The sequence below is a fragment of the Falco biarmicus genome, chromosome 2 (assembly GCF_023638135.1).
Source record: "Falco biarmicus isolate bFalBia1 chromosome 2, bFalBia1.pri, whole genome shotgun sequence".
NCBI lineage: Eukaryota > Metazoa > Chordata > Aves > Falconiformes > Falconidae > Falco > Falco biarmicus.
Window position 1 is genome coordinate 21,469,418 of NC_079289.1, and position 543,943 is coordinate 22,013,360.

At 41.2% G+C, this 543,943-nt stretch overlaps 6 protein-coding genes across 16 annotated transcripts; 1 reads left to right on the forward strand and 5 right to left on the reverse strand.

Annotated features, from left to right (window-relative positions):
• Positions 1-51,957: 51,957 nt before the first annotated feature.
• Positions 51,958-110,173, forward strand: TNFRSF19 (TNF receptor superfamily member 19). 2 transcript variants are annotated; one of them, XM_056329705.1, is made up of 11 exons: positions 51,958-52,204; positions 52,361-52,448; positions 64,826-64,913; positions 66,365-66,475; positions 74,606-74,784; positions 77,851-77,936; positions 102,772-102,936; positions 104,214-104,339; positions 105,098-105,200; positions 107,340-107,740; positions 110,036-110,173. In XM_056329705.1, the coding sequence occupies exons 3-10, from the start codon at positions 64,848-64,850 to the stop codon at positions 107,731-107,733; spliced, it is 1,230 nt and encodes a 409-aa protein (XP_056185680.1). In that variant the 5' UTR covers positions 51,958-52,204; positions 52,361-52,448; positions 64,826-64,847; the 3' UTR covers positions 107,734-107,740; positions 110,036-110,173. The 2 variants fall into 2 exon arrangements, with proteins under 2 accessions (XP_056185680.1, XP_056185681.1); XM_056329706.1 differs by lacking the exons at positions 51,958-52,204; positions 52,361-52,448 and adding an exon at positions 57,100-57,202.
• Positions 110,174-135,083: 24,910 nt separating this feature from the next.
• MIPEP (mitochondrial intermediate peptidase) lies at positions 135,084-216,080 on the reverse strand. Its single transcript, XM_056327723.1, has 19 exons — positions 215,854-216,080; positions 212,948-213,121; positions 210,919-211,007; positions 208,690-208,776; positions 207,707-207,770; positions 206,285-206,467; positions 202,183-202,339; positions 201,698-201,746; positions 198,174-198,234; positions 197,462-197,514; positions 181,821-181,974; positions 180,749-180,826; positions 179,565-179,769; positions 175,904-176,013; positions 169,150-169,224; positions 163,234-163,353; positions 145,130-145,251; positions 144,279-144,352; positions 135,084-135,324 (listed from the first exon to the last, which is right to left on the reverse strand). Exons 1-19 carry the CDS (start codon positions 216,025-216,027, stop codon positions 135,230-135,232), a joined length of 2,124 nt encoding a protein of 707 aa, XP_056183698.1. The 5' UTR covers positions 216,028-216,080; the 3' UTR covers positions 135,084-135,229.
• A 1,484-nt stretch (positions 216,081-217,564) lies between these two features.
• On the reverse strand, positions 217,565-230,158 carry LOC130144764 (complement C1q and tumor necrosis factor-related protein 9A-like). Its single transcript, XM_056328883.1, has 5 exons — positions 229,295-230,158; positions 228,103-228,182; positions 223,287-227,025; positions 220,485-220,547; positions 217,565-218,810 (listed from the first exon to the last, which is right to left on the reverse strand). The coding sequence occupies exons 3-5, from the start codon at positions 223,450-223,452 to the stop codon at positions 218,005-218,007; spliced, it is 1,035 nt and encodes a 344-aa protein (XP_056184858.1). The 5' UTR covers positions 223,453-227,025; positions 228,103-228,182; positions 229,295-230,158; the 3' UTR covers positions 217,565-218,004.
• Positions 230,159-230,281: 123 nt separating this feature from the next.
• Positions 230,282-391,373, reverse strand: SPATA13 (spermatogenesis associated 13). 8 transcript variants are annotated; one of them, XM_056328869.1, is made up of 13 exons: positions 391,281-391,373; positions 277,279-279,060; positions 263,436-263,798; positions 260,219-260,363; positions 249,136-249,272; positions 248,537-248,716; positions 247,279-247,464; positions 243,797-243,976; positions 242,936-243,168; positions 240,452-240,581; positions 239,495-239,867; positions 235,555-235,629; positions 230,282-234,295 (listed from the first exon to the last, which is right to left on the reverse strand). In XM_056328869.1, exons 1-13 carry the CDS (start codon positions 391,356-391,358, stop codon positions 234,114-234,116), a joined length of 4,044 nt encoding a protein of 1,347 aa, XP_056184844.1. In that variant the 5' UTR covers positions 391,359-391,373; the 3' UTR covers positions 230,282-234,113. The 8 variants fall into 8 exon arrangements, with proteins under 8 accessions (XP_056184844.1, XP_056184845.1, XP_056184849.1 ...); XM_056328870.1 differs by lacking the exon at positions 391,281-391,373 and adding an exon at positions 312,583-312,699; XM_056328874.1 differs by lacking the exon at positions 391,281-391,373 and adding an exon at positions 292,575-292,711.
• An 81,496-nt stretch (positions 391,374-472,869) lies between these two features.
• On the reverse strand, positions 472,870-483,576 carry AMER2 (APC membrane recruitment protein 2). Of its 2 annotated transcripts, XM_056328880.1 has the most exons (2): positions 482,426-483,389; positions 472,870-482,251 (listed from the first exon to the last, which is right to left on the reverse strand). In XM_056328880.1, the coding sequence occupies exons 1-2, from the start codon at positions 483,255-483,257 to the stop codon at positions 481,356-481,358; spliced, it is 1,728 nt and encodes a 575-aa protein (XP_056184855.1). In that variant the 5' UTR covers positions 483,258-483,389; the 3' UTR covers positions 472,870-481,355. The 2 variants fall into 2 exon arrangements, with proteins under 2 accessions (XP_056184855.1, XP_056184856.1); XM_056328881.1 differs by having other exon boundaries at positions 472,870-483,576.
• A 28,966-nt stretch (positions 483,577-512,542) lies between these two features.
• Positions 512,543-541,028, reverse strand: MTMR6 (myotubularin related protein 6). 2 transcript variants are annotated; one of them, XM_056328878.1, is made up of 14 exons: positions 540,940-541,028; positions 536,107-536,223; positions 534,046-534,208; positions 532,915-533,072; positions 532,066-532,194; positions 530,911-531,045; positions 529,417-529,549; positions 524,798-524,907; positions 523,566-523,691; positions 522,243-522,292; positions 521,251-521,451; positions 520,414-520,548; positions 520,208-520,334; positions 512,543-518,358 (listed from the first exon to the last, which is right to left on the reverse strand). In XM_056328878.1, exons 1-14 carry the CDS (start codon positions 540,961-540,963, stop codon positions 518,101-518,103), a joined length of 1,866 nt encoding a protein of 621 aa, XP_056184853.1. In that variant the 5' UTR covers positions 540,964-541,028; the 3' UTR covers positions 512,543-518,100. The 2 variants fall into 2 exon arrangements, with proteins under 2 accessions (XP_056184853.1, XP_056184854.1); XM_056328879.1 differs by lacking the exons at positions 536,107-536,223; positions 540,940-541,028 and adding an exon at positions 535,398-535,601.
• Positions 541,029-543,943: the final 2,915 nt, after the last annotated feature.

Here is a 543,943-nt window from a genome sequence, read left to right on the forward strand (position 1 = left end):
GCAAGATTTCACTCCACAAGCTCTTGGAGGAAACCCAGCAATTTTCTCTTTAATCCACTTCCCCAGCCCCCAGCATTCCTAACCTCACATTAAAGGGGATAAAAATGAAGCTTGGCTATAAAACCTTCCTGCAAAATCCATCTGTTAGTGACCTGCCTGGTACCTGTTAGTGTAACAGCAAAGACTAAGTGGGCTCTTTGACATGAATGAATGTTCAATAGATAACTAATTAGTGACACTTAAAATTAAGTTGAATTGCTGACTATCTGAATCCATTTCTTAAAATACCAACAATAGTGAGTGGGCTTTTATCGTATGAGGTTAAATGTCTGGGACTGCATTAGTTGGATATTGTAGTAAGATCACTGTAATATAGCAAATGCTTCAGCACAGCCCACTCCAGCTGTCCCAAGTCACTCACCTGTGGTTTAAAGGTGCTGCAGGGAAAATAAATTTTAAAAAAAGAAGAAAGATGCAAAAGGTGATCTAACTGAAAAATGTCCAGTACCGTGAGTGCCATGACTCTTGAGTCTGATATTTTTTAAAGTTAAAATAGTGATTTCTGCATTTTATAATTGATCATATCTGCAGTAGACCTCTTGTTAACCTTGATAAAAAGACAGAAATATTAAAAATTAACATTTCTAGGCTGTGATCTACGATGATTAAAATACCATCTTTCCCAGGCTATTAGTGCCATAACAATCACAATGCCAGCAAGGCCAGGCTATTAGTGTTTGGGTGATTAAAATACCAGCCTGGTCTTCTAGAGCCAGTTATTAGTATGTTGCCAGCCCAGGCTGTTAGTGTTAGCACCACCAATGGTGTGGAATTTTATAGCCCTTTGAGAATTTAATTTAGGCTCAGATTAGCTTGACATGCTGCTTTTTCATTAACTATACTTTCCATCACTGAAATTTATAGATGCATATTTCAAATATTAATGGAATCATAAGAAAAATATATTTTGGTGCATTTGTACCACCATTATAACAGAAAATTTAACGTACCATCTGGGCAGGAGAAGTCATGAAACAACTGGGTTATCAAGTAAGAATTCAAAGCAGGGAAATTAAAACAATAATGAAACATATTCACCCTCTAACTAAAATGTAAATGCCAACTCTGTCAGCCCATGGCATGCAGCCCGACCAGAGCCGTGCAGTCTGACTGACCCCATTTGCCCAGGGTAGTAGATGTATTAACTACTGCAGTGCACTGCAGCCCTCTATTTCCTTGAGGCAGGTGGGGAACAGCTGGTGTGGAGAGCTGGCTTTGACACCAAGTGTTCAAATTCAGGAGATGGGCTTTCTCTATGATTACTACTGGCAACACCTACAGAGGGACAAAACTCTACATCAAAGGCAAAAATGGCTGTGTAAGGTGCAGAAACCTCAGCTCTGGCTCCCCAGTTTGGTGGGACCATGAAGAACCAGCCTTGTAGAAGTGTAGAGGAATGAAGGCAGGTTAATTATCATTGATAATATACAGCTGTGGGCTGGCTTCAGGGGCGGTGGGTTGGATGATGTGGATAGGGTGCAGCGGTGGCTGGTTCCTGCTAAGTAGTTAAATAGCTCTAAGGACTGTATGAAGGGTGGCTAATGAAGAGAGACCTGGAAGAAGTAGATGGAGGAGAGACAAAGAGAAGGAAGATGCAAAGGCAAGAAGCAGGGTGGACTGGCCTGAAGAGGATGAAGAAACAGCATGGACAGTAGATGAACCTTTGAAACCTTGTGGGGGGTTGGTGGCTGTGCTGGGGCAAGGGGTAGGAACTACCTACTGAAGTTAATTTAGTATGGGATGGTAAAAGTCTTGTTGCAGCCTACTAGTTTTTTTGTGCTGCAACATAGAAGCAGATACTTAGAGGAGGCTGAAGCCATGTCACATCAGATAGTTTGGACTGTAGCCCTTAGACTATCAGGGTGCAACTCTGAATTGCATCTACACTGCTTCTTAGGAATGGAATAGGGTTCATATATATGCATATATATATATACTACATACCATATACACATTCATATATGCATATTGACCATTTACTGCTACTTTTTATTTCCTGTCTTTAACCATCTATCCAGATATCCATGTAGTCTTACCCTGTGACTAATTAAAATTGCTCAAAAACCTTTGGCAGTGAATTCAAATGCCTTTAGAAATCTAGGTAGACAGGGTTTCGAATATCTCAATTCAATTGGGTGTGATTTGTACTTACAACATTCACATTGACTTTTGCCCAATGTCATAGTTATTCATGTGTCCTCTAATTTTATTCTTTATAAGAAATCTTGTAAAAGTGTCCTGTACAGATGTTGAACATACCAGTCTGCAGTTCCTCAGCTCCCTTTTGGGACCCTTTCTGGAAAATGGTCTCAGCGGTCTCTTTCCAGCCCTGTGAGAGCCAAAGGGGTTTGAAGCAAAAATTACAAGCATGGACAGTCATTCAGGTATTTCACTCCTGAATTCTTAAATGAACTTATTTTTGAAAATTTCTAGGTAAAACATATGTCCCTGGTAATTTGTTACTCCTCATTTTATCTACTTTTCTATACATACTTCACTTCAAGGCAGCTGCTCTGTGTAGCTTTTGCCTGGAAGGATGCCAGCATGGAGTTTCCCTTGTGCTCTGTTGTGGTGAACATAGATGCAAATAACTGTTTCAGCTTGTCTTGCTATGGGCTTATTTTTGTTGTTTAGCATGGAAGAGCTTTATGGCAAGTGTTTGGGGAAAAAAAAAAACCCCACGTAGAATTAGTTTTGTGCTTTTTGGGGCTTTTCCTCAGTCATCAGCTCAGAGATGTGTCATTTCCAGTCTTATTTATGAAGGGTATTTTCCTACTCAAGAAGTTTTACCTAAGCAATGGTAGCTAATACCTTTGCAAACATGATATCACGCGGAGTGTAATATAGGCATGAGCTAGCATTAATCATTATGTTCAACAGGCAAAGCAGAGTCATGTTTAACACTGTCATGATTTAAATGCCAAAGAAATATGCTCAGGAGAGAAAGAGGAAAACGTCTATATGTAACAATTTCCAGACACCTCAACAGATACAAGTAAAATTAAGGAAAACATTTCAGGGATCTCTCGTCTTTCTCTCCTGCACCTGCTTACTGGGGATCATGGCAGAGTAGAAGAGCCAGCTGTGTGAAATGAGGGGTGCTGAGCTGTGGCTTGAAGGCAGACTGGTGGTGTGAGTCCGACTGCAGTGCCAACAAGCCTGTACCTTGCACCCTGCCTCCATCCTGCAGTCAGAGAAAAGATTATTAATTGTTACAGTAAATAATTAAAAGATATAAAATATGCATACATTATGTATACAGTCTATATGTAAACATATAATGTAATTTTATGAGTTTTATTTGTTTCTTCCAAAAATCTATAAAATAATTTGATAATCATAATAATTATCATAAAGGTTGTTGATAAACATTATCTGCTGGTGTGGTGCAGCCATGAAGAAGGAAAGTGTGATCTACAGGAGACAGAAAATAGGAAGTTACTAGTGAGTGAGAACTATTTGCAAGGTTCTACATGATTCTGATTTAATCCTGCTTAAGCAGGGTGCCAAGAAGTTGCAGAGAACGGATTCAGAGAAGCCCTCGCAATACAGTTAGAAAAGCAGTGTTCACTTTGAAAGAAGAGATAAACCTGCTTAACTTGTTTATTAAAGGAAGGTGAACAATATGACTGATCATCAGCAATACCCATGTATAGCCAGGAAGCAGAAGATATTTTTAAGCTATGGGACAGTATTCATTTCTCATCCAGAAACACTCATCTTTCCACGCATTTTTTCCTTTTTTTTTTGTGGCTACTCCACAGTTTATTTTCACTTTTTTTTTAGCAGAGTCTGATCCTTGAGTATAAAGTCAAAAAGTATTTCCTTCCAAACCACCTTCCTAAATTAGTGTTCATGAACTTGATAACCAGCTTTGCCTTTTACCTTGTGTTTCATCTCTGCTGTGCACCAGTGTATTGGTCTCGCTATCAGACAACTCACTCATGGGGAAAATCTTGTTCATCTTCCCTTACTTGCTTTTCATCTGGCTTAAGAGCTACTCCCTGCCATCTTGCAATTTCTCTCATGTATTGTGTTTAGGCTCCACCTAAAAGTCAGTGGCTTTTTATTTCTGACCTCTAGTATTTCATACTAGTTAAGTATAAATGGAGTTCTTCTCCCACCTTTCCTCCTCCACCTCCTGTTCTCCCTTCCCTTGAAATCAGGTAGAGGGTCCAAAGCAGTCATTTCAGGAGGTTGTTCCCAAAGGTCTGAAGACGCGATTTCTCCATGATCTGCAGAAACATCTCAGCCTGAAGCAGGATTTCTTGTAGGATTTTGCTGCTAACTGGCCTTGCTTTTTCTCTTCTTTGATGTATCATCTGGCTACACAAATATGTAGAAGGCAAAACGGAAAGGAATGGTTGATGGCCATGAGAGAGCCCTGAAGTTGTGCTGACCTCTGCCAGGATCACAGAGAGCCCAGCACAGCCTGACCATGGACTGCTGTTCCCAAAACGAAGCTGCGCCTGGTGCCTTTGCACCCACACCATGTTCAGCATGTCACCCAGGCACGTGGTCCACAAATAGGCAGGAACTGGCTGCCACACACGTCAAAACGTGGACAGACAAAATGGGAAGGTTCTGATTAGTGAAGTTTTCCATTATAATCTTACAGTGATGCTGTCTGTCTCCTTTTCATTGTCAAGGAATATTTTTATTTACCGGGAAGTGTAGACTCTCTTAAGGGATCAGATGTTAGGTGAAGTTCTCAAATAAAATAAATAATACAATAACAAAATAATGACTGTAGTGGCATCCCTACCTGTGATGCTGTCAGCCCTCGGGCTCAGTGGTAGCACTGTACTCGGGTGCACTCTACAGCTGCTTCATGACATTTCCTAACAGTCTATCATTTGGCCCAAAGTGACCCCAGCAGACCCATCCCATCAAAAATGTCAAACCCAAAAGCTTCCTTTCTGTTAGTTACCTAAGACAGCTGTACAAGAAAAAACTGATCTCTAATAGGTGCTCTGATACTTTCTTTCCTTCAAAGGTACTTCTCACTCCTGTGTGTCTCAGGCAATGGTTGCCTGATGGCGTAGCACCAAGTTGTTTCTAGGCCTCCTCTAGGGGTACTGTACTGCGTTTCTAGCTATTCTGTAAGAATATGAAACTTTAAGGCCAGTGTTTGCTTTATGTGTTTAGATTTTTTGACTCTTAACAACATTAGCTATTGAATTTTTGATAATGCCTGCTTTTTATAATAAATTGCTGTGGTTGCAAGGTAATGGTGAGCAGAAGTTACATCATTAACCTAGTCATCCCTATAAATATACAGATTCCCTTCATGTCTGTGCGTTTTGTTAGTCACTCTACTTTTCTGGGTCTAACTGGAGTCCTCTGGAAACCATCAGGCATCTCTTAAGGGAGTATCAATTCCCTGAAGTTCAGCTTCTCTCTGCCCTGCATAGCATCTGACTCCCAGTTCTGCACTTTCAACATCTGCTTAGGTTATCATAGGCTGGTATCTGGACCCTGACATGCCTTTCCTTGGTGTATTCCTTCCTGAAGCAAGGCTGCCGTCACCTGCCACACCAGCACACTTGGAAGCTCTTTTGTGCACAGCTCTGTCGATGCCCATGAGCACTCACACAGCCCAAAGACTGTCAAAGGCTAGGGGAGCTGTTGCTGGGTATATTATTCAATATACCAGAAATCATGCTGGAAATCACAAATGGTGATGATGTTCTATCAGGCAACTAGGATAACATGTCCTCAGTTTTGATGACAGATAATGATTTCTTTTCAGTGCCCTTGTAAGTGACTTCAGATTGATTAATACTCTCACTTCCAATTTTCTCACCTTCGCTGAGTTCAGATCCACTTTATCAAGACACTGCATCTTTCATGCTTGCCTGTTTCTCATTCAGGAGCTCCACCAGAGCTAATGGAACATTCATTTTGGTGGACTTACGTATTACACTCACACGGGACGTTGAAGCAGACGCAGCTCAATTTTCCTGTGCTCTGAACCAAAAGCTATTTAGCTGTGATTAGCACAATCCTGATCCCAAGCTATTAAGCTCTGCTGAGAGGCAAAGTGTATTAGCTTAGGCTGGATGCCACATAAACACTTGGGAGCAGGGAAAGAGTGAGCTCATGTTGGTCTGCAAAAAATCATGTAGCCATATCCGTTGCCTACATGCATGGATCTATTTCTAATTGAATTTTGCAGATTACACCAATTTGGGGGGATTAATGAATACAGTTGAGAGAAGGCCATTCAGAGAGACCTAGACAGGCTGGGGGTATGGTCCAACCTTATGAAATATGAAGACAAATGCAAATTCCCGCTTCTGGAAAGGAAGAGCCCCTGGCGCCAGCACAGGCTGATTCTGCCTGGCCTGGGGCAGCTCTTTGGAGAAGGCCCTGGGGGCCGGTGGGCAGCAAGCTGAGCATGAGCCAGCAGTGAACCTGGCAGCAACGAAGGCCAACAGCATATTGGACTGCATGAACAGTGGCAGGGCCAGAGACCAAGGGAAGTGATTACCCTCTTTACTTAGCATTCATTAGACCAAATCTAGACTACTGCATCCAAATTTGGGGCCCCAAATACAGGAGAAACATTGACTAACTGGGTCGAGTTCAGCAGAGGCCACCAAGCTGGTGGGGGCTGGAGCACTGGCCCTATAGGGAGAAGCTGGAGGAGTGGGCTTGTTCAGCCTGAGCAGAGATAACTTCAGGGGACCTAACAGCAGCTCCCAGTGCCAACAGGGAGGTCACTGAGGAGAAGGAGCCAGGCTCTTCACAGCAGCGTGGAACAGGAAGATGAGAAACAGCAGGTATATGCTGAAAGAAGAGAGGTTAAAATTAGCGTACTGGTTTTGGCTGGGATAGAGTTACATTTCTTCATAGCAGCCTGTATGGGGCTGTGTTTTGGACTGGTGCTGAAAGCAATGTCGATAACACAGGGATGTTCTAGCTTCTACTGAGCAGTGCTTACACAGCATCAAGGCCTTCTCTGCTCCTCATACTGCCCTGCCAGTAAGTAGGTTGGGAGCACAAGAAGGCTGGAGGGGATGCAGCCAGGATAGCTAATCCCAACTGACCAAAGAGATGTCTCAGACCATATGGTGTTGTGCTCAGAAACAAACAATTAAAAAAAAAAATCAATTATTAAACTGTTTCTATCTCAACCCACAAGTTTCTTTCTTACTTTTACCCTTCAGTTTCTTCTCCCCATCCCACTGGGGGGGCAGTCAGTGGGCGACTGTGTGGTGCTTAGTTGCCAGCCAGGGTTAAACCACTACAATTGGATAATTTATTTTTTTTTTTCCCATGAGGATACCCAAGCAGAGGCACAGGTTGCCCAGAGAGATGATGCACTTTCTGTCTTTCGAGGTTTTTAAGCCCTGGCTGGATGAAGCCTTCACCAGCCCGGTCTGACTTCAGAGCTAACCCTTCTGTGAGAGGAGGTTGCACCAGAGGCCTCCCGCAGTCCCCTCTGCTTAGATTGTCCTGCAGTCCTGTGATCCCATGATTCTCCATGTTCATCCTCTTGAAAATATGTCCCTCCAGTAGACTAAAATTCTGGGTTGATATCACAGCAAAGGCTCCACTTCCTTCCTGCCACACATGCAGAGCCACCTCTTGCTATACCTTGTACCTGCCTGGGGTCCAACCTCAGCACTGTGGCCATGCTTCAGCAAGATGGCTGAAACAGCTTTCTTTGGAAGCTGAGTGGGAAAAAATTCTTCATCCCTCCTTATAAGTAGTTCTTGATCTAAAAACTAAAACCAAAAACAAACAAACAAACAAAAAACCCAAACCCACTGCACCTTTACCTTAATTTCACATAAACAGGTCAAAAAAGAATGATGATAGCCCCTTTATCTCTCCATTAGGAAGCTTAAATGGGCATCTGGGCTATCTGCCTTGAAGACCCACATGTAGGTGCATTTCCATTAGATATTCTACAAGACAATAAAAACCTCCATGAGTAGTATATGAGTGCACATTTGTATGTGATATTGTTCTCACATTGCCTCAAGGATAGTTCAGGTCATGGCTGAAGAGTTTTATTCCCAGACCAAATGCATTGTTCATAATTTTTAATAAAACTAGAATTGAGTAGTTGGGAGTTGACTAGATGATCACCGTAGGTCCCTTCCAACCAAACTGTGCTATTCTAAGTACTTCAAGTGTTGTTCTTCAAACTCGAAGTTTAGGTATTTTTGAAGGGAAAAAATAAAAACTAGAAAAAAAACCAAACATGAAGTATTCAATTATATAAGCACCATGCCACTTTGCTTTTGTTAACTCCACAAAACTAGTGATACAGGAAGAGATAAGGAAGTGCAGCATTACCACCTGAGGAAGGATGGAGGAGCATGTCCCTCAGACTGGGATGGAAAAAAATCTCTTCTGTTGGGACAGTTGGGACAGTGTCGTCGCTGAGAGGACTGAAAGTGGTATATACACAGCCAATAGAAGCACCCATTATCCAGAATAGTATACATTTTCATGCAATATGGCTACAGAAGCCGGTGCCAGGTACCCACGCTTCTGCCGGCGCTGGCATGGCGGAACAGCCACCGCATCGCTCACCGCCCTGCCGGTCCGCACCTGCACCCCCTGCCCCGTGTCCCCCGGCCCGGGGAGCTGGGCCCTGGGGCTGCACCCCCGTCTTTCACCACGAGAGGGCGCCCCAGCCCCGCCAGCGGGGCCCGGCGGCGCGCGGCGCCCCCCCATCCCCACCCCCATCCCCATCCCCACCCCCACCGCCATCCCCACCCTCATCCCCATCCCCACCGCCATCCCCATCGCCATCGCCATCCCCACCCCCATCCCCATCCCCACCCTCATCCCCATCCCCACCGCCATCCCCACCCCCATCCCCATCCCCACCGCCATCCCCATCCCCACCGCCATCCCCATCCCCATCCCCACCCTCATCCCCATCCCCACCGCCATCCCCATCCCCACCGCCATCCCCATCCCCACCGCCATCCCCATCCCCATCGCCATCCCCATCCCCATCCCCATCCCCATCCCCATCCCCACCGCCATCCCCATCCCCACCGCCATCCCCATCCCCACCCTCATCCCCATCCCCACCGCCATCCCCATCCCCACCGCCATCCCCACCCCCATCCCCCATCCCCACCCTCATCCCCATCCCCACCGCCATCCCCATCCCCACCCCCATCCCCATCCCCATCGCCATCCCCACCCCCATCCCCACCGCCATCCCCATCCTCATTCCCGGGCCAGGCTGCGGCCCCGCCCGAGCCCGAGCGAGCCGCTCCCGCAAAGCTGCCTGGCGGAAAGCAAGCGCCTGACAGCAGCCTCGGCTTACTGTGTTTTGTTTTGTTGTTTTTTTTTTTCCCCTCAGTGAATGTGTTCCCATTGGGAATAAGAACAGGCTGCGGGATCACATCCAACAGAGAGCAGAGCCTGCTCGTAGCTTGTCCACCAAAGCGTGTGGTTGTGTTTGGGGTTCTATTACAGGATAACATATTTAAAATAATGGTATTTGTGAACTCATGGTCTCATCTTTGCAGCTATGTGTCCCTGTGCTTCAAAGTCAGACATTGCATATGTTTCTCTTTTAGTAGAGGGTAAGTTAAAAATACTAATGGAGCTAGAACTAGAAAAAATGGCATTAACCAAATACTCAGAATAATTCAGAAAAACATCCTGTCTCTGATGAGACCTCAGAAACCCAATTACCGTCACTTCTTTGCAAAGTTGCTCTTAAAATTGTAATGGAAGTGCAGATGCCCTGGTGCCAGCAGGACCCCTGCACACACGGACATGCACTGTACTTTCTTTCCATGCAACGCTTGCCATATTCTTTCACTGAAGCATATTCCGAGCTGCATTTTGGTAGGCATCCAGATGACTTCAGGCATGGGTGTGCTCCAGCCAAATTGTTAATATGAATAATGATTCGCCGTAGTGAAAGCAACACATACCTGTGTAATATTCATCAACATGAAAGGCCGATGCAGGTAGCAGCATATTAGCCACCCTGTTAGTTTTGGTCAATGCTGCAATTTAATAGTTGTCACACACGTTTGGTTTTTTTTTTTTATTTTAAAACTTACGTGAGAGACCAACTCGTTGCAAATTAATCACCATTGCAGAAGGGAAAGGCGAGGAACAGGTTGGTCTAGTTGTACAGTTAGAAAGAACCAGGGGCTAGATTTGGTAAGACTGTGCCCTAGCATGCATTTAATTTTAAGTTCATAAGCAATTCATTTACATCAGCATGGTTATTCTCATGTTTGAAATTAAGCACCTGTATAAATGCCATACAGGACTGGACCTCTCCCTTCAATACCCTCGGAGTGTTCACACAATAGTGCCCTTTGTAGTGTCTGAAAATCTGGTTCCTCAGCTTCCTTCGCCTGCAGTGATACTGCACAATATGAGAAGCAGGTCATTTTGGGCCCACTCCTACTGTGAGCTCCATTTAAGCAGATGTCAAAGCCTTCAAGAGTCTCTGTAGCCCAAGCCTCTCCCAGCCTGTTTGCACCAACTGCAGTGATGAACCCAGGTGCCTGTAGCATTCCCCTCCACCCCCACCCCCCCACCCCCCATATAAAACTGAGACTCAAACTGTGGCAAAACAACTTCAGCCCAGTAATTTGAGATCGTTGCTGCACCAGGGGAACAGCAGTTTTAGCTTGCATAAAACTTAGGCAGTGCCTTGTCATGACAAAACGTGCGATTTACTTACAGCCTCCAAAATTCTGTAAATTACTTCTAATTAGGACACTGTAAGAATACAGTCCAGTAGACTTAAATATTTGTTTTCCTAAGCTTCCTAAAAATCTCGCTGAATTCCCAGACAAAAAATGTTCTGTAAGTATGTAGTGTTGTCACCAAGTGAAACTGCTGAATTAGTCTGTATATGGGTGTATGATGCCTCAGTAACATACCTCAGCGATGTACTGCAATACACAAAGCAGAGTGCATATATTTGCATGCAGCTAGTCATAAACGCTTATGCTTTAGTACTAGATGACCTGGGGAGGGGGGGGGAGCATGAAGTAACCTTGTAAGTGGCTGATTAGAAGGGAAAAATGCTATCCTGTCATTAAAGAATGACTGAAGAGGGGAATAAATTTCCAGACCGAAGACATGAACTGAAAGAATTTGAATTACTTTCTGATGCTAAGTATATCGTGCATTTGGACAGTGGCCATCACTGCACAACTACCGTGTGGTGAGCCAGGAGTCGTGTTTGCTGCGTAACTGTCACCACAGCGGAGTGGGTGAGGAGTGCCCTTCCCAAAAGGCACTAGCACGCCGGTTGCATGGACTCCTGTTGTCACACAGTAAGTTACAAGCTGTATGAAGTGCCAGCTTGATGCCTTGCAGTAGTGCCTTGAACCATGGCACCAGCTTTTTGTTTTGGTATCAAAGAGATGGGAAAAATATTTGTGTATTCCTACATGCATTAAATTCCACTTTAAAAAATAATAACTGAGCCTTAATAAGGGCTATTGCAGAGATTAAAGCAAAAATTTCAGAAGCGCATGCCTTAGTCTGCCTGCTTTGTATTTAAACATTTACTTTAACATTTTGAAAATTGTTACTTTGGAAATTGTCTAGTGGGTCTTTCTAACGTGAATAGAAAGTGCAACAGAGGGCTTATATATAACCACAAATCGGGGTTTTGAAGCCTCGCCTTTTCTAAAAATTTTAGCAATCATGTAGAAAGAACTTGAACAAACATAGATTTGAAGAAAGAAAAGCATATGAAAATGTTCTTAGGGCACACATTTCTACTTGTTATTAAACTATCTATGATCATGCATAGTTGTATAGAAGGGCTTTTTCATCATTTTTTCATATTTCAGTGTCTTACCTTACGAAGGTTGGTAGCAGTATTACTATAGAAATGAGGAAACTATATTGTTTACAATGTATATAACAGCAAAAATCATGCATGGAAACAGATGAAATGATGTAGTCTTAGTAGCAGAATGTGTGCAGTATGCAAACATCACCACTTGCTGCTGTGTTTGGATATCAACGTGGTTTTGATCTGCCACTTTATTTGCTTTTTTCCTTCTCTTTCATAACCTGTAGACATTGGTTCTGACACTGGTGCCTTTTGTCCTCTCTCCTCACCTTCTGCACACCTTTGACTTTACATTAGGGAGTGACCCTCCTGCTGCCTTATCACCTAAAGTGTGGGACTTCTATCCCCAAAACAGACATGTCCAGAAATGCCCCATTATTTGCAAAAAGCCAAAAGTCCCTGAATATGGTTTTTCATTTCATTGATATTAATACAGATCTCATCACTGCAGTAAAAATGACACCAGAATTTTGCCTTTGCTGACTTTGAAACAATAAGGGAAAACATGTACATAATCATTAGCATCTGTGAATTTACACATTTTGAGGTGCTTTTTTAAATTAAAGTAATATGCTTTCTGAAGATGTGATTACTTAAGTAGGCATAAATCCTACAGCTATATTGAAGTCTGAGGTGCAAATAACATTAAAGCTTTGGCTTCAAATGCTTACAAGACTTTTCATAAAATATTCTACATTGGGCAGTAGCTTTATCATAAAAACTTTTAGGAAAAGCTACAGACCATTATGCTAAAAGTACTACAGTCCAGAAAAATACATAAAGGCAGTACTTGTAGGGAGAGGTAAGAAAGACCATATCTGGGTAATATACACCATATCACCTCTATTCATAAACTTTATCTTGCTTATGCCCTTAAATGGTCACTGCTGCTGTAGCACTAAAAGAAGAAACTGCTCGCAGGCAGGATTCAGAGTTTGAAGTGTCCCTTCATTTTCTTTTTTAATACACCCAATAAGTTTTAAAACATCTAGCAGCTCACCAGTAACCAACCCTTGATGTTTAAAACTTTTTTTTTTTTTTTAATAAACATTGCACATCCAAAAATGCCTAATGAATCTACTCTGTGTCTCTGTGTATTGAAAAGGGGGGCTGCACAGAAGTTCTGTTCCCAGGACCCAGCAGATGGCTCTGGACAACAGTGGAACTATCCCAACCATTTGCCCATCACCCTATTTAAAAACTGCTCCCGTGCACTGAGAGCCATTTGAACCTTTTAATCCTGCTAAATGTTTGGGCCCATAGAGGACAGACTTGCACCTCTAAGCACTGGAGTTAGCATTGTAAAGGCTGGAGGTTTTCATTTTTATTTCTTGTGGCTCTGCCTCAAGCACACCTAACTGCCAAGGCACTCCGTTATCTGCAGCCGGCTCCATGACCTGCCAGGCTGGGCATCTCTTGGGGTTCACTGTAGCTCCAGCCTGGCCCACATCCCCAGACGTCCTTCCTATGAAAACCAGGGATCTGAGGAGGGCTGGCTGGCATGCAAATGGGTTTCACCCCAAAATGTGATCCAGACATGGCCTTTGTGCATATCCTGTGTCAGAAACTCAGATGTTTTCTGGGTTCTGGTGTCTAGACATAGGCTTAGTGCTTCTGGGACAAGAATTTACGTTTTCCTGCCCATAGGTTTCTCCTCTGCATAGTGGAGGTATTAATGCTACCATTGTGCTGACCATGTTGCTTGCTACCAGTTTGGAGTAAGAATGGCCTCCTGACTTCCTTGTTAAGAGTTAAGACATGAACATCGTGATTTCTGTTTAGATCTCAAGCCAGTATTATAATTAATATATACACAATAATTTTCTGCAAAGTGTTATGGCATCTACGTAGAGCATACCATACTATCAGAAAAAGAGCAGATAAAACAGAAGTTTAGACTCTTGAGGATACGTAATGCACACTTCTCTGTTACACACCTGACTGTGGTGATGACTACAATGCCACATATCACATAAATCTAGAATGCTTATTAAAAAATGTCACACCACCTGTGCTCATCCAGTTTGTCTTTTTTTAACTAAAACAACTGCAAGTGAAATGCAGACTCTCAAGCCAAAGAAACACTTCAGCATCCAATTTCAAAGGGTTCATATTAAAATTGTATGAAAAGAAATCCAAGAGGAATAACTTCAGGAACTCAAAAGCATAAAAAACGGCAGTTTCAAATTCCATACTGGAAGATGACCTATTTTTAGACACAAATGAGAATTTCTGCTTCACTTTAAACCTGTTCTATTTCTGGAGCCCCAGCCAGCTGCCTTCCAAATAAAAAGGAAGAATAATAATAATAACTACAACATGTGAACATTGGCCTTCTCACAAGGGCTTGCAACTTTAAAAAAACATTGCTAATGGTCATTTTCTGTTGCTGCTATGATCGCATCCACAGCCACAGTCACCTTAAGTGAAGGTAATTTAAATTTCTGGCAGCAAATTTTCAGTTAGGAATTATTTTAGGTAAATAAATGCAATGCAAGCTATGAGGAAAAGAATGCGTATCTGGACAGCTGTTTTTCATTTTAAAATATTGGATTAAGTTCATCTCATCCTGAAGCCAGGAAAAGCATCATCTGAATCCGTCTGTGAGAAGTTGGATAAATGATAACTTATGTAAGAATGCAGAAATTCCCTTTCAACTAGAAGTAAGCAAAATGGGTTACTGGTAATTAAATTATTGATTAACTTGGCCTGCTACCCATTCCACAATGTGAATTGATGTTTATTCATTTAGACAACACATCTCAGCACCCTTTTGAATACAGGAGCCCTGACTGTTTGAACTGGTAGTAGTCTCCCAGTTAATATCATAGAATCATAGAATCATAGAACCATTTAGGCTGGAAAAGATCTTTAAGACCATCAGATCCAACCGTTAACCCAGAACTGCCAAGTCCACCAATAAACCATGTCTCTAAGCACTGCATCTATGCATTTTTTAAATGCCTCTAGGCATGATGATTCCACCACCTCCCTGGACAGCCTGTTCCAATGCTTCACCACCCTTTCAGTGAAGAAATTTTTCCTAATACCTGATCTAAACCTCCCCTGGTATAACTTGAGGCCGTTTCCTCTTGTCCTGTCCCTTATTATGTGGGAGAAGAGATCAACACCCACCTGCCTACACTCCCCTTTCAGGCAGCTGTAGAGAGCAATAAGGTCTCCCCTCAGCCTCCTCCTCTCCAGGCCGAACACCCCCAGCTCCCTCAGCTGCTCCTCATCAGACTTGTGCCCCAGCCCCTTCCCCAGCCCCGCTGCCCTTCCCTGGACACGCTCCAGCCCCTCGACGTCCCTCCTGCAGCGAGGGGCCCGACACTGAACCCAGGGTTCGAGGTGCGGCCTCACCAGTGCCCAGTCCAGGGGGCGGTCACTGCCCTGGCCCTGCTGGCCACACTGTTTCTGACACCAGCCAGGACGCTGCTGGCCCCTTGGCCACCTGGGCACACTGGGGGCTCATGCCCAGCCGGCTGTCAGCCAGCACCCCCAGGCCCTTTCCCACCGGGCAGTTCCCAGCCCCCTGCCCCAGCCTGTAGCGCTGCCCGGGGCTGGTGTGACCCACGGGCAGGGCCCGGCACTGAGCCTGGTTGAACCTCACACCACTGGCCTCGGCCCATCGGCCCAGCCTGCCCAGACCCCTCTGCAGAGCCTCCTGCCCTCCAGCAGACCAACACTCCCACCCAACCTGGTGTCATCTGCAAACTCACTGAGGGTGCACTCGATCCCCTCGTCCAGATCGTCAGTAAAGATACTAAACAGGACTGGCCCCAATCCTGAGCCCTGGGGAACACCACTTGTGACTGGCCACCAGTTGAATGTAACTCCACTCACCACCACTCTTCGGGCTTGGCCGTCCAGCCATCTTTTAACCCAGCACAAAGTACACCCATCCAAGCCATGAACAGCAAGTTTCTCCAGGAGAATGCTGTGGGAGACAGGTCAAAGGCTTTGCTAAGGTCCAGATAGACAACACCCACAGTCCTTCCCTCACCCACTAAACAGGTCATCTTGTCACAGAAGGAGGTCAGGTTCATCAAGCAGGACCTGCCTTTCATAACCCCGTGCTGGATGGGACTGATCCCCTGGTTGTTCTAAACCACGTGACAGCACTCAGGATGATCTGCTCCATAACCTTCCCCAGCACCGAGGTCAAGCTGACAGCCCTGTAGTTCCCCAGATCCTCCTTCCTGCTGTTATTGTAGATGGGAGTCACACTGGCCAACCTCCAGTCTGCTGGGACCTCTGCAGTTTGCTAGGATAGTCGATAAATGATGGAGAGTGGCTTGGCAAGCTCTTCCTCCAGCCCCGTCAGTACCCTTGGGCAGATCCCAGATGGCCCCATAGAGTTGTGTGTGTCTAAGTGGAGCAGCAGGTCAATCACTGTTTCCTCCTGTACTGTGGTGACAGTTCCGCTCCTCATCCCTGTCTTCCAGCTCAGGGGGCTGAGTACCCAGAGGGAAGGCAGTCTTACTATCAAAGACAGGCAAAGAAAGCACTAAAGTACCTCAGCCTTTTCCTCATCCTGTGGCAACGTTCCCCGCTGCATTCAATACAGGATGCAGATTATCCTTGACCCTCCTTTTATTTCTAATGTAATTGTAAAACCATTTTTTGTTATTTTTTATGGTAGTGGCCAGCCTGAGCTCTAGCTGGGCTTTCACCTCTCTAATCTCTGCCCTGCATAACGTCATGACATCCTTATAGTCCTCCAGAATTGCCTGCTCCTTCCAAAGGTGTTAAACTCTCCTTTTTCCCCTGAGTTGCAGCCAAAGCTCTCTGTTCAGACAAGCCTGTCTTCTGCCCCACCAGCTTGCCTTTTGGCCCATGGGGATAGCCTGCTTTTGAGCCTTTAAGACCACCTTTACTGAAGAACGCCCAGCCTTCCTGGACCCCTTGGCCCTTTAGAACTATCTCCCAAGGGTTGACTCTGTCAACCAGGCTCTTAAACAGGCCAAAGTCAGCCCTCTGGAAGTCCAAGAAAGTGGTTCTACTGACACCCTCTCCTTAATTCTCCAAGAATCAAAACCTATCATTTCATGATTGCTATGCCCAAGATGCCCTCTCACCACCAGATCATCCACCAGTCCTTCCCTGTTTGCAAACAGCAAGCCCAGTGGGGCATCTCCCCTGTCTGGCTCACTAACCAGCTGTGTCATGAAGGTCTTTTCCACATGCTCCAGGAACCCCCTGGACTGCTTCCTCCCTGCTGTGTTGTGTTTCCCACGGACATCTGACAGGTTGAAGTCCCTCAGGAGAACAAGGGCTAGTGATCTTGAGACTTCTCTCAGTTGCTTGTAGAATGTTTCATCTGTTTCTTCCTCCTGGTCGGGTGGTCTATAACAGATTCGCACCAGGATACCCGCCTTGTTGGCCCTCCCCCTGACGCTTACCCATAAACATTCAACCCTATAGTCACCATCATTCAGCTCTAGGTAGCTGAAACACTCCCTAACGTACGGAGCTACTCCACTGCCTCTCTTTCCTTGCCTATCCCTTCTGAAGAGTTTGTAACCATCCATTGCAGCCCTCCAGTCATGTGAGTTATCCCACCATGTTTCCATGATGGCAATTATGTCATAGTCTTCCTGCATATGTGAATATTGTTTTCAAAGCTTAATACTTACTGAGCCAGGAAGAAAAAGGACAAAACATTGTGGGGCTTAATGCTGTAAATAGGAGGACTCTGGCCATCTAAAGTCTAGTCTTTTCTACCCATGAATCCTCTGACTTGGTGGCTCTCGTAGCATACACTCAATATGTTGTTTATTTTCTCAGCAAGCAAAGAGAACTGAACTGTGTGCCAGCCAGGCCCAGATGAGACCACCTTGATCACTCACTATATGTAAGGGGCATACAAGGCGTGAGCTCCTTCCATGGTGATAAATGAAGATTTGGAATATATGAAATACACCATTAGAGTCTAACTTTGGGAGACACTTTACCTACTACCCTAATAAAGCCCATTTGGCTCTGCATTCAGAAAGGCTTTATTAGAACCGAAGCAATGAGGCACATATAAAAGAAGATTCAAAGAGTGTGTACCAGGTTACCAAACACATATATGAATGCACACACACGTGTACATGCACAAAGGTGCGTGATGAATGTAATTACCTCCTTCAGCTAACACATAGCATAGATGCTATATTACGCTGATGTCCTTAATTTATGGCTGATGAATGTGCCTTCAACCAGTAAATTTGGCAAAAATAAGTAAACACATATATAAATACTTCAAAATTAATACCATTTTTGCCCAAAAGTATAATAAATTACATTCTTAAAATAACAGTGAAGTAGAATATCGTGATTCCTGTATCACCATGTAATGATTTTTTCAGCAAAGGGTTACAAATTTCAAGTAAAAAAATCATTGTCACACAAGATGACACAATTGTCTTAAAAAATAAAAATGAAAATAATAATTAAGGCAAATCCATCTTTATGTAATTAAATATGTATTTCCTTAAATAGTTGCATTTGTGCAGAAAACATTAATTCTGTTCATGCACAAAAATATCCTCAAATAAACAAAAAGCAACAGGAATCCAAACGGCAAATAGAAAACAGTCTGTACTAATATTATATTTATTAAAAATATATTATAAATATATTAAAAAATAATAATTTGCCTCTTTTTCACTGTTTGCAGCTACACTAATCCTTTTTTTCCCTCACCAGTTTCTGCACTGTTAATTGCCAGTGTAGCCACTCATTTTCATTACAGAAATCTAAACTATGAAACGAGGAATATAATGGTTAATCAAATACTATACAAATAGAAGCACTTGTGTCATGGCCTTAAGGGCACTGGCTGATTTTAGATTGGAGGTTTATCTTGCACATCATATTATATAGTGTAAAATTTGAATATAAATAATGAGCAAGAGATTTGGGTAAGTAATACCAAAGCAACTTCAGCAGCATCTCAACTGTCTTATTTTTACAAATCAGCTGCATATAAGGCCACTTTTTTTTTTTATTTATATACTCTAATCTCACCTAGGTGTCATGCTGACTTACCCAGTTCTCACTGCTTATTTCAATTCCTTTTTTAGGAATATATCAAAGTGAGAAGCCAAATACAACTTCTGACAAGTATAACACGGAAAGACTGTTTTCAGAGAGAGACCCTTAGATGGGTTCATTATTTCAACCAAAGCAAAATTTGCAGCTGCTAGGAGCTGACTGAAGACCTTCCAAATTTTTCCTTTTTGTTGTGGATCTTTAGATATCATTGTTTTTGTAGATATCTGCCCAACATGTCTTGACAGCTACTTGATCTCATATTATCTGATAAGAAAATGTAGAATAATTTACTGTTATTAATAATAAACTCTCTTAAGTGCTACTTTGCAAACACAGAAGCAAAGCATACTCACATGAAATGAACAAAGTATGAGTATGCCCTGACAAGCTCACCATCTAATGCTGGGAGCCTCAGAAAGAGAACAGCATGAGCTCTTCTTATGCCCAAATCAGAGAATACAGGCAAGGCAAGAAACCAGGCAACTGGTGTGGGAAAGAAGAGTGGAGATTAAAAATACCAGGAGGAAGGCTGCTGTGACAAACGGGTTTTAAGAATGGTTAGAAATGAAAAAACAAAGTTTACTGTTTCATTTGTACTTTTTTCTAGTTTTGCCTTCATTCCCAGGACAAACTCTATTCCTTATGACTTCACTCCAGCTGGTTCTGGGGAAAGAAAGATAAAAAGGTGCTGGGCTATAGGCACCTTCTTCTGAGCTCTCAAACCACGTGTGTGACCTGGCTGGCTGGCTGCTCGAGGCTCTCTGTCTCTTGAAATTGTGCTTCCCAGCACCCACAGGCCTGGGAACATACTCTGAGATGCACACCGCTCTAGGAATACAGATATAATAATAAAAGAGTTGAAATATTTTTAAAAAAAATAGTAGCCACAAAAAAGTCAAAGAAAGCTGGGTCCACCACTCTTCCTACAGCTGTACAGAGGCTTGTGGACAGGTCTGTGTGCTTTGGTACCAATGGTTGCACATCTGCTGTACCCATCTCCCAAGCCTGGCAAACCATGAAGCTGCCTGTATTAACAGAGCCCCAAGTTTAAGGTAATACATTTTTCTGGGAAGCAGTATTAAGTAGCTTTTACTACACTAGCATGTTTACATTGATGTTAGTCCTGAGCTGGCCCTTGTCTTGCAAGTTCAGAGATGCAAGTATCCACTCTCACCCATGCAGACATAGCATAAAGGTCTGTATTTTGCTGTTCTCCATTTATATGTAGATACATTCCTTCTCAGTCCCTCAGAACTATTTTTCCAATGAATTTAACATAACTAGCCCTAAGATAAAGCCTTAGCCTTTTTCTTTTTCATTAAAATGAATTCTCTGATGATGAATATGGATATAAACCTGCAAAGCGTTATTTCTTTCTCTAGTCTTTATGGATGAAATTCAGTTCTGGCACAGATGGCTGTATATATCATCCTGTACTAGATGAAAAGATTGCAGGAAAAGGGGCTGCAGGATCTGGTGTTCAAAGCAGCTCACAGGCTTACTAGAAAAGTCTTAGCTCTGCTGCTTAGCTCACTGCATGGCACCACAGACTCAAGCAATGACCTTTGGGATGCACGTTTTTGTGGAGCCAGGGATCCTCACAGCTATGCAGCTTGCCTGGCAGACTGAAGGAGCAGACAATGAAGGCCAAAGTCTGTAAGTGCTAAACCACAGGCTGTTCTGCCCTAAACTATATCAGATAGATAGATAGATAGATAGATAGATAGATAGATAGATAGATAGATAGATAGATAGATAGATAGATAGATAGATAGATAGATAGATAGATAGATAGATAATCTGTGCTGTACCTCTATTATTGCTGCAGGAATATTGCGATCTATGTGCTTCCTGAAGCATTGTTCCCTGGACTTCAGTAGCACCACTCACAGGAGCAGAAGCTTACAAGACAAAAAGCCCAGTTATCAGGGGCTTTTATGATATAATTTTTCAATCTCTTCATGTATTAAGCCAACTAAATGGAAGTAAAAGGGGTGTTTGCTGCAATGCCACTGCGGTTGTGAGGTTCCTGTAATTCAGCACCGAGGAGGTTTATCAAATCCCCTGTTAATACACAACAGAACCGGGTCCCAAGCTAACACCGATGGAATGAAATAACTTGTGATGGTGGAGCATGTTTCCAAATGAAGCCATAAGTGCCAAATTCTTTGCCTTAAGATTACATCTAAACAATTTTTACAGATCTCAAACCCTTTGAACTTTAAAACTTTACAATAGCATAATTGATTTTAATCTTTTCTAAGCACTTATCTGGTATATGAAACTAGATACTCGATATTGTGATTCAGCCCTCAGGCTTTAAAAATTGTTAATACAGTTCCTTTGAAAAATAAAATATAAAATCAAATACAATATCTCTAATGACAGTATTAGGCTTCTCAGTTTATGGTTTTATTACTGTGATTAATGTATATCCCCTGTGCCTGAGGTAAAAGGAGCCCACAATTGTGAGAGGAACATTTGTCCAATGTAACATGAAGCAATATTAATAATTGACTTCACTGAAAAATCATATTGGCAAGGGCACTAACCCAACTGTGCGGGACTATTTAGAACATATTTCATTAGGATTTCAGCACTTTTGTCATGACTATGTCATTTTGATACCCATCAATGTTAAACTTGGTGGAAGAGCTAAATGCTTGGAGCACCACTGTAGAGTGATGCCACATGAATGTTTAGGTGCTGGGGCACAAATCAAATTCAAAACCCAAAATTAGATGCTGAAGTGTCCACACAACCTGGTGGAGTATGAAACACCTACAAATGGGATCTTTACATGACAGCACACTGACTGCATAGCCAAACACACGAACCAGCAGAAAATGCAGCAAGAAGGGCAGGATCCAGTGTCTTCCCGGGGGGGGCTGAGGGTGCAGCACCCCGCTGCATGGTCTGCTCGCAGCCAGCTCCAACCCAGACCCAGCCAGCACAGCCTTTAAATCCCTCCTTGATGTGCCATCTCAAAACCATTGTAAACCTTCCAAAAAATCCGCTAAATGAAGCCTTTCTGCACAATATCAAAGCACTCCTCCAAGAAGTACAAGAGCTTTTCAATCTCTTTTTTCTGTCTGGTATTATTTAAGTATGTGCCTCACCCCATGGCCCTATCTCACAGTTCTGGAATAAAGCATACACCTTTGCTGAAGAGCATACTTAAGTGTCCCACAGAGTAATGACTTTAGCAAAAAAACCCCATAGGTGATAGTACACAGCTTTTGCAAAATAAAGCTGTTATGTATTTACGTGTTTATGCTTTATGTAAATGCTGCTATTATGTCCATTTCATACAGTTTTGTATCACGTAATAAAATCACTGGTGCACTCCTAAGGAGATGTAAGGCACACCTTCCAAGTCTCTACCAGTCTAAGGATATTTGAACACCCTGATCTCACAGAAAAAGCCTCACCCACAGACTACACATCGGGTGAATGAGGTGTTCCCATGATCAGTACCAAAAATGTATATGGATTGTCCTTTTATTTAAAAACAGTCATTTGAAATTCATGAGAATGTTGGCTCAGATTATCCCATCTTTTGAGCAAAAGGATTAAAAGCTGGAATGGGCCAGACTGGCTACTTCACCTACCATCAGTGAAGCAGAGCAGGAGATTTTGGGAACGTAGTTACAGCTTCTGATTCTCTGCCTAAATTTACTCTGCTTAGGGAGATCTCTTTCTTGAGATCCTCTGCAGCAGCAGGGCTGGCTGTGATGAGGGCAGAAGTGGTGCAGCTGGGAAGCAAGAGGCTTAGCCCTTTCCCCACTCTATTTGGTTGAGAGATGTTATGGAGCTTTCACCAAACACTGCTGCTCCACTCATCCAGAAATTCTGAGGGTGGGAAGGCAGTAGGAGCATTCAGGTGAATCCCTCCAGGGCTCACTTGGCCCATGCTGGCACAAGTAGGTGTAATTTCAATCTCATGGGTCAGCAGAGGTAAAGTGGGGAAAGGATATCTCTTCTGCTTTTAGGGCAGGAAAAAAAAATATAAACCGAATGTATTGCCTCGAAAAAGCTAGCTCAGATATCTTCACATGATTTCTGTGTTGCAGACCTTAGAACTGTGCCCTAAAAGTGATCAAAAATGGAGGCATGCATGCCTCATCAGAAGCAATGGGAGCCAAACCTAGAAAATATGCTGAAACATCTTTTTGTTTGTTTGTTTGTTTTCTCCACATTTTTTCTTTTTTTCTGTATTACTCATTTTATGATTGCACCACCAGGTGCCAATCACGGGTTGGATTAAAGGGTACAAAAATAAAGTTGCAGTTTATGCATTTGAGGACTTGGGTGCCACTCTAACATAAGACAACATGGTTCTGACTACAAAGCATCTCACAGGCTTTAGGACACAGAAAATAAACAGTACCAAGCACAAACACTATGAAGACTAATTTTAGCCCTTAGCCTCTTATTTCACTGTTTTGAACTGGAACAGAAACTGCAGCAAAAATTCCTGAGAGCTGAATTCAATCTCCATCTCAGATGCGTGGCTATTTCTCTATGTTATATGACACTCTCCAACCTGTCATGTACTGCTATCGCTCAAACCCATTTATAACTTGTTAACAAGGTGGTGAAAGGGAGCTGAATATTTTCCTGGAACGGTAGTTACATGCTTTTATAAAGATGAACATCTTGATCATTTTAAGGGCACATTAAATAGTGGGGCAAAATAGCTACCTTTGACGTCTGGAAACAAGTTCATTTGCTAGGTGGTGCAAAATTAATGCATAAATTATTTTAACCAAAATTAGGCTGACAATTGACAGCACACAAAAAATATGCCACAGTTTTCTTAATAATTCCATAGCTATTATTGTTATAACAGAGATAATACTGTAGGACAAACACAGTGAGAGCTAGAGAAAACTCAGGCCAGGGAAGAATAAACTACTGTGGTCTTGACACAGATTTCTCCTAGGGAATGTGCACTGCTTAATTTCTGAAGGGAAATCCAATTATGATTTTTATAACCCTCGCAGATTTCTTTTTGCAGAAAGTGGGTCATCAGCAGACTGTGATGCATAAAGCACTGAGTTTTTACTTTTTCTTGACAAAGCCTGTTCTCCAGGTTTCACAGACAGTTTACACATGCCCCCACACCCCCTCCCCCCCCCCCTTTCCCTCTTGGTACACAGGGAGCTTTCTGCAGGGAGCAGAAGAAACCAGTTTCAGACACAGGGACAACACCACTGAGGTGGCTCGTCCATGCACCACAGGAGTCTCACATCTGGACCATGGTGGGACAAAGACTTGAAGTTCAGATTTCCCAGATTCCCTCACAACTTCTGTTTATATTTTTGTACATACCTTAATACTACCTCTTCTTAGGTAGTATTCTACTTAAGTCTTCTACTATTTCATATTCTTTTTGCAAAACTGATCGAAATCACGCTATTCAGTGACCAGATTTATATAATGTCAGTGACTGAAGAAGGAGATTTGTTATGTCTTAATGAACTATGGCAGACACAAGTCCTGTCACCATGTATAAAGGCTTGTAACAAAAGGGAAGATTGAATTAATAAAGAATCTATGAAGTGTAATGAGAAAAATATAAGGCATAATGAAAAATACAAAGAATGCTAACTTCATCCCTGCAGTCCAGGTAGGAAAAAATAATCCTCCTTAAGAGCTTAGCAGTGCATCTACAAAAGACTTGATCCTCAAGTCCTGAAACAGAAGAAGCTTGGCATCTGCATCAACATTTGCAGAATCAAAGTTCACACTAGAAATGAGGTTTCCCTCTTTCAGCTTTTCAGTTTTCTTTGTTTCTTTCAGCCCTCCTTTTTTCCTTGTTTGTTGCCAGAATACAGAAAAGGTCTTTAAAGATTTTTTTCCCAGCCCCATCTGATGAAAAACCATCAAACTGAGTGAGATGCAAATAAAAATGTCATCTGGTTTCACATGTTTTTAAGTGCCTGAATTTTTCTGTTTATAATTTTTAAAATTACTTAATTTTAAAACCTCAGACTTTAAAGGATATCTTCATTATGCCCTGAAAACTAGCACAAAGGCAAAGGATAAAGAAGAGATTTTTAAATTAACATTTATTACATCTTTTTTTCTCTGACAAGCTTTAAACAAGCAGCTGCCATAGTGAAATAGTTAATCAGCTGTATGATACTTAATCCTCTGGATGTCAATTTTAATCTACATTTTCAAAAGGAATTAACATTTTTGTGCACTTGCCTTACTTGCCTTCCAGGTTGTGCTTTCAGGATAAGTACATTCTCCTCAGCTGGCCACCAAGTGAATGCTCTGTGCTCTCACTTTGCATGTGTTTTGCTGCTGCTACGCTGCTGTCCCAGAAGAACAACTGAGACAAGTTATGATCGCTGAGTCACTGGCACTCCTGTGTCCAAAAATGCAATCTCTGGGAGAAAATAAGTTGCTGAGATATTACCTGCAGGCACAACTGGGCACAATAGAAATGCCAGGGGTTTGTGGGTTGTGCCCATAACATTTGCTGAAATACAATCTTGAGACGACAAGAGTGTGTGTGTGTGTGTAAGCGTATAAAACTGGGCTGTGCAATGATCACATTTGATACAGAGGAGACATGGGTGTAGAAAATGGGTATCGGCCACTTTTCCAGTCCCTTTATCCCAAGCTTTTTGGTGGGCCAAATTAACCCTCAGTATCACATGTGAGCAAGTATATGGAGTTAGAGCAAAACCACAAGGACAGGTGCCACTCAGGGTGTCCTGTGTCCTTGGGACCCCCACCCAAAGGGGCACACACTCCTGCATGCTGTGGAGGTCCCCAGGTAGCTCGTTTTTGAGCACAGCAGGCTGCCTGCTAATGCGCAAAAGCTGAAATAAAGGCTGAAGGAATTGACCCTGATTTGGGCTTACATCACTTATGCTCTCATCTGATCGCTTTAGCAGAAAGAAACTGCATGTGCCCCGAGGCAGAGCATGGCTGGGGTGAGAAGAGGGATGTGGCAGTGACAACCAGCTGTAGCCCTCCCCAGCCACCGCCTCCTGTGGAGGTGATGCAGCTGCAGGAGCCACAGATTGCTTTCAGAGCTCAAGTCTCTGCCGCTGCATGGGAGTCTCATGGCAAAAAATAAAAAAGCTACCCATCCTCAGTTAATAGGCAGGCTGGTCTTCTCCTGGGGCTATGTTTCCTGCCACAGCGGGGTGCAACCTACCAGTCTGCCTGTCATGCAGAGACATAATTTACTCTCCTTTGCACAGCTGAAGTGCCTTTGATCCAGAGCCTGGATTAAAATCCAACTTTGAAGCTTTGCTAAGTGGTGCTACATTTAAAACTTTCCTATAAATTGATTTAAAGACCAAACAATTATCTCAGAAAGAGAATTTCCAAGCTCTGCAGCTGCATTGCTGTGGCCTCCTCTCACAGAAGCTTGGGTTGGAGCAGGATACTTTTGCAACCCCGTAAATCAGGATATCCCTATCTGCATTTTACCTTGGGACATCTTATGTATGTCCCAGGATACAGACTGAAAATCATTTCCCCAAGTGAATCCCCCCCTCCCCTGCACACAAGCAGATTCATGGGCAACATGATGTCAGTGTCAAATATACCCCAGGGTCCTAAGCAGCTCTTTTAAAAAACAGCGCAATTAAACAATTGTGTAGAAAACTTGATCCTTGTGCTACTTTGAAGTACTGTTTTGGGGTATTTTTGCAGTCCCTTTGGTTACAGACAATTTAAAAACATATTAGGTTGCCTTATCATATTGCTATGCCGGTTCTGTATATCCTTGTGACTAGTAATTGTTATGTTAATGGCAATCACTGGGAAGCAACCTGACAAATTAGAATAAGACCATTACAATTTACACCTAATAAATATAGGTGGATGTAAGAAAATTTATTAAAATATATTCCTAGGAAAGCACATCATTAAAAATAAAAGGGTGGCATACAAGATAATTCAAGGGTTACATAACCTTACAATCTAACCACGTACATATGCACTAAAAAAGCATTCTATATGTTGATCAGCTAAGGAACCAATCAGGAATTTTATCAGCTTTTTAAAACATGCTACTGTTATCTGTTAGTTCTCTGTAAATACCATTTGCAACAGTTTATAGACATCCGTGACTTGTTCGAAGCAAAAGATCGTTGCCACTCAGATATGTATCATTTAGCCCTCTATGTGTTTCAACACTAGTGCAATTAATTTTCACTTTACTCAGACAGAGAGAATGTGATTTTGGAAAAAATGTGCTGATTTTTTCCCCATTGACACATATCATAAATAATCTCTGACCATGCACTACCTTTGTGTGTCTTGTATGTACATTTATCCTCTTCCCTCCAGTCATTCCTTATAAGCATGTGAAAAATGATGGGGGTTTTCCAGAAGATAAACGCTTTTACTGCTTTCCATTTTCATGCTATTTAATTGGTTATTTTATATCCCTGGTTCCTTTTACATCTTTAACTGTTTGTCTTGCAAGACCAGCAGCCACCTGTCCAGCCCCTGCTCCGCCTCTGAGGCTACTTTTTGTTTGAAATAGCCTGTGATGTATTATTTGTTTCTGATTATAGCTAATTCTTCTCATTCTATGCAGACAAAGTGCTTTTTGTTAAGATTAATATTTAACCAGGGCAGAAACTACTGAGATCATCTAACCTAACTCTCTGAATAATAATGGCCATGGGACTGCCTTGAATTAACTTCCCTTTCAACTGGAGGAGACCTCTAAAAACACATATGAACTTGATTTAAATGATCTCAGTGATGGTAAATCTACCACAACTCGTGATAAACTGTTCCAGAGTTTAATTAACATCTCTATTAAAAATGTGTGCTTTATTTGTAGTTTACATTTATCTGCTTCATCTTGCACCAACTGGATTTTATTAACATCTAGTTTGGTTTAGAGTTCAAAAAGCCTTTTCATAGCAAGTTTCTGGTTTTGATATAGGTACTTACACATTTGTTGACTCTCTCACCCCAAAGCAAGTTTTTGAGCACTCTGGCCATTCCTACAGCCTTTCACCTTCTTGACATGTAGACATGAGACCCTGGCAGTTTTTGTTTCTCTGAGTTACATGACCATCTCGAGCCACAATCAATATTTCAGTCTAAACTTGAAGTCTGTATTGCCCTATTCATGTATCCAAAGATGGAAACTGTCTTTTTCACCAAAGCATCATTTTCAGATGATAATCCTCTTGAAAACCTTCTGCATAGGGGACTGAGACAGGGAGACACATGTTGCAGCCAACATCTATGAGGACACCATTTATAAACTGTTACTACTAGTAGCATCAAGCTGTTGTTACTAGTAGCAGATAATGGTACATTCAAGTATTCAGACACACATCCAAAGTCATGCCTTGCTGCCCGGCTGGAGAAGCCATTGGGAGGCCAGTCCTAGTGGTTTGCTCAGAAGTGAGGGGTCATGTTGAGGCTCTGGGGGCTCCAGGTGGGTGCTCAGTAAATCTCTTGTGGTCCCATGCTTCATCAGGCTGCATGCAGCAACCACCACCTTCCTCAATATGGTCCAAGTTGTACAACCTTTGTAGGTGTATGCATGCACTGATAGCCTTGCACAGTCTCATGGTGGCACATAATTTTTCTTTCTTCAGCCAGATGTTTTCAGGTCACTATTTCTACATCTACATGCAGAAGCCCCACAGACCCCATCCACACGAACTCACCCAGGAGAAGTGTTGTTCGTAGCACTCCATCTTGACGCTCAAGGCTTCTCCAGAGTTTCTCCTTTCCAGGCCCCTCACCTGTAACTAATGGCCTAAATACTCCTTTCAGCATATGGACATTTCTGTGCCCAAACACTCCTTCATAATATATTTCTCAAATTACTCGGATGATCCTGCATTCACAATTTGTCCTTATCATAATTTATTTCTTCCCCAGGCATCTCAATGTCAGAACAAAGTTTCATATAAGAGCGCTGAGAACCGTTTTTACATTACCTTTAACATAGACAATCTTGATGCTAAATATTCAAATATGCCTAAAAACAGTATAGAAAAATATATTATCATCTCAGGTTTTAAAGCTAATTTTTTATTTTAAATGTTCTTCCTTCCCCCAAAAGAAGTTGAAGTGAGCTTCACAGATTTCTATTACAGGTGTTCAATCTCCTTTTATCTTCATCTATTAAGATAATCATGGGTGTAAAAAACCCCACATTTGTCTACAACTCCTTGGAACTTCTAAAAACTTTGACATTTGAAATATATCAAAACTGTCTTTAAATAGTGTATCATGGGTTTTTGAACTGAAAACTATCACTGGTTCATAACATACTCTGTAGAATATTTTAGCTTATTTTCTTTTATATCTGTACATCAAAGCATCAAAGCAAATCTAGAAATAAGAACATAAATATCCCCAGCAGTAACTTTCTGTTTTCCATGAATTTTAAACACTTTAGACGGGAACAAACTTATCACTTAGATCCTCAAACAAAGCCTACTGAAATCAGCAAAAGGACTACCTCTGACTTCAGTGTCTTGGAGTTAGCCCCTTAAAACTAGGACAGGATTGCTTCATTCACAGGTTCACTGTTGTACAAACCAGCTGTTTTGCTTGATGATCAAAAATTGCTAGCTTAAACCAAAACAAACCAAAACAAGTAGAGCAGAACCAGCTTGTCATAAGAGGATATTTAAAGGGGCTAAATAGTTAAATATGTGCTGTATGTTTATGGCTACCTTCTCTGTAAGCAAAGCAGCAATATTTGGAAAATTTGCTCCAGAGTGAGTATTTTTCCTGGTGATACCCTTCAGACATGTGATTCCCTTCTCCCTATTTCTGATTTATACTGGATTGGTTTTGGGTTATCTGGGACTTATTTTCAAGTACCAGTACTTTCAAAGGCCTGAAAGGTATCTGAGGTAGGCATCGTCATTAAAATAAATTTTAAAAAACCCAATAAACAACACATGAACTACACAACATACATTTGCAGAAAACAAATGGGGAAAGAAAAAAAAAAAAAAGAACAAGTGAAAAAGATAATTTTCTGCAGGCAGGATGCCACTGTTCCACACTAAGACCTATGCTGTTGAGGATGTTGCAGGCACACAGCTCATTAGACTGGTTTAGACTCTCAGGACATACCCCTTTCACCTAAAGAGAGTTATCTGGGAGTTCGGTGCCTTAGGTGTCTACACTGGTCATCCCTACAACCCACATGCAGGCAGTGGACAAAGATCAGTACCACTGGAAGCTAAGTCACCACACCAGTCTTGGGCATCTTGTTCAAGCCAGGATGAAACCCTGCTTGAAAGCCCTTTTTTGTCTCCTTAGGCTACTAGGAAAGCATAATTATCTGTTGTAGCCTCCAACTGTGGAGAGCTGAAGTTAGGTGAGATGAATTCTGCCAACAAGAACTGATTACCCCAACATTCAAAAAGAGCTAATTGAAAGTAGGCAATTGGCAACAGGAGAGCAAATGACATTCCAGCAGGTATGTACAAGCTAAGTTCCTTTGGGAAAAAAAAGCACTTTTTGAATATTCATATATTTTGACATGAATTTAATTCCAACTTTCCACAGAAAGATTTTCATGACAGTGTTGGACACATTTGAGATCAACATATACAGAATATGTAGAAGAAATCAAACACGCTAAGAGATTCTACCACTGACTGTTACAGATTAAAACAAAACACCGCTAGATAAAAGGATGATACATGTAATATTTGAGGGATGGGTTATATTTTACTTATCCACCTAAAAATCATATAGGTCAAGGAAAAAAGAATTAACCTAGAGGCTGCATTAAAAATTCTAAATCAAGCATGTTATAAAAATTAAAACTATTAATTTTTTATAAGGTGGCAGAGTGAACATGAGAGAATTTACAAAAGAGAACATGGTGTGACAGAGAGAATATACTTCTTACAGAGTGTAGATTCCTCATCCCACAGATCAGAATCGATTCCACCAGTAAATCACTATTACCCACCTCAATACACTAAGCTTTTTTAAATAACTTCTCCCATATGTGCACATGTTTAAAATCAAACAATTCACTGAAGAGATATTATCATTATTTCTGGACACTATGCAATGCCAATATAATATAAATTCTGCATTCTGAGGCACTTTATTGAATTGAGCAACGTTTCTCCTCATACCTAACTGACTCTGCATGTGTATGTCACCTTTATCAAGAGTTATTCACATGTCAATGTTTGCAGGGTGTAAGGTTCTTATACAGAGCTATAGCAATTTGGGCTTGAAAACATGTAGTTTCATCCGATAAGATAATCTTTCTACTGAGGCCTCAAGAACCGCAACTCATAAGGTGTTGCTTCTATTGGAGCCTTCATGTGCTTTGCAGAAAGTTGGGTATTATTTTTTTTCAGGAAGGACCCCAAATTTTAAGGTACATGAGTGTAAGTTGCCAGAAATCTACAAGTTCATGCAGCCTTAAAATTCAAATTACTGTTTCAATAAGAATCATAGAATCATTTAGGTTGGAAAAAACCCTTAAGATCATCAAGTCCAACTGAAGATGAAGTATACATTCAATAATGCTGCTTCTGTGCTATCTGGTAATTAATTGGCTTTATTTCATCTTACAGTCTACACTTTGCTGTGCTGTGAACTTGCCTTTTTAAGTTTAAACAAGCCTGGTATAGGGCAGATCCCATCTCTCAACACTATTTTTTCTGGCTTTCTCTGTGACCTCAAGAAGACAGCTCTATTTCCATACAACCATACAAATAAAACCACATATTTTCTCAAACATCAGGGCCAGAAACATTTTAAAACTAGGGCTGGGAGCTTCTCTGGAAATTTACCAAATTATTCTAGAATAATTATTTCAGTAAATTCCAGTAGCTTCACAAGTGTGGGCACACCTGCAGAATGGAGACAACCATTCTGTAGCAAGGAATGAATTCCACAACAAATCTTCTCCATAAATTACCACCCCAGCAAGGAAGGATATAGCAATTCCTCTACATTACACATCTGGTCTTGTTTTTAGCATCTGCCAACAGATTTTAAATGGACATTTTTGATATGGGTCGGTTTTGTCCTCCTTCATTATTCTTACAATAACAATTCTGACCTACTCCTTTGTAAAACTGTCTGAGTCCTCACCTAAAAAGGTTCAGTTTGAATCACTAGTATCATAACTACTTTTGTATTTAATTGGGAAGTTCTATTTGCTGTTTGCATGCCAGTAAGAACAAATTGTCTCTCTTTGCTATTTTTATATCAATAGGGTTGTCTGATCTTGTTCTATCATAATTATTGTACTTTTGTTATTTTGGAAACAGTTTAGCTGTCTTCTGTCAAGTGGTTGCATCCTGCATCCAGTGTGCTCACCTGCCATAATACTAATTTCTGCTCTCATTCTTGATATTTCTCTAGGCCTTTTCAGCAGATTAATTAAACAAAAACAACAACAACAACAAAAAAAAAAAAACCCAAAAAAACCCAACAAAAAACAGACACAACTTTTCCTTTCTGGAATTGGCATAAGCATATATAAACAGAACAATGTGACAAGTATGCAGTGAAATAAATGATAGTGTAATATTCTGCCACATGGTATTTTTTGTCTACGGGTATGCACATGTGCATTTGGCAATTTTGACATTTTACCATCCCAGTGTTGCAAATGCTAGTTTCAGGGAAGCTGTGCAGGCACAGAATGTCTCAAGAATATTTTCCTTTGAACAGACTTGTTATTTCAGTCAACCACAGGACCTAATGAAAATCATTTACACAGGGGGTGACTTAAGAGCAGTGAAACAAATGAAACACTGTGTTATTAAAATATGATCAAAAGGTTGGCAGTGCATTTAAAGAAGACACGATGGGATGTAAAAGTATTTCAAGGACTCACCATCAGGATGGCTGTCCTTATCCTGTAACCGTTTAAAATCTTCACAGGACCAAAGGCCGTACGACACATACGACATACCCTAACATCTGTAGAGCAGGGGAAGCTCCAGGGACAGTTCAAAGGATGAAGGTGATAATAGTGCAATAGGAGTTCACCTGTCCTGCCATAATTTGGGGGAGCACAGAGCACATAGCTTGGTGTTACACTTCCTGCTGATGCTGGGTCTCCCCATCTCCTGCTTGTTCACCTCTGTCTGCAGCCAGAGGCGACATCATCCAGCTGTCCCATGCCACAACTGCACTGCTGACAGCTGTGTGCTATAATCTTGGCATGAGAACTGCATCTGAATTGCTTGCAAGTCACAGCTGAAAGGCCACAAGCTTTCTTACCCCAGGCTATGAAATATGGAAGTGTTTAAACAAATCTGGTTTCAAAGGGCAGATGTCATTTTTGGTCCTGATCCTTTTGGCTTTAGTGCAACTCCAGAGAGCTGAGTAGCCATAAAGTGCAAGCAGTATCATGCATTTCATGTATCTTATCCAGTTTCACCACTTAAAGCAATAAAATTAAAAAGCAATCAACCAAAAAAATAGTTCTTAATCACTACTCCTTGGTAGGGTGGGAAAGGGCAAGAGAAATGAAACCACTATGAATATCAAAGTAGCCAAGATCTCATTAAATGTATATGATCTCCTACAATGCTTAAACTATTGGCCTACCTCAATGCCTTCAGGGAACTCCTCACATGTGGCCCTCATCGCTCCACACCCAAAACATTTGCTGCCTCCTCTGGAAAAGAGATATTTGAGGGCATCTCTGCCACTTACCTCTCTCAGGCACCTCCAAGAGAATGTGTCACAGGTGGCACCGGGCAAGTTTGACATAGCAAGAGTCAGGACTAGGGGAGCGTGCTGGGCTTCCTCCACAGGCCAAGAAGCATCCCCAAAAAAGATGCAGTAAAGCTGCAGGTTTTTCCCCTTTGCACAGAGCCGGGATGCTTTATGTCTCAGTGGATAGTGGTACACCAACACCGCAGACTGTTCTGTAAAGATAACCCATATTGCTTGCAGGTAAGTTCTTTGGACCCCAATTACAATATAGGATGACAGCGCAGTGCTCAATCCAGGCAAATTTGTTCTGCTCCCTGCACCAGGCTGAATGTTCAGACTGTTTCTAGCACCTGAGCTAGTTGGCACATTTCTGCACTTACTGCAGGGTCAGCACTCACTTGGACCTTGGAATAAACACAAACAGGAGGGACTGAAGTGATTCCCAATGAACCAGAGAGGATATGGGACATCTGTCCAGCTTGAGAGGGAGTCTTTTGAGTAAACAGAAGGGCAAACAAAGTAAAACTCACCTTCACAGACTATTTTAGAAGATTTTCACACACATTTCCTAAGCAAGAACATCTCACATAAGTTTTACCATGGGAAGGAGAAACCTAGGGCATTTTGATAACCCGGAAAAACCTGCTTAAGACTTCTGAGCTTACAGCATCTGTGTGTGCATATAAAACATTCTTAAAAGGTAGGCGTGTGCATGAAACAATTACATCAGAGATTATATGCACTTCCACCTTCTATGAGATTATATATGTATGCAAAAGAGGGAGGCTACATGTAGAAAAGAGAACTACAATTGTCTGCATCAAGATAGACACAAGTTTCAGGAAATTATTTTGGCACAAAACTTGGAATAGTAAATTAAAATATAAAGGTAAAACATGGAACCGTGACACATCTTCAGCTTAGATAAGGCTGCATAGCATAAGATACTGTAGAAAATTGTATTTGTATTTATGCCATGACAGGTGGCTACAGATTCGTGCCAGACAAACGACAGCTAACAGACAGCAGCATTTAGAGAACATAAATCATACAAGCCAATTGTAATATTCAGAAATTCTAACTAGTAAGAGCTCAAGTTACACTATGGGTGGGCAGAACAAAACAGACTTTGAAATCTGTCAGGAAGTACAAGACTTAAAATATGGGAACAGTCCTGATTGTTCATACTAATTGAAGAGCCCTCTAATTCTGCTCGCAGTATCTATCTTGCCCTCCTACTGAGAGGAGCAGTTACTTACTGGGAAACAAGTGAAAACGTGCTTCAGTACACTGCGCACATAATACCTTGAAGTTCAAATTTACATTAGGAAATTTACAATTTAAAGCAGGTAAATAAAGAAGTTTCTTTCCAGTAAAGTGAGTAGTTCTACTTACTTCAATCAGCATGTGGCAACAAAAAAATGAAAATTAAAAATTCCCTATGTTTTTCTACCTTTTCTAACTTAAACACTTTAAAATGTCATAAATTTAAAACACTTATGATATGTATTTTATTTTCCAACATCTGTGCTGCCTGTTCAGTGTTAATATTTTATCACCTGAGTAATAAATATAAGCATCTTCATTTTTTTGTTGTTCTTGTCAGTGTCCTTCACTGGCACTTATTTATGAAGAGAAGCATTTAATCCAAATAAGATTTTCTACTTTTATTACAAAAGAAGCCATCAGACATAATCCCTGCATTTAATGAAAATATCTAGAGATTCTACATTAGACAGAACTCACTGTTTTATCTATGAATTATAAAACCATGTCAGCTTGTGGATTCCAGGAATTTTTATAAGAATTTTTATGTGCTGAGTTTTTTTTCAACTGTGAGTTGTTACAGGGTTTCATGTTTTCTTTTGCAGCGTCTGATACCAGCTAATGCCCCACAGGAGGCAGAGGGCTGTGCCACCTCGGTAGGACCCTGTATACATTGGGGCATACGACGACCTATTCAATGAGAAAGAAGGTGTCAGACTACTAAAAATTTGCAGTGAGGGGTTGTTCTAGTTATCACCTGTTTACACTCAGTGAATAGTTAGAAATCAAAGAAAGGAACTCTTCAAAGGAAATGTAGTAGTCCTATCGTTGTGATTACAGTGGAGACTTCACAGGATAATTTGCTGGGAAATGTAGAAAAAACAAATCCTCCAGCAAAATCAAACAAGTCCAAACTATGCAGAACTTGTGTTTATTTTTGCAAGTAGATGGACTTTCAAATATCAGAATCTTTTTTTTTTTTTTCCCTAGTAAAAAGACCAAAGAGGACAGTAAGGAAACTCTAACAAGTAGTTTTTGGAATTAATTATCCTTTAGATAAGTTGTTATATCTCCACCTTCTATGCTATTTGTAAAAATAATAAAATCATTGTTATACAAGGAGACTCCTTTGTTCCCTTTCTCCCTATTGTACTGAAAATGACTTCCAGATATCAAAAAAGGAATATACTTCATATTATTATCAATGTATAATGTTTATGTATTGCTATACCTACTAGCTGGTTTTGACGATTGCCACTTTTTTCAGGTAAAGAATTTACTAAGTAGATCTGGGTATTTCATTGATACAGAAAGTGGGCAAGGTCTCAGTTCCCTGACACAACATCATTCAAGTAATGAGAAGTATAGTTGCAAATCCTGCACCAGTTAGCCCTTAGCCCAAAATTTTTTACCACACCTTTGTCTGCAGTGTCATACCACAGTATTCTTTATTCTGTTCTGGCTTTCTGCTACTGATTTAGAGTTGCTTCAGTCTTTCTATTGTACTGGTCACCACAACATACACGCACCCATACAACCCCAGTCTTCTTCACACTGAGGAACACCTGTAAGATACTTATTCTTTCAGACAGCTGACCCAAATAAGTTTATTTTTGTCTTATGCTTATTTTGAAAGAAGGATGTCATTACACTAGGGGCTGAGACATGAGAGAAGTTGCTGTGTCTCAGCTAAGCTGTGGTAGTTGCTCATGCCTGTTGTAAATGCAAACTTCAACAAAACAAAACGATGTAAGTCAAAGTATGTCATAACACTATAATCTAGCAGCATGCACGGGGAAATTATTCTCTTTCAACTGTTAATATAAGTTGAAATGTCCAAGTCACTGGCTTCAAATACTTAGCCATTACAGTTACTATAGCTGTTACTGTTAAAGAAGTAGCAGCAGCAGCAATTTGACACATTAAATGTGATTAACCGTTACAAAGGGATTTCTAATTACTTGGAGGACATACCACAAGCATTAAATACAAATACTGGCACTTTACACAGGAGATCTTGTGGTAATTAGAGCTGGTCCTACCCTCGACATGGCGTAAAGAGGAAACGGGTCTTTGCAACACCTGTAGCAGTCTCCTCTCTATCAGTGGAAATGGTTTAGCTGGAAATACATGGAAAGCCTTCGTGGGCTGCATCCTTTACATTTCTCAGGCCATTTCTGACCATTACAGCAATTCACTGAGATACACATGAGGTTCTTTGCATCTGCCAGAAAGAGAAGAGGTGGGCCTGTGCTCAAGTCCTCTGCCAGATAACTTTGAATAAAAGCATTGTCTAAGGCCAACACAGGCATTAAATAGTGGTTTTGTGGCTATGCTACATAGAACGAAGACTCTTTACTTTCCTCCCTTTTAAAACCTTCAATTCATTACTTTTTGCAGTGTAAGGTATGCTTCCACTGAGTTATAGTGCAATTATAGCCTACCTAAGCAGAGCCTGGATAGCTTTAATTTCTCCAGTTTGAGAAACAACATCAGTAAAGGTGTGGCACCACTGACTTCAGCAAAATCTAGAAAACCAAGTACTCATGTATTTTCATATAGCCTGGTATAAAGCCAGTGCTGCTAAAGATTCACTGATACAACTACCTGAGCCTGCTCTTCACTAAATGAAAGTTATGTCAGGATGCCCACACATACTGCAATCACACCTCCCAATGGCAACATATGCATAACCTCACTTGTTATATTATTAAAGACCACTTTATTTTTTAAAGAGACTGTCCATGGGCTGTTATTACTCATAGTGCTGTTTTCCCGTACTGAGGACAGCAGAGCTATGGCATGGCCTCACAGGAATCCCCAACAGCATTTCTAGATGATTCTGCATCAAGGGAGAGACTCTGACCTTTCCAGATTAGGTGTTATTTTAGTTCCTTTGCCCTCTCCAATTGCTTTAAAGTCCATGTGCAATTGTACTTTTCTTGTTCCTTGTATTCAGGGAACTTAAAGACTGTATGTAATTGTGACTAATGGCCTCAATTCCCCTACCTGAAAGCATTTACAAAGGACCAGCCACATCTCTGTCAAAAATGTTTAAAAAGCAAGGCAGAGAATATTACATATATGATTTTAAATGTTAGCTCAGCTGTAAACTTTATTGTCTTCTAAAACAGCTAACATCTGTAGATAAATCAATGCTGTAACAGAATTTTTTACAGATTTGCAATGTCTCATAAACCAATATTTTTACAAAATAAATGGTCCAGTCTTTCAAACTCAAAACCAGTTATCCAGTCTTCAGTATATCCCACAAGTTCAGCAAATTACATATTTAACCCACTCAGCCACAACAGACTGATTTTCATTCATTCTTTACAGATGTGTGAAAGACCTTCTTTTCTCTCATTCTTGTGCTGTCTCCCACATATGTCAGCATACTTCAAATGTAAAAAGAACTCCATCAAGATGGATTAAGTCCTGCATGAGATTATTACTAATACTTATACATATGAAGCAGGAAGGAGATGAAATAGCAGAAAACTTCAAAATGCCAGTTCAGGTTCATCCTTCTCTAACTGAGTAGGGAAGAAAAGTCATTCCTATGCGGTGTTTTATGGGCTGGAATTTAAAACCTCCTGAGGTACATACAAGCTAGCTACATTGCTGAGCATTCATGGTTTGAAACAACAGGAATGTCTGAGGTATGTTTTTCACTACATATGGTAGGTGGATATATTGACTTTTCAGCACAGTGATAATTAGTTGTGAATGAGTAGTACTATAGTGGCCCTCATTCTCTTTATTCCTTCCCTTCTATAAAGACATAATTAGCAAAGTTGCAGGAAAATGTCACTGTACTTGAATATCAGACGTAAAACAATCTTTTCAAGAGATACTCGAGCTTGACAAAACTCCGATTTATTAACAATCCTCCTCACATATACACATTTGTCTATAGTTGATATTGACTTTGCCCATGAGGCTGCAAAGATGTCATGCTGACTGACAAAGCATTTCTTGCATATATTGCTGTGGAGTTCCAACAGGCTGTTCCACCCCTTTGAAAGAAGAGTCCTTCAAAGGGGACCTGCAATGAAGTCTTGCCCATTTTAGTGCAAGTCCGGCATCTTTATAACCCATATTTACATGCAGCTTAAAACAAGAAGCAGATGTAGCCAGAACCCACTGATGCCCCTTTTCTGCCATCTCCACTGGGAGGACACAAGCAGTTAGGTAGGATTGCTTTCCAGTGCTCCCTCTCTTTTCTTGCATGCAGTAGATCTACAACTGCTACTGTCTTCCTGTGTTTGGTTTACATACCATATTTGCCAGGGGTTTATTACCTTTGTTCTCCATTCCAGGAGAGAGAGACAGAAAGAAACTTCTGCTATCTTTACTACCCTTCTTTCTACAGCTCCTTGGTCATGGAATATTTAAACTTCTTCCCACAAGGTATCAAACAACATTATAATTATCTTTAATTACAAACTAACCTGATGTATTTTTATAATTAAAGGGAAGTAAATAACATTTAGAGTTTAATTCTGAGCTTCTGCAGAAGGCAGTGGTTAAGTTAAATCACTATTGGAAGTACAAAATACTGTTCACAAAAGATGAAGATGAAATGGACATAACGACAGACAAATGTGAATCACGTCCACAATACCTTGTCTTTCAAAATAAGTATCATCTGCATCATTTCAGCAAGAGGAGAAAGAGCCTAGCTGTAAAGAGTACTTGGGGTAATCATATTGTGCCATAAAAGGACAGCTTTGAACAGAACTATATTTCTTGTGAAATAGGGATGAAAATTGCTGTTTGCAGATCCTTAATTAAAAGGTAGCTATCAAAGCCTTTTAAACCAAAGAGATTACCAGTTCCCAAAATGTTAAGCTTATATTTTCCTTTTTCTATACAGTCTTATTACAACACACACTTCTATTTTCAAAGCAAGTAGCTGAGGAAGTGGACCATCAAAGCTGTGAATATCAAAATAGCAAGACATGTATAGCATTACCATGATTTGCAAAGAAGTAAAGACTCAGTAAATACTACAATAATTTAACTGAGTCAGTTCGAAGTGGTGTAACATGCTGCTCCCTATGTGCTAGGCAGAAGGAACCAAGCAGCACATCATATGCCACATATTGCCTTTTTACAGGATGAAAGGCAGCATCTGCTCCTTGACTCGGTGGTGACCACTGCCCCATCAGACAGCTCAGACTGAAGACAGCCAACACGCACTGACCCAACAACTAAGGGGCAACACCAGTCCATCCAGGCAGGACTTCAGGGAGCCTGCACAGGTTGTGGCTTGGAGTGGAAGGATGAAGACCTTCCTGCTGAGCACAACATGTAGGCAAACCAGTTCCCAGCAAAGGAAGGAGCCAGCACCCCACCCCACCCCCCAAAAAAAACATTTTCATGTGGTCTTGGCCAAGCAACAGTGAGCTTTGGGGCTGAACGAGCAGGGCTGAAGGAACAGGAGATGCGCAGAGCTACTCTATGTGGCATGCTAGTACAGCCCTGAACTGCTGCAAAGTCAGTCACTTTTCCATAATTGCCTAAAAGATAAGCTTTTAACAGGGTGTGGAAGAGTTGCAGTGAATCACAGTACCAATAATACAGGCTGCTACTTACAGCACTAAGGATCCTGAGGGATTCCTAAAACATCAGAATCTTTCATTTTATGTTGCAAAAGATAGGGTCTTTATTATAGCACTTACTATTTGTAGTTCTCTCTTTGAATAACTGTAACACTGTGCAAGGTCTTACAGATACTTTTCAAGGTTGCTCTGCGGCAAATCTTGCATGAAAAGAAAGTATTTATCTGTAAACCTCTGTGCATTTTCATAAATACCACAGTATACCTCTTAACTGCAGGTTATCATCATCTTCACGCACATTTCAATACGTGTTCATTTGTGTTCACCTGCCATTCTGCCCACTGACTTCCTCTGTACTAGAGGTCTTCTCCAGCAATCTAACATCTTCCGCTGGCATTTGTTTAAAAATAATATGAGGGCTATCATCAGGAAAATACAGCTTTCATGAAACTAAACTCTCTACATAATGGCCTTTGGCCTGTGTCTGCACTCTCCCATCAACAAAGAGCATCTAGGCAATAAGAGTTTATTTGAAATCATATAACAATGTCTCAAATTACTCATATTTGATACGTCCATTCCATCTGCCCCTCTATTTCTTCACAGAAAGAACCTTCCACTCCTCCAGATAGCAGTGGTGTCCTGAGGGCTCCTGAAGCCATACCTGTCATCAGGTAATATCTTGAACCCACTGCTGGCTAAAGCTCTTTCCTGACAGCATGAATAGCATGAACAGTACTGGACACATCACCTTTCAGATGGGTTTACAGAACAAAACCTTTTTGTTTTTAGTCTGCCAAAATTCTAATACCATCAAGCATCTAGTCTTTGAGTAATTAGATCTTCCACCAGGTATAGCATACAGCTTTGTGAGGCAGAGCACTAGAAAATAGGTTGGGCTCTCTGAATTAACAATGAACAGTTGTCCTGTAGATTTATCTGGAGGTAGTAAGATCCCCCCTCAGCCCTCAGATATATGAGTCTCAGAGATATCAGATGTCCTATCATTGCATCCTTATTAGTGTTCATTATTTTCTGTGGCTGATGAAGAGCTATAAAATGAAAGAATAACCATTCATTCTTATATTTATATATATATATATATATATATTTGTGAGTAAAGCTAGGAAGGAAGGAAAACAAAGGAAAACAAAGAAAAAAGTTCTAGCTGTTCCCTTGTCCCAGTCAGGTGCTTGTTCATGAGCAGTGCTCATGCAAGTTGGATAAATCACAGGAATAATTGCCTCACAAATGCCCAGAAACACAGATTTTTCTTCTCCAACCAGAATATCTCCAGGTAGTGCTTGACAGCCCTGTTCAGCATGACAGAACTGACAGCAGTCCACATGTAGTCTGACAACCTGGTCAGCAAACCTGCTTCTGATTACTGTTTAGTACAGGAGATTACACAGCTATTAAAATCAGCACCTGGTGTCAATATAATACCAAGTTTGTACACAATCTGCATGTCTTTGCATCAGCCACTCACTGCATCCTCCAGAGGGGAAGCCAAAGTTCTGACGGCAACATCATTTCTGGCCCTCCTGCCTCCTGCTTACGGAGACACTGCAAGCAGGAAAGTGCTGCTCTTGGGCAACGGCTGTAACTTGGGTCATGGAGTGAAGTAAGACTGGGCATCGCCTTACATGCTTTAGTTAACTTAAGAGATTGGCATCTTACAAACGCTTTCCAGTGTGTGTAAGGGAAGGTCAAACAGGTTCCTCAATAAGACTCTGTGAAGAAATTTGAATAGTGGCACAATTTTGTTTGGCACTCCAGACCAAAAGGTACAACTGTAGGAAGCCTAATGCCTAACCGGGCTTGCAGAAGTCAGTGTAGCTGCAGTTTGCCCGAATGTGAGTACGGCATAGCTGTGCACAGCAGGTACCTGTAGCTGGTTTGACTGATTTAGTTTTCCTTATCTGGACAAACAGTGTATTGGGGACAGACATATAGAAGCTGATGAAATAATAGGCTTGCTTCACTTTAAGTAAACAAACATGGCAAAGACCAAGCAAACCATTCCCAGAGATCCCTTCATAGCCATTTGTCCTGTAGTAGTGATGAGTTATACTTTTTTAATCTTTCTGTGATACCAGTACCAAGTAAGTATGAAGTCGTAAGTGTTTTAGTCTTACTAAATCTTCTGCACAAATAGTCAGTGCCATTCCAGAATGTCACTTTTGTCTCATGGAGAAACCAGGACAATTTCTACGGGAACACTGTGTGCACTTTTGGTCTTCACTATACAAAAAATATGTGGACAGGCTGGAGAGGTCCAGAGAAGGGGCACAAAGATAATCAAAGGACTGGGAAGCCTGCCATATGAGGAAAGGCTGAGAGAACAGTGTTTGTTCAGCAGAAAAGATTTAGTGGAGACCTTATCACCATGTTTCAGTATTTAAGGGGTGGCTACAAAGAAGGTGGGGGACTCCCTTTTTACAAGGAGTTACATGGAAAAGACAAGGGGTAATGGGTACAAGTTACTCCTGGGGAGATTCCAATTAGACACAAGAGGAAAATTTTTCACAATGAGAACAATCAGTTGTTGGAATAATTTCCCCAGCGAAGTGGTGGATTCCCCAACATTGGACACTTTTAAGATTCAGCTGGTGCTGGGTCATCTTGTCTAAACTATGCTTTTGCCAAGAAATGTTGGACCAGATCCTTGAGGTCCCTTCCAACCTAGCATTCTAGGACTGATTCTATTAAAATAACTTCCGACAGTGGATACTGCAAAGCGTCTAGACTGGTTCTCATAGCACTGAGATCTCCTCTGTGTTCACCTCCCTTGGCTCTCTTGTTCCACAGCACCACATTTTGTTGTCCTCTCCCTTTCTAGGACATACAGATTCCCTACTGAATACTCCAGTCTGCTCTGAGAAGAAGCAGGTGTTTCAAAGGACAGAGAAAAGCATGTGAGAACACAGAAAGCTTCTAGCCTCTGCTCCTTCTTCTGCTGGAGATGGGAGGCTGTGCTAGTAACATCTGTTCTGGGTTGCAAGAGAAAGGCAGGGGCAGTGTAGGGCCAGATGCTGCAGGTTCAGGAGGAGCTGAACACAAGATCTCTATTGTGATTACTGCAAACTGTTGTAGTGGTGGCACCTAAAATATCTGAAAACACTTTCTACTGAGATATTGTGGTGATCTCAGTGTATAACCCATCATTACCCCAGAGACCCATTCCCATTCTGCAGCCTCTTGTAGACTGTATCTCCATACAGTTCCATCTTACAAAATCTCCAGCCCCTCAAATAACTGATTTTCCCTTTGCAGCAGGCTGCCCAGCTATCTTTGACCTACTGACACTTCCCACACAGGACTCTGATCCCTCTGAATCTGATCACTTTGATAACTCAATTTTTTCTGACCTACCAATGTTTGTTGCTTCCAGACGACTTTCTTTCAGGTCAACATTGCTGTATGAAGATGCAATAGGGCAGAAGTCCAATGGGGCATAAGGCTTAGTCCAGGCATTTGCTGCGATCTTGTGAAAGACACCAGGGATCCAATGCCTTGTAGATGACAGAGCCCTTCAATTGCTACATATTAATACTAAGTGCCAAAAGAGACAGTTTCGTAACAGATTTTCTAGGGTGCAAAAGCAAAGATTATTAAAAACATAAAACCCAAATGTTGGTATAGAACACATATTCCCTGTTCATTTTATTACAAGAATATGTAGATATCAAATGAAACAAGTCACCAGGTCCAGAATAAACAAAATGAGGAATTGCTTCATACAGCATGATGTGGAGTTGCAGTACAATAGGCACATTATCACATTTCTGATGTTTTTGGCCATTCTATAAAGTTCAGTTCGTTCCTTGATAAAAGCATCTGTTTAACACCAAAGTACATAGAATAGGTCAGAAGATGGAATATATCACATAAATAATGGAGCCACATTTCTACAGTTCAACATTTTGAGAGAGAACAAGCATATAGAAAAAAAGTAAACCAAGAAACAAAACACTTTGTCATGCAAGGTCATGCTGCACAGAATAAACAGGTTTCTAAGTGATTTTTCTGTGGAATTTCAGTAAGGAATTAATGTGCATTAGGTGATAGTCACCAATCTTGATTACGATTTTTTGTGTTACCTTTCCTAAGCTAAACTGCTGTCACAGAATTTTCCTGATTCAAAAAATCTGTTATACCTTCATAACCGTTTCCAACCAAATCTTAATGCTGTCTCCCTGTCACTTATATTACTACTTTGCAGATATTATTAGAACCCATGAGTGCTTTTCCTGAGTCATCTTCACTTAGCCTTTATAGTCTCTTGTTTTTAGGTTGTTTTAAACTATTTTTTCATGTTTCTTTGTTTGTTAGAAGAGCATGAAGGGTTTTAAGGTGAGGAAAAGTGCAACAGTTTATCTAGGGAAAAATGTGAAAGCTTTACAAATCATGAGCTAGGGAATGTGTGTCAAACTAGGCACAAAACTCCAGACTAAAACCAGATGAATGTCAGAAGAACATCTGCTTTAAAAAAGCTGGCAGCAAGTACAGCTGAGCCTGAGCCTTTTTATAAGTTATGCTCTTTTGTTTATCTTTTCCCTTATTCTTTCAGCATTTTTATTGCTGCAGCTAACATGGAAGATTTCTTATAGACAGTAGGATAAAGCTGCTATCACATCATACAGGGAAAGTATAGTTTATCATCTATAACCAGGGGAAAAAAAGGGAAAAACAAGAAAAATAATCAAATCTGTTAACTCTTTCAAAGTAGAATATGTGAAAAAATGATGTATTGCAACTGGGACTGCAGACAATTGCTTAGGGAATAGATATAGTTACTATTTCTTCTGAGACTGATTCTGTTCAGATGTCTTCTTAATGATGGCACTATTTATCAGACCTGTTTATTTAAGAGTGGTGACAATCCGTGTATCTTCTTGTCCTTAATTTCTTCAAATAAACCTATTTTTCTCTAGGAAACTTATCCAAAAATTACACTAATGCTGCTCTACAAGTTAGCCACTATATCATTATCTGAGGAAGGCTCTTTACACCTGAATCTCCAAAAGTAACAAGGCCCCCATTATGAAATATGCATATACTTAAATCCTATTGACTGTCTCCTGCTTAAAGGTATGGACATTAAAGTGTTTTGCTGTAGGGATGGAATTAAAGAAACCTCAACTCTCTACCCCTTTTGCACTTTTCAAGATAATTATCAACTTTTGAGGGGCTAAGTTCAGGCTCTTAGGATCTTAACTGTAGAGGAATAAGTACCCATAGTTTGCAGTCATTCCTTAAGGAACTGAAATTGCTTGGCACAGAAACTTGGCTTTGTGTTTGCAGAATGTGTACTTAGGAGTACAGGATTTGATATAAGCAATATGGGATTTTACATTTGAACTATTGAAGTGAGCTCCCAGATGCCAAAGTATTGACAAATCAGGGAGAGTAGAATTGTACTGTTAGCAGGTCCGTACTAATATAACTCACAGGAAACAACAAGTATTAACAGAGGATCTTGACTACCACATTTCTGCAAGTTTATGCCTTAACTAAATAAGCCACTGAATCAAAGCTCTGGCATAAAATGGTGCTTTAGAAAACAAATGAAAATTAAGCACTAATAAAAAACCCTAAGCAAATCTGGTCAGTTTGTTCTTGATTACATGTGGGGAAAAAAAAATTGGAAAGAGGGCCAATTCTGTTTAAGATTGACAGAAAAAAAGGGAAGAGGAAGGGAGAAGTGGTATAAGATCTATGAGATAGACTGAGGGTGGTTTATTTAAATAGGGAAAATTCTGAACTATGAAGTGAAAATGAAAGGCAAAACTGAGCAAATGTTGAAGATAGCAGTGTGGTCATGGGATTGCCATCTCTCTGTGATCAGACATAAGTATTTATAAACATCATTTTGTCTAAAATAAGAACATTCCTCTTAGTTGAAACTAACTTCATGATCTTTTAGAAATTGTTTTGCTGGAATTGCCTTAAGGGAATACTCCTAAACATGTGTTTTGATAACAACTAGGCAGGTGGCCAGCTATGATCTCTACTACTGATCACTTAATTGCACGTTATCAGATTTGTTTCTCCATTCCCTTTCTTCCCACTTAGTCTGCTTTCTTTGCCTCTTCTATAGAACAGTTAGATTTGGATTTGGACTGTTGGGGATTTTTGTACTGTTTTTTGCAACATCTAGCAAAACGTGTCATAATCTGGTTTAGACTTTAGCATGCTTTAAGGGTACAGGTTGGATAATAAAGTGTTCTGAAGAGAAGGTTGTGCTATTAGGTACATCATATTTTTAAAAGTAGGCTGAAAATATAGTGCCTCAAAAACATCCATTGGCTTCTGAAATACAAATTCTAAAATCATGGGTCTATCAAATCTCCTGTTCTAGCTACATGAACAATATTGCTGATCAATCTCCAACATCCTTTGGGGAAGTCAGTTCATTGACATAACTCCACCAGCACCTCTGGAAAGAATGCCAAGTTACTAAAGTTTGCATGCTAGTGCAGAGCTTCACCTACCCTAACAGGCAGAAAATCACAGCGGACCATTTCAGTAGAAGTTAAAAACTCAGTGTAGATGAGGGAAAAGTCTTTATGTTTTCATTTAATGAAACAATAAGTAACAATTACAAAGACACATCTCTTACACCATTGATTGACTTCTCAGATGTGTGTAAGGACAGTTTAGGGCTGTGAAACTTCAGTGCACAGTAAAGTGAGAAGCACACTATTGCCTGCCCTAGGGATGCTTATTATTCTTATTATTCTTCCAGAACACTTTAAATAGAGAAACTTTTGAAGTTTCAGAACTAGATTATTTTGGTTTGGAATTCATACAGATATTTTTTTTTCATTATCTCAAGTACAGTATTACAAATAATTATCTTTACATTATTTTTAAAGGAATAGGAAAACATACTGGGGGGGACTGGATGGCAGCAATGGCATAAACTGCCATTGCTCCTTTGATTTAATTTCAGTTACAACTTACACAGCTAAGAATCTAACCCAGTGAGAAAAAGTAACTTGCCTCCAGTCATACCCATGTGATAGAACGAGGAATAAAACCACAACTTTTGACTCTCAATCACAGGTGAATTACCTAATACTTCCTACAGGGTGCACCTACATTATTCTTGAGGACAACCTCAAAGCCAAATTCCCAACCTTCCACATTATCTAGATGCGGGAATGCCCTTGAGGTTTCCCTTAGAGTGATTCACCTGGTGAGCCAAGAACCAAAACTCTCCATTTTGCTTAGATCTTAGAGTACTCATAAGGGAACCAGTCAAAGCTGGGTCCTGTGAAGAGCCAAGGGGGGGGAAAAACCCACAGGCAAACAGCAATAAAAATTCAGCACCAAAGACAGGCAAAGCAAAGCTGTTTTCTCCTCCTAAGTTATGAATTTGAAGACCTGCCATTGCAGAACATATAAATGGCAAACAGGGCTTTTCCCCTGAAAATCAAAACCTGCTGGGGCTCCATTCAAAGCTAGTGTTAACTAGAACAAGTTGCTCTGCAATGACTGTGCAGAGTGTTGCAGATTAGGGCAAGTCTGATGACATACTCTCTGATAACAGTGAGCCAGTCTTTCAGGAAATGCCAAAGGGTCTTGATTTTTCTGCCTAAAGGTGCTGTAGTTGAAGTTCTTACCACACTTATGACTATCAAGGAGATGGTAAGCACTGTAGCAGAGAGTGGGAGTAGGCATCAGCAATACCCGGACTAACAACACCCGTGTGATCAAGTAGAAACAGGGTACTAGCTTTTATCAGGATGGCAATGCAGATCATGCAGGAGGATGGATTTGGGTATTCTCAAGCATCTCTCCTGACCACAGGACTGACTTGCCTCACGGAACAATATCCCCCTAACACTTTAGAAGGGTGATGATCAGCACTTCTGACTACAGCTGGGGCCTAGATTGACAACTGCTGCTTCAGAGCCAGTCCTGACCTGCCGCAAAAGGCTCTGAAAATTGTCTTCCACCTCTATAAATCAGCAGCTCATTGCTGATCATCAGGGAAGAGCTGTCCCAGTAGATGTGCATAACAAAAGCTTGCAACTGCACTGGTGCTGATGGTGTGACGTTTATAATAGGATATCCAGTATCTATGCCACACTTAGAAAGGCTGTGGGTAGCACAAACAACGTTTGCCTGGCCAGTGAGGGGGCTATAACAGTGACACTGCATTTCCTGGGATGATTCCTGACCTCTCCTCTGAATGTCTGTTGGAGCTCCTGTGGACTGAAGTAGAGGAAAGTTGACAGAAGAGGTACAGTGAAGTGGCGCAGATAGCATCTATATAAAGCACCATGGTAAATCATTTAACGTATGTAATACAAGTATGTTAGGCACAGCGTGAATACTAGAAGAGCCTTGTTAAGCATGGGGCAGGGGTTTGTATAACCCCTGACAAATGTTTGATAGGTTTGGCTGTTTCTTCCACAAATCATTTTTCTTCAGATTTTGTTATATTTAAGAAAATCACCAGAATGTTCTCATTTCTACCAGCTGAATATCTTTTATGGCTTTGACCCAATGAAGCACTTCGGGCATGAATAGCAGCCCTAGGCTTTGTTGTGTTTCCCTAAAAATTCTTAAAATGGGATCTAACCTGCCAAATGTAAGCGCCTTGTCTAATTCTTGCCTACCTTTAGGAGAAAAATGAAGCGACCTCCTTAAGAGCTTGAAGTCCTCACATAGTAAAAACACAATAGTAAACCCACTAAATGTTTCTCAGGAAGATTCTGTTTAAGTTTAGAAAAGTTTAAGCAATGAATTAGGAAGACAGCATCTCCCTCTGCAGGACTTCAGAGACACCTCTCTCCCTCTGGCTTCACACTTCTAGAAAAGCTTTTTAGATACCTCAACAATGAATACAATCTGGATACCCAATTTCAGTAACTTCAGGTCAGATCCTACCCCAGTAACTTCATTATTAGAATCAAACACCTAGTGAGTAGTCTAATGGATCTCAATCAGACCACTTGCACTTGAATGCTTTGCTGGGTTAGTGACTACAAGAGGAAGCATGAACTGATGATCAGAAGGTGTAAAAGTGACGTATTGTGTTACATAGTTCTATTTCTGTCTCTGGTACTAGTCTGTTCTGTGCCTTATACAAATCGCAATATATTTGTATTATTCTTTTTTTTTTATGTAAGGGAAAAATATTTTAACCTTTGGAAAAATATTGCATTATAGACAACGGTTGTTATTATTACACACATCTGATAAAACTTTGAGGAAGCCATAGAAGAGGAAATAGCCAATTGTCCATGCTGTCAGGCTCCACACTGAAAAAGTGTCATAAATGCAAAATGCAATGCTTAAGCTTTAGAAGGTTAAATTGGTAATAATTAAACTTCCTTCTTTTTTTCATATGTACAAAATAAAGATCAAAGATCTCCAATAGACCATCGGGACTTGCTTTTGCTTAAAATCCAGAGAACTAAAAGATTCTTGCTGTGAACAGTATTGTTCTTAAAGAAAAGCACCTTTGAAATGAACAGAAAAGGGTTACTTCAGTTCTGTACAGCTCACCCATAAATTTTATTTCAACATAAGCATTTCCAGTTTTACCACAAAAGCAACAAATGGACTGTTATCAAAAAATCTTCCAGTGAATAGGGTGAAGTTGTATGTCAGAAGGGCACAAATTAATGGTAAAACAGAATTAAGCAGCCTGGATAATTTTCTTTTATTTATAATAGATGGAAGTGGAAATTAGAGAAAGAGTGAAATTTATGGTTTGTTTACATATTTTTCCAGCAGTGTATTCCCGAAAGTTGGACTCATTACCTGCACGATACTCCTTTGTACCTGCAACACCTCTCCTCCATCTCAATTACCAGAACATCCCCCAAAGGCCTGCCTGGATAGATGATCCAAAACAATATTTAAACCATGTCCAACTACCAACAAAATCTATTATATAGCACGCCTTAAGGATCTTAAAGCTTTCGGGAGATGTTAATTACCACCACTACGAAGCACAGTGCTCACTGCTGGCCTGGTGCTGCCCACAGTACATCATCCCACCAGCAGAAGGCTCCCCAGCCTACCGAGTGCAGCAGGAGCATCTCCCGGGCGGCCGGCGCGGGACGCGGGAGCGCTGCGGGAGCGCTGCGGGCAGCGGGAGCAGCGGGGCGGGCTGGGCAGGGAGGGCCGGGCCGGGCAGCCCCCAGGCTGCGGCAGGCGCGGGGGGCACCCGCAGCGCCCGCTCCCAGCGGCCACAGGGACGAGGCTGCGGCCCGCAAACGGGGCACACGGGACGAGGGATCTCAACCAGACGCTTCCTTTATTGCTCTCACGCTGGGCTATCCAGCGCCCATTATCAGCGGATTGTTTGCTTTTGTTTTTCATGCTCAAGGCAACCGTGACTAGCATATTTCCTCTTTTCACTTTTGCCTTTTAAATGAATTCTCGGTTACTCGGTGTGCAAATATTTGGAGGAGTCTACCAGCTGACAGGCTTGTATCTCTTTCATCTGCACATGTGGTATATATACCCAAAGTATGGAGTATACGCTTACGAGAACTTCAGTGACATCTTCAATATGGCTGATGATCCTAAAAGCCATTCTGCTTGATACTTGTATGTTTTATTAACAGCTGAAGTACAGAGGACTGACTTAACCTATGTGCCAAAAGCTAACTTTGCCTCAGATCGCAGAAAATTAAGTTCGGTTGGACGTTTCTTCTGCATGTCGTCTGCACCGAAACGGTGCAAGTCACAGCAGCCTGGAGAATTCCCCTGCTTTCCAGGGCTGTGCAGGTCCCTCCAGCAATCCTTGCCTCTGTGAACTGCAGCAGCACGGAGAATGTCTGTCAATATACTCTTACTCACCCAAAAGCCTCCCTCTGCTGACAGCACAATGCTGACCACTTTGAATCTACCCCAGCTAAAAAAAATGCCTTTACACTGAAAAGCTTCTGTGAGTTGCTTGTGGCAGCTTTACAGCTCATTTATGTAAAGAAATCATGAGCCAGAGATGAATCAGGCTCAAATAAAACTATTTGCAAAAGGCCACACAGTAAGTAGCAGGGAGGACCTGAACGTACTCCTATTGTGCTTGGTTTTGCCAGCAGAAAAGAAAAAAAACAACACACCAGTGCACAACATACACCATTTCTTCCTCTCTAAACCTCAATGAAGAGAGAAGTAGCAGTAGTTTTCTGTCATGTATTACAGCTGCCTAGCAAACTGACCTGCATGTCTGACTTGCAGAACTTCATGGAAAATTGTCAATTCCTGTTGCAGACAAAATTATACAGCATCTTTTTAAGAAAAGCTTATAGCTACACTATTCTCCCGTCTTGGGAGGAAACTTTAATGTAATGAAAACTTTGAAGTGAGCCTTGGGTTTGTTACAATGGCCTAACCTGATTAGAAATCATGCAAACTCTTGTTGCTCTTTAGCTGTATTCCCCCACAGGCTGTATTGTAGCTCTCTAACCAGTCCCACAGCATTGAATGATGTCATGGGATCTGCAGCTCAGCGAGATGAAAGGGATAAAGCGGAACCCGCTGGCACTGGGGAAAGCTTCCAACACACAATCCACAACACAGCTTGGGAACTCAAAAGCTACAGATCCAGCCACTCAACTCTAAGCATTTCAGAATCGTGTGCACATTCTCCAGGCACAAGAAAGGAAAGGGGGGTGGGGGGTGGGGGAAGCTAGTGATCGATTTTTAACAAAAGAACTAGAGTACTGAAAGGCAGAATTTCAGAGTGCAACTACCTGCTGGAAAAGGAGCTCTTTTTCCTCTCCAAAGCACTGCCTTTGATGTATGGCAACTGATCACTGATCAGATTACAGGCATTTGGTCTCAGTGCTCGTCTGCCTTTGATCTGCATGGTTAATTTTATTTTCCCGGATTTGGAGTTTCGTCTGGGCTTGTGCTGACATACTTTTTTTTTTTTTTTTTTTTTTTTTTTTTTAAGGAGGTAAAAGCATTTAATACAGAAGCTCTGGCAGTGTGAAATTAGGCTGCAGAAAGCCTGGGCACTGGAAAACTTCAACAGATAACAGGTACTGTATTTTGTATTTTTTTGCAGTTTTTTGTTGCAAGATGTTAAGAAATTATAAAGCTCACATAAACAATAATACTACATATTGTGAGTGCAAAGTTTGAAGGATTATATATAATTTATGCAGCAATTCAGCCAGCAATACTGAGAATAGACTAGGATGTATAAACAATTGAAAATGAAGCAAAATAATAATAAAAAAATGACTATTTTGGGGGTATGTAAGATTTTGGTGTGTGCTGCTCAGTCCTACTGTCTATAGATTTGTAAAGTTATATTTGAATACAAGTATTACATGACTTAGGGGAGTGTTTATTTTCTAAGAAAAGACCAACCATATTTCCTACACTGTGTATACTTTAATTGCCCTCAGTGCGTTTATTAAACTGTGACTTCTTCCAGCAACACTTTTAATCCTAGCAGTTCCATACCTGAGATGAAAAAAGTCTCCTCTTCCACAAGTTATTAGAACTGAATTTATAAACATAACATCCTTATATACAAAAGGGAAATGGTTTTATCTCAAGATTGAAGAAATGATAGTTCAACTATACCATATGAAAAGAAATCTTGACCATAAAAGTAACATTTGAACCTGATGATAGAAGGTTTCTTTAAGACATTTTAATAAATATATTCAAGAAATATTAAGCTTATCTAGAGCAAACACCTGGTTTTGATGAACTTCATGGAAGTTTTGCTCCTATTTCATTGAAGAAATTTCCATTCACAGTATTTTATATTCTGTTCCTCAAATTCATATTGATAAACATGTACTGTGTTTAAGAAAATTTAAGACATCTATTCCAGAAATTCGTTATAAAGGAGCAATCATCAAGAGATTTAGGATTATTTACTACACATTTGCAGTTTTAAAGGTCCAGATTTTTGGGTGAGCTTGGGCTAAATCCGTAAGTGTTCTCTGCAGCTGTAGTCAGTCTGTTAAAATAAGACTCAAGCTTCTTCTGTAGGTATTTAAATATAATTTATATTTTCAGAAGAACTTAGAACCCATAATTGGGGCCAGACTTCCAAAGAAGTTCAACATTCCAGACACTGAGCTCTTTGAAAATCTAGTCTTAATGGTGGATAGTGAGTTCTTCTGAAATACTGACTTTAGATGTATATTCTTAAATCTAAATTTAAGTGTATATACATCTTAAGTACATCTGTTTATTAACAAATTGCAGCTAAAAGCCAACAGAAGTGATAGCTGTTAAGCACTGTTAGGAGTGTTACCAGTCCACAGGACCCTCAAGATGTTAGTATTTCAGTATGCACCATAGTAACATGCAAACTCCAATTTTAACAAATTAAGTTATCAACACTTCCCAATAAATGTAGTCAGCTTTCATTAGTCAGTCTGCAAAGTTTGTTTCGTCTAATTAAAACTATATTTGTATATATAAATTTTAAATTTACTGACTATCAAGAGATAATATGCCAGGCACAGATTAACTAGGCCTGACTTGGTATCATTTAGTTTTCTATACTACCAATTAATTCGTATTCTGACTTAACAAGTCAATTACATTATAAGGAAAGTAATTAGCACTCCATGAATAATGTGCATATAGCTGACAAGGAAGAATATTGTTTAACACATAGCCAAAGCAAAATTTAGTATTTTTCCTTAAATGACGTTGATATACTGAAACGTCTCTGTAACCCTGGAAAGATGGTTTTATTTATTAATTCTATACTTCACTGATGAGTTTCTCTACCTTTCCAGTCTTGTCTTGTTTGTTGCTACTTTTCTAACATGCACACTTACTTTATGAGGAAAATTGTTTCCAAACCATACCTGTTTGCTGTAAAGTAGAAAGAGAAGCAAATCTTAAAAATAATGTAAGGATTCTTTTTCCTCAGAAGTCAAAATAGCTATGTGAGTCTAATACAATTAAACTATCACTCTGAGAATCTGACCTATCACACAAATGGGTAAAGTGCATAGAAGTTACACTGGTTAATCAGATAGGTTACACTGATGAGTAGGACTCACATATAAAAATGTTTGCAATATTTAGGCCCTAGAAATGCATTTCAGAAAGAAAAGATTTTTTAATTTTGTAAAAAGTCCCTAGGATTTTAGATAATCTTCCCACATATGATGGGCGTTAACCCGTTTAAACTGAAAAATATCTTTGCTTGTCTATATGTAAAAGACTGAAATGAAAGCACAGTTGGGCATACTGAAGTATGGTGGGGAGAGGATTTTCAGCATCTTTGTTATTTTAAATAGCAGTTCTCTGGCAGTTTAGTCTTTCATTGATCTGACTTTTAAAGATTAAATAATAATAATAATTCTTGGCACTTGCGACTTTGCTTTTCCAAAGTGCTGTATAAACATTAATTAATCCTCAGGCTTAAGTCTTTAGAAACAAAAAGTTCACAATGCTTTTTCAAACAAATCTGACTAGGAAACTCACAAGTATATCATTTGCTTACTGAAATAGCTTGAGCAATTTCTGATTATAAATAAAGCCATTTCCAAACAGTGTGTCTTAGGTAACATCATAAACATATTTTAAGGTTTGTAATAGTTAAGACTATCAAGAGACATTGCACAGTTATACTGACACCAGTTTCCAACAGCTGTCATAACAAGAATAGATCTATCTCACAGTTGACTGGGGGAACCGTGTTAGCATTTGAGATATGGAGATAACAACTTCCTATTGCTGTACAATTTCTGCTTCCACATCAGCTACGTCTCGCAACTTAGTCTTATCAAAGGGGTCAGCCAAAAGGACTTTCCAAATATTTCTTTTCTGCTTTCTCTGTTGTAGTGAGAATCTCTGTACGTGCATCTGTACTAGTTGCTCTAACAGTTCACTTCTTCCATTTCCTTAGAAGCATCATGATTTTAAAAAAATAAACTGCAATTTTCAACACCTTTCAATAATGAATGCAACTAAGTCATCCATTTTACATTTAGAGGAAATCTATTACATGATATAATAGAGACTTGAATGTTTTAAATGTCACTGTTACAGACTACACATTGCTCTTATTTCATTAGCACAGTAACCCCCTGTCCGATGAGAAGATCTTAATGTTCCTTTATATGGTAATCCTCAGTGTTTAGTCAACACTTTAAGAACTCTGGTATATTTTACTATGCTTGTCTAACTATACTACTTTAAAACGAGTATCTGAAACACACGTGATGACTCAACTAAGAAAAACTCATGCAATACGTTTCACTAGTGTCTACAGAAAAGAGATAATATACAAAACAGTTGTCTGTAAATAGCGAGAGGATGTAGCATGCTCAGTGCTGTGCAGCAGCTGCCATTCACAACAGATGTGCTGCCATTGCGTCGTAGTATGGCATTCCTCACTGAAATTCAGCCTCTTGCGGCATTTCTTCTGGCAAGGGTCCTGAAGCAAAACTCTTCTTTGAAGGCCTTTTATAAGATAACTACATGAAACCCTGTAAAATCTGTGTTAGTAATTTTTTTTTAATTGAAAACAACTAATTTTGCAGCAAACATTTTTCTCTTTGCCAACATCTTGCTGTTTTTCAGTAAGTGCTACTTGTTTTTAGAAAAGTCCACGTGACTGGCAAACTCCAAAATTCTATCTCTGTGAGAAGCTCCCAAAAGTTCTGTTTATTTGAAAATGCTTTACAGCCAAGTATATCCATTGGTTCATTCTCTGCAGAACCTAACTCCGTTCCCAGTGTATCCATACAGTCGTCTAGACTGCAGTGGTATCATTAACATTTTCATTTGAACTAATGACCTGAAATCCCTGCAGTAGCAGCTCTCCAAGGTCTCCAAGATTGGCTTCATCAATGTTGGAGCATCACTAACTTGAGGAAAGCTCCTAATTTACATAACAGTAAGCAGCAGTAAAGCACACTCTTTCTAGTGATGGAACAGTTTGTTCTCTGTGAAGGGCTGGATTTCCGCACTTGCATTTGGTATTGACGCTTTGCTTATAGCTGAGTAACTTGCTACTTGCAGAATGGAAAAACATTTCAGATTCTGAGCTAGCAAGGGAAAAAAGCTACTCAGGTAGTTTGGAAAGGAGAATGCAGAGGGCCTCCATCTCACCCTTTGTGTGGGATAGGCAGAAAGGACTTTGGTGAGTTACAAGGCCTCTTTCTACATGCACCTGAACAGCAGCAAAAAGTTTTGCCGGGCCTGTTTAACCACAGCCCAACAGTCCGGGGCTGGGCAGCTGTAAGCACCACGAAGCCAGGGCTCGTGAGGGAGATCACAGCACCAAGGCTGCGCCCCCAAAGCCCAGGCTGCCTCTGGAGACCGCACGGCGGCTGTGGCCTGTGAGGAGCCACCCAGGCGCACACAGCAAGTCAGCGCCATCCTCCCGGCAGGATGAAAGGGACCCCAGTGCCTCGCCAGGGGCCCAGCCTGGCTCAGCACCGCCGGCACAAGCCGCCAGGGCGGGCAGCCCCCGCCGCAGACGAGACGCCCCCTGAGGCGGCGAGCGTTCAGCGGCCCCTCCCGCCGCCTCGCCCGCGCGGCCCCTCCCTCCCGCGGCTGCCTCCGAGGGCGCGCGCCTCCCCGCCACGGGGCACGTGGGCCGGGGTGGCCGCCGATTGGCCGCCTCCGGTCACCTGAGCCCGGCGCCCCCCGGCGAAGGAGGGAGGGGAGCGGCGCGGCGTTGCCGGGGTGACGGGGCGGGCCGGAGCGAGAGGAGGTGAGGGCGGGAGCGGGGCGCGGGGCGAGCGCTCCTCGGCGGCGGCCGGCACCCCGCTGCAGCGGCCGGTGGGCCGCGGCGTGGCAGGTGGGTGCGTGGGCGACCCGGGCGGGCCCGATCCCCTCAGCCTCGCAGCGTGCCTGGCCCTCTCCCGCCGAGGCGCGCCCCCTCGCCTCCTTCCGCGGGCAGGAGGCAGGCGCTGAGGCGAGGGTGCGGGGAGCGGGGCGGCCACGGCGGGGAAGCAGCGGCGACCCCGGGGCTCCCCCGCCGCCCCCCGGGGCACCGGCCGGGCTGGGCGCTGGCCCGAGGCGTGCCGGGCCCCCGCGGCCGCCTGGCACCGGCCCGCCCCGGCCACTCGTTGGCGTGGGGGCGGTGGGGGAGGTGATGGGAAGGAGCCTCCGCGGAAGGCGCGGGCGGGGGGCGGAGGGGAGGGCCTGGCTGAGACCCTTCCTCGCCGGGATGGCCCCGGCTCCGCCGCTCTGGAAGCGGCCCCTGCGCCCCGCCGCGTCCCGCGGCGGCGGGTAGGGAGGGCACCGCGCAGCACAGCAGCGCCGCTGATGTTGCGGGGTGTTGCGGGTCGCGGCAGCCCCGCAGTAACTCCTCCGCGCTCCGCAGTGCGGGGAACAAAAAGCCCTTGGAAGCAGGGCGTTCTTGCTCACAAGCTGTTCTCGCGTCTGCTGCATAAATAAGTTGCTGTTGGCTTCCAACAGTTTCGGAGCCGGAGTTGAAGGAACAGGAGCTAGTAACTTTTTCTCTTGTCTGGTAAGAGGTTGAACAGTTACGAACCCAGTTACGGTTCTGTTGAAAAGCCTTTGATTTTACCTGACGTCTGTCTCCATTAATCTATCCTTGGACTGAAAGTTGTAGTGAAAAGTCTTGATACTTAATACCTATGTAATGCTTTTATACTTACTTTAAATGAATGCATTTATCAAATTAACAAGGGTCCAGTAGCATTTAATAGGAGCAAAAGTGGCCAATTGATTCAATCTGTAAGTAGGTTTCTTCTCTCTCAAGCACACCTTCACTATCACATGTAAAACAAGTTAGGTATGATACTTGGAAGCTTTTTCCATATAAGCAAATGGTGGTGGGCTTTTGGGTTTTTTTTGTTTGTTTGTTTGTTTTGGAAATGGAAGTAACCCTGTTTATTAGTCGTAAGATGTTTAAATAGTTGAGTAGTCAAGAAATTACTTTTTCATGATTTCCACAACTTGCAGTTGCAATCCTAATAAAAGAGAATGCTGAGAATGGAAGTAACTGGTGTTTGTGCTGTTTAAGACATTGCATGCTATCCAAAACTGCTAGAGTGGCTGGATAAATGAAACGTGTTGGCATTGCAACATTGCAACAGTAACTGTATTAACCAGCCCAATGCTTTATAATTCATGATTTTTTTAAAATTACTTTGCAAAGGAACTATTAGTATACCTTGGTATAGATGAGATATGACTGTAATACTGGCATTTGCATTTTATTGTATCACTTACATATCTGAGTACAAATATGTACAAATGCAGCTCTGTGCTGAGGTTTCATCTAGCAAACTAGTGTCTCCTAGAACCTGAGATGCATGAGAGGTATTAAACAGAAGGAGCAATTATTTTTTTACCGCAGTTTTGATGCTGAAGCATGAAATTGTTCATTGTTTGTATGAGTAGTCTCATCACCTTCAAAGGGGTTAGGAGATCTGGTGTGAATCACAGGTTATGATGCTCTAAAAAGCTTTGTTTAAGTGTAGGAACAGTGTCACCACACTGCACCTTTGTTACGATATTTCAGTCTAATTTCTAATTAATGATAGTCTGGATCTGGTGAGGGACATGAATGGTAAACCATTTTACATAATTTTACCAGCATGGTTTTGAACATCATTTGTAAGTAGAAAAAATGGGGATAAATTACGTAGTTCATGCTCATGTTTTGCTTGATTATATGCTTTTTGATAGACTGGGATATAATACATTCTGTAAATGCTGTATATGGTAGTGAAGGCACTGTAGGGATGCTGCTTTGGGGTGTACAATTATTATCACCATTATTCCTGTAAAGTCAGGTACTTCCGCTAACATAACTTAAAGCATATAGTACTCAGGAGCACAGATATTACCTGGCTATGTGTAAATCTCCCTTCTCTCCCGGTTTGGCCCCTAAAATAGATACAAGTGTGTTCTGCCAGCACCGACATTCCAACTTTAATCTGCTATCTCTGTGTTTACAAAACTAGAAATATATTCACAGATGCCTAATTTTGTACAATTTCATGTATGGCATCTTCTGAAAAATACAGATTTATTCAATGCTGTATTGAATATGATGAATGCTGCTTGGCTGACAGTATTAGTTTTTCCCCCACATGGGCCTTCTCAGAGCAGTTGGAGCAAATGTGGTCAGACAAGACCTCATTTACTTCACAAAGGGGAAGAGCACAAGGGTTGTAGGCAGGGTGTAGAGGGAAGGTGTTCTAAACATATGAGACAGAATAACAATGTGTAGCTCTGTAGTGGAAGTTCTTGTCCCTACCTTGTTCCCTTTGTCTCTGTCATTGCAGCAACATAAGTACTTTCCCTTCTCTTGTTTCTTGCCCGTGGGGCACTGACTCTGCTAAAGCCATCTGCCACTCCTTGCCATTTTATTGCATGCAGTTGACAGCTGCAGGTGGGAAACAGGGTGGTTAGAAGGGAGCCGAGATGCAGTTCATTGAATACCAGAGACCTCTGTTGGCAAGATGAGATGATTATATTTTCATTCCTCTCTTACCCAGAACTCCTCAGAGTACTCTTTGTGAGTGTTACAGAGAGCAGGAAAAGTGGTCAAGTATGAATGTAAAAGCAAATATGGGAAACTTAAAGATCTAGGAAAGTTAACGTGAATTTGGAATTGGGACCCTTCATCCCTTCTGAGGGTTCCCTCAGAAGGTGGATGGCATTGCTTTTGAAGTGTTGGTGCTCCCATGTATGAGAAACCAGCTAGTAGGTCATAATGTAATCATGCTGCCTCAAGTCTTGAAGTGATGTGTCTTTCATGGTGAAATGTTATTTTTTAGAAGAGAAGGAAGAAATATTTTTTTCTGGTAAGTTGGCTTTGAAATTGAATGATGACAGCTGCTCAAGGCAAGCAAGTTAACATAGGAATGGATTTTGGAGGACAGTGGGTTCAAGAACCCAGGAAGGCTGGAAGTTCTTACTTCCACAATGCATTTATTACGCATTCCTAATTTATTGTTTGATATTGCCCTCTTTATACATATGCATAGTAGCCCGCTGCCACCAACCCTAGAACTATGCTGTCACATTTCTTAATGGAAGTTCGTATCTTGAGTTCTGAACATTACTAATGAGGATTCCTTTTCCCTGAGTATTTTGGGCAAGAATATTACTGTTAACTGAAAAAGATGCATTTGGAATGATTTACTGACTTCAACCTATGTCCACAGTTTTCTTTCATTGAATAAAATTGAGCATAACTGAACTCAGCATTGTAAATGTTGGTATCTGGACAAGAACAAATCATCTTCAAATGTATCAAACTTCTATTTGATCAGACATTTTGGAAGAAAAATCTTTCATTACTTCTTGCTTGCATGTATATGAGGTGAATGACTTGCATCCAACAGACATCAGTGTAATGCCACTTGATACCAAGAGGGAACAGATTTGCCCAATGGCAACCTATTATGAAGTGCTGCAGTGTTGGCTTTTTGAGCAAGGGCTTTTAACCAAACTGGAGATAGAAATGGGAAGTGAGCAGCTGGCACAAGTTGTCTCCTTTGGGACTAGTTTTCAAGACAAGGAGTTATTAATGTGCCGTAACTATTTGCATTATTTTTATCAAAATGTTGTCATGAAAAGATAGATTTTATTTTTTTGTACAATAATGTTTTTTTCTTGTTGTATACCATTAAATTTCTTTCTCATATGTTATAGCCAGTATATATTCTTTGGGTTTTTTTGGTAGGAACTGGGACAATAAGCACAATGATTGCATGATACAATACCACAGGCATTCCTACATGTCTGCTGAAATGATTTGAACATGTTTTGGTGCCACTAAACCTACTGAAGGTTAAGGCCATAGACCTGCAATTTATTTCTAAAGATGTATTGATTATAAAAGACAAGGTATCTAGAAGATATCTCATATGCTATCGTAGACCTAAAGCTATGAGATTTCATCATACATGAATGATCAGCCAACAAATTGGGAGATCAGTAAAACGTGTAGATGAGTTGGAGCAGTCCGTGATAGTTTGATGCCAGTTTCAAAGCATTAGATTTTGGAAATTTACCCTAGCTTTTGCAGCTCCTGATGTTTGAAGGTATTGGATTTGGCAAGAGTGTTATAAAGGCAGTAGAATTACATAGAAAATATTTCACAGGTGCAATAAAATGTCCACACCTAAGTCAACAAACTGTGTTCACCGTGCTTCTCCATGTGCTTTCTGTGTTCTAAAAGTCTTTGAGGTACATGCTGTAAGATCATCATAACAGAAACAGCAACTCCAGAACTGAAATACAAGCTGTAAGCATGACCAACACCATTTGTAATACTGCTTGTTACTCTGTACTACCTTCTGTTAAGAATGGCATTTGTTTTTTAATCCAGTTGTGACTCCAGAATATTACAAACATAAAAATACATCATTAGCCTTGTTTCAATATTTGTTTTAATAAGTTGTTTACATGCTGATTTTTTTTATAGTACTAAATCTTCATCTTACTGCATATTGGAAAAAATGTATAGGATGAATATTAGATTCATGTAGTGAAGCCACATAGTTTTGTTGTAGTAATATGGGAAGTACTAAATCTGTTGGCCTGGTAATCAGGCTGTTCTTAATTTTCTTTATTTTTCTGTACTTCAGGTGACCTGCTCAGAAAAAATACAGGCTGTTTAGGTTATGTCACAGCTCCGTGTTTTAGATCATTATGCTTAGTACAGCTCACCAATATCGTTTGTATCGACAATTCTACATGAAACTTGACAAAAATATACAGTTATTATGATATTCAGTTTCATTTTGGGTATGTCACACATCTATTTTCAGAAGCAGAAGTAAATCTTCAAATTTGAAGTAAAACATACTTTTAATCTTCTAAAGAATCCTAGTGTTAAAATGCTGGTAGTATTATACAGATTATCATAATTGCATTGTAACTGCTATGCTTTATTTTTTTAAGAATAATGTTATTAAGGAATATAATGACTATAAATGTATATGACCTGAAATAATCACTCGACATTCAGTTTTAAGCAATTCAGTTATATTTACAGCTTGATTTCACTTGGACACTTACATAAAGTTTTGCCTCCTGTAGCAATTAAGAAATATAAAGTGTTTATTTTTTTCCACTGAATACCATTATATGAAATTAACAAGTCAATGGAGATTTTTCTTCCAAAATTCTTTTGTTTCAGCATGATTCTTTGAATTAAAATTTAATCAGTTTATATTATTTATCTTTTAGATTTTCAGCTTTATTGTCTTCTCTGAATCAAGTGAAGTCAAGCTTGTTTTGCAGGACTGCTTTTCTGTAATACTATGTAGAGTTGTTTATTGTATTACTATACTTAGTTCTTTTTTAATCTTTTCATAACATTAATGCTTTTGAATTTCTGTAGCATTCCAAACTGTATAAAAATTGAACAGCAGCTATCTTACATCTGTCTTGATACTTTTTTTCAAGGTTATTGAGGTGCAAAGTCTCACAGTTTTCTTGTCTGATCTGTTTTTACTTAGCATATCTTCAGTTACTATTCAGCCAGAAGATACATGATGGGTGTTTTTATCCTTCTTGTTTCTTTCCAAACATGGATGAGAAACATTTCTTGAAATTTGAGTTCCCTTAACAGTATTTTCACTGTCCACTGATGGGTTTTTAAAATTTATTGTCTTCAGTTTTCCATGTTTCTGTTTGTTCCACAGTACTTTTTGTGTCAAATTGCTCTATTGAGGTAATCCAAAATTCTTTCTGAGACTTTCCATTTTATCTCTCTCTGCTTCTCCCCTGCCACTCTGCCCGGACATAAAAAAGCAACCTATGTCAGTATGTATTTGTATTACTTGATGGTATGTCTTCTTTTTTACCCATGTTGACATGCATATAATCTGATAATTGTCATTGGCTCATTGACCATTACCATCACTAAGTGAGAAATAACCATAAAAATGTAATCGTGGCTTTCCTGTAGAGTGCTGCTTGACACACCTCTTTGCCTGTTCTGTTCTTCCTAGCAGACTTTAGCTCTTTTTATACTTTACACAATTTATCTTAAAAGATACCACTAGTGCCACTGAAGTTTACTGTCTTTGTACTAATTAGAATTTGTTAATTAGGGTACTCATGCAGTAACATGTAAAATTATGTGTTAGTTATAGTTTATGCTCATTCTGGTCTATATTTAAGTGCATTATGCTTCTTATAGTCCCATATTTCAAAGCATTTCACAACTGTTTTTAGTATTCTACTTTTCTTGTGTTTTGGGTTCCATCCTTTCATTTGTCAGTCTCTTCTACTCCTAAATGATAAAAATTACTTACTTTATCTTTAAAAAAAATGTAATTAAACATCAGTCATTAAGCCCTGAAGTAGGTCAGAGAAACATTATTTTTCATATCTGTCTGAAAGTAGCATTATATTACTGTCAGAAGGTATGCAAATTAGGATCAAATGCAAATGGCATGTTATGTAAACTGGATTTATTTATTACTTTCTTGATACTGTTGCTATATAGTTTGGAATTCTGAAATAAAAGTTACACCTACATTTCCAGGTAACTGACAAAAAGTAAGAAACTAAAGATTAACACAAAGACTCAAATAAACAAAAGAAAAGTAAGCAGAGAAAAAATATTCTGTTGGCCGAGCACAATATTCTGAATGACTGTGGGGGTGTAGTTTGTTGATGTAATGATCAAAAAAAAACCTAATCAAAGTTAGAAATTCCTTTACATAACTGTTTCAAATGGTTCCCCTTCAGGTTTTTTTTAATCATTTATTTGTTAGCACTCTTAAAAAATAATTAAGCAAGGCTTTATGGACTGTTCTTTCTTCTTTATCTGAGATTATGATAAAAATTGTCTGAGGATGTGATTTGGTTATGCTGTTTGAAAAGTCTTCTGTAATAGCCTTTGCCTACCAGATCATAAGCAACCATGTTAACATATCTTTAGAAGTTAATCTCCCTTAGGTAAGTGATGGAAACAGATCCTGTGCATGCTTCTAGTTCTGCACTTCTGAAGTAGAAGGGGTTATCTTAGATGCTACGCAAACCCATTCTGCTCCACACTGTGACGCAGAAGGAACCTTCTCATGAGCAGATATGTCTTGGCAGATATGTGGCATGTTTGAGGAAACTGTTTTTGTCTGTTGATCGTGTACCTAGTTGGGCATCTAACAAGCAAGAAATATGTTAGGGTTGTTAGAGTTGCAAATGTTGATGTTCTCTAATCTAGACTGACAGCAGTTTCTTCTTCTTTTGATAATTGAGGCTGTAGAAACTTTGTGTATATTGCCTTGTCTTCAAAAAAAGAACATGATTTTTAAAGTGTGTTTGTTTTTTAGCTTCCAGGAATCAATCTGAAATATTTTAATGGCATTAACAGAGCTGTATTTTGACAAACTGAATGGCATGAAGTGTTACGGACATACGACTTTTGCAATTTAAACAAATTTGTAAAATATAGTAAATTTTTTCTTTTTTTTTTAAGGAGAAGGGTTTAATTGTAAGAAATGGATGCTAAAGGTTTACAAGGAGAAGATAAACTGAAGATGCTTATAATTTTGCTAGCATATTTGGTAAGTTTAAAATTCTTTTTTTTTTTTTCCTTAGGTTGAATGTTGGAAAAATTATATTTGACACAGGAATGGTGTCTTTCGTTTTACATGTCACTGCTAAAACTGAAAGTCTTAAACAGATACACACAGACAATTACATGTGCATTTAATCAATTTAAAAGTGAGTTTGGTTAACTGACTTGTATAATTTCTTGCTACTCCTCACATGCAATTAAAAAATTTTACCTTGAGAGCCTCTTCATGGAAGGAGGACTGGACTAGGACAGAAAATAAAGATGAATATAGTGCTATGAAGGTGATACTTCTCCACTTCAGAGAGGTGGCAGGAATTCTAGGCAATTTGCAGTGACCATCTCTTAGTACATTATGCTAGAGATAGCTCAGGAGTTTGGAGTCTTCAGTTTGTCAACAGAACATAGCATAGCACACGATTACATCACCTACTAAGTGTACTTTGACTCCGGCTTACAGAGACAAGCTGTAGAACTAAGGGTAATTAACACTTCATATCTATCAAAAGGCTTTGGTGTTTCTGAAAAGGCTAATACACAAAATAAGAATTTAGTAACAGTTGTGGAGAGCACTTTCTGTGATGGAAGCGTGCATAGAGACGTTTAATTTAAAATTCTATTGAGGGAGCTTACAGGGTTTGCTAATGTTTCCTGGGTAGGATTCCAGTGATTATACTGACACTTTGCATGGCTGATATTACTGCTTATGGTATTTCTCATAACCCTAGTTTCTGGTTTGGTCAGGTAATGTACTTAAATGCCTTTGAAGGCAGAAATTGGGTTCTTTCTCATTTGGCCCATTAAATATAAAGTCATAGGGCAATTTAGAATAGATAGTATTCATACAGATTGGTTTGGTTTTTTTTTAATTTCCAAAACATTTGAGTGACCTTTCAAAATTTATAATATTTATATTTATATTTAAAGGAATAGATTTTAACTTATTTTCTTATTTTTTCAGTTGTGATAGCATCATTTAGGAAAATCAAAAATCACAAATAAATGAAATGGCAATATAATATGATGTAGCTTATTGTCAGGAAGATTGTAGCTGTAGTCAGTGGTCATGTGCATTTTCGTAATGTTTACTACAGTGAGGAACTTAAACTCATGTTCAAACAATTAAGTGTGTTAACATTCTACAGGTGACAAATATCAAGCAGGTCATCTAAAACCTGAAATTATTACAAGTTACTATGTACTGACAAACTTTAAAATTCAGACCACTTACCCATATTTGGAGTGAGATGATTCATTTTCATTGCCATACTTAAAGTTTTTGATAATGCAGAAGTATGTTTTTAAGATAGAATCATGGATTTATTTCTCAGATTTGGAGTTTATATAACTTGTATGTTAGTAGCAAATTAATTACATTTTGATGAGGTGTGGTTTTGTGTTTTTGTTTTTTTGGTTTTTTGTTTTTTGTTTTTTTTTAAGCTAAGTAGGGTAATTTGTGAGACTGGAGATTGCAGAGAGCAAGAATTCAGGGACCATGCTGGAAACTGTGTCCTCTGCAAACAATGTGGACCTGGAATGGAACTCTCAAAGGTAAGGAAAACATGCTTTCTTGAATTTACTTTGTTTCCAATAACTGCATTTATTTATGTGGCTAAAATAATAGACAGCTGTACCTATGTGGAAATTTTATTTATTATTAAATTCATTGTTTTGGTGGTTTAATGTCTTCAAGTGTCATGTTTTCTGGGGTTCTCTTAAATATAATGCTCAGTTCAGAAAGTAGTAATGCCATTAATAAAGTACGCAGTACCATTACATTACCATTACAAGATCTGGGTATGGACTCTCCAATTAAAATTGTGTTTTTTAAAAGTGAGTTTGTTCTACAAAGGGAGAAGAAAAAACCCTACAGTGAATTAAGACTGAATAACCTCACTGTGTAGAGGAGAGTTTGAAAAGTGAGTTTTAAACTAGTGATTGGTGCAGACCACTGAAATGGGGGAGCTTGACTTTAACAATGACAACATTCAGAATCCATTCTGGATTTTCTCTAGTGTCCAGCTACTATATCTACATCTTGCCCATTGTTAGAGTGTAAAACTGGTGGCCCAAGTGTAACTGTGCAGTCTGGTTGATAAATGATAGATGGGAGCATAAAGCAAGACAGAAGTAGCTCTCCTGCCCTTTCCATTTAGAAGGGCAAACTCTGTTTTGTATTCTGAATGATAGTGTAAAAAGAATGATAAAGGTAGAATTTAGGGTTTTATTTGGGAGAAGTGAAATTTAATTTTCAGGGTTGCTTTTGTAGGCAAGTATGTTGTGTAGATCCAAGGGGAAATTAGAAATATTATTTTTGAAGATTTTTTAACGTTAAACATTACTAAGTCTGGTATGTATGTGTGTTTAAACAGGGAAAAATAAGCTTTCAGTTTGGGCTTTGTATTTCTTACTATATTCAGCTCTGATAAAAAGTACAAGTAGTGAGGTTTGTGTGTGATTTGAAAACATCTACTGAAATAGTGGCACATTGTATCTCCAACCCCTGTAGCTAGTGTTCAGTGCGTTAACAGAGATACTTAGTTTCACGCTTTAGTGAGGATTGCTTTCTGTGTTAGGCACTACTAGTTAAGGTTTAGTCATACAAACAGTGCTGTTTAAGTAGAGATCTGAAGATGACTAATGGTATGGACGTGGTTTTTTTTTGGATGAGGGTTTTTTTTTTTTTCAGATTGGCCTTAAATTGGAGGACTGAAAGGTTCTGAGGAGTGTTTAATACAGGAGCTGCCTGTAAATATGGCACTTTCTAAGAGTGGTCTTACTAAAGCAGTATTATGTGCATTGATGTAGCATACTTACCTAGTTGGCAACTAACAAAAGCATAAAAACTAATACCCTAAGTAATTACACTTTCAGTTTAATACAGTAATGCTCAACTAAAAAAGGGCAGTTCTAGTTTGCAGTAGTACACTATTCAAGTTACATTTTTACTTTATTTTTGTTTACAATCTGATAGTCGTGATTCTTAGGACTAGTTTATCTGAAAATACGAAGGCTTAATTAATTTCAATGTAAGCAATTACTTCTCCCAGACACAAACAGGCTTTTAAATACTATTTTTTGCTACTACACTAGAACTCAAATAACTAAACAGATGTGTGTGTATATATAATTATTTTTACAACTATTAACTTGTTATAAATTTATAAAGTACTTTTAACATTGCCATCATAAGAAAGCATGCTTTGTTACTGTATCAACAACTGAAGTTACTCATATGACCTTTGTTGCTACAGCATGTGAGCATTTCATAATAACTTTCTAAGGGAAGTGCTGTTGCCTTTTCTTAATTTATACATGAGACACTAGCACCAAAATGAACTCTCCCATTGTAATGCAGGAAGTTTTTGGTGGAACAGAGTAGACAGAGGTCACAGAGTGGAACAAGAGGATGGAGGCTTTCTCTTCACAAGGCGCTACATAGACAAGACAAGGGGCAACAGGTACAAGTTGTACCAGGAGAGAGGTTTTATCTCTATATAATAAAGAAATTTTTTACAGTGAGAACAGTCAGTCGCTGGAACAGCCTCCCTAGGAATGTGGAAGAGTCCCCATCACTGGCAGTTTTTAGGATGAAGTTGGACAGGGTGCTAGATCGTCTCAACCCCCTGTCCCTTGGAAGGCTGGACCAGATATTCTTTCAAGGTTCCTTCTGATTTGAGCTGTTCCGTGATTCTGCAATGAGCATTTAATTTTAGTTGCAAACTAATGCTCAGTCTGTTGGATTGGACTGACCTTCCTGTCTGCATAGATAAGCAGCTTCAGACACCCTTTCTAGCATGAAACAAAAAAACCCAACAGAAAACCCCAGCCTCATTTCATGTAACTAGTTCCAAATCTAGACTATTCTTTTCAGCTTTTGCTGTTGCATTTTAGTGGAGCTCTCTTTTTCAAAAACCTTTTAAATGTAATTCTTTCTTCCTTAAAGTAAGAAAAAAATAGTACCATCTCAGCTTTTCCTTTCTGATTCTCTTATCAAATGTTCTAATAGCAGCACTGCAGATATTGCAGTAGCTTAGAAATAAAATCCATTGATTGCTTATGTTGATTGTATTTCTTGTAAAGTACTTTTAACATTGCCATCATAAGAAAGCATACTTTGTTACTGTATCAACAATTTAGCACTCATGGGAAAGGGAATGAAAGCTGCTTTTCCTGTTTGTTTACTTCTGTTTGTTCATTTAAAAAAAATCTATATAGTCTTTTCTTTTCATAAACATGTCCTTGGTAATGCTTGTGAAGCCTTTGAACCACTGAAATAGCTTGCTCTTGAGTGTGTGGGGGTTTTGTTTGGCTTTTTTGAGGGGGGTATTTGTGGGTTTTTTCTTAAGCAGTGCTTTCTTCAGGGTTGGGAGACTAAAATGATTGTATTGATTCAGAAGGAAGTGTTTGCTTCATGTGGCTCAGCATTATTTCATTTCTTATTAATTTAGTAGAAAACAAAGCCTAAACAACAAAGCAAGCTGTTTAATATCTTTCATTAAGTGACTTTGAGTTGCTAGTGCCTGAATGTGGCTTGATAGTAAAAGCCTTTTTTGTCCTGTCTTACCAGCAATGTGTTTCTGTAGAAATCAAACCTTATATATGATTCAAATTTATATAAAATCACAATTAATGCAGAAAAAAAATGAACTGGGACAGTGTGCGTTTCAGCCTTTTCCTGAAAGTGTTCCAGTACAGAAATGAGAATCCTTTCAGTCCTTTCACCGTAATTTGCTTTTATTAATGTTCGATAACTCTCTATAGCTTTCATGTATTTTTTTAATTTGCATGTGAAAAAGCAGTCTATATCTCAGCTTCATCGAGCTTGAATTACAGTTAAAATTCTGAGTTGCAATATTAGATTGTTTTATCAACAGATCAAATCTGAGGTTGTAGTTCAGAAATATGGAGATGACAGTTTTGGCAATAACAAGTTCTTCCCACAGTGCCCTAACTGTGTGTTATGCTGACACGGTAGATTTTTAAAGAATCAATGAACTGATCACATCTGACCTGGATCCGTGCAGTGGTTTCGATTTATAGCTCAGCCTCATGATCGGTTCTATCAGTGCAGTTGAGGACAAGGTATGGCAAGGAAGAAGCAGCAGAGGTGAAGGGGAGAGAGTGCCTTAAGCTAGCATTGCCACCAAATACATGGTGGCAAATACTGTCACCAAGAGGCAGCTGCTGTAAGGAGAGCCTGTGGGACAGAGGCAGCTTGATGATTGCTTAGGCAGGTTTATGTATCATAGGTTGCTTCCTTGCACCAGGTATACGATGAAGGAAGAGGAAACCTGCATTTGAAAGGACTTGGAAGGAAAAGGAATTCTGAATTTAACAGGATGGTACTGTTTGAAGCTACTCCTGAATGTAGCAGTCCTCATACAGAACATCAAAGCTGGTGTGCTATGTCTGACACGCTGTCCCAGTGAAGTCACAGAGAGGAGCTACTACCATATTTAGCAATCACTCTGCAACTTTTCAAAGCAAGAGAGCCGTTTCTGAGGAAGCCTGCTGTATTTCAGCTCAAGAGAGGCTAACACTTGTTTGTGGGTCGGTCTGGTGGAGGCTGGAGCAGCTGCATGTAGGCATGTCAAATCTCACTCAGTAAGAATGAAACTTACTCTGACACTAACTTTGCACTTTGCTGTAGCAGCTAAATCTGACATGTTTACAGCACACTTGCAGCCTGTCCTGCTCAAAAACTTCTGCTGATAGATCTGGCTGATTATTGGATTCTAGGTGAAGCTGATCCGCAGCCTCAGGTATTTTTGGAGGCTCAGACTCTGTGCTGTTTAACGCTGCTATATACTAAAAGTTACTACTAAAAACTCCATTTCCCAGCACCAGTGTAGTGCTGCAACCTGTTATATGACCTGACACACATTAAAAGTGTCTTAATGGCTGGAAGATTTTTTTTTTTCTTGAGAATACCCAAATATTCTTGTAATCATCGTAGCCTAATTGGAACATCTCTGTGCTGTACTGTCTAGGGACTTATGTAGGTTGTGGATAATCAGTAAAAGAAGAAAGAAATTCTAAAATGTGCTTGCAGATTATGATCTTAATAATGCCTGAAAGCATTTTTTAAATGAAATTTGAGGTTATTTTAATTGAAAGAATGTTTTAACCCTAATTTACTGTTCTGCCTTGCATTCAACTTTTAGGGAAAACCCATACCACTTAATTCCATTACCCTTTATAGTCTGCTATACTTTTGGTCATTCTGTCTGAATCCGTGTTTGGATAGTATACGCAAAGAAAATGTTGACGCTGCCAAGGCAGTACTTTTAAGAGGTGTCTGTTACTATATGTTTTTAATATTTTTAGCTTGAAACTAAGTTATGAGTTTAACTAGTTTGCTACAGATTCCTAGGTGAATTTTGAGGATTTCTTAAAAATTAATTTCAATGCACTTTTCTAAATTAGCGTTTGGGTTTTCATGACTTGTACTGTGTATCATTTGAGAGGGAAATTTTTCATTAATGTTACCTGGTACCATTGATGGTAGGTAGCATTGAAAAGGGGAAGTGGAAAGGGAAGAGTGGACTAAGTTTTCTTCATAGTACACTTCATAATAGGAGAACCAACTATAGTGTATATTTACATGCTTTTTTTCCCGCCCTGGCACAAAAATAAAAAACTTTTTTTGAAATCTAGCTAATTGAGTTTACAAGTTTTATTTTTCTTTTCTGCAGTCCTGAGGTGAACTGCCACAGGAGATGAACCCCCTCTTAAAAATCCGAGTGGGAGGATGGAAAGGGTGAGGGAAGTTGGGAACTATTCAGGTTTCATCAGCTGTATAACTTGACAGCTTTGTAAATAGAGCACTGAGAAAACTGGTGCACATCAGTTTTGCACATGTACTGATAAAAGATGAACAGTCGATTGTTTATATCTTTGGCCTGCTAAATTATAATGTCCAAGATATCAAAGGGTTTGAATCCATAATCTAAATCATATACTTCAGTTTTGGGAATGTGGTTAATTATGAGTACACATCTGTTTGAAGTTCTGCCTGGTTTACAAGCTTAAATATTTATTTGCACCTGCCAGGCAGTTAACTACCACAACTACTACGTGAACATAAAAAGCACATACATGAAGTTGTAGTTGTTATGGATTATATCTGCGAATTCCTGGCAAGGACTTAGAAGCCATCTTTGAAAAGACTAGAGACTGTAAATTCCTTGGGCAGAAGATCTCTTTATATTGCATCCACCTTCTTTATAGCTTTAAAGTAAACCATTCCACATTACAAAGGACCAGTAAGATATGTCCATGCATCCAACTACAGCAAAGCAGATCTGATAGAGCTAGAAACAATTTACTGGAGCTTTGGTAGTTTGGGACAGTGAGTTGAAGGCATTTAATTCTAACTTTATTTCCTGGTGGTTGCTTGTTTTTGATCAGAAACTTCAAAGGTAGTCTGGAAAGGGAAACTTATAATTAAGTTAATTTGAGCCTTATATTTGAAAGTTTACTAAGACTTGAGAGGGACTGATTCCAGGTGATTTATCAAAAGATCCGAATATACATGGTTTGACTGAGCTATATGATATATCCTATAACACTACTATTTGGATGATCTAAATAGAAAAAGTAAAAAGTAGGTGTTTAGACGGAATGTGTTAAGGAATAATGAGATTCAATGAAAAAGTTTATTTAGACTTAGGAAGAGCAAAAGCTTCTAACAGAAGTTAGTCTGGTTGCAGTCCCTGGTGGTAATCATGTAGTTTTTTATAAAATTTTACAGCTGCATGAATGAAATAGAGGGTAAAACTGAATATAGTTAGGATATTTTTAGGTGACATAAAATAGGACTACTAGAATCTCCACTATTTTGGCACCGATTCCTAGCACAAAGTGGTAGGTTTGACATAAAAAGGTAGAAAATGTTCTGTGTCTGAAGTAATTTAAAACAACAACAACAAAAAAAGTGCTTTTATTTCCTTTTGCCTACCAGCTTTATTAGGGTCAGTATCTCACGGGAGGACTGTGCTGTACAGTGTATGAAACTAGTATTTTTTTTTGTTGTTGTTACTAACTGCAATGATTTGTCTGCTCCTTAATCTGAATAATAGTAAGTAGTAAGAAACTACAATTCAGCTAAAAGACAAAACAAAAATTAAAACCTATTTTTGAAATTCCTGGGTCTAGAGACAGAGAAGACTTTTTTTAGTGTCTGTGGTTGCTTTCTTAGAATTGTTCATTTCCTGTGTACTTGAGTGCTTGTTCTGTTTCAGAGGACAGTAAAGATATTCTCAACATAAAGGAAAATTTCTTAGACTGTCCACTAAAAATGCATGTGAAGTTGTTTAATGTTACTTTGTCATTGCAAATTGGAGGCACTGTAAAATACACGTTGGCCAACTCAATCTCAGAGCTTGTCCCATAGATGTGCAAAACCTTGGAGAACCCTGAGTGCATTTCTAAGGTTCAAAGCTTTTTTATGCTGCATCAGATTTGCTTAGGTGGGTGACTTTAGGCAAATTTGTTCATGTGTGCTGAACATGCATGTGTTGTGGAGGAAAGTGGTGGAAACCTTTCTTAAGTTGCCCCAGTTGAAGATTTCCTGCAGTTTTTCTACTGGGAGGATGCTTTAGTCTTCCACTGAGACCACATACTGGAGAAGGAGGTCCCCAGACTGTGCCTTTCCCACCTATTCCCTTCCCAGTAAGTCCTTTCCAGCAATTTGTTGTATTCCTCTTGCTGTATTGTGGTGTGCCACTAATGCACAAATCTAACTCCAAAGTACAAAAAAAAAAAAAAAAGCTATTCAGATGAGAAAAAGGAATAGCAACTCTTAGTAACTTGATATGTCTAAGATATAGTGACATAAAAATGAAATGGATTGATAGCTCTTGATAATGAGGTCATATAATTCAGTCCCCAAAGCATTACATGTTGTTGGGTGAAGCATTTCTCTTTGCAGCCTGTCAGTTGCATTAGGTGTCCTTTTGCAAATTAATGGAAATAATTTCTTTAAACAGCTAAATTTGGGATAAATAACCAACCATAACAATACTCCTTGTATAGTAAAATATCGGGGCTCCCTGTGATCTGCAGAGCTATTGAACTTTTCCAACAGTTTAAGAACTGTTAGAACTGGAGTGGATTGAGTTTCTGAAATTCTTAGTGGCTGAGCAACGTTCCATGCCTAGCTGATGGTCATTAACCAGCTCTGTTTTATTTGGTAACAGAAATTCTAAGCCTTTGAAGATCAGTGCACTCTCTTCGGTAATTAACTTTGTTCACCTTAGCTATGAACCTTAATATCAAAGTGGTTCTTTGCTGTTTTTGTAACTGAGTAAGTGCCTTTATACTTCACTTGTCCCAGTTTCTGCACTTTCACATGACTGACCTAATTAAAAAACAGACAGCTCAATAATTCTACCATAAGCTAGTAATAATGAAGCTGTGGGAGTCCTTGAAGCCCTTTATCATTCAAATACACAGTGGTTTCATGAATAAAGTGGATGACTAAGTATTCCTTATAGAAGTAAGGGAGATTATTAGCAGTGGAAGACACATTTGAACTTGCTGAAAGGATGGCTTTTGTCTCTAGAAAGACCTACTCTCAGTAATAATTACACTAGGTCTTCATTTTATCCCAGCATTTTCTTCTTGTTCACGCTTTCCGTGACTGAATAGCTTGCTATTGCTTGTTAATCCCTACAGGAATGCGGCTTTGGATATGGGGAGGATGCACAGTGCATGACATGCCGGCCAAACAGATTCAAGGAAGACTGGGGCTTTCAGAAGTGCAAGCCTTGTCTGGATTGTGCATTAGTTAACCGGTTTCAGAAGGCCAACTGTTCTGCCACCAGCAATGCACTATGTGGAGACTGTTTGCCAGGGTAAGTCCATTTCTGAAGATGACTTGAACAGATTCAAAGTAATGTGGATTAACATTTGCTTGTTCCATGTTTTCTGGATAAATGTTTGTATCTTTTATATACATATGAAAGTCCTAGGTTCTAATCTTGGCCTTGCCAACAATTTATAATCTGAGCACATAATTTCAGAATTGCATTCTTAATTGTCTCATCTGTAAACATCGTTTGATAATTACCTACTTGATCTATAAGAGTATTGTCTATATGGTGCTTGAGCAAAATATCTCAAAATGTTGAGTGTCCCTGGTAACTTACTTCATTGTTATAAAAAATTAAACATTTGGAAAAATACACAGTTACTTCCCTGAAGGCTGATCGCATTGTTTGCTTACTTCCCCCCCTTAGGTCAATGCCTAGTAATTCTCATGCACATACATTTTTAGGTCAAAAGTACTGGCTGTGATTTACACTCCTGAATTTCCTTCACCATGTTGGTAAATTCATAGAGCTTAGTTCTGGCTAGGAATCATAAATGGATCTGAAAGAATTGTTTTGGAAGAAATCATAACAGTGTGGAGACTTAGTGAAACTGCTGTTAAACATCAAGATTTGTTCTTAGTTTGCTGTCCAGTCATCCCAGATCTGTTACTAGTCATCTCTGTTTGTAGTATTAGGTGTTAAGATCTCTAAAAGGCTATTCTTTACTTTGTGGCCAAGTTCCACTATTAAAAACACCTGCCATTAATTTGTTAGAAGGCATTTCTGATGTTTTTTTAACTATGGATTGATAATTTAATTGAAAGGAATAAGTCATGAGAACTGATTTGCAGTTGTAACAGCCTTTGTATTTTGGGGATATATATTTCAGAGATGCTTAAAAGTTTATCCGTCTGTTTCCTATATATATATCTCAGCCACTTTATTTATTTTTATATACTTTTTGTTGAATACCAGCTATCAAATACCTGAATGCTGTTGACGCTCTGCAGTTACTCATCTCAAGCCAGAAGTGAGGTCTTGTCATTTAAAAACACTTAGTAAAGCTTTGGTAAACTAATGTTAGTTTAAGTCATGGTATAAGCAGGTACAGCCCCAGGCATTAGATATTACTCACAACCACTTTTCATACTACCGACAGCCACATGGTAGATTGATTTATGCCCTTCTTGCATATTAATACGTTACATATTGTAGGGCTCTTTGGCTGTCAGCAGGGAGAAGATTTTCTTCTTGTGGTGTAAACAAGCTAAATTTTGGAAGACAAGAAAGGAACAAAAAAGAAGCCAGAATAAAACATGAATTAAGGGTCTAAACTGGGGGATGTGGGAATGTGTCTCAGTATTCTGTTGTAGAATGTGTTCTAGATATTTGTTGAGTATGTGTTAAAATGAGAGCTGTTTCCACAATTTGCTTTTACTGGCAGCAAAGCTGGAAACATAGGGAGGGAGTCATGGCTAGTGGGGAGTCACAGGTCATCTTGTCTGGATGTTTTGGGGAACAGAACTGTAGAACATGCCACCACTCCTACCTGTCCTATCAGTTCGGATGCTGCCTAAGCGCATGGAGGACATAGCTAGCCAAACCAAATGGTTTAGCTGATGTATTACCTCTCAGCAATCATACTTATTTCTGTTTTGCGTGTGTTTCCAACATGCCATTCCCTTTTATTCAGCTTCAAAACACTACAGTGAGCATGTCAGCTAAAAACAAATATTAACACATTTAGTTCAGAGTAAATGATCACAGTGGCCCCTTCAGTCTTAATAATCTGTTTCTGTTCACACTGTTAAAGCTTGAGTTTCTTGAGCAGCTGAAAAGCTGTTTGCTTTAGCTGTTACAGTCTTAAAATTTTAATGGAATTTGTAGTGTTAGTAATTTAACATCAGTAGAGTTAGTAACTTTTATTTAATGCGCTACTACCACTACAGAAAACACTTAATTCACATACTTATCTTGAACAGACCACAGCTGTTGATTCTAGCTTAGTACTAATGATTGGTTGAAAGACAGACAGACCTAACTGATTAGGGAGCTGTTGTAGGTAAGTTCTTTAGAGGATGTCATACTCTCATACAAATTTGAAATATAACACTCTGAATTTTGGGGGTTTTGTCTGATGCTACTCTTGTTCCCTGGTTTAGGAATGTAGGCTTCTGCCTGTCACTGTAGTCAGTAAGCTCTTCAAACGTAAACTCAATAGTAAAGTTCTTGAAGGATCTTTAGAATAAAATGTCTCCTTGGATACAACAGCTGTTTTTCATACCTTGAAATGCTTTATATCTAGAATCTTTAAAGTATGCATTTAAGTGAGAAAATAGAAACAAAGTAGAGAATTGGATAGTGTAGATTGGGACTTGTGGTCGGTTTGTTAATTTGCATTCACAGTCCATGCACCTTGTGATTTTGGTTGGTGGTGAGGATCTTCCTGGAGGAGAAGGATGGGTCAGAGGGAGATTGTTGGTTTGTTAAAATACAGTTCTGAAAATCCATTTTTATTGTTTTGCTGTTCTACAAAGCATTCAGAATAATCTTATTTTCTGAAGATTTTGTCATATGGCACACTAAGACTTTCTTGGGGGGTGGAAGTGATGCCCCAAGTGCATCAATGAGCCAATTTATGTCCCTTGTATACTGTTAGTGGTAATAATTATCTTTTAATATCTTGTTTCTTTTAGGAGAGCTATATAGATTTATCAGTTTGCTTATATTTTTAAAATGTTTAAAGAAGCTTGCATAATGTAAATTCATCATACTTGTCTTGTGTATTGTGATCTATGTGGAAGACAGGATATTGATTTTGGTCTGAAAGCTCCAGAATTGTTTATTTCTTATGTGAATGTAAGATTATAGTGACTATGCATTTGGACTAACAGATTTGGAATTTACTTTAATCAATTTACTTTAGATTTACTGCTGTACTATTAATTAATACCTACTGTATTTTTGTTTACTTTTATTTTCTTCTATTTCCTTCTATTTTCTGATAGCTTGCAGTTATAGAGGATTTTATTAAAACACTTGATTCATTTTGTGAGGAAAAATAACTGGTTTTGATGAACGGATTTTTTTCATTCCTTTCTCTCCTAGATTTTATAGGAAGACCAAGCTTGGAGGCTTTCAAGACATGGAGTGTGTTCCTTGTGGTGATCCTCCTCCTCCCTATGAGCCTCACTGTAAGTGTTTTCTTCCTGTTGGAGTGGGATTAACTTCCTTGCTTCATGATGTTTTTGTTTTAACTTGAAAGCTTGGCAAAAATATGACGGTGACAGCTATGAAGAATTCTTTTAAAGGCTCACTTTCTTGTTAGTAAATGATTTTATTAATATCTTTCAGCAGGTCCAGCGCTATAATTATTAAAAATGCACTCATACGACCTGTTACTTGAGGATAAACATTCCTGTCACACCATGTGTTTAGGTGACTCCACTTTGGATGTTGTCATTTTAATTTTAATTTCTGGTTTTGTTAATGCCAAAAGAAAGGCAGTCTTCCTAGACCCTAATAGGTATCTGAGTACAAATTCTTCCCTGACACTCAAACGGGGTAATTTGTTGATACCTTTAAAAAGCTTTCATACCTAGATTACAGTGAGAGAGAATGTAGATAAATGTCTTTATAGTACTATATACATTAAAAAGGAAATAAGTAATAAGTTAGTATGTGTTTTACCAATGGGAGCATTATTTCTTCAAAAGGAGAGAGACTCTTTCATTTTGCAACAAATCCTTTTTACTACTCCTTCCAAGACTTAGTGAATTAAAAATTTGATGGGATATAGACCATCAACAAAGGAGTGAATTATTCTTGTTGCGTTTATTGCTGTCTGCTTTCTAATATGAAAAAAAAATGATTCAACATAATCTCGTGGAAAACCTTGGGGTTACTTGTTTGTTTTCTGTAACTGGGAATCTATGTTTTTGGAGTTCTTTTGCCCTATTGCAAACAGAAACAATTGTTTATAGAAGGAATGAATTGTGAAGTTCCTGAAATGCTTCATGCTACTTCATAATAAACAGTGTGTCCTTATTAAGTCTTTCTTTTCTATTTGTGCTAAATTAAAATATAACCAAGTATATGCTATTGTCATTCAAATCACACATTTAAAGAGTTTTCTATTGTATTGAATTTGATGAAATAAGGATTTTTCAGCATTTCATATATTTCTTAGTTGTTTTTCAAATGAGCCAAAATTCCTTGTTTTGCTTCCATTCTAGCTTTAGTGCTTTTGGCGGATTAAACTTACAAAACCAGATTCTCAGACAGTATCTTTACTATTAAAAGTTTTTATAAATGTGACTTCCTGTCTATTACGGTTTCAGAGAATTTCATTATATATATCTGAATCAGAATACTTTAGTTTTTACTAAAGATTGCAACATTGAAAACTAGTAAATCAGAATTCTATAAAAAGAATAAGTCGAGTAAGTCAAATAATTTGCAGTGTTTGCAGCAGTAACTGGCCCATGAGTAATATCAGGCTAGAAAGGAAATTCAACTATTTCTGTAGTGTAGGCAACATAGCATCTTGTAAGATCTTAGAGTATGTTCTTGATAGCAAACACTATGGGGTTTGATGCCAAGAATAAAATGCTGATCTTGATTTACTGGAGCAAATAACTTCAGATTCAATGAGTTGCAGAAGGTATTTCTAGACAGAGTTTGAGCCAAAACAGGCAATTTCATATGTACATTTGTTTTAATCCCCCCAATTGTTCAGGTTAAGTGTTATCCCCTTCATTTGTTTTTACACTTTTTATCTACAAAAAAAGGTAGTGAAATCCAAAGTGCAACAGTATTATTCTGATCCAGGATCTTTTTACTCATAAAGTCATTTTGGGCATTTTTTTCCTCTTTTCCTCTTTGTTCGCTTCTAAGAAAGCATGCTATCCAAAAGTGAATTCTGCTCTCTGGCTGAGTGAAAGACGGGGAGGAAGAAACTACCTCCCTTATCTTTCTGCTTTGACTGTAACTAGTAACTCATATACCTCCTTCTTTTCCAAAGTCACAAATTTTGATTTTTAAAAGATGGTGAAAGAATGGTTACCAAATCTTCTGAAATAACTAAGAATTATTTAGTTTGTAGTGATTCGGTTCTTGTAATTGAGTCTAAGCTTGGATCCTAAATTGAACAATTAGGAAGCTGCTGCTGATTTTAAGTGGACAACAGACAACCCCATGGAGAAGAGCATTTTCTCTTGCACAAGCTGCAACAGTAAAACCAGCTCAGAGACTTTTTTTTGTTCCCTAATCTCATGGCAGTGACAAACACTTTGACTAAATTACAGAAGTGTTAACAGTTGCTTGGTTTTCATATTTCTGGTGGCAAGGTTGTGAGAATTGGCAAGTATTTCCAGCTTTTACAGCAGCAATAATAAAAAGTTCGAAATCATTAAAATTTTCTTTATTTACATGCTAATTGACCATTAATATCTTAAACAATGGAACTGCTGCCATGAAGTACATTTACTGTATGTCAGTGTGGTTTTCAGGGAGCTTTTGTATATTGGTTCTTCAGGTCTCAAAAACAAGCTGTTTCAGTTTAGGGGAGAGTACTTGCCTTCCTCAGAGCAGCCTAGGAAGTTATTCGTACAATAGTAGGTCAATTAACTTAAATCTGTTTGAGTTTTACTTATTGTCAAGTAGGTGGAAATATCTCAGTTTTAAGACCAAGGCAAAAACCCATGATTCTACAAAGAAGTGTAAATAACGGTGTGTGAAAGCAAGCTTTTTCCACCTAATGCTGAAAACGTTTGCTCTTTATTTCAGCAATGAATGCATTTTGATAGTTAAGATGTTTAAGACTGCATTACTTGCAGTTAAATGGAGACAGACCATTAGGTGTATGGGGCAGGTTCTCAATGATAGAGAACTGAGTTCTAACTCTCTGCCTTTTTTTATCCTCCTTTCTTTCCACTGTGAAACAGAAAGTCAAATATTAGTGCAGCTAACTCTTATATTACAGATGAAAAGGAAAAGTTTAAATGTCCTGTTTCAATGAATGAATTGTCCTGTGAAGTGTGTGGCAATCTTTTGTTTGCTTAAGAATATTACCATAAGGGAACAAAGGCTCACAGCCCCCTACCTGGACTAAAGGCTCATGTTAATGCTGAGACATGGATCAAGTTCTTTCAGCACTAGTAGCAGTTGATTATTACCCGGTTAGCTATAAATCTAAATACTTGCTTTTATCTTCTTTCTTTCTGTAGACATTTTAAAACAGATCTGGTTTAAATATTTACTCACGAAGAAATGAGTTTGTGAATTGCTAGAGGCAAAGTTGAAAGGATTCTATAATGAACAAGTAAAGAGAGTATTAGAGGCCAGGAGAATTGCTATCACCTTTGTGTAAACTTTAAAGGGGACACAATGACTTATGTGTGTTCTTAGGATGTCAAAAAATTAAACACACAATGATACAGTTATATTTCAATTTGTTTAGTTCAGGTAAATAAACTGTAAATACCAATCATATATATAGGGTCAGCATCTAAACATTAGATTAGAAATAAAAGCATGGTTTTAAAATTACTCTTTATGTTCACTTTGTAAAGTGAAGACATTTTTCTCACTTGAAGACTGTTTTTTTTTCTCAACTGAATGACAGAAAAGGACTCTTTTGAACAGGGAACCAGAGTGAAAATCCAATCAATCAAAGATGTAGTTTCTGCAGTGGAACATAGCAGACTGGTATCTGTCCAGCAGAGAAACAGTGATGTACATACAATTCAATGATGCTTTTTTCTCAGCACCAATTTGGGCTTGCGGAGTTCACTCCCCTCTGTTCAGGACAGTGTTGCGCTGTCCCAATGGTTACGCTTAAACTGTTAATGAAACTGTTCAGTAAGCTAAATTGTGAATCTATCCATGATACAAAAAGATTTAAAGTAACGCCCTTCTTAAAATTGTTTTTAAATCTAATGAGTTTGTTAACCCCAAAACACATGTGGTGGCACAAGTGAAGGAGAGACGTGGGAAAGGCTGGGATAAGGAGCAGAAGATTTTTCCAGATACTATTGCTTTCTTTGAGCAAGCATTCTTTTTTCAGCTCATCTGCCTTAGCAAATAAACAAAAAACATTACAAACCATATTCCTTATCTCCTTTTGAAGATCCAAGGAAATGACAGATTAAAAATGAGGCAAGAGAATTATTTTATCAGCTTGGCTTTGTTGGCTCCTCCTAACCAGTGTTTCCTGCTGTATTATTAAATTCAAAATACGGAACAGCATTAGAGTCACCAGAATCCTTTAGCCTCTGGACAGTCTTTCTACTAAGCAGATGAACCTGCGACCTTGAACTTTTTCAAGTTATATTGAAAAAAAATAGCTCCTAGTACTTCCGCTTTACTGTTCCTTTCTGGATCAATCTACAGTCAGCGGTGTTCCACTGTTACGTGCAAATTCAGTCTGGAATTGGACTGTATAAACAGTTACTTTGGAATAAATTGTGAGAGTCAAGGAAGAGAGGAAATGAACACCTAGCTGCCAAGAGCATTTTACAGCCAAACTACCGCCAAAGGAACAGCCTTGTCCTTCTTTATTTTTGTAATTAGCTGCACTATAATTTTTTTTAAATAATCTTTTACACAGTAAAATATTGCACAGTATGTCCAGCCAAACTTACTTTTCCTTCTCCAGACTACTACTGCTTGTCTTCATGACATAAAGCAAGGAGCATGGGAAGCTGGGGTGGGACAGGATGGGGGCGGGCTATCATTCTGTGTGGGGCTTGGGAAACTAGCCTCTACAAGTTTCAGGAAATAAATGCGTTCTTTGCTTCAATGAAGCAGAAATGTTTTGTTGATGAAGTCACAGCAGTGGAAGTATCTACAGTTTGATTTTACCATCATGTGTATTTGACATAAAACTGCACTTGGATCTGAAATTGCTACTTTTTTTGCCCTGATCTGTATTTTGAGATACTGGTTTCAGTGATTGTAGTTTCAAATGCAAAAAATATCTTGAACTAGAAAATAAGCAGTTTTTACTAAGATGAGGAATTAAAGTAAAGATTACGGCTCATTGAGACTAAATAGATATCACAGAGCATAGTGTAAACATTACATTTCCGTGTGAGGCGTCCGTATCATGCCTGCTTTAAATTTTGTTTCTTTAAGGAACTTCTACAACATTTTGATGACCTCCGCTAAGACTGATTGCAAAGCTCCCTTTACAGTTTTCTCCTGTAGATATTTTTTTTTTATTAGTGTGCTTCTGTATGTTTGCAGAATTGTTTTTCTGAGAAGTAAACGTAAGTGTCCTAAACTGCAGCTGAGTTTCACTCTTGATATCTACAAGGTATGTTGTTACAGTAATGGAAGGTGCTGGTAAGGGGTGAAGTCTGGTAGTATTTCCTTCTTCCTGGTGTTAAAAGTAGCTAGTGTAGGAAAAGTAAGATTTGGTACAAATCTACTTCCTTACATTTACAAGATTAGGATCTGTGATTTAGCAAACATTCATGTGATTATAGTGGGTATAGGGTATGTAAGGACTATACTTCAGAACAAAGAGGATAAAAAGCTAGAAATCACGGGCTGGAGGGGGTATTTGTAGGGTGACAGAGTACGCGATGAACTGTAAGCGGGGCTGGAAGCCTGCTGGCTATATGTGTGTTCTGTAAAACACAGAGAAAAATCCCCACTGTCTCAGCTTTGCTGGAGTTTCTTACGTTACTTTATTAAACATAAATAAGCATTTTAACTTGAGAGTAATTTTTGGGTGACGTTTAATTCCTTGTTAGTTCCTCTGATTACATAGCAGAATTTCAATTTACTTGTATCACTTTCTTCTGTTTACAGAATTTTGTGATTTGAAAGCTGTCAGACACCAGATGATGTTTTTCCAGTTATTAAGTTTTTCTGTAATATTGTTTTGGTTGTTTTATGCAGTAAACTTTGTATTACTAATGCAAAGCAGCCTTTGAAATTAGGCTGCTTATGTGCATATGAGGCAACTGGCAGCTGAAAGTGTGTAACAAGTGAAATCATTCTTAATTATTTGGTTCCATTCCAACATATATGTCCACCTTATTTCAGTATTTTTTTCTTATTTGGGGTTACCTAACAGCATCTCTCATAATTCTCTTTCTCATGTTGTACACTGATAGAAAGCAGCTGGAATATTGTATAAACCTTTCACAAAATTTATAAGCATTGATGCTAATCTAAGTACAGCTAATAACATCACTAGCTTATAAATGTCAGTACTTTTTTTATTACAGACACATTAGCTTTCCATTATCTCATAACTGAAATGCACAATTTTGTAAAAATGTAGTCAGTCTGATATTTTCCATATGTGACCTGATGGTAGAGTAACTTATCTTCAGGAAGTCTGAAACAAATTTGACTAGGTGTTTCAGAGAGATGAGGATTGCTATTCATGTCTTACAAAGTTTTACTACAATTTCATTTCTTTCGCTCATCATACATCAAAGACAGTTAACCTAGAAAACATTTATGTTTTCTATTCCTTGTTGTTGGTAATTGTGATGCTTCTGACCCACTGGGAGAAGAGTCACGTATGACTTGGAGCCAGACAGCTCTTTTTCTTCCTGTTCTGACTTTACATGCAGGGCTCCCCTCCTAAAACAAAAAGTTGCAAATGAAGAGGGGGCAGATTTTTCTTGCTTTTAATAACAGAGATGTAGCCACTGAAATTAGTTATAACAGTTCTGAAACGTTACTTAATGGAGAGGAAATATAAATTCATTGCATAGTTTAATTGTGTTCCAAAACGTTCTTGCCTAGCTCAGAGAATAGCCTATTTTTGCGTACTCATTCCCAACTTACTTTCACTAACACCTGTTCTCTGTACCTCTCATTTCTGTGCACCTGTATCTATAGAATTACTTCATTATGTAGCTTGTTATCACTAAATACGTATTAGAGTTAGTAGACAGAACTACTCAGAAGTGTGTCCCTCATTTCCATCCATTATCCCTTCTATTCCTCTTCTTCCACAGAAGGAGGTGTGGAGTGTGCCAAAACACAATGGGGGAGGGAGAAAAAAACCCCACCCCTACATTATTCCATAGAATAAAATTTAACATTAAAAATGTTGAAATAACATTGCAAGGAAGTGCTACTCCCAAACCCAACAGAAACTAGCTAGAAAAGTAGCTAGCCACTTTACCAAGGAATCAAAATTGGGAAGTCAAAGCTCTTGGGGCTTCCAGTCAGTCTAAACTGTTAAGACTTTCATCTGCTTTCTTGCACTATCTTTAAATATTTTGTTCTATGCAGTGTACTTTTTCCAGAGAAAAATTTGTTTTATCAGAAAGATTTTTAATCATGTGTAATATAGCTTTGTGCTGCAAAATAGTAGGCAAGGGCTGTTCTAGTGAATTGATTCACTTAATAGCAACTTCTGCAGAACAGAAGCACTCAGTATAGCATGTCTGCTTTGTTATGAAAGATTTATCATTTGGGTCTATATTAAAAGGATAGTAACCTAAACAACTTTACTAATCCTAATGAGCATTTGAAACTTTCTGATGATTGAAGCTCTTACAACGACAGGGAGCAGGGTCACTTACTCTGTGCCTGCTACCTCAAATTTAACTTTAAGGTTTCTTTGCACAGTTAATCTTCTCTTTTTTCTTTTTTTTCTTTTTTTTCTTTTTTTTTTTTTTTTTTTCATAAAGTGTGTGCTGGGTTGACCTTGGCTGGATGCTGAGTGCCCACCAAGCTGCTCTCACTCGCCTCCTCAGCAGTATGGGGTAGTGGTGGGTGGAAATAAGATGGAAAAAAACCCTTGTGGGCCAAGATAATGGCAGTTTAATAAGCAATAGAAAAAGTTGCACACACAAAAATGAAGGAAAACAACATATGTTATTCACTACTTCCCATCAGCAGGTGATGTTCGGCCACTTCCGAGGAAGCAGGGCTTCTGTACATGTAGCAGTTGCTCCAGAAGACAAATATCATGAATAAGAATGCCCTCCCTTCTTCCTTCTTTCTCTTAGCTTTTATACCTGAGCAGACATCATATGGTATGGAATATCCCTTTTGTCACTTTGGGTCAGCTCTCCTGGCTGTGTCCCCTTCTAAGATCTTGCCCACCCCAAGCCTACTGGTGGGCTGGAAGGTTGGAGGGTAAGCAGTAGACAAAACCCTGGTGTGTTATCACCACCTTCATAGCTACTAATACAAGCACAGTGCTATGAGGGCTGCTACAGGGCTTAGCCAGACCCAATACAGGGTCTGTGTCAAGTAACCCAGTTCAAACTACAAACTAGAAAACTTGTCTAGTAGAGAATGCTTTAGAAATACGCATACTATAGGCAGCATTAGCCTTGTCAAGTATTTAGAAGTCCTTAAGGTTTAAATATCTGAATAGGCCCAGAATCCTGACTCTAAAATTGCATCACAACTGGCCTGCTTGCCAGCTGCCTAATTGTGCAAACACTTCAAAACCTAAGGCACCTAGAACCATTTATAGACAGTGGTCTCCATGAGTGTTCCACTGATGTGGGTCCAGGTGGCATGGACACGTTGCAGCTTTAGATGAGGCAAAAAGGATTGGGCTTCACTTGCTTTCCCCTGACTGCTGTGGAAGGAAATGCCTGCGCATGGACTGGGCAGGATGCTTGCAATAGGTGCCGAATTGGAGAATACAAACCCCATTCTATGTCAGCAGTTGATCCAATAGGTAATGGGATTAGAATTTAAGGAGGCACTTGTGAAGTTCTATGTACTTTTCAGTGGTCATCCCACAACTTTTGCAACACTGAGCAGCTGTGTGCCCAGCTGTTTAGTGCTGCGGGACCTGTGCCTATTTGTGATCCTAGTTTCATGCCTTATCAAATAAGCCTGAATACAGCTCAATCGTTCTAAGGTATCTTCTTAAGATAATTACATTGTTCATAATTATCTCATTCTGACTGCAATCACAGTGACAGTTAAATAATAAATTTCAATTTAATACTCAAGTGTTTCAAAAAGATAGGAAACGCTTATCTGCTATCTTTGCTGTTTGGATACGCTACTGAAAATATACCAGTAAGACTATTCTTTTACTGAATAAAATTTGTTTAAATACTGAAGAATTTGATTGTATTTTTGAAGTAAAACTTAAGCTGTAAATTAGTGAATTTTCATTTAAATTATTACCTGTTTATTCAACCAAACTTTCCTCCCTACTTCCTGCTTTATGTGTTTGTGTGAAGTACAGGTGACTGGGTCAGGCTTTCTATTTCAATTACTCTGTTCTTTAATCTCAAATAATGGCCAGTCCTCTCTTTTGCTTCTCACTACCTTTGTATTAGTAGATGCGTTGAGACTGACCTGCACATCCTAGAGGAGGTCTGCTGGTAACATCCAATGGAACTGTAAAAAGTTGAGTATAGTTCTCTGAAGGCTTTGCAAAATTTAGCAAAAATCAATGCATACCAAAAAAAAGGAAGAAAAACTTAAACAGACAAAAGGTTTACCTCTGTATCCACCCCGCAACCCCCAGTAAAAAGTATCATCAACAGGAAGGAAAGTATGCCATAGTTTTCCAGAAAATGGTTTATGAGTAATGGGATGAAACTTTGTAGTTGTAAATTCATGTGGAGCATCAGGAATACATTCTAAAATAAGATTTTTTGAACCAAAAAAGTTTAATGCACTGGTTTATGCACTATAATGAGTAATCCTCTGCATCAGGAAATGAATCTGCACAAAAGAATCATTGAAAAATATTTCTGCTGTTTTAACTGGTATGGGTTTTGTACCTTTTCATTCAGAAAAGTGTGGTCTTTGTTTCTTTCCTTGATTGTAATTGTAGTTGTACTTCTGTAATGAAAATATTTTCTGAGCAGCTGTAAAAACACAAAATGTTCTTGAGATACAAATACATATTTCTGTGGCGTATGCAAGACCAAGTGATGGTTCAGTAACATAGACTTTACAGTAGCAAAGTCAAACAAAACTTGGATTGAATGCGTATTTCTTGCTAGTATGTTTTTTTTTTCTGGAGGCTGTACAGAAGGATGTGCTTTGAATCCCCCTTTTCTCTGTGTCATTTTTCAAGGAAATTGTTAAACCTTTTCTTTTATTACATATGGTAATTATAGTGTGTGATTTTTCTGTAGGCAAAACATGGCTTGTTAGATTGATTTCACACACGTTGCCATAATAAAGGCTGTGTGAGATGGATTGTGAAACTTTTTTCTGGATCAACATGTAGATAGAAAGTTCCACAGTGAAGAGGTTTTTGAATGCATGATTTTTCTGATTGAGGTGGCACTTAGTGGAAAAAGGAAGTCCAAACTGATGCACCAACAGTGAAAACCATCCATCTTCCAGTAAATAAACAATATTGTAACCTGATTTTGTCTTGCAAAAGTAAAAATTAGGGGGTTTCAGGTGGGTCTGAAAATAATACATTTTCCTTTGGTTCGAGGGCAGTCATGTATGTTGCATATGTTTTACGGAAAATACTAATAAAAGTGCTAGTAAGTGATAAATAAGGAGGCAGAATACTTATTTTAACATGTCAATTAAGACATTTGTACTTTTTGAGCATTCATAGTTTACTGCCTCTCTGTTGTCTTCTGACTCAGGAAGATCGCTACTTCAGTAGCTAGCTGACAAATGAAGGAATGCTTTAGCTTTTACAGCAGAGCAAAAATACCAAATGAAAACAACCCTTTCTGGTTCTTTCCTGGCTGTTTCTTTGTGCAAGGTTGTGATGTAATGCAGTTGAGATGCTGCCATAAGGTTTCCTCTTCCACAGTTGGTGGGCTTGTGTCCCACCTTTGTGCTGATTGACCTTCATAGACATTCCTGTGACTGTAAGAGGCTATTGATACAAAGTGCTTTCTTGCTGACAAACATTTCCTGTCATTCTGCATCCCTACCATTTAAGTTCTAGATTTATCTGGATTGAGCTGAATTGGATTTGTTGTCTGAACACCTATCAGAGTGTTTGTTGATTATCATGGAGCCTGTGGATCATTTCTTTAATGCCTGCATTATATTAGTCTCTGGTTCTGTGAAAGAACTTTCCTTCCTGACAGCTTAGAATTCTTTGGGGGGGAAATTCCTTCTTCCTTCCTGAATACTGAAGGCTAGGTTTCTGAGAACAGAGAATTTGTCTTTAATTGTTTTTAACTACTGCATATTTGAAGCATGTTGAGTGTAGCCAGTGGCCCATAGGTGTCACAGTTGTTGTTTTTGGCCGCTAAAAATAATTTCAGAATTGTAAATTTAAGTGTTATTGCAAACCTCTTAAGATACATGGTAAGATTAGAATTGTGTCATCTTCAGTTTAGTTTCCTGAGTGAACACAGTATATATAATGCTGTTGTCAATTATTTACCCTTTAAAATCCTTTTGACCCTGATGACTAATTTCTATCCATACTGATAGAGTAACAGAGACCTTAGACAAGGAATTTTCTGATATTATGAAAACAAGTGATCTAATAGTGAACAGGTAGCTACATTAGTGCACTTAATGAGAAGGTTGTAGCATAAGCTCCTACCACGTTTGTCAACAGCAGAAAATCAACAGAAAGTAAAACAAATGCCAATTTCTGGACCTCTTGAAAGTGCTCATTTATTATGATGGGGGGAGTGGAACAGGAAAATTTGAGTACTGGAAGTCTGAAACTTTAAGAAATCATCTACTCTAATATAAAATCTAGAAGATTAGAATTGGCAGTCCCTACTTAGCTGTTAGCAATATAAATATTAAATGATTTTTAGAGTGAGCAGATGTAATGTAAATGGCTTCCATCATACATAGAATAAATTAGGAATGGAAATGTTGTTTTTCAACACTATTTGTTTATAATCTCTGAAAATGTAATATGTAAAATATGTGTGATCTTAAACTAGTTATGTTTTAAGTAGATGGTATGAAGTTGAGGTGATATTTGACCATGCTGAATTGCACTGAAAGGCATTGGCTTTCTAGCTTCAGCATGAGATTTGCACTAATTATGTGTAATCCATTTTTACCTACTAAAGCATGTATTAATGTATTTCAGAGAGAAGACAGTATTCCAATGTAAATCTCCTTGAAAATACATTCCTCATTGCTTGCTACATTATGATGGAAAATGTATAGCTTGAAATGAAAATGGAAATGTCAGCTTGTGATTTTAAAATAAATTTAATCAGGTTCCATTTATTCCATGAATTCACATCACAAGCTTATGCAGCTGTTAGTAGGAGTTTACATAAGTGGTGCCCATCTGGCATTCAGAACGTTACATCAAATCAGTATGTGGTAACATATAGGGCAGATTATGGATCTTTGTTCTAACTCACAACTGGCAACTCTGTCTGCTAATCCCAGTGAAAGCTTCAGTTTGAAATACAAAACTACTTTTGAACTTGCATATCCTTCCCCACAGATGTCTGGAGACTTGGTGATCTGTTTCTTTAATGATTCCTTTTAAATCGGGGAGTGAATTGTTGCATTAAGAGTGAAGTTAGGGATTCATTGTCTGATCCTTAAACACCCATTTTAAGAGCATGTTTTATATAACAAAAGAAAGCTGAGAAGTGACCAAAATACTTAGTTTTCATGTTTTTGTGTGTTAAAAAGTCACTGTAGAGAGCTCACTTACTAGGTTAAAAAATTCCTTGGTGCATAGAATGATGACATTTCTTCACCTAAAATATGAACAAGCAGTTTGCAAACATATTTAGTTTTGTTTCTTGACACTGTTAAGTTCAGTTAGAAAATTAAATTCTCATCTTAACTGTGGAGTATGAGAATTTCAATATGTTTTTTCAAACCAGTTTACCATACTTTTGTTTCTAGTAGTAACTTGTGCAACCTTTCATCTTATGAGTCAATCCTATAATTAGTATCCTTCTTTGCCAGAGGCATACTGCATGTTTGTTTTAGGTACAGAATGTCTGCAAGAAATTTAACTTAATCATTACTTTTTAATGTAAGAGCTGGTTAGCTCAATTACACTAGATTAAAGTGAACTTGAAATTCCTGAGTTAGAGAAGGGGCTAATCGTTGACCTGTACTGAATAAGTACTATTTCCTATGGTTTTTTTTCTTATGCGTACTTACTAATGTGGTTAGCCCTTTAGCCCAATCTTGCAGTGACTATGAGCAATTATCTGTTCATTGTATGGAGTGGGTTTGCAAGGTTGTTATTTAACTTGGCCATTAAGTTGATCAAAGTTATTCCAGTATTGCATAAGTTGCAGTAAAGCTGCAAAACTTTTTTTCAGTTAATTTTAACTGTATTGTGTTTAGGGGTAATCTGAAAAAATAAGCAGTATTTACAGGTTTTCAGTGATCTTTTTCAGATTTTTGTTTTTACACCTCTTCTAACTAGAGAAGTGTTGGACTATTTTAAATGTATGGATTTAGTAACATGCTTTTAAGCTGTGTTCAAACTGAAACTACTAGTTTAAATTTATCTCTCATAATCACCCAGCCAATTCTGAGAATGGTTGCATTAGCGCCACTTCAACAGCAGTGAGTTTTGGTGCCTAAGGTATAAACACATACTGAGTGCTATGGCTTTTGGGTACAGAGTCAAAGTTGTGACTGATGTGAGTAATAAAATACTGCTAAACAAATATGAAGTAGTGGGTTGGGGTTTTTTATTCTACTTTGTGCTGGTAGATACTGTTGGCTATGTTGCTCAGCTACAAAATACTTAGGCTGTGTTTCTCTTACATTTCTTGTTTTTTTAAAAAAAATACAGTAGAAAACGGAATCCATCTAGGCTGAAAATTTCCATATTACCAACTTTCTATTAAGAAAATCATTGTCAAGCAAAAGAACACTGAAATATCACTCCAGAGGACTGGAATTACCTGGAGAACTGGAATGTACTGAAAATAGGGTAAGATGTGATAGCTTTAAAACAGGAGTTGTGCACCGAGAGCCTTGTAATTTCTCATTATAAACAAATGCCTCATGAGCTGGGAACAACCTAATAGACGGATCTAATGTTGCTAATAATCACTTGTATCATTCCAGTTGTACTCTGCTTCACTCACCTTTAATTTTTTGTGTGATTGGCCTCACGCATTCTCACTCTTACTGGTTCACTTGTGCTAAAGCAGTGCACTGCCAACCTCCTCTTTTACAAAGATCATAGAGTGATCTCAAGTGGTTTTTTGGGCAGTGACATGTGCCTTTGAGGCTGTGACTGTTTCTTAAAAAGATTAGCTCTTTGTTGCAGCTTTCTTAAATAAAGGTTTGTATCCAACAATTTTATTATCATTGAAGTCCAGTAGTATAATTGTATGTGCATACTACTGAATGTAATCTATAGTTACCATATCCACATGTGGAAATGGAGGCTGGAGTTAATGCACCCTAATTTAGGCATATAAAAGTTACTGCTTAACACTGAAGCTGTCAGCCCAAACTCCCACTGATAATCAGTGGAGAGAATTAGGTACCTCAAGAGTTCAGGCAAGCCAGATAAGGTAAGCTTCAATGACTAATACTAAGCAGTCTTTCAAGCCATGTCAGATTAATTACTTCTCTGGAGACTTCTATTTCTGGCTCTGTTGTAGAAAGAGCCTAAGGTGAGTAGCTCTCACTTTGTCTTTAGACCTTCAGACTTCTAAAGTTGGTTTCATCTAGATGCCAATACCGCATTAGATGAAAACTGCAAATTCAACATTGAATGATTGTATCTGTCTTCCTCTTACCTAAAACCTGATTTTCCTCTTGCCTTTTTTTAATTTCAAGGAGGAAAATTGAATTTTTTGGAGTGTAGGTTATTTTTTTTTTCACTCCTGCTAAATAAGTTAAAAATTAAAAAAAAATAAAAATAATTTTCTTATTCTTTGATGAAATGTTTCTTACAAACCAAAGCTCCCATTCTGGGAAAACTTCCAAAGTTAGAATGTGCCAGAATTGAGGCCTGTAACCATAATTAGATTCCTTTGTATGTAGTCACTCTGGTACAGGTTTTATTTACATTGTTGCATGCGTTATTCCCTGCTGGGCCTTTATTGGTTTAAAGCACAGGATAGGCAAAACCTGTAATTCCATGTCTGGCCTTACTTGCTACACGCTATTTTATATTCCATGGAGAATATGAGTTACTGATTACCACTGGGCTTTTTTGTGGTTCTACCACTGTAAAGCAGTTGTTAGAAATTTTGCAGTTGTTTTTGACTTCTGTCTTTACAATAGAAGTGGTGTAAAATGTATAGTGTCTGTTATAAATTTAATGAACTGTAACAGAGAAATTGAAGTCAAAACAGTCAAAGGTGCTCAAAACTGTGCATCCTTACATGACAAACCCAGAGTAGGATGCCTGCCTCTTGACTGTGGATATCTATGGTGGCCACCTCTGTAAGCTGGTGACCTTAGGCTCACTCTAGATTCAGTGAAGAGGAATGATCAAGGGAGGTATTTAAAACAAATCTGTTCAATTGGACCCTAAAAGAGCCTTTCTCCCCACCCCCCATGCAGAGGAGGTTCAGGTGACTCCCTCAGAAGCAGATGTTTCTTCTGGTCAAATGAATCTTTCCGGCAGAGCCTGCCTTTTCAAAGATAACTTTTCAGAGCATCTTCTGTATTCCACAACTAACTCCCACTGATTTCCGTTAAAGAGGGAAGATGCTGTGTTTCAAATTAAGTCATGTAACAAAACAAGGACCTTGTACACAGCACCCTTTTGTTCTGTATGACTTGACTTTATCCCCAAAGCTTTAAGTTGTAAACTAAAAACTTTTTTATAAGCTATTATTATTTCTGACTTCAAAGCTTTTTCGTCTGTACTGTAGTCTGCATGTGCATGCTTACAGTTGCACAGTAGGAAACTTTCTCTACAGTAATTCATGACATTTACTTTAATACTTGCAGTATGACAATAAGCTGGCGGTGAATGTACAGTTTCTAAAGGTGTTAAGGCTGTATGTTATAAAATTATGAGAATTTATGTTTAATCCCATGCATTTCAGATTATTTACCAAAAAAGTGTTCCTTCAGAGATGCTGAGGTTGCAAAGTTAAACATGAAAAAATACTAGTAGGATTGGTTATGCAGCTCTTCCACCTTAATTCAGAACCATAATTCAGCCCAGTTGTGTGTATTATGAAACAGTCTTAATTATATAAATGTACTCTGTGTTTTCCACAGTACAGACATATTTCCCCCTAATGTGTGGAGATGGCTAACAGTTATATTTTAAAAAACAACCCCACCCACCCACCCACTCCCCAAACCGACAGCCACGCGGCATTCAGAAGTAGCTGACTTGCCTGGAGAATTTAACCTAAATTAGTGATATTTTAACATAATTATAACCAGGAAAAAAGTGGTGGGCAAGCCTAAGTATAGTTTATTTAATTCTGTTGCATTCTACATTTCACGTGACTGTTGGCTATGCAAAGAGAGGGGTCCTTATTACTTCTGCTGAAGCTTTACAACTGAGCATATTCAACTGGAGAGAAGTAAGCTTTTACCAAGCTCAGTTTATAGCCTAGTGGCTGAAACAAATCTCCATGGAAGTGGTAGAGAAGGCAAGTGAATCTGTGTCTCCTGCTTCTCACCAGAGGGCTCTTAAGCTTTTACAGAAGGCAGAAACTTCACTGTTCAAGAGTTGCATCTGAAAGGTGTTACAAGCCATGCTCAGTGATTTCTCCCCCCTCGATTTAATTTTAAAATAAGGCCCCAGATATTCTTTTTTCTCAGGAGAGTTTTAAGAGAAGGTGGAAGCCCCTCTCTGCCACTCTGAGTAATTTATGGGAAGAATAAAGTTTTAGTGTCCTTCTCCACGTTTCTACATCTGTATTCTGAGCATGGTGACTTTAGGTACCATGTTACTCAGTGTGACAGATCCTTCAGGTTCTCTTCTGTGTTTAACTTTGCACTGGATAGGAAGTATGTGATCTAATACAGGTTTCACAGATAGAGACCGTGGATTTTAAAATTACAGATTTTGGGGCTTAACTATTACATACTTAAGACCTGTGCCCAAAGATCAGGTCCTTTGTCACTCTTCAGAATGGATACCAAAATACAGTGGCATCAGTTTTAGATTTGCATTGATTTTTAGATTATTCAAAAGCTTATCTGGGAGTTGTGGGACTTCTGTATTTCATTTTGCATACATTCTCTCAATTGAGAAATAACCTTTTTAAAATTCAATGTAATAAATTCTTCCAGTATTGAATGCAGGTGCACCCATACATGTATTTCCAGATCTCTTTCAGTACTGATTTCTTATTTGTCACATCTTAGAAGTAGGCTCATTTTGCATGGGATTTTTAATAGCTGGAAGAATTTCCTTAGCATTTATCTTCTTGCATAGTCAGTAATAAAAATGTTAGTATGTGACAGAGATTTTTGAAAAGTGGAGAGATGTCTCTAACCATCAGGATTTCATTTTCCTTGCTGCTTTATTTTGTATTTTAATTGTAGGCCAGGAGGCAACAGGGGAAAGGTACTAAAATTTTATTAAAATTTCTGTCACTGCTGGAACATCTAGATCTCTGAACTTAGATTATTGGGCCAATTCAAAAACTTCCTTTTTAAGCAAAATAAGCAATGACCCTGCACATAATTTGATACTCAAATATAGTAGGTTTTGTACGGTATCACTCGTTTATATAATTCTTTATTTGAATGTACAGTCCCTGTTGTCTAAAGCTATAAAAACTTTGTGACTGAAAATTATCCCAATATACCCTGTGATTCTGATGACAAAACAGGTATCCAGTCTGCAGGCAGAAATGAAGTAGCTGAGTACTGTTACTATCTTTACAAAACGTATTAAAGCAAGAAAAATAACATAGCTCTTGAAACTGTACTGCATAGACTATTAATGATGTTTATCAAATGTTTTGTAATAAAATGATGTTTTGTAATAACAAATTTAGGGATACAGGCTTGCAATTGTTATGCAAGCTTTTGTTCTGCTCCCTGGGTTTTACCACAGCTGAACAAGGACAAAGAAGGAAATAACTGGGGTAGACAGTGAAGTGTAAGAAATTACTTATCATTGAATCAGAGGGAGGTGAAAACTCTTGTATAATTGATTTACAATTCACTACTTACTTTACTGGGATTTATAGAAATACATATATGTAGTACCTTACCAGTTTCAGTGGTTGTGGATGTATGTGGCAATTACACTTGAAATGCATACACTGTGCCAGCAGTGCGTAACTTCAAGAGTGTGTATGTTCCCTGCCCAAGTGAGGGCAAGAAGTGTTATAGCTATCCTGCCAGTCCTCAGCCATGGTTACAGGATGGATCTGTTCACGCTGTCATGTTTCAATCCATGCATCAATCTACGAGCTCATCACACAGCGACTGTAAGTTCTTGTTTGAACCTTTCTGAACAGATCTGTAACCAGTATACATGGGTTTCACGATGTTCAGTTACACTGTTGGTTAATGAGAGTGAGTTACTTTCTGTTGGCTAAAGAAACAACCTTTAGACATGCTTGTTCTTACATTTACATACATGCCTTTGTTATTTAACTAGTGAATGTATAGTTAGATTCTAAAAGGTATGTGGACTTCTTTAGAAAACAGGTAATGGCAGTAGTTACCCACTTGAAAATGCTGTGCATTTAGGCAATACAGACTCTTCTGCTGCTTGTGTGGGTAATGCCTTGTGTAAGTGTTTTGGAACTGAGAGTGATAGAGTATGTATACAAGCAGTAACTGTCAAAAACAGACTTAATTGACTCAAATACTGCACCAGGTTGGTTTTATTCTGTAATTAGGTAGTCCTAAAGATGGAATAAAACTGCAGATATGAATACAAAAGAACTACTTTGTCCTTCAATTTTCTGTTGAAAAGACAAAGCAACTTTCATAGCCTGGGTGGGATGGATGCATTCTGTAGTTGGATTTGAACAAGGGAATATCATAAAATACTGTGTTCTTCACAAAACGTGTAGGAAAGAATTTGGTTTAAAGTATAGGTTACAAGTGAAGTATGGAAATGGGTTTTCTGCTGTATCTAGCAATCTCATATATTCTGACACAAACTTTATGTGATACTGATCTAATACATGAAAAACACCTGAGAAAGAAATTGCATTTTCTGCCAAATAGGTATCAGGCACCACAACTGTCAGAAGTGTGTAGTGAGCTGCTAGAAGCAAAAGTCAGAAAGGTAATTGCTGACACCACCACAGTTACATTAACAACAATATATACTTTGTGCCAACAGATGATACTAGGTATTTCCAATCTACCGAAGAGAGGCGTGCTTGCTGTCTTTTCACATTGATAACTAGTTATATCGGGGGGGGGGGGGGAGCACGTGATGCGGAGAGCAGGGAGAATATGTAGTTCAGCAGTGACACAGATATTATCTCACTTCCTCCCATTTTTGGTTTTTTTTCCAGGTTATTTGATGAGGGCACCAGTGATCTGTGGCTTTATTCTTCTGTAGTAGTATTTTTAACGGCCACTTCTCAAAGGTGAAAGTTTTGTGTATGAAACAACATTGCTTTTGTGCCCATATATCAGTTCAATTTAGATGACCATGGTAGTACCAAGAATTAACATCCCTTAATTGCAAGAAAAGCATCTTACAGGGGTTGAGTATGCCCTACAGACGTAGTGGTGTGTGTCCAGTACTATGGAGTTCATATATGTTTTAAATTCATATACATGGTGTAATTGTTTCACCATTTTAAACATAAAAGGCTGTCAGCAGTTGGGAGTTTGTGAAAATACTCAGTGCAAGATAAATGGTCTTGGAAATGAACAAATTAAATTCCAAAGATTTTAATTTATAAGCACATTTCTCAGGATTTCCAAACAATGGATAAATACTTGAATAGTCATTTTCTCCCCTAGGGCTTTTTGGTACATTTATTAAAAAAATAACAAAACCAGCAAAATACAACAAAGAAGTTGTAGGGCACTAACTTGGAAACTAAAGGCTTTAAAGTCAGCCAGTACTTGGAGTACATTTGAAAAATGTGGTTTGACATGATGAACTTTTGGGTGTAGGCCATGCACGCAAATGGCTGTCCTTTAACAGATGTTGGGAGACTCTCCCTCTCCAGTGTTTACCACAGTCTCCAGCAGTAATATTTAATAAAGTTTCTTACCTCCTCCTTGAAAGGAGGCAATCTGCTGCTTTGTAAAGACTCAGAAGTAGACTCAAGACAACTTACTTTCCGTTGATGTTAATGCTCAGTAGTATTACACATGTATTTTTTATAGATACCTGAATTGTATATACACACATCATGTGTATACATAATACGTTTCTTTTGCTTATTTTGGACTAGGTAGAGGTACTGCCCTTTTTTTTAAAAGGAACATAAACATCTTTTAAACTTTTTCAAAATGAACGAGTTTCAAGACGAGTCACGTTGCCTTGAATTTTTCATGGATCAAGAGCACACGTACAGATGGCCACTGCAGTTTAGCTGACAGGCAGTAACTTGTTAAATTATTGTGACTTGAGGGTATGTCTGAGCCTTTAATGCTTGTCAAATTAAGGCTGATACCATTGACTTGGGGCAATCAATGTAAAGATAATGGGCAAACACTTTTTATAATTGGCAAATGCTCCTTTCCCCTCTCTTGACCAGAAATATCTATATTTCAGGAATTAACAACATTTCATTTTACCTTTGTGTCCTATTTTCAATCCTGATTGTAAAAGATGGCACTCTATCCAATGTTACTATGGTACGGCTATCCTTTTTGATGTTTTGATGAGCTTTGTTTTACTTAGTAGACCTTCTTTGGTTTAGCATGAACTTACTTGCCATGGTAAGAAAGAAAACCCAAACATACTATTGCACAATTTAGCCTCCTCAACTTTGGTAATTATTATTTTATTATTATATTATTATTTATTATATCCATGTAAGAAACGTAACATTTTGTAAGTTCTGTTTTCACATAGTTAATCTGCCACAGAAAGCTTTCTTTTAGGCATGCTGATTCCAGTAGTAACTGTTACTAATCGTGGTTCTGAAAAAAAAAAAAAAACAACCTGAGAAAATAAACATGAAAGAAGTGATAAAAGAAGTCTTTTTACATGTTACCTGTCTCTGATTGTTTGGCATAATAGGCCAAAAATCCAACTATGCTGTTTATTGGCAGAAGTTATAGTGATACAGCTGGGCTTCATATGTTCCATATTAGCTGAGTTACTGCTATTTAACCATCTTGGATTAACAGAAACTTCAGTTGATTTTAACAACCACACCTTTGCATATAATGGTATTACGATGTACTATTGGTTAATTAAGGGAAGAATGTGTATTTAGGCTTACCGATCAAAATTATCCAGGAGGCATCTTGGTATTTTGGGTAATTTTTCTTTAGTCCTAGCACATTTCCAGAATATCTTGGAACTGAGACTTAGAAAAGGAAATCTGTTTCTTAAATAAAATACATTTTTTCTTTTATTTTTGTGATGCATAACATGCATATGCTTTCGAGAATCATAAAAGGGTGCACCTCCTCCGTCCTTTCTTAATGTACCATGTCCAATTCACAGTGTTTAATTCCATATTTAAATTAAATCATGTAATCATTTAATAGATGTAAGTACAAGTTTGAAGTTTAAAGTGCACCTCCTTGCTTTACTGAAATGGGACCATTAAGTCTGTAAGCCTGAAAAGAAAGAGAGAGTTTATGAAAATGCATACATATCTTGAGTAACACTAAAAGCAGAGTTCAGCAATGCCCAACGGCCACTTCTACAATAGCAATCCACTTCTGAAATGTTGGGCTCTGCAGGGAAGATCGCTATCGTTATAATTAGAGCTACACTACAATGGACTGCTCACAGTAGCTATTCCAAAAAGTTCTTTGAAGGTGAAGAGGAGTGGTAGGCATTCTCAGGAATTGAAAATGGCTTTCTCTATTAAAAAAAAAAAAATATATATATATATATATAAAAACACCAAATAAAATAAATCTTAAATAACTAGATGGCTAAAATAAATTTAAACTTTTGCCATCCCCGTTTAAAATAAAATCACTGTATTTCCAGTTTGGCTATTGCTGATGGGCATTAAATAAATACATATAATTTATAATTTCCCAGAATATGTAATGTGTAATTATACTTGAAAGTAGGTACATTTTTGTGAGCAAATGAAGAGAGACAAAAATAGAGCAGCTGCACCTCCAGTGCTTTTGTTCTAATTTTGCTTTCAGAATCAATAATTCTTTTTCTATAATTATGGACTTGATTGTAAAGGTCTTTTCCAGTCTGAACAATTCTATGATTCTTTGAAGGCCTAACTCTTTAATGCTTCTAGGTAGGTACATTTATACAAGTAAGTATATTGATATGAAAAATATTTGAAGATGTCCTGATCAGCTTTTTATTGTCTTGTTTTTAAATACTTGTGCAGGCTGTCTTTAACCTTCTAAAGACTAGATCAGGCAATTGAGTTAAATTGAAAACCTGTTACCAAAGCATGGTACTTGATTTTCATGCCAAAGCGAAGCACATGTTGCTGTATAGATGGCTTTTTTTAAAATACAGGTTTACTGCTTCTCCCAGAATTATGTCCTGGAACTTCACATACCATGCAGAAATTTCCGCAGTCTGTTAAAAGTATAAGCTTAAAACTACAGCTGCAAGAATCCTGGAAGCTGAATGAAAGGTTTTCTCTGTGAAATATTGCAATATTCCGGCCAAGAGCATTCAGTTACGGCAAAAAGATTATGACGCTGGTTGCTTTTTCTTTTAAGTAACAGTGAAGATCTGGGAAAGAGGTCACAGAGATTAGCTCTGTGAGTAATAAGAACTACAGAGGAACATAGAGAAGGACAGGTAGCAACTCTTCAAAAGTACCCAAGACCCTGAATTGCAATTTTAGTCTGTTACTTGAAACAAAAATAATAGATAGACTGTCTGCTATGATAATGAAAATGATAACATTTCACCACAAGGACAGAGTTTCAGAATGTATTTCTAGTTATGTAGGAGACTTCAGTCTCTTCATTGACTTGAGCTTTGAGATCTGCTGTATTTTAGTAACTCAGAGAATGGTTGAGGTAAGAAGGCACTTATGGAGATCATCTGGTTCAACTCCTTTGCTCAAGCAGGCTCACCTAGAGCTGGTTTCCCAGGGCCATGTCCAGATGGTTTCTAAGCTTCTCTAAGGATGGAGACTGCGTGATGATGATTTATGCCAGTGCTTAGTGACCCTCACAGTTAAAAGTGTTCCCTGATGTTTGGAGGGAACCTCCTGTGTTTCTGTTTGTGCCCATTGCCTCTGGTCCACTGAGGAGAGCCTGGCTCTGTCCTCTTTGCACACTCCCCTCAAGGATTTTTACACATTGATGAGATTTCCCCGAGCCTTCTCTTTTCCAGGCTGAGCAGTCCCAGCTCTCTCAGCCTTCCCTCGTAGGAAAGAGGCTTCAGTTCCTCAGTCATTTTTGTGGCCCTTCATTGGACTCTCTCCAGTAGCTCCACTGTCCAGTTTGGCAAGTTAAAAGGATGTAAAAAGGTTTGCTATAAATTTGCTCTTCACACTTTTGATGTGATGGTGGAATGTAATAGTACAAATCAAAAGGTAAATGGAAATACTCAAGTAGATGTAAATGCAGTAACACTTGTTTCTCTTCACGTTGAAATCAGGAAATTAATAACTAAGCATTCTTTCTTCTGAATAACAGCCATGATCTGACCTCTCCACTTACCAGCAACTACATGATACTATAATACACATAAACTGTTTAATGTTGTGTGTCCAACATTTTTTAGTTTTGGATACTTTATTTCTTAGAAGTTAATATTTTCTTTGGTGTTGAGTGGTCCAAAGACTTAGAACTGGATGGAATGAAGTTTATTTTCAAAATACCTAGCTTTTTGGCAGTCTGGACATTATAAGAAAGCAATATGGTATTGTAAACACTTTGGTGCCTACGTTTGATGTGTGTAGAGGAAATACCATAATTATTTCAGAAATTTATTCCTGGTTAATAAATTCCATTGATTGCACTAAGCTAGTAAGTTCTTTCCTGCTATTATATTGGAGTTAAGGTATCAAACAATTGTGTGTATGTACAATTTGATTAGTGATTTTAATATACTCTGTCAGACATTTATCTCCCAATTTAAACTTATGACTGCGTGGACCATTTCTTAGGAAATTACAGTCTTTAGATTTTAACCAAATATTTTGTGGGTTAGATAGGCACATTTAACTTATTTTTATAAGTTAATAAAATATGGTTTGTGGGTTTTTAAAATTTTGCTGTCAGAGGAATACTCAATGTTTTGTTCCTTTTTCTCATAAAATAATATTGATGTGGACTTCCCAGTAGATTGAAATAGATGAGCTATCAAAATTCATAAGTTCTTAAAAAGAATTTGATTTGAAAAGACCATTTGTAATTTAAGATAGTTTCAGTAGCTGTAGTTAAATTTTGATACTTTAAAAATCGTTTTCACTTTCCACCTAAAAGTGACAGTGTTTATTCAAAGCTGGAAACATTGCTTAAGTCTTTACTAATACAGGTATGAAGTCAATCTGTTGACTTTTACTAGAGGTATTACCTGTATTTTGAAAACATCACTGAATAAAACAAAGCACAGTTGAAATCCTGGGTTTGATCTTGGAAATGACCATGGTGTTATTGTATACACAACCAAGCAAAATGATACCTTAGCTAGCGTTGGAACTTCTGTGGGTGTCTCAGTTCTGAGTTTTTCCTTATTAAGGGAAGTTAGGTATTTGTGACTCCCTCTGGTGGATAGCTCTGTCAACTGTACAGGAGGAAATTTTCTCCATATTAAAATCATCCGACATTAAAAATTGAGAGATCTTTGGTTCCATGGTGAAGATCTCATTCCATTCTCATGGACAGTCGGAATGTGTTTGTGTGCATCACCGCTCATTATCATTCATTTTGCATTGTATTTTTTAAGGATTTTTTTTATAAATGTGGTTGCTGATAATCATAGCTGTTTATGTGTGCAACTAATATTTATACTTTAGCAGATGGAACATCTTTTTTTCTATGCTACAAACCTCTTCTGTTTCCCAGACTTTCATTTACATGACTATATTTATGAAATTTGTACAGTTTGCCTTAATTAATTATTATTTTATTATATTTCAGGTACCACCAAAGTAAATCTTGTGAAGATCCCTTCAACTGCTTCCAGTCCTCGAGACACTGCTCTAGCAGCTGTTATATGCAGTGCACTTGCAACAGTGCTCTTAGCTCTCCTTATTCTTTGTGTTATCTATTGTAAGAGGCAGTTTATGGAGAAGAAACCAAGCTGTGAGTTTCCAGTTATTACTGTTTCTTTGTGCTATTTATATACCAGTATTAGTTTGCCAGATCTCTCTGTAGGTAAATAAATGAAATGTCTCCGGCATTCAGGTGAGTTTAGCATTAAGATGAACAAGCTAGCAGAAGCCCAAGATTCCATACAAGTTTGTCAGCTCAGTGTAGGTATTCCAGCTTCTACTGAGGAAACGCTGTGCAGCTGTCCAGAAATAGCCCAGCTGCATTAATTCTGTGCCATACTCTGTTAGATGCTATACGGACATATTTGGACCATCCGGAATCCAAGCTGGGGCGCCATTATAGAGTTGCAATGCCGATGTGGAAATACCAGCTTGGAGGATCTGTGCATCACACGCTATTGTGAAACACAGATTAGCTCATCAAGATGTGGCCACTGTAGATAGCAGATTTGTCATTAACAATTTTGGTTTTATGGGCGTATTCAAGATAAATTAAATGCCTAAGCCAGTTAGATTTTAAAAATCCGTAACAGCTTATCCATGTAATTCAGTTTGTGCATAATAATAATTTTTCTGCCTTTTCATTTAAATTAAGAAAGAGTCAAAAGCACTCTAGTTCCCATTTATAATTTTTAAGCACTGTATTAACATATTTTTATAGCTTCTAATGAATCCTGGATGTCAAACAAGAGTAATATCTAGAAAGAGTTCATGTTATTACTGCTTACAGCACAAGCAAAAAAAAAAAAAAAAAAAAAAAAAAAAAGATGAGAAAGGCTTTGTAAGAATTGTTCCTAACCTAGAAGATGCTTTACCATGTAAGTTTTGAGAAATTCAGACATAGTGAATTCAAACTTGAGTTAGTGAAGTTTAGTAACTCGTTTGCCTTGGCCTACAATTATACAGATTAAAGGAATTCTGCTGTTAATATGAAGCTCTTGAAGATAACGTAAACAAATTCCCTGTGGCTGAAAGCTGAATGTGGAGAATTTTGTATGGGAATCACTGAGAATTGTTAAACGCTGAGAAAAGATAACAGTGAATATGCTACATTCTCAAATCATCAAAATAAGAGCGGATTAGAAGATGCTTCCTAGAAGAGGCTGTAGTTGAACCAGCTGTTCTAGGGTTCTTTGCAAAATCTGTGTGCATTATGTGAAACCACATGATCATTGTAGATCTTTCAGTTGGAAAATGTATGGAAATACTGCGTAGTGTGACAGTTAAGCGTTCTGTGAAGACAGGAGGCTATGAACAGGAAAAAAGGTATCATTTACTAATATATATTTTTATTCATTTTGTCCAAAGGGTCTCTGAGATCACAAGACGTTCACTACAATGGCTCTGAATTGTCATGTTTTGATAGACCACGGCTAAATGAATATGACCACAGAGCATGTTGCCAGTGCCAGAGAAGAACATCACAGACATGTGGTATGTTTGGTCTACTAAAAGGTGACTGTATGGCATGATGAACATTTATCTAACACTTGAGTTGTGACATTTTAACTACAGAGCTAACATTGTGAAACTACTCTTTGTCTTGGGCTAATTTCTTAATAAGCAGATAGAATTTCTAAATAGCAGTTTGGTTATGATTTTTTTCCTGGTTTTGTTCCAGTGACCCTTCACTTGGACATTTAAAGCATTTTTCCTTTAATTTCATTTCTTTCTGATAAAAATAGCAATGCATCTGGCTTTGAGACTCAAATTACTGTGAAGGATTTACCAGACCGTATCTAAGAACATGATATGAACGCTAAAGGACATTAACAGTCGGAACAGTTCAAATCATTGAGATTTTGTGAAGTCTATCAGAACAGATGCATTTGATATTAACAAATACATAATTTAGCACAACAGCACAGGCTTAAATAGCATCCTAATATGTTAACTCAGAATGTGGTACTTCCTGTCACACATATCCAATTGAAAAGCAAATTAATTTTAGAAGTAGATACTCCTGACGGGCATCTATATTACTCTTGGAGGAAGGGCTTGGCTTTTGTAAGTAACTTGATTTTAAAGTAATACATTAAAGAACCCAATTTTTGCAGTAAAATCTCTTTTGTCAGTCCATACACTGTAATGTAACTGGCAAAGTAATACTCAAGCTTTGAAGGAGTACAGAGACTAAGTTCATACAGAGCTTTAACACTTTTAACATTATTAAATTAATTTTTATTCCTTAGGACCAGTTCACTTGATTCCATCACTGTGCTGTGATGAAACCTGTAGCATGGAACACAGCAGCCACAGTTGTGCTTTCCACTCACAGACTACGCTTAATGAAAGGTAACTTAGTTTTATAAATGTCTATTAAACATTAAGTATTTTTTATGCAGTCAAGTTAATACTTATACAGATAGAACAGCTGTTTGGAATGGAATGAGGGATTTTGATGAACTGTAGCCATATCCACCCATTTTGTGCAAAACCAGGTTTATAGTGAAAAATTTATTTTAAGTATTACTTAATAAATACTGACTTGATAGATCAGTTCCTCTGAAGAAGTGACTGACCTCTCACAAGCAGATAGTCTTCCTCTTACTCTTGGTACCTTAGATGCTTTGGTGATGCCCTCTTCTGCTATGGGTTAGCAAGGTGCTGCATAAACCTGTGAATCTGGGTGGACTGAGGTACAATTTAGAAGTGTTGTGAAGATTTTCTTGAGAACTCGTAATGACTGTGAGATTTGAAATAGCTAGTATTTCTGAATTTCTGCCAGATTGTAACGATTATTTTCTCCCTACCACCTGGATATAAATATAGTAGTAGAGCAGTTATTTCTACAGCAGTGCCATGAGCTAAATGTATAAAATTTATGGTGTCATTCAGAGTTTCCTGGTTACAGATTTTAACACAGGATGTGTTTATTTCTTTTAACTAGAATTGTTTTCCATATAAGGTTTAAATTGGTTTCCAGCTGTTTTGTTCTTATGGCCAAATGTAACTAAAAATGTAGAGGCAGCTTCTTCATAGATGTTGTTTATGCAGAGTGACTTAGTGACCTACGCACAAGATACAAAATACCTAAATTTTCTATAACGACTTGTTTAAATACCAGCAAGCTTGAGTTATCCTTATATACCACCAAGGCTGATGAGAGTTGTATACTTCGTGAGGGATCTTTTGGTTAAGGCTTTAAAAAGAAATGTTATATCCATGCTGTGGGGACATCAAAGATTCTGTGGTTCCTTTTGGTAGAAAGTAGTTTGCTCCAGTTTCCTGTGCTAGAATAATATATTTCCTTCAATTGTGGTGCAGTGTCCTGACTTCTGGCCTCATCTATGGAAATGCTTTGTGTATATATCAAAGCTATTAAAGCATCAGGTTTTGGAAATAAGGCTAAATATGTTATAGGCAATGTTAATGTGGAATGAGTTTTGTCGCGCAAATCGTTATTGTATGTCAGACTTAATATATCCTTTGCAGTTTTATAAATCTGTAGACAGTTTTTGGAAGTAAAACATGTTAGTACATCTTTTTGGTTTTGATAATACTTGTTTTGGTATATGATAGTAAAAAACATTACTGGGCTTTCAACAGAGGTAGGCATGTATAGTGCTCTCAGACATGTCAGTATCATCATGTCTGATACAGGCATGTCAGTACTTCACTTTAAATACACTTGAGATACCACTGAGTTTCTACTTCCATGTTCTTCCATTTCCCGTAAAATAAAAATAATCCTTATGAGAATTAAAAATCCTTGCCCTTTGATATTATGTCCTCTCCAAACGAAATATAACAGGAGAAAAACTTCCCATAGTTTGAAGGCTAGACAGAAAAAAACAAAAAATCTGAAGTGAACGCATGTTCAGTGTGAAATCACAGACAGAAGTTTCAAGCAATCTTGTTGTCTATTCCCATCTTCCAGTCTGAACCCACTGTACTACTTTTACATCCATTAGATTCTTGTCTAGCCTGTTTTGGGGGGAGATAAAACCTAGTTCTGGAGATTCCACAGTCTTCCCAAACATCTTTCTTGCTGCAAATTAATCACGTTTTATGTTGTCTTCACACACACCGCATGCATTGAGAACAAATAAATTCCTTCCTCTTTGCAACAGTCTTTGTATCTGAACACTACTATAGTATTTTTCTATCACATTTTTTTGTTCTTTAGAATATAAACAACCTCAACTGTAGTTCATGTTTTCTAGACCTTTGCATTCACAGTATGAAGGGCTCTAGGCATCCTCTTTACCTTTAGTAGTGTTCTCCAGAGCTTTCTTCATCATTTCCCAATGAGAAACAAACTGTATTCCTTTTCAAAAGAATTTGTTTGTACAGGATGCCTCTAGATTACTAGCTTAATATAGCTCTGTTAAATCTTCATGAAATACCTATAATTACTGATGACAGTAATTACAATACTGATAATATTTTCTGGAATGCTTTTGAAACCATGTGTCTTTTATGCTTTTGCAGGGCTTCTGATTCTGTTGGAGAAATGATTCCTGCCTTCCTTGGTTCCCTTTCACACTCTACCTGTGGAGACATTTCAGATGCTTGGCCCCTTATGCAAAACTCAGCTTGTTGTGACAGCATTTCTTTCTGTGAATCGTATTCAGAACTAGCTGGAGGATCTGCAAAATCCTGCAGCCCTGAGACTGAAAATGCAGCCACTGTTGAGTTGGGTAATGACCAGGAACTAAGTGAAGTACTTATTTCAGCTAAGTCTCTTGATGGGAATGTTGCAAAGTCCTTTGAAATCTCCAAACACAGAACATGCATAGAAATTTCATCACTTCAGAACTCAGCGGCTGCTGAAACCCAGCCAACAACAAAGCGTAATGGAACAGCAAATGACTCTACAGACTGATAAAGAGGTAAAAAACCACAACTACAAAGGAGTGAGAATAAGTACTCAAGGCGTGTAGAGCTAGCTAGATAAAAATAGAATTGTAAAAAGTTCACATTTTTAAATCATTGACTGAATTTGAAAGGTGTAATTACTCAAACTATAATGTTGAGATAATATGAACCAGAATACAGAGGCACCACTCAGCTTTCATCAGGTGGGGTTTTTTATTACTAAATTTCAGGGGGAAAAATAAGCTTAATAGCCTTATGACCAAACTATTATGTGAGTCTAGTCTTTGTTTATGAGGGAAGAACTGAGGACTTGTCTTTTGTCGTTGTATACAAAGCATAAAAGATGTGAAAGTGTTCATCCAAAAATATTTACAAAGCCTTCTCTGTGAAGTTACTACAGCCACAGCAGAAACAGAAGAGAGACTCTCAAATGCTTTTCCATGCCATTCGTATTCCCATGTCATCAGATAAATTCCATAAGTTTGTCCATAAAATATAATTTCATCTATCAAAGCTTAGAGAAAATGCAGGTCTGAGGTCAAAATGAGAAGAGGTGATAAGCAATCATCTTTACCGCATAAAAAGTCACTCTGCTACTGCTTCATTATATCTATTTTAATATTAGCCGTGCTCTGTAATTTTAAAATTATGCTTCCTACTACTGGAAGTAACTTGAAGCAACAAGTAGCTAATCTGTGAAAGGATCCCAAATTATGGCATGTGTACTGTTGTTACTTAAGGTTATACACGCTGTGGCTGGAAATCTGAAACAGGCTCTTGTGCATGTACACAAAGGCAGGAACAGAAGTAGTTGCCACTAATAATAATCCACCAAACTTAAATAAAAAAATTACGCTGTTTGTAATTATGAAAATGCTGGGTCATCTGCAGAAACAAAACTGCTTTTCTTTGATCCTCTTCCATTTGGTTTGCATGCCACTTTTATATTGTTCTTAAATAAGAAGTAGAAAGTAATTAGTATTTAACAAAAAAATACGCATATTCTGTAAGTGCAATTTGTAAATTAAGCTTTAATTCTTCAGGTCATGCTTTCAAGAGGAGGAAAGTGAGGTAAACAGACTGCTAAGTCAAGAATTTTTTTGCCATTGACTTCAATCGAACTTGTATATTACCTTGCGAATCTACTGCTGTCACTGAAAGTGTCAACCTTACCTAGGTCGCATGTATTTTTCTCAGTATATTCTTTACAATCTATAGTTTTGTCTGTAACAATGTCTGGCATTGACTGCCCATATGTCAGATAGCAGCTGTCATAGTTTCCTTTTGGTCTATGCCAAGTATCATCAGGTGATAGCCATATCCTCTAGGTATGTATAGGAAGGGACAGTGACGTGACCATGACTGCAAATCTCAGTGCTGCTAGGTCGCAGTTTTTCATTGGTTATCCATGGAACTTGAATGCTGTCTTGATGTTTAAAAGGAATTTATTTCCATATTAACAAGATTGAAAAAATCAGAAGTTTGTGGGGGTTTTTTCCCCACTAAACTGGTATGTGATTAATATTATTTAGAGTGGTTTTAGATGTAAGGAACCATAGAATTTCAAAATATCACTATAAAAATTGACTTGCATTTCACCATACTTGTTAGGATATATAAATTGTAAATTATCTTACTGATTCCTATGTGTATGTGGACATCTTTTCTGATATTTCAAAATCCTGTATTCTTTGATGGTTTTGTTGTACCATGTATTAGTACTGAGATTTGTGTATAATTCTGAATAAGCAAGATGGTTTGGGAGGGTTAGGTTTTCCTTCCTTTTTTTCCTTTAATAGACTTTACTGATTTGGTTTGTACAATTTTTCCATATTTGGACTCTACAGTGCATCATTATATATGCATCTTTGGTGGACAAATTTAAGGAGCATTTGAGGGAAAGGACTAGGACTAGGCTCATGTGAGAGAGATTTTTAGGCTGAACTCTGACCAGCTGTACAACTCCAGGAAAATCATTTCATCTCTGTCTACCCCACTTTTTCCATTTTCCTTTCATCTTTCTTGCAGTTTTTTAGTATTTTGAGGGAAGGATGGTCTTTGTAGTACATGTGGATGCATTATAGTCTTGCATAGGTCCATACTTCATTGTTAGATAGCATATATTTATGTGCACATAAATAGAAGTTTTTAGATGGGTGTTTTAATACAGTTTCAGTCTTCAGGCTTAGGTGAATTTTTAAAGCAAGCAGTAAGTATAGCTGTATTCTTTTAGTATCACGTCAAGTATAGAAGTACATACAGGTGTTTTTATGAATTTATGTAACCACTGTTCTATCACTTTCTTTTAGGAAACCAAGCTATTCCTCTCAGCACTAAAGCTGAAAGCTTCCCTTATGCTCCTCTGCAGATTCTCATCAAAGTTAGTCTGGTCTTCGATGTAGCATGGTTTCAAAATCAGCTGGGAAAAAATGGCATCATTTCACACCTTCAGCTGTTACAGCTCAGATGCAACTGCGCAGAAAAGTGAAACTTCAAGGAGCATCCTAGGAGAACCCTGAAAGTGGATTTATGACACTATTTTTTAAAAAGAACCTCCTGTTCCCTCAGATTCTCAAAAAGTCTAGTAGCGTGAGCTAAAAAGTATATGTAAATACAGCAAGAAATATAAATACTTCAGTATGTTTAAGTGGGTATCTTAAATATGGCTAGAGATGTCTGAAGGCGTGGGACAAGACGTTGCCAGTTATTCTGCTTGCAGATTTATGCATGCATTAGGAATTTTTTTGGCTGGTTCTAATTTTAAATCAGTTTTCTACTGTTGAAGGACTTAAAAAATAAACATTTCTATTTTTGCAAGGATCATCTATTGATAAACTGAAGCTTTTACTCTGTATTACCTGATAGTCAATAAGCTAGTTTGGGGAGTTAAAGAATTTGCATGTTACAGTATGTATGGTTGAAGTCCCCTCCATCCAGTTATTACATTTGTGTGAGGGGCATTGTTTTGTTAAACATAGCAGGAGGTTAGTTTTAAATTAGATTTAGCTTAATGAAAGTCAGCCATATAGATAAGGATGTTGTGTTTAATTGGTAGTCTCAGTATTGGAATACAGCACTTGGTGGATGTCAAAATAAATGTAATCAACTGTCACATCAGAATGTCAAACTATAGCAGGTGTGCCATGAAAGTATTCATACGACGAGACTATTGCTAATATTTTTTAGTAACACATTAATTTTAAGGGGTTTTTTTTGTGTCACTCTGTCATTCTCACTGTAGTATTGTGTAAATTCAAAATTTCCCACACAATATAAAAATTAATTCATAACATTAAAAAACCCCAAACCTCTGAATTGAATCTTCAAAGTTGCGTGCAGACCTAGTAAATTACCAACTGCCCTCATTGCTGTTCTTCAAGATTTTTTTAACTACAGTTTGTTGCACTACATCCCATAATACCATTTGTTCTGCAGCCATTTTTATCATTAAAATAGATTTCACTTCTGTGAGTAATCTCATTAACCTCTACTGATTCATTACCTTCAGCAGGCTCAAACTTGTTGGTGACAAACACTAGCAACTATTCTTTAAAGTACCCAGTGTGCCTTGACAGAAGCAAAGCAATGAGCAAAACAGATGCAAATTTGCAATAAATGTTACTCATCTTTCCACACGTGGTTTGTGTGGCAATGGAAACGTTGAGACAGTATTCATATTCTGTAGTGGAAAAAGACTTCTGCTTTGAAGTAGAAGGTTGAACCTGCACAAGACTAGGTGAAGCCATTAGAGGCAGCCAAGGCAGTAAGATGCTTCAGCTCTTCACCAGTGAGATATTATTCATGTGTGCAGAAATCATGAGTAACAGTTACCAAATGCAAACCAAAGTGAGTGAAGAAATTATGGAAGTGATTTTTTCTTTTGTTAAAAGTAGTAAATACCACCATTCAGTCACTGACAGAGTAATACAGTTGTGCAGGGAGTACAGTTACTCAGCTAAATACTTTAATGTTCAAATAAGAGTAGTTTTGAGTAATTTCTTTGAATACTTTCATACATTTAAGAAGTGACAAAACTTATTTTTCACTACATGTGCATGAAAAGATGTGTGCTTCTTTGTATATACTTTGTAAATAGAAAAAATCCAATGTGCATTTCAGTATATGGCAAGATATTTTTAGAACATGGGGAGATTTAACTTTTCACTAATGACAATTCTTTAAAATGCTATGTTCAAAAATTTTGTCAGCATCTGCCACAGTAAGTATGTTTTCCCATTAGAATTTACACTTTGTATAATTGTTTTTGTCCGGCAACTCTAGAGAAAAATACTCGTTCCTTTAAATGAGTGACAGATAGCTTGCAAGCAAATTGGGAGGAAAAAATGGAGAGTGCTTTTTAAATATATATGTATATTGTGTATATACTTTTTTCCTTAATTTAACCAAATTGGTCTTTCTTATATTGCCTGTGGCAAGCAATGGTGTACAAGCCAACAGAAAACATACACTACTACCACATTTAGACTGCCCACGTATCATGTCTAGGGACTTACAGTGCTGTTTTAAATACTCCTTTAAGGAATGTAAATTAAAATCTTGTATAAATCGTTTTGTAATACTTTTTCTACGTGTGAATAAAAGTTACGTGAACCAGTCCTGGTTTGTTGATCTCAAATTAATAATAGCATTCTATACAAAGTGATTAATTCTTTTATTATTTTTAGAATCCTATCATGGTTTAATTGTATTAAAATTATGGTATAATTTGGTACATCTTTGTCTTGAGACACTTGCTTTTTAACAGTATCATCATTCTTCAAGCAGGAGGACTTGAAGAAACACAAGTTAACGTCAATCATTAAAATGATAGTGCTTCAAAATCTTTTAAAAATTTAGCTTCTCAAGAAAGGAAATTAAAAAAAAAAAGCTAGTAAGCACCACAGATTGTTGTCTATGTGATGTCTTTGAAAAGAAAAGCAAGTACTCCACACAGCGGACTGTTTCAGACACAATAGATACATAAATAATGAGAGTAGCTCTTATTTTTGAAACAGAAAAGGATGCCCTAATCGTGGCCCCCGATTAGTACCAGCAGAGCCTGCACTTGTGTTGCACTGCAGCAGCCAAGAGTGGTTTCAACCCTGGGCTGGAGAAAGGGAATTGAAGAATGCCAGTAGATAAGACTAATGGCCTGTGATTATTTAGGCCATTTTTCAAACATTGTCCAGAAGGTTTATATGTTGAAAAGATTCAGGAAAATGTTTCTCACAGGGGATGCTGTACAATTGAAATGATTAAGAAAGGGATGGCATGCTTTCACTGGCAAAAGGATTGAGAAGAAAAACTAATTTGATAATTGCATATAATTGCATGCCTTCTTATAGTAAAGACATAAGAAGCAGTGACTGGAAACTGAATCCAGATAAGGATGTAACATAAAGCCAGGTTGTTGTTGGTGAATTTGTAGCGCTGTTGGGTTTTATGGGAAAGAGTGAGAGAAACTGAAAGCTGCTCTGTCCCTGTCCCTAGTTTAGGCCAGCAAATTTCACATTGGTTCTTGTCTTTGTATCGGTGTTACTTCTGCAGTCTTTTAAGTACATAATTCAGGGCTTACCTGGGGAGCATCTTCCCAGACCAGCGAGGTCTCCATCTACAACTGTGTCCATAGGCTGCACTCCCGAGTAGGCTTCTACTTGTCTTCTGCTGAGGCTGTCAAACATGGCAGCAGGCTGCATCCCCAGCCCATCTGGTTATCTTGGGAGTTGACTTGAATGCTTGCAAGTCAGCAAAGCAGCATACGGCCTGTTGGGTGGTTAGCTTTGTGTCACAGCTTCATCACTCAGCACTGCTGGGATCGCAATGGTGTGCCCTTGCCAAAAATTAATAATAATAAAAAAAAAAAATCAAGAAAAAAAGAATTGAAAAACAAGTATTTATTCTATTTTAATCTGGAAATAAAATACAACTCAAAACACATTAAGTATGTGACCATAAAACTTGCATAGACATTTGATCATACCAGGTATTATATAAACGTCATTAGCAAGGCTGCAATTTTCTAGTCAACTATCTTTCTAAAAGAGGTTCACAGGAAAAAAAAAACCCAACCAACAACAGAACAAAAAAACCCCAACCAAACCAAGCTATTTTCCCTGCTTGCATCGCTTTTCAGTACAACAGTGGGTTCTGCCTTTTCTACAAGGTAGACCAAGCTCTTAATCCCGTGCTCCTCATCCTACCAGCAGCTTGAGCCCTTATGACTTTTCCCTTTGTTGTGGGCTCTTTGAGAGCCTTTGGTTTGCATTCCTGTGAAGTCCCTCCAAGCAACAACCTTCATGCCTGAAATTAATCCTCTGGCTGAGTTTGGTGATGGAGGTTCAGACTGCTACCTGCAGCACATTCCAGGGCAGACACTGCTGCTTTGTTTTGCCCTTTTAAAAAGGGAGTATTGAAGGGAGCGCGTAGTGTTTATCAGGCACGGGGCGAGCTGAGGTGGGGTACCGCAGAGCAAAGCCACACAATGCACACTTTGTGCTGGCAGGGTGCAATTTAATCCGTATTTAGTTTTGGCATGAGTGATGGTAAAACCCACTTGCTCTTCAGATTGCACATGAGCCGTTTCGATTATGTCTGATAAAAGTAGAGCTTTCAATAGGATAAAAATAATAGTGGGTGGATTTGCTGGTGAGCCTGCTGGTTTCCACAACAGCACAGAATGATGGGATTAGAGGAAATGTTTTCTAATAACGTACTGACAGAGCGAGTGGCTGAAGGAGGGCACGCTAAGGCTTCTAGCAAGTGCCACAGCTTCAACAGCAGGGTCAGCTGAGTCAGACTGATTTCTTTCCCATCGCTGGATTTTCTAAATCCTTCCTTATCACGGTTGGATTTAATTCATTTTTTTTTCCTCATTGACCTGACAAAGGGAGATTTGGCTCGTTCAAAAGGTTATAAATGACATTTTTCTAAAGCACTGGTGGAAAAGCACACAAAAAAAGAAGGCAGCTTTTAGAAAGTGCTTTCTCTGAGCCTCAGTGTTCGTGGAGTTTTCCATTTCTTCTGCCCAGGTCCCAGTGTCAGTTGGAGGATGGACAATTCACACTCTATTCAGCATCCAAAAATTCTCCTAAGTATAGGAGATAGTATACCAAATTCTAGTCTGTAATCAATCAGTTCAATCTAAAAACTAAGTTTAAGGGAGAACAATGATTTAGAGCTTGGAAAAAATTAAACCCTTGGAATTCAAGAACTCACCTTGATTTGCCCAGGATCTGTATCAGGCAGTTCATTGGAACGTAATGAGAAACATATATAGATACAGAAGGTATATATACGTACGTGAAAATATATTCTACAGCAGAACAAAATAATAACAAAATTTAAAAGAACTGATCATCTTGCATGTGATCTGAGGCAAGGCATTGTTCAGGCCACTTAGTAATTTTATTCCTACGTTCTTAAACGTAAGGAAATTGCAGAACACCATGGACCAGTTCAGATGAGACCTTCACACTATACCAGCACTTATTCTGCCTGGGGCAGAGGTTACAAAATGAACTAAGAACTCTTCAAAAAAATAGTAAAGGCTCTGTCTTGGGGGGGGACGGGGATGGGGGACGACGGGGGGGTTAAATGCCTTTCAGTCCAGAATTTCAAGTGCCCTAGACATTTCATAGGTCAATATGGAAGCCTTAGGACAAAAAGATTACCATGAACAACAAAACAAAGCATTTAGGACCTACAGCTGGTACTCTGGCTCCCTTCCAGGATTTTTAGAGCTGTGATTTCTTGCTTTCCAATAGCAACATACTGGAACATTCACTGAGTGAATGCAATTTCTCCGCCAGGGTCAGTAGCATCTGAAGGCCCTGGCTGGCCCCGCCAGAGGAGCTGAGAGCGCAGCGGCAGCTCTAACGCTTTGCAGCTGGTGGGGATCTCAGCAGGATGCTTTTAACGGGGATGCTCTGTACATGCGCGTGTGCGCGCTTCCATACAGTGGATGTTTAAGAGAACGATATTGAACAAAACAGGAGCAGGAGAGGTTATTTGTTTTGAAAATCCAAGTAATAAGAAAAGGACATCTAGCTCTTGGTACACCAAAAAGAGCAAACCTGCCCATGACGTTGCAAAGTAATCATATTTTAAAAGACAAAGTAAAGAGCAGCCACCGCCACCTTACTTCTCTAACTTCATGTTGACTTAAACTCGCATAAACTCTGCACGTGGCCAAAGCAAAACGAGGAAGCTTTGGAATCAGCAGAATAACAGCGTTACTGCACCAGTTTTGTTCATACATTGTAAATGTGCTTTCTTGTATATTTATGTAGATTCCTGCTACATATGGTAGCTGATTTTAACCTGAGGAAATTCAACAGCAAGTATCATTTTTGGCCATTTGGTTCACTCTGTTCCAAGAGGAAAAAAAAAAAGTTGTTGACGAACCTGATGCCGTTTTATATCGTTAGACTGTGTGCCTTTGGCACAGCTTCAGCAAACTTCATTCCTAAGGATGTTCAACAATAAAAGGTAAGGGGACACCACACCTGTGCGAGAGCGAGAGTATCTTTCTGACTGAGATACCTAAACAGACTCAGAATATTCCACCAAATAACACTTGCAGTACATCTTGTCAAAAATAATCACATTTTTTTGGTATTTTGAGGCTACGAATAGAAAAAAATTCCTTGCTTGAAGAAAATTTCACACTGTGACAAAAAGTTGTGAAACCTCACATAAGACTGTTTTCTCCAGGAGGGTTTGTGCAGCTTCCCTCCGTGTTAAACCCTCAATAAATAGAAAACCTCAATTTAACTTGTATCTTTAAATATATTTTAACCTTTGGAGGATCTGTTGATTACTCAAGGACGACTAATCCATTTGTATGGGCAAGAATTACCACAAAGTTATTTTTGCACACTGTTTTTTAACTAGCAGGACAGATGGATATAGGCAGAAGAAACTCTAAATCCGTTAAATTATAAAATGCCTATTTTAACGATTGGTTAAAAGAAGCAAGCCCCATGGGTTCAGCCCTCTCTCTCATTAGTTAAAACAGGCTATGGGATCTACAGGGAAGAGCTCAAGAATGCCATAAATTACATCTCTTGTGGCTTTCAACAACAAATAGATAGCACTGGAGTTTACTCAAGGTGTTGGCAACAGGGATTCCTGAAAGTATCTGTCTGCCAGATGATGTTTCCCAATACACTGAATGTCATGGAGGAGGTCTTGTTGCATTTACAGCCAGATGCTCTCTTTTCCTAGAGAAGTCTTTTTATTGCCTTTCTCCAGTCAGTGGACTGGGGGCACTGGGGGAAGCAGCAACACCTGCAGAAGCCAGAGGAGCGCAGGGCGCAGCACTGGTACATCCAGCACACACTACAGCCTGTTACAGCTGACTTCCCTCCGCAAGTCTCCCAGCTGTGCAGAGATGAGCTGTAAATGTGTTTGGAAGCCTAGAAATCCCCAAAGATGCAATATTGCACCTTCTGCAGACGTATCAGTGTTGTAACTGCAGTAGCTGAAAGCTGTAAGTAAAACCAAATTAATATCATCTGTTGTGGGGGGCAGACCAAAAATAACTACAGGTTTTGGGCTCAAGGCCTTCTTGGATCTGCTTTCTTATGTTTGCTTGCAGGCTTGACATCTAGTTAAATACCTACAGCTGCTGCGGCTCTGAGGATGCTCCTGCAATTCCTACCTGATGTTAGGAAGCAGAAGCTGCCTTTTAGTTTGGCCTTGTTATACTTCGTGCCGCAAGAGCCAGAGGGTTTTAATGCCTGACAACCTCCTTTCCTTCCCCAAATACCTCATCTTTTTGAAAAAAACCACCTTTTTTCAAATCCAAATGTTGCTGAAGTTGCATTACTCACAAGCTGCCCATAATAAGACTCCAATTTCATTTTCTCATGGAAAAGAAATGCAGTTACCCTAATGCCACCCAGCAGACGGCCCAAGAATCAGATGCTGATTCTTGCTGTTACTGGTGTCTCTCTCCGCTGCCCCATCCCCCATCCCAGGAAGCAGGCCAGAAAAAATCAAAACACCTCTTTGACCACAGCAACCCCAACCCACACCAGCAACCCACTCTGTAAAAATCTGTTATTGAATCACAGCTTATGGGGAGTTCAAACAAAATAAACAAAAAAAAAAAAAAAAAGCCGGAGACAGAAGAAAAAAACCCAACTGTATAAAGAATTACACTGAGGAGTCATTCAGCAAAATCCCCATTTGTATATTAAAAGCTTAGCTGAATAACCTGGGGCTGCAGAGGAAGACAAGTAGGAAGGAAAACTCTTCTGATCTTTGCAATCGCCCTGCCCCTCAAGCATGCCAGGCATTTTATCTTCTTAGTCTTCATAAAAGTTTGATTTGTGAAGCAGACACACACCACTTACCCCTCATTCTTGACACAGAAGCGTTTGCCCTCCCCGTCCCCTACCCAGCATCAGAAAGAGCAACACGTCACTGGCGCTAAAGGCTCTTTCCGATCAGGAAAGAAATGTCTCCACCTCTTACCCCCTGTCCTCCTATCCTATGGCTCCTCCCTAGCGTTCTGCCTTATTTATCACTGCTGCAATTTGGGGGTATTTCTTTACCTTCCTTCCTCCATGCTTGAGTTTCCCATTCTCTTGCCTCTACTAGCTGGTCTGCTCCTCCATCATCACGTGAAAGCAGAATTGTGGATTTCATTTCATGAACCTGGAAAACGCAACACAGCATATGCGAGCATCTCTGAGGCTTTGCTCCATCCTCATATACCAGCAAAGGAAACAAAAGAGAGGGAAACAAAGGCACCCAAGCACGGCGTGCAAATGCTGGCCCGTGTGACGCTGGGTAAGGCTTACTTTCAGGAAGGCAGCAAGTTCAAATTCAAAGCCAGCCTACCCAGGAATTTATTTGGTTGGATTCCTACCTGTGGGCAGCTGCTTCTAAGATGTAAGATAATGCCCGAGTGCTGTTTAAGCACATGCCCTGATCAGATTTTTCTGCAAGAACCCTCCATGAGAAGTAGAGACAAGGAACTGGTCACAACAGCAAGTGAGACAGAGCTATCCACAACAGTATGTAAAACTTGCTGATAATGGGACTTACCCTTTCAGCGCTGAAAAAAAAAATTATCTATTGAAAAGATTACAGGCAGGACAGTTGGGAATTAATGGTGGTTTAGACTGGAAACAGAAACCTGCTTTCCTCTTTTGTCTGGAACAGTCATTTTCTCTTCCCTGAGGTAATCTCACCACAAAATATTCTAGTGAAATAAATAATCATTCATATCAGATTTACTTTCAACACTCCCGACCTGGTGCTCGACTTGATTTCCTGAAGCGGTGAGCCAGAGCAGGCTGGGCTGACCTGCAAGCGGAGCCGCAGCAGGCGCCTCGGGGTGGTGGGGAACGCCAGCAGGAGAGCAGAGGGGTTCCTGCAGAAAGGCCACCACCATCGGGTTGTGTCTCCTGCTTAGAACCGCTAACTATAAATTAGCCCAAATCACATACAAGTTATTCATTTCTATTTAGTTCAAGAAATTACTTTAACACTAAGGTTTTAAGATACTTGACAATTTTAAAACAGCAAGATGGAAGAGAAAGAAAATGGAGCTACAGCAGCCTTGCCTCTCTTGGGGTGATGGATCCCACATGATATATTTTCCTCAACAGATATCTTCATTGTTTATATATACCTATATTCCAAACCAAAAAGTTTTATTTTGTTCAACATGACATTTGGGTGAGGAGCAGGTAGAAGTTGTTTTATTTTGGAGAAAGAAAAAAGGTCAATCAAACATATTTTGGGCTCTTCTGTCTAGGCAAATCAACGAGTGTTGTGATTCCACTTCTGTCATGGAATGAAGAACCCCATCTAATTTGGGTTGAAACAGGCAGTGGTCCCTGTGGGCACCAAGAGGGGCCGCCCAGGCAGCGGTACCCCCCACCCCCTGCCCACAGGCAGGCTGATGGCACCACCACACCTGCCTCAGATCCTCACCTCTTGAATCTCACCAGCTATTGCTAGCTAACAGGTCAGCCGTAAACAAGAGATTTTTGACAAATATATTCTGCTGTTACAATTTTTACATTTGTGTATGGAAGAAAGTCACAGGGCCCTACAAGGGGCTTTCAAGAGCCTCTACAGCTGCTCATCAGGGCTGGGCTCTGGCTGATGCAGCCCCTTGGCAGTGTGATGCTCCTCACCTGTGTCCAGCTGAATGCAAAAGCGATGCCATGGCCATTGCGCACAGCAGCTCCTCCGCCCGTTCCTGCAGCAGAGGCAATATTGCATTATACTGACATCTGTGCCCCCCTTTTCTTTTGTGAAGCATTTTATTAATGTTTGCTCAAAGCCTTCCGGTGGGTGAGTGGATTTTACACAGGGAACAGACACTACATTACCACGTACTGTTGTACCATGAAATCTGGCCATAAAGGAGCATTTACGCTTGGTGTGTTCGGCTCTGGCTCTTTATTAGGTGATGGAGTGGGAAACTGCAAACTCATTTCAATGAGTGACCCTTTTCTTAGCACTGCTCATGGACTTCCAGCAGCTGACGGATATATTCCTGGCTGCCATTAATCCATCAATTTGCAGTATGTGAAAACACAGATACAGAAACAGCTGAAAACGTTGCCACCACCGTGCTGCAAGCTTTTGCAGTATTGTTCTGGATGGGGATTTTTTTGTAACAGCTTTTGGGGGGGGATCCCAGCTGAGGACCCATCATCTTTCTGTGAGATCCACAAAGTGGGCACTGACATGCTCCCGCTGGCCGAGACAGCTCTGTGCAGAGCCCTGAGTTCAACACAGGCTAAAGAAGTCCCTGCCGGGGAGCTGGTGAAGAGCGCACCAGGAAGAGACCCAAGAGGGAATGCTGCTGTATGAAACCAGGACTGGCCTTGTAAATCCCATTTTCTCCTTTAGATGGAGTGGGCCAAATTCAAGGTGATGAGTCAAGGATAGGCAAGTGTAAAAATTTGGGTAACAGGAATGATTTTAAATTTCAGGAACCCAGAGGGATGCACAAACTACATGAGCTCAGCCACACCCCTGAATTTAGTGCAACACCTGAGGCTCATCTGCCATCTGTTTTCTTTCAGCAGAGCTACCGAACAAAAAGGTGGGCAATACCTCGCTGCAGCAAGCGGTCCGTGCTGGAGAGCATGCCTGTCCTGTGAGGGCTGGAACAGCAGCAGGTCAGAACCTGATCTTCTGGCTTTTGCTAGAACCGGTCCTGGGACTCCACTAGAGACCTGTCATCTTCCCTCCCCTTTTTAGTATTTGTGAGCACAGGGAGCACTAACTGGCAGGACAGCGGACACTTTTCTAACCAAGGGACCATCAAAGGCTGAGGAGGAGCACATCTGCCAAGCAAACTATGCTGAGCCTGGAAATTAAACTGTGCCACCCCCTCCCTCACCTTCCTTTGCTCAGAAAGGAATATTCTGCAGCCCCACAGAGTGCCGCATGCGCCCTGGGTGCTATCTGCAGATCCATGTGCTTGAGTCCCCTTGTCACTGTTTTCCTGCATTCAGGTCAGAGTGCCAAACACAGCCTGACCCCTACCTGCACAGGCACGTCTGCTGTGGGTTTGTGTGGGCATCGCTGCACACGAAGCAAAGGCTGCATGCACTTCTGTGTCATCGCACACTTGGCTTCAGCAGCCAAACAAGTGCCCTGCAAGAAGCAACCTTTAGCATAGCACGTCTGGTTGGAAATCACGCACCTCTGCTCTGTGCTTGTCCCTTGCCAGCGACGCCGGTGCCGATGACCTTGCTGGGTAATGTCGCAGACCTCGCAAGGCGCAGTGTGTAAAGCACGCCAGGTACATCCACTGGTGGAGGTGGGAGTTTGTATTTTTAATTTCATCCTTTAGAGAAAAACACAGCCCCTCACTGATTCATGCCGCAGTTGACGGGAGCTGCAGACAGACGTGGGCAGCAGCACAGGTAGCAGGCACCCCCCATGTGTGCCACAGCCCCGCTGGTGGCACGGCACCTGTCAGCGTGCGGGGGGGACCATGAAGCCTCTAGCAGGGCTGGGCACCTGCTTTCCACTGTCACAAACCTGATCTCCTTTCCCCCATGCAGCTCTACGGTATTTGTTCATAGGCTGAATTAGCCCACTGGGAGTTGCGCCATGGCTCAGCCCGGTGGCTTCAAGCACCTGAGGCAGCTTGGAGCAGCAGACGCTGCTCTGCTTTTGGGAGGCTGCTAGCATAGCCCCCCCAAGGGCCACAGTGATGCAGAAACACAGATACTGGGGAGGGGGCTTAGTCCCTTGAAACCAGCATGCTACACCAATGCTACTGTTCCACTCTAAGCAAAAGCGAAGTCTCAGGCAGACCTGAACAAGGAGTGGGGATTCCCAACAGAGTGGAGAGCAGGGAAAACTTGGCTGGTGCACGCAGGGAGTCGGTGGCCAACTCAGCACAGCACCAAGGGGTGGAAGCCATGGGAAGGTGAAACAAGTGTGTCAGTAACTCCAAAGGGGAGAAGAGGACAAGATGCAGTGCAGAACACATAAAACTGCTCAAAGATCAGCTCAAGAAGGTAAACGGATCCTAGAAAAGAGTAAAATGTGCATCATGCCAGCTAGGAACATATGGGGACAGTGAGAGCAGGCTCCCTCTGTAAAAATGCTTCTGAAAGCAGTTTTTAAGTACATCTGACTCAGGTATGCAAGTGATCTATGTTTCCAGTCAAAATAAAAGTTCTCAACCTTTTCTTGGCTGGCCTGAGCAAGATTTAATTCCCTCCTTATCCTTTAAGCCTAGGACACTTATTTTTGAATGAACACAGCTGTGCCATACACATTTTAGTCCAAACCGACTCGTAAGAACACACTTCATGATCCCTGAATTCAGAAGGGCAGCTGAGCGAGCGCATTGAGCGCCTGCCTGCAGCAAGCGCATCTGTCATGACCACTATGTCTCCACTGGGACCAGCTCACTGTAATGGACCTTTAGCTACCTACTCCTTTGCTGGTGGATCCCATTATATCCATCTGTAGCGAACAGTTGAGACCTGCAATTATAATTTAAACACTGTAAACTTCCAGCTGAGCAAGCCAACAACATTTATCATTTGGTATGTTGTAGTTACTGTGAAGAAGGATGCTCACTTTTGGACTCTTGCACCATTTTCTCTGTGCTTTTTTGCACTAACCAGATATATTTGTATTTGGCACAATAAATTTGTACACCAATTTCATTTGTTATCTCTTCTACTAGAAATGTTTGAATGCCTTCTCTATACCTCTGACCAGCTCAAGAACATATGCAGAGACTAGGAAAAAAACCCAAAGACACACTCCTCTTACTGAATTAACTCAGTTTTCCGACAGTCAGCCATGGCCATATAAATTAAAGATGCACATGCACTTTGCATGGGTTTCACAGAAGCATTTTTGGATTTACCTTGAAGGTAATGAAGCTGTGATATGGCACGTTCAAAGAAAAAGCTGGGATGGAGACTTTCCTAAATGGATCTTACCTCACCCTGGACAGTTGTTCCTTGGCCCTTGAGCCACCCGAACTGTGCTTTATCCAGAATAAAAGAAGCTATCTGGAAAAAGTACACATTTTGTTGAACACTGTCCTGTATAGAAGGTTTTGCACGCAACATTAAAACGTAAGATAGAGACCTGCCAGCAACCGGGAGTGGTGGCATAGGACTGTAGCTCTCATTTCCTCCTGCCAGGGTAAACTCGCAAAGTCCTTACTAATTCTGGGAGCTCCCGCAAATCTCCTGCCTTCAGTACTTAGCTTTGTTTCCAGCACTTGCCCCCCCCTTTTCTAGCTTTCATTTCAAGGCCATGTCGTGACACAAGCATTTCATTGCACCCTTCTCCCCTTTTCTGTCCTTACACCAACTCACAGCCTCCCTCCCTGCCACACCAGCTCGAAACTTTTTGCGCCTGGCATCTGCAAAGCCAACCCCTTACCCTAATTTAGCCCATTTGCTCCCAAAACATCCGTGTCTTTCAGTTCTGCTCCCTCACGCCACCATACCCAGGGCTTTCAGCACAGTGCTGCTCCAGCCACTTTCCCTCCGGCTCCCCAGCAGCTTCCCCAACCTGACTTTCACCATTTTGCTCCCGGGGTTTCTGTCACTTGGGTAGGCAAGCAAAGTGACCACCAAAAGCATCTGTGCCCACACTGATGGTCTGCGGGTCACGACACAGGAGATCAGGGGGTCCCACACCACACATCCTTCCCACGGAACCTACCTGTGGGTTTTGGGAGACTGAGAAGAGGCAGACCAGACTCAGGCCAACAGGAGAAGCCGTGGAAGATGTAAACACACTTGGGCGTTAACGCCACGGCTGTGCCGCTCACCAGTGAGACCAGGTCTAGCCTCCATCATGCAGGAGCCAAGCCAATATGCCAGGTACAGCCCTCTCCTAGAAAAGCCACCAGTTATTGACACCTTCACACACACCCCATGCTGCCAATACTCAGCTTCGTATGAACACCTTCCAGTCCCTACAGGAGGGATGGCTTTTCAGCAAGCCCACTGATGATGACCCTGAAAGGGAGCAAGATGTGGAGGCCACAGCTGCTGTCAAACACCCCCGGTGCTCCTGAACAGTAAGAAAATACCAGGTTGGCTGCCACGTGCCCTGCCAAAGGATGTCACGGGACTACTAACTGCCCCAAATGACCTCTGAGCATATTAACACCCACTCTTTTCCAAACAGTGTTCACCACTGGATCTAGTGCCTCCTTCCACTACAAGCTGGTTTATTCACATTTCAATTGCTTAGAGATTTATCTGCAGACAGTAATTTGTCGGCTGCCTCTGCAGCTGAAACCTCATCTTCTCAATCCCACTGGCAAGCGCCAGCAGTCTGCTGGCAGCGTGCTGGCAGCCAGCCCTTGGACAAACAATGTAGGTCTGCAGCAAAATGCTGGCTTCTTGGGAATTCAGGAAGGAGCAACTTGGATAAACCACCTCATTTCATCGCCTGAGTACGTTGCCACTACAGAAATACTCCTACTAGACACATCTGTACTCATTTGCTGTGTGCACTGTCCAATAGATGGGACGTGTCCTATTCCCAGTCCATTCTGGGATGGTCTAATGTGAACCACAGCATGCTTGCAGTGTGCTGCAGCCAGCTGAGCTGCTCACCCAGCGTGCATCCACAAAGCGTGTCTGCAACTCCTTATCCTCTGCATTCTCTTCTATATTTAGGAGATTCACGTGTGTACAACAGCCAGGCAAAGCGTGGGAAGGGCAAGCAAATATCAAGACAAGTCTTGAATTCATGAATCTTGTGGGTCTGTCAACAAGTCACAGGAAGACGCTATGGGAGCAGCTAAAATAATAAGGGTGTGATAGCAGCTGTATCTACAATGGTTCTGTCCCAAGGAGCAAATGGTTATATACTTTGACTTCTAAAGGCGTAATCGATCTTATCACCTCGGGCAGTGTTTTCAAAGTCCCACCTGCAGAAGTGACTTAGGCATCAGCAGCTCTCCTGAGCGCTTAACAGAAGGTAAGAAGGGACTTCTCTCGAGGTGCATGCTCAAATAAATGACTCTCTGTGAACAAGAAACCTCGAGTGAGTTAAAATCCTGTGGCTCAATTATCCCCATTCTCCAGCAGTTCTCCAGAGCGAGCTGGGAGCTCCCGAGGCCAGGAATGACTGCAAGAGGGATGCTGTGGCACCTCATTGCTGGCCAGGGTTAAACCACAACAGTGATGCAGCAGGCGAGATGCAGCAGCTCCAAAGAGGTTGCAGGGCACTGCTCGGGGCAGCTGTGCTGGCGTCTGCACAGCCTGTGGGGCCAGTCTGGCTTGCAGCAAACCTTCATCTGGTCCATTGCTGGGACTTGGAAATTTCTGTTCACATAAACAGGCCACCTGCAGGTGTAGCCCATTGCCTAGCCCTGCAGCAGGTAGATAGGGAACAGCTCGGTCACCGTAATGCTGCCGAGTTTCCCTTTCTGTAGCTTCACGTGGGCTTCGGCTGCAGTAGGAAATCTGCAAAAAATGTTAAGTGCCAACAAAGAATTAGGATAAATTTCAGAGGGGAAAAAAGGAAAAGAAAATTGATCTATCATTTTTACAAAAGTAGTTATTAAAAATTGAATTGTAAGAAAACCTCACATTTTACAGAAGCCCAAATACTGGTATTACAGTACCTTTTGCATTACCCAGATAGAAATAATTCTAGTGAATTCCACTCATCCTCACATTTTTTGGCTGCCAGTGCTTCTATACACATACAAAGACAATGGAATCATACACCCAATGAAGTGAAAATTTAACACACATTTGCCACATGCACATGCTGAGCAAGAAGAAGGGAGCAAGAAGAAGGGAGCAAGAGAGACGAGACTGTAAAATAAAAAATGGTACTGTATCTCGCTCCATCAAGTACAGACCTTAGTACAAATCAAATAGTAGTCATATAACAGCACCTGTAATATCCTCACAATCAAATATCAATACTAGATCCTCACTGTTAAAATCCAAACATTTTCAAGTGGAAATCTACAACACAGAAGACATCAACCTCCTGGTTTTCTGCAGTATTTCTGAACTGAATGCCTCCAGCATTTCTGGAAAGCAGATTACCAGTTAATTTTTTTATTTTTTTTTACACTCTGTACATTGCTTGTTTGTGGGTTGTTGTTGTTGTTGTTGTTTTGTTGGGTTTTTTTTAAATAGCATTTACAGCAGTAGAGCAATACTAACAAAGACAGAAGTTTCAGACACATGCATGTTGGCCCTACCAGAGACTTGCCTACCTTTCTGTTAGTATTTGTACAAATAGCAATGCACAGGAGGGTGCAGTATTTATGGTATAGGTGGAAAAAAGCAAATAAAAGGTGGGAAAATCATTTGCCGGCAGAGACCGGGTCTGTCTCTCCCAGCATTAGCCTCGCTGACAGGATGGCAGGGCTGGAGAACAGCAGCCTGAATTCAATAGGATTCCTCTGCAGGGTAAGTCAGCATAAATGGGGTTAATTTATCTGGGGGATTTCCTGCAACCAGGGTGTGCCTTCTTTGAATGGGTTCTGAAAGAAAACAAAAACCCCCACATTCAAATCTAACCTAAAAGATTCATAAAATACAGGTTTCAGGTCGGTGCGGGGTGGTGAGCAGCAGCACCAAAAGAAGGGCCCAACGCTGGCTCAGGTGATTTGGCATAATGAGGACTCGTCTCCAATATACACAAAACCAAAACTTTTCACTCACCCCATCCTTTGCCCCAACATTTAGGAGGAGATAAAATAAAATTCTGGGATGTCAGCCAAACCACCAGCTCCAACTTCGTATGTCTCCCATTTCCACGTACATACTGCAACTGTGGTTCCAGGTCTCGATGAGGAAGATAACCCGGGGAGCTCGCGCTTTAACAAAAGCCTCTCAGGAAATCACAAAAGCCCCATACTAGCTTTGGCCCTTAAACACTTTCTCAGAGGACCAGAGCTAATAAAGCATACACGTATGTGTCCCTAGGTTGACTGAGAGCCCCGATGGATCTTCTACCCACAGCTAGAGCACCAAAGGGGCCTCCGGCCAAGGATAATGTGAGCTCAGAATGTCACCTGCCACGGCCCTGACGCTGATACAAAGCGCACAGCCTCACTTCTCCAGCGTAAAAACTGAGGTGAATAACAAATAAGTAAGAGAAAAGCACAAGACTCTGGTTTACTTGAACAAGTCCTGCACTTCTGAACGGGTTACGCCAAAGTGACCCATTAGATAGGGTGCGGTGACTGGGATTTTGAGTGTTTTCAGTTTGCATGCACAAAGGGTCCTGACACGTAGGGAATGGGTTATCAACAGTGTTCAGCTCTTGCTGTCCTTTTCAGTTGGTGAAATGTCGTTTTTGCCAAATGAAACAGATAAAGCTCAAGATGCAAGATGGGATGAGAAACCACCACGAAGCAGGGAAGAAGCATCATCACCAAAATAAAGCCAGCGAGGCATGGGCTTCCGACCAGCTAAACGGGTACTTCTGACAGACCAAGGGAAAGCCATGGGGAACAGCATAGCTCACGAAGAAAGAAATTGGATGTCAAATTAGCTATTTCCCTGTAGTCACCCAGCCTACATCAGTTTTTCACATACACTTGAGATCATCAGAAACCAAAGAAAGAAAAAAATAAAAATTTTCTTGGAAAACAGAGATTCCAAACTGAACAAACTACTAAAACCACCTTGTCATGGGAATTTGGCTTAAACACCAGATTGAATCAAAGATAACTAATTTGATTAAGTAGAACAAGTTATCTAAAGCCCTATTTAGGGAAAACACTACCAGCAATTCAGCACTGTTTTAGAAAAGGCCTTCCATGTTCAACAGTTTCAGCAAGAGCAATACCTACAGGCATATGGCGCTTCTCAACTCATGAAGGACACATTTGTTGGGCAGGTGTCAGGGTAAGACAACAAATTAAAATTACAGGGAAAAAAGAAGAAAGTTTGTCAGGATGGTGAGGAATCAGGTCTGATCAGAACTCACCTGGTCTCCAAGAGCCGAGTTGGGTTACAGAGCTCACCACCTCTCTCTCGCAGCATGCAACGACTTCTCCAGTTCTTAGGGGATTCCTTTTTCCACCTCGTCATGGCAGCATGTGCTATCTGCGCAAACGTTAAGAGACGGCGAACTGTAATTTCAACTCTCATTTGTGATGAATGGGATTCACCATGGCTAGCATGAATCATTTTGATAACACATATAATTAGTTTTATAGAAGTTTTAGTATGTTATAAAAGTTGCTGTATCTCTTGTACTCCCCCAGGGCTCTGTTATAAAATGACTTTTGTTACAACTGTATTCTCCTTGGAACTATAGTGTAGACAACCGAGCACATCTGTATGTCAAGAGAATCATTGTAAGCCAAGACATTCAAGGCAGTTTTGCTGCCTTTTTCTTTTCTAAAAGCCACGTAAAGAAATGTGATCGCTTCTGAACGCCAGCATTATCAGCCGTTCAAAGCTGAAGACCCTCATTTCTTCACAGGGCATCAAGAAGCTGCCCCCGCGCAGCCGCCGGGGCTCCGCTACCAGGAAGGTGCTGGGCTGCCTGTCAAATGACCTGGGGGGGAATGCTCAACAGGCACAAATAACGTAGGTCTTTAATAACTTCATTCGAGCTACGCAAATGTATTCTAGATGAGGATTTGGCTCTGTACAGAAGGCCGCAAAGTGTGTTAACTGGATTCCACCTCCATGAGGAAGAAGAGTGGGTTGGTGGGAGCATGCGCTAAGTGACACCAGCAAGCCCTTCTGACTTTGTAAGCGTTTTTTCTTTCATACGTATTTTGAACGCTGGAAGTAGGCTATGCCTGAGCCCTCGTGACTGCTTCTGAGGGGCAGCATTAATAAGCAGACTGTAACAACTGCCCTGCTAACCTGTTGCGGGTGTGCTAGCGGGGCTCGATGAGCTCGCCCAGGCCTTGTATTAAGGGCTGCAAACATCAGCCAAACACAGGCTTCTGACTGCATTTAAGGGACAAGGCGCTATTCAAACACCTACTTGATAAACCACCGTTACTCATGAGGTACGGCTGCCTGCAGGGTGTTGAGAGCTGCTGTCCCATGGCGTGCAACCTACAGGGGCTCATCCATCCCGACCTGTCCCGGCTTGGCAATGCTTCGCCTTCTCAGCGCGTCACATTCGGGGCATTTCCCCAAAACCCAGCTCTCCCAAGGCTCATCTCCCACAGCACGGGGAAGGCAGGTGAGCAATGCTGTTCAGGCACGAGGAACGCTTCAGGCTACATGGGCACGTGCCAGTAGCAGCTGTGGGCAGGGTGGGAAGAACCTACCGTGCCGCCATTTCGCTCTTCCTCTGACATGATCACAACCATCAGGTCACAGTCGCAGCCCAAACCAGCCCCTTGGGTCATGCCCCACTGCAGCTGTAAGAGCAGAGGGAGAAGGGAGGCATTTGGAAGTGTCTGAGGAGTAAAGCGAGGGAGCTGTAAGGAGTTGGAGAGACAACTGCCAAAAGCCACTTCATAAAACCCAAGATGTCCTGAAGATTAATTAAAAGCATCTTCTGCAGCTATTTTAATATTGAACTACATGACAATGTCATTAACATATAAACTTAACCATATATGACAGGCAGTAAAAGCAAATGATGGTGGCATTTGGCAACTGAAAAATGGTAACATAATTAAAAAAAAAAAAAAAAAAGTATGTTTGGTGCTTTGAGGTGTTCTGAAACGAAAACAAGATTCCTGACACTTCTATTCCAGCCATCTATGCTCTCCCTCTAGTTACTGGAGCAACAAAATGCGTATGCAAGAGCTCGTTCATCCCATCCTCTCATCAAGCGCGAAGGCAGACAAAACGGCAAGTTTTAGCCATCTGCAAGTTGCCTTAGAGCCTTACTTGGCAAGAGGTATCCCACTCCCTTTCCTCCGTGTTTTCACATCTACCCACCAGCAGAGCACGGGCTAGTCATCCTGTCAGATCTTTATCGGCACTTTGCTTCTGGTTTAAGTATTTGTCTCTAACAGACCTAGCGGATACTTCCTCTGAACAACAAGCTGTTAACTATTTCCTACAACTGCGCAGCTCCAGCGTGCCCTGGCACTCCGTTTAAAGAGCCATCTGCTGAAGAGCAGCCACAGTGGACTTAAAAGGTAAACAAATCTCAGCCCAGGGAAGATCAGAAGGGCCGACAGGCAGTCCTGCTGGTGCTGATTTATTCTTCCTTATCTCCTGCCCTCTCCTCCCTGAGCACACTAGCTGTTCTCCCACTGTCCTTCTCCCAGGGAAATCCACGTGCTTGCTTTCTACAATTGTGTATTTTCAATCCTCAAGTTCTTTAAGTCTTTTAATTTTAATGCAATGCTCTTCTTTCGGTATACTGCAAACCTGCCAGAGTAAAGCACTCACTTGAACTCGTTCCCAACACCATGTAAGTAAATCCCTGGCTCTGGGAACAGAAAACCTGCAATACTTTGCCCAGAAGCAATCTGAAATGGCAGATGCACAGCCATTTAACCCACTTAACAGCAAGCAGAGGAGATGCTTTGGCTCACACTGCTTTTCCACTTCTGCACTCATGAACTCCTCCCTAGCTTTGAAGTCATCAGCGGGACAGTCACCCACCAAGCATGGACTTGATGCCCTCATGGCAAAACCTCCTTCTAAAGACACTCTCTTCATTCATAGCTCATAAGAGCAGGAAAGACGGCTGTCCCCTAGCGTAACTCAGGCTACAGGGCTTCCCTGAATTAACCTGAACTAGGGCATATTTTTGAGAAAATAGTCCAGTTCTGATGTACATTTCTAGTGCTGATCAGTCAACCCCAGCACTGTCCCTCACGTGTGTTCCAGTGCTCAGTTGTCCCTGCTGCCAAAGAAATAAACCAAAAATTAGGGGCAAATTTGTCTAATTTCAACTTTCTGCTACCAGCTCTTGTTAAACACTTGTTTTCAGACCAGCATTCAACCTTTCAAATTTCTGCTTCTGTATCACAATTGAGATATTTTAATCTTCTGATAAACTGAAACACGTATTTTCTGAGCCATCAATATCGCTGTTACAACGACCTATCCTCTTTTCCATCTTAGTGTCATCTATGATACCAAGCTCTATTACTTTGATATATACTAATTTTTAATTTTTTGCATACTGATTTATAGTTTGATGCACTGTACATATTTAACATCTCTAGAAAGGTAAGTATTTTATCAACATATGATACGAATTCTTGCATCTGGCTTTCCACTGACGACAAAGCAGAACTGTTTTTTAACACCCCTGCCTCTTCTGTTACTGACAGTGCTGTAATTTCCATTTTACTGACCGCTTTGGAAAGAAAATGCTCTTTTACTCTCGCCAAGTTTTTAATTCAGAGGTCATTTTGCTTCTGTATCAACCCTTTTTCATGCCTGGTTTCTAATCTATACTCAATTCTTCCTTGTCCTATTTCCCTTCTCTTCCCTGCCTTCTTCACTTCACTACTGCCCTCTGCTCCAGTTACCTTTGTTGGTAAGGCATTCAGAGAACTCCATGCAGCACCAGCTCCATTTATGTCACCAGAAAGCAATTATTAAGCAATATTTCAGCCTATCTTAAGTGAATCAGAAGAATAATCACATCAAACATGAAAAAAAGCAGAGCTGTCACCTCAGACTATCAAAACTAATCCACGTGTGTTTTTCTGATGTGTCATAATTATGTGTTATTACTCCAGGATTGCATAAGGGTATAATCTCTTCTGAAGATGTTCACTACTTATTTTCTATATCAGCTAAAATCTAAAACACAGAACAATTTCATATTAAAAGCATGATGCTGAGTTACAGTATTATAAAACCAACTTTTGGATAGCTGGTTCAGCAGCCCCAGTTGGAAAATACGGAATCCTGGAAAAGGATTACAGTGGGTTTTACATTTAGGAAGAGTTACACTGCTGGTCACAAGAGAGGCTCACATTACTGAAAGTACACATATTTGCTGGAAAATAAGTCTCTCAAAAAGAAAAAAAGAAAGGAAAAAGCATCAGACATTTGAACAGCTGGAAGCGTTTTTAGAGACTACCAAAAAAGGGAAAAAAAAATAAATCTAGAATAGTATTTCCCTTTCTGTAGTAAGCATCACAGTGGTGATATAATACGTTCTCAAGAGGCTTAACCACGTCTACTGTTCAATCCTCAAAGGCTGTTTCATAAAACAAAAATTAGTGGAGTCAACAGAGTTTCTTCACAAAAAACCTGAAGCTGTCATTCCATGTTACGTTTATTTTTCTACCATCTTTGTCAAATGTCCTAGAAGAGCTATGAATCTGCGACAGTAAGGTACAGTCCACTGTGCTCTGGCAAAACTCAAGATTTTCTTCCTTTCTTTGTTTATATCTGATTTCAGTATTAGGAAGATGTTGTTTGATGTGCCTCTGATACAAACGTGAAAAGACTGTTGTCTACAGAAGGATCTAATAAGACAGTGAATTAAGGAAGTAATAGCAATCATGGGCATTAACCAGTGTGACTACTACATATATTTTGGTAAAGTATCTACACTCCAGAACCAACATAACTTGAATTTCTTTTAAATTAAAATCTAAGGGCAATCTCTTAACCTTAAATTCTCTGCTTACTCCACCAATTAGGATGCTTTATTTTCTTTACCGTAGCGTTCCCAGGACCATGTCAGCACTAGGATTTCCTTTTGCTAGTTCTTTTTGTCACAATGAATCTTTCAACATGTGCCAACTCCAGACAAACATTATTGGTAGTTTGCTCCAGTAAAAAACCCAGGCAACAAACAATACAAGGCTCCCTTAGCAACACCCTTGAGTTCCCATTACAACTGCCATTACATACTCTATAAGGGGCTGTTAAATTTACATTCATGAGCTACTGTATCCTTCAGAGAACTTCCTACCTTCACAATGTGTTTTTACTCACACCTAAAAGCAACAAAAACTAAACAAGTTACGTTTTTTAATCACATAACTTATAGCGAAACACCACCTAGTTCATTAAGCGAAACCATTCATTCCTTCCTCATAGGGACCAACTGCAGATACAGAATGTAGTCAGTCAGCCATGTAACACAGAAGCCTTGTTGTGGTACATGTCTGAAAATATGCCTGCTATGGTTTAATCACAACATTTCATATCTAAAAAAATGTCTAAACACAGTTCTAATAAAATAGCAGTGCTTTTCATACAAGACAAATTCCCAACCTGCAAAAACAAAGTGAAAAAACAGGGTAAAATATGAAACAATACCCAACAGCAGAAATTCAGCTAAAAAACAGAGGCAAATCACCCAATCAGCTCTCACTCTTACTTATCCCTTCCCAAACATCCACTGTTTCTGGTTGAGCTTTTTTATCTCTATTCTTCACTTGCTTCTCTCCCAGCTATTTGCCCTCATCTCTCAGCCTTGGTTCTCTTCCTCTCTTGCTTCTCTCACTGCATTTCCACTGAACAGGGCACTGCGATACCTTTTGCAACAATCTACAGAGGACCTCCAAAAGACAAGGGCATTTCTAAAGAAAAATTAATTCCTTTTTTTTTTTTTAATAGGCACTCAAATACCATTTCATAATTTACTTCAAAAGAAAACCTCACAGATACCGCTTTCTTTGTTCATCACATATAGTGTGCAACCTTAAAACTCTTCCAGCCTATTCTAGAAAAACATCTTTGTTTTGAACAATTTTGTGTGTTTGTGTGTGTCCATAACCTGCCTCCCTATGCTTTAAAATATTCCCCAACACTTGCCCACTCATCTTCAAAAAGGAAATTCCATGTGAACAACCACACAGGGACCAGATTCAGGCCATACCCATGCAGCAACGTTGCCAACATACTTCCATAGTAATTGCTCTCTGCAATGGAATCATCAAAATGCCTATTGCAAATCCATATACACTCAAAGATGTCAGACTTCAACCAGTAAAGCCCTTCAGGTAACACGGGCAAAACCTAAACCACCACTACCCAATAAAATAAACTACCCAGATAACAGACAGAAAGACAAAAGGACCCAGTTAATGCGAGAATACTCCTCAGAAAAAACCTGCCGACCCCTGAACACCAAAGCTCAGCAGATCTGCAAACAACAAGCTTAGGAACTAAAATTCTAACTCTGTTGGATATTTTAAAAACTACTAATTGAATAGCAAGTCCAGTTTTATGGCACCTTGTGAATTTCGTTCCTTCTCCCAACCCTTTGATGGACCTGATACAATGAACAGTCCATCTTTTGTATTTAGCTTTGAAGTCTGCTATTCTGTTCTACACCTGAAGACCGCTTGCTCAACAGCTTCGTATAACAAGATACTATTTTTATTTACAAACACGGCCACACATATACCCATCGGATCATTGCAGCTACAAAAAAAACCATGGCTACCTTCCATGTTATCCTCTACTAGGAAACATTTCTGGGCTACATATTTTACTCGTTTGTCTCTCTCTTTTTGGTATCTCTTTCCTCCACACCCTAACATTTTCCACCGCATACCTGTAAGAACACAGGTTTTCTTCTCCTATCTTTTTGTTCCCTATCTCAAATACTTTTCCTAGTTTTCCCCTTCATCTTTCTTTCCAATTTCCCCTCCACTGCAAACACAATTTGCTCTTCCCCAGTGCAGAGCTCCCACAAGGAACAGGGTTAAACAAGTTTAAAGAATATCCATGAGCACGGGAGAAAGAGACATGCAAACAGTTCTGGGTCATGACGCTCAACAGGTATGTCCTAATACTGAATCCAATGTGCATATCAAAAGACCATTCATGCCACTCCAGTCACCCTGAAGAAAAGTTCAATCCCTATTGAATCAACTGTTCCAACAAGACCAAATTTTCTAACAATTCATGCTAGAGGATTTGTTCTCTCAAATTCCATGCTTAAGTTCCTATGCAACGGAAAGCCATCATCTCCAGAAATGAAACCAGGCGATCCAATGAAATTATTTATTACTGTTCTACCATCATGAATATTCAAACTTGTTACAAGTGTTCACCATGAAGCAAAAACGCATTTTATCTGCAATTACAAAGACATATGCATTCTTCCATATGAGAACTCAGTTCTGTTGAACATTTTTATGAGTCCATAATAAATGTTTCGAAGTCCTGGTCTAAGTCTGAAACAAGGGCATCCACAAAATCTTCAACTGAAGGCGATTTCTGAAGCATACCTACAAAAGCAAGACAACAGACTCTTAGCAAGAATATTATGACCTTGAAAGCTTTGTCAATAATACTACTTACTGATAAGTAACTTTCAATGTCACAATTGGACAGAAATGGCTTTCATGTTTCTTCATCAAGAAATAAATGCAATTATAGTGTCTAGGGATTATTTAATTTCTTCAAGCTACCTGTTACATGTTATCATAGAATTGAAAGGTTTCAAGACTGATTTTTATCACTGCAATCTTCCTTCAGTAGGGAATTATATCAATTTTACAGCCATGTAAGCATAGACTCAGTCATTTCCAAATGACTGGAATAAATCAGTGATTGAGCGGATATCTAAATCCTTATCTACTGAGTCTCAAGTCTGACAGAGCCAGAAAAAACAACATCTTTTCTCAAAGTGTTACACACATTAAAAGCATTTTAAGTTAGTATTTAAAGTACAATTACTGCTGATTTTTTTCACGAGGCATGAAACATACCCTCACAAAAGCATTTTCAGTGCACTGCAGTTTTGATTTTGCTTTTTTACAGCACCAGGACTTATCTTTTATTAAGAATTTAAATTATTGCATCTGCTAGTTGTAGCATATGGCTAGAGAACAACAGGCAAGGAAATGCACATAATGAAGAATCACACTCAAGTACTTTGTCAGGTAATCCTATAAACAGAGCAGCTAAAAATCTCACACCTTCCTCCTCAGAATCCCAGTATTCAGAAAGCACGAGAATATTTCCTGTAAATTATTTTCAGATGCTTCTTTGTACTTAATATTGCATTAATGTTGGCCTTTTCACTGTTAGCAACATTTTCAAGATTATATATGGAAATTTACTGCATTACTTGTACCAGAAAAAAAACCCCAAAGCACAGCTGCCAAATAATGTAAAATTTAATCTTTGTACTTCTTTGAAGTGTTCTGTTCTTTCTGACAACTGCCAATGTAAATATAACCTTGTTCTACCCTTTCTGATCAGTGTACCTACCGAACATAATTTTATATTCTTTCACATCCTTAATAATATTTGCTTTCAGTGGAAATTATAATTGCATGCTGCTAGAAGACTGGAATCTTTTACTATAACACAATGATTCAAAACCCACCAGGAAACAGACCAGCTCAATGTAATTTTGTGTGGGCAACCAAAAAGGATTTTCTTGCTAAGACCTCACAGAATCCCATTTTGATCTGATTTAAACATGTTGCATGTGTCAACACAAACTGCCATGACCCAGTAGATTAATACTTGGTACTAAAAGGAAAGCAAATCTCTTACTATATAGAGGTTGACTGAAATGCAGTTAAATGAAGTTTGCATCAAGCTGTTTTCAAAATGAAAGAGAATGGAATTACTATTTCCAAATACTTGGTAAACTCTAATGTTAGTAAAATTGCTACAGAATTACTTCTAGTTCACAGAATGAACTATAGCTTGAATGAAAATATAGAATATTCAAAAATATAGAATTTCAATATAGAATGAAAAATAGCTTGCTGTACGCTGTGCTGAGAAACAGATGTGTCCAGATACTAGCTACTAATCCAACCTCCCCAGAGAGCCGTGGCCTCTTACAAACTCCCTCTCTAGGCTCCTGAGTGGGCTGCCCGGGGGACATGCATATTTTCTCCCTAAGAGGCTTGGAAAATTTCCAGTTTAAACTCGTAGTATTTCCCTGTAGTTTTCTCAGAAGTGCAGAGAAGTCTTCAGAGGGTGACAGGGATGGCAGCCCACTGGAACATGTACTGTCACGCGTGACTACTGGAGCTTCGTCTTAAACTCAGTTGGAGCCATCCCATCCCAACCCAACAGTGCAATTCATTTTGCCTTTTTTTGGCTTCATTTTGCCTCAGATTTTACAGCTGAACTGCCTGCCTCTATTTCTAGAGACTGAACTGTAGGAAGACCCTCATGGGTGTCACTCATATGACCTTTTTCAGAGATCTACTTTATGAAGAGACAAATTGTACCTATGAAGAACCTACTTTTTCTTGTATCCCAGAAAGAAAACCTGGATGATTAGCTGAGAATCTCAAGTTGGTGAAATTATTCCTTCCTTCCAATTTTTAAGATGTGGCTCTATAAAAGAACCATTTTTTTTCTGTAGCAAATATGCCCTTTTCTATCAGATATCAATATGGAGAGATGACTGTAATGCTGGCTACAGAGAATATAATGATGGCCATAACAGGCATAACCACTACTCCCCAAGCCCCAAAATACAAAAACTCCCTTCAAATACTGACTTTATAAAAAAAAGCCATCCCAGATGTCATTTAGCTAATTCTTTTGGTACACTAGAATTTATTCTGCTGTGGACAATTCTTAGAACTATGATTATCAATACACTGCAAAAGCAGAAAAGCTACCAGTATAATGATTAGGGGGAAGAGCAGAGACTGATGCTGGGATTATCTTCAAGTAGATCTAATTTCCCTCTTACATAAAAATGGCAAATCATAACAAAAACATTCTAACCCTGGATATTACAAAATGAATAAAAGAAACTTAATGAAGTACAGTACACTTGAATATATTTTAGTGCAGCTGAATGCAGTCTTACCAAATCTCACTCAAAACTTGTTACAAATTACATTCATTTAGACTCCACATCGAATCTTTTAAATGTGTAGGAGAATTCAAAATCATTTTGGCAATAGTGGTGTCAAATGACCTCCAACCCAGTAGTTCCAGCTTTTGATAATACAAATAGATTTCAGGTTTCTTGCATTAGTGGTCTATTGCATTGTTATTTTCCCATCACTGACATCGCAAACAGACACTAGCAGAATTTGCTTTTGCAAGGGAAGGAAGAAGAGCAACAGAGGTCACTGCTGAAGAATTCCTACTGTAGTAAAATGATCATGCCCTTATGAAATAAATAACTACAGATTTGAGAGCAGACAACTCCAAAAGAAGCAGACACTGATGGTATTTCCGTGTTTTAACCTCTTACTCTGTATTGATGTGTTAAGAATTGTTATGTCTCCCTTTAAACTCCATTAAAATATATCAAAGCAAGATCAGCTTTGATATATTTTAAGTACTCAGCACTTCAGTCTAAATGATTTAGTAAGATGTCCACAAGGTCTGATGGTTGTTGCAGTTTTAAAATCTAGGAGTGTATTTTATATGTTCAGCCCAACTCCTATTTCAGCTCAGTCTCTCCCAAGCCTAAGGCAACTGCATAGCTTATCTTCTCTGCTTTGAAGTTTTCTTTCACATTACAGCACTGTGGTTAACCACACCCTTTTGAGAGATGGTTAGCTATAACCTACAATCACTGAAAATTGGGAGAAGAATAAAGCCTGTGGCAAAATTTGGCCTCTGCCCCTTCAGAACACTAATTATTTTGGGTCCATGTAGCTTGACTTAACATATGTTGCCATTCACATCACCTTTTAGGATTTATGCAGATTTCTTATACTTTCAAAGAGACACACAATCATTATCTGAAGATTTTCACAGCCTCTTCAAATCATGATTATTCCACAAAGTACAATTCGAGGCACAGAAAAACAACGTTTCAAACTGCATTGCAGCAAATGCATGTGTGTTTACACATTCGGTTGGTTTGATTACCATGTATGCACACGGTACAGTATGACTGTCTGCAATATAACACAGCATTAACAAATCAAAGACACAATTTCACATGTTGCACAAGGACTTCCTGAGAGACCCAAAGGGCCATATGACTGCATCAAAACTGCAGGAGAAGTGCACTCCAGGATTTGTTCCATGCTCTCAGTTCCCAGCTCATCCAACCCAGTACTTTTCACACTGCAATTCACTTTCTGGCTATGCACCTGGGTTTCTCTCCAGTCAGGGAGTGCCAAGGGAGAGAGGGAGGGATGGTCCACACCTGAATCTTGTTCAGACCTGCAATCAGCACACAACTGGACCTGGAAGGGACACCTAGGTTACGTATCTTTAAAGGAATTTGGAATCCCTAATGCCATGTAGTCCTGGGATGAGAGGGTCTGCAAGAGCCATGTGGCTGACCCAAAGTGACAGAGGAATCAAGTTCTTCTCAAACTGTATTTCCTCTCTAAAGAAAAAAAAAAAAAAAACCCAACAAAAAACAAGCAAGCAAGCCTCTTGGACAAAGCACTGTTTACTCATTTTTTAATTGCTCCTGCTATCCATATGTGTGACTATTTCTGAATTTTGTAGATTGTCAAAGGGGTAAGATAAAAGGGGTCACTTCAGAAAATGTTAAAAAAGGTTTCATAAAGCCGTTGTGTTTGGTGGTTTTGGTTGGGGTTTTTTTGGTTTTTTTAATGGAAACAAATGCCAAGAGAATCAGATCCAAACAAAACAAGTGTATTATGTTTTCTAATTAAAGACTAGTCCAAACAGGAATCTTGTCAGTAACTCCACTGGATGGCAGGTCAGATCCTTTACCTTCCCTAATCAGTACATCTACGGAATCACGCGGGAGAAAGATGAAAAGTTAGGGTCATATCCAAACACAAAAGACAGACAATAGATAGCTTCTGAAAAGAAAATGTAACAAAGAAACTGTATAAATGAAACCCGCTTGTGAAGCTATATGTTACCAGTCAATGAATATGGCTAACTTCACAATGAGATATGGAAGCACTTCAAAAGTGAGGCTACATACAGGCATCCAAAAGCCAGACTTGTACAAAGCACTTTTCTCTTTTTATATATATATTAAAAATGCCTGAAATAACAGCCTAAGGAACTTCAGGTTTCTGAACTACGGCACTAGTGAGTACAGAATCTGGACTGTTACACTGAAGAAAAATAAAATCAACAAGCTTTTAAGTTTGGCGGAATCTGTCTTTAATCAGGAATCTATTTGCTCATCTGCTATGAGAGCACAGTTTTGCAACTGATGAAAACCAACAAAAGAGAAATCAAGTATTATGCAACATCCATAATGAAAAGGACAAAATGCAGCAAGAGGAGTCACAAGCTGATTGAACCCAAACCAATTAAAGAACAAGCAACTGTTCTTACTTTTCTCCTTAAATTCTCGGATTTTGTAATAAATACAGAACAATGAAGTATGAAGATACAATAAGCTTTTCCATCATGTGTGTTCTATAATTTAAACTCAAATAATCCCAAACAATCAAATTATTAACTTGTCAAAACACTGGAGTCACCTCAATTTCATTTCCCAGGGAGTCATTCAAGCATGCTTGTTTAAGTTTTGCACTGTCTACAAATGAACATCACAATATGCACAGGCAAGGATATGCTGATGAATTCCGGTTATTTTTATGATCTTGAGTATGTTTTAAAATTTCAGTTTAAAGTAGTATGAAAGAAACACAGAGTATAAAACTGAAATTCAGAATACAAAAGTGGCCAGGGAGATAACCTGAAGCAAGGAAGACATACCCTTGATGGAAGAGGATCAGATCAGGGAATACTTAAGCAAACTGGCCATAACATAAGCCCATAGGCCCTGACAGAAGGCACCCGTGAGTGCTGAGGGAGCTGGCAGAGGGCACTGCAAGGCAAATCTCAGTAATCTTTGATAAGATTGGGATCACTCTGGGAGAAGTGCCAAAACACTGGAAAAAAGCAAATGTCATTCCTATCCTCAAGAAGGACAAGGAGGAGAACCAGGGAGCTACAGGCTGGTCACTCTCACCTCAATCCCTAGGAAGGTGGTGGAGCAGCTAATCCTGGACACCATTTTCAGGCTCATGCACGATGGAAAAATCATCAGGAATAGTCACCATGGATTCACCAAGGGCAAGTCATGCTTGACTAACTTGATAAACTTCTGTGACAGAACAGCTGGCCTGGTAGACAAGGGGAGAGCCATGGATATTATCTACCTGGACTTCAGCAAGGTTTGACAGTTTCCCTAAGATACTCACAGAGAAGCTGTTGATGTACAGGCTGGATGAGCAGACAGTGAGGTGGATTAAAAACCGGCTGAATGGCCAGGCCCAGAGGGAGGTGATCAGTGCCATGAAGTCCAGTTGGAGGCCAATAACTAGCAGTGTATCCCAGGGGTCAATACCAGGTCCAGTCTTGTTTAACATCTTCATTAATGACCTGGATGACAGGGCAGAGTTCAACAAGGTCCTACACCTGGGGAGGAACAACCCCAGGCACCAACTTATGCTGGGGTCCACCCAGCAAGAAAGCAGTTCGCATGAAAAGGACCAGGGGGTCCCGGTGGACACCACGTTGAACATGAGCCAGCAGTGGGGCCCTGCTGCAAAGGAGGAGAACGGCATCCTGGGCTGCATCAGGCAAAGGATCGCCAGCAGGCTGAGGGAGGTGATCCTTCCCCTCCATGCAGAGCTGCTGAGGACACACCTGGAATGCCGTGTCCAGTGCTGGGCTCCTTGGTACAAGAGAGACATGGATGGACATACTGCAGAGAATCCAACAAAGGGCCACAAAAATGATGAAGAGACTGGAGCATCTCTTCTACCAGGAAGGGCTGAGAGAGCTGGGACTGTTCAGCCTAGAGAAGAGAAAGCTCAGGGAGATCTTGAGTATTAACACCTGAAGGGAGGGTGCAAAGCAGATGGAGCCAGGCTCTTCTCAGTGGTGCCCAGTGACAGGACCAGAGGCAATGGGCACAAACTGAAACACAAGAGGTTCCCTCTGAACAGCAGGAAACACTTTTTCCCCGTGACAGTGACCGAGCACTGGCCCAGGTTGCCCAGAGAGGTTGTGGAGTCTCCATCTCAAAAGCCACCTGGGACATGGTCCTGGGCAACTGACTCTAGGTGGCCCTGCTTGAGCAGTGGGGTTGAACGAGATGATCTCCAGAGGTCTCTTCCAACCTCACCTATTCTATGATTCTGTGAAAACATCTTGAAAACCTCTGCTGTTTTCTGTAAATCATAGTCCGTGCTACATTCACCAGTATGATTCATGCTAACGCTGACACAGGGGAGTTACTGCTGTCTTGTTCTCCTGTTACACATAAACAAACACACCAGCAGGTGCACTACAGTTACTGACTGTTAAGTGACGCACAGTTCTGTTTAGTGGTTTATGGATTTACTGATTTAAAGAAAAAAAATTAAAATCAAACTGCCTATATTTTATACATAGATTTTATGGTCACATCATAAAAGATCCCATTATTCTACTATTTACATGAAGTTCACTACCCTGCAGTAGGCACCACTTTTCCTTAAATATAGCTTGCTCTCTTCTTCAAAGCCCAGGCTACACAGCTATCACCTCTTAACCATTCACCATTGGTCCTGACAACTCACCAATGAACTAAATTAATTGAGGACTATAAGCATGAGGACTATGAATATCGAAATGCCTAAACCATCTAATTACTGCATTACAAGAGTTAAACTTGTCTGTGTGCTTTCACTGTATCTTACCAGACTTCATCATATTTGGATTTCCTTTAAACTTAAAATAAAGTTGGAATTTCCTGGACTATGATGCCACCTTTTTAGCTTCATTTCCATAGCAAGTTTTATCCAAAACAACAGATGCATAATCTCAACTCCAAACTGATTATACCATGTTCTACTGTGTTCTCTCACATGCAAAGGGGAAAGCCAGTTCTACTTCCATTGATAAGTCCATCCACAGATGAATTCTCCAAACTTCATTCAAATAATATTTGATTAAAGGGAGCACACTGTCAGCAACTTCAACATAGCATCTAGGGCATTCCAGAAAGATTTCATGCTCAGTAAAATTCCAAATACATCCCAGAAATAGAAGAGATGATAAGCATAACTGGTGTTTAAAAGCATTCATTCTTTCTATACCATATGACTTACAATTTATTATTGGATTTGCTTGTAAAGATTTACGTTCCTGTCTTGCAACTACCTAATCCACAGTTTTGGGCTACAGTTTTTTGAGGTTACAAACACAGGCTCTTCAAGAACAGTAAAGAAATGCAAGTTTGCGAAGTCATGTTAAATAAAAAAGTAACCCTGAAGATCAGAAATATAAACAGACTAATCTTGAAAAAAAATAGTTGCTTAATATATGATGAATCTAAGGAGCAGAGAGGTTATGGCCTCAAATATAAACAGATAGGTCAAAGAACTGAAATGTTCTAGTTATGGAACCCTGCCAATCTCATGATGAAATACAGACACATTACCACTGTCTTCCTTATCTGAGAAAAATCCCCACAACTTCCTGTCTACCAAACTGAAGTGAACAGAGGCCAATGAATTCATATTCATTCTTAATATTAAGAACTTCAGACTAAACTGAAAGATGCCCCTTCAGATGAAGGGCTTACCAAGTCCTCCTATCATGAATAGCAACAGTAATGCAAAAATGTTTGGTTTGAATATTGCAACATTACAAAGGAAAGTTTTTATCATGATCTCAATGACAGTCAAGATAAATTCAGCAGTTTCTCAAACTTATTTCATTCTCCTGACATTATTTTTTTTAATATACAAATTATAACATCTTTGCTATCGCTATGAATGATTTTTAGAAGTTACTTTCCTGATTCAAAAGGCAAGTATGGTATAGAGAGGAATAATGAACCATATTTCTTCCACTTCATGAGAATGTACACTCAAAGTATTGATGCAAGTGAAGTAATTTTGAAGATGCTAAAAAGATGTGGCCAAAACAAGTTCAAATTCTTGTACATGAAATAACCAGATCCATTATGAATTCCATGTATGTAAAAGTTAACAGTTCTTTGTATCACAAAATTGTGTCATCCATCTTCCTTCAAGTATGTGGTACTCTTATTCTGAACTCTTTAGACAGCCTTGAAATACAACCTCTTCCGACACGTCACCCCAACTATCTGCGTGTTTTTATTCTACGTATGACAAGCTCTACTGATCATGACACAAAGCTGACATCCTGCTCACTTAACTAACTAAATAAGTTTTCTTTCATAAATCCAATGAAAATCACAAATTAAAAAGACCAAATTAGGAAATGCAGTTGTATTATTTCCCACTTGAGCAAGGGAATAATTTTTTTTTTCTACCTTGAACCATAAGTATGGGCTCTTTTCCACCGCCGTGTGCCAGCATCTCTCTACGATAACGCTCACCCATTGCCCTGGAGAAACACAGATGTTAGATCCACCTGCAAACACAACCTGTTCAGCTTTCAGTCAGATTTGCTTCTAGGATCTCTACAGAACTCAGAGACAGAGATCAAATGAAATCTTCCACCCTGAAACAATGACTGCCTTGATTCCATGTTGAGTCCTCAAATTCAGAGTACATTTAAAATTATACTACGAGTAACTGAACTAGACAAATTTGATACATATGAATATGTTAGTGTTTACAGAAGTTAATTTGTGAACAACATTTCAGCCTTCATTGCTCCAAGGGGAAAAACTGCTCTGTTACAATGCTCTGAATGCTCACCTAAGGTATAGAACACTTACAATTTGTGATCTCACAATTTACTTTTTAATTTCAAAGCAGAACGAGTAGGATAGCTATACTTAGCTTTGAAGTTGGTGACATGAAGCTTGTTTAATACCCACAGTTGCTTTGACTTCAATAGAAAATTACAAGTAATTAGGCATCTATGAAAATCAAGCTCTCTAATTAGATCTAAATGTGGATTTCAGTGCCTCCAAACTGGCACACCTGTATCTTAAAACATCGACATGAATTTTTTTGCACCAATGAACATGTCCCAAAGTACACTTTATACCTGTGTCTATTTCCTGTTTTGTAATCCTTTTAAAATCAAGAAAAAGGCTAAAACCCAACTGTCATTAAAAAAAGCCCATTAATCTAGGCAGCCCCATCTGACCTGTTTCATGTTTTCCAGAAGCAAGTAGCACTTCATTCTACTTCATATTTTCTTTGTTTTTACCTATCAAATGGGTCCTGAGCAAAACACTGTTTCCACACCATGGAAGCAACAGCCCTAGACATGAGGTAGGAGTAATATTTGGCACCATAGCCCACAAGATGACTGAATCGCAGCTGCCAGGCCTGTAAGGAGAAAACAAAAAAGAACAAAAATAGTCTTTTAAATCCTTTAAATTGTTTGGCATTTTCTGAAATATGATGGAAGAAATCTGATACTATTAATGACAAACAGTTTAAAAAAAAAAAGAAAAAAACCACCACCACCAGAAATCCCAGAATGAACACATCCTTTATTATAAGAAGCATTTTTCAACCTAAATACTGTACATCCAATACACTGATCCCAACTGAAATAATACACAAATAGGACCAGAAGGGGAGAAAATCAAGCAGTGAAAAAGATTATTCATATTTGATAATAGCTGTTTTGTTCCACTGGTCTTTAAAGAAAGCCACAATTACTTCATTACAAGCAACACCACGTTTTACCATTTTCCATGTGGGCAAGTGCAGCGTCACACTTGGAAAAGTTCAATTTGTAAACTTTTTCCACAAACAAAATGATAATAGGGACTTGCATTTAATACTATAAAAATATGGCTTCCCGTATATCAAAAAACTCAAATTACACCCACATGCAATGTCATTGTTAACAGATTTTTTTGCACATTTTCAAATGCATATATATATATATATATATATATATCAGATCATCATGCATAGTTATATTGTTATTCATTTATGTATTGTTACTTGGCTTTATGACTCTTCCCAGTAACGGTGGACTCCTTAATGCTGTTTACGTTTTCTTAGCAGAGAAAATCTGAAGTGTCACCCTTACTTTCTCAGAAATAAAAATACTTTTTTTTTTTTTATTTCCCTGGCTGTAACAGAGTAATTTAAATTTGGAGAGACCTCTGAAGGTCACGTGGTCCAACTTCTGCTCAAAGCAGACCCAACTTTGATAAGGTTTCTCAGGGCTCTGTCTAAAATCTCAGTATCTCTAAGGTTGAAGATCTCATCACCTCTGATGCAATGTGGAAAGGCAAGCAGGTCCAAGCTGAGAAGACATTGTTTCCCAATAGATTCGGGCATATTTTTTGAACTGAAGATGGATGAATGCATAGATGAAGGAGTGAGAAACTGACTCTGCCCTTTCAGTGCTCTGAGAAAACCAGTCCTATATCTTATTTGCCCTCCTATCCAAAGTCAAAGCTCTTAACATTCTTGTGATGTGACTGTTGTCAAGATTTTTTGTATGTACTATAGAAAACAGAGTTTTAAAGAGGAACTAGAAGCCAAACAATAAAGTAGCACAACAGATGTTTTAAATTTAAATCCACGGGCTCTCAAGATGCTTGTACTTATCCTAGAATCAATAGCTGAAATGCTGAGGCAGCTGAACAGAAAAGTGAAAGGGCATTAGCAATTTTTCAGATCTATTTATCTTTGACTGTGATTCTTTATCACATTGTAAGTAACAAACTCCTCCTGATTTTTGACAGCTGAAATAAACTATGTTTCTTTATTCAAGAAAGTGCTGATCATCACCTTATTCTCCATTACCGAAGTCAAAGATTTATGAGTGTGGTAAAAAAAAATGACCAACTGAGAGGGTGGAAAAATAAATTATTCAGCTTTTAATCAGTCTTTTTACTTTTAAAAAGGTACCCTATAATCTAGATCATTGTGAACAGCTGATGAGAAACAAAGTTCTTAGCTCCCTTTTCCGAGCAACACCTATAAATAAAGTTCTCAAAGTTAACTGCGATTCAGCCATTCAAAAGCTATTTTTAACAAGATGGTTATCTCCACCCTAAGACAGGTGTCCAAAACAGATGGAATTTGCCATGGGTGAGCAATCTAGTCTCTACTGGTAGGCTACACAACTAGTTTAAAGTAGGAGCAACATAGTTAGAGGAGATGAAAAAATGTCTCTAGTCTTCAATTTTCCTGTTGGTCTTGACGCATGATGAAAATAGTTAAGAATTATTAAAAACTCATCGGTGACAGGACAGTATCCCAAAAAGGAAACAAAAATAGAGGATGTGTCAGTCCATCTTAAGATAGATGCCTAAGACAGATAAGGTATAGATGACTCTCTCTTCCTTCATTGGAATATGTAAGGAACACACTTTTAGACAGCTCAGGTTATGTAAGATGACTACCATCCTCAAAGGCATACCACAACTAAGATTATTTTCTTATTGCAAACAACAGTCAAGGAAATCTGATTATTAACACTGCTATTCCCTAGTGAAGCTTATATTCAATTTTAAAATGTTTGGGGTTTTGTACTAGTACAGATTTTCCCCACTCTAAAGTCTGAATAATTCTAGCATGTTACCATTCCCTGTCACTACTTTTTTCTCAGTCCTCACACAAAGTTTCTGATCAAGAACTCCCAATCATCAATATTTCACCATTACCCAGTACCTATTATTCAAGTACATCTTCGGATTCTAAGCTGTTTTAGTAATTAACTTTCCAAAACTGGACTTAGCTACCTGTAAAAAAAATATTTAAACATTAAGATTCATCCTCTACCCTAATTCACAAGGAACTATCTGCCTGCATTAAAATACTCCTCTTGTTTCATACAGATGAGATTATGATCTAGGCAATACAACGTTCAAAAAGCCCAAGAATAGGCTAATACTCCTTTAAAAAGTTCTATGATGTATAAACACATCACTGCAAATATATTTAAAACTAAATGGTTCACCTTTTAGCATAAAACTCCATTTTAATAAAATTAGCTATAGAGCTATAGATGTAAAATGACTTGATTTCTTGGTGTTGTTTCCAATGCTGAATGATTTCTCCATATATAAAAAACAAACACACACACACCCCTCCACCCCACTTTATCAATTTCCCTTTTGGAAAGGGTAAAGGCTAGACATGTAGAACTAGGGCACTCTCCTTATTAAATGTATTTTTGGTAAGCAGCTAGAAAGTTAATGAAGACTCTTGAGTAATCACTTACTTCAAAAAGTTCCACGAACCCGTTCCAGGAGTTTATAAAACAGTGCATTTTACAGCATAGCCCATGGGTTATGATAATATGCCATCCACAGGTCATGTTCATGCCTGCTTTTTATCCCACACAACAGACTGAAATAAAGGTGTGTGACTGATCCATTGCAGTTATTAAAGGGGCCTTCTTTCCACCAACATTATCAGTCTTCTCTTATAGCCATGTCTGAAATATTTCCAAATTCCATGTGCAATGGCTTTCCATCCCATTGTGTAACAAACAAAAATACCACACCGATACTTTTGTATTTTTGCACCTTATCAGGAATTTTTTTAAAAGTCTTTGTAGGATACATTCTTAGGGTAAGATTCAATTCATTCTACCTTACCTACCTTAAACTAGGTATCTTGCCCAAACTAGACATTATACGCTTCCTTTGTAATCAAAGGACAGAAGTATTTATCCTGTTATCTTTGGAAAGGACAGGACTACTGCTCTAGGAGAAATCTGAATAATTTACTACAACTTCTATCTTCTATTTAAAAGGTAAGCCACTTCATTAATTCAAACAATATAGTAGCATTAGTTAAACTGTTTTGAAGACTACATAAACTAATTTAGGATTCAATAATTTGAATTTTAAATTTAGAACTATTAAGATTATCACAAAAAAAATCTGATAGAAAAATTTAGATGCGATTCTACGAAGACAAAACCAAAGGAAAAAACCCCTACAGCTTAATATATGCTAACCTAGCTTTTGTTTGAGTGTAGGTAATCATTCATGAAGCTCCACTAATCACATGCTATCAGTGCTACAAAATCCTACTACATCTGTTGGAAACAGAAAAAACAAAACAAACTACAGGAATTCTTTACTAGTGCTTGGACTTTTCAAAATGCTCTTCCAACAGTTTCTGCTGTGACTTCAGTTACTGCAAAGCATATTTAAGTCCATTTTGCTTTGCATCTTAAGACAAAAAACACAAGTGAGAACCTGAAAACACACAACACTAAATTAAGAAAACTATTTTCATCATTTAAGTCTTCTAATTACAAAATGTGTTCCACTGTAATTACATCAATGAGCAAGTTGTTGAATAGTTTCCATGAGGAACACTCTTTGATGGAGATGATATTTTGTGCCCGCCCCCTTCTTAATTAAATGCTTATTCTGGCAGGAAACCTAATAAAGGAGCAGCCAACTCATTTCCTTCAGGGGGGCTACTGGGTGGAGAACCCCTGAATCTGGCACTAACTTGATATTACTGCTCCTAATGCCCTTGAATTTAGCTGTCAGCACGGGTGGAAAACTCCTGAGAGACATCAAGAAGCTCCAGGCTCTGGTAACTTCACAGCCAGAAGAGAATGCTGATTAGCATGGAAATCAGTACAGGTTATTTCCCTCTGCTGAGACCAAGGTTTATCAGGGCTAGTGGAAATCCAGGACACCACCACTCTGGCACGCAAACAAGCACACTGAAGGTTAGCACAGGCAATGTTTTCTTGGCACTGTGTCAGCCATTCATACAGCAGGAGCTGGAGGTGCAACAGAAAGAGCTGCAGGTTACAGGTCAAGAACTATGAAGCCATTTTTCAGCACAGAAAACTGGTGAATTTAACGTGGGGAGCAGATCAGAGGGATGCTTCACATTTAGCTTAGCAAGTTTCCTGTTCTGATGTACCAGCTGTACAGGTATAATTATAAAATATCAGAGGGAAAAGGTACTTTTAGCGAAAGAAAAAAATATTATCTGATGACCAGGAGATCTGGTCTTACTTTTTCCCTTTGACTTCGTATTTTCATGTTCTTCAGACCCACATTCTGCCTCAGATCACTTTTCTCAAAATTCAAGGAAGATACTCAAGAGATTTCACAGCACAGAACTGCAACAACATCCAGTTAACACATACAGAAAATTTCAGTCTCGTTCATACATTACAGTGACTCCCAGAATCACTGTGCTAATCTACTTGAATTAAATGCCCTTCTCCGAACCTTTTCTATGCTCCCTTTCCCAGAATAACTGAGCCTGTAGTCAGACAAGCCGAGAAGCTTCCCAGTAAGGCTCCTCTTCTCCTCCTTCCCCTGCACAGTGATGGAAGCAAGCAGCCTGGCACTGCTAGCAGAAGCCTAGGCTGTGGCTGCCAGGCTCTGAAACTCATTCTCTATCACTTGGGTGCACTTATTTTGGGAAACGCACATTGTCACACAGCAGAATTTATTCTCTACTTTTCTGTTTAAACTACTCATTTTCCTTACGAAATGAGAAAAGGATTTTCACATATGCTTTGCAGCTTACAGAATTCACTTTTGTTCTGAAAAAAATCACAGATTTTTTTTTTCCTATTATATTAGCCTGTTACATAAGTTTACAGCGTGCTTTGAAAATGTCCTCAATTCATTCTCACTTGAAGAAACAGTTTAATGAGTTTTGGAGTGCAGAGTCTGCAAACTGCTTGTGCCAGTAGCTACCTTGGGGGAAAAGCTAGAACACTTACTGACTGGCAGAAACAACTCTCTCCATAGGTATGCAGCGGCTTGCTCAGTCAACTTACTTTCTGTATTCTTGGCCTGTGCCCCTCTAAGTTTTATAGAATTACATCATCATCATCATTCCGGAGTTTCACAATAATAAAAAAAGCCAATAAAGAGCTTTAAAGCCACTTCCTTTGCTGCAGTTTCTAAGCTTGTTTAGAATAACAGAAAGCTAATTTCAAGAAACCACATCTTGTGCTGCGCCCCTAACTTGCCTAACATCAATACTTGTTCAGTTCTTCAGTGTCATGCATTTCTGTGTTAGGAGCAGGAGAGTGCACAAAGTAAACCAACACTGCTATTTTAAAAAGCGAGTCAAGCAAGAGATTAAGATTTCAATTTATAACACTTCTGTGTTTTTATTACAAGATTATAAATAAATCTAGCAAGGCAAGGAACGTAAATATTTTTGCAGTTGTTTACACTAGGGAAGAGGAAAGGAATTTAACATGCAATTAACCACTCTAGGTGTTTCTAGATATGTACAATATGGCCTTTGAATTACTTAAAGAAAAATATTTCATTTTTATTTATACACTATTAATGCATTTCAGCTGCTTATAGTAAAATTATTTAAAACTATTTACTCTTCCCATCTTCTCTCCTCCCCACAAAGTGACTGCAGGGAAGGGGGACATGGTAACAAAGAATACAGAGATCAAAAAGCTGTATGTATAATCTGCATTGCTCTACAATCCTTAAAACTTGGATTAAAAAGACACAGTTATGAAAACTGATTCTATATTGTGTCCTTTGGCTGATCTTATTTGGACAAGTTGAGAGACAGTCTTACTATTAAACATTTAACTAGTCTTTAAAGTAAAATATAAGAAATATGCAATTTCCAAACAAGTCCTTCATGTTGCAACACATAACTCTACACATATACCTACACATGCAACACCCACCCCATTCAATTATCCATTAATAATTTCTATTACTGCCTAAACTTTAAAGATTCATAAGCCCAAGATAACTACAATCAGATCATCACAGTTTCCTTTGGGTACTGACTCACACTGAAGTCCAAGGGTTTTATTCTGCTTTACCAATTAAACCTAATTTAAGGTATTGACCTTTAAAAACATTATTTTAAAACAAACATCATGAAGGCTCTTGAAGATAAGGTCTTCCATAAAATGAGAAATATCTTAAGCAACATTGTAACTAAAAAAATCTATTTGTCAGTACAACTTAATCACGTAAATTATCTGTACCTACACAGGAAGATGAAATAGCTTCTATTTTACAATAATGCTCATTTACTATCTTTTGCCAAGCCATTCCAGACAGGGATTTAGAGGATCAAGATTTTAATCCTGAATCTGCCACAAAATGCAGTACAAACTTGAAGAAACTACTTTTTTCCCCCCTCTCAGTGTAACTGCCACCTCCTGTTAAGCAAGAGTGATAACAGATCCTCCCTCTTGTTCCTTTTCTGTTTTGGCTGCAAGCTTTAAAAAGGACAATCTCCCACTGCATTTGAAGAGCATTTCAGACCCTCTAGGCTGTGTTCATGGCAATGAGACTTTCAGTTATATCCATCACTCTTAAATATAGCTCCAGTACTGCAGTACGGGGAGGGGGGGGTGGAGAACAACGACAACATGTGAATGTGAGAACTAAACAAAGCAATCTGTGTTTTTATATATATATATGTATAATATATATATATAAAGCACATATAGTTATTTCAAAATGTTACCAGGAGACATACGCAACTACTTCCTGCACTGTTCTTTAAAATGCTCTACCACGTGGTAAATACTATCGCTAAAGTATGTTTGAGTTTCATGGGGCTAACATTTGCAAAAATAATTTCCTTAAAAGTGCTTCATATCTTATGATATCTGTAAACACTCTGCTGCTGTAGATAGTCGCCCTGTGAATAGCGTCATATTACTACCGGAAAACAAATCTTCACAGTATTTGCTATCAGCATTTTCTTTATCATAAAATGAACTCAACTCCAGAAAGACAGAAACCTAAACAAACCTTGAAGGGCGACTTTAACAGCTTTTGAAACTCTCAGCATCTACTTTAATGCTGACCTCAGCAGAGCACCAATCTTTCAGAAATGGCTTTTAGCTATTGATTATTTACAGAACTATCACTTCCCCAGAGTTCATTGTGCACTCCTTTATTAAACTTCTCCTAAGACCTAGACACTTCAATTTGGTTTTATAGTATACTTTTAAGACGGCTCATATGAAAACTAATCCAGGGATTTGTACTTTGTGTAAACAACTTTGGTTTCCAACATGGCAAGGTAAAAAATTACTTTGAAGGGGTTACATAAACTTCAAGAAGTTGAGTAATGACATATGACTTCATCTCTCTTCAAAACACTCCAAAAGGTGGAATATGAGCAGTATCAGTGCCTCTTCAAGTAACTGAAGAGAGAAAAAGTGGAAAAGCAATCCTCTATGAAGACTCTCTGCCTTTACTATGAACCTTGTTCCTGTGATCTACAACAGTGGTTTCTTTAAAACACACCACTAGTGAGATTCTAGACTTACTGGGTGTCTGCTTCCTCCTTGAACAAATGAGGGAAAAGACTGACAAGAGTTTAAAAGATTACCTACTAACCGTAATTATATTTGCTCTAAATTAAACTATTTTTCCCTCCTAATATCTGCTCACTAATAAGAAACCAAGGATGACAGTGTCAATGCCAATTATTTTTTTCATGAAGGTTTTCAGTACCAGAACATACTCACGTTTGCCCACAAAATGTTCTCTTTGCCAGCCAAATAACTCTATTTCCTCAACTTCCGTTATAGCTCACGTTTCCAAACCTATTACCTTTCCAATGCTACTTGTCTGTATTTTTTCCAGTTTTTCTACATCTTTTTAAGACGTAGACACCTACTACAGGACACAACACTGCCCACTGATAAGTCCTCAATGCCAAATACAAAAATATATAAAGCCCCCCAGATACAATGTTCTTTAAGAGCATCCCATAAATAAAAGCACACTCTTTAGGCATGTATTGTTCTTTAAATACTTACGTAATTAGTTGCTTTCATAATGCAAACTAGGATAGAATAGACTATTTCAGTTGGAAGGGACCTACAACAGCCATCTAGTCCAACCACCTGGCAATTCAGGGCTGACTGAGAGTTAAAGCACCTTATTAAGGACATTGTCCAAACGCCTCTTAAACGCTTGACAGCCTTGGGGCATCAACCACCTCTCTAGGAAGCCTGTTCCAGTGTCTGACCACCCTGTTGGTAAAGAAATGCTTCCTGATGTTCAGTGTTGAACCTTCCCTGATGCAGCTTTGAACCATTCCCATGTGTCCTGTCACTGGATCCCAGGGAGAGGAGCTCAGCACCTCCCTCTCCCCTTCCCCTCCTCAGGAGGCTGTACAGAGCAATGAGGCTGCCCCTCAGCCTCCTTTTCTCCAAACTAGACAAGGCCAAAGCCCTTAGCTGTTCCTCACAGGACATTCCTTCCAGCCCTTTCACCAGCTTTGCTGCCCTCCTCCGGACGCATTCAAGGACCTTCACATCCTTCTGAAGTTGTGTGCAGTGCTGGGCCCCACAGTACTTGAGGTGAGGCCACACCAGTGCTGAATCCAGCGGGATAATCGCCTCTTCACCAGCTGGTCATACTGTGTTTGATGCACCCCAGGGTGCTGTGTTCCCCGACCTGGCCAGGGCAGCCAGACTGACTCGTGTTGAGCCTGCTGCCGCCGACCAGCACCCCCAGATCCCTTTCTGCACGGCTGCCCTCCAGCCACTCCTCTCCTAATTTGTACTTGTGCCCAGCATTATCCTGTCCTAGGTACAGAATCTGGCATTTGAACCTGGTACATTTCATCCCGTTAACCACAGCCCCATGCTCCAAATTATCTAGAACCCTCTGCAAGGTCTCTTGTCCCTCAGGAAAGTCAGCCGCACCTCTGTTTGGTGTCATCAGCAAAGTTGCTAAGGATGCATTCAACTCTCGCATCCAGATTGTTGGCAAATACATTGAACAGGACTGGCCCTAGAATTGAACCCTGAGGAACACTGCTGGCGACCAGTCACGAGCCAGATGTAGCCCCATTCACTACCACCTTTGAGCTCTGCCCTTCAGCTACTTCTTCACCCAGAGCTGTGTAAACCTGCTCGTTCTACAGCTGGACAGCTTGTCCAGAAGGATGCTGTAGAGGACAGTACCAAAAACCTTATAAAATCCAGAAGAACTACATCTGCTGCCATCCCTTCATCTGCTGGGTGGCTGACCTTATCATAGAAGGATATAAAATTAGTTAAACGAGGCTTGCTCTGTGAACCCATGCTGACCGTGCCAGATTCCAGTATTCTTTAAATGTCTGTCAATAGTACCCAGTATAATCCTCACCATAATTTTTCCAGAAACTGAGGTCAGACCAACAGGGCTGCAGCTCCCTGGGTCTTCCCTCACACCCTTTTTGTAAACTGGTATAACACTTTCTAGCTCCCAGTCAGCAGTGGCCTCCCCAGACCTTTGGTAGATGGTTGAGAGGGCTCCCGCCACAATATCTATCCACTAGCTCCTTCAGTACTCTGGGATGAATCCCATCAGGCCCTATGGACTTGTGACCATTCAGCTGATACAGCTGGTCCCTTACAGTTTCAGTGTCCACAAATGGAAAGTCGCTGTTCCTGCACTTGTAGTTGTCCGGCTGAAGAGGACTGGCAGCCCAAGGTCTATCAGTATTTAGAATCACAGAATGGTTAAAGTTGGAAGGGACTTCTGGAGATCATCTAGTCCAATCCCTTGCTAAAGCAGGTTCACCTGGAACAGGTTGGACAGGATTGTGTCCAGGCAGGTTTTGAATTGCCTCCAGAGGAGACTCCGCAACCTCTCTGGGCAGCCTGTTCCAGTGCTCTGTCACCCTTAAGGTAAGGAAGTTCTTCCTTATATTCAGAAGGAATTTCTTGTGTTTCAGTTTGTACACACTGCCTCTTCTCCTGTCACTTGGCACCACTGAAAAGAGCCTGGCCCCATCCTCCTGATGCTCACCCCTAAGATATTGGTAGACATTGATAAGATCCCCTCTCGGTCTTCTCCAGGCTGAACAGGCCCAGCTCTCTCAGCCTTTCCTCATCAGGGAGACCCTCCAGTCCCCTCATCATCTTTGTAGCCCTTTGCTGGACCCCCTCCAGTAGTTCCTTGTCTTTCTTGAACTGGGAAGCCCAGAACTGGACACAGCACTCCAGAAGCAGCCTCACCAGAGTAGAGGGGGAGAATAACCTCCCTTGACCTGCTGGCCATGCTCCTCCTAATGTACCCCAGGACAGACTGAGGCAAAAAAAGCACTGAATGCCTCTGCTTTTTCTTCATCCTTACTAGTCAGATGACCATCTTCAACAACTATCAGTCCAATGTTTTCTTTAGACTGCCTCTTGCTATTAACATACTTTAAAAAGACCCTCTCATCTGAAACAACTGGCCAGTTTAAACTCTGAGCTTTGGCCTTCTGCGTCTTCTCCCTGCATAAACGAATGAGAGCTCTGTACAATTCCTGCAAAGCCTGACCTTGCTTCCAGAGAGCATACAGTTTCTTCTTCCCCCTGAGCTCCGCAACTGTTCTTTGTTCAGCCAAGCTGGTCTTCTGCCGTGCTTGCTTGACTTATGACACAGTGATCCAACTATGCTGGATCCAAATTCTCTGGATCATTTAAATTCTGCTTTTCATGACTTCTGCAATCATTGCCAACTGAAGGAGCTGCTATAAGTATTATCAATAAATTCTCATCCAAATCATTAACAAAAACATAGAACTACAGTAATTCCTGGACAGACCTCTGGTGACTTCCACTTAACAACATCCCGGTGTGGAACTAAGCTTTCACCTGCTCTGTCAGCATGTCTTCCACACGTTGCCTCAGCCATAACTCTATACAGTTTGCTTGCAGAGTTACAATTTGAAAGCGTCAGAAAAAGCTTGCTAATTCTAGAGTTACTCTATCAACCACATCCTTCGTATTCTGAAGATCAATCAACTTCTTAAGAAGAAAAGTGGATTTTTCCATCTCAGATGGTTCTTACAAAACCATGGTTATTTTGCTCACTTGATTGCTCTCAAGGTGTTTATGAGCTACTTAGCAATTGGTTCTACTACTTCTTGAGTGACAAAGTCTGAACGATTAGTCTACAGTTCCTAAATTCTTCTCCCTTCATAAGAGTATTTATCATAACTACCACTTTTTCATGAGTTTAGGAGTGGTAATTTCTCCATGTCAATGACTGCTTTGATAAACTTAAATATTCTGACAACCTGACTTCATCAAATCTAATTATTCTCTTTCATTCCTTTATCTCAGTTGTGTTTCTTTCTGTCTCAAAAATTATGCACATTCCTTACCTAATCAAAATTCATTTATTTTTTAAAAAGCACTGAGGCAAAGGCATGGAATATTTCTGCTTTCTCTGACATTTGTTGTTGCTCTCTCCCTGACTCACCTCTTACTTCTTTAGTAGTTCTGGAATTTTATTACCTTCACTACTTGAGTTTTGCAACTCAGCATTTCTAGCCTTTTTTTTCTGAATTCTTTTATTCTTTGTATTCTGGTCATATAATGATTTCTATGTTATATGATTTTAATCAGGTCTTTAAAGGGCTTAGTCCCTTATTACCAAACCTTTTCTACATCAGGATAGTTTGCCTTTTTAGTTCAGTCTTTGATAACTACATAATGTCTTTTGATTCATCATACTTGGCTGTTTTCCAGTTCCAGCAAGTATCTGGCAGTCGCCTTCTTTCTGATTGTCATGATTTAACCCCAGCTGGCAACTAAGTACCACACAGCCGCTCACTCACTCCCCTCTGCTGTGGGATGGGGAGAACTGGAAAAAGGTAAAACTCAGGGGTTAAAAACAATTTAATAATTTAAATAAAACATAATAAAAGGACTACCACGAATAATAACAACAACAACTGTAATGAAAGAGAAATAGAGAGGAATTTTTTAAAACCCAAGGGGGGGGAGGGAAAACCCCAACAACAAAATGGTGTGCAATACAATTGCTCACCACCCACTGACCTATGCCCAGCCAGTCCCCGAGAAACCCCAGCCAACTCCTCCTATTTTATATACTGAGCATGCCATTCTATGGTATGAAATATCCCCCTGGCTAGTTCGGGTCAGCTGCCCTGGCTGTGCTCCCTCCCAGCTTCTTGTGCACCTGCTCACTGGCAGAGCATGGGAAGCTGAAAAGTCCTTGATTTAGAGTAAGCACTACTTAGCGACAACTAAAACATCTCTGTTATCAACATTATTCTCATACTAAATCCAAAACAAAGCACTGTACCAGCTACTAAAGAGAAAATTAACTTCACCCCAGCCAAAACCAGGATGCTGATATATTTTTTTTTTTAATCATTGTTGATATTTTTGGTTTTTAAGCTGCAACTTCCACAACTTTACTTTTGGCTCATTAGCACTTATCCAAGTCCCCTGTTTTTCAAACTTTTACATGGCTTTCACTTTTCTAATAACCTCCTTTTCTCAGATATTCCAATATACAGGCTTTTTCTCCCACTCAGTTCTTTTCAGCATTTTATTGATTAGTACCACAAATTTTATTCCGCCATCCTCAACCCAGTATTGGTCATTTAAAAGTTCTTTGCCAGCAACACCAAATTCTACCTTTTTTCATCTCCTTTAACCTAGCTTTCCGTTTTGCTTGGATTCTAAGGTTATATTAGTTTAACTAAATAAATCTAGGACCAATTTGGAAAGATTTTAGACAAAATAAACACAAAGTGAAATCACAGTTCAAAGTTTAACAGGCAGCCACTACTTAGCCTTCCTTACCAATAATTTCAAGATTTATGTTCACCACTTGAGTAAAGTTTTCCGAATTCAAAACCACTTTTACCTTCAGAGGTTAAGGGTTATCGCTTATTTATTTTAAGACAGCTGCCTCCTTGCTTGCTCAGTTTGACTATTCTTTTTACGTGGTGTTACTGATATTCACATGAAACGTTATACAGGACCGGAGCTGTAACTACACATTGTGGTCACTCCAAAGACCTAACAAGAAACCCTTAGAGAACAGATGCCACAATAACACAGATGGTAGATTCAATAACAAGATACTTCACTCAAATTGCCAGTCAGCCCTCAGTAAGCTGAGGAACTGGACTGTTAAAAACTATACTCTCCACTGCAGCACCACTACTGACAGCGATCATGATTAGTACAAGACTGCAATGCAGAACTTCAGAAACCACAGTGTCTCCATTTTTGGATTCTGGCTTGGCTAACACAACTAAGCATGAGGTCAGGCCACCTTCAAACTCCTAAGAAAAGGCTCCTAAGAAGGAAAAAACCATACAGCTACTCTCTTGCTCTCAGGTGTTCTTCAATAAAATAAAAAGGGGGCTTGGGCACATGGTGACAGTGTGGTACAGAAGCTATTTTCTCTCTTCAGAGAAGCTAGTTCTGTCTAGTGACAGCAACTCCTCTTCAGCTGCCCAACCTCCCAGATGCCTTTATATGTGCCTTGTTAATGAAATCCTTGTGTTCTCAGCACCTATGGCAAGCCATGTCTTCCTGTAGTGCCTGACAGCCTCACTCAGCAAGCACTCCAAATGTTGGGCATCTCATCCATTGATTTCCTTCGTCAGGAACGTGACAGACACAACCTCAGCAAGTTAAGACAAGGATCTAGGTGAAGCCTTCCAAGGTCAGTATCCCTGTCTGAGCAGAGTCCCCCCAGCTGCAGGAAGAAGAAAGACTAACCACACTGGTGATACACCATTTTTCATACCGTTCTTCCCTCTAGGGAATCTGTAACAATACCTGCCTTGTTTTCTGTTGCCAAACTTGGCTGGCTAATGTATTTGGTCTCACAGGTGTTTTGGTCTCTCCAATCACTAACAACCTTAGGCCATTAAGAAGTTCTCACGCTGCCAGAGAAACCTGCACTCTGGACAAAAGTGTACAAGCATAATTAAACCTGTAACATGATATAAATTTTAGGCCACCAGTAGAGATTGTCCTTCTGAACTACTATGTCCTTAACATGCTAGAGCAAAAAGGTATACGGCAAATTATTTAGCGTTCCAAAAAAAACCAAAAGGAACATACCAACATGTTCCCTCCTATCAAATGTAATTACAATGATGCATGTGGGTTAATTCCAACACTGTACTTTGTATTCAACTACCACACAATAAATTCTTCTGTTTCTGGAAGAAAATCTTACCTGAAGGCCACGTAATTTTAAAAAATGCAAAAGGGACTATTTGGCAGCAATGTACAAAAGAACCCAGATTCACTGTGCCTCAGCCTTCAAAACCATTTTTCCTCAGAGTCACAAGTCAAACCAGCATCTCTCACCAAACTTCCAGATTAGAATGAACAAAGGTTACCATGATGGACAGATAATTCATATGTAAATCCATAATATTTTTTTGAAAATAAGAATCAATAATTCAAACTAATTCAATATTTCACAAAGAAAATTCGGGTATGATTATTTGGGCAGCTGGTGTTTATTGTAAAAAAAACCACTTCATTATTGGGAGCTCTTTCCTGTAATGCAGGAGGCTGTGATCTCCACTCTCACTGCTGAGCCTGTTCACTCTGCATCTCATTTTTTGTTACAATATTGAACTGAAACCCACAGCAGGAGATAGGAATTATTATGCTTGGCGCAGGACTAACAATGGTGTATCATTAAGTTTTGATGACTGCCTCAAAGGGAAGTAGTTTTCAAGTCTGAACCTGGGGGACAGGCAGGGGACTAAGCAATAGATCATGGGGAGAAACTTTGATCATGTCTCAGGTTGATCAAAGGGTCACCTGATACTTTTTTAAAAGTCTCCCTGGGCATCCTGGAGACAAAGTTAGAAGAGACCAGGGGAGATACTCTAAAAGCAGACACTGTTATCCATTGCAAAGCAGGCCACAGTAAATGGAGACTGGCTTCACAAGAGATGAGAAATTAGCTACTATTTGAAGAAAAGTTTGGAACAAAAGCAGAGTCCTAAATTCCCCACAGTGCACAGATTCTGACACCAAGTACATTCAGGAAGAAATGGCAGGAAAATGTGTGGTCATTATTACTTGGTTTATCTTCCTTTCTTAAAAGAGACAAAAGGCGGACTGATTGCTTTTTAAAGGCATCACAAGGACTCAAGAACTCAGACAAACTCAGTAACACAAATCTCCTTTGGCAACAAAACCACCAGACACTTCAAAGAACAGGCAAGATACATTTCCTTGCCCCCTGCCTGGCAGTCGTCAGCTCCTGGATTCAGTAATTGAGCCAAGCAATCCCAGTGGAATTTCATCCTCCAGGAGCCAGCAGTGTACTGCTGTGTACTTTTGAACAGATAAGCAATGGCCAGCCAGAAATCGAGATTTGCATTCTTCAGGAAAACGAAGTCTTGTGGACTGCTGTTTCTCTGTGCTTCTGTCTGTCTACAGTCTGCTCGATTCTTCCTCGCATGTGGCACTAGCTTCTGCAACCATCTGTGTCAACGCAGCCAATGTAAATACTACTGCATGCGATGCTAACTGCCCCAATGCCTGTAAAACCTATTTGAATGGCAAATAGACTTTGACAGGATTTTTGTCCCACTATCCCTCCTACTGTTGGCACATAAGACATGATATTTGCTGAGGACGATGCTTTGGTTTACCTTAAAATAGGTATCAACACACAGATACAGCAGCATTTATTTATTAGGTGTAGTTTATGTGCCTCATTTTGAAAGTACTAGAACAAAAAGATGCATTAAAAATTGTCCTATTATCTGAGCTGTGCCTCAGAAAGACAGAAATTCATCTGCTGAAGATACATGCTGTGGCTTTACTTCAGAAAACGAGTCTGCACAATGAGACTGAAGCCCAAGTATATTCAGAGGATATTTACTAAGTTTACTTGCCTGTCAAAAGCAGTAAGAGGGAATTAAGAGATAATAGTGGACACTTTTGGAGCCCCAACAGACAATGCTACTACAGAAAAATCACATTAATGCAGTTAAGATATTCACCAATTACTTTTACACACTGAAGATAATACAAGCCTAACTTAGCAATTCATAATTGAATCTAAACCTACAGAGAGCAGATAAAATTCAAATAATCAAAATACTTTGTTTTTTCTCCCAGCCATCTAAGTACCTAGCCAAATGACAGATGAAAATAAAAGCTGGCCTCTCTTACTGTATTTCAATGTCTAGCTCTGAAATTAAATGAAAGGAAGGAATATCCTCTCCACACTTAAAACACTTTTACTTTCAAGACATTTATTTTTTAATCTGGACTACAAACTACACTGCAAACTTAAGTGTGGAAGAAAGAGGAGCAAAGGGCAGCAAGCAAAATTACAGACATTAATTACAGAGTGCTAACATCCTTTTAATGTATTTTTTCACTAAGTTTTACTGAAATCTAAATTGTATTACAGTTCTTGTGTGGGCACACTAATTCTACATTCAATAAATTTTAAGAACATAGACCTTCTGATAATTCAAAAGTTCACATAATTTTGCTGGGATAAAGTTCCAGGGCAAAACTTGCTATCCCTCATCATAATGAGGCTAGCTCATTACAAGATGTTACACTCTTCTGAAGGCAACAACTTATAAAAAATATTTTAAATGGAACAAAAAATGCAGGCTGAGTTTCGAAGCAGGAAACTTCCATTCGCTGGATAGCTAACACCTGCGGAGGAACGGTGTTGAACACCTCTTAGCAAAATGCTAAGAAGTCAGACATCATACTCTGAAGACACCTTGCGCTCACTTTTCTGCCTTTGCCAGGCCAGCAGAGGCAGTACGGTTTCAATGCGGAAAGGGCTGAAGAACAGATCTCCTGATACCCTTTCTCAGATAACAGAACTCACATTTTTGCTATATAGAAAAGCACATTTCCTGAGAAGCGGAAAGCAGAGAAAGGATTTGGGTATGCTGAAAAAAATTGTCAAACAGTGATCTGGGCCAAGCTCCAGCTGGGAATTCAGCTTCAGACAGCCCAGGAAATTCTTGACTATCATCTATGCAACCTGCACCTTTGGATGCCACATGAAGTACAGAACAAATGCATGATTAGTCAGGAAGATCAAAACTATGTAACTCAGTAGAACTGAAGGCTTTAACACTTTCAGATACCACATAAAAGGATAAGTAAGTGACATGCTGAAGGTCACAGCAGTACAATGAGAAAAACTCACTTCCAAGTCCTACTTCACACTGGCTTGCTCTCACATGCTGATACTGACAGTATACAAATACCAACATGCAGCACTGTTTTGTTGCCTTTTACAGTCCTTTGTAAAGCTAAAATAAACCCTCTTTCCAATGTATTGTTTCCAGTGCTTTTCTTAAGATAATTAAAAAAAAAAAAAGCAATCAAGTTGAGCATGACAAGACTAAACCTGTACAAAACTGGGTACATTAATTAAGTTTTGATTTTTAGCTGAAAATTTCCAACACCCTACTCTGGATAAAGTTGCTGAAAGAAAGAAAATTCTTTTAACCTAACAATACAACAAGCATGTGAGTGTGTGGGACAAGGGGCAGGGAGAGGAAGGGCTACTAACATGCTATCAAAAAAGAGGTGTAATTTATACAGTCGTTGTTTCTACTCACTGTATTAGGTACATATGGCAATCCATAAACTTTCTCCTGTGTTTCCTTTAAAATTTCTGTGGTTGACTTTTTTAGCGGATGCTTTCCATGGTAGATTTGGTCCAAGACAGCATAAAATACCTGAAGAGACAAAATGTATGTTTGTCTTCGGCACATAGCATTGGCATTTGACAACAAATGACAAGAAATAGAAAAGAACAGAAAAGAGAAGACAGGGAGAGGAAAGAGTTCAAATATATATGGTTTTGTACATCTTCTATTTTTAGTGTAACATAGAAGGAGAAAAACAGCTTTTTGGAGTACAACAACCACCATCATGACCTATCATAAATCCGTGTTAGATCACCAAGAACACTGGCAGTACTAAATCACCTGCATTTTTAAGTAAAATTAAGCCCTGCCCCTAAAACCCTCCAGCAATTCCGCTTTTCAAAAAGAATATTTTTTAATAGATTTAATAAAATTACTTAAAAGTTATTTGAATGGACAAGCAAAATAAGCTATTCCAAGACATGTGCATACAGTCATAAGAACACATCCCATCTGCAGGGGCAAGTTATGGCCCCGGCAGTGAACATAAGAAGCTGCACATGGAGCTGCTGATGTGCTGATGCTCCTGAGTGTCTGCTTGAGCACTTGAACAGTAGTATTAAGGCAGATGCTTCCTTCATTTAGCTCTCACAATCACAGCAATAAGTTGTTGCAGTGTAAGTTTAGCCTGAGATCACACTGTACCAGGAGGGTACTTCGCCAGAGGTAAGAGCTGGTTCCCAGGCAATTTTTTTGCAGAAGCATGCAGATTATCAGCAGACTAAATTACGGAGGCGTTTGGAGATCAGGAAAGCAGCACCAACAAAAAGATTTTTCAAGCAAAGATAGCAAAGCAGAGTATCTGGTACTTTAACAGTAAGTGTGAAACAAGCATGGATAGAAGACAGTGCCAAGGCTCAGTCTGTGTCATCACTGAAAACTATTGCAGCATTTATTTTTTTTAATTTGAACTTTTTTTAATATGAAGATTTCCTATTCTGTGGAAGCGCAGGGAAGACAGAAGAAGAGGACATTCACTGCTGTGCAATGCAAGGTATTCTTGAGAAGTTTTGTGGATCCAGATATTTAAGCCAGAGAGTTCAGGTCAGGCCATCCTGTGGTAGGAACATTTCATAGGAAAATTGACAGTGGGAAGCCACAAAAAGCTCTTGTGCAAGGGATGAAGCAAGTAATTTGGCTAGAGCTTCAGTCCTAGTCGCACTCCCAAGGACACTGCAATACCATTCCCAATGAGATAAACACACTGGTTTAGGAATTATAACCACAAAATGCAGAAATTTTATGCAGAACAGGCTGTTTGGAGGCATTCCCCGTCCATGGAGAATGGATGTTTTATGTGATCTGAATAACACAATCCCCCCAACCTGTGAAAAGATTCCTTATTATGAAATTTGGGTATAAACCCATTCTGAACGCTAATAATTTATCAGAATCCAGCATTCATTTTATTTTTGGGGCTGGATTATTTTTTTTTTATTTGGGCTGGATACAACACATACTTGCACCCAAAACTGTGACTGTTTCTGAAGGACCATATTTCTTCTCTTTGAATAAGCTGTCTTCTAACATACAGAATCTTAATAAATCCTTTGACGGTGTTTGTTGACAAATAATAAATATGAAAATTGATTTTTTTCAAGAAAAACTGGGGGTTACAAGGAGGGGGTGAAGAAGCCATGACTTGCAGGAGCTACTCCCAAATTTCCTGCTTGCTTCCTACATGGCTAATAAGGAGAAAAGAGGTCAGTAAGACCTAAACTTGCACAATCAGCCATTAATGACATTGCATGTTTTGTGTCCCAGACAGCAACACTGAACAAGAGATGCAAACGCTTAACATCGCCCATCTACAAACGCAGAGTAGGCAGAAAGTATCTGTTCAGAGGATAACTCCATGAAGACAGTGCACGAAATGGGAAACAATGAGTACTTTATTTTTTAAAACCAAACTTTGCACGGGTGTTCTAAATTTTCTATCATTATATTGATAACATGAAAAATGAAACTCTAAAGAAAAACCTATACTAGATTGTAACAACTACAGTATTTTTTACTCCTATCTGAGAAGAGAAAGAGGCTTCACAATGCCTCAGCTTTTACTTTTCACCTCAGAGCTGGTCTCTAGAATCCCAGCTTGTTTTTTAACAAAGTTTAACAAAAGCTATAGCATTTATAGTAGCAAGGGTGACTGAGAATATGACGAATAGTAAGTACCATGAATAGATCTGAAAATTACCTGATGAAACAGTCTTAGAAAACTCACTTTCTCCTGTCACCCCAGGCCTTTGTGACTGCAGGAGTCATTTCACACCAGCCTCCCTCTCTACAAAACCCAAACCAAACATGAGGAACTTCAGCACCTGACAAAGAGACTTTAGCATCCTGCTTCAGCCCAGCCTTGATTCTCTTTTTTCCATCTCCCAGCTTTGTTAGGACCTCTTTGCAGTTGCTCTTCAGTGCTCCTCACAAGATGGAATGGATTGCACTGCAGTGGACCTTCTCTACAGCAAAATTTGGAGTCAAGTAGTTTGTGGTCAGGGAGCTGGAGCAAAAGCTCAATTCATAGCTGGGCAGTGGGGAAATGTCAGCTGAAGGCCAGTGAAATGAGTCACTGAAGCCAGCTATAAGCTTTCCCTTGATCCTGGCACATGTAAAGCGTGGGAAGAAAGCAATAAGCCAGGCCACCTGGACAGCATAGTTAAAAAAAAAAAATCCATCCCTGAAAATAAACTTGCATGAACTTTATAGCCATGAGGATTCCCATCTAGAAACCACAGTTCTGAATGTTTACACAGGTCTTTGAAATGGGAAACACATCCCAGAACCACAGGATTTTAGGTGATACTGCTGAGGAGCATGCTTAGTACTTAATACTAAGCAGTAGCTACAAGATTATTTCTAATTTGAGTAAAACACATTTCCTAAAAGACCTGAAAATATTAAAAGGCCATCAAATAGTTATCTGTCTTCACACTATCTCTCTGTTTTGCACTGACAATGGTATTTATTAGTTTCACTTGATTCCAGTTCTCTCTAGCTCCTTGTCTGCTTAATTGCATCAATATCAAAAAGTCAGGCATTTCCCAGTGAAGTTACCACTAACTGAAAGCCTCAGGGACTCAATCTACATGGCATAAGCCTTATGAGAGGATGCACTCCTATCTTTCCTGTTGAGTAACTGATGATGTGAGCTGCAAAAACACACAGATGTGTTATAGTCATGATGAAAAACCAGCATTCATTTCTTATTGCCCCATGCTGATAGACTTATTTTCTGAACAGACCACAAGAACCTTTAGGCATTTTTCCCACTGACGGAAAATTTGTAAGCATTTTTCTTTCTTTTAAAGATCAAATATGGCTTACAAAGCATCTAGTTGTCAACATAGAATATACTCTGCAAAGTCTGAAGAAAAGGTATTAAGAGTCATCTTTCACAGTTTTTTCAGGTATACATTAGTAGTACATATATACTTTGTATATATGCAGATTTAAGTATGTTTTTCTTTAATGAATTATTATACTTTTAAATCTACACAAGTAACAATACAAAGGAATGTATGAACTTTGTATTTGCCATGCAGTCAACTTCTATGGGACATTTTTTCTGAACTAATAAACCGAATGGCTCTGCCAATCTGTCTCTTTGAAATCAGTGCATACGTCTGCAGGTATTATGTTTGGAATCTCCAAGAACATGGTGCTTAAAGTAGGAAATTAATAATAACATTCAGTGTGGCATTGTGGTCATTTGACACAGGTTGAGACTGGTTGAACATTAGTTACACAAGAGTAATTTGAGGGCAAGCAGCCTGCTTAATCACTGCATCATTGCCAGCACCAGTTAATCATTAGGCACCCACAGGAATTTGAGCCCACCAGAAGTGGGTGTTCTCTCCCAAGCTCGAAAGCTATGGCATCTGGAGTCACTTTGGGACAGACCCTACAGAGACCTCAGGAGCAGCTGAAGGTCAGCAGCAGCAGGGGACTGCACAGTCCACCCCATGGGACCAACGCAATGACCCCTCCCTGACTTACTTCTAGACCACACAATCTCCCCTGCCACAGGACAGGGAGGCCACATCACTTTTTAATATATCTGTGACTTAAGGTGTTCTTGGTACCCAAGCCCATTTAGCCTCCTCACCGCAATTTGGTCTCAAACCTTGACAAGATTACAGAAAACACATATTAAAAGCTGACAGGAAATCTGCCAGATCTATATATAGCTGTTATTGACACACCAGAAAGGAATGGGTACATGTGAAAGTACCGGATCATCACTTTGGTAGTTATTAGTCTGCACATTGGTAAATTATTCTGTGTTGGTAGACTTCACAAACAGAGATCCACCGCTAAGCATTCTCATTATAAATTTTATTTCAATCCAGAATTGGGTGGGTTTTTTTCCCCAAAAAACCCCTCCTATATGAATTAGTTATATTCTTGGCTACCTTTTTTTCTGGATTCTCATTATCTCTGTATATGAACTTTTCAGAGCCAGGAGCGTGCATTTCAAAATCAAGACCTGCAGAGAGGGTGCAGTAGTTTTCATGTCACAGAGGGAGAGCCACAGGTAGCACCCTTGTTGTTCACACCTGCACAGTCAACACTGGCCACTGACAGCCAGCGCTGCATTGAAAGCATAATTCAAAAATCCATTAAGTTTAATGAAAAATATACATATACACTAAAAACAATGTTAAGTCTGGGTTTGATCAGTGTAACTGACACCTATACATTTACAGGTCCACACTCCAGTATTCTGATTGGTTTTAAATCACTGTAAGTAACTGCACAGAGCAAACTCTAACTAAGTTTTTCTTTTAAATCAACTTCAGTTAACCAGCACAACTCATGTTTTTAGAGGGTTGCAATCATTTGGGCCCTTTTCAAAGTGAAGAACTGCAAAGATCTGATCTTTAAATTTGTTTCTTTCTACATCTCAAAAATCATGACTAACCTTTATTAAGGTACTAGAAGAGTTATCTCACCTAAACACTAGGTCTACTGTAAAAAGAAAAATTATATGTTTCTAGCTTAAAACAAAACAAAGAAGAAAACAAAGTCACAAATCACACAGCAGAAGCTTGTAGCATACTAAATGCAGTCAGACTCTCACTGTAAAAAAAATATCTGAGTTAGATGCTAATGCTACCGTTCACATGTGAGAACTGTCGTTGCAGGACTGAAAAATACTAAACACCCATTTTAGATAGAACTCTAGTTTCCTTCCTTTGAGGAAAAGCAACACTGATAGCTTGTTTGTGGGTATGACTGATGAATCTCATCTAGCCACAGAAAATAAAGGTTTACAAATTAATTACTGCTCCCAACACTGTGAGAGAGAGAGAAGTCCTAGAGCCTTATAGCCCAGCCACCAATTCTGATGGCAGTAACAAGTTGCCACTGTCATACTGGGGGTGCAAAAGACAAGGAGCTTGAATCACATTCTAGTAAGTAAATGAGCTGGTTTGATTTTACTAAGGTAGCCTGTATCTCTCAGTCCTGCTACATTGTAATGATCCAAAAGGTACACAGTACTTCCTCTACTGCAAGCTCTCCTTAAATGATTCCATCATTAATTAAAAAACTCAAACCACATTGGGGAATTCTGATAGTCCAACCATTTTCAAAAGCTGTGGTTTTCACAACATTTTACTACAGATAGAGGCATTTAGTTTAAACAGACAACACAGAATACTTTTACAAAAACAAAGTTAATATAAAAATGAATTTTCACTGATTTGCATATAGTTAGATAATGGGTCTATGTTGAAATTAAAAAATTGGTAAAATTATAAGAATTAAACCATGTTCTGTGAGCTCTGGATACAAAGTAGAGACTAAAATGCAAAAACATACCTGGAGTTGCATATCAGCTGCAGCACACACCTTTTTGGACTCACATAGTCTTGATACCATGTTTTTTGGCAGTGGCTTGAATAAAAAAAAATAATGTCAGAACATATTTACAATTGTTGTATATTTGTAAATAGTATGCTTACTACTAGAAAAGGCTGAAGCAGCAAGAAAGAAAAAAGACAGACCCCTGGTGGTAATAAAAACATATCTGAAGTGCTTTGCACTGAGGAAGGAAATCTCATTTCCAAAAAAAAAAGCATTAAATGGGCAATTAAGATATTGGCAGTAATTTACATAGCAATCAAGAAATCACTCTGTCTCAGTGTCTGTTTTTCTGTAAATTGATCCCATGTTCCCTTATCCATCTTTTAAAAATATTATGACTATCTTTAGAGATAAAGAACAGATGGGGCAGTTAAAGTCCTCCCAGGTCATCCTGACTAATCTTCAAAAGCAGATATTATAATAGATTTTCCTGTTGGCCTCTGAGCATACTTCACTTGAATTTACACAGAGGCCCACATAACTCCTGTTGAGCGGGCAGGGTTTTCATAACTTCAACTGGGAGAGCGTGAGGCCTTCTGCTCTAACCCACATGAAAATGTTTGGTCATACTGAACAGTAAAAATTTATCCTTTGAAACTTTTAACAAAGCTGAATTTATTCCACATCTATGGCAATAAAATTATCCGTCACCACAGGCCGAACGTCAGAAACATTTTTCAAGTCATTAAGCAAACTCTTTTTAACTTTCTATCCAAACATCTACAAGTACATCCAAAGACTTTTTAATGCCAGATTTTTAACACTATCTGCATATGAATGCTTGACCTTACACTTCTTCCACTGTTTCCTGAAACTTTTCAATAGATATTTTCCCTAGTAAGCATATTCTCTTTTTTTTTTTGCTAGCAGTTTTATTAACCAAACATATTAAATATGGTTAAAATAACTGAGCTCTTGCTAAAATATTAAGAAAGTTGCTACAAGTTGTACATATCATACAAACATTTGGTATTACACTGAACTCTAAAAGCATACCGACACTTCTACAGTATGTTGAAATGTTTGTAAGAAACATTTCATACATGAAAGTCTACAGATCCTGACGGCAGAGCCGTATGTTTAGATTCTGTGCAAATTATATGGCTTTAAGACAAACCATGTTTATATTCACAGAATAAAAACTCAGCTCCAGAGAAGTTATAAGTGAGGAAAATGTTATCAATTAACTCTGTGGAATCTGGAAGTTAAAGCAGATAAGAAAAACTCTCAAGTTGCACAGATGTTTTATGCAGTAGCTTGCCAAGCTTGTAACCTCTTCTCCAAGACAAATGTTAGCTGGGTCAAGAATGGGATAGAACAACACCCACTATTTTGCCTGTCATAAATGTGCACAGCTGTTAAATTTCAACACAGAAAAATGAACCAATGAACACCAAGTCTGTCGCACAGTATATCCTTGTTAGGCCAGTATTTGGCTTTCTGAAATACAAAAATTGTTTCAAATTAGATGATGATTTTGGACCACTAGGTTAAGAGTAAATGGGCAGCTATCCATGGTAATAAAGATGTCAGTAGCTGACTACCTTGAGGTTCCACACTGGATTTAGTATTGTTCAAAATACTACTTAATTACGTAGAAAAGTTAAGGCAAGAAGCAAAGTGGAAAACAAATCTCAAATGGTAAAAAGTATTTTGGTTGGACAATTCTTCTCCTGGGTCTATGAACATTTCTTGTCTCATCCTCTTACAGAGTGAGGCACACACTTCAATGACATTTCATCCTGGAACTAAAGCACATGCAGGTTTGCAGTAACACAACTTCAGTTGTCATCAAAAAAACCCTTATGTAAGAAAATCTATAGAATTCTGAACATATTTAGTTATTAAGCACCAAACCTATCAGCAAGATTTGGCAGCTTTTTGGAGGCTTTAATTTTGCAGTGACGTAGTGCAGTATGGAATTAAACAAAGCTGATTTCTTCTAGGGGCACCTGTATTTTTGATACAGTCACGTATGAGAAAACTGGATGGCAATTCCTAAATTGTAATTTGTCAGTGTTAAAAAATCTGAACATCCAAAAGCTTGGCAACAGCAAATATGTATATTTTACACAGTTGTAATTTAAGATGTTAAAAGCCAAGAGCACTCCTGCCAGTAAAGGTCAAACCAGCTCTTTCAACATAACTTATTTCCAATTTTGTATGTTGGCTATATTAAATGATGGTAAGAGGAAGTTAAGTACACAGGCTTTCAGCTGGCACAGAGAATAAGTAGAACAAAAGGCACTGAGATTTTTCTAATTGGCATTTTGGTAAACCACATTCCCACAGATGCTCAAGTTTGCAGTTCACTGGGGCACAGAGCAGAGCTGGTCACATTCAGCCCTGCTCAAGAAACAACTGAAGCAGGTCTAATTCTCAGTTCAGAACTAAGCATTTCTTACAGACTTTCCACCCAAGAGTCTTGCTTTCTTTTGACTGTACTGCAAATAGCTGATCTCCAGCCAGAGAAGACTGCTAAAAAGGCAGCCTCTGCATTCACCCATTTCTCCCTTATGTTCTGCTGCAAGCATCTGTCCTATTCTAAATGAGACTCCTGAGGGGAGACACAGAATGATCATTAATTACTAAAATTTCTTTGCGCAGGAGATGGTTTACCACCACCTTCTAGAGGCCAAGTAAAATGCAGGTAAATACCAAAACCCTCCAAGAAAATGTTTTTCTCTCTTTTGCAACCATATGAATATCAAACAAACAATGCAGACCTACTCTGCCCTGAAGAGCAAGCTCTACTGTTTGAGCAGATTAAAAGCAATGAAATTACAAATCATTCTTATGACAACACCTACTGACAAAAAGGCACAGGAGAAAGACATAGATATTCTTTTGTTTAAACCTATCAGTGCTGCTGATCTCGCTCAAAGATTGTGTTGTGATCATAGTTCACAAACCCAGCAGAATCTGGCACCAGAAAAGCATTGCCAAAACTGGATAAAATTGGAAGAATAACAAGGTCACTTATTTTTCCCAATGCACCTTTAAAATTTTAAAATTTAAGATTTCAGGGAACTGAAAATAGACTAGCCTAGAGGGCTTTTCATGGATTACCACTGTGGAGTTTGTTTCTGTGAATGTCAGGCATACAGATGCACTGAGATCTTGAATGTACTGAGGAAGATGTACTGTTTCAGGCAATTGAAACTTTCTCCTTGGTCCATTATAACCACATATGGCTCTCTAATAAGTAGCTGACTGAAGAAAAAAAAATAAATGCATCAGCATGATTATTTTACTTATCCTGAAAGATGAGCTCTTCGATAAAACCAGACTCAAACTGTCATCCTCCTTCTAAATGAAAGACTTCACAGAGCTTTGGCTAAAACTATGTTAATTGAACAACCATTCTGTTTTTTAAATTTAAACACTACATGCTGTACTTTGGGTTCCACTTTTCCATCCTTCCATATTGAGTAACTTGTAAGATCTTGGCATTAATTTTTCAGCATATTTGCCATGGCATCTAAAAGAACAGAACTCCCTGCATCCCAAAGCACACTTAACTCGTTACTGCTGCATAGTAACTGTGACACATTACAACTCTTTACTATCTATGGGCTTATTCTCGCAACCATGCTAATACAATACTGCCTTTGTAATTCCACCTCTGTGAAAAATGAAGTCAGTTCAAATCTGAACAGCTGAAATACTGGCCTTTGTTCAAGTCAGCCTCAAAGACACACAAGCTTAAAATTATTTAGCTCAACAGACCTACCACATATCTGCGCACTTAAACAAAATTAAACAAACACACACAGTGATACAGAGTGGTACACATGCACCAGATTGTCTGCTTAAACCCTGTTACAACCTCATTTTGGTACAGCTTGACTTTATGAGCCTACCTGAGTAACTCAACAGTAACTAATCAACACAGTCCTCTCTATTCTGGTTTTTTCCCTCAAGGATTTTTCTGGTTTGAGTTATTTTTAAGATGAAAGAAAAACTAGGCTTGCTACTTTCTTGGAACAAGTATTTTTGTGCTGGCCAGCTTTTTGAACTAAATTCACAAGACTTGCCCCTTCTGCCAGAAGAGCTTGCAAGGTTTTTCACTCCTCAGTACTCCACAGCACAACCATCAAAATGCACAGAAAGCAGAAACAAGCTTTCTACAAGCTTCAAGATATTTTGGACAAGATCCTCATGATCCACATCTACATGCATAATGCATTCTCATCTTTGAAAGCAATGCTTTTTTTTCTGCAATGCTACTAAAAACCAGTTTTTAACAGTTCATATGTTATAATAATCAAAACACCACCTCTTTTCCCTCCTCTTCCCGTAAGCATAAGCACTGAACCTAATTGATGATCCTCAGGACCAGTTCTTCTATAATTGGCTTTTATGGCAAGGGCAACCGTAAGCTGAGCGTATACTACCAAGTTTTTCTGATGTAATTATGTTCAACAGGAGTGTTAAAAATTACACCACCTAAAATTTATATGCAAAAACCATAGCATAGATACAGTAATTCCAAAAGAAGGATGCTTTTTCAAATTATCTGCACTGCCTCCTCAACAAGCTAGCTCAGTAAAAAAAAAAGCTCACATCAACATCCAGCAGATCTATGTTGGTGTAGTTGTTGCAAGAAAGATCCTTCTCGCACAGAAAAGCTCAGTCTCTTCATTCGTAAGAAGAAACTTAATGGAAGTTCTCGTACAGAACAACATTTGGATTAAATGGTTTTACAAATTTTACATTTCAACTGTTATACCCACCTTCCTTACTTCCCCTTGAAAAGCAGGTAAAGTGGACTTATTTTTCCTTCAAATAACTAAAAACCTGGACCGGAAAATGTTGATTCAAATTTATATGTGCACATAAAAAAAATCAGTCAGGGAACAAGTACAGAAAATATAAGCCCCAAAAGGATTTTTGTGGAATCATAAATGTAAGAGGGCTTGGATTTCGTATTCAAGTACTTTGTAACATGAACACCACGGACAGAAGTAATTGCTTAATCACTGAATTTCAAGAACAGAAAAGATGACTTCAATCTATTTGTATTTAAATGACAGATACAGAAATCTGATATCAGATTCTTAAAACTAGCTTAGATGAACCAACATAAGCAAAAGCAGATTTATGTATGTTGGATAGTGGCTTGAAAGTACCTTATAAATTTTAAATAAAGCAATTAAAAGGAAGCCATCTGAAGCCCTCAAAAGCCACAAAGCAGTTTCAGGCACTTTTTCTCATCTTCCAGCATAATCCATTCTTGCCCCCTTCAAGACTGAATTTCTGCATTAAACCTCTCAATTGCTCTCTGAAAGGGCAAGATTTCACCACCAATAAACAGAAGTTTATGGAAATGCCAAATGGGACACAGTGTCTGGTTCTTCGCTTTTGCATTGCAACTAAACATGGTTTAGATTCGTTAAGCCATTTTGAAAATGCAAAGCCATAAATAATGTTCCACAAATCTCTTTCAGATGTTTTAGTCAAGCTCATTCTCTGAACTCATATGCAATCAAATTAACTCCACTATGTTTAAACACTACATGAACTTTATAGAGAACACTAGAAAGCAGTATTTTGGTATGTGGACTCAAACATATAAATGATGAACACTCCTGAAACAATTTAACGCCCAGGTTTCAAGAAGACTTTCCTAGTGCAATCAATTCTCCAGAAATGATTGCTGATTTGCCCTGTAAAAAAAACAAACAGACAAACAAAAACCAGATTTATGGAGCAAATTTCTCACAATATCTAATAAAACAGAAGTTAAGCAATGTAATTTTGGGACTGTTCGATGGAGGCAAACATTCATCCACTTCCATAATACTGAAACATACTGAATGCTTAGTATTGGATAAAAAGCTTCAATGAAATGTAACACTACATAAATTAAGAGGCTTACTCATTTTTGCATTATGGGTAGTCTATTCTTCAACCATTTCATTTGAGTACACTGAAACTTGCCTCAGTCAAAAGCACTAGAAAAAAAGATCTTTGATTATTGTTTACTGGTTTATACTTTTGCAATGGCTGTACAAATATAAATCATGTTCTGCTGCCATGTGTTAAAGCGACCACTGAAAGTCATCTTGTTCCTTGTTTTCAAGTAAAAAAGGGGATCAGAGTTTTCATGCAGATTCATGACTGCCAGATTCTAATTCAGCCTAATCTAATCCTAAAAAAAGCAGTACACTTTTCATCACAAAATATTTCAATCACTACCCTACCCTATGGTGAAAATGGGAGTTTTTAAACACTGCAGATAATTTCCATTTATTCCCATGATTTAGTATCTGAGCTTTATTTTAAGACAGACTTCAGACACTTCAATAATGAATCACTATTTTTGTGATTACTTACCTGCAATTAAATTAAAACATTCCGCATAATTTGAATCACACAGAAGTTGTTCACCTACTACACTGAGTTTGTGTAGTGTAGAAACTATGTAACCTTTGTAGGATCAAAATGTTGAAAGTTTTAAATATATAACTGGAACCCTGGAACCTGGATATAAGGGTCTGGCATTCTTTTACAGATTACATTCATCTTTCTGCAATGAGAATATTAACATTTTTTCTGAATTATTGTAATTATAATATTAAAATAATTTCTATCCATTTTTTATTCCTACTTTACACTTTATTAACAAATAACATATGAAAATGTGATCCTTTTCCTGAATACACTTATTTCTGTTTTCAGTGTCTTACAGATTAATTTTCCCTACCTGTCCCGTTTTATAATGCCTTGCAAACTGGTTAACCACTCGATAGTCATTTGCAAAGTACTCCATCAGAATTGAGGGAACTTCAGCAAAATCAGTAGGACATCTGGTTCCTAGAGGTAGAATAATTGTACATATCAGCATTTGCTATCTTCATTAACACAAATGGTTAACTCTCCCCAAAAGGTTTTGCAACTTTCCGTTTGGACTTTTGGTGAACTTTAATGTTCTTTCATTTATTAAGTCAACATTTTATTTCCATAGCATTATTGTACGTAATGCCAGAAAAGCTTCATTATAATCCTACACATTTTACTATAAATCACAAAGTAAAACAAAATATTTGAACAGCTGGGTGAGGCACCTTATAAAGCTCTGGATCACACCCTTTTTAAACTAAACCAGACTGCAGCCAAACTGGCCCTACATGAAACACCAAATCTATTTAAGTGTCCTAAACCTAAATCAAACTACAATGTAAATAGAACTGCCTTAATCCCATTCACAGTTACAATTTTCAGGTTCCATCTGTTTGCTGAGCTTTTTTATGCTTTATATTAACCTCATTTTATAATACCAAGTCATTTATCCAAGGAACACTTGCAGATTAAAGGCATGTTCTGAGTAAGCGCAATGAGGTAATATCTTAGCGGTTAGTATTTTCAAATAGCATCTTCCCAAAAACCTTATTCACTCTAATCTTTATCAGCACCTTACACAATGGAAGTTATTAAGAAGTGTAACACATCACCAAATCAAAGCTACATTTCTAACATCTATATTGAAGTTAGGGATGTACAAAGTTGTTGCTTTAATAACAGACTCACTGGGTCTTCACTTCTGTTCCTGTGTGCTACAATGTCAACATTCAAAACTAGTCTTAAATGCAAGCACAGTTTTTGCTTCTACTATTCTTTCTTGAAGACTATTATTTAAAATCGCTACTTCGATCTTTACAATCTTTCCCTAATTTTTAGTCTGAATTCCTGATCTGTTTATAATCAGTGTTTTCAGACCAATACTGCTCTTTAGTATAAATAACACTACCCACACTGCTTTTGATCTAAATTGAGAGAAACTATATCTCTCTGAGCCATCATTATCCAAAGGCAAGACAAAGTCTGAAAGATCGTCCATTGTAGCTCTTTCTCTGCACCTGCTTCAGTTTGAATTCACCTTCAGTCCAGACACAAAACTGTGTCGAAGCACTGCATGAGGTTTCACCAGCACCTTCTGTAATCATTCTAATACTTACTGCTGTTAAATACACCTCTGATTAATTTCAAATCACATTCGGCCCTTTCACAGATACAGTAGCTATTTATAGTTCTGCATTAATACATAAAACTCTTCTGATCCTCCACCACTATTGAAATATCCATTTGATAGCATAAATTCTTTGTACTTTTTAAGTGCATGATCTGCACTGTGCAGTTCTGAATTGCATTTTACTTCTAACACTGCAGTATCCAGTCGTTCAGGTCTCATACAATTCCCCGATCCTTCTTTTGTGCCAACACATTTAATTACTAAAGTCTTTTTTTGTTGCTGTTTGAAAATATTTTTTAAAAAGCCTAAACCAAAGCTGGTCCCAAGACAAATGCCTGCAGAACCACACTGATGTTCCTCTATCCACTTATATTTCCTCAACACTCCTTAATAAAGTGATAGAATTATTTTAATAACCATTAAAGAGACTCCTGAAGAATTACATTATCTGAATGTCAGAAAGGTAAGAAGTTAGGTAGTTATCTGGGATATCTCCTGTAAAACAAATGTAGGTAATCTGTACTGCAGGATAAACTAAAATGGACTACAAGCTAGGTTTTAAAAGATCTTATACACACACAAAGGCATTGAACAATCAATAAACGCATATAGTAAAATGATAGATTAACTTAAAAAGAAGCACATCTGAAGTCAAAACCATATATTATTATTCAAGTTTCGGGGTCATTAGCAGCAGAATGGGTTCCTGAATCTTTGGGAATGTTATCAGAAAAGGGAGGCAGGGGAGAGTAGGAAAGATGTCAAATACTCAGTGCATCTCAACTAGAATGACAATTTTTTTTCTCTAACAATACCCTGAAGTCATCTTGTCTCCACACTTAGCCACCCTAGTGTCTCAGGAGGGCAGATGGCCTCTACAAGACATCCCTGGGACAACCCATCTATTCCAAACCCTAAAAAAAGAAGATTCTCTGCAGAAACAACAGGACTGACCTCAGAGCTGCTTTTGCAATTCGAGATCTGGAGTGAAATCTCCTGGGATGAAGGACTGCCTGGAGCTAAGGCAAGGCTTAAACCATACAAAGGGTCTCATGAAAAGTCTGAGCCTCAAAATTAGCCATTTCCTGCCTCTTCAAGACTTTGACATGCAGATATGTGTGATTCACTACAAGAGGAGAAGCCCACCAAGGCAGATACTTTGGGCATGTAAGTACTCCTAGAGGTCAAGATGAGCAAGGCCACATGAGTGGAAGGGGTCGCAGAGAGCACTTAGCTGTCCCAAGGAGTATATAGAGCTCATACTGAAAGAGCATATACAGTGTTTATTTGTTTTAACAATGTCCGGTAGTGACATAATTACAAACAGCTCAGTCTATTTTAAGTGGAAGATTTAAGAAAGAGTATTTTGTCACTGGGTGCAAAGTATCTGTCGATAACAACACTACCATGGACTCCCCTTTGTATCATGAGCATAATATAAAAATAGTAAAACATAAAATAATAATAAAAAAATCCTTCAGACAAAGGAGCTACAATTTCATCTGTTTGGTTGTGGGGTCTTTGTTTTAATAAGTAAATGTCTACTGCAAATGGGATTTCCAGCACACTATTATAGAAGAGGATATACCAAGCTGTCTGCAGGTACGAAAAGTAGCGTGCCAAGCAGCTTTAGCCAGAACATGCCTTTGATGCATTTGCCACAAGACGACAAGAAGCCTGTGAGCTGTCAGCTAATACACTCTTTGCTACTGCTTAAGAAGAGAGACTAAATGAAAAAAGGCAATATTCTTTTTCTATGTATACACTGAGCTGGGACTGCATATTCATTCATGTCCATTTACACAGGATAAAAAGGCCTACCAGTTAATCATGTTTGCAAATATAGTATGTTTTTAATTTATCAACCTGGCTTTAATCAGAATCAACTAGAAAAGACCTGGCTTTACAGATTTTCCATATTGCAAGTGTATGCCCTTTGCAAAAACTAATTTATTAATTTTCCTTAATTCAATTTCCTAAATAATTTCCAACCCAGGATTCATTGTGCTTTTACACTAGGTACAAGTTTATCTCAATTTATTTTCAATCCTCCAACTATTCCATTATTATAAACTCCACATAACGTGAACTTGCAAAAGTGGATACCACTACTAGAACAAAGATCAGTAGTACAGAAACAAGAGATACAAATACCTAATTCTTACTAGGATGTCCTTTGTTGGGTTTCAGATAATATCAGAGGATCTGATATTCTATTTTCAGGTTATCAAAGATGCAGAAGTATCAACATGACTCAACAATTTCTGGTTCATCCTTCTTTTTTTTTTCTTGATTGTTTTGGGTTTGTTGTTTGGGGTTTTTTTTAATCTACTGCCTTCTTCTAGAAATGAAACATTTAACTAAACCAAAAAAATCACTATTCTAATTTTCTTACCAGTGACATGTTGGTACCGAGTTCTCCCCAGCATAGAATGCATAGCATGTCCCATTTCATGGAAGAGATTCTCCATCATCCCAGGACTTAGTAGTGTTGGTGCATCCCTTGTTGAATGGGGCAGGCTAAGCATAAGAACAACTACAGGCAGCTGGTACTCTCCATTTTCCCTTAGCCTGCCTCCACGAACTGTAAAGTGACAATCCTTTTCAAGACAAAAGCAAAGATACGGACAGCCAATCTCATTATACCTATGATATTAACATAATGATGAAGTCATTAAAATATTAAATCAAACAATCATATACTGTTACATAAGTAGAATTCAACGAACATTAAGCGTTGTTCAATAGCAGCATGCTGTTTCTCCATCTTTATTTTTTGCTCCATATTCATGAGGAAACTACCTTATTCCATGAAGAAAACACTGTGTTGCTTTCAGAAAATAATTCCTTCTGGTTTAGAATTGTCAGAACCTCTCAATTTTTCTAAAAAATATCACTGGCTCAAAGAAATTTACACTGATGTGTCAAATCTATAATTTTTAGACTATGTTCTGTCCTCATTCTTCAGCAGTAGCTTCTTTATAAAATATACCATAGCACTCCTAGTATACCGTGAAACATTAGCAAAACAGAGTAATATACTAAAATAATATACATTTGAAGTCCAATTACCACCTCACTAACAGTGGTAATTTGCAGATGCTGCTACAGAGTGAAGTGTCCATTGTTCTGCATTCTATACGTAATACACTGGCACTAGGCAGCATGAGTGAGTGAGCCACAACAGTTGGAACTGTCTTCAGTTTTAAGTAGGATTTTGAATAAAAATTAGTTGTTATTAGTGAGCTTTCACCTTTAGAGAGTATTAAAATTTCAGATCATTTTTACTTGCAAATAATAGGCCAGAAAATAGGTGTTTTTAAACAGAGTTCTACGACATTTCATGTTGTTCTGTACAACAAAGAGTCTGAGTTCAGCCTATCGGGTAACGTTTTTTAAATGAAAGGTTACTTACAAAAATATTTTACTTAAACCAACACTTGAAGTTACAGGCTTCCCCTGTTTACAATTTACTTATTTTAAATTGAGGTAACTTTTACTAAACTTGCATTGAATGCAAATAGTCCTAATGCTACAGTCATTACTCAAATAAAACCATGCTGGAACCACAAATGTTACCTGATGTGGTTTATCAGGTCGCTGAAAGAAGTCACAATAGATGTATCCTAGCAAACCTTCAGTTTCATGAACAACAGCCTGAAAAAATATATAATTTCCACAGTGAAATCACCAAAAAGATGTGTAAATTGAAGTGTGTACATATATACAATACTAATATATGTAGTATTCTTATTGAAAGATTTATAATTAATAAATGACAAATAAACTGGGAATAATTCATGTAAAGTCTGCTAGCAATTTTTGTTTGCAAAAAATATACGCCAGATTCACAACATGTCCCTCAAATTACATCCATTTCTGCATTTCACTCAAAACTATTTAGTCACAGATTAGTATTAGAAGGAACACTGTCTGTAGCCCCTAAATTACTTATGAGAAGTCAACAGTGATTTACCATGAAAATAAAAATAGAAAGAGTAAGGAGTAATTAGAAATTGACCCACAGGATAGGAAGAACAGCAGCTCTTGCTGGAGGCTGGAGGTGCAAGAGCAGTGTAGAAGATCTGGCAGTGAATACATGGAAGGAAGACAACAGAGGAACCTGGGAGCCTGATGTGTAAATTATTGCCTAAGGTTTTTTTTCCACCCTCCCCTAAAAAGAGGGCAGAAAATTAAAGACATAAAAAAAAAATCTCAAAGTAAAGATGACATACAGAATAAAAAAAAAAAAATGAGGCAAAGACACATGACTGCTAGAACACACACCTACAGCACTCCAGTCCTCCACAGTCATCTACAAACTGGAAACGAAAAAAAAACCAGCAAGGCTCACTCGGAAGAATGGCTTGAAAGGTACAACAGTAATCTCCAAAAAGAGAAAATGCTTCTGATTCAGGCACCCTTCCACACAGGGACATATTATAAAGGCCATAAAATAAGAAGCATACAAAATGCACTTGGAGTGTAAAGCCCTTGAGGTCTAACTTCAACTAAAATTAGACAACTAGTCTGTGCTTTTGACAGGTACCCAAGTAATTTAAAAACAAAATCTGATTCATGGCTCAGAGGAACACATCATCTCATCTAACTTCCCTTTGTCATTTCAGATGTTGGGAACAAGAATACTTACCAACTTTCGAACATCTTCAGACCAAACCTCTCCTCTCTGTGTCTGTTCAGCATAAAGGGAGATTCCTAGGAGCTGACTGAACAAAGAGTTTAAACCCTCCATGCACGCCCCAAGAGAGAAAAATGGACAGTACAAGCCAGGATCGATGTTGTACCTAAGGAAACACAAGAACCCCAAACCAGTGAGTTAGCTGAGCTACACAAACTGCAGCCTGCACCTTCAAGTCATAGGATGTGACAAAGTACAGCAGATAAGCCTCAAGGCTCTTATCAAGCATGGCTTTATTTTTCAAACAGTGAAACCAAGTCACAGACTAGTTGTGGCATAATACTTCACAGTAACTCAGTATTTCTTATATTTAAGTTTGGGTATCAACTTCAGCAGATGTTGACTATCATTTTCAGATAAGCGGTAAACACGTAGCTCAAACGGACCATGGCAACACCATGAGTGGGCAGGCTGTGGCTTTTGATCTACAAGAGGCCACCGGCACTCAGGTGCCATTCCTACACCAAGGCTGCGCCACGTGACTGATCAGAAAATGGGGCTGACTTTGGCTGTGGTGTAAGCCAAATCTTCAGCTAGGGCAGGAAACCAACCAGTAAGCACTGCTGACTCTGCAGCCTTGTCTTTCACTGGAGCAATAGGAACACCAAGGCGACACAGTCACACCCTATGCATGAATCACCTCAAGCTCTGGGGAGCCTCTGACCTGAAGAAAGTATCTTACAGCCACTTGAAGATTTTACGATGTGATGTGGATTCCAAAGATGGCCAAGTTTCCTGAGCCTAACATCAAACAACTAAGTATGCTCAAGACACTGTAGCACAGAAGACACACCTGGGGAGGAAAGACACCATGCATCTGCATGCACACACATACACTGAGAATGAACAAAAAGCTATGATAACAGTAGTTCAGAGATGTATGCAGTCTATACTTGAGCTCAAACTTCCTAAGCCTCTGACCCTAAAAAATAAACAAACTACAAGTATACCAAGCAAACAAATGCTTTGCAAACTCACACCTTCCACAAGCTGCTCAGGGCCGCACAACTCTTTGCAGACAACAGCAAAATCAGAACTGGAATCTGCTTGTAGTTGTGTGTGCATCCCAAATGGCAAAGTGTTCTTGCTCCGTCATTTCACATACAAAGTCCAAGCGTTATTAATACCATTTCCCAGGGTCTCACAGTAGACTGTTTAGAGAATCACAGTCCCTCCCTTTATCTTCTTTCATATCCTATGTGCTTTTGCTTCTTAACGACGTGGTAAATAGTGTCACTGAAATTTAAACACACATCAGCTAGACTACAATAGCTAAACACCAAAGATGAGAACCATGCCATCTTGAGGCCTATGATCAAAAGGCTTAGTTAGAAATCAGCTGTGAGAGTCACTAGCCCCTGTCCACTTAGCTACTACCCTTCCTTCCTTCCCACTCACACACACCTAAACATGAAGTCCACTGGGGATACTGCATTTGCCAATATGCTTAAAACTGCAGCTATAACTCACTATCCAGCTTCACTGCACTGTGATGCACAGCAGAATGGGGTTACTTCTCTCAGCCATGGCACTCATTCTTGTATTTTGTTTTATTTTTCTAGTACCCTTTATATTACCTTTATCACATAATCTAGCAGTGTTTTGCAACTACCATTGCAACATTTGTGAAAAATACAGGTATGCTAAATTACAGGAGTTTGCTTATTTTCACACTACACATGCAAGAAGCTAAAGCCGGTGTATTCCATTCTACTTTTAATTATACTAGAACATAGAAAACAATGCAGATTTTGCCTCTACCATACTGACACAATTTCTTCAAGACACGTACCAACACTTAAATATACACTCTGCATTCTGCAATACACATTTTCCTTCTTACTCAAAAAGAGTCTTTACACCAAAAGAAAAAAAATAAGCATGACACAAATCACTTTAGATCAAGTTAGATAAAAAGACTGGAAGCAAGTCTCTAAAAGCAAGCAGAAGATATGAGTTAATTTCCATATAATAAGCCACAGAAATCTGGAGTAAAAAGGGCACTGCTTTACACCCAGAACCCCCCAAAAGTACAGAATTACAGTGGATGTGTTGAATATCCTGAGATTTTAAAGTCAGTAATTCCTAAGAGCTGCAGCTCCTTCAACAGTAGCACTTTTACTCAGATGTCTCCAGACTTTTACAGTATCACACCCTGTGATCACCTTCTGCTCTGGCTGCTACTGTGAAAACTTAAACTCACCACTAAGTGCTTCAGTCCTCCTGATTCTGTTCTGAAGCTTTCCCTGCATACAGGCTACAAAACCTGTTCAAATGATCCTTTTATTAAAAGGAAATATAACATCTTTTAGCAGTGAGTCATAACAACCTCTGTAATAGCTTAGGACTGGGGTTTTTGTCACATCACTTTGAAATCTTATACCATCATCCTACATGCTACTATGAATACTAAGCTGAGTTTCCCATTGTTATTTAAACAACTGCTTCTTTACCTAAGGACTAATGGTAAATGAAAAGTTCACTATAAATGTACTGTCTCAATAGAAGTTTACTATAATGTGACACAGTATTTCTCCACATATACCCCTCCAAGCTGGGAAACATGATTACCCTTATTTTGAAAATTTACAACATTTATTTCAAAATAAGTTAGAAAAGAAATAGCCGGTAATGATAATCATTTTGTATAGCTAAAAAATTACATTAAAAAAATGACAAATTTACACTTGAGTAGTAACTTAGAGCCAGATTTCCTCAGACCCAGTCCTGATAAGCCACATTTATTAGTTCTGGCTCTGTCACAATCCTGCTTGTCCCACTCTGGTTTCTGTAGAGCCACGCAAATTTACCATACCCTGGTTTAGGTTCCAGAAAGGTTTATTAATCCAGGTGCAGGACAAAGCCCACCTACATCATCATCTCAGAACCAGGGAAGAAATACAGACACAGTTAAGTGGTTTCATATGGAGGCTGCATGAGGGCTCTCTGCAGAGCTTTTTGTTTCAACTCATTTCAACCAGCCCTGCCAAAGCTATGCTGACCATGTGCAAAACCCATCTAGTACCTGCACATCCTCCTCGCCCCAGACATCCAATATCACCCAGGGTTTCCCTGCTGTTTTCTCCCTGTCAACTAGGAAAACAGAGCTGATTGTACAAGATATTTCAAGAAAGAACCCATATGATACAATACTACAAACACACGCGTCAGTAAATCAAAATTTAACTCCACCAACAGCTCAGAGTCACCGTAAACCATCAGATTTTCACAGTTGGAGGAAATTAAAATATGCAACTCCTACCAGTAAATTCAGCTGCAGGAAAAGAGAATATGAAAATGGTAAGAAAGTCAAGAACACCACCCCTGAAAACATCTAATAAAATTAAGTCACATGTACACAGGAAGCATGAAAAATCAAAAGAAGTGACCAGACTGCTCAAAATTTTCTGAAGAGCAGAAATTTTTTCTGATGGACCACCTAATCCTGGAAAACATTTCCATGAACACGAGAGACAAAAAAGTCATCAGGAACAGTCAGCATGGATTCACCAAGGGCAAGTCATGCCTGACCAACCAATAATCTTCTATGACGAAACAAGCGGTCTGGTAGACAAGGGGGGAGCAGTGCACATAGTTTACCTGGACTTCAGGCCTCTGACACTGTCTCCCATAAGATACTCACAGAGAAACTGTTGGTGTACAGGCTGGATGAGCAGACAGGGAGGCAGACCTCAAACTGGCTGAACGGCCAGGCCCAGAGAGAAGTGATCAGTGCCACAGTGTCTAGTTGGAGGCCAAAAACTAGTGGTGTAGTCCAGGGGTCAATACCAGGTCCAGTCCTGTTTAACATCTTCATTAATGACCTGGATGATGGGTCAGAGCATACCCTCCACATGTTTGCTGATGACACTAAACTGGTAGGAGTGGCTGGTAGGCCAGGGAGTCATGCTGCCATCCAGAGGGACAAGCTAGAGAAATGGGACAGGAACCTCATGAAGTTCACCAAGGGGAAGTACAACATCCTGCACCTGGGGAGGAACAACCCCAGGCACCAACTTATGTTGGGGTCCACCCAGCAAGAAAGCAGTTCGCATGAAAAGGACCAGGGGGTCCCGGTGGACACCACGTTGAACATGAGCCAGCAGTGGGGCCCTGCTGCAAAGGAGGAGAACGGCATCCTGGGCTGCATCAGGCAAAGGATCGCCAGCAGGCTGAGGGAGGTGATCCTTCCCCTCCATGCAGAGCTGCTGAGGACACACCTGGAATGCCGTGTCCAGTGCTGGGCTCCTTGGTACAAGAGAGACATGGATGGACATACTGCAGAGAATCCAACAAAGGGCCACAAAAATGATGAAGAGACTGGAGCATCTCTTCTACCAGGAAGGGCTGAGAGAGCTGGGACTGTTCAGCCTAGAGAAGAGAAAGCTCAGGGAGATCTTGAGTATTAACACCTGAAGGGAGGGTGCAAAGCAGATGGAGCCAGGCTCTTCTCAGTGGTGCCCAGTGACAGGACCAGAGGCAATGGGCACAAACTGAAACACAAGAGGTTCCCTCTGAACAGCAGGAAACACTTTTTCCCCGTGACAGTGACCGAGCACTGGCCCAGGTTGCCCAGAGAGGTTGTGGAGTCTCCATCTCAAAAGCCACCTGGGACATGGTCCTGGGCAACTGACTCTAGGTGGCCCTGCTTGAGCAGTGGGGTTGAACGAGATGACCTCCAGAGGTCTCTTCCAACCTCACCTAATCTGTGATTCTGTGAAGACATCATATGGAGCCCAGGAGTAAGACTACACAGATGCAGTACGAGATAGATTCCAGCTTCATCAGAGGACAAGGTGTCACGCTAAACCCAAAGGATTACCACACTCAGTTGAAATACTGGATTAACATGTTTGCTGAGGGACGGAGGGGAAAAGCTCTGTAACTACTTCAGGTTTCATTTTGTTTCTGTCAAAAATGCAGACACCTACCAGCAGGAGTAAGCAGTGGTATTTCTTCATGGATAGAAGAGCTGACATTAATACATTACAGGGAGAAGATAAGTGCCTATTTCTTCCTCGTTCTCAGCACTCCTTGAGCATGTGCATTGTCCCCATGAACTTACCCCATGATGAAGAGGATTGGGAGAAGGCCTTCTGATAGGTATTTTGTAATACACTGCCACTATCCAAAGCTGGGGAGGGGATATCAGTCTGTAATAGTTATGTCTTTTGGAAAAACATGATACTTACTCACCCACACATGAAAATAGCAATTACAGGCTATACTGGCTTAAGGCAGACTCCCCAGGGTAACTAGTCCTCTACCCTGGCTAATGTTTGAAGATGTCACAATCTTGACATTTTAAATACAATGAGGTCCTGATTAAACAACCACTTTAATAGTAACTACACACAAAGCTAATGTCAGTCACTGCTGGTAGAACATTGTCAGGATCAAACCTCTCCCACATTTTATGAAAGATGTGTGTGAATATTCCTCTTGCCAATGGAAAATTGCAAAAGTTTTGAAAAATAACGCTTCCATACAGAACACCAAAAAAAAAAAAATATTTCTTGTTCTGATCTCACTAACTTCTCAATTTCTGCTACATCAGTATACAAACAAAGATCGAAGACTAAGATACTGAAATATTCTCAAGTCCTATGACACAAGAATGATTTAAATTACTTTTGGACAATCCTGACTGCAATCAGTGGTGATAATTATACCTTGTTATCTGGCATCCACTGTTTGTTTGTTAGCCGCTGCAATATCATAGGAGAAAGTGGTTAGAATATGGTCTTATAAAGCAATTTTCACAATCAGATGATAATAGTAACACACTTCAAAATGAGCATCAGGTACTGAAAAAGAGCTACTGCTCCAGGAAGTGGAGGGTACCTCTTAAAAAAAAAATATATCTTTTTCTAATACCAGTTTATACCCACTATGCAGTAATCATTCCAGACACAACACAGACTTAACTAACAAGTTTTGAATTTGGTCCTACCTCATACATGAACTCTCTTTTCACAAATCAACTAAGACCAACTATCACCGAAGAACGCCTACCCTCAAACTTGCACTGATTCCAGAAAAACTTTCTCTTTGGTCTTATTTAGGAATAGAAATTAGCCAAAACCTCAGCTACCTGAAACTAATGTCCCAAAATTCCAAGAATGGAGCTTTGGTTATTATTAATAGATGATCTTGCCTTTCAGTTGCAAGAGCAAGCATATGACTGACTCTCTTCTGAGCCCTCACCTTCAAGATTTAAAGCTGTTCACTGCAGAATATAAGGTGTTAACACTAGACAAGATCAGAGGACAATGGGGAAAAGGGAAGAAATCCATTTAAAACACTTGAATCTTTCCCAAAAAAAAAGAATACTCAATGAGCTGAACAACAAATCCTACAATCTCTACTAGATCTGTAAAACTGAAATCTGGCTGGAGGGTGTGGGTGCAAAAGTATTTGGAAGAGTTTACAGACAAACTACATGCTCCCTCCTTGAAGATTCTTGCTTGAATCCAGGCCAGGCACTCAAACAGTAGCACCATTAGCAACTTCATTGCTTCCAGATGACAAGAAAAAAGCATCTGTTTGCTAGCAAATGATTCCCCAACCTCAGTTATTCACAGCTTCATCACCTTGGTGAAACTGCAAGAACACAATATTTCCCAGGCATGCTATTTCAGTGTTCAAATTCATGCTAATCTAAAACACCGTAGCACAAGTTCTTGGCAACAATGCAGACTATGACTGTGCCAGCCAGTCAAACTTCTCTTCCCTCTGCCCTTTGAATGAAATTTCTAACACTGTTCAAGGGTCTCGGGTTCTATCTCCAAAATACTCTGACCTGGGTCAGATTCTCAAAGACAGCATAAAACTCCAAGATGAAGACTTCTACCAATACACTCCTTCCACACTTTAAACTGCCCTGTAAGAAAGACAGAGCTTGTCTGTGTAGGATGCAGAGCCTTTTTGAGGGCTGATCCAAGCCTGTAAAATTAATTTCTCCTGAAGCTAAAGGGGAAACTTAAAGTTCACCATCTTCCATCCCAGGTGTACGGTGTTTCTTTGATCATTTTTTTTCACATGTGAAACCAAGCGCATTTGAAAATGCACACAAAAGCCTTCCAACAAAACCCTACCAAAACAAGGCATTCCACTGCACATTCATTCCATTGATAGAGAAGGACAAAAACTTTAGTTAATGAATTAACTGATAGTGACTGACTCTATATAAAAAGGAGCAGAGTTTCCAAAGTATTACAGCTTAGCCTGCCCCTGAACCGCTCACTGGTCAGAGCAAAGCAATCTTCATAATCTACATGTTAATAACTGTTGATGACCCCACTGTGCAGACAAGTATTTTTATTATACCACATGCTGAAGTAGCAGCGCCTGATTTTCAAGCTGTTATCAACTGTGGGCTTGGCTAGTTGTCTAGCTTTGTTCTTTCTATTTAAAACAAACAATAAAAAATTCAAATAAAAGTGTAACTAGTAGCTGCTTTAATATGAGCACACTCTTTCTGGTCACTCTTTGGCAAGCTGCCTCTACATTTATTCAGCCATGTTATAGTTTTTATCTCCAACAGGAAAAGCATTCAAGTATTTTTGGGAAAAGAAATCAGAAAGGAAGTTATTATGACCCATACTGAAATACACTAACAGGCATTCTGCTACCCATAAAATTTCCACAAAGGTTTACTGCTACTAGCAAGAAAGGTTAATTTCTGGAGACAGACAGCTAAGATCAGCATTTGGTGACAACTGCAGAGATGTGCCTGAAGAAAGGTTTTCTTGTATGCTGTAATTTTGCAGCTTGCTTGCTGCACCAGCTGAGCAGACAGGCAGAATTCAATGGGGAGGATGATGCACATGGCATACGAACATCACTAGTAGAACATTGTACTGCTGTCTCCAAAGTCAGCAAATACATGGAAACATGGTTACAGCACTTGCTAAGGAAGAAGGAGGATTCAGCTCAGATAAGCAAGCCAGGACAAGAATCAAACAGCCTGTCTGGACACCCTTTCACTTAAAATGTGAGTTCTGCGTCCCAGCAAGGTGACTCAGGTTGCTTCAAACAGGCACCCAGGATGCCTATGTCACCAGGGGAAGGCAGACACAAATACAATGCCACTCTCAGGCTTAGTAAAGTACCAACCAGAGCTAACTAACGGAAGTCTTGAGCTCAGCTATGAGCTCTTGCTCCTCTCTGGAACTTAAGATTCCCTGACTGAACTGCATGTTGTATACCTGAATCCTAAGAGGACAAACTGCACAGCTTTTTCTATGAGAAGACGCATTTGAAAATACAGGCAAAGATGATGGAAGAATGGTGATCTGATGAATCATGACAGAACTTTGCAGAGAACTGCATACTCCAGCGAAAAGGATTTCTCACCATAGAACCTTTCTTCTAGGGTACCTGAGGTCAAAAAAAAACAGGTATGGATTGATTTTTCATACTTGCAGTGCTACAAAAAGTCTTCCCAACTACACTTGAACTTGAGCACATAAATTTTCTTAAACTCTTACATGAAATTTCCAGGATCTGAATGCACTTCTGGAAGATCAGGAAAAGGAAATATTGAAATGTCTATCCATTACAGACATACACACCAGAAAACACAATTATTAATCTAAAAGATGACTTCCTGAAATCACTAAGGCATTTTTACACGACTAGACAGTAAACAAAAAGAAGATTGCTTTTAATTTAGATATAGGAAATATCATATTACATTTATATACTGGCAACTTTTATTTTTTTTATATAAATCTCATTCTCAACAAATGAAAAACAGCAGCAACAAGTATACACACGAACTCATTTATAGTGGAAAATAATAGTTTTCTCTGTGCCAACCTTTCAGTTAGCTACTTCGACTTAAAAAAAAAAAAAACATCAAGAATTAAAACTAGTCCCTTCTATTGTAACAATGAACCTTAAATTATTTTGTTGCTCCTGTAGAAATGCATAACTCATATGCTTAAATGTCCAAAACTGTGAAAGGCTGAGAAACACAAACATGAACAAAAGAAATTTTTTCTGCTTTCATTTTGTCTTAAAACATATTACAATAACTTAATTCACTCTGAACATCTGATTTTAAACACCAAAGCATTTGTATTTATAAAAAAGCCCAGGAAAGAATGAAAATTTCCTTATGCACTCTATGTCAGAATGTGAGCTCAGAAACTTCACAAAGAGAAATCTCACTACCCTCCTAAAGGAAGTAGAAATATCGAAGAAAACAGCAGCTTCTTTGATGTACATTCCTGCCTTATATTTAAGGATAAACTACGTTTAAAAATTCAGACACCTTACTTTACAGTATGCAGCCCAGCAATATTTTTAAAAGAAGTAATGTAGCCAAACAGATTTAAAAACCAATTTTAAAAAGAAGTTAACTGACACAATGAGGGTTGGTTATTCCGCAAGAACAGCAGGCTTCAAATAAAAAGGCTGTGTGCCTGTGAAGAACAAAGATGTAGTATGTGATTATAAATAATTATTTCTAAGCTTCTATGACTTCACTGAGTCTAAATAAAATGCAGACTTCCAAAATCACTTTCATTTAAGCTGTATATTTGGAAGGAAACCAAGCCTGTTTTGTACAGCATGACTTTCATCTATTCTATTAAGAATGGTTTTTATAAACTTGGACATTAGGGATATTTGAGTAAGGATCACTGTTCTTCAGAACAGGAACATTCAGACTTAACAATTGCAAATTAGCTGCTTGGCAAGAATTCTTATCAATGGCTATTAAACATAGTCCCTGATATATCCTGACTTTTTAAATAAAAATTATTATCTGTTGACATCCACAAAAGTATGTAACATTAAGTTAACTATCTCTAACAAAACAGATTCTGTCAAAACTTTCAAAAAAACTTGAAAAAATCTTGTTAGTGGAAGATAAAAGTGAGATGAACCCCTCAGGTTAACCTAAAGAGATGAAGACAAGGAAAACCCCTTCCAATTTTCATTACATGTCAGAATATGAAATTTAATTCTTTACCTGAAGGGAGCCTCTAAACCATGATTTACAGAAGACTGGATTTCTTAAAAAAAGTAATAATAATAGAAATCCTTTGTACTCTCATCAACCATAAACTAGCACCTGTATCTCACATTCCTTTTTTCTTTCTGTTAATTGTACTTCATAGAATATTTTGGAGGAGGTCAGGGGGTAATTTGGAATATTGGTTTGGTATCAACACTGTACACAACTTTTAGATTTGACTTTGTTTTCAAATCAACAATAATTTCTTTGTCCTTCCACAATGTTTTGAATAAATAAGTAATTGTTGAAACTTGAATTCTGCTTCACAGCAAGCCTTTTCAGTAACTTTCAGGTTTTCCTCCAAAAGCTTAGTCCACTAACTCAGTGATTGGTAAGTTAAAGGGACTTCTTGCACCTACATTAGTTGATTTCATAGAAGGCATGCCTTCCCTTGCTTATAAAAGATAGTTAAAGAAACTTTTCCTTCTCTATGAGCTTTGGTTGAAAGATTTCCTGGTTCTTTTTAAATTTTGCATTATTTTTCCACTTCAGCTTTCAATTTGAACAGAGTGACAGTTTGCTCACATATTCCACGAAGGGTCTGGGCCATTTTTCCATGTGGTATTCCCAACAGATAACACTTCCATAAAACTAAAAATAATTCAACAAAAAGCAGCCATAAAAAAGTTTGTTTACAAATAACTTGTAAGCCTCAACATTAGTTGCAGCTTTTAGCAACTTGAGAAACATCCAGTCATGTTTAGATAGCTTGGTATTGAATTTACCCCTCTGAAAAAACAAAAGTGCTGCCCACCCCCCTGAAGCCAGCAGCCTATGTACTGCCCCAACAAGAAAGGAGAGGAGTTATTTCTAATTTCTGCTTAGCTGGTCACCCCAAGATCCAAAATGCTTGCAGTTGCTGTGGTGGCTTCTCTTTCCTACACAGCAGGAAACTGGCTTATTTTGGCATTAATTTGTTCATCCCCAAGGCCAGTCTGAATTTATGCAGTCCCAAAGAGACAGACCAGAACAGAGTGCAATACTTTGCAAGCACATCCCAGTTGCAAGCTGAATAAAATCTGTGACATTTTGGCAAAAATCCCGACAATGAATTATAGCCAGCAAAGTCAGCCCAGCCCGGCAAGAACTAAAGGTTAGAGAAACAGGAGTCAATACCATATACACTAAGCTCACCACTGACAGTTCTCAAGAACAGTTCTGTTGCCTCCATCAGAAGTGGCTTAAGTATAGTCAATCCCACCTTCAAGGCAAATACTCGACTTTAAAAGGTGTCTTCCAGCATTGGGTTTTGGGGTTTTTTTTGGTTTGCTTTGGGTTTTGTGTTTTTTTATGACCCAGAAGAAGTCAGTAACACTACTACATCTTTGCAAGACCTGGGCCTTGAGAATTATTTATAACTGCAGCTGCACTTACTGAGAAGGTAATGGGATTTAATTAATACTATGGTACTTGCCTGCACTAAAATTCAACAGTATTATTTTTATAATATACATAGTAGACATCTTTTTACTTGTTGGAGGCTGAAGCATGTTCTAGCATTCACTGTTTCATTACCTGCCTGCCAAAATTCTTGAGGTTCTCCTAATTATCTTCTTTTAAGATACTACTACCACGAACTGCAGACATTTGTCTCCAGTTTCTCTTAAATGTACATTTATATTGACATCTATTTTCTCTGCCACTTAAAGTATAGCTACAAAACCATTATATCATAAGTGTGGGTTTAAAGACAGAGATGCTACTTAACATAATTTTAAAAAAAATTAAAAAGACAAAGAAAAAAGAAAAATTAAACTATCCTGTTACCATCAATGGGAGACTTTACACTTTTGAAGTAGGATCAAGTTTCCAGGGAAAAGACTGCGTGAAAGCTGACAGAAACAAAATTACTGTGGCTAAGTTTACAGAAAGAAAAAACATACTCTGTGACTTGATTCTGGAGCTCCACCTGCTGTTCAACTTCAAAAACAGCAGAAACTGTTTAGTAACGACCGAAGAAGCAGAGTGAAAATAAAGGCCGCCTCGTATGACAGCAAATGTCATTAAAACTCAACAGTCCAAATGCATGTGAATATCCCGCATTCTTCAGAAGTAAATATCCAGATCTGAAAATTGTTATGAGGAATCTAATGGAGAATTTTTTTTCTTAATCATGTTCTAATAAACATATATTTAGAATATAAAATAAAAAAAATACATTTACAACATACAGATATAAAACAGACACATTAGAAATATGTCACGAGTTTCACTGTCATTTGAGACAAATTGATGTATTTGGTCAAAATGTGGAGAAAAATGTGGAGAACTAAAGAGAAAGTAAAATATCTGATCAGGACCACACTGTCTATATGTTTGCTCCCAACATTTCCATTTGGAAATAAGGTCATACAGACCAAAATAGGAAACAGTAAACCTTTTTCAACAGACACTGTCCCATCTAATATTTCTTGCACCCTGTAGTAGCGTATGCGTGACATACTAGAACATTGCAAAGTTACTTAATCAAGACCAAACCCTTGTAGTCTCTTTCTTTATACCTAGGTTTATAAAGATAATCCACATCTTATGTACCTGACAATATCTAGGAAACTATGGTTCTGTACGTCAGCTGAAGCCACAGTGACAATAGTAGTTCAAAAGAAATACCCAAAAGCATATATTTGCTTCCCTTTCAACAAAAACATTTTACTAAGCAGAGTAAAAAGAAATTCCTAACAATACAGAAATCCACCATACAATCTACTACTGAGTCCCAAAACATGACAGTCAAAAACATAAGCGCACAGCACTATTACAAATACGATCATATTATGTAAAAGACATAAAGCTAAAAGTATATGTGTTTCAAAAAAAGAGAAACCATTGAAGAAAAAAATAATAAATCTACAAAGAATATCACCTATGGGAGAAATGCATGACAGGTAAATATATCTTGTTTGAAAACATATTTTGTCATTCCACGATGCAAAACCACAAAACAACCTGGATACAATAATTTAAAATTAAATAAGTTATTTCTGTTATAAATAAATAAAATTAATCACAATCAAATTTAAAGGAAAAAAAGTGTAAATTAAAAAACACCCAAAAACAAACCAAGGAAAATAACATCACTTTTCCATAGAGACATAACTCAATACTACAAGATAATTGGCTCATATAGAAAGTAAGAACAAACAGCCAAAAGTCAAACTCCTGCAAGTATGAAGCTTTGTGACAGATACAGTTCTGATCTTTCAATTACAAAACTGTGGAACTGAACAAACCATAGCATCTAAGGGGCATTCAAGAAAGGATGTGGTCAGAGGCAAGTCAGAGGCAAATATAAATACAAGATAAAGGACAGTGGATTCACATTTACATAAATATTACGTTCAGGGCACAGACATGACAAGCTGTATATCCCTGTCCTCTTGTTGTTCTGTAAATACTCTCTGAGTCCTGCCTAGTTTCAGTCAAAAAGCACAGCCACTGATACTATGCAGTGGACAAGTGATTTTTACTTTTCAGGGCTGATCAGCCAGTATCCATCCAGTGCTTTGTTAAATACCTACAATACGGGCAGAACGAATGTAAAGTATTGTTAAGTCACTGCCAGACCAAAACCTTTTCCCAAAGACAGACCACTATCCATAAAATAGGACAGTGAAAGACCTAAACCCTTGGGTTTTAGTGAAACACTGTTGCACACAATGGAGAGGAAAACTATTCTTCCTTCCCTGTCTTGTAGATGTTTGCGTACCTGCCAGAAAAAAAATACTCCTGACCAGCCTGGAGGGAGAAAAAGGTTGGACTCCAATGCTGCACTGTAATCAAGGAAGCCCTACACAGGTTCAGGAGATTCTTCACACTGATCCAGCTGCTAGACTTGGTGTCTGAATAAATAAAAAATGGCAAAGATGCAATGCCAATGTCTTGGTCTGTTTCACCTGCAGCTCTCCTTCATAAAACTACCATGCAATTCTTGAAGTAACTTAACTGGGTCTTTCACAAAGTCCCACAAGGAAAGAGAATATTTTTCTTCCCAATGCCAAAATGAGCAGAATAATCTGTCTGTGATCATCAGCAACTCAATTACAACATGGTCAGCTTCATGAGATGATCTAAGAAGCACAGTAAGTCGGTTTGTCAAAACACTCCTCCAGGAGGAGAAAGAAACAAACACAGAGCCTTCTCCACCAAACGCCTAACCCTCATGGGACACATTAACCAAAAACAGGGAAAGCAGCCACTATAGGAATTGTAGAAAATAAACAGGATACACAGACAATAAATCTCATCAACATTTGACAGTAATGTTAAGCACTACGCATTACAATGTAATTTTTGCCATTTTGAAGACACCATACAGGCAAGGTAAAGGAGATCTGTAAGCTACAAGATAGTATGACAAGATAGTATGACAGTGCTCTTCCACAGACTGCTACTGACCACTGCTAAGATGGAATCTGGAGCTAGATGGACCTTGACTCTCCTCCAGTATAACCACTACTTTGTTCCCACTTTCACAGCAGTGTGTCTGCTACCACAAACATGCAATCCACGCACACACTGTGGAGTGCTGCGTACTCCAGTATCGGCTACTGGGAGCAGACCCAGCAGCTGGACATCCCACTCCCTCCCCTGCACCGCAAGCTCTGCACACCCAGAACATGAACAATGCTGCACGTACATAGCTCTGCTCCCATCTAAGCCTTCAGTAGCTTAAGACAAGGCAAATATTAGAGCTGCTGCTCATAAAACTACTGCCTCAGTAACAAAGTCCAAGAAAGTAGCAGAACAGCCAGGCCAGCTGCTGGCAACCCTTCCATGCAATGTCCATACCACCATAGCTTTCTGATCCAGAGCAAACTAATCAGATACATCGAGTCTAAGTTTATTTGAAAACCAAAAACCTACAAATCTGCAGTGGAGGAAGATTTTTCCTTCCCCTCTTGTGAGGGAAGCACAACTTTAAATATTCCAACACAACTCTAAAAGGTCACTGCTGCTGATCTAACAAAGGCAACATGCAGGGCTCATGTCTTTCAGAGCTGGTATCTCATTATGTGCAAAGGTCTTGTGCACTATTTAAGTCTGTGTAGAGGATTTATTTCTCAGTCTTTGCAGGAGAGACGGAGAATTAATTTTATCCATAAACAGTGAAGACCCACTGAAGAAGTTGCTATTTCAAGTCTGTAGAAGGGGATGATAGCTGCATGTTCAGTGAGTACAATACAGTTAAAATACAAAGGAGTTGGATTGTATTCAGTGTTCAAAATTTATTTTAAAACATTACTGCAGCTCAGCTAAGAGCTAAAAGCAACACAAGAATAAGGATTTTCTAGCTGTTCTGAAACTGTTTCATCCTCTTATATCTTCAAAGAGGGCCAATACTTCCCCATAAAACAAGAGAGGAGCCAAAAACTTCTACAGGCATTCCAGCAGTAACTAAGAAATGTTAGAAACAACTGCCCCACCAGATACTCTTTTATTTTTTCATACTGAAGTACATCTTCAAAGAAGGAAATCCTGTTTACATTGAGGACTTTCTTTATCCTTATTGCAAGGAATGAAATAAAGGCACTCATTTTCATTACAATCATGAACATAAGGAGCTTACCTCTCAGCACGAAGGACGCCACTGTAGTAAGGGTGATCCCACGGCATCAGCTTCTGAAAGGGAATTCCAGCTTATAATTACAATAACAGACAACAAGTGAACCCAAATGAAAAGGTTTGTTTCCTTTGAATATTTTTTCAGTTTCAAGAAGTCACAGAACTTTAAAACATAATGGGAAACATTCAGTGCTGAAAACACCATCAGAAATACCAAAATATATCATAACCTTTATTTTAACATTTGCTTGAAGATGGTATTTCTTATTCAAATATGTAACAGGACTTCAAACTAGATTTCAAGAAATACACTCAATCCCAATAAAAAGATAAGCCTAGTTATGTACAGAATTAGCATATAGAAAATACAGTAGTCAAACTAGACATGGATCTAACAAAAAGTACAGCCTTTATTTTTCAAATGAGTCAATTCAAAACAAAGTAATACCCACTTTCACCACTTCATGTTTTGGTTACCTCAGTATCATTCTGTATAAACTAACAGCTATCTTGCATTCAGTGCTTGGTTTTAATACAAACGGCAGCTAAGCAAGTCAAAAAGCATTTGAAGCCAGAAGACAGAAAGTTTCTCTTTTGAATTATATTACATATTGTACACTAAAATAGAGTTAATTTTTCGTATAGAACAAGGTTAGCTTATACTGTATCTTTTTAAAGAAACAAAACTGCAAACCACACATGAAGATTTAACTTACTGAATTCTGGGGGTTGAGCTTCATTTTCATCTTCGTCATCATTTCAAAATCTTTTCGAGTTCTGAAAAATATTTTTATAACGAAATGTCAATGAAAGATTTTTGAGCAGTAGAATACAGTACACAATAATACTCCATCCGAAGAAAATGTCCATCATGAGATAGATAGTACTCCATAAAATGGCAGGCCCATAGCCCATACGCACGTAGCACAGGGAATAAACAAGAGGAGTTAAGAGACATGCAGACACCTGCAGGGCTATGATCTTACTGACATCACAGAGACATGGTGGGATGGCTCCTGTGACTGGAGCGTTGGATTGGAAAGATACAGGCTCTTCAGGAAGGACAGGCAGGGGAGACCAGGAGGGGGTGTCACCCTCTACGTCAATGACCAGCTTGAGTGCCGGGAGCTCTGCCTGGGGATGGATGAGGAGCTGATGAGAGCTTATGGGTCAGGATTAAAGGGAGGACAGGGGCAGGTGGCATTAATAGTGGAGGTCTCCTACAGGCCACCCAACCAGGAAGACCAAGCAGAAAAGGCCCTCTATAGACAGATAGGAGCAGCCTCACGTTCACAAGCCCTGGTCCTCATGAGGACCTTCAACCCTGTGAGAGGGACAAAAAAGTAGGGCATAAGCAATCCAGGAGGTTCCTAGAATGCATGGACAATAACTTCCTTCTCCAAGTGACAGAGAAGCCAATGAAGAGGTGTGCCATGCTGGAATTTGTTCTTACCAACAAAGAGGGGCTGGCAGGGAATATGAAGCTCAAGGGAAGCCTTGGCTGTAGTGACCATGAAATGGAAATGGTAGAGTTCAAGATCCTTAAGGCAGTGAAGAGGACACACAGTAAGGTTATCACCCCAGCCTTCAGGAGAGAAGACTTTGGCCTCTTCAGGGATCTGCCTGGTAGAGTACCATGGGATAAAAGCCCTGGAGGGAAGATGGGCCCAAGAAAGCTGGTTAACATTCAAGGATCACCTCCTCCAAGCTCAGGAGTGAGGCATCCCAACAAAGAGGAAGTCAGACAAAAATGCCAGGAGGCCTGCATGGATGAACAAGGAGCTCCTGGCCAAACTCAAACACAAAAAGGAAGCCTACAGAGTGTGGAAGCAAGGGCAGGCAGCCTGGGAGGAATACAGAGAAATTGTCCAAGAAGCAAGGGACTGGATTAGGAAAACTAAAGCCCTGATAGAATTAAGTCTGGCCAGGGATGTCAAGAGCAACAAGAAAAGCTTCTATAGGTATATGTCAGTGATAGAAGGAAGACTAGCAAAAATTTGGGCCCTCTCTGAAAGGAAATGGGAGACCTGATTACCCAAGAGACGGAGAAGGTTGTGGTACTCAATTAGTTTTTGCCTCAGTCTTCACTGGCAAGTGCTCCAGCCACACTGCCCAAGTCACAGAAGGCAAAGGCAGGGACTGGGAGAATGAAGAACTTCATTGCAGGAGATGATCACGTTCAAGACCATCTAAGGAACTCAAAGGAGTACAGCTCCATGGGACCTGATGAGATGCATCCCCAGGTCCTGAGGAACTGGTGGATGAAGCAGCTAAGCCACCATCCATCATATCTGAGAAGTCATGGCAGTCTGGTGAAGCTCCTACAGACTGGAAAAGGGGAAACAACACCCATTATTAAAAAAGGAAGACATGGGGAACTACAGCCCAGTCAGTCTCACCTCTGTGCCCAGCAAGATCATGGAGCAGATCCTCCTGGAAACTGTGCTAAGGTACATGGAAAATAAGGAGGTTATGTGGCTTCACTAAGGACAAATCAGGCCTGACAAATGTGGTGGCCTTCTGCAATAGGGTTACAGCATTGGTGAATGAGGGAAGAGCAACTGATGTCATCTACCTGGACTCGTGCAAAGCATTGGACACTGTCCCACACAACATCCTTGTCTCTAAACTGGAGAGACATGGATTTGACAGGTGGACTACTCTGAGGATAAGCAATTGGCTGTATGGTTGCACTCAAAGAGTTGTGGTCAACGGCTCAATATACAAGTGGAGTTCAGCAAGGAGTGGCATTCCACAGGGGTCCATACTGGGACCAGCACTGTTTAACACCTTCGTTGGCAACACAGACAGCGGGATTGACTGCATCCTCAGCAAGTCTGCCAATGACACCAAGCTGTGTAGTGCAATTAACACACCAAAGGGATGTTATCCAGAAGGACCACAACAGGCTTGAAAGGTGGGCACATGCAAACCTCATGAAGTTCAACAAGTCCAAGTGCAAGGTCCTGCACATGGCATTGGGGCAGTCCCAAGCACAAATACAGGCTGGGCAGAGAATGGACTGAGAGCAGCCCTGAGGAGAAGGACTTGGGAGTGTTGGCAAACAGAAAGCTCAACATGACCTGGCAATGTATGCTTGCAGCCCAGAAAGCCAACCATATCCTGGCCTGCATCAAAAGAAGCATGACCAGCAGGCCACAGGAGGTGATTATCCTTCTCTACTCTGCTCTCATTGAGACCCCACCTGGAGTACTGCATTCAGCTCTGGAGCCCCTAGCATAAGAAGGACATGGACCTGTTGGAGTGAGTCCAGAGGAAGGCCGTGAATACGATCAGAGGCTGGAGCACCTCTGGAGGCTGGAGACATGCTGAGAGAGTTCGGGTTGTTCAGCCTGGAGAAGAGAAGGCTCTGGAAGACTTTAGAGCAGCCTTCCAGGAAAGGGCCTACAGGAAAGCTGAAGAGGGACTTTTTACAAGGGCATGTAGTGACAGGACAAGGGGGAATGGCTTTAAACTGAAAGAGGGCAGATTTAGATTAGATATTGGGAAGGAAATTTTTACTGTGAGGGTGTTGAGACACTGGCACAGGTTGCCCAGAGAAGCTGTGGCTGCCCCATCCCTGGCAGTGCTCAAGGCCAGGCTGGATGGGGCTTTGAGAAATCTGGTCCAGTAGAAGTTGTCCCTGCCCATGGCAGGGTCGTTGGACTAGATGATCTTGAAGGTCCCTTCCAACCCAAACTATTCTATGATTCCATGATTCATATACTATGGTAAGAGAAATTTTCCATGCTACTTCTGTTATTCAGGTACCTTAAAATAAAGTCCCTTCTTACTCTGGTTGTACACCTCTAAAGCATTTTCTTTTTTACAATATACCCCATTTATACACAGTGATGAAACTGTTTTGTTCTGTCTGGAACTAAGGGAGGCAAGAGGAAATACAAGGGAATTTGCTTATAGATATAAAATACATGGAGTTGCACATAGGGGGAAAAGACCAGGAGATGTATTCTTCAACACTTAAGCTTGGTCTTCTTGTTTGCTGTTGCCTGCGTTTCTATGCACACTACTTGTCGCATTCAGTGCTGTGTGTTCTCTGATCATAGACAGAGAATTTATCTTAAGCTGACAGCTCCCCTCAAAACTCTGAGAAAGCCTTGCTTTTTGTTTCATCAAAGCACATAGTGAGCAACACTGACTGACTTATTAGTGCACAAGTCCTCCTACTGTTGAAATAAAAGAGTATGGTTAGAAAAATAACTTAGTGGAAAAGACATACCTTTTAGACAACTGGTCAGAAAGCTTCTCCAGAAACTGTCTTACTGTCTCTAGAAGTAAAATGCGGGGGAGTAAGTGATTTCTTCATTTAAAAGATGTTAAGTTTACATTGAAATATTCCAAACAAAACAAGCTCCCTTAGGACAACAAAGTTCTTTTTACAATAACAAACTACTTGGTTGACTATTGTGCCATCATTTCAAAAGAATTTAGTACCACACTTACTTTGTTACATGCTGGGATAATGAAAACTTCATAATGCACAGTGAGCATTGATTCTGAACAGAAACACTGGTTCCTACTCAGTGACTACTACCATTTATAGAAAGCATGAGTATTGCATACAGCAAAATGTAACTGCAATAAGATACTTCACTGGAAGAAATCAGTGTAAACTCAGCAAAAGAAACTTAGAACTTTTGACCTCATACATAACATAGTTGCATTGGATTTCTCAGCACGTCCTTCCACACACACACCTTATACCTGGATTTTTGGCCATTGTTCCCTGAAGAGCCCTGTGAGCAAAGGTGTCATACCCAACCAACTGTGCCAGACTGTTTCGGCTAGCAAGCAATTCTTCTAAACAGTTCAACTGCTCAGCATTTGGATAAAGAAAAATCTTGTAAGCAGCTTCTCGCACCTAATGGAAAAATAAAACAGGTCACATTACTACAGTGCAATTTTTAAGGGAAACAAGTGATGCAACTGAAGATCTAGCATTACAGCTGTATTTCATGGATATTGTTGGGAAAAGGCCTAAAGCCTTTTAACAACAGCAATTATACGACTGCCTGACAATTACAGCTCTCTCACCATTAAAGATGGAATGAGGAAATGCAATGAGACAACCTAACAGATCAAGACTGCCAAAAAGCGGTCTGTTCTCTGCTACTGTCAACATTCCCCTCTCTGCTCATTGTCTCCCTCCTTCTGCCAACATCTGTGTTTCTCAGGTAACTCTGTGGGCTGTCTTAACGCACTAAAACTTCTGAAAAATAAACCCAAAAGCAAGCCAAATTGCTCTCTGCCCATCAGTTAAAAAGGCTTATGGAAGGATCTGATAAGAATCAGACACAGGGTCAGGGGAGAGGAAAAAGAGGAAGAGAAAAGCCTTATTTCTTTTGAAGTAGCAAACTGTTAGTTTGCCCATCTGCCCACGGACAATCAGGCTTTCTCCTATTTCTGGCTTGTTTGGGTTTTTTCCTAACTGTCAAAAAAACCCCAAAAAATCACCTCAAGCCTCAGAAAATTTAGTATAGTGCTTTTTATGTTTCACAAGCCAATTGAAGATAATCTTTATTTTATATATATGGAACAGGCTTAAGAAATCCAGCAATAACTTATGCTTGTGTTTATTTGAAATAGGCTTCTCACGATAATATATTCAACAAGAATGCAGGTCCTGGGTTTATAAAAAAATATTATTATAATAATTCACAAGTCATTTCATACCTCTTCTGTTCTATCAGGCTTTCATTTTGAAAAAAGCATATAAAGTGAGATGATTCTCCTTCCTTGAGCATGGTTCAGCAGTGTGTCTTTGCAGCAAAGGCCACCAGCATTCTGAACTCTACTACAGAAAGAGTACAACTATCTGGTCCATAGATGCAATTGCTTTTCTCTACTCGGTATTGTCCAGACTACATTTGGAGTACCATGAACAGATTTGGGTTCTGCAGGACAAGAAGGACACTGACACAATGCAGTGGGTCCAGCAAAGGGCCACCAAGACACCTGGGTACTGGAGCATATGACACAGAATGGAGGCTGAAAGAGCTGGGTTTGTTCAGCCTAAGGAAGAAAAAGCTCAAAGAAGATCTTAATCTTTATCTAATTAGCAGTAGGGTGCAGAGAACATGCAGCCAGACTGTTCTTGGAGGTGCACAGCAAGAGGAGGAGATGAAATTGACACAGGCTGGAAGATGAAAAATTCCAATTTGATGGGGGGTGGGGGGGGGGGTGGGGAGGGGAAGAAATAGTGAGGGTGGTCAAACAGGCTGCCCAGAGAATTAATGGAATCTCCATCCTTAGAAAGTGTTCAAAACTCAACCAGACACATCACTGAGAAACCTGACCTACATGATCCTGCTCTGAACAGGATCAGACTCAAACTGACAATCTCCAGAGGTCCCCTCCAACCTAAATTACATGATTTCCAGAGAGCCTCTCCAAAGATCTGACTCTGAGAACTGCATTCCTTAATTGATTTATTACTTGTAGCTTCAGTAGCAATTCTACAGATCACACTATTTTCAGGACAAGAGTTTACAGATGATATGCAACCACTATTGTTCCTTTATTTACATCCCATTTCATTCATTTTTAATATCTTACAGAAAATAAACATTACTGCTTGGGTTCTACCAGTAAGCTTTTCTCTTTTTCATGACAAGACTTCAAAGTCACCTTGATTAAAACACAACATGTGAGTGTTGCAATACATTCCGGATCCTGGACTCATATCTAAAAGACTAAGGAACTACTGTCACATTTCAAAGAGTCTAAATTCTTTTTCAGCATCATTAGCATTAACTAAAATAAGATTATTCAGGATAATTCAGGTTGGATGGGACCTCAGGAGATCTCTAATCCGGCCTCCTGCACAAAGCAGGGTCAGCTATGAGGTAAGAACAAGTTTAGCAAAGCTTTTTCCAGTCAGGTCCTGAAACCCTGCACAGATGAGAGAGACAGCATGACCTCTCTGTTTCACTGCTTGGGTATCATCATCAGGAAAAACTTCTCCAATTGGCATTTCTCAGTTCAGCTTGTGCCTGTTGCCACTTGTTCTCCTGTCATGCAAGAGCCTGGCTCTATCTTCTCCATGATATCCTTGTAGGTACTGGCAGGCTGCTGTCAGGGTCCTCCCGAAGCCACTTCTGCTACAAGCCCAAATCCCTCAGTCTCTCCTCACACTGCAAGCACTCCAGTTCCTGGCCATCTTGGTGGCCTCTGCTTAAGTCACTGCCAAAGAGTGATGAGTAAAGGGCTATAATCTCTTCCCTCAGTCTCTGGCTCTGACCCTGTTCATGCGGTCCAGGATGCTGTTGGCTGCCTTAGCTGCCAGGGTCACTGCTGGTTCATGCTCAGCTTGCTGCCTACCAGCCCACTGGGCCTCTTCTCCAGATCGGACCCAACCTGCCAGTCCCAGCCTATACTATTGCCAGGAATTCTTTTCCAGGTGCAAGACTCTGCATTTGTTCTTCCTGAGTCATATAAGGTTCTCATTGGACCATTACTTCAGCTTCTGGGCCACTTCAAGTGTCAGCCCTGCCCTTCAGCGTACTGATTCTTCCTCCCAATTTGAATCACCTATAAACTGGCAGGCAAGTGCTCTGTCACTTCCTCTACGTCATTAATACAGATGTTAAACAGGAGAGGTCACAGCACAGACCCCTGCAACACTTATTTCATTATCAGCCTTCCAGTAAAGTCCAACACTTCAATCACTACTCTGAGTCTGATGGTGAAATGAAGTGGTTTACCTGTCTGGTTGTCTACCAATCCAGACAGCAATTTCCTAACTTAGACTGCTGCATAACCTTCCCAGAGATCAAAGAGAAGCTAAGTTGCCTGTAGTTCCCAAATTTGGGGCGGTTTGGCCTTTCTGAAGAAAACATATTATTTCCACCAGTCATTTGGGTTCTTCCCCGATCTTCACTGCCTACCAAAGACAGTGATTTCAAGGATGATAACCCTTGGATGCAGCCTATTTGGTTCCAAGGACTTGTACAGGTTGAGTTCTCTCAAGCAATCCCAAACTGGATCCTCATCTACTGCTGGTTGTTCTTCTCTTTGAACCCTTTCACTAAGCACAGTGGGCTGGGAGAACTCATTGGTGAACACTGAGGCAAAGAAAGTGATCAGCATCTCACCCTCTCCTGTATCTGCTGCCATTAAGTCACCCACCTTACTCAGCACTGAGCCCACCTTTTCCTTGTCCAGCTTTTTAGTACTAATGCACCAGCAGCTGGCCTTCTTGTTGCCTTTGATATCCCTTGCAAGTCTCAACTGGAGTTCAGCTTTGGCCTTCCTGACATCATCCCTACATGGACAAGCAGTATTTCTAAATTCCTCTGTTGTATCTTGTACCTGCTTCCACCTCATGTCTGCTACCTTTTGGCGATGAAGCTTTGTCACAGGTTCCCTGCTTGCCAAGCCTGGTTCCTGATATATCTGCTTGGCTTTCTAAGGATCAGCATGTGCTGATACTCAGTATCCCTAGTATCCTCGCGTGCTTGGAGGACGCTATGTTTAAAGAACTGCCAGCTTTTCTTGAGCTCCTTTACCCTTCAGAGCTGCATTGCATGGGATCCCACTTTCCAGTTTACTGAATAAGCTAAAGAGCACTTGCCTAAAATTCAGGGCCTGTACTCTGCCCCTCTTCTTCCTCAATCCATTCACGATCTTCACCTCATTTCATAGCTGCTACAGCCAAGGCTACCACTGATTATTATGTTCTAAAACAGTTCTTGTTAGTCATCACATCATAATCACTAGCCATATGCATGTGCCTCAATAACAAGTAAAATAACTGATGCACATTTCTGTTACAGAGTATTCCCCAAGTTTGCTTTGGTATACACACCAGATCATCAGGACAATCAGCGTGCAGACCAGCGACTTGCAAGTAATTGCCTTCAGCTGTAAAATTATACCGAATGTGCTCTGGCAAAATATGTTTGTCAATCTTGTTGGGAAGGTGAGCTCCTGTCAGAAATTCATTACATAAATCCAATATTCTGACGTTGAGGTCGACTGCTTTTTTACGCTGTAAGAAAAATAAAGTACAATATACATAATACCTTCAGACATTACACAAGCAGAACTGAAAGTTTATAAAACCTTAAAGGACTTTTCCAGAAATGAAGCAGAAAATACAACATTTAAAATGAGTCCTACAGCATCAACAAAATCCTAATGTAGGGCTGAAGTCAACAAGATCAGATGCTCATACAGATCTATAATTCCATACAGGATTGAAATTTGAAAGAAAACGCCTATGTTTTTACGGTAAGGAAACGTATAGTAAAGTACTTTTATAGCTGCTTGGAAAGCATTTATAAAAACTGTACCTACCATAATTGCTATGTAAAACACAAAGGAGAAAAAAAGAAGCAGGGGAGGAAAACATGCAAAAATAAGGGGCAAGTGAAATTGTAACTGAAAGGGGATGAAGCACCGTAGAACCAATAGTCAAATCAGAAATAAAATCCAGAGTCCAAGCTTCAGAGTTGTTTTTTGTACAAAGTAATTGTAAAAATATATTCTAGAGCATTTTCCAGGTCACAAACCACCATCACAATCATGATCTTCAGAGTAACTTTATCACACAAACCTGGCAAGAGAGTCTTTGTACAGATCTTTCTGGAAGAGATGACTCCAAGTATTAATTTTATACATAAACATGAGCTATGAACACACATCCAACAGAGCACCCATACCAGAAAGCATGGTGAAAGTTGATGGTTTTGGAAAATCCATCACTAACTACTGCAAAAGCATGTAAAAGCTCCAAGAGAAGTAATCAGACTGTGCCCCGACACACAAATTTGAACAAGATTTACAACTTCTGGTTATGCGAGCACCAAAGGATAGCCTTGACACACACCTGATCCTTTCTAAAACACTCTAAATTAACCAGTCATCGCAGTGCATGGGATGCTGCCTTCCCCACCATGTAAACAGGTTGTTCAGACAGCTAAGTAGCTTTTTAAATATCGGATGCAAACACCAATCAAAGAGAGCAGGATCCCAGGTCTTGTTTATAACTCTTCAGAACACACAAAGGAATGATGAGAGCCAAACTGTGAAGAACTGCCAACTAATAACATTCAAAAACACACTTTAGAAGGTATTTGAAATAGGCAAAATTACTTAGTTCTGAGAAGACAAAATTCTACAGAGGACAAACTGGCCCAGAATCAAATTATTCACGTCCCACATGTTTCATTATCTGGTGTTTGACAATCAGGCAAATGTCTGTTCATACATTATAGCCAAAAATTACCTTTTCTCCATCCAAATGAATGCCACTGATCTCAAAATCAAACATAAAAAGTTCTGCCACTCGCCTAAAAATACAGTAAAACCCTGTTAAAACAGCCTCATTTGATAGTAAGCATAATTTCTTAACAGATCTTGCCCTTAGCAGTTATTTAGGTTTCTTGTCTTTTACAGAGAATAACAACACAGTTACACAAGTATTGTTGTTATGGACACAGTCTTCCTATGTTTCAGGCCCCTAACAGCTTACTCGGTGAAACTGGATTTTTCCTTTACTGTTATTTTATTCATCTGCATTGAAAATATCCTTCAACAGAATTCTAGTACATTAGAAGTTTAACCAGTTTATGCACATTACCATTTTAATTTGACACTTCATTTATTCTAACAGATCAGAAAAAGACCTCTTCAAATCTAACATCCTTGACTGTGGGGAAAGAAGGAAGTAACTTACTCAAATATTTAGCTTGTCTAACCATGTCAGTGAAGAAATAATTTAAAACTATAACTGAATAAGCAGATAATAAAACATTTAACAGCAATCATAAAGTAAGCTTTAAATAAATATACTGATCATCTGATTTTCAAAGATATAAATAGATTACTATAAACTGAAATCACGTTCTTTAGTCTTCTCTACTTTTATTGCTAAAAACACTGACATATACACCACAGTACAGCACATAGTTTTAATCAAAATGGTGTTATTGAAGAAAATCTTTAAGTTCTCACTTTTCTGGTTTTGCAGATCTCAGTTACTCTGCTTCAATATATACTGTTCTCTACAGTCACAAAGACATCCTCCAAGACCACACAGCTACAAACTTCCCAAGTCTTGTGCAGGTAATTTAGTAGTGACTAATAAATTAGTAACAGAGATGTGGTATGTTTTCCAGTTTTATTAATTAAACAAAACACAAAATATAAGCACAATAAGGAATGATATATATTATCTAAAAAACTAAATTTATAAGCATTAATAAGTACCTGGTTTCTGGATCTAGGGAACTCATAATAATTTCATCACCTAGCAGACGTCTCAAACTCTGACACAGTTCAACATCTGTATTTAATCTGGAAAGATACAGAGTAAATGAATCACACACTAAGAACAAACACTAATATTTCAGTCTCTTGGTATTACTCATTTAAAGGCAGAGCTTAATATTTACTGAAACAACATTAAAAACAAAGGTCTGCATTTTCAAAATGCTTTCTGGTTCAGAACCACACTTAAAAACTACAAAATTTCTATACAAAGGATGTGTGGACAAACTGGCATGGAAACAGGTCTTGTGCATCCAGCAGGAAAATCCTCTGGATAGCATTTTGTGACAAACACAAGCAACTCTAAGACTGACAACTTATTTCATATGCACAAAGATAAAGATGATGAGAGCATAAATGTGAGAGAACTGTTTTCTAACCCTCATTTTGAAAGGACTCCATTAAAGGAAAATCTGCATTTAAGTTTGCCATCAGATAAACATGCTGCTGGCTGCCACTGAAGTAGACTAAGAGCTTATTAGCCCCAGAACATTTCCAGATGCTCATCACGGTCCCTGTGCTAGACAACACTAGAGTCCATCAGATTTGCCAGCATGTTAACTATAAGCATGCATGACAACCTGAATTACTAGGTGTGAATCAGTGGGGAATGAAACACACACATAAAAATCAGCACAGCTGCAGCGGGCAGCAGCCCCCAGCCTGTCAGGCTTGGGCACTAACTTCTTAAATCGGCTGAGGCACAGCAAGCCTCTGCAGCCCCACTTGCAAAATGAACTTAATAATTACCAATACCCAGTTCAGAGACAGAAGAACACACTGCGTTATGCCTGTACTTCCAAAAAGGCTCTGTACAGACGGTGCTAAATGAGAAGCCCAGCACCCTGTCAAAAAGTGGCTAAAAGCAGATACCTATTGTTAGCAGTTCCTGAGGGGTACTATTTGTCCATGACAATGAACATGCAACAATAGCTATCTTGAGCATTTACAATAGTTTATGAACCTCTTAGGTTCATTTGTGAATACTTTCTTCTTTCATCTGAAGTGGTATTCAGATATTAAAGTCATATTGTTGTACATGGTGTGCTCAATCTAAGCCCTGAAAAGTCCAGTTTCAGTTGAAAGGTTTCCCAAACATGGTGGCAAGACCAAAGACACAGTTTCTGATGAATTTAGTCTTAGAATTCTCTTTTCAGCCAGCCGCGTTAGTCACAATGCTTACTAAACAAACCAATTCACTGCTGCCCTCAGAGTAAAAAAGGCTTCGTTGCCTCTGCAGCTTACTGCAGGACACCAGGTCAACTAGTCACTGCCTCCACTGTTATTTAGGAATCCTGAGGAAAGCAGCAGAATCTGGGTCAACTCCGCGGCCCTTCCCGGTAAAGCTCTCACTTCAGGTGGCTACCCCTGAATGCCACAGGAAGGGAAGACACTGAAAGGACACTGTATTTGGAGATTAAAGATCACCCCTTTCCAGCTTCTCAGGAGCAAGAGAAGCAAATCAACTCACTGTAGTCAAGGACCATAGAAGTAACTGTCAGGATTTAGGTGTTGAGATATTTAATGAGGGAGGGGCTGGGGAATGGGACTCAAAGAGCCAAACTTCAGAAACAGAAGTCTTTAAGAACATGTTGTATGAAATGTGTTTTTAAATAAAGCACAAACATGCCAGACCAGGCACATATCACAGCCCTAGACAGACACATGCTCAAACACTCATTTTAACAGGAGACTGTCCTTTCCTCTTTCACATATCCCACTCACTGGCTGGAATTCAAGGGGTCAGCAAACCAGAAGAGAAAATGTTGTGAAATATAACAGCTTAAATATTAAAAACAAATCAGCATTTTGTACACATGCTTTACAGCAGTTGGGTTACCTGTCACAAGTCCCAGAACAACGTAGTTTCAGTCTCTTTGCGTTTCAGTGACACTGAGTCACCTGACAACTTAAAAACTTCAGAACATAAATGGAAACTAAGACAGAAACACCTTTCATGAGATACAGATATTTAAGGATTTAGCGTTGTTACAGTAACAGCAAGACTGACACTTTGTTCTCATGTGTAAATCCTTCCTACATAATTTTGTGTCAATTGCTGTTTTCATAGACCATCATACAGTAATTTTTAAAGATGCCTATGGAAATAGAAAAAAAAACCAACCAACCAACCAACAACAAAAAAAACCAAACCAAAAAACCCCATACTTCTCTACCACGGTACCAATGCTCCTGCAAGCTTCTTCAGCCGCCTCTCTGAATGCAAAGTCAGGATGGGCAATTTTCACAAAATCTGCCTGACAGAAAACAGTGAGGCAAAAAAAAAAAAACAAATAAAAGAAATCTGTAATTATAAAAAAAGTTGCACTCAAGTAATTACATTTACATTAACATTTATTTCTACAGTTCTATGCAACCTGTTTGCAGAATTTACATATTTTTCCCTGAAAAATAAAGCCTATGGAAAAATGGTGCTGACAACTATTAAACCAGACAGTGAATGTGTCTTTCCAATAAATATCTTTAAATCCATACACTACTTAAAAACTTTTTTAGTATGGTGTGTATCTTAGAGGCCTTACACTCCAATGTACTTAAATATTATGAAAGATTTTTAAAACTAAAACTCACAGTTAAGGAAAAAGCACACCACCAAATATGCATAGAGGGCTTGCTTTTAAACCCTTTTCACTTTTCAGTACAGACCATCACGTTATGCTTTGACATCATTATCTACTAGGAAGAAATACGTTGTTTAAAGAGAAAAGAGAAAACCCGGAAGTTATTTTGGATTCAGAACAGGGTTTTTATTTGAGTTACTGATTTTTAGTAAGTCTCCAAATACTCAAAGGAGTTTGGAAGACTAGAAGGATGCTAAAAGGGGACTGGAGATCTAGGTGTTTCCATGACTGTCAACATGAATTCAGGGAGCTTCTGGCATTGAAATGATACAGAATTAAACATTAGGAATACACTGAAGACATTCAGCCTGATTTTACAGAAAGTACATGAAATAAGCTTGACTTTAACAGTATGATTGCAGTTTGAAAAGGCAACTTTACAAATGTAACACACGATTTTTACTTCTTAGAATCCCTTTTTAAAACCCTGTATAATATTGACAGAACGGTACTGAATGGCAGATCTCAAAATTCCTGCCAACAGATAACAATCACCAAACCACATCTAGACAGAGCTCTGCAAGCTCTGCATCTTTTAACATACAGACTTGAAAGTATTACACAGAAGGTAATTTTAATTCAGCAAACTGATTCAGAACTATGGCCATTGAATTCTGATGAGTGTTTTCATTAGATAATGCTTAAGAGGAATTAGGCATAGCCTATATAAAATATAACAGACAAAAGGAGAATGTGTGACTTGACAGCACACAAGTACTTTCAGAAGGAAAAAGTGCCTGGCACATAAGATACCTTGAATCTAGAAAGGAATAAGGAACAAGATTTGAGAACTGAGAACACAGAGAGAAATTCAAATGTGAAAAAAGTCAAAAAAATCGATGACTTATTAAGAACTGATTTCAGTATGAAGGTTGGGTCTGCTTCCTTCAAACAAAGAATGATGATTTGATAAAAGATACGCTTTGGGCAAACAAGTTTCCAGAGAGCAATACAAAGTGCTCCATTACACTTAGCATTTTGTTATACAGAACATGAGACCAGGTACTCAAATTCTGTGGACTACAGAAACTGCAATGTAGGAAATACCTGCATTTTTTCTTGTGTTAATAAAAGGTGACACTGTTTATTTCCATCTGCTACTTTTAACCTGTAAGTTCTTTAAGGACCTTCACCTATCAACTTTTAAACTTTCCTAAGTTAAAAGCATGTGTATTGCAACCCCAGCTTCAACTTTGACAGCAATCACAGGTTCTCCATAACGTAAATGACACTGGAAAGATGATGTATTAATATTAAGGCAGAAATATAATTCTGATTTCACCACTATTTTTCTTGTTGTGACCTTAATTTTAAGATAGATGTAAAAATAGTATAAACTGGACAGTCTGACAGGATTTGTAGTTACTTATCAGTCAGTAAATCCCCTGTAATTAAATTGCAATCAATTTAATTTTCTGTCTTAACACAAAATTTCAGAGTTGATCTGCTATTTACTGCAGTGCAAAAAATCAAAGTGGAACAACACGGTGCAAGCTTATTAGGTCCGTCAGTTCAAAAAAATTTGCTTCAAGTAATAATACAAAAAAGTAATTTACCAAGTCTGCCACTCTGCACAAGCTATCTGAAAGCTGATCAAAGATCTTTACAGTCTCTGGTCCAGGTGGTGTGGAACATGCCTTCTGGACTAGCTGTTCCGACTCTTGCAATGCTTTGTCCTGTGCTTCTTTAAATCCTTCTGGACAGCTCAGTTCTGGAACACCAAACAGACCCTGAAGGGCAGAACACAATGAAAACACATCACTATTACCCTCCTCGATTTCTGCCTCTCTGTTTCAGGACGAAATCATCACCACAGAATTTTACCAAAATGGCCCTAGCTGGCACATTGCACCATTTCACTGAAACATTCCCACGTGAGTGTTTTTGTAGAGATAATAGTCACCGTATCAGCCACAGACACTGGTATCCCATGAAACCATCTTCACTTCCCAGAGCAAAACCCCACTGACGTTCTTTCAGCCAGGCTTGTTCTTAGCAAACCTTAAGAGTTCGACATCAAATCCTCACAAACTCTCCTACCCTGTAACCTCCTATACCATCCTTTTCTCAAAGCATTTTTTATCTCACTTCCAAAGCATGGGCACCAGAAAAATCATAGGAAGTCTAATTACGTTTTGAAATGAAGGAAAATCATCCCTCTGAAGCAAAAGAGACTAATCAAGGAATGTGAGGACTAAGCAGGAGTGTCAAAACAGTGAATGAGTTGGCCAGCAACCCTAGATATCAACAAATTGCAGGCAACAGGACAGTTGTCTCAGGCTCATTATATGAGTCCCAAATACTGGAAGCAGATCTCAAAGGAATTATCAGCAACAACTCAAAAATTTTACAGAAAGAACAGTTTTATACCTGAAGCTCTTACCAAACCTGGCCCTGTCCAACAAGGCAGGGCAAACACACTGACTTGGGCAGCACAGACACAGGCAGCAGTCACATCCTGCATTTGCTGGAAGAAAGTTAAAGAGGTCCTACCAATTTTGGTCAGCCAAAACGGCTAACACTACCTGCTAGAGAAGTTCCATGATACAGACCCACAACAGTAAAAAAAATTCATTTAAGATTAAACAGCATCTCTGCAAGCAATGCAGCCCCTTTGTAACTGCCTAACTGTAACATGAGCATCTCTTTACCTCCTAACTACAACACATAACAGTGCAAAGTACATGATTTCACACAACAACCATCCCTTCCCAAATTTAACTTCAGCATCTAAAAATCACAATCTTGATTTGAAAATCTGCAGGGCAGTCACTTTACAATGCACCTTCTGCAAACTTTGTATTATAGCAGGCAGTTGCAGGTTTGCATACAGCTTACAATTATTTATCCAAATGAAATTAAAAGCTTCCAATTGACAGCTTGTCTGTAAAAGTATATATTCTGAAGCAAAAGTAACACCGGAAGTAAGCATTTGGGACATTCTGAGTTGCTTTTTTTCCTATTTTCTCTTTGTTGCTCTTGCTAAAACTGCTTTTCTTTTCCTAATGCTCTTTCTATAAGCTGGCCACTCTTAAGACAGCAACCCTTTGCTCAGAATTCCCATTTATTATTTGGAAACAGGAACTGCACTGAAATAGATACTTTTTATATATATACATGTGTACACACACACAAACTTAAATATACATGTACCACACCACCCTTCAATAATGCTTGCTGTATAAAAGACTCAAAATTGCCCCTTCACTCAGATCCTCGGCCAGCTGATGCAGTGTCCTGCAATGTCCCAGAGAGCTCCTGGCCTTCCTGCTGCCCTGCATCACCCATTCATCTTCCCAAGTGAGCTCCTCCTGCACATGTAGTCCTTGATGAACAGGAAGCATCTCCTCTTAAGAGATAAATTAGCCATGGAGCAACTCTTCCATATGACACCAAGTTTGACACAAAAAAATTTAAAATCACAAAGAAAGGAAGCCTGGTCCAGGTCTCTGTGCTCTTCAACAGTGAGGCTGCATGGCTGCAGCATCACTGTCTTTGCTTTGCCTCAACATTTACACTCTAGCTCTAAAAACTTGGCTCTTTGCAAGCCTGAAATATGCATGTCTGCTCCCAAAGAACTCTACATCCTCTCTGTGGGCCAAGCAAATCCAGAACTCATTCCCTAGACCAGGTAAATGCACAAAATGTAATTGGATTATTTCCTGGAGCAAGACTTACACTAGCGTGCTTGTAGAGGAAGAAGACCCAGAGGAAGTTTCCCAAACAAGTGCTAGATGATAAATAGAGGTCAGATTTGTCCTCAATCCTTTAGTCCCAGCATTTGACAGCTTCACCAGCCTGGGCACCATGGTAGGGACAGGTGAGTCAGCAGACTAACACCCGGATTTTACAGATGTAAGCATTCTGCACGCGCTGTGCCACTGGAGGTACACATCTTATGCTGTCCAGGAACTCAATGAGAGTCCCAGGATTCCCATTAACAAACGTATCCGATTCACCCTAAAAAGAATTAAGGCAAAAGGCCTGAGTGTCACCAACCCAGCAAACAAACGCTTTTCTGCCACAAGCAACTGAATGGTGTCCAGGCGAGAGGATGCCAGCAGTCCAACCAGTTCTGTGGCACTGACAGGTGCAAAAAGCCACAATCAGGTTGGAGCTAGGAATGGAAAGGATACTGCATACATATACACCAAATATATATATATATATATATATATATATATATATGGTCTCTGTTGACGCTCAAAGCAAATGGTGCAACAAACAAGGCCGTGATTTTCAAACTCCCAGTGTGCCCAGAAGACAGAATGTTTTCGGTTCATTAGAACCAAACCAAAGCCTTATGAAGATGTAACCGCCTAACCCTCTGGTAACTGCCTGGCTGTCCCCACCAACACCATTTAAAAGTTTCAAAATAAAAAATTACACGCAAGTGAAGCAAAGCGCAAGGCGGCCTAGGCCGCTGCTGCCCGCCTCAGGCCCTTCCCCGCCCGCCGCTCACCGTCTTCCCTCCCACCGCGCCGCCGCGCAGCGGCTGCCCTTGCTGCTTCGCATCGAAGGCGGCGCCCACCGGGGACCAGCTGGTGCTGACGGCCCGGCAGCCCGGCCCCGCCGCCAGGCCCCGCAGCGCCCGGCCCAGCGCCGCCGGGAGCGCCCGCCGGCAGCCGGCCAGCATGGCGGAATGGGTCCCGGCAACAGGCCCCGGCGCACACGGCTGGGCGGCGACCTCCCCACGCCCGGGCCGAGGGGGGAGGAGAGCGGGAGGAGGAGGAGGGGGGGGAAGGGGAAGAGCTGCAGCGCCGGCCGTCACAGCGCGGAGGGAGGCGGGGCTCCCTGCCGCCCGCCCGGCTCCCGCGCCGCCTCCCGCCCGCTGCGAGCGGCTGCGGCCCGGCCCGGCGCTGCGGGGAAGGGGCGGAGCGGGTGGGTGGGCAGCGGGGGCGTCCTGGCAGTGAGTGGGGGGCCCAGTGCTGGCCGGCATTCCCCACATGTGCTTCCCAGTTAGCCCGAGGTCGGCTGCAAAGCGCTCTTTGGCCCAGGTGCTTCTACGACGCAAACTCACGGCCTGTGGCTTAGAGGCGGGAAAATCTCCTCTTCCTTTAAAACTCACGTAGCCCTTCCGGCTGCCTTACTGCTCTAGTGTGTCCCCAGCTGTAATTCAGCTCCCTCAAGAAGCCCCCCTCGCCTGTTGGTGCTGGGCTGTGATCCATGCGTTCGATTCGACGGCTGTGGGGACCCCCTGCAGGGCTGTGGGGACCCCCTGCCGCCTGAGGGGGGGCGAGAAGCCGGGCCCCAGGATCCAGCCTCCGGCTCCTGCTGCATTTCAGGACGCTGGCCCCTGTCCATCAGCATCTCCGCTTTACTCTCTATGGGGAGGGAGTGAGACTTACCAGCGTCTTTTGTTATATTTTCCAGTTTTAGGTGAAAAGGGGAAAAAAATAAAAAAATTCTGAGAAAATTCACAGACGTTAGTTTTATGGCACATGAAATATCTCTCGGCCAGTTCTCCAGCATGTCTGCTTCAGTGTCAATTAAGGTTTATGGTTCATTTGGGAGAATTTGTTTAGCACCACCTAATTCTGCAGTAGAGCAGCATCGTGCTGTATTTGTGCACCCTCACCGAGTATCTGCCCACACCAGAAGGAGCTTCCTCCCCTCACACCATCCCGCTCTGCATCAGACCTTTTGGCCACACGGAGAGCCAAGAACCATATTTAAAACTGTCAAATCCACCCAGCTGCAACGAAACTCGTGCCACAGAGCAAGCAGCCCCTGTGGAGGTATCAAACTACGCTAATTCCAAGATTAAAAACTATTTTGAAATGGTTGGATGAAAAAAAAAAAAACAAAAAAAACCCAGAAAAACACCCAACCAAATTTCAAGTCCATTTACACATGTCACCTAGAAAGATGTAAGCTGCTGCCCAATGTTTATACATTATAATAGGGACGCACATTTCACAACTCCAGAACCTGGAACCACTTTCTTTTAAAACATTTGTCCTTCAGAACTGGTCAGTGCACCCCTGTGTAACTACAGTAAGTCACCAAACCAGTAACGTGGCAAGCCCAGTGCTGTAGATTCAGAAGACTTGTCCTCTCTTGTGCAGAAGCCATTCCTGAAAACAACTGTCCTGCGACTACAGCCATAAAAACAGTTTGTGCACATTGGGATTTTTATTTTGTTTTGAATTCTAAAAAGAAAGCAGACAGCAGCAGATTATGTGAGTTTAATAAGTAAACACCCAGCACCTTGTGACTGGGACAAGAAGGCATTTATTTCAAACTCTTCTGCATATGAGTCTGAAGCCCCGAGCTCTGTTTCAGCAGCTGGTTATGAGAACTTCAGCACACCAAGTTGTGCAACGAGCCGCTGTGTGCAGAACAAGGCCTGGTTTCCTACAGATACAAGTAGCGTGATCCTACACCTTCCTGCTGTGATGACTTCAGTGAAAAAAAAAGTACTCAGGTTTTAGGGAGATGCCTAGCTGGTCCTACCCTGCCCTGCAGTCCTACAGGTCCCTTTCAACCCTCGACATACCTCCCTGGATGCTCACTGTTTTCTGTTGAATCCAGGAGAAATTAGCCAGCAGATAACAACTTTATTAGGGAGGGCTGAAGGACACAGGTGTACACCATTCACAATAATGTGGAGTTACAGGGCAGGTGATGGCAGCAGCTCTAGTGGGTTGGAGGTGCTGAATAGGAGGAACCCAGAGAAGGTGGTATCATCATCAGCATCTGCAAACAGCCCGTTGAAAGTCTCTCCTTGGTGAGCCTGCAGCCACACCTCATCTCCCCCCTGTAGCTCAAGGATGGTGGCTCCTGAGGCCTGGTCCTCTCCACCCTGGTACCTGTCCATTGTGTGCAACATCTTGATGCCATTTTTAACTAGAGCTACTCGCACATTCCTTGAGTAGACAGTGATGTGGTAGGTGAAATAGTAAACACCGGGGTATTTGCAGATGAATTTACCAGTAACTAGGTTGTAGTCGTTTAGACTATTATACAGCACCTTGTCAAACTTGATTGGGCGATTCGGAGGGGGAAATTTGGTGGCAATCGTAAGGCCAACACTGAAAGCACTCCTTGGCAGGACTCCTGGGGCACCCACGTTCCCCTTATCTCCTCTGTCTCCTTTCAAGCCTCTTTCCCCCTGAACTCCTGGATTACCCTGTGGCCCCAGATCTCCAGTATTACCTTTAGGACCTGGATTACCAGTTGGGCCAATTGGCCCTGGGAAACCAACTTTTCCAGGATGGCCGATTTCACCCTTTGTCCCTTTTGGACCAATGGGCCCAATGTCTCCTTTTAACCCCTTTTGTCCTTGCAGTCCCAGCTCTCCCTTCTGACCTTTATAACCCACTGACCCTATAATTCCTTTTGGTCCCAGTTTCCCAGGTCGTCCTCTTTCTCCTTTATCTCCTTTGTTCCCCTTCTCTTCAACAGTCCCATTGGCTCCTAAACAAAAGAGAGAAAAAACAAAGACACTTTCTTGTGATCTACTGGATTAGTGGGGCACAACATGAGTTTCAGCAGGAACACATACGTGTAGGTGTGTCACCACTGTACATACAATTTATCATACATTTAAGTGCAGGATAAGCATAACATCTGAAGAACCTGCTATTGTGTTAAAAAACTGGTGCTCTGTCTGAGAGCAGCAAGAATAAGCTCAAAGAAAGGAAGGTATGATTTGTCTACAGGCTGACAGTAGCACTCACAGCTTACAACATCTCAGGCACAAGCAGCATCTGTCCAGACACTTGTTTCCAATCTTTGGTATACAGAACAAGGGAGATGGTTCACAATTTAATCAGAGCAAGGCTCTGTTTGGACAATACCCAGAACTTGCTTGCCATGTGTCTGTATAATTTCTGCATGACATAACTTTGCTTGGGTTACCTAGATTGCTACTGCAGTGCAACTAAATGCTTTTTGTCCTGTTATTTGCTACCACATGCTCCATTTATCCTACATCCACTCTTGGGCTGAAGCTCAAATCATTTGAACATCCTCTGATTGCTGCAAAAGGGTTTGATGGTGAAGGTCTCATGATGTGAAGGGCATGTTAGCAGTTGTTAGGCAAAAGGCATCATAATGATCGTATACTCTATTAATCAGAAAAAGAGCTGATAATTTCTGCATAAGAGCCTCTGGCTTCTGATGTTAGGAATAATGGTGTATTTACAGTTTACTGTTCTCAATTTACAATTGAGAATATTTAACAGCAGCAGTGAACTGAAACTAGGTGAGATTGTATGATGAACGTCTAGGAAAAGCAGCACAGGTCCATCAGGACAAGGGTACAGGAAAAAGAGGTACTTCTAGTAATTTTAAACAATATTTGTGGTCTCATATCTCATGCTCCTTCCAGGACTGGGGTTGTTTCTAATAGGCTGGAGAAAATTCTGAGGGGAGTAGAGCAGCTTGTAGTTACTGCCATGCAATGCATATACTGTGTGTTATTTCTCAGGGTCAGCTTCAGGATTTTGGACAGCCTGGACACTGTCTTTGGCAGGCTTCCATGCTTTTGGATATATACATTGTCTGTGTACAATTACTCTAAGGATACACAAGTCCAGCATCTCAGAGTTACTGAATTTCTGCAGAATGATGTGATGCCTCTTGACCCACTGATGGCTGACTCCCTGCGTGTATGCATGTCACTTTGCACATGTACATCTGTCTGACACAGGAGACATGCTGCATATGCATGTTGGCTAAACAGGTGAAGTATACACGATCTACTGTATTTTTAGGTGTATAATTTGTGTCTTCTACAATTTCTTTTAGAAGTCTCCCTCCTGAGCTACAAGAGCCTCACTTTCTTAAGGTAGCTGCAGATGCGCTGTCTTCCTCAGCAACTGACGAAAGGATCAGAGATCGGAAAGGTAGGATAACAAGCTGAGTGAACAAGTTGTAGGGCATCAGAGGCAGTGGGATAATTGGAGGTGGCAAATTCCTCTTGTATTGTCCACATATTTGTACAGCCTCTACTACTTCTGGGAGAAGGTGTTTTAACCTTTGTGGTATTTTCGCTGCAGCTAGAAGGTACATAGCACATCTAGTGCTCACAAACACAAGGACAGCAGTTGACCGACAAATATTAAATAGAAACACATCTTCTCTGACCTCGTTCGCCTTTTTCTCCATTTGCACCATCTTTTCCTGGACTGCCAGGAAGTCCTGCTTCACCTAGTGCAGAACAGAAAAGCAGATTTTCATTAAACAATTAAGTTACCAGAAAACTCGGGGTGAATTCTTCTCTAATCGTTCCTTTTCAAGCCTGGCTAAACACTGACTTCTAGTGGGTGCCACTGCTGGTACTTTTCTCTTATGGATAAATTGACAGAGAGCACAGAAACTCTGCTTGAGGATGGTGCTTTTTTGAGACAGAGGGAATCCTTGGCATGAAGTGGTGTGTTATTGAGATATGTAGAGGAGCTATACCCTGGCCAGGACCACCAGTGTAAAAATTCTTGTCCTGTTGTTGCCTCCATCCATGGAAGATACACCAGCAGGAAAAGGAGTGAGGAAGCCACATTCAGCAAGAAGCTTTGCAGGGACAGGAAGCCTAGCGGTGAAACAATGGTAAACTCCTCTCTCAAGAAGAGACATCTGAAGAAGTTTGGCCAATCGTAATGAAACATTACAGTGGAATAATATTGCCTGTAGGTCTAAGGAAGGCATTCACACTCTTGATCCCCGTACCTATCATGGCACGGACTTTCCACTGCTCTAAAGAGAACAATTCTATAAGTCATTTTTGTAGTAACATCACAGGTGACCAGGAGGTGTGTGAACAAATACCTGGATCTGCATCCAGAACACAACAGAACAGAAGGAAAAAGTTGGTAGTTTGGATGTAACCATATTCCAAGAGTAGGTCTCCAGCCATATGGACTGGAGAAGAGTTCTTTAGCAGTTTTCTGCACAATGGGCACAGTCCAGCATCTGCTGAATTTTCATTGGCTTGGTAAGGAACAAAACTAAGTCTCATGTATTTAACTGCGAAGGTGTATGTACATACAGTATAAACATAGACTCTAAGGAATGGTACAGTCATCCCAATTTGCTTGAAGAATAGTCAGTATAGTCATCATAATAGCTTGATTTAGGAAAACAGGTTGGGGACTTTATTGGAAATGAGTGATATCATGTGATAACTCAATGGAGAAAAGTGAGGACATTTATAAGATTAATGAAAATAAAGTAAGCTCTAGATTTTCCACTTTTCAGACTTTCCTGGACCCCTGCATAAAGAAAAAGGCAGCAGCTAATTGTATGTGCCTATTAAGAAGCTAATGGATATTTTTTTGTTTGTTTCTAGATTTTAAAAGATTTTTGTTTTAGCCAGGTTAGGGCACTGAAAGCAGGAGCATGTAAGTGGTTGCTTGGCAGAGAGCTCTAAATCATCTCACAAAGAAAGGAGTTTGAAGTAACTCTTTAGAATCATTGAGGTAAATACCTAGGTGGGTAGACCTGTCTTTCAGTGGCCCAGGGCAGGCCGTAAGCAGTGAATAAATCTTCAGTGCCCAAATTATAAGTGCTGGTTATGTTTCAGCAGATCTAATTTACTGTGTAGCCACACAAACAGTGTGGTGTGTAAGAGAGGAGAGTCAAGTGGTAGGAGAAATATCTGGTAGAGGATCCCACCTATGCCAGCACAGCCATCAAAGAACCACACATCAAACTACATCTTCAACACCGATTCAGCAGCCTACACTGTCTGCAGACGCATATACTTCTCTGGTGGAGTAGGTGATTCATTAGCTTAGCAACCCAGTCTGTTAAAGGCAGACCTTTCCGCTAGCTTGAAAGACATAATAAAACACTTCAGCACATTTTAAGTTAATTTATCTTAGACTGTTGATGTCAAGTTTGGTTTATGTACTAGATTATATACTCCGCTGAAAAGAGCTGTGATTCACAATCCTTAACATCAGCACTTGGTAGAAGGATTCCTCTGGTAAGTACAAGTTTGATCCAGGTTGATTTGTGCAGCTGAGTTAGCCAGGCCCACAATAACGTTGTTTGTGATGGGTTTATGCATTAAGCCATAACACTACCTGCACAATGCCACACAATAGCTGACCTAACATAAAGCCTGTTGGGGAAGAGTTTTCCCCCCAGATTTTGTGAACAAATTTGAAGTGGCAAATATACACTTGTCCTGTGCCTTGCATTCTGGGATTGACACTTCAGCTGAGGTGTTATATTTCCACATGCCCACAGATTTATTACCTTGTGCAACCCTGGCCTTGCTATTCCAGCATGGATGCAAAAGGCAGCTGAGGCTTAAAGTACTGTGGGAATTACTAGCTTTAGGATGCTGAGCAGATCACGTCTGTCTTCAGTATCACACCATATCTCTATCGTAGCCTGTTAGAGGAGACACAAATCCTACACTGTTTTTCAACAGTCTCCATTCCTGAACTTCCTCTAGCGGCTCTAGAGTTACAGCAAGTAGGCACGCTCAGAAGCAAGTCCTATGAATGTTAAATTTAGGTAAGAAAGAAATCTTACCGCTGCACACTTCTTATTGCACTGAACAAGGTATCAGTTGTTGGTTTGTTTATATTCTACTGGGCTTGAAGCTTTTTACAGAAATATAGTTGCTATCTTAAAGATGTAGGAGTAGGTTTACAGGCTTTAAAATTTTCAAATAAACATGAAAATACTTCCAAAATAGAAGGTAAAGTCTTTGTTCTTTTGGTTTTATCCCACGGACCTAACCTCTCCATAGTATTAGCTATCTTGCTTTCATTATTACGTCTTTATATTTCCGTTTTCAAACAAGTAAATGACAAACATCCAAAATGTTTTCTGAAGGCTAGGCAGAATAATCCCATTAATGCAGAGCGACTACAGACAACTTTGGGAATGAATGGCATTGCACTTGCTACATGAAATCATTTATTCTGAACATAGTACCTGTATCTCCCTTGTCGCCTTTTGGACCATCACGTCCATCACGACCAGGTATGCCATTGTGCCCAGGATTGCCGGGGATGCCAGGATACCCTTGGGTACAGACGTCCTGGTTTTGTGTTTCTGTCGTGCTGACCACAATAGCCAGCAGTATAATCCAGCTTTTCATTCTTTACATAGGTTATATGATTTCGGCTGAAAGATTTAAGAAAGCAAAAGTACATCTATCTAAGTCTACCTTAGAAGGGGATGGAGGGTGGTGGAGGGACAAAAAAAAAAGGAAATGGGTTTTCACCATGTCTATTGTTTTGTTTTGTTTTGTTTTATTTATAGGTCTCTCTATAGCATCAAGTACAGTCCTGGAGACTACAGAGTGCTATTTCAAGTAATAATTTAATGGGAATACCAGACACAGTGTCATTATATATTTGAAACATTAACTCAGCTTTACACAATTTAAAATACTCCTTAATTCCCTGTGATTTGGAGCATCAGGTTCTGATTCATATTTTCTTATGCAGTATGACTGGTGGAAATAAGTGACTCTGCAAAAGGGAATTTTGATGCAGGTAGATGGTGAGCAGATGAAAGTCACAAAAGCTCTGGGGAGGTTTAGAGCTGCCCTTGATATCCTCAGGATCTATCCAGCAAACAAGAAAACAACAGCTCAGTGCATCCCATAGAGTTTCACACTGTTCTATTTAAACCATGAGTGCATTGACAAAGCCCATATTTCATAGATTTGCCTGAACTTAACCCACATTAAAAGGCAACTTGGGCAAAAGTGATCTTTTTTTTCTTCACCCCCCAGCAAAGAATATACAGATGCAGCAGCTATATGCTGAAGAACTTCCAGTGACCTGTCTTACTCCAACCAAACCTGTGAAACACCTGGCAAGTCTACAGGGAATCAAGCTAATAATAATGTTGCTGTCCTGAGCCTAAATCAATAGTCGAAATTTCAGTTCTTGGTGGGGGGTGATTCAGGCAGGACTAGTGATCCCACGTTCATACACAAGGATTCATACAATGTCCTGTTTCTCTGAGCTGCTGTTTTGCTTACATAACATACAGGCATTCTCCTTGTTCAGAACTCTTTGTATACTCCTCTAGCCAGAACTGTGCCCAAAATGAAGCTATTTCATGCCCCTTTCTGCTTTTCAGAGCCGTGCAGAAGCCCATCTACATCTTCCATCTTCCTCTTTCCCATTTCAAAGCCTTCCAGCCAAATGGGATGTTATGTATTTAGAGTCTGTAAGAAAACCCTTCTTTCTGATCTCCAATCTTTAGTCAGTGTTGGCCATTAATAACCCAGTACCTAACAGCTTCTTAAGGGAAAAATAATATAACTGGGCCAGTCAAACAGTTCATAACCAAGAAGAAGCAGAGGTCTTAATGCCCACTTCTCCATCCACATTTCTCCCTGCACCTACTTGTGATTACATAGTTGTGCCTCTCATCTCCCAGGAGCTGACTGTGGTGCCACAGGAGGTGAATTAGGGCAATTCAGCCCCTAATTCAGCACAGAGCAATCATCTTTTTCTCTCTCTCTCTTTTTTTTTTTTTTTTTTTTTAATTGGAGTTAGTCATCTACTGGGTTAATAAATTGAATGACCTCAGAGGGAGTCAGAGCTGGAACAGAGTGAGGGCAAAGATGTGAGGGATCAAGTAAGAGAGGTTTTTGGCAAAAACAAACCTTTAGTCTGGTTCTACCCCTTCATGTAACTTACTTAAAGTCCAGCTTATATTTCTCCTTTCATTACAGTGTCCCTCCTATATAACGTCTTTTAATATAGGCCCACTGATATACGTTAATACTTAATTCTAGACACAACTGGTTTAAGTGAGTGTAAGAGCAATTAATGGGAAGAGATTAGACTTAGGAACAAAAATCAAATAGCAACAAAATTAATGCTCATTTTTTTGGAATTAATATTCATAAATCCGTATTGCATAGAAGCTTGGGCTGTATAGGTTAAGTACTTATACAGGCAAAAGTGATAGAATGAATAGATTTTACATAATCGGCTTTTGAATTGGTTCTTTCATTAATAAGAACTTAATACTGAGATCTGAATACTAAATTGAAATATTAACTATCATCAACTGAAAAGATAATGTCTTCTGTTTAATTTCTTCACTACCATTTCTCAGTCTTAGGAAAGAATGCATCCAAATACCATGTAGAGGGACTAGTATGTTTTCAATAATTACCCCCTGTTAGCAATATTAGATCTAAATATTTTTTTAACTTGATTTATAGAGGAAGACCTTGATTTTGGGACACATTCCTTAATCTTTTAATCCTCTCTTCAGAAAAGTTCCCCATTTTGCCACAGTTATTGGATATGTGATGTATGGTGCCTTTGCCAATGATCTACAGGGAGATGTTTGATCACCCACCAGCAAAATCCTGCTTTGTCTGCTGCTGCTGTTTGGCACTAAAGAAAGATGAAAACAGATTAAACGTTTGCTACTTCTGAGCTATATAAACATTTGCTGCCTTAGTCAAAGGACTCCAGAGAAGTGCAAAAGGAAGAAGTGCTCTGTGTGATGCTGTTAGGATATGGTGCATCCCATGGAGAAGTCTGATAGCCCTTGTCCACTGGCACAAAACCCCATTCCCAGTTGTCTAAGGGAGTGTTTCTTGCCTAAAGAATAGAGAGTTGGTCCCCACACATGCACTCCTTTCCATCAGCTGACAACATCAATATCATCATCATCATCACCACCATTATCAGATATATAGGATCTTTGGTCTTACCTCATTCACTTCATACTTGCAGTGTTCTTGGGCATCTGTAACCAGGGTATAAAAGCTACATGTAAAGGAATTCACGCTTCAAATACGTGCTTTGAGGACAAGCACTTGTTTGGTCACTAAATTCTCAAAGGTCAGTGATTTAGTTTTGAGAGCTGTTAAATAATTAAAACAGAGGTTTAAACTGGAATCTTCCTATTTATTCCAATATTAAGCTGAAGCGCTCTGTACTTTGGATTTTATCACTGTTACATGAAAGAAAATTGTTAAAATGCATTAATAAATCTTTGATTTTCCTCCATTATACAAATACATTACACAAATGTTACCCGTTGACAGCCTGGTTGGTTTGTAGGCTGGAAGGCATGTCTCATACCATTACTGTGCTGGAAAAACATGTAATAAAGTTAGTTTCTGTATGAAGCAATTTACAACGGCATTAGGGACAAAAAGACTACAGAAATTAAAAATAACAATGCTGTTAACGTGGCATTACAATTATTGGGTAATTATGGAAAAGAAGTAATGAGGTCAAATTAAAGTAAATAAACTGAATGCCAAAGAGAGCTTTTCATGTGTAATTAGCAAGCTCCCCATCTAGCCACTCAAGCATCAGTCAAAGCTATTGTGCTACTAAATTACATATTATTGGTAACTAAATTTGAAGAAGCCATAACTTGATACTTAATTATAGTTCTCTTTTTCAAACCAGGACTGTTGAAACTAGTGAAAATAAAGCAACTGAGCATATCATCATCTCCTTAAATGCTGATCATGAACGGTGAAGGATAAAACCAATAGTCACAGGAGTTAATGTGTTATAGGAAGTGGCCTTAACTCACCCTGTTGGTGCAAGTGACTGAAAACTGTCTGAGGGTGTTCCCAGGCTGCAGAGAGATGACACGCATGGCCTGTGTGTAAAATAAGGCGTCCTCAGCACGGCTGAGCAGTGAAGTTTCCACTAAGGTCTTCACCACCACCCTGTGGTAATAAGAAAATATTGCAAGCGTTATGGTGCTCTGGTTTGTATCTGGGACATCGCATTTACCGTGCTCTAAGGAAAAAGAAGGACAGTGTGCAGCAATTAGCTGCTCTACTTGAATGAACTTCTGTAGCCAAATTAGCCTCACTGCTGTGCTAATTGAGAAGAAGATACGAGTGCTGCGAGACAAATTCCTTTTCTCTTCACCCGTTAGGCACCATCTGAATTTTTCTAAGGTTGCTTAGCCTTGGCTTCCTCTCACACTTCAAAAGTTTGAGTCATTAAAAAAGCTAGCTCACCCTGTTAGCTTACTGCTGTGCCCTCAGTGATCTGTCCTGCCATGCAGAAAAACCTGGATTTATTGACAAACCTTCCTGGCTGCAGGGTGCTGGGACAGCCGGTGACTCTGGGGGGACAGCACCGGGGGCAGTGGGGGCTCCTGGGGACAGGCCACCGGCAGGGCCTCCCGGGGCACAAGGGTCCTTACACTGACCCAAAATTCTACAATGACAACAGTAACTGTCTGTCTATCCCAGTCCTGAGGATGACATAATTCATTAGTTACTCTACCCTGATGGGCAGATGGATACTTTTTTAGCGGAGAACCAAGAAAACTGCTGTAAGAACGGTCTTAAAGACAAACATTTCCGTCAGCCACTTTCTAGTGTGCCTTGTCACATCACAGAATAATGGCTTGGAAATAATGACACAGTAGCAAAAGCTCATCATTTGCTCTTAGAAAATATTGCATCTGAATGGCAGGAGGTGCAGAGGTTTTTTAGATTGATTGCTGTGCAAATGACCTTTGTTAGGAGCTGAATATGGCGGTAACGACCACCAGAGGGATGGTTAATAAAAGAAGATACACCCAACCCTATTAACAAAGCACCTTCTAGATTCTTCTTCAGTACTTCACGAGTCAGTACCTCCAAAGTCAGGGCTACGCTCATAGGCAGAGGCCAAGATTAACTGTACCGAGTGAGTATGCCTACCGACAGTTCACTTCAGTGTATGTATCGGGCCTTCTGTCTTCTTATTTCCTAGATGCCAGAAACAAGGAAGTATTTGGCCTGTACCTGCTTCTGCCAGCAAAGTCCCTCAGAAGCATCTGGAGCTCTTCCTTCCCCCTGAAGCATTTTCAGATTTCCAAAATTCACTGGAAGAAACAGTCAATAAATCCTACATCATCTTGTGTGTCTCTCCTGAGTGAAACCCAGCCCTTGAAGGGCAGTGGTGCTCCTTCCTCTGCTAACCTCTGCTCTCTCAGATCTGTCCTTCTGAGCTTTGCTGACGCTGCTCCAGGGATGCAGACACCTTCCAGCCTTTTTTTGCCTGTGGAGTGGTTTGTCCATCATTGCTGCTGGCCCATCCAGAAGGCTTACAATAAAATGATTCAGGTAAAACCTTTTCCAGGTCTTGTGCTCTTCAATACCATCCTATCCCATTCCTTTCCAACCGTTCCCATCCCATTCCCCACCCCACCAAGATGCACAACAGAAATATAAGATGTAGCATAAACAGAGGGAGGGTGTGATGGGTGTGGATCACTTGTCAGGCACAACCTGCTTTAGGTGCCAGCGGAGACATTATCTGGGATGCCATATGGAACCTATAAAGGGGGTGTGGGGGCATGTGTAAATATGTATGTGTACAAACACACACATATACACACTCACACGCATCATTTTTTGAAGCCAGAGCCTAAATACCTAATCTTACAGTGGCAGTATACGAGTTCTCAGTGCTAGATACTCATCCGGACAACGAGAAGTCAGTTCTGACTGCAGTGAACTAAACCTAACACAGATCTAAGATTAAGAAAAGCCATAGTGTGTTGACAGTTTATAACAGTTTTGACATATTCTCACAATTGCATGTTCTCTAGCTAGTTAGAGCAACTGGATTTAGAAAAATACTCAGAAGCACACTAAATATTTCTGTGCTTTCCTTACAGGGTACATGATGTGCAGTTTTCCACTGCTGACTTTCTCACTTCTCTTTTGGTACTGTAACATAAAAAGGCCCAAATCCTTAAAAACAAATAAACAAACAAAACCCAAACAAGCAAAAAAAAAAGAACAAAACCGAAACCCAACAACAAAAAAAAAAACCCAAAAAACCAAGACAAGCAGTGCCATTTCTGTGCAAACTTAAATCTCCACCTGATAGATCAGGCTCTCAAAGAACTTAAAAGCCGATGGTGCACAATGATCTACAGGATTTAGCCTGACTGCCAAAGCATGAAATAAAACGTACAAATGAGCTCACCATGGCCAGATGAATTGCAGGCTCCTTATAAAGCCTGTTGATCACATCCTGCTCCGGTGTTTGCCCAAGGTATGTGCTTTGGTCATCTGATCCACCTCACCAAGTGCTCACTGTGCCTTTCACTGCTGCCGGAGCATTCAGCATACAACCTGCTGCAGCCGCAGCTCTCAGCTTTGAGGTGAACCAAGAAAGAGAGGTAAGAGCTTGGAAACTGTAAGGAGAGGGAAAGAAATGGCAAACCCAACTATTCTGCCAGCTTTTGAACTTGCCAAAGCATTTCTGACCAAAAGATTTCAGCTAATTTTGTTAAATTTATTATTTTGTTATTTTGTTAAAAGTGAATGTGTCTCAGTGAAACATGATTTTTACCATCACCTTGAGCAGGAAGGACACAGGCACGCCTTCCAGATGTGGTCCCTTGCTCTGCTGGAATAATGCAAAATGAAACACTTCCCTGAATCAGAGCACTAAGATGAATGAATCTCCAGCAGCATTGCCCATTGCTCTAACAAGCAGGCACGTAAGCCTGTTCACACACACCTACAGAACAACCCTTTTGGGTGAACCCTTTCAAAAGGTTTTGCTTTTGTTCCAAAGAAAATAGTATTTAATTCTCCTTACCTAAACTCCAGTACTTAAGTCACCATCCTCTGTTAACAAGAGCTTTAAAAATACAGAATCTGCACTTGCGTTTACTTCCAAGGGGAACTGTGGGAGCTGTCTGCCAGGACAAGGTATCACAGATGCATGTGGCTGGGACAGTAACAAGGATGGGGTTTGTCGGAACAGTGAAGACTTCAATCCTAGAATCAGGTTTAGTAGTTGTTAAAATGAACGTGTGCTGGGAAGTACTGTAGCTGTTACTGAAAAACCAAGAGAGGATGATGTGATATTTTTTGCTTTAAAATAATAAAATAAATATATCAACTGTCATATTTTTCCATCACAAAGGATATTTTGTAGACAATAAAAAAAACCCAACAACAATTTTAAAACTGCACAATGAAGTTTTATAAGACACAGCTGAGGAACTTCAGCTTTGTACATTATTTAATTCAAACATGTACAATAAGGATAAAATAACAGGAATGTAAGTTTGTACTTCTTTCCAGAAAATAGATTCATTTGACCAACAATGTTCCAACAAAAGTAAATAAACCTTGTAATGCAATTACTTCAGAACAAATACACATCAAGCTACTGCAGTCCTGTACGCTGGACTTCAGTTGTCAACAGCCAATTCATCTGCTCTGTAGCCAGGACACTTCATTTACAACATGGGTAACAGCACACAGATGATAAGATGCACAAAGCAATGTAAGATAAAATGTTACAAAACACTTGTCAAAATAAAACATATATGCAAGTCATCTCTAGTATTTACAACAAATAGTTTTAAATTAGAGATCATTCAGAAGGCATCTAATACATCCAAATGCCACGCATACAGAAAAAAAGCAGAAAGGCAGTCAAAGAAAGATACCGTGTTAGTTATGGCTAAAGACCTTTGGCTCCAAAACTCTGTTATAATTATTTTCAAAAGACAACTAAAATGTGGAACATTTGAGTCATCTGTCTTTGAACTCCGTTATTACACTGACCACTAAAACTCAATGTGAAATTTAGCATGGCAAGAGCCACTTGTAAAACAATCTTATTATTTTATACATCAAATGCTCTGAGATAGATGCAATTATGGTTTGGCATTTTCCTAACACAGTGGGAACACACTTGAGGACAATTATGTTTTACTGTATCTCATGCATGAAGTCTGAGGTTTTCTGCTCAGCAGGCCATTGGGAAGGCTCTGGCTGTGCTTTATCTAAACGAGGCACAAATACGCTTAGTAGTTGCCCTAGAACTTTTTATAGTAACTTAAAGTGAGAAAAAGCAAGAGAGAAAGAACAGATGTTGCTGTCACACCTTCCTGATCATATGCAACTTTTGTCATCAGAAAGAGAATCAGGGCCAGAGTTGCTAGAACACCAACTTTCACATTTTAGTTGCAATTCTTTTTCCCACAGACTAAAGTCAGGCTGAACCCAAGCAAATATTTGTCTTAATTGTTGGATAATGCAATTGTGTGTTTTCATTTAACTATCATTTGTTTAAAAGATTATGGTGTAGTCTAAATTTGGCCTGCCTTGTTATATTTTATTTTAATCTGTTGCAAAGTCAGATTGCAAAGAAAGACACAGAGAATACTGTAAAACAACCATGTCTATATGTAGGGTACTATATGAAAAATCATCCTGAGTAATCTGCACCATGAAACATTTGAATTTTATCCCTCTGAAATCCACTTCTTGAGAAAAAAACTGCCACATCCAAACGCATTCACAAATATTTTTGTTCATTTTTAGGGCTAAGGCACCAACACTACTACCTGGGAAAAGCCTTCACAGGCACTGACATGTCAAAAGATAAAACTCAAAACCTTTTTTTTCCAGCACTCCACACAACCAAGCCCTGGAAGTAGGTTTTAGCAAAGACACATAGGTAAGTAAGTGTGGATCTCATAGTGTCTTCAGGTCCAGCTGGGAACGTTTCTAGATGAGCATTGCAATCCAACGTCAGACATTTTTTTTGCATCTAGATCAATTCTTTCAAAATGTGATTATGAAAAATATCATCCCCGCTTCCACAGGACATACATCACTTTGGTTTGCAGGCCTGAACATGGCAAGTACCCACAAAAATGGATATGTAAGAAACACAAAAGAGTTATTCATTTAAGGGGAAGGGCACACATCCGTGCCTGCGTTTGGAAGTCTGCTCCTTGTGTTTAAATTGAGCATTTAGAATTATCTTTTAAAAAAATCTGAACAGAAATGGCTTGGTTTAAACATCAAAAGAAAAATATTACCAGCCAGCTTTTTTTCACCAATTTTCCCATGCATTTTCTTTAAGCTGGATCACTGAAAAATGTCAGTGCGTATCTTCAGTTCTTAACTGTTTCATGTTATCTTCCATTGCTATGGGAAAGCACTATGCAGTGAACAATTCGGCTGAGCATCACCAGACTTTGCATTATTGCTGAGCTATATGTACAAGGCATCTGAAATTTACAGTTTTCAAAAGATGTCATTTAAAATCAAACCCACAAACCTGGGCTTTGCAGAAGTTGCCACAAATTTATCAAATCACAAAATCTAGCAACTAGTGGGCTTCACAACACTGATGATAAATAAAAATAAAGAGGTAACAATAGTAGTAGGAACAAATACATGTTTAAAATAAGGCTTTTTTACATTGTTGTTAAGATGCCTGGCCTCTAGCCCCTTGTTTGTTCATATATTACAGATTCATGACAAAGCTGATTGTGTCCATTGTCAAAGAATACCCTTGGATCTATCCTTATCATCAGATAATGCCCCTAATCAGCAGCAGAGGACAAAGCACTGTAAAGACATTCATAGCAAATCACTTCTGAAACATATGGAGTCTTTCCTTCCTTCTGTATTACCAGCAGTCTTGTCATCTTTAATGAGAGCTATCAAGCAGAAACGATCAGTGCTGCAAATACCAAGATCCTGTTTCTTCCCGGTGACTTTTAAAAAGTTAGTCTCCCAAATCAACTCCATATCATAGGCAAATCATAGCAATGCAAGTAATGTATTGCATATGCTGGCCAGAGCTGAGCTTAATCGAGTCAGGTTCTTCCTCGTCCAACAGGCTGATGACTCCAAGACAAAAATCCATCTCTTGTCCACACAATTCCTCTGTCCCTTCCAGTAAGGATTTCTCTTTCTTTGTGAAGAAATAATTGCTCAAAACCTATTAACTGTGTATTAGAAGCATGGGTCCAGACCACTTCAATGTATTTACCATTCATTCATTTTCTAAGTCAAGCTATATGAATACAAAGTGTGAGAACTATGTAACACAGCCAGAAGTCAGCAGGTGTCTCAACTCTGACTTTGTACATTCACATTATCTCCATTAGAAAATAAAAAAATACTTTTTACAGAGAGAAATAAGCATATTGGAAATATAAAGAAGCATCTCCCAGGCAAAGAATTACGCAAAAAGTGATATAAAAGCTCTACACTGAAGAGCACACATGCATGCAAGTATATTGCTGTGACTGAAATTAATCAGAGAGGCCCTGGGCTCCTCTCGTTTCCACTTGTGTGCAATAAATGCACATATCTTTATAGTCCATTTCACACTCTGTTCGTGCTTCTATATGACAGAATAAAATTTCCCTGTTCCAATCTGGAATATGGTAAGGCCTTGTGGGACATTCTCCTGCCATTTGGCAATTTAATAGAAAAAGTCAGGAAGGATTAGGGTCCACTAAATTCTGCAACAGCTGGTAATCACATGGGATGTCTGCACCTGATTTTGGCAGGTGGTCTCTGCTCAGTGCTCCAAAAGAGAGAAAACTCTCCTAAGATTACTTGCCAATATAACTCTAAGGAAAAATTCCTCCCTATCCTAAATTTGGCCATCAATATAAGGTTAAGAAAAATGAAATGTTGCAATGACCTGCATGATTCCATCACTGCTTCAACATAACTTAAGAAACAGAGATCAAATGCTGCTGCTTCAGAATAACAGCAAGTTGTCTTTGTCAGAAGGGAGACTGCTCTTCATCAGCTATGCTGACACTTGGCCACGCTGCCTTCGGAGCAGTCTTGAGGAACTTTGTTTTTCTTCTAGACGAAGATGGTATTTCTGGCTCAAGGGAGCCCAAGGTTTCCCCTCCACAACTGGAGATTCACTGAGCTCAAATAAGCTTAACAGTGTCTCCAAGGTCCTTCTCTAGCGTAAGTCTCCCTCCATATGCCAATGTCCTTCCCAGGTCCTTGGCCTCTCACTTTTTAAAGGGGGTGAGTTTGTTGAAGGTATGCCAGAAGAGGGATGGCTTCCGCTTGGGTTCCGCCAGGGCAAAGACCTGCTGCTGCGGGATGCTAGTGGGCACAGTGATGTGTCGCTGATGAATAGGATGCAGGCTTTGGTGTGGAGGAGGCACAGGACAGCCGTTATAGCTTACACCTGCAAAAGGAGCAGTTTAAAAAAGCGTGTGAGTCAGCTAGCAGAGCAGCCAACACTGGGATAATTTAAGCACAGGACCACGGGACAAATTCAATGGTCAGCAAAGCCAGTATGGATTTTGCCATGATCTTGCATGGAAACACTACTAAAGGTTACCTTTTCTGATGTTAGATTTTTTAATTGCTGCATTGAACATTGATTTGGCTTAAGAAGAGAATACCACCAGTAAAAATAACATTACAGAATTACCAAAAATAAGCAGCAGTTTCACATAGCCAGGCTACATTGTTTGCACAAGTAAATTCCGGTATTTCAAAGGAATGACTTAATACAGTAGGTACTCATGTTTTAGTCAACTCTCAGAATAAGGCTGTATAAAATATTGCTACCAACAAAAATGTTATTTCTTCAATTTGGAAATGTTTTTCCCAAGCTAATGTTCTCAGACTTTGACCTTTGTGCATTCTGAACAGAGTCTTCTGATCACAATTTCCATCCACTCCCCTGAAAATCAGGACAGGTTTTATAGGTACCTAGTGGTTGATAAAGAGAAAATGCTTTAATAATATTAATCCCAGAGAGCAGAGGACTACTTAACATCAGCTCCTCCACTCCTAAATTCAGACTTAATCTGGTCCCACTTTCTCAATTTACTCTCTCAACACACTAGAGATTTATCCAAATTTGACTCTAAGATGGAAAAGGACAAAATCACAGCCCATTTTCTGAGAAAGAAAATGAATTAAAAAGCTGTTTCCAGAGAAACACGTCTAGTCCATTCCTCCTTCTAGTCTAGGACAGAAGGAAGCCATTTTGAGTATGGTATCATAAATACAGCAACACGTCTCTTGCAAAAAGAACTTTAGTACATTTTACATAAAGCACAGAATTGCTAAAGAAGAATTGCTTGAGTAAAAGCAAAGAAAGGGATCAATAACCCTCATTTCTAATTTAATCTCTGCATGCACTTTCTTACATCCTTAAATAAAGCGCTTGCCTTACCTCTTGAGTTTCTTCTCTAATAAAGAGAATACTGGACTTGCCTGTCTGAAGGAGACTGGGGAGCTGATTTAGTAGACAGTTTAAAAAGGCATTGGAATCTGATACTAAAATCCAGGTTCATGGAAATTATTTGAACTCCATGTAAACCATGAAATTTTTTTAAGACTGAAGAACTCAACCTTAGTCAGTGTGAGCTATTTCCTAACATAAAGAACATGGGAACACACTAAGAATGTAAAGCAATTCTGAACACCTACCTTTAATTTTTCCATGCCTTGACTTACGGGCATTCTGCATGGCTTGTTTCTTCTGGTTTTCTGAGATTTCCATTCCTGTGTCAAAGTGTGAATCAAGGCACTGGTATAAAAATACTGTATCTAATACATGATCACATTAAATTAAATAAGTAAACTATATTTCAAACCATTTTTAGTAAATGTAATAGTAATATACCCAAAGGATGTTTTACTTTGTAATATAAATGTAAAGATAGTTTTTCACTGGGATAACAATAGGAACATTAACTTGCTTCTAGATTACTGGGAAAAGCTGCTTTCCAGCTCCTGCAAATGGCAATCACTGGGGAACTAACCACACAAAAAGTTCTTTTTATAAGTCCAGATAGCAAGAGATTAAAAAAAAGTGTAAATTAACACTTCTGAAAGCTACAAGCCACCAAGTAACAGATCACAAATGCAGAATCTGCTTCTTTTTTCACTCCATCTGAGCTAAGAAATTGAAGTCACTGGTATAGCAGCATTACAAATTTGGTTATCTTTCCCTCCACCCAGAGGAGACAGTATCACATAATCTGCCAGACACCGAAGCAGGCTGCGATGTGGTTGTGGGCTGCATTGCATTGGGGCTGGATCCCTCACTCCAGTTTCTCATGTACTTGTCTGCATACTTGTATGACTTATATAATACTGTAATATGTGTTCAATCCTATGCTATTTACTATCTTGTAATATAGATGCATTATCTGCGCTGAGCACAGAGAGATGTCAGACATCTGCTACGAAAGGTGGCACCAGTGACTGGTGTTGCCTGGAGCCCATGCACAGGCACTCAGTTTCCTCTCCCTGTGTACAAGGCAATTACATGTTAAGTTTGCACAAGGAGACAGGGTGCACATGCTGTCACTCGTTTCACTCATATGCACATAAAGAGCACAGAAGTTGCAACTCCAAGTCAGAATGGAGCATCTGGTTTGGTTTCGGTTTGCATCTTGCTGCACTCCTCCATACTTTTAAAATTCCCTTTACATTTTTAGCCTGAGCTTACGAAAAAGTTATTACAAATCAGCCTATTAACAGCAGCTAACCATAATTTTGGGGTAGCAGAAGCTTATTTTATTCTGCAGGGTTTTTTTCCTTTATAGAACAAGGAAAAAGATCTTAAAAAAATGAAAGCAATTTCATCAACAGACATCAGACCACTTTCTTAGGGTTACTATTAGTGGTTTGGAGAAGGATTTTCTGGCTGTGGCCTTTTCTTCCCATATATTCATAAAAGCTAAGAAAAGCTAGATATGGTTTGGAAGACAGTGATTCGCACCAAAGTGTCTTTGAAAATAGAAGTAAAATGCCATCTGCAGTTCTGAATTGGAAAAGTATGTATTTGTGCTCTGAGTGGTTAGATTAGAGGCTTTGTGTGAAGTCCAGCAAGATAGCTTACAAAATCAACAAGATAAATTTAAACCTGAGGTTGAGAATACTGGCGCCTTTCCACTGGTTTTGGCTAAAGGAAATGTTCAATTATGCCAAAAAAAATGAAATTTTAGAAAAGAAGTCTTCTGGGTAATGGAGAAAAAAACCAGGCTGCTGTGACTTGCAAGACCAGATGGACGTTAGCTATTACAACTCAACTATCTTTCCTCTGGTTCATGATAACCTGTCCCAAAACAGGTACATCAGAATAACGAGTTGCAACATTCGAAAAGCAAGTTTCCAGAAGACTGGATGTTACACGGGCAGAAAAGACTGCATGTGCCTATGTGCCGTTATCAAAAAAGCCATTTCTCATTTTACTGAATTTTCTTCACTATATTGCTCGGTGCCTGAAGAGCAGCAAACACGATGGACCATCCCTTGCAATCCCTGCACTCAGCACCATGGGAATTAGTGATCTAGCCCTAAATAAGAGTGCTGTTATGACAAATCTCATCGTTATCACTGCCACTGCCACCACTGTTGAATTGTTACCCTTTTGAATATTGTATGTTCATTTTCATGAGGTCCCAGCAGAATAAATAATGATATTTAGGGCTATAAGTACTACATCTTTGCAGTTTCTTCATGCTTGGAGATTTCTGCAGCAGCGTCACTTAGAAGGAATGGTTAACACTCCACTACCTGCCTGAGACAGGCCTGCTGCTGCCCAGGGCAAGCACTAGTGCAAGGCCTCTGAAGCGTCCTGATATACAGCATTTAGTCCTCTCAGCATGCTCTCCTGGTGCTCCATAAAGTGACCGCTGTAGGAGGAAGTGTAGATACAGATTTGAAGAGCTCAAGAATGCTCCACAGAAAGGATGGGAATGGAAACTGTTCACATTTTATCTTCTTTTGCTCAGTCCTGCTCACAGAAGTGCAGCAGCTGTGATTGATTCCATACTGTCCTTCGATATGACTGTACTACTATTCTTGTTGTATACTGGAGTGGAGGCTTCCTGTAACTTTGTTGTAAGAGGGATTGTTTGGGCACTCATCATCTGATCCTCTGCACTGCTTTATTACCTTCTAATGACCTTCACCCGGTTGCAATATCAACTTCTTTTTAGAGTTCTGTTTAGGTGAATTAGGAAAGGCAGCCATCACCCATCCCCATGAGAACAAGGTGACTGAACAAGCTCTATACAGCGCAACTCGTGAAAACCATCAGTGCTGTACCCAACAGGATCATAATGTCACACCGTGATGTTCAGCAGAGGAGAAGAGTAGGTTTTGAAAAGTTTGCAAAGTTTAGCTGTGGCTACTTCATTGTTTACTTGAAACAACTGGGGTTAATTGCAACAGTTGGTGCTATGTGTAAGAGTTTTAACTGCTTTTAGAGTATGAATTGGAAAACTTGGAAGTATTTTCTTCAGCTTATGGAATATCTACAAAACATACAGAGAAGACCTTACTTTTGTTATATTTACAGCACTATTAAACAAGAGAAAGTCACTAAGATCAAAAGGCTTACATTAGTAATCTAAGGGTTATTCCTGTCTTCCTATTCTTCTGAACATGTGTTTTAAGTGAATATGGAATATGAGATTTGGCATCTTGTTTAAATTTTAATAATTGGATTTAAATCATCCATTTCACTGCACTTCCAGTTTTAACTGGCTGTCATCCAAAGCCTAAGCCTAGAGAGTGTTATAAAAAGGAGAAGTTCCCATGCAGTCAACACACACAGATGTACCAACATTTTCATTACTTCTTTAGGAATATTAAAGAGTTTTATTTTTCTTATTGGTGTTGCCATTGTCTTTGTGTATGCTTTTCCAGTGAAATTTTGCTGGAGCTTTTGTCACTGATCATAAAGGAAGCATGAAACTATGCGAAGAAGAAAATTTAAATAACAATCCTAAATATAGACTCACATAGATAACACTGTCCTTGGAGTGCCCATAGGCTGTGGGTCTAAAACTGATCCTAGGATTTGCTACCTTTTCTCCTGCTCACCCAAGATTAGGCTTCATTTCTCTGTAAACTGCCCAGTGATGACACTGTTGGGTCTGTAACTAATGCTACCATACCACTGCACAGGTCTCCTGGACACAGGAGGGTGCCATTATATGACATGGACAGTAAAAATCTACAATTATTGCTGCTTGGCTTTATGATAACAGATGTTTGGAGTCGATGATTCATACAAAAGTGCTAGGATTTTGGATGGATTTTTATTATTGAATGGTCTTTGTAAATCGCATCTTATCATATCTCCTATCTCATTCTGCTCTGTAATGCAACAGAATCACGAGTTATGCTGTGACACGGATGTCATAGCCAAGTGCCTTGGCCCTTTGGCCCACAATGACAGGGCAAACACCTGAATAGGCTTCACTTACACAGCTAAAGGTCATGTTGGGTTAGCAAGAGACACCAGTCCCACAAGGCAGAGTGCACATCCGCATAAAGCATAATGAAGTGTAAAAGCAAGAATAGTCCCCTTTGTTTCTACTGCCTTTTAGAGAGGAAATCTTCCACTCACCCATTTCCTTGTCTTCCTGAACTCTTCTCCTTTCATTTTCGCACGCCTCCATCCATCTCTTTTTATCCTCCTGTTTTTTTGCACAGAACAAATGAACCTCTTCTGTTGCTCTGTTTATTATCTTAAAAGCATTCTTGACATTAATGTTAAAGTCCTTGTCTCTGCCATCTTCAGTGTCCACAATTTCCATCTCATCCATGTCAATACGATCCTTATAATACAAGATGTCCCTTCTCAGTAAGTCCTTCTTACAGAACACAAGCTGATGGTCAAAAAGGAAGAAAGTCCTTTGCTGGCTTTTGCCTTGTTTTGATATTTTGGTCAGTTCTCCTGAGTGGATCAGTTCTGAGCTTCTGGCTAACACATCTGGTCCCTGAGGAAAAAAAAAATATAAATATATATATACACACATGAGTTGTAAGTAAATAATAATTTTAAGAACTTACTGTGTGTCTAACCAGTCCCATTTTATAACCAAGTCTTAAGTGCATTTGTTTTTCTTGTACTTTTATTATTAGATTTGAAAATGTCATAGAATATAGATAATCTCATACAGGCAAACTCAATGAATGTGGCTCTGCTTTACTTTATTTCTGCATAAATCAGAAAGAAACTCATTAAAGTCAGTGAAGCAGGTTCAAGCTCTGACAGAACTACAAAAAATCCCAAGGAGATTCAATAGGTCTAGCATTTTAAAAAAATCCGTTTTGTCATCTCAATCCAGTGTCACCTCAAAGACAAGCATCCATGCCAATACATGCTGTTCTTCCTGATTTATAAACAAGGTAATCAGTAACAGAATCACCGCAAATGAAGTAACTGGACTTTGAACTGAGCAATGACCAGCTGAAAAGTAGTCACCATAAACATCAGCTACACAGAAAGACATACCCTGTAGAGGACATGGAGTGCTGTAAACAGTACCTTTGCTCAGGGGAGGGACAGGCTGACACTTACCTCCCAGTCTACAATAGAGACTTGCCAACGTGCAATCTTGTCTATGCTTTCTAGTCTTCGTTTTCGCTCGTTAATCAGGCACGCTACATTCTTCATAGTCTCATATGCAGCTTTTATGTTGTTATAATCACTGTAAAATGTAGGCACGTTTCAAAGATCACTTATGCAATGAAGATGATGCAATCACAAACTGTGACACAGTGCTTGTAGTATTAGCCCACGTTACCCATTTATCCCTCTACTCTGGGTACTTAAATAAGAGAAACCTGATTCTCAGGTATCCTGAACCTCCCATAGTGGTCTGTACAATTCAGTGCTGCTATACTGCTAGGCTTTGTTCAGGAGAGAATTATTAAACTGGTGGTGGAAGGAGGCAGAGGAGGTAGATTAATGAATTGCCATACTGTCCCTACTGAAAACAATAGTAGAACTCCCACTGACCTCAGTGATACCTACATTTCACCAAAGGAATTTGTTTTTAAGCAAGATTTTAGTGGGATTTTATTGCCAAGGGCGTTCCTTTAATCATATTTAACACCCGTATTTTCTCCTTCTTGTACCCAATGGCTTGGTCAACGAACGCAAACAGAGAATGCTATGTGGGCAAAAAAAATACAAAATCCACCTCAAACAAGGTTTGAGCAAGGGACCAAGAACACAGGTGCTGAAGAGGGGAACTGAAGGAGACAATGCTGACAAAATGGCGTGTTTTCATGGAACAAGCATATGTGTGCCAAGATGGTCACCTTTCCCTGCCTGCTCCAGGTCAAATGCAAGCCATGTCCTTCTTCCATTGCTCTGCTCCCTTCCTTCTTTCCCTGAGCTCCCCACATACATTTGAATCTCCTCAACCTCCACGCAGGTTTTCATTCTCCCTTGAATAGCATCCATCACTCTTTCACCTTCCTCACATAGTCTCTGAGAAGACAGAAGGAAAGAGATATATTTCTTGCCTTAGAGTCCCATCAGAGCAGCTGCCTGCCTTTATCAGAACACCTCTTGCAGAAAAGGGAGACAAAGGTAGAAAACAGCACAAGCCAGAAATAAATCCTGCAAAGGGGTTAGCCTTGCTGTCCTTTTTATCTGCTTCTGTCTCAGTTCCTATTTTCATCAGCTGGTGCTGATGGATGCACTTCCATTCTAAACCTGTGCATTACTCTCCCTATTTAGATCTACAGAAACTCTTTTCTGCCACACTGTATACAAAAAGTAGGATTAACAATAACAGGATCTTACTAACGTCAGGGAGATGTCCCACAGGGTGACTGCATGATAACCACACTGCTACTTTTGCCCTTCCTTATCTCAGTTCCATCTTTCTCTGTTGGCGAGTATGCTACTCCACACTTGCCGCATAACCTGCAGCCTTCATGGCAGTCTGTGCACACTGGATCTTCAAATTCTTTATAAAAACAAAACAAAAAGCTACCAAAAAAACCCCAGTAGGCTGGAGCTTTACCAAGGCTCCACGTGGGTGTAGGCCTGCCTATCTGTTAGCATCTTTGCACACTGGGTGCCTGTTTGTGCTTGTAGGCATCTCTGGGATGCCGTGCCACAGAAGAGGAAACTGGTACCATAGGTGGAAGGTGGCAAGACCTTGCTGTTACTTCATCTGCAGGTTTAACAGCTTACAGAATAACCTTTCTAAAATTTGTAGGAGTGAGAGATACCCACATTAGTAATTGTTGTTGCAGGGCTTCTCAAGCAGCCACAGAACTGAATGGAGGCATTTCACACCTGAATGTCAGTATTTCACATCCCCTGTAGTCTCCAAAGGGAGTCTTCTCAAGGTTAAATAAGTGCAGACTTTGGCCAAGGAAGCATTGCCTCAGGCTGCATTTGGACTTTGAGCACAGGGGTCACAATGGAACATTTGTTTTGCAGTTGTACAAGGTAGAAAGGCAGACATTCAAAGATAAAATCTTAATTTAGTCAAAGATTTAATCAGCTCAGGGGTATACTAGAAAAGCTAATAACCTGCAACTTCAGTTCTTATTCATCCCAGCTGAAAATCTGGACTTATTGCAAAGGCAGTGTTTATTACTAGTAAGTTTCTAAAAAACAATACCTCTGAACTTGCTCAGATTATGGTTTTTATTAAGGTTCTCTTTACTTTTTCTTGCATCCAAAACAATTATTCAGCTTCTCCCTTTCTTCTGTGGACTTCCTTCTCAGTTTCTTTGACACATTGGCTTTTTTTTACTGATTTACAAATCCTTCCCTGCATCCTACTTCAGCACCTTCTTCCTTTCCTTCTCCCTCTTTCATTCACTCCGTATTCTGTCAGTCCCCTGTGCTGCATTTTCAGACGCTGTTTTTGTTAATATTTGTGCTAGTTCCAAGATGCCCATTTAGTAAGGAGCTCCTGTCTACAGTGGTCAGTGGGAGTTACGTCCCTGATTTGAAAGCCTCAGTGTTGTCTCACCCAGAAAGCTTGGATAATTATGTCATCACTATTATGATTTGGATTTTTCACTCTCTCACCTGTGCTCCTGAGTGGTGTATTTGAGCAATTCTGCAAGCTGCAGAGGGTATTTGCAGATTTTCTGAACGGGCGTGAGAAGAAAACCATCAATGGCAATGTCAATCATCTGCTGAAGCAAGCGACAGGCCTCGAAAAAGTGACGGTATTTGCCCTGTTTCATTAGTTTGGAAAGTTCAATGCAGGCACTGGGATGATTGTTACAATACTCTGAATAAATAGCAAAGCCTTCTTGCTATAAAAAAAAAAAGAAAACAGTCAAATCTTTAACTAAAGTATTTGTCTGCAAAGGAGGAAAGATATTTTTGTAACATCTAATTACATTAATTAATCCATTTCCTACATTGTTTCCAGGCTGATCAGCCATGAAACTGTGCAGGAACCCACTCTGTAGATCTACTGCCTTATCAGAACACAGAAATAGAGGCCTCCATTGACTCAGAATAATCCAGCCCACTTTAAGAAGTACTTTTCTTTGGGGAAGACAGCTATAGGCTTAGCAAGTGTGTATCATGACCTCACAGCCTCCTTCCCCACCACCTACTTTCCTTAATTTCTTCAGGAAGTTTTCGCATGCCCAAGATGAGACCACTACCGATAGTCCAGCTCATTTGTGATCATTACAGTTTTGAAAGGGAAACTTAAAATTGTGTAGTGTTACATGCTTGCTAAAGATAAGAAGAAATCTAAAACATTTAAATAATTTTTTAATTGTAAATTATTTTACATTCTAAAATGCTATCTATACCTAGTTTAGTATTTGATAAGCACTTGTTATTAAAATCCCCTCCTAACATGGTAACTTAGCATTTTCTTATCATATGTTGTTAATTTCATAAACAAAATTGACTTTTGCAACATACATGTTGAAGAAAACATGACCCTATTTCACTTAGATGAGGTTCCTCTTTGTTGTACTGTTTCTCGAGATCCTTCAGAAACTTCCTTTGGAACTTGTAAATATCTTCAATATTTCCAAAAATGGTGCTTAACTGAGCTGCGGTGAACATTCCTGTATGTTTGCGACACTGCCGAATATAACCCTGGAAATGAAATCAAAAAAACTCTTCAGCGTGAAGATGTGAGAACAGGTTCTACTCTGAAACAAGCCCATCTGAGCTGGCAAATCCCCCGTGATTTACAGGCCAGTAGTTTCCCAGCCACATACACACACACGCGATTTCAAATTTGCATCTGAAACGTTTACATACTGATTCTTGCACTCCAACATCTGCCTCACAGTAACATAAATGAATGGGGGAATCAGAAACCTGCTGAGTCTAGAAAGCCCATTCGCATCTCCTTGCTACAACTACCCGCCAAGCTGGAGGCGAGCCCGGTGTAAGGCCCCACGCACGCTACTACTTTAGGTGCCTCACTTTTTCATAGCAATTACTCTGCGCCATAACAGTTCTTCTCTATGCGGATAAGAACAAACCCTAAAACAATTAAAGACAATTTCTACCAGGGCTGAAGTACTGGTTCCTTAACTGGTGGGTAAGCAGGGCACAGTCTAAGCCAGAGAAGCAAAATAAAGAACATGTAATGCACTCAGAACGCTGCTGTTTGGTAAAATCCTTACGGTATTGGAAGGAGGTAATAGTACTGGCCAGACTGCACATAAAAATACACTCTCTTTTCCAGGTTTTTTCTCTTTACTTCTAAGAATGTCACAGGGGTTCAGTTTGCTTTATTCATACCCAAGGAGATACACAACCGAGTCCTCCAGTTTAAAAACGCCCTCGGAGCAAATCCTGCTCTGCCATCATTAATCGACATTAGCTCGCTTTGGCATTTGCCTAGCTAAGAAGCAGAGGTACAATCAGGGGCCCTTTAGGGCTAAAACACGCAGCACGAGCTGCCACGCACAGCCAGCACATCCTCAGGTACCTGCTCAACACAGCTGAGCATGGTGCTGAGGACACAGTGCAGGGGCTGAGCATCCAGGAATAGCTGCTGTGCTCCTGCTCTCGTATCAGTTACGGTGCCGGGGTACAGATGAGTGCAAAGGTTAACTGCTACGACAGGGGTTATCTGCCAGGCCCCTCCGCTTGACTGCTTTCAGTCAGGTTTCCCCCAAATTGCTCTGGGAGCAGACAGCTGTAAAAAAGCCTTGCAATTGCTCCAGTGAGGTTTACCAGGAAGCAACCCTGAATACTGCTGGCACCGTTATGAATATTCCTGTCTCCTCCACAGCCATCTGCTCTGACAGCTGTGCAGTGGCTATGCTGCAAGCCAGCTACCACCTTTACTACTGTTAGGAGGGTAACTCCACAAAGGAAAATTAATTCCTGTGCGGCTCTTGTAATGCGGACTGCAGACACTTCTTGAATGTAAAATGTTTTTCTGGGTACATGTCCTGGTTTTGGCTGGGATGGAGTTAAATTTCTTCTTAGTAGCTGGTGCAGTGCTGTGTTTTGGATTTGATGTGAGAACAACCTTGATAACACACTGATGGTTTTAGTTGTTGCCTGGTAATGTTTATACTAAATCAAGGGCTTTTTAGTTTCTCAGGCCTTGCCAGAAAAAAGGCTGGAGGGGCACAAGAAATTGGGAGGCGATACAGCCAGGACAGGTGACCTGAACTATCCAAAGGGGTATTCCATACCCTGGGATGTCATGCTCAGTATATAAACTGGGGGGGGGAAGAAGCCAGGGCCTGCAGATTACTACTCAGGGGACGGCTGAGCAGCAGTCAGCAGGTGGTGAGCAGTTGTATTGTGCATCACTTGTTTTCTTTTCCCCATTCCCTGTGGATTTCATTACTCTCCCCTTCTCTTTCCTTTCCATTATAACTGTCGTTGTTGTTATTTTTACTATTGGCTTTATTTCACTTAGTAAATTGTTCTTATCTCAACCCTTGAGTTTTACACTCCTTTCCAGTTCTCCTCCCCATCCCTTGGAGGGGCAGGGAGTGAGCCAGCAGCTGTGTGGGATTAAACCACAGCAGTATACTCCAGCTTCATGATCCTGAGGGCAGCAGCCCCAGTGATTCATTCTAGTGCAGAGCCTGCAAATTTGGATTACTATCTGCATTAATTTTTCTGGCTTAGTCTTACTTGAGTATGTTTTCAGCCTCATGTCCTGTTTGCATCACCCTACAGCTTCACTCTGAGGAAAGCAGAGTATCTCTACCCCACATGTTGAACATGGAGCATCACTTCTCTACTTGGAAAATGTGTGTTTACTCTCTTGTACTAAACTCAGAGGCATGTCAGATTTTTAAAAAAGAGGTATAGAATTTATGTATAAAAGAAAATTAATTATTCATATCAGTCTAAGAATTAATAGGTCAGTAAAATATGAAAGTCCTAGAACTATGCTAACCACAGCAGCAACACAGCTGTATACACAGATTCCTCCCTCATCTTTTAGACACAGTCAAGCTTACTAGCTTAAGTAAATAGTGAATCTAAAGCACAAAACTTACACAAGTTTGAAAATTAGCTAATTAGCAACCAGTTTTTGTCTTTTTGTTTTCCCTTTTTTCTTTCTTCAAAATGCATTAAAAAGGCCTGATCTAAAAAAAAAAAAAGGAAAACGCTGCTGTCTTGCCTACTTTGTTGTCCATGAAAGAATCTAACGACAAATGGTGAACTAAAGGATGACAACACAGCAAATACAGAGAAAGAGAGAGCTAGCAAACTAAGGGTACAAAGGTAGGTTCCTTAGCACCCTTTCAGATGCTAACCACAAACACAAGTCAAATACAGGCCAAATGCATCACAGTCCGCATTAGAAGAGGCAAACTTTAGTGAAAAATATAAAGAAGCTTCTTGTCCAGGCGTAGGTATCCAACAAAATTTGAACAAAAAGCAGAACACCCCCCACAATTTGTAGTTCAAACAAGCAAGGTAGTTCTAAATACGTTTAAAGACTTCTTCATAGCATCTATGCACCCAGCAAAAATCCCTTTGCTGGTGTAAACAAAGCAAAAAAAATCTTACCCAGCAAACATCCTTTCTGCACTTTCTTACTTTCAAAAAGTTTGTCCCTAAACTGTAACTGATGTTATTAAAGTTACTAAAAGGTTTCTACCTAAACCAAGTGCTAAAAAGTTCTAAATAAACTGGAATTCCTTCTCTCATTATTATGGAAATATTGGGCAGATAACCAAAGCACTTTTTCCATGTCTAAAATGGGATTTTTTTTTTTTTTTTTTTTTTTTCAAAAAAAAGGAAGTGGTGCCTTAGGCCAGTCAGCAGAGAGGAAAGCCATAAGAAGACACAAGAAGTCAGAAGTGCAATTGGGAATATTTTGATGAGAAGCCACTCTGGTTCTCAGCTTATGTGGGATGTTTTGTTCACACTAGGTCAGTATAACGTCCTCAGATTAAAGCATGTACCTCACAGATGTCCTTGAGATGCTTGATATAGACTCGTTCTGTGTTCATAATTTCCTGTATAACGTTGGTTCTCATCTGATCCTTGTTTTCAGCTATTTTCTGACGATGCTTGCTAATATCTGCATCTTGTTCTTCATCCTGGATACTACTACAATTTTCTGGCACTTCTTCCTGATTAACTCGCAGCTGCAGCCAGAACAAACAAAGCAAACTTGAGTAAAGCAGCAAACTTTTACAAAAGTAAAACATGTGATAAATCTGTTACAAACTTCTTACAATTAAGAGAGGACCTGCCACAGAACTGTTCCCATTCTTACCTTATACAGAGGGTTCCACAACAGCATTTATCTCACTGTACCCACTGTTTATTCAAATAGTGTTGAAATTTCTGTCTGGTTAAATACATGGCTTTCTACTCACAGTATCTAAGAGATACCCTGTTGTGCTGTCTGTGTATTTTTCAGACTTAACCTTATTTCTGACCCTTACTAATAGTTCATGCATTATTTTGGCCAAGCCAGCATATGGATAAAAATTACAAAAGTAAACAACTCAAACACTTCTAAGTAGTTTACCTTTGCCACAGTTCCCCATCTGTACGATGTGGATAACAGCACCTCCTTTTTCATCTTTTGTCTGACTGCCTGTGTTGGCTGGACATCTAAGAAGGGCAAAGGCAGGAACCATCTCTTGCACTTTGTGTAGTACTTCAGATAGTGTGGCCCAAGGTTTCTTACAGGCTCTCAAAAAGTACTTTAACTTCTCCAAACATAGTTCAATTTTATACCATTCTAGAGTTATATTGTCATTAATCTGGCTGACTTCTGACTGGGGAATTCAGACACTGAACCAGATTCCTACACCATGTTGTGATAATAAATTAAGCCCTATTTTACCAAGAAATCGCTGCAGCACAGCTTTCCCCACTCCCTCATGAAAACTGCTGTGTCCTCTCCATATACACTGACTGCTCCTGGTTGAGCAGTCTGCTGCCCTCATTTCCACTGAGAAATTCCTTTGGTTACAAAAGGACCACAGAAAGGAAGAAGCCAGAGTAAAAGGTGTCAGAGGAGCTAAGGGATCCTGGGGTGTGATTCTCCATTGCTTCTTTCTTTGTGAAGTCATTAGGAGTTACACTACTGATGTTCAGGTGCAGAGATGCTGAGGATGAGGTCCTTCACTTAAACATTTGTGACAATTGTTGTACCCTGCTAGGAATCTTGCATGACAATGGTGCAAAAGCAAGAGCGTTACTCACCCTGACAAAGCTAGCTGGAAACCAGGCTTCCTTGTCCTCATTTCTTCCCCACCACCAGTCTTTGTTGGAAGCTTCTAGAACTCTAATGACATCTCCAGCTTTGAAGCCCAGCTCTTGATCATCCATAGTCACATGGTCCCAGAGAGCTTCTGCATAGACAATGCTGCCATCGCTTATCAGCTGAGATGGGAAGAGAATGAGGTTGTGAAGGGCAAAAGATACAACAACGAACTGTTTGTAAATTACTAAAAGATCAAAACACCTCACTGGAGTGCCTATGATTACTCCTATTACAGGATAAAACTAAAATTCTGAGTTTTCAGAAGTCTATGCATATATTTATGAGTGAAAACAATTAGAGTCCTACTCCAGAGCAGTTACACAGGCTAACAAGTTACACTCCCAGTGAAGTTAGTCACTGTGCTCTTCCCTTGGCATCTGCTCATGGGCTGCGCCAGAGACAGGACACCAGGGCTGCTGGAGTCTTCGCTCCGCTGGCTGCTGCCATTGCACTTTTTATTAATGTGAAACCTGAGACCTGTGGAAAACACCACCACCACCCCGCCATCCTTATGACAATGCAAAGCCCAGGACGTTACCTCATTAATTGCTAGCTGTTCCCCTCCGGGCTGCAGGTACCTGGGAGCGGCTTGGCAGAGCTCCTCGTAACTGTAATCTTCCTCACTGCCATTGTCATCCACTAAAGCTGAAGATTCAGTCCCACCATCTGCAGCAACTAAAACAAAGGTGCAACAGCTGTTTGCTTCATCACTTTTATGACTCAAAAAAAAATAATACAATGCAAGAGGAATCACTGAGAAGTTGCCTTTGTTGTCACAAATATAACAATAGAAGCATAAGTGAAGGGCAGCAAAGCTCTCAGGAAAACCACTCTTCCGCCAGTAAATTTTCTCTTCTTCGGAATTTTCTCATTTAGCAGCTGATGAAACTGAGAAATCCTCCTTTTTGAGGCCAAAAAGCAGAACTACAACCATTATTTATTTAGTTAGTTTTCAGCCAGGGGAAATCTCAAAAGACCTGAATCAGAAGGGAAGTCCTCAATGCCATTTCCCACGTGGCAGATGAGAGAGCTCCGGCGGGCCCAGGCTGGGTGCCGTCACACCGTCACATCCTCTACAGGGATGTAACCTCTCCCGCAGCCCCTGCCCTGAGCCAGCTGCTGCCACCTCTCCCACGTGCCAGGGCAGACTCTGCCAGCACCGAGACAGCTATGGGCAGGCTCGAGGGGACAGGGAGCCTGGACTAAGCACAGTGTGACTGCCTGAGAAAAAACTTATTCCCATTGCCTTAAATCACAAAAAGTTCTTGGTTTGACAATTGGACATTTTCTGACCAAAGAAGCAGCTGTGCAAAGAAATAGAGGCCAGCACTAAGATGGGCTTCATCTTATTACACAGCCACATAAACCAAGGGAAACATCGAGTAAGTGACTGTCACTATACACATGCAAATAAACAGTTTCTGTATAAAACTGTAAAACCCGTTTGGGGTACATCACTGAGGGGTAGGTAGATCCTTTTGGTGAGCATCTCTGTACTGGCAGATGAAGGGGACTGGGGACTTGATCTCAGGACCAAGTAATACTGACTGACTTGTGTCCACACTGCTCAGTGCCAGTACATGCCAGTGCCAGCACTTTCAGAGTAGGTTTGTCTTTGAAAAGCCAGCTGTAATGTTCAGACAGATCAGGGGATGAGCTAGTAATCAAGAAGCGTTCATGATCAGTGGCCCAGTGCTTGGATGCACTCTCTGGTCCTTGTTAAGTTATCCCTAGAGACTTAGTCCTATGGCAGTCCCAAGCTGTGAATAACTAGAGAGTCTGAAAATCATACAGTGCTCAAAAATCAAATAATAAAAAATTAAAAAAAGTAAACAAAAATAATTAAAAAAAATTAGAATGGGCTGCTAGCACTGAACTCCTTTTCTAACAGTTAGTGTGTCCCAGAGAAGTTGCCACACAGACTGCTGAGCATCTCTCTCACTGCCCAGTGCCAGGGAAGGGGCCTTTAAGCAGAGTTACTGAACCTGCCACCTCCACCTAGCAGGCAAGGCTGAGCAGCAGGGCCCTGACCCTGCCTCTCCTCTGCCCTGCTTCAAGCCTGGGTACCGCCTGACTGCTGAGCTCTGAGCTCCGGATGGCTGAGAGTCACCAAGGGATGACTCCTGGCTTTACTCCACACACCTACTCAACTAATTGGCACGCTGTTGCCTAGCCGCTATTCACCTTATCAGGAAAACGCTTCAACCCCCTCCTTATGGGTGCTCATACCATCACTAGCACCTTTGGTCATCTGGGTATTAATTTGCAAGAGAGATCAAAGCTGATTACTACACAGATCCACTAAAAAAACTTGGAAGATCTTTCTTTCCTTTAAAAGTGGAAAAATATGGCATGGTCTTGATGTAACAGAGCATGTTCTGTTCTGTTCTACTCCCCAGTATTTTAACTATATACTCATATTAATGGTGCCTAAGCAGGGAGGATGCAGAATCCCTATTTTAAAAAACCAAGATTTTTTTTCCTACAGACTCATAAATCCGAGCACTCTTCAAATACATTTTGTGAAACTTCTTGAAACTGCTTTATTAAAAAAAAAAAATTCATTACATCAATTTTTAGTTTATAAAGCAACACCCAAAAAATTTAGTCCGAGTGATCCTTTACATACATGTCTACTGTACTATCAGTACTGCCTGTTGGTTTATTCTAGTAACAACAGCACTTCAAAACAACTTAATTCATTTGGCCCCAGATGAAAAATGACTGCAGTTTTGGGACTGGTAACTGTTCATTATTCTGCACCACATCAACAAGCTTACATTGTCTTCATAGTTAGACTCAGGCGAGAAACAGTCACTTGGATTCTGCATCTATTCCTCTATTGTTTACAGGCAGAAATAGCAGAGGTAGGAGCAGACTTTCCTGATCGCACCAACGGGATGCAAAAACTTAAAAGACAGCCTGGAACTGATTCTGATCTCCCAGCAGCTCTGTCACCAGCTCCCATGGATGACATGGTATAAGCATGATCAGAATCAGGCCCCCTGACTGCCACAGTTTATCAGTTCAATCTAAAAACACTGTAAGGGCAGGGGTTGGGGAGGAGAGAGAGAGAGCATGTTCTACTCACACGTACCCATCTGAAGGCTCTCCAGACTCCAAAATCGTGCCATTCCTCCTCTGGCTACCATGCTGCTGTCAGACTTGACCACGGGGCAAAGGTCTGACCTCTAACAGGTGATGCTCGGTCCTACAGGGCTGGTGGAGGATCACAAAGGGCTCCGAGGCACCCACAGCACAGAGCAGCAGCCCTGGCTGCCTCCAGCTCCCGGCTGTGTCTCGGAGGCCGAGCGCGGCTGGGAACTGCCAGCGGCGAGCTCAGCCTGGCCGCTGCGCTGCCGGCTCTCTGACATCATGGGGTGCCCTTAGGGAGGAACTTCCAGAAAAGAAACAAAAACCTGGCTGCCTGGCCCCGGCCATGCTGTGCCTGCAGCCGCCTGCGCCACCCAGACCACTCCCAAAGTGCCTGAACACTGCAAGCCAAGGAGTACATTTGTTTTTTATTAAAGCGGCTTAATGCGATTTCGATCTATATTCAAATGACTGCGATTCAAAGGGAAAGACTACTTGGAAGGGAGCTGGGAGTTCCTTGTATTACAACACTGTTTGGAGTATCGGTCTACCTTTGTTATATTACACAGGCTAAAATTCCAGTAGAAGTAAACAATGACGGTATTTTTTGCATGGCTGTTAAAACTTCTCTTGCTTTGCAGGCAAATGCTGTATCATTATTTAGGGCACAAGCAGCTGAAGTGTTAAGGCTGCAGCAGACCGCTCCCAGGATAAAACGGGAGGGCAGAGGCATTTTTTCACTGAAACTACGAAGAGAAAATAGGGAAGGTACCCAAACGGTCCAGCTTTCACTGGAACTGACCCAGACAGAGCACAGCTTCATTCACTCCCTATGGGCCAGCATTTATCACCCTTACATCTGCATCTTCTGCAGTGAAGCTGGATCAGTTCCTGCGCTGGAAGCAAAGGCATGAGCTGCCCCCATCAGCGCAGCGCAAAGCCTTCCGCAACCTGCACTTGTACACAGCACTACATTTATAGTTTGGAAAGCTCCATAATCTTTACGGCTCATTCTTTACCTGCAAACTGCGTCGCTCAGCTGAGCCCGTCCTGTAACTGGGGGCTGCCTCCTCCAGGGATGTATTCACAAAACCCTGGAGGCATTTCTGCACACAGTGACCTCTCAACACCCACTGAAATCACATGGTTTCCCCTAGTGCTGCCTCAGACGGAGAAGGAAAGGCCAAACATCGCCCAACAATATTAATGCCATCTTCCTACAAAAATCCAGACTGTGCTGCATTGCTCAGGAGACCAACAGGAATTCTCTTCCGAAACCCCCAAACTTTTCTATTATTTCTTGCTGCAAGGACACTTGGATAGCATAGAAAAAACAAGCCACTGCATATTATATGATGTTTATACACAGCCCCATACATTTTTGTCACACAATTCATTAAAAAAAAACCAGCCCTGCAAACAGAAGTGCCACTGAAGTGCTGATGATCCTGGGACCTGCAAATGAAGGCTTCATGCTTTTAATTAGCCAGAGCACAACCTCTCTGCCACGTCAAACCCCTACCCGCAGTGGAAATGCTAAAGGAAAATGAAATCAAACCCTACACAGCTCTTCTAGAAGACACAATAAAAACCATCACTGAAAAACAGTCATTTGGTTTGATTTTTGCAGAACTGAACGGACAGTGTGCTTTTGCCTGATGACTAACCCAGTGCCGCTGTGGGGTGCTGCCAGTGACAGGGCACAGATCTGGTCTCCCTCTTCGGCGTGGGCACATCTAGCAACTGTGCAGCCACAAACCGAACCACCACAAAAGCACTCGTTTGGGGTGAGCTGGTGGCATGCTCATTTCCTCGCAGGATCACCCAGGGACAGGAGGAGGCGCAGGCTGTCCTCTGCAGTGGCAGTCCACAGTGACCCTGTGCAAATGCATGCCCAGCTGGCTTACCCACTCCATAGGGCACTCTGAAAAGGCTGTGGGTAGCACATACTAAAATACTAAACCTAAAAGCTAGTTTATCTGACTCAAGAAAATCTAATTCTAGATACCCTTCTGGCATCACAGGACCCTCCTCCCTGGAGCAGACCAAAGGTCCCCCCCACCCACTGCTCTGACAGCAGCCAGTAGCAGATGCCCAAGGAAGAACATAAAAATAGATGAGGCATGTAATGGCATTTTTCTGCTGTATTTTCCTAAATTCCAGCTATCTGCAGATCAGAGTCAGATCCCTCCTGGGGCAGAAGAGATATCTTTGTGTTTAATGAACTGAATTTTTCAAACCACTTTCTGAATTTCTGTAAACTTTGGGGATGTGAAATACCATGCATAGCAATTAGTTTCATAGTTTAATTTTATAGTGTGAAAACTATCTTCTATTTTGAACTTGCTATCCAATTACTTAATTTGGTGTCCTTTAATTCTTACATTATCGGAAACAAAAACTATTATCTGTTCATTTTTCCTATGCTAATCAGTCTGTTATATCCCTATTGTCCTTTCTTCCAAGTTGCAGAGCCCTAGCCACATTAATCATTCCTCACACAGAGACACAGAGTAGATTTTCTTGTCCTTTTGCCTTTCTCTGTATGGTCCCCTGTAAAAAAATGCCTTTTGAGGTGGAAAAGAACAGGGAGATGGCCCCCACATACTACAGCAATGGCACAATTGAGCTTTCTGTTTTGTCCTCTGTTCCCTTCCTACAAATTCCTGCCCTTTTATTTACTGTTTTGACTGTTACTATGCAATGAACTGACACTTTAATCTGTTAGGGTTGCAAGATCTCTTCCTGAATTGCAATATCCAGCTCAAAGTCCATTCTTCTGCAAGCATGGCAGGCTTGTGTTCCTCCATGTGCACCACCTTGCCTTTATCAACACCAAATTCACCCACAGCCAGCACAGAGCATTGTGTCTTGGCACTGTCAAGTCCTTCTGCAACGATGTTCAAGCAGTTTGTGCTTTCACTACCATGAATAATTTAGCACACAAACAAGAATTAAAATTTCATTCTATTCCTCCCTTTCCACATTATTTGTGAAGACACAGAACATCTGATTCTGCTCATGAGCTTTCTCCTTCAGTAAACTGACAGCTTTCCTGCTCTCTTGCCTGGCACTTGTTAAAGTAGGGGAGGATCTTCCGTCTTATCCCAGGCCTCTATTAAGGGACATTTTTAAGAGATCTTGTCAAAGGCCTTTTAGAGATGCAAGTAGCCTATACCTATTGAATCGCCTTGGTCACACCTTCAGTGATTTTTCTTAGAAAACTTAATCCTTTTGTGGGGCACAGCTTTCCTCTACATAGGGCACACGCACTCTTCATCAAAAAGGTCTGCCAGTCTGTTGATGATACTCTCTGTTACAGCTTCTAAGTCCTAAGTACATTCTTTATATATTCCAGATACTGTTACAGAATCATAGTGGGCTGGTGTGACCCACGGGCAGGGCCCGGCACTGAGCCTGGTTGAACCTCACACCACTGGCCTTGGCCCATCGGCCCAGCCTGCCCAGACCCCTCTGCAGAGCCTCCTGCCCTCCAGCAGACCAACACTCCCACCCAGCTTGGCGTGGTCTGCAAACTCACTGAGGGTGCACTCGATCCCCTTGCCCAGGTCGTCAGTAAAAGATACTAAACAGGACTGGCCCCAATCCTGAGCCCTGGGGAACACCACTTGTGACCGGCCACCAGCTGGATGTAACTCCATTCACCACCACTCTTCGGGCTCGGCCAGCCACCTTTACACCCATCCAAGCCATGAGCAGTCAGTTCTCCAGGAGAATGCTGTGGAGACAGTGTCAAAGGCTTTGCGAAGGTCGAGGTAGACAACATCTACAGCCTTTCCCTCACCCGCTAGGCAGGCCATTTTGTCACAGGAGGTCAGGTTCATCAAGCAGGACCTGCCGTTCATAACCCCATGCTGGCTGGGCCTGATCCCCTGGTTGTCCTGCATGTGCCATGTGACGGCGCTCAGGATGATCATCAGACTCACTGGCCTGTTTGCTGGATCCCTACTGATACTTCTTTCTAATGGTCATCTCATCGCTGCCTTCTTCCTTGTACTGAGACAGTTTTTGAGGAATGAATTCCATGCCAAGGCAGTAGCTCAGCAATTTCATTCTTAAATCCCTTTAGAAGTCTTGGTTTTTGTGATTTGTTACTACTCATTTAGGTCCTCTAAAACTTTTACTGACATTTTGAGACAAATCTTTATCTAATTTAAGCTCAGGTTTTATTTCTCAGGCACAAGGCCTACAAAACTATCTGGTAGCCTACCAGGTTCTCATATTTTTTAAAAAGGTCATAGATTTTGTATCTTTAGCAAACTGTTTCTATGTCCCTGTAGATTTACATCACAATTGCTACAGTTTTGGGGCTTTTTTCTATTTGGATACAATTCAATAATCTGAAGGATGCCCTTTCCCCCTTTTGATAGATTCTTTTCCCCTGTGTTTAATGACAGAACCCTTTCCTGGCATTTCCAAATTCTGTTTTGACAGGTGACATGAATTTGCTCTAAGCATCTAATATGCTGTCCTTGAACACTCTCCGTGCTGCCTGCAAGCATTCAAAACCTTTTTCTGCTCCTTTAAATTATTTTGTTACAAAAGTGACTTCTGACTTTTATTTACTTTCCCTCTTTTAAATTAAAACACATAATGTATTGCATTTTTTAACTCTTCTCATCCCTGCAAGGATATTGGCTCAGACTGCATTATGGACACACAGGGTAAGATTCATTGTTTGTCTTATTTGGTCAATGAACAGCACCCTAAATTATCTGTTTCTTCCAGTCAAGATCACCTAGCCTAGTTTAGAAGTCTATAGTGTCAGATGAGACACATCCTACCCTTACAGAGTAGCTCTTACGTGTAATCCTGCACACACCTAAGGAACGTTCAAGAATTGTGTGCCTTCCTGTAGGCCTCCTCAGTAGCTTCGCTTTTAGCTTCTACCTGACAGCTTCAGTTTTGCCTCCAGTGCTCGCCTCCTGTCCATCAGATCCTCCCTAGCACCCATCTGCCCCACAGCTGTCACGTCACCTCCAGAGCCCCTAGGACTGCCGAGGTGCTTCACCTGATGCATCAGCTGCTCCCAGTACACTGCTGGGTCCTGTCTGCATCAAGCCCAGCTATCTATTTGACTAAATCCCATTATTCACCAGCATAGTTTTTATCTTTTCCAATCAGTTACAAGTCCCATCCTTCAGAGTACCACATAGCCATTATCCTCTGGCCCAGAGGCTTTTCTGTCCCCAGCAATACCGGGACTGTGGTAGTGGATTTCATCACGCCCCTTCAGGTCCTGTCCACGAGTCTTTCTGGCCCCCTGAGCTTTTCAGGCACTTTAGTCACAGAACACAACTGCCATGGAGCTGCCTGCAACATCAGATATATTCCACCCACCTCCCGGTAATCACAGATAGGGCACTCAGTGCAGTAACCTGGGAATTTGCATTTCCTGCATATTGTCCTACTCACATCCTCACTCTTTTGGGGTGGGGGAGCAAGGACAGGGGAGCAAGGAGATGGTAGCAAGCAGGGAACTGTTTTCTCTGGAGAAGTGATTAACACCTTCTGTTTGTTCACTACTATGGTCAATAACCTACTTGGGGGGGAGTTTGTTTATTTGGTCAGTGACAGGGATGGAGAACGTGAAGACCTCACCCCAACAGCCAGGTTTTTTGCACCTCAGTTCCTGAGCTGTACTCCATACACACTGAAACCTACTAGGTTACACAACCTTGATGAACTGGGAAAAGCTTGATGGTAGTTTAACGTTGCAGACAAACATCCAGGACAGGATCCTTCTTGATTAAAGACAATTTGTTAATCCATATGCTGGAATCCACATTTGAGTGAACCATCTAAATCAGCAGGTATTGGTCACGATTAAAACAGCTGAGAGTGCAATCCACCTCATCCACAGGCAGTTCCTACTTCATTGACTGCAATGGCTAGGACCTCAGATTAGCTGTTTAATTGTACATACTTGGCGCCATTTTAAGTATTTTGGGTAACCTGCTGGCCTCCAGCTGCCACTGAAGAAAGGAACAGGTCTCTGTCATACCTGCCAGATGCTCAGATACCCCACAAGCACTGGATCCTGGGGAGGGCAACTGAATCAAGCCCTAGTCTTCCTCTGCCTGTAATGGGTGTTCTAACGTTTAACTCTTATGTAGGTACCTACATCTAAACTTAAACTTGAGCTGAATCCCACCCCACCTACTCAGACCTGATCCTATCTAAAGGAGTTCACCATATTCAAGCCCCACACCACAATATGCAAAAAAGATAGGTTAGTTGTTAACATACTTATAAAAATGGCTCTACTGTGATAAATAGGTAACCTCTTTCATATAATTTAAAACTTGTAACCCCTTACGCACAAGGGTAGCTATTTAAGTCTCAAGGGAAGTCCCCCTTATGTCTTGGCTGGTTGTTATTCTGTCTCCTACAGTATGCTGACTTACTGTCTTCTAACAGCCATTTTTCTAAAAATTTACAGCTCCAATTCTATCTCCCATTGTTATAAAAGTAGACATGCAATGTATTAGGCTTTAGCAAGTAACTAAAATAAGATACCACTGGTTTTCAGTGCCTGGGTTTAGAATTTCTTTCTGTAATAAAGGGCTTTTGTGCTATCAAATTTCACTGTACATGAGCAAACAAAAAACTCTCACATGTTCAAAGACAAGGAAATGCTTTGTGACTTTAAGAGAAAAAGGAAAGACATCAGAATGCGTGACACCGGTCACTTTATTATTTTCTGCTGGAGCTACTTAATAGATCTTTGCAACTACTCTCAAACTAAGTCCGTGATATTCCCCACTCATCTTCAGGGCTTTGATTTCAGAAGCTTTCCCTGCTCAACTTCTATGCTTATTGTAATGAGTCATAAGAGTCACATCTAGCATAATCAATATTGCTTTGGTTTCCTTCTCTTGAAGACTGGCAGAAATCTTGCTTTGTATATTTGTCATCCTGATGCTTATGTTTAGGAGACCAGTTATCCAAAAGCTAGATACCTGGAAAGACACAAGTCTCAGGCAGTCGTCCAGGTAACTGTAGGTTAACTGTCGTTTCCAAACATGAAATGCAAAGGATAACTAAAAATAGAAAAAGAATTCCTACTCTGTAATACTTAAAGTGTCTTTTCTTTTCAAAACTAGCTCATGGCAAACCTGTTATTCTGTGAGTAGGCCTTCCAGAATCAGGGACGAGGATACCACGTAATCTCAGCAAGGGTCCTGGCAGTAGATGTCTAATTTACCTCGATGTCTAATCTGGATCATTAAGTATACTGACATACATAGAGCAAGGAAACACTCCAGACATGGGTTTTAAAGTAGTTCCCAATATTTTACTAAAATATAAATTTAAAAGAAAATACTAATACTGTATAATATATAATGTAGCTCATTGCTATAGTTACAAATTCTCAAGCCTGTTCCTTGGACAGCACCTTCTGAAGAGAATTGTCATGCTCTATTGAAGACTAGAAAATGCAGTTTTAACATGTTCTTATACAAATGAATTTGTAGTTGAGGGATTTTTTTGAGCAGAATTTGGACATCATTGCAGCTAAAACTTAGTTTAACCATAAAAACCAAGTACTGACTAGTAGACATATGTGTAATTTTAATAAAGAAACATTGAAAATGCTATGTGTTAAATTTTGTACTCCAGTCATGGCAAGCCCTGATCTAGGCACCTTTACTTATTCTCTCCACAGAGAGGCAGAGTGAAGGTTCCCAGCAGTGTTTTGTTCACTATTAACAGTGAAGGATGTTAAGTGAAAATTTGCTTTTATTTCCAACCCCTGGCAGCAAAACATGAATAATTGTTCAGACTATCAGCTGTCTGAAAGAACACAAATAGTATTAAACCCAGGTTCTTCTGGTCCCACCTGTCAAGAAACGTTCCACTAATACTAGATATGACTTTCTATTAACTCAAGACAGCATTGCATGCTAATAGTAAACAATTACAGCAAAAATACATGGGGCACATCGGAGAGTCTGATAAAGGGCAAGGCTTCCAAAAACACAGTCTTTTCCAAGAACCTGTCCATCATGTACTAGAACCCTGGTTGGGCTACACTCAACACTGAGTAAGCAACTGCAACTGCACACAGTTCTCTGAAACAAGCTGCTTAATTATTTAAGGTTTGCCTATCTAGGTAGTTAAGCTGAATGCATAGCAAACATGCAAAAATACGCGTGTGGTGTGGCCATGGTCCAGGTATGAACTCAAGTACATTAGACCTTACTTCCTTCATATTCTGTTATCATCTTCAGGCAGCTATGTGAATAGAGACCGGAAAATACAGGAGTGTAAGTGGTACAGAAGAATAAACCACAGCAATGTCAAACAGTAGATGCGAAAAGCAAGTTTCACACAAACATAAAAGCTACTAATGAGAAACTCACAAAACAAAGCAACTTAGCTGGAAACTAGTTTGTCACTGAGCTGGTTTGCACCCTTTTGTGTTCCACACTATAATCTACTTCCTGACCAAGCTGGGGTATGAAGTTGAGATCTAGAAAGTTAAAAAGACTTGTCCATCTTACCATTAGATGTTCTCATCTGTCGCCTTCGTCCAACCCGGTCCAGGCCGATCGGGGTACTTTGTGAAAAGGTGAGTGGTCGGAACCTGGCTGAAACAGCTTTGTAAGGGGGTACCTGGTGCACTGGTACGGGTGGCCGTGTTACAGGCTACAGAGAAAACAGGAAAATCCAGTATTAGTAAACCTAAGAGCAAGTCCAACTGAGCAAAACTCAGGTATGAAGTAAGGTTTCTTCAGGTAGTTCAGATAATTACAGGGGCAGCAAAATCCCCTACTTTGAAGTGACTTTGCTTAAACACTGCATACCATATCCACCAGCATCACAGAAAATATTTTATTACATCACAGTGCTCAGTTACGTTAAAAACTCCTTAGCCTTCTGTTATGATCAGACATGCTATATAAACTTTCCTCTTGTAATACTGCATGCCCAAACGCTCTGGGATCTAACCACTTTGAGAACAGCCTGCGCAACGCCAGCTGGCATGGTAGATACACATCTCAAGGGAAACCCAAGGCAAAAGAACAAACAGAAATGCTATGGGTAGAAGTTGTGTTCATTTCCTGGGAAGCTTGCTTTCTGCAAATAAATGTATTGCTTTTAAGTAAAATAAATGTATTTCACAAGACAAAAATCATTTTCTAAATGACCCTCAGCTCTGAAGTTCCCAGGAGTCTCATTAATAGGAGGTAATAAGTTTACCTCTAACTTTATCTAGAAGCCATTTTCTTTAGTTAAATGATTCATTTGCTTAATTACGATTAGAAAACCTACCTGTTTCATTTGCAAATTGAGTCTAATTTTATGTCATCCCTGAACAACTCCCCATTAGCTAGGCTGAATGACCTTGCCTAAACATTCAATATTAAACAACCAGATCTCAGCACATGAACTTCAGAGAAACTCATCTTTAGATCTTCTTTTATCTTTCAGTTGTTACTGTTCATAGGCCCTTCTATCAAGTAATCTAAACCACCAGGGATGGTTTTTTAATGAACTATCTCTTGACACTCTGTTATAAAGCTAATGATTTTGTATTGTTTGAAAACATTTTCTCACACCTAAGCTGTCAGACCAAAACAAAACATAACAAAGAAGTAATTAGCATTATACTTTTCAAATATTCCCGTGGGTTTTCAAAGCTTTTAAGAAAAAAAAAAAAAATCTATGTGAAGATCAGCCTTTGAAAGCCCTACATAAAATATTTCTAGCACACGTATTCCTGCTTCACCAGCCCTTTTATACATTCCAGCTACAAATTTACTTTCTAATATGACAGCCAAAACCCTCAACATATATTGAATATGATTTAACTACAATCTCATCTTTAAACCTCATTTCCTCAGTGCTTTAGCAATATACCAGGATCCTATCACGTAATGGCACCACAAAGAGCAAGTCCGATATATTGCATCAAATAGCTAATAGAAGTGATGGCAATTACTATATGCAAATCACTGTCTGATTAAAAACCAAAACTATTTCCGAGCAACTAAAATTTTCTTGTAAGGCTTCAGTCCAGATCCCTACCCCGGACAGATCTGGGAAGGACATCATTTGGGTTAAAAATGTGCCCCACTGGGAACGCTCCATAGTTTTGCTCTAGACCACAGTGATCCGCAGCAGCATCGGAGCATGGAAAAAGTCAACTCAAATAGCTGCCCTGACGCATGTTCCTCCATTAATAAACTGATGCAATCAAGGCTTGAAGACATATCAATTGGTTTTCAGCAGTAAATGAAGAGATTGGAGTGTTAAATCACTGCCATGGTACAGCAAAGATTATTTGGGCTGCAAATACTTGCTATCCCTTGAAATCCATCTATTATTCTTGAGTAAGATGCCCTAAAATTTACAACAATAATTTTCCACCTTTTTTTTTCCCTCCAAGCTAAATAGTGATAACATTAATTTTAAAGTATCCCAATGATATAGGATTTGAAACTATGGCCTTTGCCTGGGTAAAAGGTTCACTGGCTTCAGTTGGAGTTTTGCTTCAAGAAACATTTTTTCATCAGGGAATTCTAAAGAAAAAATTAGCAATATATAATAACAATGTTCATGTTAAAAATCGCTTTTCAGGGGAGACTGAAAATCCTGCCATTATTTCAGCATTTGATTTCAACTGGGAGAGTACCACTAAACTTCCCAGCAGGAGACTTAGTGGCGTGACAAAGACTAAGAGGATTCAAATTCCATTAATAACCACTAGAACCACACTTTTTTGAGGATGTAAATACTATTCCTTTTTTCTGTTGCTTTACCAGCCTGACAACTGCTTTAAGTGGGAGCCCTTCAGCTTTTCTGTTAAGTGGAAAACACCTGATCAGTGCAATGTTACAAAAGCCTGTGAGTCTGAAGAAGTTCTGTAACCAACTGGAAGATGGGGCCACCACTACCAACACCACAGTTAAGTTCCTCTACACATTGTACCCACTCAGGACTACCTCCAGGGAAAAAGGAATTATTTCTCTTTCAGAAGTTTTTTATTTCTCACTGTTTTGCCTAAGCTAACAGAGATGGCAAGTAAGTATATAGGTACTGCTCAAGTGCTAACTCAATCACACGCTGTTTTCTTACAGGCTTCCTACGTTCATTCCATCAGGTCAATCTAATAGTACATAAACAGACATTTTATTTGTATTGCCAGGTTTTTTAGGTTCTTCCTTTATTTCATTAATTTATCAATCTATTACCAATTTTCTTAAGCAATGTCCTTATTAGTTTTAAGTTTCCTTGCTATGCCAACACCATGATTTTTAACACCATGGCTAATGCCAAAGGTTTTGAACCGGCCTGTTTTTTGAGAATTCGAAACAATTAATGAATAATGTGTATTATCATATTTGTTTGTACTCCCCTGTTCCTCAGGCCCTACACTCTGTAAGGAGACTAAGCACACAGCTGCATTGCACACCAATAAGCTCTTATATACCGATAAGAGACATAATGACCATTCCAAGAAAGAAATAAGGTTCATTTACAATATGGAAAAGATTATCCTCAAGTCAGTTGTCAGTTTTATTCCATGCTGGTTTGTTTTTTAACAACAAGACAAAGTAATTAGTGACCAGGAAAGCAGAATTGTAAGTACACAACGTCAGCTGACAAAAGGGAAGGAAGAGAAGGAAGCATCCGTTCTATTTTCTAGGCTGAAGACAGAGACAAGGAAGTGAAAGGGTCTTTTGCAGTTTGCAGAGAGCACATCTCTTATCTTACTTGTGTCAGCAGACCTTCTATCTCTTCTGCGGGACCACTTCCATAGAAATTGACCCCACCTATTACAGAGATGGGTCTTCTTTTTCGCCCTCTGTGGTAGCCTACTGTCTTGCTTTGGATCACAGACCCGATGGAAGCCAGTCCTGGCTGATTTTCTCCATCCGTACAGTCTGTATTCTGAGATTCCACTGCAACCGCGTCTTCTGGTATAGAGAAACTTCTGATCGACATTTGGCCATAGTCTGAGAGAGGTCTGGGTCGAGATCTTTTTCCAGAGCCCCATCTCCTGGGGGTGACCTTTTGTGTGTCTGCCTTCTCTTCGTCCTGGGATGGGGACCTCTTCCAGTGGTCATCAGAAACAACCTTTTTAAATGTGAACAAGTCATATAAGCCACAGAATTTTCTGACATTTGTGAGTTTTTCATATGGCAGATCAACTTAACATTGCTAAAAAGGAAGAGTTACCATAAATACAACAAATGCAACTGGCAATTCAGGAAGACAGTAACTTTGCAAAGAAAGACATCGTGATGCTTGTGCAGAGATAACACTTGTGTTAACACTCAGCCATCAGCACCTCTTAGGCAAACATGACTAGTAATACTAGAAACTCACCTACTACCTCAGCAGTACAGACAGACCATATCATAAACACTGAATTCACTGAATGATGTCTTGGAAAGACAGCTCTGGTGCTCACAGGACTTGTTCCTGTGCACAAGTAACATGTTACATGTAACACCAGTAGAAATAATTCGACCAGCTCACTGTGTTTCTGGACTTATTTACCAAGGTCTGTAGTGACAGGACTGATACCAAAACGGCACACAGTAACTGCTCAGAGACAAATTTTGTCTTTAAACAGCAAAGGTATTTATTTCGTGCAACAGTGGGGAGCTAGCCAATTCACACCGGACAAACTAGCTCCCAAAGTTTTCACTGAAAAGTCAGGTATTTTATATGGCTTTCATGAGAGGTTACACAACATCTTTACATACATACTCATTTGATTTTGACACCTAACCATTCCATTCACAATAGGTGGGATCTAGGTGGAGTAGACCTTTCAATTTTCTTTGTTCAGTGATTTCCTGACTTGATGGTCTCCTTATCTCTTTCAGCTGCCCACCTTATCTTTTCTAATTATTCAGAGTACATTCTCAACGCAAACAGCATCACCCAGAGCATTGTACCAAACTCATCCTGACTAATCTTTTTTTTTAAGACCCTGTTCTGTTTCAGGACAAGGGGCAACAATTTTAACCTGAAAGAGGGTAGATTAGGTCAGATATTAGAAAGAAATTCTTTCCTGTGAGGGCGGTGAGGCACTGGCACAGGTTGCCCAGAGCAGCTGTGGCTGCCCCATCCCTGGCAGTGCTCAAGGCCAGGCTGGATGGGGCTGTGAGCAGCCTGGTCTGGTGGGAGGTGTCCCTGCCCATGGCGGGGGGGTGGGACTAGGTGATCTTGAAGGTCCCTTCCAACCCAAACCATACTATGATTTAACTCTATTCAGCAATGAAAATAAACAGCAAGGCTGCAGTTTGACTGCTTGCTGATCCCATGTAACTGTGAGCTAATACCAAAGTGGGCAGTCACCCTCCCTCCTACACTCTCGCTTGGGTCAGATCTAGAGATTGTGCAGCCACGTGCAAATTGGGTGAGCGAGCTCATCCAGTTTCGGAAGGGAGAAGCTAGTTTTCTATATGCTCAGGCAGGTTACAGTCATACTGATTAGGACCAGAGATACATTATAACACAAATACGGGGAAGAAACCTGATGTTTTTAGAGCAAAAGCTTGGAAAATGAGCATATTGTTCCAGTTTAACAGCACACCTGGCTCATGGAGGTTCATGCCTACAGGTATCATAATTGCATTGTTACTAAAAGTTTGGAAATAAAAGCACTTCTTAGAGGGAACATTTTTAAGGATTTCAATGCATTTGGAGTAATACTGCTGTAAACTTTTCTAGCAAAAGCCCCTGCAGTTTTTGAGGAAAAATACTGCACATAAAAATTTATATTCACTTTTCCCTAAAATTTCCAAATTCTCACTGTTTCCTTAGCTTTTCCTGGCTCCTCTTTAAAGAACATAAAAGAAACAGAGAAAGGAAGATGGGTGTTTCTGGGCTGGGTGGGAGCTTGCATGAACACCTGATGAAGTGACTGACTGACAAACTTCAAAGCACTGCTGAGCAAGTGAACCCTGCCCCAGTTCTCATACAAATTATGAACTAATTCTGACTTTTCTAGAAAAAGCAGCCTACTTCTTTACTGGGATATCTTCAGTCTACCCAAGTGCACTTCTGACAATCCTCAAAGTCAGTAAGTATTCCAAAAAAAGAGGGGCAACATTTCGTCTGTCTCTAGCTACATCTTGTTCATCTGTTTCAGACCAGGTGAAAGCGTTTCAAGCATTGCATATTCAAAGCAAACATGCTGCCCAGAATCAGCCTTTCACAATGATGCCTGTGAAATCTTCTGCCACCTTCCTTTCCACCTACTGTTTTCAGCCAAGCCAGTGCAACTCCAATGAGCCTTTTCAGAAGGCCGCCTGATACAGTGGGCAGATTTTGCTTTTATTTGAAAGACAGCTTAAGACAAATTTCACTGTATGGAAGCACTTTAGCTAGTAGGCAGAGTTATTAAACAGTCAGCATTTTAACATGATTACTGCAATTAAGGTATGAAAAACAATCCATGTCACACATTGCTCTGCATTCAATTATATCACTTACAGCATGAAATTTATTCTAAATAGAGCACCTGCATAAATTCTGATTTCTATGACATCACCCCTGTCACTCATGCATGCTTCACCTTCTCTGCAGATTTTAGCTCAGGACCAGTTTTAACAGTATAAACAATTCAGCAGAGAGTGATACCCTGGCTGGTGCACGAACACAGCTTCAGTGAAGCTGTCCCTTAAACATAGCCCCTCCGAGGTCAGAGCAGCAAAATCACAGGTTTGATAAACGTTCTTACCTCAGAATCAGACACAGGTAAAGGGTCTCCACATATGCAGAGACTGAGAAAGGAGCTCATGAGAGTCATCTTTTGGTTTTGTCCATACGAGCTACAAATGTGAGCACACTCTGTGTAACCAGTCAGGCGAAGTTTATCCCATGATCCTGTACTTTTAGACTGAGAGAAGGACACGTCACCTGTCATCTCCTAATCTGCTTTTTACACCCTTATCTTGAGCAATAACATTTGCAAAGAGAGGACTGCTTTCCTTCTGCAGCACTCCACCTACAGTAGTGATCCAAATGACAGCCAGATTAATCTCTGCTGTGCAATAAACAATGCTGAAGGACGTGTATTTTTAGAACTGACTTAGCTCTATAAACCATTGAAGAATAGTAACAAAACAGAAAACAAAACCCCCTCATAGCAAAAATCAGAGGAAACCAGACTGATAACCTCACATTCCTCTAAGTGACCTACTCAAGCAGGATCTGATCAAGTGACCTCTTACTAGTAGGAATAAAATATCCAGCACACAACGTATAGGCTCCAGTACTGCAGTCACTTCAGCATAAGTGTGATTCTTGACATCAATGAAAAAATTCTGAAGAAACTATTTTGTTCCATTTGCCACTGGCTTTATACTGGTGCAGCACCGCTGATCCCAAATGGCATTCTGTTCATTAATCCTTTATAGGTGAAATCAGGTTTATGTTACACAATTATTATTGATAACATCTATACATGAGTAGAGATATACATGGCACTTCATATAGGATGAAAATCAAAACGTCATGCACTGACATGCATTATAAGTGTTGTTCAAAAATCTTAAGGGATTTTGAGATTTCTGAGAAGTAAAGGTCTAAGCCAAATCCATACTTGGTTTTCTGAAATTCACACCTGTTAATCTACCAACAGCACAGGATCACCAACGCTAGCAACCAGGATAATTTATCTTGCTTTTTTGGCTGCACTATTAGATTTCTTCTGAAACTGCAGACACAAACAGCTCTACTTATTTATACCAATGCAAATGAATTAATTTTATCTGGACAGCTAGATTCCTACAACAGTATATTAGTTAAAATGTTTTTTAATCTTTTTCCTGACAGCAGTATACCTACCAATACAACCACCTAAAATTAACATTTACTTCGATCCAGGCTACACTTTCATTTGCTATTGTTCCCATGTAATATGTCACTCTTGGGGTAGGATTTAGCTCCAGACTCCCACATCTAAATTCTGATGGCTGCAACGGAGGTGCCTGTATGTTAGCTAGATGTTAAAGCTGTCACTGTAGCCTGTAGAAATCTGTGGTGAAATTTTCTTGCCTGAACACAGGCACCCAGAGCCATGTTCCCAACCTACACGTACCATGCATCATGCAAGTACCTATGGGAGGCCTGGGACATCCAGAAGCAGCCCCTGGAGACAGGGGTAAACAATCAGCACCAAAGCAGCACTGGGTGCTTATGTTCAGGCAATCGAGTTGAGCTCCCAGAGAAGAGCGTCAGCCAAACCTACAGAGCGGATCGCCCAGGCAGCACTACTGGCAGGAATCAGGTGCCAAACCTGAGTGTCGGCAGATGCCGATGGCACTACACCCATGTTCCCCAGTGCGTGGGGAACCTTGCTTGGTCCCCATCTCCTGCTCCAGCAAGGTGCAGCTTCCCCACAAGGCGCTTTCCAGCTGTGCACACCTGTCTTGGATACCTGCCCCTCATCACACGTGCTGCTTTCAGGTGTGCTGTTTTGGGTGTGCTCCCCAGGGCCCCTGACTGCACCAGCCAGGCTACAGCAGGAGCTTTCCTGGGCTGCTCCCAGGCAGACAATGGCACCACAGAGTCCAAGCCCAGCCAGACCAAATCTTTCCTTTGCCTGGGCCCAGACTGATTTCCCAATACAGGCACAGCAGCTTCAAGGACTTGATCGTGACCTCACTCAACCCAACCTGGCACTGGTATGACCCTGTTGCATTTAATGGCACATGACTGCTGTTGGTATTCCCTGTTACTCATTAATACCAATGTAAGCAGCATCAAGTGTTTAACCACTAAAATCTTAGCTTTGCCTTTAGAGCCAGATGAGAGCAAGGCTCTGCAACTATTACTCAAACTACAGTGGCATATTTAATAAAGTCAACCCCCAAAATTGTCTTCAGAGGGAGGGAGTGCTGCCTGAGGAGCATGAGATCTGATTTGTACAGCACTGATAAACTGTTGCTTACACGAAAGCAACTTTTATCAGTGAAATGGCAAAAAAACCTGCCAGTACCTGCAATTGCATGGCAGGACTTCTGCTGGCACAGTTACACCAACCACGAACAACACTTCATCCTATACCTGACCATACTTCCACTGCAGAAAAAGCCCAAAGTGTAAGCCTGACCCAAAACAGCCAGCTGCTGGTCAGCTTGCTGCTGTTGGTACACTTGTGAGGGCTCACATACTGCTGCCACCATAACGGCAAAGGAAAAACAATCCCTGGGTGATGTTTTGTTAACATGTTTACGCCAACTAACTTCCTAATGAAAATAAAATCACCACTTTTTAAATGTGTTGATGCCTGTGTACATTGCTGAGGCTCCCTTCCACTAATCCACATTTCAACCTCCACCATTACCTATTTGGATATTTAAAATCTTATTTTTATGCTCTAAAGGTACTGATACAATTAATGCTTCATAACTTACACATATAGACAAGCATGGCAGTCTAAACAGACACTTAAATCTACCTGGCAATCTACTGGGAAGTCACAGGTAGGTGCCAGCCTTGTTGGTCTCCAGGGTAAAAAGCATCCTGGCTCCCTTTTGCTTTTTTTTTTTTTTTTTTTTTTTCCTCTTAGCTCCACAATAAGTTGCAATGCTCCATGCTCCATGTTTTGGTATCTCTGTATTTTTGAGCTGCCTGGCTGAAATGCAGCCTTGCTAACTACAGCTGCCTTTTTCTAATCCAGAGAAAGGAAATCATCAAAATCTAATAATGTCTTTACAAGAAATGCATATTAATTTCCAAACAGCATTTATAAAAAGGTGTGATAAATGAAACAGATGATAATTCTGGCTGAGAATAAGCTACAAGGAAAACCTGAGTAGGCTGATAAGTTTCAGAATACAATTACTACATCTTCTCAGTGAAAACTTGTAATGGATAATCAGTCATGTGTTTCTGTAAATAAGAAGGCTTAAAAGCCTCACAGGATCTGTGCTATGTCATGTAGGTACCTCTGTATTTTGATCATGAGTACACAGTTCTATGTACTTTCATGGGTCTATATAAAAATGTACAAACTTCTTATGCTAGCAATGACAGCTACATGCCAGTATTATAATTGGTGGCTATTGAACAGCTAATATTTCTGTATAATACAGTAACCACCAAATGCTAGGAACTCAGTAGCAGCATTAGAATTTATTTTTCATTTCATATAAGCCACCAAAAATATAAAGGACCAAGTGATCATAGTGGTCATAAATTATTTTATCGCCTTCACTTAACAGAGTAGAAGTCCGGACAACATATCTCCACCCAGGCACAAGATAAAAGGCAACCTTTGCACTTTTCTTGTTGCTAAATAGCAGGGGGGGGGCATTATCATGGAAGTTCATTTATCAACACTACTAACTGAGGTCAAAAGCTTGCATCATGTTTCATGGACATGATCGATATTTTATTTGCAAACTGTTGTGACAGACAGAGATTATGAGACCCTGAATACATGACAGTCTCCCAGAGAAAATATATTTATTGCTTTCTTTTTGGATTTTGTCAAAAGATCCTAAAGTGTATGAGAGCCTAGGGATATACTGTTCACTCAACAGGCTGACAATTTCCAACAGTGAAACCATCACAGCAATAGTTTCCATGAAAATAATTGCTGTTGCTGTAGAAGAAAGCACCCATTCAGTCAGTGTTCACATCTTCTATCACAAGCTAACCAGAATTATTAAACTAGTCCAATACACTTACAGGAAGAAAACTTCCATCTATTCCGTTCTAATTAAGTGTCTTTGCCTCCTCTGCCAATAGCATCTTTTTAATTAGCCTTTAATAAGGCCCCAAGTAAAAGCATTGATTATCTATCCCTAGACTACACAGTGCTATTTGACCAGTGGTCTGCAAGACAGGAGAATATGATCTGCGAAACAACTGAAAAAAACCTTAAGAACATATATATTTACACCTATACAAACAAGCAAAGCAGAAGATATCAAAGTAATACAACTATATTCAAAATTCAAGATAAGTTTTAGCAGCCTGGAACTTATAAACATTACAGCAAGACAATCTGCCTTTTCTTCCCCCTCCCAAAAACTGAGTGGACCCACAGTTTAAAAATTTGCAGAGCACTGTTCCATAGGGTGACCCCCTAAAGGAATACCACTGCACTATACTAGTATGAGCTCCTAGAATGGATGCAGGAGATACAATGCATTGTAATAAAGCAAAATTACATTATTATGCCTTGTAACATGGTAAAATCAATTGCTGTTAGCAACACAACCTACTGTGGTAAAACACCCATTTTGGAAGTTTTAGAAATTGGGAAAAAAAATTGTATAACTCTACTCTTGGGATTTGTTGCCACCAAAGCAACTGTGGTATTCTAACAACTACACCTATAAAACAGCATTAAAAAATCACCTATATAGACACAACCCCCAAAAAAATTTAGCCATATATTTCTAAGGCATATTTAATGCAGGTTTGCTTCATTTAACCTGATCCTTGAAAGCCTGCTTATCACAATCAACAAGCATAATGCTTTCCCTCTCAGCAACACGCCTTACGAAGATTAGCGAGTTTACCTTCCTAGCATCCACATTTCACAGATAAGGAGCAGACACAAGGCAGTTAAGTCATGTAAGTCACAGAGGAAGCAGAGGGCTGAACTGGAAATGACAAGAGGATCTCATGACTCTCAAATCTGTTCTTCAGCCTCAAGGATTTCCTTCATCCTCTCTAACTCATCTCCAAAACCAAATCAGCTAATGTATTTCCGACCTACATAGGACAGTTTGCAGGGAAATGTAGCTGTTTGCAGAAATAATCTCATCAGTTATGCAAAAATGCAAGCATGCTAAAACTAGAAAGCTGTTTCCATTTGTTTTCTGTTGACTGATACTTGGGGATGGCTGGGTGGTGCTCTGATGCTGTCCCTTCCTTGTTTCAGTGTCTGAACTGGAACAGCAAGCATGTAGTGTATTGTGTAGCAGAGGAGTTGGCAGGGCCATGTCCTCTGCCTCATTTTAGGAGCTGTATAGCCATTAATAATCCCTAAATAAATCCCTAAGTGATTTCTCAGAACTCCCCAGGTCAAGTAACAGGTCTAAAAAAAAAAATCCATTTTCCTTTACTTGGCAAAACAAGCAACTTTTTCCAGGCTGTCTTTGTAATATCCGCTGGTGAACCTTGGAAGCCAGATGATAAACACAGGTTGAAAATGGAACTTTATGCTAACAAAGCAAAACATAAAAAGCCATAGGCCTTTGCATCTCTTCAGCGTCCCTCCAGGCAGAGGTCCTCTGGTTCCTCCACCCTTCCCGAGCAAAGCCTCATCTTCCCTGCCCAAGCCCAAGCCCAGCCGCTGGCTGGTCCCAGCAGCAGTCACAAACGCCAGCTTGCACGGGGTGGAGCTGCCCTGGGCAACTCTACGCCTGCAAACTATTACTTCCTAGAGCGTGGAGTAAGGGCGAGGCTGCTGTGGTTGAGCCTGGAGTAGGAAGAGTCGAGGCTGCTGTACTCAGCCTGCTCCAGCACCCAGCCACAGTCCCCCAGCCTGCCACAGCATCCCGCTCAGCATCCCGGTACCACAAGCGGCACAGCAGTGGACGCCAGAAAGGGGAAACGCAGCTGCCTCTGCTCGATTTGGACCTCACAACCTCCTAGCATCGAGATGGATTTTCAGCGATGACAACTCAACAGCATGCTCGACGTAAAAATTACATGGCCAGAAGTGTCGTTCCCCTCTAGGGTACTATTACTCCTGATCCCAGGGTAAGCAGCACCTGGGTGTTACTGAGGCGACAGAGCAGAGCAACAGCAGTCAAGTGTCAGACACTGTGGAGAAGCAGAGGAGCACACAAGCAGCAAGGAGAGGAAGCAGCTTGCCCCAGGCTAACTGCAGAGTCCACCTGAGCTCCTCCTTTCAGCATCCACAGAACCTTTTGCAGGGATGACAGTAACTCCTGTATTACTGTACAGCCTTCAAGAATGGCAGTTTTACTCAGCACTGCCAAGTTACTTGGTCTAAAATTTAACCTGACCCAGAATTCAGATTACCATCACACCACTGCCTTGTTTTTCTTCTTCCTAGTAGAGCATACAGCAACAAATGATTACAGGCTGTACTGAATACAGACAGCTCTGCTGCAGTGAGTTGGAAGAGTTTTTGCTGCAACGGGAAGAGATTAATGTCCTTTGAGGGCTCCCTTCTGCATCATATTTCAGTGATCGACTGCAGCTCGGGTTTGTAGCAATGCACAGTGGTTTCTGCTTTAGCTCTGGGCAGGTGCTCCTGGAAGTCACTCTTTGAGCAACTGTGGAGATGTTGTATGTATCCTGGCTTGCGCAGAGCAGCTCAGAGAGTTTAGTGTAAATCCAGTGTCACTCCGTGTAACTGAAACCTCAGTGTGCTGTTGGAGATGCTGCTGAGAGCCTGTTATGGTGCTCTGCTGCGCTGTCCCTAGGCCCTGTAGCCAGGAAGACCAGCATGCCACTGGAGAGATGGGCCCTTGCTCCAAATTACAAGCCCCATAGGAGCAAACCCAGTTTAAGAAGCTCCCCCCTTTCCCTCCCTGTTACTCACTTTACCTAATTATCCTTCACAGTTTAGCACATTTTCAGTTACACAGATTAAGCTGATTAAGCCACACTAAATTGCATGCGGATGAACCAGAGGTGCATAAATCCAGAAAAAAACAGTTCAGAGAGCTGAAACCAGCCAGCTCCCAGCAGATGCACTCATGCCCAGCCCCACAGCACTCAGGAGCTTGTGGTAGGTACCAAGAATGCCCATCCTCAGCTCCTAGGTACTGCATGCTCCTTGTGGGTATCGAACATGACCACATCCAGCCACCACCCTTTGGTCCTTTGCTGTAAGGACACTTTCTGAAGCAAGAAATAGGGAGGATGAGCTGAATAGGACAGAGCTGAATCTTCTCCATATTTCCTCCATAAGCTGTCCCCCAGGTTAAACCACCTATGCTCAATATTCACAGCCCAGATATCCGTACAGGACAGTCCAGCTCAGCTCTGCCAACAGCTGAGTGCTGGGGGACTGCATGCTGTGGATTAGCTGGAACCACTGGCTTTTGCATGGCACGAGCATAAATGAGTCAACAGACAGAGCTCGGAGCACTTAAAATACAGTCTGCAAACAAAATGTGACTCAACCCTAATTACAGCAGAACTCCCTCTTCACTGTAATTTCACTTACAGTCAAGCAGATAAGGCATTCAAGTAATAAAAAGTCTGGTGTACTGTGAAGCCAGCTGCCAGCAAGGGAACTTAAACTGCAAGTGCTCTAAAAGCTTGTGAAAGACCAGGTGAAAGACTTGATTTGTCTTTTTTGTAACACATTCAGAACAGCATTTTGTTTAGGCAGCCTCAGCGGCTGGTACAGGCCAGCCCAAAGCAAAGAGTTTAAGTTTTCACTTTACAGTGGCATGGGTATCTTCTTCAGGAAAGTAAAGACTATGCGAAACAGTCCAAATACAAACTTCTACTTAAATCATCTCTTGATGCTATTTAAAAGCAACATATTGAATACAAGTGACAGTGGCATAAAGCAGAGACTGGGAAAGCATGGGCTGTCACAGACAGGCTTTGGTGACTCATGTCTCTGTAGCTTAAGAAGTGCTGAGGCGTGGATCCAGGCTGCACTTAATTAGCTCTTCCCTGGGAACCAACCTCTGGCAGGACCAACAACCAGGAAGACCAGACATCTCCTCTGCTCCAGTCCAAATCTTGCATTTCGGTGAAACCAACAAAGTGACAGAAGTGACAGGATCTCAAGGCTAAATCACATGGGAATTCAGCTAAACGGATAGATGCCCTTGTGTGAATACTGCAAAATCTGCTTTACAGCGTCGGGGGAAAAGCAAAGTAGAAAATGCTCAGTTTCCGTATTTGGGAGAATATAGAGATGGACCAAATTCCATAGACTTCATTTGCCAATTAATCTACTAGATGAGCAGGTAAGGGAATAAACTAGGTTTCCTTCCAGCTATGGCTGGAGTCCTGAAAGAAGAACACATTTGAGTCTGACCATTTAGCACCTTGTAAGGTTTGTACTGAAATATGTCTCCAAGCCACAGAGATTTTAGTGGCTGTACTGGAAGACATGTTGGCTTTTACATGAAATCCATACAGAAAAGAAGATGCACCAAACATCAAAACAGTTCAGATTTGTCCTTCAGCACACTGTATTTCAGAGTCAGACAAAATCTTAAAAATTTGGGATTTGCATGGCTCAGCATTTTCTCTCAAATGGTTGACGAGAACAAACCAAGTGTCTATCACAGGAACAACTTGCTGGGTGGGTACAGTTCTATAACACAGAGATGTAGAGTTAAAAATGAACTGTAGTCAAAAGTTCAAACCCCAATGACTTCATTGTGCGAGTATGCAGCATTCATAAAAGTGCCTGCAGGCTGAATAAACTCCAATTAAAAAATAACCTGGCATAAGTATCTTTGGTACCAAGCTACCTCCACACTGAGGGAAGCATGCTGTAAAGGAGAAGGAAAAAAGCAATGAAACCCTCCAAAGAAATGGCACAGAGAAACCATACCACTCTCCCTGTTTTGTAGTCATTCTGAATGCCACAGCTTTAGGGCTGTGCATGGGATGAGGAGCAGGCACGGGGGGAAAAAAGGAAATATATATATACACAGAGTTTATACCCTTTGCATAGTAAGGCAGAAGTAAACCTCGCCGTGCACAGTTCCTGCTTCCAATCCACAGCTACCACATCCAAAAACTTTCCTTTCTTGGATCAGAAGAGAGGTCTGGATGCAGCTGCATCATTTGGGTGGCTGCAGTTGCTTTGCCACAGGCAGGGACTCCAGGCAGTGCTCACTGCAGAGGGAGGGGGCTACAGTACCTCACTGCTCAACAGCCAAGGAGTCCATCCCCTGGCCACTATTTCCTTCTTCTGCAGGGCTCCCTCCCATGCCACCCACCTGCCTGCTACACAAACCCAGAGCTGCCACCAGCACACACTCCGTATTTTAGACAACTGAAGAGAGCACTAAAAGGCACTCAAAATTAACCTAAGATATGTTGTAATATAAAGTTTAAATTGCATGTTATATAATAACAGAATGTGGTGTTAAAACTAAAACTACAGTAGCTTTTATCCACCCAAAGTACACATTCATTTAAAAACTGTACTGGTTTGCCCGGAGCCAAGGGGAGGGACCGGCTGAATTTTTCTTTGGCCATGATCACAGATCACCACTAGATGGTAGATGAGTAGCATTAATTCTACCTCCCATTTTATTCCTGAGAAATAGAAGGGAGATAAATCCACACTATGGCTCTCACCTCTTCCGGCAGTGTGAAAGCATCCCCTTGCCTAGCATTCACCCTTAAGTAAGAGTTTTGGAAAAGAAGGATGGCTGGGGAAATTCTGGGACTCCAGAAGAAGAGTAACCTCAGAGCCCTAACAGTTACACACACCGGGTTTATTTTTCCAGTCTTCCCATCGCTGCAAGCACTACAGTAAACAAACTCTTTTCTCCAGTTTGCAAAAAATGTTCCAAGCTTTTAAAAGTAAGATAGCTTCACAGACATTATAAGACCTTGTAGCATGAAAGGCTGAAATCTGCAGCTGCAACAACTGCCTAAGGTACATGATACTTTCAGTCAAACTGAGGTGGCTTAAAAGATGTGTCAGCTTTATTTTGTAAATGGTTTCCATATACATACAGATCCAGAGGGATTTTTGCCCCAGTGCATTTTTCCCGATGAGTAGCGAACCTTTCTCTCCTGCCTCACCCCAAACAGCTCAAAACCACATTACCACACATCACTGGGGCTGCAGTGAGCCACGCCATTTCAGATGGGTGCAGGATACATGTGACAGCTCTTCACCAACACTGCCAAATCACTGCAACCGCTTCAGTGCCAACTCACAATGCTTCAGGTAAGGGCACAAGGTTATTAACATGAACTTACCTCAGAGGTGCTGCAATACATCTATCTACCCATCTACTGAGAATATGAAATCAGGCACTAGGTGCAGTGAAATGCTGGTGTCTTCACCAAAACGTTAGTAGCAACACACTCAGCCCAGCACAGAAAGTACTGCTGTTTGAAATTTGCCGGCAAATCACCATTTTACCCTCAGTCTGCCCATCACTGCACAGTTAAAACATCGGATACAATGAATGCTTAAACCTGTATACTGTATCTTTCACACCACGCTGCTCTACATATATTACCATGTTCTGCAAGGCTTCCACAGGCAAAGCTTTCACACTGAATCAACGCTACTTCGAAATATACAGACTCCTCAGAGACCTTTCAGCTTGGAAGGAAACACAGCCAGGCCCTGCTTAGGCTGGTAAAGTCTGACAAGACCACATGACAAGGTGGTGTATCTGCAGGGTGCAGTAAGCTGCCCTTGACAACTTACACGAGTAGCTTTGCTGCCAAAACTTTCTTTGATATTAATGCACAAAGTAAAAATAATGTGACGTTAGCATCCAAAGAGACTATATTCAAGGAAATAATAGCTGTCAGCATATTTTAGCATCAAGAAGCTGCAATAGCCATTAGTATCCAGGTTATTTTGCATTGTTTTGCGTTAGTAAAACCTATAGATTTATATACAGCTTCTAAAGGATTTTGTTTTCTTTCTTACCTCTTCCTTTTTCTCTTCAGCACCTGAAGCTAAATTGAGGCTTAGCTGAGAGTGGCTGCTTATGCCACTGTCTTCATTTCCATCATCATAGTACACTGTCTGCACCGAGTCCTGGAAGCAAACAGGGTGCCTGCCCAGCTTCAGCCCCGGTACCTCGAACCTCTCCTCACTCTCCGATGAGCTCAGCGACAACGTGCTGTGATGGTTTGTGCCCTGGAAATCCTTCTCTGCAGTGGGACTCTGAGGCTTTGGAGTCGTCGGCCTGACTGGAACATGAGGGTTTTCAGCTTCATATGTAAACTGCTGGGTAGCTTTTGGTTCATCCGAGTCCGAATAAAACACTTCATTGGGAAATGGACTGATGTCATTCAGCGTGGGTGATAAGCTATCGGAGTCTGGGATACCTGATGAGGTCCTGAGGCTTTTGTCTTCAGCAACAGCTACGTTCATTTCAGCCTCTTTATCCTGAGCAACTGTGGGGCTTTGCAGACAAGGCGTTCCTGGCAAGGAAGAGTCTGGACTAGACACTGGGGAGGTGCATCTCTTTCTGTCATGATCCGCGCTGCTGGAAACCCTGCGGGAGTAGTCATCGTGCAGCCTGCTGTTTGACCTCGTTCTCTGGGACTGCTCGCTAGGAGAAGGAGCTGTGCTTTTAGGGCCATCCTTCTTCCATGCAACATCTGTAACATTACTGACGAGTTTCAAAACTCTGTCAAAATCCTTTGTCCTGATAGGGCTCTTCCATCGCTTGGATCTCCTCTCCAGGTTCCCACTGGTTTTGTCCGAGTCAGCAGAAGTAACGCTCACAGTCCCTGTTGGCATCTGTTTTTCACTTGCAACCTTGAGGTCGGTCAGGTTTGAGGTGGACTTCCTTTTGAATGAGCTTTTTTTTAAAAAGTTCAAATTATCTGAACTTTTGCTTCTCCGATAAATGATCCTGTTGTTTTCAGAGTCCTTCACCAAAATTTCACACATCTTTGGCTCTGCAATGACAGGTGATGTCGGCCTAGTACAGTTGTGTTGACTCTGAACTTTATCTGTGTCTAGCAAGTTTATGCGCCCAGCACCATAAGCCCGCCTGATGCTGCGTGAGCGGTGAGTATTCCTCAGGAAAGACTCATCGCTCTCCTCTGCATCTGAGCAGTCAGAAGCTAAACCATCCCCTGCATTCTGGAAATCATGTAGAGGCCCCGAATAGGAATACCTGTTAGTCTGAACTTGCACCACTGTCCTGTTTGACCCATGTTTGCCTAAGCCATTCTCATTTAAGATGTCTGAGCATTCCCTTGTTTGAATTCCTTGGAGAACTGAAGATTTCAACTTCTTGAAAGATCCCATTTTCCTGATGGAAGACAAAGCATTCCACGAGGACGAGCTGCCCATCAGAACCAGAGAACGAGGCCTGTCAGAACTGGAATTAGCCCGTTTCCGAGGGGTGGTGAAAAAGCGCATGATTTTGGAAGGGCTGAGTTTATCCTCTTGGATTTCCTCCTCATGACTGTTGCCAGTGCTGCATCCCCCGTTATGACTGACACAGGTAGCCTGGTTTTGGGGCTCTTTATTATCCATAACTATACAAGTAACGGTGGTGCCATTTCCACAGCCGTTCGGAAATGTTGTCATGCTCTCGACGCTGTACGCATGGAGACGGAGGCTGGGGCAGCTCAAAGCGACGCTGCTGTCCCCAGCAGCTGACCTTGCTGCCTCTCCTTCATCTCCTGCACCTTGGTCTGACTTGCTTTCACACTGACTGGGTGCAGTGAGCTCCTCAGGCTGCGCTGCCTGCACGAGGAAAACAAAAGCAACCGTTAGAGAAATCTCCTTAGACAGTAAAAGAAGTCTGAGCCCCAACGTAGGAAATAAAGACACATGGGTAACAGAGGTTTTTTTTCATGAACAAAGGTGTGTTGCAGTTATGAGAAGGTATGCAATTACACTTTGATGGCTTTATGAATTCATTAGCAATTTAAGAGACCAGAATAATTTCAATATGTACTTGTTTCTCTAATACTTAATAAGCTAATAAATTCAGTATGACTACCACACCTACCTTACAACACTAAATATAATCCACATGCAGACTTAAGGGAAAGAAACCCCCAACAGCAGCAGTCCAGCCCTCCTCCTCATACACTCAGCACTGAGCCCCAAAACACACGAGAGAAGTTTGCATCCAAAAACACGAGCACATCCATCAGGTGCCACCTAACCCTCAAAGAAATGGCAAAGAAGAGGAAAACACGGATCGTTTTTCCTACGCTTGCTGCTGTTGGAAGGCTGCACGACACCTGTTTTATCTGTTCCCTAGCAGGAGAATTTAAGAGTTACATCGAGTGCACAGCACTTTCCCTAGCCAAAGAAAACAAGACTCGGAAGTATGTAAAGCCAGAAGCTGGCCTGTGCTGTCATGACAGCGCAATGAAAACTTGGATTTGGAAGTCACCGGAGTCCCTGTAACTGGCACGTGCTATGTGAGGGATGTCCCCCTGAGCTGCCCGAATCCCCAGCAGCCCAAACCCTGCTCTGCTGCTCGGGAGCACGGTGCCCCAACCCCTGCCCCAGCCAGGGTCTCTGCCCGGCAGGGAGGCGCTTGCACCGCCGTGCTACACCGTGCCCAGGAACCACCGGTGTCCCCAGTCCAAGGCTGGTACCAGCTAACAACGAAGGTCACGGTGCGGTTTTCTCTGCAAGAGCCAGCGGGATCCTCACAAACCTGCCACTGCCAGGGCGGGGAGGGGGGAGCTCCCCCCCCACCGCCCCGGCGCCCTGAAACGAGGAGACAGAAGGTACAGCTGTGCTCGAGGGAGGGAGCCCCGTCCCCTTCTTTGTCTCCTTCCCATCCAAGCGGCCGCGGGGGTCGGCGGGCCCGGGGGAGGCGTGGGGACCGCAGGAGGTGCAGGCGGCCGCCGCGGGGAGGCTGCAGCGGGCGGGCCCGGAGGGTCGCGCACAGCGACCCCCCAACCCCCACCCCCCCGGCGTGAGACGGGGGAGCTGCGGGGCCCGTGCCCAGCGGCTGTGCGGCTGCTCCCCCCGCAGCGCGCTCCAGAGCGATCTGGCAGCCGCCGGCCCCTGGGGATAAAAGGATTTTCTTGTGTTTCAGCGAGACGCCTGCTTCTAATCTCCCTCATTCACGGAGGCGCGGCGGGAGGCTGCCGGGCTGCGAGGCAGAGCCGAGCCGAGCCGGGTGGAGCCGGGCCGAGCCGAGCCGGGTGGAGCCTGACTCCGCCGCCGCGGCACCGGGCCGGACAAAGCCCGCCGGACACGGGGGCCCCGGCCGGCCCTTGCGCTCTTGCAGCGCTCGCAAATTTCCACGCGGAAAAATAATATCTAACAATGCAGAGAGCAAGACGCTGCTCTCGGCAGAGAAGTTCCCGGAGCAAGCGGCTTTGGGAGAAACTGCACCTCAGCAGGCAGAGAGCCCGGAGAACAAACACCATGACATTAAACTTAAAACTCGGCTGGCGGCGCGGAGCTGCCGGGAGGCGACTCGCGGAGCAGCGCCCTTACCTGGGGGGAGCCGGGGGACCCCGCCGCCGCCGCCTGTCCGCTCCCGCATCGCTATGGCAGCGGCCGCCGCGGCGGGGCGGGGGCGGGGCGGGAACCCCCGGCTCCTGCGGCCGCCCAGCGCCGGGCCTCCCCCCGGCAGGGTCTGCCCCGCTCCGCCCGCCCCCAAGCGACTCCCGGCGGGTCGCCGGCGCTGCCGCTGGCTGGAAGGAGTCTCCCGTCCATCTGCCGTGCGCGGCGGCGATGCCCCGCTGGACGGGATCCGGCCACGCAGGGCTGATCGCCTTTAGTACTTTAAAAATGTCACCCGTGCTGGCCAGCCCCCCCACCCCGCTCCTCACCCCTTCTCCAGCGCGGGGTGATTGTCCCGGCAGTGATCCGCGGGCTGAGGAGCCCCCTTCCTCACAGGCTGCAACTGATCCTCCCAGTAAGCCCCGAATGTTTGTAAAAAGCCTCAGATCACGTGTCGCTCGTTCTCACCCCGGCAGAGTACATTCAGCAGCTAGCTGCTTGTTTTCTAACAAAACCAGCCGTAACATATATTGCTATTTAGTATTTAAAGCGGATGGGGGGCCCCGTTGTGTTTGTGGTGCCAAATACAAATTTCTTACCGGTGAATAAATGAGCATATTCCCCTAAGGGTGGTTTGCTTCAGTCAGCTTAAAGATACACATGCTGGAAAAGAAGCACCTGCCGACCTGCAAGCTTTTTCAGATACCTACGGCTGGTTCCCAGGCTGTCTTTCTGTCCCAAGCCTGGCCAACTTTTTTACTTGTCCCTCAGACTTAACAGCAAGAACACTTTATGCACAACCTGAACGGCGTTCGTATACTGCAACAAAACCGCTGTGAGACAATGTCTTCCAGCCCCACGTCATGACTCCTGACAAAGACTGGTCGTCCTTGTTCAGGTAGTTTATTGTCTAAAAATATTTCTACGCTTGGACCGGAGCTGTGGACATCATGAAAACCGTTTTAAAGTAGCTCAGGTAAGAGGAAAAAGGAGATGACACAGAGTGCACAGCAAAGCAGACACCCTAACGAAGTAACGCAGGCCACCAGCCCCACTGCCCTCCTCCGAGACCGGTGTGACTGCACACGCACACGGCAATTACTTCTCTGGAGAGCAGTGCAGGCGTACTCTCAAAGGCAAGGTGTAGTTAGGGGATGAGGCAAACAAATGGGCTTAAGGGATGTAGGTCAAATGAAGCAGCAAATAACTCTGGGAGTGACCACAGGATTCTCCGGCAGGCAGCAGGAGCCAGCACCGCCTGCCACCAGGCGAGGTCTGGCTGGCCCCAGCGCTATGGTACACCCCATGGAAGGAGTGAGCTTTGAATAATGACTCACATGGAGGGACAAAGTGGTTGCTTTACACTGCTGACCATGGGAAGCAAGGAGAAGTAAATGGAGATAAAGGCTGTCAGCACTGACATTGTATGGAGAGGGTCCACACGGACCGTGGCTGGTGATTTGTGTTAGCCTGGGACTACCTGGGGCAGCACAGATAGTCCTTATCTGCTTCAGACCTTGGGAAAAGGAAGCCTCTGAAAAGGGACCCAGCAATGGCACTGAAATGACCACGAGAACAACTTTAGCAGCATCATGAAAGGAAATATTTCGTTCATATGAGGCAAGAAGCATCTCAGAAGTTAACTTTAAAAAAGCTTTCAACAGGTCTTGTAAACGTGTCTCACAGCCTCCCAGGTATCTCTAGGGGTTCGTGCTGGTTGCTTGAAAGCTTCTAACAGCACTATTCAAACCTGAATTTCAAAGGATTTACGTTGCTGTGTCTTTGTACATTCCTTTCCATAAATATGCCAGGTATATCCATCACACTCATTCGGAATATCCTTTTTAATCTACAAGCCCCCTCAGAGAAGGGGGGCTTGTTCCTCCTGTGTTCTCTATCTACCAGCCAGACAAAAAGACAAAGCAGAAAAAAACTATTGAGCTGAATTAAGCCACTAATGTGGGTCTCTCCTTTTTCTAGCCAACAGTGTTTCTGAAACTTAAGAAATTCTGGTAACTTTGAGTTCTGAACCCTTCTTTTACATGTATTTGAAGCAGCAGGTTAAAAATGGCTTGAAGAGATAGAAATGATGGAACTGACAGGCTAACAACATCTTGCATGAACTTAATTTCCTTAGAAAGCCACGCTAAAAACTCAGTTTAGATAATGAAGTAAGAATATATTGTATGCTATATTCTTTAAATGTCACTACATTTAATAAAGAAAATACCTAGAAAATTGCAATTACAGAGATAACAGTATTTAGTCAATTGGACATTTGTCAAGCTTCTATAAGTAAATACTATAGTTTAATCTTCCAGACTTGTTTGTCCTAGATTTTCTATTGGTAGTATGTGAAAACCCACTTCTAATTTTTGCATCTTCATTGAATCAAGAGTCTGTCCTTCCACATATGCGTACCATTTAGCAGAGCACGGATGCAGCACACCGAAGAGTGTGTCTGAGAGCAGGATTAACTTTCTGTACTGGGGACCAGTAACTACCCAAATCTTTTCTTAATCTGAATTACCATTTTTTTCAAGGCTGGGAAGAATATATAGTGTTCTGGTGCTGTCACACCAAGGTTTAGTAAAATGATGCAAAGCAAAATTTACCAACAGGACTGCCATGAGAAAGATGGCAAATCACTCTTCTGACTATAAACTTGAACACTTTCCAGTTTCTTACAATACCTGAAGAAAAACAAGCCACAGTGTTTCCTCAAAGTTGCAGACCAAAGTTTCCCATTAGTCCTTCCTATACAAAGATTTTTCTACAGTCCTAAAAAAGCAAAAAATTCATCTAAATTTATGATTTTAAAAAGGTGCTTTTGAAGTGGCATTCCTGGTGGGTTTTCCAGCTTTTTTATTTCTTCGGAGGACTGATACTATGTGCCACTGGGAAGGCTTGAAAAGGTGTAACAAAGAACAAATTCGTCGCACTTTCACAGGTATTTCTGAAAAACTGAGCTGTATACCATGTTATTTACAGGCTGATCGTTTGACTCCAGATGAGTAACAAAAACTGCAGTGAACTGAGAGGCAGCGCTAGCACTGCATGTTCTGGTTGACCAAGTATAGTAATCGATGAAGAGAACAACTGCAAGAATAAATTCTAGATTGGTATATGCATGAGATTTTTAATAGTGATATAACAATGGTCATCAAACTTACTGCAACAAAAATGAAATGCTTGTATTAGAAGCTCTAAGTCTGTAATTTAAAAGAGGTTTAATGTGCATGTGACAAGGAATGAGAAGGATTATTCACAGTGTAATACAGGTGGGAAAGGATTACAAAAAATGTGACATGGGAGAATGAATATAGAATTTTAATGATGAAAGAACAACCCCACCACCACCACCACCACCCAGCTTTTAATAGGTAGTGATACATCTGTTAGCTTCCACAGTGATAAAGTCACTCAAATCTGAAAAGTCTAAATGAGAATGATTCTTTCTACTTAGAAATTCTCTCTTCCACTCCCACAACTCTTATTTCTTTCGTGGTTCTTTTATAAATACTTTCTAAAAGCCTGTTTTAAAGCAGTGTGGGGTTGCTTTGTTTGTGTTTTTTTTTTAAAGGTAGTTTTAAAAAGAGCCCAAAGGAATAATTTCAGGAAAATATAAAAGCATTTGTCCTGCTTCAACAGCTATTGGGCAAGATGGCAAAGGAAGTGACTCTCAAACACATACTCAAATTAATGACTGACCAAATTTAATTATTAAAATGCGGGATTACTGAAATAAGAGATCCCTTTGCTTTAAACAGCAGTGTCTTTTCCAGGCTGCAGTACATAACTAAAGCTCCTGTTCTGCAATTTGCACCTTCCTTTAACATCCCCGGCAAAGACTCTTCTGCAAGCAATTAACCTCCAAGGAATCTTTACACATTGACAGGTCCCACAGGGGGAATTAAAGCTGAGTCACATATCCATTGAAGTTAAAGGCAACTCCCCCACTGACTTCACTGGGAGCGAGATCACGATCCCAATTTATTCAGTGTAGAAATGAGGGAAGAGTAGTGTGTTTGTGTATGCAAGCACAAACTGACATAGGCTGCTAATTATTTTCATCTGCTTTATATATAAACTGTGTGAAAATAATGTAGGATTTTTCCATTTGTGTAGATCTGCAACCAAATCAGTAATAATAAATTGAAGGGGATTTTCCAAATTCAAGACCTTTGTCGTCTTGGCACTGAAAAAATCCATTCCAGAAAATGAATCACGTTGCTAAGGAAAACACTCAAAGGACAGCTTGGGTTAAATTGCTGTGTTAACTTCTTAATTTGCCCAGTGAAAGCCATCGCTGCCCCTATACAGGAACCTGGTATGCTGCTTCCCAAAGACCAGTTCCCCTTGCATTTACTCCGCTGCCGATAAAGGCAATTACTGACCAAACTGAGAAAGGTTTATCGCAAAATCACCACACACAAGACTTTTCCTCTCTAATCTTCTTTTCAATGTGCTTTGCCGAGGTTGTTTTGCTGAGCTTGCTCAGCTCTGTTGAACACAGAGACCCAGTGGAGGGAGAACACAATAGCCCGATGGAGTGACGCCATCAATGAAAAATGACCCTTGTGTACCAGGTTACCATTATCCCATCTCCAAGTTGCTCTTACTCACCCACCTACACCACTACAGCTGCATGCAGCTTAATGATGGCTTCAGCCTTTCAGGCTGCTAGAATGCTATTTATAACCCCACGGGGTCTGACTGCGATGCTATTCTTTCTCCCCCATCTTCAAGAGGCATTATTCAGACAGCATGACATGAAGAGATGGCTGGTACTACAGAAGAGCAGTTTCCAATAAACAGATCATTGTGTTTAAACATAAAGAAGACTTCCAGTTACCAATTAGGAAGGCTGAATTCCACCTTTATTTTGTGTCTCACGAAGTGTAAGACATAGGAAGGAAAAAGACTGTGGAGACGTAAAGTAGACAGAAATAGGAAGGAAAAGAGATTAGTCAAAAACATCTATTTTTTTGGCCTATTACATGAATGTTTTTCTTTTTCTTCTTGTCTTGAAAAAGAGTTGCATTAGATTTTCTGTTAGATGGATGTACATTGAAGTGATACGGACTATCTGGGAGGAAAGGGTGCAATTTCAGAGAGCTGGAATTGTCCCACTCTGCAGCCATTTGCTTTCCCTTCCTTCTCTGCTTTACCTGCCATTCTTTCCTGTGTCACACCCCTGGCTGTGGTGTCTGATGGCCCTACAGCCATTCTGTATTTATTTATCTTGCTTAGAAATAATAGCATGTAAAAGTGACTATTAAGAGCTCCTTATCAGCCTTCTTCCCCACCCACTTAATCACCTTGCTTTCCAGTCCTCTCTATTCAAAACTGTCCTTCCAAAATGACCTGAGGATATGAAGGTGCCTTGTTATGCAACCGGGAGGCCAAAATCAATCAATGGAAGAATAAATGAGCCGAGAAAGGGCCTCGAGAGTCTGAGGGCTGAGGACCCCATGAAGCAGATGTTTGCACCTGGGGCTGGAGTGACAGGAGCTGGCACACTTCATGCATTTTCGGGTGTGCCCTGTAGCAAGGGGCTGCACGTGGGTTTATTTGATTTTTGAGCAATGGTGAGGAATTCTCCCTGAGCTCAGGGAGGGAGCACAAGCAGCACCCAGCCCTCACTTAAATCATCCAGCTGTGCTGGAGGGAGCAGGGGTACAGCAACACTGCAGAGGTACAGTGTCCATCAGATGTTAGAAAAGATGGAAATGCTTTAAAAGTGAAGCAGGTAGTGGACTTCATTAGGAGTTACGTCACATCAGTAGAAATTATGCAAAGTTATATAGGAACATCTTGCTTCTGATGCTTATTATAATAAAATAACAGGTCTCAGTAGAATAATAGGCCCAGCATGATGCAACAGAAATACCCAACTGCTTCTGGTGCAGCTGTGCACCTTAGTTAACTCCATACTGGCCAGGGGAAAAAGCCCTGAACAATTACAGCTCTCGATACGTTCATGAGGTCAGAGCAGTGAGTGACTCAGATTAAGAGAAGGAGAAACAGGTAGCATTTGGGGGGAAGCACTGGGGCTTGTTATTGTCAGGAGGCTTCTAGGCAGTCTTGATTCATGTGCTTCAAGAACCACACAGGGCTGGGTTTTTTCAATTAGTATCAATACTTTCCTTTGTTTAGTCTCTTTTTACAATGACAAAGTTGCTGTCTTTGTTATGGTCTGAAGTAAATTAACATTCATGGGCACATTTCTTGTGCCAGAAGACGAATTACCATCTCTGTGTGTTTCTCTTTCTTTTTCAGACAAAAAAAAAAAAAAACAACCAACAACCCAACAACAACAAAAAATATTGCTAATTCTACCTCCAGTTTGTCAATAACTTCTACTTTTTGTTTGAATTTACTCTATCAAAGGATCCTGTGGAATGGAAAAGCTAGAAAAAACAATTTGAGCAAAGTGGATAACAATGAAGTGCCACAACAATGTTTACGTGCTTGGCCTTTTCAATAAAATCTGTGCTCTGAATTTAGCATGCCTGAAAACTTGAAAGCAATCATAAGCCTTTAGCTAATAGTCACCTCTCTGTTTCTCTGGTGTTGCAGTAACTAATTATCTTCTTCATTATTAAGACTAAAACCAAGAGTATTTTTTTAAAACATGGATGATTAATTTTAAGCAGAATGTCTATGTATTTTGGCAGGAAAAGAAGTCACCTGTTTTTAAAGATGCAGGAGACACCCAGTGCTGCTTAGTCATAACTTATTTGTCTGGAAATGGAATCAGACACATACAAATTTATAAATTTTGGGCTAGCTTACTGGTCCTGTTAAAAACAACCATACCTTTTATCAGCAGGATAGCCTAAGAAATCTCTTTCAGCTTGATGTTATTTGTAATATTATAATTATTTCTAGGAAGCGATGCAAATAATATATATTGACTGCCTCTGTAAGATACTGCAGCTGCACAAGTTAGTCTGATTTTGGTGGGAAACCAGAAGATTTTTTTAAGATCAGAGCATTGGAATCGTGCAGCTGTCTTCCTGTTAGAACAGCATGGACAAAACCCCAACTTTAGTAGCCTGAGATGCAGTTAGTTATGTATATCTAAGGCACCAAATGGCATAATTGTCTAAAATGGGAGGGGGGGGGGGGGACACACGACGACATGGTGGTGGAACCAGTGCCCCAAGAGACCTTTATGGTCACATTGGATCAGACACCCATATTCCACCGAGCAGAGGTTAAACAACTCTGGATTTAGCAGCCCCAAAAGTAACAGGAAATTATCAAAAAAATTGAACACCCATCTTAGGCAGGAAAGATGGTTTTATGGCTGAGGCTGGGGAAGGGAGACTCTGGATTTTGTTTCTCTCTAACCTTGGCAGTTCAGCATACTTTTCTCAGTTTAAGTGCCATAGGTGTAAAATAAGTGATGATAGGAGTAGTACCTTATAACCTACAGGCTTGCAAGGACAAATCCATCAGTGCTTCTTTAGCACTTTGATGCTTACGGTGATGAGAGCTATAAAAAGTGTACACACGGAGAAAATAATCCATTATCTACCCATGCAGAAGACAAACCTTAAATTCCAGCTTTTTGAAAGGAGTTCAGACTAAAGTGCCCATTTCAAGACTCAATTGCCTGTTTTGATGATGACCCATTAATCTTCTAAACGGGAGTCTGCAGATCTGGCTAATAATTTATGTCTTATAAAAGCACAGGATAGCTCCGAACCTGAAAGATTCCACATTTCCGCACTACAAAAGTTAATATATGTTGGTGAGCTGTCTTTGCCTAAACATTGCAAACAGCAGAATGGACGCTTCAGCTCCTGTCAGTGACACTGTCCCTTTTAAAAAGACCTTGTTAAACTTCAGGTTAAGAAAAACTGAGAAAAACCTTAGAAGCCATTACCTCAAGATGCTGGGGTACAGAATTAAAATACTAAGCTGGAGATGTAAGCCATGTTTCCAGCTCCAATATCAAAGTTTGCACAGCAATTTTTGCACAGTTTGCAGCAATTCTGTCCTAGAACTGTCTTTTGTCCAAGCAATGCTAAATACCTGAGTCAGATCTCTTCCCACCTCTCCCTTTTCACAACATAATTCAGCAAACTTTCTGTTTCTGTGCCAGGACAGTAACGGCTGCTTTGCTCTCTCCTGTTACTACACACTGAGCCAGAGACGCTGTTGCTCCCCCCACCCTCCGCCATAGACCACCTGCTCCTGTTCACATCGTATCCTTCAATCTACCTGGTCTCTTCGGATGAAGGTAGAAGTGATGGCTCCAGCCAGTCTAAAAGCATGCCACCACCTAAAGGGAGAGATGCTGGACATGCCTTCTGCTTTCTCCTGCCAGGCTGTGAGCTGAACCAGCTCCCCCGGCTGCACCCGAGCTGTTGCAGGGCAGAAGGTGGAAGTTAGCATCCAACGGCAGGGAGGGAAGCGCAGGAAGGAGAGTGGAAACTCCTTCCAGAAGCAACAGGACGCCTGGAATGGCTCCAGACTCAAAATTTGCCCCAGGAGCTGCCCAGGAGTGCTGTGAATTGGAAAGGGCTGGCAAAACGTGCCATTGCCCTCAGCTTATTCCCCGTGTGTTGTTTCAAAGCCATAGGGTGCCAGGAGAGGTGAGTGTGAGGCGGGTGTGCAGGTGGTGGTGCTGGGTGGCTGCCTGTAGCGGGTTCACAATAAAGACACAAACAAACACAAAATTCTGCGGCAACATCCCAAAGAGGGATTATTTTAAAGTGTGTTCTCTGGAAAAGCAGAAAAATGCTTTCTCCAGAAAACAGTGAACTGAATTTTATACAAAGCACTGTTGTGTCAAATTCAGAGATTAAAATCAACCGTTAAGATAGAGATTTTAATCTGCTTTGCATTCAGTTTCTGATTCAGTTTCAATTCCAGCCTCACCACAAAATAACACAAATACAGCCTCAATGCAAGGATATTGGGATCGCTGTGTACCTCAACACAAGCCATTTATAAAATAACTCGGTAAAGATGCCACCTATCTCTTCACTGATGCACCAAAAATTTTGGCAGGCCGACCTATGCTTGAACAGTTATTCAGTCTCATTGGTAGGATGAACACTGCATAGAGGCTAACGTTTAGTATTGTGCTGAAATCAGTTGGTTTAAAACCTGTTTTCACCAGTCTCTGCAGCAGCAGGGAACAGGGCCTCCTTGTCCGGCACTTGCAGCCAAGCCATATGCAGCATATGTTCAGCTGAGCCACTGGTGACACCCCCTGTCAGCATCTGGTAATTTTCCTAGCAGGGACAAGATGTACATGAAAGCTTTAACTCTGAAAGTCCTCAAGAGCCACAAATACTTTCCAGAATAATTGTTTTAACCACAGGGTCAGAGGTGCACCTTTATAACATGCCAGTTTCAGCTGACTGGCATCAGCTTTGTATTCCACCATCCTGGGCCAAGAGAAGATGCTTAATTTATCAGAAATCCTACTATAGTTCAGCTGATAAACAGCTCCCATTCAGTGTTCAGCTCTCGGAATCACAGATATTGCTGCCTGTGAAGCACTGAAGTAACAGCCATCCTGCTCCAAAGACAATATTCCACATCTTGATTTTTCAACACTTGAGGAAAATAGATTATACAAACACTTGGAAATTATTCAAAATTGACTACTGCATTTTTCATTGTTCCGAAGTCTAAGAAAAGGGAGACAGACAGAGTTCAGGCTCTCTGGAGACATAAACCCTTCCTAAGGTTTGCAGTAAGACTCAGCAACTTCTACTAAATCATTCAACATCCTAACGAAGTGTGTTCTGTTTTCTCACCAGTCTTACTTCTCCATTGCTTAGGGCACCAAAGCTGCAACACTGTTACTAGCGGAAACAAACATGTAATTTTTAACCAAATCTCATTTTACTGGAACCTCTAAGCTTTTGAGACCTTATTAGTCCAGATTTAACCTGGTATTAAATGAGAGGAGAGTGAAATCCAGGCTTTACAGCAAGTATTAAACAGCTTTGCTAACACATAGTAATGAGAAGCAATTAGCATACAACCAACCCCAGGCTCATTTCCCCTAAACCCGGAGCTGTTTTCCCAGGGAGGATACTGAGTACTTGTGACTAATTTCTGCTGCAATATTCTTCCAGGGGATCACGTGGTTCCTTCATCCTATGCTGATGGTTTTGGAAAATACTTCACTGGCATCAGAAGTCTGCTTTTGTTCCCTTAAACTTCTACCTATTTCCCCACTTGCTTTTAATGGGTAAACAACTCTTAACTTCTTAGTGTTGCCAGCTTAGCTAACAGTGCTTAAAGCTACACAGAAACGTCTCTAATTTACTAAAGACTCCTCAAAGCTCAGTTTTGTTTGGGTTTTTCGCTTATTCCCCACAAAAGCACAGCAGCCAACTTGACCATTACTCCGAGGAAACCGGCAGTCAGCAAGTTGCTTAATCCTCAGTCTACTTACATACCAATTTCACACCCTGGTTTGTTAGAGTACACCGCCAGAGCTGTGATCTTGCAAACATTTTATGTATGTGATTCTCTACTATTGTGTGCTTAAAATCACACTGATCTCATGAGATAATCCACACACAAATGTGTACACAACTAATAGTTAAATTGTGGGAGTAAGGGCAACGGCCAACAGTGTGATCACTTATTTTGAAAAGATATTAACACACAGGTGTATTTGAATTAGAGTGAGATTCCTCCAACAGTCCCTAGGACAGAACTGTGCCTTGGTCCTTGGCCAATCTTAAGTATAGTCAGAAAGCAAGACTCAGGTTTAGTTTAGTTCCTAATGACCACTGTGTGCGGGTGACACCAGGGCCAAAAATAAAGGGTGTCTCCTTGCTTACCTAGCGTGGCAGGATGTTGAACAGGGAAAGCAAGGGCTGCCTTTTTGGAAGTCATTTTCTTTGTTTGTGGATGGAATTAAACCCTATTACTTCAAGGTTTCAGGTCCTGTCTTTTTCCTTGCAAACAATGGAAGATCATAATAGTCTTTATCTGCATGCAAACCAGCAAGATTAACTTATTAGAAACAGTATGTTACAACACTTCTGTGCCAGGTACATCTGAATTTACAACACAGACCAATGCCACACTTTTCTCCCAAAACGAGTTTCAGAGAAAGAATAATAATTAACTCTGTGGTTTGCACAGGCTACACCACATCTTGGTCTCATTAAGATACATTTGGCCACTAAATATTTCTCCTGGCTTCCCGAAACGTAGGCAACGGATCAGCTTAGTACCCTTTGGTAAAGCCTACCTTTCAAAATGCCTGACCCACGGTGGCGGATGGTGCTCTAGCCCAGTGCCATCAGTCACCAGGCACCAACGCAGGCAGCCACCAGCGGCTCGGCTCTGGCTGGGTGGGCTTCTGCCCAGGGGGCTCCAGAAAGCTGGGGTAATGCCAGGGAATCTGCCCCCCCCAGTGCCATGGCTGGTGGGATCTCCTTGAAGTCACAGTGCACAAAGCGGTAGTGCCTAAGCTCAGTGATGAATAATGCCCAAATGGCTTTGCTAGATGAACTGCACAGATTATCTGCAACTCTAAAAACCTTTAACAGAGAGGCAAAACACACTGCAGCCAACACACAAAAGATTAAACATTAGTCTCAGTCACGGTTTTGCACTTAACTGGAACAACTAATAAAGCTATAATTGTAACATGTAATTAGTTACCACCGTATATACCTAAATGTTTATGTCTTCCAGCAGCCATTAACTACAAGATTTGTTGTTCTGGATAAGATTTAATCAAAGAAAATCCATTGCACAAAATATTGCCCAGTTACAGTACGAACCTTGTTCCAGAAAACCTGTTTGGTTTTTGAAAGAGCCTGTTGTTGCCTGGATTCGGGGCTCAGTCTTGCGAGGTGCTGAGCACCCTGTAAGCCCTTGAAAACTGCTGGGAGGGAAAGCGACTCAGCGTGATCCAGAAGCAGTTGGTACTTTGCGGGACTGAGTCTTAGTTAATATATAACAAACACCTGCACAGCAGTGTGTGAAATCAGCAAGTTAAACATACACTTAAAATAACTGTAACAACAGAGAAGGAAGCATATTTACAGGAGCATTTCATTAAAATCTTTGTGCTGAACAGTCTCATATGCAGCATTCCTACATATTTACCATACAAAAGCAAAGGTTTGGGGAAAGTTCTGATGAAAGTAAAATAAAGCAGCCAAGGCAAAAATAACCTAAAGTTGCAAGCAAAGACTTCTCGTTAAATATTGTGCAAACTGTGAGCTGGTTATTATCAGCTGGAATTTACCCTGATCAAGCTGCACCTGACAGCATGGACAAAATTGATGACCCAGACTGGCACATGTTAAATCCATATCCGCAAAAATGAAAATAACAACAAACCTCAAAACTTTACCACCCAGCTCTATTTGCAGGTGTCAGCAGCAGAACCAAACGCCAAGATCATACCTGGTCATTTACTGTAACAAATGAAAAAGGCAGAAATCAAAGGCATAATTACATCTTTGAGAGCTGCAAAGCGCCACAGGAAAGTCACCGGGCGTGCAGAAGGCACTGCAGGTGGGGAGCCGAGTGATCCCAGCTGCAGAACAGCACAGCGCAGAACACCAGACACACGCCTGCCAGAAAGGTGGGACTGGTGCTTCCTTGCTTTTGCTAGCTGGCGTACTAGTAGAGGGAGTAACTGCCCTCTCCTAGAGACCCACACTTACCCTGAGAGCCTGGCATCACATACAGATATGTAGAATGCCCCTGGCTTTGTGCTCTCCAGTCAGAAGGGCCTGTACAGCGCCCTGCTGTATACCCCTATACAGTAGACAAGGTAATATATAACAGAAGATCTGCTAGAATGCGATTTGATCTTCTCTCCACCCCCACCCCCCATCCCCCAGAAATAACAACTTCCAACTGCATTTTTTTCTGAATTAGAGTAGCAAGATGTGGAGTATAACTGCAATTGTGTATGCAAGAGAACACTAATCCAAAGATAAATTAATTTCTGTCTTACATTTCTTGGAATTATTCTGTGAATAATCACAAGGAGAATTTTTAATGGCAATATTACATTCATTTCTTGAAAGTAGAAATGCCAGCAGATTTCCTTAATAATAGATTTACATATCCAAGATAATTTTCAAAACCTAATTAATAATTTATAATGAAGTATGAGGCTTCATATATGTCTCATGCAATAATTTGAAATTCAGATATTATTGACTTCCTAATTATTAGTTACATGCATTTTAACTGAAAGCTCTGCTGGAATCTTGGTACCAGGGATATAAACCATACGAGAGTATAAAGACAGAACTTCATAATGTTTGACTTACACTCAAAGCCTTCAGTGAAAAGGAGGAAGCAAGCTCCTCACAGCTGTACTCCTGTCATGCAAGGCTGGGCTTTTACCATTTCAAGCCTCCTGAGTTAGATACAAGGTCTGCTAAAGTTCAGGGGACTTTCCTCTGCTTCTTTATAGCTTTCAGTACAGGTTGCCATAAGGCTCAGTTCAAGTAATTTTCTTAGTCTGAAATCACTCACCAGGGTGCTCATCTAGGATGTTGCCATATGAATGTTGATTTTGATCATGGTCCTGGGGTGGGGAGGAAGTTAAGAAAATACACACCTTGCTTTGTGGTTTGAAATTTTAGAACTGAAATGCAGATACTACTACCTGTCACAAGTCTATCTCCCGGCGCTTCACAAGTGCAAAGACAAGGATTTGGATTCAGATCACACAGTAAAATTAAAAATAACAGAAACGGAAATGTGATAAATGTCTTTTCTTGCAGTTTCTGGTATTCCTGTCCATGAAACTTTGCTTCTGCTTAGGATATCAAATGCTGTTGTAGAAAACAGGCCAAAGTTTAAAGAGCTATATGATGCTTAACTTTCTGGCAAGACTAGCACCAAAGTCCAGGTCAGTTTTGGCAATTCAGTAACTGAAGGATCTTGATGAGGTTCCTTCTTAGAGGACAATAGGTCATTATATTTGTATGTGAATTTATCTACAATCTCAGAATCTCCAAGTACTTTACGAACTTGAGTAAGTTAAACCTTTTGTGTGTATGAAGCCTGTTATAATATTTTCAATTTTTTTTTCAGAAATTGCCTTTAAATTTTGAGCATTTCAGATTTTGAACTGATAATTTGAGATGCTGACATCCAACATGTGAATTAGTCAAAATACAGAAGCAATGTTTAGGTTTTGGTGTAGAATATTGTGGAGAATAATCTTCAGAACAAAGGACAATCAACAGAGCAAACCTATATAAAAAAAATTATTTAATGCAAATCTCAGAAATTTATTAGAACAGAAGCAACCAAAACAGCAAGAGAAACCTGTGGAAGGTCAGTAACCAACCAGTCAGAATAATCTGAATCAAAATTACCAGTAAATTAGACTATCCAGGCCTAATGACCTCATTTCTAGAAGTGTAATGCTTCACTCTGCTGCTTTCATTCTATGGTATTGCATCCAGGTTTGTGCTATAAACTATGAACACATATTTTTCCAAAATCAGTGGGATTGAGGGACTAATGTTACCTAAACATGTCAAAGCAGAAACAGGGCAAATATATCTCAATGGAAAATGACTTCCTAGTCCCAAAACAATTTTTACCATCTGCAATTGTGACAAAGAGGTTTCAAATCACTACCAAGTGAAATACAAATATCTGACTTATTGAGATCTCAGCCCAGAAACTGGACAAGTGTCCAATTGGGTGGGGTCTAGCAGAGTTGTATCTTAGATGCGAGTACCTGCTATTCACAGAATAGAGGGCTGGATTGAGGTTGGAAGGTACCTCCAGAGATCATGCAGTCCAAGCTCCCTTGCAGAAGGGTTGAGGTTGGAAGGCACCTCTGGAGATCATCTAGTCTAACCCCTGCTAAAAGCAGGGTCAGCTACAGCAGGCTGCTCAGAGCCATGTCCTGTCAGGTTTTGAAAAGAGTTTTTTGGGGTCTCCAGTGATGGAGACTCCATAGCCTCTCTGGGCAGCCTGCACCAGTGTTTGACCACTCTCACCACAGAAAACATTTATTCTTCTGCTTAAATGAAATTTCCTCTATTTCAGTTTGTGCCCATTGCCTCTTGTCTTTTTACTGGATACCACTGAGAAGAGTTTGGTTCCATCCTCTTTACCCCTTCTTTCCCATCAGGTACTTATACACATTAATAAGATCCCCTGAGCATTCTCTTCAGGATAACTGGTCCCAGCTCTCTCAGTCTCTCATCATATGTCAGATGGTCTAGTTGGTGTATCAGGTACTCCTCCCAGTTTTGCATCCCCTGCAAACTTGCTGAGGGTGCACTCTGTCCCATCATCCAGGTCATTACTGAAGATACCAAACAGTACTGGCCCCAGTACTGATGGCTGAGGTATACCACTGGTGACTGGCTTCCAGATGGACTTCATGCTGTTGATTGCAAGTCTTAGAATGCAGCACTTCAGCCAGTTTTAAATGTACCTATCCACTTACCTAGTCCATACTTCAGTTTGCCTATAAGCATGTTATCAGAGACAGTGTCAAAAGTCTTGCTAAAATCCATTGCTCTCCCCTTGTCCACTGAGCTGGTCATTTTGCTGTAGAAGGCTGTCAAGTTGATCAGGCATGATTCCCCCTTCATAAATCCAGGCTGACTACTCCAAATCACTTTCTTGTCCTTCGTATGTTTGGAAATGGCCTCCAGGAAGATTTGGTCCATCTCCTTCCTGGGGACTGAGCTGAGACTGATTAGCCTGTGTTTCCCCAGATCCTCCTTGTTGCCTTTCTTGAAGACAGGAGTAACATTTACTTTCTTCCAGTCCTCAGAAACCTTCCCCAGTCACCACCACCTTTCAAAGATCATCATGACTGGCCTTGCAACGACATCAGCCAGCTCCCTCAGCTCTCATAGGTGCATCCCTAGAGTCCCATGGACCTGTGCATTCAGTTTTATGTAAATGTTCCCTGAACAGATCCTTACTGAGGATAAGTCTTCCTTTCTCCATGTGTTCCCACTCAGGGCCTGGGATTGCTGAAGGCTGGGATTACCAGTAAAGACTGAGGTGAAGAAGGCACTGCCTCAGCCTTCTCCATGTCTTTTGTCTCCAGGTCTCCTGCCATATTCAGCCGTGAGCCCACATTTTCTCTGGTCTTCCTTTTACTGCTGATACACTTCTTTGTTGTCCTTTATGACCCTCACCAGATTCAATTCCCAGTGGGCTTTGTCTTTGCTAACTCCAGCCCTGCATGCTTGGACAGTATCTGTGCCTTCCTCCTGGGTCACCTGCCCCTGCTTCTACCTCTTGGTGGTAGGTTGACCTTGACTGGCTGCCAGATACCCACCCAGCCACTCTCTCACTACCTCTTCTTAAGACAGGGGGAGAAAATAAGATGGAAAAGCTCATAGGTCAAGGTAAAGACAAGGAGATCACTTACCAATTACTGTCATGGGCAAAACAGACTACACTTGGGGAAAATTAATTAAATTTATTCCAATTAAAGTAAGTTTGGATAGTGAGAAAAAAGGTCAAACACCACCTTCTCCCCACCCATCCCTTTTTTTCCTGGCTCAACTTCATTCCCCACTCTTCTACCCCACTGTGCCCAAGTGCTGCAGGTGAATGGGGGATTTGTGGTCAGTTCTGGACAGTCCACTGCTGTTGGTCTCTGCTGCTTCTTCCTCCTCACACTTTTTCCCTGCTCCAGAGTGGCTCCTTTCCATGGGCTGCAGTCCTTCAAGAGCTCTTCCAACATGGGTCCTCTCCATGGGCTTCAGTTCTTCAGGGTCAACCTGCTCTAGCATGGTTCCTCCATGGGATGCAGTTCCTCGTAGGAGAACCTACTTCTGTGTGAGCTCTCAAAGGGCTGCAGTTCCTTCAGGAAATATCCACTTGTTCCGGGATGGTCCTCTTCATGGCCTGCAGTGTGAATACCTACTCCATCACGGTCTGTCCTTGGGCTGCAGAGGAATGTCTGCCCTGGCACTTAGAGCACCACCTCCCCCCGGCTCCTTCTCTGACCTTGGTGCTCATGCGGCTGTTTTTCACACTTTTTTTCCTCACTCCTCACTGTCTGTGCAGTGTTTTGTTCCTTTCTTAAATACATTTCCCAGGGGGACCACCAGCTTCCCTGATGGGCTCAGCTGTGTCCTGCAGTGGGTCCATTCTGGAGCCAGCTGGAACTGCCTGTGTCTGGCATGGGGCAGTCCCAGCCTTCTTCACACAGGCCACCCTGCAGCCCCGCACTGCCAAAAGCATGCGTGCAAACCAAATACACTCTTGTATGCTCCCATTTGAAGTCTGAGTTCTGTCAGGAGCTCCTTGTTCATCCATGCAGGCCTCCTGTCATCTTTGCTTGATTGCCTGCTTGTTGGACTGGGCCATTCTTGAGCCTGGAGGAAGAGGTGATTCTTGAAAGTCAACCAGCTCCCTTCTCTCCAGGATGTTCTCCCATGGGACTCTTCCAAGAGGATTCCTGAAGAGGCCAAAGTCTTCTCTCTTGAAGGCCATGCTATTTGTCCTGTTTCCTCCTCTCAGGATCTTGTACTCCATCACTACTTGTCAGTGCAGCCAAAGCTGCTCCCAGCCTTCACATCCTCAACCAGAGCCTTCTTGCTTGTAAGCATAAGGAGGCCCAGCTGTGTGCCTTTCCTCCCTGGCTTCTTGGTCACCAGTGTTATGAAGTTATCCTCAGTGCACTCCAGAAACCTCCTGAATGGCTTGTGCCCTTCTGTGTTGTCCCTCTGGCAGATATGGGAAGGACTTATGTTCCCCATGATGACATTTCAATCATGTCTTGGTTTAGCATCTGGTGAAGATCATGGTGGCGGCAAAACTGCTGCCCTTGATTGCTGCTAGTTGGAAATCTGTTACATTTTCAGAGAACCATTCCTTCTCTGGAAACTACCATTACTTTTTACAACCACTGCCAGCAGTCTCAACCAAAGCAAAGAAGGCTTAAGAAAGCTTGGACACTAAACACACTGGTAGGAGTAATATGCTCGTACTGGTGATCTGGGTTTAGGCATGTTAATAAAACAACACGATTCACATGCTGTATATGTTCTGTAAATAAAGGAGCTGGCTTTCAGGGATGTTCATCCACTACTTTTCATTAGCTCAGACTGAATTGAAAATACAGAAAAATTAAATAACAGTTCATTTACCATCGGTTCATGCCAAATCTTTTACTGTAGTCAGAGCACAGAAAAACAAGAAAGAAAGAAACTGAAAAAAGAAGGAAAAAAGTAGGCACATCTGCATGTTGCTGTATCAGTTACATTAAGGCACCTCAGTCTTAACAACTCCACATAATACAAAGCAGGCCCTGTAATCCTCCCTGCAAATATTTAGGTTAGCAATTGCAAAGTAATCCAGGCACAGCACCATTCATAAAACCAATTCATCACCGGGTCATACAAGGCAATTAGGCCTGGACACTAGATGCAGAGGTGAGGAGATTAACAATCACCACCTGAAAAGATGTTTTAAGTGATCCTGGTTTATTTTTAACAATATTTTAAAGCCTTTGAGAAGATTAATTCCTCAGCCCAAGAGCTGAATATGCTGCTAAGCTAAACCAATGTACTGAGTCCTCAGCACAGAATACTCTCTGTAGGACTTGGGAGTGTTACTGCTTTCGTACTGCTACAACACCGCTGTCCTTTGCCCCAAAAGTCTGATTTCTTTGCCACAAGATGAGAAAGGTCCTACAATTTTCACTCTGCCTCTTTCTCATGCAGTCATGCAGAAAACACACAACAGATTACATCCATAAAAGCAAAACCTGTTTATGTGTATTCTTCAATAATAAGACCCTGTTTCATAAGGTAGACTGTAAAATCTTCATCAAGGACGTTATCTCTTCAGTACTATCAGTGGTGACTAAGGGAGTTTCTAATACTGACATTAAAGTGCAGCTGATAAAATGCAAGAAATATGTCTATTTTAAAGGATACTAGATGAGATGTCAAAATTTAAAATAAAACCAGATACACTGGAAATAAACAGTGAAAGATCCAGGACAAGATTCTGAGCCAGATTTCTGAATCTCATTCTCAAGAGAAAGTTGTTAGGTAGGACCTGCTGCATTAGATCGGACCAAAAAGCCATCTAACCAACTCTCTTGTCTCCAAGTGGCTTAAGGAGGAACAGGAAACAGGACGAATACAGAAAAAATTTCCCTCTATTTTACTTTCCCATCTTCTGGCAACCTGAAGTTTAGAGTCTTCCTAAATCAGAGGCTGCAAGCAGAATACACTATTTTCTAATTCCATTGGGGCATTCTTCCATGAATTTTCCTGCTTTATTTATATTTTCACTAAATCTTTGACTTTCATCTTTCACTGAATTCCCATAATTAATTGGTACCCTGGGAGAAATGTATTCCCTTTGGTTTGATTTTAATCTACTGCCCAGGTGATGCTGTGTCTGAAAACCTAGTCTTGCCGGAGGGTGCCAAGAGCTGGGTGCCTCAAGCCTTGCAGACACACGTGTTGAAAGGTGAAATAACAGGAAGGATGGGCTTCCAGGAAAAAGGGGAGCACATTTGTCAAGAGGACTTATAGCCAGATATGCAAGTTAGGTTCCTGGATTCTTCTCCAAATATTTAAATGATGGTCATATTTGCTTCTTGTACTGTTAGGAAGGGTTTCCTGGGTTTTTACAATCTCGATGACTGTAATACAGAAAGCATGACTAAGTAATTAATTCCGTAAAAGTGTGCTGTTCTTGATCTTTTTTTTCTAGCCTTGCCACATGCTACTTACATTTTATGCTGTTGCTCAGGTTTTAAATAATATATTTAATTCACTCAAACATTTTTAGAACCTGGAAGGTCAGAGCCCTAGTGATGAATGCCACCAGTTCCCCAAAATCCACCGTTTCTCTCAGCAGCCAGTGCACCAGGAAGCATCAAGTTCCTTGTTAACCTTTTCTCTACTGTGTTATACAAGTGTGTAACTAAGGCATTTAGCCAACTTGGCTATTTTCTTCCTGGATAGCTAAACTGTTCCATCAGCAACCTAAAAATACTTTAACAACACAGCAACAAACCACCCAGCATGCCAAGGAGCCATGGAGCCCTTGGTTCATTGTTGGGAGGTTTCTTTTAATTACAAGGTCCTGATTAACACACTGGAACAAGGCAATAGCTTACTTCAAACAGTTCCAAAGTACTCTAAAATGCTGACCCTTGTCATAAGCAAGGACAACAAGGGACAAAGACAAAAAGAAATTTTTTTCAGCTCTGAGTCAATCTGAGTCTGTGACAGGGCTTTGAAGAAACCCAGTAATTTATAGAAGCCAACTTTCAAACATGAATTTTGCAGTATCATCAGCAGCCAAACTCTTCCCATTAGTTATCCAATTCCCAAACTGATGGTTTCAGACAGGAACTTATTTTTAAACAAGGTCTCTGTACAAGATCTGTCTTTAAAACTTTTGCATTGATTTTATTTTTCTAGTTGGAACAACCTATCACCATCATCTTCGTTATTGTTGTTGATGTCATTATTATCATAATCATTATTATTGTTATCTGGTTTATTTAGTCCGTTAACTGGCTGAACCATTTTACTCATGAGGTTTGCCCAGAGACAACATTATCTAGTTCTTAGAAAAAGCATTCTGCCTGTAATTCAGTCTCTGCAACAGTATTAATGCAGGGACAGATCCTGGTTCATTTGAAGCTCTTAGCTTCAGTTCTTCCACATGCAAGCAGAACATGAAATTACCATAATTAAGAGCTAATTAAAAATACATGAGACTAAGGAAGTACACTCCTCCTCACAGAAATGCTAAGCATGGTAAAAATGCATCCAAGAGCTTTTGCAAAGAAGTTTCCTTCATTAGAAAGAAGGAAACATCTGACAAAATATGTGGCTTAAGCTCAGCACCTGCTGCAATGGATCTGTCCTGTCTCAAGTGGGTAGTTGGGTGAGCTGTTGAACATCTGAACTTTGAACATCACAACAGACTTGTTTTCTGCTGTCCCACGTGTATAAAAGCCTTCTTTATATTCTCATCCTACGAAATGGAGGACATATGAAAGAGAACTTCAGAATATGTAAGCAGTGCTAGAAAGTTTAATCTAGAGCCATAGAATACAAGTAAAATAGAAACACTGGAATGAAAATCTCTACTCCTTAATTTAATCAGGAAAACAGATGGAGAAAGCTGACCGAGATAAAGAATGAATTACTTACTTATTAAACCTAACAGGATGCAGATGATGCCTAGTAGGCAAATCAAGGTCACTTTCAGCCAGAGTTCAATGGCCTAGCCCAATAGGATGGTTTGGGTGAATGAAAGAAATGAGCTGCCTTTATATGGGACAGCTGGTTCTTGCGCACCAAATTAACTCTTACTTGATGCTACCTGTGCACATAGCAGTGGGAAAGTTGGCCTCCAAAATAGGAGTGCTGGTTGCCAGGAGCAGGTGAGCCCTGTGTATAAGCAAAGCCAGGTTATAGTGTAGTTAAACTGCTCTTGAATTTATTTAACATAAATAATTAAATTCCGTACGTTTTCAGGGAGCACAAAGCATTTGCATTACAAAAAGAAATACAAAATAATGCAGAAATGCCAATGTGACATTCTGACTGTCTATAAAAAATCCAGGATGAGATCAGTCTTGCCTTGAGGGCAGCAGCAATGGTCCCACAGACTCCATTACACCCACAGGTCAGACACTTTCCAACTGACTCTCAGATACAGGGGAAAGATGTAACACAGACAGACACCTCAGACACAAGTGAAACTCTCTGAGTGTTAATCTCTTTCACGTCCTCCTGCTCAGAGCCAACAAGCCGCTTGGAGGAAGCTGTACATATTAGCCGGGACTCAATTTGCTCCTGGTTGGAGCCAGGACAAACGAGCCACTAGCACTGTAGATGCCAGCCGTTCCCTGCAGTTCTTGTGTGCTGAGCGCCCTTCATCTCTTCATCTGAACCTCAGACTCAATTCAGCAAGAATTACTAGAAAAGCTCTATGTTCCAGGAGAGGACAAAAGCTCAGTTGTCCTCTGTCATATCACCTGTGATTTTTGGACAGTTTCCATTTGCAGCCTATCCATTTAGCTCTCAATAGTCATGTCCTTTCACTTCCTGGGATTTCATTGTCTTCTACAACTTTTCATTTATTTTGCCAGTCTGGGCCTTCACGTATCCCACTCTGCTAGAAAGTTATTTCTTGCTGCCATCCTCATAACAGTGCAGCACAGTCTGCACAGAAAAAAACTTACTCTGGATTCCTATTTAGAGTACATCAATGGAAAACCCTTTTCATTGCCTTCAAGCGGAAGACTGTTGGACCCAATGACTAATCAAACCAAGCTCTTCAATACAGTTGTGTCTGTACACATTTATGGTCACCCTACTTAAGATTCAAAATAATTCTCATAAAACCTACTCAAAATTTATTCCAATTAAAAATCAAAGGTTGCTATGGAACCTGTGGTGACAGCAATACTGAGAAACTTTACTGGTTCAAAAATTAAGTGTCCTGAACAGAGATCTTAGACAAAGTTGAATTTTCAGAAACTTTTTAGTGTTTTCCAGTAGCAAGAGGTATAATATTCTTCTTCCCTTCCAGTTTCCCACCAGGGAGACAAAGAAGAGAAAGAGACATGTTAGATGATGTAATAGCTCAGACATATAATTATTCCTGATGATGTAGGTGTTTCCCTTGCTAATTTGGCACTATGTGCCAACAGTGTAAGTACATACAGATTTAGGAGACTTCATTCAACAGACTGGCTGTTGAAATTTGCATTCCAATATTGCTTGGAGCTGGTTTAAAATTGTGTGACAAGTAACTCTTCTTATCATAATAATGTCTATTATCATATGTTAGCATGTCTTCACATAGTGACAATTTGGAGAGCAAAACTAAGCCATGTTTTTGTGTTCCTATTGAACCGCTGTTGTATCTGACTGATAAGAATTGGGAGTTTGGTCCTGTAAACCCTCTTCCTTCTCTTTAAAATAATCAAATTAGTTTGAGTGGAGTTAACTCCTCCAGGATCACATACAGTGTTAGTACTTTGAAAACAACAGCAAGAGCAAATTTTCAAAAGACCAAATAATACAAAGGACTGTCTCTCTTTCCCAGAACACAGTATTAACCAAAATTAGGCATTTCATGTGCATTAACAAGGGTGATTAATGTTTCAAATACAGCCTGATACTGTGTGACTGAAGAACAGAAAATGCGATGCATGTATTTAAAAAAGAGGAGGAGGGTTGCCTGGGAAATTAACTGACTCTGAACTTGACAAGATATTACAGTCGAATCTGAAGGCAAGGTTGGCTGAGAGAAATCTGGGGAGCTTTGCACCAAGTGAAGAGGAATCGTGCCATAAAGAAGTAGATTCTGGGGGACAGGAGTGGTAGCTGTGCACAGTGAAAAGAGGAAGGCGATGCAATTTCATGGGTCAGTCAGGGATCCAGGAGGAGGAAGGGCACACACGATCCCTCGCCTCATCCTCACCTCATCCAGGCCTCTGCCTCTGCAGGGGTGCTGGGCTGCTGTCCCTTGAGTGACAGTGACCCCTTCCCCCTGCCTCTAGTTTAAGAGATTTGTTCTGTAAGGAGCTACAGACCAGGAGTCAGCAACAGAAAACACAGTTACTGTAGAGTAACCTTTTTTGTGTAGAAAAAAGGCATTATAGAGATAATGACATCTGAGTCATGGTTAGTTTACCTCCCTGCTTCTTGATACAGACCATTCCCTACTGGGGGGAACTCAACATCTTTCACTGTTTTTTTTCTCTGTGGACCTTTCTTCCTAGGTAATGTGTAGTCATTCATCACCACTAGATACCTCTTCTCCAGAGAAAGACTTTTAATTGTCTTCTCCACTACAGCTTCTCAGTCTGGCATTTTCATCTCAGCTTCTCAGTCTGGCATTTTCATCTGAGGTGAGTTCCCCAAAGCTAATAGATTTCCCTGATTCCTCTCTCTTCCCGCCCCCCCCCCCCCCCCTTTTTTTTTCTTTGGAGGAGAAGCCAGAACTGTTGGGTATTTTTATTCTTGTGGATTCCTCTTCAGATGTTCAGTATGGTTCAGCTGATGGCTCAAAGAATCAATTTGGCCTGTCTTTTCCCCCAGAGTGCATAGGCAAATCTTGCAAATATACCCCCAAAGCTAAAAAAGCTTCTGCTGTTCCAGCCTCTGCCTTGCCCAGCACAGAGCCACTCAACTGCACACTCTTAATACCCTGAGATCTATAGTCACACCTCTCCTCACACGCATACGGGTAACATGTAGGAGCTATTAAAACTCTGCCTTTGGGGAAATCATATAAGGAAGACTTACAACCAATATACCATAATACCCTTCACATTCTCATTACCTACCTAGTACATCTGCCTGGTGTTCATCATTAAAATCATGTATGTGTGTTTGCACTTGTGTGTATATAATCATCCATCACAGCATTCTTAGATTATTACAGTGTAAGACCTAAACATGCATGACATGAGCCAGGTTCACTCCTTGACTCGACGCTTGTCTCAGTATTTTGCAATTCAGCAATGTTCTAGGGGAGAACTGACTTTCAATTTCCTGCAGGAATAAAAAAATCTATATTGCTTTAATAAGTGGTGCCAGCTACTACAGCTCTACACAGAGTGGTAAACCTGTCACATTTAGAAATAAAATATCTGAATCAGCAGATTCAAACTCATGTGGTTTTTCTTTTTGTTTCACTCTACTAATATGTTGGTTGTGCCAGGTATTTTGCTTAAATCTAAATCAGACCAAGAAGACGTAAAATAACATTTCAACTGTTCAGGTTATGCAACTTGGGCTACTAGTTTTACATGCTGCAGATTTACATGGCCTTGGCTTAGCTTTGAATATGTTCCCTTATAAAACTAGAGTTCTCTCTATGAACAGACTGCCTGCTGCTCCAGCAGTGCAAACTATACACTAATTTCCCTGAAGATGGGGTTGCTTTTGCAAGTTGCAGAAAAGGGTCTTGAGCCTGCCCCTGCTGAACCAATTCATTACACAACTGCCATTCAAAAGCTGTCCACACTGCACAGAGCACATGGAGATAACTGCTGCTGCCCTGGACTGCCACAGGAGCTCACCCACAGCTGTAATCACCATCTATTTGCGAAACTTGTTAAAATCCTCTAATTAAAAACCTCTATGGCCTTATTCAAGTCCATCTCATGGCCCTCGACCTTTTAGCCTCAGCTGGGACACATACAGGTGTGGTTGTAGCAGTCTTCTGTATCGCAAAGGGCAGAAAAACTGTTACAGTGCCTGTCTCCTAGAGACTTCATCTTCCCATAAATACTTATGTCTTTGATGTTTATTTTTGCTTTGAATACACTACAGTGACACTATTTCATGAAATACAAAAATTCTGGATCACCTGTCTGCTGATCTGTAATTTCATCACTTTTTTTTTTCCATAAAAGTAGAAATTACAAGATTTGAAATCATTAATTGAGCAGGGAACAGATAAAAATAATGCATGTTCATTTGCTTAAAATAACAGTTTTAAAGGACTCACAAAATATAAATATTTCTGGTATAGTAACATTAAATGGTTCTGATAAGCATAAATCATTTCCCCTTATTCCCTTCCCTTTAAATATTCTATCCAAAAAATATTCATCCAACTCATTAAGGGGCACCAACTTTTTATCTGAATAACAGACTTAGTTTATCAGAGCTGTTTCATAAACTCTTGGAAATGAGTTCTTCTTATGTCCTTCTGGGGCTCTGGAAATGGAATATGCAGAGAGAGTGGCATCAGGAACTGGCAAATGACACTTCCTTGTGTTGGAATCTAAAGGACAGTTATATTTAGATGACAAAAACCGCACAAGAAACAGGGACTGCTAACAGATACAGTAAATTGGTGATGTTCTTTTCCAACCTCATACGACAACATGGTAGTATTCTTATGAGAGGAAAAACAAAATAATGTAATTAAATATGACAGTGTCCCACAAGATTTGTGACCCCTCTGAGAACAGATGACACTTAATGCCACTGTCAGGAATGATACTGTGAATTAGAAGAAAGAGGACAAGTGACAATTAGTCACCCATGACTTCAGCGTGACTGATTGCTCTTCAGCTGAGATTTGCTTCCTGATTGTGCTAATCCACAGACAGGCAAAAGGTTCAGGAAAGGATTTACAAAGTCTAATAAAGGAAATCTTCATTTCCAGCTCTCCCTGAGGAGTGCACCTAAGTGATGTACCGTGTCTTCAGAAATTATGCCCATCCTTCACCTAAGGGCATGAAAGAGGAGGGCAAGGAAAAACTAACTTGGTTTTAAGTTCCCTCAAATAGTACATTCTTACTTGCTCCAATAGTACATTCTTCCATCTGTAATGCAGTCTGATTGGAAAAGGAGGAATTAGGCCATGTGCCAAGAATTTCTAGATGACAGGCAACTGAGCTGACCAGCGGCTGCAGGGATCCAACAAGACACTCAGGCGTGCTGCTGCCATGCAGGTGCACATCCTGCACAGGGGATGTGGTGCATTATGGATGCACAGCAAGTCCCAGGTTTTAGGGAGCATAGCCCATCATGTGCATGAGATGGAATCCCTGCCTGTGGGCAGAATCATGTGGCTCTCCTACAGCTTCACTGGATTCCTATACCTCCAACCAGGAAATTAGATAAGAGGCTGGCAAGTGTCCACACCGCACAGTGCAGCCATGGTTTTAAGTCTCCCACAGCATTCTCCTGTGGAATACTTGGATGGGCATACTCTCTGCTGTGTTGTATGGCGGGGCCCAAAGAGTGGTGGTGAATGGAGTTAGACCCAGTTGGTGGCCATTCACAAGTGGTGTTCCCCAGGGCTCAGGATTGGGGCCAGTCCTGTTTAGTATCTTTATCACCGATCTGGACGAGGGGATCGAGTGCACCCTCGGTGAGTTTGCAGATGACACCAAGCTGGGTGGGAGTGTTGGTCTGCTGGAGGGCAGGAGGCTCTGCAGAGGGGTCTGGGCAGGCTGGGCCGATGGGCCGAGGCCAGTGGTGTGAGGTTCAACCAGGCTCAGTGCCGGGCCCTGCCCGTGGGTCACACCAGCCCCAGGCAGCGCTACAGGCTGGGGCAGGGGGCTGGGAACTGCCCGGTGGGAAAGGGCCTGGGGGTGCTGGCTGACAGCCGGCTGGGCACGAGCCCCCAGTGTGCCCAGGTGGCCAAGGGGCCAGCAGCGTCCTGGCTGGTGTCAGAAACAGTGTGGCCAGCAGGGCCAGGGCAGTGACCGCCCCCTGGACTGGGCACTGGTGAGGCCGCACCTCGAACCCTGGGTTCAGTGTCGGGCCCCTCGCTGCAGGAGGGACGTCGAGGGGCTGGAGCGTGTCCAGGGAAGGGCAGCGGGGCTGGGGAAGGGGCTGGGGCACAAGTCCTGTGAGGAGCAGCTGAGGGAGCTGGGGGTGTTCAGCCTGGAGAGGAGGAGGCTGAGGGGAGACCTTATCGCTCTTCACAGCTACCTGAAGGGAGGCTGTAGGCAGGTGGGTGTTGATCTCTTTTCCCAAGTGACAAGTGATAGGACAAGAGGAAACAGCCTCAAGCTGTGCCAGGGGAGGGATATTAGGAAAAATGTCTTCACTGAAAGGGTGGTCAAGCATTGGAACAGGCTGCCCAGGGAGGTGGTGGAACCATCATCCCTGAAAGTGTTTAAAAGATGTGTAGAGGTGGCACTTAGGGACACAGTTTAGTGGTGGACCTGGCAGTGTTATGTTTACAGTTGGACTCAAAAATCTTAAAGGTCTTTTCCAACCTAAACGATGTTATGGTCTTTCCACTTAAGCCTGGGCATCTCCATCACTGGTCTGGGTTCTAACACTGGTCTACAGGTCAGTGTCCCAACATGCCACATTAAGTTACATGTGCTGCACAGGCATGTTCCTGTGAGATGGCAGCATGGTGCTTTGTAATTACATGTCAATCACTGAATTAAAATGAAGTTGTGTGCCCATCTGAAAAGCAGTACCGTAATCTCTTCATCTTTTTTAAGGCTGGCTCTTAGAAGACCATTGTAAAATTCTGGTCATGGCTACACATGAACTAGTCTGTCTGACGATCTATGAGTTATCTCAGTGTAATGTCAGATACCCTAGACTCGGGTTTGCCTGTCTCCCTTAGGTGTGACATCAGAAGAGTCCCGCCTACATATCAGAAGAGAAGGGTGTAACTTTGCTCTCCATGGAAGGAAGGCAAGGGCTCCCTGTGGCTTTCTGATAAGTGAAGGTCATGATAGTCCCATTTAAAAAAAAGAGAAAAAAAAAAAAAAGAGCAACTAAAATGCAGATTCAGTCCCTGTAGGTCAGGTTATGGACTTCTATCAATCATTAAAAAAGAATTTGTTTATTTTAATCAGAGAGAGAATTTTGGCTCTTGAGTCTAGTTTGGGGTCTACCCATGGGGTTTTACAGAACTGATACTGTGTAATTTCAAAATATTTTTTTGGAGTTTGAAGACCTAGAGATTAATTTGTGTACTTAATTCACTTCTGCTTCACCCCCGATTCACGAAATGTCACATCCGTGCTCAGAGTGGGAGGCCTTGTGCAGTAGCTGCAAATCCCTGTTGAATAGCCACACGGTCTCTCTAATCCCTTAAGAAAATGTAAAAAGATTTGCAACTGAAAGTGACCGTTCCTACAGTGTTTATAACCACGTTTGATTAAACACAAAACCAGAGTCTTCATCCATGAACGACATCAGTGGCAGCAATTCTTAATCAACAGCTTCACGATTCCTCTACTTCTAGGCTATGTCAGGGTAAATCTAGTACAAAGAGGGAACACAAATGCTGCTCTAAGCCAGTCAGGGCTGGACCAGTCTGAGGAAACCACGTCTGCGAGTACAGTGCAAAGCGTCACTGGAAAGAGACATTTGGGGGTCAAAGCACATGGGGATCAGATAAAGCCGGCCATTCCACCACCCTGTAGGAAGACAGGCAGTTTGCAGTGCAGAGGTATAAAAGTTTTTGATTCACTCAGGCTCATACAACAATATGGTGCCCTGCAGCATGTCACTGCAACACACTCATTGTGACATGGGACATTCTTATTGCAGAAGAGGAAGAATCTAATTATGAAGGTATGCATCCAAGGTCAGCTCAGCTCCAAAGTGGATCGAGTAGTGAAGATCCTGCCTAGCAGTAGGGCTATCTTAGGAGAATTTAATACTCATTTGAGGCAGAATCAAAGTACTGGATCCCAGAGCTCTTTTCTGTGAGATTAGCTGCAATGAGGCAGACTGGAAGCCCACCAAGATGAATGGGAACTCAGTGGGCTTTGGATGAGATCCTGTATAAGCAAAAGGCTGCAGAAGTGAGACTCAAAGCAGACCACTGGCCTTTGCCTGATGGGAAAGTTAGCCAGGAGCACTTTACTACTAATACAGTTGCAGTGTGTAGTGACACAACACACTACGTGGACATCTTTGCTGGACTGCAGGTTTCCATGTGAGGAATTAGGGGCTTGAGCACAGACACGCAGCTGGGGAAGGAAATGGTAGGAGGGACTGATGGCCTTGGCACACAGCATGGAGTGTGCACGGCACCGACAGAGGCTGCAGGCTCTCACCCCTTCCCTCCAATACCCTTGCAAATCCCTGCTTGAGTTGAAGAGGTATAAATTACTGCCATAGTTTTACCAATAAGTTTTCACATGTATAGAGCCCCCTCCAACAGCACAAATTATTCTAATTTTAGGATTTGGCTTTGTCACCATTTAGAAATCTTAATTTGTCAATCAATCACACCTCAAGATCTGAGTTCATGGGCACACAGCTGTCAAAAATCTTCAAGAAGAAATGTTAAAGAGAAGGGGGAAAAGGCAACCCTCCTTACGTTAAGCTTTGTACAGGCAGGGGAACCAGCCTGCTCGAGGAAATGCACTCAGAGCTTTGCTTGAATACTGCATACCCTGCCCTGCAGCAAAGATACAACCCCAGGCAGCTCTTTTTCCTTCACATGGCATCGCTGTGGAGCCTGCAGCATTCCTCAGGAAACTTGTCGTGACAGAATGTCACAGGGAAGGCTTGGGGGAAACAATGGTCCCCAAGGCGGTGGCAGAGCAAGGAGGAGGGGTGGCACAGGCTGGTGAGCGTGAGTACACATGAGAGCAGCAGCAGGGTACAGGTAGGAGAGCATGAGTGGACCAGGCTGGGGGAGATGTGAGAGCGATGGGAAAGAGCCACCCACCAAAAGAGGTTGGGGAGAGCGAGGGGGTGGGAGGAGAGAGCTGCAAAGAGGGCAGGTGGGCCTCCAGGTGGTGATGGAGGTGAGAGTGAGCCACAAGTGGGAGCTGCCTGTTCCAAGGGATTCCTCTCTCCTGGGCACTAAGGGAAAACAGATTAAACAAAGGAGCAAAGAGCTACAGTAGCATGGAAAAAGCAGGTAGAAAGAAGAAAAGTTCAGTGAAAGAGTTTCATATCATTTTAGCAAATAAAACCAAAGGAGCCCCAGACACTTCAAGTTCACAGGGTGAGCCAGCAAATATGCAGCATGCCTGAGGTCTCTCTGGTCTTGGCAGCACTGCAAGGGTTTTATTTTCACATAGACAAACCATTCATGAACAATTTCTCCAATGCATTAAGTGTAAACAAGCTTTCCTTTTACATAGGTAAGTATTTCTTCCTACCTCTGTGATTTGCTCTCCTAAAACAAATATTTTTGTGTGGAACCACCAAAAGAAAACAATTCTGAGGGTTCCCATTAATTACTGCATTTCCCAGGATTTCTCCTGCAGTGTCTGGAGCCAGGGTCCCCTGCCACATGTTTTATTCTGCGGAGTCTTTCCGTTTTATGACTCTTGAAGCAACTGGTCATGTTTATTGATCTTTCCACACAGCTGTTCTTTTCCTGCAGGATCACTGAGATGCATTTTCTGGGGCCCGATGCATAAGGCCCCATGCATCACTTAAAAAAGGGTTTGCTGATGTAGTAACAGGAGTTGACGAGGCAGCAGCTTGTTAAGACTCAGCTTGTGGGTGTAAAGGAAGCAGAAAATGCTGTACACTGGCTTCACTTTCACTGTAAAAAAACGTGCTTGTGTGATAAATTCCAAAGTCCCGTCAGCAAACTAGCCCAAAGGAGACTAGCTGTGATACGTAAGGATGGGGTGGGGGAATTGCAAGAGATCTGTGCTGGAAAAGGATGGGTGAGATGTGGGCAGCTGCACAGGAGAAGGGTGGTGGAGCATCCATCTGCACAGAACAACTCTAGCTACACACGGGCAGCTCCTGGCACATCTCCTCACATCCCAGACAGCACCGAATTCCTTGCAGCAATTCTACCACTCCTCACCCATCCTCACTAATTTTACCAGATCAGACATGAATGGGTATGACCTCATGTAGATACAAAACCTGTCTCATGCAATAACAAAAAGCAAGCGCTTGTGACCCAAAAATAACCCCAAACTGGGGATGACATCGCTCCACCGTGGATTGTGTTTCAGAGGTTTCCGAGGGCCGTAGTCACAGGGGGCTGCAGCACCCAGCACCCCTGTGGCTGTGGCCCCAGTTTGGCCCCAAAGAGCAAGCGTGCCCCTCAGGGCCAGCATGTCGACAGGGTGAGCGTGCCCCCCAGGGTGAGCATGACCCTCAGGGCCAGCATGTCCCCCAGGGCAAGCGTGCCACCCAGGGTGAGCGTGCCCTGCACTGCCGGGCTGCCTCACCAGCCGCACGCATGGCGGCAGCCACCCTTGGGACACCGCGGTGACCCTCCCACTGCCACCCGCTGCGGCTGCTGGGTGTAGCTGCACCAGGGTGCTGGTGAGCACTTGTGACTTAGGGAGGGAAGGGGAAAAGAGCAGGAAAGGAAACTCCTTAGAGAAAATATCTGTCTTACCTCTCTGCTGACTCCTCAGAGAGCGCCGCAGACGCTTGCCTGTACAAACTTTTCCCTAAAACCAGATTAGGATCTCGGCTCCAGCACAAGGAAAAGCAGGGGTGCTCTTGTTCTCCCCCGCAACACCCCTAGCCCCCTGCCCCAAGCAGCCTGGGCTCCCCTCCGTGAGGAACCCCTGGAGGGTCTCTGGAGGAGCTGCTGCCCCCCGAGCCGTTCCCCTGCCTCCTCTGCGCTCAGGGGGAGGAACAGCTGGAAGAGTGTCAGCACAACACGCTCTATAAATTTTCCTCAGCCTTCCGCAGACGTAAGTCCTTGAGAAAAATGCCTAAATCCCGTCATTTGTTGACATAGTAACCACATTTAAGTTTTTGCCCCCCTCAGAAGCCATCTGCATAAAACAATTCATTATGAAAAAGATTTATCCAACCTGCAGCGGGCTGGTGTATGTGGTTTTATTTGTCTAAGGAAGAAATAAAGAAAGTGCATGTTTATGCACTGGGGACTTCACACCCAGACCAAGGGCTTGTTTCATTACAGCAGTTAATATTAAGGACTTCCACAGCTCTTTGAAGGAAGCCTATTACCTAGTAAAAGGAAAAATCCATTATTCAGACAAAAAGCCCATTTCTAATACCTAAGTAAAGCTTTAAAAACTTCTAAGGACGTCTCAAAATGTTCTGGTTTTTTCTCTAACTTGTTTATCAGATTCCTTCAAGGATGCTTGAAACCATCTGAAAAGTTCCCAGTAAAGTTCATAAAGTGACAAACAGCTACTGGGAGAGTCAGCAGAGGGTCAGCATCAAGCAAAGCCTGCGGGGAAGACGATGCTTCCCCAGTCCTATGGAGATGAGCCCTACTGAGATGAGCTCTTTAGTCTCCGGGGCGGTGGAGAGGGCAGAGATAAAAGAATTGTGCTGCAGGGATCGTGTGGGGTTTAATGGGTGTCCAGGCACCCCGCATCCAAACTGCTGCCGCCGTACACAGATCTGCATTCAGATTTCCAGCCCTTTTACCGGTAGTTTTGGCTATGGGAGCAGACTGGCAGCATGTGCAAAACCAAGCTGCCCTGCAGGGCTTTTCTGGCCCCAGTTGCACAAGGGTGGGGGTGGGGGTGTAAAGTAACAAAACCCAAACCTTGTTACTCGGAGCTGAAAAGAGCCTTACAAGCCGCATTTCAGTGTTTTAACTCGATGCTGCCTTACAAAAACTGCCTCATTTACAAATCTCTTTAAGAGCCTAATTGTGTATTATTTACTTCGGAAAATTTGTCTTTGAGTAGCTTTAAATGCATGCTTAAGCTTGGAAACAGCAGAGCAGCACAAAGAGTGAGAGATCTAGCATTCTGGAAGATATAACCTCTTTTCCTCAGACCTTGAGATTCATTACAAGTCACCATAACCTTTCCCCTCAACACCCAGGCATCGTTATCTTCCTCACACCACGCTCCCCCAAAAAAAGAAAACAAAACAAAACCCAAAAAGAGGTAAGTTTCTCATCCACATCTCTTTCCTGAAGCGTAGCAGAGAATAATCAGTTATTTCCTGAACTATCATTTAAATGAGAAAATTCTTGAGAAGAGAGAAAGAAAAGAGGTTTAAATGTACATTCACAACTCATGATTTTGGAAGTCTTACCCTTTGGGATGGTTTCATTCAATTTTTTAAATGATAAATTCTGAAGTACAGTTTCAGCATCAGTATGTATTTCTCAGACTATCATCAGCTAATATCCTGACCCAATACCAAATACACAAGTGTTATTTTAAATGTTGTAAATGTTTTATGAAAGCGGTAGGTATTATGAAACTTGTAAAGCTATGGCACAAAACCATGCTGCTGTGCAATATACACCTACTGGGTATGTGAAGACAAAACATTTTCAGGAGACAAGGTTTGGTTAAGTTTTTAGAATATTCTAAAGCAACTCCAGAAGGGTGTGTTGCCTAAACTCCTGAATTATCGAACTCTGATTTAGTGTGTAACTATATTTATTGTTTAACAAATCTGTGCACAAAGTTTAGGCCAAGCTGACTCTCCAAAGTTGTTAAAAGTGACGAATGCAGGGACTTCTAATCAAAGGAGTCAGCCTTGGGAAGGACGAGAAACAAAGAATGGATGGTGAAAAGAACACCGTTATCTAAGTTATGCAGAAAGACGCCTCCAAGTGAGGAAAGTTCTGGCCACAAGAGGAGACAAGCTGGTAAGGTGTTGCAATCTACTGACATCAACAGAAAGTTAGTTGTAAGTAGGACAAAAATAATTGTGGCAGTGGGAGATTGTGACCTCCAACTCAAATAGCCCTCCCAAAGAGGGCAAAACTCTGCTTGGGGAGCATGTATAGTTAGTAAAAAGCTTTGGTAGTGCTCTCTGAGGATGCCTGCTAATTTGCATTAGAATCAAGAAACCTGTAACCAATCCTGTGTGTGAATGAAAATGAATATGTAATGTACTACGAATACCCAAGTACTCTATTGTATATAATGTGTGCCCTCGAGTAACTTGTTAGGAGGAAAAATCCCCCATGCACCCAGCGCTGCACTAAACCACCGTTGGCTTTCTAAACTCTCATTTGGTTTGGAGCGTTTTCTTGGTTATGCTTTTCAATAACAAGTGGACCACTAGCCCCCTGCCCTGCCCCCACATTCCATCCAGTGATGCCCATGGAACAACTGAAATGTGTTTGTAGCTCTGGTGGCACAGAGGTGGTGCATGAGAGCTACGTTTCTGGCCAGGTCTTCTCTGGACTTGCTGTTGAGCTAGTTAGACACTGCACCTGATCAGCCGGTAACTGAGCTACAGGCTCAAGGTCAGTGTCACCCTCACCTTCCCTTTTCCTTGCATGCCCTGCCACAGTCTGTTTCCTTTGCACAGCTCCTGTGCTGGAGCCACAGGGGTGCTGTTTCAGAAAGCCGGTCCACTTGAAAACCAACCCACCCAAAAGCCATAATTTTCCATTTCATCAACTCCTTAAGGTGACCTACCCACAGCTGTGCAATTGCTGGGTGCAGAGTTGGGCAGTGCAGGCAGACAGGTGGGCAGTGCAGTGCAACTGCAGAACAGCAGCCCCCGGTTACACTACATTATATGTAATATCCATATTCCATCTAAGCTTTTTTTGTGCCTGTGCTTTCTTGATCAAATGGGACAATACTCTTCCCTTATCCTACAGGCTGTAAGCCACCGAAATGCTACTGTATTGCAGCCATGCAGGTACTTGAGCTGACTGAGCTCACAAAATACGTTTCAGGTGACTGAGGTGCAGTACCTGTGATCCTCCACACATGGTATATAAAATCAGAGCCTTCACAAACTCAGAAACTCAGCTTCGAATAGTGTATTATCATCTAGCAAAAAAGGATAAAATATACAAGAAATAAACCACATTTATTTCTGTACACTCCATACCAAATAAGTACTGTGCTGTTAGCAAGAATTTAAGTACTAAAGTCACTCTGCTCTTTGTAAATTGAGCCCGGTTTCCATGAAATAAGCTATTAACTGGAAAAAACAAACCCAAACACAAACCCAGCAGTAGCATATGTTCTAAATTATTTTTAGCAGGACTCTAGAAAAACCTCTGCTGGTAAACATACACAATATAGTTTGTGCTAATACTGTTTAGCTTTGTTTTTCTGAACTTGTTTTTGACCAGACTGGAAGATAACCTGCTTGGACTGTTTACTTAGAAATTATATCACAATTGGACTGATTTACCATACATAGATAACTTAGAATTGTAGGAATTTGGCAACAACATCGACTGGACTTCATGAGGTAACAGAAAGTTGCACAAGCATGCTTACTAGGTCGGCTGTTGAAGGTGAACCACTATACTGATGAGATGGCATAAAAGCCCTGTGTCCTTTTGCAATCGTGTTTTAGAAAGCAAAGGGGTGAAGGAACACAAGCAGTGGGCTCTGGCCCAGAGCTGCATGCACAAAGCATTAGCAGCTGCTTAGCGCTATGTTTGCAAATGCTCTGGTTCCTGTAGAAACACCTAATCCTTTCTGAGTTCTGGCCAGCGTTTATGGTGAAGTGCAGACAGTGAAAGACTGTTCGGGATGACCTGCTTCTTATCAGTATGGTCCATTTTGTGTGACAATGGATTTTCAGCTAGATTTTTAAAGCTGAATTATTCAGGCCACCTATTTAAATCACTATGTGTGTCAAGGACAGATTTGGTGGGGGCGGGCATGGTGAGGTAGGGAAGTTTGGGTACTGCCTTAGCCATAGGGAACAAAGCCAAGCAGGGAGAGCACAGGAAACTACAGAGCCTTTCATGCAAATCTTACAGGTATCCTTGAACTACCCTGTAGAATATAATACTGATTTACGTCCAGCAATGGTAGTCTCAGATATCGTTTCAAAAGGCCACAAAATACTGAAGCAAACCTAAAAGGCAAAACCCAGAATAAAAGCACACAAAAACAAAACAAGAAGGTTTGTAGTCTGCTCTTTCAAAAGCTAAAGCTGAAATTCCTGTTGACTTTGAAGGGATGCCCCTTACCCAAAGCAGATCAATTAACTAAGCTCATTTCGTGGCTGTTTCACTTGCTCGAGCTTTTTAAACTTTGTACGTGTATCCTGTTCAGTAGGGCGTTCTGGGAAGTATCTTGGCATCACCTTATTGAATTTATTGAATCTGGGCCCTAAATACCACAGCTACAGCAAACAGATAGACCATGCCTGAAGAGGCAGGCACTCCATATTCAAACTGGAGTGCAAGTGCAATGTCTTTGCTGCCTACAGCTCTTGAAGATGAAGCTGTGCCACTCCTAACCAGCAGCTGCTGTTGAAAGGGCTGTCCTCTGCCCCTCTCTTTATGCTGGAGATGGTGTTTGACTCCACCATTAGTTGATTTATCTTACTCAGTGAGCAGAAAAATCTTCAGTTTCTTCCTGTTGGATTATTTTACTCTGTATTAACTCCTTGACCTGCTCACCACAGAGTCAAGAGAAGCATCAGTGCTGCTCCAAGGGAAAGGGCAGGAGTGCACCCAAGCGGGAGGTAGGGAGAGGCTGCCTGGCACTCTTTGGCAGTAGTTATCTTTTAGCCCAGTTTAAACATACTGCCTGGCTCTACCCTTAGGCCACAGCCAGAGATATTGTCCAGGCCACAGATGAACAGGATTAAGAGGTTATTTCTTTATTCCTCCCACACTTCCTTGAAGATTACTGTCTCTTCAGATCTGCCAGTAGGGTAATGTGTTTTGTCCCCCCTCTTCTCAGTTTCAAAATGATCCAGAAAAAATCTCCTATGAAAACTAGAGGCTAGTACAGATCATTTTCACATAGCTGTGCCAGGGACTGACAGGATAAGCAATTCTATCACTGCATCACAAGGTAAGGTTTCACAAGGTAATGGCGTGCTACTGCTGAAACAAGGCACTGAGTCTCCTCTCCTTTCTCTCTTCTGGGAAATGGTCTGTGCCTCCACCTAATGCCAACTCTGCTGTTCCTCTGACAATTTGATGATCCAATTCAGCTCACTCAACTGACAGAAAACAGTTTGATTGTTGAGGTTTTTTTCTTTTTTTCTACAGCCTGTGACATGAATCAGCTCATGCAGCAGTGACAGAGCATTCACAACATGCAGCCCTGAACCAGGACCATGCTTGTGTTGGGGTGCATCCTGATGGGAAAGAAGGGGAAGAAATGCTCAGTGTACAGTAACATCCTAACATAGGTCAGCTGCAGCCTGATGTTAGCAATAGCCGTTATTGCTGTTTCCCAGCTGAGCCCGAGATCTGTCCCTGCACACACTTTACAAGCCATGGTGAGTATAGATGGATGGTTTGCACAACACTGGAGACCTTTCATCTCTCAAGGAAAAGGTCTTTCTTGACAAAGACAGGAACAACTCCCATGAAAATGTTCATTTGCGCCTTTCAGGGCCCTGAGAGCTTTGAGCCACCAATGAGTTCATTTAGATGGTGCAATACTTGTACCTGGACAAACTGTCAGTGGACGCTGGTAGGAGAAAAATTAGGAAAAAAACAGCAGAAGATTAAATTCTCTCATTCCATCGGACCTTCATACATCCATTTGAATTCCTGCCTTCTGATTTATCAAGTCATCTTGTGATTCTTGACTGTTTGCTTGCAAACCTACCCCAGCCCTGGTATGCTGACATCATCTTCCCCCTCCCGGGTGGCACTCACCCGCTGATGAAATAAATACACCTGCACAGAGGAGGAAGGAAACTCAGGGAGTGTCAGATATCAGTCCAAGTGCCAGCATACCATAGCAGGCTGGTGCAGTCACCCCTGGCTTTGCTTCAGAAGATTCGGGGAATGTCACTTTATTATATTTTGTAGCAAACACTTGTAGGCTGACAGTCTGCCTCCTTCTTTGCTGGCTTTTGCACTGTGCAGGTTGCTGTAGCCGGTCATACCTCAGAGAGGGCTGAACACTCGGAGTGATTTCAAGTTACTTTCTAAATGTCCTGCTTACAGGGAGCCATAATCTTTTAAGGAGGTAGTTTGCCTTCTAAAAAGGAAAATCCTTTCAAAGGTCTCCCAATATTAGTGCTCAAGTCTCCTGTTCAGCTGGCCCGGCAAGTTGAAAGACCAGTTTGCATCCTGCCTTGCTGACAGTTTTGAATTTCCTCCTCTAGCCATGAATCTTCTGGGTGAAAAGTATGCAGAGAGGCAGGACTTGCAAGCTGGGTGCTTTCCCAAGCACAGTCTTGTGACACAGCATCAGTCAATCAATCAATCAGAACCAGAACCACGTTCTTCAAACACGTAACATATCTGCATGTAGCCCAAGCTGTGACACCAACTTCACCAGCAGCCTCTGGAAAGGATTGCGCCAGAATCTGCTAGGTTTACTTGTCCTGGAGAGTCCCCCAAAAAACCCTGACACAACTGCTACTGCTGCTGCTGCTCAGGACGAAGCTGTGATTTCACATGACCCTCTGCACCAAGTTAAAATCTGGCTGCCACAGAAAGGTCTTTGCTACCATCCTCTCCAATTCCCTTCCCCTCCCACCCCCATTGCCGGCTGCATGTTCCTCCCTCTCCCTGTTCACTTGTTTTCCTGACTTAATTCTCTGCTGTTCTAGTGAGTTGAATCATCTTATTCTGTAATTGGAGCAGTGCCAGAGCTGGCAACAAGGCAAGCAGCAAGGATACATGGTGAAGAAAAGTGGAGGAAGCTGGATTTCACTCTTCTGGCAATGCTAAACATGAAGGCAAACATGCAACCTAATAGAGAGCCAGAATGCAGGGCAGGGCACGAAGGGTCTAATAGCTACAGGTACAATGATGGCAGCAAATCATGCTGTGTCTGTGTCTGTACAGGGTGCTACAGTCCAAGATGCTCCCAGTGAGGAACTGTTCTCCCATCCTGGTTATATACAGGTTCAAGCCAACTTGGGAGCAAAGAGTTGCCCATTGCTCACTCTCACATTCTAGGCAGTTTTGGCATGAGCCCACAGATCCCCAGCACTCTCTATTCAAGACTGGCTATTCAAGTAACCACAGGAGGAAAGGGTGGTGTGTGGCTGTGGGAGCGTATCTAATTTGCCCATTTAAGTCCCTATTAAATAAGCCCTCTTCTTTACACGACAAGCCTTGCTCTTTGGCAAAACACATGGACAAGCCTGGCTCGCCAGGTCCCTGGGAACACGTCAGGAGAGCCTGCAGCTCTGGTGAGCTCTATGGACCCCAGCTGGTGGCTGCTGGCACACTCCCCAGGGCTTTCCACATGACCAGCCTTATTTGAGATTTCCCATTAGCTGGGCTGTCTCATACTGGAGGGTTGATTAGCTCGTCTTCCAGCTACAGTGGTCCCATCCCAAAAGAATGACTGAAAAAAATGACCCCTGAGCACACAGAGTTGGCCATTTCTCAGCTGCCATGTAAGAATTGAGAGAAAGCCTTTGAGCAGCCAGCTCAAAAGACCTAGTGGTATCAGCGTTGAGGTCCTGAGATGACTTCATATTTTCCTGCCCCAAGTCTTTTTGAGCAATATGTACATAAAAGCTGAACATATTTTAAAACTCAGCAGTCCTATATGTAATCAGTGCTTTATTAGATTTCCAGCAATGCAAAGGGACTAATAATTAATTTGGAAGCTACTTGGAAGCAGCTTTTTCATTTTATGCTCACTGGTGTTTTTCCATGTTGCTCTGTATAACTAAATTGTGTCCTGATAACAGTGCTAAGAGCAGTGGAAAAGCCAACATATTAAATAAACTTGGCTACTTCTCATATTTTACATGCCACCTCTTGCTCACAGCCTGTGGGTTTAATGCCTGGCAGCTGGAGCCAGGGCACTGAGCTGAGAGCCTTTGGTGCTGGAATTTGCTTTTCCTTGCTTCAGCTGAACCTGAATTTGTCGACCTTTACTCTTATCTGTTTGTCAGGGCAAGAAACACAGAGCTTTTTGCATGGTACTTCATACACTGATCTGCAGCCTGGATGGTCAGAGGCCTATTGGGAAAGAAGAGTGGTTTAGAACTGCCCTCAGATGTCTTTGTACTTCAGGGCTGCAGGAAAGCTTCAGTACAGCAGCAATGTACTACAGCCATCCACTCCATCCATAACACTGCCAGGATGCCGAGAAAATCAGGAGAGATTTTTTTTTTTCTGGATTGCCAGGACCATATTATTCTGAACATACCTTGCTCGCCCGTGCCTGTTTTGGAGTTTACTGCACGAGCTGTGTCACATTTTCGCTTCCACCCTTGTCTGTCAGTTGGGAGTGAGGAGCTGTCTGCCCTTGGAACCTGGCAAGGCAAGGCAATGTTGGTGGCCCAATAGCCCAGAGTGGAGTCACAGCTCATCTGCTGGCACCTGAGGGCAAGAGCAAGTGTGGGGAGCAAAGTGGTCTCTTGTTCAGAATAGAAACCTGTTTACTCCGACACTGGTGACACACTGTGGATGTTGTATTTACCATTCATACCTGTACTGACACCCTGCTACGTGAGCGCACTCAGCTCACCCAAAACCAAATGAAATCGACTGCTATTTAGAAGACATTGACTCCTACATGGAAGTACTTGATTACTTTGTTGATGAGTGCTGTGGAAATGTTAGTCTATTAAGGAAGGTGAAGCAGAACCACTTACAGATCATAAATGTTTAGTAGGGGGGATGACCCCTGCACAGTTTAGTAACATCACCAACGGCTGTCCTGCTGATCCCCTGGAAACTCACCCTCCGTAGCTCCATAAGGTCAGCAAAGCCAGCACATCCTCCCACTTGTGATCTGTGGAGCGTGTCCTAGCAGGGTTTTATCCTCTGCCCCTCTGCGAGCAACTGACACTGCCTGCTTACCCCTGCTCAAAAACCACACAGCTCACTCCAGAGTTTTGCTGGAATTGTCCTCCGAGCCGCAGGGGCACCAATGACATTTTCACCCTGTTTTGGTAAGTAGCAGTCACGGCTCCTACAGTTGGTCACATCAGGCCACACGTTCAGCTGCCGGTGAGCCAAGCACAGTGGCTGTTGGATTATAATCAAGCTGGTGCTACAACCAACAGCCAAATGTCAGTTGACAGAGGACTTCAGCCTCCTAAAAGCGTCATTTTCTCCATTTGTAGAAGGGCAGTTTTCTGAACAAAGAGCTCAGCTCATGTTTCTTGTAAAGTCACAGGAAAACTACTCAGAAAACTGTTTTTGTAGGGAAGCACGTTACTGACAGAGGGGGGAAAAAAGCATCTTTGTTTTAGAAGAAATTTTTTAAAACCCTAAACTTAGTGTCATTTACTTTGGCTTTCTCAGCACACCCCAGGCTGTTTACCAGCAGGAATGAGAATTTACACTGCTCAGGCCCCTCAGAGAAGTGACTGCAATGTAGATCAAACCACGCATAGTTTGCTTATGGCAATGGTTTCCCCAGAGACTTGTGGTTTGATTTTAAGTAAACAAATAGTGATACAAGTAGGAGGATGATGACTCAGGTAAAAGTACACAGATCTGTTATATACGGCAAACATTATATAAGCTTACGATTCATCAGAGACTTTAAAAAGGCCAGTTTAAAAGGACTAAATTATCACCCTCTGAGACTCCATAGGTTCTAACTTAAACAACTACAATAAAGTTAATGTATTCATTTTTAAAACAGAAGTACCTCTTCTGCTTTTGAACTAGGTCAAACGGCACATTTCAAAATAAAATTTTATTACTTTGGAAATAAATAGCCTGAATTGCTTGCTGATGTTTGCTGACTTCAGAAAACATGACACTTGGTTCTACCTAGAAAAGGAAAGGGTGTGGGTTTCGCCAGCTAACCTCTTTCCTATTTTTACAAAAGCCAAACCTCTGAGCTGGACTGGACCTCTAGGCCTTTCCACGGGATGGAGGATTTCTGACAGTGCTTCCCTTTCAGACCCGTGCAAAACATATCTCGGGCACAAAGTAACCCATTCTGGAAATGTGCTTCTTCCCCACCTACCCTTACTTACAGAGCAGTGTATTTGGTCAAAACAGGGGACACACAGCAACTCCAAGGAAGGGCAGTCATGGAGCTATTTCCTTTTGCAAATAATTTAGTATAAGACTCTTCCCCACTTTTTTACATCAGTCCACAGAAATGTGTTCCAGTTCTGGTTATGTACACCAAAAAATACAGCCATCCAAATGACAGCAACACAGTGACATGTGTTGGAACACACTTTTGCAAGCACAGCTGCCCCTCTGGAAACAGGTTTTCAGAAGCAGTTCCCTAGGAAATAAGAGGGAAAGCACACTGAAACCTTGTTCTTCCCACCTACCCTAACCTTCTCCATGCTTTCCTTAGTGTGTTCCCTCTGTTGTTCTGCAAGCAGATGGAGGGACACTTGCAATGAACAGAAGTTGCAGCTTCTTCCCCACACTCCATCAGTGCTGCAGGCACTGTGGGCGAGGGAGCAGTCAGGGTTCAAAGGACAGCTATATTTGCTCTTTGCCTTCCTTACATGTGCATGCATATAACCACCTTTAGGTAAAAAAGTATCCTCACAATCTTCATGAACACAAACTGAACCAAGCTGGAGAGAAAGAAAGTGGTATGAAAGACAAACAAGGCTTACCAGACAAACACGCATGTCAATGCCACCCTCAGCCACAGGGAGACATCAACTCCCAAACACAGGTTTCCTTCTCCAAACTCTGGGAAAGGGCCCCTGGACAAATGAGGGCAAACCGGGGTCAGTGAAAGGAGGATATAGATCTTTTAATGTGTAATGAGGCAGAACGTAAAAATGTACTGAAGACAAAGGAAAAACAGCCAGGTCAATGAGGAGCATTGGATGCAGCTCCGAATCTGCTAGATACTACAATGGGGACAAAGCACATCCAAGACCCAGACGTAACAGGGACTCCATTAGCTGAATCCCGGTTTTCCTTTGCAATCCAGCTAAATTGCAAACCACAGGGCACTGAGCCACTCCCAGCATGGGACCAGGAGAAACCCCTCACTCATCTCTGGGTCTGTTGTTTCTAGTTTGTGCTATGGTCCTGGAAATAGGAGAGCTGCTCAAGGCCACCTTAGCCATGAGGGGAGGCTCTGGATTTCCTCCCAAATTCTCGGATCCCACTTGGTGCCACATGTGCCCTCAGTCAGGCTCTAGGGGAGTCAGAAGGGGCAGGGGCATGTGGATGGGGATTAACATCTATGGCAATTCTGGTAAATCCAGGCTTGCCTAATTATGCTTAGAGGGATTAAAGATGCAAAACCTGCATCTAGATGCTGATGTGCTGAAAGACCTTGACTGACTCAAAAGAGGGCTTTGAGCTAGAAACCACCCGGGAGATCAGAATCAAAATCCACAGTTGCCTTGCTACCTTCTCCAGAATCTGGAGCTAGGCAGAAACATGTCTCAGTGTCAGTAAAATAAGTGTAGATAGTTAATTACTGCCTTATTGTCAATTTCAATATTATTTTCTATTCCACAAGACATTAATAGAGCTGAAGCAAACATGCCACTGCAGCGTCTTCTCTCTTCATATAGTTATGCTACTTTGTTGGATGAAATTGTCATGCTTTCAGAAAATGGCAAAACCAGAGATGTAATAAGCCAAGAAAGACAGAAGATGCAATGGCTGCTCAGGAATGTAAGTGATCCTGATACTACATTCACAGAAGAGCCTTTTACCACTAACACAGATTCAGTGGAAGGGCACAAACAATGTCACATCTTGCAGAGTTAGATTGGTCTCATGCTCCTAGAATACGCACTTCTCATTGACCTGCATTTCCAGAATGGACATCTTTGAGAATCAATGAATAGAAGCTAGAGGGTAGGATAAATGGGAAACAGACCCCTACTGACAACTTGAGAATTAGGCTGCATGGTGTTTTCCCCTCAAAATTCATCTGCCTGCCCAGAGGTAGTCAGGCTATCAGAAATTTCCAAAGCACCTATGACTGCCTGACTGGGTCCTTCTTACCAAGAAACATAGTCGGTACTGCCCCCAAATGATCATACATACTAATAGAATGCTTCATCAGTATCACATTATAATTCCAAATAGTTCATGTTTTACATGGAAATGGTGGGTGACAACAGTTCTTTCATCTTTGCTTCACAGCATCTTTTAATCCTCACTAATAAAAAAACTTGCTTTCCATTGTCATATTTCAGAGAAACTCAGTGGAGACAGGAGTCAGAATTCATTAAAATGCTGAGCATGAAGCCAGCTCTTCACAAATAATAAGCATCAACGATAAATAATGAATGAATTTAGCACTTGTGAGAAGTATCAGACTTAACTCTGCCAGAGAGTCAAATTCTCTCTCTTATCTAGAAAGCAAAGATAATACCAGTAGTGGCAGCTCAAGTACACCCCTGCTGTCTGGGAGCAGCAGCCAGGCTTGGAAAGGCAACCTCTAAGCTCAGTGACACAGATGACATGCTGATACAGTCACTGGCCTGTCACTGATGAGTGGACAACTTTCTGCAGTGACCAATGACACTTCCACCTCATCTGTGGAAGTGCAATGGGTCATTGTGTATCGCAGTCCTACATCCTAGGGACGTGACATTCATCGTGTGGCATCTCAAGCAAATGTCCCAAGAAACCCACGCAAAATCCAGCAGCAACGGGAAAAAATTAAAGGCAAGGACTGAAAGGCATTTCCTTGTCTTTTCCTTTGCCGTGGAGCCAGGCAAAGGTGTGAAAAGGGTTGTCTCTCAGAGTGTTGGCTTTATTTGGAGCAGTAGCTTGAGCCAGCCAGTCCTGTTGCACTGGATTATTTTAATTATCCAGCTCTTTGTGGGTTGTTTTAGATTTTACGGTCTTATAACTCCCATTGATGTAGGAAATCCTGAGGAAAGGGCACACGGACTCTCTGTAATACAGTCTCTCTGATTCTCAGCCTCTGGAGCTACAAATTTTGGGGACCATCTGCAATGTCTCACGCAGAGCAAGCTGCACTCTGGCCCTAGAATTGAACCGGGAGCTGCTGGAGGGGACTGAGAGCAGACCAGTGCAGAAATTAATCACACGAGGAACAATCCTTCCAGGGCCTGGATAGATACAGGCCGAGCATCTTCTCTTCTCAGTAGCCAAGAGTCAAAAATACTTGCATTCCTCACATCTACTGGCAAACCTCAATCTGACATAATATTGACAGCTCATGATAATGTACCACAGTTATCTGTGACCCTCTGTAACCACTTTGTCTCTCAGTAACTGCTTCAGTCTGGAACTGCTGCATCTGTGAGATGTGAAGGTATACGAGAAAACACAAATATACTTTCTTCCTCTTAAAACACTTCATGTTACAACCCACATTTCCAGAGGGAAAGTGGCTACAAAGAAACACATGAAAGTCCTACAGGGACTGTAGAAAGCTAACATGGAGAACTGTCTTTCTTCGTCTGCGTTGAAGATTACTTAAAATAAGTCATCAGTTAAAGATATTTTGGTTAGACATAGTAGCCCAGCTACTAAAAGTAATAAAGATCTTCTTGCCTTTTCTCAGGGTGGATGATATTCAAAACGTCTAATTTCAAGTTCCGTGAAGTTACCTGATTATACACAGCGCAGCAGCAGACTTCTGGGCGAATCGTTACAACTGCCTGCAAGGTACAGTGTGGAATGAGAACAAACTTTTTTCAGACATCTGCAGGTCGGGCAGCTCTTCATCTGGTCTTGATTACAGAGGAACAGACTCCCCACCTGCATGTTTAGCATTAGGTAATCAACAGTAAGAAGCACTTCACACCCCTGTGCTCTAGCCTGCTCAGAAGCTGGGAGGGAGGAGAGATTAGCATCCTGCAAACATTTTCCTTCTGTGAACCATGCATGAATAGCAATATGGTTGGAAGTTCTTTCCAGGACATGGTCTCTTCCACATGCAGCAGTATTTCAAATGCAAACTGATCTGCAGTTCAGGTCTTTTCATCTGTCTCTGAGATGGCAGTGTGACATGGACAATGTAATCACTATGATTACAAAACAAAACAAAATGGCAAATAAATCCTATAAAACTTGTATCTTACTGTTGCTCAGCTTCACCAATATTATTTCTCTTTTTTTTTTTGTTTCTCAAGTGAGTGGGTAAAAAAAGTATGGTCTAAAAGAGCCAGAACACATCAATGTTAGGTCCCTGTGAAAGCTGTGGAGGTGGGAGCATGGGGGGCTGGCCACACAGCAGCACAGAGCCTGCAGATTGTGCCTCTGAGCTGCAGTCCATTAACCACGGCACCCTACGCCGGAGCAGATGCCAAAGCGTGGCAGAGTTCAGCAGCCTCTCTGCTGCTTGGAGCCTCTCAGGCAAGAGGCAGCAGGCTGCTGGACCACACATCATCTTCATCTGCCATGCAGGACTGCAGGACAGGAGGGGCTGCGTGGAGCTACAAATGCATGGATGCAGCAGAATAGGAAACCAGAGACAATGACATGAGCTTCACACTTGGGCACATTAGATACAACAAATCCTCTGAGGTGGTTTATAGTCCTGTAAGTCCACAATGAAAGGCACAACAGAAAAAATATGGTAAACAGGTAAAATGTGTTATGCAAACCGATGATGAATGTACAAGAGAGCAGGACTGCAACTCTGAAAGGTGCACACTTGAGCAGAAGCGGCATAATACAGATGTGGAAGGGAAATCCACCTTCCTGCACACCAATGCAGAGAGGAAGTACAGTCTGGCCATTGTGGCACAAAAGTCAAGGAGAAAGTGTCAAATGTCCTGCTGTGGGGGTCTCTAATGGACCACTAATTTTGGTGCTATACTCTGGCGCTTGAGGCCCTTAAGTGAATCTTTAATTCTGAAATTAGCTGACATTTATTATGTGAAACAGACTTCAAACCTTACAGTGAAATGTCAAAGGCTTGAAGAAAAAAACATGAAGCCCAGTGTGACAAAGCCACTGTTCTAAAAAATACACATACTAAGTGCACATTTAGCCATAGGAAAAGTTGAATTTGTTAAGGCAATATGTACATTCAGTGTATTCAGTTTGAATTTGCCAGATTAACTTTATGCACTTACAATCCTCTTTGAGACCCTAGAGAGATCCCCTAGGGTTTAGACAGGGAACAGCCAGCCCAGATCTCTCTTTGGGACTCTAGGAATCTAAATGGTATGGACTCTGTATGTTACACAGCTGTGCTAGCTTTACCCCTGGGATATTTGAAGAGCTCAGAGGGCCAAGGAGCTCTAAAGCAATTATGATGCTCTCCTAATCCAGGGTTAACCAGGGGCTATTTCAAACCTGGTGAACCTCCATTCTCTGCCATCTGCAGGGATGGAAGATTGGGCAGTGATGCCCCATTACACCTGCAGCACAGCCGTCTACTCCCATACTCCTTGCCTACCAAGTACATTTGTTCAAGATCAACCAACAGCTTCTTTCCTTGGGTCTTTAGAACGGTTTTCTGGCTTATTGAGGCATTGTGAATCTGACATATAAGGGGTTAAGTACTGAACTCTGTGCTTCAAGTGTTTCTTTCACAAGGATTCATTTAAAATGCACTGCAATGGCATGTGTTTTTAAATTCCCTCCTTGGCTAAGATTTAAATGTTAGTTTGGAGATGGTGTATACCTCCAGGCAGCTCAAAGCAATTGCTATTTTGTCTTGAAGCAAAATATCCTATCACCTTAAGTTATGTGTACATTGAACAAGGAGTCATTTAATGATACCTCAGTACTGGGTGAACTAGATATCCCTGTCTGAAGTCTACCTGGCTGGAGATACAAAAGATGGAAGGGGAGAAATCCCACATGCTGCCAGCACTACAGCACGTAAATGTGGGGAGCAACATCTAAACCTAAAGAGACATCTCCCTGTCATTTTCACACAGAAGGCATGCTGTTATCAAAACACAGTGGAAAGAAAAAACCTGATACCAGGTATCTGATGGAGTCACAGGTGCTAAACACAGGAGCATAATGTAGCAGCTGGCAGAGGCAGCTATAGGACCACCCAAGGCAACAGGGGAAAGGAATAGACCCAACGAAGATACCACCACATGGCCAAGAACTATGCAGGGAGGGGGGCCCACTTGGAGGGTCACTGAGAACTGGGGTGATGCCCTCCAGCCAAGCTCGCACTCTGCTAGGAAGCTTTGCCTTCAAAGCTCAAAGGCAGGAGGGACAGCCACCAAAGATCCAAAAGCAGAAACCTTTGGATACCCAGGGAACTCTGTATATCTTTCATTGTCCAGCTAGTCCCTTCCTGCTTCTCCTCTCTCATCCCACCATCACAGTCCCCCTCTCTTTACACCTCCTAGAGCATCAATCTCTTCTGCACTGCCCCTCTCCCTGTTATTCCTTCTTTCACTTACCTCTCTAGCTGTTTCACCCCTCCTAAGTAAGACAGCATGGATGTTTTTTGCTGCAAACCCGTTGTGAGCTCTGTCCTTTATACTGCCTCTCTTTCTCATGGCATGAGCTTAATTTTGGATGTCAATATCTGAGGTCCCCTGTCACTAGTGAGAAAAATACATTTCTTGGAGAAAATTCATTTTTATGATGTTGAACAGACATCTATCTGCCTTTGGCCAGATGAGTCCTATCTTTAATGTCAATTCCTTTTCTAAACCCATGAGGCTGAGCAGGGCTGTCTGCCATTCTCAGTTTGTACAGTGTCTAGCACAACAGCAATCCTTCAAGTTTAATGTTTCATCAGTCTTACGATAAAGATGATTAATAACACATTTCTATTACACAGCAGTGTGTAAAACATTAACTAGATCTCCGTTTTTTTCCAAGCATTTTTGCAAACACTTTAATTAACTTATCCTTGTGGTGGTTAGTTATGTTTCTTCCTAGCAGTGCCATTGCACAGAGATGAAGTGATGAAAAGATTCATGGGGCCACAGAGAGAGAGCAAAAGGAAGGAGCCTGACTGTACATTTTAATGACCCTACAAGTCTCTGCTCCCAGTGCCACTAATACATTTTACACAATGCTTTTTCCATGCAAAATGCATAATCTGTTCCTGCTGTAAAAAAACAGAATGGAAAAGAGTCACAGAGCCAGGCTCCCCACTGTTTCTTCCCTTTCTCTGGGTTTCTAAAGTCTTCTCTGCACAATAGCTTCAACACTGGGCAGAAGTTTTGAAGAGAAATTCCCATTGCCATCTGATCCCAGGCCATGTCCTAAGATGTTGAGCTGTGGGTTTGAATACCTTCAGGTAGACCTGGGCCTCCCTTCCTTGATGACTCCTCCAACCCCGGGTTGGAGATTTAAGGTTCTTGAGGTCTAACAAAAAAAGAAGGTGCTGTTTCTATTTTGTGTGGTACAGCTAAGAAGAGTATTTAGTGCTATCTTCAACTACCTAATGGGAGATTGCAGAGAAGGCACAGCCAGATTCTTCTCTAAAATGCTTGGTAAAAGGACAAGAAGCAATGGATACAAGGTGTAACATAAGAAATTCTGACTCAACAGAGTGAAAATGTTTTTTACCATGAGGATTTGGGCTGCACAGAGAGGTGGCAAGACCTCCATTTTTGGAGACATTCAAAAATTGACAGGACAAGGCCCTGAGCAACCTGTTGTCATGGGAGATGCTTTGAGCAGGAGGTTGGACTAGAGACCTACAGCTGTTCCAGAGGTCACTTCCAGCCTTCCTGATTCTATAGAAATACTCTAGTTCAGATAATCCCTACAGGAGGAAAGCTTCCCAGAACACTCTCAAAGAGAAATTCTGGGAGCTGTGGAAGTATCTGTGTTGCGTAGACAGGGTAGGGCTGATACATTCACATTAAGTGCTTAGAAGCCACACCAGGTACTGGAAACCATTTAATGGTGGTACTGCAACACAGGCTAATTTGCATGGCTTCGTTTTAAAACCTGTGGTTCAGCTGGGGACCTCTTTCTTTCCCTTCTGGCAGCAAGTACAAACTATTCCATTACAGGGTGGTTTATAGTGTGAAGTCAACTACTTTAAAATGACAGTACATTACTGATAAAAGTTTTAGCGGTAAAAGTAGAACTTGTAGGCTTGGCAGTCTAAGCCCTCCTGCATTCTGAAAAGGTGCTGTGTTTATGACAAGGCTGAAACTAATTGTTTCTTGCCTCAGAGAAAACACCAGTTCTTGTAGATTTTTAATTGGGTGGAAAATTTCTATGATCATCACTAGAAATGCATTTTATTCTGCCTTCTTTGCTGAGCTAGCTGCCCCCGGCCTCACGGAAGGCTACCTGAGAATCACAGGAGCTCTCTGCTTCTAGGATACCATCAGAGAGAATTCTTCATGAGTTTATCACCATCAGGTGTTAAGCCGGCAGTTATGACTTTACAGTCCTAACAGTACTTGCATTTCTTTACTGCCAAATATTAAAGTAAAAATCAGAGAGGGCAGCAATGAAGAATTAGTCTGCATAGGGTTCTTTCTAGCTTTCATCACTAATTAAGTGTGCTTGCCTCAAATAACAAGCAGAATCAGACAGATTTCTAAGAGTAATCTGTGCTGGCCTGGTTTATTTAAATCGATTAGAAGAATAAGACTGCCATTAATGTCAACGGAAGGTAAAACTAAACAGCTTTGAAAATCCCACCTGTAGCAAAGATAGACATAGCACATCTGTTGGTTTATTACTGAATGAAAAAAAGGGATAGAAGTGTATTTATGGTGGTGCAGGATCAGCACAGGTGATGTACTGTGCTGAGAGCAGGATGTGGAACAGATAACGTGGCAGAGCAACAGCCCATGCGACCGGGTTACCGACGGGCAGAAAAGGCAGAGGTCTCTGTAAAGCAAACGAGGAATGGGGCAAGGCTGGGCCACAGCAGGGCTGAGGGAAGAGCTGCTATGTACAGTTGCTGGGCAGACGTCTTAAGAAATGTGTTTGTACTAATTAAATAGATATACTCTATAATAGCTTTGTATTTAGGAATTTATGTCAGAAATTTACACAACTTAAATTGGACATGCTTTCTTTTCACTAAGACTTTCAAACTGTCTAGGTATTAGGTATCAGCCAGAAGTCCTCATGTCATTTGTGAAAGGTACTATAGGATTTTCCTCAGCTGAGAGAAGTTTGTTGCATGTTGGAGTGGTACAGTAAAGTAGAGCAGTAAACAGTGAAATGTTTCTAGTATTTCAGATGGACTAAAAATGAATGATTGCATTAAATTGATGAAGGCTGGACAATTGCCGGCAGCTATAAAAACTACACTGGTATCCTGTAAGCCTTGCAATTGTGACATCAGGTTTGAATCAAATTTATTACTGATTATCAGATCCACAATCCATAATTTTTTTATTAGTTTCATAAATTAATACTGAATCCACACAACATACTACTGAAATGAGAAGATTCACAATTATGGAAGCAAAATAGTCTGTTTTTTAACTAGAAAGCAACTGAGAACTAGATTTCATTATATTTATTATGGATACTCTCTACTAGTTCCATGAACTAACTTACAGAATTGAATAATCTCCATAGGGAAGCTATCACCAGTGCATCAGATATAGTTCAGAATGACCTTCTTTTGTGAAGAAACCTATCTCAAAAGTCGCTCCCGCAAGGCTTTTGTGAAAAGCTATGTAAAAAATGCAATTATACAAGCACTCTCCCTTCACCATAAGGTTCACAGGATTCATTTTAGAATATGTGTCCTGCTAAGGGTTTCAGACTCCAGGTACAACCTTAGCCAGGCTTGTGATTTTCTCTGCTCTGTGTATTCCTGTGCTTCCCATTTGGATCTGTATCAGAAATCTGAAGTTCTAAGAAGTTTTAAGGGTATTTAATTTTTTTCCCTTCAAATTAATATATCAAACTGCCAAGAAAAATCTTCAGAAAGGCTGAGAGGCAAGATTTAATCTTGTTTGAATTATTTTATGCCAAGGGAAATTTTCACTGTTTCTCACCCTCCAAATAATATTCTTTGAATAATGTCTAAGGATTTATCTAAGAATCTTTAAAGTGGGATCAATCCTGCACAGAAATCTGAATTATAAAAAGATCTCTCTATCCTTACCTGTCTTTTCATCTTTGCTAAATGTGCAAGCTCTCCATGTGACAAATGAGTTCAGGAACTAGCAAAGGAACCATTTCAGAGATTAGTCCCAAACTGCCACTCTGTTCTGAAAATTATGCACTTTCATATGCCAGAATTGTATTAGTATCCATTCACAGATAATGGGGTTACAAATGGGATTTGTAAATACATCTGTGCTGTTTGGTAAGAAGCCAGTCATGGGACAAACAATATTTATTTTTCTATGCACTAAGCACACTGGTATTTTCTGTGCACAGCCCCTTGGTGGATTAAGCCCTGAACATAAAGGGATTCACATTATAGGCTGCACAACACGAAGTTATAATAAAGACATCTTAGAGTAAAAAAAACCATATCCTCTTAAACCTGAGTTCATTCACAGTCAATCAGATATGTAAGACAACAAACGACTGGGACAATGGTGAAGCTATATGAGAAAATATCAAATTCACAAAATTCTAGTCTGTTTTGGGTTCAGTCTGGGTGGCATTTGGCAACATAACTGCAAGCAGCCAGTACTTTGCCAGTACATGACCAAAACCAATTTTCAGAGTAAAAATGGTTATCACAAGCAATTACCAGCTTCTTAAACCCTTGGAACAAGAGTTCCAGCCGCAAATTTGAAGATCTAACATCTTTCCATGTAATTAAAGACTTATGCATATTCTTTCAGTGCAGGCTGTAATTAACATCCCAAATTAAGCAGTGTTTAGATATGTATTACATGCAAGTGAGCTAGCTGATAATCCGATTAGTTAAGCAGTGGTTTTCCTCTGTGGTTTACAGATTCCCTGAGGATCAAGGGACTGTTGAAGGAACAGCTGTGGGAGTGCCTCACATTACACCAAACCAATACAATTCCAAGGCTGCCTGGCTGTCCCGCTAGGAGCTCCTCTGCCCTTCTGGTGCCAGAAGCAGGCAAGGAACTGGGAAGCTGTAGGGCAGGTCACTTCAACGCACTTTCCCAACGGGAAATTCACTTTCTGATGGAAATGACTCCTAGATCCAACTCAAAAAAACCGCCAACCAGTAGGAAGTGGAGCTAGAGAGAAAGAAAGGTGTGAGGAGGTCAGGCTGTTTTAAGAAGGTCTGTAGTTACTGCAAGTTAGATGTAATTAATGTGAAATTGCACCTGCCCTACTGTCAACAGGCATATATGTTCCCTACAGAAGGCTCTGCACTGGAAAACATTGAGGTTCTCCAAGATAAAAGAGCTTGAAGCCCCTTTATACCAAGCTTTCTCTTGTCTCAGAAAGTACTATTAAAAAAATCAAGAAAACAAAGAGAACTAGCATAACTAATATGTTACTATTATAGTAATTTTACTACAAAGCCACAAAAATGCCAAATACGCCTTTGCCACAAAAGTCATTAGGTCTCAGCATCTCCATGGTGGTATATCTTACTCTGCAAGATCAGATGCTCAATTCTCAGCAGCAATATCCTGAAAGTAATCTAGCACTGCAGAAAGTGAAAGCACATCAGAGATTTGGCAGCCTGAAAGAGCTATCATTTTGCCAACGGAATCTTACTTACCAAGATCAGTAAATAGCACATATCACATTGTATACCCAGCAAAGGACATGTGATAATGTTATAGGCCTGAATATAAACTCCCCACACTTTGCAAAATTTATTGTAAGCATTCAAAGAGGGAATATAGACCAAAAGGCAAACAAAGCATTTCTAAGACTTTGCAAGGCCTTGATGTAAGTATTAGAAGTCTGCATCCAATGGCACATGTGATAGATACAACATTAAATTACTATTTTATCATGAAGCCTCTGAAAGACCACTTGTCCTAACACCGTGCAAATTGGGAATACTTGAAATGGGAGTCACAGACATCAATGGGAGTCTCAAACATCTGTGAGATGCAAACTTTCACTTCTGTACTTTTAAATCTCAGGCATCTGTGCACATGCCTCAGAGAGATGGGTGGAAATGCTCACCCATGTACACAGAGAATTTTGGGATAGAGTGTAGTTTCTCAGTCAGTAATAGCTTTTCACTTCCAGAAAATTTCAAGCTCTTAGGCCTCCTTTTGTATCCGTAGGAAAACAGCAGTGATCTGAGTGAAAACTAAAAAGCTTGTTGGCCACTCAAGTGACCTCCAGGCTCGGATAAGGTTGAGGGGGGTTGAGCTGCATCCTGTTTTTCATACAGAGATTTAGAATGGAGTTGATCATCCTTTGCTTTGATTTCTCTGTTTTACTCTGAATTTGGGTCAGTGTAATGACCCAATATGACAGAAATATTCTGCATGGCTGAATAAGAGATGTGTTTGTTACCAGCCTTGCCTCAAATTTAAAGCTGCACAAGGAGAAAGGATCAAACATGGGAAAGTCAGGGTTACAGTGCAAATGCACTGATGAGAGAGCCAGTGTCCCTCTCTTTTCCTCCCACGCATGACAAGTCCTTCACTCTGTGCTCTGAACACTGGCTGACCCCTCCACTTTTTGCTCTTTGATATGTTCCCATTAGGGGTACCCCCTCATCTCTGAAGTTTTAATTTGTTCTTTCATTTCAAACCATATTCTTATACAATATGGCAGTGTCATATCCCATGGAAGTCCTAATTCAACACTGCTGAAAACACACAGGTCTTAGCTGTCATTTACAGGAAATGCTTTTTAAACCATAACTTATTCCAGCTTCCAGGCTGCCTTTCATTGCCATTAGAACTGCTTAAAGACCCCTTATACTGCTAAAGTAATGTAAAAGGTCTTTTCTAGAAACAATTATGAGCTCCTCTGTTTCCTTGCCTGTCTCTCCATCCATTTCTAAATGGCATTTTTTGCAGACTCACTTCTGGGAGAAGGCTGGGAGAAGTCCTACACTGTATTATATCAGTTTATTTGAAATACTTTTAAAATAGTCATTACAGATTTGCTCTGCCCTCTTCCTGTCCCAACTAAGAGCTTATATTCTGAAAAACACCACTTTGAACTGCACAGATATACCAGACATGCTGGTGTATGCTAAAAATTTGATATGACTCCTGTGGGTAGGCCTTATGTATTTCTGGAACTGATACCTTGCCACTGCCATTCCTTGAGGGTCACAGGGTTAATACAACACAATAAAAGCAGTTGGACCTGTTTGCTATGAAATGCTATGAAATGGTACCCGAAGTCTGTTCAGACTAAGAGCTTCTACTTGATCATTACTATATCCATAAAAAGCCAGTTACTCATAAAAGGGAGGTTTGTACAGGGAACAACTATTAAAGCCAGTACTTCTGATACTGTAAATCTAATAATATTTTGTGCCTGTGGACAGTTTGTGAGCTGTTACAATCCAGGTTGCAGCTCCTTTTTTCCTTGGATGTCTTCCTTCTCCCTTTTCCCTTTCCCCTTCTGTATGTTGAGCTGAGCTCGGTGAGCTCTTCAGTGATGTTATGATGTCACAGTGACGTAAACCATTTTGTTTGTCACAATGATTGCTACCATTGTCTCTCCCATCCTTGTTGTGACATACCTAGATTTATGATAGCCATGTCTTGACCTACAAAACCAAGTCTGCTGGGAATTCTTCAAACAGCCTACGGCAACACACCTATCATTGTGTAGAAGATGGCTTTTAAGGGCAGGAAAGTCAATATTAAAAACTTGTTACTGCTGCGAAGCTGAACTTTTGCAGAAGTGAAAGTCCTAACCAAAATGGCATTCTCCGTCAGCTGGGAATTCTCTTAGTAGCAAAAGCAAAAGACCTCAGTCATGCGCAGCTTATACACCAAACAGCCCAGTATCCCTGCTCCCTGTATCCTCTGTATCACCATTTTAAAAAGCCTGTTGGTCCCTGTGGGCCATAAGTATTCAAGGACTATTGTTTTACAAATGCATTTCAAAGCAGTGGCAGGAAGTTTCAAACTGAAGTATCATATTGTTTACCCCCAGAAATTATTTGCTGAATCTTTTTTATCTCATATATTTAAAATAAAGAGCTTTTAAAAAATTAATTTCCACAAAAATACCACATGCTGAATTAGTCTGATAGCTGGGGGAGGAGAAAATAGCCCAGAATTTTCAGTGGATTCCAGTTTCATGTTACTTACATTATCTAACAAACTTTTCTGCATTAGTCTACACAGTCTTCTAGTGGATGAATCCATCCAGACCCCAAGCACTGGAGCCAGATGAGCCCTTCCCTGCTCCACAGTGAGAAAAGGGAAGAAAGATGGTGGAGAGTAGAATGAGAGAGATACTTTGCTGCTCCAATGCATCATAAAAGTAGTGGCAGCTGTCTCAGGAAAATGGCATAAGGGATATAGCCATAGAAAATCAAATAAATAAATAATTGTGTAAAAATCCAAACCCACCAAGCACAAGCTTGAAAAGAACGGGAAGACAAGCCACTGCGTATTGGAGGTGTGAATTGTCATCCTATAAAAGTTTGGGGAGTGATTTGGAGTAAAAAAGCTTACTACAATATTTACTAGCAAAAGTTACCGTTTTTGTACACAGAGTTTATGTGTGACCCTGGAGCTCAGCAGCCTTTGGGACTGCAAGGAACAGGTCAAAGACCAGACTACACAAACATTACCCAGAAACTTAAGCACAGAAAGAGCTATAAATTAATCAGATGTATTGGTGAGTTCCAGTCTTTTAAAAAGATACCCAAAAATGCATCTATGGGATATATTCAGATGAACTTATCCCAAAGTATCCTCTTTAACATCCTCTGAAGACAGAGTTCAAATGAAACATGACCTAAGCAGAAATGCACTGCATTTAAATATGAAGAATTAGCAATTATTTCCTTTCTTCCAGTGTGTCAGATTGAAAGATTTTCTCTGCTATCCTTGGAAAGGAGCCCACAAAATTCTCCAAAAAGAATGGTCTTGATATTAATCCATATTTAATGAAACTGCACAGTGGTTATATAACCACTGCTGATTTCATAAAGAACCTAATTTAGACTTCATAAAGTATGTAGTGCTTATGTTGGAAAAGCTTGAACATGTTTTACTAGGTCTGAACAGATAGTGTTATTGGCAAGAGATAAATGCTTCAGACAATTCGGTGCTAATATTTCAAGTCTCTGCAGAAAAAAACCCCAAATGTACTAAGAGAAATACTGAACAAAATTAATCTTGGCTGCAAGATTAATAATAACCTTTCCGATAGTGCCAAACAGTAGAATCATTTAATATTTTAATTACTCAATTCTGTACATTTGTTTCAGACAGTAGATTATTTGATACAGATCACTAGTGGACTCATCTTGTACAAAGACAGGCAGTACCAGATAAGGAACCAAGATAAGCATTTTGTTGCATGCAACTATTGTTCTACAAAGGTGGGCTAAATCCTCACCAACCAAGGAGCTGACCAGGACTTTAGAGAGAAAGAAGAAAAGGAAATGTCAGTACAGAACTGCAAATATTTCACAATACATTACATAGAAAAGTTATTGTTGGCTGTGAGCCAGTGCTCTGGAGAAGATGCATGGAGGCTGCTTTGTTGGTACACTTTGGAAATGAACTTTACTTGTTCCAGATGGCTGGCTGGCTGGTTTGCAAAGCTGGTTTTAGAGGCTTGCTGGTCAGAGGAATATCTGAGATAGAGCCAGAATTTCTCATTTTGGGGGCTAGCTTTAAAGAATGTAAATAAGGGTCATGCTGTGTGTAGCCAGAGGTGTGGCTGAATGAGATGTGGCTAGGTCTAGGAAAGACCTATGACAAACACAGAACCAGGTGATGGGCTCAGCCTAGTTTAATTTATGCCAGTTAGTAAGTCTTCCATCTAAAAGTGTCTGTTTTGGCTTTTCAGCAGATAAACACTCCCAGTTTAAAATGCCTTGACTTACTGGGCTACTGTAAGAGGTACAAAGTGAAATCAGGTCTCATACCATACCAAAACCAACCAAAGTACAGAGATTCAAGGCAAAACCAAAGCTAAGGTATTGCATGGGGACAGCTAAGCAGGGCTTGACATGGACTTGGACATATCTGTGGATTTTAGCTGAGCTGAGGATAACAACCTGTCTGCATTCACAACCAAACCTGTGTTGTAACAGCATCAGGGAAGTGCCATAGCAGGCAGTGCTGCAGCCTGTTCCATGCAGGTTGCACAGAGGGCACTGAGCTCTGGCTTGTAGTGGCATGGAGGTTATATAGATTACATGTACACAGCGTAAGTCACATTTGACAGAAAGTTAAAGCCAAGTGGAACAAGAACAGAGGTGCTGCTGGCAGGCAGGGAAGCATAAGCAGGTCCAGTGGAGTTTCATTTCATTACAGATGTGCAGCCCCAATCAGTAAGTCAACCTACAGTTCAGATCTCCTGGAGGTTTTTTTGCAGAGGCTAAGCTCTCCCAAAGCTGCTTTATACTTAATTCCTGTCACCATCTCCACCACAGGGGAGCTGGGAAATTCTGTTGCTGCTGAGCAGCCACCTCCAGCTCTGCTAATGGCAATGCAATGTATCTGGAGGCTTTTGTAAGCCCCAGCATATCATCCTGAAACACAGAATACCAAGGGGGTGTAATAAAAAGCTCGATATTGTTTAGACAGTGAGAAAGAGAAATTACTTGACTGTATTGCATAATGCTTTTAATGGAAGAAAATACCAAGGAGCAGCAAAGAAGAGAGTAAAAGGAACCTGTGCTCCTCCTTAATGCATAAGGGTGAGAACAAACAAGGTGACTTTATGGGTCTTGCTCCTGGAATGCCAAAATGCTGTCAGCATCTTCTGGAAATGGGATCCTGTCTATGCTGTAAGGCTTTGTGCTACACTTTCAGTTTTTACCCAAACACAGGCACTTGTACCTAAACATATGAGCCACTAGTTTGAACAGATATCTGTATGCTGTCATGATGGTGTTATTTTTCATTTTCTTTCATAGCGTTATTTTTATTATTAAATAAAAAAAGACTTTGTGAAAAATAATACGATATTATCAAGAATAAGCAATGAAAGGTAAAATGTTAATTTCTACACAGCTATTAATCCTGTAGGCATATGTATCATTTTGTCTAACTATACAAATTTGCCATAGACAAAAGTAATGTCTCTTCCAAAAATATATTTAAAAGCAGCTTCCAGGCAACACCTGGAAAATCACTATGCATATGAACTGCCCATGCAGTTGTGCCGCCTTCTGTCAGATCCTCTCTGTGAAGCAAAAATTTTTCCAGACTGCTATTTTACTTCTGGGTTACTCATATGTACAGGGGTATGGGGACAGGAAGACTTTGCGTATGTTTAATAGGAAAACATTGTTGATTCAGACTACTGCATTGTCAGTCACAGAATAACAAGTTGCTCCAGGGATGCACTGGGTTTTTGCTGAATTTTTAATGAACAACAAAACAATTTACAATTGTTCTGAGCAGACTTAGGATGAAAATTATATTGAATTGGAAAAGCCACAAAAAAGAGCCTCAAAAGAATTCAAGAAAATGCCTTGCAGTAAGAGACTTAAAGGGATCAAATTATTTAGTTTATCAAATAGTAGTTGTACAGGAACTAGGAGAGTCTTTAATTTAGCAGCAGAAGCATAAGAATCAATGTCTCAAAGCTGAGACTAGGCAAATGCAGAAATAAGGCCTATTTTGCTGTCTACAATGGGTCGTAGGAAAAATTTGATTGCGTAAGGCCAAAAAAATGAAACTTCTGCATCTTCTTTAGCATTTCCACACTAAGCTTCCTGCTCAGCCTGAAAGCTTTCCAGATGCCAGCGTTGGCTTATCCATGGCTGCTGGATGCCTTGGAAATGTGAGGCTTAGCTGTGGGGCTAACCTAATAACCCACTGTTGCTGAAAGGGAAGGTCTTCACCCTCTTCCTAGATGCATGGTGGTCCTTTCCACCCCTTCCATTTCTCAGACCTGTCTGCTAGACAATTAAATGCATTTACCCAGCAGGGAGGTATTTGGGGTGTCTCATCTCATCTCATGCATTAGTGAGTTTACAGGTTCACAGGCTGCCCAATGACTGACTGGTGGTTTAGTCATAAAGTCAGTAGTGGAAGCCAGTGATCTGCCTCTCAGCGGTGTTTATCTGCTAGATCACGTAGCCTGTCTCCTGAAAACATTTTCACCTTAAGTGTCCAAGATAACTAATTGCATCCCCTGGCTAAGTAGAATTCACATTCATGTCTTATATCTCCTGTACAAGTCCCATAACCAACAGGCTACAGAAGTGGGAGGTAGAAGGATCCTCCAAATGCAGCTGGACTTCTGTGCCAGGACCTCAGGAGCCATGGGACCTGGAGGGGAGCACGCCTGAGGGTGTCTCGTTGCCAGATGCCAGAAGCTTGGGTCCCTTGCTTGAGATGTACTATGACTTCCTTTGGACACTAAAGATATAAAACCACAAGTAATCTTGAGGGTAGAGAAAGGAACCCAGGACGCCTTCCTGAGGTAGGTGCTGTAGATACCGGGCTGCCAAGTCACGCTCCTCCTCGTGTGCTCTCCTTCTGGCCCCAGGTCCCAGGTGCACAGAGGCTGTAGTATCAGGGTTTCCTATCAGAATGAAATTTCAGGCCTGTAAAGCTAAGCGGCTGCATGCCTCAGCTTAATACTAGTAACAGTGAGGTTGTACCAACTATAAATCTGCTTGGACACGTCTAAACCAGCTTAAAATGTGCTCATGCAGGTACTGGTAGCAGCCCTCCTGCCAGCACAGGGCTCAGGGCATGCTCCTTTTTCTTGCTGAGACACTCTCCACCGTGCTCGTGAGCCATGTTCCTTGCACACAGTAGGTGTTCCTTGCATTCCTCCAAGACCCCTCCGTGCCAGCCTTGCATCTTCCCAAGTATCAAGTTTATAATCTCTCATGGGAGAACAGACAGACACGGTGGGCAGGAGGTGTGCTTGTTATGCTAGAATATAGCGCTTCTTATTTATATATACACCCACAAATATGGATGAAGTTGCAACTCTGCTAAAAAATGGAAGTTGCGCTTCCAGTTTTTAGGGTTCTTTCTTATTTCTAGATTTCTTGAAAATCAATGGCATTCTGCACTTCATTACCTAGCACCTCCCCTCAAACGCTAGATTAATCAGGTGCTGCATGCAGGAGTTACATGCGTTACAAACGAAGGCAGGTAGGTGAAAAATGCCACCCAACAGGGCTCTGCAGCTTCACTGCGTTTGGCTGGAGAGTTTCTCTCTGCTACACTGAGCAGGAAAAGAAGAGGCTTTGTTCATCAGGCTGGAGGTGGAAGGGCTGTTCAGGCTCTGGGAAGAATCCTGCCACAGTCCTTGCTCCTGCTCCGCTCCAGTGCAATGATGCCAACAGGATCAGAGGGCTCCTGGGCACAAATCTGCAGTCTTGGAATCTGAATTCTTGCGGTTCTTTCCTGTCACCTGAGATCATTGTGCTGCTCATACTCCTAAAGATCTGATCTCGGCTGCAATACATACTTCTCATTGTCACTCCCCCTTTTTAAAACACAGTTGCAGAGGGAGCAACGTTTTATATTGAACTGTGTATTTTTTTTTTTTTACATTGGAGTACTCTTTAAAACTGAAGGATACAACACATTGGAAGATACACTTTTATCGTGAGGGAAACAAACACTTGGACCTAAGAATATTGGGAGGATTGATCTAGCCTCCGTTTTTATTTTCATACTTCCTATTAATCTCATTCCTCTCTTTTAATCTTTTGTTAAATCTGTTAACATGCACTGAAGGCTGTTTGTACTGAAGTCTTCCCCTTGAAAACCATGCCTATCTTAGGGGTTTTACTGGAGGCAAAGATAATAAAAACAGCACACAAAAATGCTGAGGGAGAATATTTTCAAAGTGGGAGGGAAGCATATTTCCTTGGTATTTTCCAAAGTGTTCCAACATACAAGACTATTTATGACAATGTAAACAAAAAAGCCAATCTTCCTTGTGAAGAATGCAGAATCATCCTTAATTAAATAAACTCCTACCGTGAGCTCATAAATGTCAGGATGTTGAATTGCTGTATTTTAATGGAGACTTAATGTTTTTATTATTTATTCCAGGGGAGTAAACTAAGGTTTCTGAAATCCACAGCAGCAGCAAGTCACAAACAGGGTGGGAAGATACCATACTCAATATGAAGCAAGGCGTTAGTCACTGCCTTTGAACTCGGTGGCTGTGTCAGGTCTGCTTAGCCCTGCTTTGCCGGGACACACTGCGGTGGGTTGACCCTGGCTGGGCACCAGGCGCCCACCACAGCCGCTCTGCCACCCCCCTCCTCAGCCGGGCAGGGGAGGGAAAATACAGCAAAAGGCTCCTGGGCTGAGATGGGGGCAGGGAGATGGCTCAGCAGGTGCCGTCATGGGCAGAACAGGCTCGACTCGGGGAAATTAGTTTAATTTCTCGCCGATCAAATCTGAGTAACGAGAAATAAACCCGAATCTTAAACCACCTTCCCCCAGCCCTCCCTCCTTCCCAGGCTGAACTTCGCCCCTGACGCCTCTCCCTCCCCCCTGCCAGCGGCGCAGGGGAGCAGGGCCTGGGGGTTACGGTCGGTGCCGCCCCCGCCGTCCCGGCCGCTCCTGCCCCTCGGGGGAGGGTCCTCGCCCCCTGCCCGGCCCCGGCGCGGGGTCCCCCCCACGGGAGGCGGCTCCCCCCCACGGGAGGCGGCTCCCCACGGGCTGCTCCAGCGGGAGCCCTGCCCAGGGGCTGCAGTTCCTCACCCCCGGCCCCAGCCCCTCAGGCCCGGCCGGCCCCGGCGCGGCCCCCGCGGGGTCCCCGGCCCTGCCCGCAGCCCGGCCCCGGCCCGGGCTCCTCCCCGCGGGGCCACGGGCCCTGCCCGGAGCCGGCCCCGGCGCGGCCCCCGCGGGTCCCGGCCCCCTGCGGGCACCCCCTGCCCGGGCTGCGGGGGGGAGCTGCTCCCCCGCGGGCTCCGTGGGCTGGGGGCACAGCCTGCCCCGCCGGGGGCTGCCCCGCGGGCTGGGGGAGCCGCTGCTGCGGCGCCCGGAGCCCCCCGGCCCCTCCGCACCGCCCGGGGCTGCGGGGCTGCTGCGCTCACTCTCTCGCTGCCGCAGGGGGGTTTTACCCCCTGCTCAATGCGCAGCCCCTGAGGCGCTGCCGCTGTCGCTGGTGGGCTCGGCCTTGGCCAGCGGCGGGTCCCTCTGGGAGCCGGCTGGCACTGGCCCGCGGGCCGTGGGGGAAGCTTCTGGCAGCAACTCGCTGAAGCCGCCCCTGTGGCCCCCCTCTCCCTGCTACCAAAACCTGGACACGCAAACCCAATACACACGGAGATAGGAAGGGAGAGGGACTGTGGGCTCTGAGCTGGGCGTCCCTGACTCCCCGTGTGACTGTCATGGGAAGGGCCGTGGTCCCTTCCCACACCGTAAAGCCATGGCTGTCCACAGGGAGATGCCCTGCAAGAGCTGTCTGGGATACAGATCCAGCTCACGACCAAGCAATAGGACTGCTTCATCCAAAGCCAGCGCGCTCAGGCAAAAGGGCAAGCTTTCCTCAAAATAATACGGCTGAGAAGGTAGGCAGGTGTACAGGGCAAACCTCCCCCTCCTCAAACGTAACTCTGACTGAAGGATTCAGTCTGTGCAGACGCATGTGCTGGGATACCACAAGGCTTAGCATTAGGTGGCCTGCCAGCCCTGAAAAGTTCTCATGTTCCTTAGAAGCAGCAAGACATTACCAAGACAGAATGAGATCTTTTAGTTTTTCAGCTGTAGGGAGGACATTTGCAATTTCAGCTGGCACCTCTTCTAGCAGAGAACACTGCTGGAAGCAAGAGAAGCTCAGTTCTCAGGAGATAAGTAGAAGCAAATTAAACTATACTTATTGCCTATTCCCTGGACCACAGGTCTAGCTGTACATAGGAAGGAACTAGTTTTGGCAGAATGCCTGGAGAAATGCATTAGGCCACCGTAACAAATGTGTCTGAGGAAGCATGTGTGAACCAAGCCCCTTCCCTGCCCTGGCAGAACAGCCCCGGCGGCATGTCGCCATCAGTGAGCTGGCGGGGTGGAAGGCAGCAGGCCCACCACGCCTCAGATCGCTGCAGGACTCCAAGTGATTATGCTGGAATGGAGGAAAGCCAAAGCCCAACTCCTCCTTCTTTCCCGTGCAGCTTAACAGCACTTGAATAAAAGTGAGGGAAGTTACCCTGGTTGGACTGGTGGGGCAAGCGTCTCTCATTGAGCACGCTGGTAGCATCGTGCGGGTATCAGCATTGATGAAGAGTGTTTCCAGGGGCACTTGCACGAAGATGGCTCCCCTTATCCCCTTCCCTCCCGTTAGGACCATGGTGTGCACAGTTGTAACACGGGCCAACAGCTGTGCTTTTGGATTAGTCCTTCCATAATGTCAAGATTCAATTATCAGAGCTACAAGAGCTCCTCTAGAAGTGACTCTGTCTACCGTGCTTAATAGGGTGAGTCAAATGAGATCATTCACTTAATTCATCCCATTCACCAGAGCTGCTCCCAAACAGCTTTTTGGACAGGTTAATTTTACCTGGAGTGCTTCACCAGCTCAGTTGACTGTAAGGCCATTTCACTGTGCTAGCTCAGTGGTTAGACAACACTGGAGCAGACATGAGCAGCCAGGGAGGCAGGAAAGGACCACTTCTTTCAGCAGATAGTGACACGTTTTAATAGTTCAAGGTGCTCTTGGAACAACAGCACAAAGCCCGAAGAATCAGCACTGTAAAGAAGCTGCCCATTTAAATTCCTTCATGGTGCTAGTGTTGTGAGAACAACATGGCACTGAATGCATATCTGAGTACTGCTCTCCGTCCAATACAACAATAAAACTAAAGCTTAGTTGATACCAGGCAAATCTTTATAAACTCATTTTTGATGCTGATTCCTTATGAAATATTGCATTGACTCATTTGATAAACAGAATTGATTAACTCTGTGTAGCTTTCAAATACATTAGGGTACTTTTTGTAACGCTGTATCATTACAACTGCAAAGCAGAACTGGTAGATAGCCCACAAAATTCCCACAAAAGTAAAACCATCAAAACATCATAAAAATACAAAAAAAAGTTATGTAACTGCAAAACTCCTAAAAAAACCCCAAACCTCCTGAAAAAAACAGTAAACTTACATAACTAGAACTCAATTATCTCCTTAGAAATTCACTGTCAATCTAAAAGAAGTGAGAATTTAAACAAAGAAGTGTATACTTAGAAATGCCGTAGGTGAGCAGTATCATTTCTCTTTCAAGGGAAGCTGATTAAGGCTGCATGAAGGATGAAGTATGAAAAATGCATTGGAATGCCTGTTAAAAGAGGTTGTCAGGAAGTGTGGTGTGTCTTGGATTATGTTCACCCAAGGACTGTCAAGGGCAAGAACTTTAATGTCATAAAAGCACTGAGAAAAAAAGCAGAAGTTCTGAGCCTTGAGAGCAAAATAGTCTACCAGGGTGTCTGTTACCAACAGGCAAGTTCAAAATGTTTGGATGGCTTCTCCAAAATATGACTGCGTATAAGGAGTACCATAGTTTAATCTCTGCATATTTTTCAAAAATACATTTTAAAACATCATTTACACTGCTGATGTTTTCCTATTGTTGATTACTATCCATATATGCAAATTCAAATAAATTACGAGGATAAAAATGCACAAGATCAATGATCGAATTATAGCTCCCTTCTGCATGTAAAACCTTCATTGTAAAACTGAGTGAAAAGTGCAGCTCAGAACACTACTTCTAGAGCTCAGATATTATAGCACTTTATGAGTGGAAGTGAGATATTTGTGTTTTCTCTGCAGTGCTGCTACAGTGTGCCAAAAGGAACTCTCATCTAGCATAATCATATTTCAGTGCCCCAGCTGGAACTATGAAAAGGTTGCTTACAAGTTTAATAGCAGGTGAGAGAAGCATCATCACCTGTAAGTCCTTGAATAGCCTTTCATCCCTATTTCTAAATTGAAAACAAACCTCTGGTTTTATGAATCATTAAAACTAATTAACTAACTAAAGCTAATTTTCTTCCATGTAGTTTGCTCCCCAAAATCTTGTTTTCTCTTCCTTTTTAACGCTTCCAAAATCTATGTTTTTCCATGGAAACTTATTTTAGAAAGAGGTTAAGTGTATGTTGAGATTATAACTGAGTTCACTTCCTGGTGAAAGTCACTGTCTCATATTTGTGGACTATTAATTTTGAAGAGCCAGGAACTCAAAATGTGCAGTCTGTTTCCCTACTATATATAGCCAATGTATGTTAATGGCTATTATTTTACCTTTCCACTTAAGCAAGCTATAATAACAATAATCAAGATAAGTCTGTCATCTTGGGGACATGTTTTCAATTATCTGCAGAAAGAACAGATAGACATTCACCTCTTGATCTTCCAGCTCTGCTAGCCTTTTTCCATTAAAACTTTCCAGAGTTCCTGCCAAAAGCAGTTGTGCAGTTGAAGGTGAACAGAGTTTATCCACATTTACTTGGGCAATAGAAATTTTAGCCACTTTTCATAGCCTGAGAAACAAAACACATGAGTTTATCTGCCTCTTATGTACTGCTAAAATACCACTTTCCTGGTAGATCCTCACCGATGCTAGCAATGGTGAAAAGATGAAGTGGGCCATGCACCTCTTTAGCAATTGTCTTTGTGAATATTGTGTTTCCTAATCTGCCTTATGCCGCAGCAGTACTTAAACTGCCAGTGGACCACTCGTAATAGCTGGAATATTCAATGAGGAAGCAGTCTAAGGTGGACAGAGTAATAGCTTGACAAATTTCAAGTTCCTTTTGTAGTCATAGAGGACGTACTTTTTCAACTCTTTAGTCAACAGTAAACCCGTTACTTTGTCTGCAGCGTTGCTAGCTTTTCTTTACAATCTAGGTATCCCTGTGGGAAACTCATATGTAGATCCTGTCCTGCTCTACAAACTCATGAAGAATGAAGTTATAATGTAGCAAAGCCTCCAGCAATTGCATGAAAGGTCAAAGTTTTCCAACAAAAGCCAAAACCTTTCATAGAAAAAGAAATAAATTCTTTGTTTCTATTATAAATTATGATTGACTGTCTAGGATTAGTTTTGAGACAGGCTGAGGAGCTGCTTCATAGTGGGATCTTCTGTGAATCACCCTGATGGATGGGCTATACATATTTACTGCAGTAATGGTATTGTCTTCAGTGTTTGTGGGCATGACCTATTATTCCATTCCATCTTAACAGGCATATGAGCATATCCTTGAAAAAGTAGATCTGTGGCATGCAATGAGATTATTCATGTGTTTAGAGTTAGATGTATGCCAAAGTGTTTTGCTCCATCAGGGTCATGTATCTTTCCTCTCTTTGCATGGGAGCACAATGGGTAATTTTGCGTGTGGTGGGATTTTAAACATCCTGTTTTAAGCCCTGGGTCCTTTTCTAGGTACTTTCAAACTACAAAGAACCAGCTATAAAGATGCTTTATTGAAGTTAATAATGCTTAAAGACAGGGTTCTTGAATAGATAATATTCTCACACCAGCACATTCACTCAATAAGAAAAGTCAGCCAGAACATCCAGAAGAAATAACAGTGGACATGAGAAGTTAGTGGGAAGAAGAATTTAGGACTGGGAGACAGACAACAGGAAAATTAAAATACCTCCTCAATTTGAAAGTTTTGGTGTTTGGTATAAACCCTTTTCCATCCACTCTCAGCAATCTTTAACAGACGTGCTGCAAACTGGTCTTTTTCTCACCTCCTGTGTCTGCTTATAGATGTCCATGTTTCCAGCAGTTACAAGGCAGCAATGCCTAAGAAGATCCTGCTGTTGTCCAGGAAAATTAGGAGAAGTAGCTGTCACAGCATCTGGTGCTGTAAAACCCAGTGCTCTTCTAACCTGTGTGCTGCCCCTCCCAGCCGATGCCCAGCTGATCACTGGCATCCCACTGGAGGTGAGCCCTCCCGCCCCCCCCCCCCCCCCACCCCCCCATAGCTGTTAGCAGATGCCCTTACATGATCGCTCCCTGACCTGTCTCCATCAGAATGGTCCAAATTACTTAAACTACTTAATTCAGCTCATTTTGCTGGAAAGGGGCTAGGGAGTGTTCAGACAAGCAACAACAAGCAAGTAGAGGTGGAAGTCTCTTTAACCAGTAGAGATGTTCTAGGAAGAGCACTTGACTACAACCTTAAGTATTAATCCAAAGTAATGCTTGTAAATGTTTTTATCTTAATGGTCAGCATTGCCTTCATCCACAGATTTTTGTTATCTGTATCACCACAGTCTCCTAGCTATTCACACCCAAAGCAGAAAGCCTCTCCAGTGCCAGCTTTCCTCCAGGCATTCCGCCCGTCCGCTGTGCCTGCCCTTCGCCTTGTGTTGCTGTGAGCAAAACCCACATGGAGCAATGGTAAATGCACCTGCAGGAATGCTCTGCAAATGAAGAACGGGAGCTCTAGGAGTCAAGTTGCATTTGTATTAGAGGAAGCATAACAGAAAATGCAATTGATTCATCTAATTACAACACCACTCACCCTTGTTTGCTGACTTACACTGTGTCAGACAGCAACTGGTAACTGGGTACATCTTGTACTATTGACACTCTTCTCCCAGCTACTGTCTATCTATTCTCAGTTTTTCAAAGATTCAGTGGATTCAAGTGTGATTTATACGAGTCCATTAGCAATTAAGGGAGGAAAAAAAGTGCCTTGATGAGGAATCCAGCCCCATCACTAGTAAGTGTTTCTTCTGAAAGCCTGTGAGTCTTCTGTGGCAGAGCTGCCTTTGGGAGAGTGATTAGCTTCCTTTGATGGACTAAGATCTTGGAACCACATGTTCTAGGAGGTAAGTTTCTCCTCATGTTCTGACATAACTGTGATGTTTATTTCTTTTTTTCAGAGAAAGAACTTTTAAGCTATATAGCCTCCACCGCCTAGTCTTCTGGCTACAAACATACATAAAAATCGCCCGGAATTTCTTGCAAACGATGCTTCACAGTTTCTGGATTCCTCCAATTCAAGATTTCATAGGAATCAGATGAATAAATAATTTTTGGATTAAAACTGGGTGTCATTCAGATTTGGTAATCTGGGGTTGTGTTTTCCTGGGGCTGACATTAACAGACTCTGTTCTTGAATATACTCCTGTCATTTCACTGTGTTTTTTTCAGTGCATTATGAAAGCACTGTTGCACTCTGGATTAGATTTAGAGGAAACTAAAGCTGTTATTCAGTGTCAAATTTATTTTATTTGTTTAGGACTGTCTGTACTATGAAAGAAAACTTCCACATATGATGTGTATCAGTAAATTCATGCTTTGTGAGCTGGGTATGTGCTAACAGCCTGGGTATTAAAGAACTTGTCTTCTGTAAGAAAAATGGAGTTCTGAGCTTTCAAAGAATATGGAGTTTCTGCACCAAGTTAGATTTCCTCTACTGTATTTTATGTGTCAATTCCATTAAAAGAATAGCAATGACAGTGTCTTTGCCACCATTGACTGATTATCAGGGAAGAGAATGAAAGGAAAAAAAACCCATATATGAAATATGTCAGTCATTTCAAAGACATGACTAAGATACGCAAATGCTATCCTTTATGTAGGAAGTACTGCAGATTATATAAAATAAAACAAAATTATATTTAGACATCCTTCTTTGCCCAAAATAATTTCCTTCATATCACTGTTCTTTTTTTTTCTATGATACACTATGCTAAATTACCATCTCTTCTATATTACCAGTCCTCAGAAATATCCTTGCCAATTGTAGTATCCATTTCTCCCTTATTTTAATTTCCTTCTTGGATATTCATGCAGCCATAGTCTGATAACCTTTACTAGGAAGATTCCTGGAGTCCTGTTGATATCAAAAGGGAACAACACCGAGATACGAAGTTTCACTCCTTTAAAAGTTCCCTGTATCTTTTTAGTTTACTACCACCTTTTGGTTTATATTTTTACATGCAGTGTTGGAAATGTACCACAGTAAAGCTGACAGACTGCTACCAATGCACTGTATTATAAACAAATCTTCATCACTTTATCCATGTGATCTGATGTTACTTTGAGGAAAGGAATAAAGAAAGCAAAATATCAACGAACAGTATGAAAATATGAATTAATAAACAGAAATGACCTCAGTAAAAGCTACCTTAACCCTCAGCATTGACTCTTCATGGGTTTGGATTCAAATTCTCTTCAAAACAGGGAAGTAGCTTTCTTAGTGTCACAGCTCATTTTCCAGCTCATCACGTTAATAGTTGTGAGAGGATATATCACCTCCTCATAATACTTCTGGCTGCACTGGCCTTTTAGCAGAGCAATAAGCTTATTTACTAATGAAGAAATGAAGACTAGTAATACAAAAATGATAGCTTCAAATATTGGGCCAGGTCTGTCATTGCTCTCAAGTACCTAATTTTGCTCTTTATTAACTCAGAAGAGCAGTACTAGGTCCTACTTCTACAAGTGTGTTTCTTATGGGGTTGTTTTTTTCTTTTTTTTTTTTTGCATGTGCTTTATAAAGAAACCCTAATCTTAATGGAGTTTTTGCAGCATCTGACATGAGTCTTGTATTTGCCACACAGGTAAGGATTTAATGCATTACAGGAAGGTAATTAATAAATCCTGTGACTCTTCAAGTATACTCTGCACCTCTTCCTGTAATTAGAAGCTTGAATTCATTTTTTGTACCTCAACTTTGAAGAGCATTTAATGAATATGACTCTTTACAACATTTCTACGAAAGGTGGAACAGAACAAGAAAAGGTCCATTCTCTGTAAACAGACTCTGAGGTACTTTACTTCTGTGTGTACACTATCATTTACTTCATTGAAGTAGTCTGGCAAATATATTCATATAGAGGTATAAACATTTTTAAGATTATGGCCTATGTGCCTTTTATAAAGTGATGGTAGATTATAAGCAGTTAGATTCCAGTGCTTCATGGTGTGTGGAAGACATTGTCCACTTTGGGTTTTCTCAGTCTTCTTGCAGCTTGCTAGAGTTTTCAAACCTAGCATTTTTTTATTTGTTGTTTAAAGTTGGGAATAAATTAAAGGGAGTTAGGAGGAGGAAAGAATTCTTTGCTGAAGAAAACATAAATGGATAAATCAAATAAAAAGAAAGAGATAAAGGATATCTAAATAAGGGATGTTAGAGGAGAGAAAAAACATCTGGGAGGCTGACTATTCAGAGACTTCACATTTAATTGTCAGGCAATCAATCACACTGCATGAAATTCATGAGGTTGGTGATTCCTTTCTATATAACCACCCAACAACATAACTCATTAGTACAGTGTCAGTACCCTCCCTAACTATTATCTTATTCACTCCATAGTCTCACTGAAATGTAGTATCTGAGTTCAATGTGCACAAACCCTGCAAAAAGGTATTCGACCATTCTTACTTACACATAAACAGGTTAAAGCTGTGTTTCCTTGTTATGTTCTCTTTCTACAGCTCTTGTAACAAATTACTTTGCTGTGACCATTCCTCTAATACTTGTACTATGGTTGCACTTAGAAATTCCTATCCAGATTGGGCTCAGTGGTATTAGTAAACAAACAGAAGGCAAGAGACAGTCTCCAAACCATAAAAAGTTTACAAGCCAAGGAGACGGGCCAGGCAAAGGGAAGAAGAGAGGAAGTACAACACACATTTTGAAGTGAGTACCCAACATTAAAGAACAAGAAATAAATTCCCTGCCAGTCACAAACAAAATCAGTTACAACATCCAGGCTTAGCTACTTTATGCAGCCATGGAATTAATTCAAACAATGATATTGAAGTGAATATTATGAACTTGTGCAGACAGCACTTTTCAGACTGTGTTTTATAGGAAACCCAATTTTGAGAGTTACGATCAAGGATAAGGGAAGAGAGTATAATAAAACTGAGTGGCAAAAATCGTGCATGTGCTGTACAACTTCCCTTCACAGCTGAGCTCTGGCATGTTAATGCCAGTCACGCAGCATCAGCTGTGCTTCCCTGCACCACACCTCCACTGCAGAGACAGCACCTCACCTACCCTCCGAGCTGTGAGCTGTGGCGCAGGAGAGGCAGTGCTATAAGCCACTGTAAACCAGGATATACTCCATATTCCCTCAGTACCTCCATACACAGGCACACTAAATCCCACACTGAAGCACTGGGCAAGAGCTGGGTTCAGGGAGGGCGAAGCAGGGAGCCCGAGCCATGCACTGTCTCCCCCTGTGGCTCTGTGCACCTGAGGACGGGAAGCAGAGAGGCAGAGAGGCCCCAGCACTGCTGTCAGACTCCCTCCTATCCCAGGTAATAGCAGAGGGGAAGGGAGTGACAGAAGACAGCAAAAAGAAGCACTGCCAGATGGTTTACGGTACAAACCTCCCCCTTCTTTCATCTCCTGGACCTACAGTGTAGCTGGGAATGGAAGGGGCAGGGAAGAAGATGAGGCTGTGGGTGGGAGCCTCAACCCAAAGAGTCTGAAAACCACTGATGCAATGAATTCTTCTTAATAACAAAGCATAAAAATAAAGATAATCTTCAAAAATCACTAAGAAAATAGATTTTGAATAGAGAAGAAATACAATAAATTCACAGGCAATTCAACAGTAAGGGGAAAATGTTTGTCAGATTTTTTCCTCATTAATCATTTGTCTGGGTTTGTTCAATACCAGCACTTCTGCAAATTATCTTTTGTCAGCAAGATCAATCACACAGCCATTGTCTTTTTCTAAGGCTGGCTCTGCAAATCTCTTAATCTGCAAGTAATTTGAGAAACTTTGATTTTCTGTTATTAAAAGTCCCTCCTGCTACTATACTTTTTAGACTATGAGGGATGATGCTTCCCATCAGAGGAACAATTTCAGTTCAAAATTTGCACATCTTGCTGTTGTTTCTACATTTGATTTTGCAACAGAAACAAGAGAAGCAAGTATGCCCATTTGAAAGCTCTCTGAAAAATTCAGGTTACAGAGAACGCGGGGGTCTCTGCATTAAATTATACTTGTCCTTGTAAGGTAGGTCTTCATACTCACTAAAGTGAGTAATGGGCTACTTTCTCACCTAGGTGAGAATGTTTGTGTAGTTGTGCATGCACAAACACACACAATGTTATGTCTCAGTTTTGTGTGTTCCCAAAATGGGGTTCTACAGCAGCACAGGCTTGCTCTCACTGTGCCCTGCATCAGCTGCATGCTGGCCCCAGCATGAGGGAGCCACCACTGCTCCTGCCTCCAGCCTTCTTCAGGTTGAAGCCTGAAGTCCTGCCTGTAGTAACAGAGGACATGAACAGAGGAACAAATTTTTAAGCAGCTTTTTCTCCTGAAAAATGCATTTTGCAAAAAAAGCTGAAAAGCTTCACATTTGCTTCAGTTAAAGTCCCCAACAGGAAGCCCCACCAGAGCAGCTCTAGTGGAAAGAAGCAGGTTTGCCTTGTGGAAGGTCAGTCCTGTCCAAACATCACGCCCCACTCACCAGGCAAGCATTCTCATGGAGCTCCTCAACTCTGCTTATCTGTATCCCAAGAGCTGTATTATGCCCATTCCCTGCCATTGGAGCCACAGTTTCTAGCAAGCTGAACAAAACACTTGTTGAGGCAGATATACCAGGCTGTCACACGCTGCATTTCCTCATGGTTTGTCATCCAAGCAGCTGTGGAGTGTTTTGTTTATGGGTTAAAATCAGGAGCCGTACACTTGAGTGCCAGGGCTCTTTTAAACACTATTTCTGTTTCCAGGGAGGTAAACAAGAAATACCCTTGTCAGTCTCTCAGCTTGTTGCAACTGGCTTGAGTGACATGCAGCAAAAGCCTGGGCTAGCACATGGCAAATACAGAAATCTGTTCAGATTTGAAGAGACCAAAATGTTTACCCCTCTTCTTTGTGAATAAATAACAGATTCAAGAGGTCAATAAATGATTTCTGAAGGATGCATGCAACGTTCCTGAAAAGTGCCATGGTTAAGTGTGTTTTGGTGTCATTTTTCTTCTAGTCAAATGGTTTATTTATTAAAAGGCACCACACCTACACTGATCACTCATTTACCAGTGTCACACAGTGACCAAGCTCCTTTATTGAGGTGCACTTCATGCTTTCAGATAAACCCTAGTATGTTTTTACCATACCTGTCCACAGAAATCATTGCAGTTAAGTTCCCACTTTCCATAAGCACTGCTTGGGAAATGACTATGACTATGTCAAAACAAGCTCCTTTAGTTTTAATCAGCTTCCCAGGCACAGGCTGGCAGGATGCTGCGGGTCTATTTTGGCTTATTTCTACAAATGCAGAAAAATCTTTAACATAGACATTGTAGTCAGCACTTCGAAATAACAGAGGGCATGGGTCAGGGCCATTTACACAGGTTAGTCACAGAAGCCACTGCAATGTGTATGTCCATTTAGGAGCTGGCACTGTCCAAAGTCAGTGGCTGGTGTTCCTCCTTTCCATGCACCTCTGTGGGGAACCATCTCTGAGCACAGTTACAGTAAAAAGACATCCATCTTAAGATGTAGTCGTCTCTTCAAAAATCATTTTGGCTTTCTGACTCATGCTTTCCTCGGGTGATTCTGACTCAGACCAGGGGAAGTATGAAATGTATCCAACAAAATGCATTTTTTTTCCTGAGGCTAAGATGGAAAGTTGAGCCCCACAAAAACAGAATGATTTTTTTTTTTTCTTGAACTATTGATGAATGTTCAGAGGAAGGATCTGACTGAATGCCCTGGAAATGGAAGTAATCAGCTTTTCTGAGCTGCTAGCATCACACTAGAAAGGTTATTCAGTAAACAAATGATAGGTTGCAGCTAAATATGACTTGATTAGATATATAATCTGGTCCAGATGAAGCTGGGAGCTCTCCTGCTGTTCTATTCGTGCAATTCCTACATGCAGACTTTGGGTCACTGATTCTGTATTCTGATGCAAAAAATGCACAATAAAGACACAGTTTGTAAAGAGTCAGTTACAGAGGACAGGTGTTCATTTTGACATTACAGGCTGATTTTCAGCAATGACTTGAAAGGCGTAACATATGCATATGGGATACCTCAGATGAATGAATCTTTAAGAACTGTGACAATTTTCCAGAGAAACAATTCCAGAAGGGATCTGACTCACCCACCTTGCTTGGTGCTATGGAAATATTTTGTAGTATTAGAGATGCAGCACAGCCCAGTCATTAGGAAATGGTCCAGGGACTCAGTCTCATTGCTTATCATGAGGCTGTACAACTGTCTAGCCTCGAAGTTTAGGTAGTCTGAATAAAAAAACCTCAGGGTCAAAGTCTGCCAGCCACTTTGCTTGCAGGGCCTACTTACAGGGAAATGTGCAGATCAGGGTGAGTTAATGTGACAAAACCGTACTGTAACTTAACTTCTGATGTACTAAAATGGGACTCTAGCAAGGGCTACATAAAGGCTATTTCTAAATGCAATAATCAGTAGTAGAGATGTGTAGTTTGGCATTCCTGAAATCTGATGCTTGAATTTGTCTCCAAAGCTTGTGCAGTGAGAAGTTCAGGCCTGGTTCAAAGGAAAAGAACTTTTAAATCACCCTATGTAGGGTTGCTTAAGATCCTTTCCCTTGCCTCCCACATGATATATTCCTTCATACTATGTGCAGATCCTACTGGGATAAAGATAATAAAACCAAATAAACCATGAAATCTCGTTGAGTTCACAAGCATCTTTCCAGTATTACCCTGAACTTTGTGAGACATTCTCACAGAACTGCTGCTCTGACACTGCAGGTATATAACTGAAGTAAAAGACCGAAAACATGTCTCCTGTGTCTCTTAAGTACCAAATACAGACTAGACATCTTGGGAATCAGAATGTGTAAGTCAAATTCTGTCTTCATGTACAACGCTGCAATCAAAGAAATCATGGCAAAACAAAGAAGTAAGTTTTTCAATCAAGTTTGAAGTGTGCATTATTTATTAGAAAATTTAAATAGTAAGTCAGTAATCAATAGCTATGTTAGTCTCTGCCGTTCATGTAAATGAATGAAGACCTTAGTCCTATTTCCATGTTCCACTGGCGTAAATAACTGACTTTCACCAGTGGAAAAAACGCCTTCTAAAGGAGTGTGAACTTGCCAGAAGACCTGAAGATGCTTCAGCCTTCCCAATGGCACTGCCTCAAACAGCATGGGCATTCCAAGTTACATGTCTTACCCACCTAGCTGTGCTGTCCCTTTTCTCCTTCCCCATGTGTTTTTAAACTGAGATTTAATCCAGGTTGTGTAAGAACAGCTGTACTGGGGCAAGGGGAGGATTTATTTAGTTCAATATCCTGTCTGGCCGAAAGTGAGTATCTAGCAAATAGTATAAAGCACATGGTGGTAATTGATCAGAACGTTTTCCAACCTTCAGGGGCTTCATAACACGGAAGTTGTGTCCTCATATGTAATAGCTCTTCATGGATTTCTCTTGTATTTTAGTAAATTTGAAACATTCAGAACATCCTATGGCATAACTACTCCACAGTTTTAAATTTACATTGGGTGATGAATAACGTTCTCTTTATATTCTAAACATATCATACAAGCAAGAGATTCTTATCCATCCTTTTCATGGCGCTTGCTGGTTTATAGATTTCTGTTATGTTTTCCCTTTGTTTGTCTGGTTTTTGCAGACTGAAGAATCCTAACCTATTTGCTCCTTGCATGGAAGCCACCGCATAATTTTGACCATTCTTGTGAATTGCCTCTGGATCTTTTCCAATGGCACTGTATATTGGTGAGCTGGGGAGAGCAGACTTCTGCACAGTATTCAAGATGCAGGTGAAGCATGGATTTGTTTATACAATGGTTTTTTCTTTATTCCCTTCTTAACAATACTTGGGATTTTATTTGTGTTGTTTTGGTGTGGGTTTGGTTTGGTTTGGTTTTTTGATTGATACTGAACATCAAGCTGACACTTTCACAGAACTATGTACTTGGGCATAAGTACTTGGGCAAGAGACAGTTTTACAATGACTACATAGTAGTGACCACAGTGAGGTGCAGGAAGGCCTAGGGTTTCTGTGGGCCTCTCAAGCACAGATTAATACTTTCCACTCAGCAATGACATACACATGACTATGGTACATGTGGGATATTAGATAAAGTGGAAAAGAATCTGAACAGACACATATTTGTCTCTCTTTGCCTTTGAAAATAATATAATGTATATCTACTGTATATGGCAGCTTGTAGGTACTTTATTCTTCTTAAACCACACAAATAGCATGAGACATTTTGAAAAGCTAGTTCAGGTACCTTTTCCAAGTTCCACAGATAATCAGATTTCTGGTTTTATAAGAAAACCTTGTTCCTCTTGTCAAATATGTTGCTATGTAGCAAATTCAAATACATTATCTAAAACAGATTTTCAAGACAAGAAATTTTTTGGGTTATAAAATACCACAATTCCACACACAGAAGAAGAAAAATACTTTCCAAAGCACCCAGGTAAATGTTCTTATTTAAAATGACTGCATGGAGCTATAACATATATAGAAATGGATTTATTCCTAATGGATTGAGTGGACTCCGTGGTAGTCCATTATCCGTCATTACCAAAAATTTAAAATCAAGAAGCAGTCCAAGATTTTAAATGGATCTTCAAACTTCTCCATCAAAAGCACCGGAACACACCAGTTGATTACTTACCTGATTATATTACAATGGAAGAGATAGGATACAAGTGATTAAACACTGAAGTGCTTTTAAACACAATGCAGTTAACATGTCATTCCAATAAATGTTTGGCTGACTACAATATTTCAAAGCAGAGGACGCAGTCTTCTGGATTTGTGGATTACAGGCTCTCTTTGATGTCCCACAGCTATTCTCGCAGGGCAGCTCAGAAACTGTTCCATTTTAATCCATTCTGATTAATGCCACAAAATGAGTTTTCCTGACACCGGTAATTTTGCTCTGCTGGGGAGTGATTAAAGAGGATGGGCTTTCATCCCAGCACAGCAAATCACTGGCAGCTCGCTGCAACAAAGAGTTAACCATCTTCTTCAGCAAATGAGATGAAACTGTAACTTGTTTTCTTTTAATTAACTCCTCACTAGATTGCTCCAGGTCCTACTGGCACCCCTCAGCTCCAAGACAATAGCAGTGCTCCCAGCTAGGGTATGATTTTGGAGCACTCAGGTTTCCTGGGAGTAGCCATGCTCTGCATGAGTCAGGTCACGCTTTTCTCACGCTGTCTGAGAACGCTGTTGGAGAGACTTATTGTGGGCACAGGGGAAGCTGAACATAGAAGCCGTTTAGGCAGATTCAGCATGCTGGTGAGTCAGGATAACTAGCAAAGATAACGTATCAGTGACCCACACCGACTCCACTGTTCATAATGAATTCCTTTGCTCTGGGTTTACTTTCCGCTGATTACTCTCTTGGTTTTCTGAGTTTAGCATTACTGCCTTAGGACTCCTGGTTCTATTTAGTTTATGTCCCTGTGTGGGCTTGATTGCTCTTTTCCACACAGTGTACTCTCAGACTGTGGGGCAAACCGCAAGGCTCATGAATGAGCCTTTAATGCACAAGGCTGCCATGTTAGCATCTTCATACAGGACCATATAGGAACACTGCAGCGGTGCTGGGAGCTGGATCCCAAGAGGAGACTGTGGTCAGGACTCCAGCACAGGCTGCTCCTGGGTAGGTGTTATACACTGTACACATCCAGAGACTTTTGTACACATTATAGAGAGGAGGTTAAGGCAGAGAGTGCAAATGCTTATTGGCAGTGACAGACACCAGCCCACATCAAACAAAAACACAGGAGAGACTTTCAGGAAGGAAGTGAAGCTAGCTCCTGGAGTACAATTTGTATGCTCCTGGAAAATTCACAAAAACCATGGAAAATATGCTTATAAGGATTTAAACTTGCAGAAGAACATAGGTTCTTCTATAACTAGATACAGTATGCCAGTATTTGGTCTGCCATTCGGTGCAGCGAAGGGACTGAGCAGGCAGCCTGTTTGGACATGTGCTACCACAAGTGAATAAATCAGGTTTTGGATTAAATTTGTCATTAGTATGTAGTGTTGCAAACTTACCTCCCTCTGTCTCTGAAGTGAAAACAAAAACAGATGCCTGAATGAAAGGATAGAGGAGATCTTGTTCAGATAACAAAATGTACAGTTCATTACACATAAGGAGAAGGAGTACAGCTACTCTGTTGAATTCTTCACACAAAACAGATATAAACCAGTTGTCTGAATCTGCTTCTGGAGGTGCATTTCTCTTTGTATTGACTACGATAACCTAGAAGATAGTTTATACTATGCGTGGAATTAATTTCAGAGATCTATATTTAGGTGAGATCCCTCCTACTGAGTGTAGTACAAAATCCAGTTAAGTCAATGTCAGTTTTCCTTGGGCTCTAGAACATCAAATAGAAACCATCATAACAGCTAAAATCTTATTCTCACCTGTAAAGTATGGACTTCCAGAGAATCAATGTGCAATTATTACTGGTTCCAGAACAATTCACTGTGGATAACCGGTGCAAAACACATAGTCTGTAGTAACATGCTACCCTTATATTCAGGTGACAAAGACTGGTTCATTCTAGTCAGTACCTTTCTCACAACATACACTAAAATCACACCTGCAAATGAGGCTAAGTATCCTAAACAGAAAACAGGATGATGTGAAAAGAGGTGAAGATGATAAGCTTGATATCATTGGCAAAATCAAGATTATATGATTTACAAATATAGTAATAGTTCTTCTATTCAGGTTGCTCACACAAAATAGGAAAAATTAATGTTGTCATAATTATGCTTCCTTTGAGATGCCAACACATAAATATTAATCTCTTACTTTAAAGAATAGTTGAGGAAGTGATTAGAAAAGGATTAGAAAAGAGCATCAGCCTCTTCTAAAGGCAGTGAAAAGCCAGTCAGGAGCCTGGTGCTCAGGCACATCCAGTAACCCTCCACGCATGTTAACACCCTGTCCTGGAACCCCAGTGGATTTGCCTTCCAGATTGAGACATGTCCTGCCAGTTAAATGGGCCTGTCAGTATCTGCACCAGAAAATGTCTGTTTTGTAGAGTGTAAAAAATAAATTTAATCTACATGGGTATAGAAAACACACTAGTGAATATGCACGTGAGAAACATTTTTCAAATAATCTACTGAAAATCTTCTGAGACATGCCCAGCTTTACAATGGGAGTGGTAGTCATGCTAGTCGAGGAAGATGTTTTAAAGTTTAAACATTTAAATCAAAGTTGGGACCAAAGTTATTTTTTCAATCATTTAGCATCTGTGTTTCTGTAACACAGATGGCTTTAAAAAATAAGCCAATTTGTCAGACGTGAAATTAAACTTTAATTAGATAATCTAGTTCTGCATTGCCAATATTAATTTATAAGAACTCTAATATGCACTGATACATGGGTTGCAGGATTCAAGAGCTGGAATCAGTCCAGCACTTTCAAGTCTGACAGTCTGAAGGACTAGTTTTAATTTGGATTGTTCCTTGCCCTTCCCAGTTTTGGGAAGAATGATGAATTATCTACTACCTTTTAACTTCCTGCTCAGCAGCTCAGGCAGGGACACCAAATGAGAAGACACTGAGGTAAGATATGTACTCTACCAGCATAGTCTTACAGGAAAAAATTAAATAGGGAGGGATCTATGGAGATATCTCTTCCAACTTCTTACTCAAAGCTGAACTAACTCAAGGAGTAAATTGGTTTCCTCAGGGTCTTGTCCAGGCAAATTCTGAAAAACTCTAAGGAGGAAAATTCCAAAGTCTCTCTTCGCGATCTATTACAGTCCTTCAAATATCTCATAGTTGAACACTTTTTTCTGTGTATCCAGGCAAAATTTACCTTGCTACAACTTTCTGCCATGGCATCTTGTCCTTTCATTGTGTACCTCTAAGAAGAGACTGTCCCTGCCTTCTCCATACCTCCCCTCTGTGTAGTAGGAGGCAGCAACTGAAGCCCCCTTACCATTCACATCTTTGTGCTAGGAAAACCTATTTTAATCAGCAACGTTTTCTATGCTATATGCACTGGCTCCCTGACCATCTGAGTGATCCTTCTGCAGACTCTCTACAGTTCCTTGCCATCTCTTTTGAACTGGAGACCCCCAAATCAGGCACTGTACTCAATATAGTAGCCTCATGAGCACTGAGTAGAGGGGAATGATCACATCCTTCAGTCTACTTGCCACAGGTCTTTTAATAGAGCTTCAGCAGCTGTTTAACCATCATCACTGGAATGGCCCACTGCTGATTCAGTGGTATCAGCTTTATTAATATTAAGGTATCAAATATGCCGATTTTTGTTTCCCGGTTTTCCAGAATTGCATAGCACCAACATCACCTGCCTTCCATCTTCATAGTTACCACCATAACTATTAGGCTTTGTATCACTGGTGGATAGCTTTCTGGTGTCTTCCAGAAGGGAATGTAGGCAGACAAGTTTCATCAGTTACCACTGCAGTGTCCAGGGATTAAGCTTTCTCTGATTCTTTGGCACATTGATCTCTTTGAGCCCAAGAGCACTTCCTTGTCCTTTTTAACGTTATCAGTGTTGCTATCACACAGCATACCACTCTCCTTCATCTTTTCAAGTCTAACTCAAGATCACGTTCTGAAGATAGAAGGTTATCTTCAGCAGAATAGACAACACTCTTCTTTCTTTTTGGTGCTTTTTCATATGGTTCACTATAAAGCTAAAAGGTATAGAACATCTTCATTCTGAAAGTATATAACCACTGCTGAGCGTACCAGACCCAAAAGATGACTCTGTGCTGTATGTAGATTTATATGGATGAAAAACAGATGGGTTGCAATAAGCATCTTGTTCAGGTAAAGCATGAAATCATTGAGAAGACCATAAAATTAATCATCAGATATTGTTGTGCAGACAGCTCTGCAAAGCCCACAAAGAGCTTGCTGCAGCTGAAAGCTGTGGCCCCAGAGTTCAGCCATCTATTATCCCAAATATAGATTGATGCAGCCAGGCTGTATAACCTCAGTTCGATTTTATTGGCAAAATTGTTGGTTTTTAAAAGTACACAAGCTAAAGATTAAAAAAAAAAAAAAGCCTAGATGAAAACATGGGCAGAGATGTAATTGTTGAATAATAATTGGTAATAGTTAGCAACTCAAGCATTTGAGAGGAAAGATAGTGAACCAACATAAAAACCTAAGGAAAGAAAATAGAGCACTGGCTGATGGCAACTCAGCAACAGCAAGGACCAGCTAGTTCCAAGGAGCAATACAGGCTAACTCTTCCCCACTTGACTGATAACTGGCTGGCCCATAAATAATCACTCTTAAGCAGTGTATATCCTGTTCGCAAAATGTCTTTGTGCATGGTAAAAACATGTGAACCAACACAACTGCAGTAAGGAGGCGTTGCTTAGCTATCTTGGATAGCTTGAGATTGATATTGAGAAGCTCCAGAAGCAAATGTCATTCACAAAAAAATAAAATGAAATGAAAAAAATTAAAAATCTTCACCAAACCCAGGTGTTTACTACTCATCTGGGACAATAGCAACAAAACTTGTTCAAATAATGCCAACATCTGCAGAACCTTCTCAGGTAATTTCAAGGGATCTTTTTGGTTTTGTTTAAAGCTTGTGGGTGGTTGGGAGTTGGGGGTTGTTCCTCACTACCTTCTCCCACAGTTCCTCTGTGTGCCAGGAAGACTTTCTTAAATCTGCTAGGTGACCAAGGAAGTGTGGTGGATACTTCCAGATGTGAATCCACAAGGCTTTGCAAGAGCAATACCTTGCCACAACACATGTAAGGCTACTCTGCATTCAGAACATATGCCTCAGCCAAGCTCCCTGGCCCCCCAGCATTGAGAGATCTCCTAGTGGTGCAGAGCACTAATGCAGCCTTGCTGCCAAGAGTTGAGACAACTCTGTTTAATGTACAGAGTTCATGGCTAAGTAACCAAAAAATGGGTTTTTTTAGCTTAGTTCAGCATGTAATTTCAAAGATGTCTTGTTGTTTCTGACCTTTAGTTACAGAAGCATGATGGCATGGGAAGGCATGACCAGCTAAGCACTTCCTCAGGGAGTCTAGTTTTGGTGGTGATAAGTGCTTCTGTTTCATATATTCTTCACCATTAGAGGAATCAAATGGGAAGAAGAGGATTTTCCTTTAATCATGTGAATACTAATTAGCAAGTTGTCACCTTAATTCCAGGAGACCACTTTCAACAATGAGTTTTGGTATTTTTTATAGTGGCTGAATGTGGAATCAGTTTTCCTACTGCAAAATGTTGCACATTGCTTAGCTGTTGTAGGGTTTAACCTCAAAAGCATATACATTTCTTGTGGGAATGGATCTTTGTAACAGTTTTCATGTCAGTTTACCTTTAGAATGTGCCATGGGCACTATGTAGGTGAAAACTATGAATGAAGGCATGCATTAGAATATTATTGTCCCAATGAAATGCAAGATTTTGGGGAGTGAAACAGGGCATAATTTCAGTAGGAAGAGACAACAGTTTTTAGCAAGATATTTAATAACTGCCCTAAAAAGAAAAGCAGGTGCGTAAACTTGTATTTTACTACGTCAAAGATAATAATCCTTACTGTTATTCCAAGTGCCGCAAGTTCATCAGGTTGCCATTCATCTGATTTTCATGCAGTTCCCTGGCCATAAAATTATTTTTCAATCTACAGAGAACCAAGTTTGCTGCTTCATATATAACTCCTCTAAATGAAAACCAGAAGATTTCCTGGACAAATGCATTAGCTAGATCGCACTCAGTGCCTCCAGCACAGTATTCACTGTTTTATTAATTCCTGTCATAAGCTGCAGCATTTTCCTGACAGGCATCTGGTATGTTCCAACTTTCAAAATAAGAGGCAAGAGCTGATGTTTTCTGAAGCTACAATCAGCCTCTAGTGATGTAGAGAGCTCCAGTTTTGGTGTTCTCTGCCCACACTACCTTCTGGTGGGCTTTAAGGACACATTCTTAAGGCAGAGTTCATGCCTCCAGTAGAGATGGACTGAGTGAGAGAGCACAATAAAACAGCAAGGCTAAACGAGACAGAAGAACACTGTGGGGCTTTTTAATGTCCAAACCAGCAATGTATGAATGCCTAGTTAACTACCCTTGAAAATAAAACCAGTCATAAGTATCTTTCCCTTTGCTGCCCAAGAAATGAGTGTAGGGGAACTGTGTTTCCCTTTCAACAGCTGTTGGCAAAACAAGTAGTCTTGTGGTGGGTGACACACTAAATGTCAAAATCTTCCACTTGATTTGGGCCAAACTGGAATGACTTTCACCAGTGTCCTCAGCAGCCCCAGTTCCAGGTGGGAGCAGTGCCAGCGGGCAGCATGCTGTCCCTGGTCACTCAACAGTAGGCCAGTTCCCAGCTGATACAGTACCCTGCTCCATACGTTGTCCCTTTTCCCTGCCTGATTGCTGCACACATTACTAAGTGACAACATGAGGAAAATAAGCAAAGCAGTAGGCAGAAATTATTTGGAACAGATGAGAAAACAGACAGTCCCCCAAAAGAATCAGTTCCCATCTTTTTTTATCAAGTTAGCAAAACTACTAACTCAGAAAAATTGGTGAAGCAGCTGTATGAGAACTAGTAGTTTCAATTCTTCTAGATCTAAGCAAACGGATTTCTTGGTTTGGCTTCACAATGGTATGAGGCTTTTGAGTTTCACTTTGGGATCAGCATTCAAAGCAAGCCAGAAGCTCATAATGCACCTCAGCTGGAATCAAAGACTTTTTTTTTGGCTTCTACAACACACTTGGTATTAGAATCATAGAATGGTCTGGGTTGGAAGGGACCTTCAAGATCACCTAGTCCCACCCCCCCTGCCATGGGCAGGGACACCTCCCACCAGACCAGGCTGCTCACAGCCCCATCCAGCCTGGCCTTGAGCACTGCCAGGGATGGGGCAGCCACAGCTGCTCTGGGCAACCTGTGCCAGGGCCTCACCGCCCTCACAGGAAAGAATTTCTTCCTAATGTCTAACCTAAATCTGCCCTCTTTCAGTTTAAAGCCATTCCCCCTTGTCCTGTTACTACATGACCTTGTAAAAAGTCCCTCTCCAGCTTTCCTGTAGGCTCCTTTAGGTGCTGGAAGGCTGCTCTAAGGTGTCCCTGGAGCCTTCTCTTCTCCAGGCTGAACCACCCCAACTCTCTCAGCCTGTCTTCACAGGAGAGGAGCTCCAGCCCTCTGAGCATCTTTGTTGGCCCTCTGGACTCACTCCAGCAGGTCCATGCCTGTCTTCTGTGGGGCCCCAGAGCTGAACACAGCGCTCCAGGTCTCATGAGAGCAGAGTAGAGGAGGAGAATCCTCTCCCTTGACCTGCTGGCCACGCTGCTTTTGATGTAGCCCAGGGTATGGTTGGCTTTCTGGGCTGTGGGTGCACATTGCTGGCTCATGTTGAACTTCTCAACCACCAACACCCCCAACACTTTCTCCTCAGGGCTGCTCTCAATCAATTCTCTGCCCAGCCTGTATCTGTGCTTGGGTATTCAACACATGTCCTAATTAACCAATCTTTCTTCAGAGAAGGGAGAGAAGTTTTATCTAGTCTTACTTGTTTTCAAGCAACATTTCAGACCATGTTCTCATTTAATAGTATCAATACAATTTTCATTGGAGAATCTTGGGTAAATTCAGGTTTTGTTTTCCATCAGGCTGTATTTCAGTCCTTGTAACCAAATCATCACTAAAAAACAAAGGGCAAACAAGAATCTAATGCTAGAGAACTTAGTTTTCAACTACATTATGTGATTCGATTATACACTTTTTATGTAGTGTTTCCTGCCTCGGTATTTTGTTATGTTTATATATTCATTCTTTTGATCTATATCTTTAGGAGAGAGAGGTACATGTGAAATTTTTGTTTTACAAAGAAACACATCCAGCTGTAGGCATTTTGTAAAGGTGCATATCCGCTATGCCAAAGAAAACCAGTATAAACAGATATTTCATTAAGTAAATCGAATAGCCAACAAAACTCTGTACACATCCTAGAAATATTCTTCTTCTGTGCCTAACTGAAATTGCTTACAGTATTCTCATTGCAAGGTTTTATTCAAGATCCAAAACCACATTTAAGGACCTTGGGATTTTTAATCAGTTTCATGTAGACAATCAGTAAAAGTGATATATTTTTATAAGCCCAGTTTGTCACCCTTATCCAGATTCTTAATATACCACGGATGCCTTGCATAACTCAGTATAGCACTCAGTTACAAGCTATAAGAGAAGGAGATTCACTTCAAAAGTAAAAATATTTTATCTCTATTTAGAGCTGCATCAGGCAAAGGGAAAAGGAGCCAAATAGAAGATAACCCTGTAAGAACTAAGTTAATTCAAACCCTCTCAGAATAGTGTCTTCAGACACTTTTTGAGGTATCCTGCATTTGTACAGCTCTTACCCAGGTTCCATACTGCACAGTTGCCCAAGCTGTCCTACAGTATGCCTCAAAGACCTGAGGACCTGATTTATTTTTGATCAGGACTCACAGAAGGAAGTTGTTTCTGCAGCCAAACAGCCAATGGAAAATACCAATACAACTGTGATATCCCCTTTAAAATAAGCTGGTTGTTCAAGTAAACAGTTCATACAAGTGTGGTCTCTGGTACTGAAATTTTTCAAGCCCTGGCCTGAATGCCTGCTCAAACTAAACCAATCATTTCCATAATGGCTGTCTCCAAGGTAGGTATGACAAGGCAAGACATGGTTTTAAAATAATTGCATCCCAAATATTTTCCTAATTTTCTTACTCCCACAACACTACAAGAAGCAATGCTGTGTGATTATCATTAAAGCTGTTCTGAACATGGCTAACAAAAGATCAGAAATGACATTAATTCTTTCTCTTCAAAGCTGAATCTCAATGGGAACAGTTACATCAGTTTGGTGATACCTGAACCTTCATCAAAACCTGCAGCTGGCCTTAAGAGCAGAGCTGAAGAGAAAATCCCTAGAATTTCATATTTGTACACACTATAAATTACTCCTTTCTTCTTAACAGTATTATTCCCATATTCCCCCAAAGACCTTATTAGTTATTCATATCATCATCAATAACACTGTGCATCTGGTTAGAAATCAGCATGCTTTGTGAATACAGATCCTACATAAGACATTCTGTTCAGGAAATTTTGCCCATGTGATTCAAAATTAATTCATAATGTTGCTATGTTGCTAATCATTTATTATTAGTGATTTTTTGTTTATCTCATTAGGTTCTACAGTTACATTATACATATATATTTGTGTGTGCATTTTCTGAAATAATTTGTTGCTCTATTCAGTATTGGCCATTTAAATGAAATATGCAAATTTAACATCGTTAATTTTATTGGATTTACCTTAGATAAGAAAAACTGTCTTAGCTCTGTTCCTTGTGGTACCTGTAGTATAACTATTGATTTGCAGTAAATAGCATGTGTTTCAATTCCAGATCCTAGCAATCTTCACCTCAAATGCACAGTAATATTGATCCTCCTTTGTGGTTGTTTTGCTCATTGTTTTCCACCACAATCTCTAGTCTTGTCACTGAAGGTCATTTTCAGAACCATTTTCCTAATGAGATAAATTCAATAAAGTCATCTGACAATTCAAAGACAATTTAGAAGAATAGGTTTTTCAGAGCGGGAAAATGTCATTGCAAATGTGAAGACCACCAAGTGTCATTTAGGGCCTGCTGCAAGTGCTCAGCTCAATTAAATATATTGGTAGAACCTTTAAATATATCGTTAGAGCAAAGTGGAGATGAGTCTCACTCCTTCACATGAAAAGCCAGAGGAGTTTGCAGGCTGCAGCAACACAGGTACATGGATAGAAACTAAAACCTGTACTAGAACCAGAAACTAACTACCGAAGAGTTCTCATTAAAGAGCTTAATTTTGATCCTTTTTTATCCTTTTTATAGCTTTAAGCTGTGTTTTTATGTGATTATTGAACAAAAAAACCTGGATGTTACTTCTCTCCCTCCTTGGCAAGCTCATCACTGTGCTCTAAAGTGACAGTAACTGTGCAACTAATAACAGGCGACTATTGCAAATAACTTGCGTTGTTTCAGAGGCTTCTTCCTGTGGGTGTTTTGGGAGCTGATATGTAAAGACCCTGGCAAAGAATCTGATCAGAGAAAACTGGCGTTTAGCCACACTAAGTTTGCAGCTGTCTCTATGCCAGCATCAAAGCATTGCTTTAACAAGGGAAAAAAGGACAACGGGTCTGAGTGGCAGGGTGTACTCTTCGTAGTCCCTGCAAGCAGGGAGGCTGCAATGAAAAGAGACACTTTTAAGCTAGTATTTATAACTGAGTCATGTCCTCCTTTCAAATACAGAAGAACATTTTAAAAGCAACTTTACCCAAAATGCCAAAAATCTGTAGTCTGTTTACTGCTCTGGTTATTGGTTTCTAATCATGCCAGAGGGCACAGACACGTTTCCTAACTACCGAAGCTGGCATCTTATGAGCCACTTACACAAAGTGCAGCTTCTGCTGAGAATGTCAGGGTGAAAGGCCACAGTCCCATCTGACCATGTACTGTACTGGAAAAATGCATCATTTTTTTTCTTTCCAATACTGCTCTAGCACTACTGCTGTGCAGTCCAATATAGACTGTCTTCACAAACCTGTCCTGCACCTCTTGGGGAAAATTTTCAACAGAGCAGCACTTCACTAACACCTCAGTCACTGGCCTGTCCGCTTAGCTACCTGGGCAAAATTTGTAATAAGTAACCTTTGTGCCACAGCCAGAGACTCTTTCCTAAATCTCACCTGAAGAAACAGGGTCTGGTTTGTTGGCTTTTGTTCAACTGACAGTGAGAAAACAGCTCTTTCTCTCACTCTCTTCCAAAACCAGGGACCCAGAAAGAAACAATGGACCAGTGCTGGCAGTAGCGTGGTAAGGATGGGGTCTCTTGGATGAACAGGAGTTTCTGTGTGTAGGACTGGTAGCAAACTTCAGTTCCTTTACTGACTGCAAGGAAACCTCTTCCTGTGCAAGGCGCACAATTTCCAATAACTCTCAGAACAATAAAATGCTTTTGATTTCTGGGAAATGCCAAAATCGGGTGATCTGTGGCCTAGAACTTCTATATAATACCCCTAACAATTTGTAGGACAATTTGTTAGGTAGCACAGATTGTGACAAAGTTGTGAATACTTATACGTTAGAAACATTTCTGTTCAGATTCTAAGGTTGCTACTATGCATAACCTTTGTGAAAGCAAGAAAACAAGAATTTAAGCAACCCAACAATGTGTTTTCTTGTCTTCCAGCCCAAATAAAAACATGGCTACTGCTCACCACAGACCAGACCTGATGACCCATCTGAAGTCTGTCTCCTAGAAATGTCTGCTTTCTTGCACTGATTTACCAAACATTCCTCACATCTCCCTCTGCAGACCCATTCACTGTGTTATCCCCACATGTACACCCTTAGTCATCTGAAGCTCTGCAGCATGCTTGGAGGGCTGCTGTGACAGGGAGCTGTGGAAAACCAGCAGTTACAGTTGCAAAGTGCGACTGAAAGCATACAGCAGGGACAGCGGTGGGAGATAACCGGCTACCCAGTGAAGGAGCAGCACATTCATGCTGCAACACTACATAGAATTTCTTTGCTTCTCTTATTTTGGGATGAATGTGTGCGCCACAATGATGATCTTCACAAGTGGATTTTACTGCACCAATCTCTTATTCTAGTGCTTTATTATCGTATTCACTCATTAGCCATATGAGCTGGAGCTCAGTGGCATGCTACTGCTAATAGACAGCTTCTGGGCTAGAGGTGACATTAAAACTTACTCGGTGTGTCTAAAAGAACTATAGATTCACGCACATACAAACACTTCTGCACTTCAAGTCCAAACATTGCCTACTCTGTGTAGGTGTTTCTTTAATAAGCAGAACAGCATTATTTTCTAATACCCACAAATGCATCTTTATTGGTAAATTCTTCTAAAATTCTCTGACTTTTAGCCAGTAAAAGCAAAAAAGCTTGAACCATTTGATGTTCAAACTTTCAAAAGTCTTATTTATATTTCTCTTTTCAATATAATTTTTCTTTAGAACTCTGCCTGCATTTAAATTTTTAAAGAGGCAAAAGCAACCCAAATATAAGACTTCTTTAATTTTGTGTCAACTGAACTATTGCTTTTTAAATCAAATGATACTTTCAAGAAGTACCAGAAGCAGTTTCCAGAGTTTCTCATTTGACCTGAGAGCTAAAAAGTCAATACCTTACACAGTTGAACCCATAAGGATTTCATGATTCTTGAAGAAAATTCAAAAAACCATGGTCCTAGATACATTTGTAGACACAGTATCTCTAATATTATACATTTTGTTCCCTGAAACAAATTATGGAGCATGCATTTAAAAGGTGAACTTTACAAACATCTTAAACTGTGTAAGTTAGGACATATATTTAATCTGGATTTATTTGTTACTATACTACAAATAACCCATTTTCTGAACAGAAACTTTTTGTAAAATGTATGTTAAACTGAAAGCATTTTTTGCATTCCAGGTGACAGGATGCAAAACATTTTATGGCACAGCTGTTGGAAACAATAGGTTTCCATAATTTTCCCTTACATACATAATTTGTAAGCATATGTAAGAAAAATTAGTATTTCTAAACACTCTAGCTTCATCTTATTTCACTTATAGACTAATTCTTTTCTAGCAGGATATTTGAATAATACTTAGCTGTGGCTAAAATTTTTAATAACACTAATATGATTAAACTTGCACTATTCATGCAAAGAAGATAAATTATTATCTCCTCTGCATTTCATTCACAGAATTTTTCACTGGAAATAATTATCTATAAAAACAATAATTTTGTGTTGGAGTGGATATGATCAACTGTAGGCTAAGATCATCATATTTTATTATTATTCTATTTTATTAGATCATCTATTTTATTAGGGATAGTAAAATTTATGGCACATGTAAAATTTTTACCATAACACTGACAGACTATATTCTCAGTATCAGACTAAACTCTTCAACTACAGCTATTTTTCTCAAAGGAGCCTATGATTAAAGTGAAGGCCAAGTCTAATCAAAAGATCTTAACTAAAATGATCATGTGTTCAGTGGCCCTGTTAACCATAGCAGAATCTCTAGCTTTGGAAAGCCTAATGTATTTAATTTAAAGTAAACTCATAAAGGGTACATAGGTGCAAAATGTCTGTCTCCTGCAGATATACATCAAAATTTGCAAGCACTGTGGAGTAAACCAGGCTGTGGCTGCCGATTCCTGATGAAAACAAAATCATCACGTTAAACTATGTTTTAATACTTTCATTTTAAAATGAAAGGCCCCCCACTTCCTCACTGTAAGATCATATCATGGTCAGCCTTCAGGTCTACGCGTGCACACAAGGGCACTCTTCCTCCTCCACCTGGCTACCAGTACCACATCCTGTCCAGGGAGAGGACAGAAACAGAGGGATCTTCGTTCTGCCCTTGTACTCCGGTGATTCCTGTACCTCGTCATCCTCTACAGGCTGTTCCTCTCCCTCACTTCTCCTCCTGATTTAGATCTACTTCTGGCCCTCTTTTTTTTTCATCAAAAACGCTCTCCATTTCAGACTAGCTCCTTGTCCTTCTCTCTCTCTCTGATTATATTCCCACACCACACATCCAGGCTCTCTGCTTACTAATCCTCCGTCCACTCCTAATTCCTCACATCCTCTCTCTCCCCAGTCTCCCTATATTCTGTTAAACCTTTCCCCAGGCTTCCTCTTGACCCATTCACACTCTTCTATATCCCTGACATGGTTTATTTGTATCTACAGAAATACCCACCCAGTCATGTAAGCATCTAGGCAGGCAGGTAGGCAGGCAGACTGCATTCCTTTTAAAAGAAGGGAGACAGGTGCCTTTTTTAGCAAGCACATTGTTACAAGGGCAGTAGAGGCCAGCATCATGCTGTCTTCAGAAGTGCTCTGATAGTTTGCACATAATAGAAAAATGGAGAGATTTTAATGGGGGTGCAAAGTAGCACAGAGCAATTCAAAACTTGAATACAAGGAAGAGTAAGATATACGAGCTCAGCTCTGTGTCAGATTCATGAAATCATCTGCTGCCAGCTACCAAAGGCCAGAAGAACAGGGGTCCAGTCATCCAGATGCTCCACAGAGTCCAAAGCCCAGGTTTTCAAAATAAATCTCTTTAACTGAGAAAGGGTTACACCAAATTGACATGATTCGGTATCATTCTTCAGTTGTTCTTGCAGGAATGCTGGCATAAAATGGAAGCTTGCCAACATAAAGATAGATGACAGCAGGAGTTACTGTGGGCAGCAGGTCACATCCAAAGCAGACTCCAACATACTGCCGGAAATTGCTGCAGATAATGGGAAAGAGAGTCCAGCAGAAGTTGGGAAACTTTGGATTAGTGCTGTTTTCAAAGTAGGTCACAAGTTTCACTTCTCAGGGGAGGCAGCTCATGCATTTAACAAGATGCATACATTTTTAATCAGAACATGATCCATGGAAATATTTTGAGAAACACAAACCTCTGTACTCATTTGAAGAACATCAAGAGGAGGCTTGTCAAAAAAGACAATTCTTGTGACCCACATCTCAAACTTTCTGTGGAAAACCGGAAAAAATTGTGGATAAGAGACTTAGAAAGCCGATAGCTGGTGACATTCTTACCAATAGAAAATCCATTGGGTGCTATGGCTGGCACTTTCTCCAAGTCACTGTGTAAATCAAACCACTGGACAATCCAAATGTATGTCTTAGATCTACTGCTACTAAGATGACACCAAAGCTTCAGCACACAGATCTCCATTAGACTGTGAGAGGAAGAACTGAATACCCTGTGAGATATGGCAAGATAAAGTTGCCTGAAGAAAAAGGGACTTACAAATTCTACATTTCTAGATCATATATGACCAATATGGCTGCAAAAATATTTGGTAGATTTCAGGGACAACTTGGACATGGTGCCATCCCTGTCCCGGGCAACAATGGCCTGTGCTCACATCAAAGAGGCTTCGGTGAGAGTTCTCATAAAGGTAAGAAAAATATAATCACAGGGCACAGAATGAGATAATGTTTAGGCAATGTTTTCAAAACCTAATTCAATTGAACCTCTGAATGAGCATCTGGAAATAGGAAGGAGAGGCAATTTCACAAGGTCCTTCGAGGGCAGGAAATCGCTGATCTCAAGAAGTATATTGCATCTGTTCACGATTGCTGTGGATTAGGGTGAAAGAAGAACAAATGCTGCAGACAGTGTAGTTACTCTCTACAGGGACTGTTAATATTGCCACCTGAAAAATGCACATGGATCTTACTGTCAGTATCAGCAGAAGTTTGTACTTTCACAATGTATTCAGAAATTTGATGGAAAATATAAGGCTTTGGCTACTGTTGTCATAAGAGGTTGTCTAAAAGCAACAAAAGTACAAACTCTGTAGAAAGGTCACATAAATACAGTCCTTTAATTACAGGGAACAATTTCGCAAAGAGAAGTAGAAATGTCATTCAGTAAATTTACCAAGAAGCTGAGTATTTTCAGCGTGCTTTAAAAGTTTACTAGTACTGTAAAGCCAGTCACATAGATTTATCACTTCCTAGTATATGCTAAATAAAGGGATCAAAACCAGGTCCTCAAAACTTCATTAAGTACCAAAATCATGACCTTTAGGTATAGAAAAACCTCAGCCCATTGCTATGCAGAAATTAACAGTTATGCTGGGTTATAGCACTAGATTGGCAGAACATTTGTTCTGTTGATCCTTGTTGTTCTTCAGGTTTTTGTGTGGATTCCTAGGCTGAAGCCTTTTGTGCTGGTAAATAGCTTCAGGAGAAGAGAAAGGATTCAACAAAGGCATTTAGCATTTGAAGGAGCCTTTTCATTAGGTTATTTCCGAAAACAAAGAGAAGATAATGATACAGCTGGTGTTCACAGGATATCACGCTACTTTCTTCCTTCCTCTTGCTATTGTTTCAACCTGACTTGACTTTACAAAATGTGGGCACCAAGGAGAAAATAAAACCTGTGACCAATACAATTATCCAATCCCAGAATTATTCAAACTAATTGGATTCATATTTCATTTTCTTCCAAAAGCAGCAGGGGAAATGTTATTGTTTTGATGTTTTCTAATTAATGTCTGAGAAGTATAATGCCAGGAACAGATGCTTTAGAAACCTGTGACTCATCAGCTCTTCTCTGAAAAGCTAAACATGAGAAGAACTTAATGAAGAATTTATTTATACTGTTAATGTCAGAAAAGAATATTTCAGACGTTCTGAAACAAATCCAAGTTTCACATCTAGCAGCGTGACACATACAGATCTAACTGAGGAGCCAAAAAAGCAGAAGGAAAAACAAAAGGAACATTTTCTGGATGTCCCACGTTACCGGCTGTGAGGTGCTTCCCCCACCATGACCTCCAGCGCTGCATCAGCTCATTGCAGCTTAAGGCTTCGACAGAGAACGGGTAGCAAATGGCCTGAGAATTTAGGCTTGCACGATATGTTTAGCATTTTGCATGTAAACAATTACTTCACCTGCACTACATCAAGGACGCTTAGGAAGTGAGTGGGTATTTGGTTGGAGAGCTTGATGCAGCCTGGTACAAAGCAAAAGGTCATTTGCAAATCCTCCGTCAGATGAGTTTTCAACTCCCACACCGTGACCAGGGTCATTCTGATCTGTGCATTTGATTTGTGCCTAGCCCCACTCGGGATAAGAAGACAGTTTAATAGGGTTGAGAGAGCACATTTGAATTAATAATCTGTTTTAAGAGATCATCTGTAACTTGATTTGAAACAGCTATTTTTACAGTGTGGTGAGAGAGAAAGCTTTACATACTACATCTGTTTAATTTCCAGTATCCTCCATGCTTCCTGGCTTTATGAAAAAACAAATGCAGAAAAAAACAGAACAGCTCAAAAATAAAATGTGTGCTTATTCTTAACATTGGAAATAAAATTCCTGCAGAGCACCCATTCACAAAAAGCATCCAAAACAGTTCCTGGGGGGAAGTATTTCAGAGAGATTGTGATAAGCCATTAGATCCTACCGTCCTAGCCACAGCAAAACTTTATTCTGAGATTTATTGCTTTTAGTAGTTTGGTGCTTTTGTACTCATGTTCCTTTACTACACCAGTAGAGGTAAAGCACTGCAATGTTTAAGGATTCTGCTGCACTACTGGGCTGCAGCAATTCCCACCACAGTGAATCCAAATAACCTGCACTACAGTGATAGTTCAGTGGTCCAGTCCACAAATACTGAACCAACATATCATAAAGCCTGCTGCATTAAGGACAGCTGAAACCAGAGCTGGCTTAGCTTTATATGCCAGACTATATCTGTGACAGGAGCTGAGCCATACCCACTTTGGTGGGAAGCTCACATGTCATAAGTTCATAGCGCTGCACCTCCCCTGAAACAGGCTCTAAGTCTTCTTGAAGGAAATCTGTCTTTCAGGAATTCGTAGAACATAATACTGGATTGTTCTAAAGTAAGCAATATTCAGTAAGCTCTCAAAGTACACTTACAGAGAGTATGAATACATCTGCTAGCAAAATGCCTTCTCACCAGAAGTAAGCTGTCCCTTGATCTTTGCTATGTTCTCCACACTTTTCTAGCAATCTGTGCTGCAATTGCACTACTGAAGTGTCAGCTAGTTCTAAAGGTCATAGAGGGGGGAAACCCCCCACTAGTATCTTCCTTACAAAGATAAAATTCTGAAGCTATTAAAGTCATGAGGAGTTGCTACTGATTTTAATAGTTCTAGGATTTCAGTAATAAAATCTGCTAAGTTAATTGCATGTAGGTTCCAAGACTATTTTTCAAGTATTTTGTTCAAAAATAAACTGCAGAAAAGGTGCTTTACCATGATTTCACATACAGGTGTTATTGGTATAGACATTACGTTGAAGCTCAATAAAGGAAAAAGTAGATCAAATAACAGGGAAATTCCTAAAAACAAAGATCATGGGATAGTTTCTTAAAAAAAAAAAATATCCCTGACCCTAAGCCCATTTAAAATTACTCACAGAACAATATCCCACTCCCCATCATAGACAAGATCTTTTTGTCTCTAAACTAAATGAATTTGATGGTGGCTTGGATAGCAAGGGGGAAACATGATGATGCAGTCTGACTTTCACAAGAGCTCTCTTTGTGATCTAGCGGAGCTCTACTAATGGGAACACAGGCACCAGCCTTGCAAGGCCCTGAACTTCCAGCCCCAGGTGAAACAAATCTTGCTTACTGGGAACTAAATATATCTGACAGCTGTCAGACAAGCAGGTCAATAGCTTCTTCAGATCAAGCCTTGTTTTAGCTCAGGCAACTCCTTTCACAGCATGTCAAAAAATACAGCGGTCATTACAGAATATAAGCGGGAAACAGACCTCTAAAGCTTTGCTTACTGAATAACTTCTGTTTAAACTCAACTAGAATTATTGATTTGTAAATCTTCTGGGGCAGAAATCTTCACAACCATGAGGGTAACATCTAACAGAATGCAGCTCCATTATGAATGTATTTTGTGGATGGAAAGCATGGTATAGTGGTAACTAAATATTAAAAAAGATCTCTATGCATAGATATGTCAGAAAGCACCATATACTATCAAGGTCAGCATTTTTCCCCAAATGTTGTTGCCCCCTGGTATTGGTTTTACTGTGGTTCATCAAAACTCAGTCTGCAGTGAGGGGGGAGTGAATAGTGTATCAGTCCCTCTAGCTACACAAGTATGTGAGTCCTGCCCAATTTGTGTATTTCATTGCAATATTGTAATATTTAAGTTTTATCTTTTTTAGGCTGCAAACCGAGTAATGCTAGAAGTAGACCAGATGAGTTCCCATTTGCTTTCTTCTCCGTTATTCAACAGGTAATGTGTAAGTTTAAAACACAAAATGTGTTCTAAAACCAAGGAGTTTTAAGGTAGGGGATGACTCAGCCCCCTATACCAAAACAGCATCATCCCTGCCTACTGTGATGCTACCATTAACACAAATCTCTTATTTCACCAAGAGGTAAAACAAGACTCCAAATGCTGCAAATTGCTCTTGTAGGTTACTGCAGTAACAATGGCACAAGGGAATGGTCCATTAACCTCAAGGGGCTGCACTGACAGAGCTGAATCAAAACCAAAGGTCTTCAGGGCTGATGGTGCTGTAGGTTTCTACATCTTCCTCTCCCATTACTAGTTCCATAACTTCTTTTTAAGGTCTGAATTCACTTTTAAAAGCTTTTTAAATGTTCCATGACACTCAGGGTCAGAAGATGGTCCAACCAGGGCATCCTAAAGCTGAAAAAGACCATCCCTTTACCTGGAAGAAGAGAGTGGCCAAGATACTTATGAAGCCTTGTAAGCATGCATGCTTAAACCAGCTTCAGTGCAAAGGATTTGAAATTGCATTGCAGTTACTACATAACTTAACAGGCTGGTTCTGTGCTGCTTGCCTGACCATGCTGTCAGTAAATCAAGGAATACTGTGGTCATAATAATTTTAAGAGGATATATATGCACACCCATTCTGCATCTTTGGATTTAGACATTATCTCGAGGCTTCTGAAATAAATCTTCTCCCTTTCTGCTTGTCTAAGAGAATATAGCAGCTCCTTTGTTATCTGCCTGTATCTGTGTTTTTGTTCAGGAAACAGATCCAGCTTGACTTGACATTGAATTAAATCTCAAGAGAGTGATCCAAAGCCGGGAAAGCTTCTCCCTGGATGTATAAGGCTTTAGCTTAGACCTCAAATGTCCAAAACACTGTATCCTTTCATCAGCTGAAATATTCAATGCTATGCCCATCAGGAGCCATATAAGTTAATGACTGTCAGAGGGTGCCTTTCCCAGGTTAACTGCCCAGTTCAGAATCAAACCTTCCCTCACTCTGCTTTTAGCCATTTTAAAGGAGCTAAAATAATGAAAATTATCTGAAGTCAGAATTTTATCTTACAGGGTTAGACTCATTCTGACTCCCAGTCACAGTTGCTCTGCTTTCCAAAGTCACGTAACAGTAGAGTATCTGTTGGGTTTGGATGTGATGAGCTCAGTACATTTCTTGGAACCTGCTCATTATTGTATGAAGCATATGGATTTGAGAACGGAAAAGCTGCCAAGATACTGTAAGAGCTACCAACCATATGGGCATCCAATCCATACTGAACATCAGGTAATATTTGGAAAACTCAGATAATTTTTCATTCTTGCTGCAACTTTGCGCTACCCCTGCCCGGCACAAGAAATTAAAATACTTTGCAAATGCATCTCACTAATACAACTGTTCAGATAAACATCCATCTTTCTGGATCTGAGCCACATTACAGAGCTTTTTGAGATCCATATTAATGGTGATCACATGCTCTGCAGTGTATATCTGACCAAAGATAACTTTAACTCTTTTGTATTTGTAATAATGCTACTGGCCTTGGTGGAAACCTAATGAGGAGTCTGTTATATCCTCTAATAGTTTCTCTCAGCTAATAACATCTGCATTACTTTAGGCCGTAAGAAATAATTTTTTTGGAAGGATGAGTTTTCATGTGTCTGGGTAGACTTTAAAGTTAATTTCTTCACCAGTATTTGAAATAACTACTTTCTCTTAGAGAATCAAAACATACAGAGGTACTGGGAAACCCTAATACAAATATCAGAAAAGGTTAGGCTTTTACAGCAAATTTCCATAATCCATTATGGATTCACTACACACAGGCAGGCTGCAGTAAATTGTGCTGCTAACAAAAATGCAAAGAACGGTGAAAGGAACAAACAGAACTGCTCACAACGCAAGGACAGCAATGAGATCTCTAATTGGAGAAAATTAATTCCTCAGAAGAGTTCAGCCTGCAAGCTTGGATTCCAAGCTTTACAGCTTAAAGGCGGCAATTACAATATTCCAAGTGATTGAGGTTACTTTACTTGACCGATAAATGAAGCTTTATGTCTAAATTCTTCTAAATTATGGGTTCAGTAAGTTATAAACAGTTCCCTCCATTTAAAGCAAGAGTTATCTTGCAGTGAATGCAGTGCAACTGAGAGGAGGAGCCCAGCTTTCAAAAACAGCTGAATACTTTTCTGTACCCTGACTAAAGCTGGGCCTTTGTCCTATTGCTTTAATGGCTTTACTCTGGTTTTTCTTTACTTCAATGTGGTATAAATGATTCCCTCTTTCTGTTGAGCTTCGGGTGTAGAACTGGGCAGAATCTCAAAGTCTGGAGATCATTTACTAAACCTACATCTTTTCAGACTGGCTAAACATTGGCACAAACAAGAACATTAGTCACCATCATGACTAATGTTCATTAGTAACATTTTTAAGTTCCGAAACACAGCAGCTCAGATTATTCATCATCTTAGACAACCAGTCCTTCAGTTACTAGACAAATGAACTGTGCATTGCTCACAGGTAGAAATGTTATTCTCCTCCTGCTTTATAAATCTGATATTTGATAGTATCTAACATGGGATCTGGGAATGTTTCCCACCTCTTGCATCAAGGTCCATTCTCTGGCTGAGTACTGAGTGCTTGTTGAGATAAGACTCAGATGTATACTTTATATATATTATTTTAGATATGTATATATACAGATTGCTCCTTCAGGCCCTGAACTATCACATTACTTTCACTGGAAAAATATGAGTAGGTGGGATCCACTGCACAGTCCAGCATGTCTCCCTGTAAAGATGACTGAGGGACCAGGGCTTTTGGTACACGTGTAGAGCATGCCAGGCCCATAGTTTGGAAACAGCGATGACTCTGTCTAGTAAGAGAGGGCTAAGCACATACACAGCCCTTCCTAGTCTTCCTCCAGAAGTGAACATACTACGTGCTTCTGAACCTAAAAACTTGGTCCTTATGGATCTCCCTTAATAAGACTCTTTGGTCATTAAAACTGGTAATTAGTGACCACTTCAAAACCATTCTCTTGAAAAATATTGAGAAAAAATTGCAAAGATGTTTTATATCTTGTAAAAAAAATCTGTAGATATTCCAAGGACTCAGTAACTGAAGAGAATGAAGCGTGTTTCAGGATGGTTAATGTTTTCTGTAATTCAGGGACAAACCCTGGTCCAAAAACCTTTGAGATAATGGGCACTGGACCCACTGAGTGCTCTAGTTTCTGCAAAATACAGAGATTCATTGTGTTGAGGAGTCACTGGTTAATGGTTATAACAGCGTACAATACTAGTGTGTTACTGGAATAGCTAATCTGACTTTGTAGAAAGCAAACAACTCCTTCAAACAGCTGAGCCTGTCACTGCTTTCTAATATAATGGTAAAGGTCAAAATGGCAGCTTTTTAATGTGAAGAAATGCCTGGTTTAATGTCAAACCAAAGAAAGTATTAAACCCCATATACTTTAATACTCTTTACCAAAGCAAAGACTGCAGGCTACATGCAGGCACGTTAACTGACCTCCCAAAATACAACTTCAGGGTCCTGTACTTGCAGGAGCCTTGTGCTGTCACCAGGGGAAGGAACTGGCCGCCCTAGTGTTAAATGCTGATGCAATACCTTGGCTTTCAGAGAGAAGTCAAATTTTGGCACCTAAATGAAAGAGAACGTTTTGAGAAGTGATTGTTTATGTAACTTTTGGTCTATGTAAATCTCCTGTTAATGCATTAGGACCTTAAAGAGGTTTAAATGGCAAAAGCTTCTCAGCTTATCTTTGAGCTTACAGTGTTCATCCAGAGCTTGGTTACATTATTGCCTGAAGGCTGGCAAGACAGAGAAAAGATAACAAGAAGTCTGTCATACTGCATGCTCTATACCCTGGGCTATGCACCTCTCACAGTTTCATTCATTTTATCTAGTGATTTATAAACTTTAAATGGAAAAACTTTTGTTCATTCCAGTTCCCTCTTTTAAACACTTTTTTTTTTTCTTTCCCAGCACCGTTTTGCTGAAAAAAGTGCCACATGAGCAGAGGCAGCAGAGCCCCTCCCTGCTGGAGGGCCCAGGCAGCACCAGTGGAAGGGTCCTAATTAGGGACCTAATTGGGCCCCCATTAGCTTTGTCCAGCCTGGAAATGAACCAACAGATAGTGACAGAGAGGTAAAACATCCCACCTTAAGATTGAGAAATAAGGAAAACAAGAAGGAATGAGTTTCTACTGGAGAACACTTGCTAAAAATTCCTCCTCATTTGTATGTAAATTCAGCGCTGCCCATGGCCCCCTGCCACTGCCTGGGTGTGAGGGACAGAGCCTGAAAAACTGGCACAAGCAAGCCTGGGGCTTGCCAGCAGAGGCCAGCATGTTGCTAGATAATGTTCAGAGGCACCAATTCATTAAATTCTGCATAGAGTCAAACAATGGGACTTCGAGTGTGTTTGACAAATATGTTGGATCCCTGCTTTGGTTAGGCTGCTCATTCAGTTTGGGTGCTGGAAATCATAGTGACAAAGGTGATCCAGTGTAACACCCTTACAGAGCTACTTCTTGATCACTGTAGGATGTAAATCTCTCTTCATGTACATTAAGAAAATACCCACTGCCATAATCAATGTGGTCATCTGAAACCCTCCCTTGGGAAGTACTAGGTGTTAGGATTTGATCACATCTAATTCAGAGACAGATAGGGCTGCCTAATCAAAAAGGACAGAGGGATGGATGCTTAAAAGCATGAAAGGAAGTAAATGGCATGGTCTTTCCAGAGAGCTAGATGTCTGTCTGTCACCTCTGTCCCTGAACGTGAAGCACCTACCTAAGGAAGCTATTCCACCACTCCTCTCTGATCACAGAGGACCCCACAGCCAGTATGAAGGAGACATTTCAGTCTTGGTTATGAAGGTAGTGAGACCTGAGGAACTCCATGCAGTATCCTCTTTTCCTAACCTTCAGGATCAGTAACAGCAGTGGAACCAGTGCAGTCTGATCCATGATCACATGTATAAACTGGCCAGTTTCCTTGGGAAGAGGTGAATATTGCTCTATGGAGACTCAATAACCACCTGAAGCTCACTAAGGCAAAGGATTATTTTTCTTCAGTTGTAAATAAAGATTTTTAAACTATACTTCTCTGTTTGGCTCTTAGGGAGGAGGTGTTGCCAGGGAACATTTTTTGTGAACAGCACTTTTAGGTTCAATGCAGCAGTCAGACACTGCTAAATATTCCTTGCTGCTGAGACCAGTTTTGAAAAGACCCACTGGGATTTCAAGTCTGATTAGAAGTTGCTGGCCTTATAAGAAACTTGGACAGAGTATAGCTCAGGAAATATTTCTACCACATTTTGTGGCCACATTGGGAGTTAAATGATGTATGTAATATGCATTTTCTCAGCTGCTCACCCCTGAGCACTTGAAGGTTGCTGTCCCTGCTTCAGAGGTTGCTGAAGTCCTTTTAAAGCAGCAGGTAAATCATTGTGATTTACAATATGGCATATTAAGATAAATTGACACATATTTCTTTAATGTCCCAGCTTGTGATGTGATACACAAGAGCTCTTATCAAAATTAAAAAATTAAACTGTCACCATTCAGAACTCTTTCAATGCCAGTTAATGTCATACAACCCTGGCTTCTGCAAAATATAAGGCTAACTTCAAAAAGAAGGGGGGGGGGGGGGGGGGGCTGGACACAGTTTAATGCTCATGTTGCATAAACATCACACCAGCGTGCTCTCTTTAGAGGAACTCTGGGTCCCATTCATCCCTGAACCACCTCACTCTCATTTCTCACATCTTCTGTCATCTTTGAATTAAAGCAGAAAGCACTTTAGGCCTGGGACCACATCTTTCTATATTTTGTGAAGAACCTAGGATGCTTTTAGTTGCATGGGTATTGTATAAAGAGGAAAGAATTAGCACTGCTGTACAAGGAGATTTCAACAAGCTGCCCTAAGTTTGCAACTGCTCCTTTTATAATAACAATAGTGAGAAGAGCTGTTAAATAAGGCATAAAGTGTTTAAGTGAGTTATAAAACCCCAGTACTACTACAGTCACCAACTCACCATCTCAACGTCTACTCAGTATCTGCACTGGAACAGAAACTGAATCCCATGGGCAAAATACATAGCTGCTCTATCATTTCATAATGTATTGTCATCAAAATCGGTGTTTCACGTAAAGTAGGTTTATTCTTTTTGGTCAGAACCCAAAATATTTCTACAAGACAATTCCTAAACTTCACACATACACCCCTCTTCATTTTGGTGCTGTGTCATTGTATTTTCCAGTCTCCATACTGCTCAGATCAACACTTCTTTGTCTTCACCAAGGACCTTGCAATTCCCACTTGCATTTTACTGGGTTTCTAGGCATTCTCTCCAATGACAGCTTTCAGTTTCCATGTATTTGCTCTTCCCTTCCTATTTCTTACCCAGATTCATCTTACAAGACTACCACTTCTGACATTCTTTTCTAGTATCAGGCCAGTAAAGGGTGACTAAAGGTAGAGCTGATGTTAACTAGTAAATGCATGCATTTTGAGTTTAATATTTGAAATAGCACACATGCATCTGTATGTCTCTGCAGTTGTATTGTTTGCATATCTCTTAATAGATCTCCTGCACATTACACTTATCTGATTAAATTCTAAACTATTTAGAGGAAAAAATAGCTCTTGTCACTTGGGAAAGCAAATGTGATCAAACAGAAGTTTGACTTCACAGTTTGCATTTGACATCACCTTCTTGTATGCCTGCATTTGTGGTTCTATGATGGCGTAGTTAAACACCACAAAGTATAAAATAGATCTGGTCAGACATGAGAGTGTGAGTGCAGTTCAGACAGAGTAAACACACTACACAGGAGAGAGTTTAAGTTGTGCGGTGGTTTCACCCTTTTGTGGAGGCTTTATGCTGGCTGCAGGAGGACAAATGTTCCTTGATCTAGCATAAAAATGGAAATATGTAGACAAATTATACCTGATTGGGCATAAAGCCCAATAAAACAGATCTATCAGTGGTTTTGAACAAATTTGAATCAGCAGTAAATTTACATTAAATCAAAGCTTGGCTTCAGATGGCTACGGCATTTCTGATGAAACATGAGGATTTCTCAAGGCAGATTTACATACTGCCAAACGATAATGTTCATGACACTGACACATGCCCCCTTCTAGCTCTGTCAAATTAGGTCATTAGGTCCACCCATGTCCGGACTTTTCCCAGCACATCTCTCTGCTAAAAGATATGGACCAAAAATTCCCAAGCAAAATTTTCAGTTGTCCCTGGAACTGATTAATCGTCACCTCTGCCAATAGCACAGCTGTAGGAGACAAGTGTTGTCACAGTGGGAGGACTTTATCCCCTGCCCATGTAGTTCAAGACAATATACATGAACAGTAACACCACTGACTGATGCCAGTGGAGCTGAAAGGACTCAGACCAGATATATCTGCGAAAGGCATAGAAGGTATTTAGGTGTTTCTAATAACTGCAAGAAAATAGAAAGGTTTAAGGTCAACAAATAATCCTGACAAGTTCAGCTGGAATCCTCGGATACGTGGCATAAGCACTGACAGAGGTATAGCCAGTCTTGCTTGGTACTACGCTGATTTCCAGAGCAAGACATGCTGTGAAAGGGTCAGCACAATACGGTAACTGATTTTCTTCCTTTCTCTTTCCATTCTAAAACTTTAACCAATAAATATGTTCTGGCTCGGAATACGGTAAGCACTGGAGAAGGGATACATCTTTATACCCATAAAAAGCCATTGTCTTGTTTTAAACGATATTTAAATGACCTTTTTTCATTTCCAGCAAATAAGCATAGAAATCAGTTTCAATATCCAGTCAGACAACACAACAAACTCTCAGGATTTTGATCACCAACCACTTGGAGAAATGAGCACAGAGGGAGTGCTTCCCAGCAACTACTTACAGAACTGAACAGTGCATGAAGGAGTCGGAGAATTTCAAATCTCCAGTAAGGTACTTAAAAGTAGAGGTGATACACTTGAAAACAGTAATGGTAAAATTTATCCAGTGATTTGACACAAATAGCTTGCCCAGTTCTAACCAGTACTGTCTTATAAGTGAAGAGACATTTCCTTATGGGAATTACACCACAGTTTAGCAGCTTTCACTTTATCCTGTCCCTCTCCTCCGTCTCTCAGTTTAGCTGCTATCAGGAAAAAGCTGAGAAGTGTTGTCACAGCAAGCCATTTGAATGAGTAGCATACAGAAGTGAGAGAGTTGTAATCAACAGCCCATATAAAATGTAAAAGACTTAGAGCCAGTACAGCTCAGAGGAAAACCGAATAAATTACTAGAAACAGCCTCTAGTGAAAATACCCATCCTGAACTTTCCATGTCTTCAGTGCAAAGACGAAGGATCAACATACACAAGCAGAGCTGACCCAGAGCAGTTTCGATTTTATCGTGCTGCTCTGTATGTTGTTCATTTGCTACACTGCAAATAATGGTCCCTTTTTGTCACCACAAGAACAATAACAGTGACACCAAAATGCTTCTCATGCCATTCAGTGCAAGTCACTGCAGTAGTTTTGTTCCGGCCTCTACTTAATTCTTCTGTCCTGATGGCAGCAATATTTCCGTGGTTCTTCTCCCTTGTTCTGAGTTGCACAACTACTTTGTTTACAGCTTATTTCTTCTGACTGGAAACAAATGACCCCAGTGAGGCACTCCAGGCCTTTAAAATTCAGAGAACCCCAGATGAAGCTCTCACAGGGAAGGAGATGTTTGCTACCATCTGCTGGTGAACTAGACTTGGGGCTCAAACGTGGATCACAGACTTGATTTTCTGCATTACCTGACCGCTCAGCAAGAACCTGCTGATCCATTTGAGTCACATTCATTTAAGGGTTTGGTAGGAGGCTAAGAACATACTGCTATTTATGTTAGCTGGATGTGTTATATTTTAAGAAAAATGGTCAAGAAGAGAGGGAGAAAAGGAATTTCAGTCCTCTAAAGATGAGCAAATTTCTGCTAGCAAGACCTTTGTGGAGGCATGTGGGAGCTACAGAACTCCTAGAAGTATAATGACAGGAAGAAAGCCTTGGCTTATCATCATGGCTCAAGGTAATAAAGTTCTGAGATTGTTGCTAGAAATTGTCATCACCTCAAAAAGGAATTGCTTCTATGGTAGTAGCACCCAAATCAGGCATCGTAATCACAAAGACAGTTGTGTCAGTGTGCAGTGGGGTTCAGGGCTGCTGAGACAAGTATTTGGGGTCATAGACTATTACTGGACTGTGAACATTGTAAAGAGTGAAGGGAATTTGTCAACCTCTCTTTTGGGTGCATTAAAGCAACAAAATTAACTAACAACCATACAAGATTGGGTGTGCCTGCACTCGCAAGCAGGGAGAAGAAAAGAGGCACATGCTTGTGAGCCTTGAACAAAGTTCACAGAAGCGGATGTATACGGTGTATTTATTGGGGAGTTCTTTAAAAGCAAGGTGGAAAAAAAAGCAGTTCAAAAGTAAACTGAGAGCAACAGCTGTTTCTGGATGTTTTTTAAGGGAACTTACACTTGGAAGTGTTTAGCAGCTCTATATTTAACAGTTAGAAATGGTTATAGTTCGAGGAGAAATGTACTGTTCTATAAGCTGAAAACAATGTCCAAGAACAAGCTGAAATTTTTGCCCACAGGTGCTGACCCTCCTCAACTCCATCATCTCCCCAGCTTTAACAGGATCTGGTGATCAAAGCAGCTCCTTGGACTAATGCAAGACCTTCTTAGATTCAGCCCTAGAGTAATCCATTGCAGCATGTACCACAGACACTGCCCTCTGCCTGCACTCACCTCTCTCCCAGGTGCCATCACATGAAGATGACACCTGTCATCACCGCATTGTCCTTCTGCTCATGGTCTGCTCCTTTGCTAGAGTGCCCTAAATCCATAGATTAGCCGGTTTCTTTTTGTACTGTATTTACCACTACGGTTTTTGACACTGGGGGTGTATTTAGGCACTACCACAACAAAGTAATAACAAACTGTTCACTAACGTGCACTTACTCTTGCTGAACAGGGCAGGCAACTGTAGCTCCATGTAAATTTAAACCAGGTTTCTAAAACAGCAGCACGGAAGGTTATTCTGACCCAGAAAAGATGTGTGCTGCCACCCACTTCCCACACCTCCCATCCTGCATCCCCACCAGCTCTTCACAAGCAGAAGCACTGTATTCAACTTGCTGCAGAAAGAAAGAAAACAAACGACTAAGCTCCCAATTTTTCTGGTTTTCTTATCACAGATATTGCTCCCTCCATAGGATTTGAACATTGTTCCCCCATCCTTAGGGAGGAGTTTACATCGTTATTTCTTAACAGCCTTTCAGACAACAGGTCCCTGCCCCAACGGCTGTAACTGCTAGGGAGAGAGAGCCATTGTGCAGCTTTTGAAAGTTGGCAACATGTTCGGGTCAGGCTCCAACTGCCTGCAAAGCCACCCCTAGCTTATTTATCTATCCATGTCAGGGAGATAAAGCAAAGCATCAACTGGCAAGAAAGCCCCAAGTTAAGTTGATCCTGTCAAGTGAATTTCATGGCTTTGAATAGAAAGCCACAAACCAGCAGTTTTTGCTGCTTCCTCCCCCGTACAGTTCAGACAGGATTCAACAAAACCAAAACACCAACGGTAAGAGAAAATCAATAGGATTCAAGCATAGCTAATCCTCAATGAGTGAGTACATTTTGTAACTAAATCTGCTTGTACCCTGTGAATTTGAATTGCATTCATCTAAGTAGCAGGTTGTCGATTCACGAGTTAGGAAATGAATGGTAACAGTTCGTGGGTATATCAATAGCTGCATGATCTTGTTACCTATTCTTAAAACCAGGTATAGGACACAAAGAGGCACAAGACTCCCTGAACATTAGTAGCAACTGATTGAAAATGCAACAGTAATTCATGTGAGTGAAACCTGAAAAGGCCTTTGAAGAGGGGCTCTGGCCAAGCTGATACCAGCCACGGTCTGATTTGTGTAACCCACACATATCTCAGAGTACTCAACCCACTGCTGACCAGCTCCATGTCTGTCAACAGATCGAGAAATACAAGCAGCCTGTTCCCTAAGGAGCAGGGAAATGAGCGGAGGCAGCCTGACACAGAGAGGTGAGAAAGAGCAGCCCAGTCCCCCTCTTCCATATAATAAAGATGCTTATGGTTTATAATAGGGTTGCTTCTTGCTTTGGTTATCAAGCACTGGTGCCTATGCGAAAAGGCGTGTTTAACTCTGAGAATTTTGCACTGATCAACAGCCTTTTCAGCTGTCACTTCCCTCTAGTTGTCCCCTGTATCCATACCCTCCCCTACATCTAATTAAATTAGCTTTTACAAAATGATGTTTTGACAAAAGCACCACGCAAGACTCATCTGCTGGTCGTGCTGTGGCATGTGGAAAAGCAGAACAGCCCAGCATTATCTGCAGGCTTGGCCACTTACTCTTGATAGAAGACTCAGCAGTCTGAAACTAGATGTCTCTGTCCTCCCTCCTTCAGCAGTGATGTGACTACTTTCAGCTTCAAAGGATTTAAATTCACTTGCAGTACCAGTGCTATTCTGGCTGATATAAGGACACAAACAAGGTAAGGTTGCAGGGAAACAGTGTCTTTCATTAGCCTTCTGCTGTCAAAACGGAAGGCTTCTGTGCCTGAAACCTTGTTGGATTTTTCCCACTGTAAGAGCTGATCAATAAAAAAATTACCTCCCTCCACAAAGCTTTCATTAAACTACGCGTTACTTATGTAAGCTGTACTGCAGAGCCATCTCTTCTGCTGTCTTGGCATCCCATCTTGGTTTTCCATACAATTGTGCCCAGTTTCTCACATATATTTTACTTAGTTCATCAACAAATGTACTACGTTTCCACAAGTTGTACTATACCACAGTTTCTTTCAGCTTTTACTTTTAAGAATGTGCTCATGTTTGCACATTGCATATATCAAATACTTGAAATTATGCAAATAACAGAAGACCTGGAGAACTGGAAACGTGTGCCAGGATGCACTTTTCAGTACCTGCCAGTTTGTTCCAGAGGGATTTACTACAATGTACTTGTGTCTAACAGCCCTCAGTGACATAATAAATGAACACTGAAATGCAGTACCCAGCTGGGTTATGTTCACATTCATGTTTGCTGTACCAAGAGCTCATGAGCCAGGGTCAGGTAGGAACACTGCAGCATGGTAAAATCCAATATCCTTTTCCATTTCAATACCTATTCTAAGTGCCTTGCAGCCTAAAGGCACTTTGCCTAAGGACTTACAACTCTGATATGAAGGCAGAAAAATCTTTAACACACCATTAGCAAGCATAGGTAAGGCCGCTTTATGTCATGGTGAAATAATCTTTTCATTACCATTTAGTGAACAGGCATGTTTGAGAAGGTAATTTTTCCTAATAAATGGGGAAACCAAAGCAATATCACCATAAACTCTCCCACACAGAGACATTGTCCAATAAAATGAATTTCATCTGAATTTTACTCCAAATATACTTTGCCCCAGTAGATGGTGGTTTATTTAGCATATGATGCTACAAATAGCACAGATCTGGGCTGAGGACACACTGTACCAGGCCCTTTAAAGACCTTCTAATAGAAGCTTCTGGGCAGTGCTTACCTTACAAGTCAAGAGAAAAGACAGGTCCCAGACTGAGAAAACAATATAGCAAAGATACAACTACTTATGCATCATCATAAATCATGAACATTTAAAGCAAGAAGAATACCCTGCTCTGCCACTGTATCTAGTTATTCATAATTGTCTCACATCTGAAAGGCATAACAACAGAGATGAGGTTCCTACAGTAACTGCTCTATAAGTAACAGACTCTAAAATGAAGTTTTTAAAGCAACACTTAGAAGATAGTGGCTCAAACTGCACTATAGTGAAAGCACACGCTCACTAGAAGAGAAAGGCAAGGCAATGAACCTGGTCCCATCTCATCCTGACAATGCTGGTCTCTTCACAATGAGATGGGAACATTTGTCTCAAGGAAATGAAGATCTAAACTGAATTGCTGAATGGGAGAATGAGCTGGTGTGCAAAGCATCTCTGGCTTCTGTTACATTTTATCACAAACCCATGGCAGGTAAATTATGCATCTAGTGTTTTTTTGCTTCAAGTCCCTTATCATAGGGATGCAAATTTTTCTAATTTATCATACCTTGGCACAATTCACAAATCCTTGCAAACCCTAAATTATCTAGGAAGCTTGAAAGCTTTCCCCAAACAGTGTCCCTTCCTTACAGAAACGAGTAGCTTGTGTTTATATATATCTCTGAATTCACTGTTAATATAAATACAGTGGCTTTTCCAGACCAGATTGAAGGTGACTGTGAATTTGGCTACTTTAGAAGTCAAAGGAGAAAAGCTTTAAAAGGCAGTGAATAAGCTGTTCTCTAGAATCAGATCCATTTAGCCTAACTCCAACCAGTCATGCATATGCCACTTTGTGGTGCAGTTTGCTTAAAACATTATTACTCCCCTTCAGGTTTTGGAAACACAGCTTAAGATTGGGAAAACAGTTTAGATACTCAGTTTACTGTGCCATCAACCTTTTTACATGATGCATATCTGAGCTTACCTTCCACGTGACGGAGGGGCAGGCTGCCAAGGTGAAGGTAACTTTCTCTGTCACTACATTGAAGGTCACACGAAACATGGTTTGTACTCCAGTAGCCTCAGACCCAGGGTAGAAATCTTCAGTGACGGTCACACTGCTCACTTGTGTACATGCTGCCGGGCTCCTGTCATACTGCACTGTACATTCAGTAAACCCATAACGTTATGATTGAAGCTGAAGCCTGAAACAGCTGTAAGGGTCCAGCTTTTCCCAGCAGCCTTGCTCCTGTGTGTCAGAACTAATCAGATTAGCTGGTTTTACTTGTCTGAGTTGGGACTAACAGGTTAGCAGAACAGTTTGGGTGGGGGAAGGGAACAGTAAATAAATTAAATTAGGGCATTTACTAAGCAGCTGAGATTTCCTTCCTGCTCTCCTTTGTTTCTTTACAGAGCTCACACAGAGCCAGGACAATGCACCACAAAAACGCAGCTTTGTTTTAGAGCAGTTCTTTGTATAGGAGAATTTCTCTAACTTTGCCTTCATTTGATTCGTTTTTGGTTGCCAGTGATCAGCAAGAGGAGAGCTCTTCCAGAGCAGCCTGGATGTCATGCAGATAAACAAGTCTCAGACAGAAAAGGCATGTATTGTGTTTTTTTCATCCCACACTACCCGCCAAGGCAACACACTGGCAGTGCCAAGGGATCAGTCACACGATCTGCTCTGCACAGTACTAGATAACAAGATTCACAGATGGCCTAATCTGGAGACGAGGGCAAAAGGGTCAGAGCAACAGGACAGGACAGGAAAGGTACCACTTTATGATCCTCAGTCTGCTTCAGAGTACTTTTTCCATCTCTGTTACAAATTGAGGCAGATCTACCCTCATAGGAAGGAAAATTCCAAAGAATGAAAAAAGGGAAATCAAGTGGTATAACACCCACCATTAACAGTGGTTGACTGGATGCATAGACTGTGCCGCATGATGCAGGAGATGCTGCATGTGACAGACGCTTCCCTCATGAACAGAGAAGATGCAGTCAGCTCTGACTGATGCCATCACATATAGTACCAGAAAGCAAAGAATAGACAGTTTGGGTAACTTGTGTCTTTCTTAAAATAGAGTTCATCAGTCACCTAATTTCCTCCCCTGCCAATGGAAAAAGATAGGTGGGATCAACTGCCTTCTGAACCTGCCTCCTTCTCACTACTGGCTAAAGAGAAGGAGCGTATGTATTGACATGTTGGAAAGCTGATGTGACTTGAGGTTAATACCTCCCTTGAAAACTTCTGCCAATTGTTAAGACTGGTCTGATCTGTGACTGTAGATAGATGTTTGCTACTGAACGAAGAGGCCATCAAAACGTCCTGAGTATGTTTCATGTCAGTAACTGTACCATGAGTAATACATTTGCAATGTTGGAAAGAGGCCAGACTGAAACGTCTTTATTCTCACCAATGAATACCTACTCATACAAAAGTTGCACTGACACTGGTCAGATTAGACATACAACACACCAAGGGGAGTAGTATGTTGACAATATGACCCTGTAAGAATTCATTTATTCTAATAATCTAATTCTTGTGGCCCAGAAGAAGCTATGCACCATGCAAAAATGAAGGAACATCCCAAACCTTTTGATAGCAGCATACAGCTGGATTCCTGTCCATTGGTGTCTGCACTGGCAGAACCGAAGCCCAGAGTGCTTAAAGGGCACAAAAGCCACATCATAAACCCATCATTCAAAATCCTAACAAAGCAACCCCATAGCTCTGTTCCCAGCATCAGGGTCTCTCCCAAGAAGGCCAACAAATCAACAAGCCGGTTCCAATTACCTTGGATGTGAACAAGATGAAAAAGGGGAATTTTGTAGGAAGCCCACTCTGAACACAGGCATACAGATCTGATGTGCACCTTTAAAGGACAGAGTGATATGTGCTGTTACTTTAAGCCAGGACTGACTGGACAGACAGAAATCATCTGTTTGCTGGGATTATGTTGTAACAGGGCTTTGTTATTTTCATAAAGAGAAAATAAGATTCAGCTTCCTGTAAAAAAAGTAAATTGATAGTAACATATTTGTGTGTTTTCAAAAAGACTAGCACACACTGAAAGGAGTTTCTTCCCTCTCCACAACTGATTTCCTACAGTCTGCTTTCATTTACTTGTCTATTAATATTCTTTTAGGACTATTCAAGGACCAGTTGATGAAGTGTAGGCAAAATAATATGAAGTATGTTCTTGCCCTAACTTTATAAAGGCTACATTTTTTCTGTTATTTAAAGTGCAGGTTTACTGAGAAGCTGAAGTAGAATGTTTCCTTTGTGAGAAGAGATATGTTTCTGAGATGGTTTCCCTGTATACTGTCTTCCAAGTGCCAACAATGTTGTTGTTCCTATGAGATACAGTAATTGCAGAAAGCGAGGCTCAGGTTGAGACAGGTTCTCTGGTAGTTTGTGCCACACTGATAGGAAGTTCTGGAAATGAAAATCCGTAGCATGAAGACAAGTAAGTTTTAGGCTGATATGGTCTTAGTGCCTACTGTGCCTTGTAACTCCAGAAAATGATAATAATCAGGGATCAAGGTCATTACAGATGCATAGCTTGTTGTAACTAATTCCCACTTCCCAAGAAAAAGAGCACAGGGCATGTTAATCCGTTTTTGGAAGAAGAAATGGAAATTGAAGGTGGTCCCTGTTTCAGATTCAATCTGTATGATTGAGATCCAAGATATTGCTACAAAGAAAAAGCAAAAGTATTTACATTTATATAATATTATCCACAGATTACTTCTGGAAGTAGTTTCACTGCATAAACAAATAGGATTGGGTTCATAATAAAATGACAAATGTATTTTGTTCTGGAACTGTTAAATTTGTGAAGTGCCCTTGACATGTAACTTATTGCCTATAGTACCTGTTCTTCGTAATCATTTTCCAACTGTCTTACCTTGGATCTCGATCATACAGATTGAATCTGAGACAGGGACCACCTTCAATTTCCATCTTTGCACAGCGAAACACCTAGCACAAGATCATCACCTCTGAAAAGGGCTACTGGACATTATCACGGTAAGAAAAACAAAGGGAGGGCCCAACATATGAAACCTCCAAACTAGATGTCCAGCCAAAACTATATACCTCTTCCTCCTCTCCACACTGTCCTTCAGCTTCCCCCTGTTCCTTTCTCTCCTCTTTATGATCTATATCTACTTTTCATGTCTTGTAACCATTTGCACTGTAAGCTCCTCAGGGCAATATTTGATTTGTTCTACATACAGCACCAAAATTATGCCTGAGTACTAGCAGAGTCTCTTGAGCACAAATGCACTATAAATTCAGAAATTCAACATTAGGAAAAGCTCATACTGAGATCAGTCAGCCTGAACTACTACCTGAAAGTATTTAGAAAAAGTTATTTCTCGGACACCCTTTCTCCTGTTAATCCAAAGACATGCATAATACACACGTTTAAAACAAATACTATTTTAATATACTGAATACACTGACTTAGCAAATTGTGTAGGAGATTACAACTGGGAGCTTAGCGATGAATGCTGTTTTATGGCATACTCAGAAATAACCACTATCGATTATTACTTCTCTTTCCTTCACCTACAACCTATGTGTGTCAGCATGGATTCTGTCCTTCCATGATACCCCACACTTGTCTTCCTTCCCGAAGAAATGAGCTGATCCAGAAGAACATCCTAATACAGCAGCAATTGTAGGTATAGTTTTTGAGATCCATCCAGAAAGCCAGAGTTCCTATCAATCTTAGCATACCACAAAGCTTAACTGAGACACTGATGTTTTGTGCTAGTACCTGCTCCCCCCATAGACAGATGTGGGTTTTATTCTGTGAAATATATGTAGGATTGCACCTTGATAGTGCCTTACAGACAAGCAGTGTGACTATTCTCCAGAGTTAATGTTATAATAGCAAAGTAAGTTGTGAATAGCAGTGGACAGACTTAATTAAGGTCTTATCCCAAACACTGATTCGAAGCCAGACACACACTCACACAGAAAGCACCACCTGCAAACCACCATCACAAATTTCCAGGCTGCTGTCAGATGAAAGAAAGTATAAATGGAAGACAGGCAAAAGCAACGTCATCTGCTTTCTGTTGGTGTAAGGTTTGTTCGTCAAATATAAAGGGCAGACCTCATAGCAGGAAGGGTATTTACAAATCCCAATACCTCATTTTATGAATCCGATCATGAGACACCTATATTGGGCTAGCAACAAATTATTGCACATCTTCATATCACCTCAGAAAACACATAACAGGGACCGGTGCATTTTGATTGCCAGTCAGCTTGGGTAAGTAGAATTTCAGGTTTCTTTTATCCTTGTGGACATTACCATTAGCTCTCAAGTGTTTTGCAGGTCTGTTAGCCTAACATCTCCCAGCTGACCTAATGGAAAATGGCAGTTTCCACACTCCCTGTGCTTTGAAAATACATGGTAAATCCTGTCTCAATAAATTTCCCATCTCTTTGGATTTGGTTAGCATTTGTTAGTATATATTTAAGGAATGATGCCTGAAAACTCTCCCCTAAGCATCTTAAAACCCTGTAAAATCAGTTTTGGTTACTACAATACAGTGGATCAGAAAAAGACACAGAATCTAAATGAGAATCTGCTCTGTGGCTCAGAGCTGGACTTTGCAAGGAAGATGGTGTGCCTGCTCCGTTATCCTGCTTGCCCTGCTGTACCAGGCATTCCTGCTTGGAACGAAAGGCTTTTGGAATTCAATAGCTCCTTCTGGTGGTCTGAAAGAAAATGCTTGGTTACAGTCGGCTCACAGTAATGTAGGATTGATGCGTGATTCATTCAGTAATCATCTATGTCAGTAACAGCTAGAAGTCATGCCATGAGTAAATCATTAAAGTTATGATTAAAGAAACGTGCCATGCCAGCTATATTCTATATGCATGTCATAAGGAGACAAGGTTTCTAGGAAATTCCCCTTTCTTCCCATTCCACCACAATACTGCTGTGAATTTTCCTCATAGTGAAGGAAAGAAAAAATGTGACAGGTTCCCATACAAATAACAGCAGGGCTTTAGCTGTGGGATGAGCACGTCAAACTCATGTGAAGGTGATAGAATGAAAAGTGACAGAAGTCACAAATTCTGGGCTACTGGCCCAGCAGACTTAATAGAAGTCCTTAATGAAGTATTTGGCAAGGCACATCTCAGAGCCAGTGGCCTGATTTTGAAGGAATGATCAACTTGTAAGAGAGGGATTTGACCCAAACCTTGATGAAGACAGAGGGACATTCTCTAGCAATAGGAATGCGCTTTTGGTCAGACTCAAGGACACCACCTTCAAGGAGGAAGAATGCATCACAAAATCTCTGAACAATAGACCTTGCAACACTCAAGAGCTTTTGTATTTTTCTTTTTATCCTCAGATTGTCCAGTGTTAAGACAGATACTATCAACTTTTAGGCCCACCTCTTAAAGAGTAACAACCACACAGCATTTACAAGGAATGCATTCTGTCGTAGTCAATCTCAGTAACATTACATCATTCTCCAGTTATCCAAACAAAACATTTCCTTGGGATTTATAAGCAGCAGTCCCCAGCTTTGTTTCTAAATGGTGCATTGTTGTTAATTTTAAAAAATCGCTGTCAGGACTCTACAAACCTGTTTCCTATCTGAGGTGTTTTTAAGACTTCTCTGGTGAGACATTCAAGGTTGCTGTCAATGGTCTCCAGAAAAGAACTTTCATAACCATCCTCCAGCAGGGCATGCACGGTAACCCCACTCAGCTGGACCCCTGTTGCTTTAGATTCTGCTTAAGTGAAGCACCAGAGCTTCAAGTTAAATCAAGAAGAGAAATACATTTGAAAATACAACTGAGTCATCATCTGCCTAACGTCTCACCAAACTTTATACTTGGCAAACCCCAAGATTTTACAAAAGTAATGAATAAGACAGATGCTTAAATGAACTTTAAAAGCCACAACACATATCTTTCCAAATACAACTTCATTTAAAATATTTGCAATCCATATTTTGTTGAAAACCAATATAATATAAAGTGAAATCAATTGATTTTTGCCCAAAAATATATACTTGAAAAAACAGTACTAAGGGGGAAAAAAATAATCAGAAGGTAAACAATAGTTCCATTTTTCTAATCTATATATCTTTCCAGTCCATAAACTTCATTGCTGTCAGTGTGAATTTTAGAATATGGCCTGGGTGGTACCATCACTGAAGTACCAAAGGAAACCTTACCTCACACATTACAAGTGATTATTTTTTAACTTGATGCTAATATTTTGTCTGGACCCTACTCAGAATATTGGGGAAAAATCAGTTTGGGGTTGACTGCTGGTGCTCTGCTACCAAGTGATTCAAACTCTTCCTGAATGTCAATTCAGCATTAGCTATTATTCACTATGAAAAGTGCTCCACATTATACAAGCAAGCAGCAGGCTGCTGATGATCCTGAACTGGAGGAGCTAGCAAGAGATAAAACAGCACCCCTGGGAGAGCCAAGGAGTGGTTCCATGCCAGGAAGTCTCTTCTCACTTCCTGGGTCATTTGTGTGAGGCTTGTATTTCCAGGATGCTGGAAGAAACACGCTCAGAGAGGTTTTGAAGGAAGAAGCTTGCAGTCAGAGAGCCTTGTGCTAGTCAGTACTTCTGTAAGGGCAATGAAGAACTTCGTGGCTTTAAGTGAGAGCTTTGAAGGTGGAAGAGTTAGAGGAAAGAAAAAATGTGACAAGTTCCCATACAAATAACAGCAGGGCTCTAGCTGTGGGATGAGCATGTCAAACTCAATTCTGTGCTTACTACACACATTTTCAATTGAGTCTTACCTAACTATTAATTACAATGTGTATGAAAGTAGTGTATGATGCCCTAGGGGACAGCCAGGGGTCCACTAGAGACTGTGCCTCCACTGAGAAGAGAAATCTCTGTCTCCAGTAGCCTTCAAAGAATACACACATAAACCCAAAACCAACCAGAAGACCAGTGGCCTGAGTCAACAGTCACAGAACTGCAGAATAACAGAATGGTTAGAGCTGGAAGGGACCTCTGGAGATCATCCAGTCCAACCGCCTGTTAAAGCAAGTTCTCCTAGAGCACATTGCACAGTCTTGTCCAAGCAGGTTTTGAATGTCTCCAGAGAAGGAGACTCCACAAACTCTCTGGGCAGCCTCTTCCAGTGCCGTCACCTTCAGGGTAAAGAAGTTCTTCCTCATATTCAGAAGGAACTTCTTGTGTCTCAGTTTGTACATGTTGCGTCTTGTCCTGTCACTGGGCACTACTAAAAAGAGCCTGGCCCCATCCTCTTGACACTCACCCTCAAGATATTGGTAGACGTTGAGAAGATCCCCTCTCAGTCTTCTCTTCTCCAGGCTGAACAGGCCCAGCTCTCAGCCTTTCCTCATCAGGGAGATGCTCCAGTCCCCTAATCAACTTTGTAGCCCTCTGCTGGACCTTCTCCAGTATTTCCCTGTCTCACTTGAACTGGGGAGCCCCAGTCACCATAACAGTGCAGGAACAGACGCAGATTCAAACTGAAGGTCTGCCTAGCCAGCCTCTAGACTCCTAGAGTAGCCATTGCTGGGGACTTACGAAAAAGTAAAGATGTAAAGATCAGGGGAAATCTACCACAGGTTTTTTTTCATAGAACACTCCAGTTTCAGCAATCTTTGCTTAGGGACTTCCAAAGCCAAAGCTATTTAAGTGTCTTTGTATTTAGTAATATCTGATGGACCTTCCTCCTCTCGCTTTGTCTCCTTACTCTCTAAAGCCATTTACATGTGTGAGTGCTACAGCATCTCTGTGATGACTAATTCTAAAACAGAATTATGAAACTGCATAATAAAGTACTCAGTCCTGATAGGTGGTAATTTCATTGGACACTGAATCGTGGTTGTCTATTCCACCTCCACATGACATTCATAACTCCACAGATCTCTGTTACACCCTCACTCTGTTTTTTCATTTCCAGCCTGAAGAGAAAAATGAGTTGAACTCATTTTCCTCACAGAGGCATTTCTCTAGCCCACTACAGATCTAATGACCCAGAGGTCCAGCTCTAAAGGGCCATTTCTTTGGTAAGGTGAGAGACTGTTTGCTCTCTCCTAACTATCCCAGACTATCCCAAGAGCAGTGATCAAGCCTGAGATCAATGGGTTCATTGTGTCCAGTGGAATGCCCTACTCCTCCTTTTGATTTGTCTTTGAGACTTGTAATTGGTATGAGTGACATAACCATTGCCTGAGCCGGCAGGTAGTAATACCAGACTGTAGTTAACCTCTCTGTCATGAAAATTTGCCATATTTTTGTAACTCTTTGATTCTTACCTTTTAATCACCTAACTGCTTTGTTGCTTAAAGAGCCTCTGGTAAGGCAGGAACATATCAAAGGACTTTTGGAAATAAAGTATGCTGAACTAACCAAATAATTCTTTTTCATACACTCATTGACTCCAAGTACCCTGCTATCTTTGTTTGCTAATAAGTTTGATTTCCCACTATAAAGCCACTGCAGCTCTTTTCTCCTACGCTGTATTTATTTGCCTGTCTACCAATGGCACACCAGTGAGCATCTGCAAAAAGTAAAGTTCAGCTTAAGGAGAACATCTAAAACCAGCCATCTAGATAAAAATGAAATGTGTATATGGCAGTTCAAATGGGAGGGAACAAGGCATGCATGAACTGAAAGGCCTTTAAAGTGAGGTCAGTAACAGCAGGCATCACAGACTAGAATTTTGTTCTTCTCCCTATTGCTGACCTGGCTGATGAGCTAAAATAAGCCATTTTGCAACTCTGTACTTCCCTCCCACTTCTTTCTGAAACGTCTTTAAAGGTCAGGATTGTTTCTTGTACAACGCTTTACTGCTGAGGTGCTATGAGTATTAACCCAAGGCCATGAGTTTCAACAGACTGAGCAGAAAGTCTCCTGTTTGTGCACATCCAAAGGAAGATCAATGAGCTATATCATCATGTCACTGAAGGCAGAGACACCCCACCAGGGAAAAAGGGATTATGAGGTGTAGACTTGTGCTTTTTGACAGAACAGCTTGTCTGTGGCCATAAAGGAAGCCAGTAGCAGCTGCAGGAGGTGGACCTAGACACCTTCCACAGCTCAGCTCAGTACCTTGCCTGCCAGGCTTTATTCCTTCCCTCCACAGTACGTGCAAGAGGGAACCTGTGTCAAAACATCTCTAGTCTGAAACAGACATCTGGCATAATGTTCCTAGAAGGTTAGTAATGTCACTAGCAGCTGAACTGAGCCTAAGCAAATAACAATGTATGTGTTAGAAAGGTGACTGTAACCCCAAGGAGAATTAGTGCATCAAAGCACATCTATTTCATATCAGCTGAACTATAATCATCAGAAATTTTACATCTTCTTTTAGCAAATAATTTCTATTACTTTTGTTTGAGTATATTTTTATCCTGCCTGCTCTGACATTCCCTTTTCCACTATCACTGGTAGGAAGGGGTCTCTAGAAACATATTTTTCAGCCAAATCCCATTAAGTGTTCTAGATTCCTTTAATAAAGAAATAAACTAAATAATTTTAATATAGTTTCTTAAAACTTGATAACATTTAAAATTTATTATACGGGCTGATTGTTTTTGTGTTCTTTTGGGGTTTTTTTGTGATTTGGACTGAGCTGCTTGACAGGCCAGCAAGTCAGTCCTCATCTTTAGGACATCCTTGAGCTGGGACCAAGCCACATGAAGAAGACTTGGGTTTACAGCTGTTTATAGTAATGCCAAGTCAGCCCAAATCACAGAAAGCTTGTATTTAGAATTATCAAAGCTGTGTAACTGAATGGCTTGAGATTGTTAACTGATAAGCAGACCCATAATGGACTAATGATCAGGATGTCTGCAGACCATCGAAGAACTTTCAGAAGTTTACCTTTAGTGTGTCTTATCTCATCCATTAAAGTGCAAGCAGGATAAGGACAGCAGACCAGATAACATCTGAATGTAAACTCATGTACTGACCATGATTAGAGTTTGGGTGCATGGTTACTATATAGATAAAATAAAATGCCAGCTAAAAATGTACAACAAACACATGTGATCAGGTAAATGAAGAACTGCTTAAATTTTACAGAGGAGTAACTCAACACATAGTGAAGAAATCTGTCTTACGGTTGTCCAGATGTCCCTGGGAGCAATTTGATCAGCAAAGGAGAATTGTGTTTGTTACTTACAGGCTGAATAAAGGAACCTGAATGCTTGCATCAGTCCCTGAACTACTACAGATTTCCAGATAGGGATGCAAGAGCAGATGATTCTGGAAGTAAGTTACTGCCCATCTCAGTAGACACCAGTTTGCTGGAAATGCTGTCACAGCACTCTCCACACTATCAAGCTGCAACAAGGTCTTTTCACCATCTCATATCAACATACTGTTCATGCCAATCCCTCTGCAGCCTTCTCCTTGTCCCTCCCACCCAGGGCAAGCTCATTCTCTCTGCTTCTTCCTCTTCTCTCTTCCTCAGCTGCCTCTCTTCATTGGCTCTCAACCACTCAACCAGCCACAGCTGCACCTCATCTACATCGGCCAACCCACTGCCCCTGAAGCCAACCCACAGCTGTATATTATCAATGATAATTAACCCAGCTTCATTCTACTACACTGAAGCACCAGTAATCCCTGGACTACCAAGAATGCTCTCTGTGATTAGTGATCAGGAGGAATAAGCAAGGCCTTTAGTCCTCTAAACACAAAGGAATTTTATACGGAAAGTAATTCTTGTAGCAAATACAAGCATCAGGTCTTGCCCAAGATGACAATTAATTTCTTTAGCTTTACCCTGTTCTACGCAATGCTTTATTACAAAAATCTATAATAAACCCTCCACTGCTACAGCTCTCTCCCTGGAGAGAGGATTCTCTGAGACATGCTATAACTGCTAGTCCCATTGCCTAACCCACTATTAATCCAAATTGTTCAGAAGAAACAACAATGCATATTACACAAAAAACCCTCCATGATAACATACCCCAAAAACTACAAAGACTGGGAATGAAAAGCCCAAACATTATCATTTCAACTTTACCGCCCTCACCGGACTGTCAGTGTCTGGAAATGGAGAACTGTGGTTATTATCTGCAAGAGCTGCTGCTTTGGTCAAAGGTATGCAACAGAGTGTCCTCTGTTTGAGCAATACACAGGAAACCTGTAGGTGTGAAGGCATTTATTGCTGTGTATAAGATCCTGGCTATTGTGGAAGAGTTCACTGCCCAGACACTCACATAAAGAGAGCAACATGCAAGCCATGTTAAATCTTTTCTAATTTCCTACTCATTTCTCCGCCCAGTCCAAAATAGATGTATTCCATTCTGTGCTGGTTTTTTTGCTGATGTAAACTGGGCCTTCTCTCCAGGCTTAATTTATACCTGCAGCTAATTTGCCTTGGGTCTTCTCCTTTTCTGCTCTCTGTTTCTTCCAACTTCTCTTTTCCTGCACACATTCTTCATGCTGATGCTGAGATCTCTTCTGCTGCCCTTATGAACCAGAAGAGCTCCTGTCTGCCAGCTCAATTCGCCTTTTATTTTCATCAGAAGGCATTCACTGTCTTGTGCCTCTTGCCATCTCTGCAGTGGTTGCATAACTGCTCTCAGTAGATGCAAGAGGACAGAGCATGACTTAAAGATGATGTCCCATAAATGCACCATATGTACAAACATGTGCTATTTTCATCCCTACTGTGCAGCTCAGCTGGCAGTGACAGTCTCACAAGGCAGAAACATAAATACACTCACAACATTTAAGATCCTCTGAAACTCTCTGCTGCTCTCTGTTTGTTCTCTCCTACTCTGCATGGCAGATGTCTCCTCTAGACCTCTCTCCCCTGTATTGCATAATTCCACACACATTAGTACCTCCCCAGCTCTCATTTGAGGGCACATAATCTCACATGTACTACTGCTGCAATGAAGGAAAATCATATGCTGCTACTCCAAGGTCTCAGGCAGAGCTAGGCACAATAAAGACAACTCATAAGGCTTATTGTTCAGCCAAATTAGTTTTGGAGGACCTTATTCTGCCCTCTTACACAAAGAAAGTTACTGAGCTGGTGAAGGAAGGAATTCCTGCTGCAGGACCTAACTCTGTGAAGACATTGCTGGTACATTTGCTTCTGGCACAAGACAGTGAAACTACTTTGTACATCTGCAGAATGTGAGAGACAGCCCCTTCTTCCCTCCATCAGTACACATTCTGTACTGTTGTTTCCCAGAGCTTGTTTATGTCATCATTCCAAACACATGATGTCTGTTGTGCTACCAACCACTGTGCTCTTTTTCTTTTTTACAGGAGGCAGGCTTAAAAAGAAAATTTAGTAAAAAGATTTATTATAACCCTACAGAGCTAGACAGCAAAACCCCCAAACGTGCTTCTCAGCTTGAGCTGTTCCCTGCATGATCTAAATCAGACTGACTTATCTTGTTCCTAGTTATGTAATTCCTAAAAGACAAGGGCAAGGATCCTGAGAGGATTTTGGCAGTCTGTGGTCTGCTCTGAATCAGGCCTGGAATTTCCCCTGCTGTTGCCCACTATTGTACTTTTCCTAGAAATTTTCACACCTCGGTTTCTTTGCAAAGCCAAACCAGCTGCTACAACTCCCCCCTCTGTCATCAACTGGTAAGAATAGCCCATTTGTCTTTATGTCAATAGACCATTCCTGAAGCCTCCTTGTCATAACAAAGCAATATAGTCAGACCACAAGTCAGCCTTGAAAACTTGTGAGGGTGTGAGTTTGTCTTGTGAGAATGCAGAACTGCCTCAGCAAGAGCCAGCCCTGGAGCATCATGGCTCCTGCCGCTTCCACCTGCAGAACCGACAAACAACCCTTCAGACAGACCTGTCACTTTAAAGACATGACAGCCTGGGTTTCTTTAACCACGTTACAGGACAGGAATACAATGGTAGCAATGAGCTCTGTCCAGCCACTTCTGTGCCTGTTGCGTTAACTAGAGCACCACATCTCTCAACTCCTTTATTCTTCTATCTTACCATGTTTTAATTTGTAGTGAACTCTAAAAATTACCTTTTCAAATGTGTACCCTCTGAACATATTTCATCTATGTAAAAGATGAACTTTAACTGGAGTTATTACTTGCTCAGTAACACACCCACCCACCCCCATCAATTATTATTTAGAGCTTAAAAAGCAAACACTGACTACAGGATTTTGAGGTGTTCTTGGTTTGTTTTGTTAATTTGTTTTTATGGGAATATATTGATTGAGAAATACTGAAATCTGAAAGAGCATAAAAACACTTGGATTGCCCCATAGCTTTCTGGTGGTTTAGATCACTGTAACATTACAGTTTTGCAGTGTAAGAAACACCATTTCACTTCCTAACTGATCTGCATGAATTCATTTTTTAAAGTTGTTGAATTATGCTAACAAGATCACAGTAATTAAAAGAGCTTTGGGGGCAAGAAGATAGAGTTGGGAGTTAGCTCTGCTGTTCCTGTGAGAGAAAAGATTCATGTTTCCTCTTCAGCTACTCTAAGCTAGCGATACAAATCCTCAGAGCTCACATTAATGCAAGCCTGACTGACAACCTACCATTCAGAGAAACCATCTCAGATTTCTTCAATTAGCATGTGCTCTAAAATTTCTGATTCTGTAGGCTTGTTCTCTAATTTACATTTTGAAAAGGCTCTTAAGAACGAAGGTGCCAAGACTGAGTAAATTCACTGCTCTTGAGACACATTCTGCACATCTGCAAGTGCAGTAAGTGTGTTTATGTTAAAATCAATACGACAAGTATCACATGGGAAAAAAACTGACTGTTCTTACCAAGTCAGGAGCACTGGCAGCTTTCATGAAGAAACTCTGGAAATAGACAAAAGAAACTAGTCAATGCACTGAAATATGGAGACAGTGTATTAAGTAATGCAGAAAGTCCCAGACAGCACTTACTAATCCCTGAAAATCTCTTCATGGCCTTAATAGCAGCTTTTTATATGGAAAACTGTATATTCAAGTTGTCTATATACAACTTTATCACAGAAAAAAGAGAAAGCAGAGATATATTAGACATATTGTCCCATCTGCTGCCAGTGATGGATTTTTCTCTTTTTCAAGGTTTGCTTTAGAAGACCCAAGAAACCAGATTATTTATTACTTGCCCAGGAAGATTATTTCACATTTTAAGAACATTTTGCTGAAATGCTTGAAAATTAATGAAATACGAGCTGTAAACATCAATGCCTAAATAGGTCCCATATTGGAATGCTGAAGTTAGTACACGATGGGAAAAATATTAGTGAGATCAGTTTCTTACATTTTGATTATGAATTAGGCAAACGTTACACACTTGAAGCTCAAGCAATCCCCCTTAATTTTCCTGGACCTGAGATACAAAATGTGTTAGGTCAGGTTCTTAACAAATTAAGATGCCAAATTATCTTGGCTATTTTTAATAATGTTTTAATATTTTAATAATGATGTCTTCATTGTGTGAGCTGAGTCAAGTCATCCATTCAATTATTTTAGACTGCCTGTTTATGCGGGATGATTTGCTTTTTTTGGTGCCCATGTGAAGTTGGAAAAGAAAGGAAAAAAGAAAAAAGGTCCATTAAGTTTTTGCAAAACAATGGCCTCTTTAACTTCCAGTGTGCTATTTAACTAGCTCAAAGAGTTATCAAGAATTGAAAAACATCTGAATGAATAACATTTAGTACTGTGTAGGTGTTCACTACACTGACACCCACTTTGCTGTCTGATAATAAATTAAAATACTCGCATTTATTAGTAGTATATATGAATGCATTAACATGACTGCATTTTCCCCACACAGAAGATCAACTAAAATATTTACTTTTATCATTTTCTTATTCCACCTTTCCTATGCAGGAAGGTTACATTTTAACTCTCTGATTAAATGACTTTGAAAATCTGTTATATATTCCTATGGTAATCACACAGTGCACCGCGTTAACATGCACATAACCAGCAAGTTAAGGGACATGATCGCTCCTTTCTGCTCATCATTCTTGAGGCCACATCTTCGGTACCACGTCCAGTTTTAGAATCCTCAATAAAAGAAAGGTATTGATAAACTGGAGTGTTCACCTACATCTGTGGGCTAAACAAGGCCAAGGCATGGTTTGAGGTCACACTATGATCACCCTGTGAGCATGCTGTTTGTTTACACTCTGTGGCTTGATTTTGGCCTAAGCCAGCTAGCACTTCCATACATCACACCAAGGTGGAGACAGCAGAGGAATGATGCCCGATAAGCACTGTGAGTGAAGGCATCCAATTTTGGGAAGGGGCCTGGAGACCTTAGTTGCAGGAACACAAGCTGAGTTGCAGTATTTGCCCTCCAGCCAGTGAGTCTTGTCCCATTTCAGTCACTAGTACAGATGTTGCCATCAGACCCATAAAGACTGAGTTATGAATCACTTTATTGTCACACATGTACTAATTAATATAATCCCTTAATGAACCACAGCAGGGGTTTTATCTCCAGGCTTTAAATCAGCACTGAGCAATTTAACATTCATTTTTCCCCACTAAGTGAAAATTGAGAAAATAACCAAAGAATATGGAATACACCTTGGAAATTTAATGGAGAAAACATGGATTTATCTGATATATCTAAATGCGCTTTCTGCAGTTCAGGGAAAGACTCAATGATGACAGTGTAGGATCTTAGCTACTGTGCTACTTTGGTTTTGCAGTTTGAATAATTTTGATGTTAACACCGTATTTCTTTACCATTAAGGACTTGGCAAACCTCACACAAGGTTTAGAATTATAAATGCTGATGATCTCAATCATAAATTATTATTTCACTATAATTGCTGAATCTTCTCTAGATTAAAGCTATCATATAGGTTACTGACCAATAAAGCTGCTGAACAGTTTTTATTCTTTCATATCACAATAATTAATTTCTAGTAAACAGACAACAGCAGAGCTGTTCTTCACCCCCTGCCTATGACTCCCTGCTCGCGATCCAGCAGCCCAGCGTATCTGTACCAGTCACAGGCAGATGTTGACAGTAACAGATGCCAATAAACAATGGAACCAGCAAAGCCAAGGGAGGGCAGGAGGAGGAAGAGAGAAAGCAATGGTTGGAGTTTTTTAAGCCACTTATGAGTTAGAATAATTAAGGCTAATTCCCCACAAGTCAGACATGCTGTTGTCCCCTGTGCAACCTTCCAGCTGCTATATTCCAGGTCCACATACAGGCTACTTTCTGGGGGTTTTTAAGTAAAAATAAGGCTATTGAAACAAGACTCGGAGCAGAGAGGGGTTCTCAGTCATTTCAGATCACATACACATGTTTTTTAACCACCAGTGATGCTTTGTATTTGTAATGCAATGTTGTTGTAGCTTGTGATGCTCCAAGGATATAAACAAGACAATGTTTATAAAGGTAACTTTGATTGATAAAGCTGGAAAAAAATTACAAGCACTAAAGCACATAAGCCTTTTTTAAGTTCTAAATCTCCAAGCTAAACCAAGAGCATGAATCATTGCTCTGATTTTATTTAATCAAATTAGTCCTGTTCAAGAAAAAGGATAGTTGGCACCAAGGGAGAAGAAGAGAATGTTAGCAGAGACAGAGGTGATAATATTTTAGGTGCTGTGGGACCAGAAATCAGTAATTACTGCCTACAGAACAAGAACAGTGAGCTCTCAATAGAGGATATGGTGTGGAGGAAACAGTGACAACCAGCTTTTGTACTGAGTCTATGACTTTTAGTATCCACTAAAGCTGTGAATTTTAGTTCCCAGGCTAATTTCTGGAGGCATTTTTCATCCCTCAATTAAGGATCAAGAGTGAGAGATCAAACTGTTGCTTCTGTGAAATACATTTTCTTAATTTTCACTGGAGTTTTCCGGGTTTTTGTAACAGTTATCTGTGTGATTAATTCTACTGCTTAATTCTTGTTTGATTTCATTCCTACAGTCTCCATTTGTCATTCTGGATAAAGTATATCACCACATCCTATGACATAAGATACACACATCCAAGGCTGGGAAGAGAGGCAGTGGGAAGCTCTATTGCAGGGTATGATCTTCTTCAGGACATTGTTGGCTTACAGTAAGATGGGATGCCAGTGTATGTGCAGTCAGTAAAATGTGGGAGGAGAGTAATTTTGAGCTACAGTAAGTCTGTACGTAGTATTTTCTAATGATTCCAGATTTGGATCTCTTATTGGAGTAAGGAAGAGGTAGGGGTTTTTTTTATACACGCCATACCTAATCAGCTAACAATGAGCTGGAAGAATTAGGGTCACTGTGGCAATGCTAATCTGTTCCCCCAGTACTGCAGAAGCTGACCTAACAGACACCAGACCCAAGTAAGCATGCATTTGCCTTATTAGCCTTTAAAGAAGTTGAACTTAACTCTCTTGAAAGCTTTTCTGATATGAAAAGTACTTTAGTTGCAGGAAAGGAGATAGAAAAATGCTAAGAAGTTTAAAGGATCCTATTTAAAAGTGCACTTTCCATACAAAAATAAGCAGGTTGAACCACTGTATCTTTCATTCCAGCCTTTACCAGCTTACATTTGTCTATAGTTACGAGGCATGCGTGCTGCAGGAAGATTACCACTATCCCTCGTTATACATTCTTTTTTATAAAAATCAGAATTTCTAGAGGTAAGAAATTCTGACTGCCCATGTTATGCCCCACAGGTTTCTTTATTGACATCAGGTGTGGCATGCCTAGATAATATGACAGAGACTCTGCATATTCCCATTGCTGCAATGGATTTTCCTTTTGAAAACAGTATTTGTTTTGCCACATGTTGGAGTGGGAGGAGAAGGGGCTGGGGCCCAGCATTAAATGTCACATGAGCCCTGGTCACATCTACTCATATCCAATTTCTTATGTGACCTCAATTGACCTTGATGTGCTCTGCATGCAAAAGAACATTTGTGTAACAGGCTGAGCAGGCAGTCCACAACCAGTAAATGTGTTAAATAAGCACACCAGGACTTTTCTGGTGCAACAAATTTCCAAGTACTTTGCACCATTAGGTATGTTTCCCAACCTAACACATAGACAGATCCTTCTCCTAGAAGATATGCTGTCTTCCTGGATGCCCACAACATCACCAGCTTCTCCCTGGAGAAGGAATGTGCTGCCTTTCCCCCAAGCCACCCAGTGCAGAGACCTGCCACGTCCCCTCCTGAGGCCAGGGTGAGGGGGCCACAGCTCCCAGCTTTGCAGGAATGGGGTCAGCAAGCAGCTAGGCCCCTTTCTCCACAGCCATTGCATCACCCCATCACGTGCGTCAGTGGGGTTCTGGCTCTGCAGAGGAGCTCAACACCCCACTGCTCATCCCTGTGCCTGTGGGAAGCCTAGCACTGAGCAGGAACCACTGTGGCATAGTTTATGTATTTTTTTTTTTAAACACTAAAAGCTCTGAATGGATATCTTTTAATCTAAATGAATTTTGTTAAACCAATTTTAAATTCTATTAAAGCTGAAGTCCATTATTGCATGTCAATTTTCTATCTCAAATTAGCCAAGATGCTAGGGACCAGATTAGAAGTCTCTAGTGCTGTAATATATCTCTGCGGCATGCAATATAGCAGGTATAGGTGTAACAGATATAAGGCCTTCAATTCAGGGCATCACCAGTGGATTATACAAAAACTAAATGGAGGAAAAAAAAAGACATTAATGCAGTAATAACTATGTGCGTGAACTAGCATCACTCAGTGGGGCTCATGGGAGCAAATGAAACATGTTTCAGCAGCATGGGCTGCTTTGGAGCTGATGAGTGCCCGTGTGTATCCTTAGGGAATGGGGCTTTGTTTTCTTTCACAAAAGAATAATAGCTTCTATCAGCACACATCACTCCGTGTTAGGTGTTTAAAACCTTTGAGGAAAGTAAGAGAAGATTTTAGCTAGATAAACATAAACTTTGTTTCTCTATTTTCCTTCTTTTCTTTCCATTAAAAATATTCACAAAAGGAATTCTTTTAAAAGTTACTCATAATTGAGATTATTACTGATATAGAAGCAGAATTTTAAGTAAACTGATAAACGCTTTCAGCTACTTGATATTTAAACTTCAACACTACAACAGTACAATCATTTTCCAAACACTTCAGTACAAATTATAATCATAAAAAATACATCATAAAAGATGAATGCATAATCTGAAAACCGATTGTGAGCAGTAATCTGTTTAACAGGTTTAAGTCTTCATACCTGTACAGATAGCCGAGCACAAAGAAGTTGTGATCAGGCAAAAAAGTAACAGTTTTATTTTGAAGTATTTAAAGGAAAAATCTTACGTGTCTCTCAAACACTGATGCCGAGTGTTTAAAGATGACATGAAGTATTATTTTTTGCTGAAAAAAGAGGAGTACTCAACATGTATACCGTGTAGTCAATGCTCATGATAAACCAAGAGAATTCAAAGAAAACAATCCTCATTCTCTTTGCCAGAAAGATCTCCAATGCAATACTTTTGGCCCACCTGATCATTTCTAGATCACATTCACTTCACACATGCAAGTGTAGAGAAGAAAACCATGCACTTGTAAGACCTAGTATCCAAGATGTTGAGTGGAAATGTCACCTGGTGTCATAGCACTACCAAAACCAGCTAGCTGCAACAAGGCTTTTACCATTCCATACCAAGTTAACTTCAATAAGTAGTTCCCATGCCTTGCCCTGGCATAGCCACCAATCCCCCACAAGGTTTCAGAAGTTCATCTGCTGTCCATTCTGTTTCTTCATCCTCTTCGGGCCAGTCCACCCTGCTTCTTACCTCTGCTATATCCACATTCTTTCTTCTCCAGGCTCCTCTTCCAGCCAGCCTCTCCTCATCCAGGCCCCTCACTTCTCTCAGGGCCTCTTCTTATCTCTCCTACATCTAGGACAAACTCTCCCTTCTCCCTCTGCTTCCTCTAGGGCTCTCTTCATCCCATGCCCCTCTTCCATACCCCTTAGAGCTATTTAACTACTTAGCAGGAACCAGCCACAGCTGCACCCTATCCACATCATCCAACCCACCGCCCCTGAAGCCAGCCCACAGCTGTATATTATCAATGATAATTAACCCACCTTCATTCCTCTACAATTCCTCTACAACCTGACTTTCACTGTACATGGAGTCAGGAGAACAAAAAGGCCACTCTTAAGTTTGGTCACATGCTTTGAAATTCAGAAAAAAAGCATCAACATCAACTCCAAAAATTTAAAGATATGTAATATTTACACAGAAAAAGTTCCCATGGCACTTGGAGAGGAAATGGAAACCAAAGTTTTAATTGCCTTATCCAAGAGTTACTGCAAAATATCAGCTGAATGAAAGCAGAAGAAAGCAATAAATGCTTATGATTGTTCTCTGGATTTGCAGAAATCAGTAGCAAAAATCCCATTGATTCAAACACCCATCATTTCACTAGAAAGGAAGGGAATTTAGAGCTGGAGGAGGAGCTTTCTCCTTCTGAATTGTCACCAGATCAGTTAAGCTTCAATAATTTTCAATACAGGTCATAACTGTTTGAAAGTGCTATACTCAGGTGATCAGTGTCTTTTGTACACAATGTTGCACCACAGGGAACAGCCAACATAATTATACAACACAGTATGGGTCGAATTAATAGTTCTGAGAGTTCAGTTTAAGACAGCTTGGGTTTCAAAGTTGTCTAAATCAGGTGCCTAGAAACACCTCTCTTTGTCTTAGCTTTATGTAAAATAAAATAACAAGTCACAATTATTTTTGCTCATACAGGGCTGCAGACTTTTCAGAACGGCTTGGAGTTAAGCACTCTCTGGTTAGCGCTGCTCTGAGACTTTTCAATACGAGTAGCAATCACCAAAGGAGCTCTCACATGAGTATCCTTTACCCTACAGACGTTCTCTCCAGCTGACTGCACCTGCTGGAGTAGCTGAAACAATACTTTCTATCACAGGCAAAAGAAGTGAAGCTGGCAGCTGGAACTGATACCATATGATACTTCCTATCCTGGGAGCCTGTTTCCAGTTCTTCAGTGTTTGCCAGATGTCAGCTACTGAGTTAGAGAACTGCTGCACAGCTTGCCCACCTCCAGCTGATTTTTTTGGTGGGAAGTTTTAACCAAAACAATTTCGTGGGGGTTTTTTTGGCTGGTTTGTTTTTTTTTTTTCAAACAGAGATTGTGGAAAATTGCAGCCTTCTCAAGAGCTCTTGTTAGGAATCTCTAGCAGGACTTTCGTTGTGACATAGACTGGAAATTTTGTTTTAGTGAATTGTCTGGCCCCAGGCATAGCTTTTGTTATTGCACAGAAGTGAGGACAGTCTCTCCTGTGTTCTTACAACTTGCTTTACTAATGAGCTGGCAAAAGCTGGATTTGAGCACAGAGTGATAAGAAAAGCAAGGAGAATTACAGGAATAGAATAAAAGCAAGTGGGTGACTGTGGTAGAGAGGGGCAAACAGCCAAAGAAGAAAAGAGCCTATATGCCCAGAATGGAAAGAAAGAAGCAGGAGAGAAAGGAGAGAAATTCAAGGTGAAAGTATCTGTAACTATCAGAAAACCCCAAATTATAGGGAAACCTCAGATCAGCTCTAAGTCCTATCAGTGGGACAACTATTTTACATATTGCTCAACAAGAGGCAACAACGTACTGCCAGTATCATTTACTCCATAAATTCCAGCAATGGAGGTCTGTGCAGCAAGTGTTACTAGTATTGAAGTTTAAATCATGATGATGATTCAATCAGAATATTGGTGGCTCTCCAATGGATAAATTAACAAAACCCCAGAAATCCACACATTCCCTCTGCATGTGTGAGCTCCTAGTTGAAAGGACAGGAGTATAGCAAAGAGAGAAATTTTTAAATTTGGGAAATGAGGGATTAAATTTTGAGCATGCAACCTAGTTTTGGCATAACAGGCTCCTGAGCTGTACTGCTGGCACAGAGGAAGGGAACACCCAGCCCAGCATCTGGATTAAGTCCTTTCATCTCAGCTCTTCCACTTTTCCCACACTAACACTGCTGACACAACTCCTCAGTCATCTTTCTGTAAACTGAAGGCTTCTAGCAGTGTAGTTTACCACAGGAATTATGGAACTTTCTGCAGGGTTCTTTTGTCTTCCTATTGTGGATTTAAGTTTATTAGTTTAAATTTTGGGCATCGCTCAAATCCTCAGAGCCATTTCCTACCAGATTTTCTCTGTTCCCTACTGTCCTTTGTTGTACCTAGTTGTCTACATTTTCATTGGGAAAATCTCCATGTCCCTGGCATCTGCTGCTGGATATGCTCCATATGCTGCTGCTTCTCTCCAAGCAAAACAGTTACCTGAGTTTAAGCTGTGAATCTCTCCAGGTCAGGATAATTTCATGAGTCTTTTGCAACAAGAAAATGTTGCTTATAACTGTTTTTCTTACAAATTTCTAATAATTATCCTAACAGGACTATTTCTAGCAGTAAATTAAGTCCACTGAAAACATGCAGTACATGCATGACTAGCAAGATCTTAATTAACTTTCAGATGATTAAACCCCTTTCAGACGATTAACCCAGTTTGGGGATTTATGTGGACAGTGTATCAAAATATGCCAGAAGGTAACAAAAACATTATGAATATTCATATCTAAATGGTCCACCACAAAACTTCAGAGCCCAGGAGACATCCCACACTGTCAGTCTCCTGCAGTGACTTTATTATCAAGCTTGCTGAAAATATCCGTGTTAGACAATACTAAAAACCAGCCCTTTTCACATAGTTTCTAGTTTCTTATAGTGAAGCTGTTCTTATCTTAAAAGGGTGCCTTTTGCTATATTTTTTAAACCTGATTCAGTTCTGATGTCATCTCCCACTCCACTGGCACAGTGTAATTAGTGACTGTCATTTTTGTATACAGGTATTGTAGCAGATGGTACACTCAGGATCTCTGTACTTTGAACTAGCAGGAAATATTTCATTAAACTTTTCTTAAATGAATGCATGTTTTCAATGAAAAAAACCCCTGGCACAGTAGATCTTATTCCTGTGTGGGAAGCTGATGGACGGGACACACTTACGTTACCAATAGTATTTCAACACCTTGACAGCAGTTTGCTTTAAAGTCTTTTCTCTGAAGTAAACTAAAAGTGAGTATTTGCTCAAGTTATAAATCTGCTCTACAAGATAGTGAACACATGAAAATATATTCAGATTTATTCAGGATTCACACCACAAGCTAATGAAATTCAGTCCAATAATAGGGCCACTAATGTTAGGCAACCTCCTTTCCTGCAGGCTCTATGTCTACTCAAAGCACAGTGCTGTCATCCCTGACTTGGGCACATAAAGAAAATAGAGAAAAGATGAAAATAAGACTGGTCGAGTCAGGTTTCATTTGCCTTTACTGCTACAATTAATTTCTACAATTCTTCTCCATCTTTTCTTAATCAATTTTTTAATTAATTACAGCACTAACACAAACAAGCACTAAAATCAATTAAGTTCTCATGTAGTTCTCCGCCTAAAGAGTGATGCATTTCCAGTTCTGATAAACTGAAAACATCACCCCAGAACAAAACTCATTTCAGACAAGCAAGAAAGTAAATATTGCTGTTACCAGTGAAAAACAATGACACACAAGTTCTCTGCAGCACAATAAAGTTACTATGAGAAGTGGCCAAAGCAGAACTCAACTGCAGGTCTTGCAGTCCTACGGAAGCAAGGTATATGGACAATATCAACAAACAGAGCTGTTTGGTAGCATTACTTAATACAAAAATTGTATTAAGATACATAGGGTATTTCTTTTCAGAAGCAGCCTAGTCTAAGTCAAGAGCAGACAGCTAAGAAGCTGGATGTATGTAGAGGAATGAACATGGGTTAATTAGCAGGTTACTGTCCAGTGTGACCCAAGAGGTGAAAGGACAAGGCATTATAAGTTCATCAGAACCCCCCTCTGAAGAAAACAAAATCCCAGATGCCAAGAAAGCAGGTAAGAAGAAAGGTGATCAACCTGCAGAAGCTGAAAAGCCCAAGATAAATGTAAAGAAAGAATATGTATATGAGTTCAAGGACAAGTTGTCCGGACTGTACGAAAAATTTATTTGTAAAAAGGCTGTGATGATTGTTAAAAATATAAGGTATGAAATGTTAAGAAAATTAAAAAAAAAAAAAAAGAAAAAAAAAGGGGGAATTGTAGAGGAATTTTAGAGGATTGTATGAAGTTTATTTATAGAAAGTTTGTGATGATTGGTAAAAACATGAGGTATGAAATGTTAAAAGAAAGAAAAAAGGGGGAATTGTAGAGGAATGAAGCTGGGTTAATTATCATTGATAATATACAACTGTGGGCTGGCTTCAGGGGTGGCGGGTTGGCTGATGTAGACAAGGTGCAGCTGTGGCTGGTTCTGTTAAGAGGTTGGGCAGCCAGTGAAGAGAGAGGAGGAAGAAGCAGAGAGGAGAAAGAGCATGCTCTGGAGGAGGAGAAGGCAGCAGAGGAACTGGCATGAAGAGTATGCTGGTATGAGATGATAAAAGACCTTGTTGTAGCTTGATAGTTTGGAGGGTGCTGTGACAGATACATAAGGATTTTATTTTGATCAGAAACAACGTAGTTGGCATATGAGATCTTTCTAGCAATGTTCATGTTATTTTAATCTCCCTAACCTCTCTAAATTTAAAAAAACAAACAACACTCTCAAAATAAACTATGGTTTCTTAGAAGTACCACAGGTCAAATTGCTACCCAAGGAGTATTTCAGTATTGAGTAGCAGCATACTACCAAGCTATGGTTTGGCAGCTACAGAGACACAGTTACCCAGGACTCAGTCAGCTATTATTGTGTGACTATGCTGTTCTTTACCTCTGAGAAGTGCTCCTTCCTAGCAGATTGCCAGGTCATGTGGAAAGCTCATTTCTTACTTCCATAGAGCCCTCTTCTGACAAGTGGAGGATGGTTCCAGCGTTACCAATGTAAGCATTACATTTTCTTCTTTATTTGAACCAAATTTTTCTGTTTTAATATTATTTCCACTGCTAGCTTCCTCTGAGGGTCTGCTTGAACAGGAAAACTGATCAGAAGCCCATATGCCAGGGTTTAACAGCTAAATGGAGGAGAAAATCTTCAATTAGCTGAAAGTGATTTCAGCCAGGCAAACTGTGAAATGTCAGTCTACTGACCAAAAAGCTGCAGAAGCTAATTTAGCAGTCATTATATTTTCTAATTATTAAACTCTAGCTGAACATCAAATATTTAGTACTATTAATTGAAAAAAAAAAAACAGAACAAACCCAAACAGCCAATTATTTCAATATTTGTGTTGTTTTGGATAGTACAAGCACCAAACTTCCTAGGAAATCTGCATTAAATCAAAGAAACTGGCCAGCTTCTAGCATCAAACAACTGCTTGCATTTTTGGTATATGAAGAGAAGTATTCTTATTCTCAGTGATCAGTTACAAGCCAGTTTCACAAGAAGTTTTTGCAAAGCTACTTTGACATTATTAGAAAAAAGAGAGATGAACAACCAACTGATAGTTTTTTCCAAAACACAAATGATCCTACCCTATATGGTTTATTATTATGTCTATTGCAGTAGTGTTTTGAGATTTAGTCATGGCACAGATTTTCTTTGTGCTAAATGCTGCACAGAACAAAAAGATAATCCTTGTCTTGAAGAACTTGCAGGCAAATATGGTTATTTGCTAGACAATGTGTTTTAGATCATAATTACCTTATTAGTTCCAACCCTGATCGTCTCTTTTCTTTCTTAATGGAATCAAATTATTGAGATCACAGTTGCTGGCTACAGAGTATGGGCTTATATGACACTATATGCACAGTTAGCATGAGAGGGCTGCAAAGTTGTTGAATTTTCTTTTTTAGAAAGCATGCAATCTGTTTAGCTTTGATGTACTGAGCAGTAACTGACAGGTCAGGTATTCTTTTCTGAAAATATTTAATCAGACAAAGCTAATTCAGCTTTGCTGTCCATGAGCATCTGTGCAGTAAGCCATCTGCTTTTATGGGGGAATGGGAGAAGGAAAAAAAGCAGGTCACTTGTCAGTAGAAAGAAGGTAAATAAAACTCAGTTTAAGTAGAATGTCAAAATATAAGTTGAGACAGAAGTAAATTAAAATCATTGCCTACTGTCACTTCTGAGACACTGCAGCTTATCATTTATGAGCACCATATCTGTGCAAATGTACCCTCGATCCCTGCCAGCAATAGCTGCAAATTGTAATTTTTATTTTTGCCTCATGGGCTTTTTAACACTTGTCCTCAGCAAAGCAGCAGAATTTCAACAACACTATGTCTAATTACGTTTCTTCATTCCAGTTAAAGATTAATTTGTCCTGTCCTTTTGTCATTGCAGAAGATATGAATTTGGCCTCTTAATTCCTACTTTCTTTTGTTCTCTCTACTGATTCTGGAAGTAAACTCTTTTCTTCAACATAAATTGAAAGATCTTTGTTTCCACCATAGTCATGAGGAGTTTTACAATCAGTTTCACAGAAGTCAGAATTTCCTTGTGAGATTTAAATATGACCAGGTTTTGGTTATTCCTTTATTCCATAAATCCTTTACAATGGAAGACAAATCACGTTTCAATTTTAAAGAGAGCACATATTTCAAAAGCTGATGTCTGCTCTCAGGATAATTTTACTTCACCAGGGAAATTGTCCCTTTTGTCAGTAGAGAAAATATTACTCACCACTGCTTACCTTCTTCTGCTTTACTCTGTTCTTCCTCAAATCACACTCTCAGATGGAAGTATCTGTACTGGCACTCTCCTGAGTAATCCTTCACCTCTTGTCCTTAAAATTTGCTACCGGTGCACTTAACTGTAGAGAAGAATAAGGTCACAGCAACCCACAATTTATTTGATATCAGTTAAAAAAAAAATAAGAAAAGCAAAACCTACAACAATCTACACTGTTAGACTTCTAAGTCAGCTTCTGTAAGAAAAAAAAACCCTCTTTTGTTGGCTTTGCAAAAAGACTTAGCATGCAATTGGAACGTCATCTTTTCCATGCAAATAGCTGCAGATATGTATTAAACACTCCTAAGTCCCTTTGATCCCATTTACTCTCCACCTGTCTCTCAAACTAAGCATCCCATCCAGGCAGAAGCACAAATACTTATTACCCACACTGGGTAATACAGAATGCAAACCTATTTTAAACACACAACTTCTTGCCCTGCTGTTCCCAGTGATTGCATGAAAAGTACAAAGATAATCAAGAGATAGTAAAACATACAGCCAGTCAAACAGAACAGCATTCAGCTTAACAAATCAATGGTATTTACGTGTTTTCTGCAAGTCGTCCTCCTTTCAGAGGCTCAGCCATACAGCCAAAGCAGAGGTTGACTGGTTCTGAATAAGAGTAGTGATATGTATTCTTACATATATATATATATATCACTGTATATATTTATATATACTGTTGCATGCCAGGTGACTTTAAGAGCAGCAAAGTAGTGTTTAGTACCTAGTGTGGCATTGATCTTCTTTTGAATCAGAAGGGGTTTTTGAATCTGTCACCAAGCATAGATATATTCACAAACATATGTGATATATTTGCTGCTTGTACAACAAATATTTTACACTAACAACAGAAGTCAGAATAACAGCAACAGGACTGTTCATAAAATACTGCATTTTTTTACAGAAAATTAACTAGGTTAATCCCCTGCCCTGCTCTACCCCACCTTTTTCACATATTTTCATAGCGCAAAATACACCTGAGCACCTAAATTTTTAGAATTTCTTACTGAAACATGTTTCACAGGACTTAGAAGCATTCAGAGTCATGAAAAAACAAAACTGAATGAAGTTGCAAAACAGCATGGTTTTCCTCCTGCTGTCTAAGGGCTCTTCTGGTATCCGGGATTTGCAGACAGAGACAACCACACCACCAACTCCTCATTTTCAGGACTCCATTCCTGCGCCAGCCACACCAGGACAAGGGGGTGCTCAGCATTCTCCTCCTTCTCCCCAACAACACACAGTAGTATTTTTCCAGCATTGAAATTACTGGACTTAATTAATGGAGAGCTCCATTACTAGCGCTTCCTCTTGCCTTTGCTTTTTTCTACACGCTAAAAAACAGATGCTATACTTTCAACAACACACTGTTAAAAAAATTATTAAAAACCCCCCAAAACATACCAAAAAACCAAACACCACCCAAACCTGCTGCTGTTTCTGACTGATCCCTTGCTTTACTCTAGCTTTACATTAATGCGTCAGGGAACCTGAGAGCACTGTAGGCCCTGCCAGGACCCCCAGGGCCTTTCTCAGCCCAGGAGCCCATTCCAGCCCCCGGGGCCACCAGCCCTGCGGCCGTGTCCCAGCCTGGCCTTGGCCCAGGCCTTTCCCCATGGAGGTGTGCAATGCCCCAGGCTGAAGCAGTGGGACCTGCCCTGCCACCCCCCGCGGGTCCCCCTGGCCCCCACAAAGCCCCGAGGTTCTGCTCTGGGTTGTCAGGAAGGTGTTTGGCTCAGCCCAAAATAAGGGATGGCCAAAAGCTTTATGGTATATAGAAAATGTTTTCTACAGTATAACTTTTTAAAAATATGACCCATATATCTTATAGTTCTAGATTTTCTGTGCTCTGAGTTCCAGAAATCATTAATTTGCTGCTGTCCCCAATGATGACTGATACTTGTTCCTCAAAGTCTGAATCCAAAGGAAGACATCTCCTAGCAATCAATGCCTGTGGCTTTTCACAGAAACCCCCATGCTGGCACGAGTGTCAGTCACCTGAGTGAGACACCAATCGACATTTTCACCTCAGGATCAGAAGGTAAAGAAAGCAGCGCTTCACTTGGTTATACAAATCCATATCTATCAAAACCATAGCAAAAATTATACATTTAGGATAACATCTCTGGCAGGCACACCTATTCTTTCTCTTACTCTGAGACACAAAAGATCACTGCAGGAATATTTCTTGCCACCTTTTTTACCCACTTGATAAACCCTAGCTAATTTTAGTGTTACTTTCCATTTTACTTTTATCCCTCAGATCACACTGCTTCCTTATCAGCAAAGATGTGAAGATAAAAGAAAGCAAAAAATCCTTGGCTAGTAATTTTAATGCCTAAGCTGCAGAATGCTTAATTGCTTTCAAAAACACCTTACCATAATCACGTGTTTGTTACCCAGTTTTCAAAAATAAAGCATTCTCACAAAAATACCAAGTTTTCAGCTTTTGAGTTATTTGGGGTATGAGGCTTTCTATACTTTTTTGATCAAGAATTATATAAAATGAATCACATTTTCTGCTGGAGTGGTAACAGGTCTTGACCTACATACTTGCTGTCAAACAACCTTTTAAATAGCTAGGTTTCTCAGGAATACAGATAGAGATAATTATTGATATTGCTGTTTCTGGCACACCTCTCCCTACTGCAGCAGTATTTATTAATAGTTAACATGATATTTTGCTGAATCTTGTAAGAACATCTCTTACAGGTACTAGAGTAAATGTATTTCCTGCATTGACAGTGCTGTAGAAATGACCTTTTGATTGCTATAGTCAATTTTTCATCTTTTACTGTCATAAAATTAAAATTTAATCAGAACTTCAAAATTTAAAACAGCCCTGGCAACAACTTGTTCTCCAGAAGTCTCATTAATAAGCAATGGAATACCATACCTCTGACAATTACAGGGCTGGGGTTTGGGGTTTTTTCGCTTTATAAAGAGACAACTTTACTTAATTATTTTTAAAATCCTTTGTTGTGGCAAGTCATGAGAATTATATTGAACCTTTTACTTGTCTGGTAGATGAAGGTGTCTTTGATCATATAATGAATTCCTATGGCAATATTTAAATATTCCCTTTCCTATCCCTGATCCCAAAGTACAAGCAGCTGCTATAGGGGAATAAGAGTGATGTTTTAGATTAAGACCATTAGATGTTGGTTCTCAAGAGCACTTTCCTTTAAAAAAGAATACAGAAAAAAAATTATAGGATCATTGAATCATGCATCTCAGGTTGGAAGGGACCCATACGGATCATTGACTCCAGCTCCCAGCTCCTTGCAGGACTACCTAAAACTAAATCATATGTCTAAGAGCATCATCCAGATGCTCTTTGAACAATGACATGCTTGGTGCCATGACCACTTCCCTGGGGAGCCTGTTCCAGTGACCAATCACCCTCTCAGTGACTCCTTAGATAGTTAATAGAGAAAACCAGGTATCAACAGAAGGTGTATCATTAAATCTTCCATTTTTATGATTTATTTTACTCAACTTCCACACCTATGTGTCTAATCACAGACAGCCATCCCTATCAACAGAGTAACAGGCACCTTCAGAAGCATTAAAAAAGATAAAACCTCTGGAAAGGAAATAACCTTGTTTTTTTCCACTAAAAGTACGGCAGCTACCTTCTGGGCAGTTGAAGGGAGGAAAGATGACATTCACTCCTGCTGTCAATCTGCTGCTTTGTGAAGGTAGTATGAGGATATATTTTATAAAAAAACTTGCATAGCCTTGGTTCTTTTTAAAAGCCATATAAATAGGACTTAGAACCCAATTTCTTACACGATGACAGACAAACTGAAAGATCATACAGGACCAAAGGATCCTAAACACAGAAAGGAATATGCAGAAAATGTGATTTGCATAATGAATGAGGATGTGTGTAAAAAGGTGAAAAGTTTTAAGTAGGGCACCTACCTAGTTTTTAAATGGCTTGTTTAGGAAGAAGGATTCATTACTCATTGTAGATGATGTTCTAAGCAATAGTCAAAAGCTGCAGGGATTACGGAAATAATCTGAAACTGCTGTGTGGAAAGTGCTACAGCAGGCTATACCAGACTAGCCAAAATTGACAAAGAATATCAGAGAAAAGCTTTAGCATTCAAAAATATTCTTAAAAGTAGACTCTTCATTTTGATTATCTATTAAAGTAAGAAAGACTCATGTCTCTGGTAAGACTAGGAATGTCTTTCTTATGTCTATTCTTAAAAAAACATGAAAGGATTTTTGCAAATTAGTCACATGAATATTTATAGCCATAACAGACAGTACAGTCATTTTCCAGTTACCATGTAGGTAGAATAGCAGTCCATACCAATTTTCTGAATGAAAATGCACACCATGCAATTTCTCTAGTTTCTCTTTCTGTATGTCTAATAGAACACCTGGTGAAAAATTGCTCATTGAAGTTAATTTGCCTTCAATTATCACCAGTTACATTTCCAGCTGTTCTGTTTCATCGTAGACTTCTTAATTTATTCATCTGACATATTCAGATCTGTTTCCTCCATACACATATGTTCATAACAAGAAGGAAGAACTCCTGCTCCTGGGGAATTAATCTCTCATCTGTCAGATTCCTGATTGCAACCTCATCAGTAATTGAGAGCTAGTAAGCATGCAATTTACAGTAATTATATTTCCACATGGAATCAAGCCAGGTCTTTACTTAGTTGTTTAGGAATATATATTCCAATAAAACTCATGACAATGAGTCTGTATCATTTGGGGAATCAAAGGTATACATTCTTACTATTGCCTTTACAATGAAGGTCAGACAAACCCTGATATACTCTGAGGCTGTAAAATTAAATTCTTAAGGAAAAGACTCAGAACTTGCTAGTCTGTACCATAAACCTATTAATAAAGCAAATCCTATTCATGGCCTTTTGCAGCTAAAGCAAAGAAAAAATAAAACTTTTTTTTTTTTTTGCTATGGCAAGTAATGATACACCAGATATTAAAAAAACTCCAAAAAACAGAAGAGAAAATAAAGTAGACATCTCATGTCATGAAATATATTCAGATAACATTAGTTTTCTCAAATATATTAATTATTCCAACTTGCTTTGTGCATGTAATGTTAACTTTTTCCTTATTGATCTTGAATATTGAAAAATTTAATAATATTTTCCAAGGCAATTAATTACATAAGCCACTTGTTGTTTCTGTCTGTTACTTGGATGTCAATTTAATCATTTCTTCAAGTGCAAATTCAGAATTAGGCTTTATGAAAGACTACATATTTTCATGATTAAAATTAACCTTCTGTGAGTGTTTGTGCAAAAATCCTCTATGGCTCTGATGTCACCCAAAATGAATGTAAGAGCAGCATGATGAGAGAAATCAAATGTAAATCATATGAACACTGCTGCATTTGTTAATAGTTGTACCCGCTCCCTGAAGGGGAATGCCACACAGCCCTTCTTCCTCCATGCTCCATGCACAGCATGGTTGCCAGTAGCTCTGGTACTACTTTTTGCTGAAAGAAAGAGGAAGTCACTGGATCCCCACACCTTTCTCCTAGACAAACTGGTAAGGTATAGTCTGGATGGGTGGTCTGCAAGATGGGTAGAAAATGGGCTCACAGAGAGCACTCAGAGGGTGGTGATCAATGGTTTTTACTTAGGCTGGCAGCCTGTCACATGTGGGATTGATCCTTCAGTGATCGATACTGGGCCACACGTTGTTCAACACCTTATTAAAGATGGACAATGGGATTGAAAGCACTTTCACCAAGTTTGCTGATGACACTAAACTGGCTAGTGAGATGGACACATCAGAAGGGCAAACAATCTTACAGGCAGATCTGGACAGGCTGGAAGAGTGGGCAACAGAGAACTGTATGAAATTTAACGAAGACAAATGCAAGGTCCTGCTCCTGAGATGACGTGACCAAAAAGCCCAGTACAGGCTAGAATCTGAGTGGCTGGGGAGCAGCCTTGCTGAAAGGGACCTGGGGGTCCTGGTGGACAACAAACTGAACACAAGTTAGCAGTGTGCCACTGCAGCAACAAAAGCAAATTAGATCCTGGGCTACACCTGCAGGTGCTTTGCTAGCAGAGATAGAGACATGCTCATCTCACTCCACCCAACACTTTCCAGGCTGAACCTGGAGCACTGTATCCAGTTCTGGTCCCCACAATTCACAAAGATGATCAAAGGGCTGGAGATCCTGCCCTATGAGGAAAGACTGAAGGAGCTAGGTCTTTTCTCCCTGGAGAAAAGAAGGCTCAGGAGGGACCTCATCACAATGTTCCAGTAATTCAAAGACAGCTACAAAGAGGACGAAGGGTTTCTTTTCACAAGAAGCCACATGAAGAGTACGAGGGGAAATGGGTACAAGTTGCACTGGAAGAGGTTTCATCTTGATAGAAGAAAGATATTTCTTGCAGCAAGAGTAATCAATCACTGGAATAACTTCCTCATGCATGTGGTAGAGTCTCCATCACTGGAGGATTTCAAGACATGACTAGATGGGTTGCCAGATAATGTCATCTAGGCTTCCTTTTCTACAAAAGCTGGGACCAGGCAATCTTTTGAGGTCCCTTCCAACCTGGGCAGTTCTATGAATGTTTGTGTAACTCACCATTTGTTCTCAGACTTATAGAAGTGGGTACTTTTGTTCTTTCATTGTCACCAGGCGCTGAACGAACAAACAAGCCCTGGTATGACAGTCCTTTCTGAGTCAAATCTCTGCTTGACCCAAAACTCTGCCAAGGCTGGAATTTACCCTGAGTAATAAATATGGTTTTAGGCTGAGATTAATGTATGTATATATTAGTGATATAGCTGAGGTACTCAGCATAGTCTCCCCTTCCCAGTACATGTTTCCTACAGGTATTGGACAGATCTGAAGTGCCACCCGAAAGTGTAGTCTTTCTATAGACTACAAAGGGAGTGAAGGACAGCTCAGGCTTTTAACTCACTTGCTTATCCAATATATATAGCTTGAATGGGAATATAAAGACCTTAGTCAACAATGAGTAATTCGTAGCTAAGATTATTTATATCCACAGCTTCCTCTTCCTGGTTGTGATAAGTAAATACTATTTTTCAAGAGACCCTGTTTTATGGAGCTGTGGGTTTTCGTCACCTAGATAAGTTACTTGTGAACTCCCACTGCAATCTTAGTTGTGTTTTGTTGAGTTGATAAAATGAATTACCAATATATTTTTCAACTGTTATTTAGAAATTATTTCCTGTTGAACTAAAACATATATCCATAGCTGTTCGAGATTGTCAAATGTGTTTTCCAATTCTAAACACGCAATAATTGACTAACCTGTAAGTAGTAATTACATTTCTAAAATAATGTGCCTAAGCTTTCTTCCCCCTTAGCTGACTGTGTGCCAAACTTAACAAGCAGTTCATTTTTCCAGAGCTGGTGGTGTAAATAATTATCAGAAGTGGCTTTCTAGGGTCTGCACATAGTACTGGTCATATTGGGTGGCACCTCAGTAACTCTTTTGCTACCAACAACCATTACAAACAACCTGCCATCTGGTTTGTGGGAGCTTGCCATCCTATTAGTTTTTGTGTTCTCCTGTGACTCCTGCCTTCTTTTTTCAGGTTATTATTTCACTGCAGAGGGCAGAGAAACTGCAACAAACTTACCTGGCCAAGTCTCCAAAAAGTTGTGGAGGAGGACAGGCAGCTGTTTCACTAAGGTAGAGGAAGGGAAAGGAAGTAACAGACCACCCCCCACCTCTTTCCAAAAGAAGTGGTGAAGGTGAAAAGTCGGGATATAGACTAGAGGATATGTTAATTTTCGTCCCTTGTTGTCTTCTGTTGGGTGATCATTGCTTTTTGTCCACCTCAGAGTGTTCAGAAAAGAAAAGAAAGGCTTATTTGTAACTCTTCTGTCTATTGGAGGAACGTGGCAAGCCAGATTTTTTTCTCCATTTGCTTTCATTCCCCATGAGAGTTGCAGGTGTCTCTGCAGCTAGGGAGAATGATGAGGAAGGATATTGTTACATTCCCATAAGAAAGAAGACATCTGCAGATGCCATAGTACAGAAGATGTAACTTTCCTTAAATGTAGAAAGTGTTTATATTAAGGCAGAATTGCAAGAGGTAGCCAGAACGAGGAAGGGCAGTGCATGTGGTTCAGGTTAATTGAAGGCAACCTCAAGATTGATCCTAAATATTAGGGGACATCAGAATTGCGGGAAGTGAGCAAGATGGACTGGGCACAGCAAAGACAGCTACCCTTAATTCCAGAATGGATGACTAAATAATTCAGTAACACAGTACCAGTCAGTGATTTTTAGATGTGTGTGGCATGAATATTAGTCATATAAATCTAAGAAAAGATTCCATGTGTTTTATGTGAATATATTAGAAGTTTATTCGGCCCCCTTTGGATTGCTTCACACTAAACAAATCATATTGCGCTAACATTGACAGATTAAGATATGGAGTAAAAGGATGTGTAGTAATGTGGCATTTAGATTCCCCAGAATTAAGGACTAAAAATCATTACCAGTATTAGATGATACATGTGCACAGAAAGGCAAATAATTGTGCCTGTTAGTGGAGGAGAGCAGTCTGGTAGTAATACGTATTCATTCATTGTAATCAAACTAACAATATATTCCAAAGTAAAGGGAGTACAAACATCTCACCAGAGAGCTCTGTCATTCAATCATGTGCATCTTACTTACATTTGGCTTATAGAAATTAAAATTCATAACAAAAAATGAGTGAGCATTTGTTTGTTTAACCAAAATTACATATATGATTCTGTGCTCCAAGCTACCAGTGTGAGTGCTATGCCTTACAAGAACATTACAAAACTAAAAAAAGAAAACTAAATTCTTAAGCTAACAGAAACTGACCTAGTTGTCATAGTCATAGGTCAGACTCTGATCTCACTGGCTGAGTATCTCTTCTGACATCTGTGGAGATACAGAGATCAATGAAGATGCTAATTAATGTTTATGTAAAAAAAGAATGTTTACAACCAAAAGATGGTCATATCACATTAAAAGAATATCACATTTTTCTTGAAAAAAATTACATTATGTTATATTAAAATATTACATTGTTTCTAATATTGCATATAATTTTTATCACCTTATTTTAAACTGGCATATGTGTAATTTATAGCTAATGTATTTAATATGAAGACAATGCAATGATTTTTATCCTGACAGATGCCAGATTTTAATTTCCTTCTATAATAGGCAGCTGGCTTAAGTGGGTAAGAAGAAAGCAGGAGCTGTAATACGACTTGGCTTTTGTTCTGTTTCAGTTACTAGGCTGTGTTCTGGGGACCCGCAATGTCTGACTACAGGACCTGTGAGCCATACTAAGCGCATAGCTTCAGGAAAGTGATTTAAACCATGCACTAGCAACAAGTGCTGAACCCTGAAGGCTCCTAAACCTAGAGTTAGATTACAAAGTTCCCTGTATTCCTAAACGCAGGCTTTCAGACAAGATACCCTGTTGATTCAAAGACAAACGGGAGACTGTCCACCACCTGAGAGATCCCAAGAGATGCATCTGCTCAACCCACTTTGGCTGAGCAGTGGTCCTGCCACTCTGCCCAATGGTTAGAGTAATTCACTGGAAAATGGGTTCCAGGTGCTCCTGTGCCTAAGGGGGCTGAAGTTGTAGCTCCTCGTTCCCAGCAGTAGTTTGACCTGGCCCCTACCTTTCCTACGGATCAAAGCAAAGCTGTGGAGCCAGAGCACCATCAAACTGAGCTCTGTACGGCCAAAATACTGTAGCTCAGCCCTTCCCTGTCTAAAGAGACTGCAGTGTGTTCACACCATGACTGACGTGCTGAGCAGTACAGTACAAACAGGTACTTAGAAAAAGACTGCACTAGACCAACTAATCTACATTTTTGTATTGTCCCATGTTTTCTTTATATTGTAGTTCTGATCATTGGTCTGCATCAAAGATGTTTTTCCACCTCAGGACAAGTTAGCAAATTGTAATAAGAAGGTATCTGTGAAGAGGTCTAGTGATGCACGGTTTGTGCTTCTCCTATAGCACCCATCACTGTTAAACCAGTGAAAGGGCACAGGCACCTCCAGGGAAACAGTGTAACCTGGACACCTGGAGCATGTCCTTAGTTTTGCAAAAGACTTTAGACTTGCCACCTAATCTCCCTGTGCTTCTGTCACCCACCTATAAAACTGAAAAACTGCTTCAGTACCTCTCATATGAGTGTCTTGTGAAGAACGGGCACACCAGAAAAGCCTATGAATTAATGACTAAGGACTGGTTCTGCTGATGCCATTATGTGCTCCTGCTTATAGTACCTGTCAAATGTAGTTAGCATCATTAAGGTGCTCTCTGTCATAATATAACACAGAAACAAGACCTAATGAAATTTGTAGAAAAGAAATAATGTCCCTCCTCACAGCATCTGCTCAACCAGAAATTCAGGTAAAGTGAACTAATGGACTGTTCTATTTTTACTTTTGAACTTAAAGATGTAGGATGTTACAGATCGCTACCTACTTACACCATTTCTCATTCGCTAGTAGCAACATTTCTCCTGACCGAACCCAGGATTAATTCTTGTAGTTAAATACGGAAAATAAAGAGGATAATTTCCTTGTGATATTTAATTAACTTTGCATGAGCTATTTATGAGCAAAAGGTAAACACAATTATTGCCAATTTCTGTGTGCTTCTCTAGCATGACCACTATAAGTCAGAACTGTTTGCTTATCTACTCATACTTGGTACAATTACATTAGAAAATTGGATTTTTACAAAGGCAATAGTGTGGCATCATGTCTCTGTCTTCTGCAGTATTTCCATATGTAAATTCATCTATCCCTACAAATGCTTAATGTGCAGATTTTCTGTGGACCTTTACATCAACTGTTGTGCTTATTATTTTCTAAGAACCCAGTTGTCAGAGATCAAGATGCAGAAGCCCCTGTCTCCACCTCATGCAGCCTACAGAAAAATTAAAATGCACCGGGAGCCCCAGTTCTATCAAAGAACAATTCTTTCTTGAGTAGCTTGTTTGATTTTGAATTCTCTTTAATGCCAAGCTTAGGTGGTGAGAGATTCGTGGAAGCAGTTTAGGATAAAATAAAATAAAGCTTCTATTAAATGACAATTAGAATGATGCCTCTGTGATGCCAGTGCCAATAGCCCACCAAACAGGCCAATAAGACAGAAAATGGCAACAGAAGACCTTTGTTTGAGGGAATTCCTGCACTTGCTTTTAAGTTTATTTTTAAAATAACTGCCTCTGGTATCCATCCCACATTCATTAAGGATTTGTTACTCCTGAAACTGTCACACTTTAATTCACAGGGAACTTTTCACTTCCAAATCTCCTTGTCAGATTTAATTCCTCTTCAGAAAGTCATTTAATCAGCAAAAAAGATACTTCTGGGTTTTTTTTCTGGAAAACAACATACTGACCACATTTGACATTACAGTACTTTTTCCCAAGAATTAATAACCAATCAGTAGTTTTATTGAGCTTCATGAATGTTGTAAACTCTAATAGATCAACATGTTGCTTGCAATAACGTGCAAAAGCTTCTACTCTTTAGTTTCTTAACATCTACATTACACTTGTTTTTAATAAACAGTAACTGCCCATTAATCCTTTATTAAAATCCTTGCTATAAATTGCAAGTATGGAATAGATACTGCTGCCAAAGTCACCTCAGAAACTTGCAAAAGTGTAAGTTAAACAGGTAAGTAGCTAGAGGGCCCTGCAGCTTCAAAAGCCAAGAGATTCTCTCCCGTCGCTGATATATAAGAAAGGTGTTTTCCAGTCATTCATTCTAAGAAAGTGAAAAAAACACCACCCCAAGTCAACCTGCGTCCATCCTTGATTATCTTAACTCCAAATCACCTCCCTGAGTGCTCTGTACCCCTGAGATCTAACTGTGAAGATCCTTCTTTTACAATTCATGGTGAGAATGGAAGTTTACCTGAGCTCAGTGCTCCTCTTCAGCTGGTGTTGGCTTCCTGCACCTTTCTTTGCAGTGTGAGGGATATTACTGCAACATCTCTGCATAACCACTGAATTCCAGAGGGTTAGTGCTGCAGCGTGTGGTGGCAGAAGCCAAGGTAAATCCCTGACTTTAGTGTTGACAACTAAATCTAATGCCATGTGCCTGTGCCTTCTTTCCTTTTTGCAAACTGCAAGCTAAGGCCACACTAGCTATTCCATGATTTGGCTTTAGTTTAGTAATTTTAAACTTTTTGAAATCAGTGCAGAAACTCCTGCTTATTTCTGTAGCAACAGAATTAGGCCCTACATCTCACCTGATAGGAAACATAAAAATAAGAAGGCATGGTATGTAATTAGATATGTTTCTCTAGGAAAAAACAGACTCCTGACATAACAGCAGGTGCAGCTGTGCCACCCTGCTCCTGCATGAAAAGGTTAAAATCAGTCCAGCCAGTGCTCAGTGAGATGTTTGTTTCCATCTTAGAACTTCAAACAGGTATTTTTCAAGTAACTTCAGCTGCAAAGTACGCTGAAGTGAATGATTTGAACTAAAGCCATTCTGTTATTAAGGAATTGGAACAGGTACTGTGTATGAGGAACACTATAGGCCTGCCCATAATGAAGCCTGAATTTCTTTACTGATCTGCTGGATCATCTCACTTCAATTTGCCATATCCGTTTTATCTTCTACACTAAACTACCTGCTGAGATCTGCAGGCTCTTAGGGACAGGGACCAGCTACAAACTGTCTCTCATGCTGTGCCTTCAAGCACATGAAGACACTAACCAGTTCACTTTTCCCTGGGGCCTTTACACATGGCCTTTATAGCCATGACAAAAATATGTGATAATGATGTGGTCCATATTAGCAATGTAAAATTAGCAGTTCATTTGGGTTTAGTAACTTCTAAAAATAGGTGGATACTTCTAAGTTCAAGTAAGGTGATTTTAGCATGTTTTCAGTAGTTGGAAAAGGTTGATTAGGTTCAGAGCTGGTCTTGGTTGGCCAAATGCTGGACTGATTCTCTTGATTTGACATAACCTTCCCTGGCATAAGAACAGATAATAATAACAAGTTTTATTTTTAATCACTGAAACTCACACAAACTGTACAGAGTGAATGAACTTTGATCAGTTTTGCTGCAGTTTGTGAAGAAAAGGGATAAAACAGAGTAACCTCAACCAAAGAACTGGAAATAAGAATAGTTATCTTCTGACCAAGTTGTCCTCAATAAAAAAAAAAAAAAGAAAAGAAAAAAAAAAGATTAAAAGACTGGAAGAAAGAAATCAAGGCTGATGTTGACAGTAGTGTTTGAACAGGGAGGGATCTGGGTTTATATTCAGTCCTGAATACATCATTCAAAAGCAAAGCAAGGTGGAATATGCTGAAGAGTTTGGAAGAATATGTGTATCCACAAGACTGTCCCTTATTTTAGGGTTGTGGTGACCACTTGAGAAGAGAGGTAACCTCCACCCTTTCAAAGAGGTGGCCTACAACCTTTGCTTTTCTGGCAGATATTTTGACATCCTGCAGAGTACAGAGTTATCACTTGAGTTTCATGTTACACTGAACTCCTTAAAATCCAGACTTATGCTTTACTCCTTATACTGGATATCATTGCCTCAAAAAGCCTTCTGATTTCAAAGTTCTTTTGCGTAAGATTGGAAAGATGAAGGCCAATTAGTTCCACTTTGTCAAGCTTGAGTTATTCCAAGGCAGTTTAACAAAGGCTCTTTAAGCAGAAGAAATATCCCAGTTTCACGGAGGAGCAAGGCAATGTTTCCCTGGGTGCCGTGATGTTGAGAGGCCGTTAACCATTAACATCTACCATTTGACATCCAGCCTGCACCGCAGTAACACCTAGCCAGGAGAAGCTCTTTCCCCTGAGCCCCCCACAAGTCCTTTTGCATTTCCTAATTAGCACCCTGGAAAGGAGTTGGGGCATTTCAAACCCAAGGTCAAGGGAAGCTCTGTTAACGGAGAAAATCACGAGGCTGCTTTGGGGCCTTTCTTCAGCAGGATCAAGCCAGGCAGAGGGAGAGAGCGGCCCTTGCTGGCCTGGGACTCTGGGCAGGCCTTGGGGCCTCCCTCAGGCTGCCACCCCCCAGTAACCCCAGCAACCTGCCGGTGACCGCAGCGAGGCGGTGGGGTGTCTGAGGGGCAGCCATGCCGAAGGGTTTCCATGGCCGGGCTGCTGGCAGGGAGGCTTTGTGCGTGGACAGGCAGCGGCCATAACTCCCACCCCCAGTCTGTGTGACGGGCTCCCTGCCCACCTGTGCCCCACAGCGCCTGCCACTACCTGCAAGAGGCTACCTGTTTGTCCCCCCTTTCCTTGCTTTTTCCTTTTTTCTTCCCACAGGTTTTTAAAAATTTGGCTTAAGAAAAGTAAACAATATGTTACCTTTCCCAGCATTCCTGATGGAGGCTGCAAGGCTGGTCACTGCAGCACCTAAGGCATCCCACAAAGAGTTAAAAAAAATACCACCCCAGCCAAGAAAACAAAGCCAATAAAAGACACTGTTTTTGTGGCTGCAGCAAACTCTTTGGAGATGCCATTGTCCCTATCAGCGGTGGGCACACCAGGAGGGCATCCCACAGTGGGAAGCTGCCACATGCCCCTGCTCCAAGGGACACACCAAGGACTATTCAGAGGCAGGCTGGAAGCCTGATCTTTCACCCTCTCCTCATTTCCAGGGCTGATACATAATGCATCAAAAGGTGGAGCCAGGCTTCAACCCTATTAATCCCTTAGGAATGGGGAATCGGAGATTACTTTTGAATTTGAAATGGTGCCGACAGTCTTTTGAGGGGTAAACCTATCCTGAGCAGTAGAAAGGTAAAACCTTATTTCTGTCCTGCCATGGGCCTAGTTTCAAAGAGGTTTCATTCTAGCTGTGCTCCATTCACAAAATTACAGTTTTCAGTGGAATACTTTTTTTTGAAAGATTTACCTGGCAAAAAAGTCAGATTTTTTTAGTATGTTTCCCTTTCATACAGGGGAAGAAAATACTCCATGCAATTTCTCCAGCTAGCAGTACTCTTTCTATACCACTTACTATTTAAATGCATGCCGAGACCCATGAAAAATAGTCCATTTCTTCCAACTTTGACAAACCTGTTGCCTGATTTCTAAGTATACGTGGCCCCAGGCTTGCAAATGACTCTTTGAGAACTGTGCAAAGCAGCTTTCAGGTTCAAAGCTCACACTGGAAGTCTGCTGCCACAAGGTGAACGAAGTGATAAGACTCATGGACCCTAAAGTATATTTTCCATTGTCATTGCTGTTATTAAGAGTTCTCACAGGTGTGCCATTTCACAAATAAGCAGTAATGTCTGCCCTGAGGAATTTAAACTTAAGCCTTTGCCTGTATAGCAGCTTTCATTCTAGGAACTCGGTCCTTTAAGCATTCACGAATTTCTTCTTGCAGTGATAAATACATAGATGAGGAAATCGAGCCACAGAGAACCGAAGCCTCTTCCACAAACATTACGAAAGGACTCTGCAGGGCTGCCTTCGGGAAGCTTGGGTCCTAGGCAAGCAGGTGCTGCTGCTGCTTAGGCAGAACAGAGAGTTCATCATTTTAGAGGTGCACAGCACAACTCTGCATTTCAGCCTGCTGAGATCCCAGGGTGTGGGCAGCAAACATTGCCTTTCAAACCCTGTTCAAGCTGGGGAGTCACACCTTTGTATGGCACTGCCTGCCTGCCAGACTCTAAGGACCTGCAGATCCTGCACACCTTAGCAGCCCTGGGCAGCTCTAGTGTCCAGAAACCTTCCATAAGTGATGTAACAAGTCACACTTCTTTGAGAATGATCTTTGTTATGTTCAGACTTCATACATTTGAAATACATCCCTAGGTGGTTCGTATTGGGTTTACATGGCAAGTTTTTAGTAGCTGGGCAGCCACAGGGGTGGCTTCTGTGATAAGACACCAGAAGCTGGCCCCATGTCAGACAGCTGCAGCAGGCTCCAAGATGGACCCGCTGCTGGCCAAAGCTGAGTCCATCAGCAACACTCTGGTAACATATTTAAGAAAGAGTAAAAAATGCTGTGCAGGAGCTGTGTGACAGAGGAGTGACAAAAATGTGAGAGAAGCCCTGCAGACAGATCAATGAAGGAGGAGGTGTTCCAGGTACCAGAGCAGAATCCCCTGCAGCCTGTGGAGAAGACCATAGTGAAACGGGTTGTCGCCGTGCAGCCCATGGAGGACCACAGTGGAGAAGATACTCACACTGCAGCCCATGGAGAGCCCATTCTGGGCCCCATAGGGGACCCATGCTGGAGCAGTTCTTCAAGAGCTGCAGGCTCCAAAAGTGTTCTGATTCTGCTCCATCAGGGGCCCTGTCATATAATGCAAACAGAATATTGAGCACTATATACAGAAATCTATCTGTTGAACTGCAAAAAGTATGTGGGCGGAGAAGGAATCCTGCCAATTTGTTTGAGCCATGCTCAGTAGATACACTCTTGGTGACTCCTAGAAGCTTTGGTCCATGTATGTACTCTTGCAGTTCTTTTCTCTTTCTGCATGTGTGTTCCTGAAGGAAAGCCTCCATCGTAGCGAAGTACAATGCATCAATGTCATAGGGCAAGCCAGGCATCTTTAAAGCACCAGAACTGTACGAGTTTTGTTTGATTCTTGAAGGGGGCACAAAAACCTTTGCTAACCTCCCACTGGCATTTCCACACCTACACAAAGCCAGGAGCATGGGTCTCTGTGACAGGCACTTACTCAGTTTTCAGTTACTGACTGGCTCTTCCACACCTGCCTCTGTGCACCAGACACTCCTTATATTGTCTCTGGGCCAGAAGCATATGAATTCTCTGAAGGTGGGGCTGGAATTTGCAAATCCCTGTACCTATATCATCTTAAAACTGCCACTTTGCAAAATGGTCTTACATTTCCCATGAAATCTCCTCACTTTACCACTGCAACAGACAAGCAAGATCTGGGAACTTCCAGCTGGGAGCCTTGCTCCAAAAAGAACTTACTATCAAAGCCCCCTGAACAAGTTTCACAAGTTTGAGTTATAAATAACATTGCTTGCTGTGATCTTAGCAAGTAAAAAGAAAGAACATCTATAAACTTTCCATGAAAGGAAACACAGTGTGTGTCTGCAAGCTGTTCCTGAACAGAACAGCACACAGCAACTTCCTCCTGCAGCCTTGTGAGAACAAGAAGGTGAAGGTCATGGATACCAAAAGTCCTAGTGAAGAAAAAATGCACAGAGATCATGCAGTGATGATATAGACTCATTCTGTACCTGCAGAACACAGGCTTAAAAGAAAGCTCCTGAGATAACTTAAGAAGGAGTAAAAAATGCTGTTCAGATCTCAACTGTCACAGGAGACCATGACACCATGAGACTTTTTCAGAAGTTATGTGAAGTTTAGTCTTAGAACTTGTTTGGGTTTTTTTGCCCACACGACTCTTAGAAGAAGGCTCCTCTAGCGTCAGACTGTTCTGGCACTTAGAGTCAAACTGCAGCTAATACCCTGTTGCTGTTTTGCCAACATCATCCCTCAGCTCAGATACCTCTCCCCTTTCCTGTCAGATTTATAGAACGTAGTTACATCTTGCTGCAATTCAGGAGGAAGCTGCTTTTCTCCCCTTCTCGTGCCCCTCCTCCAGGCCTTGAGTGCAGATTAGAGACAAAAAAGTCAAGGCCACACCAAGCATCCCATCTTCTTTCCTCTCATAATTGTAGATTCATCACAAACTGTTGGCATATGCACTACGCAGAAGTGTACTCCACTCACAGATCACCAGCTTCCCCGAGAGAATGACAGCCACGCTAGGGTCAGCTGAAATATCATCCCACAGAGCAGACGTTTGCTGGCAAAATAAGGAAAGAAGGCCAACAACTGACAACTAAATGGTATGGATGATCACAGAGTAGTGCTCAAGCCAGTTCCCAGGTGCTGCTCCTGGGATCCAGAGGAATCTTATGCCTTAAAATGAATCATCTTTGTTGGGATGTTATTCTTTATTAACAGAAATGTGTTTTTACAAGAATAGCAGACGGTACCTTTCCTGCATCATGTCTACGGCTCTCAATACCTTTCTGTAAATCCAGAACAACGAGGGCATTTACTGCTTACTGCTGATGGCAGCCTTTGAATGGAAGGAAGAAGGCTCTGCTGAAGAGCGCAGTGCAGCCCAGCTAACCTACAGATGTGTGGGACTGCAGCAGTGTGTGTCAGCCATCACCTACAGAGAAGTATCAAAGTATACGACTCTTAAGAGAAAGCTAACAGCATCTGACTCTCAACCCTTTTGCTTGAAAAATGTGAGCCTGTGATCAATAGGTTCATTATTTTAACCAGTAGTGAAAGTTGCTACAGCCCATGCGAGCAGGTTGATATTTTGCACCTGATAAGTGAAAAAAAATATTTTAAAAAATGTTATTAAAAATATTTTGGAAATCGTTGAATAAAAAATGAAGTGTATGCTATTTTGGTATGTGCAGTACTTTTTTTTTTAGTAATTTTGCTTCTGAAATAATTTAGTGCTTATAAAAGGGAGAAGATGACAGCCAAGGAAAGATATCTGTTCTCTTCATTCACACACCAGGTACATTGGGAGCATCTGGCTTTTGAAGATGACTATCTACTTTGAAGTTTGCCTTTTCTGTCAATGAAGCCAGCAGTTTTTAATTTCTGTCAATGGAAACCACGCAGTACTTTGAAGTTTTAGGTCTTTTTTTTTACAATAGCAGCACTTTAAATCTACATAGTATAAAAGACATTTCCTTTGGAAACATTCTCGTGATTGTCTATGAGAATATTCATTGTGGGTATTTATTTTATTCCTGTGTTTCAGAGTAATGGCCAATTTTTCCTGTGAAGCATGGTCTCAAAGATAGAGTCTGAAAAGTCATTTTGAGTCTTACCTGTTGGAATGCAAACACCACTTTAAATCTACATAAAGGACTAATAAAGGAACTAATTCTAACACATAACACTTAGCAAAGGAATAAAAGGAACATTAATATATATTAAAATTATAAGTAAACAGAACATGTACAGCATGTTTTTATTCATACTTTCCCACATATGTTATGAAAATAGAGAGAATGGTGTTGTATAACCGCATTGATCTAAATTAGACAAAGCAGACGGTCATGTCAATGGCTAAACCTAAGGTGTCTTGACATCTGAGAATAAACTAGGAAAGAAACCAAACACAAAGTTCTGAATATTTTTACTAGTTCGGACGTTGCATAGTGCTGAACTTCAAGATGACTATCAGACCCTTCTGTTTAATCTAAGCCTCTTTATTTAACTGCAGTACATCGGATTACTGCCGTGTATTCAGTTTTAACATGGATTGCTTAAGGACAGGAACATAGAAGTTTATCTTGGCTTCTAATAATATTTACAAGATCATTTAAATGCATTTCAGCTAAGTCAAAGGGAAAGTCATTCATGTAAGAAAAAATAGTTTATGTAAGAGATGAGAGAATGAGCATACAGGACATCTCATTTAAGCATGCGAAAACCCTTTTTTTGCTGTAGGGTGGTTAAACACTGGAACTGGTTGTCCAGAGAAGCTGAGGAGTCTCCATCCTTGGAGATACTGAAAACCCTGGACATAGCCCTGAACAACCTGCTGGAGCTGACCCTGCTTTAATCAGAGGGCTTGGACTAGACAGTCTCCAGAAGTGCCTTCCAACCACAGCTTTTCTGTGATTCAGCAAATAATAATGACTTACTGTCTCACAGTAGGTCAAGATGTGGTGTTGTTGGTAATGTAAATGTGGCTGGACACAAAAGCAATAAAATACCATGAATGAATAGGGAAATTTGTAGGGCACTGATGAAGTAAGTGCCTGAACTCTTAGCTGTGTTCTGAATCCTCACCTCAAAAACAATGTTCAAAACCTGGAGTGGATTCAAAAAGAGGTACACAGGTGATCAGTCACCTCAAAAAAATCATATTTCGTAATCATAAGTCTGCTTGGTTTACTGACAAGATGGCTTGCTCACAGTTTATGCAGCAGGCTTTTCCAGTAGTGGAGAGATTTATAATATAACATTAAAAAAAAAGAAGACTGACTAGCTGGCTCAGAAAAGTAAGACTAGAAATAAAATGTACTTTTTAAGAAAAGAATGACTTAGTGCTTGAGTAAGTTAAATCCTAGGAGAGTGCTATGGTTTGTGTAATGCATAATAATCTTGAATGATCATTTCTGGTCTTAAAATATGCTGTATCTAACAGCATACACTGACACTGAAAAGGTCTGGACTGCTTCTTTATTGGTATATCTACCTGAATAGCTGAGAATTGTGGCCCTGCTTCCTTGGGAAATCTGTACTGCAGAAGTAAATTAGAAGTATTTCATTGTAGATTATAGATAGGTGGTATTTAGACTATAGACTATAGGTAGGCTATAGACAGACAGTCTTTGTATCTTTAAAATACCAAACCTCTGAGGGTACTGCAGGCTCAGAGCAGTGTATGTCTGACTACACGTGTGATCACATTACAGTACGCTCCATTTCCAAAGCTGTGATTGTTATTACCAGATCACATTTGCTTTGTGTTATGACTTACAGACAAAGTTAGCCCAAGGATATTACAGGGTCTTGATCTATCTGTGGAGGAGAAAAATGGGATGACCAGTAATGCCAAGACATGAATAAAAATGGAAGGAGTAGTTCAGTGTATAGGGACCCAAATTTAATGGCATATCAGGGTCACTCAAATTCTCTAGATAAGATCAGAGCAGGAAATGAATGCAAGGCTTATGTCTGGACAAAGAGGCCATTCTTTGCAGAGATACAAGTATTACACAAAGTGAGTGGGCAAGGTTTGCCTCCCACATTTCTTTCATTACTCATACCTAACACCTGCTAGTTAACTAACATCCATTTTTCATACTGGCCTGCTCCAGTTCCACTGAACATTAATGTCAGTAAAACAATCTCTCACTTCATGTTACCTTGCACAGATAAAAATGGTAGTACTGCCAAAGCCATGCAACCTGAATTGAGAAGTACTTACCAAGTTTTAAAGCAGGATGTACCCAATTCTCAGCCCCTGAAGGCAAACAGGATTGCCGTCAAATTATGGGGAAAAGAAAGCAGCTAACTACACCCAGCAACAACCTGTGACTGCATAGGGCTCAAAAAGAACTGTGCACTGGAAGCAAGCAAATCTTTGAACAGGCAGAGTGGCAATTTTTCAGTTTGGGATGTAAGTAGGATGCCAGACTTCATTCGCATTACACTTCCTCATGGAATAATTATTGTAAATGCAAAATCACAGTTTTATGTCTTACCTGTAAAACATCATATATAGCACCTGAGCACACCTTCACACTGAAATGACCCTTGACAGACCAGTGACTCAAAGGGACTGTTGTCTGGTTAATTATCACCACGAGTATCTACAGCAGAAAAATATTCTCAAAATCACCTGCACAGTTACTGTGCCAGCTCTCAAGAGCTTGGCAGATTGCAGCATGACCACATGCGGCTGTGGTCAGGAGACCTAACACTCTAAATCAACACCACTGTGATGACTTCAGGGAGGCTGCAGTGATTTTCACTGCCTGAGAGTAAAACTATGTCAATCTAGAGGGTCAGAAAACATAATGATTGCTATACCTTTTACTATATGATATGGCACCATGTACTATACAGCAGAAAGGAAGTTGCTAATGAGGCAGAGAAAAGGTGCTGTACACACCCAGACCTACTGAATAGAAAAAGCTGGAGGATACCCTCATAACCTTTGCTTTCTAGTATGGCCAAACAAAATGTGGTTAGACACATTTATTCTGTAGTCTCTAACCATGCTGACAAGACTCTAAAAAATTAGAATTGCCCCAAGCACAATATTCTTTTTTTTTTCCACTGTTGGTGACTCTCCACATAAGCTGTCTTTCATGCCGTAATTCTTTATGCTGGTCTGTATGCATTCTGGGCTGTGGCACTTTGACATGCAAATGAATTTTGCTGTGCTGATAATAACTCAAAACTACAGGACACCCAGTGATATCATCATTCCCAACCTGTGTATGATTTTTTGTCTTCTTGTCAAATTCTAGTCTAACATTTTCATCTGGGAAAAAATAACATGCCCATCTGGGAGGACAGGTAAGGGGTATTTGGCATGATTCTTGTATTACACCAACCTACATTGCTTGTGAGAGCTAAGGCACGTGACCTGTCTGTTGGGAGTACAAGTTTAGCAAGGGCATTCACTTGCAGGGAAGGGACTTTCCTTTGACTATTTTTTATTTTTTTTCCAAATGAACTTTGTACTGGGAGGAAGAGGGTGGAAAAAAACCTGTATTTGCTGAATGTGGGTAGTGCAGGCACCTTTAACACAAGTATTTAAGCTCAACATGGTGCAGACTTGCAGCCCAGAAAGCCAACCATATTCTGGGTTACATCAAAAGCAGTGTGACCAGCAGGTCTAGGGAGGGGATTCTCCTCTTCTACTCCGCTCTCATGAGTCCTCACCTGGAGTACTGCATTCAGCTCTGGAGCCCCTAGCATAAGAAGGACATGGACCTGTTGGAGTGGCTCCAGAGCAGGGCCACAAAGATGCTCAGAGGGCTGGAGCACCTCTCCTGTGAAGACAGGCTGAGAGAGTTGGGGTGGTTCAGCCTGGAGAAGAGAAGGCTCCAGGGACACCTTAGAGCAGCCTTCCAGCACCTAAAGGAGCCTACAGGAAAGATGGGGACAAATGTTTTAGTAGGGCCTGTAGCGATAGAACAAGGGGTAATGGTTTTAAACTGAAAGAGGGTAGATCTGGATTAGGTGTAAGGAAGAAATTCTTTCCTGTGAGGGCGGTGAGACACTGGCACAGGTTGCCCAGAGCAGCTGTGGCTGCCCCATCCCTGGCAGTGCTCAAGGCCAGGCTGGATGGGGCTGTGAGCAGCCTGGTCTGGTGGGAGGTGTCCCTGCCCATGGCAGGGGGGTGGGACTAGGTGACCTTGAAGGTCCCTTCCAACCCAGACCATTCTGTGATTCTATGTTCATGCAGGTGGCACTACCAGCCTGTCCCTGACCTGGCAGAGCTGAAGGAATAGGGCAGTTTTGTGACAGCCTATGCCTTTCCTCCTCAAACTGCCAGTGTCTCCTGGGTGAGTTTTTATTGTTCCCCTTTGGCAGTGAGACTGAGAACCTAATTTCATTTCATATGGGCCCAGACCCTCGTATCAGTATCTTTATAGTAAATCTGAACTTTCAAAACTGTATAATGATTAACATCAAACCCTGAAGTTGCCCACTGAGATGCTGTCACCACAGTTTGCTAATAGGAAGGACATGCAAGAGGCTGTGCCTGGTGCCACACAGTGACTTTGGCAGTCACAGCTCCTAGACTATATTCTTAATGTTATAACTTTATGGTTGGCTCTGACTTTGGAATAATGTAAAATATGTTTAGCATAAAAAACCTCCAGAAAACTCATTGAAATATCTTGCTTTTACCTGGTGGTCATAAGTCTCAAAGGGCTTTCTGATGGATGTGAGCACTTTTATGCCCATCACAAGAGTGAGTAAAAAGCACTTGAAGGGGAGGGGATTTTCCCACCCATGTGCAGTCATTCAGTGACCACATGGGATGCATCTGTGTCTCCTAGGTCCCATTCAGTGCACTTTCCCAGGTCTCATGTTGCTTTGCAGCAGCAGTCTCACTAGCTTGCCTCAGTACTGCAAAACTGTGACACACTGAGGTGCCTCCTAAGATCCACAACCCCATGGAAGTTCGTGATATCCAGCATCATACAGAACTAGGTCATTGGTGCTAGATTCAATTTAGTCTATGTCTGCTGTTCAGGTTACTGTGTAAGACACAGACAGACAGACAGACTCTCCCTGTAATTCCTGCAGAGCTAAAAGCCAGGCCAGAGTTCCTCAGCTGCACAGACAAAAGTGATTTTTTTTTCTGCCCCAAGCACTAGAGGAAAATAACTCCCTGATACTTCCTTTTTCTTCTCATATATTTCAGTTTTCCAAAAGTACAAGATCCCATTGCTTTTCAACTCCTGAGTTACAATCACCAATCACCCACACACAGCCCAGACCCATGCCACCTCACGCCATTTCCCGTAAGAAGCCTCATGTCTATCTACACAAATAAGTGATCCCTACTTCCCCTCCAGTGTTGCTGTCACACGAGTGAAAAGGAGCAAATGAAGAAACCCAAGCTCAGGTTAGCTCTTGTTCTTGTCTCTGATGTTACCCCATCAAGGGAAGCCAGAATAGAGAGCCAGCAGTGGAGGGATGGAGTCTGCTGCTCCTGTTGTCTTGGGGGATGTTAAAGACACAGGCATTGTACATATTGCTCCTAGCCATCCTGGTACTTGCCTTTCACACCTCCTTCTTCTCATCTGGGGATGCCAGCCACATTAGGAAGGGGGATGTAGAAGCCAGATGCCTGGCTCAGTTCCTCAGCCACCACACAGTACCAGGCAGCTCGTTCTGAACTTCTGCAGTGCAGGCAGTGGGGTGATGGCTGATGCCAACCACCAGCCAGCCCAGGCGGCAACCAGCACTATGACTGGCCTTTACTGGGACAAATACTGAAGCCTTCATACTTCCTTTTGTGTTGCATATTACTAGTAAGCCAGATATGTCAAGTAGATAGCATCTGTAGAAACCATGCCTCTTACTTAACTCAAAGCTCTTGAATAAAATTAATGAAGAAAAATAAAAATCCCATCCCATTTTATACCCGTTCCCTACCCTTCACAAGCATGTTGTCTGTTTTTCATTCACTGTATTATCACACCACTGCTGACTATTTGAAATACAGAGCTTTGTGCTAGTTGAAGCAAATATGTAGTGAGGATGCAACACTAAGAAAGCACCCACCTTTCTTAATATTGCAGCTTTTAAAAGCCCCTTATTTTGCCTGTTGTCAAAAGCCAGTGGTATACTCTCCATGCAGGCCTGAAGAGTGCCAAAACAGAGTGCAAAGGTAATGCTTCTGTTCATGAGTTACCTAGCAGGCATCTGTGGCATTTACTTGCCAGAATTTGGACTTGGCCAGCCAGCTGCTGCTGTGGTCCCTATCTGTGCAGTATTTCCTATACAGTGGGACAATTTCTTCTGACTCCAGATGGATTTGCAGCTGTGAAGGCCACACTGCTGACTGCACCACTTTTATTTTCTTTTTTCTTTTATGACTTCAAATCTCAGAAAATGCCACACATGACTGGGAAAGAGCAGAGCTTTTTCAAGTTCAAGACAACTTTCAGATGTTATTTTCCTTGGGACTCTACTGCAGTGTTACAGGATGCAGACAGTTCCTGCTGCAAAGCATCCACACAGTAAGACTGAGTGGATGAAGGCACTAGATGGGAGCAACCTAAGGAGTCACAGCCATTGTCATGCCTCGTCCTGGCATCACAGATGAAAGCTGTTGAAAATATGATGAGGTGTTTTCTTAAATACATCTTTAGATGCTTCTGGAGTTTGTGTTGGTTGGTTGTTCTTTTTTAATAAGAAAATTGAAATCGGGTGAGGGCTACAGATCAAAAAAAGGAAAACATTACAGTTTAAAAATTTAAAATATAAAAACTCTTCAAGAATAATCTGAAAAGCTGGAGAAAAATAATCTCATTTTAAGCCATTACAACTAGAGCCAGAGCTGCCACAGTAATCTCACTAATAAATTGTCAGTCAGGTCACTTCCATATCAGAGCTGCAATCAGGTCACATAAAAACTGACTTCTTTTCAGCCTTTGCTGCTGCTCCAAAGCCTCGACTGTAATACCAATTCTTCCCAGCTCCATACTACTTTTCAGTTCCAGGCAAAGAGGCCTCTGAACTTTTTACATTAATGGAAACAGCATGTTTTTAAAAATAAGTAATTTTATTAATGTAAGGCACTGTTTTATCACTTCCATTATTGTTGCTAATATTAGCAACAGTAAAAAATTATTTACACCACTGGAACACACAAATAAGTCTATCAGCTCACATCAAAGATCCAGGTAGCTCATAGAAGTCAGTGTTTAACGAAGAGTGTAAGAATAGGCCATGCATTGCACCTTCCAAGTTTCAGCAGTGCAGTGAAGCTCCTCATCAAGAAGTTGCAACAGTAGTTACTTCTGTTGCCTGTGGTTTTATCTTCTACAAACCCACCAGGTGAACTCATAATTCAGCATCCAAACTACTCCATGGCATGAGTTCCACCATTTGGCCATGTATTATATAAAAAGTACATCCTTTTGAGCGGAACTGAACAGTGTTGAACATACCAAGTTCACTTCATAATGGTTATGATTCTTGAAGTATGAGAAATGGTGAATAACACTCCATGCATAATCTCTTCTTGACACTCAGACTTTGTAGACCAATATGATACTGCCCTTCCTCCCCAAGCTGTCTCTCTTCTACTTCGAAGACACTTGTGATATACTTATTCCTATTAGAGGTGTCTTTTCTTTGATGACTTCTGCTTCCCTTCTTTGACTCTGCCATATCCTTGTTGGGACAGAGGGGTTTGAAGAACCAACAGCAGTGAAGGTGTAGGTGTATTATGGATTTATTTGGCAATGTGATGATGCTTTTTGTATTGTCTTCTATTTCTTTCCTAAGAATCCCTGATTTTAAATGGTTTCTTTGCCTTTCTGTAAAAGAAAAAAGGCTGTGTTACAGGAGCCTCCAAGAACTCTGCTATGGTGAATGCTGACACAAATAATATATTACGATAATACCATCTTGATGGATGGTGGGATGATGCGCTGTCTGAACTAATGATTAGAAGAGTTGCATTCCCCATTTTAATGAGACACAATGATGTTAGTAGATTTGACAGTTGTTTCCTGAGAGGCTGCCTGCCCCTTGTTGAAAGGCTTCCTTGCCTAATGTTTTAGAAGAGAGAGACGTCATTTATGTGGGTGTTTTCTTGCTCTGCAGGCAGCCAATTATTGCCTATCACATCTCACACAGCTGTTATTTCACACACACAAGCTCAGGCAGATGTCACAGTCTATTTTCACAGCTCCAACCAACTAATCAAGGCAAACATGGAAAACACAATATTTGAGACCTTGCAGGTGGAGTCTGCATTGCCACCAATTATAATGTTCTCTCCTGTGTTATGGAAAAGCCTAACCATTAACAGTAACGTAAGCGTGTAGCCAATGTCCTATTGAGCAACAAGGTAAGGATTACATGTGCAAATTCTTAGCGCTTTGAAGTTTTAGCCATATGTGGAGAAATGGGGTTTATTTCCAAATACTGAATGTAGAAATTGGCCCAGATGAATATTTTAAAATATTCTTAGACCTTAAAATGTACCAATTCAGTTTTCTGATCTGAGGGTACCTCGGCTTGTAATCATTACACTGCACTCAGTGATCAACTGCCTGACACAGGTACTTTCTTAAGGCCTTGACTGTATGTCATTGGATGCTCTCCAGCTTTGAATTTGGGTGGTGAAGTTCTTCCCACGTGAGCAATGCCAATAAACAGTTTCTGCAATAGTACCTCTCAGTGTCAAAGACATTTTTCTCAAATTTTGTAGAAATAAAGAACCAGTGGTATCACTGACAGTCTGCAATAATTGTCTGAAAATTGATGAGAATTTCAAATCCCTTTCTTTTCCATAGTCAGTAGTTCTGCCTGAAACAAATACCTAAAGCTCAGCTTTTATTTCCAGATTTCCTAAGCAGCTGTCTTAGGATCTTTCTAGTTCAGTTTTTCTGTGGCTCTGAGAGAACTGATCCCACTGTGCCTCAAAGGCAGCCCTTGCTTCCCTGGACCTGCACTCACACAAAGGTTTGTAGGTGTTTCCACACATGGCATCACTGCTGGAACAGATTGTGGCATGTTCTGTGGAAACAGAAGGAAGTGGGGAAATCAAAATAGCAGCCTGCTGCATGTATCCTGTCCTACGTGGTCAGACAGGGAACACACTGACCTGAAGGGCTGCGCTTGTGGATACAGGGGCTCAGCACCCAAGGTTTGCTGGAAGGATCAAGGCCTTACAGACTGAGTGCATGCACATTGAGAAGCCAATTTGTGCATGAACTTGAACTTCTGATTGTTCCACAGGAACATCAATATAAAAAAATTGTGGTTTAAGCTGTTGTAATAGACCCCAGCTTGTACTGAATAAAGTATTCCTTCTGGAGGGCACTGGGTCCCATTTAATGTATGGGAATATCTGCCATACCTCAGATGGCATAGCTAAATAATTTTCTGTGTTGAACATCAATGGAAGTACAACCACCTATAGTGAAGAAAATCCCTTTCTGATTGGATGCATAGGAAAAGTTCATTAATATATTTCCTTAGTGTCATGAGTGACTGGATGGTTTTCCCAGGAGAAACTCGAAATATTTCTATCAAAGTTTTTACAGAAATTTTTATAGGTAATGTTCACATATGTTGATTTGATCAGGAAATGAAAGTTGGCACAGTAGATAGATTTTTAGGCATTATCAAGATAGCATCAGTATTCAGGGATTTTGTTTCATTTTTTTCAACAATATATTTTCCTTCTGTGTGGGGACTTTGCCAAGTAGCACCAATGATTCCCATGGCAAAATTAAATTAAAAGGGAGACAGATTACTTTATTGTCTGGCCCCACTGGCTGAGAGGAATAAAGAAGGCATTAGTTCAATTGTTATTACTGATAACAGTCACATATTACATAAAAGCTCTCTCTACTGAGAAAATGTGATTTGAAGCTTGTTTTTAAATACAGCAAAACAGGGAAGATCATTCAATCCTACCTGTGGCCATGTGCAGAGCCAACGTATCTAAGGAAAATGTACGACTGAATGGTATTTGTAGTGCTGTCTACTCTGATTTCATAACCTCCCCCCTCCCCAACTCTAAGTGGATATTTCCATTCATTACCTTTAGGTGTCTTTGTTCTATGAAAATTTGTATTACAGGATTACAGCACTTAGGCTTGTAAAATATATCCTGTAAAAAACACAGAGTGAAAGTCTCCACATCTCTGGCCTAACTTGTCTTTTTGATTACAAACCATTTTTTTCTTAAATACTAGCTCAGGTCACCTCTGAAAATCAGCTGGAAATCCAGTTTGTTCTCAGGTCTTGGGATCCACCAGCTTTTCAACAACCTTTTTTCTCTCTTGCATGGCCAATAGACTACACAAACCATGCTGGTGATTTGTATAGCTCATGTCATCACAATCCATTGTACTTTCATTAAGGCAAGTAATAGGCAGATATTTATAAAAGTAGCTGGATCATGTCATTGTAACTCTGGAGTAACTCAGTGATGAATCAGGTTACATGTTTGTGTTACGCAGGATGAATCTGCACAGCAGTGACATACAACTATCCCCTGAAGCTGCTGTATGCAGTGGGAAGATGCAGCTCTGATCATTACGAGCCCAGAGACTGGAACAGGCAGAAGAATCACAGATGTTCTGACAACTGACAGACACCTCACAAATTGTTATTTTGACTAGATTACTTAGGTCTTACATGGATTACTAGAGGTATACAGGGTAAGACCATATTAGCCATGGTTATTGTCACAGTTAATCACATGGGATTTGATCTTCAGCTGGTGTCAATCTGCCCAGGCTCATTGAAGAAGTTAAGGAACACTCATTGATAACAGCTGAGGAGCAGAAGTGTGTTGGACAAGATTAGTAACTTCTTGTGGAAACTATTATATGACTATCTCAAGCCATTTCCATGCCACAGGCATGAATAAAGTTGGAAGAAACTAATGTTACAAAATAAAGGCAACATTGGCATGTTTTGCATTACATACAATTTTTTCATATCCAGTGAAAACCAGAAATTACTTGGACTCCTGAGCCTGTTAACTGGAGACATATGAATCCTGCCTGTCAGACAAAAGCATATAGCTTGGCCCAGAGAGAAGAAACTGTCCAGAATTCATCATTGCAAGGGAAGGGCACGCTGCAATGACATACTGCACAGCCAGAGCACTTGAGGAGCACAGAGCACTGCCTAGAAAAAGGCACCTGGTTCTTCACTGGTAGTTACAGAAAGATGTCCTGGGGCAAGTCATCCTCATTGAAGTGATGAGTGTGAGGCACATGGCTGAGGGGATAAACACTGTCATCTGTAGACGTATTATGGCAGACAATATCACACACTGTCAAAACCAGCCTCTGGTTTGCATCTCACGGGAGTGTTTCCAGGACTGTCCCCTCAAAGTGATGGAAAAGAGGACACAGAATTGCTTCAATTCTCTCCGAAGTGAGAACGAAATGCACTGACATTCGCAAGGATACAGCAAAGTAAGGCAACTGGTTAGGTCAGAACTGGAAGAAGGACAGGCCTTGTCAGGCCAAAGCTCAGCAAGCATATTGACAGTCACGTCCAATAGAAAACCTTGGCAATATGGTCTGGTAACCATATGAAGTTATTATTGCAGAAGGGGACACAGACTCAGTGACAATACCTCATTTCTTGGCTTTTCGTTCTCTGGTAACAGACTCTATCACACTTTGTCTCTTGGCATCCCTGTGCCCTTTGATAGTCGACAGCCTGCTAAGCTGTGGGTGAAGCTGACAGACTCACAGCCAAAGGCCTTGGAGGTAGAGTGAAACTGTTGAACAGTCATCAACTGATGACTATTTCCACTGCAGACTCTCTGCTTTTCCTGAGCTTTGAAGTGCAGTCTTCACTGGGAGAAACACTTGCAACGTGAATTGGTATTTTTTTTATTTAAAAGACATGATCCTTGAAATTCAGTAAATGTTCACCGTATTGGAAAATTATATATATGGATATTTACAGAAATATGTTATCTTATCTTATGGACTGATAGATAAGATTAACAGAGCAACACGTTTTTTTCTAAAAATGCGCTTGCGTACAATCATGTATATTTCGCTCTAGGTACTGCTTTCCATTAGGATGAAAGGCAGTCATGCATTCACGTTTACTGGAAGGATGCCTGTCATACTTGATGCCACTGTTAAAAATGACACCTTTTAAAAAATCTGCCTCTTTTCGGAACAAAACCACGGTTTGAAACAAAAGCGTGTGGACAAAAAGGGCCCTAATTGCGCTTTACTGCTGCCATCTTCTGACTTCCAGGTTAAATTGCAGGTTTTTGAAAGAATGAAGTTAGCCCAGACAATTTTTTCCTAATGTGCTTTCCAGTAAATGTCATTACATCAGTGATAAAACAGAGTAGCATTAGAGATATGTGCCTTTGACTTGCACAGAATATTTAGCAAAGGGAACCGTGGCTGCACGAAATACATTTACATGTTCCAGAGACTCCGAGACGGGAAAGGCAGGAACTGAATTTCATTCTGAATCTTGTTGGTTAGCTGCACTCCAATAGAAGCACAAAGCTAGAAAGACAGTCTAATGTCCCCTTTTAAAATTCTTTTTTTCTTTTTTTTAATCATCATGATCTAAAGTTACCATCTGGTCAAGGGGTTGGGCTGTTGAACACATTTGTAAAACATTGTGAATTCTAGGTGCTGATCATCAACCACCCTCACAAGCTTTTTCTTCATTGGAAGCATAACTACACAGTAAAACCAGCTCACCAAACAGAGAAGGATGTAAAAGAGGAGAAGAAAAAAAACAGAAAACCTGAAGTCCTACCACAGAGAGGGGAAAAGTCTATGGATTAACTACACATATTTACTACAGTTTCCTAGTAGTATTGACTGTGTAGTGCTCAGATACCATGATAAGGGATGACAGGAAATCTTAAGATAGGTATAATTGGTGTGAACTTCATATGAATGGCATTACATTTAAGTATCTTTCACACTTAGATACTGCTATGATATAGACGGAGGCTTTTGCAGTACCCATTTCCCATGTCCTACTCAGACATTCGGACTCCTGGTACTTTGGCTCTAAGATGTCAGAAAAAGAACTAAGCAAAAATCTGGGCCAGAAGCTGTGGCCAGATTATTCTCACCTGAGAATACTCACATTCCCGCCTCAAGTGACTTGACTTGCAGCCACTTTGTATATGCCTACCTTGCAGCAAACCCAGCTAATGCAAGGTTCAATGCAGTCTGCACTCATAGTTTCCTTTGAATCATTTGTGCTGGAGCCTTGGAAGGAAGAGTATCATGGGATTAATCTGCACTTCATAGCAAAGCAAAGCCCAAGGCACATTCAACCATAGTTGTGACCAAAAAGCTGTAGAGCAGCTGATTTCCTAATAACCTCTAAAACATAATGTTTGTCTTTGCAAAGGTGGATGGAGATAAGTGGGGATGGTTTAATTTTCATTTTAAAAAGAATTACTTCCAGTTCTCAATAAAGTCATCTCAGCCTTAGCAATGAGACAGACATCCAGTAGCCTCCAGTCAGCCCTCTCACCAGTGTGGAGGGAGACAGTACTGGTCCACTTTTAATTGCTCTTCACTCCTGTTCTTCATGACAAAACCCAGCCTTCCCAATGATTTGATGCTACTGGGGATCATGATATGTTTACTGGGAGTTTGGCTTGCACAGTTTCGTTTCTCAGAGGATGCTGGTAAACATCTGTTGTCATATAGTACCAGCTATGAGCTGTGGCTGGTTTCTAGCAAGTGGTCCAGACTGAAGCTTCTCGGAGAATTTAAAGGCAGATGCTTCATCTGGACACCTGATTACAGCAAGCTTTAGTTCTGTATCTTTTGTCATACCCATCAGCCAGATTATTTTAAGGACTGTTCTGACACTTCTGCTTCAGTGTATTTTTAAGGCTCTCCTTTATATCCTATTTTTTTTACCATGTGTTCCTTCCTTCTCACCTCTTCTGCCTTTCTCCTCTAACATACCAAATGCTTGCTCTCCTTGATGTTCACATTCAACATCTGTATAAACAGAAAAGGAAATTTTATAGAAACTATGCACCTTTGATTATTTCCCACCCTTTGTATGTCATACTATAAACTGCATGGAGGAAATAATCCCTTATGGATTTGTGCAGCCTGTGTCAGACCCCACTCCTGTCTGGAAACAGTGGATTTAGAGTTTCATACATTGTTAATTTTAGGGTTTACAACTGGGTACTAGAAGAGATTTTTCAGGACAAGGCTTAGCGTTGCTAGAGATTCCTCTTAACTCCTTTGTTTAGCAGAAATCGGTTTCTACTTTCTTTTCTTTCCACACCAGTAAAATCTCTAGCAAAGTAATAATCCCACGTGATTTACTGGTACTTTGGACTGATGCCAGCTTTGTTTTAATCCCAGCTGCCGTTTTATCCTCTGGGTATTTCGGTTTGTAGTAAAGTGCACAGCACAGTCCCCAGAATCACGTGTGAGCACAGATTTTAATATTTGTATTCAGTCCCTTTGTTTTGTCCCTCATGGCAGAGCTCTGCTGGTCCTCAAACTTGACCAATTTGATTACATTTAAACTCTCTTTAAACAGATGCATCCCCTGGGTGAAACTTCTTCCCTGATTAATTTGGATGGGAAGCATCTGTTTTCCCTCTGGTAATGAGAGTTCCTAAAATCAAAGCGCAAAGACAGGCACTGGTCATGTCGCATGGCATTGGCTGAAGTCCAGCAAGCATGTGGTAAAGCAGTGGAACTTGAATTTGGACAGGTTGACCCAAAGACATTAGCACAACGGTCCCAAAAATGCAAAAAACAACCCCAGGGTAACACACCTACAAACACAGTGATCTCAAGCTGCAGCAATTCTTTTATCCTTAGTGACGGGGCATGTTATCAACAGCGTGGTAAATGTCACAATCCAAAACACTTAAAATGCCTAAAACCAGCAGTATTGTTAGCTGAGAGCTACGCCACTGTACCCACAGCAGCCTTGTGTTCACTTTTGTCCCCTTCCCTGCCCAAGGGCTGACCCTGCTCAGTCTTGGGATCCACTCCCTTCCCTTCTAGTGCTAAAATGTGCCCAACTTCTGTGCACCACAGTGGGGATGGGGAGGGCACACAGCCAGGCCCCACAGTCCTCTTCCCGCCAACACTGTGCCTTGCAGGACTCCCTGGTGCTCGTTCAAGGAAAGGCTGGAGCAGGATAGAGATGACTTGTGTCCTAGAGCCATGGGAGAAGTGGGAAAGGGAGAGCTGGGGGTGTCCTGCCCTCCAAGAGGAGGTGTAGAGGGAGAAAAGAGGATGCTGATGCACAGTAGAGCCCTGCACTAGGTTTGCCAATGTGGCGTGGTACTGCCCGGGGCAGGTCTTCTGCTGAGGGAAGCTGAGTCAAGCAAGAAGAATGCCAGCCTTTGACCATGCCTTTCATCTTGGAGGGAACCAGTTGTCTTACTCTGGAGATACATCTGGGATTACAATATTATATATGTGGTGCAAACTGTCTGTCATGGGGCTGTGCAGATGTACCCTAAACCTACACAATCCAGTAAAGACAGCACTGGACCTCAAACGCTTCTCCTTTTGACTCCAACTTGCCTTTTGAATCACTTTTCCTCCTCACCTCTGGAAACAGACCAATCTTCTCTCTTGCAGTGATTTTGTGACCCACAAAATTGGCTTTTTCCACCTCAAATTCTCCTGCTGTCAGGTGTCCACCCCCTCCCAGACCAGACAAGCCAACTACTCCAAATCAGCCCAGTTAGCTGATATGTTGGTGTGCTGCAAGCTGGTGCCTGGGGACATGGGGAGGGAGACAGGTGGCCCTGCTGTTGTGCACCAGGAGCTGTGCTGCTTATGAGGCATGTGAGGTAAGCAGGCCATTAGAAGACTAACATCTTGATGGCCTAGTGACATCCTAAGGACATGGGCCGCACATGGCCTCAAGTGCATGGCTGAAGCATCAGAACGAAGGTTCCGGAGGGGCCAGAGCAGTGTTTCCCTGCCACCAAAAAACCCTCAAAGATTTGCGGATAAAAAAATCTTGCGAGCTACAGGCTTGATTACAAACCAAATCCCTTCCTGGGTTCTTGTAGCTAGGAAACTGATCTGGGAATTCTCCGGGGCAGATGGCACCAAGGGCTGATTGCTCCCAGGAGGGATGAGCACCAGGAGAAGAGCCTCCTGACATGAAATTTCACCTGTTTTTCATTTTCCTTAATTGTGAGGTGTGTTTTGCTGTCCTTACTTAGTTCATGCAGATCTATACCCATGACCATGTGATTCCTCAGAGGCCTTCTTCATTTACAAGCTATTATTTCCTGGTATTTGTCCCCTGCTCTAGTTCTTTTGGTCTCTTACATCCATTTCCCTGCAGTGTTGAAGCAGTTAGTGAAGAGACAAGGTTAGCACAGACCTCGATGATGTGCAAACCTGGGAACCAACCAGTAATGCTTGCTCTGGCAGGAGAGTGAGCTGCAAGGAAACGTTCATGCAAAGCTGTCATTTCAATAACAGAGAACCGCTCCGAAGTGACTCCCAAGCAAAGACTTCAAATCTCTGTAGTGAGGTAGCATCATGCTCACTTGAGGAAAGAGAAAGTCTGGAGGCAAGGAGGCAAGCTGTTTGTGCATATTTGGTACAGAGCTCAGCCTCCGAGTCCTCCCCATCCCCTCAGAACACGAGATTGCAAAACTCTGGGTTGTGCCTGCTGGCTCAAGCACAGTGCGCTGGAGACAAACAATTTTTGGAAAAAAAGCCCCACGTTTTGTCCTTGCTGGGAGAATTTTACAGCAGCAGCAACTGCCATAAAATGATAATGGGAAGCACAAATATTTTTAGTCAACTTATAAATGAACACATCCTTTTTCACTTTGTCTGGATTGCTTTTTACAGGGTACCCTTGGAAGCTGCATATTAGCAGGGCAAGCGGTAAGCTTGTCCATCAGGCATAATCATGCTGTGCATCCCTGTGCATCTTTCCCTAAGATCCAACATGATGAATGCTCTCACATTTTGCTACTTGTCCTCAGCCTTCTGCCCTCCTACAGCCATGTCTACCCGAATAAGAAAATCCAAAAGAAAAAAAAAAATAATCCCAAAACTTCGGATTTTAAAAAAATAAATCCAGCAAGACCAGGATCTGAGGAACTCTGAGGAGAGTTTCCACTGTGCAAACAGATCAACAGACACATACACTGTAAGTATCTGATTAAATACCTGCCACAAGTAGGCCAGAGCCAGATGTTGCTGTGGTGGTGACAGAGGATGTCACCTCCTCTAGCCCATCTGGATCAGATACTACAGATCTTTGTAGATTCTAAATAAATCAAGATTATTTGGGAGAAAAACATAATAAACTGTACATAAAGAAAGCCACACCATAAAGATAATTTTTTTCCAGTACTTAAGATGAGGTCTGATGTGGAAATCCAAGTGGAGGGTCAGATCCATGAGCTGAGGATCTGGATCAGGTCACTGAGGGCTGGATCCAGGAAGGCTGTGTCAGTGCCTGCCCTCAGCATCCCCACATGCAGGGCTGTCTGCCCTGGAGGTCTCCCTGTCTGAGGTGATGGTTCCCTCTGGTTTGGCTGCTGCTAAACTCCTCAGGATGAAGAAACCAGGTGGACTGGCACCCACAGGCTGGACCCCACTCCATGCTCAGAGGCAGAGGCCCTGCACGTGTTTTTTTGGCCACACCAAGGAACTATTGCACTACTTCAGATGAGATCCTGAGATGAACCAAGCACCTGTAACTCCATTTAGTGATATCCATCACCTCTCAGAAACAGGCGCCACAGCTGGGAAGCCGTACATTAAACAGACACCCATTACATGACTCATGCACAGAATCACATTAATTTAATCAGATGCTAAGAAAAAAAGACAGAAATTACACAAGGTTATTGTCCATGCCTTTCAGACTGGCGCACTGAGCCCATGCTCCCTGGCACCTAGGGCTGCACACAGCTCTCAGATCAGGGGACAGATGGATTATGTAGATGAGGACAAATCAAATGCCATGTAGCTGCAGGAAGACACAGATAGAATTTACCCTGGAGCTGCTAGAATTAATGGACCAATAACAACCGTCATGGAAAATGCACCAAGCAAGGTTTCGAGCTGAGAGAATCTGAAATGTATGAGGAAAACAGTGTAGGGCTGCAGGCATGTAATCTCTTCTCTGGAAAACAGCCCCAGAGTTTGAAATTACTGTGATTCCTTAAAATCAGCTTCCCTTTTATGGCACCAAAATATTATTTGGATACTGAGTACTTGATGACTTGTGGAAACCCCTGTTCAAGTATATGCTTATGTATGTATTTACTTTTATGTGAGAATGAATCGGTAAAGTGTGAATATCTTCTGAAAGGTTCTTCAAGGCTGCTGCCCTGGATCAGGCATTAGGACAGAAGAGGTAGCAGTGTTTATACGAAAAAGGATGTGTATCTCCCTCACATCCTGGCAGGAATGAATGTTTACATGTAATCTGACAGATGGGGATATTAATGCTTTCATTTTATGGATAAAGAAGACATATATTAGATGATTGCTGTATATTTCCCAGTAACAAAAACTCTGTGATGAGGATAAAATTCTGGTCTTTTAGGGAGGAAATGTCTTTTCTCTAGTTCAAGTGGAGAGCCTTTGTGAAAGGAATGATTTGCAGAGGGGAGGCAGTAACAACCCTGGCAGCACTCACTTCTGAGGAAGAACCCAGAAGTGACTTACAGGAGGAGCAGCAGAGCGAGCAGGTCATTGGATACTGATATTTTAGTGAGATTCATGATCTTTTAAAAATAGCTCTGGGTTTAGAGACAAGGGTTGGGAAGAGCAATAAAACTTTGTCAGCATCCCAGAACTACTTGGGGTTTTTTATGCAACAAAATCCTGAAACACATCCATACAAGCACATGCTGTTAAATTAATCACTGTCACGACCTGTGCCTTGATCATCCTTCTTCGTCCTTCCCCATCATTCCTGACTTCCTATCTGAATACAGCTTGCCTCATGTTTAAATTACAAATGCAGCAAAAAATGAAATATGTATGTGAGGGAAGTTTATAGCCAGGATGTTTATTACTGTACTTAATGTCAATTTATTTGCCCATTCTGACTCCCTCTCCTGGATTTATCAACCCTGCCAGAATGACTGACAACAAGTGGGTCTGGATTACTACTACAGTGTGGGAGAAACGTGGCAAATTTGCAGCCTCTGTAGCAAAAGATAAGCCCTTTCCCAGGACTTTTAAAAGAGCTTCAATTCCCCTTGAAAGAACAGACAGAAACGTGCAGAAGTGGAAACCAATACTAGGGAAGGTCAGTGCTACAGGCACTAAAGGCGCACATGGGTTCTGGAAAGAGGAAATAAGAAAATGCCAAGAGGGAAAGAGAAGGAGAGAAAGTGCTTCTGGAGGTCAGTGTTCACGTACAGCAATTGCTCCTGCCATGGCCAACACACCAGCAATCCCAGGAAGTTTATAGGATTTGATGCTGCTGCTCCAGAGTAATAAAGTATTCTTGAAAGCAACACAACTAGCTGATCAATTTGGTCGCGCTTCTCCTACCCCTGTGGCAGTCCCGGTTGAGATAAATGAAGGCAAACCAGACTCCGAGCTGAGCTTTGTCAACCTGGTTTTATTTGTGTGCTTTGAAAAGACTCCAAATCAGGTCAGGATTAGCAGCAGTTGCTGGGATTTCAAAAAACGCTTTGTTAGCAGTGACCTACCAAGGAAAACAAAAAAACTGGCTGGTGTTCTTGCTTGTGCTTTTATTTCTATATAAAAACAAGGCATAAGAGGATTGGGACTGCTTCTTATAGCTCTAAAAGAAAAATATATGTAAAATGTCAACTTTGGCTTTCCCTATTTTTGCTGAAGAATTTGCGGGATATCTCAGACAGTAGCTGCCCAGCTCTTAGCTAAGATGGCAGAACTATCCAATCATTTAACAAGAGTATATTTTCTCCTGCATATTTTTAAACCTTTCAATGAAACAGAATAAAAATCCCCAAAGGACATTAATAATCTTAATGAAAAATTGTTACTCTTCTCAGCAAAGCAGTTTTCATACATATCTATATTACCCCAGTTATCCAGCAAGTCTATTAGGACAAGCCCTGCAGTTATTATAAAAAGAAAGCAAGAGAATAATATTGGATAAAGAGGGAAAACCTTTTAGGCCTGCTGCATGCAGCATAAACAGGGGAATAAAGCAAACGTAATTCTCTTTTCCCCTTGACAGGGCACCCTTAGATGGAGATCTAGACGTTTAGGAGAGATGAGATATGGGGAGGGGGGGGGCGGGAAATAGGTTAGAGCTTGAGAAAAGAAGAAAAGGAAAGAAAGCAGCTTCCATTATGGTCTGTATTTAGACCTCTGCTGTCTTCACTCCCGTACACAACTGACACAGACGGTCTTGTGGCCTATCTGCAACTTGATGAAGCGAGATGTGGACCCATAACCCATGCACTGAGGTTGCTCAACAGGATTCAACAAGATATTGGTCTTGCTCACAAATGGCAAGTAAGGCTGAATATTAAATAAAACGTTCATTAAAAAACTCCCAAAGCAAACAATAAATGCTCTATACATCTAAGCTGAATGTGATCAGAGCATGACAGCTGAAAGGGCCACTACACAAAAGACAAGCTGTAATATGCTGCGTAGCAATTGACTAACAAAAGCTCACACACAGAAGGCACAAAAGAAAAGAATTTGGAGGAAATCATAGATTTCAGTGTAAAATCTCTGTTCATGCATTTTAACTCTGAGAATTATATCCCAAAACATCAGGTTAATGCACTCACCCTGATGGACCTAATTCCATAGCTTCCCTCCACCTCCCCGGCCAGGACACAGAGGGCCAAATTCCTCCTGGGGGTACAGGACTGAGTTACATCACTGAAATACTGCCACGGTCTCTGGTGCTCCTTTATAATGGAAATGAACCGATAATGGCCAGGCTACCCTTATTTCTGCACTGGTTTTTTTGTGGTTTTCAGGCAAGCCTACAGCCCCTGAGCCCCCCACAGGGCAGACTGCCCACAGCAGGCTCACTGCAGCTCCTCACTGCTCCAAACCCAAATGACCCAGGACCTGATGGGCAAAAGAAGAATCCCAGACAAGTGCAGCACTTCTCAGAAGCCTGCAGAGATGACAGCAAAAAAAAAAAAAGAAAGAGAAGGTAGTCCAGGGAATAGTTGGGAATAGTTGGACAAGAATGAGCTAAGCTGAGAGAAGAATTTGGCCCAGCATTAATTAACTAAAGTAATTAATTAAATAAACATTAAATAATTATGTGCTTCTGCAAGCCAAGGAGGGGTAGTGCCTCGGTACCAGCAGAGGGCTATATTCTGTTGCATTTGATTACGATTGATTTCGAAACATAACCCACTGATTCAAGTGGATTCTTCTTGGACAGACATAGCACCTGGGCAGACTTACCAGCAGAGGAGAGGTAAGCAGTTGTATTTCACCCACTCAACGGCCTCCCCTTCCGATCCTCCCACCTCCTGCTGCTGCATTGCATCCTTGGCAATGCAGATGGCTACCTGTGGCAGGGCAGGGCAGCTTCCCTCCAGCAAGATGGGGAGAAGCCACAACCTTGCATAGCAACCAGGCAAAATGGTTATCACATTGGGACCCATCACTTGGCCACCCATGCAACCCACCCCAGTGGAGCCTCTCCCACCCCTGAGGTGCTCTTGGTAGGGTGGCTGGCGTGGGGTGGGAGCTGCCCCCAGGAAAGGGCTTAGCCCCCTCTGCACACCGGGGCTACCTGTTACTCTGCGTGGCTTGCAAATCACAAACAGCCAGGCAGGATCATGGCAGGTCACCCCATCCACTTCAGGGCAGGCATCGCAAGGGACAACTGGAGAGTGTCACGAGTCATTCCAGACTGTTCCTTAACAGCAGCTGGAAGGTAATGGCAACCACCTTCATTTAAAAAAAAAAAAAGAAAAGAAAAAAAAAAAAAGAAGAGAGAAGATGCAGCCCAGAAGACTCAGCCTCTTCCCATGGCCGTGTTCGTACTAGAAGAAAGCAGTAATTCTTGATCCTAAGCACAGAAGACACTGCATGGGAGTGCTACCTGTGTACAAACTGCAGGAGTGGGAGTTTAGCCACCAAGCAGGCAGAGGAGCTCCAAGCTGAGAGGGGTTTAACTAGATAAGCATTTTTTCCACATTTGGAAATCCTTCTTCCCAATGGCAAAATCTGTTACTAATTCCCCACCACGCCTCTTTCTGCAGCCTCTGCTTGACAGGCCTTTGAACTCCTTCTCCCCCCACCCTTGTGAGGCTTCCTCGCCTGCATACATCCCTTGGATTTGCAGCAGGAACAGGGCGCATCTGGGGGCAGGATTGGTGCAGGGCTCTGGCAGCAGCAGGAGAAGGCAGCAGCATCGCCAGGCCGCCGGGAGGAGCGTGCATCAGGGAGTCGACCAGCTTAGCCAGGCGAGGAGATGGCAGCTTGCATGCAGGAGTCAGTCTGCCCACGTCTGCCGTCCCTCCTGCCGTGCCAGCTGCCAAGGGTCAGCTCCCGGGGACCAGCTCCTGGGCCCACTGGCTTCAGGGGAGGAAGGAAATGCTGCCAAAACCATTCTCCCAGCACCTCCTCTCGAGCTGTGGGTGCAGCCTCGCACTCTGCAAGGAGACTTATTAAATAAGCTTTTCAATACTTGAATGTGTTGGGCACATCATCCACAAGGCAAAACAGTTTTATGTGAAAGGGTATTTTTCTGACTTGGACAAGTAGGAGACACGTTGGCTTGTGTGCTCTTCTTCCTCGGCTCAGAGATAGGAGCAGGAGCAGAGCTCAGCACCTGAGCGGCTAGCGGCTGCCCAGCGTGGCAGGACAGGGTGGCAGGGCAGAGGGAGGGCAGAGGCAGGGCAGAGGCAGGGCAGCATTCACAGGGCAGCGTGGCAGGACGGTGGTGCATTCAATCCATGTAGCATCACTGAGTGGCCGGGTGAACTCAGCATTTTCCACCCGGAAGGAGGCAGCAAAAAGATGGTGTCAGAGCTGCAAAGCCCCCAGCTCCCAAAGGCCCCAGCAAAGCCCTGGGCTGCTGGTTTCAGGGGGAGCAGAGCAGAGACAGTTCAGACTGCAATAGAAATCCTCACTGCAATCCTCTTGGTTATATAAGTTTTCAAGAATAATCTGAAATTCTCTCCAAAAAAAAGCACTTGAAATGTATCGTAACCTAAAAAGAGATGGGTGCACCAGTAGACAGGTATGGACAAAGGCAGGATGGAGGATGTGGGACAAATTAGAGCTGTGTAGGTGCAGGTGTAAGGGATACCACTCCAAGCTGTTACACAAGGCATGGTTATGGCAGGAGCTACAGTCACCTCCCTCAGGTCTGGGCTGGAAGCTCCTGTGCAGCTCCTGTGCCCAGCAGAGATTCTCCATGGGCCACCTCCAGCCAGATTTCTAATGCTGTTAAAGTGTCTTTATGATACAACAGGGTCTGAATATCTGTTTTTTGTAGTCTTTACATCGAATGCAGTTGCTCTTCAATGACTTGCAAGCTGGATGAATGGAAGCTCTAAGGAAAAAGGAAAAACAAATTAGTTTGGTGAAAATGTCATGGCTGACAAACAAATCAAGCAGTGGGTACCACAACTCTGTGGATCCCTGGTCGTGCAGTTAGTGTCAAGTTTAATGGGGACATGCATTTTTGCATAACAATATCACCAACCTTTTTGACCCAGGGTGAGTAGATTTGGACTTTACTCAGATGACAGTTTCAAGGTCTCCCATGTGGTTTGTGGAGGGTTTCTGGAATGCTCAGGAGAACTGAGATCTGCTGTAGAAATAGCCGTAATGTCTCAGGTGACGTTTGCGATCTCTGGGGTTTGGATTACAGACAATCAATCAGTAGATGAGAGAGAAAAAATTAGACTGAGTCTTACTACCTTGGATGGTTGCTCGCAGCTGCCTTGCAACATGCAGCCCACGTGCTGGGAAGTGCTCACACAGACAGTGCTATCCATAAAACCAGCAGTGAAACCTTTAAGTCAAGCTCCTTTACATCAGCTATAGCTCTGAAGGGAAACCATGTTTATACAGAGGCCCAAGATTAATGTATATGGCAGAAAGGTGTTGGTATAATACCATCCCCTGACCTGGCTGAGCAATAACTTCTCCCACGGTCTTAGGGATGCCAAAGATTAGTGACAACCTGTCCATGGGAAGAGGTCTCTGGAGAGGTATGGCAGTGTTCTGCATCCTCTACAGTTGGCACCAATGTTCAGGAAAAGAACTATCAAGGAAAACTTCCCAAATCGGTGTGCTGATTCTTCTTTAGCCCCCTTACAGAGGGATTACAGAGCTCCCGGGCACTGGGGAATGGCTCACATCTCTCAAACTGCGTCTCATGCAATCACAAACTTCATTTTCAGCAGCAGCAGCAGAAGCTGTTTCCCCCCATTCATGGGACTTCGATGTGACCACCATTAATGTCCATGCACACACTTATCCAAACCACCTGTGAGGGATGAGAGCGAACTGAGACGTCGGAGGAGACGCTGGTCAGCGTGGGGTGCCCAGCTGCTTCCTCACGGATGAGTTGGTCTGTGATGACGGCACGAGCTGACAGGAGAGCACAGCACTGGAGATTAATTGCTTCTAATGAGCAGCACCGAAGCCCTCAGAAAAGGATGAACTCAGGACTGCCTTGGAAATTACAGCACTTTAACCGTCTGTGGTGTGAGTCCCCTCACCGGAAGGTTTTCGGGCACCACATCCCCACGCCTGAAAGGGAGAGAGGATTTCTGCGGAGGCCTATCGCCCACAGCAAAGTGAGAGGTGGGATCCCAGCTCAGCTCACTTGGGAGCTACAGCTGAAAAGCCATGGCACCATGCAAAACATTGGTCCTGCCACAAGCTCCCAAACACAGCAGGGATTTGCCTAAATCTCCCACTTCAGGACAGCCTTATAGCCTAATTCTGATGCAACCTCCCTGTTTCCCTGAGCATTTATCCTGCACTACCACAGCAGCTCTGCCAGCCAGGACTGCTCACGCACCAGCGTAAATCAAGGGTAACTCCATGGACCTTAAGAGGTGCACGTTGGATTTACACCTCCGAGAAGGAGCCTGGGCTTGGGTATCTGCCATCTGGAAGAGCTGTATGAAGTGCCTATGTCTCTCTGCCCCGCTTCCCCCTCCGCAGCTTTTTTTCTTTTCCCTTTCTTTGTCAGTATATCTTTCATACAGAAGAAAAAACCCACAAAACCCAGAAACAGCACTCCTGCGTCAGGGCAGCTACCTGGGGTAGCCATGAAAATAGCAGCAAACACTGCGTAGCTCGGAGTTTAGGTCAGGTCAGTGGCTCAAGGCGAACCACCATTTCTCTTTTAGGCAGTTTCTGCAGAGTTCATCAAGTTTGCTCTCAGGTCCATCAAGGTTCATCAGGTCAATGCACAGAAGCGCACAAACTGTTCCTGTGCCATCATCCTGTTGGAAAATGTCTTCTCAGCTTCCAGTGAAAGCGGGGCAAGGAGACAGCACAGCTTCACACACGCAGGAGGAAATCTGCAGGCCAGCAGATAACAGGACCACCTGCAGTACCCCCACCCCTGCCACGCATGTTCGGGCTGGGCTGGGCCACCGGAGAGCTGGTGCCCCGCTGCAGTGCCAGGCGGAGCCAGGGGGACAGCCCCTCTGGGATGGAGGCTCCTAGGCTGGGAGGAGCGGTCCCCTCGGTGGCTGCCCACACCAGGGCGAAATGGAGGGAGAGAAGCAAACGAGCTGTGAATTTTCCCCAAATGAACATTTGTAGTTTCAGCAGACAGAGGAAAACCCAAGCGACCTGATCATTTGAGTTAAACCCAGGAAACCATCTTAGCTGGAAAAAGAAACTGGGGAAGAAATAAGTCAGTCATTGAGTTGTGACAGTTTGGTGGAAAATTACTACGGCTTTTCTGGGCTGTTTTCATGTCAGAACTGACCTACTTTTTAAAATGCTAAAGAGGTGGGGGCGTTACTGAGCTGCAGAAGAACTGAGCTATCCCAGGCTGAGCAGAACCGTAAATTGGGGGAATTTTTCTTCAGTCAGCCCAGACTGAACTTGTTGGGAAAGTGGCATGTGGATCTTGCTTTGTCTTTAGGGATATGTGCAGAGGATCTTTTCTGGAGAGCAGAGCACGAATGGGTGATGATAGACAGCCCTGCGTGAGCCACCCAACAGTTGGGTCTGGGCAAATGTCAGTCACTTAGAGACTGGTGACAACAGAGCCCACTAATTAGGGCACTGAATAACCATAGAAAAGACATGAAAAAACCTGAAGTTCATGCTGCGCTGTTCAGTTGGACACATTCACCCTTCTCTCTAATCACAGACACAAGGCTAAGAAATGCTCTTCTAGAAACCCACAAGCTACAACCATTCTAAACAACTTTGCCCAATTCAACAGTTGCTCCATAAAACTTTCCTAAGGATTTCAATCTTGGATGAGAGACTTGGGATTGTTGTCAACATTTTTCTGAAAACAGGAGAGAGAGGATGCTTTACTCCACCTGGTTGCTTTTGTACTCTGAGACCACGATCCATGGAATAACAGGAACTGTAGTTTAGCTATTCCTTAAGGGTTTCTACTGAACATACCCTAAATCATATAAGCTAAAAAGTATCCAATTTGGAACATTTATTGTTAAAATAATATAAATTGCATTTAAATCATGAAACATGTAAAATACATATTTTACTTATTTTATGTACTTTTAAAAAAATATAGTAATCATGCTCAAACATAGATGAGAACAATATTTTTACCAATTTCAGTGCTTTGGTGTTGAAGCAATTAGACTCCAAGCTGTAATATATATTTTTATAAAGGAATATAATTTAAAATTATCCTTTACTCCAAATTCTTTATAAAACTAATTTTTCAAAATAGTTAAAGTCCTTTGTTGATACAAGCCGCATATCTTGGACTAGATCAGTTTACAGGGTGGTGTCTTTTTATATAAGAAACAGCTGCTCTAGAGCATCCTAAGCTCATCCTTATTTTAGAAGGTGGTAGTAAAAACAAATCAGACTCTTGCATGCCGTAAATTTCCTTAAATAATGTATCTTATAATACAGTCTCCAAGAAAAAAACAGGAAAATCTTTCGTGCAAGAGGAGCTGTGTAACTGAGATTTGCTTGGTTTGGGTTGGATTTTTTTCACCATGTATTACTGATAAAGAATGTGCTTTTAAGAAACTACAGGCTAATGCGTGGACACAGGAAAATGTCCTCCTACAATAAACGAAGTCTCATTAGCAAACTGCTTGAGTGCTACTATAAGGCATTAGTGCAGCTGGCACAGTTCCTGAGAATAGAATTATTCATTGCCATGGTTACCCATGCTAGAAATATTACCCTCTGCAATCCTTGTAAACAAAGATCCTTTCACGATGGTGTAAAAATTAGAGCGCTTTAAGCAATTAAAGGAAATTATAAATTGTACAGAAGTTGAAGTTGTGCCTTGTAAGCACTGTAGCTTTTCTAACACAGGAGGGGTCTGAAAACCTGCTGCAAAGATCCGATCCTCTCCCAGCCTAAACAACTTGCCAAGCTCTCACCCACCACTGTTGAGAGCGGGGTCAGAGTCTAATGACAGCCAGAGTACTTTGGCAGCAGGCAAGCCTTCCCGTGGGTGGTAGGTCCTCTGTGGAAGCATGCTGTTAAAACCACACAGGAGGGTCTGATAATACCTGCAGCAGAGGAAGATAGGAGGTGGGAAGTTATCACACCTGTTGCTGATGGGGGTCTCCCAATGAAGAGTATCGTGGAGTTAATTTGCACCAGACCTCTGAGTCACAGGGGAGAACAGTCCCTGGACCTAGCCCAAGCTTGGGCAGAAACAGCAGCCACAAAGCGGGCTCCTCTCCCACACTCACGCTTGGACAGCTGGAGCAGAAGACACTCTAAGAAGTGACACTTGTGCTGTGCAAACACCCAGCAAGAAGGTGGGTTCGTTCACATACAGGCAGCTGAGTGGGAGGACGACTAAAACACTGGTGCCCTTTGGTCCTGCACGTGCTTTTTCCACTTGAACGCATTTCCTCAGAGTGAACTCAGTTTCTCCAGATTCCCGTGCCTTCTGTCTGGTCTATCAGCACTGTAAAACCACTTGGGCTGTGGCTCTGACACAGCACCAGCCTGGAGAGGGTCTCATCCAGCTGGGGGTCCACAGCAGAATACAAAGACATCTTAAAGAAATCATTTGCTCTTCATAGTCCAGAGCTTGTTAGGCTGGTGCTTCACCTTTCATAAAGGAAATTATCTCTTTGTGGGAGTATGTAACAGCAAGAAAAAGGGTGAGCTGGGACTTAGAGGAAAACGGCAGCATTCACGTGCGCCGCCAGCAGCAGCAACTTCACTGTACCTGCTGGGAGGAGGTGCGTGGAGCTTGTTCAGGCCATTATGCACCAGTCTGTGGCAGAATAAACTGGTGCTGCTGCTAGAAAGAAATCCCACCACCCCTCCATCACCTCTTAGTCCCGAGACACCGTGCACAGCATGAGGACTTGTGTGTCACTTCTTTCCCTGTTGGGACAGTACATGGTCCTAAAAACTTCTCCAGGTTCACTGGGCTCCCGTCAGGCACCTGTGCATGCCTGCTGTGGGGCAAAGCATGGTGTGGGGCTGAGGAAGGACAGCCTCTGGCCCCAGAATGTTTCTCCAATGGGGTTCTGGCAGTGCTGTAACCTGTGACACTTCTAGAAAACAACTCTCTCGTTCAGGCTGGAGAGGAGGATGTTTAGCGTGATCTCATCAATGTATATAAATACCTGAAGGAAGGATGGAGCCAGGCTCTTCTCAGTGGTGCCCAGTGACAGGACCAGAGGCAATGGGCACAAACTGTAACACAGGAGGTTCCCTCTGAACATCAGGAAACACTTTCTTGCTGCGTGGGCACTGGAACAGGTTGCCCAGGCAGGTCTCCCTCCTCAAAAGCCATCTGGACATGGTCCTGGGCAGCTGGCTCTAGGTGGCCCTGCTTGAACAGGGGAGTTGGACCAGATGACCTCCAGAGGTGCCTTCCAACCCCAGCCCCCTGCGATTCTGTGGCTCTGTAAGGGACAGCCCAAGAGGAGAGGGCTCGCTGAGGAGGGGGCCACGCTCAGGCAGATATGGGCTGGGCTGAGGAGCCCTCAGAACACTGCTCTGGGACCAAATCCAGTCCCTGAAATGGAGACCACAGCAAAACCATGTTAAATTAACTAACATGTCTCCCATGGGATATGGCGTCTAACGAGCAGACTTTGGCACTGGGCAATTTACCAGAGAGCTAAGGCAGTGGCTTTCCCCTGCTGAGACACTGCCAGAGGCAGCCGCTCAGTGCCCCGGCCGTGGTAGCACCCAGCTCTCCACCGCTGACCCTTGAAATGCAGGAGGAGAATAAACCTAGACAGGAGCTGGTTAAAAACTACTAGAGCACAAAGCGCCACGTGATTTGGAAACAAATGCTTTCTGAATTAGGTTTCCCAGTACCTCCATCTCATAACACTGTGCTCCTGCTGCCTGCCAGGCGGGAAGGGAAGGCAAAAGCCACAGCAGCACAGCACAGCCGGCTCTGCCCAGTGCAGGGGCAAAACTGTGTCAGGTCAGCATCATCCCCAGTCCTGGCTGCTGGCTGAAGGCCTGCACGTCCCTTTTGTCTCCAGACCAATGCTGCTAAAAAAATTTGATTTTTTTCCTTTGTAAATGCGTGAGTCATGCATGAGTAATGAGGCCATTTTGAACAACCTCATGGCAATGTAATACACCTCATCAAGATGTTCTCCTTCTCTTACCTTTCTTTTTTTTTCAGCCTGCCTTATTAAAAATTGATTAATTAGCACCTAAAATCTCCTTGGCATTTCCCTTACATCTCATAAGGTGGTTTTTTTTCCCTTCTCTCTTTTAGTGAAATGTAATGAATGTGTGGAACTCATAGCCACAAGGTATTACTGAAGGAAAGAACCTCAAAAGGTTCACTTAAAGCAAATATTTATGCAAGTGGGAATCATTTCCTTGGCGGTAACATGCCATACCAACAATTTTCATCAAAAGAGTGACATGTCACTGCCTGAAGTTACAAAGGTACCTCTTCTGCCAAACACACACTTGCATAATTACCCACAACAGCATCTTCATGTGTGTCTGTAAAATATCTCCTCTGCTGGTAGCTGTGGACAGCAATAGACTGGTCACCAGTGCAACCAGTATATGGGTTCCTACACTGATCTTTTCCAGACCCTTGGCACCGCGTTGCTCTGTGAGGCTCGATGCCTGGCTCATCAAATCCCAAGGATGGCTGTTTACTGGCTGCCTTGTGGGAGCACTGCTGCTATCCCTAGTGGAAATCTGGAAGTGAGGGAGGAAGCAGAACATCCCTTTGTGACTGGTATTAATTCCTGCTCTGGTGTTTCTTCAGTTCGTTTCATGAAAAGTGGAGAGTCTGTGGCCGTCAGCAGGTCAAAGCTATGCAGGACGTTGCAGAAAGGCCATCTGATGACAAAAGTATCTGTAGCCAGGTCTAAGGACAGATATATCAAGAGGCTCAAGACATTTCAAACCCCACATCTCTCCTTCTGCCCTTGGCAGGGGAAGGATTCCCGCTGCGGGGCTTCAGCTGAGAGAAGACCCTAACGCCCTTCTCCCACTGCTCCATGATTCTGCAATTCCCCTTCATGCCCTTCTGCTCCAGCTCTTTAATCTCACATTTGCAGAGCCCCAGGGACACCAGCACCATAGCCAGGGGGAGGAAAAGACAGCTCCATGGCCTCTCTTCAGCCAAATCCTCACCCAGGGTATTTACCACTGCCATTCCATGCAAAAAGAAAAAAAAAAAAACCAATCAGGAAGGAGAGGGTTTCCTCCTCTCTTCTCATTCCGGTTATGGCCACACCTGCACCTGGTGAAACTGGGCAGGATGGGGGGAATGTGAGTGGTGCTGTTGCACCATGCCCCTACCCACATCTCAAATCACTTCACAGGCAGTGAGGTAAAATGTGAAGGATTTGGCCACATAAGACCTTTCCTGTAGCAGGATCACAATCCCCATTTATAGGTGGAAAAAGCAAAGAGGTGGAGTTTCGCACTGAAGGTCACAGAGGTTATCTGTGAAAGAACATCACAGCCTGACTCCAGTTCCCTGCCCTGTTCTGCAGCCATTCTCTCCCTTCCCGAGCCGTGTTAAACAGCCCTGTAACAGCACCAGGGAGCCTCAAGAAGCCCTGTGGAAAAGCCCTAGGGAGGAAAGAGTAAGTTCATTGATGCGGAACAAGACAAGGAAACAAGCAGCCTGCAAACCTCGACAAAGTGGTCCTTACCTCCGCTCGGCAGCTGGGGCACGAGTGATCCTGGCTGCATGGGGGCATTTGTGGTGCAGGGAGGTCTGAAGCAGCCACGGGGGCTGCAGGTAGGGAAGCTCTTGCAGAAGCATTACACCTCGTGCTCCTGCGTATCATCCAACTGGAGAAAAGCAGATGTGACAAGATAACACTGAAATTAAATCCCAAGGGGGGAAGAAAAATCAGGGAGCTTGTTAGGAAGCCCACTGCCATCTGGAAGGCGGGGAGGAGGCACGCATCTGTGAGAAAGTGGCATCTCTGGGGAAAGCCTGGGTGCTTGCAGCTGGCACAGCGAGATGAAAGGATGGGAGCTGGCCGATGGGCCTGCCCTGCCCTGGAAATCAGATCGGGGGTGAAAGGAGGGTTGGTTTTCACTTTCAGGAGACTCAGGGTACTAGCAAAATCTAAAATAATCACCTCATGCTGATTCTTGTTCTTGGCAGGAGCATTAACTTTGTGGCCCAAAGGTTTTAATTGAAGATACAAGGAGGGAAATGAGAGCACATTGGGCTCTTGATTTGCTAATAGGAGTCTTTTGTGCTGTTCATTGGTTCAGAGCCATCTCCTAGGTCTTAACCCTTTACTCCATAGTTGCCATGAAAACATGTGGTCTTCCTTGACTATGCATCTTCTTTTTCAGAGGTAAGAACCATTCTTTTTGAGCTTTCACCAAGCTCCCATCATTGCTGCTAAATCTAGGGCATGGAGAGGGAAGAGAAGACCTATGCCATGGTAACAGATGCCTTTGAATTAGTAACTGGTTTTCTAGTAACTGATATTTTCTGTAATTCAGCCCAGTGAACACCAGCTTCACACTGGCCTTCTCTTATGGAAACGAAGTACAAAAGGCTTTTGCTTTTGGTTAGTCATGTAAATCCTCCGATGAAGCCTATTCTAACAGAAGGGTAGTAAAAGGCTGTTCTATTAATAGTGCTGTGTGTTTGCCTGCGCTGAGGCAGAAATGTAAGGTTTCATAGCTTGGATTGAGGGTCCCAGTTGTTTCAGAGCCAGGGGCTGACATTTGCCTTTATGCTTGTGCTCTGATGTCTGTTTTGTTTTCTGATACAGTCATTTATTTTAAATTGGTCTGAATACATGTTACATCTCGAGAGAATTAAGATCCAGCACAGACAAGTTAACTTAACTGTGTAATCTGGTCCAACTGTTTTTGCATAAAACTTGCAGATTTATGGGGTTTTCTATCAGACCCTAGGAAAAAAAATACAGGCAAATTCAGCATCACACAGTGATGATAGACATAAATATTTTAAGCCCCTGAGAAAGCAGCAACGGGCAGTTGCTGCGTATAAGCATTTCTTACTGATTTGAATGAAGCTGTTCAGATGCAGCAGCTGCATAATCAGACCCTAAATGTGACTCGATAATGACTGGGTATGGTCTAATTGGAAGAATCAAAAGCTTAGTTTGTTAACACGGAGAGGGGGGGAGTCATCTATAAGCAAAAGAGTAGCAGGACTGATTCCTTCACTGTAAGTTGCATTTTTGTATGATTTGTTATTTGTCAGTAAACAAAATCTACTAGTGCAGAATGTGAAGGGCAGAAACTCAGAGAAAGACAGATGTAGATGTAATATATCCCTACTGTAAAGATAGACCAAGACTAGTTGGATTCTTATCTGTCTCTGTTTTTCCTTAAGAAATACTCTGAACAATCCATTTGATTTTCGTTACTGTCATTTTTCTGATGCTCTACATCATTTTAGTAGAACAGATTTTTTTTTTTCATGTCCACTTTAGATTGTGGCCAGTATCTTCACAGCCAAAACCAAGAGCAGGTTTTTCACTACTCATATTTATTAAGACACATTTGCCTTTGTTTATTCAAACCTATTTTGTTGCAAAACTAGGTTGTGTTTTCATCTTTACAGGTAAAAAAACAGAGCTAGGCAGGAATGGAACTGATTTGCTTTATATGACATACAGATTTAGCAAAATTTATGTCCTTAAAATACTGCTCAGTCATGGGATTTTTGTTTACTTCGCATTCTGCATGTCACCCTGCATGTTCCCAGCTCCATGTGAGCTGCTCAGCACCATTTGTTCCGATGCTGCAGTAGCCCACAGCTGAATATGTTCTTGAAGCACTATGAGCTTCATAGGTGCCCTGGAGGCAACCGTCTCCCTGTGAAGCAGGACAGGACACTGCTGCCCACAAGGTTTTTAGCTGTCCTACGTTTAGCTGCCTCAGCCTCTCCCACCACCTCCATGATGCTGCCACACTTCTGCCCTGCCAACCTCTGCTCACTCAGGACCTTCACGCAGAGGACCTTGACTCAAGTCTCTCCTCTGCCCAAGGGACCTATGAATTTCACCAACAGAGAAAGTAAGGCAGCCAGAGGAGGAGCCTGTCCATGACTCCCACCGTGACACACGGGAGTGCAGACTCAGCCAAGCGATGCTTTTGAGCCTGCCTGATGCAGGTGCTTAAGTGATAGTGAAATTTTAGCATAAAACCTCAGACCACAAGTTCTGAGCAACACCACGTCTAGGTGCAGCTGGTTTTGTGGATCACTGTAAAATGTGGCACCTGCAGCTTTCTGTAAATCAGGAAGGGAAGTGGTGGAAGAGAGCCTCAGACCTCCCTGGTCTGGGACAGAACTTTCTCAGAAGGCACAACCCCTCCCTTCCCTCTGGTGGCAACCCTTGGCTCTAGGTCATCTCACCTGGGATTCCTGTGGGAGCTGGCACAGAGCCACTTTGTGAAAGGTTTTTGCATATGGATGCAGCATCAGCATGGGTTGCTTGTTAGTCTTTGGAGTAGCGGTGGGGAGTCATACCTCAACAGATTCCTTGCATTTGTCTTGTTTTATTTAGAATAGTAGCTATGGGACTCCATCTTTTAAAAAAATACTCATTTTTCTTAAGCTGGAAAAAGTACACATACTGGTCAAGGACAAGTCTCCTTTATTAGTCAGAACAGGAGACCTCCTGTTCCTAGGATCTAACTGAGTATCTGAGCCAAGTGCTAAGGGTCTGCAGAGCAAAAGGAGTGATGTGTCATTAGAGATGAAGCAGGTTCTTAGTCCTCAGCTGCCACAGCAGCATCCATGGCTGCTGAAATAACCCCTTGCAGAACCTTTGAGCCTCCTTCCCATCCCCCTCAGGGCACTGTGAAATGGTTTTAATCGGAAGCAGATGTGCAATGTGGTAGGTAGGAGCAGGCATCTGCTCAATGTGAGCTCCTAGAAACTCACTCCTGTACAATCACTTTGAAAGTGAAAAATACCATGATTCAATGGAAAGGATTTAAAATGAGACTAGTACTCGCAGTCAGCTGACTGGTCCATTAGTCTTGCCAATACTCCTTACCAATTATTAGAAGTCAAGAATGTTCTCTTCTCTTTCTTGCTTGATAGATTTGCAAATTGGATGGAGCATCCATCTTCAACGAATTGGTCACAGGGAGATTTCCAGGTCATCACTCCCATTGCAAACATTTTTCCAGTAAGGTGGCCATGAAAATCATAAAGATGTATTGTCAGGAATGACCGATCTTTGTTTTAATTGGGAAGGGACTTACAGCTCGGTATTAGAAACTCAGCCTCTTCATCTTGGTTTAAAAAAAAAATATTTGGGCCAAGTCTCCTGGTTTCAGGAGGGGTCTTCCTGGTTTCAATTTTTTCTGTCACAGTGGATCTGCCAGGCTACTGCGGTCTGGTTATGTGGGAGGTGTTAACAGCTGCACCACACAGATCTACAGTTACCAAGATTCATGAGGTTGCTGCACTTTTGCCCTATATTTCACTGCAGCCCTTTTGCCCCAGAATATCCCAGTAGCTATACAAAGATACAAGCAAGGTACTCACTAAGCAATCTTCTGCAGCAGGGAATAATTTAAACTGCAATGCTTCTGCTTCCAGATGCATAGGATAAAAGACATGAACGTGAAATAGGGGACATAGGCTGAGAAGGCCTGAGTGTAAAATTGCTTGTGCATTAAATCACTGGGAAAACATTTCTTCAGCCTCATTCCAGCTATTGGAAAGAGGATTTATGCTTTTGTGAACATAGGTTCAATTTATACTGTGTCACAGTGTCCTGCTCCTTACTTGCATAATGAGCTTTTCATACCTTTTTCTTTGCTGTTAAAACTTTTGACCAGATTTTATTCCAGTTCTTGTTCTGGCTGATTCAGTATCTTCCACGGACAAGTAATAACATGGGAGAACCCACAGCAAGGCACTACTACTCAGCTAAGGTGAAGTAAATACAGTTAAGGATTAAAGCCAGACTGATGCAAATTATTTATGCATCTTCTAAATGCAAGAAATTTAGAGAAAGTTGCAAAACAGAGGTTCTAATAAATGTCACTTCATAGTAGTCAAGTCCCAGTTTTAAGGGAGGAAATGTAGCTTACAGCAGACTGCATTTTCTAGCTGTCACACCAAAACTGTGACTCCAAAGTCAGCTTGTGCCAAGCAAACCAGCTTCCCGGCTGGGTTCCTGACCAGGAGAACCAGGAAGCAAAGCTGATTTGAAAACCAGAATGCAACTCAGTCTATTTCCACAGTCTAAGTAGTTTAAAAGGTAAAACCCGCAAAACAAGCAACAACAAAAAACCAAATAACCCTCCCCCAAAAAACCATACTGACGAAACAGAAGACCAGAAGCCCAAAACTCTCTCATTTACAAAAGCCCTCCCATAAGTAATGAATTTAGTCTAGTTATCCTATGATGTTATTAGTAAAACTGCTAAAGGCATTTTTACATAAAAATGAAAGTGCACGCATGCCCAAGTATTCTCTTTCATGCTATTTTGGGGACATAATTCCCTAATGTCTTGCTTTCAAAAGCCTAGTATTTTCCAGTGCACTGAATAGATTGGCTCTATCTCTGGCTCGAACATCAAAAAGTAACCTTCACATTCGTCAATGAAAAGTGACAACTGATTTTATTAACTGTATTCATTATAACACATAATATGACAGTGGGAATATTTTTCACTGTAAGATTTTTGAATGGAAGAAAAGTGCAGTTAGTCTGAGTTCCTTACATTCATTAGAAGCAAGACTATTGGAACCATCAACATTTACAATGACACATAAGCAAACACCAGAATCAGTGCCAATAAATACACAGAGTACCAAAATAAATATTTACAGAATTAAAAACATAATAAACACTGATTAGTATATCCTTGTGAACTGCCAGGGAAGAAAGACATCTATTGCTATCAGTTAGGTTGTAAATACGCTAAGAATACAGCGATTTGAGGAGACACATACTCATCGAAGTTTGTAGAGGTGGAAAGGAGCAGAGTGTGTCTAACAGTCTGTTATAAAAACACTCCCTGGAGTGAATTTTCACTAAGAAGAAGGTGGTGCACACAGACTGGCCAGATTATTAGCAAACCATTTAAATAAGAACAGGGAGTTCTGGCTTTACTCGCTCACTATCTTGAATAGGTCGTATACTACGTTACTGGAGGGGGCTGACACAAAAAATATGAGGGAAAATTGTAATTAACTGTGATCTGTCAGCTATAACATGTCTTATAGAAACAGGTTAAGTGTCTTCTAACAGGACACATATGTCCCTTTCAGCACGTAGGAAACCCCGAGAGCATCGGTTTGTCAGATGCAGCGTGGAGCAGTCCCTGCTACCTTTTCCTCAGGCACACCATGATATTCAAGCAGAGTTGTGCTGCGATAAAAAACTGAAGCCATCCTGTGTTTTCTGGACTTACTGAATCTGAATTTTCCACCAACCACATTCATACTCATCCCCGATTTCAACAGGGCCGCAACCCACCTAGAGCTTTCCTGAGACAGACTCTGCTGACAAACATAGCAAGGAAAACTCAGATGGGGCCAAATCAGGGGATCTTCACTCAATAACAACCAACACCATGAACAGATCCACTGATTTCAGAGGAAATACTGGTGGACTGAGATCTCCTCCAGCTGTTGCAATCTCTCCCATGGCAAAGGATTTACTTCTACTTTATACAAAGGCAACAGCTTTAGTCCTGCTCCCTCTTGCTTCTATCAAGTCATGTGCTGCAGAAAGTTACTTGCACTCTACCTGGGACTTGGTGCTGCTGCTGCACAGCCTGTCTTACAACCCCTCCCCACCTGCCCTTGGGCTGCGAAGGTGCAGCCAGCACTCACCACCCTGCCAAGGGCTTGGATCTTCACATCCCTCTGGCAAAATGAGGGTGGAAGAGCAGTGAGATGCCATGGGTCGGTGCTGGGCTACAAGGGAATTGTGGAAGTCTCTGTGCTAAAACTACCTTCACAAACAAAGGCACTGAGCACTGCTCAGGTGTTGAAGAGAGCAGTCACGCTGTAGCTCATTGGCAGGAGCACCGGCTTCAGCACACCCAGACTCACACAGTCTGGCTCCTAACTTAGTTAGACAGCAATCCCAGCATCAATGCATGAAAAAAAGGAGCCAAATGTCACAGGCGTGTTTAAGTCTCTTTTTCCACAAGGACCAGAGGTCCAGCCTTTGCTTTCATCCTATCTCCCAGGTACCCTATCAGCCTTGCCACACCAGCACAGCACCACCATCCTGGCTTTTCCTGCTGCTGTCCAATCTGGCAGCCACCTCCACATGGTGACACCCTGCACCCCTCTGCTGTGACCACACGGCAGGGTCAGGCAGCAAATTCTCCCAGTGACAATGTCTTGCTCCCCCAGTCTGCAGGGTACAGGTGAGTTGGGGCACAGCTTCCCCTTCACTGCCATTAACCAAGAAACATCACCAGATGTGTAGCTTTTACATTTTAAGGTCAGACTTAATTCAAAGCAGATGTAGCCAATTTTCTTTTACAAGCACATTATGTTCAAAGCTTCCAGTTGCATCTGCATAAAAAGCCCATGGTAACAACCTGATACTGAAATAGCAACTGTTTTGATGCAACATCATCCAAAATAATAAAAATCTGTTAAAGATCTTACCACTCACTCCCTATGTACCGTTCTCCCTAAAAGCAGATTTAAAATGTGGCTGTGTAATAATTAAAGGGAGGCACCATTAGCTACCATATAAAAAACATGAACAACGACACAATAAGCAGGGCGTTTAGTGCTCTGGAAAGGATCTGGTCCTGGTTTTGCCATCACAAGTTAAATTAAGGAAGGCAGTGATTGTGTTAGCTGTAATTTAAACATGCTGAGCACTGGAGTTATGTGCGGGAGTGGCTGCTTGTTAAGATGGAAAAACAAAGGAAAGACATGTTTTGCATTCAGATCAGTGAAAATACTACTACAGTAATACAAAAGACTGCACAATCACCTGAATAACGTTAATCTTTAAAAAAAGGGAAGACTTAATTTAAGAAACACATCCTATTTCCTTAAGATTAAGAGATTAAGGACCTTTGCCAGTTCTTACTGCAGTCAGTGGAAGCTTTGCCACAGCAGAACCGGACCTTGGAAAGAGATTGTCATGTTGGCAAATGCCAGTTTTCTAACTTTGTGGACATAGCTGGATTAGCCTCTATGGCAGAGCATTGCTTGGATGTGCTGTTAAAGTAGGCAAAGCAATCTTCTTTTAGCCAGTTAAAAGAAGCCTTTCAGCCTAGCAGTATAAACTCCTTGCCCTGTGAAGTACATATCCTTTTCCTTTCTTCGCTACAACTTTGGTTCTATTTATTTAAACATGTACAGAAAGGAAAAAGAAAACCAGTTCTGACCAAAGATAAAGAAAATCCGGGCACAGTCTCCATAACAAACAGCTTCTGGGCACTCCTACAAGAGTGACATGCTTCCCTGCTAGATTTGCTAAATTGTCCACAACAGGAAAATGCAGGGATGCACTCCACTCTATGCAAAATTCACTCAGCATCCTCATCCCCGTGTATGAGATCACACAGCAGATATCTCCATTTTAAGTATCTTTGCCACTTGTTCTGGAGGTGAATTCATTTTTTCAAGACCAAGAAGTAGGAGCAAAGACTTTCTGAAGAACACACTGGCAGCAGCTCCTCTTTTCTAGTACTGGAAGGCTAGATCAAAAATCTCAGTTTCCTAAGCAACTGCAGTACGGCTGAGAGGGAATGAGAGACCACGAAAAGAAGGGGTCCCAGGCAATAGTGCTCACTGTTTTGGATGGAGAAACCCTCTAAGGCAAGACGAGCTTTAGCAACCTGCTTTTGCAGGAAAAAAGGCCCCCAGGACATGGCTCAAGTGGTTACAGCTCTTACTCCTTTGCATGTGACAAGTTCTTCCATTTCTCTGGACATGAAATGGACCTAGGAAATGTCGAAGCAATGCTGACCATTCCTAGTCGAGATGCACACAAGGAAGATGACAAAATGGAGCTAATGATGAGCTAAGGAATTCCTGTGAGTCAAACTAAAAATACACTGTCCTCTAAACACAAAGAGCAAGACAGATTCAGACACCTCCTGCTCACAGTAAACAGCATGTGGGCTCGTAACAAGGGAGTCCCATCACTCCATCCCTTCTGAGTGTCCAGCAGGAACCGGTCCCAGGCCCCCGAAGACAACTGACAGTGTATTCTCAGCACTGAATTTCAGAAGAGTCAGTTGTTGTGCAATCGTGCTCAGACACGTGGGGTTATGTCATCGTAATGAAAACATAAACAAAGCAAAAAAAAAAGGGGGGGGGGGAGGGAAACGAACAACAACAACCCCTGCAGAAGCTTCTCACATGTAAATTCTGCCAAGACTCACTTCTGCAGCATCTCTGAGTCGGCATCACTTTGTTTTTCCAAGACAGAAGCCTCAGCCTTTCATATCAATAACTATCAAAACACATTTTCAGGCCACCTTGCTTAGAGTACCCCATTGTGGCTGTTAGATAACCATCTGCCTTGTGAGTGTCTATTGTTACTGTGAACTGTCTCTTTCATACCATTATCTTGCTGAAAAGCCCTTTCTGAAAGTAGTCCATTAGAGCGGGAAAAAAACCCTCAGAGCCTGGCCATGTCGCAGAATCAATGGCTCCTTTTGACCTGCAAGCTCAGTCAGTACTACAAATTTAAGAAACAACCACGTTTTGCTTTGCTAAGCAAAGCTTGTTAATTTGGCTCATCTGCATGTACAGCATCTTACTGAAAATGCCATCTGTATCAGACGTTTCAAAGACTTTGGTGCAATATTCACTTAGCTTAGATAAATAATTTAGTAAAATGCATTAAAAAATAATCAGTGAATTAATTTTTATAGTGTACATCTATGCATGTAATCTTTAAAATTCAGTCCTCTACTACCGTGAATGGCGGTGAGGATATTCACAGTGGATGAGGAAAATGCTGGTGATTGATGGAATAAGACTGAACATAGATTTTTCTTAGTCTAGTCATGGAATTTCTTCTGAAATCTACTACGTGTGTTTGAGTCCTATTACTGGCAAGAGCAAAATGCATACGCACTACAGGCAAAATAAGACCCTTTATGTCTGTTGCAGGCCACACATACAGATAGTACAGGAAACTTAACTGCTACCATGACAAAAGTAGTCCACGAAAACATCATTTCATGCTACTGAAAGGAAATCTTCCGTGCTGATACACAGGACAGGAATGTATACCACTGAAATCACTGTAGATAGCTATAAAACACTGAGCAATATATAGAAAAATCCTAAGAACATACAAAATTTACCAGTAGTGACCTGAAAGTGCAAAGAGTACATATAACTAAATGCCAAGTCCTGACCTATAAAATCCTTTATGAATGACATACAAGCTGATAATTACAAAGCAGCATTCAGACCACAAAATAACAAATAAAACAAATGCAGGGAAGTATTCTTTAAGAAAATCAAAATGACAACAGCATTGGGAATGTTATCTTTGGGACTCAGAACACCATTTCTACCTTGATACCCACCAAAGCCAAGGAAAATACACGCTTGAACAGGGTAACACAAATAAGAATGCAAACCACCACAGAATGCCTCAGGACTATTACCTCCTTATGTCTCAGCCTTTGAATCCAGCAAGCCATTAACTATTTGTTCTTAGGCATCTCACAGTATTTCACAGGGATCTTTCAGGAATTAAATACAGGTCTTAAGAAAGCCTTCGAACCTCCTTCCAGTGATTGTTTTAGGCATTGTGTGGAGTTATACAAATATATTTGTACGAAAATTGAAAGCCCTAGTAAATATCAAATTTTCTATTACTTTTCAAAATAAAAACCATAGATGGCTTAAAGACAGAAGTGAGTTTTATAAATACAAGAGTTAATTTGAGCATTAAATTGTATTGTTACTCTCACACAACCATTACCCTGAATCAACGTCAGTATGTCACAATGATTCAAAATACTGACGCCCTACTACAAGCTACTTTCCCATTTTCCTTTTAAGGATATGATTGTCCTTAAAATATGTACATAGCAAGCAGCCAAACGAACCGCCAAGAGATCTGCAAAATGTACTTACACTGGGTATGCGATAGAAAGCTTGGGAGCGCGACTGGGGAGCACCTGGCCTTGGCAGGGAGTGCGGCTGCCCTCCCACTCCCTGCTCGGCTGCCAGCCCAAGGCTCCCCGCTCCACACCAGGGGTTAGCGCTGAGGAAGAAGCTGCCCGCCAGCATGCAGAGGATGGAGGGGAAACGGGGCAGAAAACAAAGGAGCGAGAGAAAAATGAAGGGAAGCCAAAGCATTTTAATAATGATTCCTGTTAGTCATTAAGTGAGAGGGAGCTAGTCTAGTGTCACTCTATTGGTTTCTCAATACAGACGTGCCACGACGCAAACAAAATGCCTATGATGAATAATTTGCCACACACAAGTCTTGTAGAGATGGTAGCTGGTTATCTTCTAGTGGTTTAAAGATGCACCGCTCCTACTACCTGTACTCGGTGCTTCCAGTTTTTACGGTACCACCCCAAGCTCATCACATCCTCCCTCCCTCTCAACTTCCAGTACCCTATAGAAAATCTCTGCAAAATTTGTCCTTACAATAAAATGGGGAATTATGATTTTTATGCGGAGTTGTCATGCAAGGAAAGATGCGTCCCTCACAGTCAAACAAAACCAAAAGAACAGAAAAAGGAATGTTAGGTTTAGGGCTGAGGTCCAGGGTAATATTACATGTTCTGTACATTCATCCTTTTGAGGGTATTTCAGCTTTAACTTTCTAAAATGCACAAGCAGAGTTAGGCCAAATGCAAATCCCTTTCTCAAGCAAAGGAAATCACTGCCAGCATGTCTGGAGACAGATCTAGAGCGCATCCCCTCACCCTGTGTGTGGGAGCATACATGCATGGCTGTGTTCACATGAGTGCGAGTATGCACGGGTGGGCGCCTTCGCCCAAGGTGCACGTACCCTAGGAGGAGGTGCGCTCTGGCTACGCATGCATATGTACAACACGCCTGTGTGAGCAGGGACATAGAAAACCACACACATATATGCTAGGAAGAAAACATAAAATAATCTTCTTTGAAGTGTATTAAGGTTCTTACTCAAACCATGAAAACAGGGACTGATCAGGAAATCTAACACTTTCTCCCTGTTTGCCGGGGCGTTGCAGTTTGGTATTAAATCCTGCAGTAATTTCAGAACTAGATGCCAATTTTACCCTTGTGACTACAAGGTCATTTCCCCAGTGAACCACACATATACATATATACAATTCTTACTATGGCATTTCATGGCTTTTTATGGTTATCTATAACCTTAATATCCCTCAAATGCATATTCTGTATATTTATTTTCCTTTCTTTTCTTTCAATTTAAGAGACAATAAAACCAACTGCTATGTAAGATCAGACCCATTAGCTTCAATGATGTGAATTTAGGATTCTCTGCATAATATAGACATGTATATTTTTAAAATGTATATTATTTTTCAGATACACTGGAGCATATATTTTATACTAACTGTGGTCTGATGATTAAATACTTGTATCAAAATATTCTGTAAATACATAACATTTACCTTTAGACTTCAGTGATTTTTGGAGATTTTTCAGTGTATCATAAAAATACGTCCTCAGGCACATTAAAACCCTATTAAATTTCTCTGAAATGTTGTCAATGCCCATATAGAGTAGCCACTACTAAAAAACATCCTGGCCATTAATACATTTCTCATAAGAGCCAAGCTCATCAGACCATTTTATGTACCACTAGCTTACCATATTTCTCTTTCTCTCTTAAAAGTAAAATTATTCTGACGTTATTAAGAATGAAAATAAAAGCACTGAGAACCCAAACTTTCTTTAAATAGTCAAAAACTAATTTTATATATTTTTAAAAATAATAATTAAAAAACAAGTTTCTTTCCTGGGTTCCTTCTCTGCAAGGTTTAAGCCCAGAGCAACTTTTGCCTAAACCCCTGAAAATAGAGGTTTGCAGTGGCAATGCTGTCAGAACCTCAGCTCTGACCCGTGGAATGCGCCACTGGAATAAAATCAGCACTTCAGACTTACTTATCTGGGGATGCATGAGCCCATACAAAACAAGAGTTTTGCTCTAATTTAAGGTACTTACACAAAGTTCTATCATTTTAGAACTGTAAAATTATCTACCTATAAAAACTAACTCTTGCTTAAACTCTAGATAATACAGACGGGTGATTATTTTTTTTCTATAAAAAATTTGTAGCATTGAGTAAATCTGCTAAAATATGTATATATTTACACACGGTGAGCAAGTTATTGTATAAATGTGAACAGTGTGTATATATTGGCATTTAGTAAAATGTTTCCCTGAACCTGATTGTATGCGTTATCGGACAAGTATTGATGTAAACATCTGAACCTATGTCAGGTGTCCATTAGACCAGATCAAAACCAACCAGACAGACAGACAAACAAAAATATGCTTTCCTGTTAGACAAGTCCACCTAACTCCTTAGTGAGCTACTGCATGCAAGTCAATCAAGTCTGCTGCTGAGCAGTGCTCTCGTTCCTACAGCAGGTAAAATACCTGTTAGGTTGGTTGTTTTTTGCTTGGTATTTTTTCCAACATCTTGTAGAACAAACATCATTTTTCGGAGAGCCAGGCACCTACCCTCCAGAAACGATTAAAAGGTAAGTGTACTGGAGAACCTCCTGTGTAGCTCCTTTTGGAACTCTGTTCCCTTGAAGACCTCATGGCACTGCTTTGCGTGAGGAAGGATGCTCATTTAGGTTCATAATCCGAGTCCTGCTTCCAAAAAGGCATGTAAAAATGAACCTCCCCAGTGTTTAGTGCTGCAGAAAAAAGATACAAATGTAAAAAAAAGTGCTCAAAAAGAAGTTGACGTTATTTTCAGCCATACACTACAGTAAGAAGGGATTCAGAAGTGCAGGCCCATGGAGTACAGCGAAGTAAGCCTTTTAGGTGCCTTTTCTCGGGTGATGCAAAACTAATTCATTATCCGTGGTCTCCTGTGCAGACTTTCACACACCGCCCTTGCTGTCTGTCTTTGTCTCCACCTCTTACTCAACTACTTTTTGGCACTGTCCTGATACATGGCAGCTTTCACTGTTGTCCCTGCTAAGCCCCTGTTACTGACCCGGCGTACCAATACTTTAGAGACAGGGATTTTTGTTCTGTGCATCTCGCTCTTGGCCAGGTGATGGTGTGCAACATGATTGCTGTTACTGGCGTCAGCCCCGTGGCTGGCAGGATGCGAAGACGAAAGGTGTTTAATGCTGATAGGTATCTTGGAGTCCTTCACTGTGCTTGAGGGTGTTTTCAGGGAGCACAAGGTTGTTATTGGAGACACGGGCTTGGAGCGCAGCACGCAGGTGACCTCTTCATCTGTAGGTCCCGCTGGCGGGTTCTCATCCGGCTCGGCGTAGAGGTCATAGAGAGCATCCCCGCTGTAGCTGTCCCTGGGGATGGTCTCCTTCTGGATGCTTGTGGAACCATCCTCCTCAGGACCAGGGGTGGTGGAATCACAGTAGCCCTCGTCACTGTTCGGGACACCTTCCTGCTGCTCCTTCTCCCTGCCCTTCTGCTCCTCTTTGTGGTTGAGGTGAATGGGGATCTGGTGGAGGCCACCACGCTTCACCGCCACCCTGTTCTGGGCCCCCTCGGTACCTCGGTTCTCCTTCAGCCCCTCGGCCTTCTTTGTCCCTCCTCCACCTCCTCCTCCTCCTCCTCCTCCTCCTTCTCTCTGGGTCTCCTCTGTCTGTGACAGCATGTCCCAGAACTCCTGCAGGTAGGTGTCATCCACCTGGTCGGGGCTGGCCATCTCCTCCCCTCCTCCCTGGTAGGCCACCATGGTGGGGTGCTTCTTGGAGGCACCCAGCTTGCCGGCCCCGGGGGTGCTCTTCTCGCAGCCGCCACTCCCGCCGCCCACATCCTCCTCATGGTCCGCAATAATATCTCCGCAGCCTGTAAGAGAGTCAAAGCTTTTCAGTGAAGTCACGTCAGCAAACATCAAACAAATACGATCAATGGACTGCTCTGAGGGTGGATCAACAGAGGAAGGGTCAGGGGCGGCTGCCGTCTCTTGACCGCTATCACAGTGAGGTTCAACAGGGGGGATAGTCGTTATTGGAATGTCACCTGTTATGGCCGCATCCTTCGCAGTCCCAACCTCTCCGGCGCCCGGGTCCGGTCGCTCGCGGCTGAGCTCTTCGGGTCGCCGCCCGGCAGCGGCGGGGTCCTCCCGGGGCGGGGGGCTGCCCTCCCGCGGCTGCCCGTCCCCCGCGCCGGGCTCCCCGGCCGAGCCCAGCGCCTCGCCGCCGCCGCCGCCGCCGCGCTTCTCCCGCGGCGGTTCCAGCCCGGTGTCTCCGGCGCCACCGGGGGGTTCAGACAAAGGTTTTGGCGTCTCCTCCTTGATGCACTCCAGGCTGGCGGTCAGAGAGCCCGGCATAATGAGGCCGGACGGGATCTCCGAGGTTTCCCCTCTCTCCTCCTTGCCGTTTTTGTCCTTTTTATGCCACCGCATGCTGCTGAAGATCCCCTTCAGCCCCTTCTTTTGTCTGCCGCCAGCCCGCTGATCCGCGCCCTCCGCCTTGCCGTTCTCCGGCCTGCCGTTCTTCCGCAGCAGCGAGAAGAAGCTGTGCGACTTGGCCACCGAGGCGCCGGCGGAGCCGCCGAGGCTGCCGGCCGGCCGGCCCTGCGCCTCCTTGCCCTGCGGCTCGCCGCCGCCGCCGGGTTCCTCCTTCTTGCCGCTCTCCAGCACGGCGTCGGCCAAGCCGTCGTGCGTGCGGCTCCGCACCATGCCCGCCTTGCCGGCGCCCTTCCCCTCCCCGCCTTTGCTCCTCACCCCGAAGATGCTCGGCATGGTGGCCCCGGATTTCCTCCTCTTGAACAGTTTGAAGGCGGTTTTGTTGATCCTCCCCGACGGCTGCTCGGCGGCCGGAGGCTCGGCACAGTCGCAGTGCGAGTCCATGTCTGCCGCTGCCGCCGCCGCGGCCTCCCCGCCGCCGCCGCCGCCGCCGCCGCCGCCCCGGTGCCCGGTGCGGTCCCTCACTGACAGCCCCGCCGCCGCCGCCGCCGCCCGCCCGTCTCCATGGCAACGCGGGGGGGGGGCATAAGCCGCTTTCCCTCCGCCGCGGGCCTGCGCCAGGCCGCCGTCCCCCGCGCTCCGAACCAACCTGCGCCGCCGCAGCGCCGCCGGCAGCGCCCCTGCCTCCTCCCCGCGCCGCGGGGCTTTACATAACTCGGCCCCTTCCTCCCGCCGCCGCGCCCGCGCCCCACGCGCGGCCGGGGCGGCGGCGGCGCGCGCTGCCCGCCCCGCGGCGCCGGGGAGGGGGGCGCGCCCCGCGTGAGGGGCGAGGCCGCGCCCGCCGCGCGTGCCCGCGGGAGGCCGGTGGCGGCGGCGGCGGCGGAGCCCGCCCGCCCGCGGCCCCGTCGCTGCTTGTCGCCGCCGCCCCCAGCCCCCGTCCCACGCGAAGCCGCCGCCGTGTCCCCGCGGCACAGCCACGCCGCGCCTCGCGTCGCGGGACCGAAACCCTGCGCGCGGCGGGGGACGGGACGGGACCGCCCGTCGGTGCCAGTGCCCCACACGGCAGGGACCGGCAGCCGCGACACGGGACGGCCGCGCCGCCCCCGGGAGGGCCGTACCCGCGGGGCAGGGGCAGAGGGTGCCGGCTCCGCGTCCCCCGCCTCGCGTCCCGCTCTCTCCAGGAGCCATCCCCCTGCCCCTGTTTCTCCCCAGTGCCCGAGGCCACTGTCCCCGCTGGGGACGGCCAGGGAGGGGAGCGGTGGCACAAGCTGGGGCACAGCCCAGACCGCACCCCACTCGTGGCCCCAGCCGGGGAGGGGGAGCACCGCGGCCGCGCACACGTAAGCCCCTTCCCAGGCCCGCCCCCACGGCGTGCAGGCATGGCACCCAAACCGTGCCGATGGTGCGCTGCCACGTCAGGGCGGCTCACAGCACCCTGGGCACAAACCCCCTCGCTGGCTGCAGATCTGTCCCAGATGCAAAGCGGGATGGGATGGGATGGGATGGGATGGGATGGGATGGGATGGGATGGGATGGGATAGCGTAGGGTAGTGTAGGATACGATAGCATGGAGTAGCATAGCATGGGATAGAATAGAGCAGGGACCTACAACAGCCATCTGGTCCAACCGCCTGGCAATTCAGGGCTGACTGAGAGTTAAAGCACCTTATTAAGGACATTGTCCAAACGCCTCTTAAACACTGACAGTTGACAGCCTTGGGGCATCGACCACCTCGCTAGGAAGCCTGTTCCAGTGTCTGACCACCCTCTTGGTAAAGAAATGCTTCCTGATATCCAATGTGAACCTCCCCTGACGCAGCTTTGAACCATTCCCATGTGTCCTGTCACTTCCCAGGGAGAAGAGCTCAGCACCTCCCTCTCCCTTTCCCCTCCCCAGCAAGCTTTGGAGAGCAATGAGGCCACCCCTCAGCCTCCTCCAAACGACACAAATCTGGCCAAATCCACCTGCCCTGAGCTCCAGACTGGCCAAACACCACCTCTGCCTGGGCTCCCTCTCTCTCGGCTGGGTTATTTCAGCCTGGGGCAGTGCTCTGGCTCTGCTGACCTGCTCTCAGCTGGAGCTCTAACAATAATGCATGTGCCCTGGCAGCCCCGCGCTCCTGCGCAGGGTTAGCCTGGGCTCCTTAAAACAGAAACGCTTGTCTGGGTTTTAGCTCTAAATGAAAGAGAGAACCACTAAAGAGAAGTCGTACGTGGGCCCTCCAGCTTGGGTCTAGGTTCTGCTCCCTTTGAAGTCAGGAAAAGGTTTTGCCATTGACTTCACCGGTTGGAGGAATTAGTTGTGTGGGGTTGTTGTTTTTTTTTTTTTTTTAATATCATCAGACATTCATTGCACTCTCCCACGAGAGCAGGTTGAATTATCTGTTGTGAATAATTTATCCAGTGAATTTAGTGCTTTTCTGTTCATATATAAAAAGTGCCATTTGCATTCAGAATTACAAGCATTTAGTAAGAGCAATGTGAGTACATCACTCAACTTACGGGTCTCTCCTGCCTTCTGCAAGAGGCAGAGGAAAGGACAGATGAGACAGAAGCCAAGATTTTGGCAGAGGAGTGTTACATTTTACAGAGTGCAATTCATAAACATGCCCAGCACTCAGAAGCTGTGGAGACCACCCTCCAGACCAGAACTTCGACCCATAGGCGTAAGTTGCTCCCCTTGGCTGTGCCTCCATCAGTTGTGCCATGTCACAGGTTCCCCCATCACTTGGCAATATTTCTGCTCTTTAGACAGGTGAAGGAAACTTCATTGAAAAGAGAAAATACCAAAAGCTCTTGTGCAAATGCAAGTACACAGACCCAGGCATCATTTGGAAATTTGAAAGGACAAAACCTTGGTGTACCTTCCCCTGTACCTTGGGAAAAAAGTAGGTAAAAATGCTCTTGTGGGAGAGTGCAATGGATGTGTGATGATGTTAAAAAAAAAAAAAGTAAGACTTGCCCCACGGCTGAACTTATCAATTTTTGTGCTTTCGTGCTGGTGCTCTGCTACATTTCACCTGTCCTTTACATTTCACCAATTCTTCTTACAGGCATTCCGTCCAAAGGAAGGAGATACGGAGATACAAAAGGCAGAGGACAGATGACTTAATGCTTCACAGCTGTATGGAACAGACAGGTTATTGTGCTGTCTTTATTTTTGTGTATCTGCAGCCATGACAGAAAGGCTGGACTTTCAGCTTGTTTTTCAGTCAACTTGAAATCCAAGTGTTAGGGGAGGAAAGTGACTTGAGGTCAACCTGAAATTACTACTTTAGAAATGCTTTGACAAATTGATTTTTTTCCCCACACATTTGGTTTCAATCCTTTTTGCACATTTGTAAATATGATTTTAATAACCTTTAAGTACCTCTGGGAATGGATAATCATTCTAAAAGGAAATATTAAACCACTGACTTTTGAAAGTGACAAATGAAACATTCCCAGTTTTTCTTTCCTTTTTTTATTTTATTATTTCATTTTAACCTGAAAACATCTATGGATTCATCATGAACTCATGACATGCTTCAGTCAACCTGCCTTTGCAGGGCTCAACAGGAAAAGTGTTAGACAAGATGTTCGCCAACTCCTAGCTGAAGAAAAGGAATGCGGAAAGATGTTTGTATTCATGCAAGATAGCTCTTACATCTAGGGATGTTTGGGCATCTAAGCGCTGTACGATCAAGGAGGCTGGGTGAAAATGTTCTCTGCCACATCCGTTGTGCCCATGTCCTCGTGTGCACTGGGAACTTCACAGCGAGTTGAGTGGTGCTCCCCTGCCCTTTTGGTTCCTCCTGCTTTTGGCTGGCATTTCCCCTGGGAAGCAAACAACATGGTGCCATTTTTGCAAAACTGTAAAGGGATGTGGGATCAGCTGTGTGAAAGGCCTTCCAAGGTGAGCCAGGGTGTATTCTGGAAAAGCACGGTAAGGAGCTGGATGAAATGGAGCCAGAGAAATTTTCTTCCACATGGTCCTTTTTTATTCTTTCTGGTTTTACATTCTAGGAAGCTTACGGAAAGCCTATGTAAGCAATACCTACTGCTTACTGTTTTTCTCAGAGGTTTAAAACCCAGTCACCTGGCTTATGGTAAGGATTTCTTTATGGCTTCCCTTCATCTCTGTAGGTCTGAACTGGAAGTCTGCTTCTGACAGTGACAAATGTTGTAACTGCCTTCCTGGCAAGGGGGAAGAAAGGCTGACAGACACCTTGCAACGTGAAAACAAATGAGGAGCTCTACTTTAAAAGCACAGGGGGACTCCACAGCCAGCTGGGAGCTCCTGATGACCTGCAGGCAAGGGGCAGTGGAGCAGCTGCGGTGGGAGAGCTGTTGCTACTGCATGCCCCCGACCTGGCTTAGCCCAAGGGGCATCTGACACGATGAAAGAGATGCCATGCTGAGCTGCGTGACACAGCCACACCAGTGGGTTTATTCCAGCTGAAGGGGGATTCCAAAAAGGGTCTGTGGAAGAGATGTTTTTGAAGGTGCATTTTTTTCATCTTTAGAATGAATACAAATGAAGAAAACCAGACAAGAAGCACTATATAACAAAATCATTCAGAAAAGGTCACTTAAAAAACATGTAGCATTATAGGTATTCACTTTTTTATAGAAATTAAGGAGTTTGAGGTGAAGGCTGTCCTCTCCTTGTTCCCTGGATGTACCCTACAGCTTTTTTGGGCTGCTCGCTGCAGGTTACTGTCATGGACTGCTGGTCCAGCTCCCAGCCTTGGTTCTGCCACTGACCTATGCTGTGATCCTCAGGAAGCCACTGCTTTGCTTCATTTCAGCCGAGGGTGCCACAGTCCTGTCCCAGCCTCAGTCCTTCCAGAGTGCTGAAGCCAGGGGGACACCCCGGCAGCTGGAGCCACCAGGTGAAACAGCAGCAGCAATAATTACAAAGCAGCCGCCAGAGTCTCACCCTGCTTTTCCCCAGGGATTACACCAGGCAGATGCTCTCAGTTCCCCCAGAGAGTGTAGTATATGGCACAGAATGAATACTGAATAAAAAATCCTGGGGTTCACTGAGTACGAGTTAGTGATGGAGGTGACAGCTATCAAACCATCTTGTCCCTCATTCTGACAGAAGCCCCAGAGTTTTCTGGTGTTTCAAGGCTGCCTCGCATGTTGAACAGGAGCACTGAGCACAGGGTGGCAGGACAGAGATGTCTGAAAATCTCTGCAGGAATTTTTCACTTCATGCTTTGTTTCTAAGTAGCTTTAGTGACTCCAGAGAGTCAGGAGCAGCTCACTCACCATACTACCCAGGGTATGCTCAGTTTTAAGCCAGAGATTATCCATTTTCTGCTGCAGTTCTTTTTTTTTTTTTTTTTAACTAGCATTCTCTACAGCTCTGTTTCTACCATCACCATAGTGTATATATAATTCATGGGGCTCAAAGATGCTACATCAATTTAAAACTAGCAGGTCTTCCTAATGATAAGCAGTGAATCTAAATTGCAGAAAAAGAATTACAAGACTTTGGCTAGCACAGCACCTGCATCTAGACCCCAGAAGCTGATGGGAGAAAGTCAGCAGGCTTTTAAAAAGCCATAGATAATTACCATGCCAGGGTCTAGAATTTAAGGATGAGTACAGGGAGGTCCAGAGCAATAACAGGTTCATAGGGAAAATGGGCACACTACTTGAAAAGTTACTTCAAACACCGCAGTTTCTTCTTACATAGTTAGGTGGGTGTGCTACTGCAGCGATAAATTCTTCAATGCATTACAGTATCAGGAAATGGAAGAGATGCTGTTTGCTGGATTATGAAATCAATGGGCTCGTTAAGGAGGACATCAGTAATGTCAAATCTCTGCTGATACCTTAAGATTTGCTTAGGGAACCTCTGGGACTAAAAAAAGAGAACAGCTAAAAACAGTATAAAAAGTTTTCAGAAAAAGAAATGGGGGATTAAAGAGTCCCCCTGATTTTCCATATGAGCCTTCCTGCTGTAGCACACGTCAGCGGGAAGTGTCTGCTCATACAGGTACAGGGGAAAAGCATCTGGATTTCTAACGTTTACCACTTGTTTGCATTTGCCTCCCAACACATCCACGTCCTCTAATACTGCACATTTCCTTCTTCCCTCTCCATGTGCAGCAGCAAGGACCTCCTCAGAGCCATTTGCTTTGTTACTCCTCCCTCCGTTTTCCCAGGTCAGAGCATTTTCCACACCATTTTCTGCAAATGAAACTCTCCTCAGCTGCAGAGGTGCAAAGAGCACAAATGTGCAGTTCAGCATGTCAGAGCCTGGCTGACCCTCACTCTCAGGAACTCAAACTTGGGGACGTCTCAGGGAAAAGGTTCTTAAAGGAATCTAAAATATGCATTATACAGAACAAAGAATAAAAAGGGCAAGTAGAAGATGAGGGATAAAGTGAGTGTCCTACATTCTTATCAGACTGCTAACTCTGCACAGGCTTCATGCTCACCAGAAAATGCCTGATAAACACATGAAAAACTGTCACTGGGGAAATCTGGTATCAGTGCAATGTACAGATAGCAAAGTGCAATGTACAGATAGCAAAGATCATCATGACTGGAAGATGCACAAGTCCCCATAAAGTACATCTCCAGTCTGCTAGGAGATAATAAACTGTCATTACTTTGTTTTATTGGCTGAAAAGCTGCAGTACTGGGAATTGTACAGTGAGCAGAACAAGACCTGTTTCTCAAAATAGAGACCTGGACTCTATTTTCAGAAAATTATGTCTGAACACCACAAACATAGAACCTGGAAGTGCTGCTTCAGAACCGTGCAATTTAAGTCACCAGAATGTCCTCTAAATCTCCAGGAAATCACATCAAGCAAGAGCTGAGGTACAGATTCTTGAACAGCTAAATCCTTGTGACCTGCAGCATAAATGTGGAGGAAAGAAAAAACAGCTACTGACTTTTCACGTATTTAAACTCTGCTCCAGTCTAGCCAAAATGGGTAGAAGTCCCATTTCATGAGCCTGGAAGACTGTGTATTAGACCAGAGACCTGCTAGTGAGGACTTCACGAGGAGGAATACTTCTTGTTCTCACTGACAATATCTTTGCAGCAAAGGCCAGCAATAACTTTGCATGTGAAAGGAATCCTGTGGCCACTGTGAGATTTTCTTTTATTACTGTCACTCAGCCCCAGCATCTCTTCTGGGTGCAATTTTATTGAAAAAAAAAAAAAAGTTCAGCAAGAAATGGATGTTCAGGTTGAGCAAACCAACATGGGGTTTCTTAAATCAAGTAAACAATCTGAGCTGAGAAAGGAGGAGTATTTCATTCGAGATTTTTGTAGGGTTTGTTGTTATTGAAACAACTTTTCTGTATAAATGGCTTATGTTTTGCTGTTTTAAAGAGTAAAAGAGGAAAATAACAATTACCCTCCCAAAATGAAGCAAAATACAAGTTCAACCCAAAAGAAAATTATTGAATGTTTTCCAGTTCAGCCAACAGACTGAAAAAATCGATTGTCTGTGTACGATCTCTGCGTTATCCAACTGTTCTTCCCAATGCAAAACAAAAATATTACAGAGAAATAGAAAACAACTGAGAAGCTGAAAGGGGGAAAATATCCGTCATTTGCCTTAAAGCTAAATACGAATTAAAAAATGCAGGCAGTGCCTGTACTCCCTCAAGGGACAGATTTACTTCTAATTAATAATATGTTAGTGTCCTAGCCTTCTGCATTAAAAAAAAACCCAACCCTCTAGATTAATCCTGCTGTAACATGGTAGCTAGAATCTCTAAGAATTAACCCAGCCCAATCCCAGATTTGCTTGCACTGTAATTACTGGAAATGTAGTGAGTTTATTTTCTTCCACATACTGAACTGAAACAAAACCCATTTTTTAAAAAAAATGCATAAATATGGGTTATTTATGTGGATATACAGCCATTCACTTTCTTCTTTGGATGTTTGCAATAACCCAGACATAATAAAAACTTTTCTTTTTAAATTTCAAATTTTGCTAGTTAAGTTTTTCTGCTTCAGAAGTAAATGAAAATAAAATCCTGGCTGTGCAGTCCCAGCTGATCTGGCAGACAATAGTACCACAAGAGGAAAGGGTCTTCCCCACTACATTTAATTAAAAGCCCAAACGAGAGTGTAAGCAGATTAGGGGGACGATGGGGAATACTGGGTCAGAATGTGTTTTTCAAACAGTTGAGAATGATTTTTGGAGGATGAGGACACTTACTGAGAGGTAAGCATTCAAACAACTTTCATTGCATTGGAGATGTCTGAGTTTTTTCCTCACCCTTGTACTATTTTGGACCTTCCTACTGACTTCAGCAGAAATACTTCTGATCAGTGTTAGTGGATGTGAAAGTCAGAACCAGACCCTAGTGAAAGATTCAGCCTCCCTAAATAAGATGCCTAGATAGATGTCATCATACTACTTGTGGGGTTTTGTTTGGGTTTTTTTTTTTAAATAAGAAATACTTCTCCCGTTCACCGATGAGGCTGTTGCTAGATTCAGCTGCTGCAGATCAAAAAACCCCAGTCCTTTCATTACAATTACAGATAGGTACATTATTAGTTTGGTGTCGAGAGTGCTCTGTCTCCCTTCCTTCCTTTCCCCTCCTGTCATGGTGTATGATGCAACCAGCCCGCTGGGCAGAGCATCAGTCGGAGTGGTTGGGTGCTAGCACCGTGGCAGCGTGTGGAAGTCCTTGGGCTCAGGGGAAAGGAGTCGGAGGCGAAATGCAAAAGAGGGAAAAGACACCTGAGCACTTGTGAAACACACAGACTGCCAGAGAATTACTGAAAAGCTTTGGGACTAAATCTGGGCCTTGGAACATGGTGGGAGAGGAGAAAAATAATTGTGCTTTATATTATGACAAGTTTCCAAAACTAATGACAGGATTCACTGTCAGGGTTTTTTTCAGGAGCCCCAAAACTGGAACTACTCCTATACAAGCTGCTCTTAAGCAGATAGGTACTATGCATCTTGTATTTGAAATAGGCTATGTCTCAGCAGCTTCCAAAAGGGTTGAATATAAGATGCTATACGAAACTAGGCCATGCCTTGGAAGCCTGTAGGAACCACTGGTTTCCATCTGTTTCAAACCACAGGGCAAGTTTCCTCTCCCCATGCTTGAACCAGCTTCAGGGTAAACAGCTGCATCGCAGTTGGTTAGCTTAAATCTCCTTTCTCTAATGTGGCAAAAGACAGGTATTCCTAGGATGCAGTTTATTTGACCTGTTTCACGTGTCAGCTTAAGGGTGGATGAGGTAAATCTTATCCTAAAATCTCTGAGCCCAAGTTAAGCATTCCGAGAAAAACACATAAGTTTGCTCAAATCATCCCGTCTCCAAATATTTCAGCATACATGGATTTTAAGTTATTCCCCAGAAATATCAGCCAACATTTCTCAGCTTTCAGTTTTTCCACTTGGGGAAAATGTTGTTACACAGAAATAAAACATTTTCTATCACCTCTAATGCAAGCATGTGCATTGCTCGACATACGTGCACGTGGTGATGTCTATTTCTTGCACCAGGGGAGCTACTTTAGATGGTCAGGAGTTCGCAGGACTGGGAGTCTGGTCAAAGTTACACCCCAAGAAAGGCTTGGTGCAGCCTGGATTTTGGTTGTATCAGTCCCTCAGAGCTGTGAGAGTTTCTGAAGAAATCTGACCCCGCTTGTTCTTTCTAAAAATGGTGCCTTGATACACATCAGTGAGCTCATTAGCTGGAGGCAGTCATAGGGACACTGGTAGCTTGTCGAGAAGCGCACGATTCATTTCCCACTCAGCACTTTCACTGATCTCTTTTTAATATCGGGCTCTGATGCCCTGCTCTCACTAAAGAGCATTGTGTGGTACACGCGATACAAATAACACCAGAGGTTTTTTTCCAAAGGGCTATTTTTGACAGGAGCTGTTGCTCTGACAGCAGATCGCTCGATCAATTCTAACTGAATGTCAGCTAAAGGACGGCTTTTCAGTTTTCTCTTTTTCCTTTTTTTTTTCATCACTAAGGGAAACGAAGCAGTGGGTGTTGATTTATGACAGTTTTGCTAAAATATCTGAAGAGTACAGTTCAGTTTAAGAATAGATTAGTACCAAAAGGAATAATCACTGGGACTTCCACTCCTGCTCTTCTTCTTGCTCGGTCAAAATAGGTTTCCAGAGAAGCACCATTTGTACAAGGAGCATTTAAGAAATGTAGGATTAGGCCCTTTGAGTTGGCTGGTTGGGTACCTGGGATGCAGAGCAAGCAGCCCCCAGTCTCCTGGGACCCGGAGGGCTCTCCTCAGTGGTGTTTCCACGCGCAATAGCATCTACAATTTGGCATCTACAAAGGACAAGTGCAGAACTCTCACCAAGCTCCACAGCGCTGGATCAGGACGAGGGGCGAGCAAACTGGAAACCAACAGCACAGGCTTGCCTCGTGTCACTGGCTGGTTGGGAAAAGCCCGTATCTCTTGGCTTCTGGCCAGGGTATATCGTCTAGCAAAACCCAATGGGAAAACCAGGTGCCAATCCAAAAGATGTCACTGTGTATCAAATGGGACAGTCAAACAGTCAAGATCATCCAATCCTTTTTGTGCAGTTTTCCATGGAGCTTCACAAAAATAGGCTGACAGGTGGTCGCAGAGCCTGAACTCATGCATTATCAGGCCAGAAGGAAGCATCCTGCGACTGTCAGATCTGCAGCTTTGGAAAACATGAGCTAGAGAAAATGACCTCATTTTTTTCAAAAACACATGCCTATGGCCAGTCTCTCTTTTTACTTGCTTACTTCACGATGCACATGTGCACACATACATACGTATCTAAACCCACAGAAGTCCCAAAGCATTTTTTTCAGAGAGATTCTTCTCCTGTTCATACTCTGGTCTTACTTAAACATGCCTAAGAGTTAACTCTCTCTCAAAATAACTCTCTGTATTAGTTTTTTGAAATGCAATTGTATCTGTGAAGTAGTAAAGGGGATAAACAGACAGCAAACTGCATCCTTCACTAACACTTACCTCAGATCAATTCATAATCCCTTGTCAGGCTGATTGCTGTCAAAACCAGGACAAGCAAAGGCATTTTTCATTCCCACCATTGCAGCTGTTGTCTTTTTCTGTTAGCCCAATTAAGCAAAGCGAAAAGGAGTAGCACCATATCAGAGCCAGTTTGCTTTAGGATATAAATTGTCATCTTGTATTTGTCCATAGCCAACACTGGAAGAATAACAAAGCAAAGCCATAAAACTCAACCACTGTGCTGAAAACACAAAAGAACCATTTTTTCCCCTCCAACTCAACGTGGCATCCAGCCACGATGCCCCATGACAGGCGCCGTCCCTCCCCCAGCCTGGCAGAGAGCAGGGCTGTGCATGGCCACCCTGTGCTGCCTGTGGCCAGCCCAGCCCGTGCTGCCGGGGATCGGGGCTCCGCACTGCTCGGCTTGAGCCCAGCAGCATCAGAGTCCTGCCCTCCACCACTCCAAAGCCAAAGGGTTTTGCTGGGTGCCATCATGAAAGCTCTTCTCCCTCCTCCAGCTCTCCTGCACGCTTGGCAGGAGAGGGCCCTGCACCTTTTGGCTTGGGAAACTAGGGGCAATCAGGAATTTTCTCTGGCGCTGTTAGCCAAAGCGCTCCTGGAACCGAGCTGATGCTATTATTGTCGAAGTGTAGCTGACTTCTGGCAATAAATGCCAAAGTGCATCATCCCTTGTGGCCTGTTGTCTACATGGCAGGACACCCTGTTGTGTGCTGGATTGTCACATGTAATCTATGCAAATGCAATCATTAGCTTTAGCAGATGTTTGGGGGTTTTTTTATTGTGCTGCTTCAAAACTGAAAAGGGATCATTAGGGATTTTTGTTTTCTGACTTAGATTTTGAGGAATAGAATAAATTGCAACAGTGTGAACACACTTTTGCTGGTACACAAGGCTGTGCACCTACTTCCACTCTACCTAAGAACATTTTATTTAGTGCTTTTCATTTTCTTGATCTAAATTTTAACAAAAATCCTCATAACAGTGTTAGGAAAGTAGGTTTGTGTTTATTGTCTGCCTGTGACACATGGAGGCAAACACATACCTTGCTGAGGTATCAAAGAGAAGAATCAATGTTAGTGGCAGATTTAAGTTCTTGGTTACTGGGTCTTGCTCCCGGGCAGTGCCACTCATTACAAGATGCCCCTTTTGCTCTCCCTGGGCTTGTTCATCTCAGTTAAGTGCCTGTGATCAGCATCAGAGCAGCAGGCCAAGGCGGTCTGGATGCAGCCACTTGCTTTGTGGAGGCGAGAAGGTTTAACAGCATGGATGTGGGCCATTTTGTGCCTGTTGTCCCATCACCGGACAGAGCCCTGTGCTATCGCTGAGCCATGGTTAGGCCATGAGCGCTCCGGGGGTACAACCACCATCTGACCGCGAGAGCTTGCAGTGGGAATTGAGACTGGAGCAAGAACCAAAGCAAGACGGACATCAAAGAGGCAAGAAAGAGGGTGAAGCTGAACTAAGAGGATTTGCTGGGGGCTGTGCCAGGGAGCCCCTGGAGCAGCCATATGGCTGCAGACAGCGCCGGGCAGCACCAGCCTCCACTGCCGCTGTGACCGTACAAGCAGCTTCTTCTCAGCAGCACGGCACTGGCCCTACGGGGGTCCCCCCACCTTCCCTCCGCTCTGCAGCTGCTCACCCAGGGCCGCCGAGCCTCGGCAAGGCGTGGGGAGAGGGCAGGGAAGGCTCGGGAGCAGTGGGTGAGGGCAGAAGGCAGCAGAGGGCTGGAGCAGCCCAGCAGAGCTTTGCCCCCCAGGGCCCCCCGCCAACCCCCCGAGCATGAGCCCACCGCCCGCGGGTGCAGAAGAGGGCATTAGGCTGCGCTAAGGTAATTAAGTGTGGATCGTGCGTGTATCTCCTGGATGTTTAAATGTGAACCAGTTTAACTCAGCTTTAATTAAAGCTGTTGAGAATCGGCTTATATCTTTGCTCCTTCGGTTCTCTTGGAAGATTTTAACTGCAGAGGCAGGATGCTATCTCATGGAAGCAGGAGGGTTTGAGCTGGTTACTTGTCAGAGGCATGTGAAAACCTAAATATGCTGACCCAAATGCAGCTGTCGGAGAGGGCTCAGTTCAGTGTCCTCGGAAATCAGCAAGCCCAGTTGCTTCGGGAACGGAGTCCCATGGGGACTGGGAGTCCCATGGGAATGGAGTCCCATGGGGAGATGTTCAGCCCTACGATTCTCTGTTCCAAGTGCAAGGTACCCTTTCTCCCTCTTTCTTCTCCTATGTAAATAGTTTTGTGTATCCTAAAGAAAACCAAACCTACCAAAATACTTCACTGCACAAATAAAAGGGAAAGGGTAAGAAAAAGACTAAATCACATCAATTAGCTCCCTTACCGAACAATTGAAAAGTACTTAGATAGTGATAGGAACGCATATAAAATAAGATAGAGCAGAAGACAGTAGCACAAGGCACTAATGTAAATTTGGTGTGACTCCAGCATCTAACTTGCCTTTTGCGCTGCAAATATGGTGAAGCATTTTAAGGGAATGATGCTTTTCTATTAATCATTTATAGTATTGATAGAGTATTTCTTGTAAGAGCCTTTTTTTTTTCTTGTACACTGAACATTATGGATGTTCAATTATAATAAAGCATTGCAAGCTATTTGCTTCTAGCTAGGGAGAAAGATTTCCAGAGAAGTTTCTCTTAACATCAAAAGTGAAAAGTCATTTACACTAAGGAAATACATTAACTTGCTACCAGTTAAGAAAGCATAGTATTCTCAAGATGTTTCTGAAAATTTTAAGTATCTTTGCATCAGATAGTAAATTGTTATATTGTAATAAGGTGTTTGCACATAATTATCATATTTCATAATCATCATATAATCATGGTAACATAATTATCATGTTTCTTTTATACTTAATAAGAATTGAAGAGAACAAGAATGACACAGGATACTCTTAAAAGGGCAGGTAGCAATAACCAAACACTTCTGTCTGCCTTCATTCAACTGGCAACATGTTTTTCACTCTCCTTATTTAAAAGGGAGAAGTCCAGAGCATGCCACTACAAGTCTCTGTTTGGTGTGTTTCTCTGTACTGAGGGTTTTCTGCTATAAGCCACAGCTGGACAATCATACTACTGGGCTAAATTACAAAGGCAGGGCCTTAAACTGTAGTTATTTTTATACTGCACCTGTAACACCAGGATCAAGCAGAACCCTGGGGACCTGGTTGTGTAAGACAGTGCTATCAGAGATGTAGAGAGCTACACTTGCCAATAATTTACATCAACACATTTTCAAGTGTGAAGTACAGATGTAGACCATGCATGAACCATAACTTGAGTGCCTACATTGGCATTTAAGCATCTTAATAAACTGCTAAATGAAAGCACCAAAAATCAAAGTCATAATACAAAAATACCATCTGACTTAACTCGGAGCTCAGCCAGGCCCTGCAAAGCCTGAGCCAAAGATGGAGCAGAGCAGTGAGCCTACACATTTCAGTGTGGGGATGCTGGAGAGGGTGGCTGGGTGTAGCGTGGCCAGCCCTGGGTCAGCTCGGGAGATGGTTCCCAAAATCCTGGTTCCCCGTTGCTGCCATTCCCTGTGGCTGGAGACACCTGAGGAACACTGAGGAGATTCCTCTTGCACAGTCAGGGAAACATGGGGTTGGAGGTGCTACATGGAGCCAGGGCAGGGTTCCCCTTTCCTGTCGGTCTCGTGAGGACTGCAGAAGCGAACGCCTCTAACCCCAGCCCCTCAGCCCTCCAAGGGGAGAGGAGCACCTCCAGGGGAAGCAGCCAGAGGGAAAGAGGGTCGAGGGAGGGGATTCTCCTCTTCTACTCCGCTCTCATGAGTCCTCACCTGGAGTACTGCATTCAGCTCTGAAGCCCCTAGCATAAGAAGGACATGGACTTGTTGGAGTCCAGAGGAGGGCTATGAAGATGCTCAGAGGGCTGGAGCACCTCTTCTGTGAAGACAGGCTGAGAGAGTTGGGGTGGTTCAGCCTGGAGAAGAGAAGGCTCCAGGGACACCTTAGAGCAGCCTTCCAGCACCTAAAGGAGCCTACAGGAAAGCTGGGGACAAATGTTTTAGTAGGGCCTGTAGCGATAGAACAAGGGGTAATGGTTTTAAACTGAAAGAGGGTAGATCTGGATTAGATGTAAGGAAAAAATTCTTTCCTGTGAGGATGGTGAGGCTCTGACACAGGCTGCCCAGAGCAGCCGTGGCTGCCCCATCCCTGGCAGTGCTCAAGGCCAGGCTGGATGGGGCTGTGAGCAGCCTGGTCTGGTGGGAGGTGTCCCTGCCCATGGCAGGGGGGTTGGGCCATCTTTAAGGGCCCTTCTGACCCAAACATTCTATGCTCCTATGTTCACGCAGGCACCTCCTAGGCTGCGAATACTGCCCATCCTCTGCTGCTTTCCAGATAGAGGAGGCACCTTGCTGCCATGGCTGGAGCAGGAGGAGAGCACCCCTCAGGCTACTTTGTCTCATGAGAAGTGACTGAGGCTCTCGCTCCACACCAGTTTCCATGCGTGGCTGAAAATCAAGGGAATTAAATATCCCTGAACTTGCAGGTAGTGTTGCATGAAACTTAGAGGAAGGAAAAAACCACTCATGCCTTTCTCTTTTGTCCTTTCCAGGCAAAGGCAAATGAATCTGGCCAAGATACTTGTTTTACAGCTAAATTAACCTTGAAAAAAATTACTAGTTTTGCATGAACTAAGACTATTTGAGTTCTCTTTAACACCCAAAGGACTCCTGGCTTTGTCTGCCATGAGCCAAATTCCAGCTGGCCTCCTTACCGCTCTGGGTCCCCAAAGGCATTGTTAATGGCCTGAGCTGGTTCAGCTCACCAGTTGCTGATCTTCTGGCCCTTCCAGATCTTTATCTCATAGTTTCCTCTGGCTGTTAAAAGGAAACACCATTAAGAGAGGAATGTGGCATCCTGGGAAGTGGTTGAGCTTCACAAGAAGTCCCAGGTAAACCCTTTCATCTGATTTTTGTTTTCGATCCCTTCCTTATTTACAGCCATTTCTCAGCTGAGCCCTTAGAAATTCCTTAAAGGAAAAAATACTCTGTAAGTTTGGAGTTATCCTTGATACCCTTCAAAAGTTGAGTATAATACAGACGATGTATTCACTTCTTTTCTTCCCACACATGCAGGTGAGAGACATTGTGTTCAGCATTATTTTCAAACACAGATGCTTCATATTCTTGTCCTTAAAAGCAGCGCACACCTTTCTTTCTTTCTTTCTTTGAGGCAGTAAAGAAAAAACAGGAGAGGACAAGGTTTTTCAAGGACCACCTCCAGGAGCAGAGGATAAAATGCAATGCCCAAAATAGGCCAGTTATCAAAAAAGGAACAAGAGCAAAAGAAAACCAGGAGTAACAAGCAAAGGGCAGGGGAGAACAAGCTGGTGTGCAACAGAGATCTGACTAATGTCTGGGGCTGATGAAAGGCGCAGACATCAAACAGATGGGCTGGAAAGCCAAGCGGAAGGCTAAACCGGCTGCACTGCAGTGCTGCATCCGGAGATGGTCCCCCAGTACCTGGGGTGACTCAGAGGAGAGGAGCAGGGACATCTGTACCTAAAGCCAGCAGCTTCTCCAGCACACACACAGATGGAAAAGTCATCACCACCATGCCTACACTGCAAAAGCAGCCACACCATTTCCCTCTGGAGCTGAAAAGGGCATCAGAAAACCTTTGAAATTAAATAGCTTATGTGTAACACATACACATATATATGTGTGTATGCCCCTTCCTTAAGGATATGATTGATTCAATGGCCATGTGTGATTTGAGTAACTGCAGAATTCAGAGCCAAACTGATGTGACTGTGACAGAGAATTTCATTAAACTTAGTTTTTCTAAGCGGCCAAGAGTTGGAGAGTCAACAAGGAATTCACGAGAGCTCATGAAAAACAAAACGTCAAACCCAAAAGCTGCCAGGTGACAAGACCAGCATGGTATTATGTGTCTCAATTAGTTAAATTTGTGATTTCACTTCCTCCAGGGTGGTTTTTTTTTTTGTATGTTTTTGAAAGAACTTCCTTAAGTCCTTAAATCCTGACAGAACAGTTCAATGTTAAGACTCTCAATTTATGTTACTTTTTCTTTCACCAATTTTGTGGAAGAACACAGACACATCATTTCAGTACTCAGGTTTCTGTTTCTCCAGCTATTCAGCAGGTTAATAATAAGGTGAATTAATATGTTTATGGTAATTTAGATTCCTTAAATTGATGATGTTGTGCAAGTGATAAAACCAGTGGGAGACCTCTTGGTACCTACAAAACTCACTGTAATTGTGACTATAGAATGTAATTAGTTTTTCTTTACTATAGAATTTGTAGGTTAATGTACTGAGACCTTTTTTCTTGCTGTTCCTGATTTCGTCTATGCAAGAGCTGTAAGAGGCTGTGGATGTTTGTTGCTTTTCAAGCACAGAAATGAAGTCTGTTCCAGCACAACAATTTTCATATTTCTGTTAGTTGGTGTAAGGCTGTGCCTATTTGCCCTTGATTATGTGTTTAATTAGGTCTACGATATTCCATAATTAATCTCTTAAACAAGATCTGAAATGGAGATTAGTTCTTAGGATTCTCAGCTTAGTCATCTCTTTTACTACATAAAAGAGCCGATGCATTTATCTGAGATACCCTGTTAACTCTTCATGCTGTTGCCCTGGTCCAAATATTCCTTCCAACACTTCCAACCAATATGTACTAAAAAAGTTTGGCAATCAAAAATAAAAAAGCAGCTAACAGCATTCTGAGGTGGATTTTTCTCTCTAACCAGGCTCACACCTATAAAACTCCTTCCATCAGCAGGTCTCCTGCATGACCTTCACTCCCATTGAAGCAAAGAAAAAACACCCTGCTTGATCACTCTGCTGCAAATTTTCCCTCTTTCCACCCCAGCTCCCAGCCTGAATGTGCTTTGTCTGCGCTGCTGCTTTGATGTTGCATCAGGCAGCTTTGAAACAATGACTTGAAGACAGCATTAAAGCCAGCCAAGGGTAAAACATCCAGCCGCTACTGTGCAATTGTGCAGATACATGCCATGGCTTTGCAGGGAAGCTGGAGATGGCCACATAAGCCCCCAAATTCGAGACCATGGGCTGCCTGGCTTCCTCTCACAAGTAGCTCTGTGAAATCCAGGCAGGAGCAAAGCTCCATCCTCCCATTTTGAACTGTTCACTACATTGAGGGCAAGCAGGATGGATGCAGCCTTGCCAGAGCTGTTGTCATATGTTGTTTGTGAACAATGGAGGATTGAGGGCAGGGGGGAAAGTTGTTTGTGTGTGCATCTGTCAATAAGGTTGCTTAAGTTGGGGATGAGAGACGAGTGCTGGAGAGGTACTCAGGGGGATTAAGTGCAGCAGATTTATAGGTTAAATCTGGTTAGTGTTGATGCAAAAGGTTGTGGGGGAGATTTTCAAAAGCACATGTGGGAGGAGACTGCTTGCACACTATTGATTTTCTATTTTCATGCCTAGCTTTCATCACTGTATGACAGTCTTGTGAAGCACTGGAGCTCCTGGAAGATGCCCATGAAGCAAGTAGGTTGATGAGTCAACACTGACACTATTACCCACTGAAGAAAGGGAGGGGGAGGGAACCATGGGAAAGACACCCTCTTTCCCCCCATACTGCAAAGCAAATGCTATGCAATGGTCCCTACTCCCCACACATTTTCCAAATAACTGGTAGCTCAAGTAGAGGTCAAATAAGAGGACCATGATATACAGCACATGTTGAAGAGCCATGGGCATCTTTCTGGCTTTGGGAGCAGGAGTCGCTGCTGCATCAGGGAGCACTGACAGAGGGGACTGTGGCCCCTGAGTCCTTTTTCCCTGTAATTAATCATCCCTCCCTGCCAGCAATCCCTTCTCCTCTGTTTTGCCCAGACCTGGGTGATGGCACCCAAGCACCAGAGATGGGAGCACAGCAAGTGCTCACACGCATGGAGGAGGGTGAGGGGGAATGTAAAAGCAGGAACAGGTGTAGCAGTGCCCTGAGCCAGGGGCACTACAGCCCTTTGCTCACTGTCAGGAAACAGCAGTTGCTGCTCTATCACGTGCACTTTATTTTCCTGCCTTCAGGAAAAAAACCCAAAGTAGGTCACTATTCTATTTGCCAGAAACAGAGATTAAGGATATTAGGAAAGGGCACAGGATCGTGTAAGCTGCTGCTGAAAACACTGGAGATACAAGCTGCATGGGTTCATGTGGGACATGAATGAAAAACTCAGTTACCGACAGGAAAAACAGATCATGTTTAGATACTACATGAAGGAGAGATATCAGTTGTGTATTAAGTAGAGGCTATTAAAGCAAAGATGTAAGGTTTCTGGCTCTAGAAAAAACAAGAGAGAAAGCAGAAAAAGATTAGCACTCTTCAACCTATGTGACAGCTAATCAAGTCCATATTTATTTTCCTTAAGACGTCTCAGCTTCTGAAGCACTGCACACCTACAAAGCCTCTTCAAGTTGGCGAGAGCTGTGGGTAACCAACAGCATTGAAGATGACTAAACTAGTGTAGGGAGCAGCAAGACATCATCTGTAGGACCTCCACTATAAACCCATAGCAGTTAGGTACAACAAGCACCGTCGCATGCAAAGGACTCTGATATTTTGCCATTAAATCTTCATGCACTGAGATGATATTTGTTCACACTCCCAATTCAAGCATGTCCCAGCTAGCAAGAAACAGGGAACATTACATCTAAGACAAGTCTAATTACAAACAATTGGCAAATCCTAGGAAAATGAGAAAACAGGAAAATGTTTTTTGTTTTTTAATAAGAAAAAAGAATAAAGACATTCACAGAGGACCTACAGGATCATATGCACAAATTATACAATGCAACAAAAATCTGTACACAATCCTCCTAAGTATGAATTATACATTTCAGTGCAGTATATAATTTGAAAGTTTGAAGCTTTTGCTCCCTTAGACTCCTCACTTGCAACTATGTCCACAGAGACTTGTCCTTCACAAGCAAGGAGGTAGCAGCACTTGTTAGAAGCAGCGAAGGTGTTCAGAAACACCCCACCAACATTTCACTATCATAGGACCCCTCCTGAGCAAGTGTGTCAAAGAGGAACCGAAGCTTTTGGAAGTGGGCAGAAGGCTGCAAGACCACCATGCTCATCTCCATTTGTGAAAGAGTAAGGATTTTAAGATTATATGTTATTAAAATGTGTAATGCCTTGGAAACAGACAACACCCCAAAAGGAGCGAGGACAGGCTGGGAAGATTTATCCGTAAGTCATTATTTCAGGTTTCTTTTCATTTCTAAATCCCCTTTCTTTGGCTGTTTGAGGAAGGGCTCCTGTGAAGCAGCTAGCGCTGCAGTCCCAGCCTGCAACCCTGTGCATGTTTCTGCCTAAACCCTCTCGCTACAGATACCGGCTTATTTGCCATGTAAACCCCAGCCAGGGCTTTCACATTGTCCAGGGCTCACCTACACAGCAGTTTGGATCCAGGCCCAGTTCCCCAAAGCCGAGAGCCCCTTCTCCCTTCCCACAGACCCACAGGGAGCACCAGGACAGGGTGGCAGGGGCAGGGTTGGGAACTGCCCCTACATTCACACAGGCTGCTGCAGGAAAAGCAAAGGCAGAACAACACACACACGGCTTTCCCGAGGGAGCCGGTGGAGGCAGGCACCAGCCCAAGGCATATCCCGGGCACGGGCTTTGTGCTGCCCTGGTAGGTCACAGCAGAAGAACCTGGAGCTGGTTTGGCCCCAGGGGAGACCAGTAGGTTTACACTTAAGCTACAGAAGGAAAGAAAAGTTATTTCAGACTTGATTCATCCTTCATAGTCAGTCAAGAGAAATCCAAAGCGAGCTAGACGTCTAAAGTAGGTTATGTGGATGGCTACCTAGACACATCTTTTTCCCTCCATTGTCTACAAGGGAATCCAGAGGACTTTCAAATGCTGCCACCTAACATCTGGATATAAGCACTTAGATGTATACTCCACAGGCTTGTCCCAGCTACCCTGTGCCACAGGAGATATGACTGAAGCCCTGGGAACAGGAGGGTTGGGCAAGCTGGAGGAAGGCACCTGAGGACTTCCAGCCCACCCGGAGGAGCTGGCAGCTCCCACTAGCAGGATGATCAGAACTCAGAGATTTGGTACCTGCTTCACCAAAGGCCCAGAAATCTGGCTCCTTAAATATTATCTACCCAATTCTGAATAGCTTTGTGTAAAATTTTATTATTCTCATCTTCATTTACTGCTTAATTTTATACTTCTCAGTTCTTCCGAGGTCTCTAAAGGTAACAATTTTGATTCTTCTGCTTACAGAGGAAAGCCACGTTAAAACTATGTATTGACCTCCCATTCACTTTAGAATTTTAGGTGACATTCTTATTCTTCCTCAGTTTTGCCTCACAAGCCGATGGAAGAGAAAGATTTAATACCTTAATTTTCACCAGTACATATCTGCAGTATTTTTCCTTACCTGCTAGATCTGCTAGAACTGTTAATAAGGGGGAATGCTACTGTCTAGCTTCTGCAGAACAAACTTTTTCTCCTTCACAAGCTTCTGAAAACAGAGTGTTGAGACGTAACAAGTACAAGCCATCTCAGAGTAAAAACAGCACTTTAGCATAAAATATTCAGACTGTGCCAACACTGGGGACCTTCATCTGCCAGCTGTATGCTGTTGTTCTAATCATCTAGATATAACTTTGCCATTCTGCAATTTGACAGGAATTTTAAGCAGATCGAGAAGAATTGTTATTCGTTGTGATTTTAGTACCTTTTCATGGATTAATTGTAGATTTTTTCCAGATAATACTAGTAGAAAATAGAATTATCCGTAGATCAAGCTTCAGGGCCCTCAGTGAAATTGGTCCATATAAAATAAGACTAAATCTTTGACCTGAATAGATTGCAATTTAAGCAAACCAAAGGCAGAACTGATGAAAAGAGGATATTATCTCAGTTTTCCACAGGCAAACAGGAGTAACATGGAGATTAAAAGACTTATCTGAGGTCAGAGAGCCTGCAGCAGACCGTGCCATGCAATTGACATCTCCCAAAGTTCCACATTGAATTGTGAAGCCATTTTCCTACTCTCATACAATCATAAGATATAAGTTTAAAAAAGCTAGAGAATTAACCCACAGTTTATTACATTCTGGAAATTATTACAATATCCCTAAGAGAAATCAAGTATCTTTCTCTGAATCACGTATCTGCTAATCTTTTTAACAGTTTTTCCAGAGAGCTAGATAATTTTTTTTTTTGCTTGCTCTGCCTAAAGAACCTGGCATATAGGAATATTTATGAACTACTTAAGATGCTTTAGTGAAAGCAAATCAGGTAATTCACATCATCTGTTTTGTTAGACTTGCCACATAAAGAGGCAGCATTGCTTTCTGTACCAATTGCTGTTATTCCACACTTATCTAGAAGTGAATCTGCTTCACAGAGGCCAAAACTAATAGGTAACAAATTAATTTCTTTGGTGTACAGCACAATTTCTGGCCATGGCACAGATGGCGACTTTATATCAGTATTTCAAACTCTGCATTTTGAGAGAGAAAAGAGGGGAGGATTTCCTATGTGCCCAAGGGAGTAAAAGCCTCACAACGATCTACAGAACATACGGGGCTTTGTCAGCAGCGAGCAGCACCTCGGCATAGCCAGCATGGCAGTCCCCGCTCTTCCCCTCCCCAGTTCAATGGATTCAATTATTGGCATCAATTCTTGCCCTCAGACCTCGGTATACCTGTGGTATCATGGCACATCTGGAACATGCCTTGGAAATAATGAAGATCTAACACTGGTATCACTGAGCCCTTTGGGAAACATAGCTGTACGGAGGAGCAATATTCCTTGGGGGCATCACAGGCTAAGCAGATAAAGTAAACCTCTTGCTAGCATCGCAAAGCTCTGTGGAAACCTGCTTTTCAGTTCTAGCCTGGCTTTCCCAGCAACATAGATACAGCACAGACCACTTCACAAACATCCCCCTTTTCAGAGCCGACTCCTTCATTTAGAATAACCTCCTCTGGACCATTAGGCTCAAATCTCCCTACCAGCTGTAGGGACTGGGGTTCAAAGCTTTCCCTTTATCCAAGCTGGTCTCGCTGCATTCCCTGGGCCCCAAGGAGTCTCAGAGCACTTGACCAGGAATGATGACGACCGGGGTTTTACAGCGATCTTAGCTCAAGTACCCTCAGAGCTGGGGGACAGAAGGTACCACGGTGCTCCGTGGTAAGATTTAGCCATCACAGGGAGGCCCAAGGAGAGACCGAAGGGGGCTGCCCTCATGCTTTCTGCCACACTGCAACCCTGCACAGCCCAGCAAGCAGCCTGAGCACCCGGACAGCCCTGCCAGAACCCACCCAGATCCACTAGGAAAATGAACTAGGGCCTCCCCTTTCACATGCAACTCTTAACCAGTAAGTTAATAGATAAAAGGCATCAGAGAAGAGGCAGGATTTGACACCTAATCTCCTTGCATCTTTCACCCAGCACCAGCATATCTTACTGGGAGTCTCTAACCAGCTCCCTGCTCAACACACCAGTTTTTTGGATCCTGTCCTTCAGTTTCTCTTGCCAGCTGGGCAAACCCATCTCTGGGCTGCAGCCCAGCTCTCCTACCAGTAGGATGAGACTTCAGTCTCTAGTATCTATTAATAGTGTCCTGCGAGTCCCCCAGCTATGAACAGCACAGGGTGTCCAGGTGCCTTGCGATGCTCCCCAGTGCTGCTCTGGAGGTTATTGCCAAGAAGTGCTCCGTCAAATAACCACTGCAATGTGGAACATCTAGGCACCTTGCTCCACCAGCCCTTACTTTCCCATGCATGTTTTTGAGCTGCTCTAAATTCTAGACTTCTAACCCGTAAAAGCAGCAGACATGACTTGTGGTGCCTGACTTCACACATGACTGAGTGGGTCACCCGAGGCTCCCTGCATAGTCAAATGACAGAAACCAGCATTTTCACCATGTGGTTCATATGACCTATTTCAGCTGTGCACCAGAAGCAGCTGCTCATCCATGCGAAGAGCCAAGGGTGACCAGCTCAGAGGTGAACGTCTGCGCGGAAGTGGACAAGAGCTGCAGATGAATCCCACCAGGTACCACAGGAACATGGGTACCTGCCAGCAGCTTGTGATTCCTCCTTCAGGATTGCTGGAAAGAGAGCTCAAGGGTTTTTGTAATATACATGGATGCTGACTCAAGTGGGCAGAGTCACTTCATCTCTCTTTCCGTTGCTTTTCTATGATTTTAAGCTTTGACATGCATTCCTGCATTGCCTCTGTTTTATTAAACTAGTGCTAGGATCTCAAGGCAACCTTAAAATACTTTGCACAACTAACCTAACTTTTCTTGCTCAAGTTTTCATATGAAATTCACTTGTATTCCACACATCTCTTCTCACCAGTACAAATCTATTATTCTGGAAATTACTTAGAATTTCAGGATTGATGCACTGTTCAGTAGCCTCATCATTATGCTGCAGGTTTTCAGACCTACTTGTAGTCTTACAGGACTTGATTAACAAAAAAAAAAAAAAAAAGTCAGTGAGCATCTTCCCCAGGTTATACTGATGGCTTTCCCTGCCATATTTGTGGCTTTCAGTTTTAAATAAAATCTGTTTTTCAGAAATCAACTTATCCAACTAAATAAAGTCTGGTAAGATATAACCAACCACATATTAAAGTCTACAAAGATGGCATAAAGAAGGTATGAGGGTAGTTGCTATTATCTTTGCGCTACAGGAAAAAAGTAATTTGATTTATTGGTACTTTAAGCATTACAACTGAAAATTAGAGCATCACAGCAGCATAACTGCATTGCATAAGCAGCCTCAGGCTCTTTCCACAGCTCTAACTCAGCCCAGGTGGCACATAAAAGCTCATCGGAGGACAACAGTGGGTGTGTGCCTCCGGTGACACTGTCACTTGAATGGCAGAAGAAACAAGGAACTAAACACTGTGTTGAGAGGTGCCTCTCATGCTCAGGTTAACAGTAGCTAATATTTCAGTTTTCAAGTCACCATAAAGACCAGTTCCAAGTATTTTATGTTCTAGCAACAAGGTGTACTTAGCTCCTACAGGAAAAACTCCCAAAGCTGTCTTCCCTGCCCACCCCCACTCTGCTTCACTTTATGTCTAGTGAGCCAGGGGCCCTGAAGAAGAGTAAGTAGCTCAATGAGCATGTCATTAATGCATTTCTGTGCTGAGCCCTTCATCCTCAATGAAGGTTTAAAAGTGAAATGAGGCTTTGATTAGTTTGTTAATGGGAACCAGAGTATAAAGGCTCAACAACTCCCTCTCCTAAACTTCTGTGTATTTGAAGACTTGCACTCCAGAACAGGCAATCAAAACATTGTGGAGTACATGTCACTATCACAGATTACATTATTTTGTAGATCTTAATAAAAACATCTCACAAACTAAAAAAATAATTGCAAAAAGCAAGAGATTGTGAATACATCACTTCCTTCACCCAAAACGAGTCACTGCCTCTGCAGAGCATCTGGGTGGGAACATCTTCAAGATAATGGATCATTTTGAAACAATCCTTGCATGCAGAAAACCATCCCATTCCTAACAAAGTGGCAAATGTTGAGGTCGCAGTGTTTGTAATATTGTCCTCAGAGAAGCATTACTTACCCACTTCAGGGGGTGTGAATTCACTGTGAAGAAAAGTATTTAAAAATTACACCAAATACCCAGGACTATTTTCAGAATTAAGCCAAAAGATGTCTTGTGTTTTTTTTCTGAAAGCCATATGAATTAAGATGAAAATCGTTTTACACAAGGTGTTATCAGTTTTAAATAGTTATCTTTAATTCAAAAACTATTCGACAGACACAGCAACATCCTGTAAAGCATACTGTAACTTGGAGCTGAGCAAGGAACATTTTTTTATCCAAAGTGGAAAACTCAGTTTAGCCCAGCCTCTACCAGAGAGCTGGGGGGAGAGCTGTCCCTGAATTTGGACACTGAAGTTATGGAAAAGGTAAACATGAGTTCATAACTAGCCTAAAAGTCTCTCTAGAACTGGCACTCACCCGGCAGTGTAGCTGTAGTTTTGTTTAATGGCCCAAATGCTGCTAGAAAACCAAGTTCCCTTGACCTCGTAAGACCTGAGATGCCTTAGCTATTTCTAGGCTGTGATTACCAATTTCTAAAAACCTCCCCAGGGAGAGAGCATGTCCTCAACACACATGCTGCCTAACCAACACTAAAGGCACCCCCATTATCTGTTACACTAATAAACCTGCCTACAAAGTGGCAGACTGGGCATAAGCAGCACAACTTCAGGACACATTTTAATTGCAGTAGGTCAGAGCAACTCTCCCTAATCCTCAAAATAACAGAGCACCACACTCTCAGCCGCCTCAAGTGCCACTCAGAAGTGCTGCTCACGCAGCACTTGCCTAATGGTCCTTTTCAGAATGGGGTCAGGTCATCAGCTCTTCTGCAGACCTGCCATAATACCAGTTCCCAAATTACTGCACTGTTCTGCAACTCAGACCAAGCACAGTGTACTGTTGCTAGAAATCCCAAATGGTAGTTTTCTACCTTGCTGACTTGGATAGCTGTTACCAAGAGGAGCAGCTCAGTAGTAAACCACTGTCCCTTGGCTGACCTCTGCAGCTATGTATCAGCAGCTCTTCTCAGCCTCAGTTGCCTTGGAATCTGACTGAATATAGACAGATAAGAGAGAAGCAGCAAGAAAATAGCAGAAATGACCAGAAACCAAAGAGCCACAAGAACACCAACCACAAAAGAGCATACAGGACTCGACGCAAATCTGCAGATAAGAGAGCAGTCTCTGCCAAGTTGTGCTCTTTAAATAAACTTTTGGCAAGACTTTAGGGTAGCAAAGCAGAATTTTACATATGGATTCTCATCTTGAAATAGAACAAGCCAGATCGAGACCCAGGAATTTGAATTTTTAGGGCTATATATAACTCGGTTATAAGGTTATACAAATAGCTGAGTTCCTCCATACATTACAATACCTCAAACACCAGTAAGTTACAGTAGTTCTTACTGCTAACCCTGATCCTTTCCCCACTGTTGAACTCCAGCTGACCAGCCTGTCCCCTGCAACCGTCTAAGTAGAAATTCATTCTCTTACAGCCTTGTGACCTACTCTCAGTATGCAATCTCCTTCACATGATCTCTGCTTGGGAAGCAGCTCTCCTTTTCTTGGTTCGTATCAGCAAATAGCCAAATACCAGTTATCTCTCTTCTCCCAGGCTGTCCTTTGGCACTGTGGATGGACCTGCGTGCTATGGGATATATGCAGCAGCAAAGGAATTAGAGCGCAGTTCAGCCTCAGTTATCTTTTTGGGTTTTGTTCTGTTTTACGGCTTCCAAAACCTCACTGCTCTCTGCACCATATTTCACAGAATTCGTAGCAATGGTTACATCCAGTTGTGCTCCATGTTCTCCCGTTAGATTTTCCTGCCCCAAAACACAACTCACCATCCAGAGTCAACTCACCATAAATTGTTAAGAACGACCACTAGATTTACAATGCTTTGTGTCTTGATAGAGCACCAGGCACTGAGTGCTTAGGTTTCTCTTATGAGACACTAACCACACACCTCTAGCTGCATTCACACTGGGATTTAAATCACTTATGAAGTAGAGTTACAAAACAAATCCCTCCTTAAAACGTAGATTCAACATATGCATAAGCTTTCATACTTTTTCTTCCACTAATCATTCCTTTTCAGTATGCTCCATAACAGCTCTCAGTAGTCTCTTTAGACATTTCCTGCACCCACAATAAGCAGTTAAAAGCCATTCAAATAAACAATACAACAGCATTTGGCATACCTTTCCTGCTCATGCGTCCTTATCACATTCAAGAAAAAAGTAAATCAAAGTTTTATTCTATCATGGTAGTCACACACTCTCATATTGTGAATTTATGTGACACTTGCATGTCACCAGATAACCTAGAAAGACAGCATACGTGCCAAGTCCAACAGCCAAGCAATCTGTTTATTAAGAATTATTTCTTCCACCAGCATGCTACTGAAAACAAGTTTGCTAACAGCTTAAAGTGGGATTAGAAATTATAGAAGGATCCAATCACTGAGAATGTTTACCCTATTAAAGCATTCTCACATGAATCTCAAAACAGTGCACAAAGCTGCAACAGCCTCATGCTTTCACAAAGGGACTGGGCCAGAGCAGCTCATAGCACGGCTGAGGAACGTGTCTGAACATCCACACTCCTGAATATTCAGAGCACAGCCCTGTCCTCTGCCAAGCCATATTCTTGCGAGAATGCAGGCATCTTCAGTGCTTTATCCAGGGCAGCTTCAGGGGATGGAAAAATAAACGCAAAGTGGACAGCAACATTTTTAGGATCACTCAATCTTGCATCTGGAACTAGCTCAGCGAGCATCAGAGCCCTAAAGCCACTGCAGTATCAGCCCTTCCTCCCACAGCCCAGTGCGGCCAGCACAAGGGTCAATAATAACATATCCATCTCCATTTTTGCCTTTATATAGTTTTTATAACCCACTTGCTTCTCCTCAACCACTCTGCACAGTAGCCGGTTAATTCTCACACATGCCGTTTACCCTCAGTTTAAACATGCACACTCCAAGTAATCCCTGAACTCATGCAGGCAGCAGTTCTAGACAAGCAAGGCAATGAATGCTCCATAGACTAAGTCAGTAAAATAAATTAACCAGCCTCTAGGCTGTACTAAGAACTGAAGTTAAACTTAGCTTTTCCCTCCACATGCACATATGAAACCCTGTGCTTTCACTACTCCCAGTAGCATCCACCCATTAGAAGCACACACGGATGAACATGTTCATGCGCTTCATGTAGCAGCCACTGCCGCTGGATACAGAACCCAGCTGACCGACATTATGATTGTTGCGGCTCATGGTTAAACACACTGCTATGACTTAGCAGGAGTTTTGACATTTCCTCCTAATGGTACTAACCAGATTCTCCCACAGTGTATTCCAGCATACAGCCTGCTTACCTAAAAAGGAAGCCAACTCAAATGAAGACCTCCAACAGATTGAAGACAGCCCTTTTAACTTGCATCTATCTACAGCAAGAGGCTTCCATCCTGTAATAAAGATTACAACATTGACTATACATTGCATATTCCAATGCTCTAGTGCATTAATTTCCATCCGTACTATTATCAGAAACCTTATTCTCAGTGTAGATCCAGATGGAGCTGGATGTGGGTGAAGGAAACATGAGTAAAATGCTGCTAGAAGCTTGAGATTGTGTAACAAGTACTGGTTGGAGAGCTTTATTACCATGACAAGAACCAATTATCTTTACTAAATAAAGATTACAGCTGTAGAGTCCCAAGAAGACTCAGAAATACGAAGAAAACTGTTCGTAATTAATAGAAAAGTCACTGAGAAGCTGGTGCTTCTAACAAGTTATTCCAATTCCTTTACCAGATTTGTTGGAGCTGTTTAAAATGTTGATCTGGATTACCACATATGGAGTGATGGTAATGCTAAGTAAACACAGAGCTCTCTTGTCCTCACACTGAACCATTAATTTGGGTACAGAATAGTGTTCGTAATTAATAGACCAGAGTCTAGAGTCAATAACATGAAGCTGAGCCAGTCTCCCATATCCACAAGTTACAGAATCATTCAAGAAACAAAAAAAAATAAAAATAGGTGAAGTAATTTCTGTACTCTATAGCCTCTATCAGATACGATTCATCCATAAAATTCTCATTATTCAACATGTTTAACATTCATACACTATTATAAATGGACTATTTAATGCCCAGATTGGCAATATTAAGTTCATTTTATTTTAAGCTTTATGGATTTTCAAAACACAGACAAATACTTATTACAAAATTCCATTTGCTAAAGTTTCTTCAGGAATATATATCAAGCATGATCCCAGCACAAAGATAAATGGTTTTTACAGGGAATGTTACATAGAGCAATAAATGCTAGTGAAACAGCCACTTTCCAGATACATGACAATGAAGACAGTTTTCTTTCCCTTCACCACATCCAACAATTGAATTTTTTTATTTTTATTTTTTTTTTAAAAATAGCCAGATCTGAAGTTAAATTGTTTAAGTAAACCGCCTGTGGAAATCACCAGGCACTCAAAAGCCCTGAAAGGGAAAATAAGTGGTATTTTTCCAAGTTCACTAGTCCAGGGGTAAAAATGACACAGAAAAACAAATCAACCCATTTTCATTGCTGGAAAGATGTTTGTCAAGGGACATTGCTGACAGCCAGCCACAAGGATGAACTGTAAGACTGAAGAGCAACAGTAAGACAGAGCAAGGAAACCAATCTGTAATGCTAGGTCATAAGAAATGTCCTTGTGGGGCAGCATGGGCCTTCGCCAAGGCTGCCTACTTGCAAGAAAAGCACTCAGCAGAAATATCTGGTGCTTTGTATCTCTGCATGTATGTACACGTTAACCTTGTCATTAAAACGGAAAACGCTTTTATAGTGTGTGTCAAAAACTATAATCCTACTTAATTATAAACAGTATACAACTGACCTCAAGAGTTAAACCTATAAACAAGGATAAAGAAAATACTGCACCGCAAGTTCAAAGTTACCACCAGGACATTTATTACTTGAAGCCAGTAGGTTAAGAAACACAGACTCAGATGTACATTTCCTCTTGCCTGATGCCACTGCAGAGTTGTTCAGCTACAACTGTTTAATAGACCAGGTCACTGAATTCTCTGGGACCTGGAAAGTGACCTCAGGAGCAGCATGCCTCTGACCTTCCACCTCAGGACCCTGAGCTGCTGCTGGACATCAAAACAGCTCTACTGCTTCTCCTTTATTGAGTCGTACTCCAGCAGGGTCCTGTTCCTTGCTACATGCTGTGACAAGGGTCTCCAACCACATCCTTTTCCTTAAGCCTATGGCACATACAGAAGTTGCACCATGCTGGTTTTCAATGCTATTTAACATGCAGGCAGGTCAAGCTAGCTAGATCAAACATGAGCTCACCCACACTGTTCAGTAAGGCAGATCCAAGCTTTCAGAATAGTGGAAAGAAGTTGCAGTACTTCCAGCTTTTTGAAACATCCAGAGCATTAAGCCACCTGTCACATCTCACAGATACCAGGCACCACAGTAAGCAGCAGTTGGAGGGAAGTGTGGCCTAAGTGGCAAAAGCAAGTCAAAGCAAACTTCAGTCTAATCTACAGCTCTAATCCTAAAGGTTAATATAGGTTTCACAACCAGTATACTTAGACTATGATCAGCTACAGGTTTAGAACTATTAGCAACTAAAGAGTTTTAAGAGCAACCTTTAGGCTCTGACCTAGAGATCTATAGTTACCACTGCGGAGGGATGATCTAGTTTGAAATCAGATTATCTTTACACTAACTAGAAAGCAGCCATCACACTTATGCGAGGCCCTCGTGCTAGCTGTATTTGCTCAAGAGCAGGGCAGGACTCTAAAGAACAGCTGCTGATAGCGTGTGCCCTGTGCTATTTTAACACTGAATTTCTTTGTATTGTTTGTGTCACTTCCTTAAGTGGATGGTGGTGAAGCCAAGGTACCCCAGCCCACTTCAGCCCAACCGTGCATCTAGGTATGCGCTTAGTTTACCAGAATGGGAGTAGCAAATTCTCAGAGATTTGCTGACGTGTTACTTCACCAAAAGGCCTTAGGAAAACAGCAGCTACAGAGGAAGACCACCACACCTTTCCAAGCAAGGCCTTCTCCAGCACACTTGCTTATCCTGAGGACGGGACACAAATTGTCACAGTTTTATTTGTAATAGCTTTCCCTCTAAAACAACATTACATTAGAGCATTTGCTCTACATAAAACCGCACATCCCTGTGGAAGGGTTGCTGTTCCAATTCTCTAAATGGACTCTCCAGACTTCAGGCTTTTGCCCTAGATTTAGGTCACTAGTAATTGGACATGTGTGGAAAATGCACACACTCAGTTCAGTGTTGCTTAATTAATTTCTTAGTCTGTTGATTTGGCAGTTGTCCTACAAAAGAGAACAGTTGGATATTTAAACTTGTATTGAAGAATATATTACAGTAATAGCAAGCCTCTTAAAAATAAACCCACCTCTTTCTGTACTAGTGAAATAAATATTTTAAATTGTCTGGAGTACAAAGTGAAACCAGTTGTAGTTGCTCAGGTGAGACTATCGGCTTGGTTAATTAAAAGGAAATATTTCTCTTTTATAGCACTCTGACTGGAAAAAAAGATCAACTACAGCACAAAACACAGAAACCCAAGGACTTCACCAAGACCTTCTCAAGGTGAAGCACAGAACTGACAGGTGTCAAAGCCTTGCAAGCAACAGAGCAGAATCAACTCTAGCAACTTTTATCTGGGACATTATATTCCCAAGCAACTTGGTGAGTGTACCAACAACACAGTAATGCTGCAGCGTGAGAGTTCTGTGCATTATTTTGATCGTACCAGGCACCTTTCAGTGCTCTAACTGCTCTTGGAGCAGCACGTTCATTATGAAGAAAAGCTCATCCACTGAAATAATTAAAATTCTTTCTGCTCCTAGAAGGCTTCTGCCAGTTTTTTTTTCAGTCAGCTTGCTTGATGTTTTTTAAACCCTTCTTGAAGGACACAGAACAGCCCCACCCTGCTGAGTCCTGGCCATCCTGCCAAGCTTTCTGCTGAAGCTCACTTTGCTACTATCTATTTACTTCACCACAGGTCCCATGTGCTTTAGGTAGTTTTTGGCTTAAGCCTAAACAACAAATGAGAAGAGACAGCTGCCTCTCTGCAGGAACTTTTCTCGCTGGTGACCCTGGGGGCCGAGTTGGCAGAGCTATCTGGACTTTTTAAGAAGGCTGCTCTACAAAACAGCCTTATAAAGCTCTATGCGCATATTAACTGGAGTAAAATACTTACTTCAGATCAAGAAGTATGGTATTTCTTGACGAAGAAACAGGTTCTATGCCTGAGCAGATAGTATTATGGCATTTCAAAGCTGACCTAACATGCCTACCTTGATTTAAATAAAAACGCATCCCGATTCCTTTCGCTCAGAAGCAAACTCTGCCCATAAAAAGGGCCTGAGGACCAAAGTAAACTCACTTTAACAGTACTGAGAGGGAACACATCTCTTCAAAAGCCTTGTATACAGGGGCACTCAGATGGCTGTTAAAGTAAAAACAACATACAACAGTATTTGCAAAAAGGCTTAATATAATCTTTTGAGTCTATAAACTCTAAACAATAAATATGAAAAGTTTACATGGCACACCAGAGCAGCTAAATATTAAAACAAGTACATACAAATTATTAACACTTACCTATATTGCCAGCGATAAGTTGGTTTCACTACTGTGATACAATACAAGCTTAATATACATAAGATGTTTTTCCCAAGGAAAACCACAGAACTAAGTTGATACAGAAGTGTGGGAGAAGGGGAGACAATAAATAACAAGGCACAAAAACCTCTCTTGCTGCGACCCTGTAAGGCACCACTGTGCAAATGTGAAAATATCAAAACTTGTAGTGGAGAAATTCTAAGCATGTTTAAATGACTGGATAGTGTATTTTAAAGATGACACTATGGTCGTATCTTTGGGAATAAAAATACTTAGGAACATTTATTTACACTTATAGGCTTTTAAAAAAACAAATCAGTGAAATGGGTGAATTACTAATCAGATACAGGAGTCACAGTTAATTTCTCCCAGACAGCTTCACAAGAGCAACTTGATCATGACCCATACTGGCCTTGTAAATACGAGTCCTGGATCCAATATGGTGCAGAGGGAAACACTGCCAATTATGTTAAATTGTGTGGCAAACTAGTAATTTTAACAAAGCAGACTTCAGGGATTAGAATGAGAATAAACTAATTTTCACTTGTAACCAAAAAAAGATTTAAATCTAGAGCTAAAAGGTCAGTAGCATTAATCTATCATCATACCTAGGCACCTTAATACCCAAAGTTGTAATTTATACCTCTGTTTTAGAAATGGCCACCAGCATTTTTCTTCCCTGTTCTGTAATCTGCTCATAAACTTCATCATGAGACAAACTTCAGCAACAACCTTTTCCCTTACTAGAAGGTTACAGATATATAGTTAAGAAAAAAAGGGGGAACTCACAAACTTTAAGTTTGTGTCCCATGATCTCTACTTCATGCTTCTAGAAGTTTTTGTCCTCTCTCCAATTACATAAAAAACCTCCACAATGTACTGAAATTACTTCAAATATGCATAGATGGACAAGTTTTTACAAGACGAGAAGGGTGTTTCAGTAACAACTAAAATTTTTTTTCTAGTGAAAGATTTAGGAGGCACTCAGTTTCTCATGAGCTTTGGACACATAAATGACTAACTTGGCAAAAGTGTCAATAGACTACACTTCCAAAACTTCTGTTTCCATTCTTGCAACTTGAACAACTGCACAGTACATAGTAAACAAACTGAATGAACCTGACTAGTCGGCTATTGGCTTATTTATCTTACATGATGTGTTTCACTCTTTTTACTCTACATTTAAAATACCTTGCCACAAATCAAAAAATTTAAGATCAGACAACCTGTAACTTCAACAATACTCAATCTACTGAGCTGCCAGAAAGGGGAAAAAAAAAAATAATCAGGCCAATCATTATATTTTAAACAACAGAGGAAACTAAGAAAAAAGTCCTCAGTGATACATTAACATTCATACAGCTATTTGCTGAAAGGCTGTGCCAGCTTAGGCGTACTTCATTCCTTATATTCAGTCCTGTTTTCAGGAAGTAACAATTTGAGCAAATGCAATGTAAACAGAGCCAGGTAGACTGCAGTAGTAAAGGGCAATATCATTGATCTGACAGGTTTAAGGCCAACTTTTTATGATCTGAAATATATCATACTTTTCCATGGCACTTAATACACTGAAAGTTAGTACTGGGTGACATTAAACAAGGGTATACATACTCATATCATATGCTAGTATATACATGTAGTTTCAGTTCCTAAAATAGAAAGTTCAAGTTTTCTTGCCCAAATAAAATCAATTTGTGAAAGACCACCTGTTTTCCTATACTGAATAAAGTAATATTACTATTTTAATCAATTTAGTGCAAACCGACTTGTCCAGAGACAAAGTCCAAAGACATACCATTCCTTGATTTTTAGTCACTACTCACCAAATGCCCTCATTTCTTTTAAGACAACTGAACTTTTTTTTCCTTAAGAGAACAGCAACCACTTGACAACTAGCATGCTGTTCTAGTCTACATTGAAAAAACTTGCCAATATACAAATCATGTTTTGGTCATGCAGCACAGACCCATCCTCAACATGATCCATCTCTTAATTCAATCAGTCTAGAAGAGGAACACAGTGCAGGATTTTAATTAGCAGGTCATCCTGGCCACTCCATACTCCAAGCTGACAACAGCAGGCTCAGCTTTTGAGAACTCTGCCACAAATTCACTGTAGCGATTGTCTGCTGTGTTGCTGCCCTCTATAGTTCTCACAGCATCATTCACTGGGATCAGCGGCTGCTCTTTGAAGGATGGAGGGGTCTTCAGTGCCATGGGTGCAGGATGAGCAGACTGCTGATGTTCCTTCCCAAGGACTGCATCTGACTGCCCACTTCTCTGCTTTATTTTCTGAAACATAGATAATAGTTACTACAGTGAGCATGACTGCTTTACTGATAATATTCTGCCTTTAAAAGAACGCAAATCCATTTAGTTTCCAGGCCAACTCAGCGTCTGCAGAACCCCGTATTACATACCCTAGGTTAGATGTGTAACTATTATTAAGCGTTAGACTGTTGGACAAGACATTTTTCTCCAGTTTCCAGCAGATTCTACAAGTCCTGTATGCTTGAAATTTGCAGCCAAGCAGAAGGCAAAAAGGTTGCCTGTCAACGTCCATAGAGAAGGAGAGGTTCTTCCCGGCTTGCCCCTTGTTTAATTGCTATCAAGATGAGAATACTTCCAGGAGTGCAGGCAGAGGAAGGTGGCCTTGGAACTATTAACAAGCAGGAAGCTTACAGTAGACCACAAGTCTCTTAAAGACAAAGAGCATTTCATACTTAAAGCCCTTATGCCCTTCCTAAAAACCTTCTAAAATACTTTTCCTTTAGATCTGAAAAATGCCAATACTGTTTGTTCAAATGCAGAAATACACTAGATGTCGTCCACTAGAAAGCAGGACTGGAGGAAAGGACCTATCCTGCAAGCCTTGAGCAAGAGAAGAGGAAAGATTTGGATTAAGGTTTTGTCAGCTTTTTTTTATTCAAAAAATCTCACCCAGTAACTGGGAACTTGAACTAGTTAACTGAACTGATTTTTTGTTGATGTGTTTGTGCTCTTAGAGCCGAGACCGAGTCCAAAAACTTCTGTCTCAACATCAACTTTTTGATGATGGAAACAGCAGTAGGAAAGTCAACATCAGTATTTCAAACAACTACATCTCTTCATCACTCAAGTGGTAAGTGGTATGAGCTCAGGTTACCAAGTTACACCTTGGAACAAGTTTTTAGAAAATTCAGAACTGAGACATCAGTTTACAGCTTGCTTATTCTTCTGCTTTCTTCATTTTGAGTTTTCATCTTGCTGCTTCAACTGTATAGACACTTTCAAATATACAATTAAGAATCAAAACAGTTTAATCTTAAGTGATGTGCACTCATTACATTACAGTAGGATCTTTTTAATAAGTGTCTTTCCTCCTAGAGAAGCTGTATTTCCTCTCTTCCACCCCCAACATCACATGCAGGAGTTGTGTTACCATTCCTAGCCACACAGAGTAGTAAAACTGGTAATTAGAGAACTTGTGCATTTCTTAAGAGGTATCATTCTGAAGTTTCAGCACTTCGACTATAACGAAGTATCAATTAAAAGCAACTGATTAAGTCATACTAGAATAAAGCGAGCTACACCATTCAGTCTTTCCTGACTGTTTACTGTAGCACCTAGAAGTCATTTCTATAAATCTGGTCTCTGGATTTAGCCCTGTCTTCAAATAGCATTACAGTTTATATGCCCCATAATTATGGTGACTTACAACAGCATGCACCTGCATATGAAGTTAAAAGAAGGACAGTAACTAATGCTTCCGTTTCAGTAGCTATAATGGAAATAAAATTTTCAGTCTCTTTGGTTTAGCACCACAGCTGTAGCTATGATGGGTACCTTGTTATCCAAGGTAAGTTTCACATAAATTTAGCCTACATTAAGCCATCTTCAGTAATGCTTTGACAGTAGAGGCACTTTCACATAATACAGTTCATCAGTAAAGCAAAATAAATTGTGTTTAAGAGCAAAACACTGGCTGCACAGTCTGGCATTCAGCATAGAAGCAGTGAAAGTCAAAGTCAACATTACACAGAGTAAGCAGCAGGCCATACAGTAGTGACATTCATGTGAAAGCAAGCAGCATTATTACAGACTATAAATATGAATCTGAAGAACAAGTCACAAGTACACACGCTTCTTTTATAATACTTACAGCTTCCAGTTCTTTAATGTCTTCTTCTAGTTGTTTATTTTGTTCATTCATGTTCATTATAAGATTGAGCACAGATTGCCTGGGATGCATACTTCGATCAAACTGATGGTACATATTTCTCCAAAACCTGCAGGAAGCATACAGTTTTAACTATGCAGGGTAAAGACAAAACTGAAGAAGATATACTGTATACAATTTAAGCTTACTTAAAATTGAATGATACTGTATTAGGCTCCAAAAGAGTCAGTTCTGGAGAAAAGTCTGGATTATACAGAGGATTCCGGTATTTCTTTTGTTCATTCAGAAGGAACGGCCACAAGGAATATGTCTTCTCTTTTAACCTTAAAACAAGAAAAGATCAAGGTCAAGACATTGACTGCAAGCAAAAAGAACAGAAGCTGCTCAACCCAATTACTCCTAACTTTCTTCAAAAAGTTACCGGAAATACTTATAAATCTTGAATTAAGAGCTCTTAGCAAAATCAACTTCTTCCTGGCATATGCTAATGTCAGATGTAACTGTCAGATTTAGAAGTAGTACTGCTTATGCTGTGCAAGTTTTGCCTAGTTGCAATAAATACTTTTAATACACAGTTTGAGACAAAAATGAACTGATGAAAACTTTGCAGAAGTTTTCAACTGAAAGCATTTGGAGACATCCTATTAAATCTTCTGACAGTAATCAGACTTGAGCAGGCAAGAATTTTAAGGTTACCCAAAAATAGATTGGGGGAGGGAATGAAGTAAGACTTCCAAACTTAGGCTTACCTATTTTCAGGGGGAAAGAAAAAAAACTACAATCAGAGGAGAAAGAAACCTTAACTTTCCCTATGGAAAATGAGCATGGGATTCTTCTCCCAGAATTAGAAAGACTGTCATCTTGTGCAAAAGTACAAGAAGCACTGCTGTTCCCTGATAGGGTTCAACATCACTTTCAGTACTATGAATCCTGTGTCTATTGCTGTTCAGAGCCTAAACTGCAGAAGATTCACAGGAGTTCTTAGTCTTCCAGAATAAACAAAAGACATCATGATGCCTGCTTACTTAAGTTCTTCTCGCTCTTTTTGACAGTTTCCAAGGAAGTTACCAAACTGGCATGAATGGACGTGTTCATGGATCTGAAGGAGGAAAGCTTCATTGTACTCAAAGGCTTGTGGAAACTGCTCAGTCAGATTCCACACACTTTCTAAAAACTGGGTGAACACTGGTGAGATCTCTTTTGGATCACCATCCAACTGACCACACCTGAAAAAGATTCCATAAACAGGTTGAAACTGGTTTAAGTTAGAAATCAAAAGTCTTAGTTGCACTTGCTTTTAAAAGACAGCACGTTAATTTGACACTAGCTTTGGTTTGGAGAGTAACCACCTAACTTTGAGAACACAAGCAATTTTTGAATAGAAATAGATCTATATTTAACCTGTTTTTCTGACTTGTAAATAATCAACACATCTATATTCAGTACAGAAGAGCAACACAAGACAGTTAGGTTCTTTTGTGTATTACTTCCATAGTCAACATTTGCAGTATAACAGCTAAAAGCAAATTAATAAGCAGTAAATAACAGCAAGGCTATTGTCATAGCTGACAATAGGCAGATCAAGGGGAAAAACAGAACTCTTAACATACAGGACTTCTAAAGGTAGATGTGACTTCATTAGAAGTAAACATAAACGTACACTCATTTTTACAGATATCAAAACTAAGTGTTTTATATGCCTAAATAGCGGGGACGTAGCTTGAGGTTCCTTTTGCACTGCCTATGCATATGTGCGGACCTAAGCCACAGTCATCAACATCTGAGAGCAAGGCACCAGTAGCACTAGAAGTTCATGTCTAAAACATAAATCAATTATCCAATAGGTATTTGAATAAATAGCAGTATACAAAATGCACTGCCTGTTGAAGATAGCTTACTCATTGCAAAATTTCTAGCAACACTGCAGTAGTTCAAAACCCATAAGTTGTCTTTTGCTTTTAAGAATATTTAGTTTAGTTCACTGTATACATTTTACTGTATTGGAAGAGTGAACTACCTGTCAGAGAACTTGTGCCCAAAAGAGATCCAGTCTTTCTCTATCAAGACCTAGAGGGTAAAAAAACCAAAGTCTCATGTAAAAGCATTACTCAATCTTATACCTATAGTATTAACCTCACAGATTATTGATATATTGTATTTTAAATTTGAGTCAAACTACAGTAGGAGCAACTATTTGTCACTTTATAATTCTTTACTTTCTTGGAAGTCTTTCACAAGAGATTCTCAAAGTATGCTTCTAAAATCAGTAAAAGCGTTCAGCAAGTTGACAATCAGACAACTGCTGTTAAGCCAGGTTCCCTTTAAGCATACTAATGTTGTATGACCTCACAAGTAGATTATCAACCAACCTGTTAAAAACTGCAAGGCATAGGAAAAGTTTTAGTATTGCATTCCTGCTATCATGGTTTACATAAAACCACAGAATGTAATCTTTGTAAGATTTTTATATCATATAATAAGTTTGTTAACATCAACACTAGCTTGTGTTATTACTTCAGTCACAGTATGAAGCACCAAAAAGGGACTGAGTACTGCCTGCCTATTGCAGAAGTTTTCACAGAAATCTAATTGATAGTGAGGACAAAAAAAAAAAAAAAAAAAAAAAAAAAAAAAGAGAGCGCGCTTCCCTAATGATTACACACATTCTCACTATTCACTAAAAACACTAAAAAGGAATCCTCTAATTCCTCCTCAACTTTACTTTTGTTGCTTGTAATATTTGTGGTAGTTAGTTCTAACCAATACATGGAACTAGTTTTATGTACAATCTTTCAGGAGTTCCTATAATACCTTGTGCTGCCACTGCAAAACAGCATTGATTTTCCTACTCTAAAACATGGAATAATAAACTGCAATTCTTCCTGTCTATAGAAAGATGAAAAATTTAGACTGCTTAAGTATCTTCAGGTCTGTTATTAGCAGAGTTGTCGTTTTTAGATTTTAATAATGTTGATTTTGGGACAAGCAATAGAAGCAAAGAGCCGCTATAATTTGTTATATCTACTATCTCACATAAGCACTTTATGTTATAGAAGAATTACAAAGTGCTTTTTTGGATACAAGAGGCAGTCATTACAACACTTCTGCAGGGTGCCTAAAGCAATCCACTATTTGATTTTAGTTTAGATTTAAAATAAATAGTTCTTCCCAGCAGCAAAGTATTTTTAAAAGAAATACTTATCAGTATACTATAAATCTTATTTTTTATTTGTACCTACAAAAAAAAAAGATACCAGTACATTTACACTGCTCCCTTACTAAAAAAATTTACGTCCTGTATTTACCAAGGAACAACTCAATAATGCAACAACTTGCTTACCATAAATCCTTTGATTGTTCTATAATAGGAATCTAGTAAGAGAGCTCCAAGAGAACAAACTTGGGAAGTCCTATCCCAGCCATCAGAGCAGTGCACTAATACACTGGCGCTCTCAACCGCTATTGCCTGCAAAACAGTTGTTTCTTAGTGAGCGTTCTAGACAGAAGTCAAAATTTAGTAAATAAATACAGAAGCTACATTTATCCCAAACTCACAGCAACAAATATTTTTTATGTTTTTATAATTATATAATATTTCTATATTAAGCCAGAAAAATATTTATTATAAGGAAAAGATCCTACCAAAAAGCTAGGAAATTCTCTCCGTGGAAGTATGGAAAACTCCTTATAAAAAAAGAAATCCCACTACCACCTTTACACAAAGTAACAAGAACACCTACAGCGATTCCCAGTTCTCTTTCTACCCCTTATAAAACTAAATTTATAAAACCCCCTTGCAACACATGCTAAGAAAGCAGACTACACATTACAGACCAAACACGTTCAAAACCAAAAATAATGCAAACACACCATTAAAGAGACCCACTTGGTCCTCATTATACTACACCAAAGTTAAGGACTAGGAAATGCTTACTAGCTTCAGCTAAGAATTCAAATCCTGGTAGCCCAGGTATTTGCGAGTCATCTTTAGAATTACCCACTTTTCAGTAAAGTAACTCCTTGTTATTTCACCTACTAAAAACAAAGATCCAGGTTTTTTTTTTCACCCAGTCCCCCTCAGGTCAAGCCCGTGGCTTCATAGGTGTCTGGCAGAGGTAATTGTTCCTCTGAATTCTTCACAGAGTCCCATTTCCTTGCCACATTAAGTCAGTGTAGGCGGTTTGGCTTCTCTGCAATTAGTGCCCCGTGAGTTGTTTTTCAGGGTACACCAATTAGTTTGATCCATCCACCTCTAAACCAGTTAGACCTTTCATAAATATGTAAAAGAACCAGGGAATATAAGGATCCCTTCATCCCCCAATAAGGGGACCAAGCAGCATTCAAAAAAACCCCAAAAAACCAAAACCACACACTCCAAAACATTAGCTAGCATATTCAACATCTCCAGTCATAAAGATAATTAAAACAGTGTATCAGATGGATCAGTATATATTAAGCATCTACCTGCAAAAAGAAAAATCGCAGGATTTTACACATTACATAATATTAAGTATAATTTTGCCTGGTAGCAAGTCAAATTCTCATCAAACAAAGCAGCAGCACATAAGTTACCTTGACTAAGAAGACAGCAGCATCCAACACAGCTTTGATGTGACGCAACCATCCAGAATTCTCCAGACCAGACAAAAAGTCATTGACAGACAAACCTTTTGTGCCACAGACTGAAAGAAACCAAGAATTAGAAAGCCTTAAGCAGCTGCAGCTGCCTATACCCTGCAACGGAGAAAGAATAATTGTGTATTTTTTCTAATGCTCCATGTTGTGCATTGACTAAAAATCTTCCAGGAAACCACTACTCAAATAGTTGAGAGAGGGGTACTACAAAATATTCTCCATCCAAAATTCAACTCTGTAGAACTACAATAACCATGAATGACCCGAGTAAGACCTTGGTGGTTTTTTTGACAAAGTAGCATTTAAAGTAAACACACTTGTTATCCCCAACAGGGAGCTTTACCAAGGAAGGCAACACAAATACCAAAAGCTTACCAGAAGTACTTAAAAATTACCACTACTAGTAGGAATAGCTGCATCCAGACAAAACATACAGTTCAGAGTAGTCAGACTGCCAGAGTTTCATCACCTTCCCCACTCTGCTTCGAAGAATAAAGTGAGTGCAGTAAAAGGACATTATGATAAACTGAAATCTGTTAAGATTTTGCCTACCTCCAGACCTGGTATACTACAATCCTGACTATTCTCTACCATTCTTCCCCAGTATACTTTGATCCCATAACAACAGTGGCAATTGATAAGGCAGCAAGAAAGATGCCTTGCACCACAGCAGCAAGAGGTGTAGAGGTAGAGTGACAGTTTCTCACACAGACACTTACCAATACAGAAATGGGACAGAGAACCTGGTTGTTGTACAACTTTGAGTAGCAACTCAGTTACATGACTGTGCAAACATGACAAACTTCTGACAACAAGAAATATTCAGTGGCTAACACAGCTTCATCTATGTTGTAAGACATACCCAAGTTGCCATTTATGGAAGTATGTGCCCCTATCACAGTGGAAACCTACTGTCTACCACGCTTAACTGTTGGACTTGATGATCTTAAAGGTCTTTTCCAACCTAAACAGTTCTATGATTCTAAGCTAACGGGCCCCAAATGAAAATAAAGAGGTTCTGTATCCAAAAAGCTGTCAGTGGGGATATTCATACCACAGCTGCAAAATAATCATCTCTGACTATGGGAGTGAGTCAATAAGGAAAGTAGAGAAAAACTTCACCAAGTCATTTTCTGATGCAGCTTGATGGTCACTCAAGTCCCCTACTGTAATGAAGGCTACAAACTCCTAAACCACTGCCTTATGGAACTTTCCTGCATCTGCACTACAGGTTTCTCAGCTTTCAGCCGTACAAGTTTTGATATATTCCTCACTGCCCAGAAAGTGTCACAGTGCCAGTTGCTGCTGAATGTTATAATAAAGACAGGCTTCCAAGAAGTGTCACAGCACCTTTTCTAAAGCCCATAGATCTTTGTCATCTACAAATCTATCTAGCAAACCACAGCACAGCGAGGCAACAAAACATCAAGAAACCCCTGGATGCAAGACCTAGTTTTAAAGATTAGTCTGGAAATACCAGTAAAAACAGAAAAAGCCATGCTAGTTTTCCCTGGGCTTGGAAAGAGCTAGCACTGTTAGGCAAGAGTTCTGCTTCTGAAAGGTCCAGCACATTGAGGAAATCAGCTGAGAACTACTTGATCCTTTCACCTAGCTCACGCTCTCTCTGCGCCAGTGGTTCCATACACCTGTTCCACCACAACAGCATGCAAAGAGGTCCACCACTCTATGGTTATGGTAAAGGAAAGAACGGAAAGCATTGAATTATCTAGAAATTCAAAACATGCAGGGAAGGGATTTCTAGAGGCTACTCATGGCTGCGCACCTCTACATTCTATAGCTCATGGCTTAAAGCACAAGCTTCCAGCTAGAAAATAAACAGCCTTCCAGCCCTCTGTTTTCACCCAGATACTGCTGTCAAAATCTGCTTTTGTTCAGAATTTTCAGCTTGGTAAAAATATTTACCATTACTATTTCCCTCTTCTAGCTAGATTTCTACATTTTTATAATCCAAGGCAGAGATACCAACACATATATTGAGCCCAAAGAATTACTCTCTATTTCTGTGAATTGACACATTTTTTATACTACTTAATGATGAAAAAGAAATTGTATTGACACAGTTTTGACACTTACATGCTAAAAAAAATATAAATCATTTTACTCCCTTATAGCCCCTAGAAGGGTCAAAAATGTTTAGCTACTTCACAATAACTATCATTCAAGATAGTTTTGGCTGCATGGATCCCATCATAAAAATGCATGCCCTGCATGCATGTGAACTCCAAAACCTGTATGTTCCACTGCTTGTTTGTCCTTATACACACTACTAGCAATTCAACAGGTGACTAGAACATGCAGACTGAAGCACAGTGGGTTGTGGGAGAGGATGTTTTTTAATAAATAAACCAAAAACCAAACAACTGCATCCCCTATATAGGCACTCCACAAAAAAATCCTTAGTTGACACACGTACATTATCAAAATACACACAGCAGACCACAGCAGCTATTATTGAGACTTTTCCTCAAATACATTGTTTCTTAACATCTACAAAGCCTTTTCGTTTATCAAACTTTTCCAACATGTAGTACTATAGTTTTGAATATTTAAGAACTGGAATTTATATTTAACACCACAGCCACAAGTTTAGTCTATGTGAAGATTCTTCCATTGATGTTGTATAGATGGACATTCTGCTCATCAGGGGAGCAGTATCATGTCCACACTGAGGAAAGCTGTTTAGAAGTTTTGTTTCATGCAAGATATTTAAATAACAGCCGAATCTGAGATAAGAATAGACTGTAAATGACCCTAGCATGCGCCATGGTATAGTTTCATTACAAAAGGATGGTGGGAAGGATCTTACATTCTGCTTGCAAATAGAATCATCAGATTTGGAAGGAAACAGGGCAGATAAGCAACCTAGGAGCAGGACACATGCTGAAGAATGAGTAACAGTCATTCATGATAAAGTTGAGGACAGTCCCAGTTAAAATGGCTCTTGAACAAATGGGGTAATTGGTATCACATTCTTGATTTGAGAACATTCAGTTCAGCGTGTCCAGGGGAATCTAGTACACAGAAGTTAAGTGACTTTTCCTCATTTTAAGGTATGAGCCACTTGCATAGCATTTCCTTCCAGACAGCATATTTCTACAGGGGTCTGAAGAGTAAATTATGGTATACCTCCCTAATTTTTAAGGGTCCTTCCTACCCCTAAAGACAGTTGTACTTCTAGAATGGCATTCAGCAACACTCTAGTGAATTATACAGACTGAACAAAGGTAGAACTGCGTTAGTTTACCCCAAAAGCTGATCTGGAAAACAACTATAGACATAGACACAAAATCATGAGTAATCAAGTTCATTTAAACCAATCCTCCACACAAGGAAATACAAATAATCTTTCTGTAGCTTTCATTAAGGATGGAGTATATTTGGTAAGGACTGTCGGTAGGATGGTAAGTCAAATGGAAGGAATATGAAGTCTGAACTTTAACTGCATGATGCACACACTTCCACATCAGATGTTATTACACAGGAGCAGGCCTCTTCAAAAAACAACAAAAGGACATCGAGATGTATTGGCTAGTTTCTTGGAACTGAACATATTCACAAGACAAAGAGGATTATGTCAAGTTTAAAAACTGAAGTTCACGCTCATGCTGCTCATCTTTCCCTTCAATAAAGTTTGTGCAGGAATAGCCAAAAAAATATGTATTATCAGAGCTCAGTAGTATTCCATGCAGAGTGCCTGAAGAATAGGTTAGCAGCAGATACATGCTTAATGCAAGCAAGACTACATCGTCAGCCTGTAGGATTTCTTGACCAATGCAGCCAGAATGCCTTCATCTGAATAGGCTTCCATACAAGGGTAAACCTTTTCCATACCTGGAAATATTTACATACTTCTAAAAGGCATTTATATATGCCTTGTCAGTCAGGTGTGGAAGCCTGACTTCTGCCACTGTAATCTCAGTGTTAATACTCCACAAAGAGTCTCTAATTTGTTTTCAGCTGTTGACCTAAACAAAATATTAACAAAACTATTTAAAAGACTTCTGCCTCCCCATTTTCACCACCAGCTCGTGGTACAGTGAAGTGATTCAGTTTCCTCCTGCCCCCTTCTCTACAAACAATTTGAAAAGTACCTACAAGCACCGAAGTGGCTCGCCAAGCCAAAAAGCTCAACTTTTGTACAAATCATATGCTTATTGTGAATTCTGTGGAATTTAGTGCTCCTTGAAGAATCTGTATTCTATATATGAAAATGTAGGTACAGAACATGTGTATACATGCACGTATACTTGGAAAACACAGAAATCTTTCCCACAAGCCACTGACATACTGATCAAGTACACCCAAGACGTGTGCCACATTTAATTTTCTTCAGAATAACTTCATTCATTGGGTTTACAGTTTAAAGGTGAAGGTTTAAGGTAATTCATTACAATAGAGCACAGCAAACTGGTACTAAACAGAGCTGGGATAAAATACAGAAACATCAATACAGTTTGTATAAGCTGTTATTAAAGACTTCAGAAAAATATTTATCCTGTTTTCATATACACTATTATAGTACCTTTAGAACATACCTTCCAGAAGTTTTTGTAAGCTGGATCTCATTACATGAATATTTTCAATGCCAACAAACTGGAACCTAATGTTAGAGTAGTTGTCCTCATTCTCATAGCCCTTCCCAGCAGCTCTGTTTGCCATTGCATTAAGCTTAAAAGAGCAAAATAAAAATACTGTAAACCGACATTTGAAGTAAAAATCTCAAATTAAGCAACAGAAGTCATGCAATTTCAATGAACTACACTGGGGAAAAAAACTACACAAGAGCACATACTGTAAACAGATTCTAATAATTTAATTCTTTGGCAAATCAACTTGAAAGCATGCAAGTGTAAGAAAGGCATGGTACGTAAAAGACAACAGGCAGCCTGCATTTAGAACTGACTTATCTGAATAATCCATTTAATGATTTCCTATTCTCTCCTTTGTATTCCCACCAATAAACCTTTATTTCCAAATATTTCTAAGCAAATACTCTTTCCTTTTTAGGTTAACTTTGTAGTGTAAGACCCAGACTTAACCATGCACGCACTTTCCAGACATCCTAAAAATGTCAGTTTTGAGGGTAAGAACCTAATAAATTGCTGCAGCTATAACAATTACAACTACACCCCCACCCCCCCAGTTGGCTCAGCTTTGGTCTGTCAAACTAACCTACTGTTGAATCCTCTCAAAATCAGTACAGAGCCTGCAGTGTAGGATTTTCACTTTACATTCTCATTTTCCAGCTCCTGTGTTCAGAGATTTGAGTGAAATTAAAACCAATTTAAATTCAGATGAGTTTAAAGAGTGAAAGTTAACCCACACATTCCACCATGGGTCAAAACTCCAACATAATTCAATTTAATTAGACAGTGACCAAGCATGGTGGTGAGGTCCTGGCACAGGCTGCCCAAAGAAGCTGTGGCTGCCCCATCCCTGGCAGTGCTCAAAGCCAGGCTGGTTGGGCTTTGAGCAGCCTGGTCTGGTGGGAGGTGTCCCTGCCCATGGCAGGGGGCGTGGGACTAGGTAATCTTGAAGGTCCTTTCCAACCTGAACCGTTCTAGGATTCTATGATGACCTCTGAATGCTACAACAGAATTTCTCCTGCTAATTCCTGGCTAAGACAGACAGCGATAGCAGTTTTCACAGAATACAATACTCCTTCCTATTCTGAAAGAAAGCCCAACACAGCTCACCATTTCACAAGTTTAATTTCAAACAGTTACAATGACTTGGATCCCACTCAAATATTCACTTAACTCTGTTTTAAGTATTTTTTTAAACACATCTCCCCAAAAGTTCACTAGCATATTCAGTGAATTCTAGCTCAGTCCTGAGAGGGTTTCAGCTTCTTTAAGAAAGCAAGTAATCAAATATCTGAATACAAAGGCCTAACCTTACCTCTGAAGAACACTTTTGCCCATGACAGAACAATATTTAACATTTTTTTTCCCCTTCAAGATTACACCGTAGGCCTGTATTCTAACATTCAGGCAGAGAGGCTAGTCTGTAGAACCTGAAATACATACCTTTGGCCTGGTGTCCATGACATACATGTAGCGATTTAAAGGATTTGCTTTACTGATGGCTTGCAACATGTGTTCATCTTCCAGGCACCTGGCACTGAAACCTGAGAGAGGTTGACTGCACCTGCAAATTGCAGCCTACCACAGAAAACAAAGAACAAATTAGCATCTGTTTAATCCCGGTATCTGAAATGCTTTGCAGAATTCTAAAAAGACACTGAAACAAATTGTTTCCTTTGGCAGATGACAGCACTTAAAAACGTTTAGGTGTTCCAACTTTTTAAGTACATCACTTGCAGACCTTCAAACACAGTACCTACAACTTAAATCTAAAGGTTTATCAAAATCTGATCAGGTTCATCTATATGGGCAAGGTACCAGTTTATATAATAAACTTTCCCCAAGTATAGAAATTCCAAAAAACCCCACAGGCTGGAAAAAAATATGCCTCAGGAAAGCAAGTTGCTCTCTTGGTATGACATAAATCACAATTGGTTTTGCTACTGCAAGTACAATATGCTATCATCTAATATAATTTTCATCATGTCATTTTCAGTAACATATCACGTTTCAGAAGGTAATCAGGTGCATCTTCCAAACAGTAATTATCTCCAAATGGATCTAGTAGCTTAACACTCATCCTTCATAAATTCTTTAATTCAGCAAAGTGACAATCCTTCTCTCCCTTCAAAGATACCCACTAGCCAAGGCAGGCAGATGCTGCTTCACACCACCCTACCAAACCTTGCAAAGCTTATTTCTCATCTTCTAGTTCTTTTTACCTTGCAAATTCCTCCTTAAGGAGCCAGTTCTATTCTTTTGGTGACTTTTTTTTTTGGTTTTTAACCCCCATTTTGACCTAACATTTTATTCTTGATCTATCAAGGAAGACAGATGACTCGATGGAAAGTTATCTTAAGATAACTGAAGGTCAGCTACTGAAAACTTTAAGAGATTCAACTGATTACTTAAGCTAAGCCAGTTTAAAACAAATCCTTAATTCAGCATCCTGTTAGACACCACTACTGTCAGCTGTATTTAAGGTTATCATGAGTTATACCATTATCGTACAAGTCACTATCTCCTTACCTACCCTGAACTACAGCCAATTGCAGAGAAATTATCTTAACGCAAGTGTGCTGAAAAGACACACTATACCTCTTTATTTTTATGATAATATGACAACACTGGAAATCTTCCTTTGCTTCTGAACTTGGAGCTACCAACAATTATGGGCTTGCTTGCAGTTCTGGGAACATAAAGTTCTCTAGGATAGGTTTCACAAATCTGAAAGACAGATGCATAACATTATTTTTGTGTACAAGGCACAAAGCCTATACGAGTTTTATCGCATCCAATTTGAGATATGTTAGGTGAAAGAAGAGAGAAGACAAACACCAACATGTTTCTCTATATTCACATAAGTATCTCAGGAGACAGGCCATGGATAACGTAGTACAAATTAATAACCAAGTTATAGGAGCAAGCACTGCCATACCAGCATTCACCTCAAGGTTGCAACTCTTGCGCAAAAACGCCAAGAAAAATTTCAATATTTTATTTAAAACACATTTCCCTCATTTTTTGTATTTGCAGGCTACAAAAGGTGAAATCTTATCTGGGAATCAGTTGCACCACCACCGTCTCCCACAGCCGACACTGCAAATGCTAAAGTAGAAACCTTCTCAGTTAAGAGAGCTAAGAAAGCTGCAGAGCACCAGAATTGCTGGTGTTGGGTTTCAAACAAGTAAGAATACTCTAGAAACAATCTCAAAGAACACATGCATCCATGCACACATACTTTTTCAATGAGGCATTGGAAAAAGCCTCAGTTAGAAAGCCATGAGATTGCATACTGGTTAAGGAGTTAACTCTCCACCTGCAAGTTCTTGCTTATGCTGCAAGCCAAGTGATTTCATAGTATTAGGCTGTTTTCTGTAGGACTAGAGTCAGAGGATAAAGCAGAAACAGATGCAGAGCAAAACATGTTTTCATTACAACACTTACCTTATAATCACGATTTGCATCAGACAATTGCCAGTTAGCATTTGGCACTCCCATTCTCTTGTATTCTTCTGCTAGATCAATAAGCTGCCAACCTTTGACTTGCTCAGCTTCATTTTGTTTTGGATTATAGGAGAAAGCGTACAGTTCTTCATATTTTGCTAAAAGTAAAGAATATGACTATGTAATAAGTTGTCCCAAGAAAGGTCTGAATGGAGAAAGGTAGTCGACAAGTCCTGAAATTGCTCAAATTACAGAGAAAGTTTCAGGCTTTAAGATTGCCAGAAGAAAGCCTAAATAGGTACCTGACAATTGAAATATTTATCCTGCAACTATCATACAGTTAAGTGTCTGTAATTGTGTCAGTTATTTGAAGGTAGGTTATGACAGCTTTCTTGAGCGTGCTTGACCTATTTCAGCAGGGACACTTCTAAAGTCATGAGGGAATACAGAGGTCACAAAAAGACTGATAAAACTAAACAGGGCAAGAGCCAGAATTATTAGGCAACTTCACAAGAGCTAAAAACTCACCATTTCTGGAGTCAAGAAGTTTACATCTACCGACTTTTAAAAAGCACTAAATTTTAAAACATCTTTTAAAGCAAAAAAGATGTCAAACTATTTTGTTTTTCCTAATACACTCTTCACTTATCACAGATGACAACATTTTATGTTGTTCTAAACACAAAGCAGAAAATGCAAAAGAAATACTAGGTGACAGAAGTCTTCTGAAGTTGAACTGGTAGTGCTATTTCAGCGTCAAAACTTCTGCTTTATTTTTGAAACTGCACAAAACCAGTAACAAATTAATATTTGCTTAGTAGCATTTTATCTAGGGAACATACCAATTGAAAGACTATACACAATTATACTCACAATTTCAGAGATAACACTAGAAATGCAAAAAAGAAAAAACCCTAAAAGTCTCATATTCTGTTGGTGACCTACAAGAGCCAGACAGCACATCATCTGAATTTGTAGGCAAATTAATACTTAATCATTAAAATTTTTTACACACCAAATCCATTTAAGAGAATTGTCATATGTGTGTTATGTAAAAAAGCCATGGATTTTTTGTTTTCCACTCCCATCAACTCGTTATCCAGGCATATACTGCAATGTCTTTTATATTACCTGTTCTTGACAGCTGAAGCAAAGAGTTGTAGATGTCATGACAATCCCTTTCTCTGGGAACGACAAAATGAACTATCCTGAAGTTCTTGCACTGGATGACAAGCGGGCAGCCTGAAGTAGTCAAGGGAAGTTTTTCTACTGCAGCGATGTGATGATGTAGAATCTATGGCACAGAAAAACCTCACAGTGTAAGCACACTGCTGAGAAACAAGAACACCATACTATTTATAAGAACAGGTAAGACATTAATCAACGTTGAACAGGGATTTTGAGTAATTTTGTAAATAATTTAGTTATAAAAAGAAATAAATTTACAAGAGATCCAAGACTGGCATTTTGGTCAGGATACTTTGATTAGTCAATATTTAATTATTCTCTTCCCTCATATTTTGAGGTGTTTGTGAGGAACAGTAAATAGCCTTCTAGATGAAAAAGTGAGAAGTAGAACTCCACTGTGGTTGTTCAGTACTCTTCTATAACTTTGCTAACTGACAAGCTTACATCTAATGAAGGTCCAAACAGGGTATCTTTTTAAGAATCTACAGGAACACACTTCAAAATTTTCAGACAAAATAAAGCATGTCAGGCAAAGCAACTTAAAGAATAAGAAGAGATACAGAAGATGCTGAAGACTTTACAATTCCAGTATTTAACATCTACAGAACAAACAAAATATTAGGAAAACCACTTCCTGTATTACCCATAGGGTTATATAGACATGACAGTCTCTGCTACATGCCTTTCAGCCACTTTAACAGAAGACTGTCAAAACAATGAATATATAAAAGTCCTCCATATATTTATCTGTGCAGCAAATCTGCACAAGATTCAGGAAGATACATGGGAAAGTAACAGCTGTTCAGCCATGGGAAGAAAGCCACAGAAACATTACCTCAACCGAACAAGATGTTCTCGATAGAATTTCAATTACCTTACTGAAGCAATCATCTCCTCTTCAATATTGATCAGAATTGGACATGCATTTGAAAACTACACTGCCAAAAATGCATTTACAAAGAGAATATATCTTGGGGACATCATCATAATTATATTTGGTACTTGCATTATCATCACAGAAATGCAATACTTAGAATATAGGTTCAACTTCGCCCAAATTAAGCCTTTTAAGGTAGTGCACAGGGAGACAAGTAGTGCTTCTGAATCATGTTCTCCCCAATAATCCATTTTGTTCAAAAGGATAACAGCTTGGTTTGTACAAAATTGTATATTGTTTCCACGAACAAACCATGGAAAATTAACTTTTCTTGGAAGTACTGTGAGGCAACTAGTCAGATAACCAGAATTAAGGGTCATCTAGAAAAACACACCTATAGAAAAAAAATTAACCATACCTAGGGAAATGAGATTTCATCCTGGAGACACTAACTTTGTCAGGTAGCCAGGCTGCAGTGGAAGCCAGAACTTGATGTCCACATGTGTGCCACCATGTGGCAAAGAACAGAAAAACTAATGGTAATTACTGTACTAGCCAACTTTGATTGTACAACTGGTCTCCAAGAAACTGCAGTTCCTTTTATTGTGGAGATGAACACTTGGGAAGAAACAGCTGCTTACCACTCAAAAAAAAAAAAAAAATAGGGCATGGGATCATCAGTATTTCACCAAAGCCTAGATCTTCAGATTTTGCTGTCTCATTTAACCTAAGCAGGATCTAAATACAAGGTAAGTTAATGCTGAAATTTTAAACCTGATGCTTAAAACTATCCAGCAGTCTCCCACTCCTGCCTCTGAATGGTGGTGCAAGTCAGTTATTTAAAGAAAACCACCACGCATTCACTCCCGAGCACAAATGAAAGCTACAGAAAAAATTACAGCAGCTTGAACATTTTCAACATTACCTGATGTCAAAAATGCAGCAGTGTCATGCAAAAATACAATCTGCAAATCATTAAGTTATTATGACGCCATGAACAAGGAGAGTGTGGGGAATAACTTATAACTTAGGTTGAATTCATTTACAAAAGTGTTCATCTTAGATCAGGAAGAAAAAAAATGCATGAGAACCTGTGTTTCTGAGCCATAAGCATTCATTATCCTTACCCACGTCTCTCTCTGGCTTGAATCTATGAATAACAGATGAGTTGCTGTAAGGTATAGAGTTCCCGTCAGTGACTTATTGCTCGTGCTGAACCTATCCAGTAATTTCACTTGCTCTACCTGTAAGAGAAAAGGGGAGTGGGAACAAAATCTAATTTTTGCAGGAAACAAACCCTAATTTTGCAAAAGCACTGTCAGTCTGTGCAGTAATTCCGAAAATGGTAGAAAGCATAACACAGCACACATAAGGCTATTCAGGCCAAACTATTATGAACACAATAACGGTCACATAATCTTTGAGAAAACTAGCTAGTTAAAATACCCTGTTTCAATACAGAAGTGCATAATGAAGGCACAGTGCTAAGCTCAACAGAGTACTTACTCCACATATATAATCACTATGGTTACTTACTAGTAAAAGAGACCAGGACATCAAGTTTTTAAAGAAATAATTAAAAACAATTATTAAGCTTTTAGACTGCTTCCCCAAAATAGAGCAAACACTAACAATTTCCTGGTATTGAGATGCCAGCACCAAATTAACAGCTGATCTCAGTAACATGCTTTTTTGGCTGTCTGCAGACTCAAAGCCACAAAGATTAAGTCCTCCTGACTTCAATTTTAGGTATCTACTGACTTTCATATCATCCTCAGCTTTAAAAATCTAGATCATCATTACCTTGCCTCACAGTCAAAATAAATACTAATGACATGCAAGTATTACACTAATAATTATAACAATTTCCTAGAAATTCAAGGACTGTGCAGGCGTTTGAAGCAGGTATTTCAAGCCCGAGTCTTGCAAGGGTAAACCTCTCCTCCTGGTATTCCATCAACATTGTTATCTCAATCCTATGGAAAACATTTCAAAAGAAAGCAATTTCTAGATAGCCTGCGTCTTATCTGCTGATTATAACTTCACAGGCTCCAGTTTGCTTCACTTGAAGCAAATGTTACATGATTTTTTGCGTGTCATACAGAAAAGGAGCATGGAGAATGGCTTACCTCCATGCATTCCTCTTTCTCAGCAGCACTACCTAATCAATGCCAAGTTAAAGGTCTTATTCTTGAGGCTTGCTGCTACTGCTGTTTAACGTATTGCAGAACTCCAAAAACTTGCACACCAGCAAGACCAGCGCTCAGATGAGGCGACTCGGAGAGCACATATCTACTGTGCTGATGTTAAGCATTTTAATCCATATTTACAAACTTTTTTTTTTTAATCTACTAAAAGCACATATAAAACACTGACAATTTGTCTTTTCAATTCAGCTATTTCTTATAAATTTCTTATAATCTAGCAAGGCCTAATTTTGTTTTTGAAAGTTAGAAAAGCAAATTAATGCATACAAAGAAAAACAGAAGAAATCCAAATACCTACTAAAAGCCCATGCTACTATAATAATCTAGATTTTAGTTTAGAAAGAAAAAAAAAAAAAAAGAAGCTACACACATCAGTACCTCAAAATATGTTATGCTGTAACCAGCAAAGTATCAGTGCTCAGATACAGAGTCACATAAATCAATATAGCACAGCCAAAACCCAGAATTCATTTTGGGCACTTCTGTAGCGGTAACTCCTCAGGTACCTGGCACTGCATCTCTCCAGCAAATTGTGAAGTGCACAGAAACTGCTCCAGTTGTGTTACAGTAAAACAACCCACAAAATCCTGACATGCAAAGTTCCTTTCTCCTCCACATAACAAAGCAGCTATTCTCAAAGCTGTATTTCTATGTTAGATGAGGACAGGCGTTAGTGCTCCAACTTCCTCTTCGGTGGTGAAGTGTTCCAGAATTCTGAAAGCTAAGTTCTAGATACCTTCCTTAAAGACAACTGAAATGTAATTTAGATTGGCCTTCCACAGATGACAATGTTCATTTAAACTTGACCCAAACCAGCTTTAACAGGTATTCAGGTAGATAGACTTTTTTTTTCTTTTTCTCCTTTTTAATCATGAAGTTTAGCAAATCCTTAGTTATGGAAAAAAGTCAATCATTTTTAAGAGAATGGGTTCACAAGATTAAGAGATTTAAGACTGCTATTAAGTTTTTATCACATCTGTAAACAAAGGCCATTTAGGTAGTCAGAAGTGATAATTCTGACAGTAGCTACCACTAACAAATCAGTGAGTTTTTAAACCCGCAGAAATCTGAACAGCTACCTCAGTAATATAGAGTACAAAGTATCACCAAACAGTTTATTGGGATTAGGAGTTACAGATTATAGGCAATAAACCCCAAAGAAACATTTCAATATAGGAGACAAGTTAGAACAGAAAGGAAGGCTGAAACTATACTTCTGAAGTCTTGCGTTAAAAAAGATGAGTGATTAAATTAGAACAATTAATCTAAAACAAAAACAGTTACAGTGTATGATTCCAAGATGCCTTTATTACGATTTTGTATGACATTTCCTGAAATTAAATGGCATTTTCCCTTCCCTATGTAAGTCTCAGGCTTGCAAACATAAATTAGGATTTAGCAGTCAAGCTAAGCAAAACTTTCCATCTCCAGTAGAAAACCCATCTGTATTTTCACTGAAAGAAAGATTTGACTAAAGAAATTCCAGTCTTTTTACTATGTTTTCCTTTAAAACATTTTTAAGGACACTATAGTTTTACAGCTTAATTGGGAAATTTTACCACCACATATTGTGAACTTGTTTTTATCGTTTGTTACTATTTCAGTACGAAATTTTCAGACAGCAGTGATTTTTAAGTTGACCTCGCTTCTTTATTCAACATAAGCCTCTTGGACAGTTTAATGCCACGAAAAGCTAAACTTAATTTCAGGTAGCTCTGCTGACAGTTCTAAGACAATTTTAACTTCAACATTTCCAGCAAACTGAAATTTGAGGACTAAAACCTATTTCACCATCTTCTCCTAGGGATGACAACTTCCTTGCACAGCAGCTAATTTGTGCAAGACCACACTTACTTCAAGCTTATTTAACTATTACTTTAATAAAACAAGTTGAAAAAAGCCATGAGGTGCTGTCAGATTGGAAAAAGTAGGTATGTCTCAGCACAGCTGGAATGAGTTCCAACTTGAACCTGCACAGAACTTAAGGCCCACAGTGCAGGCTATGCTTTAGTTTTCTTGCTTCCTGTAAGTGTAATAATTATTACCAACTAGCACGTATGTATTTCAATCCACCTGGATATTCAATAAACCAACAGCTTACAAAAAGCTAAGCAAGCCTCATAATTATAACCAAAAACTTCATCTATTTCTAGCCATGAAATTCTACAATAAGTTGGTTTATATTAATTATAAAAAAATTGCTTCATGTAGTAAGTCTTGTATCTTATAAGTTGTGTTCAGAGCTTGTTTGTCTCTTCATTTATATAGCTACATGAAGTATTTTCCCCAGCAGGGGCCCAACAACATGGAGAAACACGATCACTTGCAGATCCTTTCTAGCCTCAATTTCAGGTTTGAAACTTAAACAGCTACTCGGGTCATCAAGACACTTTGGTTTTTGTCTACTTTTTGTTCTGAAATTAGCTATGGACTGTAGCAATACAATATTCAGTTCCCAAACAAGGAGTTTCAGGTTTAAAAGTAAATAGGCTGATAAAGAAACCTTATCTCCAGTCTGTCAGCCTGGTGCAAGATTATTCCATCCAGTAAACTGAAGTGCCATTTATAGTAGCTTCATCAGAGCCCTTCCTCTTATTTCATACATACACATGCAAATATATCTGAAAAATAAAATTAGCTATACACATTTTATATAAAACGTATATGAGCTATTACTCCAAAAAATTAAAAGCCTGTCCCTTCACATAATTATTGGTTATAAACCTACTATTTGGAGCTGAAATAAAACCACTCCTTTTATCCACACGTATCTAAGTCTAGTTTAAAGCCAAGACTATCAGATTAAGGAACTAATCACTTGACAAGTTCCAGGACCCAACAGAGAGGGGTTGTCTTTTCAGCAGCTGTTGCAGCCAGGGCTGATGAGCAAGATGAGAAAAATACTACTAGAAATGTAATTCTAGAAGAGCTGCAACTTAAAAACTTACTTCAAGCTTATTTACAAGAAAGAAGACTTTTTTTTACATTTTCATTATAGAGGAAGGACAAACTAAAAATAGAAGCAAATCAGAACATTCTAAAGTGTCAACTGCAGCTTAGCTTATTTTTTTGAATAGGCTAACACATGGCACGCATACTGACAGCCTGCATTCCTAACAACACACACCAGCCTTTGGGGGGGGAGGGGGGTGGGGAAGCAGCATTGTTTTCACAGCTGATTTGCCTGTAAAGCTGGAAAGAACTGCAGGGAACTGCATCCAGAGCACAAAACCCAACTGCAATCCCCTCCCAGCTGGCTGCTTCTATTCCCCACCCCGCATTACGACCATTGTCACACCAGAAGACTTTTTAGCGCCTACCCCTTATTAAGGAGGCGGTTCACCCCAGCAGGGCGCCACGGGCGTAGCCGGCACCCAGCTCCCCACGGCCGTTTTTACCCCGGGCTCGGAGAGGGCCCGACCCAGAGGCCTCCGGGAGCGGCCGGGCCCGGGGGGCCTGAGACTGGCACCCCCGCCGCCGGCGGCCCCCTCGGGCCCAGGGACACCCCGAGAGGCACGGGCAGGCCCGCAGCCCCCGCGGGAAGGCACCAGCCACAAAATGGCAGGAGAACAACAACGCCCCGGCCCACAGCTGACAGCGGCGGGGCGGGGAGCAGCCGGGCCCAACAGGCCCTCCCCGCCCCGCCGTTACCGGCGCGGCACTAGCAACGCCACCGCTCCCCTGTCGCCTGTCTCCCACCGCCCCTCCCGAAGCACCGCCCCAGCCGGTGCGGTGAGGCCGAGGCGGGGGTACCTTGGTGGTGCGGATGTGCTCCATAGCAGTGCCCGCTCAGCCGCAGCCGGGCCGGGGCGGCCGTCACCTAGAAACGCTTCCGGGGCGGGACCGCTGCTGGGGCGGGACGAAGCCGGAGCCAGCTCCTTGCGGCGCCCCCCCGCGGTGGGCACTGCGTCTCCGCCGCGCTACGAGCGGGGCGCATGCGCACGCAGGGACGGGCGCAGTGAGGCGGCGGCGGGGACCGGCGGGCGCGGGCGGTGACGGGCCGGGCTGGGCTGGGCTGGGCTGCGGCGGCGGGGACCGGCGGGCGGGGGCGGGAAGCTGGGCCGCGCTGTGTGCCGCAGTGCCTGGGGATTCTCTGTGAGACCCAGGGGGAGGAAGGGGCAGTGGGTACTGTGCAGGGGGCCACGGAGCTCAGCGCTGGCCGTGAAGCCCCTCCTGGTGGCCAGCCCTGAGGAGAGAGCGGTCCTGGGCCCCGCGGCGGGGTGGCAGTAAGTGTGTGGAAAACAAGGGCCGTTCCCTGGTTGCCCAGGCCTATGTTCATGACACGGAGGAGTTTCAGTCTTTCAGAGTCTTAGGAATGGGGAAATTCCTGGAAGATGGTCCTTTTTGTTGTGGTATCACAGAGGGGCTGAGGTGGGAAGGAACCTCCGGAGGTATCAAGTCCAACTGGCCCGCTTAAGCTGGGCCACTGAGAGCCAGGTGGCTTTTAAATATCATCAGGGATAGAGGCCAACACCTCTCTGAGCAGCCTGTGCCAGTGCTCTGTCACTCTCACAGTAGAAAAGTGTTTCCTGATGTTCAGATGGAGCCTCCTGTGTTTCAGTTTGTGCCCATTGCCTCTGGTCCTGTCACTGGGCACCACTGGGAAGATTGATTGCATCCTCTTTGCACTCTCAATTATTTATATATGTGGATAAGATCCCCCAGAGCTGCCTCTTCTTCAGGCTGAACAGCCCCAGCTCTCAGCCCTTCCTCATAGGAGAGGTGCTCCAGTCAAGTAGTCAATGGTGTAGCCTCACCAGTGCTGCGTAGAGGGGATCACCTCCCTCAGCCTGCTGGCGATCCTTTGCCTAATGCAGCCCAGCATGCCATTCTTTGCAGCAGGGGCCCACTGCTGGCTCATGTTCAACTTGGGATCCACCGGGACACCCAAGTAGTTTTCTGCAAAGATGCTTCCTTGCTGTGTGGCCTCCAACAGATATTAGTGCCTGGGGTTGTTCCTCCCCAGGTGCAGGACATTGTACTTCTCCTTGTTGAACTTCATGAGGTTCCTGTCAGCCCATTACTTCAGCCTGTGAAGGTCCCTCTGGATGGCAGCAGGACCCCCTCGGATATCAGCCACTCCTCCCAGTTTGGTGTCATCAGTAAACGTGCTGAGGGTATGCTCTGACCTGTCATCCAGATCATTAATGAAGATGTTGAAGAGGACTGGACCCTGTATTAACCCCTGGATTGTAGTGGCCTCCAACTAGACTTTGTGCCACTGATACTTCCCTGTGGACCCAATTGTTCAGACAGGTTTCAATCCACCTCGCTGCTCATCCAGCTCATACATCAACAGCTTCTCTGTGGGGATCTTGTGGAAGACAGTGTGAAAGTCGTTACTGAAGTAAGAACTGGTAAAAGCGTGTTGGGATGGGGTGTTAGAATTTTAGGATGTACAAGAACAAATAACAATCTGCACAGTGCAGTGACTCATCCATGCTGTAGCTGTGTGGGTGTTGGTGCACAAAAATCTTGCGCGTGCTGCACAGTAGTTAAGAGACATGATAAAACTTAGCTTAAAGGTTGCAGAATGGGCTATATAAGTCTTGCTGGTTTGATAGTTATTATCTACATTAGAAATGGTTCAGTAGGATGATTTTTATACAAAATTAAGCTCTTTTACTAACAGACTTTGTGATCTTGAACTTAAAAGTTTTTGAGTGGTGACATTCATAGACTGTCACAAGTTATTAAAATCATATTACAAAGGCATCACTCTCCCTGACAAGTCCCCTTCTCCTGTTATGCCAATATATCTTGTCACTTTATGGCCTGTCTGATCAGAAGAATTTGTTGACAAATGACTCTGTAGAAATCATTCCATACATGCCACTTAATATTTCACAGTTTTGGGGCTTTCATTTTTTTCAGATGTTCAAAGATAGGCACATGCATGCAATATATAAGTAAACATGGACTAAACATCACAAATTACATTCAACTATGTGCCTGAAGCTCTGCTGTGTGTAGAGGGCAGCAATTCAGTCACACATAAATAATCTCAAAGATTTTTCCAGTAAATACTAGCTGTCGGCCACCCACAGTCATCAGCAGTCACAGCACTGAACATAGAGGTTTTTGCATTGCCTGGGATGCTTTGAGAAGCGCCAGAGGTAATAATATAAACCCTTTTATAGCACTATGACTCATCTAGACTATCAAGTAAATTTAAAAGAAAAGCCTAGTAATGGCTTTTCCTGAGCAAACGTGGTGTGTAGGATACTGAGGAACTCCCCTGCATTTCAGCAGTGGCTTCCTACAGTTCCCCGGTTTTGTGCGAGATGCGTCATGATCCAGCAACTGGACAGGGCAGGGATGGAACCATTTATGCAGCTTCACGCAGTGCCCCATTGCATTTGTGAGTGAAGCAGAGCTGGGCAGGGGAAACGTGAGCAGTAACGTGTGCAGTAAACGAGGGCTGCAATTAGTAATTGAGTTCGTGCTGTTCAGGTGCTGTAGTTTGTACAGGTGTTGAAAAACAAGGTGGGTCCTTGGGGAGGCAGATAAGGACTGTGTGCTGTTGTGCTGGCCACGACCCTGGGTTCAACTGGAAATTAAGTGGCTTTCGGGGTTTTCATGAAACTGGAGTTGGATTTTGAGCAGGTTTCCTGCTTCCTGGCTGGTTACCTGGAGGCAGCCGTGGAGGCATCACGGCCCGTCCCAGCCGCCTGGCAGGGCAGCCGCAGCACGGCGGCGACGCGGGTGGCGGGACCAGCTGGGCGGGCACCGCAAAACCCTCAGGAAGGCGGCCGGG

Excerpts from the sequence above, each read along its gene's own strand:
- TNFRSF19 (XM_056329705.1), top strand. The coding sequence starts at position 64,848 with ATGGATGCTAAAGGTTTACAAGGAGAAGATAAACTGAAGATGCTTATA. Across the intron at positions 66,476-74,605 it reads CTGGAATGGAACTCTCAAAG|GAATGCGGCTTTGGATATGG; the intron begins GTAAGGAAAACA and ends TAATCCCTACAG. Across the intron at positions 74,785-77,850 it reads TGTGGAGACTGTTTGCCAGG|ATTTTATAGGAAGACCAAGC; the intron begins GTAAGTCCATTT and ends TTTCTCTCCTAG.
- MIPEP (XM_056327723.1), bottom strand. The coding sequence starts at position 216,027 with ATGCTGGCCGGCTGCCGGCGGGCGCTCCCGGCGGCGCTGGGCCGGGCG. Across the intron at positions 211,008-212,947 it reads TGTGCAGAGTGGCAGACTTG|GCAGATTTTGTGAAAATTGC; the intron begins GTAAATTACTTT and ends GTTTTCTGTCAG. Across the intron at positions 197,515-198,173 it reads AGCTCAACCCCCAGAATTCA|AAGCTGATGCCGTGGGATCA; the intron begins GTAAGTTAAATC and ends ATTCCCTTTCAG.
- LOC130144764 (XM_056328883.1), bottom strand. The coding sequence starts at position 223,452 with ATGAAAAGCTGGATTATACTGCTGGCTATTGTGGTCAGCACGACAGAA. Across the intron at positions 220,548-223,286 it reads AGGCGACAAGGGAGATACAG|GTGAAGCAGGACTTCCTGGC; the intron begins GTACTATGTTCA and ends GTTCTGCACTAG. Across the intron at positions 218,811-220,484 it reads TGGAGAAAAAGGCGAACGAG|GAGCCAATGGGACTGTTGAA; the intron begins GTCAGAGAAGAT and ends TCTTTTGTTTAG.
- SPATA13 (XM_056328869.1), bottom strand. The coding sequence starts at position 391,358 with ATGTTTCGTGTGACCTTCAATGTAGTGACAGAGAAAGTTACCTTCACC. Across the intron at positions 249,273-260,218 it reads ACAGATGAGAACATCTAATG|TTGCTGCAGATGGTGGGACT; the intron begins GTAAGATGGACA and ends CCTTTGTTTTAG. Across the intron at positions 239,868-240,451 it reads TCTCTATTGTAGACTGGGAG|GGACCAGATGTGTTAGCCAG; the intron begins GTAAGTGTCAGC and ends TTTTTTCCTCAG.
- AMER2 (XM_056328881.1), bottom strand. The coding sequence starts at position 483,257 with ATGGACTCGCACTGCGACTGTGCCGAGCCTCCGGCCGCCGAGCAGCCG.
- MTMR6 (XM_056328878.1), bottom strand. The coding sequence starts at position 540,963 with ATGGAGCACATCCGCACCACCAAG. Across the intron at positions 536,224-540,939 it reads AGCACATCCGCACCACCAAG|GTAGAGCAAGTGAAATTACT; the intron begins GTACCCCCGCCT and ends TTTCTCTTACAG. Across the intron at positions 533,073-534,045 it reads GCTTCAGCTGTCAAGAACAG|CAAAATATGAAGAACTGTAC; the intron begins GTAATATAAAAG and ends CTTTACTTTTAG.